The 422,603-nt window shown below is 43.0% G+C and overlaps 2 protein-coding genes, 1 long non-coding RNA gene and 1 other non-coding gene across 8 annotated transcripts; 2 read left to right on the top strand and 2 right to left on the bottom strand.

Moving 5' to 3' along the window:
- The first annotated feature begins 3,861 nt into the window (after positions 1-3,861).
- Positions 3,862-351,078, top strand: MYO5B (myosin VB). 3 transcript variants are annotated; one of them, XM_039543124.1, is made up of 39 exons: positions 3,862-4,232; positions 110,213-110,323; positions 118,713-118,884; positions 121,242-121,386; positions 164,860-165,016; positions 178,609-178,752; positions 181,117-181,198; positions 188,653-188,760; positions 192,101-192,210; positions 195,440-195,705; positions 209,514-209,595; positions 213,525-213,665; positions 226,721-226,843; positions 228,564-228,647; positions 237,653-237,805; positions 239,007-239,104; positions 245,651-245,737; positions 253,897-254,008; positions 255,702-255,913; positions 262,800-262,956; positions 269,564-269,803; positions 281,619-281,855; positions 288,265-288,349; positions 290,589-290,737; positions 291,860-291,976; positions 294,083-294,205; positions 299,839-299,904; positions 311,801-312,040; positions 312,705-312,805; positions 325,124-325,322; positions 329,119-329,212; positions 332,886-333,029; positions 336,703-336,854; positions 338,374-338,463; positions 340,488-340,638; positions 341,868-342,153; positions 344,462-344,636; positions 347,135-347,215; positions 350,867-351,078. In XM_039543124.1, the coding sequence occupies exons 1-39, from the start codon at positions 4,206-4,208 to the stop codon at positions 351,017-351,019; spliced, it is 5,454 nt and encodes a 1,817-aa protein (XP_039399058.1). In that variant the 5' UTR covers positions 3,862-4,205; the 3' UTR covers positions 351,020-351,078. The 3 variants fall into 3 exon arrangements, with proteins under 3 accessions (XP_039399058.1, XP_039399057.1, XP_039399059.1); XM_039543123.1 differs by having other exon boundaries at positions 3,863-4,232; positions 291,857-291,976; XM_039543125.1 differs by lacking the exons at positions 3,862-4,232; positions 110,213-110,323; positions 118,713-118,884; ... (2 more) ...; positions 178,609-178,752; positions 181,117-181,198 and adding an exon at positions 188,359-188,546 and having other exon boundaries at positions 291,857-291,976.
- LOC120407485 lies at positions 349,083-373,033 on the bottom strand. 3 transcript variants are annotated; one of them, XR_005600025.1, is made up of 4 exons: positions 372,166-373,033; positions 368,858-368,962; positions 350,838-351,044; positions 349,083-350,041 (listed from the first exon to the last, which is right to left on the bottom strand). It is a non-coding gene; the product is annotated as an uncharacterized LOC120407485 (long non-coding RNA). The 3 variants fall into 3 exon arrangements; XR_005600026.1 differs by lacking the exons at positions 349,083-350,041; positions 350,838-351,044 and adding an exon at positions 367,741-367,955 and having other exon boundaries at positions 372,166-372,415; positions 372,744-373,026; XR_005600024.1 differs by lacking the exons at positions 349,083-350,041; positions 350,838-351,044 and adding an exon at positions 367,741-367,955 and having other exon boundaries at positions 372,166-373,017.
- On the bottom strand, positions 371,438-371,523 carry LOC120408797. The gene has a single exon (XR_005600973.1).
- A 197-nt stretch (positions 373,034-373,230) lies between the features above and the next one.
- Positions 373,231-398,822, top strand: ACAA2 (acetyl-CoA acyltransferase 2). The gene is made up of 10 exons (XM_039543126.1): positions 373,231-373,379; positions 379,366-379,532; positions 381,694-381,822; positions 385,691-385,807; positions 386,805-386,952; positions 391,548-391,723; positions 392,763-392,892; positions 396,080-396,150; positions 396,859-397,013; positions 398,120-398,822. Exons 1-10 carry the CDS (start codon positions 373,364-373,366, stop codon positions 398,202-398,204), a joined length of 1,194 nt encoding a protein of 397 aa, XP_039399060.1. The 5' UTR covers positions 373,231-373,363; the 3' UTR covers positions 398,205-398,822.
- The last annotated feature ends 23,781 nt before the right edge of the window (positions 398,823-422,603 follow it).

The following is a 422,603-nucleotide window of genomic DNA, read 5'->3' as shown; positions in this document are numbered from 1 at the left end:
CTCTGTGGGTATTCACCCACGAAAGCTCATGCTGCAAAACGTCTGTTAGTCTATAAGGTGCCACAGGATTCTTTGCTATTTATTCACAGCAGCGTTACTGTGCTCACAACTTTTCCCAGCTGCCAGCCTTGCTGAAACATCAGGATATGCTGTGAAGGCTCTCTGCATACTACTCCGATGCAGCAATTGTGCAAAAGGCAGGATTAAAGAACAGGCTGAGGTGTTCCTGCTAAGGAAAAGAAAGGAATTGACATTGCCTCAAGGGATGAAGAGTTAAGGGAGAAGACAGTAAACTTGAATGTTTGCTGTGGTGAGACACTGTCAATATATTAAATTAAGGCAATATACTGAGGCAATGCAGCAAACCACATCATCTACAGTGGTTTAAAGAAAATTCCCTGCAGTTAGTGAAGGAGTAAACAACTGTGGCAGAGCACAAGTCCTAATAAGCACATTCTTTGCAAAGAAAATTAATAATACTTTACACTTCCATAGCATCTTCCTTCTCAGGATCTCAAAGCGTTTTCCACCCATTAATTAAGCCTTACAACACTCCTGCAAGATGCATTTTATTATCCCCATTCTACAGTGGAGGGAATTAAAGTAAGGAAAAGTTCAGTGGCTTGCCCCACGTCACCCAGCAAGTCAGTGAAAGAGCTGGTAGCAGCACCGCAAACTCTTGACTCACCGTATTGTTGTTCACCCAGTAGTCTATGCTCCTTTCCTGAGGAAATAATAGTACATTCTAATAGTTTCATTTAACTAGTGCTTGTCATCTGAGAAGCTCAAAACACTTTACAAAGTTATTTTACAGGTGGGAAAACTGAGGCACAGAAAGACTAAGTCACTTGTCTGTAGCCTCACCAATAGAACACTGGACTGGGACTTGGGAGAGGTGCATTCTCTTCTTGGCACTGCCACTGACTTGTTGGATGACCTAGGGCAATCAATGCCCTTATCTGTGCCTCAGTTTCCCCTATATTGTAAAACGATAGTAATGATACTGACTTCTTTTGTAAAGTGCTTTGAGATCTACTGATGAGAAGTGCTAGAAAAGAGCTAGGTATCATTATTAAGGTCCCATAGTGTGTCAATAGCAGAGCTGGCTTGGAAAACCCAATCTTCTCCTTCCTGGTCTGCTGCTTTAACCACTAGACCATGCTCCCTCCATACGGAAATGCTACACAGGCCTCTTATCGGTGAGGCAGTTGGAAGATCTTTCCATTGCCACTGAGAGCTTCTCCCCTATTTTACAGTACCTGCCATTACCTTTAGCGTTAATAGAGAAAGTAAACTTTAACTCTGGATGCTACTGCTGCACTCTGATTGTCAGCAGGACAAAACGGTGACACACCTAGCAGCTCTTTGGGCAACACACGATCTTAAAGTAAGTGGGCATAACTCCATTGGAGCCACTGGTAACACTTGCTTATACCACGGATGAATGTGGCACCTTGAATATTATAATCCTCCAGCTAGGGAGCTTAGTTTTGTTTCTGAAGAGGATTAGTTGGAATCAGTTGTCCCATGAGCCCAGATTTGTGTGCTGTTACCAAAACTTCAGCTCTTCTGATGAAAGCACGTGGAATCAGTTCAGGCCACTCCTGGATGGGGCCATAAAACATATTGTACTTGGCAGCTCAAGGCTGACACCCAGCACTGCCGTTGACATTCATCTCCCAGAACAAGGAAGGCCCAGTTTTAGTCTCACCTCCCATTGTGAGTCAGAAACAGGCCCATCCTTCAACCTCTTGAGATCAACCCTGGAGCAGTGCCACTACTGCCCAGCAACACCAGAGTGGGCAGAAGCCCCACACCATTCCTGCTGAACTATTTCAGTGCCATATTGGAGGAATTACAATGTTTCTTTAAAGAGATTGTCATCACAGGGTTCTCAGTCTCTGATCTCATGCTCCCAGTATGAGAAAGGGGAGAACTCCCCTAACTAGAGTGACCAGATGTCCCGATTTTACAGAGACTGTCCCGATTTTTCGGTCTTTTTCTTATACAGGCTCCTACTACCCCGGTCCCGATTTTTCACATTTCCTGTCTGGTCACTGTACCACTAACACACAAGACTTTTAAGCCTGTGAGGCAGAGTTAGGAGAGTTCAACCATGTCTGGTGCTGGAAGCATGAGACTCAAGACTGAGAGCTGTGAGAGGGTATCTTCAGATAAGGAGATTTAAAGGCAAAGACTTATCACTTACTAGTAATTTTTAGTATCAGAGGGGTAGCTGTGTTAGTCTGGATCTGTAAAAAGCGACAAAGAGTCCTGTGGTACCTTGTAGATTAACAGATGTCAAAACATCTGTTAGTCTATAAGGTGCCACAGGACTCTTTGTGGCTTTTTAGTAATTTTAAGAAAGAGCGATAGGAAAGTAATTTTCCTTAAAAGTACTGGCTCAGTATAGAATCAAGCAGCCAAGAGGCAGTTTTCAGTGGGCCTATACTGCTTTTAGAATGGTTGGTTATCAGGGGAAAATAAACAAAATTCAAAATGAGATGGAAGAAGAAAATTAAAGAGAGAGAGAGAGCATTCTGCCCTCAAATGCACTTTATTAGACCCAGCAGAGGAACCCTGCTCATTTTAGATACAAATTTACCATGATAAAGGCTGTAATATAAATAGATGGCTAGTTACTACATGACTACCTTGTTTATTAGTATAAAAAACTGACACATCAGCAACATTCAACTGAATAATTTGTGTGGGCTGTGGGGGGTATAAAGATCATTTAGGCAGCATGTCACAGGTATCAGCCTTCCCACACAGGATTTAAAAAACAAACAACTTGCCATTTGATGCAATCTGGTGCTTTCTAAAGAGCAGGTGCTGATTCATCTCTCACAATAGTTTTATGCTAATGTGACATCACTCATTTGAGTGCAGTGATTCCTGGTATGTTTACACCACTTTTAAGAGAGAGCAGGTTCAGGTTTTTTGTCTACTGAACTATGCTTAGGAAGCAGTAGTAAACGCCACTCCGGGCAGGGATTGTTTAGCACAGCTTTTGCAAGATTTGCTAGACCAGGCACAAAATCGGTTCATTTCCAGCTATTTACCATGGTGTTCCATGATGGGGAGGGGGGAATGTCAAACAAGCAAAACAAAAAAACAACCCCCAAAACCCTCAACCAAAAAAACAAAAATCAAAACCAAACAACCCTCCCCCAAACCCTTCCCAATAATGTTTACTGGACCATCCACCCCCCCAAACAAACAAAAACAATTTCCCAAAACACAGTCTGGGTAGGTAGAACTTCACAGGACAGGCTTAGCAGTGGGCAGAGTTTGGGTGGAACAGTCTCTGCTAGAGGCAGGGCCAGGGGATGCTGGAACAATTTGTACAGTGGGGGGTGCTGAGAACCATTGAACCAAACTGTAAACCCTGGATATGATGGGAACCCCTTCAAGCCAGGGAGTGCAGCAGCACCCCAACACCCCTAGTTCCAGCACCTAGGGGCAGGGACAATCCTTCCACTTCCATTTGAACCTCCGCGATCCAAATGTGACCTCGACATGTGAAAGGGCAAACGGGGTTATGCTGCAAAACTTTTCACCTGGCAAAGAACTGAACCTCCCCCCATTATTTCCAGCAACTTCCCCCACTCGTTCCATTTTGCCGACTCCCTTTTTGGGGGGCGGGGGAGGCCTGGCTGGGGCTCCCCGCCCCCTCGGGAGGCGGGAGGGGGCTGTGCTCTGGCCAGCAGGTGGCGGCCCTCGCCCAAGTGCCTGCCCTGTGCGCAGAGAGCGCGCCCGGGAGCGGTGGGCGCAGCTGGTCCCAGTCCCACCCGCGGCACCTGGAGCAGGAGCGGAGCCGGGCTGGGCGCGCGGCTCGCCCCGCTTCGCAGCTCGCCGAGCCGGGCCAGCAGGCTCCCGTCCGGGCTCCCCCGCACCGCCCCATACCTGCGCTGGGAGCGGCGCGCGAGGCGGAGCTGGACCTGCCGCGTCCACCCGCCTCCTCCTCCTCGGATTGATCAATAACTTCAGCCGCGGCGGGTGCGAAGGTCGCGTCCGGCTGCGCCGCAGGAGAAGCCCCGGGGCGGAGATTGGAGGACGCTCCCTGCAGCCCCGTGGCCCGGAGCCATGTCGCCCGGCGCCGTGTGAGCCGGGACCCTCGGCGCTAGCAGCCTCGCGGCTGGGCTGGACGCCCCCACCCCCCCGGCTGCGCCCCGCGCCCCTCCGGGGGTCCCGGCCAGGACATGTCGGTCTCCGAGCTCTACACCAAGGTGAGCGGCGCGGGGAGTCCCGGGAGACTATAACCGCCCCCCCGGGGGGGGGGACCCCCTGCCCGCCGCCGTGCGCGCCTCGGGGCGGCTCCGCGGCCCCTTGGAGCGGGGGGTTCGGGACCCGCCGGGAGCTGCCGCCCTGTTACCGGCTGCGGTAGTTTTCTGCCCTCCCTGGGCACCCGAGCCGGGCTCCCGCTGGGTGCCCAGGGCGCCCCTCTGCAGCCTGGCCGGGGGCGGCCCGCTGGGGCTGCGCTGCGTGTTTTGGAGCCGAGCCGAACTTCTGCTGCCGTGAGACCAGAGGGCGGCGGCGGCGGCAGGATTTTACCTGGAGCCCCGCACCTGGCGGCCTCTCCCCGCCGCGGGGAGCTGGGCACCCGCACGGGCCCTCTCGGCCTCCCCGGGGTGCTGCTCGCTGCCTGTTCCCTGAGGCGCGGGGCGCCCCGGGGCCGGCAGCTCCTTCCCCTTGGCTGCCCCCCACCTGCGGTACTTGCCCCTAGAGAAACTTCCTGCCTCTGCCCCCCATGCGCTGTGCCCCCCGCCCTGCGGGGCCAGCTCCTTCCTCCACGCCAGCTGCAGGCAGTTCCTCACTGCTGTTAGCTGGACCGTGCCCCCCGCCCGCTCGCCCCCTCCCCCGCTCACCCCGTTTATTGCCCCCTCGCCCCTGCATCTCTCCACCTGCCCCATTCTGCAGAGCCCTCTCCCAGTGCGCTGCATGGCGCCCCCATTCCTCCTCTGCTGGCCCCTCCAGGCCGTTTCTGCGGGACCATCGTGGTGACAGCTTATTACCTCCAAAAGGCTGATGTGGGAGAAGCGGCTGCAAGTAATTGAGTGTGGGGGCTCAGGGAGTATTAATCGGTATAAGAGCCAAGTGACCATGAATCAGTCACTTTTTCCTACAAAGTGGTGTGTAAATTTATGGTGCTACAGACCTGATTTAATTAATATGGGGGAAGGGGGGTTGGAAGGGGGCAGGATAAGTTTAGAAGGAAAAGGCTGATGGTTGCCCCTGAACTTGGCAGGATCAGGTAACTATGCAAAGGTTGGGCTGAGCCATAGGCGGGGAACAGAGGAAGGGAAATGTCAGAGTTGTTGCTGCAGTGACAAGTTAGGGACTGGTGACACTTCCCAAACAGTAGCAAGCGGTATGTGTTGGTGACAGCCCTTACATTTAATATTCTGGCTATTTGCTTTGCTGGCTCTAAAGCAAAATGCCCCTGTACCTTCCTCTGTGCTGGCCTGGTGAAGCAGGCTGGGCCCTGGCCCTCTCCTCAGATTGTTGGATCATGTAGGAAATGTGGACGGTCCCTTGCCTGACACTGAGGGTGTTTGTTCCTTACCATACAGGTGGGGTGTGTCAGAGTCATTGAGTCTACCTGGGAAACCTGCAGCAGGCTGCTTGCACTGGGGAAGGACAGAGTCTCACTGAAACAACCACCAGAAAGAGATTTAGGCAGCATTTATTTATTTATTTGGGGAGGGGACATCAACTCAGCAACTTTTGACCATCCTCCTATTATAGTTTTTAAAAAACCAAAACTGATACCCTCCTTTTCTGTAGCACAGATGGGGAGGGGACAGAGGCTCATGGTTCCTACAGTGTTTTTATTGCATCAGGCACCTGCATAGGGTTTCTTAAAAAATCAAACTTTTTTTTTAAAAAGAAGCCTTGTCAATATAAAATGAACTGAAGTGGGGACAGCTTAATGATGCAGTCTAGTTGAGATTGAGTCTCTTGCCTTATATTGTCTGTGCTGTCTGCTGGAGTGGATGAATATTGTATGCCCTCCATGGGATATTCTCAGAAATAAGATGTTTCTCATGAGACCAGACATGAGCAAAACACTTTAGCTTTGGTATATATCAGCATAAGTAGGAACATAAAAATTATGACCTGTATACTCAACAGGTTTCATTAACAACCTCTAAGCAAAACAAAATAAAACAAGCTTATAATTTCCAGAAATGGTAAAACTAGGCAAAGCAGCATAAAGTAAAATTATTAAAATCCATGAAATGCTGCTGTTTTAACCCCATAATATATGGTGGGTATTCTATTAAAGGAGATAAATTTAACACATCCTGTGGTTTTTTTGGGGTTTTTTTTTGTTCTTTTAGTCATATCTCATTGGATTGTATATACTATTGTCATATGTGAAGTTATGAACTTTGGTTATGTATGGGTCAGCTGTGTGCCCTTGTTGCCAGTACAGCTAATGGCATATTGGGCTGCATTAGTAGGAGCATTGCCAGCAGATCGAGGGAAGTGGTCATTCCCCTCTATTTGGCACTAGTGAGGCCACATCTGGAGTATTGCATCCAGTTTTGGGCCCCTTGGTACAGAAGGGACGTGGACAAATTGGAAAGAGTCCAGCGGAGGGCAATGAAAATGATCAGGGGGCTGGAGAACATGACTTACGAGGAGAGTCTGAGGGAACTGGGCTTGTTTAGTCTGCAGAAGAGAAGAGTGAGGGGGGATTTGATAGCAGCCTTCAACTACCTGAAGGGGGGGGTTCCAAAGAGGGTGGAGCTAGGCTGTTCGCAGTGGTAGCAGATGACAGAACAAGAAGCAATGGTCTCAAGTTGCAGTGGGGGAGGTCTTGGTTGGATATCAGGAAACACTATTTCACTAGGAGGGTGGTGAAGCACTGGAATGGGTTATCTAGGGAGGTGGTGGAATCTCCTTCCTTAGAGGATTTTAAGGCCCGGCTTGACAAAGCCCTGGCTGGGATGATTTAGTTGGGGATTGGTCCTGGTTTGAGGAGGAGGTTGGACTAGATGACCTTCTGAGGTCCCTTCCAACCCTGATATTCTATGATTCTATGAATTAGTTTGGAGTGGGGTTGTCCTCTCTTGGTTTCACGGTCAGTCACATTATTGATATGTATTCCATCTGTGTGGGAGCCACCACTCATAGTGTATGTGGGGGTGTGGTGGTGTATGTGTGTGTGTCTTTGCAGACATTGCTGCTGGGTTTTTGGTTTACTTAATGTTTATATGCTAGATGTTTAAGGAAAGATGTAAACAGGAGAATAGTCACCCTCAGAGGTGGTGCCTGAGTGGGCTTATCCCCCACCCATCTAACTGGATACTCTTTCACTTCTGAAGTGGGGAGGAGGGGGTGTGTGCGACAGGAGAGTGCTGGCTCTCTGGCCTTGTCCCTTCCTAATCCTTATGAAGTTCCTCTGCCTCTGTGGATGTGCTACAGGGGTTGGACTCTGAGAATCAGGAGGAACAGGACTAGGGAGATGGCTATCCCATGGACCATGCTGTCCTTTCCCAGAACCACACAGGTATTACCCAATGAAAGTCATGCTAACCCAGTCAGCATGATCTTGTTTTGTTCCTCCGCTATGTAAACTTTTCCTGCCCATTCTTCTATCCCAGAAGGGAATGGGTTGAGGGTTGCAGCCAGCAGGGAGTGATACAGGGACTGAAATATGTCTGGGGATCAGGAAAAAGTATGGTGCCCTCAGCCTCTGTATGGATGATCCTGACCTTTGATGGATGTCCAAGATGGGATGATTGGCTGGAGACTTTGTGACTGGGCTGTAATGGAGTTTCTTGTCCCCTATGAAATTTTCCCCATGAAGATGATAAACTACACCATTAAAAAAAGCTTGCCCCTCTTGAGACCTCTTTTATGTTGTTGAAGCAGACCTGCCAATATTAGAATACTAGCAATGGGAAACATTTGGAGAGGGACATATGTTCCCATTTTAATACTCTTGGTTTACATTGGTCTAGGGGAGATTTTTTTTTGTAGGGAAAGACTGGAAAACTGTAAATATGGTGTTATATGACGTTTGATTTTGGTTTTCATTCTCCTCCTTTCCGTTTCAGCTATTTAAGGTTCTTCATCATGTACCAAACGTCTTTCGTTAGGAGAGCCATCCATTTACATTTAACTAAATCATTTGAACTGCAAGGGTTAGCGAAGTTGTTTTAAGCCAAGTATTGTGATTCCACAGTCTACCAGTTGCTTGTTATACCAACATGCTCACTGTGGCTGAGCACAGGGTGGGTACAAGAGTTACTGAAACCTTCTGATTATGATATGTGGTGTGTAAGCCTTGTGCTAGCCTTGCACTCTGACATATATCTCAGCCTAAAGGAATAAGTGGGGGCATGATGGGATATAGAGGGACTTTCATGGGCTTTCTGTACTGGGATGAATTCCACCCTTCCGGTACAGGTAACATTGGACCTGGGTTTGATGCATTGTACTGTAGTCTTCGACTGAGTGATCAAAGCCTTTATCTGATTTGTTAGCCAAATGTTTTTTTTTTTGTTTTTTTGTTTTTTTTGGATTAACTGAGATTTATAAACCAGATTTTTTTTTATCAGTGGATAAATACATGGTACAAACTGCCGAGATTGCAACTATTTAAAAAAAAAATTCTGAAAATTTGGCATCAAACATACCAGTACGCTAAAAGTACTGTAATTGTTTAAAAATATGAGCAAAATATTATTATTTTCTGGTTCCTTCTATTCCTAAAATCTATCATTATAATGATCAATTACAGGTAACATAAATATTTCTAATAAGAATTTTGTTTTCTGATACTTAAGGGCTATGCAAGAAATATTCACTAGCAGTATTATCAAAACTCACCTCTAATTCTTACATTGCAATGAAAAGAAAATAACTAAGTGATCTTCTTGTACGTGGTGTTGAGGCTACCTTGCCTAGATGCTGACAGATGTCTAACATATGCTTTACAGTTGGATAAAAGCACCTGGTGATACAGAAAGCTTATTGCTGATCTCTTTGTATACTATTGACCCATTGCGCAAAAAGAAAATTGGTACATAAAAAATTAATTAATTGTTTCATTTTTTGGAGCATTATTCCCTCACATGCAATAACTTGATGGGGAAATAATGTCTGCTGCTCCAACTATTATAACTACTGTGGGGAGTAGCTAACTAAACAAGATGTAATAAACACTGGAATAGTTAAGGGCCAGATTCTGCCACTTTGTACTTTATTCTTTGATTTAGTCTTCAGGCCTTAGTCCTGTTGATTTCAGTGAGTCTGCTGGAGGGTAAGGTGCTTTTCAGCATTAGTATCGGTGGTAGAATCTGGCTGTAAATAAATTTAATTATCCTATGCCTGATAGGGGAGGGGAGAAGTGAACTACTGCTCGCTGGATGAAGATCAATGACATTTTCTTCCTAGTTAAGTTTGTTAAACTGTGTTTATAGTCAGGATAGAAACACTGACCATTAACTATAGCTGTGATATGTGCTTATCTGTAATGTGCACGTTTTAATACAATTCTTTACTTTTGAAAAAAAAGTGTACTTTAGTGTAGGAACAAGATCAGCGTGCATGTTTGTCAGCTAATTGTCATGACAGAGCATACTGCAGCAAAAGGGATACAGAGAAAATAAGTAGGACTTTTTCCAGCTCATGTTTCATCAGTGGAACAAGCTTGATGGGTAAAAGGACCAGTGTAATGAAATGTCTGGCATTCGGGGAGGGATATTGCTGATAAAGAAAGACATAATTGGCAACAATCTAGACCTTTATTTCTCCTGGATGTTTTATACTGCGTGTATCAAATTGCTTCCCATTTTAAATAGGAAATGAATATTTGCAGTGTGGGTAGTGTCCAAAGTCTCCAGTCGGGATCCGGGCCCCACTGAGCTAGGTGTTGTACAAGCACGTATGAAGCTACAGCCTTTGCTTTGGAGAACTCAAAGTCCTGAAGGAGAGATTTGTGACACATCCTTTTCCATGTTTGAAGGGATGTGCCAGTAATTCCTGCTCCTCATCAGGTGCTTTCAAAGGGCCTGATGGTGAGATGAGCTGTGATGTGTTTTGAATGTTGTATGTGTTATGCACCTCTCAGGGCTATAGGTATTTCTGTTCTCTTTAACAGGGGAACATAAACTTTGTCTTGTTTTTTTTAAATGAGGAAAGCTGCTGATTGTGTGTAATGAATATCAATTACTGCTTTCAGGCAGAGAATCCTGTCCCTGTGCTGTGATGTTCATGGTGCTTTATAAAGAATATTTCAGTGGGTGAGAACCTGGGGAATATTCTTATTAAAAGCTATAAATATTGCTGGACATGGACACATGAAAAGTTGTATGTAGTTGGCCTACAAATAATCATAGAAATCATAGAATCTCAGGGTTGGAAGGGACCTCAGGAGGTCATCTAGTCCAATCCCCTGCTCAAAGCAGGACCAATCCCCAGTGTTTGCTGGAAGGGTATAAAAGTGCTGACATTTTAAACTATTGGTTTTTTTAAGATTTTGCTTTGATCATTGTCAGCATGGTAGCTCATCAGTCACCGGAGTGGAACCAGTTCTTTCAAGGAATCTGTTCCAGTTGTCTTGCTTGTACATGGCTCTGAATGTCTTGCTGGCTCTTGAGCAGTGGATTTTCAAGTATCAGTTGTGCAGACTAATTCTGTGCAGTATTGGTACATTGTTTCAAGGTTATGGAGGCATGTTGGACCATAATTTTAAGAGGCCGCCTTTTTTGGCTGTCAATGCTAAGTGGATCCAGGAGGAATCATGAACTAGAAGGGCTGATCCTGTGAATTTTTATGCATTCCCTGGACTCAGTGGAATTGTTTGTGTGATAACGTCTAACTTGTGGAAGTAAGGATTTTCAGAATCGAGTCCCTAGAACAGTGAAAGACCTGTTGGGTTGCTTATTCCACACACCAGGGGTGACAAGTCCAACTAAAAAAGCAATTTATTTTTCCTTAAATGTTTTGACTATTGTAAGAAGTGCACAAAAAAGTGCACTTATCGAAGGCCGACAGCATGACTTGACAGCATGATCAGAACAAAAAGGAAGAATAATAGCAAATTCCCTGTTAGTAGAGGACAAAAGCCTAATCCATAAATAGCATCAGCTTTGTCACATGTAAAAGACCTGGCTGTGAGATAATGTCGTCATTGACTTTCTAGGAAACTAACATATTTCCTTTAAAAGTGGCATTTGGTGCTTATATCTCTAATTGGGTTTTGATGATTGGAGTTGAAATCCCAAATAGCAATCAAGTTTAGGCTTCTGAACTAATGTAAAATGGTTATTAAGGTCTTCTATAATGTTGCTAATAAATTACTGTCATCCTGTGAAGATGCTGACAAGGTGAACTCTCTTTTCTGTTTTGTTGAGGCCCTTCTGAAGTGATTTGGGTTTGGAGTAAAAGTCAGTGTGCTGTTCACTGTTAAAAAACAGCACAATCTTAATGACAATTAGCAGTTCAGAACTGGTAGCTACTCAATTGATTTAGTTCTAGTGGCCTGTTTGTACACCCGGCAAACAAATCTCCAAGCACGAATGTTTTTAATACACATCGCTGAGTTTATAAAGATTCGCCAATCGAAACACCGAGGGCCTGATTCCATTGTCACAGTCACCCACTGTAGCTGCACTGATTGATACTGGGGTAAATTGGGCCGCAAATATACACGTCAAGGTTCTTGAGGAACTGTGCAAGACAACCTGTGTATCCGATAGAGAGGGCCCTAGATGCAAAATGTTGTTGGGGAAGTTCTGTTCTGAATCTGAACGTTGCAGCTTAGGTCTGTCTTTAACATCAAAATAGAAAATCCAGAAATTCAAATTCAGTGGGTAATAGCTCATGTAATGGAGACCAAACCTGTTTTATTGGAGGACTCATCTTACGGTATTTTTAACAGGAAGCTGTTTGCATGACTCACTGTTGAAAAGTCTCCTATCTGATGCCTTCCCTTAATCCACAAAAGGCATGAGGTCAGCTACTGATTCCACACTCGCACAGACATCTTGATCCAAGCATTACAGTAGGTGTTGGCGTTCTGGATCATAATGTCAGTCCGTGAAAGCCCCCCCATGAGGCTTTGTCCTGTGCTACATACTGGGGAAATCTTGGACTATGATTTGGCTGGATTAAGGAGTTCAGGATTGACCCATGCAGAGCAAAACAAAGATCTACTCAGCAGGTCATTCCTGAATGAATCAATATGAAAATGCTTCACATAACTTACTAGTAGTTATTAGACTGTTTTGGGTTTTTTTTAAGCCAAGAAGATTTTTACTTATATTAACATGCCAAGAATGTTTAAAAAGTCTGATGCCATGTTAATAGGCTTGGAATGGATGCATTTCTGTCCCAAACGCTGTTCTCCTTTGAATTTAAACATCTCAGAACGGTTAGTGGAGGCAATTGTCTGATGGCATGTCAGCTGTCTCACAGGGCCTGTAGTCATGTTTTGCACTTCTATCACTTACAGCACATGAAGATCTCATTGAAGTCTGCAAACAGTCTTGTGAGGGTTAGTAAGTGCAAATGGGTGAACTGAGACACAGAAGTTAAGTGACTTTCCTATGGCCATATATGGAACCACTGACAGATGGAAAGAGAGTGTAGCTCTGCTGATGTCCAGTCTACTGCTATAAATATGTACAGCTGTATGCCTTAGTATCAATTTATTTGTACTGCAGTTAAGTGATGTACAATAAGGAGATTTTTGGGAACATGTATTACCACTTCTCTTTCTCAGGCAATTCTTGCTAAGTTTGCCTTTGTCTTAGGTTATTCCCCCACAGAAGCGGGGAGGTGTAATTTTTAGCCCTCTGCTTGAGCTAACACATGCACATTTATCTAAGCTGGGAATTGCATCCCCCAGTTGCTGTGCAGACATACCCTTAGGAACCACACTAGGCAGGAGAGATCTTTGTAGCATCCTAATTAAAGGGCCTAATAGTATCAAGGCAGCCAGTGGCTTGTTAAGCTCAGACAAGCATGTCCATGATACTTGGCCACAATTGATCCATATGAGTTACCGGCGTACGAGTACCTCTGGCTTTAACTTGTGTGAAGACAGTCTTCAGTTTTGTTCAGCAGAGTGGTGGGGGAGACAAATCTGCATTTGGTGGACTATTGAACATCAGCTTCTAAAAACTATGTAACTGTTGGTATTTCCTCTGCAGCAAATGATGGGACAAAGCCATGGAAAGAGAGAGAGGGTGATGGGGAGGCATCCTCCCCCCGAACTGTATATGTTGATAATGGGAAAACAACTAAAACCATCCTTGGGAGCAAAGAAGAAACTGGCCATGGACCATCTCCCATAAAGCTAAGGCAGAGTTGGGGTTCCCCACCAGCTGCATCCTGGGATCGGTCTGTGTGTCCAGCATAGTCCCTGGCCGGCCCGCTCAGCCGGGCTCTTACCTCCCCTTCCAGCTGCAGTGATCAGTGATGCATGGCTCCAGCCTGCTCCCTGCCAGCAGCCTTCCCCAGGGACATGGCTTCACCACCGAGCCCAGGACAAGAGACCCACACAAGCTCACTGCAGCACTGGGACAGAGGACAGGATGGGTCCTAGCCAGGAGGGAGGTACTGCTGCCTGGCTAGGGGCTGCCACGTTATAAACCTGGGCAATAGGAGGGGACTAGAGGAGGGGGCCTTTGCTGGACAGCCCTCTCCGTCCCCCCTATCCTGTCAAGGGGCCCTTTGGCATTGGGATGGTGGCAGCAACAAAGCAGTGGGGGAATGGGCTGGATCGTGGTAGCAGAACTGATTGCAATAGCAAATTACCCCCTGCCCCCCAGGATCTGGAGAGGGTAGGGGAGTTGCAGTTTCTGGGGCAGGGCCAGGTGTGGAGGGTGCATTGGGGCTCTGGCCACCTGGTCAGGTTTGTCGCATTTGTCCCCACCCCTTGCTGTCTCACAGCTCAGCGAAAGCACACCTGGCATTTCATGGGGGCCTGGGAAGGTAGGAGCACTTACTGGGAGCCCCCCACCCTGTCCAGCCTCCTTTCAGGGGCTGCTGTGAGCTGCTGAAATGGGGCTTTCTGCCCAGTGGAACATGCAGCCCCCAGCCTAGAGCCTGGGCTGCTATCAGGGTGCCCCTGGCTCTGCAACGGCAGCTGGCAAGGTGAGTCCAGCCCGTGGCTTTGGGATAAAGTTTCCACCCGCTAGATTCCAACCCTATCCCTCCCCTTGTGCTTGTGTCGTGTCGTGGTGCATCCCCTAGCAATAACAGCAGCCATTTAAACTCAGAGCCTAACAACTGGTAAATCTGAAAGTTAGACCTATACCTATTAATAATAATATTAAGCCCTTGTCGCTCCCAAATATAGAAGTCAAACTACACCTATGGGCAAAGCAATGCACTTCAGCAGGCTACTATAGCTGAAGAGGTGACTCTTTCTTAAAGCCCAAATGGCAAAATACAGTATCAGTATGGCCATACCGGTGACCTCTCCTGCTGGAAAGAAAGTGCTGTCTCTGGGTATAAGGAAGTTGGACAGCACTAGTTGCTACAATCAATATAGTGTCTTGCTAAAAGCTCTCTTGATCTGATGTGCTCTATTGCACTAACACAATCACAGCATTCTCTCCCCTGGAGCCGTTCTTTGCCCAGGACAGAGGAATCTTGCAAGAGTGAGACTTCCAAAATTTCTGAGGAGTTAGTTTCTTTCCCTGTTGCCCTACTATTTTGGTCGGTTAAACACTCTCACCCTAAGGAGGTGCCGAGCGGCCTCACCTTCCATTTATATACACTTGGTGCAGAGCACCTTCAACTCTAAGATCCAGTCTTTACCTAACACTTAGGTCGACCTTGCTACATCGCTCAGGGCTGTGAAAAATTTCATGCCCTGTGCGACGTAGTTAAGTTGACCTGACCCCCGCTGTAGACATAGTTAGGTCAGTGGAAGAATTCTTCCATTGACCTAGGTACCATCTTTCAAGGGGGCGGATTTACTACAGCAAAGGAAAAACCCCTTAGTGTCCTTAACTAGGAGTTTGTGGGATGTTCAGTATCTCTGTAGGAACAGGCCCATAATGAGCTGGTTTAAAGATCAGAGAAAGAAGTAAGACGTATGTTCAAGAGTAGCACAGGATGCTGAGGTGGCAGGGCTTCATAGCACACCTGCTGAACTAGGTCCATAAGATGGCACTGGAGAAACAATGGCAGATGCAAGGAAAATGAAGCTGGAATTAAAAAGACAAACATGATGCAGAAAATACAAAGCCAGTCTTGTTTGCTGTGTTGCTCGGTGGTGCCTCATCCTTACCCAGTTATTCAGTGTAAAGGCTGAAGGAAGCCCCTGTTAATTACTGTGGTTTATACCCTCTGCTCTAACTCCTCCCTCCATGGCTGCTGTCATTCTGCCTTTCCTGGGGCATGGAGGATCTAGTGACTCCTCAATGGTCAATTCAAGGTCCTTGCAGAACCAGTGGCAGCTGACTCTGGTACCCAAGTACAGCCTCTTAGATGCCTGAAGCCCATGAATTCAGGGGATAAGAACCAGAGTGTTTCGCTTGGTAATCCGCAGAACCAGCTCCTCAATTCATGGCAAGCTCTTGCACAAAACAAAGGGTAGTGAAAGTGCACTTGTTTGGCTGCCAAGTGATGGGCCTTTCCCTACTCCAGTTGAAGTCAATGGCAAAGGTTTCCCTGGGAAGTGGGAGCAGGAGAGGCCCCAGTGTGTGAATTAGTCATCATGCAAGCGCAGAATGATAGAAGGGGACTTTTCTGAGTTCCCCTTAAATGGACAATAAATACTAGTGTTGGCTGTAATGCAAATAACATTCAGGTGATTTCTTTTTGATTCGTGGCTCTGGTAGGCTCTACGTGATTAAAATAATCTTTCCAATTTGTTAAGGCATCCAGTTGCTGGCATGCTTCAACCTAAGCAACTATGAGAACAGCTCTATCCTTTATTCTCGCACTGTTTGTGAGGCTTTTGGAATGATTATTTATGCAAGATATTATCACTTCACTAATTTAACCATAAATTCCTTTATTCAATCCAAAGGCCAAATGGTATCTGTACAATTGCTCTAAACGTGCCTAAAAAGCCTAAATAATAAGCAATTTCTACATCCAAAAAGTAAGAAAACGTTTATAAACCTTTGATCAAGATATTTGCAAGTGGGCTAAATCCAGAGGTGCTTAGTCCTATATTGGTCAGCTCCAGTGTGGTCAGGCAAATATTAGCAATGAGCCCTTTAAGAGTTAACGTTTATACCATTTAACAAACAGTGAAGTCATTGCCAAGTACTGACCAGCTAAAAACCAGTTTGAGACAGTTCACTCTTATTTCTGGTCTTAATCCAGTAAGACTTAAAACCACCTTTCTCCAAGGCCTTTCTTCCCCTCCCTTTTGCTGACCAACAAGCAGCACCTGTTGCACCTGGATTCACATAGGCTTTACTTGTATGTGGGGTGGGAAGGTTCATGTTGGCTCCTTTTAAGACCAATGTTCTATCTTATTTAAAACCATCTGCACCCCTATTGGTCAGAGGCCTGCCTTTTTAGACACTCCTCTTTATTTCATTACTTTTAGAACCAGATACAGTCTCCCAACTTTATTCCTTCTGACCTTACAACTCATTACTTTTGAGGTCTTTTATTTGCTAGCTAGGGCCTTTCTTTAACCAAACTTATGCTAACTTTGATTCTCTAATTTTATATTTATTCTACAGGGGCTGTTGCTTTGAGGTGTGTTGATGATGATAGAAATACTTGGTATTATTGCACTGTTAGAATGGGATTACCTAATTTTTAGAAATGTAGTTGCTCTTGCACAGTAGTGGGGTCTCTAAATCTTGCTTAGCTCACACTTCACTATTGGAGAGATTTATAATTTGCCTTTTTAAGAAGCTTGTTTTGATGATGGCCTTGGTAGAAGAAATATTAGCGAAAAGTAATACTTTAGTGACTAGTGGAAGTGTTTGTAAATGAACGTGCATCCCTAACTTGCCTGCAATAACAACAGCATAGATTCAATACTAATGTATTCAGTTGGTGTCTTGGTTAAATTCCAGGGTGATAAAATGTTCAGCCTGGATCTCAGCACTTCTCCGAATAGCTTTTGTGGAAAGGAGCCTGTACAGCTCCTAGAAATGCCAGAATCTATCTGCCTTCAACTTGAAAATTTAAGTGTGTCACAAATGTCAACTCCTGTGTTTCTGGCTGTGCTCTGACTCATGCCTTTTGAGTAGGGTGTCTGCCTCTGATGGAGTTGTAATGCTAGTTCAGCCAGGATCCTGAGCATATGTAACACACACATGCCATGCACTGCAAATGGATTCTAGCTGGCTGTATTCTGTTGTTGTGGACATGCTCATTTATTTAAAACAATTGAGGGGTTTGGTGGGGAGGTAGAATGGCAATTCATTCTCCATTGAAGTACAGAGTTGGCTTGTGAGCAGTGTTAAAATGGTGGGAGGCAGCTACCCTTGTTGTTTGGTGCCTCTCAGCTCGTTAGGCTGCAAGATTCCAGTTGGACTAGAGTGGAAGAATGTTAGGGTGAACTCTGATGCCCTGAAACTTTGTGTATGGGGACAAATATGATGGAATCTCTCACAAGGCCCTTTCAGAGGTGTGTGGGGGATGGAACAGCCCTCCCTTCACCCTTCAATCAGGGTATCAAACACCCACACAATCACTACTATAGCACCTTGGCAGCACTGGATATCAGCCCTGTGTGTGGAGTTTTGGCTGCATAGTTGGTGCACTGACTCACCATATGCCTGCCTGCCCCTAAATTCCCTGCCTTGCGCCGATACAGTAACCATAGAATGCTGGACTCTGTAGCCAGGACCTTATATCAGTCCTGTATTTGGCTCATAGTGTGAGAAATGACTTCATTATAAGAGGTTTCCACTGTGCTTATTTTTCATTGGTTGTCTCTTTACTTTTGCTGATAGCAGGAAATTGGAGGCAGGTGGGAAAGATTGAGTACCCCGGCGTTCATTCTTTATTGTAGTGTGTTGTTGTTGTGCCAGAACTTTCTCCTCATCTCTGTTGTTTGGTGGCAATTCAAAGTCAACTACTTCTCCCTTTCCACCCCAGCGTAGGCGGATAAGAAAATACTATAATCTCGTTAATAGCTGCAAAATGAACACAGGGACACTGGCAATCACAAGAAATGTCACATAGAAAATAGCAGGCATTAAACCATGTTTTAAAAAAAAGACCACAAAGATTTCTCCCTCCTATCTCAGCAATTCAAAATCATGTTGGTATTGGCTCTTATTTTCCTAACTGTACACTTGTAGGAAATGTGAGAATAAGAACTTCAACGCACTACTGGAGGGGGTGGTAAACTGGGCCAAAGAACGCAACTCCTGTTAAGGACCCCAGTTCAGGAAGGTACCTAGGCATAATGTTTAACTTCAGTGGGACTGTTTGGGTGCTTAAAGTTAGGCATAATGCTTAAAACTGGAGCCAAGGTTTACAAGAATCATTCAAGGTCTGTTCCCTCTCCTCAGTGAACATGGAAAACTTAAGCCCCTACTCTTATCTATGCACAGATTTTATGCTGCATTACTTTGCTGTTCAGAAACAGAAAGAACAGCAGTACAGCCCTCGCTAAGGTTCTACCATAGTTCTAAATAGTCCGGAACCAGGCTCCGACTGCTTGAAATAATCTATTGAAAAATAAAAACCAAGAACTTTCCCCTTGCAAAAGAAAAAAAAAACAGACTCAAGAACAACCAACCTGTGCAGCACCTTATGTGGGCACTACGTGCAGACAACGTTCTGAATGTGCTCTGTGAGAGCAGATAGCTGCGGCCACAGCTTTCATTATATTTGAGACTTTTGGACTTCGATTCAGGGCAACACTTACGTGTGCACTTAAAGTTGATCACGTGCTTAAGTGCTGTCCTGAATCAGGTCTGAAGTGCTGTGATCTTTACCTAACTCCATGGTGAAACTAAGAGGGAAAATGGGCGGGGGGGGGAAGGGATGTTGGGGGGGTATGAATTTTTCTGTCGAATGTTGTGATTTCTTTTCCACCGTTGGAGTTATAAAGTTCAGTAGGGTAGCCTGGGAGCAGGTCTGTACCAATGCTTAGGCCGTTGCAACACCAACGATAGTGCGATTACAGACACTTCTAGGAGAAAAAGCTAGCATAGATGAGGCTTGTGAGTCATGGGTGAGAAGAGGGGTTGAAAGGTCAGACCGTATGAGATTGATGGCCAGGATTATTTGGTGTGCTTTATTTTTAAACATCCTTGCTGAAGGAGACTAATTTAATCTTCGCCCCTATTGGGGCCATAACTTCGGAGCTATTTTTCATACTTCCTGAAGTCTCTGACTATCAGTTAAATGGTAAATAATTTTGTATATTGTATAAAATGTCGAGTGTTGCTCACATTAAACATGGATGGCTTATGCCCTGTTCTTTCACCCTAAAAATTGATGGCACCAACAATCTGTTCTGCAGCACCATACAAATCTCCCAGCCTCTGGCTGATCTTGGCAGCTCTGCTAATAATATATACTGTCAAAGCTGGCATATCAGCCAACACAGTCCACTCTCTGAAGGGAAGGCTGCTGCTTTGCTGGAGCAAACACTGACTTAACGTGGCTTTATGGGCCTCTGTTCCCAGAATAGATACTGTTGTGTGTTGACAATAGGGCGACCACACAGCAAGTATGAAAAATCGGGATGGGGTGGAGGTGGGGTAATAGGTGCCTATATAAGACAAAGCCCCAAATATTGGGACTGTCCCTATAAAAACCAGGGCATCTGGACACCCTAGTTGACAAAATATGGGTTTGCTAAACTCCACTGTAAAGGGGACCTTTTCCCAAGCACAGTTAGCTGTGCTGAATACAGTATATATGATTCCTGCTTTAAAAAAAAAAAAAGTGAGGAAAAACGTGTGAGAGAACATGGCAAAAGGTGTATTCAGTCAAAGATGAGATGTTGTACATTGAAGTAAGCAGACAGGCAATAGTAAACCTGATTAAGCAGATTCACTCTCCTCATCTTTAATTCCTGAAATCATCAGTAAGAGTAAGAGATCTTCCTGGTCATTTTTTGGGGTGTGATGTGGGGGTGATTCTCTGATATGTTTCTTCCCCCATGTGTTTACATTATGAACATCAGGCACAAGATTCTGATCTCACCAATGCCAATCTGGAGTGTTCCCAGTGAAGTTATTCTGGATTTCCATGGGTGTAACTGAGATCAGATTCTGGCCCCTGATCTTTACATCCTTCCTTGTATACTTGCTAAAGAGCTGGCATATTAGTGGCCTCAAGACATCACAAGAGACTGAAAAATTAGCAGTTGAGAGAGGAATTGCAGTATGAACAGAGACCCCAGAGTCCACATGCTTAGACTGAGAGATCTAGAAGTGACTGCTAATCCATAAGTCTCTCTCTTTATTAAATTCCCTGTACAACCTTTTCTGGTTCACTCTGGTGACTGGAGGGCCCAAACCTCTAAATTTAAGCCTCTCTTCACAGAAAGTGTTTTTAGTCAGATGAAGACACTGGAAGAAGTGGGATTGGCTAACACCTATTTAATTCAACCTCCCGACAAAGGCTTGAAAGAACAGCTCTCAGGAAAGAGTCGCTACCATTCCTCCTTCAGCCAAGTGCAGAGAGTTCTAACTCCTGATCTCCAGTTCTCTAAAGCAGGAGGAGTCCATTATTATTTTTTTTGTCATGGTCCAGACTTCAGGGGAAGTTGTTGTCCGTGTTTTTTATTATTATAAGAAGTAAATAGATTTCAGAATCTATTCAAAAGCATCTGGCAGTCTGGTTTGGGCCCGGAGTCCACCGATTACCCCTGCTCTAAAGAGTCCTGCAAGAAAAATAACAAAAACTTGTTCCTGATAAAGCAGGGTGGAAAGGGAAGTTTTCATGCCATCTCCATACATCATAAACAAGCAACAATGGGCACAAGCCTACTTTTTCCTTTTGTAAATTCCCTTTTTTAAAAAAAAAAACAGCTGCTGCTTTTATATCTTATTGTTTTAACAATTTTATAACTTTCTGAAAACATCCCTGTTTTGGTGTGAAAATGCCCATATTTGGTCTATGTCGGGTGGTGAATGTCTTCCAGGCATTTTAGACCGGGGTGGGGGGGATATTTAAATAATAATTTCAAAAAAGGCATCAAAATAGCTGAAATCTGACATTTAGTATTTACATAGTCCCCACTGAGGGCTAGGGCTATTGCTATGTTTGGAAAAGAGTGTTTTTTGTCCCCAGAAATTCTCATTTGAGAAGTGCACAGTGAGCAGTACAACAACATGGTTACACCTGTATGCAGTGAAGAGACATGCTGCCCATGGGTGCCCTTTTCAAAAGCTGGCACTTAATCTCCATTCCTCTGAGCTTAGGTGCTCTGCAGTTCTGCACTCTTGTTTTGTCCAGGGAATTTGCAAGCTCTGGTAGCAATGCTTCTGGAGGGGTTCTCTTTTACAACTAATAAAAACAATCCCTCTAGGACCGACTTGAGTATGCAAATCAAGTGTATGCAGAAGTGCATGTGCACATACTTTAAAACTTGGCCTTCCAGCATATTATTTCTTTTATATTCGGTAGCATCTAGAGTCTGCTCCCTGTCACTTGTGTTAGACACTGTGCAAACAGACAGCAAAGAGATGGTCCCTGTGTCGGAGTTTACTGTCTGTCTCCAGTTTCTGTTTTCTGTAATGCCTATAATATTGCCATTAAATGTATGCTGGGAAACTTGGAGCACATGCAACACTGATAAGATAGTAATGGTGCTGGAAGCCTCACTTTTTTGTTTTAAACTTGTCCTCTCTTGTGGTTGTGCATCATTAAACATGTTTATTCTCACTTTTTTTTTTTTGTAAAATACAAAAACTTGGTTAGGTTCCCTGTGCACAATTGAAGCGTATGAGAGTTTTGCCACAGAGTTCAGTGAGAGCAGTTTAGGGCTCTTTAAAGAACTCTTAGGCCTGGTCTACACTGGGCGTGGGGGGGTGTTCGAACTAAGGTATGCAAGTTCAGCTACGCGAAGTACTTAGTTCGAAGTACTTACCCGTCCTCACGGTGCGGGATCGAAGTCCGCGGCTCCCCCGTCGACTCCGCCACCGCCGTTCGCGTTGGAGTTCCGGAGTCGACGGGAGCGCATTCGGAGTTCGATATATCGCGTCTAGTCGATCGCTACCCGCCGACCCGGGCGGGTAGTATGGACGTACCCTTACTTGTTTCCATCTTTCCAAGAGCTCTCTTGTACAGGGCAGCTTGTACTTTAGTTCCCGTTTTTGTGTTTCAGTAACTGGTTTTAGTCATAGAGTCATAGAAGGTTAGGGTTGGAAGAGACCTCGGGAGGTCATCTAGTCCAACCCCCTGCTCAAAGCAGGACCAACCCCAACTAAATCATTCCAGCCAGGGCTTTGTCAAGCTGGGCCTTAAAAACCTCTAAGGATGGAGATTCCACCACCTCCCTAGGTAACCCATTCCATTTTATTATTGTTTTGGTGAGACTATAGAGAATTGTCATGAGGGGGCCAGAAATGCTATATCAAAAGCTTCCTCAGTACTCAAGGAGAATACATTACCAGCTTGTATCACATTAATGATATATGCTATGACATGAGAAACCGGCAGTGCTGGTGTTCAGCACCTAGGGGGTTAGATGCACTGTTTCTGACTTGAATTACTGCTCAGGATTTCCTTGTGTTAGGAAAGTGACAGCTGTAAACAGCTCAGCTGCAGGTAGCTGGTTTATGTAAAAGCAAAGAGCAGGAAACACTCTTAAGCTGTTTCTCGGCTTCATGTGTACAAAGATTAATGCATTGAAAAAGCTGGTTACATGATGTCTGTATTCATCTGCATCTTTGGAGGCTGAGGGCCATTGTAGCTACTTGCTCCAGAGAAATGCTGATTACGATTGGCTCCACCAAATCATCTTTTGTTATTAGCTGCAGTTGTATGAGCACTGAAGTGAAAATCACTGAAACGTAAAATATCCTTGCTTTAACTAGCTCATCATAAGCCAGGTCTGTGCCAAGGGCACTTCCTTCCCTGCTGCAGTAGATGGTGCTGATAAAGCTGGAGCTCTCCCTAAAAATGGCTTAGAGAAGTTAAAGTAGGGCCAAATTCTGCTTTGTTAAACCTATTCAACTCGTTGGTTTTAATGGGCTTGCACAGGTATAACTAAGGGCAGAATGTGACCAGTGATTAGTAATGAATTTCCTCTGTATCTAGGGTTGCCAACTCTGATGGAAGCTATTCCAGGAGATTTTTCCCCCCAACATGACGAAATGTCATTTTCTTAAAATATCCTATTAAAATTTCCCGGATTGCTTTCAGTAGTCACTGGGACATCAGTGCTGATTTGGGAGACTCCAGGCCAATTCTGGAGGGTTGGCAACCCTATCTGTATTCCATATTAAATGCTGCATTACAAATGCCTTGACACACACACAAGAGGCAGGAGGACTACCTGTGAAGCTCGTATCTGTTTGGCTTTTAGTTCTGTACATGGAAAACGCTCTGGCTGAGTCCTTTATACTCCACGACATGTACAGTACTAGGTGTAGCTGCATTTCCATTCAAGCATGGGTGCTTTCAAACCACCTGTTTTCACAAAATGAATTGTAAAACCAGTTTAACAGTCTGTTTGTGGCCACTCACCCTCTCTGGCTGCCATCTGCCAATTCCCTGAGTCATATCTTTCAACACCCACAATTATGCCACTAGAATAACACTGCCCTGGCCCTATATTAATATGTCCCTTGCTCCTTTGGAATCCAAAGCAGTGTTGTTTTGGGTTTTTTTGCCCAAAAGCTAGGGCCAAGTGAATTTTTTACTCGTATGCAGCAGCTGCATTTCACGTAGAGGCTAGCATGAGCCTGGGGAAAGAGGAAGTGATGGGACTCAACAAAGAATGCAACCCAAGAATGCCCTGGCATAATGCTGGGCTCCCCCAGTCTGCTGTCTTGGCTTGTTAGTCACTTACACCTGAACAAAATGGGTGCAAAATGCTACAGAGCTGAATGGTAATAAATGGATTTTAAATACCATTGCAGACCATGTTTTGCCCTTCAGTGTAGGTGGCCTCAGTTAGCTGCAAATGTAGCAATTTTCAGCCAAGAATGAGTTGTTTTTGTTTTTAACATAACAAAGCTAAAATGTTGGAGTGCGTAAAGAATAGAATAGAAAATAAAACTGAAAACATTATGCTAGTAAATAGCTTTCCCTCACCTGGAATACTGTTTATCTCCACTAGGCCTTTCTTTTCTTTTCTTTTTAAAAAGGGGTGCAGAGATGGGCAATGAAAAAGATTAGGCACGGAAAGGCTTCTGAAAAAGATTGAGGCTGTCAGCATAGAGAAGAGACAAATAAGAGGGAACATAATAAAGGTGTGGAAAATAATAAATGGGAGAGAGAATGTAAGCCGGGCACTCCTATTTATCTTATCTCATAATACAAAAGAAAGGGAACAATCAGTGAAACTGACAGGCAACACATTTAAAACTGATGAAAAGAGTTACTGTATGCAGTACAATACACAATTGCCTTGTGGCAATGTGTTCCACAGGTGATCGGTGCAGCAGTTTAGTTGGATCTGGAAAAGTCTGTGGATAACATCCATAGTTAAGATAAAATTTAGAGGGACTTTAACGTTTCAGCTCATAAGCTAACTGTTAAGTGCCTAAGGTTAGGAAGAACTTTCTCTATGGGCAGGTTATTCCAAGGCTGGCCAATATGGGTTTCTTGCACCTTCCTCTGAAGTACATGTTGCACCTGGCTAAATGGAATACTGATTGGAGATATACATATCTCCTAGAGCTGGAAGAGACCTTGAAAGGTCATTGAGTCCAGCCCCCTGCCTTCACTAGCAGGACCAAGTACTGATTTTTACCCCAGATCCCTAAGTGGCCCCCTCAAGGATTGAGCTCACAACCCTGGGTTTAGCAGGCCAATGCTCAAACCACTGAGCTATCCCTCCCTTGGTATGGCAATTTGTATGTGGTACATATATAGACTGTGGTGCTGATTTTAAAGGTGGGCATAGTGTATAGTGCAAATAAGCAGCTCAAGTTTACAATTCTTATCTTTTTTTGTCTCTCTCCAATTTCTCCATGGCTTGTTTTGATGGAACAAGTCTCTATAGGCGGTATTGGCATAATGTAAATAAGCAAAACTATGTAGATTCTCTGGGCAAAATTACATGGTCGTGCAGTGGTGAAAATGGCTATATTCAGACTTCCTTGCTAAAATGCAATTTACGTAACTGATTTGTCTTTGCAGTTGTTTACAGGATAGGGACACACAACACCTCCTTTTTCTTAGAATGAACTCTGTCTGACAGCTGTTACAAAACAGTACAAGCTTGGGGAATCTTTGGCATGCTTGGCCAATAGAAAAAGATATTGGGCCTGTGTTTAATAAATGTATATGCCATATCAGCATGCAGTGTAGTTTGTATCTGTCTATCAATCACACCCTGCAGCGAGGCATGGCCTTTTTTGTTGCTGTGTGTTAAATAAACATGACTTGTATTCTGCAGGCTGTGTCCTGTGCTTGAGCCCATAAATCCAACCACGCTGTAATGAATTGGTCCTTAGTGTGTGAATCATGAGCTTGAGGGGACTGTGTATTTATTACTTTGCAGACTTCTTCCTATTGACACAATTCTTCATCTCAATTACAGCTTTAGCAATATTTCTGTTAGGATTACATTGGAGGCACTGATCCGAACACTATGACAGACTACTGCAGTAGGAGGCTTCCCTTTACTTCCATTGTTCGCTCTTGGTTCAGTTAGTCTGAGCTGATCTTGCATCCATGATCCACAGAGCTTAGGGAGTGGAGAGGTAAGACCCGGACATATTGCTATAAAAATCCAATGGGGTGAGGTGTCTTGAGACCCTGCCTTTTAAATTAATGGTTGACGGGCACTCTGGAGTCAACTTTTCTCTGCCCCTGTGACTTCCGAGGAGAACCAGGAGGCTTTGTATATGAGGAAGAAAACCTACTTAAAGGGACAGACAGGTCCAGCAAAATAATAACAAAAAGGGGAGGGGATCAAAGGTATAGAGTTCTTTACCGTCTCGCTGGGCAGTGGCCAATACTCATTAATACTGAAGCACGCCACTGTGAGTAAACTGACAAGGGAGTCCTTGCCCAAAAGAGCGTAGGCACAGATCTTCAAAGATCTTCAGGCTCCTAACTCCCATTAAAATCAGCAGGACATAGGTGCTTAAATACCTTTTGAGGATCTGGGCTTTTCTCTGTGAGGGCTCTGTCTTGCAGGATGCTTAGTACTCTGACCCTGATCCAGCAAGCACTTAAGCATATGCATAACTTCAAATAGGTGAGTAGCCCCATTGAAATCAAAGGGACAACTGCAGTGCTTACCTGCTTTCCTGGACCAGGGTCAGAGTGCTCAGTTTCAAGTCCTGTAGGCAGAAGTAAATAGAGGACAAACACACAGAGATATGTATCAGAGGGGGAGCCATGTTAGTCTGGATCTGTAAAAAGCAACAAAGAGTCCTGTGGCACCTTATAGACTAACAGACGTATTGGAGCATAAGCTTTCATGGGTGAATACCCACTTCGTCAGATGCATATAGTGGAAATTTCCAGAGGCAGGTATAAATATGCAGGCAAGAATCAGTCTAGAGATAACGAGGTTAGTTCAATCAGGGAGGATGAGGCCCTCTTCTAGCAGTTGAGATATGAACACCAAGGGAGGGGAAACTGCTTTTGTAGCTGGCTAGCCATTCGCAGTCTTTGCTTAATCCTGAGCTGATGGTGTCAAATTTGCAAATGAACTGAAGCTCAGCAGTTTCTCTTTGAAGTCTGTGAAGTTTTTTTGCTGCGGGATGGCTACCTTTAAATCTGCTATTGTGTGTCCAGGGAGGTTGAAGTGTTGTACAGGTTTTTGTATATTGCCATTCCTTAGCCACATACACCTGTAGTCACTACTGACATCAAGGCAGAAATGAATTTAAAAGAGTTACATCCTCATGTTTTTTAAGTCTGGCTCTGTCGCTATAGCTTAGTGCAGGACAAAGCATGGTGGATTTGGCCTCACTTGCACACTACTCTAGTGATATTATTAGGAGAGTCTGCAGGTTTTACAGATGAGAACAAAACGCTAATTGTACTGCAGTACATAGTTGTAACAGTTATCTTGGAAGAAGGATATCACAGCAATCAGCAGGAGATGACTCTTCAGTACACAGACAGACTTTGAACCTCTGGCATTAAATTAGCGTTTGCAATACATGTTAGGGTAGCTGGTGCAAAACTCAACTGTTTACTTACATGCTCCATCTGCTCTTTGACCCTTTCAGGGAATATAAGTGCTTCTTGGGGACTAGAAGGGAATATTAGCAGATGCTGGGAATTCAGGGTCAGAAAAAACGGAATGTGCTTTCCTGTTTCACCTTGTCTGTGTTGCTGGGGTGTGTCTGAAGAGTTTTGAAACCCTTCGATGGAAGGGGATTCCCTGGTTCAGTAGTGAGAATAATCCATTGTTTGCCTCAATTCTGGAGCCTGATCAGAATTGCTGCAATTCCCTGTGGTGTTTTTTCCCAGTAGTGAGAATAATCCATTGTTTGCCTCAATTCTGGAGCCTGATCAGAATTGCTGCAATTCCCTGTGGTGTTTTTTTTTTAATGTAGACTGTTACCGTCTTTTGTTCACTTACAATGAAATAAAACGTGTTTAGAGATGGCTTCTGTACTGGGGAGTCGTACGTGAACTGGAGGGGATTCCCTATGAACACAGATCCCACTCCAGGGCTATTTGGGGTACATCTCTATTACGATTAAAAAGCCTGCGACACTGAGTCTCAGAGCCTGGGTCGGCTGACTTGGGCTGTGGGGTATAAAATTGCAGTGTAAACGTTTAGGCTCAGGCTGGATCCTGGGCTCTGACACCTTCCCTCACTTGCAGAGTCTCAGAGCCTGGGCTCCAGCCCGAAGATCTATGCTGCAATTTTAGAGTCCTGTGCGCCTGTGTCAGCTGACCTGGGCCAGCCGCGGCCATGCCAGAGGTCTCTTACTGTAGTGTAGACATACCCTTAGAGACTAGGGCAAAGAAGGAAGTGACCTCCGAGGAGATACAGAACCCAGTTCAGCAGCTTAAAGCCTGCCTGCTCATTTAGAAAACTCGTGGCTTATCTGTAGTAAAGGTGTTGCCTTTATTGTTATAAAAGGTATATTTTATTGTAATGGAGCTAACACAGGTCAGCTATCCTGCCATAAAATCCTAATGGAGACAAGTACAGTAGTCTTTGCTGCGAGGTGAAGTCAGCCAGCTGGGAGAATAATGTTGACCTCATCTAGTAACCTCACAATAAAAATTATAGGTGCTTCTTCTCCACTAGGATTTTACAGCACGACTATTGCACATTAGTAATCTCCAAAGACATTTTTTTTTTTTGCTGTAGTAATTGGACTTGATCTATACCTTGTTGACTGGAATTCCATGTCTTTTCCAGCCGGTCTTTACTAGCAGGGCTGCTGATGAGTAATTTTTGCCATAACTTTTTTTCCCCCCAGTTTGAACACTTTTTGTTTAACTTGCTTGTGTTCCCTCTAATTTTCCCCATGCATCTGTGGAATGAATTTTGTTATCTGCACCAATGTGGAGGTGATGTGTCACACCTCTATATTGGTGCACATAACAAGATTCATGTGGTGGGGGTGGGGCCGAAGGGTTCAGAGTGTAGGAGGTGGCTCAGGGTTGGGGCGGAGGATTGGGGGGCGGGGGGGGGGGGCGTGTGGGCTGGGGGGTGTGGGCTTTGGGGTGGGGCCAAAGATGAGAGGTTTGGGGTGCAGGAATGCCGCTGAAGACCCGGACCGCAGCTGGGCCAGGGCTTTGCGGGGCCCCTGGAGCAAATTGCCCCACTTGCCCGCCCCCCTGGGTGGCCCTGTGGGTAACTGCATTCTACTTACTGCAGGAGGAATGTGAGCATCAAATAGATAAAGGCGCCTTCACTGCTTGTTGCATAGTGTTGCTTGGTGCTGGTGAATAACTGTCACATTCCACCCTGAAGTTGGCCGTGCTTCAATGGTGGATGGAGTGACACGCATATTCCTTATGTCACACAGGAGCATGAAGCTCAGTTAATGTTTGTAAAGTGTTTGGAGATCTTCGGAAAAGACACTGTGTGGAAGGGCCAAGAGTTCTAGCTTTGTTGCTCTTGGGTGTCCAAAAGGAATGCACCTCAGATCCCTAGCACTGCAGGATTCTCCGTCATAAGATACGTGGCGTGGTCTGGACATTGGCTGAGGCACTATAATGTTTATAAAAAGTTTTGGGAAATTCCTCCCTTTTTATATATCTCCTCTTTTCCCCTGCATTGCCCTGGTGTCTTTCCCTTAGCTTCTTAGCTAAGTGGCAAACAATCTGACCCTTGTTTGTCAGTCCAAACTTATTGATCTTAACACTAACATGATCCCTTCCTGTTCCTATCTATTGTTTGCCTTAAGCAGGCACCAGTGCTGCTTTTCATATTCCTTTTATAAAAGATAACTAAAAGAAAAACTCAACTGCTAGAAATACCCTGAAACTTCACTTCTCTCTCTCTCTTTTAATTTAGGTTGTGGTGGATGATTGTTGTGTTACAATAGGTCATCAAAGAGTCATAATTAGGAAAGACTGAAAGTAACTCAAGTGAGGAAACAAATTGAACTCCCATTAGGCTGATCGGTCCCATCCTTTAGTACTGTCTAGTCAACAAAATGCTTTCCTTAACTCTAGTACAAAGGTGGGAAGATGGCATGCCTTTAGGGTAGGGTGACCAGATGTTCCGATTTTTATAGGGACAGTCCCAATTTTAGAGTCTTTTTCTTATATAGGCTCCTATTACCCCTCCACCCCCATCCTGATTTTTCACACTTGCTGTCTGGTCTCCCTACTTTAGGGGAGATGAGACATTTAAAAATGAAAGTAAGCTAATCATTGGGAGAGTAAAATTTTGCTAAGAACAATCTCATGAAACTGGGATGTTGATGTGCAAGCTTGCTGGAAGCGATATGAATTCTGTATGAATCCCTCTCTGTTGCATATCAAAATGTTGCATGAATCTGTTCCGGTGAGCGGCATTTTTAGAAAGAGAGATTGGCAATACATTTAAAGACTCTTTTTAAAAACCACAGGCTGTATTGTTTGGAGTGTCTGGTCTTACTGTGCAGATGGGGACTAACCCCCTTCAGGCAAGGAAAGCTCTTTTAAAAACAAAACCAACCAACCAAAACCAGTTCCTAAGGCAAAACCTGATCTTTTACTGATGTTTATCTTTGCTCTGTGACTTAACAATAAGATCAAACTTTTCAGTCAATGCAGGCCACAGACTTACAAACTGGTGTTTTATTAGTAGTTCTGCATTTATATGTGCAGCACCAGTAGGGTTCTAGTCACTTCACAAGGCAAATAGAAAAACATTGGGTGAAATCCTGGCACTTTGCCACTGACTTCAGTGGGGCCAGGATTTCATCCAGGGTCCCTGCCCCAAGGAGCTTACAGTTGACATTCTAGACGTGATCCAAGGTGACAAACAGTAGGGAGGGGCTGGATTTAGAAATGACAGATGTGACTGCAGTCCTATTACATGATTACTCTCAGGTTAGGTATGTGGACTTCCTGGTGTAGTGTTAAGTATATGTGATATCATGCAATGCCCAGCATAAACAGGGCGAATATTGAGGTCACAAATGTTGTAAACATCCCTGATAAATCAAGTATGTGGAGAAAGCTGGCTATAAGATCTTCTGGGGGTTACAGAAATGTTTTTTAATGACCAGCGCTGCTGGCGATGAGATTCTAGCAAAATGGAGCTCTGAGTAGTGCTATTTGGGGATCAGAATAGGGTCTGGGAGTCGGGGCTAATGTAATGTGGTTTTGAAACCTTGATGGGTTTACTTGTTCGCTCAGTGTTTTCTGATATCTATTTAAACTATGTCTAGGTGTTGTCTGGTGTCTTTCCATTCTCCCTGTGAGAGAACGAACGCCAATTACTGTCTAAGAACTGTGACTGTTTAGATGGCCTCTCCTCCTAGTGCATCCCTTGGTTTCCTTAGGTATGTTAACAAGCCTGAGTCAAAAATGTAACTCTCTTTCGTCACCATGTTAAAGTTATTGTATTTCTTTAATAACCACTTATGCTGCACTAGCTGAACATCGGGCCAGACTGTTTTCAAAACCTAGCTAGAAATCGATCTGGGTAGTGCTAGATCTGCAAGGAGGCTGGGGTCCTTTGAGATTTGCTGTGATGATGATTTACTGTGCTACCATTGATCCTATCTTCATAGAAGGATTTGGGGAGCATGGCAGGCAGGGTCAGGGTGAGATTTTATTATAGTTCTTGTCCATTATAAAAGCCTTTCATGGCTCTAGTCAGGACTCCTAGGTTGTCTTCTGTACTCTGCTACTGATTTACTATATGACCTTGGGCAAGTCATTCCATCTCTCCATACTTGAATTTGCCCATCTACAGCATCAATTATGTAGAGCTAGTATTGCAATTGAGAAGCGCCAAACAGAACAGGGGCTCTTTTGTGACACATGCTGTGTGTGTATATGTGTGTGTGTACACACACACACACACACACACACACACACACACACACACACACACACACACACACACACACACACACACACACACCTTCTGACCCAAAGACCTTACAGCCTGTGTGTGTGACAAGAGACAACTGGTGCAAATGTCATTCTCACAGGGGAGTGCAAAGTAACAGTGTGATGATGAAAGTCTATACAGAAATACATAGACCTCGTACCTCCCTCATGCGGGTGTTTTACTGTTTGTAAAATACTGAGATCCTCTGAGCCACCCTTGTAGATGTTTTTGTTTTTAAAGATTGCCTAGGTGCGGCTTTGTGTGTGTAGCTAACAGGAGGAAACTCAGTAGCATGCTGTGATCCTCTGGCATAATGTGATTGTAAGCAGTTCATGCAGGATACTAGATGTACAGTAAATATACATAGGTCCAGCTCAAGCTAAAGCAAGAGGCTGCTCGGCTTCTAGGAGTTTTATTCGTAATCTTTTTTTAATTTGGACACATCAGTGAAAATATCACATTTCAAGGCCTGGGAAACAAACACGTGTGTACAAGTGACACTGGAGAATCTAAGGGGCCCTCATCTGTTGCACCTCACAATCTTTATCCTCCCAACACCCCTGGGAGGTAGGGCAGTGCTGTCATCCCCGTTTTACAGACCGGGACCTGGGGCACGAAGAGACTAAGTGACTTGCCCAAGGTCCCATCGGAGACCCCAGTTCAGTTCCCTGTTCAGCCTATGTCTTCCTATGTCCCTGGCTAGCATCTTGACTACTGGACCGTCCTTCCTCTCTTACAGTGATACTCTTGTGCTTCTGTACAATCCTAACAGAACACTTTGCAGAGCAGGTGAGGTCCGATAGCCCAAAGTCCCTGGGTCAATGAGATTAAAAACCTGCCCCCCTCTCTCTCTTCCTCAAAAATAGTGCTAGCAAAATGCACGGTGACATCACCTCTGTTATTCTGTGTGCTGCATCCTTTCCTACTCTCCTTCATTTGTTTCTTTCCGCTATTGGCATTGTAAGCAGGCACCGGTTTGTGTAGGTGGTTTGTGCAGTGCCTGGCGTGCTTGGGATGCAGAATAAATCGCCCCACTTCTGAAATTTATTCTAAGCTAAACTAGTGCATCGGCCAGGGTGTTCAGCAGTGAAGTTAAAATAAAACCTGCCTGTACTGTGGACTAAGGGAGTCTGTCTTCAATTTAAGAACAGCCAGGCTACAAGTGTGGCAGAGTCCAAGTTATTTTACAGATTGCTTGTGACTGGTGATAATTTACTCAGTGATTTGCCTCTTATATGGCTGTCATGGTTCCCTAGCTGCCTGGCAGATGCCACTGTGCAGTGAGTGAATCAGGGAGTCTTGCGCTCCAAGTCTGTCTTTAGTGACTAAGTTCAGAGGCATAACTGCAGACTACTTTTCTGCCCTCCCTGGGTACTTGCCACAGGAAGGTATTATTGTTATGGACCACTGCAGCCTATTTCCGCTTTTCTGTATTTAAAACAATAAAATGCTGTTTATATGTGTAGGGGAATTCCTTTTGGAATGGAAAACACACTAACAACAACAAAATCGAAACCAAAATCACTGGGAATCCCAGAAATACTGGAGGTTGGCAATCTGGTTTAATCTCCAGATCTGCATTTGGACAGCCAGAACTCTCTTTCCACTCACTTTTTCTATCTGGGCTAAATATTTTTTCACATCAGAGAAGAGATTAAGGGCATAACCTGTTCCTTTCTCTGCATATTGGCCAGATTTAATGCTTACACTTTGCATGTTCTGAGCTATGCTAACTCTGAAAAGCACAGCAAGCCAACCATCTGTTTCATAAGCTGTGCTGGCCCTTCTTTGTGGGGAAGGTGGGACCCGGGAGTCAGGATTCCTGCGCTAGGATTTTAGAAATTGGGTGCCTAAATGTGTGTGCCTAAAATCTGTATCTAACCTAAATAAATAGCTTGATTGTTTCCTGCCGCTCCTTCTGATTTCAGTGGGATTGGTGAGGGCTCAGCCACTCTGGGAAATTCAGACCTTGTGTGCCTCCAGCTGAGCATCCAAATTTGCACAGTCTTGAGAACATCTAGTCAAAGTGCTGCAGACCAGATTCACGCCTCTGTGGCATGGGAAAAGACCAGAGGAACTCCAGCAATGGGGAAACATAGTATAAAGGTGAAAGGAGCAGATACACTGCAGGCCTCTCTTTCCCTGAGGCTGCTAACACCACATGGGGCTTCATGGGTTTTGGGAGCAGCTGGGTCTGTCCCGCTGTGAGGAAAGCTGTGCCAGAATTAATGCTGCTCAGAACCTCCACAGAGGGGGCTAGTGTGGATGTTCAGTGAGGGGAGCCTATGACTGCTCAGCTCGTAAAGAAGCCACAGAGTTGGTGCAGGAGGACTAGGTTTGTGGGTGGTCAGTGAAGAGGAGCTGGCTGGCCACATGGCTTGAATTGGCAGGATTGGAACCTGATATCCTCCCTGCTCTTCATGCTGTGACTAGTAAAACCATGCACTTTTGAAGCACTTGGAGGAGAGGAAGGTGATCAGGAACAGTCAACACGGATTCACAAAGGGCAAGTCATGCCTGACCAACCTGATTGCCTTCTATGGTGAGGTAACTGGTTCTGTGGATCTGGGGAAAGTGGTAGACGTGCTATATCTTGACTTTAGCAAAGCTTTTGATATGGTCTCGCACAGTATTCTTGCCAGCAAGTTAACGAAGTATGGGCTGGATGAATGGTGGATAGAAAGCTGGCTAGATCATCGGGCTCAACGGCTTGATGTCTAGTTGGCAGCTGATATCAAGCGGAGTGCCCCAGGGGTCAGTCCGGGGTCTGGTTTTGTTCAATATCTTCATTAATGATCTGGTTGATGGGCTGGATTTCACCCTCAGCAAGTTCGTGAATGACACTAAGTTGTGGGATAGGGATAGGATCCAGAGTGACTTAGACAAATTGGAGGACTGAGCCAAAAGAAATCTGATGAGGTTCAACAAGGACAAGTGCACTGCTACAGTCTGGGGACCGACTGGGTAAGCGACAGTTCTGCAGAAAAGGACCTGGGGATTACAGTGGATGAGAAGCTGGAGTCAACAGTGTACCCTTGTTGCCAAGAAGGCTAACGGCATTTTGGGCTGTATAAGTAGGAGCACTGCCAGCAGATCGAGGGACGTGATCATTCCCCTCTATTTGGCATTGGTGAGGCTGCATCTGGATTACTGTGTGCAGTTTTGGGCCCCCCACTATAGAAGGGATGTGGACAAATTGGAGAGAGTCCAGCAAAGGGCAAAGGAAATGATTAGGGGGCTGGGGCACATGACTTATGAGGAGAGGCTGAGGGAACTGGGCTTATTTAGTCTGCAGAAGAGAAAAGTGAGGGGGGATTTGATAGCAGCCTTCAATTATCTGAAGGGGGGTTCCAAAGAGGATGGCACTCAGCTGTTCTCAGTGGTGGCAGATGACAGAACAAGGCGTAATGGTCTCAAGTTGCAGTGGGGGAGGTCTAGGTTGGATATTACGAAAAAACTATTTCACTAGGAGGGTGGTGAAGCACTGGAATGGGTTACTTAGGGAGGTGGTGGAATCTCCATCCTTTAGAGGTTTTTAATGCCCGGCTTGATAAAGCCCTGGCTGGGATGATTTAGTTGGTGTTGGTCCTGCTTTGAGCAGGGGGTTGGACTAGATGACTTCCTGAGGTCTCTTCCATCCCTAATCTATGATTCATGTTCCCCGTCACCTCTACATGGCTGCAAATGCATCTCTCCTTTCACCTGCCCCACTCCACACACTAGGGATAATTTGGCAGGAATTCTGAGTGGTATATTTACCTGTACTTCCATGCCTCCCCCAGCCCCTCTGGCAGTCTTTCCCTCCCATAGGAAAAGGATAAACTTAGTCCCCCCCCATACCTCACTTTACCAGTGTGTACAGTGAGTAAATACCTGCCTGCAGTCCTTCTCCTGGTTGGGGTAAGACGTCATTAATTCCTGCTAGTGAAGCACCTTGCGTTTTCATACAGTGCCAACAATCTCCGAGTGCTGCTGCCATAGAAATAATCTTTCCCTAGCTGTTTTTTTTCCTCTCCCAGTGGAGTTCATTTGTTGTTGCAGTGGTGGCTGAGTGGTGCTCTTGTACAGTGTTTATCATAACAGAAGCTCTTCCTTTGTTCTCTTCACCTTTCAAGGCAGCATATGGGACAACCCTTACTTTGTGGCAAACACCCTCTTTTTAAATGGTAGCCCTGTTGCAGCATTGGGCCTGACCTGTATTTTAAGGCTGCTGTCTAGATGCACACAAGGCAAACTCACTGGCTTTTGAGGGAACTGTGCAAAATGTAACAACTCTGCCTAAGAAGGACTTGGGAAATATAAACACTGAGCAAACTGCCGTTTCTGCTTTTATTAAACAGGCTGTTTGATTGGAAGGAACAGCTTTCTAAAGGATTATAGACCGTGATGTGAACAACATGGTATCTGAGTTAAGATATGAGACTGGGAGCCTAGACTCAACAGTTATTCTTGGCTCATATAATGATCTGCTGGTTGACATTGGGCAAGACAATCCCCATCTATGAAGTAGGGATAGTACTTCTTTGCCTCATGCGATTGTTCTGCGGGTTAATGAATTCTCATTTAAGTGCTTGGAGAGCCTCAGGTCAAAGGTGCTATGTAAGTGCAAACCGTTCTTTGTTATAGCTGAGAGGCCCCCGGTACATCGCTTGCTGTTGTAGTTTCACTTGATAATCTGACAACTTGCCATGGGCTTCGGAAGCAATAAAAGGTACGTGGGGCTAATGTCCAAGGGATATATGTTGTTACAATTGTTTGTACAGACATAGCAAAAAGATGGTTCCTGCCCCAGAGACCTTACAATATAAATAATGACGGGGCTTGAGACTTTTAAAGTCATTCTGGGACTTAATCACACAAATTCCATTAAAACCAATGGAAGGTGCATGTCTAAATCCCTAACACTGCTTGGAAAAATCTCAATAATTCTTATCAGTTAGGGATGGGTGGGAAATAAACCCAAATATTAGCTATAGCCCCATTACAGAGTTTTGGTCTCTGAGATTGTCATTAGATACAGGATTCATGAAACTTGCCTTCTAGGGCTTTGTAAGAGAAGGATGAAGTGAATAACCCTATATACTTACTGCCTTTCTCTCTTTCGGGGCTTGGCATAGAAAAGTAAAGCAGGCTTTCATTTTTCTTCCGCAAGAGCTTTCTTCTCATCTCACTGCACAGGGATTTAAAAGCCTAAACTCCAGCAATGTTGTGATGAGAACAGAACATTTCGATTTCCTGAGAGCCACTCTAGGGAAACTTGTCTTTTTGAACTATAATATGAAAATCTGCATTTCAAGTGGGACCATTTATAAGCAGAAGCACTCTCTGTACACGCCCAGTAGAGAAAGCTAGGCATCCCCAGTCTGTGCATCCTGCAGGTTCAATCCAGTTTAATCTCGAGCCCCTTCTGAATTCAGGCGAGGGTTGGAGAGCAGGACTGGGGTTGAGTCAAAGCTATTTCTCACTGCTAAAAAAATTCAGGGCGGGAGCAAGATAGAGTGGGAGAGAATCACTTTTCCCGCACAAACGTGGTATTTTTTTTTCTTTGAGCTGTGTTTACCAGTTCAGTATTTTGTTTGTAGAATAATTCTGCTGTGATTCATGGATCACAGTCGGGAATAGGCAGTAAACAGGCCAGGAACAGCCTTCATCCTGCTTTTCCCATCTTGTGAAATGTCAAATCGCTGCCTCCTGTTGCTGTGACAAATGGTGAGATGAGTGCAGGGGCCTACCAGGTGGGAAGTGTCACCTCCCTACAACCTTCCCCAGTCAGGCCCCCTTTGTCAGGTCTGTTTCATTAGCTGGCTCATCTTGGTGCTGTGGCAGCTGCTAGTGTAGTTAATCGATGGGGCGGCCTTTTACAAAAAGTCCATTTTGTTGGCTTCCTCAGCTCCCTGTGGGAAACCTAGAAACCTTATATATTATTCCTCCGTAATCAGTCCTCTATACTGCAGATGTTACCAGACCAATCTTCTCTCCACCCCCATCTCCTTCAGTTCAGTGGCATCTGATTAAAAACAAAACCAACCTACTTAACCAGTATTAAGCCCCTCAGAGGAGAGTGTCTCTTTCCTATGTCTGAACAGTGCCCAGCCCAATGCAGCCATATCCTGATTGTGGTGCTACTATGTTATTTACTACAGTTAGGGGTTAATGGTGTTCTGGAGATGATGGGATAGTCCTATGTGAGCACAACCTTCCTATGATACGGTTTAGGGCCTACTTCTGCTCCCATGGACTTGAAATGGGTATGTTTCTATTGGCGTCCTATGGGGTTGGTTCTTGGCCCAACACTTTGTTTTCTTCCAGACCATTGACAAAATATTTTTACAATCTTGAATTAAAAAGTTTGCAGATGACAAAGGTTGGAGTGGTAAGTAAAGATGACAGGTCACTGGTAGAGCAATTTAGATCACTTGGGAATCTGGGCACAAACCAACCACTTGAGTTTTAATACATCAAGTGCAAGGTGATGCATCCAGGAACAAAGCATGTCAGTCCCACATACAGGATGGGGGACTGTGTCCTGGAAAGCAGTGACTGAACAATACTTAGGGATGGTGGTGGTTAAACCACTGAACATGGACTCCCAGTGCCACGCGTGGCTAAGAGGGCTAATGCAACCTTTGGATGTATGAAGTATGTCAAATAGGAGCAGAGATGTTAAATACCTCTGTACACAGCATTGGTGAGCCTATGAGTGGAATACTGCATCCAGGTCTGGTGTCAACACTTCAGAAAAGAGAATACTGAAAAATTGGAGCAGTTGGAAGAAGAGCTAAAAGAATTTCACAACTTGAAAAAACCTGTTTTTCAATGAGAAACTTAAGAGATATTGTCAAAGAGAAGGTTCTAATGGGCTTGAACATGGCGTGTAAGCAGCCAGACAGGGAGAAGAGATCTGATGGTACAGGGCTCTTCCATCTGGCTGAAAGGTGAAGCTGGACAAACTGAAACTGGAAATAAGGTGAGTGAGGGTCACTAACCTTTGAAAAAAACGTACCGAGATGTGGATTCTCCCTTCATTTTAAAATTTTAAATCACGACTGGTTGTCTTTCTGAAAGAGAGAGCCTAGCTCACCCTCAAGTCGCTGGGTTTCATGCAGAAATTACTGGGTGAAGTGTTCTGTGGCCAGTGGTGCGCAGAAGCTACAGACGCGACATGCAGTGATTGTTTCTGGTCTTAAACTGTATGTGAGGGAGCAGAATTGGGGCCTTAGGGTGTGAATAGTGCAAGGACAGAAGAGCGATTTACAAAATTGGCATCATCTTCATAATGAGTAACTGGTAACGTAAAATGGAATAAATACAATTGAAGGTTGTTTCTTGAGCTGCTACTTTCAGACAGTCACTTCCTATTAACTGGTGTTTGGGGCTTCTAACCACTCCCATATCTAGATCAAGGCCCTATTGTGCTGGACCCTGTATAAACAAACAAACTCTGTCTCTAATATCAGCGACAACCAGCCAGTCCCTACTTTGTTTAAAAAAAAGAAAAATTGCAGTCTGCCGTTTCTCTCCAGTTTACATTCTGTGCGCGTTTCCCCAACAATATTATAGACAAATTACAGATTTTCCCCTTCTGAAGGCAAAGACTTGACATGCAAATGTTCAAAGGGTAGATGTTAATAGGATTCATCAAAAGCCCTGGCTTTATGCCGGTGATGTGCTGCTTGTCCTTTCTAGCCCAGATGCCTCTGTTCTGACACTTGATGGCATTGGGAGAGATTTTATTTTCTGGCATCTCCTCCTCCTGAATCAAATGCGAGGGACTGGAAGAAATACCTAGTAATTTAATTTTTGTCTGCAGGCTTTACCTCGCCAGCTGAACTTTCTCTTGGCACAAAGAGATGATGAAATATTTAGGAATAGAGTTAACTGCTGATAGTAGAATTTGGGCCAGTGTAGGCAGATGGAAACTGCCCCATCTCCTGATATGGTGGGAGGATTAGTACAATAAAAATGAACATTGTGCCCTATTTGCTCAACATGAACCGTTGAACTATTTATAAGATTTCTGGGGCATCGCTGTGAAAAATGAAAACATGTTTATAACTGTTAATCATCTTACAAAGTGAAGTCGGCTACTTTTATGTTCTTCCACTCTGTCTTCTTCCCATCTCCCTTGTTGTCTGAGAGAGTGTCTGTCTCTCTCACCTTCCCAGCAGGCTACATTCTGTGTGTTTCCCAGCCTGGATAAAGGTAGCCTCCATATCACATTCATTCACTGGTCTCTGCTGAGACTGCCAATTTATGCTAACTATGGGGGTAGGCTTTGAATATGGAATATCTGCCTAATAGAATGGGGATTCACTTCCGTTTCCCCAGTGCATTTAATGTAGTCTATTGAACATCTGTTGGGTGGGAACAATTTACAGTCACCCTGGACCAAAGGCTGGATATGGACAAGTGCCGGACTCTCTTAAACCATCCTGTGTTCCTGTGGGAAACACTAAATCTTCTATGCGAAATCATCTGTCTCAGGTTGGGTTGGAGGAACTTGAGATGTTTTATTTTTCTGAACTGGGGGAAAAAAAGATGCATATTTTCTCTCTCTCACCCTTGGCTCAGCTGAGAGGTGGGAAGCTTGAAGTCCTCTCTTCTTCTTACACTCTTAATTGCTATGAAGAGAACCACTTTGAGTCATGTGGGCAGTAGTACTTCCCATGTCAGTGATCTGTACAATGAGCATACCTGTGCACTGTGATTTCTTTTGCTGACGTTGTGTTACCAACTAATCCAACCCCATCTCTGAGAAGAAAAGAATACATGCTCATTGCTGTAGTAATAAGCCGGATAATTCATTTAAGATGTTGCCAGAGAGTGGGGTTTTTACAATTTGGCCTGTAAGCAGTGTAATTTTAGAGAGGAGTGACCCTTGGAGATTTGCTAGGTCCCACGATGTGATGGTTTCTCTTAATTCAAGCCAAAATGCAGCGTTGCATGTGGGGATCTCTACTTTGTTTATGCTGCCCCTCTCGTCATTAAAGGTTAGGATAATTCCAACACGTTTTGTTCAATGCGAATTAGATGAGGCCTTCAGACTTGAGCAAAAGCTGTATGTCTCTTACTTATATGAATACTTGCCATTATTATTTATTTTATGACTTAGCCAGTTCCTTACTGTCGTCTGTGGGCATAGTTCCATTGAGTTATGCCAGCTGAGGAACTGGCCCATTATTTTTAAACTTGACACGGAGTCACAGATATAGGTAGTGCTATTCATTTAATGCAGATAGCATTAACTAACTTCTCAAGTGACCTCCTGCTCTAGTATCAGATTAGGTGTAACCAATGAACTAAGTAGGAATAATTGAGACATGTAAACGCCAGTGAATTTACTTTGACCTCTCTCCCTCCCTCCCTATCTCTGTGCCAAAAGAATAGACTCTGAATTACACAGCTGATGTTAATATGGATTTCTTAACTTTCTAGATTGTAATTAGATACTTTCATTTTAAAATACCTCCTCATAATTCTGTGAGTTCGAGAGACACGGTGGGTGAGGTAATAACTTTTACTGGGCCACTTCTGTTGGTGAGAGACACAAGCTTTTGAGTTTACACAGAGCTCTTCTTCAGGTCACCCAGCTTGTCTCTGTAGTATCTTGGGCCCGATACAGCTACAACAACACTGCATGCAGTTTTGTGAATTGACAGTCTGAAGCCACTGTGCATGCATGAGTTGATGCTACCATAGTATATTGTGTTGTTTCTGTATTTTAACTGTTTTTAACTCTAATCTCTGAGTATTTAGTGGAAGGCTTCCCTCCCCCTGCTTTCTTTTGATCTGTGACATTTCTAAACTATCCATTGGTAACTGTCTTTTCATCTGGAATGTCATCTTTTAGATGCACACAATTATTCTTATCTGAATTGCTTTGCAAAAAAGAAATTGCAGCAACCTCGATCATTCAAATATCACAGAGGATATTGTGTTTGGCTAATCAGGGGAAATTTTTAAACAGAATCCATAGACATCAGGAGACATGACCCAATTTCAAATAAATGAGGTTTAGATCATGAAGGTTGCAATGTGGAATAAAAACATTCAGAGGACAAATATTTCATCATTTTTTGGTGATTTCTGTTATGTTAAATCTCCTTCCTCAAATTCTCATTTACTAACCGCAGTAATAAAACTCTCTGGGGCAAAGATTTTTCTGACCAAATGACTGAAAACTGGGCTTCACAAAAATGAGTGTGATCTCTCCAAGTACACTGCACAAATCTCTTCCGTCTGTTGGAGCAGGTATTTCTTTAAATTCCTACTACCATGACTAATGTGGTCATGATTGTTCAGCAGGACTGCAGCAAGGGAAATTGCATAACTACAGCATTAGGGAGGCATGAATGAAGCCTAATTAACATAGCAGTTGCTGCACTCATCAGTTCTATGGAACGGTTATAAAACTGCTGTAGATGCTGTTACAGTGTTTTACCTGAGACTGTTCACTGCTGCCTTTTCAGGCTCTTCACCAATATTTCTGCTATGATCAGTGGGTTTCCCTTCCTCCCACAAAGATTAAATTTAGTATTTCTTACTATACAGTTACTGAAGTTCAGCTGCGTAGCAGCACTTGTGTGCATCACACCTTCATTACAAAAGGTGAGGTGGGTCAGGTTGTAACTTGGCTGTTCCCTGACAGGTTTGGAGCATGACTGCGTTTTGTAGTGTGGATGGGATCTCAGCTGTGTCCATGAACGTAGCTGAAGACTTGAACAAACCAGTGCTGTAACCATATCCTCTGGCATATTTGTCCATGCAGCCCAGAATCCTTGCATATCCTCTGGCATATTTGTCCATGCAGCCCAGAATCCTTTTTGCATTATGGATCCCAGTCTAGAAGAGTTTTGTACCAGTAGAACTACTCTTGTTGGGGAGTGGGGCATTGATATATAGCAATTAATTTTAATCCAAAATAGCTAATACTCGTACAGCCCATAGTGTGGGTGCAGTTGTAGTGGTATAATGCTGCTTTATACCAGTCTAGCTTATTAGTCTTCCTGTACAGGAGTACCCATATAAATAGGTCCCTACCAAATTCACGGCTGTGAAAAACACATCAGGGACTGTGAAATCAGACCTCCCTTGTGAAATCTAGCTATTGAAAGGGAGGGGAAGGGGCAGGGCTGGGGGTGCCCCAGCTGCGGGCTCCTACCATTCACTGGGCTCTAGCTGCTAGTCCACCAGGCTGGGGAGGGACAGGACTTCCTCTTTCCTGCACAGCTTCTGGGAGGGAGATCAGACCTGCCTCTGGGTACCTCCCTCGGCTGCAGGAAGCACTGCGGCTGCTGCCTTCAGAGCCCAGCTCTGAAGGCAGCATAGAAGTGAGGTTGGCAATCCTGAAACTCCTCTACTTCAACTTTTGCAAACCTCCCCCCACATGAGCCTGTTTTGGGTCAGGACCTCCATGGTTACAACACTGTGAAATTTTAGATGTAAACAGTTGAAAACATGAAATTGACCCATTTAAAAACCCTGTGGCCATGAAATTGACCAAAATGAACTGTGAATTTGGTAGGGCCCTGAATATAAAGAACCTTAATACTGATATAACTGTGTCCCCACTTGGGCTGTTGTAACTATATTTGTACAGTGAGTGGGACAATGTGTGTGTGGACGAGGCCTTGGATGTCAAAGGCGCCAAGTGTCTTAATTCTGTTCAATTTCTGTCTCTTAATTTTCAGTTGCTTACAGCTTTCTTTCCCTCTTCAGACTGAAATTCGGCAGTTTAGGATTGAACTTTTTGGAAAGTTTGACAAAAGGGGTAGCTGTTTCTAAGAATATATTTTCCTGTTCTACAGAAAAGTGCTACTTTTATTTAAATAGCTGTAGTGTCTTAGTGGTTTGAGATGCTCGGATGCTACAACGATGATTAGGAGCGGGCCACAGGTTATTTGGTGGAGGGTGTGCAGTAAATAAGGCAAAAGTCTACACGCTAATTGATAATAGAAATGCTGAACAGGTACAGTGTGTACTGACAGAGTGATTCTGTGGAAAACAGTATGTGATCATGTAATGTATGTCATCCTACAGTCTCACAAGGATACGAGGCATTAAAGTTGCACAAACAACCTTCACATTGTCACATCGTGATTTCTGAGTGCTTCACTTTGCAACTTTAGCATTCTTTTTAATGTATATTTTTGGTATGAAAAATATATCTTCAATAAACCAGGAGGACTAAACTTGCATCCCAATGAGAATCTTCATGGAGTCAGACATGCTAGCAGACGACTGACAACTCAGAAATACATATGCTATTAATACATGAAGAAACTTAAGCTGGAAGCTGCTGATTGAAATTTTCAGCAGTGGATCTGCAGAGAACCATTTGATATTATCTTTGCCAGAGAATCTTTAATGAATGGTTTTGGTTTCAACCCCCCACCCAGTCCCATGGGCAAATATATTTTAGAACTCCTGTTCCATGAACTTATTTCATCCCAAGACAGTAGTTGGTTTTGATAATATCATGATGGTAACAATTCCTTGAAGCAAGGCAGCTGTTTGGGTTTACACTTGCCAAAGAACATATTTTCAGCTTTCCTGTGTGGGGTTTGAGATCTGAATGATCCATCCTCCAGTACCATTACTGTGAAATCCTTGTCTGGTGGTGGTAGTTTATTAAGAAAAATTGGTTGCAATAACTGCTGTTTGTACCCATAAATGACGCATGCCCTCTTCTCCTTCTTCCTTCCATCTGGGTTAACTGAGGAGATAGACTTACCTAAGACGAACTACGATAAGTGGCTGAGGAAGGGAGCTTGAATACAGGCTCCTCTTGGTTCAGAGTCCTTTGATAGAATTTCTGGATATAAACTCCACCTTTTATTCAACAAATAACCAGCATCTGCAGTGTGTGGTTGCCTGTCCTACTCCTCAGGTGTGCCTTATCTCTCTTCTGAAAGGACCAGCTGAAGGTATGAGAGTGAGTAGCTAATTCTCCATGCTCACTTAATAACTGGTCTTTCTGCTTAGACTACCAAGGAGATGCCAGTTATGATGGTCTCTCTGATACCTGTCTGTAAGGAGCTGGACTGAGAACCAACTTGTATCACTAGGCGATCTAACAGTCATCCGATGGCAGAGACTTTTGGGTTGACCTGAACTAGTGACCAAGAATAAGAGACTGCACACCTTAAAGTGCTGAGACAATGGGAAATGCCGTCCTTAAAACAAGACCTAGGAAGGGTGGCTCTGTGTGAATAATGGTAATGAATGCTTTTGTTTTTTCCTGGTAACCTGTAGTCCTGGGATTGGAAGAAGATGAAATTGTCCCGTCGTTTGAAAGAACAGAGAGCATGTCCATTATGCCATAAGAACTAGGAACCCTGAGAGCTACATTGGAACTTCCTTGTTCTAGCCATTTAACTGGACACTTGCTGTGTGTGGGCAATTGATTGGTGGCTGGATTGGTGATTTTTGTCTGGAATAGACAGTGAATTCTCCCCCCTTAAGTTACCCTTTAAAGAGATGGCTGAACAGATAAGCGTTAACCCTTTAAAGACAGTTCTAAAATTTTGTTCCCTGTTGTGACAGGTTAGATCACAGTAACCCCCCTTGGGAGCTGCCACCAGATGTGCCAAGACTACTTCTGCCTCTGCTTTCCTGTCCAGTCAGCTTCAGACTTCAGTGCCCTGCCTGGTTTGAGCCAGACCCACTAGCCTGCTGCAAACCCAGACCCAGGTCTGAACCACGTCCCCTAACAGCTGTAGGTTTGACTGAAAGCAGCTCACAGAAGTGTTCTTGTCTTTAACACTCAGATGCCCAACTCCCAGTGGGGTCTAAACCCAAATAAATCTGTTTTACCTTTTATAAAGCTTATACAGGGTAAACTCATAAATTGTTTGCCCTCTATTACACTGATAGATATGCACAGCTGTTTGTTCCCCCCCCACAGGTATTAATACATACTCTGGGTTAATTTAATAACTAAAAAGTGATTTTATTAAATACAGAAAGTAGGATTTAAGTGGTTCAAAGTAGTAACAGACAGAACAAAGTGAATTACCAAGTAAAATAAAACACGAAAATCTAAGTCTAATACAGTAATACAACTGAGTACAGATAGAAACCTCACCAGTAAGCTTCCTTTTACAGACTAGTCTCCTTCTAGTCTGGGTCCAGCAATCACTCACACCCCCTGTGGTTATTGTCCTTTGTTCCTGTTTCTTTCAGATATCCTTGGGGTGGAGAGGCTCTCTTTAGCTAGCTGAAGACAAAATGGAGAGGTCTCCCATGGGCTTAAATAGACTTTCTCTTGTGGGTGGAGACCCCTTCCTCTTTCCTATGCAAAGTCCAGCTCCAAGATAGAGTTTTGGAGTCACCTGGGCAAGTCATATGTTCATGCATGACTCACAGTTTTTACAGGCAGAAGCCATTGCTCACATGGTATCTTGAATGTCTCCAGGAAGACTTCTTATGTGGATTGGAGCATTCCAAGATGCATTGTTCCTCAAGTGCTTCTTGCTTGCTTCTTCACTTCTTGCTTGCTTCTTCACTTAACTTTGCAAATTCCTTTCTCCAGGAACTCACCCAATGCTCTACTAAGGTTAATTAGAAATCAAGCCAGTACACGGCCAATCTTCATAACTTTGAATACAAAAATGATACATGCATAAAAATAGGATTAATAGATTCAGTAGATCATAACGCTTACATAGATATGTTACACGGCATATGTAGCACAGAACATATTCCAGATATGTCATATATATACTCATAACCATATTTCCATAAAGCCTTATGGGGGGCGCCATCACACCTGTATTGCAAATCCCTAAAATCTATTCTGTAATTTCTGTGCATCCCAGGCTGGAATCTTTTGTGCTAGTTAAGCCAACCTCCTTCCCCCTCCCCCCCCCAAAAGCACCAGACAACCAACATTTATTTTTGTTTAAAGATCATTGTGCCTTTTAGCGTCAAAATCAACGTTTATATCCACTGTGTATAAACGTGACCATTTCAAAGTAACATTTATGCATTAACTACACAATTTCCAGTGCTGTATAGTCAATAAAGCTAACTGCAGTTGTTTATGTTCACATTTGCATGGTTATCTCCCTAGCCATATGGGCTGGAAACTTTTTCTTTTAATTATAAACTTGAATTCTGTAGAAAACGTCACAACTCTTTCAGAAAATGGCTTTGTGGTCTGCCCTGGGGGTGAAGCAGCAGAACTGCTGCTTTAGAGTTTCTTCTAGGAGCTAAACATCTGGACGCTGAGTAGAAAAATGGATTCTCAGTAGAAAAATCCTTGTGCTGAATTAGAATTAGGGGTTCATTGGTGAATGCCCTTCACTCTTTTATGTTGAAAAGCACAGGGAATTAGTAAAATGTGAACTTCCTAAAGACTTCTGTTTTCAGCTATGTGACAATTGGGTGGAATTGTTGCCTTTATTTTACTGATGTGCGCAAAGTTAAATACCCTTAGGATAAGATGATCAAGGATGAAACCTTGGCCTCACTGAAGTCAAAGGAGGTTTTGCTATTGACTTCAGTGGGGCCAAGGTTTCACCCCAAAAGTTCATATGAACAGCAAGATTCCTATAGTAACAGTACACAATCTAGGCGCATAATGTCAGTGTTAAAAGCTGTACTAAACTGAGATGCTGGTTCTCTCCACACTAGTACTACCACTAAGTCCCGTGAACAAGTTACCTTGTATCTTCCGCTGGGATGTGAATAAAGATGGAGGCTATGACTCAGAGAGAGATAGGAAGCCTAGGACAGGAGCTGCAAAAGGTGCAGGGATGAGAATGTCTCAGAGCATAAGGGAATGGAGAAAGAGCTGATCCTTAAAGCACCTGCAGGGCCTGATAACTCAGAGCTTAAAATAAAGTTCAGTTTGAGCTGGATTCTGGAAGGGACAGGCAGCCACGTAGTGTAAGTATTCAGTGGACACAACAATGGAAGCTGTTTACAGCTACCATTGTAGAAAACTTGGTCCAACTGGATAGACTTGTTGGTTGTCTTGAATGTTTTCCTCCAGCTTTTTCTAGGGGCATGGTTAAAGTGTGCTTCACTCAGTGCTGGTAGTTAAGCAGTGTGAGCGCATCCCTTCCTTTGAGGACAACGTGTTGCCCAGTGCCTCAGTGGGGTTTCGGTAACCTGACTATTTTAAAGCATGTGGCTGAATAGGATCTTTTACTTCCTTGCAAAGAATTTAATCATTCTGTGCTTGGCGCGCAGGTGACCTCACATCCATTCATTATTGTGAGTTCTTGCTACATTATAGCCACACTTGTGCATTGTACCTGATTGGTGGGGCCAATGGAAGTTTTGCCAAGGACTTCAGTGAAACCAGGATTCTCATGTAACCAAAAAACAAAATGCTGCTGTCAATCTCCTCTCTAGATTTTTGTGCAGCATTCTTCATTTTAGTAAAAAGCAACAGAGTCCTACGGCACCTTATTGACTAACGGACGTATTGAAGCATAAGCTTTCGTGGGTGAATACCCATGCATCTGACGAAGTGGGTATTCACCCAAGAAAGCTTATGCTCCCATAAGTCTGTTAGTCTATAAGGTGCCATAGGACTTAGTCTGGATCTGTAAAAAGTGACAAATGTGGCTACCCCTCTGATACTTCATTTTATACTCACCTATTAAGAAAAATCTCATGTGCATCACTTGAAAAGAGTGTTACCTTTGCCATGCTCTTTTGGAGAGCTGCAGCCGCTTCGCCTCTGGGACTGGATGGGGGTATATATTCAATTGAAGAAGGCTTTCATCAAATGTCACTTTTTTTGAGGGACGGGGGAGGTCAGTCAGACTTTGCTCACGTGAATTTTCCTGTGGGGCCTAAGAACAGAACCTAGGAAACAGGAGTTGTCCAAGTACTGTGGCAGTGTCAAGATAATATACTGTTAGCTGAATTTAAGATGATGCTTTACCAGGGAGCTAGCTTGTTAAACAGAAAATAAAGATGCTCAGAATTGTATTTATAACACAATCTCTGGAATATACATTATATCTTCCCCAGAGGGCTGCTGCTTTCATCTTTAAACCTTCAAATCAACATCATAGATCTGAAGACGCACAATTCCAGAGACAAATGCTTCATCTAAATGCTCTCTGCAGTGATCGCTGCAAGGCATTTAGCCAACACGTCCACTGAGAGAAATTAGTTCCGTTTGCATGTACCACTGGAGATGTAAGGGATGGATGTATCCTTGTGGGATCCGAGTGAATTCTGAACTCCAAACTGTGACCACTTCCTGCAGAATATTAAGTAAAGTGTAGGCCTGTTATGGAGAGGGAAGAATAATTACACTTGGGCCAAGAGGGAGGGGAAATGATTTGTGTATGGCCTTTATTTAAAAAGGTATCCTATAGCGACTATGAATGCTTCATGGTGGTGTGCAAGGATTTAACTGAATGATGCACATTAAGCAACAATTTTCAAGTGTGTGTGAGATTGAGAGAAATTATATCAAACTGTAGGCATATTCTCTCCATCTGTTGTTGCCTCTGTTAAGTGTGTGTGTGTGTGTGTATACATGCCTATATGTTTCTGTAGTGTTAAATCAGCAATACAAACTATCTTACATTGATTTTTGACTTTTTTTTTTAATTCAAGTCAAAGATAATCAGTACAAAACCCCCTCCTGAAGGGCTAAGACTGCTTGGCCTTGGCTGTGTAGACCCAAACCCTGTGACATTACAGAATGAATGAATGGCAACTGGCCATCTCGAAAGAAGGTGACGGTGTAAGTGCCAAAGCAGTTCAGTTCCTGTGTCACGCTACAGCATTGCGAGCAGCTAAATCTAAATTTTTTGAGTGACAATCCTTGCCACAGATAATGCGGGTGGAAAGTGCTGGGCCAGAAGATGAAGCTGGTGCACTGCTAGTGCTTGAGGCCTGCTGCGCTTTCCTCTTTGCTCTCTTCTCCCTCCCTCCTCAACAGCTTCTGTTCAGCCTATTTGACTTCCTGCTGTAACACAGCCCTCCAGTGTAGCCTGTTGCTAGCTGCATCTTCCCAGCTTGTGGTATCAATGTTGAACGTTCTTGAGTCCCTCTTGCAAGTGTCCTGAATCTGAGCTTAGGTCAGCCCAGTGTCCTTGGAGCATGGCAAAGTTCTCCATAGAGGAGATCCTTTGAAATATGTCCAGCATCTAACCGGTGCAGATGATCAAGCCAGCGGAGATGTCTGTGCTTGAGAATAGTGATTAGACTTGGTGATTTTGCTTTCTGAAGTGTTGCATTGTCAGGAACTTTGGTTTTCTGCTTGATATTTAGGATACAGTCAAGACAATGGGTGTGGAAGATGGTTAGCCTTCTCTGATGCCTTCTGTAGGTGGTCCAGGGTTGTCACCATACAGCAGCATACTCAAAACGCACATCTGGTAAACCCATATCTTGGTGTTCAGTGTCAGTTTCCTGTCAGTGCACATGTGCTCGGTCAGTTGGCCGAACGTAGTGGCTGTCTTTCTGATGCAAGAATTAAGAGACCAGTAATCCAACACAATTGATCCTAAATAGCAGAATTAATGCGCAACTTCTAGTGTGGTGCTAGCTACTAAAACTTCTGGTGCAGTCAATATATCTTGTGCCATAATCACTATCTTCTTTAGACTGATGGTTTAGTCCAAAATTGTCACAAGCCAATGCAAAACTATTGCAAAGTTTCTGGAGCTCCACTTCACTATGTGTGATGAATACTCTGTCATTGGCAAAAAGGTGGTCTCTTATCAGCAGGTGTTTGGCTTTCCTTTTTGTTCTTAGATGTACATTGTTGAAGTTTTCCATCTGATTTTGTACGGAGATATACACCCTTGGTGCTAGTCAAGAAACCACAATGAAGCAGCAGAGAGAAGAATATACCAAAGATACCATCTCCCTATTTGACACTGGATTTCAAAACTATCTGATCACCATCATACTGGGCTGTAGCCTTCACACCATCATGGATGGATTGAATCAGACTGAGAAGGATTGGGGGACAGCTGGAAAAGGGCCTTCCAGCTGACCAGGCTAAAAGCCTTGGGAAGATCTGTGGAAGCTGTGTAAAGAGGTTTTCCTTGTTCTTAGCACAAAGGCAACTACAAGAAAAGTGTCAAGACCCCATTTTAATAGTTGATCTACCAGCATGACTCTCTGGTTATACTTGCTCAGCAAGAATTTGCAGTCTTTTTAGAATGACCTCTGAAAATGCCTTGGCAGCAACCTAAGGAGAGAGAGATTCTGCTGAAGTTGTTGCAATCCTTCTGTTTTTCTTTGTATTTATATGGTGTTATGATGTGGTCGTCCTTCATGTCTTGTGGTGGTACTCCTTCCCTCCAGCAGACAAGCAAGGTGTTGTGCAGATGTTTAAGCACAAACTGTCGTCCTAGTTCAGTACTCTAGCTGGAATTCCATCTTTCCCTGTAGCCTTTCCCACTTTTAGGAAAGTGATTTGCCTTTTCAAGGTCATTTATAGATGGTTCTATATCAAGCTCTTGCATAGCTTGGAGACTGGGGATTGCATTTAGTGCTGCTTCAGAAACAGTGGCTTCATGTGAAAAGAGTTTTTGTGATAGCCAGTGTTGCATCTGTTTGCCTCTGTCAGTGATGGCGTCTCCATTGAGAGATTTGAGTGGGGAAGTCTTCTCGACTGAAGGACCTATTGCTTCCTTGATTTCGTCATATATACCTCTGGGATCTCCATTCTCAAAGGACATTTGTATCTTCTGGTGCAGACTGAGTCAGTATAATTAAGCACATTGCCTTGCTATTTGTTGCAATGAGCTCTAGACCAGTCTCAGGAGAGGGATTCCTGTCAGTGGTTGGTTGGTAAATGTATTTTGAAATAATGCACAAGAGAAAACAAATGACCGTTTCATTTAAATGTGTAGTATCACCTGGGGTGAAATCCTGGCTCCACTGAAGTCAGTTTTGCTACTGACTGCAATGGGGCCAGGATTTTTCCCCTAGAGAGGAGCAGTAAACTCCAGTAACCAGATGGGTAGCTCTAACAGACTGAGTACTCTAGCAATCAATCTGTCAGTGTTTTTTCCCTCGGGCAACTTGTGTACATTGCTAACATTTTTGATAAAGAAAAAGGTGCAACTAATTCCAAAGGAGCAGTTCAACCAAATGTCTACGATCTGTCACCCTGTTTCAGGAAATTGCCTAAGCCTAATATTAAGCACATGAGTCTATTGAAGTCAGTGTGTCTATTCACCTGCTTAAAATGATGTGCTTTGCTGCATCAGCACTGGTGTAAAAATGACAGAAGCAACCAGAATCCTTTTAGTCCAGAAATTTGAGCACACCTTACTGTCTCAGTAACACTCAGTGCTTGGGAGTATCTTTCAGTGAAGTAAATTGAAAGGGACAGTTCAGTTCAAATTTGTCCTCTAAATATTGTAAAAATGTACTTTTTATAAAAGCTGCAGTAGGATGAATAGAAACATCTACATGATGTCAAAAAATATGATGCAAAAATAAGTATTTTGAACTGGTTACACATTACCCTGCAAAGTTTGCAACCCAAATATCACTGCCATGTGCAAGGGTACCAGAAACCGATATGGCCAAGAAACCAAAGTGAAAATCACTAGGAAGCTTCGCTGTCCAATTTGAGAAATACCAAAAGCAACAAGTAGCAGAATGAGAAGTAAACTGGGTTTTAAAAACCTTCAGTTTTTTTTAATAATCTAAGCTGTTAGCCGCACAAGGGAACTCTACCTTTTGTAAAAGGGGTGTGGTATAATGTTGAACCTGAAAATCAGTTTAAGGAAAAAACAGCAGAGTTGATGGAAAAGTAAATGAAAATCCAAGTAATAATTCTAATGTTTGATAAGGTCTCTCTCTATTAAGGAAGTAGGCAAATGGAGCAATAGCCATTTTCACTCTTACTTAGGGTACATCTTTAGTGCTTCCTAGCTCAGGCAGACAGACACGCGCTAGCTCGGCTCAAGCTAGCATGCCAAAACAGCGGTGTAGCTGGGGGCAGAGGCGCAGGCTAGCTTCCCAAATACAAACCCACCTGGTATGTAATCAGGCCCCCATTTACACTGCTATTTTTAGCATGCTCGCTTGAGCAGAGCTAGCGCATGTCTCCCCCAGCAGCATTGTAGACGTACCCTCAGACTCCGTATGCAGGTCACAATAGATTGTAGTTTCTTGGGCTCAGGTAATAAAGCCGTAGATGCAGAAGGTTGTAGTGTCCCGCTGGGCCTAATGCATTTGATAAACATTTCCTTGCTTGCCCTGAGTGTAGTATGCCAAAGCAGGTAATAAAAACACAATTTTCATTAAGTAAACCTATCGCTCTCGTCAGCGGGATCTATTACCTTTTTTTTATTTCTTCTGTCTAATATTAGACATGGCAGGCTTTAATACAGCTGCTGAAGACCAGTATAGTTCACACCTTTTTGTGAAGTACAAAGCCTGAAATCCTATCTTTTTCTACTTCCTACGGTATGAAATATCTGAAAGGGAGATGACGTTTGAAAGGGAGAGGATTTTGTGCAAATAAGATGAATTATCCCAAGAAAACTATTCTTGAGTGTCTATTTATTTATTTATTTTTAAATTAAAAGTGGTTTGTAAAAACATCTGTCTTTTTGGAGCCACTTTTTCAGGGAATGATTGAAACTCCCTGACAAAACAGCCAGGTTTTAGGCCATTGGTTTTGGTTTGGTTTGGGGGCGGTATCAGAAAAAGGAATTATTAGAACAGTTGAGACCTTGGTTGCTTTGCTTAGTAGGGGTTTGTTCAAACACTTCTCTTGGGTTCAGTGTGTGAGGATTTTCACCCCTGTGCATTCATTAGTTTAAGGGTGTGAATGAAACTCTAATCTCAGAGCTCAACTCAATCAAAAATAAGCTTTACCTGGTTTTGTGCCAAGACAAACCCACGACTCACATGTGTGATTTTGATACCAGGTGCAAATTGGACCAGGATCATTTGAAGGTGGGCACGGACTCGCTTGTGAGCTGTTGTGAATTTTCAAAATAACATAGTCTATCTAAAGTTTGTAACACAACACCATACTGTCTGTGCGTATTTGTGTGTGCGTGTGTGCCTAGCTACTATAGCCGTAGGCATGGTTGTTTATTTTTAAATACATGTATTATGGAGATAGTCCATTTCTGAATTTGGCCCTACATGGATCAATAAGGGCTACTTGTGAGTAAAGGTTTTCAGGAGCCACATGGATATGATGATGATGAGGGCCTTGTGAATTCCTGGATGGAAAAATGGCTAGATACACAGGATCTGGCCCATGCCCTGGATTCCTTGTGAACGTTTCATACGGTTCCATTAATGACCCTGCACTTGAATTTACTCCTCCCTCAGTCTGTCAATCTCCTAGGACTGATTCATAGATTTTTTTTTTAATGTATATTTGAAAAGAATGGGTGCAGAGTAGTTGCTTGATAATGTATATATTTTACATGCACATAAATACGTATTATGCATATAAATGTCTCTAAAATGTGCCGTCTGTAACGGATCTTGGAGAGAATGGAAGACACTGCACCTTTTACAATTCTTAAATATTACTGTCTATAGGTTTTGTCTGGGATATTTTATTACACTCACATGTAAAATCATTTTTTATAATCGCTCTCTGGCTTTACCCTGGAGGAGGCAGTTTTAGCCCATCTGTGTAGTCTGGAGACCTCTCGCTTATTTCAACTTCCAGAATTGATCTTCCTGTTGCTTCCTCAAATTTTCTGAGAGCCCTTACCCACAGGCGGGGACAGACATATGCTTTGAATATGCTTGAATTTGTTCTTGAGTTTAACTACCCAGCCCCGAGTGGCAAAAAGGAATTTTTGTTTGGCTGGTTAAACATTGGATACAAAAACTCCAGGCAGGTTTACAAGAAATAAAGACAAAGGTTAAGTGTCCAGTTCAGCCTTGCAGTACTGCAGATAAAAATCTAGTTTCAGTGGGGTGGAGACTGTGCGGTCATGTTTATAAGAAACAGAATTGGAGCCCAATATAGGAACATACTGTACACTCTCAACTCCCATTAAGTTTGGGAGAAGTTGAAGATGCTTGTACCTTGCAGGATCAGGCCTGTTTAGTATTTTATCTCCCTTTGCAATTCAGATGTATTTGGGGAGGGAGGAATCAAATGTTTGAACTGCAGCTTCTGTAAGTGGTTTTCTGTTTTCTCATTCGGTTATAACAACTCTGGCTGAAACCATGAGGTTTCTCTTTGCATCTTGCTGCTGATACCGAAAATAGACCCTTCTCTCGCTTGTAGATAGGAACAATGGTTCTTGGACTCACGTTAGAGGATGGCAGTAGTTGGAAATGTGTTCTGACAAGGATAACTTTCATTGACAGGCAGAGAGAGCTCAGGCTTGTTCCTTATCAGAAAGTGAGGGAAAGGGCATGCTGAGAGAGTCATGCCAAAGGTCTCCAATCGCCATTCCCATAAAATGTGGAGCTGGGATAATTTTAAGGGTGCATTCATGATGGTGGGGGTAGCATAGAGGTCCCCATGTGACCAAAGGTATGTATGTTAATGACTAAGTGAATAAAATGAAAAGTTTGGGTGCCCTGTTAACCTCGTAGAGCCCATTAAAATCCTTTACTGGAAAATATAAAAGTAATGAGTGTTTTACTTAAACAACAAAAACCACAAAAACACTCTCGCACCTGAAATAGCTGACTATTTATTTATTTATCTGGTAAATAAATAAAGAACATAAGAACGGCCATACTGGGTCCGACCAATGGTCCATCTATCCCAGTATCCTCTCTTCCGGCAGTGGCCTGTGCCAGATGCTTCAGAGGGGATGCTACAGGCTAAATGGTTAAACTCTTTATTTAAATAGAAGAACAATGAGAGGATAAGAGTGTGTGTTGATCCTAGTCTTGCCTGTCCAAATAGTAACTGGATTTGTTAGCGATATTATTAATTAGTGGTATACGTGTATGGTTCTGTTCTAAAAAGTGACTCTCTCGAACTGGTGTCCTGGGTTAACATAAGAACGGCCATATTGGGTCAAACCAAAAGTCCATCTAGCCCAGTATCCTGTCTTCTGACAGTGGTCAGTGCCACATGTGCCAGGGGGAATGAACAGAACAGGGAATCATCAAGTGATCCATCCCATCACCCATTCCCAGCTTCTGGGTTTCGGTGTTTCTCTCTGTGGCACTGCATCAGTCATGCTTTGCTCACAAGGCGAAAGATGCTTTAATTGCAGACTTGCCCTGGGTTGCTAACCTGAAGCTAGGCTGTTTTATTGCCCCGTCACAACCTGGCTGAGATGCATTACAGATGGTGGAAAAGTACAATTGAGGCACTTGTGTTAGCTGTACATTTCAACTGCACGTCTATAAATACTCCTGTAAGTAGGACAGGGATACAAAAATATATGGCTTCTTTGAAAAATGTCAGACAAGATAATAAGGAGGTTTTCCTCCAAGTTCAACTGCAGATCAGTGAACTGAGTTAGATGTTTACTTCTAATCTTGCACCCTGCTCTCATCACTTCATTTTATAGAGTAAGCTTTTTGGATTTTATAAAATAAGTTTTATATGAGCTCTTCAATATGAAATTCCATTTAAAATTCCCCACCAACTGCAGAAGGATGTAAATTAGACCAAGTCAGGCTGGTCATACAGTGATACTTAAATTGTTTTGTGGTGGTACTTTTAAAAGGCATCCCTTTGCACGACATGAGAGACTATATTAAATACTGTTTTTTCCATTTTGGGCATGTTGACACTAATTTTACATTTTCCCCCAATCTCTTCTTGTTCATGTGTGGAAAATGACTGGAGTTCATGATCTAAATTTGATGATTAAATTTGTCATGCTTGATGTTTGGTTTGCACAGACTTGAATAATTGAATCATAATAGCCAATCATTCTTTTGGCAAGAGATGAGTAGTTTTCTTATGCTTGCGGTTATCCTGGATCTTTAGTGCAATGCACATTTCCAAACACCATGTTGTACATAGTGTAACTTGTCAAATTAGCATGCAAGTGGAACGCCAAACCCTAGCATAGGCTGTTGATAGCAGGGATTGAACCTGGGACCTCTAGCTTTTCAAGCACAAGCATTTAATGCCTGAGCTAGAAGATCCAGGTCTGTTTGCCAAGGTTGTGACTAGCTCATCAATCTCTGTGGCTCAGTGGGTTGCATAAACAGTGCAAGGAAGTTTGGGGAACTAACTGCCACTTGCAGTGTTTTTTTGGAGATGCAAAAAGAGACAAAGCGCAAAAAGACTCTTGTTTCTCATCGCGCTGGAGGCCATTCTTCAAAAGGCGATGCATATTTTTGGTGGTTTGGAGTGTAAGGCTGTTGCGAAGAGGGAGATAGTTGCAGGATATTCCAGTTACAGTAGAACTTCAGAGTTACGAACTGACCGGTCAACCACATACCTCATTTGGAACCAGAAGTCTGCAATCAGGCAATAGCAGAGACTTAAGGCAAATACAGTGCGGTGTTAAACACAAACTACTAAAAAATAAAGAGAAAGTGTTAATTTACATGAAACAAGCACAGAAACGAAGATGGTTAAAAGCAGCATTTTTCTTCTGTATAGTAAAGTTTCAAAGTTGTATTTAGTCAATGTTCAGTTGTAAACTTTTGAAAGAATAATGTAACGTTTTGTTCAAGTTACAGATGTTTCAGAGTCACGAATATCCTCCATTCCCGAGGTGTTTGAAACTGTGAGGTTCTACTGTAATTTTGTTTTCTTGATCATTTGAAACTAGCCATGTAAGTGGCTATTAATCCTTATTGCCTGAAGTGGAAGAGCACTCTAACCCTGCATTATTCATGAGCAGTGATTCTGAATCAATGCAGCCTTAATTAAATGAAACTGAAGGTTTAATGTTGGCTATATGTTTTGGTGTGTATGGGTTTGCATTTGTTTCTCCAATGTGTGTCTTGCTAAAATAAACAATCTGCATTGGTTGTATTAATCCCCAGTTTATTCAGAGTGGAAGCGTGTATACACAGTGATATTTATTTGAAGGGCTAATGACTACACAACTGCTACCCATTTACCACATGACACAATGTGCAGTTAGAGCACTCAGACACTCTTAATTCTGCCCTGTAGTGATAACACAAGGGGTGGTGTAATGGGACTTTAAAAATGAGTTTAATTTAATCTGGAACTTTAAACACTAATTTGCTTTTATTAAATGGTTTTGCATGGTGTCAGTGCAGGTGTTTAAAGTTGTTTAGGTTCCCTAACTCCGCATTTCTTTCAAGTTTAACTGTAACTCTGAATTTCCTGGGTGTGTAATGCACTGTTTGGGGATAATTACAGCATCTCTAATGTTTTTACTCTAAAACACTGATAGGTACTCTCAATCTCCACTCCATTTTAGCATAACTAATGTGCAGGAAGATCTCTCTCTCTCTCTCTCTCTCTCTCTCTCTCTCTCAAAAGTTCATTTGTCCAGGAAAATGAGTGCATAGTTCATACGTATAAAGAGCTCATCTACTGGCCTATAAGAAAAGGGTCTGTAATATTCATAAGTTTGCAGGTTCAGGAAAGATGCTGTTGTCACCGGGGCTGGCTCTAGGATTTTTGCCGCCCCAAGCAAAAAAAAAATTGTGGCTGCCCCCCCCCTTTTTCGTGCCTCCCTACCCCTAGCCCTGCCCCAACTCCACCCCTTCCCCAGATTTCCAGCCCCCCCTCTCCCCCGGACGTTGTGCATTTCTCACCCCTCATTGCTTCCTGGGCCCCCCCTGCGACCTCCTGCCCTAGCTCACCTCTGCTCTGCCTGCTCCCCCGGGTGCACCGCTCCGCTTCTCTCCCCACCCTCTCAGGCAAGGGAGGGCAGAGAAGCGTAGCAGCGCCGCGTTCAGGGGAGCAGGCGGAGTGGAGGTGAGCTAGGGTGGGGGGGGCACAGGAAGTAATGGGGGTAGAGGAACCATTCCCCGCTCCAGCTCATCTCCGCTCCACCGCCGCCTCCCCCAAGCGCCCTGCCGCTCGGCTTCTCCTCCCTCCCAGACTTGCTGTGCGAAACAGCTGTTTTGCACGCAGCAAGCCTGGGAAGGAGGGGGGAGAAGTGGCGCGCTCAGGGGAGCAGGCGGAGGCGGAGCGGAGGTGAGCTGGGGCGGCGGGGGCACTTTTTCCCCATGCCCCAGAGTCGGCACCACCAGAATGCTGCCCCTAGAAATGTGCCACCCCAAGCACCTGCTTGTTTTGCTGGTGCCTGGAGTCGGCCCTGGTTGTCTCACTTGCAAGAGGCCTTCGTTACTGAACTTCTCTGAACACTAATGATGTGAAAGTGGAATTTACAGATGTAGGTTTGTTTTGTTACATAACTTCATTCAAAACCAAAACAATGTAAAACTTCAGAGCCTACAAGTCCACTCAGTCTTTAACTTACAAGGGCCGCCCCTTAAGAGCATGGGTGCCTGAAGTGAAATTTAGGTACCTTAATGAAGGGCCTCTATTTTAGAGGGCCAAAACACCCACAGACCTCATTGATTTAGATGGAATCTGGACACGCTCATCTCTGAAAATCCACGTTTTGAAAATGTTGGCCAAGGTACATACAAGTGCACCATAACTGTGTAGTTCTGCAGCAAACAACGTATAAATAGATAATACAGTACTGCAGTTAGATGAAAACTACACATTAATTGCCTTGCTGTTGACTGACTGACTGTGGTGCTATTCTTCTTTCCCACAACCCGTTAACTTGGCAGCTGTTGCTGGCTTGTAGTAACATGTCTTGCTGCAAGATCCCGGCATCAACATTTACAGACTTTGCCCTTTAAAATTAACTAGTACTTCAAAGATTAATTACCACAGAACTAGAAACCTTTCTTAAGTCCTAGTTCAGAAGACAAATACCTTCAGGGCTAGATGATGCAGTCTTAACTCGAGAGACTAGGGTGCGACTCTTTTATGAAAACACAAGTTTGGTCTCTTCCTATTCCAAGTGTGTGCTCAAAAATCAGTGTTGGTTTGCCAGTCTGTGCTTGAAAGTCCTGGGAATCGTAAAGCAGGGTTTTTAAGGTCAGGATTGACTGAAATGCATTTGGTGTGGCTGCGTGAAGGAGCCTGCGCAGCACTGGTCACTCTTAGCTCCAATTCCTGGAGTGTGAAATACACCACAGAATTTCTTTCCCATTAAAAGCAGCAAAGAGTCCCGTGGCACCTTATAGACTAACAGATGTATTGGAGCATGAGCTTTCATGGGTGAATACCCACTTCGTCGGGCATCTGGGGATGAGGGGTTCATGATGCTGGAGAGGGCTCAGGGCTGGGGCAGAGGGTTAGGGTGCGGGGTGATGAGGGGTTTGGGGTGTGGGAGGGGCTAAGGCAGAGGGTTGGGATGCAGGGGGTGAGGGCTCTGGCTGGGGCAGAGGGTTAGGGTGCGGGGGGGTGAGGGCTTTGGCTGGGGGTGCGGGCTCTGGGGTGGGGCAGGGCTGGGGATGAGTTTGGAGTGCAGGCAGGCTGCCCCGGGGCTGGGGCCAGAGAGGAGAACTCCCCCCAGCCCTCTGCCCCCTGGCAGCAGTGAGCTCTGGGGGAGGTGCCCCCCTCTTCCCTCCCGGCAGCACTCTCACCCCACACCACTGTCACTGCACCTGCTCCTAGGGCCCCTCTTAGGTCCAGGAAGCCCCCCTGCCTCCCCTGTGGTGGGTGCTGGGGGGGAGGGGCTTCCATCACATGTGTGCTTCCTCTCCTGCTGCTGCTCCTCACTGTAGCCTCACTGAGGGTGGGGAGTGGGGCTGCCCTTTGCCTAGCGTGGGGCAGGAGCAGTGACTGCGGGCAGCGGGAGCCCTGTGCTGGTGGAGGGTCCCGCCAGAAAAGGGAAGGGTCCGAGGCGGAAGGGCAGGGTAAGGGCAGCCTGCCCTGCCACTTGTGGGGGGGGGCACTAGGACCCTGTGGCGGCAGTTGATGCTGGGAGCCGGCAGAGCAGTCAGGGTGGAGCTGAAGGGGAGAGGCAGGGATGCTCTGGGACACAGTGGGAGGCATGTGGGGGCTGGGAGGGGGCGGCAAGCAGGGCCGGGGGAGAGACCCAGCCCCAAACATTGGTGGAGCTGGGCTCCCGAGCCCTGAATATTGCTGGAGCCTGGGCTTCACGCAGGGCCGGATCCAGGCACCAGCCAACCAAGCACGTGCTTGGGGCGGCACCTTGGGGCAGGGCGGTGCTCGGTTATTTTATTTTATTTTTTTTGGTTCGGCGGGGCAGCGCTGGAGGGTTTTTTTGTTTGTTTGTTTTTGTTTCTGCTGGGGCAGCGCTCGGAGGGGGGGCGTGTTTCAGCGGCGCTTGGCGGGGCGGGGGCTTCGGGCGGCACGGCGCTCGGCGAGGCAGGGGCTTCGGGCAGTGCTCGTGGGGGGGGTGTTACGGTGGGGCGGCGCTCTTTTTTCTTTTCTTTTTGCTTGGGGCGGCAAAAAAATTAGAGACGGCCCTGGCTCCATGGGCCCATACAACTCACCGCTCCTGCATTTAACATCTCTGGGCCTCAGGGCTTGTCTAAATGCAGCGATGGACCCGTGGGATTTAGTTAAACCACTGTAAAAGGCTGTGTGAGCACATTTACTTTTGTTTAAATCAGGCTGATTTTGGTTTCGTTTAAGGCCAAATGCGTTGCCTATGTATCTAGATCAGCAGAGCTCCTGAGTGGAGAGACAGCATATGCCAACAGGAGAAATGCTTCCATCAGCATAGCAACACCTCTTTGAACAATGAGCTATGCCAATAGAAGCGCTCTTCTGTCAGTATAGCTGTGTCTGAACTGGGGGTTTTGCCAGCACACCTATATTGGCTAAGAAGTGTGGCTTTTTCACACTCTGACATAGCTATGCTGACAAAACTTTGTAGTGTAAACCTGGCCTAAGTTGATCAAGAACAGGTTTAAATTAAACCAAAATACACCACTTCTAAACTAAACTAAGTGTGTCTACACAGAGATTTGCCCTGGTTTAACTAAACGGTTTAATGAAACAGTGCAAATTTGACTGGATAAAATCTTTCCCTATCTGTAAGACCTGCCTATATGGGTGCTGATGCTTAATTCATTTAACATTTTTAAAATGCAGTCTCTCTATTTAAGAGAGGGTGCTATGGAATGGCAAAACATCATGTGCGGTGTGGTTATTGCTGCAACTATTACATGTTCCTATTTTAATACTGTATATAAAAGAGAGGAAATTTTTAATGATGGCTTAGAGCTACAGTATCGTGTAGATAGATGCACAGAGAATGATAACTGCACATGGTGTCTGAGCAAGACAAAAAGGAGACTCGGCAATCACAATATCAAAACCCAGTAACATCATTTACTGAACAAAATCACGTTGATCAAAATAAAATGTCAAAGTAGGTTTTTCAGGACAAGTGAGGAATCTGTTTAGCAGAGCTCATTCAGAGTGTCAGCTTCTGTGGGAGTCTTCTGGTGATTTTATTACTTTGAGAAATAAAGTTGGCTTTATCTGATTTCTTGGACTGTGATTTATAGCTGGCAAGGTAGACATGGGATGTAGATTGAGACCGAAACAAAAGTTATTTCCTTTATATGCTTCTAGCTGAACTCTAGGAAGGATACAATATTTGATAAGGCAAATGGTGCAGGTCGAGATGATTAAAAATAAAACTGATTTGCTTGAGTCCATTGTTTCTTCACACAATGCACAGTCAACTTGTGGAACTCATTGCCAGGGGATGTTATGAAGGCCAAATGTATAACTGGTTTCAGAAAAGAATTAGATACGTTTGATGGAGGATAGGTCCATCAATGGCTATTGATCAAGATGGTCAGGGATGCAGTCGCATGCTCTGGGTGTACCTAAGTCTCTGACTGCCAGCTGATGGGACTCTATGATGGGGATGGATCTCTTGATGATTGTCCTGCTCTGTTCGTTCCCTTTGAAGCATCTGGCGTTGGCCACTGTCGGCTAGTGCTTTTTACGTAGCCTGTTGTAAAACTAGGCAAATATCTAGATGAGTTGATATACCCCCAGAAGACCTCTGTGTATCCCCAAGGGTACACGTGCCCCTCATTGAGAACCACTGGTGTAGAAGTGCCTGTCAGCGGGCAACAGATGTGACATTTGTTGCTGCTAGTATTGAGCACCTACCTGTTTAGATGGTTTAGAGAGAGTTATGGAAATGAGCAAGTTGTGTTGCTTGTTCAGTATGAGAACTAGAACGACCAGTGAGAAGAGTGTAGGCTTGTTAGATGGATGCTTAATCTGTCACTCTTCACAATTCCTTTTTCTGTTCAGTAAAAGTTAAAGGTGGATTTCCTTAGAGTGGGTGCTTTTTACTGTAATTCTTCGGTATGCAACACTCATAATGCTGTTTGCACTAGCTATAAACTCTATAACCAATAATTCAACAAAGTTCAGAGGGCAGATTAAGAGTGAAATTTTTACCTTAAGTCTTACCTTGTTGAAGTCTGCTGGCTCCTATGATGTTTTATGTGCCCCTACATCCATAAAGGCTACCACATGTGGGGCTGAGATGTTGGCTTTCCAGAGAGCTGTCCTACTGTTGAGCAAAAGGAATACTCTGACCCACAGCAGCATAGAGAACCTTTCTCCATAAAACGTAAAAGTTCTGGCTGACCACAACATAGTTGTCGGTCTCTGCACAGGTGAATTGTCAGCTGCTGGGTGGCCAGTGCACTCCAAATAAAGCCTGTACACTCAAGTTGAGGTCCATGTTTTTCTCCTCAGTGCTGGTTTATTAATCAGTGCAAGATGCAAAGGCTGAAAATGACACACAGCACTTAGTGGGAAAGTGGCTGTTCCTTTCCGCCATCTGGGATGGTGAGAGGACCCATCCTTCCCCTACTTGGTAGCCTTTTCTGGCTACTATTGCAATCCCTGCTCAGGTCCTTCCCTGGTGCTAGGTCTCTCTCTCTCTACTAAGGGCCTCTGTTTGTAACAGGCACAGTTTATAATGTGCAGTCACATGACACCAGGCTGTCATGCTTCTTGAGCTCCCACCTGTCAGTCTTAAAGAGCTGACCCTTGGAGCAGAGCACAGGATACGTGTGCCCTAAGGACCAGCACTGTGTTACAGCTGAGTATCTAGGGTCTGTTTCTGGACCCATTCTCTCATTCCCAAGCTGGCGGTGGCGATAAAACAACATGTCTGTCCACTGAAGGAGGAGGGAGTATCCGAATGACTAAAAGTCAGGCTCATACAGTAGCTGTCCCACAGTCAGACAGCACAAAGGACTTTCTGGGGAAAAAACAGGAACAGGACATGCGGTCTCCTTGCTCTTCCTAATTCCTAAGGGATGTATGCCAGTGTACTGGAGAACAGAACCTAGTCCCAAATGAGTAGAGGGTAATCCTGCCGATCTCTCCCGTTTCTGTCTTCTCCTAGACACTTCATCTATAGGATTAGGTAAATGCTCACTAGATTAAGAAACTTTCTGTAGAACTCGTATATTTTTCTCTGAAACTGTTCATTAAAATAGCCTATGCTGCTGTTTTGTGGGTTAATTCATGGTGCACAATTTCTATGTACATGTATGATTACATGAGACTTAGATGGATCTAAGTTAGTTACTTCATCTATATTAGAAATGTTTTGAACTGATCTTGCTGCAAGTTGAAAATTCCTCACTTTCTAATGGGGAAGAGTGAGACATGTCCTTCATTCTTGTGTGACTCTGGTAACTGCCTCAAAGCAGATCACAGTGGTGTATGGAAAGTGGGTGCACGATGAAACATTTGTATTGTAATAACATTCCGGATGAGGGGAGGATGAAGCCATCATTTCCAGGATTGCTTCTGATAAACTCCTGAAGCAGCTTAGAAAAACGGTGGCAGAGACGGACATAAATTGCTTTTATTACAGTCTTATTTTTCTGAATTATTTGGAATATACGCAGTTATGAATATATAGTATGTTTATAAATTGGATCTTTCTCTGTTACATGCAGGGAGCCTTGCAAACCAACTGTGAAAGATTAAACCTGTTCATAAGCAAGTACTAGAGTTCAGTAGATGCTCTGTCCAAGCTGCTAACTGTGGCGCTTTTTCAGCAAAACATATGTGCATATCTTCATGTGTTTTACTGAATATAGATGGGCTTCAATGCTTTTCTGAATCTGGGCTGTAAAGGGAGAAAAGGCATCGCATGTGACCGCCTGCTCCCCTCTAGCAAAAAATACATACTTCACTGTGTTGAGAACTTCATTGTTAGGGTTCAGACTGACAAACCCTCATTTGTTAAACATTCTGCCCATGGATGGCTGCCATGTTTCTTACAGTATCTGACGATAATGCATTGCTTAGTCAACAGGCCTATTCAGATTTTCACTGTTCATTACCAGTCAGCTTGTAAATACAAGCCTTTGAACTGTCCATGGAGGAAATCATGCCATTATCCAAAGCGTTTTATGAGTTCTTGTCTCTGCTATCACTGGGGATCCACCCTGTGTTTATATGTTACTAGTGTTTTAAAGACTAGTATAGACCTTGACCCAAACCACCAGGGAGGAAAGGAAGGAGCAAGAGCAGGAGAATGAGGAGAATGGACTTTGAATAAGCAGACTTGAATGAATCCAGAGTACTGGTCGGTGAGGTCCTATGGGAAGAAAACTGAAGGGATAAATGAGTTTGGGTAGGGTTACCATATGGCCGTATTTTCCCGGACATGTCTGGCTTTTTAGTTGTTAAATCGCCACCTGGGATGAATTTTTAAATATCTAAAAACATCTGGGAAAATACGGACGTGTGGTAACCCTACTGTGAAAGTGATGCGGGACTGAGCAGGGGGAGCGGAGGCCGCCAGGGTGAGCCCGGCAGGGGCAGCAGGGGGCGCTGGCCGGGGCTGGGTTTACTCTTGGCCTGGCATTGCGGCGATGAGCAGGAAGCTGCAGCCTGACCCTTATCAGTGTGTGGCAGGTGGAGCTGGGTCCCGGGCCCTGTGCTTCGGCTCCATGGGCGGTGGGGGGCAGCGGCTGTAGGCGCCTCCTCCTCCTGCGCTGCGCAGCAGGGCCGGGAAACAGCAGCAGCAGCGCGGCCTCTCCTGTCCCATGGCGGGCTACGCTCCCCGCCTGCTCCTGCTGCTGCAGCGGCTGCTGCCGCCCTGGGCTTGGGCCGCCCGGCTGCCCCCTGAGCAGCGCCCGGTTCCTGCTGCTCTTGGCCGGCAGGTGCAGGACCCCAGCTGTGCCCAGCCCCTTGTGTCTCCTCCACGGCGGTGCCTCCCACTCCGCGTCCTCCCGGGTGGCCGCGGTTGCAGCGGCCGGGGAGCCCGAGAGGAGGCGCGCCCCCCGGGCAAGCTGGGGAGACTCCGAGGTGAAGAGGCTGCTGGCCCTGGTGCCGCCCGAGCACTGGAGACTGACAGGTACCTGCCCCTGCCCCATCCCAGCACCGCCTACCCCCCAGCCCAGTGAGTGTTACCTGCCCCACCAGGCTCAGCGACCTGCCCCATACTGTCAGCCACCCCAATCTCACTGTGATACCAGCACCCCTTGGCAAAGGGCCCCCAGATCTTCACAAACAGCTGTCACTGCAGGCCTGACAAACTCACTGCACCCCACATGTGTCTTACAAGGCACTTACCCACAAAGAGGAACGCGGAAGGGATCTACACAAGGCTGGTAACTTGTCAAGCGTGCGAATCTTTGTAAGATGTGTGCGTGGGTAATAATGAAGGAATAATGAATTTACCCTTAAAAGTCTGCTTTATAGACTTGGAATAGAAATTAGTCACCAGGGGATAATGGCCCTTTGGGGCAAGGGGAATTTGTCACCCTGCCTAACCTGGCTGGTGATGCAATGCAAGGCTCAATTGTTTAGCTTTGCACAATAGTAAGACTTTGAATGGGACACCATCAGAGGCAATGGCAAACCACTGAAACGCCTTAAAGGTAAAAAAAGAAACATTACAACAGGACTGGGGTTTGCCCTGTGTGTAAATAGAAACAAAGGCTGTTTTCAGTATAACACAGAGGAGGGAGTAGCACTCTGTACCCTTTCACCCCTTGTGAGACAGGGCTGCTTTCATGAATGTTTGGATCCTGGTGTTTGGGAAACCAACCAACTCTGCAAACAGACTGAACTTTGTGGGGAGAGGAGGAACCTACTTTGAGATAAGAAAGATAACTCTTGATAAGTGTAGGCCCAGGTTCGTGTTTTATGATTTTGTTTTATATTGTAATCATTTGCTCCCATCACTCTTGTTTCTAGTTAAATTCTCATTCTTAAATAAACTGTCTTTTTTGTTTGGGCGGCGAGCCAGCGACGTGAGTGTGTGTGAGAGTGAGAGAAAAGGCCAGTGGTGGGCAGAGGGGGTTGAAGAGATGAGTGACGAGGGAGCCGGCGGGTGGGTGGGTGGGTGGGCTGGCAGGGGTGAGGAGGCAAGAAGCGGTGAGCCAGCGGCAGGGGGGGTTCTTGGGGCAGGCATGGGGGTTTCTGGCAGGGGAGTGAGGAGGTGAGTGGCAGGTGGGAGGAGCGAGCAGTGGGTGGGGGACTGAGGAGGGATGCAGCAAGCCTGTGGCAGGCCAGAGGGTGAGGAGGGGTGCGGTGGCAGGGCCAAGTGGGGAGGGGGCAGGAACTGGGGCAGAGTGGGGGTGGAGCATAGAGGGAGTTGGGGTGGACTGTGGGTGAGGCCAACACCCCCCCCCCCCAGTGGAGTTTCCTCTTTTTTTGAATGTTCAAATATGGTAACCCCAAGTTTGGGAGAGCTGGCCGTTTCGCAAGGAGACTATATTAAAGGCAGAATGGCTAATTATCCGGATGTGAAGGAAAGGTAGGAAGAATAGTAAGAAGCCAATATGGATGCATCAGGAACTCTTTAATGACCTAAAAATCCAAAAAAGGAATCCTGTGAAAAGTGGAAACAGACAAATTGCAGAGGAGGAGTACAAAAGAATTGCATAAGTATGTAGGGACAAAATCAGAAATGCTAAAGCCCAAAATGAGTTACACTTAGCAAGATATATAAAAGGCAATATATAAACTACATTAGGAGCAAGAACAAGATGAAGGAAAATGTAGGCCCTCTACTTAGCAGGGAAGGCGGGCTAATCATAGATGACATTAAGAAAGGCTGAGGTGTTTAATGCCTATTTTGCTTCAGTGTTCCTAAAAAAGGTTCATGGTGACCTGTTACTCAACACAATTAATATTAACAAGGGGGAAGGAATGAGCCAAAATAGGAAAAGAACAAGTTAAAGAATATTTAGATACATTAGATATGTTCAGGTCATCAGGACCTGATGAAATTCATCCTAAGGTTCCTCAGGAACTAGCTGAAATAATCTTGGAACGTCACAATTATCTTTGAGAATTCATGGCGGACCAGTGAGTTCCCAGGAGACTGAAAAAGGTAGAATGTTTGCCCATCTTTACAAGGGGGGAAGTGATTGTTCTGCTCAGCTTAGTACTGGTGTCTAATTCTGGATGCCACACTTTGGAGAGAGTCCAGAAGAGAGCAAAGAAAAAAAAATTATAAAAGGTTTAGAAACCTGACATATTAGGAAATTCTAAAAACAGACACACACACACCTCAACAAAACTGAGCATGTTTAGTCTTGAGGTGAAAAATAGACTCTGTGTGGGGGGAAGGGGGGACCTGAGAAGTCTTCAAATATGTTATGAAGAAAATGGTGGTGAAGTGAAGGTAGGACAAGAAGTAATGGGCATAATCTGCAGCAAGGGAGATTTAGGCTAGATTTTAGGGAAAGTTTCTATAAGGAGAATTAAGTTCTGGAATAGGCTTCCAACAGACAACGTGGAATTCCCACCATTCAAGGTTTTAAAAACAGGTTGGCCAAACACCTGTCAGGGATGCTCTAGGTAGACTTTGCCCTGTCTCAGCTCAGGGAGCTGAACTTGTTGACCTTTAGTCTAGAGGTCCCTTCCAGCCCTTTATTTCTATGGTTCTGTGACTCAAAGGTGCAACTGATGATGTATCTCAACAGAGTGAATTATAAATGTTTCTGGTTTTTTGTAGCTACATGGAGGACTTTCTTAGCTTGGACATAAAATGCAGAAATTAACACAGTTGTTTTAACTCAAATAGTAGAAGACCCATGAGAAATAATGCTGCCCCTATGAATTAACGTATGTAATATGCCTTTCCTAGAACATGGCTCCTTACCAGTGGCTGACAGTTGGTGTCGTCAGCAGCTGCAGTTGAACTCAGTTTGGTCCTTTCAACACTTTTAGTTAAACTGTTTCCAGCATTGGTTCAACTGCATCGGTCATTGCTACGTTGTCAGTGACTGGCTAACTTCTAGTGTAGACCAGACTACTGAAAGAAGGAACTCTTATGTTTTTACAAGAAGACTTTTTTTTAGTTGTCAGAAAGTAACTACATAATAATTGACACCTTCTTGTTCAGTTCCCTTGCTCCCTGTTACTAGTTTATACCTGCTTCAATCTGTCACATTTCTAGGGTGCTCATAACTGTAGTAGCTGAGGATATCTACACTGTGATTTAAAAACCCTGCAGCACTAATCTTAGCCTGGGTCAGCTCACCTGGAACTTGCGGGGCTTGGGCTGCAGGGTTAGAGAATTGCAGTATAGATGTTTGGGCTGGAGCCCAGGCTCTGATACCCCACAGGGGGAAGGTCAGGCTCCAGCCTGAGCCCCAGTGTGTGCTGTGTACATTGTTACAGCCCTGCGAGCCTGAACCAGATGACCTGGGCCAGTCATGGGTGTACCACGGTCTTTTATTGCAGTGTAGGTATCCCTTAAGCAACAAAAAGCTTAGATTCAGATAAAATTGTCCAAATAGGGCATCAGAGCAAATTCTGCTCTTCACTTCTTCCAGCTTCTAGGAAATGTTCCTGCTTTACTGACACAACCAATTTTTTAAAAAATTGTTTGTTTGTTTGATTTGCCCTTTTTAGTGCATATATATTACAGCCTTGGTAGAGTGTGCCTGCAGCCATTATGGATCATACAGAATTGCTAGCTAAATCCAGATTGCAGAATCTAGTGATGTGCAAACCAAAAAGCACAAACTGCTTGATCTTTTTGCAATGCAGGATGATATTCCACTGCTCAGAGTTGGAAAGTAAGCCTCTTACTTGTAAGTTGAGCAACTTTGCTGCAGAATTATGGGAAGAATTTGTACAAACCTCCACAATGTCAGTTTTAGAGAGTCCTTTTTCTGACTCTCACTCAAATAATATTCAGGTTCAGCCTGAGGGAAATAATAATTTAAATGTCATGAATTGACATTGTACTTGTGCGTATGGCATTTTCTCTCCCCCCCCCCCCAACCTCACCCCCAAACACCTGTGTTTCAGCAAAACAAATAGATTGACGAAAGAATTGAGGAGCACGTGGAGAATTGGATCTGATTTAAACTTAGAAAGTCAGGAAATTAGTTATTCCATTGTTCACTGAACATATTGTGGCAACGAATTGGAATCTAGAAGCAGAATCTTGCATGCTGTTCACCGTGTGCTACCATACACGAGCGCTGTAAGATCTTGGCCCCATTGAAGTTGATGGGAATTAACAGTGGAGTTCCAGCTTTATCAGGTTAAAACGTGCAATTTTCATTTGACCCCTTTGGGCGAATGCATTATGATACTGTCTTTAATTACGTGATGACATGCTATATTTTCCCTGCCTCATTCGCTAAGCAGAATGGAGGGTGCTCAATTACTGAGAAGTTGCTATTCAATATTTTGTTTTAGCTGTTTGTTCAATGTGTGGCCCTATGCCCTTTTCACTGCACGCTATTCAGTCCTTGCTCTGATTTTAATTACCTCCTGGGATTTTCTATGGCCCTCTTCACTGTAGTATCTGAATGCTTTGCAAACATTAATTAATTATTCTTCACAACATCCTGATGAGATGAGGAAGTGGTATTATTACAATTTTACAGATGGGGAAACTGGGGCACAGAGAAATTTAAGGTTAAAAGTATCCGCTAATTTTGGGTGCCCAATTGGAGATGCCTAGGATCTGATTTTTTGGGGTGGCGTATTTAGCATTATGGAGCACTTACTATGTTCAAAACACAGCTTCCATTTACTCCAGTTGCACCTGAGTGGTCAGCACTTCTGCAAATCAGACCCCAGAGCAGGGGCGGCTCCAGGCCCCAGCAGGCCAAGCGCGTGCTTGGGGCGGCATGCCGTGGGGGGTGCTCTCCCGGTCGCCGGGAGGGCGGCAGGCGGCTCTGGTGGACCTCCCGCAGACGTACCTGCGGAGGGTCCACTGGTGCCGCGGCTTTGGTGGAGCATCCGCAGGCACGCCTGCGGGAGGTCCACCGGAACCGCGGGACCGGCGACCGGCAGAGCGCCCCCCGCGGCGTGTCACCATGCTTGGGGCGGCGAAATGGCTAGAGCCGCCCCTGCCCCAGAGTCTCAAATTGGGCACCTAGAAAATGAGGAACACAGTTAGTGCCCATCGGTGAAAAGTTTAGGTTAAGTGACTTGGCCAGCACCACAAAGAAACTCTGTGGCAAAATCCAATTCTCCAGAATAGCATTGAATTGCCTTAGCCATAAGACCATCCTTTCTTTTCCTGCAATCCTCTGCCTCATTCACTACACAGCTTCCAGCTCCTGCAACAAATGAGGCAGGCATGCTACACACAACTGCCCTTTTTCAACATACATCTCTGATTCATCCCCCGCAGGTCCATCCAACACATGGCGATGACTTAGGCCATGTCTCTACTATGCAGCTTTTAGTGACACAGCCATGTCGCTAGAAGTCGGGCAGTGTAGCTGCTGTTTGTCGGCTCTTTTGCCGACAAAATACTTCTACCCCTAACGAGCGGCGTTCGCATTGTTGGCAGGAGAGCGCGCTCCTGCTGACAACGTGCAGTTCACACTGGCACTTGCCGCAGCAAAACTTTTTTGTCTTTCGGGGGGAGGGGGGTTGACACCTCTGAACAACAAAAGTGTTGTCATTCAATTGCCAGTTTAGACATAGCCTTAATGGTACAACTGAGCCTTCAATGTCCATTTTTTGCAACATTTCTTCCAGTCCAGCAGGGCCAGCTCATGCTCCTTTCAGTGCTCATCAGCACTTCTCTTGACTGTCCCAGAGCTTTGAAATCCCACTTGTCATGGGTCTTCTCCCCACCCCCAACTCCGTGTTTTGCAGGGTGAGTTTACTCTGCAAGACCGGAAGAATTTTTAATGCTCATCCTTACAGGTCATCATAGAGATAGTATCAGAGGGGTAGCCGTGTTAGTCTGGATCTGTAAAAGCAGCAAGGAGTCCTGTGGCACCTTATAGACTAACAGCACGTCTTCATAGAGATAGAAGAGTCCTTCCTCAGTGGCTAAACAAGTAGGATCCTCAGCACTGCCATTATTGAAGCATTTTATTGAAACAAAACGAACTCACCGGGCGTTACAACTCCTGCTTGTGATAGATTTCTGTAGCTGTTTTAATGAACAGTGAAAGTTAGCAATGGGGCAGTCAAGCTGAAGCACTAACCACCACTGATGATGTTGGGAAGATGAGTTGTTAGCCTCTCCTGTAAACCAGATAACACATGGCTGCAAAGATCTCATCCATAACTGACAACGCTTTTTGGAGAGCAGGATCACAAATTCTAAAAGGCCTTGCATATTTCCATTCAGAATATTCTGTTTGGAATTGCAAGTATTAGCAGAGGTTATTTATCTGCCCAGAAAAAAGCCCCACTGCTACACCAAGCATTTTACTCAACATTTTAAAAGGCAACACAGCCTTATTTTTCCTGAAATGCAAGGTATCTTTCTGCTTACAAGTAGTCACATGCCAAGCCCATTCTAGTTATACAACACTTCAAATTATCTTCTTAAGCTTTAACTGGGCTTTAACATTTCTGATTGCCTTGAGGAAAAAGTCTTTCAGAAATTTAATAACTCCACAAGCACTTGGCTCCTGAACAGGAAACCTACCACTGTATTTGGACACACAGTGATATTTAAATATTGTAAGATGGACTAGAATCTCCTGCCTGGTCTGGCCAGAATAAATGCCATGGGTAGTATATCCACTCCTCTCTTGTGTCCTGTGTAGGCTGATTCCCTCTGCCCCTTATTCTCAAAGCTTCCTGACCCCTAGCTACTGTTTTGAAGGCTTGGAACTTAAGAGCATAAAGGGGGGAAGAAAGAAATCGGAATCCTTAGAAAACAATGGAACAACCAGTGGATTCATAGACAAGACCCGAAAGGACGACTGTGATCATTTAGTCTGACCTCCTGCATAGCACGGACCATAGAACTTCTCTCAAGTCTTGTTTGAGCTAGAGCAGATCTTCTAGAAAATATTCAGGGTTTTTTTTTTAAGTTTCTATTGAAGTAGAATCCACCACAACCCTTATTACACGGTGAAAGGGTAAGTAACCACTGGCTGTTAAACATTTGCTATCTAGTCTGAAAGTGTCTAGCTTCCAGTTCCAGCCACTGGATCTTGTTATACCTTTGTCTGCTAGATTGAAGAGCCTTCCATTTCATGTTTTTGTTCCCCATATAGGTACATATAGCTTGTAATCAAGACACCTCTTAGCCTTCTTTTTGTTAAACTTAAAAAAACTGAGCACCTCAGGTCTTTCACTACAAGGCGTGTTTTTCAGTTCTTTAATTATCCTTGTGGCTCATCTCTGATCCCTATCTTGAAAATAGGACACCAGAACTGGACGCAGTATTCCAGTAGCAGGATCAGGTTGGAAGGGATGGGGGAGAAAGCATCATTGTTGTGGGTGAGGGGAGAAAAGGCAGAGAAGTCTGTGCCCATTCGACTATACTCCCCTCCCATTTCTCACAATTCCTTTGCAATCAGCAAATATCTGTAAAAACCCAGTAACAAAAGTATCTTCTCTTCCTTTAGCATTGGTCCATGTAGACGATGACAAGCTATTATTGCTATCACTTGAGCTATTACTCTGTTAGCTCAACTGACAGAGGTCTGTATGGTGGATCTAATGGTTCATCAGCAGGTTTGGACCATGTGGGTATCAATATGAGGCCATGCAATAGAATAAAAGGTTCCTAGTTGATGTTAACGAGGAACCTTTTAATTCACCTAGGCAGTGTCCACATGGGGGAGTTAGAGCACAGCACTTCAGTGCTTCCTGGTATTCACACCCCCATAATTCAAACTACAGGACAGTGTAGACAAGCCCTCAGGGAAGTTAATCTGAACTAACAAAAACTGAATTGAAAATTAATTTAAATTCTATTCACTTTGGAAAAGAATTAAGATAAACTGAATTAAGGACACTTTAATTCCAAATGAGTGTCCACACAGAGATTTAATGCAATTTAATTAATCCATTTTAATTAACCCCTTTAGTTCTTTTGAGTTAATTTTCCCAAGTGTCCCCATGTAAGCAAGCTCTGAGAGAAGTTTAAATTGGTATAAGTGTGGATACACCTAGGGGTTTGCACTGGTGTATGTACACTGATTTTTAAAATTGATCCAGTTACAAGTGTGCCAATGCCACTTGTTCAGGCCACAAAATACATGAGATTGACTTAAAAATCATGATTTTTTTTTTAAATGGTGGGTGGTTTTATTCATTTATTTATTTTATTTATTTATTTTTTGCTGGTTCCTGAGTTTTTAGGGCGCACTTGGGTCATTTTTTTTAAGCTTTTCTCTGTAACAGTGAGGACTACAAACTTGCAACTTCTCTAAATGAAAGCTGAGAATCTTACATAATTACCCGATTCTAGGAGTTGGAGCTTCAAGAAAAACACCAAATACCATAAGATTTGCAATAAAAGCAAGAGTGTTGACAACACTACCTATGTTAGAGTTGTACAGTGTAATTCAAAATTTAAGGTCTTTGTACAATGGGATTTTAGCCAATAGTGCATCTGCAACAGTGCAGGCCCCAGTGGAGTCTCATTACCATTGTGTATCTATGCAATGGGCTTGCATTGACGCAGCAACATACAGTGGCTAAAATCCAGTGCTCATAAGCCTTAGGGCAGGTCTACACTGGAAGTGCTACATCAGCGCAGCTGCAGCGCCTCTGAGGAAGATGCTCTGTGCTGACGGGGGAGCGTCTCCCACCGACATAGCGCCGGTGTGAACAGCGCTTAGTTTTCTGTAACTTGCGTCGCTCATGGGGGGGGTCTCTTTTTTTTTTTTTCCCCCATACCCCTCAACAATGTAAGTTACATGGACTCAAGTGGTAGCCTAAATCTGCTCTGAGAGACTCCAAGTATATACAAGTACATATCATTAAACTCCCTATAATAAATACAGATCATATCAGACAGGCAAGTCACCGACCAGAGCATTTACGTTAAATTTAAATAGACTAAAGCAGTGAACCAGTCTGAAAGTACATCTCAGGGTTTGGGTCGCCTAATTAATCATTCAACCTTCACCTTGGCAGTTTATTGTAGTGCTAGAATTCCTTGCTATGGCTGATGGATTAGTTTTTGTAATTGAGTTACTTAATCAGTTATTCTTGATTGCCACTGCAGGGAGAGGGAAAGAAACTTTTCATTGCAGTAATTCTGTTCTGTAGTGTGTGTATGTACTTCGGATCAAGAAATGAATCTTGTAAATCTTGTTCAGACTTGTCTCCTAACCTGCAGTAGAAAACATTGCGAAGACAGTGTAGAAGGAGCAGCTGGAAAGTTGCTAAGGAGAAATCTAACCAGACTGTTGTAGGGAGCACTAACTTAATAGAAATTTGTTGTCTGTGTTCAGTTCAGTTGGTAAAGAAAATCCATGTGAGTGTTGTAATTCTTCATAAAGCTTTAAAGATAGAAACAAGTGACACAACTTTTACAGAAATAAAATTAAAGGCATACTCTTACATTGGTTTAGGACCACAAGTTAGGTTTAAAGGCAGAGAATTTTAGGGTGGAATTCTCAGTCCACCCCCTTTTTTGCCCTAACTCCGTTCCCGTTTAAATCATTGGGAGTTTACTGTAGACTTCAGTTAGAGTTAGGCCAACACTGTGTGCTTTTGAAAATTGTATCCTGTAAAGCTAAGTTTGATAAAAATGTTTCTTCAAGCCAGTGATGTGGGAGCTGAAACTGAGACTCGACAAAGTCCTCTGGTATTGGGGTCATTAGTTGGAAAAATCTTTTAATCTCTATTGAGCCGAACTCTATTCAAACTGGTGACCTGCAAGTGAAAGGCTCTGTAGCTCATTAATAGTGTCATGAGTGATTCAGTCCTGCAAAAATGCTGATTTTGAGAGGAGGTCGATATGTTTGTAATAAACAAAAATGTTACGTGAAGGTTATAAAGACAAGCACTTGAAAGTTAGGAAATACCAGAACTAAAGATTCTTGTGCAACCTTAACTCTACTGTTGTGCATATGAATTACAATATGCTCTGTAAGCATATGATCACATACTCCCTTCCCCCTCCCTTGCATGGCTTGTCAGTGTGTTTGAACTCTGCACCTTCAGGTCTACAGCAGGGACCCTCTGAATTAAAGGAGTTACCGTTAGCAGAGGTAGGCTGTTGTCCTCTCTGTGGACTGCCCCTAGAGGGCATCGTGGTACACACGTTGCCATTGGTTTAAATGAGTGGTTTTCAACTTTTTTTTTTTTTTTTCATTTGTGGACCCCTAAACATTTCAAATGGGGTGCAGGCTCCTTTGGGAAAACTTACACCTAGTCTGTGGACTCTTAGGTTGAAAACCACTGGGTTTAAATAACTGAAACAGCAGTGGGAAGGATTCCAGGCTTCTATTCCTGGCTCTGAGAGTGGAGTGTGGGGCTGTAGTTAGGTAGCATAGCCAAATGCAAAGATTTGGTGCATTTATTCTGAAATGGAGTATGGCAAAGTGGATGAGTTTGGGGGATCTTGGGCAGGGGCTTTCAAACTGGGGCTCGGGACCACCTGGGGGTCGTGAGGTTATTACATGGGGCGGGGGGGTCGCAAGCTGTCAAGCTCCTTCCCAAACCCTGCTTTGCCTCCAGCATTTATAATGGTGTTAAAAATATAAAAACGTGTTTTTAATTTGTAAGGGGAGAGGGTCACACTCAGACCTTTGCTATGTGAAAGGGGTCACCAGTAAAAAAGTTTTTGAAAACCACTGTATTAGAAGATTGAAGTTCTATTGGTAGCTTTGCTTGAAGTGACCTTCAGCAACTTCTGTTATCTTATTCGTAGAGCTGTGTGGGAACAGGAATTTCCATGGCATGGAAAACTTTGCATTGCCACCTGAGTAACCACCCAGCCTGCCTGCCTGCTGGACGTGTAGTCCGGGGAGCTGGCCAGCTGTGAAGCTGGTTCCCTGGCAGCTAACCAGGAGGACAATTGGGGATCCCGGCAGGCTGGGTTGGATAACTGGCTTGCCTCTCTGATTTCCATAGACAGTTTTGTGTGGAAAACTTTAATTCCACTGAATCAGCGTTTTCTGGTGGAAAAACTGTTCTGTTGAAAGATATTTGACCAGTTTTACTTATTAGTAAAGTAGGAGGATTGAAAGTTGGCTCCGCTATTGGTAAGGTTATGAGGTCCTGGTCTGTAATAAGGGTTGTGAACTGCACAGAAATTTAACACCAGTCAGCAGAAGAAGAGACTTGAACTTAGTTTCCTTGTTTCTGCCTGGTCACCTTCCTGTAGACTAAGGGTATTCAATGGAGAGAGAGGATTTCTATCCATGAGATTTCACTGTGCTAGCATAAGGGAGTCAATAATGAAACTCCCTGTAAACAAAAGGGATACAGATTAGTCTACTTTCAGTGGCTCCTCTGAGAGAAATGCACTATTAATATCACCAATAAAAGGAACTTGTCCTATCAACTGATTCTTTTCCTCTTTCTTTTCAATAGCAGGGCCGCCCGGGGCGAGGTGGAGGGGGGGCAAGTGGGGCAATTTGCCCCGAGCCCCACAGGAGCCCCCACGAGAATATAGTATTCTATAGTACTGCAACTTATTTTTTATGGAAGGGGCCCCCAAAATTGCTTTGCCCCAGGCCACCTGAATCCTCTGGGAAGCCCTGTTCAATAGTCAATGCCAGGGCTGGCTCCAGGTTTTCTGCCGCCCCAAGCGCGCTCCCCCCCACCTCAAAAAAAAAAAAAAAAGCCACAGCAGCGTGATCGCGCTGCTCCACTCTTCGGCGGCAGGTCCTTCATTCCAACAGGGACTGAGGGACTTGCTGCCGAAGACCCAGACATGCTGCCCCAGTAGCGACCGGAGGGCCGCCCCTTGATATTGGCCACCCCAAGCACCTGCTTCCTTAGCTGGTGCCTGGAGCCGGCCCTGGTCAATGCCCTCTTTAAATCAAACATTCAAATGTGATTGAAGTGCTTTCCTTTTTCCTTCAGGAAAACCAAGAATTTATTACTTTGCTAAATGTTCTGTACCATCTCTGCTTAGTGTGTGTCCCTTGTCTTGTGACTCCACACCCCAGGTTGCAGGTCAGCATTCTGGCCTGGATTTTTCTTCTTTGTGATTATCAGCAGAAGGTTTTACTAAGCTTGAAGGGGCCTTGCTTGTGAATGATGGCCAGACAGCATAGCAGCTCTGACTGCATTACATTAGATTTTGTGCAGTAAGCTTACAGTGCATGAAATTTTCTGCTGCCTGCTTTGCACTAATTGCCCCCCCCCTTTAGGGAAACAGGATGGATAAGATAATAAATGTGTACTATAAAACACTCGATGTCTCCTTCACCCAGCCCAAAGCATTCAGGGGCACTATCTAAACAAATCATTGTAAAATCCTAAAAGGAGCATTCTTAACATATCAATGTTAAATATTTATTAAGGTACTTAACGATAACATCCTATAGATCAAACCTGCACTGTGGTTAATGGCCCTACGCTTGCAAAAATTGCCACTGGATTTTAAATGACATCAAGTAGTCAGGACCCAACCTTCACACCTCATTTGAAAAATATAAAAACCGTGCAGCTAATGGCTGCTTTGCAGCATGCTCTAGTCACAGTTGTGTGTGGACTGCCCAGTGGGATCTCCTATGGGCTCCAGGACTGGTTTCTTTTCTGTGGAAGTTTAAAAACCTGTGTGTGTTGCTGCATCCTGCTGTTGTGGAGTTTAACCCTTTCAGATTGCTACAGTGCCGAAGATTAAGGGATCAGTGGTGCAGTCACTGAAGCTCTGTTGATCTGTAGGCTTGATGTTTTGTGGGCAGATCTAAAATGTTGTTTCATTCAACTCGTCTGGTGACCTTGAATGGTGATGGAAGACAAAATGGTGTGTGTATGTGCGCGTGTGTGTGTGTGCGTGTGCATTCGTTTAGCCCAGAAGCTGCCAAATGTCAGTTACTCAGACTGTGCTGTAGAAAAATTTCTTGGTGAATTCAGCTGAGTTCGATAAATCCATTTTACTCAACATGCAAGTAGACGTGAATGATGGTGCCACTGCCAGCGATGAGAGCTGCTTTGCAGCCACCCAGCTCTGTCGTGCCACTTGCACTTTGCAGATGCAGTCCTCTTAGTTGAGAGGAGAGTTTTTTGATTTAAATTGCATTTGACTCACTTCTAATTACATTGGCAGTGGTTGCTGGAGGGGAAGGTCTGATGTACCAAAGGACTGTCAGACTCTGCCTGATGATCCCTACAACCAACCTAATCTTTCTCCCGCTTCCTTTTTGATTATTGATAAATATGTATTTTATTGAACAGATCAGAGGGAGTTGCCTAGTGAACTTTATTTCCGCCATTTGTCAACAGAGGCTGGCAAAAGAGAGAGTACTATGTAATTTCCAGCCCAGATGTTCAGACTTGCATGTCTAGGGCCTAGACTCCACCTACAATTTTACTAGCAAAACTGTGTTGATAAGGGGTGTAACTGTTTTTTTGCGCCTGACAGTTATATAATGTATGGTAGACAGTTTTATAAGGTGCTTGACCGAATCAAAGTAAGTTATGCAGATATAAGTGCTTTTAAATTGTATATCTGCATGTACACTAGCGGTTTTTGCTGCTTTATCCTGCTACAGTAAAAGCCACAACTTATTACGCATATCCAAGGACTAATGTTAAACAGCTAAATCCATATTTAGGCACCTACATTGTCACAGGAGCTGAGCACCAGCTCCCATTTCAAGTCACCTAAAAGACACACAATGGGCAGCTCCTATTGAAGTCCATGCTCAATACCTCTGAAAATCAAGCCACTTATTTTGGTGCTTAGGTGCTCCTGTCAGAAAATGTTGGCATTTATGACCGGCTCTGACGCTTCAGCCCAGGCAGCTCGCGAAAGCCCAAATCATTCCCTCCATCTGCCTGAAGAAAGTCTGTTTTTAAATATGTGTTGCCTTTTGACAATATCTAGGCAGGCTTCTCTATTTCTATCAACTTAGCCATGATGTAATGGCTAGCAAGATGCCACTCATTCATGTTACTGCAGTAGTTGCAGGGGCCTGTCAGTCACTACTATGGTAATATCTGAAAGCAAATGAAGAGATCATTTAACTAGAGATGAGACGACAGGTCAGCCAGTCCTGGAGTCGCTCTGCAGCTGGTGAGGGGATTGACCTAAATACAAGCTTTGTTAATCCCTCAAACGAGGGGAAAAATCTCTCTTGGAATGAAAATCCAGGAATGCCGAGCAGGGCTGTTATGAGGGGAGGGGAGAGAAAGGATTGCAATCTAGCATCAAAAAAGAAAAATAAAATCTATTAAAACTAGATGCAAGTATCTTTCTGGAAATTTTTTGCCATCACACTCCTGATGTATCTTGCATGTATCTTCACTATTTTCTTTTACGAGTTGTGATGCAGCTTTCTACTGAGTCATTGTTAAGTGGAGCAGAAAAGATTTTTAAACCAGCAGGTCCCTGCAAGAGCCTAGCAGCAGGTGCCTGCTTTCCCCTACCTTACTGCTTATGGTGTGAATTCTGGCACCTGTCCCTGACACTGTCAAATATTTGGTGTTTTAACATGAGCTTTGCTCACATTTTGTCCAGTGAGTAGTTTTAATGAATAAAACAAAAGCACCTGTCCTTGTAAAACTGTGGTTCTACTTAAATGTGATAAAAGATAATAATTCTGGTACAGTGTCTCTAAGCTCTAGCCAGTTAAAATATTGGCCAGTTTTGATCTGAATCACCATAATTCAATAGCAGGACGTGGAGCTTTTGAATTTTCCCCCTCTCCTGTCTGTAGGCTGACACACACATGGCGTGAAATCCTGGCTCCCCTGAAATCAGTACGAGTTTTGCCAGTGAGTTCACCCAGGAACTCTGTTGGTACATTGGAATATAATAATAGCTAGCTATTACATAATACTTTTCATCAGTATCTTTCAAAGTGCTTTATAAAGGGAGGTCACTATCATCATTCCCATTCAACAGATGGAGAAGTTGAGGCCCAGAGAGAAGAAGTGACTTTGCCCAGGGTCACTTAGCAGGCCAGTAGCAGAGCTTGGAATAGAATCTGGATCTGTGGAGTCCCAGACCAGTGCACTTTCCATTAGGCCTCATGACCTCTCACATGATCTCACACTTCAGTTTTGTGGCTGGTGGACTCTGAGCTATGTTCAGAGTTCATTGAAGTCCATGCAAGGGGACAAATTGATGGTTACCTATGGAATAATCAGAGCCTCTGCTTGTCATATTTTCAGAGGTTGAAAGAAGGCGTAGTATTCTCCATCCAGTAAAGCTCTTCCTAAAAGTGCAATGGGATCTTCAATAACTTGAAGTGTTCAGGACCTTAGTTTTACCTCACTCCTTACAATTCCAGAAACAAGTGACCAATTTACACCAAGTCTGAGGATTGATTCCCTGTTGACTTAAGTGGCTCTCTTCTCTCCATTGAACCACCAGTGTCATTCTGTACAAGGACTGTAGATAACCATGATTAAGGTTAAGATTTTGTCATGGTTATCTTTAGTAAAAGTCACAGACAAGTCGCAGGCAATAAATAATAGGTCACAGGCTCCCATTTATCTGTGACTTTTACTAAAAAGGGGGTAGGGCTGGGGAGCGGGGGGGGGGAGAGAACTGACAGCTGGAGCCCCATGGATGGGGGGGAATGATGGCCCGAGCCCTGCTGGAGGCCGAGAAGTCATGGAGGTCTGGTAGAGTCCCAGAATCTCACTGGATGGCATGTACCAGGATTATTATTAACAGACAATTGTCTGTGGTGGAGCAAATTCTTCATCTTATTCATTTCCCCAGACTGTAAACTCCTCGAGGCAGTGGCTGTGTCTTATGTTTTCTAGAACAATAGGGCCCCATCCTGGTTGCAGCCTGCTTTAGCTTCTGCAATGCGAATGATAGCCTGCAAAATAGGATTTTGTTGGGTATCTGCACACTATGATTTTGTTGTGTATTCAGCTTTTCCAAGTATTCTAATATCCTTTTTCTTAAATCAACAGATGTGGTGTGTGGGGAAGGGATTATTCTGGGTCAGTATGGATCTAGAGGTTACTGATACATCTGGCATACAAGAGATTAAAGTAGAGGAAATAGACAGAAGAAATGGGGCAGTGTGCTAGACTGCTCTGTTTGCTAACAAGCAGGGCTCTGAATTCAGAGACAGTTGGCTGGGGAAAGTTCATATGAAGCCAGGTGTTGCGGAACTGTAGATGGGAAGAAGGTAGTGGTGGCAATGTCCTCAGAAAACCTGTAAAGATGTAATTTTTTACTACAATTTCTTATTTGAGTAATACGGATGCAGCTATAGGGGCCTGGTTTCATTTATTTCTGTAATTTTTTCATAAACCAAATTGAGCTGTGTGCTGTAATTGGTGGGGTTTTTTGTTTTGTTTTGTATTTTTGCTTATTTTTCTGTGGCTTTTTGATTTGACTTCTTCTTTGTCACAGGGTGAACAGGTGCCATTAATATTAAGCAAATGCATTCAAGTTGGATTTTGATAACTTTCATTTTAATAATAGATGAAATGTGATGGTTGAAGGCTATTTGTTTTGATTTTGATCTGATAGTTTTAAAGGTAGGATTTTTGTATATGGTATGTTGATGGTTATATAGAAATTTTCAAGAAAACCAGAAATAAAGAAGCTCATATATATTTTCTGTCTGATGTATATTTTAGTCCTGGTTTAAAGCGCTCTGAGCACTAGATCTCTCACACCCTTCATGAGTAACACAGGGAGTTGACACATACTGTCAGAATGGAAAAAGTGCAAATGTATTTGGTTTAGGAAGAGGAGTAAACTAGCTTCTTGTCCCTTTTATTTTGGAATTAAAAACTTCCCATTGCTATTTGATCGGCTTTCCTTTTGAGGCTTTTCTAGAGGACACCTTGCCAGGGTATCTAAGAATTACTTAGGTAAGAACCAGGAGGCTGATGATGGCATATCACAGATTCCTCAGTTTTTCTCACAATGGTTCTTTTTCATAGGTCAGCCTAGTCCATGAAAAGCGTTCTTGTTCTTTTTCCCAGGACTGTGGCACATAAACCTTCCTGCAGTAGTGAAACTCAGAGGTTAATTTCCTTGAGAATGGGGTGGGGTGGATAAGAACTGTCCAGAAGCATGAAGCAGAGATTTAGTGAGCATGTGGAAACGTAAAAGAAATGTGAAGTCCTCACTATCTACATACACAACTGTCTGGAAACACAGGTTTGTCTACACACTGCAGCTAAGAGCATGTTTCCTGACAGATGCGCTAGCTCTGCTTGAGCTAGAACACTAACCATAGCAGTGTGGTGTTGCAGTGTAGCTGGTGGCATGGGCTAGCAACCTGAATATGACTCAGGGGTATAGTTGCTGCTATTTTTAGTACATTCGTTAGAGCTAAGCTAGAATGTCTGTCTACCTATGCTGCAGTGTAGACATACCGAAAACTACTTACACCATGTTGGCCCTGCCTTCACAGGGGGCTTGAATTGAGTTTGTCGAAGCAATATCCTGAAGCTTTTTTTATATTTCAGACTCCCTTCTGACTTCACGAACTTTCTATATCAGTGTGCCTGTGTCACTGACGTGACGCATTTGCAACAAACCAGCTAATTTAGATTGCTATTGGCCTATGGTATTTGCTTTCAGATCTGTTTTTCTGTTTGTTTTTTTGCAAACTGATAAGTAGAGTGTGAATTAAGTCAAAAGATGGAGGATGATGCAAATTATTGGTATTTCCGATTTCCAACAGCTGTTGAAATTCTGCTTTGCATAACTCACATTTGCAGAAGTAAAAACAATCACCTGGTCTTTCAAGGTGCTTAGTGTACCTCAGTATTGTGATTTGGCTACCCACAGTCCAAGTTTTCATTTTCATAGTGTCCTGACCTGGACCGGTGGCGTCACGTTCAGCTAATTCCTGGCTCCTACATTCCATGCCATTTAAACACGTCCCCAATCTGTGGGAGCTACAGTTATCCTTTCTGATGCCTTGACAATTCCCAACAGCCCTCTGTTTGTAGGAGCAGACAAATGGTTTTCTACAGAACTAACGGAATGGGTAGTGAGGGTGAAAATGGGGGTTCTATTTCTTATACTGCCATCCACTGTAGAAGCTAAACAGACAACCTAAACCAATCGTCTCTCAAGGAAAACTACTTGCCTCTTGCCTTACACAGAGCCCACTCCAACTCTCATTGGGTCCCCATACAGGATGTAATGGGTTCAGGTTTTCAATATGTAACCCAGAGTGGTGCTCTGTGTCGTGGTTCATAATAAATGATGTTAAACTGATCAAACCGATGTTTTGTCAGGAGACGTTAAAGCTTATAAACATTCATTGCTAGTTTCCGGTTTGCTGTGTTGTACTCCTTTCTGTCACTTGTAACCAAGGCTTTCTTCAATACAGTCCTTCAACAATAGTCGAGCTGCAACGAGACACTGGAAGGATTACCTTTATGCTAGAGCATTGGCTTCTAGGCTGCTAAAGCTTTGTATCTCAGCCTGATTGCATTCTGCATAGCTTAGGGTGTTTTTATTTTATTTTTTAAGTTTCTCTCTCTTGTATTTTAGGAAAATATTAGCTCCAGCCAACTGGCTGTATTTCCAGACTCTTCTCAAAGTAACACCATGGATTGGCAAAGGTCCTGTGACCTATATCTTCTGGGTTTGCCTTGATCGCTATCACAGTCTACACTAATTAAATATCCAAGAGTTTTATTATGGCTTAAATAGTTTGCCGCCTTGTTTTAATTTTAAATAATATATATTTTTAGTCTCAGGTTGCCATCTTTCCCCTCATTGTGTACACTGAGGAAAGACTGAAAAAATTGGGTTTGTTTAGTCTGGAGAAGAGAAGACTGAGAGGGGACATAACAGTTTTCAAGTACATAAAAGGTTGTTACAAGGAGGAGAGAGAAGAATTGTTCTTCTTAACCTCTGAGGATAGGACAAGAAACAATGGGTTTAAATTGCAGCAAGGTCGGTTTAGGTTGGACATTAGGAAAAACTTCCTAATGGTCAGGGTGGAATAAATTGCCTAGGGAGGTTGTGGAATCTCTGTCATTGGGGATTTTTAAAAGCAGGTTGGACAAACACCTGTCAGGGATGGTGGTCTAGATAATATTTAGTCCTCCCTTGAGTGCAGGGAACTGGGCTAGATGACCTCTCGAGGTGCCTTCCAGTTCTATGATTGTCTGCCAAAATGAATGTGGGTAATTCTTAACTCATGACATATGGTACTTAACCTCCATTTGTGTGCAACCCCACCTGACAACTTTTCCACAGATGGCTCGGGCTGTGACCCCCCCATAAAATCTAGGTGATTCAAAGTTAAGAATATCGCTCTGCCCGTAACACGTTTTGATAGTGTTAGCTGTGGCAGGCTTCCTGAAGTGGAGTTGGGACCTGGTTACCTGAGAAGAAAGGCTGCATGCTATGCTGTCCCAGTCAGGATCAACAGAAGTGCTTGAACTGGTTCACTCTTTGTTTAAATGGGGGTGGAAGGGCTGTTGTTGGGGGGTTTTTCTGTGAAAACCTCTCACTTTAGACGTTGCTCCATCACATCTTATCTGCTATTCCCCACCTTTGCTCTTCTGCAATTTGGGTTTATTAACCTTCCAGGCATGCTGTAAAAGCCACGTTTGATTGTGGGCATTTTGGAGAGTGGGGGCAACTGGCTGCACTACTTAGCTGGAAATTAAGGGGTTGTTTAGGCTGGAATTGTCTTAGGCCAATGCTGTGTTCTTTTGAAAATCCCACAATAATTTTAATCACTTGGCAGGTTGTGTGAATTTTAGAATAAGCTGTTCTCTTTATTTTTTGAGTTGAATAACATGGTTTTAATCTGTGTAAATCACCTTTGATAATTAGACTTGCAATATAAAATCTATATAAGTTGCTAACTGAAACATAATGTGCAAGAGAGAAACAAAGTAGTATTCACTCTTGGGAGAACTGCTCTTCACCTGGGTAGAACAATATGCAGTACAGCTGTGAAAGCACCGAACGGTTTGCTTTTGTGAAGCTGGTGTAAAAAAATTTTTTTTTCTGGCTATGCCACTAATTGTTTTAGTTGTTTCTTAAAGAAACCTGAACAGGTGACTCTTCCATGCTCCTGAGTGCTTAGAGCCTTTGATTATTTTGTTTCCACTTTGTACAGTGCCCAAAGCAACAAAACTTCTCAGCCCTGATTGTGATCACAGGGTGCTTCTATAATACAAATAACATCCATTTAAACATATAAACCAGCATTAAGCAACACAAACACACAGCAGTTTTCCTGGAGCCAGAAAAGCCACCTACCAACCCTAGCCTTCAGCACCAACTCCCTTCCCTAAAGACTGGGAAAAGAGACGAACTTCACTTTATGTTCTGCGGAGCAACCAATTCTGGCTATTTTGGACCAAGTAAAAGGGAAAAAAGAATAAATAGTAGGATCTTGGGACCTGGCATAAAAACATTCTGACAGCAGCTCCTTCTCCTGCTGAATTGGGGGAAGTTCTACACAGAAGTGATGGTAGCACAGCAATGTGGTTGCATGGAATTTCTCTTAATTAATTTGCTCAATGAATAAGGCTCTTGGTCTTTGGAAGACTCTAAACTACGATCCATCGCAACAGCAGACCTCTCCATGTGATAAGAGGGTCAGCGCTTGTCAGGTAGCGGCGAACACGCTGTTTTATTGGGGTCGTATTTATGATATCTGGTGACTTGCTCAGTAGCAGCCCTTCTTAGTCTTCTGGGTTTGTACAAAGAGAATTATAAACGTGGCTGGACTGCAAAATAATGGTTGTGTGTCCCCGAGTAGCAACCAGGATCATTGTCAAATTTAGGAGGCAGAGTTTGTTTATTGTAATGATGGTTATTTAGGGTGAAATGCAGGGGGGCACCATTTCAGACTTGGGCGGGGGGGGAGGAGAGAGGGCAGGGGAGGGGCATATCTTTAGCCATGATTCCAGGGGCTGCTTAGGCACCTGAAAACTCTATTTGGAATACGTTGTGTCCTTTTGATGCATAGATTTTTCACATGTTTTCGTGTATGTTTTCCATATTAAAGGAAAACAAGACAAAAAATATGGTTGAAGGCTCGAATGAATAGCTGTATGGCTAACTAGTCCTATTTATCCACGTCTTCAGCCTTATTGCTTGTTTTAAAATACATATCAGATAATTAGTAAACAAACCCAATAATAAAGTATACTGATTTTAAACCCACTCCTCCAAACTGATCCTTGCAGGCTGACCTCTGCACATGTGTGATGCTCCCCATCCACCTGTATTAGCTTCAAGTATCAGAGGGGTAGCCGTGTTAGTCTGGATCTGTAAAAAGCAACCAAGAGTCCTATGGCACCTTATAGACTAACAGATGTATTGGAGCATAAGCTTTCGTGAGTGAATACCCCCTTTGTCAGACGCATGACTAGCTTGTATCATTAGGGCTGTAAAACTGTACTTGAATTAGCCACTGGCACTGAGAAGAGTATGATCTGGTTGTTGGAAACATGATTGGAAATTTTTGGTTACATTTCTGGCTCTTTCACTAAGTGAACTTGAGAAAATAATTTAGCCTTTCTATACTTTGTCCCCATCTGCAAAATGGGAATAAACAATAAATCCCTATCACACAGGTTAATAAAGACTAAATTAGGACAGTGAGACTTAATTCATTATTGTGCTTTGAGATCTTCTTATGGTGCTACAGAAGTGCCTTGTTTCTAGAACTGGATAGAAATTTTTCAGTGAAACACTATTGGCAGAACATGCTGATTGGTTCAAGCTAAAACTTTTTTTCACAGGAATTTACCAGATTCAACAAAACTTTCATCAGCAAGGGTTTCTCAGGTCCAGGATGGAATTTCTGGTCAAGGAGAGCGATCTAGCCATCAGTAGTCAATAAGATGGTGGTACCACACTGATTCAGGCCAGCGGCTTGAAATGGAATCTCCCACAAGTGCTCTAACCACTGGGCTATTGGCTGTTCTGTGCTGGGTGTGTCCCTCCCACCCCACTAGTGGTGTTTTTTTTTTTTTTGCAAGAAATTTCAAAATGCCTCGTTTGTTCCCAACAAGAAAAAAAATCTGAAATGTTGAAGTTTTGCAGGATGGGGAAACCACTTCCCACCCTACCCTGCTTATAACACCCAGAGTCATTCCTGCTTGTGGTGCAGATATGAAACATTGCTCAAGCAGAGAGGGTTCACTGACTGATGTGCTAGCCAAAAAGACCCCCTAACAGGGGGTTGTTGGTGGAGTTTATTCCAGATTAGGGTGACCATCCATCCCTAAGTGAGTGGGACAGTCCTGAAATGTGTTTCAAGTCCTGGTCCTGGGCTGAATAACTCCGGGACAGCATTTATCCTGGATTCCTTGTGGCACCGCTCAGCGCCAGCTTTTTCTTGGTGGTGGTCGTGGTGGAAGGGGGCTGAGGCTCTTAGGCCCCCCTCACCATGAGGTCCTGCCCCCTGCTTCTCTTCTTCCCCTCCCCCCCCCCACAAGGCCCTGCCCCTGACCAGAAGCTGGAGCTGGGCAGTAGTAAGAGCTGCCTGGGGAAACCATAAACCTAATGTGTCAGCTACCTTAAGAGGAGAGGTTACCAGCTCATTGCTCTGGAGTGAGTCTTTACCACTCACTTTTCTCAAATACCCCTGCTCCAGGAAGGTTAGCAGTCTGATGGTCTTTCAGGACATTTAATTTCCCGCAGGAAGAGGTGGAGCAGGGGTGGGGTGGGAGGTCAAGCATCCACTGGGCAAAGGGGAAGTCCGGTGCCTATGCAGACAGTCCATTTGATTGGAGATAATTTGGATTTGATCTTCTTAGTATCTGCCTTTCATTAGAGTCTGAGTTGTTCTCTTGTTCCTTGACAGTTTCTCCTCTGTCTGTTGATGATGATAAATGATCAGTCAGTTGGGTCTGCACTGACTGTCAATGTGTTGGAACTTTCTGGGATTACTCTTAGATCCTTTCGATTATGTCAAAATGTGTCCACCTGGTCTGTCTGGACTACAGAATGTAGCCCTTTGGCCCGAAGTATTAGAGGTGTGATTCCCCAGGCACACTCTATCATCTGGGTTAAGCGATGGGAGATCATGGGGCCCTTTTGTCAAAATAATATTTTTGCTTCCACTTCTGATTTTCTTTCATCTTCTGTACGGTTTCATTGTTATGAGATTTCAGCAAGTTATCAGTAACTGGTAAATTAGACCTGATCCTTCTTCCCATTAACAGCTGAGCTGAAGAAAAGCCATTCTCCAGAGATGTACTTCAGTAAACCAGTAACGCTATATTCAAATCACCCCCATTGTCAAAAGTCTTTTTCATAAGGTTCTTTACTCTCCGTACAGACAGATATAGGCGCTGACTCCGTGGGTGCTGCGGGGCTGGAGCACCCCTGGGGAAAAATTAGTGGGTGTTCTGCACCCACTGGCAGCCAAGCTACCCTCCCCCCCTCCTCGCTGTTGCCTCCTCCCCCGAGCACGCCGCATCTCTGCTCTTCCCTCTCCCAGCGCTTCCCACCCACCGTCTAACAGCTGTTTGGCAGCGCTTAAGAATTTCCGGGGTGGGGGAAGGAGTGGGGACGCGGCGCGCCCAGGGGAGGAGGTGGAGAAGAGGCAGGACAGGGTGGAGACTTGGAGAAAGGAGTGGAATTGGGGTGGGGCGAGGGAGGTGCAGGGGCAGGAAGAGGTGGGGCAGGGGTGAGTGGAGGGGTCGAGCACCCACTGGGCAAAGGGGAAGTCTGTGCCTATGCAGACAGCCCATTTGATTGGGGATAATTTGGATTTGATGTTTTGTGATGAAAATCCCACACTATGGCAATTTGTCATAAATCAGCACTGGAAAATAGCAGCCCATTATTGCTTAAGATTGCGTCTGGAATTCCATGCCCAAAGAGAATTCCCTTCATGCTGGCTGTCATTGACTTACTGTTAATACTGTGCTGTGCGTAAATTTCTGGATACAGAGAATAATAATCTGTGACTAATAAATAATCCTTTGATTGCCAGGCAAATAAATCAGTGCCTACCTTCTCATCAGGCCTTTGTGGAACTGGATGAGATCTCAGTGACTTTGCCTGTTGGCATGGCTTGTGTTTCAAGCAGGAAAAGCCACATTAATGATGTTGTGATTGATCCGCAGCCAATACAGCAGCTCTTGTGCTGGTTGTTTGGATTTCTCAATTCCCAAATGACACTCATGGATCTTCGGTAGCGTTTCTTTTCGGAGGCTCCTTGGAATTACAACCTTATTGCTCTTGAAAATCACCCCATCTATCACAGTAAGTTTATGTCTGCAGTTTCAATAGCCTCTTACACTTGGACAACAACTGCTTATTTCTTCAGGCCACCCTTTAATTATCACTTCTTTAAGGATCCCCAGTGATTCATCTTTTCGTTGTTTCCCCTCTTATTTGGTGCAGTTTCCAGTTAGCTACAGGAGTTGACTTTACAATCTGATTTACGTAGGTTTGCATCTCTATTTCTAATCTCTATGCCAGTTTTGTAGTGGGAGCCACTGCTCTGGCAAGTGCATGTGCAGCAAACATGAATTTACTGGGTGTGTAGGTCACAACCAAATCATAACTTTGCAGATTTATCATCATTCTTTGAATCCTTAGGGTACAGTCATTTAGAGGTTTGCTAAATAATGCTATTGGGCTTGTGGGCCATTTCAGCTTCCACTGTCTGGCCATAAATCTACTGATTGAATCTCTCACAGCTAAATAATATTCCTAAAAGCTCCTTCTCAATCTGTGCGAGGTTTTTGCCTCGATTAGTGGTTTGGGTGCATATGCCACTGGTTGCTAACAATATTCATGCGTCTGTAAAATCACTGCACCCAACCCAGACTGTGAAGCGTCTACTGAAACTTTAATAGGCCTTCCTGGTTTATAGAATTTCAACAGTGGTTATTGTCTCAGTTGTTTTTTTAAATCTTCCCATGATTCCTCCTGTTCTGCACCCAAACACCATTCATTTTTATTGTCTGGGAGTTTTCTCAAAGCCACTGCGTTTGGTTGGTTGATTAGGTATTAATTAACCATTCTTAGGAACTGGTGGATATCTTACTTTGACTGGGAACTTGGCATCATTTCAGCGACTGAAATCTTCCTTCTATGAGGTTTTACACCTTCATTGGAAATAACATCTCGAACAAAAGTCCATTCTGTAATCCATAAAGCACATTTCTCCCATTTGAGGTTTGAAGCTCTAGTTGCATCCAGGACTTCCTGAAGTCTACAATCAATGTTCCTCTTTCATTGGGCCCCAGATGATGATGTCATCCATTGAGGTGTCATCACTGTTAATATGTTCATAGATCATATGTATAATTTTGTGATACACTTCTGGTGCTGAAGCTATATGCTGAAGGGTAAGCATAAGAATCTGTATCCTCCAAATGGAGTATTGTGTGTGCATAGTTTTGAGCTTTCTTAAGTTAATTTGAGCTGCCAATCACCTGAGGATGCATCCAATTTACTGAAATATTGAGCATTTGCAAATTGAGACACAATCTCTTCTCTGGTTGATAGTTTGAAATGTTCTCTGTGAGCTCTCTCAGACCTAAGCATATATGTAGCTGCCTGTTACTTTTCTCCACAATGACTCCACAACATTCTGGTGGTTCCTCAATCTTTTATATTACGTACATGTTTCCATTCTTGCAAGTTCAACCTTGAGTTTCATAGAGTGCAAATACAACAAGGAGTCCGGTGGCACCTTAAAGACTAACACATTTATTTGGGTTTATAAGCTTATGCCCAAATAAATCTGTTAGTCTTTAAGGTGCCACCGGACTCCTTGTTGTTTTTGTGGATACAGACTAACACGGCTACCCCTGATGGAGTGCAAATGGCACCTTTCTACATGGATCGATAACTGGAGAGACCTGCTTGTTTATCTGGATTGTACATTCACCCTGCAAGCATCCCAACCCTTGAAACAGATCATGGTAACTCAACTGAGTGCCTCATAGCCAGGTTCAGTATGATCTTGTAGTGAGAGCACCAGTTTTACCCGATTGAGTTTTTCACACACAGCCAGGCCTAAAATTGGTGTCCCCTCTTTTGGCACTACAATGACTGTGTGTACATGACTGATGCTAGCAATGCACCCCTGCTTGACTGGTATATTTGTCCCAGAATAACCAGTTACTTTTATTTTTGTTGGTCCCAGTTTTGGTCTTATTTTCAGTCTCTCTGAATAGTCTTCAAACAGAATATTAACCTGAGCTCCTGTGTTTCAGTGGAATAACTGTTTAATTCACTTCCATAGGCAGTATCCAGTCCCTCTCATCGGGTTTGCTCGATCCCAGTGTGTCTATGGAAAACTCCTCAACCAGATGGTCTTCAGCTGAATGCACTTGATTTTTCTGCTTTTGGGATCTGCAACATTTTGCAAAAAGATTATTTTACCCACATTTATGTCCGAATTTCTGAAAGGCAACACATAGTTTGGGGCCATGTTGTAATCAGTACCTTCCACATGTCCGTCTGTACTCACCCAGTCTTCCCCGAGCAGTGGTTTTCATATTGAGTGGTGCCAGTTTTTGATATGACCTATTCTGGCTATGTTCTTTTGTACCTAGTAGATGGGTAATAACCCCAGCTGGTGAATTCAGCTCTTCACATCTGGAGAGCTTTTTCTCAAGTTAAATCTCCTTTACGGAGCAGTCTCTCTCTTAACACGTTGTCTTTAATACCACAAACGATTCTCTCTCTGACCAGAGACTCTGTCCACTCACCCAAGTCACACATTTTACTGAATTTCCTTAATTCTGTTACATATTTCTTTCTGGTGTCCTAAGTTTTTTTTTTTTTTGCATGCAGGTAAAAAGTTCTCTCTCAAAGGTCTCAATCCTCTTTGTCCTGCAATGCTCCTAAAATTTAGTCAGTATTTTACTTAAATTCATGCATCTACCTTCTTCAAACTTAAAAGTTGTATTACTATCTAGTGCTTCCTCCCCAACAACATGCAAAAAGATAGATGATTTTGCTTGATCATTTTTCTTCTCTGCCCCATGCCTGCTAAATACAATATAAATCTCTGATTTTTCCCCCCCTCCAGTTCTCTGCAACCTTGCCTGACAATTGCAGACTGGATGGAGGTTGCACCACATCCATTTTTGTTTCCCCATCCCCTTTCTTAAGCTAGTCAAACTACTATTGTGCTCATAAAATACATACAAAAGCCTTAGTTCTTCCGTGTTTGCTACTCCACGGGCTTCCCTTGCCTCTGCTTTCAGTAGCAAACGCAGGAATTCACTTCAGAATGACTGCAGTTTCCTTCTTATTCAGCACTTGTGACACCATGTAACGATCTTGGGGTTCGTTAAACAGCTAACCAGTGAAGGAGAAAGGAATACAACTTTTATTAAAACAAACAAGAGAGCTGCTTGGTGAACTGCTGTGCACAGCTAAACTGTGTTCAACTCCTGCTACCAGGGCAGATCTCTAAAATCCTATGTTCATAATACTGTCGCTTATGAGGGAGCATCTCTAAATTATAATTTTTCAAAAAGATCTCTACACGGGATACAAAGTATATAGGAATTACAGAGTAGGCTGTGCTGGTGGGGAAGTGGCGCTATATGTGAAGGAAAGCACAGTCAAATATAGTGAAAATCTTAAATGAATCAAACCATACCATAAATCCCTATGGATCGTAATGCCATACTTGAATACAGAGTATAGCAGTGGGAATATATACTGACCACCTGACCAGAATGGTAACTGATGGTGAAATGCCATGGGAGATAGGAGAGGCTACAAAAATAGAAAACTCCATAATAATGGGGGGTTTCAGTTACCCCCATATTGATGGATACATGTCACCTCAGGATGGGAAGCAGAGAGAAAATTTCTGTACACAATTAATGACTGCTTCTTGGAGCAGCTAGTCCTGGAATCTACAAGCGGGGAGGCAATTCTTTGATTTAGTTCTTAGTGACTATAGAATCTGGTCCAAGAGATGAATAGAGCTGAACTGTTCAGTAATAGCAACCATAATGTTAATTTAAACTTAACATCATTGTAGTGGGGGAAGCATTTTACTTCAAAAACGGGACGTATGCAAAAATGATGACGCTAGTTAAATGAAAACTAAAAGAACAGTTATAACAGTGAAATGCTTGCAAGCTGCATGGAAACTTTTAAAAAACATGATAATAGAGGCTCAATTTAATTTTTTATCCCAAATAAAAAAAAGACCAAAAAATGCCACCCTGGTTAATCAGCAGAGTAAAAGAGGCAGTTAGAGGCAACAAGATATCCTTTAAAAATTGGAAGTCAAATCCTACTGAGGAATAAAGAAAGGAACATTAAACTCTGGCAACTCTAGTGTAAAAACATAATAAAAGGTCAGGCCAAAAAAGAATTTGAAGAGCAATTAACTAAAGCCTGCCAAAAAATCAGTGGGGCCACTGGACACTCAAGGTGATAAGGGAGCACTCAAGGAAGACAAGGCCATTGCGGAGAAGCTAAATTAATTCTTTGCATAGATCTTCACTGAAGAGGATGTGGAAGGGATCCCCATACCTGAGCCTTTCTTTTTAGGTGATAGATGTGAGGAACTGTCTCAAATTGAGGTGTCAGTAGAGGAGGTTTTGGAACAAATTGATACATTAAACAGTAATAAGTCACCAGGATCAGATTTCTGAAGCAACTCAGATATGAAATTGCAGAACTACTAACTTTGATATGTAACCTGTCACCTAAATCAGCTGCTGTACCAGAGGATTGGAGGGTAGCTAAAGTAATGCTGATTTTTTAAGAGGGGCTCCAGAGGCAATGCTGACAATCATAGGCTGGTGTGCCTACCTTCAGTAGCAGGCAAATAGGTTGAAACTACAGCAAAGCACAGAATTATCAGACACGTAGATGAACACGATTTGTTGGAGAAGAGTCAACGTGGCTTTTGTAAAGGGAAGTCATGCCTCTCCAATCTATTAGAATGCTTTGGGTGGGAGATCAGTGAGCATGTGGACAAGCATGATTCAGCAGATATATTAAGCCCCTTCATCAGTTTAAACTGATTTTTTTCACCAAAAATTCCCAAGTTTTACAAAAAGTATTATTCAGTTTTTTCACCCTGCTTTTGTATCATTCAAATATATAAAAATAACTTGTTTTATTAGGAAAATTCAATACATTGCATGAGATATATGTATTATGGTAATAGATTAATCTGTGGGTATATGCAAAGCTGCCTGTTGAAGTAAGGCTGTGTATTAATCTAGAAGATGCACACAATAAACAAACAGGCACGCACACAAGCTCTGAAGTGCGTGTGCATCTGAACGTACTGATGAATCTCACACCTACCACGTACACATTTCAAGCTGTTAGCAGATAAGTTTAAAGATTTGACACACTAAAATGGGAAGAAAACGGAACTCTGTATCAGAATACGTTTCAGAGCACAAGGAAGTATTCAAAAGTTTCAAAAAAACAAAAACAGGAGAAAAGTATGAAGTTGAGTGTATGCGCTGCAAATGGTGTGTCCCAATTGTTAAATGTAAACATTTTATAGGCCAATAGTTGCAAGTCTACAACAATAAACTGTTTGTTCAAATGAAAAAAATTATTTGGGGATTAGAGATGTATTGTTTTCTTAAACTCAGAGGTGGCACTGTGTTTTGAGTTCTGTTTCAGTTCTGCAGCAAACCACATTGATGAAAGGAATTCAAAACATTAATCTACTGAATACTTCCCCTCCCCGTCTTTCTGTCTAGCAACGTAAACCCCAATATTTACCCAGAAAAATTAATAGTTTTTTACACTGATTTTTCACCTGGTTTTGTTGTTGTGGTAATAAAGACTGATAAATTCCTGGGGAAAATTAAATAAAACCTGAAAAAGAAGGGCCCTGGATAGTGTACTTGGACTTTCAGAAAGCCTTTGGGCTCTTAAGTAAACAACGCAGCCCTGGGATAAGAGGGAAGGACTAGTGCATGGATCAGTAACTGGTTAAAAGAAAACAAAGGGTAGGAATAAATGATCCATTTTCACAATGGATTGCGGGGTCCACCAAGGAGCTGTATTAGGACCTGTGTTATTCAACATATTCATAAATGATCTGGAAAAGAGGGTAAACAGTGAGGTGGCAAAGTTTGCAAAGATACAAAATTTATGCAAGAATAAGTCCAAAACTGACAGCCAAGAGTTACAAAGGGAGCTCACTAAACTGGGCAACAAAACAGCAGATGAAATTCAACATTTAAGTGCAAAGTAATGTAAGTTGGAAAAAGTAATCCCACATATACATATAAAAGGAAGTCTAAATCAGCTGTTACCACTGCAGAAAGAGATCCTGGAGTCATTGTAGACAGTTCTCTGAAGATATCCACTCAATGTGCAGTGGCAATCAAAAAAGCTAACAATGTTAGGAACCATTCGGAAAGGATAGATAATAAAATGCCACTATATAAATCCATGGTGCACCCAAACTTTGAATACCATGTACAGTTCTGGTCACCCCATCTCAAAAATGATATAGCAGAATTGGAAAAGTTACAGAGAGAGGCAACAAAAATGGTTCGGGGTCTGGAGCAGTTTCCATATGAAGAGAGATTAAAAACACTGGGACTGTTCAGCTTGGAAAAGAGACTAAGGGGGGCTATGATAGAGGTCTATTAAAATCATGAACGTGTGGAGAAAGTGACTAGGGAAGTGCTGTTTTCCCCTTCACATAACATCAGAACCAGCGGTTGCTCAATGAAATTAATAAGTAGCAGATTTCAAACAAACAAAAGGAATTGTATTTCTTCATGTAATACACAGACAACCTGTGGAACTCATTTTCATAGTATGTTATGAAGGCCAAAAGTATAACTGGGTTAAAAAAAGAATTAGAAAAGTTCACGTAGGATAGGTCCATCACTAGCTATTAGCCAAGATGGGCAGCGATGTCATGCTCCTGGTGTCCCTAAAATGCTGATTGCTAGAGGCTGGGACTGGACAACGGGATGGATTATTTGATAATTGCCCTATTTGGTTCATTCCCTCTGAAGCATGTGGCACTCGCCAATGTTAGAAGAGATGATATGGGGATAACGGAGCATTGGTCTGACCCATTGTGGCCATTGTTATATAGTTGTTGTTACTGCAGGGTTTCTTGCGCCTTCTTCTGAAGCAGCTGGTACTGGCCACTGTCAGAGACAAGATACTGGACTAGATGGATCAGTTGTCTTACCTGGAATGGCAATTCCTATGTTCCTGACTGCAGCTTTCTTGGCAGCACAGAGTCAGACAGGTCTATTGAAAAAGACACCCATGCTGTTCCTAGTGTGAAGAAAAAGGCTGTGCCTTAACCATCCATTAAAGCTTTAGAACTGAGGAGCAGAGGTTGGATAGCCTAACACAATAGTCTTAGGATCTATTCTAGCAGTCAGTGAACCCTTACTAACAAATAGAGTAGATGAACGTTATCTCTAGAGGATGACTTAATCTGTGTGTCATCGATACTACCCGTTCTCTTGGATTTTTCTTGATCTGTGATTGGAGTCGGACACTCATATTTAAAGGTCTTAAGGTAATAATGATTTTCAATAGGGTGACAAATTTTTAACACGAGACTATTTTTGACATAAAAACAGAACACTTGAAAGTGAACAAAGTCCTAGTACAAGTAGTCTGTTTAATTCCAAGAAGCCGTCTAATAATATACACGTGGGAGTTCTTCAAAATGCCGGGTAGGTCATCTTTGTACAATGCAGCAATTTCTTAAAGCATAATTGATATAACAGTGCCTCCAACACTTTGCAAGCAATGAGTTGAGCTATGGAAGTCAGTCACCTAGGCTAGTTACAATGTATAATTCAGGAGCTTGTGTAGGACAGGCATGGATTCTAATCATGCTAAGCTTGGGGAAATGGTCTGAACATAAGGGATGATTTGGGATACTCGAGTAGGATTTGGGTGTTTTGTTAGGGTCAATGAAGCCTTGAGATGGGATTTGCAGAATCAAGCGGTCAAATGGGTATAGAAAAGTTGTTTCAGATTAACAATAATAATACCAGATGTCAAAGTATTCTACAAAAGTGGAGAAGCCTGTTCTCTAGATGGTGAAACTGATGTGCTGGGAGACTGTGGTTTGCCCAGTGTTCTATCTGCCAAGTCTGTGGCAGAGCTGGGATTAGTTCTTTAACTATCAACCCACTTGCCTCCAGATAGTGGGGGGGGGGTGTAATGGGCCAAGCCTTAATCAAGGTGTCTTCTTTACTGGATGTATACTGAGGAGCTTTTCATACTTGGAGAAAGATATTGAAGTAAATGTGGTGGGGTTAGGGAGAAAGTGAAGAAAGGGCTGAAAAAGTGAAGTGAGGCTATAGATGTGAGTATTGTCCAGATAGAGGGTGAAACCTGAGGACAAGTTCAGATGGGCCAAAGCTGCTAAGATGGCTTGGATGGAACCCAGCACCCACCCTAATGAAAAGGTATTGAGGCAGAAGATGCCATTCTATTGCCAGTCATGATAAAGGAAGCAGTTAAATGGACGCAAGGAGAGCAAGGCATACTAAAGCTCTGTGCACCCTGCCAGGCCTTCAACACGGGTGTATGGTTGACAGTGACATGCAAATTTGATGTAAAAAATGGAGAGAGTGAAACCAGAGGAGATAGCCAGCCTGCCATAGAAGGTAAGTGTCCATTTCGTGAAAGGGCAGAATGCAGCCTTGAAATTATCAAGGGTTTACTTCTAGGAAAAGTAGCTCTGTGTGAGGAGAGTACGCTGTCCAAGGGCTGGCTGAGAAGAACAGAAGCTAGTGAGGGGGAGAGAGGACTATAAGGGAGTAAATCAGAGCCCAATAATCCTTCTCTTAGATTAGATGCCCAACTCATCTCTCTTTCAATAAAAACACTTCCACTGCTTTAGAACTGTTACAATACTCACCAGACCAACTGCAATCCATCAGTCCAGCCACTACTTATCTAAGGGTATGTCGGCGGGTAGCGATCGATCTATTGGGGATCGATGTGTCGCCTCTCGTCTAGACACGATACATTGATCCCCGAACGCGCTCCCCGTCGACTCTAAAACTCCACCAGGGCAAAAGGTGGAAGCGGAGTCGACGGGGGAGCGGCAGCCGTCGATCCCGTGCCGCAAGGACGCGAAGTAAGTCGATCTAAGATGCATCAACTTCAGCTAAGCTATTCTCATAGCTGAAGTTGCATATCTTAGATCAATTCCCCCCAGTATAGACCAGGCCTAAGAATCTCTACAGCATGTTAGGCCTTAGTCAGTGTGAGCTCCACTTCATTTAGGAGTTCTTTGCTTTTCCCTTCTCAGTGGTTGTGTTCAAACCAGCCCACTATTCTCTGCCTGCAGAGGCCCTTTGAGTTAGCCACAGATACTTCAGAAACCTAGACAGGGTTGCGCTAGGTAGTACGTGTGCAAATCATTCACAGTCACAGTGGTTAGTACAAGCAACAGGGCAGTTGCTTGGTGTTTTTTCATTCTGAATTTGCATGTGTCAATTTATTCAGCAGCCTTTCCCCCTGTGAAATAGATTGCAACACTTCAGCCTGCAGAGAGGTAGCACAAACTCTGTGGCAGGGAAGCAGCATGGTTTAATGGTGCCCAGACTGGGAGTCTGAAGACTTGGGACCTGTTTACACTGCATCTGGGAGTGAGTCTCTCAGCCTGGGTTCACAGGCTGGTGCTAGCGGGGCTTGTGCTAGCACTCTAAAATAGCTGGGGGAGATGTTGCTTTGATGTTGCGGTTTAGTCTGGAGCTCAGACCTCCCAGGCTTCAACGTCCAAGCTCCAGCCCAAGCCACAGTATCTGCATATCTAGAGTACTAGCTAGACTCTTGCCAGCAGAAGTGCATAGACCCAGGCTGCTAGTTGCAGTGTAGACATGCTCTTGGGTTCTATTTCTTGCACGTGAGCTGGGTGAGTCACTTCTCCACTGCGAGCCTTAGTTTTGCCATGGGTAAAATGGGTATAACAAGGCCAGATCACACTTCCAAAACATTCATATCTATGGACTAAGTAGTTTACCTTACTGCCATACAATTTACATAGTACATTCTGGGTTTTGTGTTTTACCTGACAGGGCTCCATTGTTGTAGGTGGTGTAAAACCATCAAATAAGGGATTGTCCTTGCCCTGAAGAGCATACAGTCTCTAAAACAGGTGAAAAAGAGAAACAGGATGGGATAAGGGGGTGAAACATAAGCAGTGATCAGTCTCTCTGGTTTAAAGGACTACATGCCCTATGGGGAAGGGTTAGAAGAGCCAAGTATCTGTAGCTTGATGAAAGGATGGGATCATAACAGGCTAATATCTAAAGTGCACAAAGCACTCAGAATGGAGAGGAATTACTTTTATTTTCGTAATCTACCACACTTACAAGAGCTGTAAGTGGGTTTTTGTCAATTTCTTTCTTTAGAAGGCTCAGTATTGAAACTTGTTTGAAGTAAAGGATGTCATGCTCTTAGTTTTCACTGCATTAAATTTTGATTACAACTGTAGTATTATAGTTCATCTCTTCTTCTTATCCTACAAAATATTTTGTAAAAATCCCATTTTCCTTCAAACCGTTGAATTCTCGTGTTTATAGAGTCTTTTATTTAATCTTGGTGAATTGGAAAATTAGTTTTATTATTAAAAGATAGTTCTAAGTACTGGATCTCTCACGGGACTGTTAATGGGATATGAAGGCTTTTTAACCCTTAGGTTGCTAGTTCAAATTCACCCTGATTGATGGAAGTTGAAAGCTTCTATCATCTGATAGTGGTTAAATAGCATAAAACCCAGTCACCACATTTGTCACTAAATAGCAGCCTGGGCAGAGAGGCTGAGGACTGAACTGGTAATGGAGACTGAACTAAACTCTTACCCCTAAAGCTGATCCATCAGGTCTGAGCTGCAACATATTTGGTTTCTTATTTGAGGAAACTTGTACAGCTCCTGCTGCTTTTGTAGGTTCTCTGTGGATAAATAACTGTGTTTCTGCAGCTGTCCATCCAATAAGTTGGCTAGTTTGCTTCAGTCATCTGTGCTGAAGGCCCCCTACTAATTTCCAAGTTGTCAATTTTATGTTGCTTTTGGTTAGTGACAATTAACTTCTGCTAAACAAACTGTTCTAACTTCGCAAGCCATCTGAGATGCTAGTGTGTTTACACTGTTCTATAGACAAGAAGAATATAAATGTTTCCTTCTCCTTTCTTCCTTCCACCCAAAATTGGTAATTTAGAGGGAAAATCTCTGTGGCCTGTGGTGCAGGAAGGGAAGTGCTCAGTTCCAGACTAGGTTCATCTTTAAGGTTGGAAATCTTGCAAGCAATAGGGACTAGAACTGTGAACTCCAGACCTTTTGGGGAGCTGGGTCTCTGCCCTTTTTCCCAGTGGGATACCAGCTGGATCTTAAATGTGTGACATGGAGTACAGAAACGCTATGTCAGACATTTCTAAAATGTTTGGAGAAAGAGGGGAAAATTAGACATCAGAGTTCTTAGCCAGACCTTTTGTTCGAGGACTTGAGCTATAGAGAAAATAGCCAGCCCCTGCAGCTGTGGAGGCCCCAGATGTAGCAACGCTCTGAGGGGAAGGGTTGAAAAGCCCTGTGTAGAGGGTTTGCAAATTGGAGCTGCTTCACCAGGACTCTCTGCGTCCATAGCACACGGGGGCTTGAGACAGAGGCTGGCTGATGCACAGCTAACCTGATATGCTGGCTTTCCCAGCAGCACAACGGTGCGGGGGAATTTGGATGTTGCTTCACTCCCATTCTGCTCCCTGAAGTGGGACGGATTCCATATCCCTAACTCACTCCAGGTCAAGCAAACAACCTTGACAGCAGAAGTTACCCTCTGCTTTATTAAACATGGGTTTCTTAAAGGGATCACACAGACCGCTGAAATGAACTGTCCAAGCTGTATTTTTGTATATCCTGACATTCACTGTGGAGACACTTTTACCCAATCTGGAAGGCTATCTGTGTATCATTGCTCAGTGCTGCTTCACCTTTGGTTTATGATGGGATATTGTACAAGAAGGTATAATGGAGTGATTAAATGACTATTAATAGAGAAATGCAAGGCACTGCAACAAGGAGACTAGAATAGTGACCAGATCTGCTGAGGAGAGACAGGTCTAGTGCGTATTTGACCACTGTCACTGGAACCAGGTCAGGGTGGGTGAGGTAATATCTTTTAGTGGACCAGCTTCTGTTGGTGAGAGACACAAGCTTACACAGAGCTCTTCTTCACTTACTTAGGCCAGGTCTGCTCTACAGAATTACTTTGGTATAACTGCGTTGTTCAGGGGTGTGAAAAATCCACATCTCTGAGCAATGTAGTTATACCGACCCAAGCGTCAGTGTAGACAGCACTATGCCAGCAGGAGAGCTTCTCCTCCCGCCGACATAGATAGCACCTCTCGTGGAGGTGGATTAACTACTGTATGTTGATGGGAGAGCTCTCTCCTGTCGGCGTAGAGCATCTTCACTAAAGTGCTACAGCTGCATTGGTGCAGCGTTTTAAGTGTGGACCTGCCCTCAGTGTGTCACAGTTAAATACAAGATGGAACAGACTGTTTGGCATAAATTCATATTTCAGGGGACCATTCAAAGTGAAGTGGCCTGTTCACACCCCTCCAGTTATAGGGAGGAGAGCAAAGAAAGGGGGCAAGTAATTGGCAGGGAGTTTGTTAGTGGGTTACAGATGCTTGTAATAAGCCATAAATCCAGCATCTCTATTCAATCCATGATTTCTAGTGTCTAGCAAAGTTACGAATTTAAGCTCCCGGGCTCATCTTTTGAAAGTGTTGTGCAGGTTTCCCTTGAGGATGAGAAGGTCAAATACAGAGTGATTGCTTTGTGAAAGGAGTTCACCCACAGGTGATAAGGTGTTTGTCTTATTTTCCTGTGTGCATTCATACAAGACTGTAGCGATTGTCTGGTTTCACCCACATAGTTGCTATTGGGCTATTTAGTGCACTAGATGAAGTACACCTCATGTGTAGGATCCAGGGATGTTGAAAGATGTGTTGTGGAGGGTGTTAATCATTGTAGCAGTGGAGATATGTCGGCAGGTTTTGCATCTGTTATAGCAGGGTCTGGTGCTGATTTGAGGTGATGTCCTGGTCTGTGGTCTCCACTGCACCTTGAATGGTCCCTTGAAATATGTGTTAACTGCTTATGCTAAACAGTCTGTTCCACCTTGTATTTAACTGTGACGCTCTAAGTTTCCCAGACCTGAAGAAGAGCTCTGTAATCTCGAAAGCTTCTCTCTCTCTCACCAACAGAAATTGCTCCAATAAAAGATATTCCCTCACTCACCTTGTGTCCCCAATATCCTGGGCTCTCAGCCAGCAGCTGCTGCTCTCCAGCTGCCTGGTTCTGAAGGCGGCGCCCTGTCAGCAGCAGCACAGAAGTAAGGGTAGCAGTACCGCAACCCTCTGTATAATAACCTTGCAACTCCTTTTTGGGTCAGGACCGGTGTTTCCTCTAATTTTTCTCACCCAAGATGGAATGAATTTTGTTGTGTGCACCAATATGGAGGTGATGTGATCCTGGTGCACATAACAAAATTCATGTGGTGGGGTGAGGCTGAGGGGTTCGGAGCGTGGGAGGGGGCTCAGGACTTGGGAAGAGGGTTGGAGTGTGGGGGGGTGAGGGCTCTGGCTGGGGGTGGAGGCTCTGGGTTGGGGTCAGGGATGAGGGGCTCAGGTCTGGGGCAGAGGAGTGGAGTGCGGGCTCTGGGGTGGGGCTGGGGATGAAGGGTTTGGGATGCAGTGGGGCTCCCCTTGGCTATGGTGGGAAGAGAGGATCCCCCCACCCCCGCCAGCTCTCTTTCCCTGCAGAATCATTTAGGCTGGAAGGGGTGTGGGGAGAAGGCGCCTCTCCTGCGCGGCAGGTCCAGGCTGGGCTGGGCCAGGGGAGCGGGGAGACGCTTGTCCCCCTGGCCATGGCAGGTCCTGGGCTGGGTTCGGTTCGGGCCAGGAGAGAGGCGCTTGTCCGGCTAGGTTTGGGCTGAGGGAGGGGGACCTGTCCCTTGGCTATAGGAGCTCTGGTCCGAGGAAGGAGCGCCTGTCCCCTGGCGACTGCAGCTCTGGGCCAGGCTGGATCAGGGCTGGGGGGAGGGGCACCTGTCCCCCGGCCGCCACAGGTTCAGCGCTGGACTTGGTTGGGGCTGAGAGATGGGTGCCGTGGCAGGTACGGGGCTTGGGAAGAGCGATCTCTCCCCGCCGCTGCCCTGAGTGCCTGTGCGGTGCTTAATAGGCAGCTACGCAGCTTAGAAGGAACTTAGGTCAGGACCTTTACAATTACAACACCATGAAATTTCAGATTTAAATAGCTGAAATCATGGCATTTACTATTTTTAAAATCCTATGACCATGAAATTGACCAAAATGGACCATGAATTTGGTAGGGTCCTAGTCATAGGCCAGGTTTTATTTTTTTGCAGCCTGGAATGAAGTTTTAAGATTGCAGTAATAAACCCATGAAAATGGGATTTGTAAAAATGCACGCACTTCTCTTAGCTATACCTCTCCTCCATGGATGCTCCTGTGGCATGTTATGTAAAAAGAGATTTCAGAGTTGGCTATTGGGACATAGTAATTTCTTTCCAGTGCAATACGTTTTTCCTTCCCAGTATGCTTCTGAACTCTGGCATTTCTACATCTGTGTTAAACACTTACATGCAATATCTGTTTTGAAACTTTTGTGGGGATATGGCAGTACAGGCGAGTCTCATCTTACGCGGGGGTTCCGTTCCATGGTAAAGCGAAAACCGCGTATAGTCAAAATTACATTGAGTTGAATGGCGGGCGGAATCGCCCACACTATAAGTACAGTATTAAAATTATTGTTTTTCTTTTTTTTTTTTAAGACGACCGCATAAAGCTGAAATCGTGTAAGATGCGACAGACCTGTACTGTTTCTTTTTATACTGAGGAACTGACATACAGTGTCAGTCTTGTTTTAATTTGTCACTACTATTTATCTGAACTAAAACCCATATTATTTTCCAAATGTTCTGATGGTTTGGATAAAGAATAAGAACATTGGCAATTCCTTGTGTGTGGTGGTTGCATCTTGCTGGTAGAAGTTTTTAAATACCTCTGCTGTCTGGATCGTGTGTGTGTGTGTGTGTGTGTGTGTTGGACAAGACCTCCAAAACAGAGATCCTATATGCTGTGTGTGGATGTTAAAGCTTCCATGATACTGCTTATAGGAGCAAGGCTTATCTCTGTGTGTCTTTTGGCAGAGGGAGAACTTGGTCCACTGTTCTTGTGTGCTAGTAATCTATCTGGCTGCTATCCTTCACCCCAGTGGTGGCTGCATTTCAGTAGTGGGTGAAGTGAGTCTGCAGTACTATGTGAGGTGCTTTAGAATGCTTTAGGGTGAAAGGTGTTACACTAGGCACTATCAGAATCCTTTTCTTTCCTGCCACACTGTATTTGCGGTAATTCCATGGTAGCTTTAATCCAAGCAAATGTTAATGCAAGCTGTAAATGCCAAGATTTTTAATGGCACCACTTCTATCTAAATGAGAGTTACTATTAAGGGTAAAAACTTGGTGTGCACTGAGGTGGTATTGGGAGGCAGAAAATAAGGTGCAGTGCATGGCAAAAGATATGCCCTTTTGTTTTTTCTTTTGTTCTGCTGATGTCTTTGTATAGCTCCATTCACATAAAGGATCCTGCTGCTGCAGTTATTGAGCAATCTTAACAATAATTACATATTATACATATAAAAATCCATTGCTGTTCAGCTGCATAACAGATTATTTTTACAAATGCTGTTTCTTTAACTCTGGAGTGGCTCTTAAAATTAACCTAAGTAGTGCACAGTAGGTTTTGCTTTCAAAGGGATGTAACTGTATTGCTATCAGGATACATTTGGGGTGTGTGGCAGGGAGGAGGAGGGTTATATAAGGCTTGTTTAAATATTTAGGACTTCTTTGTGTTTTACTAACAAAAGCAAATGCAGAACTTTGTGGGCATAGAATTCCTTTGCCATTTCTGTTTCCTACTGTATAATTTACACTGTTTATCCTGTCAGGCAGGCTAAAGGTTTTAGGCACCAATGTTTACAGTGAAGGGTTTTTAGTCGGAATCAGGGTGATCATATGTCCCTGACAACAACAAAATAACTTTTTTGTGACAAGGAGAAGTGGCCAGCTGAGCTGGTGAAACTAGTAGCATATTGATTGAATACATGTTGGACTCAGGACCCATCCCCTCCAACAAGCCCGCCCCAAGGCTTGTGAGAACTCCTAGTCCAGCCCCTCCTCTGTATGAGTCCTCACTACAGCACCTCTCATGCATGGAGCCAAATCTATAGAGTAAGTGGGAAGAAAGGGAGGAGTCAGAAACAAGGAAGGCATGAGATGGGGCTGTCCCAGCCGATGTTCCCAAGTCCGTCCTCGGTGTGCCTGCCGTGGCAGGTGTCCTGGTTTCACACTCTGAAAAGCTGGTCTATGCTAAGTGGAAGATAACCTATAGTTCGTACTATAGCAGTTTCACAGTGCATGGAACGTGCAATCAGGGATATACATACTATTGCATTGTAAACATAGCTTCTGCCTGAGGTCAGCAGGAGTGAGACCCACTGCATTGGATTTTCAGTATTCATTCAACTCTTGTGTGTTGTTTCCTTGTTGTGGGAAATGGACACTTCTCTTCCAGTGAAGATGCCTTGTGTGTCTGGAAATCCGGTAAAAGCAACAAAGAATCCTGTGGCACTTTATAGACTAACAGACGTTTTGCAGCATGAGCTTTCGTGGGTGAATACCCACTTCTTCGGATGGACTTGCATCCAAAGAAGTGGGTATTCACCCACAAAAGCTCATGCTGCAAAACGTCTGTTAGTCTATAAAGTGCCACAGGATTCTTTATTGCTTTTACAGATCCAGACTAACACGGCTACCCCTCTGATACTGGAAATCCGGTGGTGTTTGTTGAGTCCCATCGATCTGTTGGAATTGCTCACACTGCTATGTGCAGTGCTTCATAAATATTTGCAGAACCAAGTGCTAGTGCAGCAAATGCATCGTATTGCCCTCCTACCTACTTCACTTAGCATAGTAGGATGCTTTTAAATAGGCTAATGTGGGTATTTATTTCATTGCATGATATCATCTAAGATAATACACTGCCATATAAATGAATCAAACCTCATTGGAACATGATGTTATGATGCTAAGTAATGTAATCTTGTTATGCATGAACAATTCTGCTCTTCTATTGAGATTTATTCCCTATTAGGGATACAGGGGGTGCTCAGGTTAGATTTGTATATTTAAATCTTCCCGACAGCCCTGCCTTTGGGATTTCTTATTAGCAACCAGTGGATGTTCAGGTAGTGTGGGGAGGGGACCTACAAAAGTGTTGAGATAGATGTGTGCTGGGGGCCCTTCTTGGCTTGCTGTGGGCAATCTGCACATTAGATTCTTCTTCTCCCCCTACCTGTTGTTGGAGTCTCCACTCCAGAGGAAGCTGCATTCCAATGGATCTTTGTGCAGAACTTGTAAAGTCCTTCAGGATGAAATGTGCTATAAAAATCTAAAATATTTCTAAAATCTCAAAATGTTCCCAACGTTTCCAGGTATCTCCACCTGCAGAGTCTTCCCCCGCAACAGAGTTAACCTTGATTCCGTAGTGGGTTTCTCCTGGGGCTGGAACTTAGACCAGATTGTGGGCCTCTGTGTGTGTCTTTTTTTTTAAATCTGTCTCCTTTTGGAATTTCACCCTCATTGAAACCCGCCTTTCTGTTGTTGTGTTGTATGACTGTACTGTACCCAGAGCCATTTCTCTTCACAGCCAGTCTGCATCTCTCCCTTCCCTGCCCCGAAGCTATGCCTCTTCGTTTTGACTTGATGCTGCTTTCTGATAATCTCCTGAGGTTTTATTTATAAACAAATATACAGGTGATGCAGTGAACTGGCTGAGAGTCTGTGCTGTGCCTCATAGAAGCAGGCTGGTTGGGGCAGGGATTAAGGTGGCTTTAACTCAACCTGTGGTGCTCTTTGTCCCGGAGAGCATCTGTGAGAAGTGCTTTCTGTCCTCTCTGGTTGGCTAGGAAACTATCCCATCCTGCTGAACAACGACCTTGAGTCCATTATACATATCTTTATCATCTCCTGATTGGACTACAGCAATACCGTGTACCCGGGCGTGAAGCCATCAGCACATAGGAACCTGCAGTTATACAGAACACTGCAGCTGGTCTTCTCAGCCGCATGGGCTACTGTGAGCACATCACAACTGTCCTCTGATCTCTACCCTCACTCCCCATAAAGTAGCGAGTCAAGTTCAAGGTCTTGGTCCTTGCCCTCAAGTCTATTAATAGTTTGGGCCCAGCATATTTGAAAGATCATCTAAAGCACCGGGGACTTGGGAGCTAGGGGAAGGGAAGAGATGGGACTGGAAGGGGTGGGGCAGAATAAGTCAAGCTTGGGGGTGTCTGAGCTGCCTAGAGCTCGCACCCCTTCAGCCTGGAACAGAACCTAAGATTCCTGAGTCTCCGCATTCCTTTGCTGTCAGCAAATATCTGTGGCAACCCACTGGCAAAGTGTCTCGTCCTCTTCTAGAGCTGGTCTACAGAAAGCAATACTAGCTTGTCACGCTATCATTTACTGTGTTTTTAGTGCAAGTGGCAGAGGTCTGTGTGGTGCATCTAAAAGTTGCAACCCTGCTGCTGGCCCATCCAGGGATCAGTATGATGGAATTTGTTGCCATCCGCCCCCGCGCCCAGGAAAACCTAGGAAATTACACATTACAAACCCTATGTTAAAAGGTTACAAAGTCGAGCGCTCAAAAGTTAGGAAATGACAGAATTAAGGTTGCCTGTGCAATTTTAATTGGGCCTGCTAGTATTGTACAGTCTTTAGTTACGTGGTCACATACTACTTTTTCCCCACAACAGGACCCTTGTCTCACGCAGTGCACATCCAGCCCTGGTAATAAATGAGGGTTGTGTGAAAAAGGAGGCTGTTCTTCGTTTGTTGTAGAAGCTGGAAAGTGTGTAAGGAATGAGGCAGGGGATTGCAGGAAGAGAAAGGATGGTCTCAGTCTACTCAGTTGAATGCTGCATTGAAAATCCAGATTGCGTCTACCACAGAGTGCCTGTGTGATGCTGGACAAGTCACTTAAACCAAACTTTTCACAGGATGTTAACTGTGTTCCTCATTTTCTGGATGCTCAGCTGGAACCCCTAAGATCTGCTTTGCAGACGTTCTGAGCACTCATAACTACAGCTGAAGTCAGGTGAAGCTGTGCCTTGAACATATGAAGTGCTATATAATGCTACTTATTTCATAAAGTCAAGTCCTCGACACCTCAGATTGTGCATCCAAGATTAGTGGATACTTTTGACCTTGATCTCTCTGTGCTGCAGTTAGCCATCTGTTAAATGGGGCTAATACCATCCTCTCACCTCACAAGGTTTTTGGGAACATAGTATTTGTGAAGCATTCTTATACTGATGAGCTACATAGACAAACCCATGAGGAAATTAATAATTGTCTTCAGAGCACGGTTCGAATAGTATGCAGTGGGAGGGGGGGAAGCCTGGGGACTTGCACTGAACAGTATAAAACAAAATATTGAGTGGCTGCTAATTAACTGTGCACTGATGAAACAGGTTTCCTGTGGTGAAAAAATAGTGTGTGTATGTGTGGGGAAATCATGTAATTAAAGATTGTCATCATGCATACACACATGGGGGGCCAAATTAAGGTTGCACAGATAACCTTCTGGCATTTCTTGACTATGGAACGTGTGTGTGTGTGAGAGAGAGAGAAATGTATGAATTTTTTGGTGTCCCTCCTTGGTTTGGTCTCTGACCGTGTCCCCCACACTGGGGCCTTTGCAGGTTTAGAGGTGTAATTGTATGTTTGAGACATTTGGAGAAATCAAAAGTATATCCACTTACCTTTGAGGGGCATGCGTGTGAATATTCATTGCAGCTCTTTGAATTAGATTTTTAATTCCTGTAAACCTTTGTAGGCATCACTTTTTATCTGACATCTTTACAGCTGTTGTATCTGCTTTAATAATGAAGCTATTAATGAATTAATGAGAAGCTGCTCTTTTGTGATAACATTGTAAATGTTTATGCTTTGCCTACTTATGCTTTGTGTAGTACGTTTCTGTTCCTCAGAAAGCATGTTTTGTATTTCAAAAGCCACCTTTCAGTCATTCCATAAAGAGAAGCATTTGCTTTCTTAAAATTGTCTAAGAATTATGCTATTATTTTCACGACCTGCAATGACAGGTAAATTGTCAGTGAAATCAAACTCAGAGATCACTTCACAAGGGAGAACATAGTTGTGTAGCATACTGTACTTGATCTTATAGTTAGTTAGTAACAAGCAAGTAAACCAGTCTAGTCAAGAAGCAGTCTGATCCATGACTCTAATGTAGTGCTGTATGTTGAGGTAGGTCTTGATGTTGCTTCCATTGAAGCCAATGACAGAAACTTCCATTGACTCTGCAATGAGAGTAGGATTGTATCCCTAGTGAATAAGTATATTTCTGACCCTAACTGTTTTTCATGCATTTTTCTTTTCAGTACACAAAAGTTTGGATTCCTGACCCTGATGAAGTGTGGAGATCAGGAGAAATTATCAAGGATTACAAAGAAGGGGATAAAAGCCTACACCTGAAATTTGAAGATGACACTGTAAGTTAATTAAAATTATATATGTTGCCCTTGTCAGTGGTAGATCTAAGCTTCAAATGATCCTCTGAACAAGCCTGAATCATTACAAGTTCTTGGTGTATTTTTTAAAAAAAGTCCATCGTACATCACTTTGCCACAGTCTCAGGTTCTCAAAGGTATTCGTATTCAAATCAAAGATTTTCTGCCTCGGAGCCAATCTTCTTTGACTTGATTCTGCGGCGAAGTTGTAGTCTGTGTATGACATCCAAGTAATTTTTAAAACAGCATACTGTCACAATCACCAGATTATGACTTTGCTGGCAGAGGAATTGGAAGGAGTAAATATTTCATATTGCTTATTCAGACCCATAAGTATTAGAAGTAAAAGCCAGCAGAATACAGAAAATAACTGGCCAAGTGACACTTTTTTTTTCTATGTATGCTTAGCCTTTTCAGGTTTACTCCAGTATAAAACTCTGATTTCATTTCGGTGTTTGTCTTTTTTATAAAAAATGGTGCTAAAGGAGGGTGACAAAAAGGAAACTCCTCTCTCTGGTGTTACTCTACAATCTTTAGATGAACTTGTCAGAAAAAGTAATGCCAGTTTATTCCTTATAAACTGTTTGGTGCTTTCCCTCTCCAACATGCATACACTTATTGCATTAGAGATTCTGGTCCTAATCTTTAAACTCACTAGTGGGTGGGACCTGGTTATCTTGGATATCACCTTTCCAACCACAGCCCGTTGAGACAGGGCACTCAGTGGGGAAAACGCAGTTGATGGAGCCCAACATGAAACATTTTGACTGGAGGGCCTTCTTTAATGGAACTACTTGCCTAAGGCCACTTCTACGCTACAAACTTTTGTTGGCGATGTTGGTCAAGGCATGACGAATTGTGACCAACGTAGCTGTGCCAGCAGAAGCCCCTCGCATAGATGGGGGTTACAACCCAGATCTGTGGTTTTGCCTGTATAGCTTATTTTGTTTTGTGGGGCAAGGGAAGGAGAGGGATAAGCTATACGATTAAAAGCATAGTTTTGCCAGTATAAGCGGTGTCCCCACTAGGAATGCCTCGCCAGTATAATGAACCAGCAAAGCACTCCAAGTGTAGATCTGGCCAAAGAGTTTTTGAAAAGAACTCAGGCCTGTCTATTTTCAGAGAACTTTTCAAAAGGCTTCCCTTGCTAACACAGGCTGAAATCAACCCGGTATCCTAAGCTGTGGGCAGCTGCTGCTGCTAACATTTAAAAACCAAAATGAATAATAATTGAGTAGAGTCCTTGCTGGACCAATTTAGGAGAAACCTTTTTAAAATTGAGTTCTTATAAATGTCATGTTGATGGGAATGTTAGAAGAGCCTAGGTAAATGAGCTCTATAGACCAATGATCTGGAGCTAGGTCATTTGAAAAGATTGATCAATGATTGAGTACCTTGACCATCTTCCTAGAGTTGAGCTGAGGATTCATACTTAGGAAAGAATGGAGGAAGAAGGATGGTCTGCTCTGATGTCTCCTTTTTCAGCTGAGTATGAACTTGTTCTGCAGGACAGCGTCATGCTGAGACAATCACATTCCATTAGCATGTGGCAAAACCAACATCATGATGAAACGCTACCATGTCATGGTGGTGCAGAGTTGGCTATGGAATTTACTTCAGGGCCGCCTGTATGATTTCACTGTATCAAAATTTTGGAGGCTCATGGAAAACAGTAGTAGAGGGCAGCCAAATCTCTGACTGTCTCAGCTCCTGAAGTGCATGGAACTCCCAGCTCCCCACAAGTTTATAGTCTGAGAAAACTGGACAGCTTTGCTCAGGAAATTCCCAGCACTGCATTGGTCCGTTGCTTTGATAGGTGGGTAATTTCTTAAAAGAAGGATTTAATCTTATTGGGTATAGAGGGTCATCATAGGCCCATGCACTGCTTATGCCCTAACTTGAACATTTAAGTGGTGCACCAGGCTTGTATGGCTCTGTGCACAAAGAGGAGTTTTACCCACTTGTCATCTCTGAACGCCAAGAGTCAGCTCTACTGACACTCTTTTGTTACAAAGATCAAGTGCTATGGAAACTACCAAGCACACTCCAGTTAGATTGATGTTCTGTTGAGGAACATTAAAGGACCTAAATTCCCCAACGAGCCAGCTTGACCTTACTGCTTTCAGCACCATGTTTTAGCAGAGCTGCACAGCCTACAATCTGCATGACTGGTATAATTGTGCCAGGAAATATATTTTTCATGAACTGCTTCATCTAATTTGGTTTTTCCATTGAGCGGGTAATTTTTTTTAATTGTCTGGGGGACGATCTGCTGTGTTACTAGAACAGTTAACAGACACTGCTTCCCCAAACTGAAAATGCTCCAAGGGCTGTGTGAATAATTCACAGCTCCTGCCAATGAACTGGTTTCACACTGGCACATAGTGTGTTACCCTCTTACTGAACAGGCAGCTGGGGAGCAGGAATGAGAGATGCTTGATTAGGCTGTTATGAAAACAATTCTTCGTTTTTGGTTCAGTATAAGCAGGGAGGCCAGTAGCAGTATGTCAGAGTGCCAGCGTCACTGGGAAAGCAACATAATGCACCTTGGAACTGAGTGATAAGACTGGGGACACATTTGTTTGCGCAGCTTGATAGTCTTCTCCTGTGGTTGTTAATATGCCAAGGGCCATCCATAAATATGTGACACATGTGCCACTCCACAGGACCTCCTTGCATTCATTGTTCCCCTCCCACTCCTCTCCAATAAGTACATTTCAGCTGGGAGGTCTGATTTCATGGTCCGTGATGTTTATTTCACGTCCGTGAATTTGGTAGAGCCCTAGTTCTGGACATCTGCTGGAGCCTGCCCCTACTCCCTGGTGTCTGACTCTCAGCAGAACTCCAGAACATAGAGCCAACCTTGGAGCTGCCAGCCTGACCAGCTGTTAGACACTCTCACTCTTCTCTCCCACTGCTAACAAGTAATGAAATCCAGTGATGTGATTAACATTCATGTGCAAAACTGAGGTGTCTCTTTAGTATAAATGTGTTCCAGGTTTGCCAGCCTACTCCTTTTATCTGAGGCCCTCCATTGGAACTCCTCTTTCTCCTCTCTGTAAATGCGGTGTCCTTAGAATAGTAGTCCAGTGCCTGTGCTCTTTCCCAATAACACACACACATTCCTCTCCCTGATCATCCCACAGAGCTGCCTGCCCTTACATCATACTACCAGAGAAAATGAGCAGGAAACTTTCTTTCTGCTTTACTGCCAGCTGTGGATTCCTTTATTTCCATAATCAGTTACCTCTCTCCTGCTTCTGAGACAAGGCTTCCGTGAAGAACAGCGAGCCCAATAATCCAGGATAGTGCTGGTATCCTAGCAAGGAATTAGGTGACAGATGTGAAATGAGCATGTGGTTTTGGCTCAGTTCTTTTTGCCCATCTCACAACTGGCACTAACTGGCTTGATTGGCTGGCTATCCTTTTACCTCCTGGAGTTCACCATCTAGATCAGAGAATGGGGCTGTGTGGGTGAAGCTTGCACTGCCACAGCCTCTGCTGTATGTGCCAGTCTGGTAACATTCATCACTATTTAAAATTCTATGTAGTTATTTCCCCCTCTCGGGTTTTGTGGGAATTCCAGCAGCTTAACACTTCAAAACCTTCAGTGATCAGGTGAACCTGATAGAAACAGCCAGGGTGAGTTCTGTCAATTCTGGGGGTAGTGGTGGTAAAGAAGGGAAGGTCAGAAGACCGCTTGCTGTTGTATGTTGTGGAAACTGCATAGATGCTGTTGCCAGGACATAAAGGAATGAGTCATTTCAATATTATGACAGAGAGTTTATTTGATATAAAACCATTAAGATACCTTAAGTGTTTGTTAGATGGACACATTCATCTTTGGACACATTCATCTTTGGATTCACGCTGTTAGATTTAGTGTGTTTCCCTGTGATGCTGCTTTGCAATTAACTCGTCTTCCTTTAGAGAAGGCTGGTTACATTCTAAAGGTCTGTTTTCTGCTCTTAACAGGTGTTGATCGCTGTTTCCTACTGGTACAGGTCTCGTAAATGGAGTAGGATGAACAGTCCATACCTGAAATATGGCATGATAAAAGTTCTACTCAGCTCCTGTCATTCTGATAGATAACATTCAGGGCCACCTGTGCCAAAATGAAGTAGTTTGTTAGTGCTGGACTAAGTCTTGGGGTTTTTATTCCACAGTTATTTTATGTTGTTAAATGGAAATCTGTCCTTTAGGCTATTTTGTGACCGTTCAATTTAATGTAGGTTTTCAGTTAGTGACATGTCTGTCGTATCCTTCAGAGCCATAGCTACACAGCCAAGTCGGCTTCTAAATTGAATAAAGGCTCCGTTCATTTTTTAAAAAGACAGTTACATGGCTGGATAACGGGGTTTTTTCCTCCTTTTAATATTTCTCCTGTGCAGTTTGTTTTTATTGTTTAGGCCAATCTTATGAAGTCCCTGCTGAGTTGAGTGTGATGGGTGCATGTTGGTCTGATAAACTTTAGATTAGCATGGAGTGACACACACATGCATCAAATGAAGGTTACGTGAACATCAGGATCTCTTTCAGGGAATTGAAACCTTTTGGTTCCTGACAGTTGAAATGTTTCCGCTGTTGTTGTTACTGGCTCCTTTTTCTTATCCTTTTCATCTAAGTGAATTTTCATGGATTTATGGTTCCAGCAGGCCTGTTCCTGGATGCTTTGTGTCTATCACAAATCTCTTTCTGGAGTGATGAACTCAGTGTTACATACTCCATGGGAATCCTAGGCTCTCAAAAATCCTAACACAGGACTGTGGGGATTATCGCACGGAACTCAGTTGCAGCAGTAAAGGTCAGGCTTCATTGAGATTCTCTCAGGAGTGGAAGAACTCAGTCTGTATGCTGCATGGGTGATGCCGCTCCTGCACATTTGAAAGAGATGGCATGGCCTGCTGGACAGGATAATGGGTTGGGGCTTGGGAGACCAGGCTCTGTTCCCATCTCTACCACTGACCTGCTGTGTGATGTTGGGCAAATTACTTCATCTCTCTGTGCTTCTGGTTTTCTTCCCACCTTTTGTTGGTCTTGTCTATTTAGCTAGTAAACTCTTCGGGGCAGGGATTGTCTTTTAGTTGAGCATAATGGGATTCCAGTCTTGGCTGGGACCTCTTGGGGGTTGGGGAAGTCAAGACTTCAAACTCTTGTGTGGTGATTTACTTTGCTTATGGCACCAGCCTGGCCAAAAGCTGAGTAAGAACATAAGAAAGGCCGTACCGGGTCAGACCAAAGGTCCATCTAGCCCAGTATCTGTCTACCGACAGTGGCCAATGCCAGGTGCCCCAGAGGGAGTGAACCTAACAGGCAATGACCAAGTGATCTCTCTCCTGCCATCCATCTCCATCCTCTGACGAACAGAGGCTAGGGACACCATTCTTACCCTTCCTGGCTAATAGCCATTTATGGACTTAGCCACCATGAATTTATCCAGTCCCCTTTTAAACATTGTTATAGTCCTAGCCTTCACAACCTCCTCAGGTAAGGAGTTCCACAAGTTGACTGTGCGCTGCGTGAAGAAGAACTTCCTTTTATTTGTTTTAAACCTGCTGCCTATTAATTTCATTTGGTGACCCCTAGTTCTTGTATTATGGGAATAAGTAAATAACTTTTCCTTATCCACTTTCTCAACATCACTCATGATTTTATATACCTCTATCATGTCCCCCCTTAGTCTTCTCTTTTCCAAGCTGAAGAGTCCTAGCCTCTTTAATCTTTCCTCATATGGGACCCTCTCTAAACCCCTAATCATTTTAGTTGCTCTTTTCTGAACCTTTTCTAGTGCTAGAATATCTTTTTTGAGGTGAGGAGACCACATCTGTACACAGTATTAGAGATGTGGGCGTACCATGGATTTATATAAGGGCAGTAATATATTCTCAGTCTTATTCTCTATCCCCTTTTTAATGATTCCTAACATCCTGTTTGCTTTCCTCGTATGGGACCCTCTCTAAACCCCTAATCATTTTAGTTGCCCTTTTCTGTTTTCTCATCTGTGTTGAAGCTTTGTTTCTGCTGGCAGTTGGAATAGTAACTCTGAATGTTCAACACAGCTTCATTTCTGCAGTACGTTTCATACAAAAAGGGTTTTAGTGTGTAAAGCTTAAGTGGCATCAGTACAGAACTGAAAGAACAATAGCAAGCTGTCACAGAGGAAGAAGCTGTGGAGGATCAATTGGGGAAGTGAGGAGCGCTAGGAGGAAGATGTTTGAGGAGAAGGGTTTTGCACCAGCAATGGCAAGATCGATGGAAGGGACAGAGGAAGCAGTGTTAATCGATGGGAAAGGAAGAGGAGCAACGTCTGAGGCGGGATGGCACCGTTCCTTTGAGTTTGAGACAGGCCTTTGGAGCTGTGCTCCGGTTCTGCTCCAGCTCCAGGCAAAAACCTGCAGCTCCACTGCTCCGGAGCTGCTCCACGCTCCAGCTCCAGGCTCCACTCCAAAGCCCTGGTTTGAGAGGACAATTTTTAATTGGAACCTAAAATGAGTGATGAAGTTGGGTTTGGGGTTTTTTGTGTGTGTGTTTTTTTGAGTTTTTTTGGTTTCTTCGTTCTACTGTCCTATTTGTCTGTTTTGTCCTCCTCTTTGGTCCTGTCTCCCGTTTAGATTGTGATCCTTGACAGCAAGGACTGCCATCTTTGTTACATGTCTGGACGATGCTTAGCACATTGAGGGCCCTCATCTTTGATGGTAATTTTGAATGTGGGAATAATGGCCATGTGTTAAATCTGATGGTGGTATCTGCACATGCGGAGATCTGGGCAGGGAGGAATTAGGGAGTCCACAGAGGAGGCTCTCTGCCGCCATCAAGGTGAGAGAGGGGTGAAAGGAAGGGTAAAGGCTTCAGCGGATGAGGAGTCAAGGCAGTGGCAACATGAAGGCTTCAGTTTGTCACATCACTTCAAGAGAATCTCTGCTAAATATTCCATGCTATTGGCTGAGGAACTGAAGGCCTGAAACATGGCAGTGCCAGCATGTCTTTCGAGGAGTGAAAAATGAACACCTCCTCCATAAGCATCCTTTAGCTGCCAAAATATTAATTGGAGCTGTTTGTTAGATTGTCCAAGAGGCAAATGAGCAGAACATACTTGACACAGTTAGCAATGAATGGCCGTGGTATGCTTTCCCCCCACCTAGTATTCATGCGTATATCACCCACAGATCACCTGCCTGCGTCCCCTCTGCTCTAGGCACTATCTGTTGTGCCATTGCTGATATATTCACTCTTTCCAGTACCTGCCTCTCTAACTAAACCAAACAGCTTGTTGGATAAAATGAATGGCATGGGAATTCTCATCTGCCTCTTTCTGCTTTCACAAGCAGGGTTTCATTATTCCTGGGGGAACTTACCATCAGAGTGTTCAGGGGGCAGGAACATAACTCATCCGAAGTGTAAACAAATGTTAAATGTGTCCAGCAAATACCAAACTGGAAACTTCTCAAAACATCTCCTGTCTCTAAGTGTCTGACAGTGGAAGTGCCCATGGGGGAGTTGACAAAGGTATTTACAGATAAAGGGGAAAAAGTCATGTTGATTCTAATCAGTGGCTCTGCTGTTCAGTTGGAGAAGAGCCAAAACTCTTTAGCATATGGTGAGCCGTATGTTTTAATGCCATCACCATGTTCCTCATGTAAGTCTACAGTGCTCCTGGGTTTGCCCCTTTGCGTCCTTTCCCCATTGTCAGAGGAGATTGAAGAGCATAATGTGTTTGAAGTGACTTTAATTTAAAAAAAAGGTCAACCAATAACTTTGTCAAAGGGAAGGACTCTGGATTCTGTGACTCTGGCTGACCTTAGAGGAGGATAAATAAGGATGCACATGTCGGATTCATTGATGCTTTTACTGTTTTTGGTATATGGTACTGTGTGTTACTAACACTTTGAGGTAGCTTGTGCCATCTCCTTCCTTGGTCACCCCTAAAAACTTCCTGGGTTTGCTTTAGACAATGAGATTAGATAAATGTATTCAGTAAGGGTGAAATTCATCCCTCAGCAGTGAATTTTGTCCTTTGAGCAATGTCCAAAGGATTTGCCCTTATTCAGTACTGGGAAATCCCTAGGGAATACAGGAAATATGAAAGCAATATTGTTTAGTTATCCAAAAATAATTGAAAATATTTTTTAAAGGGGTGACTGCTGTGGATGCATAGAACTCCTGTTCACTTCAGTAGTGCACATTCTCTCTGGGCTTGGATTCTATCTATCAATGGGGCTTGGATTCTGGTTGGGGCCTCTAGGTGCTAATGTAATACAAATAATCTTTTGATGGCAGAATTATCCCTACATGAGTTAAAAAAAAATAAAGAGAGAAGCTAGACAGTTTTTATTTTTTAACCATTTTTTGTGTGCAATTTGTATTACTTCAGCTCTACGAATATCCAGTTGATCTCAAAACCAACCAACTGCCCTTCTTGCGTAATCCTGATATTTTGGTGGGCGAAAATGACCTGACAGCTCTAAGTTATCTCCATGAGCCTGCTGTCCTACATAATTTAAAAGTCAGATTCTTGGAATCGAATCACATCTACACCTACTGTGGTGAGTATTAAAATATATCTGCATCAGGGTTTGGGGATTTTTTTGCACTGTTTAATATTCATTTCTTATATGCTAATACTGATCTTTTTATAACAATTTAATATTTACATAGCTCCTCTGATCTGAGGATTTTACCATATACAGTAAAAGCTGTGTTAGCCAGCACTTTACCAGCTGGAAAGCTCTAGGAACCAGCATTTCTGATATCCATTAAAAGTCCAGTTGATGCAGGGCCGGTAGGCTCCCTACCTGGCTCTGTATGACTCCCTGGAAGCGGCAACATGTCCCTACTGCTCCTAGGCAGAGGAACCGCTACAGGGGCTCTGTGCATTACTCCCACCTTGAAACCTGGCTCCACAGCTCCCATTGGCTCAGAACTGCAGCCAATGGGAGCTGCGGGGGCGGTGCCTGTGGGTCAAGGCATTGCACAGAGCCCTCCTGGCCCTTCCTCCACCTAGGAGCAGCAGAGACATGTCACTGCTTCCGGGGAGCTGCCCAAGGTGAGTGCTGCCTTGATCCAGCACCCCAAAACCCCCCTGCGCCCCAACCTCCTGTTCCAAGCGCCTTCCCATACCCAAACTCCCTCCCTCTTAGTTAACTGGAATTTTTGACTTACTGGCACCCCCCTACCCATTCCACCAACATGCCAGATAACAAAGCTTTTATTGTATTCATTAATTAAGCCACACAACGCCTCTGTGGAGCTCATAATGTAATACCTGTCTTAACAATTAGAGTGACTGAGGTGCAGAGCGGTTAGTAGCAGAAGTAGGAGTAGAACCCAGGTGTCCTGTTGCAGCCTACAAAAGGTGTTAGGTTAAGAAATGAGTAGAAATTAGACTTTGGCCTAAGTATAGAGGAGTGAGAAATTGAGCTTGTTAGTATGAGCAAAAGTTAGAGAGAGAAGTTGGAGACAGTAAGATGGGAAAATTGAAGTTAGCAAAGATGTAACCCTGGGTTACGTTTTGGTTATAACTGGTTTCAGCAGGGTTTTTTGAGTGTTTTTTTGAGAATTTGGAATATGTTATTCAAATGCTATCTATATCGATAGCAGGAGAAGGACATTGATTCAGATTTAATTTAAATAATGTGTGTTCTAAAGAGCCAATAAAGAGATGGAGGAAATGTGAATATGGTAATGAGTATGTTTAATGTTAATTAGTATTATAATGGATTATAAAAAGAGTAGCCTTGCTAAATTGCAAGAGATCTCCAATTAACACCAAAAGGGTACCGTTAGGTTACAGGATTATAAACTATACTTCATTCTGTTGTCAGTGGGCTGATCACCCACTGATATGCTCTTCTGTCTTTCAAAGTGAGTATAACTGTAGTACCTGTGTAAATGATAATTGTATGCCTGTTTTTCTCTTGAAGTTCGGTTCTATCATTCAAAGTGCCATCCAGGGTCTTCTATTTAATTAAATTGTCTGTCTGTAATGGACCTCGAGGCTTGAACTTGAAAACCAAGTTTGGTTTATTGCATTCTTAGCTTTAACAACTTAACATCAATTAAGAACATTTAAAATTCAAGGTTAAGCTGTCCTCCTGTCTCTACCTGTAGCCACCAGACCACACTCCTTCTACAGCAGGTTAAAATAACATTAGTGTCTGATTTAAGCCCCCAAACCCAGAAGATATTTAGAGGAAGGTTTCTGATGCTATCCTCCTCTCAGGCTGTTGTCAATAGCTAGTGCAGCACACATACTTTCTGAACCATACAGACAACCCTCCCAAATCCATGGGGATCCCATGGATTGGTTGATATCTTCCCCCACGCTCCCAATATGGATAAGATGACACGATGGGGCGGGGTGCCGTGTTTTTGGATGACTGCAGTTCCTAAGCCCAGTGGTGTGACTTTATGATGAAGTGAGCAGTCTGGATTTTCTACAGGAAGGCAAAGAGGAAGTTTTTAAAGATTTTTAATTCAGATCTTTCATGTTCCTTCAATATGATTTGTGCATTTAATTTCTGATAATCTTACCGTTTTGCATTTTCATCTGAAGTCCAGAAACCAAAATATTTTGAGTCCAATGGATGTTCAATTATGTGAATATGGCTTATCTAGGGCAGCATCTTTCAACTTTTTTGGGGGAGGAAATGCCAAAAGGGCCTACTTCATATGATGGACTTATATTCATGTCATATATTTTATGCTCCTCTTCCATAGCTTAATGTGAGTTCTTTCCACCAGTGATTTAGCCATTTCTACAAGATTCAAAGAAAAGCTGATGTAAGAACCTGGACCCTTTTTTCTATGCATTTTTTGAATCTCCTTATATTTACAAAAAGGTTTTAAACTATTTTGACTTTATTTTAATTCTAATGTCTGCATGTTTGTCTGTTTTATTTAGGTATTGTGCTTGTTGCCATTAACCCATATGAACAACTGCCAATCTATGAACAAGATGTCATCTATGCATACAGTGGCCAAAACATGGGGGACATGGATCCTCACATCTTTGCAGTGGCAGAAGAAGCCTACAAGCAAATGGCTAGGTGGGTGATATGTTGGTTAAGAGGCTTACACTCAGAAGCATGGCTGTTCTTCCTTCATGGTGGTGAAGATTATATAATTTCAGTGAAAATTAGTGTAATTTTATGGAGGACAAGGCAAAATTTTGCATCTCAGCTAGGAAGAAAACCCTATGCAATATCTGGGCCTTTTGTCTTCATAAATCCAACAAAAAAGGAAAACTTACCTTGAGGGTCTTATGCTTCCCTAGAGTGGGGTGTACCACACTTTTTCTGCTCCCAACCTCAGCCCAGCGGTCTTTCAGCAGTCCTCTGATCTGTGAGGATGCCAACTCTTTAGAAGTTTAGAATATCCTGGTTCCTGTGGCAGCATCCTGTTTGGTTGTCTGCCTGACGCCAGACACATTGTGGTACAACAACTTTCACTGGTCCCTAGTGGTTGTGGCAGCTTCAATAAACAAGCATTTCAGAATACCTTTTAAATCGACGTTGCTGAGTCTGTAAATGACCTCAATATGTGCAGAGTGGAGTTGTATGTCAGACTGCAGCTCCATCCCATGTAGACAGTTGGGTAGTGATGAGACACTGTAGGGCAACCCACTAGTTCACGAAGTCATTGGGAACCCATACATTTTTTACAGCTGTGGTTAACCCTAGAATCTCAGGTCATGTTGCCACTATGTAAGCACGGCTCAAGTGAGTAGGGTGACCAGACATCCCGATAATAGGGGCTTTGTCTTACATACGCAACTATACCTCCAGGAAATGTGGTCTAAATTAAATTACTACAAGGTGGGTGCACAACTTGTTGAAAAAAAAACATATTCAGCGTGATTATCAATGATTTGCTATCAAACTGGGGGGAGGGGTAACTAGTGGGGTCCTGCAGGGATCAGTCCTGGTACTTAGATAATGGAGTGGAGACTGTGCCTATAAAAATTGCAGGTGACACCAAGGTGGAAGGGGTTAGGATTAGAATTCAAAATGATCTTGAGAAATTGGAGAATTGTTCTGAGAGCAACAAAATGAAATTCAATAAAGACAAGTGGAAAATACTACACTTAAGAAGGAAAAATTGAATGTACAGTTACAAAATGGGAAATAACATAATAAATGTGATGCTATTGTTAAAAAGGCTAAATGTTCTGGAGTTTTATTAATAGGAGTGTTGTATGTAAGACACAGGAGGTAATTGTCCCACTAGTAAGGCAATAGCTGGAGTACTGTGTCCAATTCTGGGTGTCAGACTTCAGGAAAGATGTGAATAAATTGGAGAGAGTCCAGAGGAGAGCAACAAAAATGATAAAAGATTTAGCAATCCTGACCTATGAGGAAAGATTTTAAAAAAACAAACTGGGCATCTTTAGACTTGAGAAAAGAAGCCTGAGGCGGGACTTGATAAGTTTTCAAGCACGTGAAGGGCTGTTATCAAGTGTTTTCCATGTCCACTGGCTGTAAGACAAGAAGTAATGGGCTTAATCTGCAGCAAGAGAGATTTAGGTTAGATATTTAGAAAACCTTTCTAACAACTGTATAAGGGTAGTTAAGTTCTGGAACAGGCTTCTAAGGGAGGCTGTGGAATCTCCATCACTGAAGGTTTTTAAGAACAGGTTGGACAAACACCTGGCAGGGTTTTTCTAGGTTTATTTGGTCCTGCATTGGTGCAGGGGGTTGGACTCGATGACTTTTCAAGGTCCCTTCCAGCTCAGCATTTCTGTGTTTCGAGTATTTTATAGTTTTCAGCCTTTGATTCCTAGTGGAGCACTAATGCAAAATACTCTGTTAAACTTAAATTATTAAAGGTCTGACATAAATCCATACAAACAAGAAAATGAGTTAAAACATGGAGCCCAATCTTTATAGGTGCTGAGTGCCCTTGGGTGCTATTGAAGCTGATGTGTTGAGGGTAGCACTCAGGATGCTGCATGATCAGACCCAGGACTGATGATGCTTATTGTTTCTCGGTGTTGCTGAGACCAGTGAAAGATGACTTTTCCCTGTGGAATTTCTTGAGTATACTCATTATCTCATTAGTGTTTTCTGTGTTTGATACACTTTTATTAGTTTTATTTCTTTAAATAAAAGAAGGAAATAATGTGTCATTGAAACAGAGTATAGACTTTATCCATGTATAATTGTTCTCTTGAGTCCCTCAGTGGCAGTGTGAAAGAAAGTATTTATTAACATAATGCGGTGTAGAAAAGAGTTTTTTAAATACCTCCTCTTGATATAATAGCAACTTCCCTAAGGAGCCCTACGGACCCTTTGCATGGATTACTGATAAAATACACTAAATTTTTCCCCTTTGGGTACTGACTATTGTTTCAGTATGATTTAATTTACATTTTGTCAACAAATTATTGACCTCAAGATACGAAAGCTGGCAGCTTTGATCTTGACATTGGGAGTTGATGAATTTAAGACAATAGCATGCCATGTAATCCGTATGGCACTTTTCATTTTTGCAGGAAGTATGTATTGAGGTGACCACATAAAACTGTCTTATGACAGTGAGAAGTATTTGATATTTAGAATTAACGACATGACATTCCTTCACATGGGGAGGAATCTGTGCTAATGGAAGATGCTACACAAGAAAATGAATTTTTCTCTTTATGCACAGCATGGGTGGCAGCAATGTGAGCTTCCTTGTACCACCCTGCCAATGTGTTTCAAACTTGCTTTGAGTGCGCCATTCCCAGAGGTGAGAAATGGTTCAGTCTCCACATCCATAGAATTCTGGCTGCCTCTGCTGTGGCTTTTAAAACAGGTAATGTGCTGGTTGTGGCATTTAGAACAGAAATGAGATCTTCGAGCACCATTTCTAAGTGCCACCAAATAATTTCCATTGGACAGTTTATATTTGTTGCTAGCTGACTGGGTGGGACTAGAGATGGAATGTTTCCATAGCCCATTGCCATTCTTTTAGTGAGTGAGTTCACCGGTGATTGATCTTGTATTAACCTGATGCCATTTTAAGACTTGCCAGAAAGCATCTGATATTGCACGTGTTTTGTCAGCTGGTTGTAATTCTGAAAGATTTAAACCAGATCTGGTCATGTTTTTTTCTCACTAGCTGAGGCAGTCAAGTGTTTATCCTGAGCAGCTTTATAGGAAAGTTATGGGACCAAAATGTGAAAAATAAAATATTATGTCAAACCTAAAGATGCTCTGTTTATGACACTGGTGAGCTCTGTTGTACGAAGCTACTGCTTCGTACAACAGCAGCTCTTATTTGTGGTCATGATGGAATATGGAGCTTCTGTGCTCCCCATGGCTTAGCCTGAGTGACCTTGTTGCTACCATTATATAGTAGTGGCTTTTTTGGACTTTTTATTTGGTATTCTGGAAGATAAGTGTTGCTGGTGTCAGTGTGCAAAGAAACTGTTGTTTCCCTGTCAAGGCCGGATGCCTATTATGAATTCAGCACAATAACAGTCTGTAAATGAGAAGATACTGAAAGTACAGAGGGAAAAAGCCATCCCAGACTTATTTGCTACTTCACTGCCTTTACCATTCTGCTGGCTTCAGTGGGAATCTGTATGTTAAGCCATAATGTTGCAGTGACCAAGGAGAGAAAGATGTACTGTACTTAGCTTAAAACAGTAGGAAAGCCTTGTTTGGTTTTTTAACTGTGGACCTCCAGAGCTAAAAGTATGAGCTGCTACGGCTGGAGCTAAAAGGAGCCACGACTCTGTAGCAACAACTGTCCTCTGTGGGTCACCACAATGAGGGGCTGTAACATGCACACTCACCCACGGGTTACATATACTCTCAGCTGTTTGTGCTGCAAAAGCAATTCCCAACCTTTCTGTGTGTGCTCAGAGCCAACCTTCCTGTGCACTGTGGTCTACAAGAGTGTTTTTGGTGCTTGTTAATACCCAGGTGCCCCAGGCCTCAGTCCGTTCCTATTTAAAGCACAGGCACCATTTCTCCAAGTGTTCTGAATAGTGCCAAGCGCATCACTGACTCTCCACGGAGATGAGAAGTTTAATGCTTCTGAAGTGCAGTGGACATGATGAGCCCTATAGAAATGCTAAACAGCAGCTGTAGCATGCTGACCTGATCTTGTGAATGCCAGGAGCTCTTCTGGCAAGGTTCACGGATGTGCTTAATGGCAATTATTCAAAATCTGGATAGTCCCTTGTGGCAGTGGCACCTCCACCTTTCCAGACTACTGTACCCCTTTCAGGATTTGTCTTGTGTACCCCCAAGTTTCACCTCACTTATAAACTTCTTGCTTACAAAATCAGACACAAAAAGATGCACACAAAAAAGTGTCACAGCAGACTGTTGCTGAAAAATTGCTGACTTTCTCATTTTTACTATATAATAATAAAATAAATCAACTGGAATATAAATATTGTACTTACATTTCAGTATAGAGAGCAGTATAAACAAGTCGTATGAAATTGACAGCAGATGGTTGTAGTGTTTTTGTTTTATTTATTATTTTTTTAAACCAGATCTGACCTTCTGGTCCTTGGCAGAGGAGGAAGAGTAGTCTTCTCTGCTGTGGACTTCTGGAAACTTCCAGGGTTTGGAGTTTTCAGGGGTGGCACTCTGTGGTTGGTCTTGGCTCTAGAGAGAAGTTTGGAGGAAATGGAGATAAGCCCTCAGAGTCTGGCACACATTTGGTACTATAGAGCGCCTCAGTTCAGCAGAGCACTTAAATATATGCTGAACGGTAAGCCTGCATTTAAGCCTACTGAGTGGACCAAGACTGGACTGACACATGTCCTTAAAATGAAGCATGTGTTTGGACCCCAATTCTGTAAAGCATGTAGTGTAAACAAGCTGAATCAAGCCCAGATATTCAAGTATTCATTGCCGTGTATAAGTAAATAGGCACTGTTGCTTGAGACTGACCAAAGATTGTTCCAGTTAGGTAGACGCACCACACGTGATATGAGAACTGAGCGCAAAGTTTAATGATTCTTTTTTAAATGAGCAGCTGTTAGGATAAAACACTGCAGTGTTTTGGCAAGCCTAAAGAGCACTGAATGACAACAATGTGAGTGCTCATTTTGTGCATCTTTGCTGTTGCAATGCCCAGGTCCTAATGATTTGTATGAAAAATATTGACACTATTAGCTCTCGTCCTGCAGAACTATTTGGGAAAGGTTTTAAAACTTTTGGGAAATAAAAACAAACAGATTTATGTCTATATTTCTACTCGTGAAACAAATCCAGGCTGACTGGTTGCTTCAGCCACAAACTGCTGAGCCAGTCATAACAATGGAGTGAGGACTGCTCTAGTGAACATCCTGCACTCATGCTGAACACTGGATTATACAGGCATTACAGCTTCAGTGCAAGCATCCGTGTAAGTGAATATAAGCATCCTTGCATACCGATGCAGAGTACTGGGAATTGTGGCCCTTTACGACGGCCTGGAAACCTTGTTATGTTTTCCAGAGAAAAATGTTTTGTCGAAATTGTAATGTTTTTTGCAGAAATGTGCGTGTTTCAATGAAAATCTTGTTGAAAAAGGTTCCCGAGATCCAGGATGGACTTTCTGGATGGGAGGAAAATGGAGCGATTCTGGAATAGCCAATAGCTTGGTGGCTAGGGCATTTGCCTGGAATGTGAGACCCAGGTCAAGTCCTTGCTCTGTCTGATTTGAACCTGGGTCTTCCACATCCCAAGCAAATCCCGTGACCACTGGGGTATTGGCTGTTCTTATTCTTTCACCGTTCTGCATTGGAACAAAACCAAACTTCAAAACAGTGACATTTTTCACAAAAAGGAATTGCTGTTTTCCAGCCAACCCTAGTTAGCATCATTCTGGAGAACTATGCTTCAACATAGTTTACTCGACAGCTGCAAACAGCTTTCCTGGCCATTATAGACCGGGTCTGTGGGTTTACCCGAGCGAGCATTTTTAAAATGTGTGAAATTTTGCCCACGTTCTGCACATAATTCACCCTGAGGCAGAGTTTTATTTTTATGCTGTCATGCCTACAATGATGCTCTGCTGTTCTGCTTTTGTTCATGTGTGTTGGGATGCTAGGCTTGGTTTTGTTTTGTTTTTTGTTTTTTAAAAAGAAAGATTCTAAACTGGAAACGCTACTGTGTAAAAATGGCAGCATGCATTTCACTGTTTTGTATCTGAATCACTTCAAAATTGTCAGTGAAGAAATAAAAGGTGATTATTCCAGATTTTGCTCAGTTCTGCAAACACCGCAAGGGGGATAGTTTTTTTTTTCTGGCTGGGTAGTACTTGGATCACCTATTCTCAAGAGCAAAGTTTCAACAGTTGGAACCTGGCTAGCAATACTGTTGGTTGATGTTACATTGAAAATAGAATCCAGCTCAGTCCCCCATAGCTGTGTTGTTCTGTAGTGCAAACAATAGTGTAAAAAGTAGTAAAAACTTAGTTTGGTCAGTTAAAGTGAGCAGAGGGTGAAAGGTCAGCTAGGGTGACCAGACAGCAAATGTGAAAAATCGGGACAGAGGGTGGGGGGCAATAGGAGCCTATATAAGAAAATCAGGACTGTCCCTATAAAATCAGGACATCTGGTCACTCTAGGCTCAGCATCTTTGAAAATTAGGCCCCTATTTAAGTTATTTCATTTTGGGCACCAACAACTGAGACAGCTGAGATCATTAGTCACTTCTGAAAAAATTGTCTTTTTATTCTACAGCATGTTTGAGCTGAGAAACTCAGTGGTTTCAAGATGTTATTTCTCAGTATACCTCTAATATGGCAGTGTACCAGCCAATGATTGACTGCACTAGGTGTGATAGACAGAGAAGCCAGGAGGCCTGACTCTAACCACTAGAAACCTGCCTTCCTGTGTTAAGTATATAGGCTTTGACTGGTGCCCCTATAATTTTGTGCTGCCTAAACCATGTAAGCTTTGAAATTTTCTCTTTGCAAAGGGACATCAGAATAACAACCTTCAAAAAACTCAAAACGATACCCGCTATTTGGAACTACTTATGTTCTTTATCTTGGGCTGACATTATAGTAATTGCAGACTTAGAAACAAAAGAGAGGGACTCTAAAATTGCACCACAGCACCATTTAAAGTGTGTTTTTTGGAGGCGAGAGGTTATTTGATTGAAGCGTGCCTGGGAGTAAGTGCACTGTGGGTCTTTTAAAATGTAACTAATTATATTTTAATCAAAAAGCTTTTGGAGGTGCTTGATGTTCTGAAAAGTTTGAACCTTGGAAGTTTCTTTTTTCCTCCCTCTAGCAGCATAAGGACCATGATGAAGTTATATATCAAGTGTACTCGTTATGGTTGCATGTTTGATGGGATAGGGACTCTAATGTGTTGGGGCCTGCAGCAGTCAGACAAACCACTCGGGCATTTGCCATGCCAATGTGGAGCCCTCCTCAAGTCTAGTGGGACTTTCATGAGTGCAGAGGTCTACCCATGTGGATCAGCTTGCAGGATGCCAGCCTGAACATCTATTATCTGGTCTATTTATTAATAAGCTGCTATTCTTTTGACGTCATGGATATAAAACTCTTAACTTGTCAAAAGTCTGCAATGGATGGAGATTCAAATTAAGACGAAACGATTACAACACTTACACTATGTCTACACTACGAGCTTGGGTGTGATTCCCTGCTCATGTACACGTACTTGTGCGTGATGGCTAGCATGAGCATAAATAGTGGGACAGCCACCATAGCACAAGTAGCGACACCAGTGGCATGGCATAGCTGTTCCAAGTTCATCCTGGCAAGGTTCAGCTGCTTGTGCCACTGTGGTTGAGCTAGTGCGAGTACGTGTATGTGACCTGGGAATCACACCCCAAGCTCGGAGTGTAGATGTAGCCTCGGACAGAGTCACTAACCTGAGGTGATCAAACCTGCACAACATCTAAAAGGGGAAGCGCTATGCCATAGATAGGACTGGCTCCTTTGAGAGAGAGTGGTCCAAGGCCCACCTGTGACTAATTAGTCACCACCTTGTCAGGCCTAATGAGGGATATCTGGCCTTTATAAAGGTCATTGGGGAAGCTCCCTGGAGAGGTAATGAGAAAAAGCCACTATAGGCCAGAAGGACTCTGGCAGGAGCCCAGGATGGGCTTGGGAAGAAGGAATTAGAGAGAGAGAGAAAGAAAAGAATCCCACAAAGGTTCTCCAGGAAAGGGCAAAAACCGGGGTGAAAGGCTGGGAATCCTAGATAACACTGCACCTAGCCCAGGTAGGGTGATGGGGTTTGTGTATTGTGAGGCATGACGTAAAGCTGTATGAAGCCCAGGTGGGCTAGAGGATGTTCTGTATCTAATTGCTCTGAGGGAGAAGATAAAAAGGCAAAGTCTGGAAGAGGGAGGCCTGGATCACATCTGGGCTGGGAAGGAGCAGACTAGCAGCCAGGAGGAGTGCTTGAGAGCCAGTGACTGTGACACTGTCTCTCTAACACATTGGATTTTTATAAATTGAGATGGTTGATATTTTTCAAAAATTCAAAATCTCTATGGAAACTTTCAATATTTTTTTCCAAGAAAGGATACATAATTTTTTTTTTTGACCAGCTCTAGTAAGTACATTAGAAAGTAAAGGACATGCGCTTGGATTTCCAAAATACTTTTTGATAGGGTTTCTCACTGGAGGGTAAGAGAAACAAAAATAGTGGTGGGTGGGTATGGCAGGGCATGGAGAGTTTAAGGCAATTTTGATTCTAGGTTAAAAACCGGTGGAGTGATAGGAAACAGTTGTAGTGATCAGATGGCTGTTGGAGTGCAAAGGTGTGAACAGTGGATAAATATTGGGACCAGTGTTATGAATTTATATTGTTGCAGGTGCTACCATATGGTGCTGTGTTATAGTCTTACGACTTGGTGTGTGAGCAAGTTTTTAATCTTGGGAGAAATGTACTGTTTGTTTTTCTCTATTGTAGTTTCTGTGGGGGAGCTGTGGCAAGCAGCAAGGAAGTATACTTTTTGCCTTAAACTTTCTAACTAAAGTCAATTCTTGATGCTTCCTGGAAAACAGGCATTGGTTTCGGCCAAAGATCCTTGAAAGAGGGTATTTCTTGAGTGTTGCTTGTAACCACTTCTGTTTGAGGACTGGTGTGCAAATAGAACAAGAATATGATCTGCTGTCATTGATTTATTCTCCAATCAGATGCTGATGGTTAAAGTCCTGACATCTGCTCCTTCAAGCAGTGAGACTAATCTATACTAACCATATTGAGAAGGAAATGGAGAGTGAGTTGGAGAAGTTTGCTGTAAACACTAGTTATTTTGCTTAGTAAAAGCTATGCTGGATGATGGAACTTTTGAAGGATTTAAATGTATTAAGGCAATTCACCTTCAGGGCAGAAGATTAAATTCAACCTGGATAAAGCACATAGGCAAAAACAGTACAAACTGATCTCGTGCTGATGGACTCTAAACTTTGAGGATCCTCTGAGAGCAAACACTTAAGCGTCTTTTATAGAGAGACCAATAAAGAAGCCTGCTAAGCATGCAGCAGTTTTTTAAAGGCAAATAGGGATGCTTGGGTTGTAGGAGAAAGGGATGGAATACAATACAGAATGTATAATGACCTATCAAATAGCGCTATACTTTCATGCTGAAGACAGGCTCCCATCTTCTTTGGATTGCCTCACTTTAGGAGATACAATGGAGATTGAGAAGTCTAGTGAAGGTCATTGAAGGTAGCTTAATGGATTCCAGGACATTGAGAGACTGCAAAAGGTGGCATTAGGGTAAGAAGAATTAGAGGCAATTCGATATTTTACCTTATTTGTACCCGTATTTCATAATACACAACCATTGCACAAAGTCTAGGCATGTGGACAGAATTTACAACATCCATTAATGTACAAGAAGAGGTAACATAGACCTACCTTCTGCCTACACCCCTCATACTACTACAGCTAATACTAGTAATAGAACACAACATCAGCAAGCATCTTCCACAGCAGAGGGGAAGAGGTCCATTTGCATCTGCCCCATTCACTGGCAAATTCATGGATGAGCAGCAAGTACCCTGAAGGCCACCAAATTGGGATCTGTTGGAACAGTAAGCAGAGTGAAGGAAGTTCTGAAGTCTAGGGCCTTCCCTGGAGAATGCCCTGCCTTTACAAACTGAGTGGTGCAATGGTCCGTTGTCGGGAGCATGCACAGGAAGGGGAGTGGTCTTGTAAGTAGCCAGGAGTCAGGACAAAATAGAAGGCACCTAAATCTTGCCACCTTCAGGCCAGGTTACAAAACTCATCACTGCGGGAATGGCTTCCCCAGATGTTGGAGCAGAAGAGTCCAACAGTGTTCACATGGAAAACCATTTAACATCTAGAACAAGAGAAGAGCAGAGGATTTGAATCCTTTGGAGAAAACTCAGACATGTAACGGTCCCATAATATAACGGCGATGGATTCTTTAGAAATGTTTACGGATGCAGTGTGAGAATAAGGGAATACTCAATTGGTAAAAAGTGTGCTAATTTAAGACACATACACAGCACATAGTTAACTCGTGGGATTTGTTGCTAATGGAAGGCATGGAGTCTGATGCTGTGGCTGGTTGTATAAGAGGCGTGGGTGATTTTATGGTCATTACTAATAATTGTTGTTCTGCTGTCCTAAGATATTGCCATAACCGTTTAACACTTCAGGACATAAAATAATTGTCTGCAGGTGAAGAAGATTCTCTAATCCCATCTTCTACCTCCACCCTCTTCTAATATGAAGCATTGCTAACTTGGCTAGATGAACTAGGGCTTGGTCTCTTTGCCTTTCGCTGAAGCATCAGACATGTGCCCTTGATGGAAACACGATACAAGGTTAGATAACCCAGCAATCTAATTCAGTGTGACACATCCTTTGTTCCCTAAGCATCAAAGTCACTTGGCAAACCAAAACTGCTTTGTATACGCTGCATACCCACAAGAAAAGTGTTTGAATTGCATTTTTTCCCCTTGGGAGAATAAATATATGTAGAAAATTCCAGTGTTTCAGCTGTTCATTCACATGTTACAGGGAAAGTTTGCTGTTTCCTATCTGGTTCAGGAAATGTGAAAAGAGGTGGAATTTCTTAAATTAAGAAAGCTACTCGCATTATACTCTCAAGCTTGTTCAATTGATGCATGCAGAGAGCTCCCATTAATGTTAATAGGACTTGTATGAACTGTACACAGGGGAGATACTCTATTTCTTAGGGCTCTATCCCAACACGTTGCTGATAAAGACATTCAGTGGTTTGGCTGTCACTCCTCCCCACCTCTTGAGTCCCTGTATTGGCTCTTATCATATAGAAATATAGGGCTGCAACTCCGACCCCCTGCCATGAGGCAGGACCAAATAAACGTAGAACACCCCTGAAAGGTGTTTGTCTAACCTGTTCTTAAAAATCTCCAATGATGGAGATTCTACAACCTCCCTTGGAAGCCTATTCCCGAGCTTTTAACTACCCTTATAGTTAGAAAGTTTTTCTCACATATAAACTAAATCTCTTTGCTACAGATTAAGCCCATTACATCCTGTCCTACCTTCAGTGAACATGGAGAATAATTGATCACTGTCCTCTTTTTATAACAGCCTTTAACGTATTTGAAGATTGTCATCAATCTTGATCACCTTCTATATCACACTCAGTCTTCTGGGGTGAAATCCTGGCCCTATGGAAGTCAATGGCAAAATTTCCATTGACTTCAACGGGCCAAGATTTCATCCCGCATTCTTACATGCCTTCTTGTACCCTATGCTCTGCTAGTTCAATTCACCTTAATTGGTTGTCTCCTCCCACAAACTGTTCTTCACCTTTTCTCATGTTGTATGGGACATCCTCCTTGATTGTATATTGTAGCAGAGAGGCAGCCCTGCTCTAGTATATCGAACTTGCTTTGATCCGCTAGAGTACTCCCCTGGAGCACTGCTTTACCGTGTTATATCTGAATTTGTGTTATATCGGGGTAGAGGTGTATCTTGAAACCTCATACAAAGTAACAAGTTCTGACCGTGCAGCTGATAAGCAAATGGAGTGACCATTCTGCACTCAAAAATAGCTCTCACAGTAGTGAATGCTCTGGGATATTTTGGAGGTAAGATTTTGGCTGGGATACCAGGGTGATCCCCATGCTGTTGCATGACCTTGTTAGTTTACATGCGGAGAGTCATCAAGATGAGCAAAAGTGACTCTGGCAGGCAGCAGTGGTTACAAACCCAAGTCATCTTGGGTATGAGTGTTACCAGTTGAGAGTCCTTGATACTACAATGTTGAGTGAACATAGGAGTGTCCAAGATTATGGCACTGAAGGCACCATGCCTGTACATGGTACAGCAGTCCTCTTCCATGCTATCAGATGCAGGATTGGGGCCTAGGGGCGGGGGGGGGGGGGAGATGGTTAATTCATAACATTTACTTATTTGTAATATGAGAGCAGTGAAACAGAAAAAGCTTCTGTTCTTCAACAGAAATTCACATCTGTGTCATCACACACCGGAGGATTAAAACTATGCAGTGAAAGAAAGGGTGGGATTTGGTGGGAAAATTAACCCCTGGGCAAAAATGCAAGAGGAATAAAATTGATACAACAAATACAATGATTATATATGAAAAGTGGAGAAATATTTTAGATTTGGCAAAATATAGGTAGATAAATTTAGCCAAAACTAAACAAAGATGTACGGCATACAAAATTTATAGGCCGTTCTGATGCTTTTGCTGTTGAGATTTTTCCTGATATTTTTTTGCTGTTCTTCATTGCCAGTTGATCCAGTAAAAATTGCTTGTCTCATTCTGCTGCTGGGCATTTAAGCATTTGATTTAACTTGGGACTTTGGAAAATTCTTACCTCTATAGGAGTCATAAGAGAGGGCATTCTTTAACTTTCCAGTGGAGTTATTTTAAACCCTAGCTTTACATTAAAGAGGGATCAGAACCTCAGCCATTCATCAGCCATCCCTGATGCCTAGAAATTCTTTTTTGTGGATTTTGGATCTAATGAGACCTGGCTCCTTGGTCTTGGAGTTTATAAAGCAAAAACAAACAAACAACCCCCGCCCTGAGATCTTGCAAAACCCAAATCAATGCACAACTTTGTCCATTACTGCTTTTTAGAAAGGCAGCTGTTAAATAAGCATGTCAGTACCTGCGAGATACTAGACATGAGTTAAAAGGAGTTAATGATGAAGTAGATAAAGAGGAAGAAGAACGTAACAAAGGGAAGTCTCAGTGTTTTCTGAACAGCAGCAGCAGGCAACTTTGTCCTAGCCCGTCACCCAGTGGAATAAATTACAAACCAAGACTGTATTAAAAACTTTATCATCACAGGCCATGTAGTGCTCACTGATGCTCGGGAGCTCCTATTAATAAGAGTCGAGACATGCTAAGAAAGCCAGGGAAGAAATATCAGATCAGTCAGAACATTCATTTCTGGCCACATGCTCAGAGTCCTTCATCTTGTTTAAGTTTCTAGTGAATTCAATTGATAGTAAGGGGGGCGGGGATAAGAAATCTGAACTTTAACATGATCATGATGCTTGTAAACCCAATTGCAAATATATTTAATTATATTTTTGTTAGGGATGCCATACTTCAGTGCACTCCCATAGTAGCCTTATAAGCGCCACTTCAATATCATGAGAACGTTTGTATTACAAGATCATTTCTTTATGATGCCAAAGGGACTCCTGAAAAGGATGGACACAGATCAGTAGTTCACATAAACCCATTGTGTAATAACGTGGAATAAGCAGGATTTCCCCACGATTAAAAGTTCCAAACGCCTGCACAAAGAAAGGCACCTTAATTAATTAATTAGCCCCATCTAGTAGGATTTCCATGGCTTTGGCTGGAAGGGTAACTGATCTGCCAGAGCTTCATATGGAAATGCTTTGATCTTTGCGGTGACATCTGAAGTGCACCGTGGTAGATTATTATTTTGGCATACATGGTGTCAAAGGAGTAAGAAGGCTAAGAAAAGACGTGCATCATTTTTGCATGGAACTGTGCACATGTTCAAGGTGTAGCACTGAATAAAAAGTAATGTGCTGTTTTGTAATTTTTGTCTTGTGATTTGAGAAGAGTAAGTTACCATTCTGCAAGCTGAACTCTTATGTGGTACTACTGCCGTGAGTGTAATGAATTCTGAACTTGTCCTTTGTCATTCATTACACATGTACTGCGTGAATGTGGGGCCTGCTCCCATTGACTACAGGAACAGGATCAGGCACCATATTTTGAAATTGGGTTCCAGACGTCGCTTCAATTGGGGGACCATTATGCGCCTATCAATACTACTGGATAAGGATGGAAGAACCGGTTATTACAGCCCATGTGACTTGCTTGCAGTACCCTAGACATCATAAGAGATCTATAGCAAACACTCTAAGTCAACCAGACAGTCCAAATGCTTTTCAAGGAAAAACAATTTATTTTCTTTAGCTCTGAGGATTTATTTCTCCATTAATGTCTGTGGAGTTGACCACAAAGCTCCACTGATGTATAATTGAACTGATCCTTGTGTAAGGGTCAAAAAAAGGTCTGTGCATCACTCCAGTCCCATGTGAGTCTTCAAACTAAATGTTCCATAGGCCTTGTGTTGGCCCTCACATGTAGGGCAAATCACCTACAGAGACGAAGATCGTACATCTTATCGGGTGAGAGCAAAACACTAGCTAGACTGCATGAACCTCGCCCTTTTGGATTCATGCTCACCATTATATTTACATGGTCCCTTGCTTTGCGAGTGGGTAAAGAGAAATCCTTTTGTCACACCGTCTGGTGTGGCTCACAGCTGTACGTGCCAATATTAAGTCAGACTGTCGGAAAACTGGGCAGACACTCCCAAACTGGTGGTGTATTCTACAATTAGATTTCACCAAGCCAGTAACAAATGTGGACTCCTGGATCACTATATTAGCCTTACCATTGAGCCACAGGCAGTCACCTTAAGCTCTCCAGCCAATCTCACCGCTCAGACAAACTGGACTTAGTGATAAAAAGTTATTAAAAACAAAAATCACACTATATCAGGTTCTTCCAACCCCAAAGAGCCAGTCACTTACCCCCAGGTCAAGGTATACTTCAGATCTCACCAAAGACAATGCTGCAGCCAATCCTTTAGTAAATGGAACTAAAGATTTATTATATAAGGGGAGGGAGAGAGCGAGAGAGAGAGTATTGAGAGGTTAAAGCAAGTAAAATACATTACAGCTGAATTACAGTTTGTAGTCCAAATGATGCAAAGATGTAATGTCTGCTAGTTCTCCATAAGTTCTTCAGGGTTTCCCAAAACCAATTTTGGGAATCTAGGTCCTTTTGGTTCAGAATTCATCAGTCCAGAGATAAAAAGGCTTGCTCCCAAGGCTGCTGCTTATAGTTGAAAACAATCTGACAAGTCTTTTCAGCACACCGTTGGCTCCTCCTTTACAGACAAAGTTGTGGGTTTCCCATTGTTGAATGTACAAACCCATGCTTTGAAGTTTAACATTTTACTTCCTATGCATACCCAAGTAAGCCAGTTACATTGTTTTACATAATGCGATTGCCATTTGTTACAATAGGGGTGGATAAGTGGACCCATCACAAGTATCATTTATTAGTATTCATGAAGTTTGGCACACTAAAATTCTTATGTCTATATTGAGAGGTTAATGAAGTACAAGGATAGCAATCACAGGAAACAGACAAGAGGGTACAATAACATTATTTCCTTTTTGATCTTAGCGTTATCTATCACAGGGCATTTGTAGTAGCAAATAAATAGGATATAGACAATCTTAACAATAGTCACATTTTACCCTTGGATTGATTAAAACACATTACAATGCTTCTTGATATTCCTCTGAGATTCATCCATAGGCGAATTGCCTGTTGCTTTACCCTGAGCTGTTCTGCTAGCAACGCACCTTTATTTATATTTTGTCAAGAAAATATATAGAGGGAAGGGGCTGTCTGCCTACCCCAGGGTTGAATGGAAAAGATTACATTTAATTATAAAAGGCTTGACTGGTTAAAAAAGGTGAATACATTTTCAAGCCTGTTGCTAAATTAGCAGCTTCAAACAAGGAGAAGTGAATGATTTTAAATACTTTGATAATGGGGCTTATTTTTGCAGCAGTCTTTACTGATGATAAACTTCCCTTCTGGTTTATGGGTGACATACATCTGGCTTAAACTTTAAGGCCAGAAGTTACCAACATGATCATCCTAGTCAGACCTCCTGCACATTGCAGGCCACAGAACCTCTAATAGACCCATCATCTCTGGCTGAGTTACTGAAGTCCTCAAATCATGATTTAGACACTTCAAGTTACAGAGAATCCACCGTTTATTCTAGTTTAAACCTGCAAGTGATCCATGCCCCATGTTGCAGAGGAAGGTGAAAAAAAAACCCCCAGGGTCTCTGCCAATCTGACCAGGGGGAAAATTTCTTCCAGACCCCAAACATGGCAATCAGTTAGACTCCAAGCATGTCAACAAGACCACCAGCCAGACACCTGGGAAAGATTTCTCTGTAGTAACTCAGAGCCCTACTCATCTACTGTCCCACCTCTGGCCAATGGGGATATTCGCTACTGGCAGTTCCCAGTAGGTGACATGCCATTGTAGCCAGTCTCATCATACCATCCCCTCCAAAAACGTATGAAGCTCATTCTTGGAGCCAGTGAGGATTTTTGCCCCCCACTGCATCCCTTGGAAAGCTGTTCCAGAACTTCACTCCTCTGATGGTTAGAAACCTTCCTCTAATTTCAAGCCTAAACTTGTTGATGGCCAGTTTATATCCATTTGTTCTTGTGTCCACGTTGGTGCTTAACTTAAATAACTCCTCTCCCTCTGGTATTTATCCCTCTGATATATTTATACAGAGCAATCATATGTCCCTTCAGCCTTGGTTAGGCTTAACAGGCCATGCTCTTTGAGTGTCCTCTCGTAAGGTAGGTTTTCAATTCCTCTGATCAGTTTCATAGCCCTTCTCTGCACCTGTTCCAGTTTGAATTCATCTTTCTTAAACATGGGAGACCAGAACTGCACACAGTATTCCAGATAAGGTCTCACCAGTGCCTTGTATAATGGTAATAACACTTCCCTATCTATACTGGGAATATCTCACCTGATGCATCCTAGGATTCCATTAGTCTTTTTCACTACTGCATCACATTGGTGGCTCATTGTCATCCTGCAATTGACCAATGCACCCAGGTCTTTCTCATTCTGTCACTTCCAACTGATACATCCTCAGCTTATAGCAAAAAATTCTTCTTGTTAGTCCCTAAGTGCAAACTTCATCCATTTTCTATTACTCCAGTTTTCAAGGTCATCCAAATCTTTTTATATGCTATTCCGGTCCTCCTCCCAACTTTGTGTCATCCGCAGATTTTGTTAGCACACTCGCACTTTTTGTGCTAAGGTCATGAGGAACTCCACGAGTAACCTCTCTCCAGCCTGACAGTTCACCTTTTCTGTATGACCCATTGTAACCTCCCCTTTATCCAGTTCCTTATCCACCTTTCAATTCTCATATTAATCTCCATCTTCTCCGATTTAGCTAATAATTTCCCATGTGGAACTGTTTCAAGTGCCTTACTGATATCTAGGTAGATTAGATTTACTGCATTTCCTTTGTCTAGAAAATCAACTTTTTTGTAAAATCATGCTGTATATTATCCCAATTACCTTTTACATCCAGGTCCTTAACTACTTTCTCTTTCAAATTTTTTTTCCAGACCTTGCATACAATTGAGGTCAAACTAATGTGCTTGCAGCTTCCTGTATCTCTTTAGTAGTTTTCATTGAGATTTATAAGGTTTTCTGAGAAACTGCATGGATTAGAGTGGAGCAATGCTAAGAATCCATGTGTTTCCTACATGATCACTTTTATCTGCCCACCAGAGGTGAAAGTGGGCTGGTACAGCGTACTGGTAAGAAGTGGTCGCCAGTGTGGGCCCGTACACAGCTGAGCTTAAAGCGCTGCCCCTTTTGCCCCCTTCCCTGGATGCCAAAGGGGCGAGGGGAGGCAAAAGGGGGCAGCTTCCCTGGGGCCCAGCGATTTAAAAGGGCCCGGGGCTCCCGGCCGCCTCTGCAGTGGCTGGAGCCCCGGGCCCTTTAAATCACTGCTGGAGCCCCAGGCAGCACGAGCAGGGCAATGCGGAAGGGCTGGCTGGGGGAGGCTGGCCCCCAGCCCCACCCCTTCTGCCCAAGACCCTGGAGGTGGGCCCTCGTACCGATAAAACTTTTAAGTTACTTTCACCCCTTCTGCCCACACAAATGAATGATTGGTCAGGCTTGAAACATCAGTCAGTCTAATCTGCTGCATTGGGCTATGAATCATTTTGGGATACTTTCCTGTGAAAGACAAGCAAGTAACATCCTCCAGTGCAGATACTATTACATTTCAGTCTTAGAAAATGTTAAGCTTTAAGTATTTAATAGGTAATAGAGTGGGGACTGGTCCCTCCTCTCACATAAAGGACCTGCTAAAACCATTTTTATTAGCTGTTGGAGACCAGCATTTACTGGGCTGTAAAAAGTTGTCCTACAGCCCCCAGCTGGGCTGGTCATTTCAGTGACAATGGGGCGTGATCAACCAGGCCAGGCTCAGTAGCCTGGTGGCAGTGCACTGCTGCCACGCAGTGGATCAGAGTTTGGCTTCTGACCTCTGCCTTGAGGTCTTTGGGACAGAAGGCAGCAAGCCCAGCTCTTTAGGGAAGGGAGTGCTTACTGTAGCATAGCTCCCTTGGCTGACTGAAGCAGTAGCAGGGATTTGTGCAGTGGAGAGAGCTGCACCTGTGTCATTGCAATATGGAAACTTTGAGATAGGGAGTGAAGAAAGTGGGAGAGATTCCATCAGCCCTTCTGCCCCCGCGGAGGATGTGCTAAGCAGCATTCTATTTTATACTTGCGTAGCAATTTTCGTCTTCAAAGCACTTGATAACACTAATCCCCACAACGCCCTCAGGAGGGTAGCCGAGATCAACATGCCTCTGAAAAAAAGCATTCACTCCCGGAATTGCAGCTTGTGTTTCCTGTATAATACAGAGGTGGTGACTTTTCTCTTACTCTGGTTGTCAGATTTGCTGTCCCTACACTCACTCAGAAGGGAATGAGTTGTCTATATAGCATAACACTGTTTCGTGCTCAGTTTTCCTCAGATTGGAGGATGCCAGTGATTGTAAACTAGGTATCAGAGTGGTAACCGTGTTAGTCTGTATCCACAAAAACAACGAGGAATCCGGTGGCACCGTAAAAACTAACAGATTTATTTGGGCATAAACGTTTGTGAGTAAAAAAAAAACCCACTTCAGGTGCATGGAGTGAAAAAAAATTTTTATACTAGAGAATGAATCTAGGGGTAAGAAGTAATGTTCTTGTTGCTAAAACATAGCTGGAAGTCAAAAATACGTCTTCCATTGCCCACTCAGCCATGGATTTCCTGTGGATACGTGTCTGTCTCTTTCTGTAAAAAGCAAAGGGACTAATAATACTTACCTACAGTACAGGTGTTGTGTGGGTTAATACGTGAATGTTATCAAACTGTTTGGGCAGAAGGATCTAGGTAAATTCATAGTATTTGTCATTCTTGTGATCACACTGGTAAATATTTCTGCGTTTTGACAATTGCATCCCAAAGTATTAACTTGTGAATTGACAGGACCTATTTCATAGTTTGAGCAGAATAATCATGATTTTGGAACTCGTACATTTTATGATTAACTTAATTTTTTGAAGGTGGGATGGCATTATTGCATTTGGTGCCTTTCTTAGCATTTTGTTCATTTGCCAAAAGTGTGTTTTGATATAATTGGTGAAATGCTAAAACAAGTATGGATTTTAAAAAGTGTACAGAGGGAGGTTTAAAAGCAAAACACACATTTAAAAAACCTCTAGCAGCATGATTGCTCTAGGTTCTAATTATTCCACTCAAATGCGTGTAAATGATTCATGGCTTCAGAGTCTCTTCAAGAAGAGACGTTACTAATCATCATTAAACAAAGACATTTGCTCCACAATGAAGCATTGTTTTTATTCATCTTGACAAATGTGGGAAACATTTTTATTGATGCAACGGGGCTGTTAGCTTAAAATGGCAATGTGTATAAATAAACATACAGCAGCATACAGGTATGCGTATATCTTCCATTTGGACTATGTTCTCTTTAAACATTTTGTTTTGTTGTACTTAACAATTTCTCTTCCCTTATCATGGCCACTTGTTATAGCCAATGGTTATGAATGACTGGGTTGCTAATGTAAGCTTCCAGGCTTCAGTGCCATCTAGGAATCCAGTAAATAGAGCTGCCTCAGTGCTAATGAGGGAATATTCTCAACACCGCCTGCTCCTCATCCTTGAGGAATAACTTTGGATTTTGACCACTGTGCCAGGAATATCCACACTTAAAATGTATTAGTTTTGTCTATCTTCTGTATCCAGAATGGTTCAAAGCTGTAAGCACCTGACTTTACCTGGCAGGTCACTGTTTTGAGAAACTTTCCTTGCAAGGTATTAGTCCAGCGAAGCTTTCTGTGCACCCCCCATTTCCTGGTCTGATGATCAGAATGATGCAAATTAAGTTTCAGAACAAATCCCTGATGATGATGTGTGAAAAGGCACAGAGAGAGCTAACCTTTGAAACTGATGAAAGTGCAGACAATGAATACAAATAATACTAATGTTGGGAGAAGACTTGCTGAGTGTGATAGAACTCTGTACTGTAACAAAGCTCGTCTTAGTGACCTCCGATGGGGACAAGCTGAGTCTGAGTGCAAATGTATATATGGTGCACTATATAACACACTTTTCAAACCAATGATTACTAAATACATGTTAAAAATACAAATTAATGAATTAATTGAAAGACATTAGATAATACCTTTGAGTGAATATTCACTCCCGTGCAGAGGGTCGGTATGAGATCTGTTCCCCATTAAAACCCTGAAAATAGAACTTGAGTGGAGGATAATTGGTTCATACATCTTGTGTTGCCTCTGCATGGGGGTTAATTTCACCCATTAAAGGTGTTCTTTGACCTGCTGTCTGTCCTTTTAAAAAAAGAATGTTGCAAGAGTCAGCTGTTTTGGATGTCTGTCATTCACAGTGCCTTGTGTGCATAGAGAACAGCAGTCCCAGAGTCTTACAAACATTGGACTGAGGCCTTCAGCTCACATCTAGATTTTTTCCCTGTAGATGAAAAACCAAAAACATTGCAGCTGCGTTCATCTAGACAGACCTCATAGCTCCATGCCACAATGTAGTGCTTTGAATGTGGAATGTATCCAAAAGCCCTGGGTCCTATCATATAGTTGCTTCCAGAGTCCTACAGAGCACACTGGTACAACCATGGTGCAAATTGCAAGAAGCATGGACTTGATTAAATGGTACTGTCGGAAAAAACATCGCTTTGTGGATTTCCCATGTGCCATTGCAGCGACCCTAGGCTCTGTTTGTGAGAAACTGGGAATGGGTGACCAAGGGATGGAGCACTTGATGATTACCTGTTCTGTTCATTCCCTCTGAAGTAGCTGGCATTGGCCGCTGTTGGAGGATGGGATGCTGGGCTAGATGGACCATTGGTCTGACCCAGTATGGCCGTTCTTATCATCTTAAGTAACGTAGGAAAGCATATCACTTGTGCCCCTGCTACTGTTTCTTCTGTACCCTCCTGCAATGAAATCTTTCCGTCTACCTGATAGCCAGATTTAGCTGTGTGGCAGCTCCAGCCCTGGCTTTGTGGCTTGAGCTTAAGTGCAGATAATGGTACTAAGCACATCTCATCTTCAAAACACGTATCTACTCCTAATGCTTCTTTACAAATGCCAGCATTAGAGCTACTTTATCCCTGCAACAACCTTGTGTGACAGGGGAGATATTATCTCTTTAATGCTGTCTGATTGACTGAGAAATGGAGGTGAGTGACTTGCTCAAGGCCACACAGGAGAGGCTTGTTGGCGCTGACACTGGAATTCATTAATCTGAACTCAGCCTTCTCAACTAAACCTCTCTGTGCCTGGGATACGTATTATTATGTACATGAGGTGAAATTTATTCCTTTGAGGGTTGGCACGGGTGAATTTCATCAGCAGAGAATATGTGGTGATGAGGAAGAATCAGAACCATAGTAACTAAAATGGGCTCGGGTGGCCCCCTGAATAATGTTAACTTAATCTGTTTTTAATGAGTCCTAAGATTCTTCAGTGTTTTTATTTATTTATTTTTTTACCTCAGTAACTGTAAAGTTGAAGGAGAAAAATCATAGTGAGATGATTAGGTTCAGGAGAACTTGGGTTCAGGATATTTGTGCGTTCTTTTGTCTTTGCTTTTATCCATACTGATTTTTCCCCCCTATAAATGGGTGTTCTTAAAGGCTGAGACTTTTTCTCATTATAGCTAAGATGTACCTTGGAGAAGGGTTTTCTTCAAGTTGGAAGCCAAGAGGATAATATCATATTGTTGGTAATCCTATAATGATAGCACAGTGAAGAGGGTGCCCTGTATTTGTAATCTCATTCTGGCAATCATAAATAGCACTTCTTAGTGTTAGTGGCAAAGCAGTGGGTTTGTTCGGGCCTGTGTCTGTTACTGGAGGAGTTGACTGAACGGATCTAGTGGGGGTATATTAAACTGCTGCTTTTCCTCTATATAAAGTTAGCCATCCAGCCATTCATAACAATTGGAATGATGGCCTGCTTGCTTGACTTCCCAGCCTAGTAGTCTGTCTTATCAAGACATGATTGGTAGGTTTGAGCTAGCCTAGGAATGCAAACTATGAAGCTGTGCTAACGAGATAGTAGGTAAGCTGAAAATTACCAGGAAGACAGTGAGTGGAGTAGAACAGTGTCCTGTTGATGAATCATGACATGGGAGGGGATGGAATAAGAGCGCTAATCTTTGTCTCGGGCAGATCTTTTCAGTACTCAAACTTTTCCCTACTTGGGTTTTTTTAACTAAATGTAACATGATCTTTTTTTTTTTCCCCTTTGTGTTTTTTTCCACCAAGTTAAACTCATGATCGTATTTGTAGACGATGGACTTAACTGAGATGGAAACCTCACTGAAAAATGTTTCTCTTCTCTAACTAGCTAAGTTGAGTTATTTAACTCATAGCAGTTAACAAAAGAGCATGGCATATAAAAGTGTGAACATTTGTTGTGTTCTTTCAGAATTCTTTGATTTTTCGTTATAGAATTTGAGTTGGCAGGTCAAAACCAAGCCACAAATGATATGGGGAACCTCCTCCTCATATCTCAATACACCAGTGAATCAAAATGTTTAAACATACCCGTACTCAATTTAGCTGCTTAATACTGGCATGAATGGTAATTCTGCAGTTCAAAGTCCATCTTCTAATCAATAGTGTACTAGCTGTTTTTCTTTTCAGTTAGGAGAACTCCTCCCTCCTTTACAGTATTATTCATAGCATAAGAAATTAATGCAATCATGGTACAGTTAGTCAGGCTGTTTTTGTATTGACTAATTTGGGTGTATATTCCCCATGCTACATCTCAACAAAATCCACTCCCCAGGTCGTGTTTTGGGAGTTTAAAAGTTCACGGAAGGCATGTGCTGTGCCAAAGTAAGGCTGTCTGACTTGGCCCGAGGCCGCCTACAAGGCTTGGGAGCAAGGGGGAGGTGGGAGCCTTGCACTGCAGAGGGACCCTACAGGCCTATGAGGGGAAGGATAGGGAGATGGAGGCAAAATTCTCTTTCCCTTCCACATAAGCCTTTCACATGCTGATGGTGAGTAGGAATGCTTGGCTGGGACCATTTGACTTTTCTTTCAAGGATTGTTCCGCCACATGGTGTATTTAACGCTGCTTGTAAGCAGGACTAAATTGGAAGAGTTAGCGTTATTATGGTGCAGTGTGCAGTTACTGGTGAGAATATGCTTCAGGCTGGCTCTGGGTGAGGACTGGCCTGCCACCCAAGACCTGTGAAAGTGTGGGATCATTGTCCAGGATGGGTTGTAGATCCCTGATGATGCGTTGGAGGGGTTTTAGCTGGGGACTGTATGTGATGGCTAGTGGAGTTCTGTTGGTTTCTTTCACACTGCACCATAGTAACTCTAGCTCAGGAACCAATCCATGCAACAAAACCTCGATGCCAGCTCTGCCCACATATCTACACCAGCGACACCATCACAGGACCTAACCAGATCAGCCACACCATCACCGGTTCATTCACCTGCACGTCCACCAATGTAATATATGCCAGCAATGCCCCTCTGCTATGTACATCGCCCAAACTGGACAGTCCCTATGGAAAAGGATAAATGGACACAAATCAGATATTAGGAATGGCAATATACAAAAACCTATAGGAGAACACTTCAATCTCCCTGGACACACAGTAGCAGATTTAAAGGTAGCCATCCTGCAGCAAAAAAACTTCAGGACCAGACTTCAAAGAGAAACTGCTGAGCTTCAGTTCATCTGCAAATTTGACACCATCAGCTCAGGATTAAACAAAGACTGTGAATGGCTAGCCAACTACAAAAGCAGTTTCTCCTTCCTTGGTTTTCACACCTCAACTGCTAGAAGAGAGCCTCATCCTCCCTGATTGAGCTAACCTCGTTATCTCTAGCCTGCTTCTTGTTTGCATATATATACCTGCCCCTGGAAATTTCCACTACATGCATCCAACGAAGTGGGTATACACCCACGAAAGCTCATGCTCCAATACGTCTGTTAGTCTATAAGGTGCCACAGGACACTCTGCTGCTTTTACAGTCCATTCTATAGCCACCTTCGCGTTAAGCCACAGTTCTCTAGTTTGCCTGTAAGTTTGCATGTACAGCTACGTCAAATGCGTTGGTAAAGTTAAGATGAACTTGATACTTACTGAATTTCCTTTATCCAATAAATTTGTCAGTATTCTTTGCTGTAACTTGTTTTTGATAAACTAGTTGCATATGAGTTAGTTTATTGTTGCTTTTTCCTCTGAAATCTCACTAATAATTAGCTTTTTTTGTCTAGAAATGTCCTGTGCATTGTTAAACTTCATTGGTCTGGGACTCCCTGCATCTCCTTTTTCCTCTCCTTTTTTTTAAAAAAAGGCACTAGGGTTCCAGACCTTTCTTGCCCTCCATGAGTTCTCAGTGGTTCTCATACTACTTCTGCCAGTGCTTTCTGCAACTCAGTATGACTTCTATTAGGCAGTGGTGATTTCCGTACATTCAAGGTATTCTTTAACTTGTCTTTCTTCTGGTAATTTGGCCTCCTGACCTCTGGCTCAGCTTGTTAACTTGTGTATTAACCTCCTGTTAGTGATCTCCCTTTTAGAAAAGACCAAACCCCAGCAACTATTAATCATTTTGGCCTTATTTACTTGCTGCCTCTTACAGCTTTTCTCCTTGTAGCAGGCGTTACACTTTCCTTGCTTCTGATGAGCTTGTAAAACTCCCCCACTTGCATGTGTTGCAAACAATAGCCCCTCACAGGGTGCCTCTGCCAAATTGTCTTTACCCTTCCTCTCCCTGCTTGCCCTGCTTCTGCTTTTTGAAATAGGAACACCCTTTTTGACTCCAAAATTGAGTAACTATTAGCATGGTTGTGTGACTGTTGGGTCCACCAACTACCTTAGGTGTGTGACGGGATCCCCTGGGTCATAGATGCCGATTCCATGGGTGCTCCAGCCCTGGAGCACCCACAGAAAAAAATGAGCAGAGATTTATCACTCACCAGCAGCCACAAGCTCTCTCCCCCCAGCACCTCCCACCCACCATGGCGTGCAGGAGGTGCTGGGAGGGAAGGAGAGGAGCGGGGATGGGGCGCTCTTGGGGGAGGGGACAGAAAGAGGTGGGGAGGGGGTGGTGCCTTGGAGGAAGGGGTTGAGTGGGGATGAGGCCTGGGGCTGCGCAACCTGGAACTAATCATGTACATATTTGGACAGAACAATGGGTTTCATATGATCTCTTACATGGCATTCTTTGCATTAAATATATCACAATTATATGATGGGGTGAATATGGGGGTTCCAGGGTGCTGCTTTGCGGTGCGGAATGTCACAGGGTGTTCTGCAGATTTACATACAAAGGGGCTCATATGTTAGCACAGCAGATACGGCACATGGTTGTAACTGTAGTATCCAACTGAATAAGCCATGTTGAGATGAGTTTTTGCAAGAGCAACTTGGCCATCCTTACCAGGTAGACACAAAGACTCTACATGTTCTGTACTGATGAACATGGTGTAGCAAATACTTCATTTGCAAGGGTTGGGACAGCTGCTGTGCCTGGGGTGTTCTTACAACCTTGTGCTTGCTTGGCTCCACTTAGAGCATTGCATTCATACACAGGTTATGAAGATTAAAAAAAAATCAATAAACAGAGTGCCCCTCACTGCAGTACTGAGACGCTTGCTCACACACAAGTGCTTGCCTGTGGGTAGCTTGAGAAGCAACTGTCAATTGTCAGAGGATGCTAGTCGTGGAGGTTTAACCCCGGGAATGTATTCGTCTAAGAAGATAAACTGAAATGATTTGACATTTTCATCTCAGCTGAACTCCGCAGTGCCTGTCTCCCCCCAGGTTTTCTGATGTGTGCAGAAAACAAATAGGTTTTTTAGAGGGGTAAAGATTAGGAAAATAAAGCAATTTAAGGCTTGAATTCAAGAGCTGTTTTTCTTTGCCTGTTGCATGAACAGGACTTGCGCCCTGCCCCTTGTCCTCTCATCTACTCCCCATCACTGTCACAGTTGTGCCACCTGTGACAATATCCGTATTGTTCGCACCTGTATCATTCACACCTGCTACATGGAAGTCTCGAAACTTCTGAGATGTGCCTGGGAAAAGTGTATGCCATGCAGCCTCCCAGTGATGTATAGTGTCATGATAGGAAGTTGCCAGTGATATTTTTTTATGTATATTTTAAACAGCATTTTGCTCTTTCATACTCTCTCTATTTACTCCAGTTAATTTTAACAGGGGCTAAAGGACACGTCCCTATTTTCCCCCAGAAAATATGCTGATGCTTGTTCCAGTTGCCAAAAGGGGACTTTTCAAAGGCTGTCCCTTAAAGAGCAGGTTTCATCTGTTTTTGTAATAACAAAACCTTATTGATATTGTTAGTTTTGTTATGAAACAAGATCAAATTGGCCAGTTAGATCTACACTAGCATAAGTTTGCTGGTATAGCTTTGTATTAGTTTTGCTGGGATTTTACTCACAAGGCTAAATGCATTTAGTGGCACACATTGATGTATAAAGCCTGTATTCTGGGCTTTCCTAAACCAGCTCCCGTTAGAAGAGCTGGGAGAATACAAGAATGGACCACGCTATAGTGGGCATTCCTGTGGCACAGTGACTGACTCAGCCATAAGTTCTCTGAGGGAAAGTCTACACTGCAGTGTAAGCCCATGCTTTAGTCCAGCCCCAAGTGTACCTCCTCCCCGTTGTGTCTACACTGCAATTGCATTAGCCCAAGTGTCAGTCCCAGGGCCCTGCAGTGCTGGAGGGTCTGAGCCCTATTGCTTTGCAGTGTAGACACAGCCCTGCTTGACTTGGGGCCCAGAGTTGGCTGGAAGTATCCCATAATTCCACTGGACAATTTCCTTAGTCCTCTCCGTCCAAGCAATCTGCAATCTACTCTACTGGAAATGAAAGCCAGCCCTCCTTTACAAATGGCAGCAGATCAGGTCAGCATTAACCCATTCTGTTCTGAGCACTGCTCTGCATACACACTGTCCGAGAACCGCTTGGGTTTGCAATGGAGAAGGAACCAATCAAGCCTTTGCAAAGCGAGCTGTTCCTGGTAACAAGCAGAGTGGGCAGAGCCCTAGGTTCGAACACTGGTAAGAAAAGCCTTAACATAAGGATAAAATACAATATAGATGCTCAAGCTCAGGGTTCCCTTACAGAGGTCGGCTGTTTGAAGTCCCACTAACCCTGATCTTACATTGCAGTGTATCATAGAATATCAGGGCTGGAAGGGACCTCAGGAGGTCATCTAGTCAAACCCCCTGCTCAAAGCAGGACCAGCCCCCAACTAAATTATCCCAGTCAGGGCTTTGTCAAGCTTGACCTTAAAAACCTCTAAGGAAGGAGATTCCACCACCTCCCTAGGGTAACCCATTCCAGTGCTTCACCACCTTCCTAGTCAAAAAGTTTTTCCTAATATCCAACCTAAACCTCCCACACTGCAACTTGAGACCATTATTCCTTGTTCTATCATCTGCTACCACTGAGAAAAGTCTAGATCCATCTTCTTTGGAGCCCCCTTTCAGTTGAAAGCAGCTGTCAAGTACCCTCTCATTCTTCTAATATAAGTTAGTTCCCCAGCCTCTCCTCTCCTCATAAGTCATGTGCTCCAGCCCCCTTTTTCATTTTGATGCCCTCTGCTGACTTTTTTTTTTTTCCACATCCTTCTGTGTAGTGTGGGCAACACACTGACACTACACCAGTCAGATGAGCCTCACCCAATGCCGAATAGGGAATGATCATCATGTCCTCTGCTGCTGGCAGTGCCCCTATTTATACATCCCAAAATGCTGTTAGCCTTCTTGGCAACAAGGGCACACTGTTGACTAATATCCAGCTTCTCATTCACTGTAACCCCTAGGTCCTTTTCTGCAGAACTGCTTCCTGGCCATTCGGTATCTAGTCTGTAGCAGTGCATGGGATTCTTCCGTCCTAAGTGCAGGACTCTGCACTTGTCCTTGTGGAACCTCATCAGATTTCTTTTGGCCCAATCCTCTAGTTTGTTTAGGTCCTTCTGTATGCTATCCCTACCCTCCAGCTTATCTACCACTCCTCCCAGTTTAGTGTCATCTGCGAACTTGCTGAGGGTGCAGTCCACGCCATCCTCCAGATCATTAATGAAGATATTGAACAAAACTGGCCCCAGGGCTGACCCTTGGGACACTCCACTTGATACCGGCTGCCAGTTAGACATGGAACCATTGATCACTACCCGTTGAGCCTGATGATCTAGCCAGTTATCTATCCACATTATAGTCCATTCATCCAATCCATACTACTTTAACTTGCTGGCAAGAATACTGTGGGAGACCGTATTAAAAGCTTTGCTAAAGAGAAGGAATAACATGTCCACTGCTTTCCTCTCATCCACAGAGCCAGTTATCTCATCATAGAAGGCAATTAGGTTAGTCAGGCATGACTTGCCCTTGGTGAATCCATGCTGACTGTTCCTGATCACTTTCCTCTCCTCGAAGTCCTTCCTTGAGGACCTGCTCTGTGATTTTTCCAGGGACTGAGGTGAGGCTAACTGGCCTGTAGTTCCCCAGATCCTGCTTCTTTCCTTTTTTTTAAAGATGGGCACTATATTAGCCTTTTTCCAGTCATCTGGGACCTCCCCGATCGCCATGAGTTTTCAAAGGTAGTGGCCAATGGCTCTGCAATCACATCCGCCAACTCCTTTAGCACCCTCGGATGCAGTGCGTCCGGCCCCATGGACTTGTGTTTGTCCAGCTTTTCTTTAACTACTACTTTCTCCACAGAGGGCTGGTCATCTCCTCCCCATACTGTGCTGCCCAGGGAGCTGACCTTGTTTGTGAAGACAGAGGCAAACAAGCATTGTGTACATTAGCTTTTTCCACATCCTCTGTCACTAGGTTGCCTCCCCCATTCAGTAAGGGCCCCACACTTTCCCTGACCACCTTGTTGCTAATATATCTGTAGAAACCCTTCTTGTTACTCTTAACATGCCTTGCTAGCTGCAACTCCAATTGTGATTTGGCCTTCCTGATTTCACTTCTGCATGCCTGAACAATATTTTTATACTCCTCCCTGGTCATTTGTCCAAGCTTCAACTTCTTATAACCTTCTTTTTTGCGTTTAAGATAAACAAGGATTTCACTGTTAAGCCAAGCTGGTCGCTTGCTGTATTTACTATTCTTCCTACACATCGGGATGGTTTGTTCCTGCAACCTCAATAAGGATTCTTTAAAATACAGCCAGCTCTCCTGGACTCCTTTCCCCCTCATGTTATTCTCCCAGGGGATCCTGCCCATCAGTTCTCTGAGGGAGTCAAAGTCTGCTTTTCTGAAGTCCAGGGTCTGTATTCTGCTGCTCTCCTTTTTTCCTTTTGTCAGGATCTTGATCTCAACCATCTCATGGTCACTGCCTCCCAGGTTCCCATCCACTTTTGCTTCTCCTACTACTACTTCCCTGTTTGTGAGAAGCAGGTCAAGAAGAGCTCTGCCCTAGTTGGTTCCTCCAGCACTTGCACCAGGAAATTGTCCCCTACGCTTTCCAAAAATTCCAAAAACTCTGTGCCAGAGTAGGGCTGGAAATGGGGGAAGTATGCATTCCCCCACTATGCCAGCCTTTCTCTATTGCTGGTGGTGGGGAGGGAAAGAATCATGGGCTTGAATTTAACCCTCCCTTCCCCTAGAGGTTCTAGACTCTCCTGGTTCTTGCGGTCAGGGAATACTAGGTCTACAGATGTGGCTTAGAAGTTTGGGGGTGAAGGCTCCCTGGTTGGACAACATGGCTTTAAACATTTAACTTGTTTAGAGTAATTGTCTCCATCCTTGTCAGCGGTGGAGATCTTGGGGGAGCTTGGCTAGTTTGTATTAAATTACAGAGGCCAGAAAGTTCTGGCTTCATACATTTTATTAAAGAAAATGTTCCCGAGCTGAAAATTTGTCAACAGTGCTTTCATTGTTCTCTGATTATAATCAAAGGCTGGTTTTAGAGCTGAGCTGCCATTGAGTCAGTTTATCGCCGCAGTGGGAGGTCCTCGAGGCAGAGTTTTTACACCCTACTGCCAGGACTGGTCACAGAGTGAAAATGGAGGAAAGCTTTAGTTAGAACTTGACACTTTTAACGCTATATGTAAAAGAAATATCCAGGAAGCAGCAAAACTTTCTAGTTTTTTCAATACTAGGGTTTCCTCAGAAGGCATATCCAATGCGTAATGGAGTTGCCATCAAAGGAAATTATGTAGGTTTATAGCTTGGACTCTGTGTCCTTTTTAGAGAAACCCTGGAGGTGCATTAGAATTGATGAGCTGTATTTCCTCTGTATTGCAGCAGATTAAATATTGTTAAACTAATGGGGAACATATTTCTTTAATGCAGAGTAGAGTAATCAGCAGCTATCCATTTAGAACCAGCAGCTGAGTGTGAGGGATCCTTTCCTCACTTGTTAGACCTCCTTAAACCCTGGGTTATACAGTAGAACCTGAGAGTTACAAACATCAGAGTAATGAACCAGTCAACCACACACCCAGGCAGCAGCAGAGACCCCTCCTCACAAAAAGCAAATGCAGTATAGTAATGTATTAAACATACACTACTAAAAAAAAGGGAAAGCAGCATTTTTCTTCTGCATACTAAAGTTTCAAAGCTGTATTTAGTCAATGTTCAGTATTAAACTTCTGAAAAAACAACCCTAACCTTTTGTTCAGAGTTTCAGAGTTACGAACAATAATTCCCGATGCGTTCATTGCTCTGAGGTTCTACTGTACTTCCTTCACTGCAGTATTTGCATACTGGAATCTTTTAGCATTTTTATGCCATTATGTCTATAGAAATTCAGATCACTGGACAGGTGGTTTTAAAAATGAATGGAGAAAATGTGTTACTTTCATTCTTTCTTTGGCCTGTTGTCTAAATAATTATAGTACACTGTATTTTTCATATGAGGATATCAGAGTGCTTTGATTTGGGTGATGGTACAAACACTAAGCCTTCCGACCCACCTGACCTATGTACCCGTAAATATTGTTTTCTCCATAATACAGATGGGGAAATGGAGGCATAGAGATTGACTTGCCCATAGCGCTGTCAGAACTGTAAATAGAAACCAGTAGTCCTAGCTCCCAGTCAAGTGCTATAACTACTAAACCAGATCTATCTCCTTCTGGTCACCAAAGTACGCTGTCCAGGTGGGGAAGAATGGATTTTAGACTACAGTATATGTGGTGTATTTTCAGCAACAAGAATGAACTGGAGTATGACTCATGGTAATAATCAAGGAAGTTGTGTTCCCAATTTGTTTAAGCCACTTCAGAAATGGAATTCTTGCTATTTTTGACTCTGCATTGGAGAAATGAGGGCTTGCATAGTTATAGGAAGTTTTATTTGTGTTGCTTTGGTGTGTAGGCTTTTGTGTGTGTGAGAGAAGGGAAATTGCACTGAAATATGTTATAGCAATTGTGCATTAGTATTAGCTAAAAAGACTTCTTACCGTCCCCTCCACACCAATATCGGCTTAGAACTGGAGGGGGATGGCTTAGTGGATTTAACTGTCTGTCTTCAAGTCTCTACACTCCTCTTTCCAAGGCAGACTCAGCTGTTCACCCTTCTGAGGTAGATAAATTGAGATTCTGTCTCTTAGAGGACACCTTAAACAGACACTACCAGATCAAATCTTGGCAAAAATTTAGATTTTCTAAAAAGAAATGGCCGGACTTTTAGAAATGCTGAAGCTTCCAGCAAATGCTTCTACAAGAGTTTTGTTTAAAAAAAAAAAACAATAAAAAAACACAACCCAATGAAGCCATTTGTTGAAGAAATACATATGCTACTGAAGTGTTTGAGTGTAAATTTGCAGAAATGAGAACATGAAAGTGACTTCACCAATTCTCATTGTCCTTGAAAATGCAGAAAAATAAAATGGATGTTTAGAATTCTCCCCTTTAATAAACAAAATAGCCATTAGTGCAATGAAGATAGACTTTATTTACCATATATGGGCCAAGTACTTTAAAGGAATAGTGGGTGTGTGCTCTGAATTTTCTGAAAACTGAGCCTCTTTAAGCTTTGGCACCTAAAAGTTGAGGCACCCACAACTATTAGCAACTTCAACAAAGACAACTGAACAAAACCCCCCACAACCAATAACAAACCAGCAAAAAGAATTCTGGCCTTGATTTGGAAGTTGATAGTTTTCCTTTGAAACCCAGGTCCTATTTGCTCTGGATGGATGGATTTCAAAAATACCATGGTATTTTCTCAGAGTACATATTTGTATTCCTTGTTGTTCGGCAGGGTGTGTGCCAGTGGGGTGTGTGTGCGCAAAGAGCTATAAATGTGACTGTTTAATTATAAAACTTTTGGGAAAAATAAAGGTTTCAATTTCCAGGTAGCTGAAAGGAAAGTAACAAAATTAAATTCTGTGGGTTCATGTTGTGGCTGTTGTGCCTTATCGCTGAGAATCGCCCATTCGAGATGTCAGTACAGATCCCAGAATTTCTGGCTTTTGGCCAACCTTTCAGAAGAAAAAACATAACTTTGCAGACTTCTAGGTGTTTCATAACTTTTAGAACATTTAGGCAAATGCACAGATTTTTTTATTCTTGTGACTTCTCCTAAGTTCTGTGAGCCTGGGGCTGCAAGAGGTTTACCTTCCACTTGAGCTCTTCTGTATCCCTCAGACAATTGTTCTGATCCATTTCTCAATCATACACAGGTCATCAGATGTCAATGTTTATCTAAGGAAGAGAGAGCAGCATGGGAGACAGAATAAATTTTTAAGCCTGGAGAGGATGTCATTGTTTATGTGATGCAGAAACAGGGCTGGTAGGAAGTTGGGAGTTCAGAATTTGTTACCTGTATTGTGCCCCACTTAAGCAGTTTATAAAAAGACATTAAAACTCTAAGAGGGCATTTATTAAACAGGCTAAAGTGGATTTGGATTTACAGTCCTGTTTGCATAAGGTACCATGTTTAAAGCTTTGCATAATTTGCAAATATACCATGTTTACAGCTTAAACATAGATTAAAAAAAACCCTGCATTAAAAGCTGCAGAACTAATGGCTATTGCCCCATGCTTTACTGAAATAATCATACTGATAGAAGAGGAATACAAAGAAGTTCCATCAACCTTTGTCATTAACCTTTCCGTGCACTGTAGTGATGAGTTAAACACGAACATGTAAAGGAACTGGCATTGGGGTAGGGAAATTTTCACCTCTAGGTCAGTGATTCTAGTTCCACGCCAATCAGGAGCAAATAAAAAACCATTACTATCCAATGGCTGTTTGGTTATCTACCTGTGAGGAGGTCATTACTTGGTCAAGTTCCTACTGGAAACAAAAATTAAAAGACCATCACAGCTAGCAACCTTGCTAGTAGAGATAATATCTGAGGGGTTGGTTTGGTTTGACCATTTTTCAAAAGATCTCTCTCTTTATAATGAGCTGAGCCAAAACTTAAGATTCTAAACACCCATATTTGGGGTGTGTGGCTTGAACCCAGCTCTTCTGACTAGCAGTTTAAGCAGACAGAAAGATTGAGCTTGCCTCTCCCCGGTAGAGGCAATCCATCTGAAACAGAATCATAAATCATAGAATATTAGGGTTGGAAGAGACCTCAGGAGGTCATCTAGTCCAACCCCCTGCTCAAAGCAGGACCAACCCCAACTAAATCATCCCAGCCAGGGCTTTGTCAAGCCGGGCCTTAAAAACCTCTAAGGATGGAGATTCCACCACCTCCCTAGGTAACTCATTCCAGTGCTTCACCACCCTCCTAGTGAAATAGTTTTTCCTAATAGCCAACCTAGATCTCCCCCACTGCAACTTGAGACCATTGCTCCTTGTTCTGTCATCTACCACCACTGACAATAGCCTAGCTCCATCCTCTTTGGAACTCCCCTTCAGGTAGTTGAAGGCTGCTATCAAATCCTCCCTCACTCTTCTCTTCTGCGGACTAAATAAGCCCAGTTCCCTCAGGCTCTCCTGGTAAGTCATGTGCCCCAGCCCTCTAATCATTTTTGTTGCCCTCCGCTGGACTCTCTCCAATTTGTCCACATCCTTCCTGTAGTGGGGGGATCCAAAACTGGACGCAATACTCCAGGTGTGGCCTCACCAATGCCGAATAGAGGGGAATAATCACTTCCCTCAATCTGCTGGCAACACTCCTACTAATGCAGCCCAATATGCCATTAGCCTTGGCAACAAGGGCACACTGTTGACTCATATCCAATTTCTCATCCACTGTAATCCCCAGGTCCTTTTCTGCAGAAGTATATTGAGAGGTATCAGTGGGGGATGCAGCGGGGAAAGTTTGCTTTGCCAGTGCCTGCCCTAGGTTGACGGTCCAGTGGTTAGGGCACTACCCTAGGACATGGGTTCAATTCCCTACTCTGGCACAAACTTCATCTTTAACTTGGGGCAAGTCACTGTGGGTACGTCTGTACTTGGAGCTGGAGGTATAATTCCCAGTTTGAGGAGACATGTCTGTGCTAGCTCAGGCACCCAGTAGAGTGTAGCTGTGGTGGTGGGAGGGGCTAGCCACCCCAAGTATGTACCAGTCTGAGACATTAGGTGTATACTCAGGCTAGGGCTACACTGGGGGGGGAGGAGGAGGAGTGTCGACCTAAGATACGCAACTTCAGCTACGTGAATAGTGTAGCTGAAGTCGGCGTATCTTAGGTCGATTTACCTGGCCGTGAGGACAGCAGCAAGTCGACCGCTGCCGTTCCCCGTCGACTCCACTTCCGCCTCTTGCCGCGGTGGAGTTCTGGAGTCGACGTTCTGGAGTCTACACTAGACGTGATAAATTGATCCTGATAGATCGATCACTACCCACTGATCCGGCGGGTAGTGTAGACATACCCTCATAGTGACTTGCCACCCTGGCTATGCTCTATTTTGAGACCATTCACTTGATCAGAGCTAGGCACGTATGTCTCCTCAAGCTAGGAATTACAACCCCAGCTTCAAGTCAGGCATATATATATTCAGAATCTTTGCCTATTCTGGTCTGAATACAACCACATATTGTTTGCTTTTCCCCCGTCCCTCCCCCCTCCCTCTTCTAGTCCTTGAGCAGGTATTTTCCTCATCAAACTGTCCACAGTGACACCTACATCCTTTTTCCTTTGACTCCCTTATACCCTGTGGCATGGGTATTCTTTGCCTGTTTTATGTGCAAAGAATTGTCTGCATTTTAAAGTAGCATCTTTCATCAAGAATCAGTCTTTGGGGAAGGGGGATGTACTGTCTGATGTGTCAGACAACTGATTGCTGCCACAGAGGGAAAACAAAAATCAGTTCATTGGAAAATATTGACTGAATTTTAGGGAGAAGGCATTTTCTTTTGTAGAAACTGTCACTTTGATCATTCTTTTGTAATCAGAATTTAACTAGAAAGATAAGAACCATTTGATCTAGGTGATCTCACAATTGTTTTTAGTACAGTAGCTAGTATTTCAAATTTTAAAAAAAGGGCAGAAAACCTCAACAGGCCTGGAGAACCTTATCTGACTCATTTTGAACAGGAATGGGTCAGTAGTTAAGGCAAATCTTTGTGAAACTTCAGAAAAATGTGACCTGACAAGCTGATTGTATTAGCAGCCAATGGTGTTTGCTCTATCTTTTATCACACTGTAATCCACTGGGATCAGTATGTGTGGGTGAACAACAGTACATTTAAACAGAAAAGACAGGAGAAATAGCAAACAGCACTCAAAATATTACAGAAATGGCCAGTTCATAATCTAATATGAATCCCATTGATATGGTCTGGATCCAGAGTTTGTGGAATGGACTCCTGGAAGAATTATTGATGGAATCCCCCATTAGGTGGGATATTTAAAACTAGACTAGACAAAACTTTAGAAAAAATACCAAAGGGAAAAATCTTTGTTGGTAAGGTGATGCCTTCCATCTCTAACATCTGATTTAAAGTGTCACCATAGTAATATATGTGTGTCTGAGAGAACTCAAAGTATTTTAATTGCTATAAAATACATATATACATACACACATTTAGTTGTTTATTTCTTTCTTTTTAAATGTACTGTCATTAACCTGCTATTTTGCAATTACAAAATTCTCAGAAGGTAGTAGCAGCAATGGCCCAACTATATACAGTAGAAAAATGCTCAGTTCAGCCTGGAACTTTGCAGGGAAAGGAGAGTAGTGACAGATGTGGCCCGCTGAAAAATATTTAAGTGGCAAGGATGTGCTCAGGATTGCACCGGATACAAATATAGAAATAGTCCCTGCCTTGAGATTCTGATACGTCTTACTGGTGGTCGTAGCCTTATAACTTGGATTTTACAAGTCATGCTTAATAGGCTCTCAAAGACTGTGCTGTGGGTAATTTCCTTTTCTATGGCTTTAGACTTTTGGTCAAAGCTTCACTCTGCATAAGACACCTTTTTAATTTGAGGAGGGATGGGGAATTGTAACTATATCAGAAAATCAAATCTTTGTGGGAGATAATACAGCTCTTGTGCACCATCTTTCCTGCAAACTGTGCCCCCAAATGCCTTATTATATGATGGAAGCATTGTAAAAATAACACGGAAAGATTAAGAGGAATAGGTAAGAGAGAAGAAGCGTTCAGCTGTGATTTGAGAGGGGATGAAGAGTCCTGAGGCAGAGAAATACAGAGTCATTGGCACATGGCAAGAGGAGAAGGCTCTTGCCCCATCAGTGGCAGGACAGAAGAGGCCACTGCTGGATTAGGAGCAAGAACAAGGCAAAGAGAAAAGTTCAAAGTGATTGGACGTGATTCTCTGTTGCCTTGTGAAGTCATTGACACCTGTACAAAGCAAGTGTAGAATGCAGCCAGATCTGAATGGTGGCATCTCACCTCCACTTTGCATTGGTACAGATAACTACGCAAGATGCCTGGCAGTGGGGAAGCAGTCTGTGAGCTAGACAGCATAGCCCGCATGCTGCCAAAGAGCAGCTAAGAATTTAGCTAGCACACTTTATTGACCAATGATTGTTTTATTTTCCATAGCTTCAATAGGTGCCCCCAACTATTGCTATAATCCTCATGAACTTAAGTCCATATTAGCAGGCACTTTTCTTGTAGGGATAGGAAATCTGTTGGGTTCTGTTATAAATAAAACCACAAGAATGGGTCCACCAAGCCCAGGATTCTGTCTTCTGATAGTGGCCAGTGTCAGATGCTTTAGAGGGAATGAACAGAACAAGGCAATTGTTAATGACCCAACCCCTGTCGTTCAGACCCAGCTGCTAGTAGTCAGAGGCTTCGGGACACCCAGAGCGTGAGGTTCCATCTGTGACCATCCTGGCTAATAGCCACTGATGAACTTATCTAAGTCTTTTGGTCTTCACAACATTCCGTGGCAACCAGTTCCACAGGTTTACTGCACTGTGTGGAAAAAGTACTTCTTTATGTTTGTTTTAAACCTGCTGCCTCTTAATGTCACTCCTGGTTCTCGTGTTATGGGCAGGAGTAAATAATGCTTCCTTATTCACTTTCTCCACACCATTCATGATTTTATAGACCTCCTTAGTGGTCTTTTTTTTTCAAGCTGAACAGACCCATTCTTTTTAATCTCTTCGTAGTGAAACAGAGATGGTATGTAATGGGGACCTACACTGGAGTTATGTTCCTCATACACTGTAATCCGATTCTCACAGGCAGAATCCTCAGCACTTCTAAAAACACTCCACCAGTGCCAGGCCTCCTCTAGCATGCTGTCTGTTTGAAAGCTTTGGACTGGTTCTGCTTTCCTTACACACCTAAAATGCCCCTTGACATAAGCGGGCACTTGTGTGCAAGGAATGCTATATAAGCTGCCTAAATGGGGATCTCAGTTCTTCATCACATTGCAGTGGAGAAGGTGAACTTTCTGTATTGTAGTTCACACTGTATGGGAGGTGAATGGGTACCTTGATGAAAGGACACCATAAAACTATTTAAATAAGTACCTGTGAGAGTGTGAGACCCCAGGGTCCCCGATGTCCATCCAGTTTGAGTGGTTGGAAACACTTATGGAAAGTATTGCTACAGAAGCATTTCTAATGCTGGCAGATCACAGGACAGTAGGACATAAAATCCTTTCCACCCACCCCAGCCCCTTTGTACTTCAGATAGCGGCCAATAATATTCTGTCCTGAGAACAAGAGATAGAAACTCATGCTGTGTATCAGCTAGATAGCCCTGTGTTCTGCCTTCAAATGTACCCTCAAATCATTCACCTGTATGCCCAGCTATCTCTGGGAGAGCAGCTGCTAAACTCCATGTCAAAATTGAAGGGGTGGTAGTGGTGGGAGATCCTACGTGTTCTCTGGAAATATATGCTTCTAAGATCTGGTATCTTGCAATTGGGCTTTGTCAGGGCTAGAAATTTAAACTTTATTGCTGGATACTATTGGAAAAATCATGGCTTCGTCTCTCCAGTGCTGTATGCCATTCATTTCAAGCTGTGATAGATCATGACTGGGGACTTTAAAGCAGTTATAATTCCCTCCATTCAGTAATGCTTTATTGGCTTCATTAGATAGCAAGCTCAGATCAGTTAACTTTCATCTCCATGTCTAAAATAAACAAAACAAATGTTTCTGTGATGCAATAGATACTATATGAGGGACACTCTAGGTGTAGGTAGGTGATAGGAAACAATAGTCCTCTAGCAACACGTAAGAGACCACAAGTAAGCCAGCTTGAGATTTTAAGAACCTTTAATTGGTTCTGAAAATAAGACTACAGCACTTTCTAAAACTTATTTTGCATAAGCCTATTGAAAAGGATAAACATACAGTTAATTTGTCAACTAGAATCAACCCATAAACACATTTTTGGGGCATCTAAGGTAACACCGAAACGATTCAACACTGCAGAGACCTCCATGGTTTTCTTTCACAGGGTCTCTGCTCTAATCTCTTTTGTTGAACCAATTAGAAAGAATGGGTGACATCTTGGTCCCATGGAAATTGATGGTGCCAGGATTTCACTCCGTGGTTGTAAATGCCTCTGGATAGGACTAGTCTTAAAACAGAAAAATGTAGACTGCAATAACTGACTGCACTACACAATAAAAGCACACTTTCAGCTAGTAGCATTGCTTCTTTGAAGAACAGTAGCGATTTGTGACTTGTTTAATGACTATCTTATGTTTCATTTCAGTGCATTAAGACTGCAGGATGAGTAGTAGGCTTTGCCGTTGGAAATAATATACTAGGCTGCTTTTATCCTGTCCTTGCAAACTTGTGTGTTTGCAAAATGAGTACCATAAAATATGCAGTGAAAGAAAAGGTGTGCCATGTCTTACATGACAGTCCTTATGGGTGCAACAAGATATTCAGAATGGCGTGGGGATTTGTCAGCTGCAGTCATCCTCTTACATTAAATTGTTTATCCTTGATCAGGCTGCTTGAACATGATTTTTACATCATCTATATATGCTCCACTGAGCTGATGTGGCTTTATTTTCCTGATGCAGTATCAGGACTGATCTGCGACTGCCAGTAGTAAATCTCTCCAACAGTTGGGGATGGGACACTAGATGGGGAAGGCTTTGAAAGAATTCTTTCCCAGATGGCTGGTAGGTCTTGCTCACATACTCAACATATTTGGGATTGGGAAGGCATTTTCTCCTGGGGCAGAGACCCTGGGGTTTTTTTTGCCTTCCTCTACAGCGTGGGGTCACAGGTCACTTGCAGGTTTAAACTAGAGTTAATGGTGGATTCTCTGTAACTTGAAGTCTTTAAATCATGATTTGAGCACTTCAGTAACTCAGCCAGAGGTTAGGGGTCTATTACAGGAGTAGGTGGGTGAGGTTCAGTGGCCTGCAATGTGCAGAGATCCGACTAGATCATGATGGTCCCCTTCTGGCCTTAGTCTGAGTCATTCTTATCTGTCTTTTCTTGTGAATTTATTGGCAGAGGGAGACACTTGTCCATTAGGAGGGGAAAAATCCAGGAGAAGCAGTGGAGATCGATGTATTATGTATGTGACCTCTTTCTTCCTCACCCAGCAAGGGATAATCTGTTCTTCTGCACTTTGGGGCAAATTCCAGAGCCTTTTGCTTTCTGTCTTTCCCTTTTGCATATGAGAATACACTTCTTTCTTTCCACATATAGGTGTTGATCCTGTTGATTTCATGCTATATGTGGCAAATGACTCTCCACAGGAAACCCAGCAAATAGTTCTTTAGCAAGATTAGCATAACAACCCTCAAGGATCTTTTCACCAGTTTAACTGCTGTACTTCCCTCCTTAGCGGCTTTAAATCACTTCCTCGTTTTGCTCCGGGGATGCCACTATTATGGCCTTCAACTAAACAGTGCTGCTTGTCATATTTATTGGGTACCTCTTCTCTGTGCCTAGAGCTAGCAATAGTTACCAGTTCCTTTTATTAGGTGCTTAATGTGGTACTGCTGTTACCTGGTGGCCTCCTCTCAAGTCAGTGCTTCCTATAGCTCATTTCACAGTGCACCATACTAGGGAGTCCAGAAGTGAGAGATCAATCTGTTGTCTAATAGCGCCTCACCCTGGCCTTGTGAGCCATTCATATTTACAGGAAGGGCTTGGTATTGACTCAACAAGAAGCCTGGAGAGCAGATAGCTATGCACTAGCAATTCGTAATCTAGATATGTGACCTGTTCCGTCCTTGGGAACGCACTGGGACACTGATTCCCTCTGAACTGTTTGCTGCTTGGGTGAGATCACACAGTTTCCAGGCACTGTACTTCACCCTACTTAATTAACTGTCCCATAAACAGAGACCATGTAGATGTGACCTGGAATCCACACTGGCTAATGTTCTTTAAGCAATCTGAACAAGCCGCCCAGGTAGCTGGATAAAGAGTATCTTGGGATTCCTCTCTCTAAAGTACAGTGGTGTCTGGTAGTAGCTGTTAGAGTTAGTTGCAAAATAGTTTCCATTACAGCCCCTCTGTTTTCAGCGGCTCACTCTTTCTAAAAGTTGCTTTTTGTGCTGAAATTTTCTATGCTTGATCTTTATTCAAAGATTTTTTTTATTAAATTCCATCCAGCTTCTTTGAGTTCAGAAAAAGTAAAGAATATGCACTTTACCAGGAAAGTGGTGAGACTTACTACTAGTGTGTTGTAATATTGCTTAATTTTACGTAATTATGGATGAAAAGATTGTGTCCCAGATTCTGATTCCAGTTACACTGGTGTAAATTTGGAGTAAGAATCTTCTCCCAGAGGGAATTGCATACACCTAAAGGGGATGAAGTTAAAGCCATGTATGTAAATATTACTTAGGCATTGCCTGATGGCTGAGTGCTTGACTGAGGTACCTGAATGTTGCATTAACGTAGGGTGGGTTGTTTGGTTGGTTTTTGTATTTTACATTGAATGGAAATCCAGCCTGAAAGTCAGGTGAGGGTATTTGCCGTGTACTATGTAGTAAATTTAATGTTCTACAAAACCTTTGACATGTAATGTGCCTGTGGCTTCCTGAAATAGCTTGGATGTTCCTGGACTTGTGATGCTGAAATCCTGGCCCCGTGGGTGACATCTAATAGCAAAACTCCCAGTGGGGCCAAGATTTCACATGACGGTCCTGATTCCATCACCCTTATGCAAGCTGAGTAGCTAGGGTTGCCAACTTTCTAATGGCACAGAACTGAACACCCTCCCTGCCCCACCTCTTCCCCGAGGTCCTGCCCCTTCCCTGAGGCCCCGCCCCCCATCCCCTCTCCCTCGGTCACTCGCACTCCCCCATGCTCGCTCACTTTCACTGGGCTGGGGTAGAGGGTTGGGGCGCGGGAGGGGACTCCGAGCTGGGGGACAGGTGCAGGAGGGTGCAAGTGCGCTGACTGGGGGTGCGGGCTGTGGGGTGGGGCCAGGGATGAGGGGTTTGGGGTGCAGGAGGGGACTCCAGGTTGGAGCTGAGGGGTTGGGTTGCGGGAAGGGCTGCATGGGATGTGGGCTCTGGGAAGGAGTTTGGGTGCGGGAGCGGGATTAAAGCTGGGGCAGGTGGTGGAGTGTAGGAGGGGGTGCGGGCTCTGGGGTGGGGCCAGCGATAATGGGTTTGGGGTGCAGGAGGGGGCTCAGGGCTGGGGCAGGGGATTGGGTTACAGGAGGGGTTGTGTGGGGTGCGGGCTCTGGGAAGGAGTTTGGGTGTGGGAGGGGGCTCAGGGCTGGGGTTGGGCTCAGGAGGGGGTGTGGGCTCCAGGAGGGAGTTTGGGTGCAGGAGGGGGCTCAGGGCTGGGACAGAGGGCTGGGGCAGGGGATTGGGGGTGTGGGAGGAGGGACGGGGTGTGTGCTCCAGAAGGGGTCCCAACCTGGGGAAGATGCAGGTGGAGGTTTGGGCTCCAGCAGGGCAGCTCCTACCTCCGTCGGCTCCCAGTTGGTAGTACAGTGGGGCTAAGGCAGGCTCTCTGCCCGCCCTGGCTCCGCGCAGCTCCCAGAAGCGGCTGGCAGGTCCGGCTCCTAGGTGCAGGGGCAGCCAGGTGGCTCTGCATAGTGTGCACTGCCGCGCCCACAGATGCTGCCACTATAGCTCCCATTGACCCTGGTTCCTGGCCAATGGGAGCTGCAGAGCCAGCGCCTGTGGGCATGGGCAGCGTGCGGAGCCTCCCTGATCACCCGTGTGCCTAGGGGCTGCAGGGAGATGCTGGCCATTTCCGGGAGCTGTGAAGAATCAGGGCAGGCAGGGAGCCTGCCTTAGCTCCACTGCGCTGCCAACCGGACTTTTAACGGCCTAGTCAGTGGTGCTGAGCAGAGCCTCCAGGGTCCCTTTTCGACTCAGCATTACAGTAAAAAACCAGATGCACGGAAACCCTATGAGTAGCACTTCATTCCATGATCGTGTTAATTTTTGAGATCGGAGTAAGGGGGTGGCAGGATCACTTCAAGCAGAGGGCCTGAAGGAATCCTTCTGAAGAGACAACCCAGAGCTTTACAAGGAGATGAGTTTATAAAAAGCCTTTCTCCTCTGACACACAGGGATGAGAAGAACCAGTCCATTATCGTAAGCGGAGAATCCGGTGCCGGAAAGACAGTCTCTGCCAAATATGCCATGCGCTTCTTCGCATCCGTTGGTGGCTCTGCCAGTGAGACCAACATTGAAGAGAAGGTCCTTGCATCCAGTCCAATCATGGAGGTAAAACTGGCCCAAAAGAAGTTACAGTACATAGAATTCCATTCTACTTTGAGCAATCTGTGTGCATTTGTTTCTAGCATTCGCAAATTGCACCAATCCTGTTAATGTACAGGACCTGTCTCAGTCTCAGAAGTGAGATCCAGGAATAGGAAAATATGGCTATTTTAACTAGATTTTTATATAATTATTAAATATAGTCTTTTTTTTTTTAATAATTGGGATTAACTAGTTCAGGCAACTTTTTATGTGTAGATCATCGGTTTAAAATCTGTTGCAGGCTGATAGTGACTATAAGCTGTTAAAATGTCTGTTCAGTGACCCACTGTATGTGAAATATGCTGTTGGGTCTCTGTCTAGTTCTTTATCATGGAGATGGGGGTGGAGGGAAGCCCACCACAACTGGCCCACTTGTTGCCGGTCTCAAGAGTGAGGCCAAGGATTGAATGCTCCATGGAGACTGTCACACGATCTCAGTGTTGCTAGAACTGTGCTGATAACAGCTGGGTATAAAAAAGGTTGTAGGTAGCAGAGTTCAGATAACGCTGCAGACATGATGTTTGTGTGGCCTTGTTGACGTCATTAATAATCTATCGTCTTCACCTTCATTATCCTCTCTTTCTGTCTTGTAGCATCCCTAATGTTTTCATTAATTGCATGTATAGAGAGAGGTTTCTGTTGAATCTATAGATTGAATCAACCTAGGCCTACTTTTTTCATAGTCTCTTATTAGCACTTATTGGTGATAGTAGTGATATCGCTTCTCGGCCTTCTGGCTGGGAAAGCATTATCTAAATTGTATCTGCTGACTAGGCACATGGAGATCTCTTTTGCCCTGAACTAATTTATTTATTTTTTCTCACCTTACTAATGAAGGCATTTATAGGGCATCCATCACTGCGGAAATTACATGGCTTGAATTGACGGGGTTAAAAATATAATCCCTGTCCCAAAGAATTTAGCCTTGTTTATTGATGTTAAAAGTAAATATTCTGCAACTCCCAGCATCAGCATAACTTTAAATGATTTTGAGAGAGGGATGCCTAACCTGTGAGTTTAAAACTCAGTGAAAAGCCTAGACAAACAGGTGCATCTAACAATACACTGGCAAGGATGTTGGTGGTGCTTAAGCAATATCGGTAATTCACAATAACCCTATAGTGGTCAGGTTTAGCATTAAACGTATTTCTGGTAACAGTTCCATAGCACACCCTGCGGTCTAGCTCCTTCCAGCTTCATACTGAGGGCACATCACTTAAGAGTTCTGACAAAGGCAGGTGGTGTGGTGGGGCAGGGAGAAACCTCTCTTAGGGTATGTCTACACAGCAACTAGACACCCACCTCACAGGGTCCTAGAGCCCAGGCTCCAGCCTGAACCCAGAAGTCTACACAGCAATTAAACAGCCCCTCAGCCCAAGCCCTGTTAGCACAAGTCGGCCAGCACAGGCCAACCGCAGGTGTCTAGTTGCTGTGTTGGGGTACATCTATGAAATGGGGAAAAAAACAACCCGCAGCAGCAAGTCTCGGAGCCTGGATCAGCCGACTTTGAGTTTGTGCTGTGGGGCTAAAAATATCAGTGTAGATGTTCGGGCTCAGGCTGGAGCCTGGGTTCTGAGACTCCCCGTCACTGGGTTTAGCCCCCAAGCTCCAGCCAGAGCCTGCATGTCTACAGTGCTATTTTTAGCCCTGCAGCGTGAGCCGCCGTCAGTTGACCTGGGCTTTGAGACTCACTGGCTGTGTCTACACAGCAATGTAAGCCTACGGTTAATGGGACTCGAGTCAGCTGCCCTGTGTCGGGGACCCTTTGGCTTGAGCAGCTACATTGCATTTTAACCCTAGGTTAAGAATTTTCTGACCACTAAGAAGCACCTGAGGACATAAACTGCATAATGAACTCCTTTGGTAGCTGTCAATAGACTACAGCCTTCCCCCCCTGCACTTATTCTGAGAATTGAGCTCTCCAGTTCCAGGCTGAGTCACGCTGGCAGGAAATGCCCATGTGCACTGGTTCTGAGGGTATTTAGGATGTCCGTCTCCAGGGCTGTCAAACGATTAAAATGAAACTTCACAATTCTTAATTTTTAAAATGAGACGTTCCACAAAGATGGTTCGTTTGTTGATTTATTTATTTTTGTCTGTTTGTCTTGAAGTTTGGCATAAAATGTAGGTTTCAGAGGAAAAGCGCACACACGCCCCAGCCTGGCTGCTGCCGGCTGCAGAACGGTGAAGTGCATCCCCAGGGCTTGTGTGCAGTGTGCTCCTGCCCCCCAGGAAGCAGGGATAAGGGCTCCCTGGGAGGCGGTGGGGAAGTTTGGGGGCTGGTTCCCACTTGCTGCCCTGAGAGTGCATGCAGCCCAGTCGCCCCTGTACACGCAGTCTCAGGGAGGGCTCTGGGGCTTGGAGCAAGGGCCGGATTGCGGAGCAGGACCAAGTGGCCGCCCTGCAGGGCGAGGGAGCGGTAGGACTCCCAGTTTCGAATGGCCAGGGGAGGAATGATCCGAACATCCTGATGTCCGGGAGCCACCTGTCAGCTTTGCTCCCTGCTCTGGACACGGTCTGCACAACAATGAGGAGCTGGAGCCAGAGCTACCGGTGTGAGAGGAGCAGGAAGGGAGATTACATTCGGCCAGACAGTAATGGCGCTTCTGGCTGCTGCGCTGGCTGCCTTCAGTGCTGCTCCTCTGCCACCAGGAACATCCAGAGGGCTGCTGGGGCCGTGGGCATACAGGGAACCAACAGAGCTCAGACTCTCCGGCCCTGCAGGGTCCTGGGCTCCTGGGTCTGAGCCCTAGGTTAGCACATTTGAAGTGTGGATGTTAGGGGAGTTTGGCTTGAGCCTGGGCTTAAATTGCTGTGTAGACATACCCACTGCTGCGGGTCTTTTTTTGCTGTGTAGACATACACTTACATAACTTGAGACTGGTGTATTCGGGACTTCGTTGATTATAACCTGAAATCAAGGCTGAACTCTTACCCTGGCACACTGAGGCATTGGCAGTGGATTTATGTTTTGGAGAGGCAGATGATTTACTTGTGGGAATATTGAGCCAGGCCCTGTCCTTATCATTGCCATACTGGCTGCAGGGATTCTTACATACAATCGTTGGATGCATCTAGACTGCAGCTCTATTTTTATCCTTTCCAAAGTGACTGAAGAAATGTATAATAATGGCTGCATTTATTGCAGATATTGTAGGCACAGCACTTAGTGCCTATGCTGGGTCTGGAGAGCTGCCACTGTTGTACAATAACTTAGCTGCAATGACAGGCCTTTCCCATTTTGGGTGGCGGATACCCCCGCGATGCCCCAGTGGACACACCTGTGCATTTGTAACAATAAAATGGATGTATTTTCATTGTTGTGAATTTTACAAAGTGCCAGATTGCCCCCGTTATGTGATGGAGGACTTCACTTTCTAGGGATATCCGTGTCAAGAGAGCACGCTTCCCTCACAGTGCCCCGACAACGTGCTTCAGCACGGCTGAGAAGAGACCATTATTAGAGATGAGAAGGGCGTTCAATCTCCAGCTCATTCAGTCAGCCTCTTTGCTTAAACGATCAACAAGGTTACCATTACCTTTCTAAGCTTTTTCTGCAAAGTGGATGGCACATGAGGAGCCACAGCCCTACAGTATATTACATGATGTGTCCAATTTCTAGTGGACTAAGTATAGACAAGTCCACCTCAGAAAACCACCATCACAAACTGTTAGTAATCAGCATTCTTGTTTGGCAGTCTCACCTGAGCGGTACTTCATTGCACTGGTAAGTTGTTGACCTTGATCGTATGCTCCTTGTGTTAGGGATCATGTCCTTCTACATGTCTGTAAAGTTCCAACACACTGGGTGCTAGACAAGCACTAAATGAAATTGAATGATTGAGTGGGCATGGGTCATAGGTGCTGACTTTTATTTTTCCCTGGGGGTGCTCCACCCCTGCTCTGCCCTGAAGCCCCAATCCCATGGCACCTCTTCCCCTGAGGCTCCACCCTTATTCCGCCCCGTCCCCAACACCCCCGCCCCCGCTACTCTCTGCCCTTCCCCAAGCCTCTCCCCCAGCTGCCAAACAGCTGATCAGCGGTGCCCCATGGATCACCTGTTTGGGTGGGGCCTCGCCAAACAGCTGTGGCTGATGGGTGCTGAGGACCCAGTGTTTTTTTTTTCTGTGGGTGCTCCAGCCCTGGAGCACCCACAGAGTCAGCACCTATGGGCCTGGTGACTAAAACTATCCTCTAACCCCTGAAAGAGTAAGGGTTGAGGCATAAGCTGGCAGTAAGGGGAAAATTGGCACTGCTGCTCTCCCATGCTGTACCTGTCCCACAAATAAAGAGGGGGCACGAAATACCAGGAATGTCAGTATGGCAGCTATCACCAGCACGAAGTTCACTTGTCTTGAAAACCTGAAGTAACTGACTTGAACCAAGCTTTCCTAAATCTGAATGATAATTGATCGCAGTGGGTCTTCTCTAAGTGTGTGTTTTATCATCAGCCCCATTCCATTTTAAATGAAGTCTCAGCTGTTACCCCCAATGGTCGGTACCAGTGCTGTTCTGGCATGGAATCAATACCCTTTCCAAAGAAGCTCTTTGCCCTGTAAATACCCCTGGTTTGAACTTGTCAACCCTTGCGCGTTCCCCTTTCTTAGGCATTGGCATCCTGTGTCTCACCCATCTATTTTCAGCATGTTGTGGCTACCTTTCCTTTTACTCTCAGCACTGTTCTGAGTGTTTAGCAACCTCCACACATTAAGGGAAGACAGATAATCCATTCCAGCTAATCCTGTGCAACTCAAGCAGTTTTTAGTTACTGCAAATTGTCTTTAGTTCTGTTTTACTGTGCAGTTCCGCTGTGGCCATCATAGTCCTTAGAGAGGGGGAGGACTTGTTAGGTCCTCTAGTCCATCTTCTTGCTAATGCGGGATTGTAACTTGGGTCTTCATCAGACTGTAGGTGACTAGAATACTGCACCCCCTTGTCATTCTACAGAGAACAGAACAGCTTTGCTCCCTCTTACCAGGACCCTATCTATCTCCCATTGGTAAAATATAGACACAGAAGGAGATCATCAGAAGTGGTCAAGATACATTTGATGCTGGAGTCGGGAAATGGGGGAGGGAATACGTGGCTCTAAGCCACCTTTCTATTCTTCCAATCCTGGGGCCATTCCGGTCCTAGTGTTTCTCTGGAGCAGTCCAATGTGCCTTCTTCAATAAGGGTTCTTTTTTCTCGAGTGCTGGGAGCGCTGTCTTTATTATCGGCATCCGTTTTTCAATATTCTTCTCTGAAGGCTCCTTCCTCCACATGTGCTGAAAATAAATCTGTACTCTCTTCCAACTCTAATTTCAATTTGTGTGGCTAAGAGAATTAATTGTGGTGTATATGACAAAATGTGTTAGGATTCTGCTGTTCTGCCAGCAAGTGGTCTCTTGTTCCATTAAAAAGGAATGCACTTTCTCAATTCTGAGCTGCAGCTGACAGCCTGCCAGCAGAACTCTGGCCTGACTTCTTTGACCTGGCCCACATATTGAGTTCTGACCCGAAGCCATAAGCACAAACGTACTGTAGACAATTGACAGCAAGTGAAATAAAATAGAAAGATTCCCTTTGTCATCCCTCTACCAATTTAAGAGAAGAGAAAGAGGTTGTGCTTGTGTGCTGCAGATATAATGATTAAGGGTAAAATTTTCAAAAGCCCCTACGTCTCATTTTCAGAAGTCACTTAGGGGCCCACGTCCCATTGACTTTCAAAGTGCCTACGTCTCGTTTGAAAGTGGGACTTAAACACTTTTAAAATTTTTACTCTAAATCTCTGATTTCAGTTACCTCAGGGGTTTAATTTCCCTCATTCTGGGAAATGTGCCGGGTTCAATCCATTTTTTAAAAATAATTTCACAAAAGCAAGTTAATGATGTAGGGAAAGGCAGTGTGTGGCTGCTAGACACAGAATCTAAGATTCTCCAGAAGATGAGCAAATTTGGGCCTTGATCCTGCAAAGATTAAGTAGTCCTTTTGACTTGAATGAGACTGCTTATCTGAACAAAGTTAAGCCAGTCAATGGGACTATTTATATGAGTAAAGCACATGCATTCGTATTTACAACTTCTGGGCCTTATAGTTCAGGTACTAGTGTTCATGGCACCTAGATTCCACAGTAGGGCACTCATTAAATAAAACAAAATTAAACCTCCAGAGAGGTCACTGGCTCTACGAGTGCTGCTATAATTAAGTTTAAGGACTTTTTCTTGTAAGCTCCATTATTTAGAGTTTCATGTCTTGGATATTGAATCTAATCTATGTTTAGGGTGCCTATCGCAGTAGTATCTAACCACTACTTGGGTACTTGTATATGTTACCAACCACATTTTCACAGGGATTGCCAATGATAATTTTTAGAGAGACAAGGTGGGTGTTTATCTCACCAACAGAAGTTAGTCCAATAAAAGATATTACCTCATCCACCTTGTCTCTCTAACACCCTGGGATCAACAGGGCTAAAACAACACTGCATATAATAATTGGGATTTTTAAAATTTGATTTAACAAGATATACCAGCATAGCAAGTATACAGAGATAGTGTGTTTATGCTCTGATGTGATGTTACTTGATATAACAGCTCTACAGCTCAATCTGATTCCAAAATGATCACAGAAAATTAGTAAAACGCATGTGTCCATATATGTCATCGTCCTCCATGTCTTCGTTCATGCTGCTCCTATGCCTGGAACTCCCTTCCTGACCCCATCTGCCATGTCTTCTTTCTCACCTCTTTGAAATTCCTTCTCAACATCCTCTTCGAGAAGGTTTGTGTAAATGATAGTATCTCACAGTTAAATATAAAACCACGGTAGAATACTTCATTACATCCAAAACACATGCATGCCCCTCCTGAGTGACCCCATAATTTTATTGTACTCTTGTTCTTCTCCTCTTTTGTTTTCTCCATCCCATGTTCTCCTCTTGGTTTAGATTGTAAGTACTTGAGCACTTTGGGGGCAGAGAATCAGCCTTTAACTCTAGTGTAAAGGGCTGAGAATATTGATGGGTAGTAGAAGTAATCTCACACACTCAAACTATTTAAAAGAACGTTATGGTTTCAAAGTCAAGCCCTCAGAAGTTAGTAAATGGCAGAATTCATGTTGCCTGTGCAACCAGTGAGTATTCATTATGATACCATCTTTACTTACAGGATCACATACTATTTTTTTCCACAGGACCCGTCTCATTCAGTGCCCACTTTCTGGCTGCCTGGGTAGACCTAAGGGTCTGATTTGCAGAAGTGCTAAGCAGTCACACTTGCAGCTGAAGTCAATGGGAGCTGTGCTTTGAACATATAAAGTGCTATATAATGTTTAGTACTCTGAAAAATCAGGCTCTGATATCTCAAATTGAGTACCAAAAATATAGTGGATGTTTTGACCTTAATGCTTTCTGTGCCTCAGTTCCCCACCTCTAAAATGAGGATGATGATAATACTCACTCATCTCCGAGTTTTTATGAAAATTCATTGAAGTTTGTGTGTGTGTGTGTGTGTGTGCGCGCGCGCACATTATAGGGCCTGTGTTTTTTGGGGGGTATTGATTTTATATGGGTTTATTTTTAGCAATTTTTGCATTTTATATAGATGTCCAAAAATCTGGGTTTGAGGGGCTCTCTCTTTGTATATACTATAATGAGTAAAGTACAGTATCTGTAATGAGTAATGTGTGTATAATATATGCACTACTCATTAGAATATATGCAAAGAGTGCATCCCCCAAAATCTGATTTTTGGACATCTATACAAAAAGCAGAAACATTTGATTTAATTCTTTGGGGTATATTTTTAGCAATGTACTATAGCAATGAGCAGTCTCTTGTACTGTTCCCTAGTGTGCTTTAACATAGTACTGTTTCAAACAGTGCTGTGTTACAGCTCACTAGGGTACCTTTAGTTAGCACCAGCAGGGTCTACTTGGACCAATTAATGCACAGCCAGTTTAATGTGCTTTAGAAATCAGCCCCCTCTCCCCCCCCAATCCACATTGCTGCTCCAGGTACACAAGCCCTTACAGACAAGTAGCCATTTCAGGGAGCTTTTTGGTGTTTCTAGGATAAACACCAATTTTAATTATTTCTGTTGTATCAGGTGTTTTGTGGGTGTTCATTGCTTAAAACAAAATCCGAAGCCCTGCCGTTAGCAATGCTATTGTTTGTTTTTTATCTGTTTTTAGATTGTAATCTCTTCAGGGCAAGGATCATATCATCCTTGGTTGTATAGTGCCTCACTCAGAGCCAGCCTGGTCGTTTTAGGGGCCTTTGATTGTGGAGTTACCATTATACAAATAATAAATTTTTAGTAAAAAAATAGTAAAGTTCAAGTCTGTCTGGTATCTCTGAGCATCCAACTTGGATTAGAGCCTTCTGGGAGGGTCGTATTAAAACTAGTTGAATTAAAGGTGAGAGACTCAAGGGACAGATTAATTGTAGTTGATTTTTTTTTCACATTGCTCTGTGATGGAGTTATCCCCTGCAGAGCCATCAATATCGACCATGTAATCATTTCTCTGTTCCTGCTTAGTTGATCAAATCCAAATGCCTGTAATGGAGACTTACACGACATTGTCTGAAGCTGGGATCCCTGGGGGATTAAGTTTTAATGACAGATTTTTAATTTAGAAAGGTTTTGATGAGAGGATGGAATTAGTAAACCCTTTATCATAGCTCAGATGTGAAGAGGCAAATCCTCAGCTGAGCGCCCAGTACAAGGAGTTTAGATGGTGCTGTGGAGATGTGCAGGGGGAGGGAGATGGGGAGAATAATTCTTTTTCCAACCCCCTCCCCAAGCAGAGCACCAGCTCAAGAGCCACTCTGGTCACTCGGGAACCCTAAGGTACAGAAGTAGCACTCACAGCCCTAATGCTTCCTGTGCAGTCAGGTGTTATTGTGAAGTTACTTCAGAAGCTGCCCCAAGTTGTTTATCTTGGAAAAATATCCCAGCAACCCAGCTCCTGTGGTCTTGATGCAAGAAGCTCATGATCTGCAGCATCCATGTCCCACCAAGGTGGTTTCGCACCAGAATGGCCAGTTGCTAGGAAGTTTGAGGGGTGTGTGTGTGTTGCTAAGGATAATGCAGAAGTTTGAGGTGTGTGTGTATGTATGTGTACAAACACTTGCACAGTTTTGCATTGGCCCCCAATGGAATATATGTCCAGTGTGGTGAGTCTTCTGAATCTCTAATTTCCTTGACTTTGTGATGAAGCGAGCATCCAGCACAGATCCTGTGGCTGCTGCTAGCCCTCCAAGCTCGCTTGGACTGTGGAACATATGTACCACCCCTTTTTTTTGGCTCATCAAATCAGCAGTTTCTTAGTCAGTGTTCAATGTTAAGGTATTCCTGTAATGTGAAATATGAGCAGATAGAAATCATTGCATAAATTTCATATCATCTGATCATTCACAAGGACTTTCAGAATGTGAGGCTCTCCCCTTCCTACTAGCTCAAATGAGGCAACCTTCAATAGACGTTTTCAGTCTCAGCAAACAGCTTCCCAAGAAAAGAAACACAAAATTCAATAGAGGCCTGATTCTTTATTCGCTTAGTCCTTTTTAAGTCAAAATGAAGTTGATCACATGAGCAAGTGTCCAGACTCTAGTAAAAAATGTGCCATTTTTACTTCAGGGGGAGGAGACCTGTGGTTTGAGTACAGGAGCAAGAAGTGGAAATCCCAGGTTCAAGGCTAGTCATTGACGCTGACTGATGCAATGTGTTGCTTTGAGCAATTCATTTATTTTCTCAATGCCTCTATTTCCTCCCCTGTAAAATCAGATTAATAATATTTGTCTGTCTGACAGATGTGTTGATCTGGGTTATTGACTGTAAAGTGCTTTAAAGATGTACTAAGTAGTATTGTGTTTTCCCTCTGCAATCTTTGTGTAATATGATAGTATCTCTAACATTAACTGAAGTATGGGGGAAAAGGTATTATAGTTATAGCAAACTAATATGAACAGTACGGGCTGCCTTTGAATTCTTTCCAGCAAGATCTAGCTGAAAGCCATGATGCTGGCATGTGTGCAGTCAGAAATTTACACCAGACTGTTGGATTCTTTATGCATGAAGACAAACTGTTGTTAATTGGTGTGAAGACCTGCATGATGCCATATACACTCTATTGCATGGAATATCAGACTCAAATATATATAAACCAGTTGACCCCCAGTGGCTGAACCAAAGGGGGATATAAGCGTAGAAACCTTCATATTAATATAGCTGATGGTGGTTCACTTGCTGTTTTGGAGCTGAATGTCCCAAATCCTGTTCCAGTGGTTCAAATGTGCAGGTAAATTGACAGCCAGGATGCGTTCAGCATGCTGATTCCTTGAGTTTTCTGGCATGCATGGACAAATAAAGCTTTAGTATCTCTTTCTCTAGGAGATGTTTCAGGCTTCTTATCTGACTTGTAAACACAATTCATGCTTGTGCAGTTTGCATCTCCTTCTGTCAGATGCTATAAATGCTCACTCTCATCTGTGAGCTAGATTCTGACTGCAGATTAGGACTGTTAAGTGATTTAAAAAAATTAATTGTGATTAATCGCACTGTTAAACAGTACCATTTATTTAAATATTTTTGGATGTTTTCTACATTTTCAAACATTGACTTTAATTACAACACAGAATAGAGAGTGTATAGTGCTCACTATATTATTTTTATTACAAATATTTGCACTGTAAAAAACAAAATAAATAGTATTTTTCAATTTACCTAATACAGCTACTGTAGTGCAATCTCTTTATCATGAAAGTTGAATTTACAAATGTAGAATTATGTACAAAAAATACTTGCATTCAAAAATAAAACAATATAAAACCTTAGAACCTACAAGACCACTCAGTCCTACTTCTTGTTCAGCCAGTCACTCAAACAAGTTTGTTTACATTTGAGATAATGCTGCCCACTTCTTATGTACAATATCACCTGAAAGTGAGAACAGGCATTCACATGGCACTGTTGTAGCCAGCGTCGCAAGATATTTACCTGATAGATGCACCAAAGATTCATATGTCCCTTCATGCTTCAACCGCCATTCCAGAGGACATTCATCCATGCTGATTACAGTTTCTGTTCAATAATGATCCAAAGCAGTGCAGACTGATGCATGTTCATTTTCATCATCTGAGTCAGATGCCACCTGCAGAAGGTTGATTTTCTTTTTTGGTGGTTTGGGTTCTGTAGTTTCTGCATCGGAGTGTTGCTCTTGTAAGACTTCTGAAAACATGCTCTTAAACCTTGGGTCAAGTGCTGTAGCCAACTTTAGATTTCTCACATTGGTACCTTTGCATTTTGTCAAATCTGCTGTGAAAGTGTTCTTAAAACGAACAACATATGCTGGGTCATCATCTGAGACTGCTATAATATGAAATATATGGCAGAATGCAGGTAAAACAGAGCACAAGACATACAATTTTCCCCCAAGGAGTTCAGTCACAAATTTAATTAATGCATAATTTTTTTAACAAGCGTCATCAGCATGGAAGCATGTCCTCTGGAATGGTGGCTGAAGCATGAATGGGCATACGAATGTTTAGCATATCTGGCACATAAATACCTTGCAATGTCTGCTACAAAAGTTCCATGTGAATGCCTGTTCTCACTTTCAGGTGACATTGTACATAAGAAGCAGGCAGCAGTATCTCCCGCAAATGTAAACTAACTTGTTTGTTTTAGCGATTGGCTGAACAAGAAGTAGGATTGAGTGGACTTGGAGGCTCTAAAGTTTTACATTGTTTTGTTTTTGAATGCAGTTATGTAACAAAAAAAAATCCTACATTTGTAAATTGCATGTTCACACTAAGTACTTGTAGTTTTCAATTCACTTTATACTATCTTTTGATTGTCATTTACAGTGCAAATATTTGTAATAAAAATGATAATATAAAGTGAGCACTGTACACTTTGTATTCTGTGTTGTAACTGAAATCAATATATTTGAAAATATAGAAAAAAATCAAAAATATTTAATGCATTTCAATTGGTATTCTATTATTTAACAGTGCGATTAAAACTGCGATTAATCATGATTAAATTTTTTGAGTTAATCGTATGAGTTAACTGCAATTAGTCAACAGCCCTACTGCAGATATTGGCCAGTCACAGCAGGGTAGTTTTACATGATACATAGTGGTCTCTGACATGCATCTGGGATTGTAATCTGGCCCCAGAATTGGGATGGGAACCTATGAGCTTCCCCCTGAAATGAACAGAAGAAAATTGCAAGCTTAGCTTTTCTACTCTGCAATCTCTGCTGCTGATCACTATGGCGGGTATGAAACAAATAGGAAAAACAATGTGCATCATTCAGAATAAAGTTAGAAATGCTATTGCCAGAGAGACATTTCATTCTTTAAATTAATCAGCAAAATATATTACTGTAATTATTCTATGGCCACTTTTAACCATAAAGCTCTATTGGCAAGCATTTGTATATAACCTATAACAGTAATACACTGGTTAAGCACAGTTTTGGTTGTGTGTGTATCCTGGGGATTGCACGTAACCCAGGATCTCCCAGTGTGGCTGATATGAAAAGGAGTTGGGCTTTTCTTTTACTTCCTACCAAGAATGGGGATGTACTGGGCAGCCTTCTTGCAGGTGGCTAGCTCCCCTTTCAGCTGAAGTCCTATTTATCTAAAAGCTTCCTTTATCCTCTGAGTCTTTATCTAACCGGGTTTATGCTTTATTTGAACTAGACTCTCCTCCTGTGTTCCTAATGCTGACTCTCTGATCCATGAAAATCAATGGGAGTTAGGTACCTAACTCTCTTAGGCTACTTTCAAAATCCTAGCCTAGGCTCCTTGAGAATCCTGAAGTGGTTGTGTAAAACCAATAGACTCAGGGTAGTCTACAGTGGTGCTGGAGGTATAATTTCCAGCTCAGGTAGACATACCCATGCTAGTGCAGTCAAACTAGCACACTGAAAATAGAAGTGTAGCTATGGCGGTGAAAGCAGTGTGAGGGGCTAGCCACCCAAATATGGACCTAGGGTCTCAGATGGGACTATATTTGGGCCGGCTAGCATCTCCTGCCACTCACACCACAGCAGCTACAGGTCTATTTTTGGCGCACTAGCTCAGTTAGACCTAGTGTGGGATGTCTACCCATGCTGGAAGTTACACAAACAGCTCCAGTATAGACATATCCTTAGATATAGGTTCATGAAGGCTAAGGGGGTTTAAAGGGCAAGTCAGAGGACTGTTATGGCCATGGAATGTCAGTGACATACTCTCTAATGATTGAGAATGTTATAACATTTCCATTAAGGTTCCAGTACTCTTCCACAGTAAAAGTCTTTGAAACTAAATCAGCTAATGTTGATACAGTGAACTGGGCCATACCAAAGATCATCTAGGTTCTCTGCCTTCATCAATTTACTGCACTTTGAATTCTCTGACTACCTCCGTTTGGGAATTCTCTCTCTCCAATCCTCACTTGACTATCTGTGTGCTAGGTTTATTTATTTCTAAGCTCTGGAGAGTAAAAAACAGTCTTCCTGAGATAGTATGCAAACTTACAAAGGGGATCCTTGTTCTTTATGTTGTGTTCTGTTTCATACAGGCAATTGGAAATGCTAAAACAACCAGGAACGACAATAGCAGTCGCTTTGGGAAGTACATTCAGATTGGCTTTGATAAAAGATACCATATCATTGGTGCCAACATGAGGACGTATCTATTGGAAAAATCAAGAGTTGTGTTCCAGGTGAGTTATGCAACATTTTCCTTTGGACTCCTTAATTTTATTTTTATTTTTTTAGTGAACGTGCATTTTTTTTCTTAAAGATAGATATAGATACATTAAAACCTTCCCTTTTATAAGTCAGACTTTTGGCAGACCCTGGCTTTGGAGACTAGTCTAACAAATTTTGACAGTTCTCCAGGGTTAGAGGCTGAGAACATATGATGGTAGTTTTGATTGTCAGAGCTGGCTTTGTATCAATGCTCTGTTTCTAAAAAGCTTTTTGGAACGTTAAGAACATAAGAACAGCCATACTGGCGCAGATCGCTGGTCCACCTAGCCCAGTATCCTGTCTTCCAGCAGTGGCCGGTGTCAGATGCTTCAGAGGGAATGAACGGAACAAGGCAATTAGCGAGTGATCCATCCTCTGTCATCCAGTTCCAGATTCTGACAGTCAGAAGTTTAGGGGAACCCAGAGCACGGGGTTGCGTTCTTGCCATACTCGTTGCCCAGCTGCACTGTAGATATGCTCGTGAAACATACCATGATTGTTTTGTACTTTGATTGTAAATGTAATAGCTGTTAGGGTACCCAGAGCTCATTTATCATTATTTGTATTATTTTTTAAATAAAATAAATGAACTGAATTGGAATGCAGAAAAAGAGATCACAGGAGAAATACAATGCATTAGGGCTCTTGTTACATGTTGCTAAAAAAAGGTAAAGTAGAATTATGGCTATAAATATATTAATCTAGGAAATAAATGTATTAGAATTGTGTAGTTATTTTTAAAAGTAAAAGCCATAGAACTCTAAGTTAAGGTTAAAATAAAAAAATAAAATAAAAAAAAGCCCCTCGGAAAGTCATAACACTTGGGGTGAGTGTATAGTAGAACCTTGCTAATCTGCAGATGTTATGATTAGCACACCAAGAAGAGCAGTCATGGCCCCATTTCTCAGCAGAGATTTAATGACAGGTGGGTACTGAAGTAAAAGTTGTATATTGGTAAGACTTTGTTCATTTGTGGTGGGTTGTTTTTTTTAATAGTTTGTTTGGGGAGCAATTTTCTTCAAACAATTCACTCCATTGTAATTTTGTAACTCTTCTTTCCTTATCTGCAACCTCACTTTTCAAATTCAAATCCCACTATTTAAGTAACACAGACCCACACCCACCCACACACACACACACACACACACCCACACCCTAACTTCCTACATGTGAGCAGTCTTTTTAATGGAACTACTCAGCTTAAATTTGGGCATGTGCTTAAGTATTTTTCCAAATCAGGCCATAGTCTCTGTGTGTGTGAGTGGGTGGGTGGGTGTCTGTGGTGAGGATAGTCAGGATCATATGAGGTACACATTTGTTTTATGTATAAGTATGTGCATCATTAGGTTCAGTCTGTACTTTCTGTATCTTAGCTAGTTGACTGGATCTGGTTCAGCAAAGCACTTAAGCATGTGCTTCTCTGCTTTGTTGAATTGGAGCCCAGGGCAGGGAATTTGCTGTCTTCTATCATTTGTACATTGCCAAGCATGCTTTCACGGCTCAAAGCATGATTCACAAATAATAAGAAGGTTTTGTATTTAAATATCAGCTTTGATCTTGAAGCATCCCCAAGCATCAATATTTTTACCTGTAGTTAATGAAACCTTCACTTGGTTCAGGCACTCTTCATTCTTAAACATCAAGGTTTCTGCTATAGAGGGGAGTCTTGCTGAGCATTAAAGTTTCAAGGCTTTTTATGTGTACTGTGGGTGTGATCCAAAGTAAAGATGGCTGCCCAGGGCGTTAAGGAGAGCAGGCTAAATCTTGTCAAACACTTTCTCTCTAAATCTAAAAGTGTTGGTTTATTAGTAAGGTGAAAGTAAAAGTGTTCATGTTTTTTTCACTGTTAATTATATACACTACCACAATCAGTGTAGCTGCTTTACATTCACACAGGTAGTATGTTTGTTGTTTTACATGAAAGAGTAATGGTTCCTGATTGCTTGCTCCATAGGTTGGGCTAGTAGGGACCAAGGGCCACATTTACAAGGTTATTTAGGTGCCCAAAGATGCAGAGAGGTGCTTAGAAGGAGTTACAAAAGAACCTGATTTAGGCACCTACCTGCATCTTTGGGCACCTAAATGCCTTGGTAAATCTGTCCCTAAGAATGCCATGAAGGCGACATGCCCTTGAAAGGAAAGAAGTTTGTATTGCTTAAAACTGACCCTTGAGTTGCCTTTAGAAAGCCATGCTGACCACATAGTAATGTGAAGTTGGGATGGTTGGGATGAACCTTGGGGTATGGAAGACCCTGCTGTGAGTGGCAGAAAAATGAAGATGGTTGATTATCCTTATGTCATTGGCTCTAAAGTAACTCCATGTTTTTGTTTTGTAGGCAGATGATGAACGAAACTATCATATCTTCTATCAGCTGTGTGCCTCTGCCAGTCTTCCAGAATTTAAAGACCTAGCACTAAGTAAGTACGCTACTCCTGCAACCCATTGGGATCTCTGAGGTGCTTGCTACATGCAGCCTGTTCTTTTCAATAGCAACAAGAATATACACTATTACTATAAATGCAGCTCTACAGATTCTCATTGGATAGATTCTGTGTGCCAACTACAGAACTAGACATCTTACCAAAAAGGTTTAAAGGGAAATAAGTTTGGAAGGCTTGTTCTTGTCGATAGAGTGCATGTTTGTCCACATCCCATCATCCGACAGTGTGGTGCATATCAGTCAGATTAAATCTCAAGGGTGCAATAGCTGAGCGGCTGCAGGCTAAGACTGAGGCTCCTTGTGGAGGTGTGTAAGGAATCTTATGCGGTGCTCTATCTGATGTCATCAGATTCACTTTTGTGAATTCTGTTACTCAAAGTTTAAAATGGGAACAAATGACAAACCACTATTAGAGGTCACTCATGATGAATCTGAGTGAAATATATCTTATAGAAAGCTGCTTGTTAAAAAGTGACACTTTGTTGTGACGCCAAGATTGTGGAGCCTGGCTGATCTTTGTAAATGAGCACATATCCTTGTTTAGCATCATTTGTTTTATTTAAAATATTATGGGTCTGATTTTTTTTAAGGGGCTCTGATTTGGTCTCCCTTTTTGCAGGCAAATGTTTGTGCTTATAATTAATTGTGCCATCAAACTTGTGTCCACAGTTAACTGCTGGCATAAATCCTACTGTTCAGATATTTAAGAACAGCACAGGGAGGAAAATTCGGTGTCTTAGGCATTTAAATAATAGGATTTGTGCTCACATTTAATTGTGGGTGCAGAAATGGAGATGAATTATCTGTGGGTTTGATTATTTGCTCTCACTAAAAAAGGGAAGCTAGTATTGCAAATATGTCCCCAGATACTCATGTTACTAAAATTTATCAGGTGTGATGAACAAGGCAGCATGGAAACGTGTATACCTCTACCCCGATATAACGCTGTCCTTGGGAGCCAAAAAATCTTACTGCGTTATAGGTGAAACCGCATTGTATCAAACTTGCTTTAATCTACTGGAGTGCGCAGCACAGCCCCCCCCCGGAGCACTGCTTTACCACATAATATCTGAATTCATGTTATATTGGGCCGCATTATATCAGGGTAGAGGTGTAATTCTTAGGCAGGGCTCTCAGACTGCTGGAGTTAGTGTGTCTTAGAGGATAGAGCAGATGACTGGAAGTTAAAACTCCTGGGTTCAACTTTACACTTTGGTAGAGATTCCCTTGGCCTTGGGCAAGTCCATTGAATGTCTGTGCACTTCAGTTTAACCCTCTAGACATAACAATACTTTGGCTCGCAAGTCCATTGTGGTGACTAATTAAGGTGTGCAAAATGTATGGAGAGCCTTGGATGAAAGGTTCTGTACAAATGTGAAGTATTATCAGTTGCTTATTATTAATTATGGTTATTATTTAGTGTCAGAAATGTCACTTCCCAACAAATTGGTAGCCACCAGCTTCAAGCTCAGAAATTTCTACTGTAACTAGGAACATATTTTCCGATTTATTTCACACTTCAGATATGTTGAGAATTGCTTCTTACCATGAGCACTTGCAGCTTGCTATGCCAAACAATGGGCACTATTTCTTCCAAAGCGCTGCCTTTTATTTTTTTTTCCCCCAAGAGCTCAGAGCAATATACAAATATTGTTTGCAAAATGCAAACAATGAGTCCTAGAGATGGAAAAGGTGTATAGAGCAGTGAAACTGCAGTTTGTTCAGCGTAAGCAGGGCCAACATTGATATCTGAGTCAGCCTGAGCATACATGTTATTTGATGCCCACATTCAGGCATACAAAGAAGCAGAGAGCTGAACAAAAAAGTGTTCTTTACTCCAGAAGGAAGAATGAGTCACTTGGACAAAAGACTGACAGCAAATATAAATGCACTTTGTGGCACCATCTTCTCTCATTTTGTTTCTGTGCTGTTCAATAAGGACAGATTGCAGAAGCCAAGGTAAAGATTTTTTTAAAAAAGAAAGTGTTTCCACTTCACAGGAGTCGCTGGGAATGTGGCACTACCTGCAAGAACCGTAGCATATTAGAAGTCAGAATATTGTTGACTAGATACCTCAGTCTATCTGCCAGTCATCTGAGTGAAAGTCTAAGGTTAGAAGCCTTTTCAGAGCTCTGTCTGGCAGATCTCTATTCATATGGTCTGTTCTTGCTATGAGTTCCTCGCAGATAGGAGTGGAAGACTATCGGAATACAGATCAGCATTGTGAGTCTGAAAGGACACTGGCTTTGATCTCGGAGCTCATGGAAACGTCCTTAATCGACTCTTGTGTCCCAGTTATGAAATTGTCTTATAATAATTGAATTTCCATGATGCCTGCAAGCAATTAATCCTTAGTGCATGGCGGCAGTAAAGTCTTGGTGTGTATTATTGTGTACAGATTATTAGAGATGTGATGAGTTTACATACCTGAATACTCAACTCTTACTCTGGGTAACACAGAACTGTTTATAACTTCACTGGTCAGCTTGACTCACCAGTCACTGGCCAAGCTCTGATCACCCCTGACCCATAAGGGTTTATGTAGACTAAGGTGAAAGTTGTTTCGGAGTACGCTAGCTAACATGTTCTAATGTACACTTTCTAAAACTCTAGGATAGACAAGGATAATTGTACTTCCACACCTGCTAGCTAAGGGGGAAGCTTAGGCTTCAACTTATCCATTTAGCTCCTGCTAAAGTGCAGCTTGCCTTGTCTGCACTAGATTTTGAGTGCGCTAGCTAACGTGTTCTTAAAAAAAATCCTTCTCTTAGGTCTAGTCGAGACAAACCCAAAAGAGGATGGGTATGTGTGTATTGTATCATGTTACCATCATGTGAATGAGCATAACATGACAGTAAAATGCACTGAATTGGTACTGAATCTATTGCAGGATAATAATGATCAGCCCTGGCAAAGAACAACACTAACTTCACTCAGTCAATTCTCAGCACCCCTGTAAGAGAGGCGCTAATTCCCACTTCACAATGGGGAAACAGAGAAGCTATGACCTCCCTGCAAAAAGATGTTTTTTTTTCACTGAGATAGCTATTTCGGTGTAAAATCTTAGTGCAGACAAGGTACAGGTAATTTTTACTTCAGTGTAGCTAATCCTGCTCCCCCATATGAAATTTACGTCGACTAGCTGCACTGAGGTAACAGTTACCTGTGCTTTCTCTCCACTAGGACTTTACATCAAGATAGCTGTCTCCATGTAAATGACACACTTTTCATTGGGTGGGAAGAGAAGTCAAAGCCAGAGAGGTTTAGAGAATTGCTAGACATGGCAAGCCAGTGGCAAAGCTGGATTCGACCTGGAATAGAGTAGATTAGCACTCAGGAGGCACCATCTCCCATTCAGGCAGCCCTGTTCCCCAATTCCCTCAGGCATTGGGTTTGCCAGGCACTAAGGCCTGGACTACACCTGAAACTTAGTTTGACTTTACTATGACACTCAGAGTTGTGAAAAATTTCATTCCCCGTGTGATGTAGTTAGGTTGATCTAATCTCCACCATAGATGCAGCTAAGTCAACAGAAGAATTCTTCCATCAAACTAGCTGTCACTTCTTGTTGAGCTCGATGGACCTACATTGGTGGAAAAACCCCTTCTCTCTATACAGGAAGCATCTACACTACAGTAGCGCAGCTGCAGCACTCTAGCTGTGCTGCTATCATGCAAACATACCCTAACTGTTCAACTTCACATGTAACACCTAAAGTGTATGAATGGAGGTATCACTGTGACACAGACCATAAATTTCACAAGCTATAAAGATTTTCAGAGGATGGTTTTCAAAATCTGAGCTATGACAAGACTGCAACAGAGGAAAAACTAAAAAGAGAGAGACAAGTTTTACTTTAGAGAGAGACTCTATCCTTTTTTTAATTACATTTTAGTCAATGCCCTAGAATTCACGGTCAGGCTAGGAGCAGTCCCTATGGATCTTAAAACATGCCTTGATGTAATTAACACAGGAACAGTAGGAAAGCAGAAACGCAGCTGGTGACCCTCCCCCCCCCCAACACACACACAGTTCATAAAACTTTAAACAGAAACCAAAAAACAATTAAACATCTTGTGGTCTAACCTCCCAGTCACACACTAGCCAGTAGCGCTATATTGTGCTGGCTGTTTCCATTACAGGTTCTCCCTCCAGATACTGAAGTTGAAAGCCAGAGTCATAACAATGTAAAGAAACCCTCTTTGATTTGCCAGGGGAAAAATAGTCTTTCACCCTTCAGTGCTGCCAGATGATATGAACATACATTGCATTTTTAGGAACATTGTTTAAAAAGACTTGTTAATTCCATTGATCTCTGCATATTCCACACAAAAGGAATGCCAGCAGTCTAGGATGGTATCCAGGAGCCTTGCATAACTTCTCTGTCACCCAGTTAGGACTGGGCTCATTCATTACTTAGTTTTAATTTTTCACCAGAATAGCGGGCATTATTTAGCACCCTACAATATAAAAACAGAATATATGCACTGGCTGGCACAAAGTCATGCAAACACACTATATTATTATATCAGCACTTTTCACTGAGGAATGGAGCACATAGCTTGCTTCATGTGTGTGCAAGTTGGAAGAGGTCCTTTTAGACCCTTGGCTTCTCCAGGATAATCAGGAAGCAGCTGTGGGCAAAAACACATTTCTCCCCTCAACATGGCAAGAAGACTGCCACTTTTCCACTCCAGCGTGGACCTGGGCATACTGAACCACACTCTTGTCCTCCCCAGACAAGACTAATAATGTGCTTGAACATCTTGAGAAGTTCAGATGCTACAGAGGTCCTGAGGTACTAGGGTCATATAAGAACCTAGACAGAAGAGGATACTAGTGCAAAACACTTCTACACACTGTTTATGTGGTGCAACATGCAGAGAGCTCATTACACAGCTGCTCTGTAGCCTCTCTTAGATGCCAGTTAATTTCTGGGTAGTCTCTGAGGTGCTCATTTTGACATCTAAAGCTCTAAATGATTTGTGATTTGCTGACCTCAGAGACCACCTCTCTTCCCAAGTGAAAGCACTGCAGTTGGCTATCAATGGATGAGCTCAAGGAGTCTCCCGCCTTTAAATTTTAGCCTTGTTTGGCAGAACATGAAGGAAAGTTAGTTAAATGCAGGATGTAGTGGGTATTGTTAATGGCAATTACATATGAGACCCATGTTCTAGATAAAGGCCAAAATTCACTCCTGTCATCTCTATGGTGGATCGATGCTATAGCCTGTTTTTCCATACAGTAAATATGCACTAGTCTCGGTGACTGTTTCACGTTGGTAGGGAAGGGCAAAACAATGAAGTCTAGAGCTGCCAAATAGACTGAAGAGAAGAATTCTGCTCAAACCCTTCAGGAAGGCCAGGTTTAGAGTCTCTCCTAGCTTCTTCCTACAACCACACCTTGCAAGTTTTCTACAAGGAGCACTACAGCAATTTTTTGGAGTATTCAAAAATGCAGCTGTGTTGGATGGCAAAGCCCAAAGGCTAATGAATCAAGCACAGGACTGGGAACAGGAAATTCTGTTCTGGGCAGTCTCTGAGAGTCTGCCCAGTAGGCTGTTTTCCCCATTGTTTCGTAATATTATAGTAATGTATTTACATCTCTAATATCTTTCCAAGCTCTACTTGGCAAGCCCCTCTTATCACATTCAAAAGTGGAATGCCAGCTAAGCAGCCTGGCAGTTCTTTCCATACTATTACCCAGCAGCCTTTAAGAGTCTCGAAAGATGTGGCTGCACAAGAGTTTCCCTTTTAGCTTTAGTTTTCTAGCAAGGCTTGGCTCACTCAGAGAAATTAATAAAGTGCATTTATGGCTCTTTGCCTGTGCCTTGAATTCTTCTAGTTGGTTGTAAATGTCTGTATTGAGCAATAATACAGGAGTCTTTTCTGTTGTCACTGAAATCTGCAAGAGATTTGCAATTTCCTACAAGCTTTAACTCTTTATGGGCTCTGTACCTTCTAGTGATAGTGCTTCCATTGGAACAGCTTGAAATTCCACAGCTTCAGGTTGCCGGGGTTCATGAGAACCATTTTTTGCTTTCTGCTCATGTGGGTTTACATTGACTTTGTATTTGAAACAATTCAAACCCTCCTTATGAAACTAACCAAGACTTGCCTGGTGTCAAGTCCAAATGATGTGAAACTAGCACGTTTCTCACACGGTTTCCACCCAAAATTCAGTCCTGAGTTTGCTCAAAACTCCACTTAGGCTGGGAAAAAATTGGGGCAAACCTCAGCAAACTACTTGGTACACCTAGCTGGAGTTTTATTCCTGTAATAAAACCACCAATTCAGGGAAGTTACACTTTGTTTAGTGTTCTGTTAAATTTTACACAGATCTAGTTACCTCTGTTCCAGTCATTTTATCCATCCATGTGCTGAACTCCTATAGGCTTCAATAGGGATCCTGCACATGGAGTGCCCGGCAAAGTTGCATTAAAATATAGACAGTTCCACAAAGTTCATTTTACTGAATAGTGTGACTGTGTTTACCAACATTTGCTTGGTTGTCCCTGCATTTCAGTATGCAGCCAATAATACATCAAGAAGCACAGTGCAGGATAAGTTGCTCGCTCATGTTTAAAATACAGCTATTTCACTTAACGCCCCCTCCCCCCTGAGTTCCTGCTCATTGTCCCAAAGATGAGCTTGTCAAATGTCAAGCAGAGGAGCTGAACTAATCGTAGAGATGGGAAGCTTTAAATATACACATTATGTAGGTTCAGGCAGAGACGATAAATTCTGTGCAATGCAATTGATATTTTCTCCCATGAGCAGACAGTAAATGCACGCTACATTGTGCCAAACTGTTCACACTTCAATAAAAGTGGAATTAGTTCTATGCTGAAAAATAACTCTTCAAAACAAGCAACATGGAGTTCCAGGTTTGGATCCGATTGATTTCTGTATCAAACGAAATTTGCTTACAAGGAAAAACATTTTGTCCCCTAACTGCCAGACATACATACTCAAACTCGTGTAAACTTTAGGGTCTGAGTCAAAGTGGGTCTTTCCTTCCGTTACTGTCTCTGGCAGAAATGTTCTACAGACCAAAATTCATCCGTCTGTGACACGTGTAACTTCCACTCTGGCTTTGTATAGGTGTAACTGCTTGGAACTTTGAGAACAATTTTGTTGATATACAAGAAAGAACAGAATCCAGCTCCTCCTCGCTGTCGAGTTGGCACTACAGAGATATCTGGAATAGAAAGCACAACGTGTTTATTGCTAAAACAAGCAGATCTGATTGTGTGCACAGACTATATTTACGTAGTCACTTTTTAGAGCAGAGCGTCGTTCTGAGGAGACCATCTGCCTTCTAAGGTGGGCAGCTGGGGCGGCTACATGGGAAGTGTTCTAAAGTAAGTACAACTAAATGTAAGCAGCAGGTGATGTGCCTCCATTTATTCTGTGTTTGCTCTTCTCCTAGCATGTGCTGAAGACTTTTTCTACACTACTATGGGCGGCGACACAACTATTGATGGAGTTGATGATGCTGATGATTTTGAGAAAACCAGACATGCTTTCACTCTGCTTGGTAAGGGATTATTTGAAAGGGTCCAGTTGGAAAGCTTCCTAGTAGAACACTTGGATGTCTGTGTCTTGCAAAGGCTTTCAATACTTTGCACAAGCCCTAATGTAATAATGTAACCGTCGGAGGCATAAATCCATTTTCTTTTTGACTTACTTGGTTTTACTTTGCTCTCTGAGTAGGGAATGTGGGAGGATTACACCAAGTTTCTTACACTCGCATCAATAGCTAGTGAAACAGGGAGGGATTGGGAGAATGACTGACTAGAGATTACCCCAAATGGAACACTTTAGGTTTAAAGTGACATGGCCGTTTTCATTTAGTCTCAGTTTTGTTCCTGTTTCCAGTCTGTTTCCAGGAGGTGCAACAATATCTTTACTTTCTACCTTAGTTCCTATTCAGCCTGGCTAAACACAGGGTGATGTGTGCATTGCATACACCGTCATACTGTCATTGCCAAGTATCAGAGCAATAGAAATAATGGGCCAAATTGGACTCTTGACTGTGTATACACAGTTCACCTTGTAGTCAGTGGAAGCCATGCACATGTAGCCAGTGGCAGAATGTCCCAATATTAATAACCATATGCAGTGTTCCTCTAGAGTACAGTACAGCAATCTGCCACCTAGGTGACCTGACTGCAGTACTGACTACTTATAAGGAAAATAATTTGTAATAGAGGAAATAATTGGCTCTCTCAGAATCTTATACATTTGCAGGGGTTTATTCCTGTTCTTTAACTGTAGTTAATCTTTTAAATGTAATTTTTAGTTCCTCGCGGCACTTCATTTTATTTCTTGCTATTTTGGAAGATGAGATTTTTAGCACTGTGTGTGCTGCCTGTTGGGGGGACAAGGGGTCGCTGACCTTGTGGCTGCACCGATCACAGGGGACAGGGGCAGCTCTACACATTTAGCCGCCCCAAGCACGGTGGCATGCTGTGGGGGGTTCTCTGCCGGTCGCCGGTCCCGCGGCTCCGGTGGTCTCGCGGCTTCGGTGGACCTCCCGCAGGCGTGCTGCCGAAGGCTGCCTGCCTGCTGCCCTCCCAGCGACCAGCAGAGCGCCCCCCCCGTGGCATGCCGCCCCAAGCACGCGCTTGGCGTGCTGGGGCCTGGAGCTGCCCCTGACAGGGGATTATCATATGCCCTGTTACAGGTGCGTCCTTCACTTACCCTCCCAGGTTGAGAGTCTCTGAATTACACTCAAATTTCAGGTGTACATATTTTTCTCTTTCATTTCTCCTGGTCCAGTTTGAGGGGCTCTATCCTCATCTTTGGCCTCTGCTGCTTGTGAGGCTGTCAGTTATCCTCTCCTTCTTCACATCTTGCTCATGCTAGGCTTTTAGATACTGTCCTCTCGTGGTTCTCCTGTCCCTCCAACTCTTTTGTGTGTCTGTTTTTGCTGGCTCCTCCTCTTCTCTGTTGCACTCTGAGGGTGTCCCCAGGTTCCAGCTCTGTGCCCCCTAGTCTTTTCACTTCTGTCTCTGGACAGCTGCAACTGCTTACATAGTTTCAGTGATCATCTCTATACTGATGACTCCTAAAGTTCTCTCCACCACTGATCTGTCTCCTTCTGTCCAATCTCGTGTCTTTTCCTGTCTCTGTGACATCCCACTCTTGGATGTCTTGTCAGGATCTTAAACTGAACATGGCTAAACCTGAGCTTCTCATTTTTTTTCCTTGCAAGGTTTCTCCACTTTCCACCCTCCTTTATCACTATAAATCCATCACCATCCTCCCCATCTTTTAGGCTAGTAATCTGAATTCTTTTTGTCTCCTCCCTTTCTGGTCCTCCTTCCTCCCCCCCGCGTCCAGGCTGCATCCAGATCCTGGTGTTTCTCCCTTCTGAACATGTTCAAGGTGTGAAAGTTTTTTTCCTTTCACCCCAGAGCCAGATCTCTTGTTCAAGTCCTCATAACATCCCGCCTTGACTACTGAAATGTCCTCCTCTGACCTCCCACAGACGTTGCTCCTGCTTTAGTATCTGCATTTTGTGTGGACTAAAGTTACCTTCCTTATCTGTCAGTTTGATCATGTCATGCATGCTCTTCAAATCCCTTCACTGGCTTTGTGTCTCCTCAAGTCCCACCCCTCCACTAGTGCTCCAAGCCTATGTGCATGTGTCAGCTTTTCATAAAATCACCACCATGCCTTCTTCCACTCAGCCGTCCATGCATGATGCAAACTCCCTGCGCTCATCTGCAAATCCCTTAGCCTGTCCACATTTACCTCTGACAGACAGTGCCATAGAGCAGCCAAGTCGTATTGCTTTTGGTTAACCCTAAATTATTTTTTCCACCACTGTTGATGATAAAAAAAAAAAAAAATTTCTGGAGATGTAAAGGCAGGCTTGACAGACTGAGAACATCTAGAACAAGTCATAAACCTGTAGAACATGATGTGTGGAGCACGCAGTGAACATTTAAAGAGGAACAGAAATCTGCTGAGATTTGAAGTGAGATTTTGCAGGGTAACAATATTCAGATTTCTGAGAGTGATGTTCCTGCTGCAGAAGCTAACAAGAATCTGTCAGAAAACACTTGAGAAGGGAAAGTCTTGCACCAGCAATGGAAAGCCATTAACAAGTACATCTGTCACTCACATGCAAGTTTTTTTGACGTGCAGTTTTGGATGTGCATTTTTGTGCACATCCAAAAACTTTAAATTGAAGGTGCAAATGGGAGTGGGCCATGCAAACTGGGCAGTCATCCGTGTAGCTCGGATGTTAAGGGCTGTATTGTACAACTCTCTCACGTTGGTGACCTCTCACTCATAAAAAGTGAGCCCTGTGACTCCAATGGGGACTATCTGAGTAAGTGCTCTTCTTTGGCACTATTAATACCCAGTAACAATTTTTAATACTGGCTTACAGCAGTAGCATAGCTTAACCTGGTTTCACTGGTATTGGCCTGCAATTTGTGCGCCACAATTGTTTGTACGATCTTACAATTATTACAGGTAAGCAGTTTTGCCCTTTTGTGTTATAAAAAACAAAGCAAGCCCCTATACAGTCTCCTCTGCAGTTGGTTGAATTGAAATCCCAAATGAGTTTAAATGATCATCATAGAGTAGTTTCTTAGCTTTCATGCAAGTTTAAAATAGTATCCGATCCATCTGTAATAAAATCGCCTTGATATGACTGTTTAGGGTGTGAAGATTTAACAGTTCGTGTGAGAAGTTCCTCTTGCAATCTCAGCTGTCACCTTGAATGATGATTGTTTATTGAGGGCATTCTGACTGTTTTTGAAATCATCCATTCGGAAAGGAAATTGAACCGTATAAATATTTTAAAAGAGAGTAAACCACTTTTTATGTTGTGAAAATTGGATGTCAATTGTTTCTTTCAGGAGTGAAAGAGTCCCATCAGATGAGCATTTTTAAGATAATAGCTTCCATCCTGCACCTAGGAAACTTGGAAATTCAAGCAGAACGAGATGGAGAGTCCTGTAGTATATCGGTAAGTTTTTAGCAGGCACAGAAGATATTGTGTGTTCAATTTAGTATATTAATAAATCCAGCCAAGTTGCTTCTCTCTTGCTACAAAGGATGCCATCAAGTATTTTAGTTAATAACTTAATTTCTATTTATTTTCTCTTGTTTTATTGCTTTTGTAGGCAACTTATATATAAATCTTATTTCCCTGATGAGTTTGTCTCTTTCCATCTGGGAAATAATGCAATCTCACTTGTTTTTTCTAGCAGACTTGTAAAGCAACATGACTGTTTGCTTACTTGCTGGGTTTTTAAAATAAAATGGTTGTCGCTCTTAAAAACTGACCAGTTCCCCTAGCTAACAAATCTAATGTTACCTCAGTGTTTGCAGCATTCTCTGGAGTAAAGATTAGGGAAACAGAGAGAGTATTGCAAATACTGAGGTAACAATACAGAGGTACAAATACTGTGATCCTTACCCCCTACATAAGGTAAAATTGACAAGTCTTTAAAGGCAACTTGTATCAGTCTCAATAGTGCTGTCTGCAGAATAGTGTTTGGGAATTCACGCGCCCTATGGGCAATGCCAGTGCTGAATCAGTAGCTGCTGGTGAATAAGAATCCGAAACAATGGGCTAGTGCCTCCTCTGTAAATGTAAGTCCATTGATTTCAGTTGCCTGGTTTTGGATTTCCTCCACAGAATTTGGTCAGTGCTGGTGTCTCTCAATAAATACTTAGGGGATTTAAAGAAGAATGGAATGGGAGCATCTTTTTATACCTTTTCAGACTGTCATCATTTTCAGTATGTCTCAGAACTGTGGCCTAAACCATTTCCCCCATGTTATGGGGTTTTTTTTTTGGTTTCTGGGTTAGATTTGGGATGCATATTGCAGCACAGGCTTTCAGAAATGGTAGTGATTTTGGATGCCGTTGTTTATATATTTATTTTTTGGGTGCCCAACTTGAAATATCTTTTAAAAGGGCTGAATTTGCTCTCTTAAAATGAGGCCCCTTTAAGGTATTTCCGACTGGATCCATCACTTTTGGAAATGTTGGCCTGTCAGCAAGAGTGTAAATACTGGAATAAAGAAATGGTTCTATTGTGCAACTAATTCAATTATCTGGTTTTGGTTGCTGGAGTTCAGAGCTGTGAGAAATGACGCTGCCATATATTTGTCACTGAAATGTAGCCATCCAGTATGCAAAGGAGTACAACATAGATAGCAACACAGGGTATCTCTGTATCACATATATTTATTAAAAGAATACTAAAAACCTTAACAGTGATTCCCTCCATTGTTTTTGTGTTTATTCAGACAAAATAAATTAGAATAGCGACTGTATGGATAGTGTTCTACCAATTATCAACATGTTCCATACTGGGTAGTTTATCCTTAATTAAAATATAAGGACGTGCTCTGCACATATTGCTAGTTTTACCCTGGAGATGCTCAGTGTGCAGTTAGTTGGACACGGGGGGCAATTTGTTTTCGATATTTGGCAATCTGGGTGCATAAAACTAATCTGCTCCCACAATGCTGAATTCTGTAATGGATTTAGCATTATTTAATTAAGTTTAAATGTGACTGCATGAAATAAACTCCATCCTGGTTATTACTTTTAATCAGCAATCAGAAAAATGTGGCAGAGCCAAAAAGCATCCTAGAGGATTTTAAAAGGCATTCCTCCCCCCCCACCCCTCCACCCCCAAAATTATCTAGCAGGGTATTTTTGTTTTTCTTTTGTTTGAAGTATGATGTAATGTTAACAAAAGACTGACCAATTTCCCACTCTCTTACAAGAAGATGCCTGCAGGCTCATTCACATGTACTGTATGAAACCCAGCAACTGTCCAGGACTTTGCTGGTTTTTGCCACTAAAAACAAATGTGAACTTAAGACTCTTAACTAACTAACTTTTTTTTAAATAACTACTGGAAAATATTTCAACAACAACCACTTAATCTCATATATTTTGGGGGCCTAATTATACCAAGAAATCCCAAGAGTGCTTTGAAAAAGGCATGCTGTAATTTAATAATACAGTTGGCAGTGCCAAGCTAATAATTTAGAGCCTGATCCAAATAAATGAATGTTGAAATAAATGTTGGCGTCTTTGAATTCACTTCAATGGGTTCTGGATCAAGCCCTTAATGGTAAAAGGAATCCAAGTTTTCACTGTGATGTAGAAGGAAACAGCAGCAGCATCTCCAGACAGGGAGTTCTCCCCGCCCCCCAACCTCCTCCCCCACCCCTTAAAATGCCAAATGGTTGAAGTACTATCTGGCAGTGGTGGTATATTTAGGGGCTTGTAATAACACAAGGAAGTGCATCTAGAGTAACAGAGCCAGCCATCCTGGTTTTGGTTCTCAATGACTTAGTGGAAGTTGAGGTTGCTCAGCAACTCGCAGGATAGTGTCCTTAGAGAGCGGGTTACCTGTTACGTGTTGCATAGTTTGAGCTTTGTAGAAGGAACAAAACTGAACCATTATAGATACTCTACTCCTTTCTATTAAGATTGTGTCGCTTAAGATGCCCAGGGCATAGAGAAGCCATACAGAAGCCATACAGTGTGTGGGTCTGTGGTTGCAAAACGAACAGCATTGTGTGGAGCTGGGCTCCATTTAATGTATCGTTCCAAAGTCTAAGGAGCTTCAATTAAATGTTCTCATTTTTATGTCATCTCTGTCAACCACAGTTAAACAAGATAGAATCTCAGATAGAAACCAACTGCTGATTTCATTACAGTATTTTGATCCTGATCCTGGAAATCTAGAATTAAAATTTCATTCTGAATCAAACTTCTCTCTAGGAATCTACCACCAAGTCATTCATCTCTTCAGTGGTTAACATTATTTCAAGAGATTGTCTCATTCTGAATCTATGATAAATAGTCCCTACAAATTAGTTATCCACAGTTAACGACTAAGTAGGAAATTAACATGATGAAGCCAGTCTGAGGTTGGTCAAAATCCTAAATTGCACAATAACTCTAGGATTGACCAATCTCAGTGACACGCTTCTGTTCTAAATGGTATTTGTGAGGCACAAGCTTGTGCATCACACTGAAGCAGCAGTTTCAGAAATGGGCCTGATTCCTGAGGACTAAAGCTGTTATGTTTTATTTTTTTCCTCCCCCCATCTTCCAATCAGAATAGTAGGCAGCCCAGTAGCTTAGATATGTGGGTGTTTTCTTGTCTCCCAGCCTCAGCTCGTTGAGCTCCTGCTGATTTTATATTTCTCTTTATATCCTAGAAACAGGATGAACACCTGAATAATTTTTGCAGATTGCTTGGAGTGGAGCACAGCCAGATGGAGCACTGGCTGTGCCATCGGAAGCTTGTCACAACAGCTGAGACGTACATCAAGCCCATGTCTGCGCAGCAAGTCATGAATGCCAGGAATGCGCTGGCCAAGCATATATATGCCCAGCTGTTTAACTGGATTGTGGAGCATATCAACAAAGCCCTGCATACCACCCTCAAGCAACACTCATTCATTGGGGTTCTGGATATCTATGGGTAGGAAAGGCCTCTGTTTCTTCCGCTTTCATTTGCCAGTCTATTGCTCTGCTTTCTTTAGTTTACCATGTTCCACTTCAGTTAAACATGAGTTTTTAGAAATCTGATCCATGCAAAATTTGTTCCGGAATGGATTGCTAGGAGTGACTGCATTTGCAATACACTGAATGGTAGAAGTTGCATTGAGCAGGATTACTTGTGGCCTGATCCTGCAAAGTGCTGAGCTCCAGGAGCACTGGTGTCATCCTCTGCCTTCCCTAAAGTGCCCAGCACCTTGCAGGATCGTGCCATTATTACTTTCCCCCTCCAAAACAATAAAGACAATGGATCAGGCTTGTAGAGAACTCAGATGCAGTGCAACTCTCTTATAGTGAAGTAGAATTATGACAACTTGTTTAGATACCCTGTCAGTGTATTGGGCTGTTACTGCAGACACCATGAGTTCTCCTTTCTGTGAGCTCCCGCCTAGGAGGATGACATGGTGTGCTACAGCTGGTGACCTGTAACAAAGTCCCTGCCCCTGAGAGCTTACGGTATGAGGGTACAAGCTGGTACAGTGGAAAGAGAACAAGCACAGAGCATTATGTGTTGTCTGTATTACAGTATTGGAATCCTGCTTCAGATTTCAACACCCCTCCCCCTACTCTCTTGCAGACTTGGGTCTGTTTGGATGTTGGACTTTGGTCCGGGCCCATCTCTATTACATGTGGGTATCCAGTAGGTTTTTGTGAAGGAGGAGGGAGAAGGGGCTTTGTGTATATTAAAGTCCTGACTGCTTTCATTGAATTCCAACGTGCATATACTGTCTCTAATAGAGCAGCCCTCCATGTAGACCAGTGGTCCCCAAACTTTTGAGGGTTGCACCCCCCCATACCCTTGTCCATGCTCCCCTCCAAGGGCCGGGAGCGGGAACACGGCACAGGGGGCTGGGGGAGGGGGACTCACAGACAGGGGGCTGAGGCTGGGGCCACAGCTGGGGGTGGGTCTGGAGCCGGGAGCAGGGCCAGGGATAGAGCCATGGCCAGGGCAGGGGTGAGAGCGGAGCTGCAGCCAGGCACGGAGGGGGGCGGCAGCCAGGTGTGGCTCCACTCCCTCCCACAGCCTCAACCTTGGCTCTGGGCCAGGAACAGAGCCACAGCCAGAGGGGTGGGGGCAGGGGCGGGACAGGGAATAGATTAGGGTTGCCAACCCTCCAGGATTGGCCTGGAGTCTCCTGGAAATGGCATCAATCTCCTGGTGACTATTGACAGCAATCTGGGAGATTTTAATAGGGTATGTTAAGAAAATGACATTACATCATGTTGGGGAAATAAATCTCCTGGAATAGCTTCAGTCAGAGTTGCCAACCCTAGGAACGGAGCCACCGCCGGGCTGTGGTGGGGGACAGTAACCAGGCCGCTGTCTGGGTGTGGAGCCACGCTGGGGCTGGGAGCCGGGGCCGTGGCAGGCAGTGGGGACAGAGCAGAGCTGGGGGTGAGGTGGGGCTTGGGTTGCACTTTCTCCTCTCCCTCCATGAGGGCTGGCCTGGGCCCTGCTGTCCCCCCCCCAAACGTTCCTTTGCGCCCACCTATGGGGGCGCACCACACAGTTTGAGGACCTCTGACTTAGACTAAAGGATGATCTTGTGACTAAGGTACAAGACGGGAGGTCAAAGAGCTGGATTCTCTTCCTAACTGTGCTATTAACTTGCTGGGTGACCTTCACTGAAATTGCTCTGTGCCTCAGCTTGCTTAGCCCTCAAATGTAATACCTGTGTCACAAGAGTGTTGTGAAGCATGATAGGGTTGCAGTGTCCCTCAGTTTTGGCCCCACCCACCTGACTGGACCAAATTTGTGTGAGTGGAGTTGTGATCTGGCTCATGGGGTTGTGATGCCATTCACTCAAATTTGGCCCACCCAGACTACTGTCATCATGATGGCTGGGCCAAACTTGAGTGGTGCTGGGACTCCAGATGTTGCAGTGCCTGGAACAGGGAGCCAAGTCTGGCCAGCCCCGTGGGACAGGAGTTGCCACACGACCCTTTGAAACATGTTGGTAACCCAATTTTGGATCCTGACCCACGGGTTGGGTAACGTGGCCTTAGAACTTAGGCCAGGTTTGCCCAAAAGCTCATGTACGAGGATGGGGATGACCTTTAAACCCGGTGCAGCCTGCACCACCTTTCATCACCTGTGTTCAAGGGCCAGCAGCAGAGTGGCTATAGCAGGAGCTTGATTATTTCCACATCATTGCAGCAGAACAAGAGCTGGGCAGCCTGCCAGGTCCCCAGAAGATCCAGACCAGTGGAGTGGAGAGTGGGCCTATCCATTTCCATCCCTGTCCTTACAGCTAAAGGAAAAGAGGTGGAACAGTGGGACTGCCAGCAACCCCTGTAAGAGCTGGAAGGAGCAACAGCCAGCTAATCAGCCATCCCCACCCTGAAGATGTCAGGAAGAATGGACCAGGTAGACGGCCACTGGCCCACCTACATACAACTGTTAGACATAACAGGGAGCTCAGGGCCTCTTCTGAAGAAGTGATTAGTGGAAGGGCAGGGCAAGATGCCAAGCAACAGAGAAAGAAGCCCAACACCAGGCAAAAACCCACCTGATGGCAGGTGCAGTCACAAACTTGGCTTGTCAAATCCTAATGAGTTTAGAACTCAAAAATGATACCCCAATCTAAGCGTATTTTGAGTTCTTTACAGAAAGCTCACACAATTCTAGTCACTACTCAGTTAATGGAACTGGGGCAGGATTCTCACTTCTGCATAAAGCACCATGAGATTTTTAACACTGTTTTCTCGTGGCTGGGTGGTCTGTTAAATATCCCATCTGAAAGAAAGCCCCTACCCTCAGCCACCAAGCCCTCCCATCCCACAAAAACACAATGCTGAAGCATCAATGAAGTACTGACTGTGCTGGAAGAAATGCTGTTTACACATTCACTATCAGCAAGTCTTGCAGCACCTTCATGATCCCAGAAGGCTCCCATCAAAATTCCGAGCCAGCATGATCCTGCCTACTTTGGGATCTGACAATAGAACAGTTTGAGGTGGTGTAGCTGTTGGCACAGGGATTTGTTAGCACCGAGGGTGACCCACATGGATACTACAAGATCCAGAGAATCCTCGAGGCCAAGAAGTTGCCAGCTGCAGACAGCATAAGCTGAGGAGTGGTTCTAAAGGAGTGTAAGTCAGAGGAACTTTTAACAAAATGTTGTTTCCTGTCCAAGTTGCCTTGATTCCAGAGAGATTCCCTGTGGACTGCAATGTGTCAGAAAAATGTTGTTATTGAAGAAGGAGCCATATGGACTGTACCAGGAAAGTGTAGACCAGTCAGTTGACATCAAATAAGAAACAGACAAGCATTTGCAGAAATGTAAATAAAAGTTGGTTAGAGGGTAATGCCCATGAAATATTAAGGTAGACAAGAAAACCTCCATTACCGGGACACAACCACAAGACCTTTCTGCTGAAGATCACAAAAATGTTTCCCCTAAAACACTGAACCAAGATGGCACTGTCAGTCTTCTGCCCAGTAGCTGCTGCTGGCATAAGAGTTATTAGCTGGGTACAATGGTGTGAGCTGAGACAAAGTAAGATTGTCCCCAGTTCCGATGCCCCTCTACCAGACAGGCGTTCCATAACTCTTTCTTTGCTTTTGTGAGTATTTCATCTAGCTTAACGTGGGGATTGTGGCATTAAGAAGTTCTGTCTAACCTCTTCCTTCTGAAAGAGTGATGTTGGAAGGTGAAGGACTTGTGTGTGTGTGTGTTAGCTTAGCAATTAGCTTCCTTATTCTCCCTCACACATAATCAGGCCTGGGATCTTTTAGGCTGGGATTTTTAAACCCCTTTAAAAATGTTAATAAGTGCTAAGCCTAGATTTTTTCAAAGTGAATTGGTGTATGAATTCAGTGCTAGTGAAAGGTTCAGAATGGATGCCTGTGGAAACCAAAGTCCTACAGAGCATGAGGCTCCCCATGCTGCCCCACCAGCAGCAGAGGAAAGAGATTATTTTACTGATTCCATTAAGAAATGATTGCATAGGGTTCTGCCCTTAAATGTTCACAGGGAAAACCAGCATAAGGCTGTGCACCCCATCAGAGAGCAAATGGCAGTTCCTCTCCAGTTCTATTCAGCATTGCCTGGTGCGCTAAGGACTGGACTTGGAGCTCCCAGCACTGACTCCTGATGGAGCCGTGAACAAGTAACTTAAACACTATCAGTGTCCCTACCTGTAAAATGAGAGATACTGACCTACCTCATAGGGAGTTGGTGATTATTTAGCTAATGGTTATAAGTCTTTGAAGATGAACATACTATATAAAAGGTAAGAATTCACATTATTATTATTATAACACAGCGTATATGGGTCTGATCACCTTCAATTTTGCTTAAGGTTACGTTGTGCTAAAAGGTATATATAGTTATCGACTATGTTATATCTTGGAATATATTTAAGATGTCTGGCCAAATTCTGGCCGTTATCCCTAGGGTGATGGGTGTTTGCTCTTTATACCTTTATCATGAACCCATGATTTTTTGATACTGAAATTTAGTCTGTAAAGGAACAAAAATGTTGTGTCCTTGAAGGATTTACTTATTATCCAGTGTTACAGCTGAGGCTGATAGCAGTGCCTGTTACTAAGGTTGCCTAATATTGCCCATTATAAGGCCCTAGTTTTCAGTCCTTTAACCAGCTGGGCTAAACTTTTCTGTGCCAGATGTCTGCCTCAGGGTGAATTTTTTTATTTTTATTTTTGAAAATTTCAGCCAAAACAATTCAGCCATTTCTGAGAACAAAACTGAAGAGAAATTTGTTGTTTTGACCATGTTAAAAAATTCTGCCTAATACTGGGCATGCTCCAGCCTTGGCTGAACAGGATTTCCCTGTAATTGAAGCTCTGGTCAGCAGCAGTGTGGGCTAGGTCTTGGCACCTGAACTGCAAGACCAGCGAGCCACTCCTGTGTTCTCAATGTCTCCCCTGCTGGCACCTAGGCAGTGTGGAGGAGGAAACTGCGTGATTTGAAGACAATGGGGATAAGAGCTGCAGGAGGGGGAACAGAGAGGGTCTGGGAGTGGGTGGGAAGGGAGAATAGGGCTGTATGGAATGGGGGAGGAGAGCGGGAGATTGGGCTGGCGAGGCAAGGATTCTGGAACTTTGGAGGAAGAACCTGAGGTTGGACAAGAAGCCTGTGGGAGGGAGATTGGGGCTAGGGGGTGGGAGAAGAGTGGGGCAACTGGAGGGCAGGGTGGGGTAGAGAGACAGCTAGGAGGAGGAGCTGGGGCAGAGGGAGAACTGTGAATTGCTGGGCAAGGGGACTTGGGAGTAGGGATGGAGACTGGAGGGGTGAAACTGACTTTCTGAGCAAGAAGACTGGGTTTGGACCGAGACGCCGTAGGAGTGGAGAGTGGATGTCAAGAAGAAATGTCTAGAAATCATGACCTAGAAGGCAAGATTGAAAAAGCTGGGTAGTCTGGAAAAGAGAAGACTGAGGGGGGACATAAGTCTTCAAGCATGTATATAAAGGGGGTAGGGGGGTGATAAATTCTCTTTATCCACTGAGGACAGGACAAGAAGTAATGGGTTTAAATTGCAGCAAGGGAAATTTAGGTTAGACGTGAGGGGAAAAACTGTCAGGGTAATTAAACATTGGAACAAATTACCAAAAATATCCAACATACACTGTTCCTCAGCTCCCCATATTTCAAGTGAGGGTAATACCCCCTCATCTCAGAGGTGTGAAAATAATTCATTAATATTTGTCCAGTACTCAGATACTGTAGTGGTGAGCACTGTAGAAAATCCCACGAGGAAATTAACAATTCTCTCTTCAGAGCAGAGTTTGAGTAGTGTGCACTAAATAAGGCCTGGGGCCGCACATTGAACAGTGAGGATAAAACAAAATATTGAATAGCTGCTCATTAAACAAACACTATCCATTCTGTGCCCTAAATATGGTAGGGGTCTTGTGGAAAAAATAGTATGTGATCAAGTCATAGGTGCCATGGAAAAAAATTAGTGGGTGCTCAGCACCCACTGGCAGCCAGCTCCCCCCTTCTCTCAGCTCCTCTCCACCACCGGTAGCCCCACTAAGCAACTTCTCCCCCTCACAGGAGGCGCTGGGAGGGAGAGGCAGGAGTGGGGAGGGGACAGAAAGAGGTGGGGAAGAGGTGAGGCAGGGATGCGGCCTTGGGGGAAGAGTTTGAGTGGGGGTGGGGGTGGAGCAAGGGTGGAGGCTTGGGGAAAGGGTTGTAGTGGGGGTGGGGGCAGAGCAAGGGTGGGGCAAGGTTGGGGGCTTGGGGGAAGGGTTGGAGTGGGGGCAGGGCTTGGGGAAAGGGGTGGAGTGGGGGCAGGGCCTGGGACAGAGGGGGGTTGAACACCCCCCGGGTAAAGAGGAAGATGGTGCCTATGGATCAAGTCATTAAAGACTGTATCATAATGCATATGAACAAGGGGGCAGAATTAAGATTGCACAGACAATCTTAACTGGAATTTCTGAATTTATGATTGCTTGACCTTGCAATCTTAATCTTTCATTGTATGTTTTATATATATGAAGTACATGTATAGTGTATATGTGTCTGTATAACAGTTTGTGTGTGAAGAAAAAGTATCAATGTATAATTGATGGCACCTTAAAGACTAACAGATTTACTTGGGCATAAGCTTTCATGGGTAAAAACCCCACTTCTTCAAATAAATCTGTTAGTCTTTAAGGTGCCACTGGACTCCTCATTGTTTTTGTGGATACAGACTAACACAGCTACCACTCTGATACTTATCAATGTATATTCATCCAGTAGCCCAAATTGGCTCCATCATGTGTACAATAGCTACTCTACAGTAAAACTAACACCTCAGTATTTGGCATGAAAGCTGGGACTGCGCCAGAGGAACTATACGACATAACAGAACAATTTTTTTTAAATCTGGGGGACAAGAGCAATTGCACTGAAATTTTAATATCTTGAGTAAATAATAATCCTTCTTTTAAAATGATGGGCTATCTAAATACAGCATTTATTGTTTTGGCCAGGCAAGTAACTGGTGTGCAGTACCTTTCCATAGTGTATTTTGTAATCCTCCATGAAATTACTGTGGTCTGTTGTTTTTTGTTTCGTCTTTTAAAGCTGTGAGGACACAACATTTGATTTATATGTAAATAGTGGGACACTTACTACCAGAAGTCTTGAAACTCAAAGTAAGGCCTGACACTTTATTGTTAACTCCTGCTTTTGTGCTGCTTTCTCCCACTCACAGAACCAGTTACCTGTTTGGTTTTGGTTTCTAGTGCTGGTGAAAGGTCTGGTATTTACAGCCTTGCTGAGGACCTCTGTTTCTCCTCAGAACAAGTACAGCATGCACAGAGACAATTTAGGCTTCGCCTGCCTCAACCCTGACCAAGTGATGCCACCTCTAGGGATGAGCCAAAAGTTTGGTGTTCCTGGCCTACTCAGTCCCTCATGCCTGAGTCTGTTTGTCAGTAATAAGGGCAGTTACGATGGGGGGAGGTAGGGTTGTGATCATCTTCTTGCTAAACTGAAAAAAAAAATTCCCTAAATCTTTCTGTGATTCAGACTCCTCAGTCAGCAAAGGTAACCCTAGATTGGAGTCAAGACAGTGAGTCAGAGCTGCCTATATCTGCTCAAATCTGAGACCCAAAATTCTTCTTCAGCATCCTAGGAGTGTAATTCTCCTTCTTATAAGGGAGTTAATGATGCCAGATCCTGATTCACTGGCAGACGTGGGGATAGTTTGTTTTACTGCTTTACTGTTTGCAATATAAAAAGATACAAAAATGTACAGATGAGCATGAAACTGGTCCAGCACTCCATACTTAAGATATAGGGTGACCATATGTCCCAATTTTATAGGGACAGTCCCGATTTTTGGGTCTTTTTCTTATATAGGCTCCTATTACCCACCACTCCCATCCCGATTTTTCATACTTTCTGTCTGGTCACCCTATTAAGATAAGAACTTCTGAGAAAGTTTTAGAATTAAACCTTAATTTTGTTTTGGTAAGTATCAAAAGAGATCCTCATTCTTGGGGCCAAATTCTCAGCTGGTGTAAACTGATGCAGCGAGAGAACTTGGCCTTTGGACACTGAAATGTTCCAGAGATGTCTCCAAAAACTCAGTAAACAAGAGACAAGCATGTAACAATTAGGAAGAATGGGGAAGCACAATGGTAGCACATATATATATAATGCAACAGGCAAGGAATGTGTAAGTTACAAAACAGAGGGGAAGGGAGGCAAAAAACACCACATAAAACAAATGTGCAACACAGTTGTACTAATTTAAACATAGAGACAGACTGAGGAGGAGGACCGTGAGAAATCAGGGAAAGAGAGTCATGTCCCAGGTCAGGACCATCAATCGGCCAAACCTGGATTAATGCTGCTATGCTGAGTCCATCCAAGCAATGTGTATTATTCTGTAAGCGACATTACACACTAAGAACAGGAGTACTTGTGGCACCTTAAAGACTAACAAATTTATTTTAGCATGAGCTTTCGTGAGCTACAGCTCACTTCTTCGGATGCATAGAATGGAACACACAGACAGGAGATATTTATACATACAGAGAACATGAAAAGGTGGAAGTAAGCATAGCAACAAGAAAAGTCTAATCAATTGAGACAAGCTATCATCAGCAGGAGGAAAAAAAACTTTTTGAAGTGATAATTAAGATGGCCCATAGAAGGTGTGAGGACTCACACAAGTATGTTAGTCCACAAGACGTGCATCTTCGCATACCAGAATTTAAGGGACTGGAAAAGATTCACTCATTAGGCTCTACTCAGATGTTCAATACCAGTACAGCTTGTAACACTTCGTATAGTGCTATTATATCCCCATCTGAGATAGGAAGGCTAACAATCACTTGGGGAACAAAAGTATTAAATAATAAGGCTACACAACTTCATTGTGAAGAAGACTGCTCAGCTATCAGCTACTGAAGAATTATGATAAAATATATATTTGTGAATGGAATTTGGAAGGGATTATTATAGTCTTCATTCTAATATTCATTGTTTGGCCGATTGATGGTCCTGACCTGGAACATGACTCTCTTTCCCTGATTTCTCACCGTCCTCCTCCTCAGTCTGTCTCTATGTTTAAATTAGTACAACTGTGTTACACATTTGTTTTATGTGGTGTTTTTTGCCTTCCTTCCCCTCTGTTTTGTAACTTACACATTCCTTGCCTGTTGCATTATATATATGTGCTACCATTGTGCTTCCCCATTCTTCCTAATTGTTACATGCTTGTCTGTTGTTTACTGAGTGATAATTAAGATGGCCCATAGAAGGTGTGAGGACTCTCACCTTCTATGGGCCATCTTAATTATCACTTCAAAAAGTTTTTTTTCCTCCTGCTGATGATAGCTCATCTCAATTGATTAGACTTTTCCTGTTGCTATGCATACTTCCACCTTTTCATGTTCTCTGTATGTATAAATATCTCCTGTCTGTATGTTCCATTCTATGCATCCGAAGAAGTGAGCTGTAGCTCACGAAAGCTCATGCTGAAATAAATTTGTTAGTCTTTAAGGTGCCACAAGTACTCCTGTTCTTTTTGCGGATACAGACTAACACGGCTGCTACTCTGAAACCATTACACACTAAGCTGCTGTTTTCTGTCTGTAGGCTGAGAGCAACAGGAGGAAGGTTGCGACTCCTCTGTAACAATTGCCATTATTTACAGTTGTGAGAGTTACTGTGTCCAGTGGACTAGTTAAAAGCTGCCAAGGTATTACTCTGGCTCCCCAGGGGCGGCTCCTGGCACCAGCACGCCAAGCGCGTGCCTGGGGTGGCAAGCCACGGGGGGCGCTCTGCCGATCGCCGCGAGGGCAGCAGGCAGGTTTCCTTCGGCGGCATGCCTGCAAAGGGTCCACTGGTCCCGCGGCTTCGGCGGACCTCCCGCAGGCCTGCTGCCGAATCCGCGGGACCAGGGACCTCCCGCAAGCAAGCCGCCGAAGGCAGCCTGCCTGCTGTGCTTGGGGTGGCAAAATACCTAGAGCCACCCCTGTGGCTCCCCCTCCTTGCCTCCCTGCCCAATCGATTCAATTTGTCATCCTTTTTATTTATTGGTTGAATTGTCAGTCCCCTGTAGCAGATAGGAAGGTATGGGGGAAGGTTTCCTATTTCTATTTTTTGCACCAAGGTTTAGTGAATGCAGTGAAATTAATTGAAACAAAGAGCCATTTGTTTCCTTTTCCCATTAGGAGATCATCTTAGCACAAGGTATTTTTCAAGAGCAAGACCTCCTAGTCAGAACACATACAGAGCAGACAAAACAAACCACTCCATCAATTAGCAAGTATCGGTGAAACTGTTTCCTTAATTAGCAAGTTCACATAAATTGCCTTTGAGTTGATCCTCACCTTGACAGATAGCAAAGAAAAATGCTTTAAGGTAGGGTTTTCCTTTTCATGTGACTGAGCCTTCGCCACCAGGAATATTTGATAAATCACAAACTCCTTTCCCATTTTTTAATTTGTCTCCTGGATCTTGGGAAAATTAAATTAATTCAGCTTAGTAAAAACACACATTTATGTGTCTGGCTTCAGTGCTGAAAATACATGCTGAGGATTGGAGGCATGATACCGCTGCTCCATTCACAGGTTCTTTTGATAGACAGCTTGTTGTGACTAGGTATATAGCTGCTCTCCTACTCCTGGCAATCTTTCAGAGGGGAGTCACAAATCATATCCTAGGTTTCTGAAGTAGAAAAATATATTACAAATGAATTAGAGAGGAAGAGAATGATATCAGAGTGGACACTGTTTTTCTATCTACTACGCTTCCATGTGCCTTCCCTCCCTCATTAAATCTGTTTTAATTAAATCGCTCTTTGGCTCATTGCTCAACGTGATCACCAAGTTGCTGGAATTTGTATTTTTATGGAGTTCCAAAAGACTAGTGTCCATTAGTATCTAGAGGATTTAGGTTATCATGATTAAAAGAGGAGTTCCAAAGACTCCTATTAAAAGTACTGCAGTAGGATATTTTTCACAGAGCTCATTACACCTGGGAACTCAAGTGAATGCAGTGGTCAAAGAAGTAGGATCGAAATCAAACAGAAACACATCATAAGTTCTTCAAGGGCAAATTATGTCAAATAGTCAGCAATATTTTAATGATGACATGTAAATGGCTTTCAGTTCCAAGTGCCAAGGAAATTTGCTGTACTAAATATTTCAGAGATTGATTTCACTGATACAGCATGAGGAATTGAATTCCTCAGTTTAGCAACTGTTGTGCTGACTTCTGTCATGAATAATAACATCATTGAGCCATTGTTTGGGAGGTGGAGGAGAAAACCTTATAACCCTGCTAACTATATTTGATGAGAAGAATGCTGACAAATGTATTAAACTGCCTCCTAACGACAGAGTTTTTGTTAATCAGCCTGAGAACGTTGGATTTCCTTAAGGGCAATTCTGTTACGAAATGTAAAAGCTACAGCCTATCTAACCTCACTCATTTTCAGATGACTGGAGTTAAGTCATTACATTTGATGGTCTGGGAATTGTTACCTAATAATATTCAAGAAATTGGGAAATTAAGTAATTTTGGGCTGTATCAAGTAATGAGACTCTAGAGACTGGAGTATTACAGTAAGCCTTAAAAAAATGACAAAGAGAAGATATTTAAACCCTTTTTCTTTATGGTGCAGTAAGAACATTCTGTCAGTGAACACAGTTCCCATTATCTGACCAATTGCCTTGCTGTGCCTTTTTCTTTACAGTAGGCTTATATTAATTAAATTTAAGAAGTAGGCACTGCCGCTTTTTTCTTCCCAAAGTTATCTGCAGATGTCAGTCTTTTTTTCATAGGGCTAGTCTACACTTACCAGCCGGGTCGACGCGGTGAGTTCGACTTCTCGGAGTTCGAACTATCGCGTCTAATCTGGACGTGATAGTTCGAACTCCGGAAGCGCCGGGGTCGACTTCGGTACTCCACCACTGCAAAAGGCGGTGGCGGAGTCGACCTTGGAGCCGCGGACTTCGATTCCACGGCGTCTGGACGGGTGAGTAGTTCGAACTAGGGTACTTCGAATTCAGCTACGCTATTCACATAGCTGAACTTGCGTACCCTAGTTCGACCCCCGCCCTTAGTGTAGACCTGCCCATAGACTTTGCTTTAGAAATACTTATTCACATCATTAACACCGGGTGATACCCTGCGGAATCTAGAAAAATGCTTACAGTATACAGCAACTGGTGTATAAGTACAGTTATCCAGTTTCATTACAAGTAGGATTTAACTTCTGGCTTGTTTCAGTGGTTTGTAACGGCCTGATTGCAATTTAAGTTATAGTGAAAGGACCAAACTCTCTGCTGCATCGTTCCACTGAAGTCAGTGGAGCTATGCCAGCAGAATTTAACTCAATGTTGCCATCGCAGTGGGTTCAGTCCTGCTCCCCCTGAAGTCCGGGGCAAAATTTCTATTGGCTTCAAGAGGAGTAGGAAGGATCAGACTCCAATGCCGTTCTTCAGTATGGAGCTCTTTTAGACCACTCCCCTGCGGAGGGCTCTCAGGCAAACAGGAGCACCGGCAGCCTTTTTGGCAGCCTTTTTGGCGCCCTAGGCGGCGGAAGGTCCAGCCCCCGAAATACCGCTGATGACCGTAGTGGCTGGATATTCGGCCGCCGCCCCCTAAATGTCAGTGCCTTAGGCGACCGCCTAGGTCACCTAATGGGTTGCGCCGGCCCTGCCGGCAAAGGAAGCAGAGCTGGGTATGGGGAGGCGGTGCAAAGGGCACACACCTCCTATGTGGATTCTCACTGTGAGTGAGCTCCCCCTGCAGAACCTGGGGCACTGATGATGGGTTTGTGGCAGGGCAGAGATTCAGGATCCATAGTTATGCAGTTATCAGAGGGGTAGCCGTGTTAGTCTGGATCTGTAAAAGCAGCAAAGAGTCCTGTGGCACCTTATAGACTAACAGACGTTGTGGAGCATGAGCTTTCATGGGTGAGTACCCACTTCGTCGGATGCATGTAGTGGAAATCTCCAGGGCAGGTATATATATGCAAGCAAGAAGCAGGTTAGAGATAACGAGGTTAGATCGATCAGGGAGGATGAGGCCCTCTTCTAGCAGCTGAGGTGTGAAAACCAAGGGAGGAGAAACTGGTTTTGTAGTTGGCAAGCCATTCACAGTCTTTGTAGCTATGCAGTTGTGTGTTTTTCCCCTTGGCCCAGGGATCTTCTTACATAGAGGGCATAGTCTTGTGCCTTGAGTATTGTTTTACTGACTGAGGCAGCATTTTTCCATCTGAATCTAACCCCAAAGTCTGTTTCCAGATCATAACGCTAGGGGAAGGAGAGGACCTGCAAGGCCTTAGAGCCCATCCTACAATGAATATTAGAATGAAGACTATAATAATCCCTTCCAAATTCCATTCACAAATATATATTTTATCATAATTCTTCAGTAGCTGATAGCTGAGCAGTCTTCTTCACAATGAAGTTGTGTAGCCTTATTATTTAATACTTTTGTTCCCCAAGTGATTGTTAGCCTTCCTATCTCAGATGGGGATATAATAGCACTATACGAAGTGTTACAAGCTGTACTGGTATTGAACATCTGAGTAGAGTCTAATGAGTGAATCTTTTCCAGTCCCTTAAATTCTGGTATGTGAAGATGCACGTCTTGTGGACTAACATACTTGTGGAGTTGGGAAAGAGGGAATCTGGGGACTCTGATGGGTAACTGATGTTCTCTAGCATGTGGATGATAACGTCATTACAGAGTTCAGTAGATTTCAGAGGAAGCAACACTTACACTGATTTATTCATTGCTCTGCAGGTTTGAAACTTTTGAAGTGAATAGCTTTGAACAGTTTTGTATCAACTATGCCAACGAAAAACTCCAACAGCAGTTCAACTCGGTAAGGTCAGCTTGAAAATGTTTCATAAGATTAATAGAAAGCTTTGGATAAAAGCCTGGCCACATTTCCCTGTGCCAGGCTTCCACTTAGACAAGCTTGTCTCCACTCTGGCCAACTCCCACTATTAACATGAATTTGGCAGTTATAGCATAATCCGCACTGGGCAGCAATCACGCAGTAGAACTTCATTGCTAGAGGTGAGTTTTGCTTGGTTTTGGTTTTGTTATAAATCTCTTAGCAGGTTTGTTAACAATTTATTCCAACCTGGATCCACTGATGTTTCTGAATGGTTTGTATGTGAAACCATTGAGAAAACTGGTTTTTGCATAGTTTCAACCCCAAACCAAGCTAAACCTGGCTGTTCTGAATCTGTTTCAGGATTTAAAGAGAACTCAGGAATGGAAACCTCTAGGAGGCTGACCTAACCTGCTGGGAACTGAAACTACTTCATGTTGTATGCTTGTATTATACACATTCTAACACAATTTGTAGTGTTTGTCTTGGGATGTGAATAGATAGATGGAGTTGGATATCTACATTGCATAGACAGAAAAATGTCAAACTTTACACAGTTAAGGGTCTGATTCCAATTTCATTGAAGTCCATGGGAATATTGCCATTGACTTCAGTAGGAGCAAGATTTGATCCTAATTTTGGATAAAGTGGATCTACAAGAGAATTTGTTAAATTTGAGGAACTAAATTCTGTGGGGCTGTCCTGGTACTTTAAAACTGTTCTGTACATATAGTGATGCACAGTTGCAATATATGTACAGCGTCATACTATATATCAATGCTTCTTTAAGAAATGAAGAGGAAAGTGATGGGTTTAATTTGCACAGTACACAACTGTTTTAATATGTACAACTGTTGCTTCTAAAGCAAATACATTCAAATTCAGTGATGACATGTTTGAAGAGGTTTTAAAAGCCACCTTTGAAGGAAAACAATGCATCTGAGCCAGACCTTTTTTTTTTCTCTCTCATGGCTAGAATATCTTAGAAATGATCAAAGGAATTTTAACCTCTTGGAATCAGTCTGAGAAACTTCAGCTTGTGGGGGAACTTTTTTTCTCCAGAAAGTTGTGTGTATGAAAACAGGAATCCATATTGAAAATGTCTTCTGAATCACAGCTGTAATGTTGATAACTCTTTTAGGAAAATCAACTCCCAGTCTCCCACTTGTGTGGAAGTGTGCTCAAATACTTTGATGGTGTGCACCAATATAAGAACCTATCTAGGTAAACATCTAGGGTATTCTAGTATCAGAGGGGTAGCCGTGTTAGTCTGGATCTGTAAAAGCAGCAAAGAATCCTGTGGCACCTTATAGACTAACAGACGTTTTGCAGCATGAGCTTTCGTGGGTGAATACCCACTTCTTCGGATGCAAGTAGTGGAAATTTTCAGGGGCAGGTTTATATATGCAAGCAAGAAGCAAGCTAGAGATAACGAGGTTAGTTCAATCAGGGAGGATGAGGCACTGTTCTAGCAGTTGAGTGAAAACCAAGGGAGGAGAAACTGGTTCTGTAGTTGGCAAGCCATTCACAGTCTTTGTTTAATCCTGAGCTGATGGTGTCAAATTTGCAGATGAACTGGAGCTCAGCAGTTTCTCTTTGAAGTCTGGTCCTGCAGTTTTTTTGCTGCAGGATGGCCACCTTAAGATCTGCTATTGTGTGGCCAGGGAGGTTGAAGTGTTCTCCTACAGGTTTTTGTATATTGCCATTACTAATATCTGATTTGTGTCCATTTATCCTTTTCCTTAGAGACTGTCCAGTTTGGCCGATGTACATAGCAGAGGGGCATTGCTGGCATATGATGGCATATATTACATTGGTGGACGTGCAGGTGAATGAACCGGTGATGGTGTGGCTGATCTGGTTAGGTCCTGTGATGGTGTCGCTGGTGTAGATATGTGGGCAGAGTTGGCATCGAGGTTTGTTGCATGGATTGGTTCCTGAGCTAGAGTTACTATGGTGCGGTGTGCAGTTACTGGTGAGAATATGCTTCAGGTTGGCAGGTTGTCTGTGGGCGAGGACTGGCCTGCCACCCAAGGCCTGTGAAAGTGTGGGATCATTGTCCAGGATGGGTTGTAGAGCCTTGATGATGCGCTGGAGGGGTTTTAGCTGGGGACTGTATGTGATGGCCAGTGGAGTCCTGTTGGTTTCTTTCTTGGGTTTGTCTTGCAGTAGGAGGCTTCTGGGTACACGTCTGGCTCTGTTGATCTGTTTCCTTATTTCCTCGTGCGGGTACTGTAGTTTTGAGAATGCTTGGTGGAGATTTTGTAGGTGTTGGTCTCTGTCTGTGGGGTTAGAGCAGATGCGGTTGTACCTCAGTGCTTGACTGTAGACAATGGATCTTGTGGTGTGCCCGGGATGGAAGCTGAAGGCATGAAGGTAGGCATAGCGGTCGGTAGGTTTTCGGTATAGGGTGGTGTTAATGTGACCATCAATTATTTGCACCGTAGTGTCTAGGAAGTGGACCTCCCGTGTAGATTGGTCCAGGCTGAGGTTGATGGTGGGGTGGAAGCTGTTGAAATCGTGGTGGAATTTTTCCAGAGTCTCCTTCCCATGGGTCCAGATGATGAAGATGTCATCAATGTAGCGTAGGTAGAGAAGGGGCGTGAGTGGACGGGAGCTGAGGAAGCGTTGTTCCAGGTCAGCCATAAAAATATTGGCATATTGTGGGGCCATGCGGGTTCCCATAGCGGTGCCACTGATCTGGAGATATATATTGTCATCAAATTTGAAATAGTTGTGTGTGAGGATAAAGGCACAGAGCTCAGCAACCAGTTGTGCTGTGGCATCATCAGGGATACTGTTCCTGACAGCTTGTATTCCATCAGCGTGTGGGATGTTTGTGTAGAGAGCCTCTACATCCATGGTGGCCAGGATGGTGTTTTCTGGAAGGTCACCAATGCATTGTAGTTTCCTCAGGAAATCGGTGGTGTCACGGAGATAGCTGGGAGTGCTGGTGGCATAGGGTCTGAGTAGAGAGTCCACATATCCAGACAGTCCTTCAGTGAGAGTTCCAATGCCCGAGATGATGGGGCATCCAGGATTCCAGGTTTGTGGATTTTGGGCAGTAGATAGAATAGCCCTGGTCGGGGCTCTAAGGGTATGTTGATTTGTTCCGGTGTTAGTGTAGGGAGTGTCCTGAGTAGATGGTGCAGTTTCTTAGTGTATTCCTCAGTGGGATCTGAGGGAAGTGGCCTGTAGAATTTGGTGTTGGAGAGTTGTCTGGCGGCCTCCTTTTGGTAGTCAGACCTGTTCATGATGACAACAGCACCTCCTTTATCAGCCTCTTTGATTATAATGTCAGGATGGTTTCTGAGGCTGTGGATGGCATTGCGTTCTGCACGACTTAGGTTATGAGGCAAGCAATGTTGTTTTTCCACAATTTCTGCCTGTGCACGTCGGCGGAAGCATTCAATGTATAGGTCCAGACTGTCATTTCAACCCTCAGGAGGAGTCCATGTGGAGTTCTTCTTTTTGTGCTGTTGGTGGGCTAGGGTATTCTAGTTCACTGTATAATTTACCCATCATGGTATATGAAAATGAGGACTCATTAGGGGAGGAGGCAGAGATCTTGAGTAATGTATAAGCTACATTATGCTCCCCTGATAGGATACCACTCTCACTTATCTGCAGGGACCATTTGAATAATTTTCCAGTGCTATATATAAAGAAAATGTCCCCACCAAGTGCTTTACAATGGTAGACTTTGAGATCCTTAGTCTGTACATGGGACCAACAAATAGCAGAGTTTTTAGTCACACTGCACACTCTCGGCAGCTGAAAATTCTAGCACTTTTCAGCCATGTCCAGGAAAACTCTACACTTGTAGTAATTGCAATAGGTAAGTGGGATGAGGGAAGTTTAATTATTAAAAAGGTGACAGTTCAGTAAAATTTTTCTGTCTTTTCTGATCACAGCATGTATTTAAGCTGGAGCAAGAAGAGTATATGAAGGAACAAATCCCTTGGACTCTTATAGATTTTTATGACAATCAGCCCTGCATAGACCTCATAGAAGCCAAACTTGGTATCTTGGACCTATTGGATGAAGAGTGTAAGGTAAAGAAAAACACTGATGTCATCACTGCCATTTTGATCATTCTTAGAGTAACTTTAGCAGGCTAGTCATGCTGCATTCAGTGTGATGGGTCCCCAAGCCAGCACTCTCCAGAAGCAGCCCTTGTCCAAAACGAACTGCAATCTGGTGGTCTTGTTGAATTCATCACTGCTCCTGGGTTCTCAGGTAGTGGCAGTAGCCTATAGTATCTCTTATCTAATTCATCTGACTAGGAGGCCATGACCACTCCTCTCCGATGCAGAATTTGCAATAGTCATCCCCTTCTTTGTGACCTCTACACTAGGTAAGGCTTTGCAATGTGCTTTACTTCTGGCTACAGTTGAAGACCACAGGTAAACATCATCTGATGCAGAAGGTTGCTGCCCACTTCCTAAATTGGGCAGACCACTGACACACCACACCAGTGCTCTCATTTCTACATTGGGTGTAGTTACAGATGTTCATGCTGATCTTCAGTTCCCTGAATGGGACCTGGTTTTTTTGAGTTCCCCTCTCTAAGCCTATATCCTTTCACAGCCGTTCAAATTGTCTGCTTTTCCTTGTGGTTCCTGGGATAAAAGTCTTTTTGGTGGTAGGGCTTTCTCAGTCTGAATCTCCACCTTTTGAAATTCACTCCTCTTGGTGGGTCAGCTACTGGATCCAGAATATGGTAAATTTCTGAGCCCAGTCAAAAGCCTTTTAATTTGTTAGATTTGAAGGTGTTTATTAATAAAGTTGATGATGCAATGACAAGTTGTAATCCTGAAGGGATAGATTGTAAGCTCTTTGGAGCAGTATCATCTTTTTTATTCTGTTTGTACAGTGCATAGCACAATGGGGTCCCAGTCCATGACTAGAGATCCTAGACACAACCGTAATACAATAAATAAATAATGATAATAACGGATCAAATTTATACAAGGGGTGAAATTCTAGGTTTATTGAAGTCAATGTTTAATGTTCAAAGTTCCCATTGACTGTGGTGTAGCCAGGATTTCATCCAGGTTGTCCAGATTGCTGAAATCAGATGCACTTGCCCCCCTGATTCTATACCAAATGAGCAGAAGCCATCGAGACATCAGGGTGCTGGTACAGTCGGTGATTTGTACCCTTTTTCCATGTTGTAATGGTTGCCACAATGAGATTTCATACAATGAGATTTTGTCTTAAATGTCCATCTCGGGGACTAGCAAAAATCAGTTCACCTGGCTGAAGTGGCTTTTAACTAAAGGTCAAACAAATGGCGTTGGGAAGCTTGGGCACATTTTAAAGAGTTTTCTTACAGTGAGTCTGTAGAAATGGATTTCCATGTTTATTGCTGCTCAGCAACTCCTGATCAAATGTGTTCAGCTTACAAATTAAGTCAGTAACAGCCAGAATTGCAAACTCACCTTAGAATCCCAAAGTCAAGTTGGACTCTTCCTTGCTCATCTGTCACCAGCAATAACAGTTCTGCAGCTGGAACTTAGTTAACATGATGCTTGAGCCAGCCGAATCCAGAGATTGTTAGATTGGCAGGGCAGGGTAAGGAGCTGATAGAGTGCAAACAGCCGAAATACCTTTGCCTAAACACAATGGGGAGGATCTGTTGAATAAGAAGGTGCCATTTTTGCAATCACTTTTCTGCTCATAATCTCCCTTTAACACAAGAGAGTAACTTAGTTTCCATGTAGTGTGATTACAGGTCAGTGTTTTAACCATCTGTTATTAGGCAAGAAAGTTTGCATTAAGACTCAGGTCTGCCTGTCACAAGAAATGTTATGCCTTGTGGGTCTGTGTGCATATATACAATAGGGTAAACTGTTAGCCTTCATGTTCAATCAGTGTAGTGGACATTGCCTCTTTGGGAAGGGCGGGGGAATGCTAACCCGCCCCATCCCCCACCCCCCCCAGCCTGGAGGAGGGACCTCAAAAACCAACAAACTAAGTGGGGGTGCGGACAAAAAGAATAAAAGAACAGGGGATGGAAGGGTCAAAGGAAAGGAGCTTGACGGGACGGGACAGGCAGAGAGAGGAGAGCGCCGCACCTGCTCTCGGCTGCATCAAGGAGCCCAGCCCAGCGCGCCAGAGGAACTCCGCCCGGAGACGTGAACGGACTAAGGACCGGAAACAAGCTTGTAGCAAGGCATGTGGACACTAATCACTCTTGTTAGCTCCCTTGAGATTCATGAGCATAACACAGGCCCAAGGTGAGAAGGAGGCAGGAGTGTCATTTACATCAAAGGGACGCTTTTCAGATTTGTTATTTAAATTCCTTTGTCCCTCTGGGATTTAATGAGGAGTGTGACCTGTCCTCCTTTATGAGAGAAAGGTGACTTCTTAGGTGAGCACTCGCTTCCTTCCATTTCTTATGTGGCACATGGACTTCTCTTCCCATTTAGTATTGGATTGCCTTCCATAGCTAGTGGCTGGGTGTTATACTATTGATGGTTGGCTGTAATAATTTGTGATGAAGACATTCACAGCGGGGATTTCTATTTGTGTATTTACAGTGAGTCAAAGCTGAGATTTTTCACTTGGTTAAGTGACTCTGATCTTATTTAATTAAGTATTTAAGTATCCTTGACCCCCCCCTTTTTTTTTTTAATCTGAGCATTAGTCTATGAAATGCCTACTGGTTGCATAAATCTGCTTGGCTTATGCATTCTAATGAAATCATAAGGTAAAATGGTATGTTGTGCATAACGTAAAGTAGAGGGCATGATGGAGTAGGCACGTGTTTGTGGTATTACTCTTCCTTGTGATTCAGTGCTGAACCAGTGCCCAAGCACAGTAGTAGGTGACATTCTGTTCCTGGAGGTGCTCTGTTTTGGGTGAGACATAATGGTTTGTGCTCATTAAAGATCCCACCTCCCTTCTTGTAAGGGAAGATAGAGGTAGATGTACTGGCCAAATTCCAATTTAATTGCATCCTTCCTATTGAAAATGTTCCCTGTAGTTGCTTCTTGTCTGCCATCCCTCAGGGTTTCCACTGGGAGAGAAACTTTATATGGCTGAAGCACCAGCCAGGCCCAGCCAATGGAAACTGCTCTGAGGATGTGAAAAACGACAATTAAATGAGGACTTCCCCACGTTTAGCATATTTTTGGTCTTGTCTTGTCAATTATGGCTTCTGATTATAATTAATTAACAAATGAGAACAAATTAAAACTTGCATATTATCACACTGGGTACTGGCTCAGAAGTAGGTCATGAATCTAAGCTCAGCTGTTAAGTGCCATTTTGTTTCATCCACTGCACTGTCAAGCCTCTCTTTCTCCAGGGATTGAGAAGACCTCTAACTATTAGGAGTGAGGAGGAAAGTTTCCCAGGTGGCTGATTGCCCTGTAACTCAAAACAGCATCTGGTACTGGCTGCTGTAGGTGATGGGCTACCAGACTAGATGTACCATTGCTCTGATTCATTATAGTAATTCCTACATATAAAAAAAAATGTTACCCTGCTTTGGTGTTGTATAGAGCCCTGCTGCCTAATGGGGACAGCCTGAACACAGAACTCTGTCCAGTTCCAACCCACTACTACTTTTTGTCCACACTTCTTTGACATAGAACCTGAAACAGAGGAACAAACCCCGCACACATCAATTCCCACAGTTTCTGTGGTAATTCTCTGTAGCTTGGGAGTGGTGTAATTAGTCACAGCTTTATAATGGACCCTTTTATAGTAACCTGCAGACACTCCACAGCCTTACAAAGTTTTCAGTGAGCGTGGTGAGTGAAAGCACCATTTTACTGATGAAACCTACTCACCCCCACATCCCAGTTGCCGGGCTTGTACTTTTAGAATCTCATCACTCCTCCTTGCTGTTATAAAATAGCAAAACCTCTTCTGTTATGCGGCACCATGGAGAGAGAATTGCTTTGCTGTTGGCCGTAATTGATATAAAAGTACAATAAGCCAGTTGGTAACCAAGCCCACTACTACAGTGGATAAATGTGCTCTGGGACTGAAACTCCATCAAGAGGCCTGGCAACATAACGAGATACTAGAGCAGAAGTGGGGTATTTGTCACCAAAGTTCTTGCCTCACGGAATGTTTTTCCTGTATTTTTTTTAAATGTATACAAATTCTTTATTTAGCCTCTTCCATATGACTTTTGTATGCCAATGGACTTGAGTGAACTAAATAATACAAATAGCTACAGAGCATAGCAAGAATATAGCTATAGGGTTAAAAACCAACTGAGAGATGGGAGTCACCAGTGAAACAAATGGGTTTTGAGTTCAGGCAGGGGCTTGAAGAGAGAAGCTTCAGTTCCTCATGTTTTGAAGGAGTTTTTCTGACCATACATGGAAACTTTCATAATCCCCAAACTCTATAATGGATACTTTTTTCTCTATGTATCGTAGGACAGGTCGTAGTTATTTTATGTATCCCTTAAATGTCCCAATTATAAATGTGGATGTTGAGTCAGAGTATAGTTACTCGCTATTCATCCCTGTGCCAAAAACAATGAAATCAGGTTACTGGTAATTTTTAGCAGGCTGATTTTGAATTCCACTTGTATCTCTGCACGTCAGTGTAAAGTTCACTATTAAAAAAATACATTTTCTTTGATTTGATGGTTGCTTGGTCTGTAGAAAATCAGTGGAAAACAAAGTGGCATCTTCTTTCAATGCTGGGCAGCTGCTTCCTCTGATTTCTGTTTTATGAACCGCTGCATGTAGGTTAAGAAGAGGGGGAGAACCTCTGGGGGGTTTATGTTTTGGACCCCATTAATTCTAATCAAATGGCAGAATAATGACTTACACGTCCAGTTGTCATCCAGAGCGTGGTGAGGGAGCAACAAAATGTGCAGCCGCTACCTGTATAAAGTGCTACAGAATATTGGCCTACCCAGGGCCGTGCTTGGTTTTTAGCATAAATTGGAGGGGCAGGGAAGAAAGAAACCATTAAAATTCTCCGTATTAGTTTTTATAATACTAATTCCTGGATCAGTGGCTTTGAAGAAGCCTCCTTAGTTATCCCGTTCCTTTTTTTTTCCTGAAAGATTTAAGGTTGGATTTAATGTTTCCTTTACTCTGAATAGCTCCCTGATCTTTGCTGGCTGATTCCTTGGAGTCTTGGGAGAATTTTATTTATTTGACACCCTTTCCAACATGAAGGAAATGGCCCAATCCTGAAAAATCCTGAGTAGATGGAGCAGTTATTTCTAGTGCAGTAGCCCCTGGTCATTATCATTAGACTAGGTACTGTATAAACAAATGATTGGCTCTAAAGGCTTTAAGATGCCATAAGGACTCCCAAACTCCTGTTCTAGTACAGATGACAATCCATGTCCGGTAGTGGCCTATGTCAGGTACTACTTGGGAAGTTTAAAAATACTGCACAATGCACCCATTCCGTTGTGCAGTAACACAAGGAAAGCTATTTAGAGTGAACTTGAATATAGTGAAACTCTGTTTGTTTTACTTATAGTCAAGTCCAACTCTCTAATAAGTGGGTTCCACTGTGAAGTGCATGACTTGCACCCTATGTGTAGGTGTTAATGTTGTATGTCAGTGGGACTAAATGCCCCAGTTTCCTATTGCTGAGTCAGAGCGATAAGAGGGTGGAGAAAAGCTAAAAATAGCATGGACAGCCTTTAGAGCAGGGACTATCAAACTTTTATCCTGGTGACCCCTTTCACACAGCAAGCCTCTGAGTGTGAGCCCTTCCCCCTCCCTTGTAAATTAAAATACTTCTTATATATTTAACACCATTATAAATGCTGGAGGCAAAGTGGGGTTTGGGGTGGAGGCTGGCAGCTCATGACGCCCCATGTAATAACCTCGTGGCCTCCTGAGGGGTCCCGACCCCCAGTTTGAGAACTCCTGCTTTAGAGGATGTAAATGACTGTAGCTTTATTTAGGTTGTAGCTATGCTGATTTACACCAACTAAGGTTCTGGCCCATAAGAGTCTAAACCAACTTTTAATCTTAACATGATATTTTTCTAACTACCCAGTTACAATGAGTTCCATGGCTTAATTCTACATTGCAAAAAGAAAGATTTTTAGTTATTGTTTTAAATTTTTACCTTTAAATTTAATTGTTTCCTGCTTGTACTTGTATACTGGGACAAGGTAAATAGAAACACCCAACTGGCATTCTCTGTTTGGCCTGGTGGATAGCATGCTGGACTGAGACCCAGGAGACCTGGTTTTTGTTTCCGGTTCTGCCACTGGCTTGCTGGATGGGCCTTGGGCAAGTCACTTCACCTCTCTGTGCCTCAATTCCCCATCTTAAAATGGGGATAATGATGCTGACCTTCTTTGTAAAGCACTTTGAAATACACTCATGAAGTGCTATATAAGAGCTTGTCTCTTCAGCCGAGGGTCTCCCTCTATTTAAAAGACCCGTTAGATGATCTAGTCCCTCTCCAAGCACTACTGGATTATTCTCTTCTGTATGTTTTCTAGAGTCTGTCCAATTTCATTGTATATACTCTTTATAATGTATCACCTCTGATATTTTTCTAAACTAAGTAATCATTTCAGCATTTTAAAAATCACTCCTTGTTTGAAAGCCTCACAATTGATCCGGTGCTTTGGAAACACATAATTTAAGACTAGATAGCCTATGACCTTATCATTTCCATGCACCAGAGACGGGAGTCATTATTTTTTTATTTATTACAGTAGTGCCTTAGAAGCCCTAGTCATGGCTGAAGACCTACTGTGCTAGGCACTGTGCGAACACAAAACAAACACATGCTACAAAGATCTCACAATCTTGTTGTTTTTCATTGGTAATGACAAATATTTTTTATAAATACAGTACACTCCGCTTATTAGAATAGTAGCTCCTCGGTTGCCAGCAAAAAGTTGCTATTATCCAGTGGTTGGTAATAAGCAGAAGGCAGGTTCATGATGCCACAGCCAGGGAAGGAAGCTCTGGGACATGCCTTCCCTGACTGCAGCCCTACAAACCTGCCCATGGATGGGGCTGCAGCGGGGTCAGGGTGCTGCAGCCTGGATGCTGGTGCTTTCTAGAAGATGCTGGGGACCTGTGGGGCTGCACCATACCTCTTCTTTCACTCTCTGGGGGTAGGGCTCAGCACATCCCAGTGATGCCTTCCCTGTGTGCAGTCCCCAGCAGGGCGTAGCCTGGAGAGTACAGGGAGAAGGTACCGTGCCGCTCTGACATCCTGGCTGCAGCCCCCATTCCCACTACTGCCCTTCCCATGGCCTGCCCTCCTGGCCCGCAGCTCCTTACACCCTGTGCTGCAGCCCTAGAAAGGAAGCGTTGAGATGGGCTGAGTAGTGGCCTGGCTGCAGACAGGTTTGCAGGGCTGCTGCTAGGGAAGGCATATCTCAGTGCTTCCTTCCCTGGCTTCAGCCTCCGAAACCTGCCTGCAGCAGGTAGGGACTTGCTTTGTTTAAAAATAAAAAAAAAAGGGGGGGGGGGCGGGGAGTGCTGATAAGTGGCATACCATTGTCAGTATTGAATTCTGTTAATGGGGCGGGATTGGTTCCCGGCAATCTGTTGCCATTAACTGGCAGTTGCTAGTATCAGGATTGCTAGTAGGCGGAATATACTGTAGGGGAAATACTTATCATAGATCACCATGGACGTTACATAGATGGCTTACAGTGTAGTGTTCTGTTCAGTTCAGCTTCTTACACTGTGCCCATCACTGTGGAATCTGAGTGCGTCCCAAAACGGCATTAAGCAGCATGATTATCTGTCTCGTGTGGCTCTTTTTCTCCCTTCCTCTCCCCAGCAGGACGTTGTGATAGAATTATTATTAGTTTAAAATTTACCAATTCTTTTAATGGTTTTCCTTTTGCCCTTTTGTGTGATGAATATTTAACTAGGTTCCCAAATGTGGTTGCTTTGAAAGTGTCGATAAGCCCTTATATAAACTGAGTTCTTTTCAATTTATTCTCTATGGGGGGCTTTTAGCGCTGGTGGTGTCACTTTATAACCAAGGCTTTCTGTGACAATATAAAGCAGAGGTCCCCAAAGTGTGGGGCTAAGGGGCCATGGAGGAACATTTGGGGGGGCACAGAGGGGCCTGAGCCAGCCCCCATGGGGGGTAGGGAGGGAGTGCCACCCAGCCCTGCTCGAGCCCCGCACCCAGATGTGGCCTCGACTCCAGCCTTGGCTCCGTCCCCAGCCTTGGCCCCTGACCGAGGCCCTGCCACAGCTCCGTTCCTGGCCCCACCGCCATCTCGGCCTTGGCCATGGCTCTGTTCCCGGCCCCAGCCCCCACCCCCTCAGGTGCAGCCCCAGCCTCGGCCCCCTTACCCTTGTCCACATGGTCCACAGGGGGAGGGATGGCTCAGTGGTTTGAGCATTGGCCTGCTAAACCCAGGATTGTGAGTTCAATCCTTGAGGTGGCCACTTAGGGATCTGGAGCAAAAATTGGTCCTGCTAGTGAAGGCAGGGGGCTGGACTTGATGACCTTTCAAGGTCCCTTCCAGTTCTAGGAGATTGGTATATCTCCAATTATTACCTTTATGGCCCCGTTCCCAACCCCGGCTCCCGTGGAAGGAGACTTAGACAGAAGTAAGGGGAGGCGTTACCATGAAAAATTTGAGGAGCCCTGATATAAAGGGTTGCATTGCAGTTTTGGCCTGTTGTCCATGGCCAAAATTCCTCTCCCTTGAGTGTCATGCTTGTGCTGTGCATTAGTTAATTGTTGCTCTCCATCCCATAGGTGTCTGTGTTTTATATGCCTCATTTGTGAAGTGCTTTGATATCAAAAGGTGCTATATAAGGTCAATGTGGAAAACACGATTGCTTCAAAATCAGAAGCAGACAATAAAGAATATATGTCTATGCAGATTGAAAGAACCCTTCATCTTTCTCTCACAGCAGTTAAATTTTTCAATCTCTCATTGCTGACAAAGACAAATTTTACCCACTAGGAGAAACCTGAGATGCATTTTTGTTGGTGCTTGATATAAATTCAGTATAAATAATTTAAAGGGTCCAGTTGCCTCAGTCAGTGAAATAGTGGACTTTAGTTCCATACATCTCATTTGGCACCAGTGTTGTGGTCAGGTGAAGTTAGATAGGAATAATGAAAAGGCCTCATCACCGCATTGTAAATTTACACTGCTGGCAAAGCTGTAATCAGGGAGAAAAATCAAGGAGTGAGAAATGTCAGCATGACTCGGATTTTAGTCCCACAGAATGTAGGCATGATCCTGATTACAACTGAAGGCACTGACGGCATGGTGAAGTCTAACCAACAGCTGTCTGAAAATATAAACTGCTTGTATTTAGCTGCATTTCCTAGAATTCCTGATCCTTTGATCCAGCGTTTGAACAGATGACACTATTTTCTGTTAAAAAAAATCCTTTATAGGGGATGACTAGCAGAGAATAGTGGTGCTTCATTTACCATTTTTAGTGGATTAAGCCACCAATCTGTTCCTCAGGATCTTGATTTTAGTAGAACAAACTTCCTTAAATTTAGTGGTAGACACATGCGCCTCTGCTGCATAATCATCATAGAACGCATATGCATGCGACTGGGTTTGTGGCTCTCAGAGATTGCTTTCCCATACCAGTATGAAAGTTTGGCACATACATGCAGCTAAGAATGTAGTTTTTGTATAAAATATCCCCTTCATTCAACAGTCTCCACTGACAACCCTGGGAATTCGTCAGCTTCCTTTAGGCTGAACATCTCAGCCATGAGACAGCAACAAAAGTGACCTTGATCACAGCTGACTGCCCTCCTTAAGGCTTTCCTCTCTCTCACTTTTTTTTATTTTTTGTGTTATTTTTTTGTGTGGCTAGTTTGTGCAGAGAGAGGTACGGCAGAGGCGCTCTAATAGCGACAGGGAATATGCCACATTTAAAATGCACTCAGTGCATCATGCTGAGCAATGGGATCCCAAGGCTTTGTATGAGGAGACATAACTCATTCCCCTAGGTTTTGGCCTAGTAGAGGTGGCTTGACAGGTTCACATGCTGCATAGATTTAAATGAACAGACAGAAATGGAAATGCCTCCTGTGGGTGACTGCTGAGAATGCTGTTAGCAGCACGTACTGTAACAAAGCAAGTGGTCAGTCGCTTATTCAAATAGGGTATATTTATTTAATATATATTTAAAATATTATAACAGTCTATATTGATATAGGAACTTTTTGCCCGGAAGGATCCTAAAGCACTTTACAAATTTAATAAACTAATATAGGGTGCTGTTCAAACTATATATTTTCTTGGTTTGAAGATCTTACAACAACACTTCACACCAGTGTAGGAGAGGACATGTACAATGCCCTGTGAAGTTAAAACTATGAGAGCAATTTAGGGAGGCAGACTGAAATCAGATAAATTGCTCTTTGGCCTGAAAATGGGGGCTAACACCCCCACTGTGTGAAAGTGCTATGGGATCTTTACTAATGACACGTGGTTAGTGATTTTTCATGTATGACTCATTCATTCACCCACAGCTGCTCAGAGCCCCTTAACAGCCTGATGGCATGTTGATCCTGTAATGGCTCCAAGTAAAGTGTCACCATCAACATTTTCTGCCACAGCTAAGTCTCAGAGCCAAGAGGATGGATGGCCCAGTGCCTGGGCATTAGCCTAGAACTTAGGCGACTTGGGTTCAAGTTTTTATTCCGCCATAGACTTCCTGTGTGACCCTGGTGAAGTCACTTAATCTTTGTGTCAAAGAAAAAAGATAGTAAAATTTGTGTAAATTGAGCTAAGAACAGTTCCCTCCCTTGTGGGGCATTGTGACCCTCCCTTGTGGGGCATTGTGAGAAAAAGTAGACTAAAAATTGTGAGGTGTTCAGTGTCGCATTTCCCAAGCTAACTGCACCTCTGATCCTTTTGTAGCCTCATTGAGGGCACCCCACTTTGATCTCAGGCATCTAGCTGTCCCCTCTCTTGAGGCAGTATCCCATGACACACTTTCCCTCTGTAGACCTGGGCCTTAGGCTGCAGAAGTCTGCAGTTTACTGTAATTGTCAGGGGCAATGACAGGTTAACCAGTGAGGAGCCAGCTCTCATAAAAACCAAGTACTGTTTATTCAGAACAAAAGCATTTCAGAGAAAATCTTTAAAACAATAAACAGCTTATTTGCAGGTCTAATTTGCCAGGCAGTTACCCATCTTGCACATGGAGACCCTGGCACACATTCAATGAATTAAAAATGGATAAATCATAGGTCTCAAAATGTAATTGTAAATGGGGAATTATCATTGAGTGGGTCTGTTTCTAATAGGGTCCTGCAAGGATTGATTCTTGAGCCTATGCTATTTAATATTTTTTGTCAATCACCTGGAACAAAACCCACATAATCATTTCTGGTAATGTTGGCCGATGACACACAAATTGGGGGAGTGGTAAATGAAGAGGACTGGTCACTGATACAGAGCGACCTGGATCTCTTGGTGTGCTGGGCGCAAGCAAACAATATTCATTGTAATATGGCTAAATGTAAATGTATACATCTAGGAACAAAGAATGTAGGCATGGGGGACTCTCTCCAGGGAAACAGTGACTCTGAAAAAGATTGAGGAGAGGGAGGGGGAAGGTTGGAGCAAGCAGCCAATTAGGACAGGACAGACAGAGGAAGTCAGAGAGCTTTCTTCATTTCTGAGGAATGTCCAGAGATCCCTGTTTTGTCTCCTTTGTTCCTATTGGCTGGAGTCTTGGGCTGGCTGTTCTCTGCAGTTTTTCCCCAGGAATCACATGCGGGGGAGGGGAAGGGGGAAGGGAAGCACCCCTGTATCCTAGTACCCCCATATAAGTATGTAAGATAGATGGAAGTGCTTTCTTGGACTGACCTTGCTTAGCCATTAAATGTGATGAGATCACATCACAAGGGGGCATGCAGTTCTTTGAATTCACATATTATAATAAGTTCTGTGAAGAAGCTGCTAGGTCTTTCTTAAATTCAAATATAAATAGATAGACACCTAGTCCCACAGTTCATCAAATTTGAGGTATTTTGATGGCACAGTTAAAAGATTGAAAAGCTTCTCACCAAATCACTCTGTTTTGTAAGCGTATTAAGAAAATCTAGAATCTTAAGGGTTGTTGTTTTTTTGTGAAAACCTGTCATTTTGCTGCAAAAGGCTGCCTTTGTTTTGAAAATGATTAAATTTCTGCCCTGAGCAATTCATAAACTTTGCCCAAGCACAGGAATATTACTGCTTTTTTGCTGGTAAGGATAGCAAAATGTCTTACCCTGAGTAAATCATTTGAATGTTTGCATCAATATTGAATGAAAACACTGGTGGGATGTGGAGGAATGACAACACTGGAATCCAGCACTGGAATGGGTTACCTAGGGAGGTGGTGGAATCTCCTTCCTTAGAGGTTTTTAAGGTCAGGCTTGACAAAGCCCTGGCTGGGATGATTTAGTTGGGGACTGGTCCTGCTTTGAGCAGAGGGTGGGACTAGATGACCTCCTGAGGTCCCTTCCAATCCTGATATTCTGTGATTCTATGACAGTGCAGCAGTCAGGCCAACAAGAGCTTGGTTACTGAAAGAGAGATTGGGATTATGGTGTGTTTCGTTTCTCAGATATTAACAAATGGCAACACTCTTGATGTAATTCACATTATTCATTGTTTAGCAATGGTCTTGGAGCTGTACAGAACCCAGAATTAGTCCCTGCCCCAAAGAGCTCAGTCTGAGACCTATATATAGATCTGCAGTTGGTGTAGATCAGCTGAGTGCCATTGACTTCTGTGGAGGTATGGTGACTTTTACTACCTGAAGATCTGGGGACACACTGAGAAATCCAGATGGAGGAATAACTTAGGGTTTTGGTTTCTTAATTAATACCCATTACTATAAACTCATCCTTGTGCTCCCTTATGCAATGTCCTTTGGTGATGCTAGCCTTGAATTCTGCATCTTCCATGCTGCCCGCTATGTGTGGGCTGACTTCCCTAAACCTGGTACCAAGACATCTCCCTCTGCTGAGTCCAGTTCCTCCTAAAGGCTCATTTCTGCCATCACCTATAAGACATGGGCTAAAAAAAATTTAAAAATAATTATGTAATGAAACCATGAAGGTGTGTAGTATCTGTGCGTTTGAGTGTTCATGTGATATCATTGTAAACCACCTTCTTCCTCTCCTTTGTGTTTTCTAGGTTCCTAAAGGAACTGACCAGAACTGGGCACAGAAATTATATGACAGACATTCCAGCAGCCAGCACTTCCAAAAACCTCGAATGTCCAATACCTCCTTCATTGTTGTTCACTTTGCAGATAAGGTATCAGGGCGTATACTAAACACTCAGCACATTGAACACAAGAGTTTGTGATGAATAGTCAGGATGGAAGGGGTTTGCATTAGGAGTTAGCTTTTTTTTAAAATACATTAAGCTATTTAGGTGATGACTTTCCAAGTTGCCTAAGGTATCTGAATGCCAAATTGCCATTTTCTTTTAATTGGGCATCCAGATCTCTTAGTAAGCACTTAAAATCTCAGCCTTAGACTTTGTACTGAGTTTTAAACAGGGATAGTTGAGACTTCTGGTTTAACAAAACAAAGCTCCTTCAGAGAGCTGCACAGACTAAAATTAATAGAGGTTGCTACATCCAGGAAAGATTGAAACAAGGACATTTTCTTGAGTGCCAAAAAATCTCATGTTTCACAGGTGTAAGATATGAGTGGAACTGGGACCATTTTCCCTCCTCTGTGAGGGAGAAAACTTAACTTTTGATTTTCCAAAGCTTAGAGGCTGATGCTTGTAACATCCAGTAATGGTCTCAAGCTTTATTTAAAACATGATTTGACAGCTATTGCTCAGAGCAGGCAAGAATCAGTGAAGAGGTTGTAGTTACCCATGTATCTTTCTTTGTGTTTAAAATGGAAATCAAAAGCAGGTCTGAGTAAGCATAAAGGAGTCATGTGACACTCATGCTACAGCCAAGTATTGTCTATTGTCTTTAATAAAGTCTGAGTCTCTTTATACTAACTTGAGAGTGAATTACACTATTCACAGTTAAGCCTGGGGCTCGAGTTCCATTATACACCTTATTTTAAGCACATTCTCACTAAATGTTCCAAAAGAAGATATTCCCATTTCAAATTCTGCCTGTGTGATCTGTGACAGTTAGAAATTTGCTTGAATTTTTAATTAGGAAAAAATAGGTTTTACTCAGACTTTTGAAGACTCATCCAGTGCTTTTTGGCCAGGTCTTACTTGAAAAACAACTGATTCTAAATTCCAAAAAAGTTTACTTGCAAGAGAGATTGGGTGAGACCTAGCACAGAGCTCTCCACGATCTTTTGAGACCGAGGTGTGGGTGGTTATTCACTGGCTTACCAGAAATGCTAACGTGGGCCTTCCAAAGAGTGCCACATGAATGGTAGAGTCCTGGAAGTTTTGCCATTGACTTCAACAGGAACAGGATTGGATCCTGAAGGGGGTACTAACTGGGTAATGTACGGTATTTGAATTAAGTCTTTTGTAATGCCTTGTATCTTACACTCAGATATTTTATATTAATAAGATAAACTGGTGTGACCTTCCTCATGCTTTACCCCCATTCATTCAGCCATACAAACCACCTTTCAAATGAGTTTATGACAATCTATACACGACGGCTAAAACCATGAGAGATTACACATCGTAATTACAGCAAGAGACTTGCAGTACGCGGACTAATCTGAGGATATGGCTATACTGCAATTCAACACCTGCAGCTGGCCAGAGTCAGCTGACTCGGGCCCATTGGAGTTGGGCTGCAGGGCTGTACAATTGCAATGCTGGAGCCTGAGCTCTGGGACCCCAGAGTTGGGAGAGTCCCAGAACCCAGGCTCCTGCATGAGCCTTAATGTCTACACTACCATATCACAGCCCCACAGCCCAAGCCGTGTGAGCCCAACGCAGGTAATGGTTGCCAGCCAGGGGTGTTTAATTGCAGTGTAGATGCATTCTAAGGGGTTTAACCACCATTCCGTTTCTCCATTGCTTTGTGTGGTAGGTGGAGTATCAGTCTGATGGATTTCTGGAGAAAAATAGGGACACTGTATATGAAGAACAGATCAACATACTGAAGGCCAGCAAGGTAAGAGCAGAAGGGTTGGAAAATAGTCCACATTAAACCAAAGTTGACATTGCTAAATTCTTTCAGTTTCTCTGCTCATTTTAAAACACCCAGGAGTTTGTGCAAAAGCTCTCACAGTCTACACGGTCAAGAGCAAAAATAAAAAGTAAATGTAAAAAGTGAACTTAAACGGTCATTTTACCCAGGTATTCTCTTCATTCATATAACCCGCAATCTCCTCCCTGCTGTATATCCCCTGCCATGTTTGAGGTCCTAAATCATGACCACCATCTTTCAATCAACTTGACTTGATGGGAACCCCCTTCACAACTTGCTGACCCTACTCCTTAGTCAGTCAGGGTGAAGATCACCCCAGTACAGAGGGCCAGCCCAAGGTATATGCACCACTTAAATCCCTCTTAATCCTTATTTTGAGGATTTAAGTGATACATGGGTTTTGTGCTGGATGTCTACATGGGAGTGATTTCACTTCCAAAGAAGTGTCACTGCTCAATGACAATGAAGCTTTCTTTTCTTTCTCTCTCCCTTCCTGCCCTTCTCCCACCCTGGGACAATGTGCACGGTCTTTGAAGCACCTCCAGCCTCACCTGATCCAGAGATTAAAAGACCATGATCAGGAATTAAACCCATATGTTGCAGGTGGCATTGCAGAGCACTTCTTTGAACCTGCTATCCTGGGCCATCAATGCAATGCTTGTAGATGAAAAAGCATTTACTTTTTACTTCACTGCAGTATGCCACAGTTACTGTTGTTGCTTCCATGTAAGCTATATGTTCACAACTCTAATTTTTTTTTTGCATTTTTATTAAATAGAGTTAATATAGCATTAACGTAAAAATATCAAGGACTCAGCGTACAAGAAATTCCAAACATTGTCACAGCTCCCATAACCTTACAGTCCATATATGCTACAATGTGCAACATTAACAAATAATACATTAAGGTTTACAGCCAACAACAAAAAAGTTCTTTGATCTCTGTGACACTAGGATCCCAATTTACTACTGTTATAATCTGTATCTGAAAGATGTCATGTAATGTGTCATTGGCAAAAAGACTACTAACATGCTCGTTATTAATATCACTGAAACATTTGTAGCAACACTAGGAATTATGGATACTCTCTGATATTATGTTCTAGAGACTGTAAAAAGACAAAGGAGGCAAAACAGGTATTTTCCAGACAAAGGGGAAGGCAAACACCTCTGGCTCAGTAGCAAACTGAGCCAGATGTGAACAGAGACATGGACAATGGACTGCCCATTTCCATCAGAGGTTGTAGGAAGGTCATTTGCATTGTAAAATCACAGGAGACTGCAACATTGACATGGGGTTGATTCCCTGGGAGACATAAAGCAAGCAGAGCTGAGCCCTAGGTGGGCTTTCTGACCTGTAAGACAAAGACAATCCCTTTGAGGAAATAAGGAAGAGAGAGAGAGAGCGAGAGAGACTCCATCTTTCTCCTTGACCTTTGGAGACAAAGAATCCAAACAATTTGATCTCGGTGATGGGTCCTGGCCAGGAAAGGCTGGAAAAAAGATTGGGGTGAGAGAAACCATCTTGAACAAAGACTGTTTCTTGCTAGATTTACGTTTTAGATGCGGCTTCACTTTTAGATTAGGGATATAAATACCGTCTAAAAACCTAACCGTTTAAATGGTTAAAAATATGTCGTTTAAACGGTAAACCATGTAAGTGGCTCGGGCCCATCTGGCCAGCACAGCTGGGGCTGGGGCCACTCCGGCTGGGGACTGCCACTTCGGCCGGGCAATACAGCTGGGAATGGCACCCGCTCCGGCCACGTGCCACAGCTGAGCGCCGTGAGGGTTAACGGTTAAGGCGGTTAATCAGTAACACTATGCTTTCCGGTTAGCCTTTTACATCTCTATTTTAGAGGTTTGTAACCATTTCTACTTTTATCTCTGCTACTTGATGTCACTTAACCAATGTCCTTTTGTTAATAAACTTGTTTTATTTTTACTATAAATCAGTCCATGCTGTGTTTGAAGTGTGTGTTTGCTCCAGTTAAGTTAATAAGCTGTAATGTACTGAATCTTTAAAAGTGCAGCAAAGTTAATACCTTCTGTGAACACTGATAGGGGCTATGCATTGCAGCGAAACCTCTCTGTGGAGCGTGGGGGCTGGAGTTCACTGATTGTTACCTGTGAGGCAAGGTTTGGGCTGGGAGAGCCTGGAGGAGCTTGCTGATGAGGAAGACAGGGAGCTGACACACAATGTAATCTCCAGCAAAGCTCACCCTTGCTGTGTCGTGAGGGTAATGCTGTGGCTCCCAGCTCTCAGTATCCCCAGCAGCGTGTTACGATGGTGTTGTCAAGCGGGATGTACACCCAGCTTGCTATTTTATCTGAGGTTTGCTCTTTAAGCACTGGAAGATTAGTTTTAAGTGATTCTCAAGTGAAGAAACTGGGACAAGTGCCAGAGATCACGGTTTTATTGTTTTCTCTTTGTTTATTTCAGGTGAGGCTAGAACAAAAGGAAGTGTAAAAAATAAGTAGACTTGCTAAAGGAAATGAGGGCTAAGAAATAGCCCTCAATGAGGCAGCCACACAATTCAAATGAGCTGAGATAGTTATAGAAGTTGGAAGTTGCAGAATGGACCAAAAGAGTGGAAATGGCTAATATAGAGAAGGACTGTGACCATCAAAAATGGGAAGTAGACCAGTGTGCCAAAGAAACTGACCTGAGAGTCAAGGAAAAGGAGGCAGAAAAGCTGCAGTATGTTATAATCTCACACCAGTGTTATACGGTACCTGTCCCTGTGGCTTTCTCTGCTGTGTATCCTGTAAACTCACTGGCTCCCAGTTCCAGCAATTCTAATGGAGTATCTGACTTTGAATAATAAGTTCCTTGAAAAAGGGATCTTTGGCCTCTGAAGATTACAGGTTCCATCAGCTTTGCAAGCTGTAAACTTGGTAGGTTTCTTGAACCAGAAAAAATTGGCTTCTGGAGCATGCAAGCTTTGCCAACAGAGTGGAGTGTCCACATCTTTAGCAAATGTGTTAAAAATAGATAGAAAAGCTCTAATGTGCATCAGTGAAATTACCAAATTTGAGAGCTCCTTATTAATTTTACATTTGAAGCCAATGTAACTTAATTTTTTAAGGTCTCAATGAGATTGGCTGAAAAAGTCAAGTTTGACAATTATAGGACTTAGCATTTACAGGTTGCTTATCTGAGAATCTCAAAGCACTGTACAAATATTTATTAAAAGAGATGGACCTGAACCAGAACCCCAGATCAAAACACCCACATTTTGGGAGAACCAGATTCAAACTTTGCAGCTCAGTCCCTTCTAATTTAATTGATATTTAATTACAGATACGTAAACTGAGGCACCAAATGGCTAAATGACTTGATCTAAGTCAGATAGTGGCAATGCCCAGAATAGAACCCAGTCCCGGATCTCAGTATCTTGCTTTATCTCCTGATAGGATTTCATCTATTAATTTTGTATCACACTCTTAGGATCTTTAAATGAATGCAAACTGCTCCGCAAATGGTTTTGATTAAGAATTCAAATAAGGCAGTCTTTTCTTTGATTCCTTGTTTTAAGAAAATGAGGTAACCATAAGGGTATTGGAAAATTCTTGTGAACTAGTCCAATCCTACAGTACACAATCCTATTTATTCTCATCCTACAACTTAAAAATACCTTATTGTTGTTTTGTTTTTCATTTTACCATCTCAGTCCTCTAGTTTTACAAAGTCCAGCTATTGAACTGAGACTTGGAAAGTCCTAAGATCAGGGTGTAGATTGCAGTCCCGGAGAATAAAATCTTGATATCAGTCAGAGCACTAGTGCTGTGTATGCACAGGGCCGGCACAATATTCATTCGACAAGGAAGAGCACTTTGGTGTCCTGAGAGCAGCCATGCTGCAGAATCCTGTACCAGTAAAGCCCAGATCGGAGCAAGCATTTGCTAACCTGTCTGTCATTCCTAAAATGGCTAACTGTTGAATCCCCTCCGAACCTTGCAAACAGACATCTGTGTTGCCTGTTCAGCTGTAGGCCGCTTTTGTCTCTGTTGGCTTTTTCTTTCCATTCATCTGAAGCCTCTCAATGAAGTGAAATTAACCTGCCATTTACGCAGTGTTATCTGTTTCCTGCAGTCTGTTCAATGTCCCATTAGCTATGGAGCGAGGCCATTCAAGTCTGGTTTATTTCCCAGGAGCCTTGTCATGCCTTTCTCCTTTGGTTTAAGAACTAGCAGGGATACCACTGACCTCCAAAACCACGACAAAATGAGCAAGAACGTGACAAGAGGGGAAACAAGTGAAAGCACTTCTTGGGGGGACTTCAATCAGGAGTTTTAATATAGATATAAATATAGCTAGATTCAGAATGGGAAACTAATTGAGCATTGTCAGCAGTTTGCTCTGGTGTGCAATGATGGATTCATATGAAAACGCCGAGGTGTGTGATTTTCTTGTCCACATGGGCAATTTCTGGTCTAATGACTGTGGAAGTGGGCTTTAATAATGTTCAAAATTAAAAGCTCCATGTCCTCAGGAAGCCTGCACAATTTACCTTGAAAAACTCTGATTAGAGCTTATTAAAAACTCCAGGTAATCGGTAGGAAATTGACGCTGCATGATGAATTATTCAGCCAGTTCCCTCCATGCTGTCATGAGCAATCCTGCAGCGGTGATAGTGTCTGGAAGGTTTCTGTTGGATTTTCCTGTAGCCCTTACGTTCACGCTGCAGTTGAGGAGGGGAACTGCAGTTAATTTGGGATAGTTTATTAAAGCAGCCTTGAACCATGGATACACAACTTTCACCTACAGTTCACTCATTTAGTACGGCACAACCTGAGTTGTGGGTTTATTACCAAGATATTTTCCCTCTCCCTGATTCTTTCTTCATAATTTAATTTCACAGGGCCAAATCTAGATGTGATGTGCAAGGTGGTGTAATTCCTTTCTTTGAACTGGCTGTCTAAAGACCCTTTATCAGCACTTTGCATCGGCTGTCTGTGTTCTGCAGCTAACGTGACCCTGCATCTTATTCTGTGGGGAAGAGGCAAAGAGATTTTATTTTCACTTTGCATTCTTGTTAACCGCACTGCCTGCTGTAGCTGAGTGTTCTTCTTTAAATATCGTTACACTTATGTGGAGGTAGATGACTAGTGTATATGCATTTGTATCCATCTTCGTACAGTACAGAGGTTGCTTTGTTTTAGGGCTTGTCTACACTGCCACTTTACAGCGCTGCAAGTTTCAGCTCGTAGCTGCTCCCCTCATGGAGGTGGGTTTTTTATAGCGCTGGAAGAGCTCTCCCAGCGCTTGTGCCGCAACTACACAGCCACGTTAAAGTGCCGCCGCAGCGGCCCTTTAACATTGCTGGTGAAGTCATGCCCTTAGCTAAGCCTTCAAAATGCTGCATTTTTAGTGTCATGTGGTATTGATTCAGTGGCAACATAGATCTTATCTTTATCAGCTGTTTCTCACACAATCATGATGTGGACTTCAGTCATAAATGGAAATATCAATCTGGGCCTCCTGCTTCAAAAATGCAGGCCCCTTTCCCTGTGAAACAAAGGAAAATCTCCGTTAGTGGGAGTAATGTTATACCTAGCATCCTCTGCGAGCCAGGAGAGGGGGACACATATGAGCAAAACTGACATGTGCAGAACTTTTTTCTGCACTATCTGACTTTTTGAAGTCAGTAGCCAAACTTCAATGGGGCAGGATCAGGCCAATATACATAATATGGTATTAGGAATGGGGGGAGACCCCAGAAATGAACACCAATGAACCCCAGTTCCCACTCCCACCTCTACTTCAGAAAACAGATCCTTGTTGAAGAACTCCCACCAAGGTGAAATTGCATTACAGTAGTTGGAAGGCAATTATTGTGGCCAATCACATAGTAAAAGACTTATGAAGCAGTTAATTAGTTTTCAGCAGCCCTATAGGAGCAAAACAAAGTAAAGAGATGACTCAAAGCAGAGAGAACTGATTTTATCATAGATCAAAAGAATGAGCATATGCTGTTTAGACCGAATATAACAATTCACCATCGTTGTACAGTGCTGAGCATGCTCTTGGCACTTAATAAGACTCAAAGAAAGCAACTTACGATCTTAAAACATTTAAAGATGCCAACTTCTGTAGCTCCATTGATTTCAGTGGAGCTCTGAATATTTACACCAGCTGAGGATCTGCTGCCTAGATTGGGGCATACACTTACTAACCATCCTCAATATTAGAGTGCCTCCTTTGATGTTAGTGTCAATCAGGTAGGTGATTCAATGAAAAAACACTGACAACTGCATGCTGCAAAGCTATTTTAGAACTTGAAATGACTGTATGGCATTGCATTGCATTGTCAGGCAAGCTACCAAACTGAAATCTGTTGGTTGGCCTCCAGCTGCAAACACCTGCCACCCAAACATCCCATTTTTGTGACAGTCAAAGCGCATGGGACATTACAGTTCTGTGAAAATAAAACAGCTGTCAGGATGCCTGTGTAAAGCAGAAGGAGACACTTAGCTGAAGAAGTTGCTAGCCTTCATTTGGCATGTTACTGGAGGTAGGAGATGAGTGGGCTATGGGCCGCTGAGATTAAAATAAAAACCCATGAGCATAAAGCCAAACCCCCAGGGTGTGCTGTCTCAGAGCTCTCTCAAGCGAAATGATAATGTAATGTTAACCGATTGATTTCCTTTGTGGGATTTAGATTGCTATGCTACCAGGCTGGGCAAATAAATATCCAGGACTAGTGAAGCTGGAAATGACCCTATATTTTACTATAGGCACAGGAACTGAGGATTGGACTGGCTGCCCCTTTACAGAGTTGTAGTTCCTGACTAAGAACTGCTGGTACAAATGAATCTGATAATCTTTCACCACTGCAGGCATGTCCCGTGGAGGACAGACGCAGCAGAAACAAACCCTCCCAAGGAGTCAGCAAGGGATTCCTCCAAAGGATAATCAGGAATCCAGCCAAGTTAGCCTAAGTGTGGGGAGAGGATAAGCAGGGGCGGCTCTATGGTTTTTGCCGCCCCAAGCACGGCAGTCAGGTGGTCTTCGGTGGCATGCCTGTGGGCGGTCCGCAGGTCACGCGGATTCGGTGGCATTTCTGCAGGTGATCGGACAGTCCCACGCCTTCGGTGCCTTGCGCCGAATTGCCGCCGAAGCCGTGGGACCGGCGGACCTCCTGCAGAAACGCTGCCGAAGGCTGCCTGACTCCCTCATGGGGGGAAGCACGCTGCCGCCCCAGGCACACACTTGCTGTGCTGGTTCCTGGAGCCGCCCCCGAGGATAAGTAACATTAAACTCCCCCAGACTAGGATTAACCCAGTTCTATAACCCCGGTTTCCCACACTCTCTCTCAAACAGCCAGTTTATAATCCTTCCCCTAAGCACCTGTGCAAGGTGAAAGGAAAAACAGAGCCCAGGTTAACCCCTTGTTTGTAGAGGGACCAGGTAGTGCCATCACCCCTTGCCACAAGACCTTTCTGGTTGCATAACAAGTAAGTATGTGGGTTTGTGCAGGGCTTTCCTGTTGACCATGCTTTCTCTCTGAACACTCATCTGCTGTGCATGCCACATCATAAGCACCACAAGGCTGCGGTATGTTCTGTTCTAGTCTACATAGGTTCTTATACCACGCTTCGTCACCATTCTGTGTGTGCTTGACCTCCTCCCAGGCCCCGGGGCACTCGAGTTGAGGTGGAATTCCATTTCCTTACTAACTAATGTCTGGCTGAACAGTTGAATCATACTGCAGCTTACTTTAGTAGTCTCCACATCAAGCCATAGTAATGAACAGCAAAGAATAAAAGATACTGTATATAATTTAAGTGTAGATCTACTTTGAAGGGGAAAGCTGAATAAATAGATATGTAACTGGATTTGAATGAGTCAGGCGGGACCTCAGCACATCTGAAAAACTGGCCAGGCTTATTTATGTGCCCGTATGTATTGGAGGTGTTTAACCTAATCAAAATTTGAAGATGCTGGCCCATTTTACCTGGCTTTGTAAAACTTTCACGTGTGCTCCTTTTTTGTGTTACACACAAATGGTGCTGCTATATGGCCAGAGGCACAAGACTTTCAGAGCATCTGGTTTAGTTCCAAAGAGTTGAAAGAGAAGGTTCAGTAGCAGCAGAATGGTGGTCTGGGTCTGCCCTCGTCTTGTGTTGTTACTGTTTGTAAATGGTGAAATTCAAGAAATTGGGGTGGTGGGTGCCAATTTGATCTGATCAGGTTGACAAACAAGACTGGCTTTGAAATCCCAGAACCAGCCAGCTTCCGTCTATCTTACAAATCAGATTCTATTTTAGTGAGTGAAATAGCAAGCAATATGCCGTGAGTCACTGACAGCACTGGAACATTATTCTGACAGCATTTCTTGCTGCATGAAGAACTGGACGACTTTCCTGAAAGGGAGGAATAGTCACTGATGTTGAGGAGACATTTTAAACAGTAGCAGAACTCTCCCATTCCCTTCTGAGAACAGAATGTTGAGCAAGCTTTATAGCATGTAGAGATAGATGAACCCCTTAAGATACCAGCAACTGGGCTTGTTTCCTAGCGGACTGTACAGTGACAATGCAATTGAGGCTTGTGATATGAACTGAACATTGTCCTTTTTCTCATAGACTCTAAGGTCAGAAGGGACCATTATGATCATCTAGTCTGACTTTCTCACTGATCCCTGTGCTTTAAACAGCATTTCTGCTTTACATGCCACAGCTGTTCAGATGGGTCTTTTAACAAAAATGAAAATCCTCATCAGATCACCTACATAACAAAATACCCGATGGCCCTATCTGACGCTGTTTATGCACGTTCAAGATTTTTTAATCGTGGTCATGTTTGCTTACCCTTTTCTCACCTGTAACTCTGGCCCAGTTTTAGAAGTTTAGGTTGAGAACACCTGCAAGTTGTCTTCGCTACAATGTGGCTCGGGGTGCAATTCCTCTGGTAAACATAATAGATGGCATAGATGCTTATGGTCTTCCTGTCTCCCTCTTAGTATCAAATGGTAGCTGACTTATTTCAAGATGAAAAGGATTCTGTGCCTGCTACTCCTACCATAAAGGGAGCCGCTCCCAAAATCAGCGTCCGTTCTGCCAGACCAGCTATGAAAGCTGCCAACAAAGAGCACAAGAAAACCGTGGGGCACCAGGTAAAGTCTTCACTGGATTTAAAGCCTAGTCCTTTACATAGCAACTTTCCTTCTCTAGTTCTTCCCAAGCCCTTTGCAAAGTTATGAAGTAAAAAGTAGTGTAGTGACCGTAGTACATGGAGCAGTTATTTATAATAGTCAGTGATAGTGTAGATATTACAGCAATAATTTAAAGTTACGATGCACTGTGGTGTCTTTTGGATGTTGGGTCACAAAACTATTTACCATGTGGGTCAGCCATAAGATACAGAGGAGAAAAAAAGTGGTAGAAAAAGAGAAACTGGCTCAACATGCCAGTGATAGGAGGAGCATTTCAAAGATAGAGTGACACAAATAGACCAGCAACCTCCAGTTGTGCAGAGTAAAGGGAACTGGACGGAGAGAAAGCAAAAAGAGATGAGCAGAATGAGCAGTCAAAGGAATAGATGGGTGTGAGATTAGAGAGGGAAAGTGAAGTCAAGGTCATAAATAGAATCCTGAAGGCAGGAGGACATATTGATTTTGATGCAGAGATTACGATGAAGCCACTGAGAGTGAAAGATGATGAGAGTTTAAGATAGGCCTGCTTATTGGAGTGGACTGAATAATCTGGCTTTCCCCCTGAAGTTTAGAGAGGAGGGATTTAGGAAGACCATAAATGAGTTGACTTCAGTTATCTTGATAGGTCATGATTGAGATATGGAATAAGGAGCACAAAAGCTGGTGCAGGACTCATTGGAACATGTTTTATTGAAAATGCTGGTGTTAAACCTTGAGTGTATCTTGCTCTCTATTAAAGAGCCAGTGATACTTTTTACTTCTCTCTGTAGAACTGCCAAAGATAGCTTGATAGGATCCTTTAACATCTCAGTTGAGGGGATGATGCCTCAAACCACAAAATTGTCCCTTGGTATTGTCCTACAACATTGCTTTGATGTAGCTCTTGTGTTTGTTGTGTAGAACCAAGAGTTCTAGAGTACAATCTGGGTTTATATGAAAATTCATATTTTTTTCATACCCATGGGCTGGTTCAGGATTCCGCTTATCACTGATGTCTGCTTGTAAAGTAGTCTTTTTTGTCTTTGATTTAGAATATACTCCAATTTTGCCCTTATCATCTTCAGCCCTAATTTAGAGTTTCAACACTCCAAATTCACCCCTTCCCTCCCCATCACTAAAAGATTAGTAGATTATTTTTTGTTGTTGTTCTGGTCTCTTTCAGTTCCGAAACTCCTTGCATTTATTGATGGAGACGCTGAATGCTACTACTCCACACTACGTGCGCTGCATCAAGCCAAATGATGAGAAACTTCCATTCAAGTAAGTTCCACTTTAAGATAAGCCAACATATCTAGCTGCTCTAGCATTTCATAGTAAAAAGGTCTGAAAAGTCTCTATACATTAAAATATTTGGAGTTCCATTCCTCTTAAAAGTGACAAGTCCTTTTACAAAATGGTTCTTCTAAAATGTGCTCTAAGCCTTTGATCTCCCTCAAGCCCTGCTGATTTCAAGAGGAGTTGAGGGTGTACAGTTACTGGTGGGTTCTGAAAGACTATTACTAGTTTACTGGGATTACCTATCATAGGGGTTTATACTACAGCACAGTAGTTTGAGTGCTTGGAATTTGTTGCATGACTAGTTAAAGTTAAGAATTTCAAATTCTGTAACTCAGATAATTCTAAGAACTGTTGTCCCATAATCAGTGTCTCCTGTTGATTGAAGATACGCCTCTTGGTTTATTTTGTTTTAATGGTTGAACATATTAGAAGTGTGGAAGTGTGGAAGAACATCTCTCCAAGTGCTATAGAATGGGAGAAAAATGCAGCCCACACTAGCAAATATACTGACCCAGACTAACCACATACAATATCCCAGTCCAATACGATGCAGTACTATTGCTTCTGCAATAGCGTCTGATCAAATTATATCTTAGAAGCGCACAACACATTAGAGTTAAATTGCACAGATACAGTGATAAACAATGAATAATAGCAGAGGGAGAGAAATGAAAAGACAGGATAAGCAACTATTGTGGCTTACTTCCTTAAATTTCCATTGAAAGCACTTTGTTTGTGCCTGGGGTATTTTTTGTTCCTTTTACGTATTTGTTGTAATAGAAGTCCAAAAACATGATTCATATCAGCTGATAGAGTAGTCCAGTTGTGTGAGTGATAGAATTTTGATTGAGGAGATGACCAGACCTCCCACAGCAGTTACGAGGAGTACACATGTAGTTTAAATAAGATGGACAAATAATTATAGTGAGCTGATACAGCTTTTCTGTATTACCATTTGGAAGAATGTATTTAGGTCCAATTCTGTTCTATTTAAGTCAGTGGAATTTTGCCATTGATTAAAAGGACCCAAGGTTGCTCCCTTTTAGGTGTCTTCTAAAGGGCCTGCTATAGGCTGCTGTTGGAGATAGTAGAAAACCATGATGGAGTAGTTCTTGAAGTTATTAATAGGATTGTATAAGCACATAGGTCTCCTATAGTATCAGAGTGATAAGGAACGAACGTTTGTTTGCTGATGTGATCTATAATTCCACAAGTCCGGTTTTATTCTAACACAACTGCCACTCAGAGCCAATTTTAAAATCTTGTAGCCAATTTGTATCTACAAAATGGCATAACATTCACCTACACCGGCAAATGCCAAACAGATTATGTTACCGGTATGATTATGTCATGGAAGTATTTTCTAACCCCCGAGAGTGGAAGCGAAGTAGCCTCCAAGGTGAAATGATCTAGTCTTTCCAATCAGGGAGCTATGAGACTCATCTGTCCACATGGCTCAATTTTCAGCCCAGCCTTAGCTGAGTATTCAATTTTTCACCTTCAATTTTGCATTCCCATTTCCCCCCAAGTATTCAGGGTACAACTGATGCCCATTTATAAATAGTCTTAAGGTGTGGTCAAGTAACTAATCATCAAATTCTAAATGACATCAGTTGTACCTACACATGATTACAGGTGCAAAACTGAAACAAGTTGCAGGCATACAAGTGTGACTGGCTGTTCTAGTCTCTCTAGGCATGGTCCCGGAATGGTGACACTGCAGTGTTTGATGTAAAGCTTCCTAAGGGGCAACTGCGGAGTTTCAAAACTGAAGTTTTCAAAACAAAGGGAAAACCAAAGTAGATCCAAGAATTCTTCTTCCAGCCTGAAAGCGCACATGAATCTCATTTGCAGTGCAGGTGTCCGTATGCCCATTGTGTACGTCATATCCTGAAAACAGCAGGCACCACAAGAAAATACTCTGGGGTGGGATGGTTGAGGTTGCACTCCCTGTTTGTCAACTGGAAAACACTGGTTGAGGTTTATTCACATCACTACCCCCTTGCTAGAGATCAGGATCTCCACCCTGCCTCAGAGGAGTCTACTTGTCTGGTACTGGTGATCCAGGAATCCTAACTAGTATTAAGCCTTATTGCCACCATCTTAAGCAACTTAAGATCCTGCAGTTCACATTTCACAGCTTATCCTTTCCATTTTCAAAGTGCTATACAAATGTTAACTCAGTTTTTCCCAACATTCAGGTTAGATAAGCAAGTAATTGTATGTGTGATTTATAGATGAAGAAACTGAGGCAATGAAAGGTTAAGGCCAGGATTTTCAAAAGTATGAGCCTAAAGTTAAGTTCCTAAATCCACATTTAGGTACTTAAATAGGTAGCCTCATTTTCAAGCTCCCAATGACTTCCTCCATGGAACACTTTTGATTTCAGTGGCAGTTGCTGGGTGCTCAGACCACTTGTTTAGGTGCCTAAATATGGACGTAGATGGCTAGCTTTAAGCTCTTCTGAAAATTTTGGCTTAATTGATTTGCTCAAGAGCATACATTGAGTCCATGGCAGAACTCATGAATTATAGCTCCTGGTCCCAGGCCATGTTCAATCCACTAGACCTTTCTGCCTCCCAAGTCAAGAAAAAAAGAAGTGAGTGGTAAATTTATTATTATTTCCTTAATGTTTAGTTATTCATTGATCCAGCTAATGTGAGAAGTGGTAACAGCCTCATCTGTGTGATCTTTTATTCTAGAGGATTTTTATTTATGTAGGTATTTATTTTTAGTGTAGTGAAATGTAAAGAGTGGTTACAACTACAATTCCAAGTAGCTACACCTAGGAGTTGTGTTCATAACTCCTACCGTACATCATACTGAAAGTTGCTTAACGTTGAGATTGGAATGCCAAGTTCTTGACGTCATAGACCCCAGAGAATTTTTTTGCTAGAGAAGAGAGAGTTAACTCAAGTAACTTGGCCAAATGTTATTTTGAGTGAATATCATAGAATCATAGAATATCAGGGACCTAGGGGGTCATCTAGTCCAACCCCCTGCTCAAAGCAGGACCAAACCCAACTAAATCATCCCAGCCAGGGCTTTGTCAAGTCTGACCTTAAAAACCACTAAGGATGGAGATTCCACCACTTCCCGAGGTAACCCATTCCAGTGCTTCACCACTCTTAGTAAAAAAATTTTTCCTAATATCCAACCTAAACCTCCCCCACTGCAACTTGAGACCATTGCTTCTTGTTCTGTCATCTGCTACCACTGAGAACAGTCTAGATCCATTCTCTTTGGAACCCCCTTTCAGGTAGTTGAAAGCATCTATCAAATCCCCCCTCATTCTTCTCTTCTGCAGACTAAACAATATAATCTACTGATGCAAAGTTCCCTGTATAGTTTAGTTGGAGAGATTTTTTGACTCTTCCTATGCTAAATAGTGCAATGGGTGAAGACTGATTGCTATGATCCACCTGCAAGGTGACTATGGTTTAGACCAGGTGGCTACATTTCAAAGAGATCTCTTTATATACAGTATAAATTGCTTTGGGATCCTTCAGGATGAAAGTTGCTAACATTGCTATTATTTATTATTATTAAAATTGTACCCCCTTGGATTCCTGACTGGAGTGAGTGACAGGTTAAACTTCTGCTCTTTTTCTTCGTGGTATTATAATGGATAACTCGCTGTGGACTTGACAGTACTGCTGAGTTTAAAAATGCGGAAAATAGCAGAGGTATATTTCTTACACTTCTCTAGCGCAGCTGAGCAATTTAAAAAATGTTCATGAATTCTTGATCTCCAGATGGAAACATTAGGGACATTCAGAATCCCAACATACATATAGGGACCTGTTTTCCCCTTTGTGAGCAGTGCCACCTTACCACACGCAGCTAGGGTAGTGCCTGAAATAAACAGATGCTACCCAGAGGCATCTGTATGCCTCTGTAAGGTTGTCCATCAAAATAGCGTGTGTATAGTTTCCAATCCAAGTACCTTACAGGGCCATAGTGTGGCAATTCGTGGTACTAATGGTGCTGAGAATTATGGGGCTGTTTCTGAATTTGGGAAAATTTGTATTTGGGGAAAAAGCAGATGATGTCATAATGTATGATGATGAAAGCACTCTTTCCATTCCACTGGTATCTCAGGAGGATGTTAAACAGCAGCTATTAAAGTTAGACCCTTTTACATCAGCAGGTCCAGCTAACTTGCATCCAAGAGTTTTAAAAGAGATGGCTGAGGGCCTCACTGGACCATTAATGTTGATCTTCAATAAGTCTTGGAGAACTGTGGAAGTTCTAGAAGACTGGAAGAAAGTTAATGATGTGCCAATATTTAAAAGGGTAAACGGGATGACCTGGATAATTACAGGTCTGTCAGTCTGACATCAATCCCAGGCAAATAATGGAGCTGCAGATACAAGACTTAATCAATATAGAGTTAAAGGAGGGTAATATAATTAATGCCAATCAACATAGGTTTATTGAAAATAGGTGCTGTCAACAAAGTTGATATCTTTTGTTCATGAGATTACAAGTTTCGTTGATAAAGTTAACAATGTTGATGTAATAGACATAGACGTCTGTAAGGCATTTGACTTGGTACCACACACTATTTTGATTAAAAGAGAAAAATAACCTAAAATTGACATGGCACACATTAAACAGATTAAAAGCTGGCTGACTGATAGGTGTCAAAATGTAATTGTAAATGAGGGATCATCACTGAGCGGGTGTGTTTCTAGGTCTCGCAGGGATCAGTTCTTGGCCCTACTTTATTTAATATTTTTATCAATTAACGTGAAGAAAACATAAAATCATGACTGATAAAGTTTGCAGATGACACACAAATTGGGGGACTAGTAAATAATAGAGGACAGGTCACTGATACAGAATGATATGAATCACTTGCTAATCTGGGCACAAGCAAACAATATGCGTTTTTACTGTGGCTAAATGTATACATCTATGAGCAAAGAACATAGGTCATACATATAGGATGAGGGACTCTATCCTGGAAAGCAGACACTCTGAAAACGTTTTGGAGATTGTGATAGATAATCAGCTGAACACAAACTCCCAGGGTGACACTCTGGCCAAAAGAACTAATGCAATCCTTGGATGCATAAATTGGAATCTCGAGGAATAGAGAGGTTCTTTAACCTCTGTATTTGGCACCGGTGTGACCTCTGTTAGAATACTGTGTCCAGTTTGGTCTGCACAAGTCCAGAAAGATGTTGATAAATTCGGAGAAGAGCCACAAGAATGCTTACATAATTAGAAAACATGCCTCATTGTGATAGACTTGAGGCGCTCCATCTATTTAGTTTAACAAAGAGAAAGTTAAGGGGTGACTTGATTACAGTCTGTAAGTACCTTCATGGGGAACAGATATTTAATAATGGGCACTTTAATCTAGCAGACAAATCTATATAATATGATCCAATGTCTGGGAGTTGAAGCTAGACAAATTCAGATTTGAAATAAGGTGAAATATTTTTAGCAGTGAGGGTAATTAACTACTGGAACAATTTACTGGGGTTGTGGTGCATTCATCATCACATGATGAGATGTTTTTCTAGATGTGTGCTAGGAATTAATTTGGGGAAGTTCTATGGCCTGTGATATACAGGAAGTCAGACTAGATGATCACAATTGTGCATTCTGACCTTGGAATCTCTGAATCTCTGCTCTGTTGCACCTGTTTTACCCCAGTGCAGTCCCATTGAAATGCAGTGTCTGGTGCCAGAGTGGAGAATCAGGACCTCTGTGTGCACATGGTGTGGAAAATGGACTCTGTCTACTATGTTGTTCTGTATGAACACCAGCTGATCTCAATGTGGGTTCAGTGCCCAGAACCAAAATAGAATATGGCCCTGTGCTGTCTAAGATAGCAAAGTTCCATTGATACGAAGATTAAAGCTCCTAAACCACATTAAATTCATATGGTTTCCAAAGCCAGCTAAGTGGGATCTGATCATTACTTTGTTTGGTATTAACTGTAATAGTATTGATCGTATAGAATGTTTTTTCATATTGAAGTTGAAGTTGATGTTGTCTTCCCTAAGAATTTCATTGCCCTTTACAGCAGAGCCTTATTACACTGTTGTTACAAAATGTAGCATCTTATAGACCTCAGATGAATGGGTTTTCTGGCTGTGCAGAAAAGCACTTTGTACTGTTATCATAGGTTATGTTGTGGTGCAGTCATCGCATCCCATTCTGCCCATTGATGTCTATCTTTCTGTTAGCCAGCAACTCAGCTCTTTCTCCTGAAAACGTTTAACAGTGCTGCATAGGTCGCACGTTAATCCACCTGCTCAAAGAATTCCAGTCAAGGAGTTCCAAGCCACAGCTAATTGAGCTCTCCCAACATGCAGGAGATAGTAATTGGCAGAGTTTCTTTCTGTACATGCTGTGTATATAGGCAGAAATGGAATCCAGCTGTATTGGAAAGGTTGCCAATGTAAATATTCTTGTCATTGCCTCCGGATACTCTGCTGCTAGGTTTCTTTTCATTTTGTGCATGGAGTGGGAAACTGTGCTCATCTGTATCATTATGACTTGTAATTGCAGATTTGATCCAAAGAGAGCAGTCCAGCAGCTAAGAGCCTGTGGTGTGTTGGAAACCATCCGTATCAGTGCAGCTGGCTACCCATCCAGGTACTGTACTGCCAAAGACACCTTGTGTTATACTATGTCACACAGTTTATTCAGTGAATTTGGCACCTGGAGGGGAAAAAAGCACTGTTCTCTTTCAAAAAAGATGTTTGTTTTACAAAAATCCCACCCGCTCCTGAAATCTTCAATTCTGAGAAGTTCATTGTCAAGCCACAAGCTGAAATATAAACCAGCCATAGAGTATGTTCTGTTTCTTGAGCTCAGAGTTACACTTGGTGCGTTCAACCTGGCACTGAGAAATAATTTCACATGGTTATGTTAATTAGCAAGGAACCACAAACAATAAAATCTCTAAAAATGCTGCGTGTGGATAGTAAGAAATTGATAGGAATCTGGATTTGATCCCATATGGAGATGGACAACAAGAAACAATAATGGAGTTTTTCCTAGGCTGGTTATAGTTCTAAACGTGTTATTCTTGTTCAGAAGTAAATGTTGCCTATTAGGAAGGATTCCCCCTGCAGCCACCAAAGCTCACTCTAGAAAAGGTCCCCATAGGGCCTACATGTATTTCTTTGTTTTCAGGCTTCAGATACCTGATATAAAAGCAATTCAGCCAAAAAATGTAGATGTTTGTTTCAGTGTATGCACATGGAGGGAATGAATCTTTTAAACCATTGTTAAAGTCCACATATCATAAGAATATCAGGCATCAAACTTTTTGCATTAAAATTAAGGAAGGAAGGAAGGAGGTAATTTGAGCTTCGTTGATAAGATTTGAGCTTGAAGTTATATTTTAGAGCCCAGTAAATTCAAAAGCTGAAACTCTAAATTAGGCCTGAGGATGACAAGGGCAAATAATTTTGAAAATGCATCAGGTCTGCTTTATTGCTGAGCAGTTTTGTGTTCATGTCAGCATAGCGATCAGCCTTTTTATATGGAACAAAGGACTTATAAATATGCTTCCAAAATAGTCAATTAACCGGGATGTTCAATGCCCTGTCACTGTCCTTTCGGAGAAATGTGCTACCTGAAAGTTCACTCACAACCCTTGCATGCTTATAAGCAGCGAGAAATAGATCCTGAGAATTTATGTCAGCTGTTATAGTAGCCTCACTGCCAATTATTTGATTTTCCTGGTGCTTTCTGACATCCAGAAGGAATTCCAGCCACACCTTTGGACAAACAAATACTGAAAACAGGAAGGCCTGCTGTCTGCTCTAGTTCATTCAGGTGGATCTTTATGGAAAAATTCTGTAGAAATTGAGAGAAAATTGTATCTTTTCTGTGAAACTTTAGAAGCAGGCTGTAGAATGTAATAGAAATTTACGTCCCTTCTCTAGAATTATAGAAGGTGGTGTAACCTATTTAACTATTGGCTCCACCCTATTAAATTCTCTAAGACTTTTCCATAAAGGGATCTATATCAGCTACCGGTAAGATGAGGATGCCTAAATTTCTGTGATCTCTAAGATTAAACAATGGGGAAAATAACTCAAAATGAGCCAGGCACCTTTAAAATCATGTTTATGAAGGCGTCAGTAGGGCCAAATCCTGCTTCTGCCCTCCTATGTGTGGAAGGCCCTAAGACATAGTGGAACAGCCAGGGCTGCTTTATGAAGGGGGACACCAAGGGGAGTACATGCCACAGCAAGCCACGTGGTGCTGTTCTGCAGCACAGCAGAGGGATCTTGGTTCTGTGACTACACTGATCAGCTGGCATAAATACTCACCCGGAGCAGGTGGATCTCTGAATTTATGGTTGCACATGGGTTCTCTTAGTGGCTTCAGAGCAGCTTCAGTGGTTCTCTGTTCCCAGTGATTGAAGGAGAGAATTGATTACCCACCCACCTCCCAACAGAAATCCCTTGTATAAGGCCTGATTTCTCCAGTTTTGCACTAGGTGTCCAGTATTAGGCCCATGCAGTCTAGTCTATAGGAGTCTTTAGATGTGTTTATCTATTTGAAAAAGATATAAAAAATATTTATTTGTATCTGAACTTCAGTAGTTCCTAAAGGCCCAGACACAGATCGGGGTCCCTTGTGAAAGGCACTGTACACACACAACGGCTCTTACACTGAAAAACTCACAAGGCAAAGAAAGCTTTAGCCTCATATCAAACAGTGCTGCAGTGGCTCAAGAGCACGAGTCCCAAACTCAGGGCAGACTGTAAGGAAGCGATGCACAAGCCCTCAGATTGGTGGTGAGTTCTATACGTAGATTTCACCAACCAATTATCAAGTTTACCTCCATCTAGATTATATTTCCCTAGTTTGTTTATGAGAAGGTCATGCGAGATATTATCAGAAGTCTCACTAAAGTCAAAATATACCATGTCTACCACTTCCCCGCCCCCCCATCCACCAGGCTTGTTACCCTGTCAAAGACAGCTATTATGTTGGTTTGACATGATTTGTTCTTGGCAAATACATGCTGGCTGTTACTTATCACCTTATTATTTTCTTGGTGTTCACAAATTGATTGCTTAATTATTTGCTCCATTATCTTTCCTGGTACTCAAGTTAAGCAGACTGATCTGTAATTATCTGGGCTGTCCTTATTTCCCTTTTTATAGATAGGCACTATATTTGGCCTTTTCCAGTCCTCTGGAATCTCTCCCATCTTCCATGACTTTTGGAAGATAATCACTAATGGCTAAGATATTTCCTCAGTCAGCTCGTTGAGTATTCTAGGCTGTATTTTGTCAGGCTCTGATGACTTGAAGACATCTAACTTGTCTAAGGAAATTTTTAACTTGTTCTTTCCCTATTTTAGCCTCTGATCCTACCTCATTTTCACTAGCATTCACTATGTTAGATGTCCAATTGCTACTAACCTTTTTGGTGAAAACTGAAACAACAAAAAGTCATTTAGCACTTCTGCCATTTCCACATTTTGTGTTATTGTTTTTCCCGCCTCAATGAGTAACAGGCATACTCTGTCCTTGGTTGTCTTCTTGCTTCTATTTGTAGAATGTTTTCTTGTTGCCCTTTATGTCTCTACCTAGTTTAATCTCGTTTTGTGCTTTGGCCTTTCTAATTTTGTCCCTATATACTTGTGTTACTTGTTTATAGTCACCCTTTGTCATTTCACCTAGTTTCTACTTTTTGTAGGACTCTTTTTTTGAGTTTTAGATCATTGAAGATCTGCTGGTTAAGCCAGGGTGGTCTCTTGCCATATTGCCTATCTTTCTTATGCAGTGGGATAGTTTGCTTTTGTGCTGTTAATAATGTCTCTTTGAAAAACTGCCAACTCTCTTGAACTGTTTTTCCCCTTAGAATTGTTTCCCATAGGATCTTATCTACCAACTCCCTGAGTTTGCTAAAGTCTGCCTTCTTGAAATCCATTGTCTTTATTGTGCTGTTTTCCCCCCTCCCATTCCTTAGGATCATGAACTCTACCATTCCATGATCACTTTCACCTAAGCTGCCTTCCACTTTCAAATTCTCAACCAGTTCCTCCCTATTTGTCAAAATCAAATCTAGAACAGCCTCTCCTTTAGTAGCTTTCTCCACCTTCTGAACTAAAAAAATTGTCTCCAATACATTCCAAGAGCTTGTTGGATAATCTGTGACCTGTTTTCCGTCACCACGAAGTCCTGTGCTTTGGTTGATTTTGTTAGTGGTTTAAAAAATCCACCTCCTTCTCTTCTTCCTGGTTAGGTGGTCTGTAGTAGACCCCTTCCATGACTTGTTTTTTATCCTTACCCATAGACTTTCAACAAGTCTGTCTCCTATTTCCATCTCAACCTCAGTCCAAGTGTATACATTTTTAATATACAAGGCAACTTTTCCTTGTACATCATGTTGGCAAAATATATTTTGCCAACATTTCTTTACAAGGGGTATTTCCAGCAGTGAAATGTCTTGGAAAGAAATAGCCAATATTTTGACATCAAATTTTTTGCTTTTGTCACTGTGGCACTCCCATAGTCACTACTCTGAATAGGTTTTGTTTGTACGGTGACTTTTCACCCAGTTCTTAAAAAGTTGAAGACAGTTTTTCAGTGTTCTGCAGACCATATAAAGAAAATAATAAACTCCACTACAAGAAAGAGCTTGGCAGTTTCCCCATCTTTGATATAGGATATGCTTTGCCGTATTTATCATTTTCATGAAACCCTGTGTTCTGCAAGTATTTGATGTAAAATGAAAATGTATCATCCAATTTGAAATGCTACGCAGTAGTTAAGAAATATGTTCATTATTATGTACATAAACCACTGTGATGAATGTGCTGTCCTAGAGAAATGAAGAGTGTATCCATCATCAGCTTTTATGTTTAAAGTATGGAACATGTCTCTCCACTATAAAACCATTTGTCTTCTTTTTAGAAGCTGGTTACAATGAAGATTAATCTAGAGAAAATAAGAATTGAAGCAATGTGTTGCTCCATCAACACTAACAAAATACTCTTTTATGAATTTTTGAACTTGAGAACTTTATAAGACAAGACTTTATCTGTCATAGTTGTTCTCTTATCCTCTCAGCATTTAAGTATTAATGACACCCAGTTATTAAGAGTACTACTGAATCTATGGCTAAAACCGGTGGCTTGAATGAAGTCATGGGCCCAGCCGATTCAGAATGCTCAGTTGTAGTATATTTGTAAGAATTCAGTACATGGTCAATTTGTGAATGCATGGAAGGAGGCGTGGTCTAGTGATTTAAGCATGGATGTAGAAAACAGCTCTGACTCTGGAGCACATCTTAGAACCATCTGGTTCAGTTTCCATGCTGTACAATATATTGAAGGTACTTTATCCTTTTTCTTAGTATCTGAGTGCCTCACAGTCTTTACAACACCCCTGTGAGATGCATACAAAACTGCAGCACAGACCAGGACTGGCTCCAGGTTTTCTGCCGCCCCAACCAGCGGTGGGGAGCCGATCAGCAGCACTTCGGCTGCCCCTCAATCGCGCTGCTCCATTCTTCGGCGGCAGTTCGGCGGTGGGTTCTCTACTCCTTCTCTTCCTCTTCGCCGGCAGCTCAAAGAGGAAGAGAGGGACTCGCTGCCGAATTCCCACCGAAGATCCGGGCGTGCCGCCCCAATAGCAGACGGAGTGCCGCCCCTTTGTATTGGCCATCCGAAGCACCTGCTTCCTTTGCTGGTGCCTGGAGCCAGACGGACCAAGTGACTTGCACAACGTCATATGGAGAGTCTGTGTCAGAGCAGGGAATGGAACCTGGGTCTCCTGAGTCTTAGGCCAGTGTCCCAACCACTACAATATTTTTTCCCCGTGCAACGTTGCTCATGATATTTGCCTGCCATGCAGAGGGTGTTGTGAGGATTAAATACTTACTATTTATTATTTAGAAAGTGCGTGGAACATATCAAGCACTATAAATGCCACATATTAGCAACAATTAACTTCCAATGTTTGATCCTTATTCTTTACCAGGTAGAATTTCCCTTGTTCAGCAATGAGCTGAAGCTGTCATATCCACCCTGCTGCAAATTTTGGTGACGGGGCGTTTGCGTTTGACTCGCCAAACCTGTCTCAGTAGGTTTTTGTCCCGGTTCAGTTCCAAAACTGGAATTGCCCAGTTTTCTGGCTGAGGATATGAGAGAAATCTTGTGGTATTTCTGCTGCTTTGGACCAAAATTTTGCAAGAATTATTTTATTTTTGGCACCATCAAATCTGAACACCCACTCCTGACTTGCCCTTCACCACAAACTCTAAACCCCATCTCCTCAACCCAATTCTATCTATCTTTTTTTTGTTATAGGGTATGTCTACATTAGACACTTGTGGCTGGCCCATGGCAGCTGACTCAGACTTGTGGGGCTTGGGCTGAATGGGCTGCTTAATTGTGGTGTAGACATTTGGATTCAAACTGCAGCCCAAGTTCTGGGACACTCCCATCTCACAAGCTCCTGGAGCCAGGGCTCCAGCACAAGCCTGAACATTTACACTGCAATTAAACAGTCACTTAACCCGCACCTGAGCCTGAGTCAGCTGCCATGGGGCCTGCTGCAGGTTTTTAATTGCAGTGTACGTATACCCTTAATGTCACCTCCTAGTCTGGACTGGACACTTTTGTTTGTATTAAAACAAAAGCTCTCCTCTGTCTTCATTTTGTCTCCCTACTTCTGGTCTTCAGGTTCAATTTCTTGGAAGAATTTGTTTTCAACTTTTAAAGATCTACTAAATAGCATGCCTCAACTCAGCCATTCCAACCTAGGTGGAAGCCCTACATTGCCGGTGACAGACATGTCAAAGAGGATTTGATTTTTTCCCCTTAATCACCAGGAATTTGTCTTGAGGTTTCTCCTTCAATAAATAAAGTCAGAGATGTATGGGTTTTGATGGCAAGGATTTCAATTAGTTTAACTCATATCTAATCTGGGGGAAATTACCCTGAAATTTTTCTATGAAATGTAACGCAAGAACAAGTGAATTAATTTTGAACAATCATGGACCAAAACAAGTGAGTGTCCAGTTTGATTTGAGTCTGGCATTTTAGACTAAACCCAGAAATTGGGGATTAACACAGTTCTGTCAGCGCTGACTGAATAGCAGGATTCACTTGAGCAATTGAATTCCTCATCTAGGACAGTCTGTGATGCATCCATAAGCTAAGGCTGGTGTCTGCAAACATTCAGATGTTTTCAAATTCATCCGCTCAGAGTTATTACCTTCAGGAAAAATAGTAAAATCCTCTCAAGAATAGCGATTAGTGTTGCCAGTGCTAACTGGTTATTTTAAATGTTCACCTTTTGTGGTTTATGAAATACATAGAGCCATCCTTCCTTTTACAATAATTACCAGTATATGTAATCTATCCCTTGAAGGAAGAATGTCTCTGTGTGTATGTGTATATCATATAAAACAAAAATTTGGAATCTGACTTCTGACACAAATGAACTGGTCCTTTAGAATTTCTGAGATCAGTTCAGCCATATATATATTACCTCATCTAACCAGAAGCCGTTTTGGTTATCACTTAAATATTCCTGAATTTTCACTTCTGCTTTTTTGTTCATCTGAGCTGACTATTACATACTGCAATTTTGTACCAGTTTTGTGTAATATCACAGCTGCTAAATCTTACAGACATTAAACATTCATAATTGAAATGTTTCAAGGGCATCCCTGTGTACAAAATATATTTTCATAATGCGCCTTTATCTGCCTGGCAATGTCTTTAGAGAAACATGATCTGTAAATTAATTTGGCTACAGGTAGTACCCTATTTGTTTGCTGTTGTTTTATATGGGACTTTTTTAACATTCTTTCTTTTTTTGCTTGCTTTGTAAGGTGAACATTTTCACACTCATATTCTAGGGAATAGTTCTGGGCATTTGATCCATGGATAATTTCAGGCAGCACTAATCTGAAGGCTTAATAATTAATTGAAAGACAAATCTGTTCTGCTATGGCATGGTAACACAAAACAAGAGGAACTATATCCTCGTCTGCTGTTTCTAAAGTAACCCAGGGCAAAAATTATCTCAAATATGCATCCCGCATGTCCCAAAGAGTCGTAGTTCCTGAACAAAAAAGCAAAAAAAAAAAAAGAAAGAAAAGTGCTCCTCCTTATTTTACATCTGTCTCTCAATGTGGGGTACTTTTTTGGCTGAATGGTATTTCCATAAATCCCTCTAATGCAGATACTGTAAATTCTAGTTCTGCAATCGTGCTATGGCAATGCTTTTCCAGTGAGAAGAAAGAAAGGTTCTTGTGATTATTTGGGCGTCGTCAGCACCAAATTGAGTGTGTCTGTTTCATAATCAAGTGGGAAGCTTTCTGGAACACTTAAAATCAGAGAGGACCCTTAACATTTAGACCCAAATTAGAATTAGGCTGGTGATTGCGTTTAACACCATATCAGGGCCGAGATTGAGGTTCACATGAATGATGCAGAAATCTGGCTAGCTGTTCTTGTGATACTTTGGTCCTGTCTGATGTAAATCTTTCCAGATCACTCATCCTCCTTTGTGATTTTAAATATACCTGATCCAATATAACTGATGGCAGAGGGGGGGAAGGAGGGAGGGGAAGCACCTTCCAACCCAGTCCAGAACCAGTGGGGGTTGGGTTCAGACCTGATTTTTAAACCCCACTCTCCTTCTCTCTCCTCCAAACGTGAAGAGGTTTAGATTCGAGGTTTGGTTTATTTAAGCTCTAATTCTAAACATTAGCTAAATAAATGAAACCCAGTGCCCTGTTTAATTTTATCTGTGCTTTGCTTTCAGGTGGTCCTACCATGACTTTTTCAATAGGTATCGAGTTCTTATGAAAAAGAGGGAGATCTCTAAAAATGACAAGAAGCTGATCTGTAAAACGCTTCTGGAAAACCTCATTAAGGTGAGCTGGGATTGAAGCTTTGGAAACGATCATTAAAGCACAGAAGCTGTTGACACTGATAATATCTCAGCTCACCTTCCCTTCCTCCCCATTTGCCTGCTGTAGCTGAAAATGCTGGTGTGTCCCTGGCACTCAGGAGCATCTTCCAAAGTCAAACCATCTCAGAAGGAATAATGAGACTAAATGAGACATGGCATGAGATCTATTGATTGCATTCAAGCTGAAAAAGCCTTTTTTCTGCAATTGAATTCCACAGCTCGTTCGTGGACAGTAAACGATAGTGAGTTACTATCCCCACAAAACCCACTCCTTTTCCTTCTTTTTGACGATTGGAATAAAATCCTAGAGTCCCAGCTTCACACATGGCGTACAGCATGAGGAATCCCGGTCAAGAGACAGAGTGACCAAAGAGCCTATCTCTCACTGCACAGACACCCCCAAAGCCAGTCACCAATCACCTTTTCATACAAATGATGAAGAGAAAATGCAACAAACATGAGATGTCTGCTGCATGGGAAATTCTTAATGGTCACATACAGTGGGAACAGTCTAGGCATGGAGATTTCTTTTCCAATTATTCATTTGTTCTGTCCTTTTAAAAAAAAAATTAACAAGCTCTAGCTGAGGGAGGTTCAGTTTGTCATTATTCAGACTCCTTGGGGACCATTTGAGTTCATTTTTAAATTTAAGGATATTTTCCAATGATTTTTTTTCTCTGTGATTAAATTTTTATTTCTGAGGCCTTTTTTGTTGCTGAGGCCTCTGACAGTTTGGCTCGTTGTTTTCTTGAGGCCCCGGTCCTGCAAAGACTCAGCTTTATTCACTGACATGTCCTGTTGATGTCAGTGGGTCTACTCACAATGGGTAAAGTTAAAGCACATGCACACCTTTGCAGGATCGCAGCCTTGATTTTTTTTTTTTCTAAAGAGATGATCCAAAGTTGCAAAATGCAGCTTTTGTGTCCAGATTTTGACCATACACTCAGTCTGTGGGTTTGTCTTAGCCTATTTGTAAGGAGTGGGGCCACTTTTAAAGTGTTGGCACAGATCCGGGTTCAGATTTTGACACTCCTCTCATTTCCCACACACAGTTTGGGAGTCTTTGGCTCGGAAATTTTGGTTCTAGCTCATCTCTTACATTTTGTTAAAATGGAGGAGAACAAGCTTTTGTTTTTCACCCTGTCAGAGAGGATAACATTCCAAGAAAGTGTTTACATCCAGTTTTCATATTCATTGACTACAATGGAAATACAGAAACTGGAAACAGAAAGGACCAAGGTCCAGCAATGCCAATGCCCTACCTCATGCAGATGTGATATGACATGAAGAATGCCCCTTGATCTGAAAACACCATCTGTGTTCCAGAGCAAGGTGACAAACCTTCATTGTCCCTGCCAATGCCTAGTTAGGACAAATCCTGGTAAGTTGCAAAACTCCCATTGACTTCAGTGGGACTGGGATTTGGTCCTTAACTCTTGTCAGCTGTGAGTGCAAATATGTGAAAATTGGGATTGTTGGCTTTATATGCTGAAACTGGTGCTGTGGGATAAAGTGTGTTTAAGCCAGTTGAACCGATATGGGAATGGAATTGGTAACTTTTATTCACTCTTACCATCCTTATAATGTTGAGCAAATGCATAGACTCCTCAGGAAAATGTTTGTCTTAACTCAGTTTCCCTTATGCTTTTGAAAAGGATCCTGACAAGTTCCAGTTTGGACGTACCAAGATCTTTTTCCGTGCAGGCCAGGTGGCATATCTGGAGAAACTGCGGGCAGATAAATTCAGAGCTGCTACTATCATGATACAGAAGACAGTGCGGGGCTGGCTGCAGAGGGTGAAGTACAGAAGGATGAGAAATGCTGCAATAACAATCCAGAGGTATACACGAGGACACCTGGCTCGCAGGTAAGCGTCATCTCTAGAGAATGACTAGCTGGGAACTATAGAGTGGAGAATAGTTCCAGCTCTCTTATTAGAACTACTCAATTATCTGATACCCCTTGTGATATGAAACCTGGGTACATTCATAGATTCCATGGTCAGAAGAGACCATTGTGATCATCTAGTCTGACCTCCTGCGTAACACAAGCTATAGAACTTCCCCAAAATAATTCCTAGAGCAGATCTTGATATCACAAGTACATGACCTGACTTATCTTCAGAAGCACTAAGCACCTGCAGTTGCCATTGACTTTATCGGGAGTTGCAGGTGTCCTGCACCTGTGAAAATAAAGCCCATTCTATGTGTATGTAGACCATGGACAATGTGGTATAGCTGTAAGAATAAGGGCATGGGAGTCAGAATTCCTTGGTTTTGTCCCCAACTCTACCTATGATTTTTGGGAAGGTCACCTAAATTCTTTTAGCCCTTGTTAGAGGGCTTATTCTTTCACCCTCTTACTTCCCTGGTCCTTCTCATGTGAACAGAGAGCAACAATACCCGAAGTCCGAAGGTGCAAACAATTCAATGTTGGATGAACTTCCAGCAAGCAATAATTCCAATTTCCTTCCTCAGTGTCCCCTTCCCAGCTCTGACACCACAGGGCCTTACCTGTGTCCCTGTTCCCATTTTCCCCACCCTTAGCAGAACATGATTCCAATTCCCCCCCACCCTTACTTCTTGATTGACTGCAGACTCTATAGTAAAACTTGAGTTTTGCTTAGCTATGCCTTAACCAATCATTTTACTGAAATTTAACTAACCAATCCTAACATATTGTAGCATGGTTATTTAACCAATTATATCCCACCACCTTAACTGGTTTACACCCAGCAAAATTAATTATACATCAGACAGAAACAATCCCGGAACCAGACGGAGATTATACAGACAAACAATAGGGAAGTGGAGAGTGCAGTGACAGAACAACAAAGAAAGGAGGATTTCACACCCCAGCTATTGATAAGTGAGTTCTTGCCAGACAGGATGCTATCAAACTACGTTTTCTTTAAATCTTCTAGGCTCTTCCCTTTCTCTGGTGGTGATAGATCGGATCACCTTTCTAACAGCCCCAGATTGCCTTATTTCAATGTGACTAGTTTGGAATGTGAGGATGTGACCGTACGCGTCCCAACTTATGGCTGCCTCTGCTGCTTAGCCAAAGGCCTTAGACTATCATAGTGAGAGAAGGCCTATAAACAGGCAGACTGATTTTGATTCTTGTTTTGTACCTCTGTAACTAGCTAAGTGATAAGAATTCACCTAAATTCTTAAAGTATAGGCCTTTGCAGACAGGCCTGAATATCTGTATCCTAACAGCCCTGTCTGCTCTCTCTTATGTTAATGCACTGTTTATGGGTGTTGCACCAGTGTGTGTGTATATGTGTGTGTGTGTGTATATATATAGATATAGATATAGATAGATATAGATATATAGTGAAAACATGACTTGAAATGTCACCTGGTAGAGCTCATGGCAGAGAAGATTCAAGGATTAGAGATGTGGCTGGAGATAATGATGGAATTCAGGCAGGAATTTGAAGGTGTAATGCAGGAAAGGAGAGAGGAGGTGATAGACAACCCAAGTTTTGTGGACACCTGCCAAACAAAAGGACCTGGAGGGTGGACTGCTAAAAGAGAAGGATGATCCATGGAAGAATGTGATATAGGGACAGGTTAGAGGAGGACACCAGCTATCGGTGTTAAAATTCAGTTGAGTAACAGATTTGCTGCACTGGGGAATGAGGAGGAGAAACAGGCAGAAGGTGAGGAAGAAAAGAAGGGACGCCAATCCCTGCAGAAGAGATGGAGATAGCCAGGGACTGAAACCTAAGGAAGAATGGGAATATGATATGAGGGGGCTGTGACTGAGAACATAAAACAGGGTCATACAAGCACCAGGGAGAGACAGGTGCATGTGATTGAGGACTAAACACTCCAAAGAATTGACAGGCATGTCACCAGACCAGATTCAGAAAACAGAAGTGTGTGCTCTGTGCCAGGAGCAAGGGCATGAGATGTGGATGTGAGGCTAAAGAGGATTATGATGGGAGGGAGGAAAAATCCACTGATGGTGCTGCATGTCAGGATGAATGACACTGCTGGATTCTCACTGGAATGGATTGGAATGCTCAGCTGGGTAAGGCACTTAACGAAATGGAAGCTCAAGTGATATTCAGAGGAGTAATTCCGGTCCCTAGAGAATAATGGTGAAGGCGTGACAAGATAATGAAGATCAACAGATGGCTCAAGGATTGGTGCTCTGTGGAAGGCTTTGGGATGATCGACCATTGGGAGGCATTTACAGAAAGAAGACTCTTATCAACTGATGGGCTCCACTTGACTACCTAGGATATTAACCTTCTGAGATCAAGCCTGGCCTGATTGATAGGAAGGGCTTTAAACTGGGAGATGAGAGGAGAAGGTTGAGAGACTCGTGAAATCACCATACCTGGCTTCAGTATTCAGGAGCAGGAAAATCCCCTAATTGAAGATATAGTAAGGGATAATGGAACACCACAAGCTAGAAAACCTGGTGAGGTCCAAGGGAAACAACGGAGTTGCTTGCACACGAATGCAAGGAGCTTGGGCAATAAAATGGAGGAACTGTAACTACAGGTACAGGAAGTCAAATCAGGTATTGCAGGGGTTACAGAAACAAGATGGAGTAGCCCTCGTGACTGGAATACAGGTATTGAAGGGTTTGTCTGTTTAAAGGAGAGAGAGAGGAATAAAAACTTGGAATTTCTTCAAATGAGCTATACAAAAATGATTTGAAATTTGCATCCTAAGTAAGGGGGAAGAAACTTGTAGGGAAAGGCTCCCAACCCAGCTGTATGAATAACCACCTTGAAAAGGTTATTAGGAGTAAGCAGTTTGTTCTAAAACCTTGCATATCGCTAAGGTCAGAATAACAGGTCTGTAATTGTCTGGATCACCTTTCCCACCCCCTTTCTTAATGATAGGTACGATGTTAGCTATTGTGCTACCCATGAATAGATTTATTAAAAATCCTTGCTACTGGACTAGCAATCTCATGTGCCAGAGAGGGTTTTTGATCCTTTATGTTGTCTGCCTTCAACCCCATTTAAGATTTCTTTAGATGGAATTCAGTCTGTTACCTGAATGGTTGCTGAGCAGTGATCTATTCCTTGGCTCTGAGTTCATGTTTTCCATTCAGAGGTGCTGCAAAATAAGCTGCAGCCCAATTAACCCTGTTTGTACTTGGGTGACACAAGATGCTAAGCGTACTCTTCAGGCATCCTATCTTTTAAACACGGTCTGTCCTTTTCTCCTGGTTTACTGAGTGGATGTTGATTTTTATCAGTTAATTTGGATGGCTGAGGTTGAGAAATCTCTGTCCCTTCAGAGGTGACACACTGATTTCCTGTAAATCTTGCTATATTGCGGCTGTATATTTAGAGTTGTCGTAACTGAATTCGCTTCATTCTGTTTTCAGTTATGAAATGTAAAAACCTCATGGAAAATATGGTGATGAGCAGAGCCAGAGAGTGGGGTGATTTTATTTATTACGGTCACAGATGCCTCACGTAGTGGCCGCAACTCATGTCCAGTCAGTACTTCGTTATTATTACAGTAATGCACACACGACCTAATCGGGGCTCTACGGTGGCAGGTATTGTACAAAGACATGGATGTGGTCCCTGCCCCAAGGACCTAACAGTCTACCTAAAGCTGAGGCATAACAAGTGAGGATGACAAATAGGAGGGGAGAGAAGGAAGAGGACCCGGGTAGCAGTAATTAATCTCACCCAATTACATCGATTCACGTTGTGCAACATTTGACAGTTACACACATTTTTAAATATTATTTATTTACCTCCCACCCTCTTGCTCCTTTTTGCATAGATCAGTTCAACCCCATCCCTCTGCCTACCTATATTGGGGCTGCTGGGGACATGTTTTTTCTAAGACCTTGGCCCTGTGATGGGCAATCAGGGAAGACTGGCTATCCCTTTCCCTCAGCTGTGGCTGGAACTTGCTGGGAAAACACAGCCTGAAAACCTTTCATGCCCAGGAGTGTGCTGCCATAATGCAAACTCCCTGGCAGTTAGGAGTTGAAATAAAGTGTCACTTACAGTGTTGGGGCTGCATTTCCTTCGTATCAGCTGATGAGGAAACACGGACCTTCCAGGTGAATGGCATATCTTAGGAATGTGCCTGCATAAGGCAAGCTTTGTGCAAACAGTGCACAGTGGAAGAGGATTATAGACCTAGCGCAACCAAGCACAACCCAAGTAGGAGGTTGTATGGTACATTTCTCCTGACAATTCCAAACGAAAGTGAAGATTCTTTGAGATCTCATTGAGTCCCTGTGTATCAAGCAGTCACGACCTCTAGAGCTGGGGTGGGGAAAGAGCGGGAAGAGGGAGAGAGGAATCTTACTACTTGATGTTCCATATTCACGTTCTGTAGCCTATAGAACTAACCTGCCTGCCTGTATGTGTGTGTGTATAAAATATATATCTTTTCTTATAGTTTAAGTATTTGTTTTATTGTAATAGGTTTATAGATTTATATTAAAGTAAGTTTGGCTGTAATGCAAGAGACCTACATGCCATATTCTGTATGTTAAGCTAAAGCAAAGTTAGCATATCTATATTAAGACCTTTTACTCAGAAAGCAAAGTTGATGTTAGGAATGTTAGGAATCATTAAAAAGGGGCTAGAGAATAAGACAGAGAATATATTATTGCCCTTATATAAATCGATGGTACACCCACATCTTGAATACTGCATACAGATGTGTTCTTCTTATCTCAAAAAAGATATACTGGCACTAGAAAAGGTTCAGAGAAGGGCAACTAAAATCATTAGGGGTTTGGAACGGGTCCCATGTGAGGAGAGATTAAAAAGGCTAGGACTTTTCAGCTTGGAAAAGAGGAGACTAAGGGAGGATATGATAGAGGTATACAAAATCATGAGTGGAGAAAGTAGATAAGGAAAAGTTTTTAACTTATTCCCATAATACAAGAACTAGGGGCCACCAAATGAAATTAATGGGCAGCAGGTTTAAAACAAATAAAAGGAAGTTCTTCACATGGCGCACAGTCAACTTGCGGAACTCCTTGCCTGAGGAGGTTGTGAAGGCTAGGACTATAACAGCCTTTAAAAGAGAACTGGATAAATTCATGGAGGTTAAGTCCATTAATGGCTGTTAGCCAGGATGGGTAAGGAATGGTGTCCCTAGCCTCTGTTTGTCAGAGGGTGGAGATGGATGGCAGGAGAGAGATCACTTGATCATTACAAGTATATTAACCAAAGCTTTGTTGCATGTATTATAATATTATCATATGTATCTTTTGAATAGCAGTAATGCAATTGGAACTTTATAACTCTGGGTATTTTACCATTTACTTACTATTATTAATTTTAATAAGTCTTTAAGGCTCTATCTGTCTCAATGTGAGCTTCCTGGCATACCCCCGAGGGTCCTTTATAAATTCTGTGGAGCCTGATTCAGGACAAGAACTTTGTATCTTCTGTTCAAACAGATTGGCGAGCCTAAGACCCATACTAATTAATATTGATGATAATAAATATTATTATTAAAATGAAATAATTAAATTAATACATTAAATTCCCATATTATCCAAATTAATATTATCATTGCAGTCTAAATCAGGCTACAGTTCTGTCCTGATTGACCTTACTTCAACCCTCTGCTTCCTTTGAGATGACCTTGCTGTGCGATCCATCTCTTCGTGCTGGGTGCATAGAGAATGGTGTTGCTGGATAAACAGCCTTTTTGCTCTTGCCTCCCCTCCCTGGTTAAGAGGTGCCAGTTCTGTGCAATGCAGTGAGGCATTGTGTGTCTGTAAGAAGGAATGCAAGGGCCCATACAAAGAGCCTTTTTTAAATTTAATGTTGACAAAAAGTTTAACACAACCTGTAAAACCAAAGCAAATACAAGTGTGATGTTTCATGCTGAGGGCAATGAATACATCATAAAATCAGTGAAACAAGCTAACCATCAAACTAAACTGTGGTTTTATGGATATTTATTAAGAGATTTAACAATAAATTGGTCATACATTTTCCCCATATAGTCTCAGAATGGCAGCGACACACAAGGGTACTAACCACTTCCCAAATTATCCACTGTGTATGAATCGCTTGGAGTCCTGCTCATGAATGTTGCCAAACCAGTGCGCATTGCTTTAAATGTCAAATCAATTTGCTGTTGTTTTGCTCAATGTACTTGTAACCAGTGAACATGCTGTACTACTCCTTGTTTTTGGTAGTAGGGGACTGGAATAACTAACCTTGATGATGATGACGGCTTAGTGTTTTGAGAATTTAAGACAGGGAAAAAAAGAAACCGAGAGAGAGAGTGAGATGGAAAAAATAAACTTTTTTTTTTAAAGAGAAGTACTAAAAGCAGTTCCAAATGTTACATTTGCTGTTAGTGTTTCAAATATCCCCAGATACAGCAAGCCTTTAATGGATGTATGTACATCACCACTAATTTAACAGGAGAGATGGCATCAGCTTCTTTTCCTGAGTTTACTGCTGTTTTTCTCTCTCAAATAGTGTCAAACAACTCATCAATGAAGGATTGTTTGCTAATGCAGCTTAATACCAGCTATGGCAAAAATGTTGTGTATAGATATGGGTGACATTTGGAACTGAATTACTATTACCATTAAAACAACGAGGAGTCCGGTGGCACCTTAAAGACTAACGGATTTATTTGGGCATAGGCTTTCGTGGGTAAAAACCCCACTTCTTCAGATGCACCAGACTTCTCGTTGTTTTTGTGGATACAGACTAACACAGCTACCCCTCTGATACTTATTACCATTAACCTCTTCTTCATTGCACTTCACAGGTTGGTGGACTACCTAAGGAAAACAAGAGCTGCCATCATTTTCCAGAAACAATACCGAATGTTGAGGATCCTTCATGCTTTCCAGAAGATCCGCAACGCCACTATCACTATTCAGGCCTTCACTCGGGGCATGTTTGTAAGGAAAATTTACCACAAGGTATTACTATTTCACAAAATGTCACTGTATTAGGGAGAGATGCCTTTAAATTTATCTACCAAGAGTTCAGTCCACTCGTGTATTTATTGAGGACGCTTTGATCTTTTTCCCAAATTGTGAGGTTTTGTATTTCTGGAGTTCCCAAGTATTAACTGCAAATATTGCAGCACTAAAGCTGTGCGAGCAGAAATGATTAGGCAGCAGCGCCTCAAAGGATTAGCTTAATGGAGTTATTCACACAAACAGATGCGTTCGGACATAGTGGAAATCAGGAAATGTCATCTGATGTAACACATCCAGTGAAAATCTTACCTGAGGAAAAATGTACATGTCTGAGCCATGCTACTGTATGTTAAAGTCAAGCTTAAATGAAAGGTGGCTAGTTGCTTTCACATTTACTGTAATTGCCTTTTTAATTAATGATCTCCATTAATTTTAATACGGTAACAGATGCCAAGTGAAAGGAAATAAGTGATGTTGATGATCATAATAAATGACACAGGAAAGGACTGCTGGGCTCAGGAGACGGATAATGGCATAGGGAATCCTCCACCTCAAAGTCATCAGCTGAGATCCAGCTCCACCTGGTAGTCACCAAAAATGATTACTATCTGATGGCTGTTCAGTGGTTTCAGTCCAGTTTCCAAAGGGCATCACTACAATTGATAATAAGTAAGGTCACTTGTACCCTCGGTCCAGAAAAGAGGTAAAAAATGAATGGGCATGTAGACTGAACTAGACACTTGGGAGATCCCTGCAGGCCCCAGCTGATACCCATTGGATTGGGGAGACTCACAATGTCATTGCTCATGCAATACCTGCTTTGTAGATAGGAAATGTCCATCTACAGGGCTGCTATTCTACCACTGTTCAGAAACGCTATTCTTTTTAGCTATCCACTATTCAAGAGAACTCAAACCTTAACAATCAACAATCAGTTGGGTGGAAACCAAGCATCTGGATCCAGACACCCTCAAGCTTTAGGGAAGGTTAGATAGAGAGCTTGGTCCAAATGCAAACTTTACAGCTGATGTGTGGCTCCATGTATTGCCACATCTGGCACAGTGGGTTAGTATACTCCCCTGTTGCCCTCAGAAGATCTTCGTATAAAATTTCATTAGATCGGGAAGTGAATTTAGTAGGTCTCCTGTTTATTCCTTGGAAACAGCCATCCACATCTCTACAGCAGCCTGTATTTGTGAAAGTGCCTAGACCAAAATTATAGAGTGCTGTAAGTGAAGACTAAGGCCTTGTCTACACTATAAGACTATTTCGAATCAACTTAGTTCGAATTTGTGGATTCGACCTTATGAAGTTGAATTTGTGTATCCATACTAAATACACTAATTCGAATTTCTGAGTCCACATTAACGGGGCCAGCGTCGACTTTGGAAGCGGTGCACTCTGGGAAGCTATCCCACAGTTCCCGCAGTCCCCGCTGCCCATTGGAATGCTGGGTAGAGCTCGCAATGCCTGCTGGGGGAAAAATGTGTCGAGGGTGGTTTTGGGTAACTGTCATCATTCAACCGTCACTCACAACCGCCCTCCCTCCCTGAAAGCGCCGGCGGGAAATCTGTTCGCGCACTTTTCTGGTTGGTTACAGCGCGGATGCCACAGCACTGCGATCATGGAGCCTGCTGCGATCATCGCTGCACTTATGGCCGTTGTCAACTCCTCGCACCTTATCGTCCACCTCTTCCATGGTCAGCTGCTGAGAAATCGGGCGAGGAGGCTCTGGCAGCGCGGTGAGGAGAGTGGCGCAGACCTCTCAGAAAGCAGGGTACGCCGGGCAGTGGAGATCATGGTGGCAATGGGTCAAGTTCATGGTGTGGAACGGAGATTCTGGGCCCGGGAAACAAGCACGGACTGGTGGGACCGCATAGTGCTGCAGGTCTGGGATGAAACAGAGTGGCTGCGAAACTTCAGGATGCGTAAGGGCACTTTCCTTGAACTCTGTGACTTGCTGTCCCCTGCCCTGAAGCGCCAGGACACCCGGATGCGAGCAGCCCTGAGTGTGCAGAAGCGAGTGGCCATAGCCCTCTGGAAACTTGCCACGCCAGACAGCTACCGGTCAGTAGTGAACCACTTTGGCGTGGGCAAATCTACCGTGGGGGTTGCTGTGATTCAAGTAGCCCACGCAATCGTTGAGCAACTGCTCTCAAAGGTAGTGACCCTGGGGAAACGTTCAGGTCATCATAGGCGGCCGCGCGATGGGATTCCCAAACTGCGGTGGGGCTATAGATGGGACTCACATCCCTATCCTGGCACCAGCCCACCAGGCCAGCGAGTACATTAACCGAAAGGGCTACTTTTCCATGGTGCTGCAAGGACTGGTGGACCATAGGGGACGTTTTACCAACATCAACGTCGGGTGGGCGGGCAAGGTTCATGACGCGCGTGTGTTCAGGACCTCTGGTCTCTTTAGACTCCTCCAGGCAGGTACTTTCTTCCCGGACCACAAAATAACGGTTGGGGATGTGCAGATGCCTACAGTGATCCTCGGGGACCCAGCCTACCCGCTAATGCCCTGGCTCATGAAGCCCTATACAGGCGCCCTGGACAGAGAGAAGGAACTCTTCAACTACCGGCTGAGCAAGTGCAGAATGGTGGTGGAGTGTGCTTCGGACGTCTCAAGGGAGATGGCGGAGCTTACTGACTCGCTCGGACATCAGCGAAAAGAATATCCCCGTAGTTATTGCTGCTTGCTGTGTGCTGCACAATCTGTGTGAGAGCAAGGGCGAGGCCTTTTTGTCCAGATGGGATCTTGAGGCAAATCGCCTGGCTGCAGTTTACGCTCAGCCAGACACCCGTGCCGAGAGAATATCCCAGCGGGAAGCGCTGTGTATCCGGGAGGCTTTGAAAGCAAGTTTCCTCGGAGATCAGGGTAACCTATGACTCTCCACTTGCTTTCAAGAGAAACTGACCCTGGGCCTGTGTCTGTTTGTGTCGATTTCGATCTGCGGCTACATGCCGCGTTCTCCAAGTTTCCCCCACTTCCAAAGCACGTTTTAAAGCAAAGTAATTGTTACACTCATTATTAATAAATCTTTGTTTTGCTTTGCATTTCTGTTCTGGTGTTGAAACATGGACGCATACTGTGCTGGGCACGGTGTGCACTGACGTACAGACCGCTTCCTCCATAGAGGACTGACATCCTCCTGCTCCTACATAGGTCTCTGGGGTGGGGGACGGCTGAAAGTGGTTCTGCATGAAGGGGAGGGTTTGCAGGAAGGGGCGAGTGGTACCTTCTTTGCATAGGGGTTTGGATGACGGCAGTGGGCTGCGGGTTTGTGCGTAGGAAGGGGTGATGGGTGTGGGAGAAGGGTGAGTATCTGTCCATGGATGAGGGCTCTTGTTGGGGCTCAGGGCAGCGGATAGGCTCGTGGATCCGTTGCAAGTGCATCGTAAGGGCAGCCTGCCTTCACAGTAATGGCGTGGCAGGCGCTAGGACCCTGGACAAGCATACACATTACGAAATGACCAGGGGCAGCATACACAACACAGAATGACCCTGGTGCCTACTGACTGCAGTGTGTGTGTGCCCCGCAGTTGATCCTTTCCCCAAGTCTGTACCCTGGTACTGTAGGCTATACCGTGCAAGTATGAAACCCCTGTCCACCCCATACACCGAAAAATCCTCTGACAGGAAAGACATGACCGAAACAGTGATTAACAGCAAACATCTTTTATTAATCTAATAAACAGTGGGGGGATGAACCTTGGATTTGGGACTGGCTGAGCCTATAAGGGAAGCACTTCTACAAATTTCTAACGTGAGGAGTGCGGGGTACACGGTCGCTCTGTTCTGGTTCAGTGACAGTTCTCATGGCCTCTACCGCCCCTCCGTCTTGTACTTTTGGGTGAGGGGGGGCCAGGACTTCTTGGCGGGGGAGGGCGATTGCAGAGACACTGCAGGGGGGCCCTGTCCTCCAGCCTGCGGTCCTGCAGGACATCAACAAGGCGACGAAGCGTGTCCGTTTGTTCCTTCATGAGACCAAGCAGCGTTTGGGTGGTCTGCTGGTCTTCCTGCCGCCACCTATCCTCACGTTCCATGAGTGTGCGATGCTGCTCACATAGGGTCTCCCTCCAGTGTTTCTGCTCTGCAGCCTCTGCTCGGGAGCAGGCCATCAGTTCAGCGAACATCTCGTCCCTAGTCTTCTTCTTTCGCCGTCTAATCATTGCCAGTCTCTGCGAGGGGGATGCCGGGGCAGTCCGGGAAAGAGCCGAAGCTGTGTGATGGGGAAAGTTAGTGATTTCCTTGAACAGATACATTTTTGCGAACAGTGAACACCGTCTAGTCAATTTCTATGAAGAAGACCGTACCGGGCAACAAGTCTCACGTGGTCTCAAGAGAAGCACAACATTTTGGGCTACGCTCTGATTGGCTGCGGCATTGCACAGGAGAGCGGAGAAGTCGGGAGAGATAGCTGAATCCGTCTAGCAGACAGTCCTGGTAAGCCTTACAGTACATTATGCTTATCAGTTAACGGATAGCTGTGCCCTCCTGCTAAAGGCAATCTGGAAATCAGATACTATGACCCTTTTCCAGCCACTCCCGACACTGCAGGGGAAAGATCAATGTATGCTTTTCCTCTGTGGCCTACAGCACGTGTCTGCTAAGCGAGGGGCTTTGTTATGCAAAGTATAAGTAAACCATTAAGAACAGTAACTATTCGGTAATTGCCCTAATTAGATGCAGCACTTCATGAATGAGATTACCCTGAGGCGGGTCTCTCAAGTACAGAAAGACAGGATGTTAAGGGAAGCACTTCACCGACCGGGACCCTACGCGGCCAAGCTGGTTGAGGCGATGGTTCCCCTGTATCTACGGATGTCGTGGCGTGGAAGAGTGTGCTTCACCGGAGGACCAAATAAGGCACCTCTTCCTAGAAACCTCCTGCGGAGGGTATTTGAGGAACTTTTTGAAGCTTTTGTGGAATTGTCCATGGAGGACTATTGTTCCATCCCAATCTGTGTGGACCTACTGTTCGTATAGTTTCCCGTTAAAAACTTTTAGATATAGTATTTAGATATAGAATTTCTATTTTTTGTATACATGTTTTCGTACAAATAAATGTTTTCTTGTTTATACGACTTACCGCCTGATCCTTCCCCTGACTCTGAGTCCGGGTTCACGGCCGGGGAGGGTTGGTAGGGGATCTCTGTGAGGGTGAGGAACAGATCCTGGCTGTCAGGGAAAGCGGCATTGTGTTCGCTGTCGCCTGCGCCTTCCTCCACGGACCCTTCGTCGTCTTCCCCATCGGCGAACATCGAGTAGGAACTGTCCTGGTTCACTATGCCATCCACTGAGTCCACGGTCACTGGTGGGACAGTGGTGGCAGACCCACCGAGAATGGCATGCAGTGCCTCGTAGAAGCGGCATGTCTGGGGCTGTGCTCCGGAGCGTCCGTTTGCCGCTCTGACTTTTTGATAGCCTTGCCTCAGGTCCTTGACTTTCACGCGGCACTGCATCGCATCCCGGCTGTATCCTTTCTGTGTCATGGCTTGGGAGACCTTCTCGAAGGTCTTTGCATTACGCTTGTTGGAGCGCAGCTCCGACAGCACAGACTCCTCGCCCCACACAGCGATCAGATCCTGGACTTCCCGGTCTGTCCATGCTGGGGACCTCTTTCTATTCTGGGATTGCATGGACTCCTCTGCTGGAGAGCTCTGCATCGTTGCAGGTGCCGCGGAGCTCGCCCCGATGTCAAAGCAAGAAATGAGATTCTAACTGTCCAGACAGGAAAAGGAATTCAAATTTTCCCGGGTCATTTCCTGTGTGGCTGCTCAGAAAATCCAAGCTCGGACTGCTGTCCAGAGCGTCAACAGAGTGGTGCAGTGTGGGATAGCTCCCGGAGCTACTAAGTTCGATTTGCATCCACACCTAGCCTAATTCGAGCTAGCAAGTGCGAATTTAGCGTTACTCCACCTGTCAGGGTGGAGTACCAAATTTAAACTAAGGAGCCCCCTAGTTCGAATTAAATGGCTTCCTGGTGTGAACGGTTGAGCGATTAGTTCGAATTAACGCTGCTAAATTCGATTTAAGGTCCTAGTGTAGACCAGGCCTAAGAAGCATCAGAAGAGCTGTGTGGAGAAACTTGCATAGCGCCTCCTTAGTTCCTTGTCGTTCCATGGACTCCTGTGTGACTTTGGGAAGGTCGCTCAGCCTCTCAGTTCCTCATCTGTAGAAATGGTGGTAACAGCCTCTCCCTACCTCACAAGGGTGTTGTGAGGGTAAATGCATCAATATTTGTGAGGTGCTCTGATAGTATAGTGATAGTGGCCATACAAGTACTAAAGATAGATGGAAAATATAAAAAAGGGGGAAGCCCCCTCTAAAATAATAGCAATTAGATGATCATTCATCTCTTCCAGCAACTGTTTTACTAGAATAATGTAAAGATGGGGGGATGTTACTTCAATTCCTTTTGGGGCAAAGGAGAAATGTGAGGGGAACAAACAGGGCAGTGCTGTGCAGTAAGTTCAATTGGGCCATTGTTACTAACTAATAGCAGCTTTGTTTTGTGTTCCAGATTGTCTTGTTTCTGTATTACTGCAGATTACTGATTATTCTTCTGATGGTCTTTTGTTTCTGCATGTTTTCTAGATCCTTTTGGAGCACAAAGCTGCCATCATCCAGAAACATGCCCGGGCCTGGCTGGCTCGTAAGCGATTCCTCCACTTCAAGTGTGCGGCTGTGGTCATCCAATGCTACTTCAGGCGCATGAAGGCCAGGAAAGAGCTGAAGAAACTGAAGATTGAAGCAAGGTCTGCACAGCACTTGAAGAAACTCAATATCGGCATGGAGAACAAGGTGGTTCAGCTTCAGAGGAAGATAGATGATCAGGTGAGCTCCAGAATACGGTCTATTGGAACGACTTTGGTTCTGTTTCTGTCTTGCATGTATCATGCAGACAGAATTTGGGAAGTGGATAAATGAGTGGCTGACTAGACTTTATGTAACAAGTATTGTTCCAGAGAGGTTTACGTGGGGCTATACCTTCAGCACACCCGAGAATTGCAGCTACTGCAGAATGTGGCTACCATTTGTTCAATGCAACTTCCCATAAGTAGCGTGCTATGCCTTGCACTGGCTGCCAGTTGATGAAGTTTAAGGTGTTGATTTTTGAAGTATTGTGTTGTCCTCTGCATGGGCCCAGCCTACCTTAGAGACTGCCACTCTCTGAATGATTTCAGGGTGGATTCCAGCACTTGAGCTAGCTGCTGCCAGGGCATTCTCAATGAAAGGTCCTCGCCTCTGGAACATAAGAACGGCCATATTGGGTCAGACCAATGGTCCATCTAGCCAAATATCCTGTCTTCTGACAGTGGCCAATGCCAGATGCATCAGAGGGAATGAACAGAACAAGCAATCAGTGAGTGACCCATTCCCTGATGTTCACTCCAAGTTTCTGGCAATCAAGTGACTAGGGACATGGGGTTGCATCCCTGACCATCTTGGCTAATAGCTATTGATGGATCTATTCTCCATGAACTCACTTCCTGCCCTCGGTCTGCCAAAGCTGGGACATGCTGCAAAGTCTGTTTGGTGGAGGATTTTTTGTTTGTTTCCCCATCCCCCTCTGATCTGCAGGGAAGGTACTGAGGTAAAGTGGCTGTGGGATTTTGAATTCAGTGGTTGAAGAAGTGTTTTTTTTGGCATTGTGCCACTTAAACTTCCTTGTTTAATTCTGTTAATATTTTTACATGTGCCAAGAGATTACTGATTATGCTTTTAAGAAATCTAAATAAATGCAGCAGAATACTTGGTAAATAAGTAAGAACCATGGGAGTTAATGCTCTTGTTTAATTTGTAGAGATTTCCTGCATGCTGATGATTAATGTGAGACATATTTCACTGATCAATCAAAAGCACAAGAACAGGAAAAGCTTGTTTCACTGCATTCGTTTACCAAGATTAACCTAGCTGTCACCATGTGTCATAGCTTTGCTAGCTGAAAAAATGGAAAGATGATGAAATCACATTCTGGAACACAGTTCGACCAGATGTCACATAGATAGTACCTAATATTTCTCCTTTGAGTAGCATCCCTGTGGGTTCTCCAGTTCAGGTAAATGCATGTCCCTGCACCTTTGACTGGAGAATTTCAGCAGCAGTGCTCATCTGTGTCATGCATGCGTCTCCCCGTTTCACGCCGTTGTCGGCGCCTATCTAGCGCACGTGACCAGACCCTCCTCAGTTCCTTCTCAACCATCCTTGGCCTGAGACCGCGCTCCCAGCAATGATTAAAATCGATAGCTAGTTTAGGATTATAATAGTCTTTTTGTATTCCTGAAGCTGGCAGGCTGAGAGGCAAACAGAAGCCTACCTCCTCTGCCACAGCACCAACAGAGCTGCCTAAAGATGCAGCACCGATGCAGTCTCCACAGGCTATGGCGCCACATTCTGCCCCCTTAGCACAGAGCGCTCGTGTGTCAGCACTGACACCTGCAAGCATAACAACATCATTGACGCTGACCACCTCAGCACTGAAACCATCAGCACCGCACCATTGCCTGCACCAGAAAGACTTACTGATCTCAGCGATGCCAGAATCACCACTCTTTGATACCAATGTATCTCTGGTATGCATGGTCCTGTGTCAACCCATCACACCTTCACCACTCCTCTCCCATCCAAACTACTTCAGCATAGGCTTACCTGTACAGCCTAAGTCTTACCACAGGGTTGACACCCAGACCAGGTAATGGCCACCCATAGATGCCACCACCTATGCTATTCCCCATGCAGTGGCCCTACTGGAACCCCTGGAGGGCACACAGGAGACAATATGCCTGGCCCTCAAACTCCTACAGGGAGAGGATTAGATTTCCACCACCACCTTCACTGGCTACACCATCAGAACCTCTGGGGGAAAGCTTTGAGGAACAGGAGGTGGCCCTGGAGCAGGAAACGACATCATCGGCCAACATTTCCTCCTCTTCCCCAGAAGAGGCCATAATGCTATGACCACTCACAACTTTTGATGATTTCAAACATTTCCAGGAGCTCTTCAAAAGAATTGCCAATTCCCTGGAGATCCCTGTAGAGGAGGTCCCGGAGTCTCAACACAAATTACTGGATATTCTCCGAACTTCATCTTCATAAAAAATAGTGCTTCTGATAAATGAAGTTCTTATGGAGCAGGCAAAAAACATATGGTAGACAACAATACCACCCACTTGCAAATGGAGCAGATAAAAAGTATTGCGTTCCTTCAAAAGGGATGGACTTTTTATTTTCTCACCCCGCACTGAACTCTTTAGTTGTTGACATTGTCAGTCAACGAGGCAGACAAGACCAATCCAGATCCACCCCATATGACAAAGCATGGAAACAATTAGATCATTTTGGCCTCAAGGCCTATTCATCAGCCGCTCTTCAACTTCGGATTGCAAATTACAGTGCACTGATGGCAAAATATAGCCATACAAACTATTCCAAACTCACAGACTTTATTGATTACATACCAGAAGACAAAAGAGACCAATGTAAAGCCATCATCTCCAAGGGCCATCTCCTAGCCAGAAATGCCTTATAGGCATCTCTAGATACAGCAGACGTGGTGGCACACTCCATGGCCACCACCATCGTTTGCATTGAGCTTCATGGCTCCACCTGTCTGGCTTCCCAAGGGAGGTACAATCCACAATGGAGGACCTCCCTTTTGATGGCTAGAAGCTCTTTCCAACAAAGACCAACGAGTCCCTCCACACCCTGAAGGACTCTTGGGCAACCCTTTGTACCCAGGGGATATACACACCTACCACAAGAAAAAAACAGGGTAAATACTATCCCTTCCAGCAGACAAGGTCTGCCCCGTATGCCCAACAACAGAAGGAATACGACACACAAAAGCACAGACCGAGACCTCCAAGGCACTGACCACTTGCACCTCAGTCATTGGCGTCCCAGCAACCCTCTGCAAAACAGCAATTTGGAGGGTTTGGTTGAGGGTCCAAGTGACCTCCCACTTCCTCAGTGCTGACACCATCATTGACCATCCCCCATGTAAGACAGTGTCTGACCCTTTTCTGCTCAAAATGGAAATCCATCACCCTGGTCAAATGGGTTCTAGAAATAATGCACACAGGCTGTTCAGGCCCTTTCACCTCCATCCCTTCTACTCACTCACCCTCCCTCACCATCCCTCTTCCGTGACCCCTCTCACAAACATCTTCTACAGCAAGAAGTAAACCACCTCCTACATCTGTTCTCCGTGGAACAGGAGCCATCACAACACAGAGGGAAGGGTTTTTATTCCCACTACTACTTAACCCAGAAAAAGAACGAGGGAGAGACCTATTCTAGACCTCAGAAAACTCAATAAATTTGTAAAGGTCCGGCGGTTCAGGATGGTCATGCTAACGGTAATACCAGCATTGGAACGGGGAACTGGTTCTCGGCCCTCGACCTCCAAGACACCTGTTTTCACGTAACTCTGCATCCCACTCACAGGAGGTTTCTCAGATTTACTCCGAGGACAGAACATTGCTGAAAGATAGAACTTTGTACTGACATTTCAACAGCACCATGGGTGTTTTCCAAAATTCTTGCAGTAGTGGCTGCACGCATCGGCAAGCAGTGGGTAATATTTCCCTATCTGGACGTTTGCCTACTAAAGGCACTCACCTGGGCACATGCCGTGGACATTCCTCAAAGGACAGTGGCCCTCTTTTCACAGTTGGCATTATAACTAAACATACAAAAATCAACACTGACACCTGTGCAGAAACTGGATTTCATTGGGGCCCATCTCAGTGCTCTGGAGGCCAAAGTGTCACTGCCAACAAACAGACTTGTCGTTATAGTCAATCTGATCTCCACATTACTGAGCAGCCCACGGATATCAGCATAGACCTGCCTCCAACTATTAGGTCATATGGCGGCAACCACATTTGTGGTATGACAGGCTGGACTTCTCATGCACTGCATTCAGGACTGGCTAAGAACCATCTACATTCCATAAAGACACAGTCTGAACAAGTGCCTCACCATGCCACTCAAAGTCAAAGACTCTCTACACTGATGGACCCAACCCCACAACATGTGTGTGGGAGTCCCTTTCACACAGACTCCACCTTAAATGATTCTCACAACAGACGCCTCCTTGATAGTCTGGGAGGGACCCTCACCTATAGCACCACACAATTCAGTGCAGATGGTCTTCTTCTGAGACATTGTTGCACATAAAACACCTGGAACTGCACACAGTTTTCAATGCATGCTTGCACTTCCTACCGTTGATCAGAATTGAGACCATAAGGGTAATGATGATTGCTTGAGTGTTTTATCTAAACCAACAGGAAGGGGCAAGATCACACTCCCTTTGCACTGAAGCCATTAAACTGTGGAGTTGGTGTGTCCGGCACAATGTCAGTATATTAGCCTCATATCTCCCAAGATGTTAAAACACCGCAACAGATACATTAAGCAGAGAATTCTCCCAGGGAACAAGTGGGAACTAAACAATACAGTTCTGCAGAACATATTCAGACATTGAGGTCCCATCCATAGAGCTCTTCATGACATCTCAGAATTACAAATGCCTGCAATTCTGCTCGAGAGCAGGGTTGGGCTCCTGATCCCTGGGGGATGTCTTTTTCATCAAATGGGACGCGCTATCCTCCTGCTGTCAATGGTGCTTCACAGAATAAGGACCAGCAAGGCCAAAGTCATCTTGATATCCCCCACATGGCCCAGACAAACTTGGTACTTGTTCCTGTTGAGGATGGCAGTATGTACACCACATACTCTTCCCCTTCTACCTAATCTTTCTATCGCAGGTTTACCACCCGACAGGTTTACCACCCGAACCTGGAGAGGCTTCACCTGAGAGCATGGCACCTACGTGGTTCCATCATGATGAACTGACCTTCTTGGAACAGGTGAAGGACATATTATTAAACAGCAGTTGGACAACCACATGTAATACTTACCTGCATAAATGGAAGAGATTCAACATCTGTTGCCAAAACAAACAAGCCCAGACTGTTACTGCTCCCTTACCAACGATATTAAAATACATATTGGAAATTAAAAAATCTGGCTTATCGCTTAGCTTCCTTAGAGTATATCTCGTGTCTGTTACCTCTTTTCACTGCAAGGTGGATGGGATGGATATCTATATTTGCCCATCCTATAACTAAACGCTTTCTCAAGAATATCAGAAATGTCTAACCTGAAATTTGAGTTCTTACCCACCTTGGGACTTGAACTTGGTTCTCTGCTGCCTCACCAGAGCCCTATTGGAACTATTAGCAACATGTTCTCTGACACACCTATCAAAGAAGGTGGCTGCCTTGGTTGCGATTATGTCTGCTTGACATGTGGGGCTCTTATGGCACACCCCATACACCCATCTTTTTCAAGGACAAGGTCACACTAAGACCTCATCCTAAATTTTTACTCAAAGTACCTTCTTCGTTTCACTTGAACCAACCAATCCATCTTCCCTCGTTCTTCCCTAAACCCCATGGGAGCAAATGGTACTCAATATTACACGGTCTGGATGTCAGACGCACACTAGTGTTCTACCTTGAAAGAACTACGCCCTTCAGAAAGTCACTGAGGCTTTTCATTTCAACTTTGGACCGATCTAAAGGTTCCGCTAGCTCCAAACAGACTCTGGGTGCATTCAGTTTATTGGGTGCATTTAGCTTTGTTACCAACAGAAGGAGTTACAACCCCTAACAGGGATCCAAATCCACTCCACCAGGTCCTTATCAACCTCAGTAGCCTTTTTAAACAAGCACCAATCATAGAGATATGCAAAGCAACTACCTGGGTATCTGCACATGTTCACGGAGCTCTATGCAATAGACCAGGCTCAGGATCGGACACACTGGTAGGACTTACTGTATTGTCATCAATTACCCATGCAACTCCGAAGCTCTTTCCATCCACCGAAGGGCACTGCTCAACAATCACCTGGAGTTGAGCACCCACAGGGACATTCCTCAAAGAAGGAGAGGGTTACTCACCCTGTGCAGTAACAGGTTCTTCGAGATGGGTATCTATGTGGGTGCTCCACTACCCGCCCTCCTCCCCTCTACTTCAGTAGAGAGGGAACTGAGTGGAGAGTCTGGTCATGCACGCTAGATAGGCACCGACAACGGCACAAGACTGGGAGAGTGCATGTGCAACCCAGATGAGCACTGCTGCTGAAATTCTCTGAACAAAAGCATAGGGACACACAGTCATCTGAAATGGAGCACCCACAGGGACACCCATCTCAAAGAACCTCAGTTATTGCAGAGGGTGAGTAACCCTCTCTCCTGAAAAAACACGCCAGGCTGATTGAGGTGAAAAGTAAAACCAGGCAGTTTCAAACCACATGGTTGAAAATCCAGAATAGCTAGAATTAAAACACATACTTCAGACATAAATTTGGAAAAAGTGTTTTTCTTAAGCTTCCTGCTTTAACAAATACCTGGAATGCAGAGTAACTATTACATTCCATTGGACCGTACCATATATTCTGGGAGTCAGTTAATTTGACAGCCAACTAGAAGGTAACGAATAAATTGAATAAATACACAGTTTGCAACGCCTTTTGAATAGGCTTGTTTTAAACCTGACCAGCCATCTTTGTAATACAAATACATTGCATTTTGAAATGTTACGTTTAAGTGACAGATGCCTGACAGTTTGAGAGAGAGTTTTTAGTATGGTTGCTTTTGGAAAAGATGAAGTCATTAATCAAGTGCTGTTTGTCATAAGAAGGCTACAGTATAGCTTCTCGGTTACAGGTCTTTTAGCAAGAAGAATTCAGTTTAAGGGATTTTCCCTGTTCGCTATTGAGGAAGTAAGTGAGCCATTCTAATTAGATGTGTTTTGCATTGTCCATGTAGCTTGACAACATAACATGAGCATTTCAAAGGCAAATGCTGGAGATCATCCTATTAATGTGGGCTCTTCGATTGTCCCTTTGCAGATAAACAGTCTCCTTAATTGACTCCTTGTATCACTTGGTGATGGTGGTGTTTTCAGATAAGTTCTCATTCTTGTTACCATATACACAGACGATAAAAGGTGCTGGGGTTTGTGGTACCCATTCATTAGCAAGTACCTTTTGCCATTCTGTTGGAGGCAAGTCAGGAAAAATTCTGTATCATGTGCAGTCTCTCACAGCCTTAAAGCTCACATGCCTCTGTACTACACAAGAGTTCCTGTTGGCTGTTTGCAGTATTGAAGAGGATAGGAAATTTGTATGTCTTAAATAAGTTCGTCCAGACAATCAAGCCATCAGTAATTAATACTGTGAGCCAGTGTCACCGCTTTCAGCTTCAAATGAGTGGCACTCACTTATGGCAGTGGTGAATGAAGCCTGTGAGTCCAATTTTCAATCTTGAGTGCCTGGATTAGAATGCCCAATTTGGGCCACTTGTATCCACACCTAGGTACCTAAAATTGGTAGTTAGAGACCCAAGTACCCAAATGCAGACTTAGTTGCCTTATCTTAGCCACCCAAGTTTGATTACTGAACGGGAAGCTTACATAGCAGCATGCAAATCAAAACTACAATCTAAACTCCACAAAAGATAGTCTACAGTGAGCCCATTTACCAGCTGTTTGTAGTTGTGTAGTCCATGCAGAGTGCATAAAGAACGCTTTTGTGAAGGTTACAGCATGCTAGGAGGAGAAAATCGCCAGCCTGTTTTCATCTGTAAAAAAACGGGCCTGTCCTCATTTAACCTTAGCTCACACTGAATTAAGTAAGAAAAATTTTAACTCATTGAGACAGATCCCCTGGGTGGGGATTTGCTGTGTTATAGAAGAAAGCTCCTGCCAAACCAGACTTTCTGCTGGTATCCATTTTATTGTTCCTCAACCACTTGTCATTATTTGCTGCAAGGAAAAGGGTGCAAAGATAAAAATAGAGGAGATATGATCTTTAGATAATGTTGGCTTTTCTGATCCTGAATGGCAAAGCATCATGCAGAGTTATCATTCAGCTGGGAAGCAGGACTTGGGAAGCTTATAGGTAGATAGAAATAGTTGGCTTAGTGCTGTGTTAGAGCTGGGCCTTTTTTTTTTTCCTCCCAGTCAAATAGTTTATTTGAAAAATGCAGTTTTGGTTGACCGAAAACTATTTGCAAATTTGCTGAATAATTTTGGCCAATTTTGTGTGTGTGTGTGTGTTTGATTCACTAGGGGACTTTTGCCCTATTTACAAAATGGGGAGGAGGTGGTGCTGCTGAGAGTGCCCCTTTAAACTTTCAGCTCAGTAATTAAGGGTACTCTCCTGGGTTCATTTCCACCCTGATATAGAGCAGGGATTTGAAGTTGGGTCTTCTACCTCCCCCAGAGAGCACTCTAACCACTGGGCAATGTGGGGCAGGTCTCCCTCAATCTCTCCTGTTAAAGCTCTTCCATTTAGTATAAATAATTTAATATTTAGTCGATCAGGGTCTGGGACTTGGGCCTTCTACCTCGTAAGAGAGTTCACTAACCATTAGGCTAGCATGATTCTCTTTCTCACCCAATGACTATTCAAGTATTTCATACAAAGTGGATCAGCTTCATCAGGAGATATTAAGAATAACCCACCCCAGAATAGCCTATAGCCTGGTGGTTAGGGCATTCACCGGGGAGATGGGAGTCCTTGCTCTACATCAAGCAGAGTGGGGAATTGAACCTGAGTTCCTCACATGCTTGGTTGATTCCCCTGACCATGGGGGTAAAAGTTATAAGGTATGGCTCTTCCTCCTCTGTCTGTTATGGGACTAGTGCCAAAATCCCCTGGTGAATCTAGTGCTTCAAGAGGAAATGTTGTCTTTGACCCAAAATGCACTTTGTCAATTTGCTGAAAAATTCTGAAAATTTCTGGATTCAGTTTGGGTCAAACCAATTGTTTTTATTATTATTTTTTAGAACTGCTGATGAACTGAAAAATCAATTATTCATCTAGCGCTCCTCCAAATCTCTTGTTGAAGTTTCTCTTTTTGATGAAGTTAGATTTTGTACCGTATGCACCTTTCAGAGGGAAGAATTAGTACCCTCTAATCCTTACTGCTTTCTCTCCAGCAAGTCATTCCGAGCTCTCCATTCAGGAAAGACAAGGTTCACTGGGATCACCATTTATTACTGTTTTGGGAGGTGCACATGAGGCTCTCAAGCGGCCTTTTATCCAAACGTTAATTTAGTGCCTATCTAGTTATTTATCCTGTGGCACCTTATAGACTAACAGATGTTTTGCAGCATGAGCTTTCGTGGGTGAATACCCACTTCTTCGGATGCAAGCAGTGCCCTCAGTGGGTATTCACCCACGAAAGCTCATGCTGCAAAACATCTGTTAGTCTATAAGGTACCACAGGATTCTTTGCTGCTTCTACAGAACCAGACTAACACGGCTACCCCTCTGATACTATCTAGTTATTGTGACTCTTGTTCATTTTGATGGTGGCCTGCTACAACATACTTTACCCCCAGGTACCTCATTCATCACATCAGGCCTATTATTTTAGCCATTTATGCTTCCATGTTGTGTGTCCTAAAAAGGTGATGAAACATACTTATAACGTAGCTGCCTGTGACTCTCCCCTGTGAGACTGTTTCCAAAGAAGCATACCGTGAATCTGCATAGCTTTACATGCATGCATGCACACACCCCATTGGTTTTCTGAGGGGTATGCTTTGGTACTGTGCAGGTGACTTTTATGCTTCAGACAACCAATACTAGATGCATGTGGCTTTGCTGCGTTTGGGAAGGTGAATGTTCTTTTGTCTCTGTGACTAAAAAGTGCCCTGATTATTAATGGGTATTGAAACAATGTCACCTGACAGATCCAAAATCTTATCTTTGGAGCTCATGCAGAAAACTTTACTTAGTATTAAGAGAGCAAGCAGTGGTCACAAGTGCCTTTACAGAGGAGGAAGAGTCAGAGTTTCATGAGCTGGCGAGAATGTGCTGCAGTTCTTCACCTCCAAAGCATAACTTTTACTTCTAAACGGACCTTTTTGGAAATGGCCATTGACTTCATTGTGGCCAGGGCTACAGCCTTCGTGTTTGTTTTTTGTTAACACCTATTTAACTTCAGTGACTAATGACCATTTTGGCAAAGGAGATAATTGTTAAAGATTTAATACCCTGACCCTTTCACAGCATTGCCAACCCCAAGCATTCAAAAATCATGAATCTGGGCCTCCTCAAATCACGAGACTTTAAAAATACAGGCAAGTCTCATCTTACGCACATTTAACATGCACAAATTCAGCTTTGCGCGATTGGCCAAAAAAAAAAAAAAAAAAGGGAGAGAGAAAAATAGCAATTTAAATACTGTACCTGTAGTGCGGGTGATTCCGCCTGCCATTACACTCAATGTAATTTTGACTATACGCGATTTTCGCTTTGCGCGCTGACAGCGGAACATAACCCCAGCGTAAGATGAGACTCACCTGTAATACATTTATGACTTTGTTTTTGCCTTCTGGCTTTTGAGCCTTTAGGCTTCACATTTTCAAGCTTTTCTCTGCAGTCACATGGGCTAGAAACTTTAATTGACCAAAATGAAAGCTGGGATTCTCCTGTACTCCCCTGACTCCAGGAGCTGAAGCTTTGACAAAAGCACCAAATTATGAGAGTTAACTGAAGCACTTTTGTCAAGGTGCATGAGCTCATACTATACATCTTGAGATGCCCCCTACCCATCAACACATCCTCCAGCAAAGCCAGGGAAGACCAAGTAAACCTCAACCAGAGAAAAACCGTTTAAAAAACAAAAAATCTTTCAGGTTTTGTTAATACAGCAAAAGAAGCAAAAAAGGGCATAAACCCAGTTTTTAAAAATCCTTTGCAGGTCACTTTAAAAAAAAACAAAAGAAAAGAGGAAGAGTTTTTAAATAACCTTATTTATCATAAGCAACTGTACCCAGGGAGACGGCTCTGTAATACTAGTAATGATATTTGATAGACTTTTCACCTAAGAGGACATGCTGCTGTGATCTGTGAATTTTCGGGGGAAGAAAGAGAAATTCTTTTGTGCGGTTGACTGTAATAATAATCAAGGGAATTGTACGAGATGTGATTCCCATTAACTTTGATTTGAGCCACAAGCATCAACCAAGGGGCGGTGAATTTTCAGATCTCAAACTCTTTAGAGGAAGCTACTTAAGTGAGCAATTGATGACAAGTGAAAAAAAAAATCAGTGTGAGTGAAAAGGCCTATTGAACCACTGCATCCCACAGATGAGGCATAAAGCTTTGTACTCAAGCCTGCAATTACATTACAGTTCATTGTCACAGCAGGATCCTGAAGGCATTAAGTACGGAGAGGAAAAAGATAAACTGCAGCATAAAATACTGCAAACCAATTGCATTAAGCAACGCTGCTTATTTTGACGGTGTAATAAAAATGTAGTTTACTGTTTCTGTTACAAGAAGTAACAAATATTATTTGCATTTATTTCTAGTTTAACAAAGTAAATAAATGCTTGTATAATTGTTACAGAAATATTACTATTAAGTTTTCCTGTTGTCATTTTAAGTTGGGTTTGGCTTATGTCTGCTTTATTAATTAGGAAAGGGGAGCATATATGCGCACTGACATCTACTATTTAAAATGTATTACCTACCGCATTTGGGATTTTTCTACCTGTTGTTTTTGCAATTGGTCCTGCTCACTTGGTCCTTTTCTTTTTCCTGGGTTGTGGCTTGCAGAACAAAGAATACAGGCACCTGAATGAGCAGCTCTCTGCACTTACCTCTGCCTATTCCACTGATGTGGAAAAGCTGAAGAAGGAGCTGGAGCAATATCGGCAGAATCGAGGGGATTCCAACCAGCTTGTAAACTTGAAAAAAGAGATTGAGAGCCTCAGGCTGGAGCTCGAGAAATCCCACAGTGAGAGGAAGATTATTGAAGACACCTATGATAAGGAGAAAGATCTACTCCGAAAGGTGTGTGTTGTGTTTATCACGTGCCCTCCATGTGGTGTGTAGGCGCCATGGAGGGTAGGCCTTTTATTTTTTCCTCAGGCAATCAGAGGTGGTTGTTTTTGTTAAGAATCTAAGGGTGAGATTTTCAAAAGTACCTATGGGACTTTCAGTGGGAGTGAGGCATCAGACTCCTTCAGGGGCTTTCGAAAGTCCTGCTTTTTCATCCTTTCACTACATGAAGTCCACTGCTTATCCACACAATGCAGACAGCAAGTGGCAGTTCAAGCTTCCCTGCCTCTGTGCCTTAACCATGGCCTGGGCATATGGTGTTTGTGTCTGGTCAACTTTGCACAACCATAACTATGCAGAAACCATCTGGGCACAATTGGGTCCCAAATAACTGTGTTTGCTAACTACACAAACATGCAAGGCCTAGCCACATATGTACGGCTGCTCTAACTGGTTTCTGGTGGCTTCTAAAACATAGGGCACAGAGAACGCCATTAGTGGGCACACAAAACTATTTAAAGGATACTATCATGTTCTGACACAGTGTTGGGAGCGAAGGCTTGTTCATTGCCCAGAACCATTCAATCTGTGGCCGTGAGACTGCTAATGATGCTGATAGTGATGGTTTTGTGTTGTGGGTACCTGTGCACTAGGAACTGGATTGAGATTGCCAAATCACTTCCCATAAGCAATCAACCTGCCATTTCTAATAACTCTCAGTAATACCAGCTTAGCTGGATTTGAATCAGTATATTGCGCTAGAGGCAGAAGTTGCTTTCTGCCCCTGTATGTAAATACACCCGAGCAATCCATCTTTCTTGAAATTGAAGTTATATAAAATGTTGGCAATATCGAGCCTTTGTACAAGAAACGCACTAGTGTGAGCAGACACTAGCCTTAAGGGTACGTCTACACAGCAAACACCTGTGGTTGGCCCAGGTCAGCTGAGTTGGGCTCGGGGCTGTCAAATTTCTATATAGACATTGAGGCTGGTTTTCATGTTGCGATTGGACGTGAAGAAAGCGTGCTAGTACTAAGCATCCTCTGGGTTTAATTGTAAAGCTTTGCTATTTGAGTGATTTGATAATGTGGCTGTCATAGTAAATCATCAAAACTATATGACTAACGGCTCGTAGGTACAGGGAAATTAATGGGAATAGTTATTGCAGAAAAGCTATTGTGACTTTCGTTTCAGAATAGAGTGTCCACAAAGGAATCCATTCTGGAATATTCCAAATTGCTATTTCAGTCCATTTCCTTAGGTCATCAAGCCCTAAGCTTTCCCCATAGCAATATTATGGAAACATGGTGATAAAGGCAGAAATGCATTCTCTTTAGATTTTAGCACAAAAATCACCTGAGAACATTTTTTTTTCCAGTTAGATCAAGTTGATTGTGTCCTTTGCTTTCTTGGACTTGTGACAGCTGCTGACATGATCAAGTCCATTTTAGTTCCGATTTAACTGCAAAATCTGTTCTTAAGTCTTACTCTTTCTGCTTTTCTCTGCCATCTTCCTACTTTTAGGATAATTCTTCTCATTTATAGGATGAGCATCTCCTTTTCCTTTTCTGGTGTGAATACTTAGAAACAGTTCTTTAGGGATTTCAAGAGATACTCAACAGAGTTATTCAGTGAGTTGTGAGGATTTTTTTTTTTTTTTAGGACAATCCTAACATCTTTTGTCAGTCTAAAGGGTCAGTCTTTCAAAAGTGCTCAGCACCCACAACTGGGGCCAGATTTCAAAACAGCTCCCAAATAAGGACAAGATCTTCAAAACTGCTCAGCACTCAACAGTCCCCACCATGCAAATAGGTAAAATAGACAATTCTCAATGGGAGCTGCTGAATGCTGAGTGCTTCAGAAAATCCAGCCACTTCATGTAGACAAATGTGAGCTCTCTTGAAATCTGGCCCAAAAGGAAATGTGTTGAAGATAGAGACTTTCAGCTGGAGAAGGTATTTCTGCAGCATTGCTGCTGAATAACATGCTCTACTTATCTACACCTGCATTAAATGGACCTTTCTGTTCTCACCACATTTCTCTGAAACGTGAATGTTGATAAGTTCCCATTTCTCTTTCATATAGAAGCAAGAAAGCAATAAACAAAACCCATTAGGTCTGATATAAAAGCTTTAATTTAGGGTTTATCAAGGATAAAGGATAGCTTCTGGCTAAGGATATTTCTTTTTGTTTCTATTCTATACTATTCTTTTCTTTCTCCAATCGAAGTTGGGCCCGAGGCTGCAAAATCTCTATTTTTCCATTCCCAGTGTTTGTGGGTTACTTTCATAAAGGGCACATACATAGTACTTTAGCCTTTGGGAAATATTTTTCACTCAGTTAGCTTTAATACAATCTGCTCTGTAGTAGAAATTAGAGTTTTTTCTCCATTTGTTTTTTGTCAGGTAGTTGGCACTGGATACCAGTGTTCCGTAAAAATGTGTAGTTAAAACTAAAACATGCTCCAGTTCTCAAAGTAGAAATACGTAGTTTTTCATAAATTCATAGAATAATAGCATTTGTGATAATCTACTCTGACCTCCTGCATAACACAGACCATAGATCTTCCCTGAACTAATTCATGTTTCAGCTTCCAGTTGTTGGATCTTTTTACACCTTTGTCTGCTAGACTGAATAGGCCTCTTAACAAATTTCAGTTCCCCATAAAGGTACTTATCAAATCACCCCTTAATCTTCTCTTTGTTAAGCTAAGTAGCCTGAGCTCCTCCAATCTAGCACTTATAAGGTATATTATCCAATCCTTTAATCATTCTCATGGCTCTTCTCTGACCCCTCTCCAGTTTATCAACATCTTTCTTGAAGTGTGAACATCAGAACTGGACACACTATTCCAGCAGAGGTCACACCGTTGCTAAATAGAGGTAAAATAACCTCTCTTCTCCTAGCTGATATTCCCATTTATACATCCAAAGATTTGAAATAAATTATTTTAAGTACATGAAACTCAAGTTCATATTCTGGTACAGCATAATCATATGTTCATCCAGCTGAGACAGTCATTAGTAATTCTGCATGATTGAAAAAAAGGCTTTTCTTTATTTTATCTCAGTCTCTCTCTCTAGTCTGCAGCAGTATCCATTAATGTCAGTACCCAGAAAGATAATAGAGCACATAATTAAGAAATCGGTTTGCAAACATCTAGAAGATAATGAGATAGGTAACAGCATGGATTTCTCAAGAACAAATTGTGTCAAACCAATCTGACAGCTTCCTTTGATAGGGTAACAAGCTTTGTGGATGGGGGGAAGCAGTAGATCTGGTATATCTTGACTTTAGTAAGGCTTTTGATGTCTCGCATGGCCTTCTCATAAACAAACTAGGGAAATACAACCTAGATGGAGCTACTTGTAAATTGATGCATAACTGGTTGGAAAACCATTCTCAGAGTAGTTATCAGTGGTTCACAGTGAAACTGGAAGGACATATCAAGTGGGGTTCCTCAGTGATCAGTTCTGGGTCCTGTTCTGTTCAATATCTTCATCAATGATTTAGATAATGGCATAGGGAGTATACTTTTAAAGTTTACAGATGATACCAAGGTGGGAGGGGTTGCAAGTGCTTTGGAGGATCAGATTAAAATTCTGCGATGTATTAGCAGGAGTGCTGTAAGCAAGACACGAGAAGTAATTCTTCCGCTCTACTCCACACTGATTAGGCCTCAACTGGAGTATTGTGTCCAGTGCTGGGTGCCACATTTCAGGAAAAATGTGAACAAATTGGAGAAAGTCCAGAGAGGAGCAACAAAAATGATTGAAGATCTAGAAAATTTGACCTCTGAGGAAAGATTGAAAAAATTGGGTTTGTTCAGTCTGGAGAAGAGAAGACTGAGAGGGGACATGGTAACAGTTTTCAAGTACATGAAAGATTGTTACAAGAAGGAAGGAGAAAAATTGTTTTCTTTAACCTCTGAGGATAGGACAAGAAGCAATGGGCTTAAATTGCAACAGGGGAGGTTTAGGTTGGACCATGAGGAAAAACTTCCTAATTGTCAGGGCAGTTAAGCACTGGACTAAATTGCTGAGGGAGGTTGTGTAATTTCCATCATTTCTGGAGATTTTTAAGCACAGGTTAGACAAACACCTGTCAGGGATGGTCTAGATAATACTTAGTCCTGCCATGAGTGCAGGGAACTGGACTAGATGACATCTCGAGATCCCTTCCAGTCCTACAATTCTATGATGTAAACTTGTTATGCATGCAGACATAGCAGAGAGCTGGATGTGGATAGTGATAGCTTGTGAATAGATCATTATAAAAGATTTGTAAGTTACTGTGCTTGAACACCATAGTTCAAAGCAGGTTGAATTTCTGACTGCATTAGAATGTTCTCTCTGCTTTTACTTCCACTAACAATTTTGGTAACCATTGTTTTATAAAATACCTCAGTTTATTCTGCCTTCCCAGAAAACTGAGGAATTCAATATGAACAAATCAACTAGGCTGCCACTAAAGATATGAGTTCTGTGGCACCTTATAGACTAACAAACGTATGAGCTTTCGTGGATGAATACCCACTTCATCGGATGCATGTCGACATGCATCCGATGAAGTGGGTATTCACCCACGAAAGCTCATGCTCTAATACGTTTGTTAGTCTGTAAGGTGCCACAGAACTTGTTGCCGCTTTTACAGATGCAGACTAACACGGCTACCCCTCTGATACTAAAGATACGTGGGTTTTAGCAGAATTGTGTCATTATTCTTGCTTGGACAGTGGAAAAACCTTTATTATGCTGCAGTATGGAGCTGGTTTTCTTCAGGCAGCTCAAGATCCCCATATGTTCTGTGCAGCTATTTTCTAAATTATGATGGTCATGCTATGAACTGCAACTGCATAGACCTAGCGAATAACAGTATATTGGAATACTGTGTTGTTTTGTTCTCTCCTTCCTGGCAACAGTAGAAGTGCTCAACTTAAACAGAGCAATACGTCACACTTCTTTAATATAATGTTTTCATGTTTTGACTTGTCTAAAATAATACTATTGAATAAATTAACAGTACCAAGGATAAATGGATTTAGTAGGTAGAGTAATGCTACTAGTTTCACTCCAGGAGTTGAGGTGTCCTACATGATATTTAGTTTTACTTTGCCTCATGTTTTAAATAGCATTTTTTATCACTTCTGTGTTTAATAGGAATTGTTAGTGCTCAGTCAGTGCAGTCATCAACTATCTGTCAGTTACTGCTGGAGGAGGAGGAGGAATTATTATGATTTATTACCTCTTTGTTCCACGGTAACATCTAGAGGCCCTGATCAGGATTGGAACCAATTTGCTAGGTCCTGTAAAAACAGAGTAAAACAGTTCTTATCCCAGAGTGCATAGAATCTGAGTATAAAATTCAGTGAGTGGGTATAAACATAAAATTTCAGAGTTAAAAAAGTTTGAAATATGTAGTATTTTGTTTGTCAGGCACTTTCATACCATGGTGATAAGCACAGTATAACGACTTAGACAGACACATCACCTGGGAAATTTAAATCTGCATAGTCTTTTTTTTGTCTGAGAACATTTTCTTTCTCTTTATTTTACCTCTAAATCCCCTGTTAATTGGCAGTGTGCTGAAATGCTGTTATAGCTGGTAACACATCCGCTTGGACAGTTGGGTATCCAGTCCTGTGTAGCATTCTGGTTTCATTTACATTGTACAGCACTTTTTTTTATTATTCTGTTTAGAATATTCAGAACAATGGTGTACTTTTTCTCCTCTGTTCGTTCCTTTTCTCTGTTCCTTTTCACCTTTCTGAACCCTTTCACAGCTGCAGCATTGATACTTTGTCTCTAACACATGTCATGGTGGTGTTTTCTTTCACATTCCAAGTCCTGTAATTGTAACCCCTCCAAATGGTATTTGCACTGCCATAGAAATCTATACCTAGCAAATGCCTGTTTTGTGATAGTGTAGTAGAAGGATCAATTGCAGAATATTGTAACAAAGTCAATGTTGTAATTTTTAAGAGAGGTATAGATCTTCAGTACTTAATTTTGAGCATGGGCTTCTCAGTATTTGGATGACATAATCAACTGTTGGAGCCCTGTGACTGGTGTGTATTGTGTTCCTATTCAAAGAAATAGATACAATTTGCCAACTTGACCTTTTTTGCATTGAGGTTTTGCAGTAAACACTAGTGTCTATGGGACAATTTACTTTGAAAATAAACACCCTTCAGTTGCAGTTAATCTTTTTTTTACCATTCATGCTCCTGATGCAGTGAGAATAGCTCCAAAATGGCCAGGAGAAAAAAAACCCTATTTGGTTTAAACAAACAAACAAACAAGAAACTTACCAAACAAACAAAAAAACTGTGTGTGTGTGAAACTTATTCCCCTGAAGAGAGCCTGACCTGGAGCTGCCCTACACTACAAGAGGAATTACTTTGCCTTGTTTCTTCTTTAGCGCGTGTCAGATCTAGAAGAGGAGAATGCTCTTTTGAAACAGGAAAAAGAGGAGCTTAACAACAGAATCCTGTGTCAGTCTGAAGGTAAGAAGAATGGTTTATAGCTTCATAACACTTGCAATAAACCGAGGATTAAGCTGTTTTTCATAAAATTCATTTCTCTCCTATGCCCCAGCAATGGCTCATAAACTGAAATGTGCTAATCTTCCAGCAGCCTTTATTTCTTTGACGACGTTTGTTGTTATTCAACAGTTCTATTCTCTCTGTACTGTGCCAGGGGATGACAAGACATGAACCTGATTTAATCAGGGAGGCATTCAATAAGGAATATAGTACCTAACGGGGTTTTCCATTCAGTTACATCTTAGAATTTCATCAGGATGACTGTGATTGGAGGGGGGACCCTTTAATGCTGACAGATGGAAGCCTAGATGCAGAGATGTTCAAACAGTAATATTTGAACAATGATGAATGGCGTCTTGAATGTGACAGAATGAAGTGAAATTTTAAAGCAGAGATTTAGATTGTGAGAGAACTACAGAGGGAAACAACCCGGAAAGTCCCAGGGCGGGAAAGGAATACATTCCACTCTTGCACGTATTGCGCTTATTATCAGACTCTATTCAGCTTAACATAGCAAAATATATTGGCTTCAATTAGAGGTGAATTTCTGAGTGCCTTTCGGCAGGCACTAGCTAGCATTAGGCATAATGCATGCCGGGCTCTGTGGAAGCTTCCCAAGGGACCCCTGTAGAGGCACACAGTCCTGACTGACTGCCAGCTGTCCCAGGACTTAGATTTTGAAAAATTAAGCTCTGAGGTTCATATGTAGGCACCTAAACAAGACGCTTGATTTTTTTCAAGTGCTGAGCCCCCAGAATCTTCTGTTGAAGTAGACAGGAATTGCTGACTGCTCAGCACTCTTGAAAATCAATCCACTTATTTAGGTACCTGAACTACTTGGTCAATATTTAACGTTAGACACATCTATATTTGAAAATGTTGACCTCTCTTTAGAGCAGACTGAGATTTGAACCCAGCACGCTGACCATTTACCCTCTTTGTAGTGGTATCTTTAAGCACAGCTCTACCTAGTGTTGAGATAGCATTAATATTAGAAACATTAGAGCTGGTTGGAATATTTCAAATTTTGACATTCGGATGAAATTTCAAAAAATTTAAAAAAAGAATTGCTGAGAGGCTCAGCTCCCATTGCAGTAAATGAGAACACGCCCCTTGAACGAGAAAAGAGCGAGGCTGACTCTGAGCACTTTTACAAATCCCACCCTTATTTTCTGAGGATTATTGTAGAAATGGAAGGTTCTGTTAGGTCACCCAGTCCATCTCCTTTCCAATGTAGCATTGTTGTTACGAGGCTCTATCCTACACCATTCAAATCAATGGGATTTCTGCCACTGATTTCAGGAGCAGGTTCATAATCCTTTGCAAAAACTTGCCATGAATGTTCCCTATCTGTGAGTGAATGTTTCCACTATGTAAAAGCTTGAGAAAAGTTAGTTTAGTTGTTGTTTTTTTTATTTAAATGTTAATTTAATGTTTGGCTAAATAAAAAATAAACGGTAATTTGACTTGCCAGTTTTAATTTTTTTTTCTTCTTCAAATAACAGGGGGAAACAAATTTTGTTTCAGAAAAGAGTTCTTGTAAATTAATAAATTCACATGCAAAAAATAAACTATTTTAAAATGCCCATGGTATTCTGTGCAGTAGGAAAGGATTAATGTTTATGGGAAGTACACATAGCAAAGACTGCATTGTACAGAGTAATCCTGCACTACCAGAACTCTGTATTAGGGATTCTTTCTCTCTTCCCTCATCACCCCTAGTTTGGTTACCTCTTTGCAGTCACCAACAGTGTGCAATAGTATGATTGCATAGATTTCCCACTTGACATCCAACATAGGTAAATAAGGTATTTCCATAGAGTAATATGGCTAATATGTATGCACCGCTGCCCTCTATTGGATAGACTCAGACTGCTCGTTTGTGCATCAGAGACGTATTTCTAATAGCTAAAGGAGATTATCCTTTACTCAACTGGTAGAGACCTCTGGTTTTGGAGCAGGAGTAGAGTATTCTACCTGGATCCATGAAGTTCCAAATAGCTTTTCTGTGCAGTGTGGTGACAACCATGACATTCCTAGCTGGCCAGAGATTTGTTAGTGTATTCACTAAATAAGAGTGCAAGATTACAAAAAAGCCTCTTAGCAGAGAGCATTTTGTTGAACTATAAAACATATTGCAGTTGCCTATAAGAAATCAATTCAGAACTGAACATCACAGTTCAATATGTATCTTTTAAAGATGAATTTGCCCAAAACACTGTCAAGGAAAATCTCCTGACGAAGAAGGAGCTGGAAGAGGAGCGATCTCGTTATCAGAACCTGGTAAAGGAGTATTCAAGGCTGGAGCAGAGATATGACAATTTGAGGGATGAGATGACTATTATAAAGGTAATGGAAGAGGCTTTTCACATTACCACTACCATCTGATGTCCTGTGTGTATTATTGGTAACTGGATAATGCAACTGAGTTCATTTGATGACAACAATGCTATTATAGAACTCATTTGTGTTGATATTTCTGAGGGGGAAGTTATGCATTGACATTAGACCAAGAGCACCTTCTTCTGGAAATGCATGGTTTTCTGTAGCCGCTTGGTCACGCATTGACAGATTCCTTATGAACAGTGAGGCAAAAATCTTATCTTTTCTCTGTTTCAGTATCACAGATATACTCTGTTATTCAATTCTAAGAAAATCATTGTGGTGTCATAAATATTAAAAGTCTAAGTTTTAGATTCAGCCTTCTTAGAATTTTAGCAGTAGCCTCGTTGATAATTGGTTATTAAGGGATGCTGTCATCCAGTTCAAAGGCTGAACATTTAAAAGAAAACCATAAGGCTGTTGTGATATATATTAGGCTCCAAATCCAGATGGGTGTGTTCAAACTTCACAAATCGCAGGTAGCCAGGCTTGGATGTGTTAAAGTAGCTTCCAAGAATACATGAGAAAATTGGTGTCTGGTGCATAGACACTTTTTAAGTTGTTGGTTGTGGTTGTGTTTGTTTCTTTATATATACGTGAATGGAGTTGGGTGTGTTTGTGTTTTGTTGTTTTAAACTACATTTTGATTAAATGTCCCCCTGTCGTAATGTGCACCAGTGCACAAGAACCAGAAACGAAGCCCAAAAGCAAGCAAATGGTAGACCCTCTTATGACAGTCTCTTAATATCAAAAAATATTTTTTGAAACTAAACCGCTTTATGAGGAATCCTCCTTTTGACCAGCAGATATATTATGTGTCTGCATTGTCTTGTCCAGCTACTTAAACTGTAAGAGCTTTGGATAAGGAGCTGTCTCTCCCTCTGTTTTGTAAAGTCCTGAACATGGTTCTTTGACTCGATGAATAATATGGACCCGTTATTTTAAGCAGAAAGTGCCATAAGTGTACATGATTATTTATAAAACACCTAATAGATAAGGTCCCTGTCCCAAAAACTTAGTTTACATAATCCTTAGTACAGTGTCTTTTCTACTAAATCTCTCTATTATCTCTTTTTTTCTGGACAGCAGACCCCAGGACACAGAAGGAACCCATCTAACCAGAGCAGTCTAGAGTCTGATTCCAATTGTCCATCAGTCTCAACATCTGAGATAGGAGACACAGAGGATGCAATACAACAAGTGGAGGTACTATAAGTCAGACAGGCTAAGGGGCTCTGTATGATTCTGGCTAGTCAAGAGGGAATAATTGATATGTCGCTCGCTCTAAATGGAGCCCGTAGAGAAGAGTACAGCTTTGAGTATGTGACTAGTGAGAATTGATCCTTTTTTCATGCTATGAATGATTCTTGTTAATTGTATGAGAGGGAAATCTGAAGGCCCTGATCCTGCATAGAGCACTACTAAGAACTCAGTGCAGGATCAGGCCCTTAAACACTGTTTAAACCTAATGTATTGATATGTAGGGTGCATCCTGGTAAATATGGAAACACATACAAAACATTAAACATTATTATGACTGACTATCAATACTGATTGTAAGGTTATATTTCTATAGCATCTTTCGTTCCAAAGGATACCAAATTACATTATAAACCTCCTAAAGAACAGTTTTCTTTCTTTGCTTTTTTTTACAAATCCTTGCCAGCCAACACATCCTCTCTGTAAGAACTATTTCAAATATCTCAATGTAGAAGGAAATGTCCTAGTTAAATATCTGACTTGATCGAGGAAGTGAAGAATTATTGGAAGAACGGGAAGTATATTTTGCTTACTCCCTGCTAACAGTGGCATAGATCAGTTTATATAAACAGTACACTTCATATTTAAGTTGGAGTATAAAATACAGTCTTTGCTAGAATAAAGGCCTAGGATGCTTTGGGTTCCATTTTCTAGTCTGTGACTTTGAGCAAGTCATGTCATCACTCCATGCTGCAGCTTCCCCATCTGTATAATCCAGGGGTTGGCAACCTCTGGCACGTGGCTCGCCAGGGTAAGCACGCTGGCGGGCCGGGCCAGTTTGTTTACCTGCTGTACTGGCAGGTTCGGTGGACTGCAGCTCCCACTGGCCGGGGATCGCCGTCACAGGCCAGTGGGGGTGGCGGGAAGTGGCACGGGTGAGGGATGTGCTGACCGCTGCTTCCCGTCACCCCCATTGGCCTGGGACGGCGAACCGCGGCCGGTGGGAGCTGCGGTCAGCCGAACCTGCCAACACGGCAAGTAAATAAACTGGCCCGGCCCACCAGGATGCTTACCCTGGCAAGTGGCGTGCCAGAGGTTGCCGACTCCTGGTATAATCCCTTACCTACCTCACCTGGCTGCCATGAGGCTTTTTAATATCTATCAAGCCTTCTGCGAACCACTGATGAAAGCCTCCACTATGTAAGTACAATGGATTGGGGCCTCTAGACAATAGCAAAACCTCAGTGTTGGTCACACCTCAGTATTAAAGCTCCATCTACAAGTAACGTATGATGTGTTAATAAAAGATTAATGTGTGTTTTAAGCTGTTACATACATTAGTATGTCTCATAGATGATTTTAAGCCAATCAGTAAAGAGTTTTTTATAGATGGATATAAGCCATGGCTATAAGCAACACATTGACTCCATGAACTATATAACAATTGATTAATTTATTAAAATGCCCATTAACCATTCATTAACCCTTTATAACCTATTTATGATTGGAAACTTAATATAACGTGTGCCCTTAATATTAATATTGGTCTTTCAAAATGTGGAAACGTCTTTAAACTCTTGTGTTAAGTATTGGAAGGTGACGTGAACGTACAGATCTGTGCGTAGCCCACATACTGTTACTGAGTGGAGCATTCACCACTTCAGCTGGGAGAAATTTTTTAACCAAAACTTTTTTTCAGAGAAAAATACAGATTCAGTGACAACAAAGTGTTTTGCAAATACGTGTTAGTTCTGCCAAATTGTTTTGGGGGTAGTGGGTATCCAAGTCTTTGGGGGAAAAAAATTAAACTGTTATTTTTTCGGTTTGAAATGAATTTTCATTTAGACGTTTTCTTGTTTAAAAATAAATATTTTTAAAAGCTCAGAATTGAAACAAAACGTTTTCATTTAAGATTTTTGTTTGGCCCCAAACTAAATTTTTGTTTTAGCTTCTTCTTTTGAAAGTTTTAGTTTTGGTCAGACTCAAAACAATTCTTCAAACATTTTTTGAAGTTGCCAGTGAACCAAAAAATCTGTTATTCCCCCAACTCTATTCACTAATGTTTTTGGGCTGATAAAATTACTCTCACTCTCTCTCTCTTCCCCCATGTAGGATGTTGGTTTGGATAAAGCAGCCATGGATATGACTCTCTTCCTGAAGCTACAAAAGCGAGTGAGGGAGCTTGAACAGGAGAGAAAGAAACTGCAAACCCAGCTGGAGAAAAAGAAATCCCAGGTAAAAGATGCCCTTTTATTGATTTTAATATTAAATTTCATATCCTAATTGGCTTTCCTTGAGTGCCTTAGGGCATGCAGTGTGTGATTTAAGATTTGGGTGCAATGGCCTTCAGTTAAGAAAGGTCAAATTGATCTTGGAAATGAGGAGAAAACCTTTCTGGCAGTTAAGGACAATCAGCCAGCAGAACGGTTTTGCCTGATGAGATGGTTTATGACAAACTCATTAGAAGCATTTGAGTTGAGAGTGGCTGCATAGATGGGAAGATATATACAAATAATCCTCTTACAGGAAGCTGTACTGGATGACCAAACCCTAACATGTATAATTCCCAATCACGGTATTGGATGTTATATAGCAGCTTTCATCATAAAGGACCTGAAAGGGATATACAGATTGTAGATGCATACAGAAGCACTGAAATGCAGCCTCTTCTGAGGTAGAGGATGGAGGCCAGGCAGCCACTACCAGAATGGAAGGCAGCATCTCTGTAGTTTATGCTTGCAGAATACTGTTTACAGTAGTGAACAAGGTGAAATTTTTAGCTAACAGCACATAGGCAATCCCTATTCTTATGAAAATACTTTTATTGGCCATGCCCAGTTTAAGATATCATTCAACAGATACAACCTCACACAGTGAAGCATGGTATTCTGTTTATCTGTCTCAGCAGGTAAAGAGATGAATTAACTTTGTCAGCATTGAAACCAGTGGTTCTAAAGATTCAAAGAATTTAGAACACCTGTCTCTCTTGTAGACGTCAGAGGTACTTATATGGCCATATTATCATAGTATCTGAGAGCCTCACAATCTTTAATGTATTCATCCACACAACACCTCAGTGAAGAAGTGAAGTAGTATCCCCATTTTACAGATGAAGTGCTGAGGCGTGGAGAGACTAAAGGACTTGCTCAAGGTCAAACAGGAAGTCTTTGGTGTAACAGGGAAATGAACCTGGCTCCCCCAAGTCCCAGGCTAACACCTGAACCAATGGACTATCCTTCCTCTTTAGAACATGATGTTTAGACTACTCACACATCCGCAGCTCATCATCCATCTCGGATTTGCATTTCCCCGAGTTACTATGTAAGAGCTAAGAGGTTCAAAGATATGATCAATCTTGGAGGAATTGGAATGTGTCTGAATAGATAAACAGAAGTTTTACTGCGTAGTCATGAGCTTCCTTAAATGTAATCTCCGCACTCTAACTACAAAAGAGCTCATATCCTGCCTTGATGCCTGAGCAAAAAGGAGGAAAGTTCTTTCCTCAAAGTTTAACCTAATTAGAGGCTGATTTAGAGGTTCAAAGGGACAAATATGCAGAGAGAAGAGCCTCACACACCTCTGGTAGCTTAGCCTGCCTGAGTCATTTGATCTCCTAGAACAGATGGATGCCTGTGAATATAAAGTCTAACCAGCAAAGTAATTCATTCTCTCTAAATATATACATCACTCTGTTCATCCATGAGTAACAATGTCATTTTAGTTTCTTGCCACCCTCCCTCCACATGAGCAATGGCTTTGAAATCAATGAAATGTAAAATCATGATTTATCCCACCCCAGAGACAATTGACCCTGCAATGGCTGTTGGCCTGTAGTGTAATGAATCCAATATACCATTGATCCTGTTTACTATCCCTATGGGAAATTTTAGCTGTGAACTCAGTCTTAATATCTGAGACCAGCAAGTGAAAAGGCGTCCTGAATAATAGAAGATGAATCAAGGCACTGTCTATTCATACGTGTATGAGTCTTAAAAACATGAGACCATAACACTCTGTTCTTGTTACTAACATGGGTCAGTGTTTTCAGATGTGGATACCTGAAGCCATGCATCTAAATGTATATGAAGTTGCATAAGTAAGTGACTTGATTTTCAAAGTGCTAAGTGCCCTTCATTCTTATTGGTTTCAATACTCAGCACCTTTGAAAATCAGACTATTTATTTATGTGCCTGTCTGTGGATTTAGGAGTTCAACTTCAGGAATGAAAATGGGGAAATGTTGATCATAGTACTCTCAAGTGTGGTAGGCATTCTACAGACACAAGGTAGGTCTGTGCCCCAAACTGGGTATTTTATAGCTCCATATTTTCAAGACTGAGTCCAGTAATAGTTATACAGTATTACAGCCCTTGCCAGCTCTAAGGGCATGTCTGCACTGCAGCCGCTATAGTGACACAGCAGCAGCTCTGTGACTGCAGTGATACAGTATAGATGCTTCCTACAGTGGCAGAAGAGGATTTTCCATTGATGTAGTTAATCCATCTCTCCAGGAGGCGTGGCAGCTAGAAGAATTCTTCTGTCAAGCTAACCGCATCTACACCAGGGGTTAGATCAACCTAACTACAGAGCTTGGGGCTAGACATTTTTACACCCCTGAGCAGCTTAGCTAGGTTAATCTAATTTTTAAGTGTAGGCCAGTCCTCAGATAATAAACTGCAAAACAGCAATAGAGGTATAGTGACTAGCAGAGTTTATTCCTCCAACATCACTGTGCAGAATGTCTGAGTTGCTTTACAAAAAAAAACCCTTCCTATATTTTGGGCCTTATTAGTACAGTCATCTAGAAGGTCAATGTTTACCCACAAGTACTAACCCCCACAGTGGTATCTGAGACAGCAATTTGTCCTTCTGATAGAGAATAGCTGTGATAACTGCTAATATAGGTCAACTTTTCATGGCAGCCTGTGTATTTTCCCTTTCTTCGGGAGCGGTAACCTCTGTGAATTAGATATTTCAGAGCCCATTATGATAGGTGGTATTTTTGTTTGAATTATAGTGGTTCTTTCTATGAGAAGAGCTATATAACAATACAGTATACAGCTGCATAGTACAGTACATAGTGTTCGGCAACAGCAGCTGAATATGAGATGTCTAGTTATTATAGTTCTTGGTTTCACAAAAAAAGGTTTTTTTTATCTGTTTTAATGCATTTTTTTCAGGTATCTATTCCAGTTATTTCTCTTAAGCAGGAGATCCATGTGTCCATTTATAAAAGCAGTGGCAAAGTCTACTAAAGTGATATCAATCATCTCTAATTCACTGTAGCCAGATACTCCCATTGAATGTCAATAAAATTATTCCATCTGGTGACTGCAGGAAAGCAACATAAGAGATGTACAACAGCTTTTAACAAATAATCTCCATTCCTTGATAGAGATTTAAAAAACAAGGTTCCTGCCAATATGCCATAATTTGCTCCCCTCATATTTTAAATCTTTCTGAAGCTGTCTCTCTTAAGGAGTTAACTACAAATGAGCCAAACCCTGAATGTTTTACCCCCCTAAAACCTCCCCATACATTTTTAGTTGGATTCATTCCAACTGGTCAAGGTTCTGAAGCATTCATAGTTTTGTCCATTTCTAACTATATTTCCAAGATTAGGGTCCTTGTCAAGGTTCACCCCTCAGCAGGCCCAGTCCTGCTCTGGGGCATGACTAATTCCGGATCAGTTTTCACTTTGGACTTGATGTGATTTTGAGTCAAGCTGTCACTGTTCCTCACTGCCCAACAGAAGAAGAGGGAAAGTCAAAAATAGCATTTCTGTCAGTGCAGCCAGTTCTTCGGTGCTTCTTTTTGCATTTAAATTTTAATTCCATGGTAGCACTATAGAGGTAGCAAACTCAACCCCCACTGTACCTGCTCCTTGATGGAAATGTTTGGTTTTGAAATATATTCCCTCATCCTCTCTGGAAGACAACCAGAAGAATATGACATTTCTGCATATCAGTGTTGTTACCTCTTATGTCCCAGTCTCCAGAACCTTGTGTCGCTTCTCAGATAGCTATAATGTATGCATAGGGTGATAGGCATAAGAAAATGGGCTTCTCTTGTATCTTCCTCTCAGCCCATGTTTTGACCCAGATGAAGCCATTCATAGAATAAAATGTCCAAGAATTGCAAATCTTAATGATCTCAACTGGATATGGGGATTTCTCCATCAAACAGGGTCAGTGCACAAAAACATTTAGTGATTCAATGATGAGTTTTGGTGCAAGGAATTAATTGATGGTTTCATTTCTGGGAATTGATCACAGTTTTTGGTGGTAGTTGCTTCTGTTGATGAAAGAGCAGTTTGACCTTGCATGGGAACAGAAATAGGGAGGGAGGAGAAAAGAAAAAATCAAGAATGTCTGGCACTACTGACCTGCTTGCACTTGGGTCAGGACTAAGTAAGAGTTAGCTAGGTAGTGGTTATAGGGAACCTCACAGCAGTTTTAAATCCTGTCCTTTCAGCAGTTGACATTTTCTGCAGTTGAGATCCCTCAAAGAACCTAAAGAAGCCAAACCGCCTGATAAACTTTAGCTCCTCCATCTTTATTAGGATCTGCTAGCTTTGAAAGAAAGTTATAGTGTCCGAGTGTATTGTGGTTGGTAGCAGCTTCACTCAACATCTGCTTGTTGCACTTGGACCTCCAGGGCCAGTACTCCTTGTGCATTTCACAGAGTTAAGGGTTATTGGGCCTACTCCTCTGTATGAGTGACTCTGCAATGTAGACACACCCCTAGTTATTTGTTAATCATAGAACAGTGGATGAGTGTGCCTGTAAGGAATTGCATTTCAGTGCTACCTCTTCCCTCAGTGGAAAGGCAGGAGAGTGGAAGTTGATAGTCTGAGCACAACGGAGTTGAGAACTATTCTGTTCTGCCACCTTCAATTGACCCTTGAGATGAATTTAAGGAAATAATATTAGGCCCCATGTACATGGTATTTTCTAATGTAATGTAAGTTTAAACATTACGTTTGTGTGCTTCAAGCCACTTGTTATGTTCTTGACCCTGATGCATTGGGCCATCTGGCAGAGCCATGTGGGGAAATGAGTCGAAACCATAATTTTTGCTGTAAGATGTGATTTTGGTTTCATGAGTCTCCGAGCTACAAGAAAACTGTACTTTACCTATGGCAAGACTTGCATAATGCAATGGATTTAAGTATGATCTCATTTGCTAGTAGTACGTTTTCTGGGAAAATGCCAAAAGAAGTTGGGGAAAATGCCAGTATCCAATCTAAATTCCATCATTTCCTTTTTTTAAAACATATTTTGATATTATTTATATAGCACCCAAAAAAGTGACGAATCTTCAGACATAAATTAGATCCCAGCCCTCAGGCACAGAGGCTGCATCTACACTAGAAGTGCTGCACCAATGCAGCTGTGCTGCTGTCGTGCTTCTGGTGAAGAGCTCGCCCATTGGCTTAACTACTTCGCCTTCCAAAAGAGGCTCTCTCGCTGACGTAGCGCTGTCTACACCGGTGCTTAGGTCAGTATAACTTACGTCACTCAGAGGTGTGGATTGTTCATGCCCCTGAGCAACGTAAGTTCTAGTGTAGACAAGGTCTTAGTCTGAATACAGTCTTGGCCTGGGGGAAAGGAAGGAGGGTTACACTTCTTTTCTTTTTCCCTGTTATATTCCTCCTTGGCCTTTGTGCTTCACCTAATGTCTGTTTACCATACACAATTTAGGGTATTGCTTTCTTTGGTGGCACTTTAACACCAGTCAACAACAAATACTGGAGGTGACCCAGAACTGCAGTCAAAGTCAGATTGCCTGTTGCCTATGGAAAACCGGCCTATTTACCAGCTTCTCTAGCCATCTGTCAAATATCTGTTTGTCTTTTAATCCATCCAGGTAATTGAAACGAAGAATGAAATGGATTCAGACCGTGATACAGATCTAGCCTACAACAGTCTGAAGGTAAAGAATTTTAGAATGAGAGATTATTTTCATGTGTTCGGTGCTAATAACCTTTTGAATGGCTCAAACAGCCTAAGTAAATCCATCTGACATTGGTAATAAACCAAAGCCTCTCTCAACTCATTCTGTCCATTAAAGACTGATATTGTGTGGCAGTTTGAAGGCACTCTGCAGCTTATTCTCTACTCTCTGGACTAGTTGTAGCTTCCAGCGGTCAGAGTGATGGCAGATGTTCCTAGGGAATGCCGCCTCACTGGCATATGCCATCTGCTGTGCCACTCAGTTATCTATGTGAGAGCCGAGTGGCAAATGCAGGCATGGTTAAGATGAAAGGGGGAGGGGGAGCTTCTTGTCACTACAAGCCTCCTAGCTTGACTCTTCTCTTGCACACCAAAAGATCTTCAGGTGCACATTGGTCCATCCATATACTGCATTTGGGGTAACTTGATCAGCAGCAATTGTGAATCCACATGCATGTCTCCTTCCCTAGTTCCAGTCTGATGTGGTTTTTAACTCCAAACACCCACTCTCCCCAACTCTGCATCAATCTCTCTCATATAGCTAAGGCACCTATCACATTGGTAGCATTGAACCCAGCTGCAAAGTCAGCCTTTCGTCAGCAGCTTTGGTCCAACTCAGTCTCCCTGTGCCCTCCCAGCTACAGAGTCATCCTCTCCTATCCCCCACAACAGAATCCTGAGCTATCCACCCACAATCCTGCTGCCCCGGTTCTCTGCCTACCGGATACAGGCTGAGCTAAGGTTATCAGGCTCTGCTTACACTTGCACCTGGATGTTGTGCAGGAGAGTGCAGTTTAGTAAACATTTGTGTGGACATCTAAGCGACTGTTTTCATATGAAGCACAGAGGTTTACTGTAATGGTGATGACATTTTTATTTGTTTAGCTCTAAGGATGCATTCAGTAAACCTGGCAGGAAATGAGAGCACTACTTTACACTGGAAGGTGACACCAGTGATTTTTGGCCTTGCTGTATAATATGTGAGTGAAAATGTTTTGCAGGATGGATTGTTGCTCGGAGTCTATTGTACAAGCGGTCTTCTCTCCTCTTTCAGGCAGAACATGTGTTTCTCTTCACTGACAGTATACCATACGTGGGCATTTTCATAGTATTTCCTTTAGAGAAGATTTGTATCTTCTTATTCTTGTGTGACTATGGCCTGGTCTACACTACGAGTTTATCTCGAATTTAGCAGCGTTAAACCAAATTAACCCTGCACCCGTCCACACAACGAAGCCCTTTACTTCGATATAAAGGGCTCTTAATATCAATATCTGTACTCCTCCTCAATGAGGGGAGTAGCGCTGAAATCGGTATTGCTATTTCAAATTAGGGTTAGTGTGGCCGCAATTCGACAGTATTGGCCTCCGGGAGCTATCCCACAGTGCACCGTTGTGACCGCTCTGGACAGCAATCCGAACTCAGATGCACTGGCCAGGTAGACAGGAAAAGCCCTGCGAACTTTTGAATTTAATTTCCTGTTTGCCCAGCATGGAGCGCTGATCAGCACAGGTGACCATGCAGTCTCAGAATCAAAAAAGAGCTCCAGCATGGACCGTACGGGAGATACTGAATCTGATCTCTGTATGGGGAGATGAATCTGTTCTATCAGAACTCCATTCCCATAGATGAAATGCCAAAACATTTGAAAAAAATCTCCAAGGCTATGATAGACAGAGGCCACAACAGGGACTCAACACAGTGCTGAAACTTAAGGAGCTGAGACAAGCGTACCAGAAAGCCAAAGAATCAAATGGACGCTCACGGAGGGAGGGACGACTGACGACTGTAGCTATCCCCCAATTCCCGCACTCTCCAAAAACCATTTGAATTCTTGGCTGAGCTCCCAAAGCCTGAAGGGTCAAAAACATTGTCATGGGTGGTTCAGGGTATATGTTATTGTGCCCCCCCCTCCCTCCGTGAAAGCAAAGGGGAAAAAATCCTTTCTCGCCTTTTTTCAATGTCACCATATGTCTACTGGATGCTGCTGGCAGACGTGGTGCTGCAGCGCTGCACAGCAGCATCCCCTTCCCTTGCGGACGGCAGATAGTACAGTAGGACTGGTATCCATCATCGTCGTCCTGTGAGTGCTCCTGGCTGGCCTCGGTGAGGTCGGCCAGGGGTGCCTGGGCAAAAATGGGAATGACTCCCAGGTCATTCTCTTCTTTAAGCTTTGTCTAATGGAGATTCGCTCCTGCCTGGAATATCATAGCAGCTGGAGGCTGCCCTCCCCTCCCCACTTTGATATCTGCTTGCAGAGGCAATAAAGTCAGTGCTGTTTCTTATTCATGCATTCTTTATTACCTCATCACACAAATGGGGGGATAACTGCCACGGTAGCCCAGTAGGGGTGGGGAAGGAGGGAAGCAATGGGTAGCATTGTTGCAGGGGCACCCCCTAGAATGGCATGCAGCTCATCATTTCTGCTGGATGTCTGTGGCTCTGACCCGGAGCGGCCGTTTGCCTCTCTGGTTCTTTAGTAGGCTTGCCTGATATTCTAGGCAGGACTGACTCTCCATTAGACAAAACTTAAAGAAGAGAATGACCTGGGGAGTCATTCCTATTTTTGTCCATGCACCCCCGACCGACCTCACCGAGGCCAGCCAGGAGCACCCATGACAGCAGCAGACGGTACAGTGTGACTGGTAACCGTCATTGCCACCTTGCAAAGCAGCAGACGGTACAGTAGGGCTGGTAACCGTCTTTGCTAACTTGCAAAAGGCAAGGGGATGCTGCTGTGTAGCACTGCAGTACCGTGTCTGTCAGCAGCATCCAGTAGACATACGGTGACAGTAAAAAAAGGTTGAACGGGCTCCATGGCTGCCGTGCTATGACGTCTGCCCAGGCCATCCAGGGAAAAGGGCGCGAGATGATTGCCTGCCATTGCTTTCACGGAGGGAGGATTGACTGACGACATTTACCCAGAATCACCCGTGGCACTGTTTTTGACCCATCATGCATTGGGATCTCAACCCAGAATTCCAATGGGCAGGGGAGACTGCGGGAGCTATGGGATAGCTACGCACAGTGCAATGCTCCGGAAATCGACGCTAGCCTCGGTACATGGACGCACACCGACAAATTAATGTGCTTAGTGTGGCCGCGTGCACTCAACTTTATACAGTCTGTTTCCAAAAACCGGTTTCTGTAAAATCGGAATAATCCCGTGGTGTAGACAGACCCTATGTTTGTGTTGGAGTGCTTATGCATGTTTTGACTGTCGTGCAAACTCATTTTCAGTACAACTCTTCCTTAGCGTACCCTGCTCAGCTAGTTAATCCTTGGAGATGTCAAAAACAAATTCAAAAACAAATTTTGGATCCTTCTCCTCTCCCTAGTTCCTGGACAAACATGGAAAGACTCTCAGGAGATCTGAGAAAGTGTTTATTAACCAAGCATAGACGGTCACACACTAAGCTACAGAGACCACATAGTACCCATTTGTACCATTTGCATTATCTCCCCAGGCTCAAGCAGAGAAACAGAAATTAGAGGTGGAAAAGATCTATTGTCTATCCCCTCTATAAACACAACTGCCTACAGTACCATTCTCTGGTGCTTTGTTCAGCCAATTTTCAGTGACTAAAGCAATGGGGCTGCATTTACACTCTCTGGACATAGTGTGTTGTCAGTAGATACCTACTGTGCTTTATTAGTATCTCCGCAAAGTTCAAGATGGAAGTATGACCGGCATCTCAAATCCCTGCCCCAGAGTTCTTCCAACTGTTGTTGGTTAAATACACCTATAACAGTTTTAAGTCACCTGAGCTATTATCACAAAATAAAATTGCAACTAGGGGTGGACAAACTTTGCAGGTTCAAGCTGTGTCAATCTCTCCCATTGTTTTGGGGGTCACAAAACTAACATGAGGTTGCAAACTCCTGTTGTTTTAACTCAAGCACAGGTTGCAAGTGGGCAACCTTAATTTTGTAAATTTCTAACTTTAGAGTTTCTTCCCGCAGTAACCTTAATAACTGTCTTTTAATGCAGTTTTGTTTGTATGGATAGTAACGCTAGTTTCAAAAAAAAAAAAAAAGGTTTAGTCTAAAACCAACGTATTTCTGAATAAATGCAGCTCCTTAGAACCTTGTTTTGGTATTGATGTTACGCAATTCCTGCTTTTCTGTTTGCATAAAGGAAAACACTGTGTGGTTAGCAACATGGAAATGTGAGCTGGCAACTGTATGGAGCAGCTTTTACCTATGAAAATCATTCTCTATCTTTTCAATTCTGTGGATCTGATAATTTAAAAAGAAAGCCTCTCCTGGACCCACCTATTCTCCCAACATCCTAATCCTCTACTTCTTGCTTCTTGATATGTGCAGACCAATAAGGAAGGAGTCCACGGACCACTGATTCTCTGAGCCATAGTTTGAGAATTGACCTAAGACTAGCAAACATTCACCCCATTTTACAAAGTTATAATTTGTGTCTAACACTTCTACCCTGTGCTGTCAAGCTTTGTAACATCTCAGTCACTTAACGCATTGGTAACATTTCTGTCTAAAAAGAGCTACAGTTCCTGCTAAAAGCAAGAAGCAACAGTTTTATATCAAATTGTGACAGGAAGCATAAACTCCTGCAGCAAAAGTACTACTTATTCCCATAGGTGGGTGACCTGGGAGCAACCAGCTCCAAATTGAAAGAGTTGGAGAAACAAAAATATAGGTCACTGGCATTTTACCCAACTTTGCATATAGCACACATCTTCTCTGCTAAAAAGGGCTCCATTTGCAAAGAAAGCATTACTCGTAACTGGTTCTGAGTGCTACTTTCCTGTCGCATCCCCTCGGCAGCTGGTGCCATGTTGTAACAGAGCTATGCTCTTTCTCTCTTCTCTAGTGGTTTTCCCCCATAAGTTTATTACTCAAATATTTATAGTCTCTCTTTCCTTCATGAGAATTGCATAATTTGATTTACTTTTCCTTTATGCCAGTTTGAGGTTTAAAAAGTCTTCGTTTTAAGGAGACCTTTTTCCTGCCTTCTTAGGCTTATGATTAATGCCTGAGATGTCTGAAACTCGTGCATAAATCGTTAATGTGCATCTGTTGGAGGAATTTCTCTTTCAGGGATCAGAAAGAGTGGAAAAAATATTAGAGAGACAAGGTGGGTGAGGTCATATCTTTTATTGAACCGACTTGTGTTGGTGAGAGGGACAAGCTTTCAAGCTTACACAGCGCTCTTCAGTGTAAGTTGAAAGCTGGTCTCTTTCACCATGAGAAGTTGTGTCCAGTAAAAGATATTACCTCACTCACCTTGTCTTGCTGATGTCTTGGGACCAGCACGACTACAACACAGCATGGAAAAAAGATGAGCATTATTACATCACTGGCAAACTGTTTTCATTCAGAATCAATATCTGGACTATATTTTTAGTATCCACCTCCTCAGAGGCCATGTCTCTTTCTCATTCCTCATTTAAAATAAGGGGGGGGAGGGGAATGTTTTTTCTCTTGCAACCACTCCCAGACAGCTAAACTAACGTGGGGAAGAACCATAACACTTTTTTTGCAAATAGACTTGTTCAGCCAAACTACAGCAAGGAAGAACCATAGCACTTTTGGTTCTACTGTCCTACTAAAGCCTACACCCCCAGGTCCTTTAGTACCTAGTTCATAAATCACATGCTTCTTGCCAGTTATTGCTGAGTTGCTTTGCGCTGGAAAGATTATTCAGAAGGTTGCAGCAGGGCAGCTCTGGCACCTTTTAGAGTTGAGTGTATTCCCTGATCCTTTACACCCTGGGCTTTGCCCTTGGGCTGGTTTCATTAGTTGACCGTCTACCTTCAGTGATGGACATAGATCAGGTGTCTGTGCTGATTCTTTTTAGATCTAACAGCAGCCTTCGATAACCTTGATCTTGAGCTTTCGTTGACCCACTTGCAAACCAGGGCAGAGATAGGTAGGAGTTGTACATGAGTGTCTTCATTCTTTTCTCTCTCTTGGGGAGCCAGGACCACTGTTCATCCATCTTGTGAGCTTCACACTCCCCTCCGTTCGGTGAATGTGAAACAGCTCGGGAAGACAGTGAGAAGTTTGGGAGAGTCAGTATGCTGTTGACACTCCGCTCCACATGTATGTTGTCAGACTGACAACTCATTCACTCAGTTTTCCCAGTGTCTAGCTGAAATCGGGACATGGAGACAGCTAGCTGGTGGAGGGTTCAGTCTGAATGAGATTGATGTCATTCTGGTGGTTGAGAGAGAGAGCACCAGAAGAAATGGCACCAGTGATTATCTGCCTATTTGAGGTTTGTCTTTTTTGATAACTCAGGTTCGCAATGTTGGTTGTACGTTTATTTCTGGATGTCTGTATAGTAGCAATAGCCAAGAGTTGCTTTTTTCATCTTCACTTAGCAAAGAGATTGATTGTTCCCTTTGCATGCAGTCTTGCAACCTTTATACAGGCTTTGGTCCCCTCCAGATTGGATTATTGCAGAGCACTTCATCTGGACAGGGTGGTAGCAGAGAAGACAACTAGGAAACAAGCTGGTGCAGAATGCTGTTGCCCACTATTTACTCAGTAATATTTCATACAGGAATCACATTATACCATGAAGCAGAGTTTACATTGGCTTCTAATTCGCTGGCAGGTCCAATTCAAGATGTTGATTTTTGACCTGTAAAGCCCTTTACAGTTTGAGTCTTGTGTAATTTACAGACGGTGTCATTCCTCAGTTGAGATCAGCTGGATTTCTACTTGACTGTCCCCAGATTTTATTGGCAGTGTTATTTGTATAGGTGTCGTTTGTCAGTGGAAGAGACTGGACTCTAGAATTAGCTGCTTCTTCTCACACTAACAGAGCCTGGGCTTGATCTTCAGGCACATTACAAGGCCTGTTCACTCAAGTAAATTCAGTCCTGGGCAAGGGCCAGCACAAGTCCTAAGCACCACTTAAGCCCTATTTTGAAGACTTAAGCTGCATAGGATTTGTGCTGGTCCTTTGCACAGAGCTGAATTTCTCCCTCAGACTCTTTCCGAGGAGTGGGGGTTGAGTGGGCAAGGTCCTAGTGCAGAGGTGGGCAAACTGCAGCCCGTGGGCCATATTCAGCCCACAGGACCCTCCTGCCCAGCTCTTGAGCTCCCGGCCGGGGAGGCTAGCCCCCAGCCCCTCCTCTGCTGTCCCCCTTCCCCTGCAGCATCAGGCCAAAAAGTTTGCCCATCCCTGTCCTAGTGTATCCATCACAGAGGGTTTTTTGAACACATGAATTTAGATAATTATTATTTTGTTTTATTGCACTTACTCCTAGAGAAATTTGATAGATTCACAATGCAAATGGAAATAACATATTTATCATGGGCATGCATGTATGTGTAATATTAAATAGATTTATAAGGAGTTTGGTACAGACACTGACAGAACTTGTGCTGCAAGGCATTGTGATGGCAGGACAGCAGGGTGAAATAAAATCAAGCAGACATAGGGTTGGTCGTGTAATTTCCTGTAGAGATGCAGAATGCCACTTAAGCACTTTTTTGTTTGCCCAGTCATAGTTATCAATCTTCTGGATTTCTTCTTCTGTCCGGAAAAGTGGGGTAGGAGTGGAAGCACTGAGGAGTCTTTGGGGTGATTTTTTGCTCCTAGCAGAACACAATGCATACTTTCCATTGGTTTAATTAGCTGGGATGTTTGTTTTCTCCCTGGAACTTGAAATATTAACAGAGCATTGTAGAGATTTTTCTAACAAATATAAGAAATAGAGGAAAGGACAGATTACTGACCACCACCAATGCTAATTTCTGCTTCAGATTCCAGGACTTTTAGAGGGTTGGACTTTACCCAACTCTGCTGTTGAAATGCCTTTCTAGAGGCTGGGGGTTATTTTGATGTATTAGATTAGGTGTGGGAACCAGGTTTGCATCTGCAATACTTACAAACAAGTCAGAAATCTCTGCTCCTATTGCACATTCTGATACAAGGACTGATTCATTCAAAGGAAATTTTCTCTCCCTGTGTAATCCTTTGAATGGATCCATGGACTTATCAGAGTATGTAGTTGGAGAAAGGGTTCCCGTCAGCATAATTAAACCACCCCTAAAGATTGACATTAGCAGGAGAGCGTCTCCCACCGACATAGCGTTGTCTACACTGGTGCACTTGTCAGTGAAATGTCACGTTGGTCCGGGGTGTGTTTTTTTCACATCCCGACTGACAAAAGTTTTGCCAACAAAAGTGCTAGTGAAGACATTGCCTAAGTGCAGTATGAGAAGCCTGATCTCTCTGAATTTTAATCCCAAATTCTGATACTAGCTCTCCCTATTACTGTGGGCAAGTCACTTTGCCACTCTGTGGAAAGTAATTTAATAAACCTCTTTCTACCTTTTGGTAGAAATTGTAATTCCAAATTGTCTTAGATGCTGCTAATTGTTCCGCTAACAATGGCATTAGTAAAGAAGGGAAAGAAAAGGCAGGAGACTTACGGAATGCGGGAGAGATGCTTGTCAAATCACACATACTGCTTGTACCGAAAGAGATTTTCATGTCAGCTTGAAGATCATACTGTGCCTGAAACCACTCAGAAGGAACACTATGGATAAGCTGCATCACCCGCTGGATGTGTAGCGAGTTATGTTCAACCAAGAAGGAAATGGAAAGATAACATGAGAGATACATTTCCCTGTCTGCCCTTTCTTCCCAAACTGCTGGTTATTACACATATGTATAGTGGATGTGGGCGTGGGAATCCCAGTTTCTATTTTGACCAAAGCACCTTCGGCACATGTAACCCTTGGAGATGCATTTGTACCAAGCATGATAGGAACCCGGTTATGACTGGCGTTTTGGGGGTCACTAGGTGATACACATAATTTTACAGCTGAGGAAACTGAGGCACAGAGAAGTTAAGATACTTGCCCGCATTCACCAAGTGAAGCTCAAAGTCGAGATTAGAATCCAAGAGTCCTGACTAGGGCTGTTGATTTCATCACAATTAACTCAAAAAAAAATCATGATTAATTACAGTTTTAATTGCACTGTTAAACAATAGAATACCAATTGAAATGTATTAAATATTTTTTAATGTTTTTTACATTTTCAAATATATTGATTTCAATTAGAATACACAATACAAAGTGTACAGTGCTCACTTTATATTATTTTGTTACAAATATTTGCACTGTAAAAATGATAAACAAAAGAAATAGTATTATTCAGTTCACCTCATACAAGTACTGAAGTGCAAGCTCTTTATCGTGAAAGTGCAATTTACAGATACAGATTTTTTTTTTGTTACATAACTGCACTCAAACACAAAACAATGTAAAACTTTGGAGTCTACAAGACCATTCAGCCGATTGCTAAGAAAAACGTTTGTTTACATTTACGGAAGAAAATGCTGCCCGTTTCTTATTTACAGTGTCACCTGAAAATGAGAACAGGGGTTCGCATGGCACTTTTGTAGCTTGTGTTGCCAGGTATTTACTTGGCAGATATGTTAAACATTCGTATGACCCTTCATGCTTCGGCCACCATTCCAGAGGACATGTGTACATGTTGATGATGCTCATTAAAAAAAAAAAGTGTTAATTTAATTTGTGACAGAACTCCTTGGGGGGAAATTGTATGTCTCCTGCTCTACCTGCATTCTGCCATATATTTCATGTTATAGCCGTCTCGGAAGGTGACCCAACACATGTTATTCGTTTTAAGAACACTTTCACTGCAGATTTGGCAAAACACAAAGAAGGTACCAATGTGAGATTTCTAAAGATAGCTTCAGCACTTGACCCAAGCTCTAAGAATCTAAAGTGCCTTCAAGAATCTAAGAGGGACGAGGTGAGGAGCATGCTTTCAGAAGTCTTAAAAGAGCAACACATCGACGCAGAAACTACAGAACCCGAACTACCAAAAAAGAACATCAACCTTCTGCTGGTGGAATCAGACTCAGGTGATGAAAGTGATCTGCATCAGCTTGCACTGCTTTGGATCATTATCGAGCAGAATCTGTCATCAGCATGGACGCATCTCCTCTGGAATAGTGGTTGAAGCATGAAGCATTAGCGCATCTGGCATGTAAATATCTTGTGATGCAGGCTACAACAGTGCCATGCGAATGCCTATTCTCACTTTCAGGTGACATTGTAAACAAGAAGCGGGCAGCATTATCTCCTGCAAATGTAAACAAAGTTGTTTGTCTGATATCAGAGGGGTAGCCGTGTTAGTCTGGATCTGTAAAAAGCAACAAAGAGTCCTGTGGCACCTTATAGACTACATCTGTTAGTCTATAAGGTGCCACAGGACTCTTTGTTGCTTGTTTGTCTGAGTGATTGGCTGAACAAGAAGTAGGACTGATTGGACTTGTAGGCTTTAAAGTTTTACATTGTTTTATTTTTGAATGTAGGTTTTTTGTACATAATTCTACATTTGTAAGTTCAACTTCCATGATAAAGAGATTGCACTACATTACTTGTATTAAGTGAATTGAAAAATACTATTTCTTTTGTTTTTTACAGTGCAGATATTCCTAATCAAAAAGAAAGTGAGCACTGTACACTTTGTATTCTGTGTTGTAATTGAATCAATATATTTGAAAATGTAGAAAACATCAAAAATATTTAAAGAAATGCTATTCTATTCTTGTTTAACAGCGCGATTAATTGCGACTAATGTTTTTAATCGCTTGACAGCCCTAGTCTTGACTCACAAGCCTGCTGCTGTACCCAATGGAGAATGCTGCCTCTAGTTGATTTCAAATTCAGGGGGTTCTTAACTTTGCAAACAGATGTTTCAGGTGCTTTCTAGATACCAGTAAACAGGTTAAACTACAGTTTACTTGCTACTTGCCAGAAGTTGTTACTGTTGAATTCGCATATGCAGAGTGGTGGTTGCTTTAGCCTTCAAACTTTAATCCCCTGTCCCTCATCCCCTTCCTGCCTAGCAAAAATAAAATAATAAATGTTGCAACCATCTCAGCAAAAATAGGTACAACAAAGTCTCATTATTCAAGAGAAACACCTGGCGTAAAACCTGTGAATTTCTGACCCTGTCTGTCAAATGCTGTGGACTGACAGCAGTCAGAGAAGGAAAATTCTCTAACTGCAAACAGCACAGTGGAGGCAGCTCCTACAAATTAGATTAATAAATCGTACTGTGTTTTCAAACCGCTGTAACTCACCCAGCTGGAGATTTAAAAGGGTGAAACAGCAGTGTAAACTGTGTGTCTCCATCTTGGGTGGAATCTTACAACTGCCCGTAGCAAACACGTTGAACTCTTGGGTGGGTTTCTGGTTGGTTTGGTGGTGGGGATGGAAGGGTACTGTTGAGGGGTGAGGGAAATTGCAGTTAATTTTTAAAAGAGAGACAGAATTTACTAAAGGACTACCCCAAACTGTAGCTCTTAACTTTGGGTAGTAAATGTGTCCCCAGAGGCTGGCTTTTCCAAATATTCAAATTTATCCTTGGCACTTTGACCACCACCATTCAGGTGCTGATTTCTTAATTAAAAAGAGAAGGGAAGGGAGAAGTATCTGAATATTGGGTTCAGATGTCTCCTAGAGGAACTTCTTCATGTTCATGCAGGTTGAAAGTGACACTCTGTGGGATCTGCTCTTCCTTTGTTTAACTCTCTTAAGCAAAATGGGAGCGTTCTAACGGGCTGTCATGGATATCAATTACACGGTAGCAGCTACTGGTAAATCGCAAAGGGTCTCTGATTACAGCCTGGTACAACTTGAAGTAAGGGAGGCAGGAAAAATAGTTTTTGTGATGCACATGGCTGGACTAGTAGCAACCCTGATATCAGCACTAGTTGGGGTTTTTTTAGTTGTGTTCTTCTGTAATTGAGTTACATTAAAGGCAGAACAGAAATAAATGAGGGCAGTTGTACAAATGCGCTGGACGCTTTGGATGAACTAGATAATGGTTTGGTATTTTACAGAGGCAAGAATTGGAATCGGAGAACAAGAAACTGAAAAATGAACTGAATGAGCTGAGGAAGACTATTGTAGACCGGGTGACCCAAAACAACTCATCCAGTGATGTCCAGGACAGTTATACCCTCTTATTAAACCAGCTTAAATCAGCCAATGAGGAACTGGAAGTGCGGAAAGAGGAGGTGCTTATCCTAAGGGCACAGATTATAAAGGCAGCCCAGCAAAAAGACACTGGCAAAAATATGGTAATTAAAAGGGGAAGTCTTGTTCCTTTCCTTTCTGCTCCTATCACTGACTATTCATTACCTGTCCTGATTTCATGAAAGATGGTGCTTGTGCTTTGGTAAATTAAAGGTGACCATAGGTGGTTATCTGAAACTTCCCCTGTGATCTTGTGTAACATTTGGAAGGGGGAAGATGACAGGAAAACAGGTTTTAGGCCAGGTTTTGCTCTTGTGCATGTGGGTGTAAAGCAAAAGTAACTCCATTTACACCTGGGTAATCGAGAGCCAAACTTGGCCCCTGGAATTTATGTGAGGGTATTTTCCTGCTTCTGTTTAAAGCAAGTCTGTTATGTATAAAAATCCCCCCTCTCCAGCATTTGGAGTTTTAAATTTCCACTTCATTTTCTCAAGGTTTTTTGCACCTTCCATGCTTCAGACCATGATCCCAAACTCTCTCATCTGCAAACCGACAGTGTGTCCCCTCGATCTGTCATCGTTACTGAGGCCCACTCTCACCTGCATGAACCCCACAGGCTCCTCCCTTGTCCACATAAGGCAATAGGCCCAGAATAGGCCCTCTAGGCAAGGCCATTAAACACGCTCTTAGCATCCAGAGTTTGAAAGACTTGAATGGGACCCAAGGGATTTCATGATGATGATGTTGTTGTTCTGCGTGTGAATTTAGGACTCAAACATCAACACGTATACCAGCTGGCCAAACAGCGACAAGCATGTCGATGCAGAGGATGCAATTGAGGCCTACCATGGGGTGTGTCAGACAAATCGGTAAGTGCATCTTCATTGATCTTTACCGCCAAGGTGGGCCTAGGCCACGAAGCAGAGATTCAGATCTGAAGTAAGATCTGGATGGTGGGGCACTGCTGGCTTTTGGAGTCTGGGTTGGGCCTGTTACAGAGAGAGAGAGAGAGCTGTGAAGTTGGGAGTAGGATCCAAAGCTCAGAGGATTGGGTCCGCTGCTCGCTGAAGGAGGGGAAGCACCGGGCAGGTGGAACAACCAAAGGTTGCAGAGAGAAAAATAAATGCCCCCCTAAGCCGAGTTGTCCCCACTACATGGGCTTCCATACTGCAGAAGCTGGGCAGTGCACTCCTGCAGTATGGAAGCCCATGGAGTTGAAAGACTGAGAGATTTTAAATATAAAAATCTTAAATCCAGCCCTGATATAGCAGCAAGAGGAGAATCCGGCTTCTATTTTGGAGAAGAATTATGAGGTAGTCGTTTCAGAACACTCTTAATGTCATGCTGGTAAGTCAATTGTTAGGAGAATGCCTATCCCATTTCCCTAGAGGCAAAAAGTCTGTTCCAGTGAAATGAGCTAATGTACACATCTATGCAGTCTCAGGCATCACCCACATTATCTGCTATTTTTGTATCTAAACTCTGAGCCAAGAATCCTCTTTGATTACAGATTTCCTATAGTTATAGTTCATACCCTGAAGTTATCTTCCTTTATTATAATAATAATATTAATAACTATAACAGAGTTTATACTGTTATTGAGAAATTCACTTTGTGCAACTATCCAGGAGTACATAAAATATATAGCTAAAACCTTGTGAAGAGACAAGTTAATAAGTGAATTAAATGTTTATTTTACTGCAAGGAAATTGAATATTTGCTTGTCTCTACCTGGTTATCTGACAGGAATAGGGTTTTTTTTTTCCCATTGCAAATTTTCATTTACCCAGTATATTCATGAGACCTAACTGTTGCAGAGTTTGACTAATGGTTTCTAATAAAATAGTGTACCTAACTAGTTTGTAAACTCTGGCAGATGAAAGCGCTTTCCTTTTTCACCAGGAAAAGAAATTCATAAAATCTGGGAGGGGAATTTCTCTCCATTTAAAGGTGCAGTACACACAAAACAAATGGTAACAATACTATCTAAATACACCACATGGGCAAGAAGAGAAATTCTCTGCTCAGTGGAGCAGGGCTGGCACCTTTCATCTGCACCACTGAAAATGGTCCTAGTTGGAGCTGAACTAAGTGAAGTTTGTGAGTTTGATGTTTCAAAATTCCTTTCAGATTTTATTCAGAGAAGATGGCAGTGTTTACATTGTATTTTGACAAATGAGTGTGGTGTAAATGTTAACTAACTAATCTGCTTAATTAAAGAAGAGTGGTCCTATTGACTTTTTAATGAATCACTCAATCTGAACTTCTGGGTGAAGGAACCCTCAGTGGTTTTGAATCAATACCATACCGACGAATCCAGACTAAATGCTTATTGCCTATCATTCCCAAAGCGGTTTTCTCTTAAGATAATAGCACCCTTTTGAGTTGATTTCATAACTGACCACATTTTTATATGGATAAAAAATAGAAACAGGAGGAGGGAAGGATTTTTGTCCAACTGGGAAAAATCACCATCCAGTCAGAATTCTCCTTAGTAGTATGCAAATAATAATAATTAATAAACAGTGAAGGCAATCATTTATTTGTTTGTCAGTGTTTAAATGCACGTCCCAGTGCTGAGCCTCTAGCCACAAGCATGGTGGTCAAACAGTATTTAAAACAAAAAATTGGCCCAGGTCAGTCAAGTAAACTTTATAACTCAGCTAGCTGTTTCACCTCTGGAAGAAATCACAGTAAGACAATATAGACCAAAATTTTCAAATTGATAGATGTCCACCACAGTTACGGTTTTAAATGCATATGTAAGCACCTAAATAAAGGCAGTCTATGCTTAGCAGTGCCAAGGACCTAAGCTTGCAGGGACGATGATAGAGCTGAGAATAAAGGCCACTTTTATCTAGGCACCTAAATATGGATTGAGAAAACTAACTTTAGACACCAAAGTTTAGAAAAGATTTGCCATAGGCCTGAAGAACTCCGGATATTCTTCCATGAGTTGACTTCATGTATGGCTTGAAAGCAGAGCACATAGAAAACAACTCTGAACACTGGCCCGTGTATCTAACCTGTGCTTCATTTCTAGAGTTCAGACATAGCATTGCTGTGAATTAGCTGTGAGATGGAAGAGCATTCATGGTAATATGCATATGTAGACATTCCCTTTCTATACTCCTTCTGCAACAACAAGAAATACCTTGTAACCGGGGGTGGCAGGTGGGATGATAGACTCATGTAATTGTGTTAAGGCTTATCAACTAGGCTAAAAGGAAATAAGTAGCTTTTAATGCTCCCACCAATTTTAGGTGTAAAATCTCTGTGCACCTAGAAAATTAACTCCTTTGAAGAGTGAATCTGTAGAAACAATATCTTGGGGTTGGATGTTCTCTCAATGACTCCAGCTCAAATTATTCAATTTACAAGTTTAAAAAAAAAAAAAGGCTTGGATGTTTTTTCAGCCAGCTTTCCAAACTCAAGCTGGTGCTGAAAGTCAGGCTGGGTTATTTACTGATATATGCCTGCTTCATCAGCAAGAAACCTGACTCAGCTCAGATGTATTAGATGACTGATGTGCAATTCAGGTGCTTGACTGTCATATCCAAGGCTGAATATAGAGAGCTGTTGTGGGGGAGGGTCATTTTTCTTGTAAACTGAGAAAAATTGATCTGGAAATCATAGAGAGAGGATAACCATGGGCTCCATGATGCCATTTCTCCACTGTCACTTTGCAGAGTAGACTCACACTTTGTGTGTGGTTTCCATTTGGGAGTGGTACATCTGACTCCCATCCCTCCCACCCCTTTTGAGAGCAGGGCCGCCCAGAGGATTCCGGGGGCCGGGGTCTTTGGCGGCGGGGGGCCCCGCTTCGGTGGTAAGTCGGCGGCGGCGGGAGGTCCTTCCGTTCCAGGACCTGCCGCCAAAGTGCCCCAAAGACCCATGGCGGGGACCCCCCTCTGCCGAATTACTGCCGAAGCGGGACCCGCCGCCGAAGTGCAGCCCCCACCGCGGGTCTTCAGGGCACTTTGGTGGCGGGTCCCAGAATGGAAGGACCCCCTCCCGCCGCTGAATTACCGCTGAAGACCCGGCTGCACTCCGGCGGCGGGTCCCGCTTCGGCTGTAATTCGGCGGCGGGGGGGTCCTTCTATCCCGGAGAGGAAGGATCCCCGGCCAGCGAAGACCGGGAGCGAAGAAGCTCCGGGGGCCTGGGCCCCGCGAGAGTTTTCCGGGGCCCCCGGAGCAAGTGAAGGACCCCGCTCCAGGGGCCCCGAAAAACTCTCGTGGGGGCCCCTGCTGGGCCTGGGCAAATTGCCCGACTTGCCCCCCCTCTGGGCGGCCCTGTTTGAGAGTTACCCACAGAAAGGAAATCACTTACAATTAAAAGATAGGGCTTTTCCTCGCAGCTGAGTGGCTCCTGCTACAGCATTTTATATAGCACAGAATGTGTCTCTTTAGTGGTTCACTTTTCTTTGAAAGTCAAACTGTCAAGTGAATTTTATTTTCCTTTTTTAAAGACCTTCAAACTCACTTTGGAACTGAAGTGACATGAATCGTGTTATAACAAATGTTTCTTGGCCAGATTACAAATCTCATTTTACTCATTTGTAAAATGTCCAGACACCTCATTTAAAGTTATACGAGCTCTCTTCATTTTGTCATTACAACTGATTGCTTTTTTCAATAATTAAGAAAAGACCACTAATGCGCAACTTCTACAACACGGGTGAGACAAGATTTTTCTGGGCACCTTTTATCTAGAATGATATGGGTGAATTAGAGGGAATGCAGAGAAAAGTAACAATAAAAAGATTCAGGGGCTCAAGGGATGGTTTTGAGGCAAGATTGAAAGAACTTGGCACGTACAGCTTGCCTTAGTGACTGAAAGGGGCTGTTCTAATAGAGTAGAGGAATTGGTAGGATGTAAATGCAAAGATGGGAAATACATTGTTTTGAGTGGTTTAAGTAAGCATAGAAGGAATGAGATTGAGCAAAGGAAAATGAGGCTATCAAGAGAGTGTTCCTAATAGTGAGATCTATCACACTGTAGGATGGTCTCCCAAAGGAAGCGGTGGAAGTGCTAGTAACTGAGTCATTTTAAAATTGGACTGGACAAAGAAGTGCAGGATATATTGTACAGGGCAATCCTGTATAAGCAGAGGGAGAGAGGAAAAGACTAAATAATCCTTTCATGTCTTCAGTGTTTTTGATTCTCTCTCAGCAGATTTGAAAAGACACTCCTCCTTTGAAGTAAGAATGGGAGAATGTAAAACACCATAAAAGGACCATCGGGCCCTTACCTGCCCAGGCTTGGTTAATCACAATCCCACTTCTTGCTTTCCTCACTTAAAGAAGGGGAGAAATCTCATGCAGAAAACCAGTAATTTCCAACGTACTGGAGAATGGGAAAGAATTGAGACCTAGTCTAGACTTACAGGTTTTGGCAGCATTGCAGCATCAGGAGAGTGAAAAATTGCACCTGTAATGTACGTCAACAAAAGCCCTAGTGTAGACAGTTATACGGCAAAACAGTCTTTTACCAGTATGGTGAATTCTGTTCGGGGAAACTGGTTTAAGAAGAACAACTCTTTTGCCAGTATAAACTGTATTCCCACTGGGAGAGTTTACTGGTATAGCTATATGGGCAAACCTTTTCTAGTGGTGACGAGACTTTTTCCTTTTATATTGCACTTTTCATCTGAAGATCTCAGAGGTATGCAGGGATAGATAATTACGTTCCCCCGTATTAGAGATGGAGACATTGACGCACAGAAGGTTGGACCGTCCAAGGTCCCCACAGTGAGCTAGTAGCAAAAGCTGCAACTACAACCCAGGTCAAGTACTCGGACCAGAATCTCGTCCCGGTGCTTTGCCCACTAGAGCCAGTGGGAATGATGTATCTGAAACCATTCATGCTGCTTTGCCGATAGAGGAATTGATGTGGATGTACATCAAACCTGAGAGCTGGGTCATATCTGCCCTGTGCTTTTAAAAAAAAAGATCAAGATTGATATTTGTGAGGTTCCAATAAAAATACTACTACTTTCAGTGCGGAAAAATTCCTTTCATTTGTTGGTAGTAGGCCCTCTATCCTATGTGCTTTCTGTGCTCTCAAAGCCATTTCCTCTCGATCTCTATTGCGTTCTCTCATTATGATGGTTGTTCCCCTTACTTTTCTGGCTTCTCTTCCCTTTCTTGGTGTCCTCTATCTTCATTTTTGCCTCGGTCTGGCTGACAGCAAAATGAAACTGACTAGATTAAAGATTTCAAGTTGTGGGAAATATTGCTTTAGATTTTGAGATCCCCTTCAGCTTCACTGCCAAGAAGGGGAAAGAGGAGTAAAGTGAAACTGACTCAAATTCTCAAATTCAGGTTCTCAAATTCAGAGGGCCAGATCACCTGCTTAAAGTCAGCAGAGCTCCATTCATCTCAATGCAGCTATGTTGATTTACTCCCGCTGAATATATGGCTCAAAAGCATAAGATAGTACAGTAGTAGTAAGTTTCTTTGATTCTGGCCAGCACTGCACCAAAGCAGACAGTGCTCCAAGAGGCTAGATTTTTTTTGAATGCTCTGATCCATCATGATTGTTGTTCCTCTGCCAGCTGAGCCTCTTGCGTTGAAATGGGGTTTAGACCAATATTAGTAAAGTAACTAAAATGCAGCTGGGCCAGAATGTACAGAGAAAAGTGAACAACCAGTGTCTTGAGCATTTTCTATTGCTGCTGTTTGCCAGCATGAACCAACTGAAATGCAAACCTGATTCTTACCTCACAAAAGGCCTAACCCCTCCATTGAAGTAATTGGCCAGATTCCAATGGGAAGAGGATCAAAATCTTATAGTGGTGTACATCAAAAGTAACTCCAGTGAAGCTAATAGTTACATCACTGTAAAACAGGTCTGAGTGAGAGGAGAAATCAAGACCACAGGGCCTAAGTTATGCCTGTACCAGAAGACAGTGAGTGAGTATGTATGAATGCATGCCCCCATGCCACTCTAGTGAATCATAGAAATGTAGGCCTGGAAGGGAGCTTGAGAAGTCATCAAGTCCAGCCCCCTACACTGAGGCAGGACCAAATAAACCTAAACCATCCTTGACAGATGTTTGTCCAACCTCTTCTTAAAAACCTCCAACGATGGGGATTCCATAACCTCCCTTGGAAGCCTGTTCCAGATCTTAACTACCCTTATAGTTAGAAAGTTTTTCCTAATACCTACCCTAACTCTCTGTTGCTGCCAATAAGCCCATTACTTCTTGTCCTACCTTCAGTGGACGTGGAGAACAATGGATCACCATCCTCTTTGTAACAACCCTTGACATATTTAAATACTGTTAGGAGGTTCTTTCTCAGTCTTCTTTTTTCAAGACTGTACATCCCCAGGGTTTTTTTTAACTTTTCCTGATTGGTCAGGTTTTCTAAACCTTTTCATTTTTGTGGCTCTCCTTTGGACTCTCTCCCATTTATCCACATCTTTTCTAAACTGTATGGTGCCCAAAACTGGATACAATAGTCCAGCTGAGGCTCACCAGTGCCAAGTTGAGTGGGGCAGTTACCTCCCATATTTTACATATGACACTCCTGTTAATATACCGTAGGAAGATATTAGCCTTTTTCACAGCTGCATCACATTGTTGACTTATATTTAATTTATCATCCGCTGTAACCCCTGGATCCTTTCCAGCAGTATAAATGTAGTTGTGCATTTGATATTTCCTTCCTGAGAGAAATACTTTGCACTTGTCTTCACTGAATTTCATCTTGTGGAATTCAGACCAATTCTCCCATTTGTCAAGGTCCTTTTTAATTCTAATCCTGTCCTCCAAAGTGCTTGCAACCCCTCCCATCTTGGTGTCATCTGCAAATTGTATAAGCCTACTCTCCACTCCATTATCCAAGATTTTAAGGAAAATATTGACTAGTATCAGACCCATGACTGACTCTTATGGGACCTCAAGATATGCCTTCCCAGTCTGACAGCAAACTATTGATAACTACTGAGTACAGCTTTTCACCCAGTTGTGGACCCACCTTATAGTAATTTCATCTAGACTATATTTCCCTCTTTGCTTATTAGAGTGTCATGTGGAACTGTGTCCAAAGGCTTATTAAAATCAAGATATATCATGTCTACTGCTTCCCCACTATTCACTAGGCCAGTAACCCTCTCAACGAAGAAAATTCCATATAATCCTCTACATGCTTATGAGCTGATTGTTTAATAATTTGTTCCAGTATCTTTCCAGGTATCAAAGTTAGGCTGACTGGTCTGTAATTCCTAGGGTTCTCTTTTTAAAGATAGGTACTATGCTTGCCCTTCTCCAGTTCTTGAGTAATTTCACCTAAGCCACACCTCACTTATGAGCACGACATGTGAAACCGTGTCAAAAGCCTTAGTAAAATCCAAGCTATAAAGAGGGCTCGCAATAGACCACAGCTGATGACTTCCTTTGGATTGTTTTTACCTTCCATTGTTTTGTCCCTTTTCTTCCCAGGACTTTTGCTGTGAACACAAATTACCTTCCTTCCTCGCATCCTCAGTCAGAACTGCTGGGCATAGTATTGCCCGTTTAGGCTTCCATGTATGGGGCACGGCCACTGACTGAAGGAACAGCGTGCAGTGGCTCAGCTGGACAGCAATACTTGTGCTCTTTCTCTCTGTCCTCGTTCCGTCTTTCCTAACTCTTTAATTCTGCTGTTTATCCTCCCCTTTTGCCTCCAGATCGATAATATCCACATCCACCAGGAAAAGGAATCCATAAAATCTTGTCCATAGAGAGTGATGGCCCCACTCATCCAAATTAGAAATATGTAGACTTTGGCAAACTACCACGCTCTTCTTCTCCATTACTATGATGCTTGTGTGACAATAGATTATCCTTTTTTACAGCTCCCACCTGTCTGAGTTGTACATTGACTGTCACAAGCCAGTGTTGGCAACGTCACAGTTTGCTACCATGACAGGCAACACTGTTTAGTGGCTTGAGCACAGGTTTGGGAGTCAGAAGACTTTGGGTTTTACTCCTGGTTCTCCCTCTGACTCAATCTGTGATCTTGGGCAAGTCGCTTCACTTTTCTGCATGAAAAGGGATGATATTGCTTACTTACCTCAGTCAGTCACCTTGAGAGTCCAGTATTGCCACCCCAAACATTAAAAATGAGGAGTTATGCCCACCCCCCAAATCATGAGATTTTAATAGATAGTAAATGTTGGCTTCTTTTAATTTGCCTTCTCGTTTTTGAGCCTTTTGAGTTAATTTGGCTCAGACTTCCCAGCTTTTCTCCATGTAGGCTAACCACTTATAAACATGAAAGCTAAGATTCTCCAGACGCTGGGTCTGGAAGTAAAACAGCAAATAGCACACAAGACATCATAAAATCATGTGAGCTGGCAACAGTGGCTCCACCCGTGACAGGGATAGAGGAGTGCAGAGTCTGACAGTGGCTATTGTATTACCATGGAAGGGGGCACAACCACTTGACTGTGATATTACAGGGGTAGGAAGAGGATTCTGACCACGCAATAGAGACGGGCTCTTAATGTACAGTTTAGTAGTGATGCCAAAGGGGAGAGAGAGCTTAATGACGGTTCTGTTCTTTTTTTTTTTAAAGAGTTTGCCTGAGTGTAATGGGGACTCCTTACTTTCCCCCATTCTGTTGCAATTGACCTTTTGCCTTTCTTTCCTGTCCTCTTGTTTCCCTTTTCTCTGCCCTTTATTTCTAGCAAGACTGAGGACTGGGGCTATCTCAATGAAGATGGAGAGCTCGGCTTGGCCTATCAGGGTCTAAAGCAAGTTGCCAGGTCAAATGCTTTTTTCTTCTTCCTCTTTCCTTTCCCCCACCTCTTCCATACGCTCATGTGTACTCTCTCTGCCTCGCTGTCCTTTACAATAGGAACTGGAGGTGGGGCTAACCCAAGCTGAACCACCATAACTTTGAGGGGGAGATGGAACCTTTCTAAAGTTTCGGGAAATTGTGGTCCCAAGTCAAACCTTGGCACTTAGGCCCGTCTCTAGGAATACAGCAACCAACTAAAGTTTGGGTTGGGATGCAGTTCGGCAACATTACTGCAAGCATGTATCACTGTGTACCACACTAGAACTGTGTCCATGAACCTGATCCTCAGAGGTGCTGGGAAACCTTACCCTATCGGTGGGTACTGGAAGTGCTCAGCACCTTTTTGGATTAGAGATGTGCTTTAGAGATATTTATATTTGGTGGGAAGGAACAACGGTATTTTATGAACCAACTCCTGGCTCCATTGAAGTCATTGGCGTAACTTCCACTGAATTAAGTGGAGTCAGGGTTTTGCTCCAAGTGTCATAATTGTGGTCCCTTTAGCTCTGACTGCACTTCTCCTTATGTAAAAGTGTATTAAAGTGCTCTGTTCATGAACGTGTAAGAAAGGTGCTAAGTCCCTTGTAAATGTACTCTTTTCTTTGTCCTCTTTGCATGCTCAAATTCACCTGGATTACTCCTTTTCCACTTAATCCAATGTCTAGAAGTGTGCCAGAAGCAGGGACGCTGTGGGTGGGGGGCGCAAGTGAGGCAATTTGCTCCGGGCTCCACAGGGGCCCTGCGAGCCCTGGCCCGGCAGCAGTCCAGGTCTTTAGCCAGCATTTTGGCAGCGGGGGGCTCGTCAGTGCTGCCGAAGACGCGGAGCGACTGAAGGGCCCCCCCGCCGCCGAAATGCTCCATGAGCCCTGGCCCGGCAGCGGTCCGGGTCTTCGGCGGCATTTTGGCGGCGGGGGGGCCCTTCAGTACTGCTGAAGACGCGGAGTGACTGAGGGGCCCCCCGCTGCCAAAGACCCGGACCACCGCCGAGTCAGTACAAGCGCCGCAGCTCCCCCGCTTTGCCCCAGGCCCCCTGAATCCACTGGGCGGCCCTGGCCAGAAAGAGAATTATTACTACCTCCGACACTCATTCCAATGCACTCCTGTTTTGTGGATGAATATATCAGAGGGAAACATTGTAGGTGATTCCTGCAATTTCAGTGTCCCCCGTGCAAGGAGACTGCATCTGTAATAACCTCTCCAAACTAATCACCTTTTAGGAGGATGAATAATGGTTAAAGTAGAATCTCGGAGTCCCAATTCTGATATTATTTGGAGTGCTCAGAACTTCTGATAATTACATGCTAATCTTTCTACCATCTCACTTTATCCTTCTGTAATACAAGGATGATAATACTTATCTGCCTCACAGAGAGGTGTTGTGAGCCTCTCCATCAGTGTTTGTAAAGTGCAATCATCTGATGAAAAGCACTATCGGGGGAAGTGCTAGTAATATTTATTAAAATGTAGTGTCAATTTTAAAGCAATCAGGGAGAGCAGCAGCTCTTTCAAGAATAATATGAAAAATACGACTGGGATGATTGGCTGCCTACATTCCTCAGAACAGCAAATACAAGAGGACCATATTTGTCTGTGTGTTTGGTTCAGATCTAACCTGATCCCATATGAAGCTGCATCATGAAAATACTTGTGCTTTTTCGCATAGTGGAAGGTTTTGCACCTTCCAAGCCCAGCACAATATTAACTTCTGACAATATTTCAGTGAGGTCAGGTTCATTATTATCTCCATCTGACAGTTATAAAGTGTGTGTGTGTGTGTGTGTGTGTGTGTGTACAAATGCAGAAAATGGGGAGGATGTTGGACTCCTCTGAACAGAACAACTGAAAAGTTTTCAGCTGAAAATCAAAAAGACAACATTTTCCATGGAAAGTAGACACTTTGCACACACAGAAACCCAAAAAACTTTGGCTTGTTGAAAATCGTATTTTCTGTTGAAGCACAATTTAGATAGAAGACCTTTTTGACCTGCCCTAATTAAGGCCCTGATTCAGCAAAGTACATAGGCACGTGCCTACATTTAAGCACCAACATAGTTCTCTTGACTTTAGTGGGATGACTCATGTGCCAGACTTCAGGCGTATGCTTAAGTACCTTGCTGAAGACCACACAGGAAATCAGTGGCAGAAACAGAGCTAAGGCTTTGGACTTCGTAACTTTCAGTCCCTTGTTCAAACCATTAAGTCTTGCTGGAACCACTTTGCTAGCATTTGTAATCTTGTTTAGATCCTATTGGAATACTTAAAAGCACTAAGGGAGAGATTTCCATTTGGTACACTATAATTGGTACCCTTAAAAATAAATTAAACTTGCCAAACTTTGTTTATCAGTACATCCAGCAGTGCAGCCGCATTCAGGAGAGCAGTAACCTTTACGTGACGAATTGTTCTTCCATTTGAATTAGGAAGGTGTGTGGGAGGAAAAGGAGAGAGAAATGCAGAAAAATGGCTCATACGGTCCATTTTACTGAAAGTACAGCTTGTGCTTTAATTCATCGCTGCACAGAACTACATGCTGTGCATCCACATGGAATTCTTCTCCTTTTGTGATTAAAGGCCCCCTGCCCACCTCCCGGCCACAGTTTCAATTTTCCTTTGGTGCACTTTCTAAGGGGTTTATTTAACTTGTTATTCTTCAAGATGACTTAGAAAAGAATAAAAAATAAATGGAAAATGGAAACGTCTTGCAGTCTTTCTGTTGTATCTGAATAAGTGTGATATTTTCCACATAAAGCTAAGCCTACTTTTTCAGAAGTGACTAGTGGTTTGGGGTATCTCAGTGTTTGGGTGCAAAGCTGAAGCCAACTGAAAGGGGCCTGATTTCCTGAAACTGCTTCACATCCACTGTCTGAAAATCAAGCTGCTTTAAGATGTTTCAGATTGGGCATCCAAAAATGGAAACACCTGAAATCACTGGTGATTGTTTAAATCTAGGCTTAAGTCTTAACTAATTCATACTTGGCTGTTTTTTATCTAGTTATTTTAAAGTATCTTTAGATATTTGGGTTTCTCAGGAAAGGATGTACAGTACTGTAACTAAACACCTTACCATTGCTTTGTAGGAGAAGTGTAACTTTCATGTAACACATCAAGAGGTTGATGCAGTTCCCACTGAAGTGAATGGGTATCCTTCAGTTAACTTCAGTGAGTGGTGGACCAGGGCATTAGCACCAAACTGTCTCCCTCCCCACAAAACTACACAAATCTTCATAGCATTTTCCCTTCACTTGAATCTAAACCATGACTGGGTGTCTTTCTGAGATATGCTAGAGCTCAAACAGAAGTCATGGGCTTGATGGAAGTTACTGGGGTATTTTGGCCGGTGTAATACAGAAGATCAGAAGAGATTATCATAATGGTCCCTTCACTCCTCCTCTTATCAGGCTCCTGGAAGCCCAGCTTCAGGATCAGAAGAGAGAGCACGAAGAGGAGGTGGAAACTCTGAAAACCCAGATGGAAACCCTGAGAGAAGAGATGGAGAAACAGCAGCAGGCATTTTTCCAGACCCTACAGCTACCACCAGAGGCCCAGGTGGAATTTGGCATCCAGCAAGAAATCGCACGTCTCACAAATGAAAATCTGGTAAGAGACCATGTAAAACCACTGTCCTTCATGACCTATGTTGTAAAGACAGATCAGTGGTTGATAGAGGTAAGATGGGAAGTACTCCCATCACACCCACCTTTATATATAAAGACACAACCAGCCAGCAGAGCTGCCTTCACATAAGCTATATGCATTAGTGGTCCCAAGCTCTCCCAGTGGTGCTCCAATAACATAGTGAGCAATTGCTGTAGAACACTGAACCACTGTTTTGTAAGGGTTCGATGATGAGTAGGAGAACTCATGTTGCATGGTGTAAAAGATCATATTTTATGATATACCCAGTGACATTGTGCCATTCCCTGGACATAAGCAAAATGGCTTACGGCCACAATCTGGCCCTGTGAGCTTTAATATACATAGTAGGGAAGAATAACTCCCTCCAGGAGCAGGGATAATGGTTGAAATGTTATGGTCTGTCTTATGCAGGAAATCAGACTAGATGATCATAGTTGTCCATTCTGGCCTTAAACCTCTGAATCTATTAACGTTATTTATAAGTAGGGCTACGGTTTTGTCACAGAAATCATTAATTTGAATAAAGTCTGTGACATCTTGGAAATGGCTGTAAAAGTACATTTGATTAGGCCCCCAAACTGAGTGGCATGGTGACCTGGTGCACTGGGTCACAGCACCATTCGGGTTTGGCTCATCCGCCCCGCCATCTCCATCTGTGGAAGGGTGGATGGGCCATACCTGAGAGGCACTGCATCTCCCTGTGCAACACCCAGAGCAGGGAGTCGGGTCCCGGCCAATGGGAGAGGACCTGCTGCTGCAGGGTGAATGCAGGGTGGGCTTGCTTGCCAAATCTTCTCTTCCCCACAGGGCCTCACCTTCAGCACCCCCAATAGTCTTCTGTATGGTGATGTAGCAAAAACTACATTATTTGGTGAACTTTCCATGACTTTTCATTCTTTTGCACACCTGTGCTGTGAAATTTACTAAAAATTTGTGTGCCAAAATTGTAGCCTTATTTATAAGCATTGGCATTTCCTGAGCCAGTGTGGGTGGGTAGATTCTGCTGCCTCACTAAGGAGCATCTGTTTGGAAAACTTTATCGTGTTCAAACAGACGAGTCAGAATCATTTACATATGAATGGCAGCCAGGAAATAAAGCCCTGAGATGATAAACTATAAATCATTACCTACTGCATAATACTTCCAGGAGGAGTCAGGAACAGGAGCCGTGGGCTTATTTATGTGAACAGGTAGACAGATGAAAGAATGATTTGTTCTTCAGCTGATGTTAAACAGTCATTCAGAGAGGAGACCCCATGAGACCAATTTGAGGGGCAACTTTAACTCATTCTTAATCCTCTGCGTTAGGGAAAAGTATGTCATGCAGCAAAACAAATCTCTTGCTTGCTGTGCGAGGCGTTCAACTTTAATCCCTTGGCAGAGGTGCATCTCTTGCCTGCAGTGAGGGTAGCGGCAGCAAACCCTAGAGATAGGGGAGAAAAGGCTTAGCCCTTATCCTGTTCCATTGAAGTCAATGGCACTTATGCCATTGACTTGAATGGGAGCAGGATCCAGCCAAATGATCGCTATATAGCGTTTATGCTTATGCCTTGAAAACAAAACAGCCCATCCTAACCCAGCACCATGAGCCTATCAGTCATTTAGTGGGTGATTAACTGTTTACATAGCCATCAAAGGGGGGGGGATGACCAGCAGTATGGGGATATAGGATGTAGAATAACAAAGCCCAAGGCCTAGTCTACACTACAGAGTTAGGTTGACATAAGGCAGCTTTCATGGACTTAGCTCTGTAAGTGTCTATACTAAAATGGCGCTCCTGACGATGTAACTTGCCCGCTACACCGACTTAATAACTCCCCCACTGTGAGAGTTGAAGCGCTTAGGCTGATGCAGCTCAGTTGATGCAGCGTCAGTGTTGGCCCTGCATTGCTTATATCGACTGTTGCTGCCTTTCAGGAGCCATCCCACAATTCCCCACCCTGACAATTAAATCGGTGCAAGTGCTCCTGGGGAGGACATGCACCGCCAACACGAGGAGCATAGCGTGAACATGGAAAAGTGATGTAATTACTGCAGTGGCTGTACGTCAACATAACTTAGGTCGACTTCATTTTGTAATGTTGACTTGCCCTATACGGAAGTTAGGAAGAAGAGTCAGATGTAGACGAGTTTCTTCTCCAAAATGCACGTGAAGTGCAGATCTACTCTGAAGTGCGACTAGGCTCCTCCTTACTCAATACTTCTGTGCCCTTTGGGTGTTCACAATCACATATGCTGATTTCAATGACAAATACAAGTTTTACTACTGTTTACACCAGAGTCAGCACAACTGTAGGAGAGGGAACTGGATTCTTACCTCGCTCACCAATCGTCGTAAAAAAAAAAAAAAGATAAAGTTCCAGTGGCAGGGTGAAATTCTGCCCTGTTATGTGCGTGAGAGGCAGCACATGTATAACTGAAGGCCTAATTTGGCCTGCAGACACTTTGTTTCTGGCAGTGGTGCATGAGGTGGGATTCTCAGGTTCTAGGGTGAGTTTGCAGGCCTGTCAATTAGAGCTTGTCTACACACACAAGATGTACTTCTCTAACTATACTAGTACGACTGAAACAACATCCTCACTAGCGTAGATGCAATTATATCGGTATAAAGATGCCGCATGTCATTACAGCTAATCCTGTATGGGAAGGAGAGTCAGCTGTAAAGCACCTTGCTACTGATATAAAACTGCATCCAGACTAGGGATTGTACCATTATGACTTTTTTTAACCAAAATAATTGCATAGACCCTAAGATAATTAAACCAGCACAAAAAATGTACATAGCCCAGGCCTTAGGGAAAGAAATCTGTCTACCTGTAAACTGAGTAGGTTTTTTATGGGCGTCACTGAAAGGCAATGAACAGGGGACTCCCTCCTGCCGTTTTTATGGAGTCACTGTTCGGAGCAGAGTCATGCTTTAAATACCATGGCAATATTATTTAAAAAGACTTTTTAAAAAACAGCCATTGAGCGCCTGAACATGCAAGATGCTGAGCATTCTCAGTCCCACTAGATTCATTGGGAATTGAGGGAGCTCAGAAGTTCGCAGCATCAGGCCCTAACGCCATAAATTCTGGATCAGAAGGTCACTGCTAGGGAGAGAAGAAAGATGTTCTTTAAAATAACATCATGTCGGAAACCGTTTGAAAGCTGCCATTTTCTCCCCCTCTCTCACCGGTGTGCAGGAGAAACTTGACAGCACGCTTTCTCTACTTTTCCATGAAAAGAAGGAGCTCAAGTTGCATGATCGATTGGTCTGACACTGATTGAAATGGCCTCTGCAAAGACAAATCAATATTTTTTTTAAACACTGGATGTGCGTAGATTGGCTAATTTTTTAAACCTTTCAGTACTTCGGAATAAACAAGCTTTCTGCAGGCAGGGGTGTACAGGTGCCATTCTGACCCTGTTCTTCCAGGCTCCCTGGTGACTGGGTGATTCCTGGCCACAGGAATTCTGCAGATGGCAGTGGCCATGACAAGTCTGAAAGGCAGATGTTTTCTTATCTGGGCTGCAGAAATTGACCCTGAAATGCTGCACGTTTTCAGGGATCCAGAGCATAGTACAAATATCTATCAATGGAGAGAAGTAAAGCACTATCCTCCGGGAAGCTTTGCAGAGTGTTGCATTTGCACACACCTTTTAACACACTTCAATACAGCATATATGTACTTCACATTGTCTTTGTATCCAAGAGGGCTGGGTCCTGATCAGCCAGTGGGGCAATTTCTTAAATACTCTTTTTCCTAACTTTCAGGATCTCAAAGAGTTACTAGAAAAACTAGAAAAGAATGAGAAGAAGCTGAAGAAACAGCTAAAGATTTACATGAAGAAGGTCCAGGATTTTGAAGGTAATTCTGGTTTTGTTACCTTCTCTGGGGAGATGGAATTCTGTTACTCTAGGTTCAGTCTAGGTCCCTGTGTTTTGTTCTGTGGCTTTATGTCTCCACCTCCAACGCCAGAGAGAAGCATGTAGGTGTCCCAGGGACACCCTAAGGATCACTGCACATGTCATTCCCAGAAGCTTTTCCTCCTACTTCCAATACATGCCTGTCAGTTCTCTCCTGTAGAAACAATGTGCATGACTCTCACTTCACTGTTCCTAACGGTATCCGAGCCTTGACGTTCCTGCATTCAGTGTGTTTGTGCTCGGTTTTCTTGGAGGTGTTACCCTCACGGTCATATAATCAGAACTTGGCACCTTAGCTGTGCTTGAATGTAAACCATGCACATGCAAAATGGATAGCTGCTTGAGGCAATCAAAGCTTGTTTTCACCAGTACCCATTTTAAGTGAGCACTTACTTGTCTTGCACCTAAGTGTTTTTGGACATATCTCCGATTTCAAGTTCTGAATGTCGCTTGAGCATTTGGTATGTCTCCTTTTTAAAATTGTCCTGGGGACAGATTCATTCCTGGTGTAACTCTATTGACTTCAAAAGAGCCAGGCAAAACAAGTGACTTTGTTGGAAATAAGGAAATCTTAGGACCTGGCCTTGATTTGGGTCCTTTTCTCTTCTCCGGTGTATGCCAGGTCCCAGTAATGCCCTGAATGCTCATGTCCAAAGAAATGACACTTTAGGCCTATTGGTTGTATAACAGTTAGACCCCTTGCCTCATCTGCGAGAGAGAGGAGCTGTCCAGGCCTCCACAAGCTTCTAAATGCGTCTAGCAGGTTGAATCCCTTCATCCTGATGCCCTTATTCTTTTTTTCTCCCGAGGATTCCTGACCCATTGAACTTGCAGCCCCAGAAACTATGGAACAAGGAGTTTAAAGATCACAGCCCATCACGTTGCTGCTGTTATACCAGACTTTTGAAACGTGCACCTGGGTTTTTTTATTATTTCTTTAGGCCTCAAGAATCCCCTGGGGTGGTCAATCCATTTAATCCTCATTCTTTCTCTATAGCACTCTAAGGGCTTGTCTAGATGAACAGTGAGTGTGCAGCTAACTATGGTGTAAATCTACAGTGTGCTGTACACTAACTGTCCATGTGGACCTTGCCACTGCCCACTAGCAGTTCCCTAGTGTGCTGTGACATACTCTGCTTTGAGGCGGGAGAATGTCAAAGAACACGAGGGAATTTATAGTGTGCAAATGGAGGGTCCACATGGATAGTTAGTGCGCAGCTTGCTGTGCACGGTAGATTTACACTCCACACACTAACTGTTCAGCTAGACAAGCCATTACATGTAGTTTAGGCTTCCTCGGCCATCCTTCTTTCACCTTTCAGGATGGGTTTCCTTGGATTATCCTCTTATTGGTATGCAGGTTTCCTATAGTATTGAAGCATAACTAGGAAATAGCACCATCCTCTTCTGTAGTTCATCTTCCATATTTCAGATGTCTAACAATGAGCTTGCATCCTATTCGTCTCCCAGCTCCTTCTTTGGGACCTTTGTTCAGTATTCTTAAGGCACTTTCTTCATTACTATTGCACTGCCTGTTCAGCTACGTGTTTCAATGACATTCTTTCCTATGTATGCAGGCCTAGCCTCAAAAGGCATGCAGGCATTCAGGACCAGATACCAGCCCCCATATTCCATAGCAACATTTGGGATTTGGAGTTAGTGCTATGACAGTCACAAATGCCTAGAGCCATTGTCATAGACTTTTTTTTAGGCTCTTTCTTCTTTGATCTCATTCAGAATTATGTCTCCTTTACTAAATGTAATTAAAAGTTAACACTTTTGTCAGATACTCCTCATCTTTTTCCTTTGTCATCCTACAAACTAGTCACCAGTTTCTTCTCCAAGTAATTTAGGAGTTCAATGCAGGTCATTGTATAGGTTTTCTTTTGCAAAGCTTCATTCTTCATGGAGGAGGCCTGGCTTCAGAGCAAGAGGGAGGAGTCAAACTTCTTGGTGTGCGTATAATAGGCATAACAAATGGAGACTCTGTTCTGCAGCTGCCACAAAGCTCTCTGTTGCCCAGTGAGTCTCTGTGGTCTCTCCAATTATAATTCTTCTATATTCTATTTTGGTACGATACTCTGTTTGGGCAGGGGATGAGTCCAGCAGCTTTCTATAGTGGAACAGCTGGACACAGGTGAAATGTATGCTTTGCTCTTCAGATGGATGTGCACAAGAACTTCTGCTTCAGCTCCAATGGCCAAATTCTGTGTCATTCCACCTTACTATATGGGTGAAGTCATTGAGTTCAATGGACTGAGATCTGGACTGGTGTGAAAGAACAGAATTGGGTTCCACGTTTTTAACCTCCCCCACCCCACCCCAAGCCATGCTTAGGGCACTTTTGAACCTTAGTCTCAGTTACCATTATGATAAAAAAAAAAAAAAAAAAAAACTTCAGTCAGTCACCTCATCCATCCGCAATGTATGGCCCTAAACCAAAGGGTGGAGATAACTGGGAAGTTATTTCCCAAATTATGCTGAAATCTTTCAGTTGTCCTCAGTGGACGTTGTCAGTCCCTGTATGGTCAATCTCTTCCAAAGATCCTGGATCTTGCCACCTCCATTAATTTGTTGATGTGGATCATCTTAAACTTGATAAATCATCCACAGAACTGAGGCGAGAATGGATGTTCAGCTCTTACTAGAAGGCATTTACCTGGCATATTTGGTACATGCTGTGGGTTTTGAAACGGTCCTTTTAATTACTCTAAATGGCCCTTGCCCTTTTAACGCAGTGTATATTGTGGCCCATGTAGTGTTTTAGAAGGAAACTTCACCTACTCTTAAGTAAGTGACTGATACGGGGATTAAAGATATTTAGAAAGGTTGTTGAAAAGTGCCCCATGTTTGATGAGAAAATATGGGGACAAGATATCTATATGGCACAGAAACTGTTTATCTTCCTCACTGGATACAGTGATAAACTATGGTGCGCTGATTTTATGAACTGATTTCAGAAAACTAGACATTAAGTGAAATTAAGCTGAATAAACAAGGAATTTCACAGTAGCACAGCTGGGGCAGATGGCCTTTGTCATTGTAATGTACATGCATCTGACTGACATTTACCATTACTTGCATTAGGCCTTCATGATTTTCCATTTGATTAAAATTGTATGTAGGTACAATACTCAACAGCGTGACACGGTAGTTTTTAATTTCGCTGTACATTCTGCCACAAGGTATGTTGCTTAGGCATATTTTCCCAAAGCCTGGCTTTTGTTAGTGTTAGTAATATGTTCATAAGATTCCAGTAAGGTCACCATCTTCTCAATATTGTCCAGTGAATCTTACATTTATTAAAGAAACTAATGTTTGTAGTTTTGTAGGCCTTATCTTGCACCCTTTACTTTGTCAGTGAGAGTTCTGCCCGAATGAGGAGTTCAAGTTATGGTTCTGGTCCTTTATCTGTCTATCTAAAGCAGCTAATATTCTAACAAACTCCTGCCACACATTCACACAGGGGTGATCCAAGGCCCGTTAAAGTCAAAGGAAAGACACAAAGGACTTGAACAGACGTTGGCTCAGACCTGTAATGCATAGTTATCATGGAGGTACTGCGCTCGGCGATTCATTCAGCCGTCTTCAAAGTTGTCTCTTTCTCGTCACAGCGACCCAAGCTACAGCCCAGACAGAGAGGAGGCGACATGAGCTTACCAGGCAGGTCACTGTCCAACGGAAGGAAAAAGATTTCCAGGGAATGTTGGAATATTACAAGGAAGATGAGCCACTTCTCATCCGAAACCTCATTACAGGTTAGGACCTTATTTGCCTCTCCTTCCATTTCCCTCTCCCATTTCCTTCTAAACCATTAAAATATGAAATACTAACCCCATTTATTTTTGTATGACTCCAGGATAAATGTGTACATGTATTTAACCAGTCAAATGAGTTTGTTTGCTTTATTTCAAGGTTTAACATAGTTTGATATTTGTAAAACCTCTCTAAATTGCGCATATTAAAGGCATGTGGTACTCAGCTACCTAGCTAAGACCTTGATTCAGCAAACTATTTAAAAATGTGCCTAAGTGCTTTGCAGGATAAGAATGGATTTAAACTCGTGTTTAAAGTTAAGCGTGTGCTTAAGTGCTTTATTGAATAGGGCATAAATTCTCAGCTAGCTTTGACTCTTTTCCTTAGATTAAATTGTCTGAAGTCCATAATTGCAAAGAAAAGAATGGAATGTGTGTTTTACTGATAACTTTCTTTTTTCAGACTTAAAAATTTGTTTTCAGGTTAATAGCAATGGGGTCCTGCACCTGATTCTCCAATCATTCCTGGAAAGCAAGTGCTGGAATGTTTCATTCATTTAGTATTTTGTTAGGGTAAATGAGCACAGTTATTTCTGACGTGCACAGATATAGGACAGGGTAAGCAGTGAATAAACCAACGTTGAGTCCTCGCTTGGGTTTATATTCTATATTAATAGCTTATGTGTGCATGTCCTTGTAAGCAGATGGAGAGGGAGGGGAAGGATAAGGATGGAGGTTCCTCCCACTTTGAATTTACAAATTTGAAGCGTCTCAATATAATTTGTAAAGGGAACCTGTGACTTTCATTTTATGAATCCAAAAATTAGAAGATGATAAAGACTCAATGAAAAGTGATTGTTCTAGAAGAGAGGATTTTTTTTCTCCAAATCAGCAAAGTAAATCTGGTGTCCTGGACTTGGTAGCCCCTGTTTGAACCTCTTCAGCGTTGTGCCCCATATCTTCACACAGCTAGTGCACTTTTGGTACCATGTAAATAGTAGCATATTAGAAATGGGTTTGACGGCACATAAATGAAGAGTGAAGAGTTGTGAAGAGTTCCATTATATTTGAGAACGGGCGGCACAGGCAGTGCCAGGGGAAATCTCTCAAACTGTTTCAAGAATTTTATAAAAACAAAGGGTTTTGGAGGGTTTTTTTTTTAAATCAGTGTTGGGGATAATCACTTCAAACTGCCCAGCAAACCCCTGAGGGACTGGTAATTAGCCACACTTCTGATCGTCTTCCAACAAATAGTAACCAGCATCTGTGACACATAGGGTGACCAGATGTCCCAATTTTATAGGGACAGTCTCGATATTTGGGGCTTTTTTTAAATATAGGCTCCTATTACCCCCCACCCCTTGTCCGGATTTTTCACACTTGCTGTCTGGTCACCCTAGTGACACATGACTTGAGATTCCCCTGGCCCAGAAATCTGGAACTATTTCTAGATGAATCCCAGCACCATATGTGTTTGCTTATAACTGTGAGTGTCCAGAGTCCCCTGCACGAGGTGCTCAGAACCTTGCAGCATTGAGCCCTGAAAGAGGGAATGAAAAACAAAAGTAGTGAGTGTTTTGGTCAGATCAAGAACCTCCTTTATCCAACTCTCTCATATAAGCTGCCGTCCTCGTGTTTTCTCTTCCCACTTAGTAGTGTGCTTTAGATTCAGTGCTGTTTACTTATCCAATATTTGTGAAGGAAGGGTGAACATTCAGTTGAGGCATGGACCACCGAGGTTCAAGTCCTGGAGGCTGAATATGCACAGCCAGAGAGCAGGGCTAATTTGAGGCTGAAAAATGTGTTTGTTGTGTTGACTGGGCATGGGAGTGAATTGCACTGTTTATTATTCTATTATTATAAAATGAATTGCATTCCTCTTCTCTTTTCTTTACTGGTATCTTATCTTCTCTGCTATAATAATATAAAGACTTTTCAAAGCCAAGATTTGTTTTAAAAAAAAAAAAAAATTTGACAGACAGACAGACACACAACATTTCATGAACACAAGAGAAGGGGGGTGTGGGTTGGTGAACTCTCTGCCTGCATGGCTAAGATTGCCTTGAGAGAGCCAGAGTCTGTAGAGAAGAAACATTTAACAGGGCAGCATTGTATCCACTATCTCCAGACATGAATTGTTACACTGAGGAGTTTGCACTTTGCGTGACTGGGACAAGAAACACAGTTGAACTGCCACCCCTGGCTGGTCTTCCCCCTCCCCCCCAGTCCCACACTCGGCTTTTCCTCCCTCCCGCCCCCGCGCCGCGCCGCCTCCTCTCTCCTGTCCCCAGCCCTGCTCAGAAGTGTCCATCGTTATCCTGGGATTGGCTGGGGTCACCCGGTCCCCATTGCTCCCCATTGCTGGGGGGCCTTGCCACGGCGGCAGGCATGGTCACCTGGAAAGATTAACTGATTGCACACACCACACCTGGCTGCAGGAAGGAGATTTTTAAAAATTCCCGGGCATTTAAAGGGCTGGTCACCTGAGGCAGAGCAGTAGAGTGCAAACTGATGAGCAGAGTGGCTGAACAGGAATTCTGGGATAGCTCAATGTTCTAAAACGGTATGGACAGAATTCATGCCTTCATAGGAAACTCATTGACTTCAGTGGAGTTACACCAGCAATAAATTCACTTCCAATTTGTCTCATTCTTTTGTTGTTGTTAGATGTAATTCTTACTCAAGGATGACAATGCATTGGAAATGCTAAAATGAAGCTGTAATTCCTTAAGTGGGCAATAATTGTCAACCTTACACCCAGGGGCGGCTCCAGGCACCAGCACGCCAAGCGCGTGCCTGGGGCGGCAAACCACGGAGGGCGCTCTGCCGGTCGCTGCGAGGGCGGCAGGCAGGTTGCCTTCAGCAGCATGCCTGCGGAGGGTCCGCTGGTCCCGCAGCTTCGGCGGACCTCCTGCAGGCGTACCGCCGAATTCGCGGGACCGGGGACCTCCTGCAGGCAAGCCGCCGAAGGCAGCCTGCCTGCCGTGCTTGGGGCGGCAAAATACCTAGAGCCGTCTCTGCTTACACCATGATGGGTTGACACATGGAAAAGGGATATTACAATACAGACCTTCAGCCTCTTATAGGCCTGTGGAACAGAAACATTTTGTCATCTAAGCCATTCTGAGGTCTCTGCAATATGCACCTCCTGAGCACTACTTATGCTGAAGGCTTTGGTTGGAGCGCTGCTGGCACGTGCACTACCATCCAATACTCAGGTTTTTGTCACACTTGCCTCACTTTGCATTAGTGTTTATGATTTCTGTTATCACACCTGCGCATAATGAAACTCTACAAAAAGTAAATGAAGAATGGTACCAGATCACAGCAGTTACTTTTAAAGTTCCTCCTCTTTGGGCAATCCCTGCTTTCCCATTAAATATTTAGTAAATTCCACCACACGCTATACTGATTCAGCATGTTGATGAAGAGTAGATTGAGTAGATGGTATTTCTGGAGTGGTTTTTGTACACGATAGCGGGGCAGCTTGTATGAAGCATTTTCAATAAGTTCAGGAATTTCTCAGACATGAGCTTAAGTTGCAATGTTTGGTACTGATCTTTCCCAGATGTGTGGGATATTGGTTTCCACACATCTCTACTGTTTCTGATTCTCCTGCTCAGCTAACAAAAGTTAGGTTGTAAGAAGACTCCCTTTTGTTTTGTTCCACTTCTAGATCTCAAACCGCAGACAGTTTCTGCCACAGTTCCATGTCTTCCTGCTTACATCCTCTACATGTGCATCAGGCATGCAGATTACATCAATGACGACCAGAAAGTGCACTCCTTACTCACCTCCACCATAAACGGCATTAAGAAAGTATTAAAGGTATGTCGTCTTTGTATTAAAATGAGCTCCGAGGCTGCATGTGATGTAACACTCTAGTTCTGAGGTTGAAGTAGGTACCTAAAGACGTCTCATTTTTTAGATTCAGATGGCAATCATGCAAATATTCAACAAACTCGTGCCCTGAGTATAATATTGACATGATATTACCATTGATTATTGCTGTTTGTTTTACTCTGGGATTCTCTTTTAAAGTCAACTAAATATAGATAATAAAACTGTCCCAGTACATGTGGGTTTTAAAAATCATCGAAGAGTTAGATGCAAATTACTTTTCTACGGATAGGAGAGATGCTTGGATTTTGCTTCTGAATTGAGAACAGGGGAGGCTGGCTCTTTTCAGTACCTGTGCTATAACCTAATGTGCTGGTCACATATAGCTTTAATGTCCGTGACACTCCAGACCAAAATAGACTCTGATTTATAACCGTTTATCCCAATCTCTTTCAGCTAGGCCCTGCTTCATTTCAAGCAAAGACAAAGTATGAAATGTCTGCAGTGGGATGAATCATTAAAGATCCAGCACAAGCAGGGCCATCCCATCCTAATTAACATTTAGTTCTTAGCCAAAGAATCTTCCAGGATTTAGCTGAACTACAGTAAAGAACTACAAAAATGGAATTATTAATTATACTGAGTACTTCTGCCATGCTTTTCATTTCCAAATTGCTGTACTAACATGAATTTCTATTTCACCTGCCTCGTAAGGGGGATGGTTTTATATCCATTTTATACATGGGAAAACAGAGGCACAGAGAGGTTGTGATTTGCCTGATGCCAGCGAGTGAATCATTGTCAAACTAGGATTGGAATTTAAAATTATTGGTGACTGTGCACGTGTTCAATCCATTAGGCCACACAGTGGTGCCTCTCCACTTCGTTTGTAGGTTAAGGAAGCTCTTTGTTAAACAGAATGCTTGCATTCAGAGTGAAGCCCTAGGGCATGTCAGATATAATACAGTAGCACTACAGGTTAAACTTATGTTCAGCGCCACATCTCTTGATGACTCACATAGCTATTAGACCATCAAATCCGGTGTCCTGTTTCTGTCAGTGGCCTATATCTCATGCTTCAGAGAATGGCAAAACAAACTAACACGATGCATCTAACCAAATGAACAGTGTCGTACATGTTGGTGGAGAATCCTTCCTAATCCATGCAGGTGATTTGTTCGTGCCTTGAAGCATGTGATTTGATTAGCTAATATTACTATATGGGCCACGTTCTGCTTTGTGCTGCACTGTTGCAAATTCAGAGCAACTTCAGTGACTCAAATGGAATTACTCTGGAGTTACACTGTTGTAATTAAGAGCAGAATTTAGTAGCCGCCATGGTACCAGAAGGTAACAGAGATTTCATGCAGGAATGAAAATAGCATGCCATTCATTGCATGTGTTGTACACAGAGTTATAGTTCTGCTATTAGGACAGCCACCTTGTCCGAATAGACCAGTTTCATATGCCAAAGAGGAATCTCACATATTAATTTTGCTCTTCACAGAAACACAATGATGACTTTCAGATGACGTCATTTTGGTTGGCTAACACCTGTCGCCTCTTACATTGTCTAAAGCAGTACAGCGGGGATACGGTGAGACATTTATGTAAAGAATAGAGCTTCAGAAAAACATTCACCCAGTTTTGAAATCTGTTGTTCATTCCATTTAAGTGCTCATCTCCAGGCACCCCACTAGGATGTTAAACTATCAATAATCATGCTGAAATGGTAAAAAAAAAAAAAATAAATAAAAAAAAAAAGCTTTGAAAGATTCTTACAACAAGGGCCCGAGTCTCTGCTCACTGACTCTGGTGTCACTCAGGAGTGGCTCCTGTGACGTTCGTAGAGGAATACTGGTGTAAAACTTGTTTCAGTGGAATATCAGACCCTTATTTTAAAATTTTTCCCTCTAGTTATAGCAATGTTCAACCTCACAATTAGGATGCCGCACCTGTTCTGTGATTGAAAAAGTCTTCTCTCGGGTCCAGTACTGAGATCCCTCCCCTGGACTTCAATGCAGTCAGTTTGCAGGATTGGGCCCTTTATTAAGATGATTTTTAAACAGAAAAAAAAGGGTTTAAATCTTTTTTCTGAAAGTGATTGCTTTTTCTTAAATTGTGCTCAATTAGTTCTGAACTTCTGAGGTGCGAGAGATCAAAAACTACTAATCATAACATAAAGTTTATTCAGGGAGGAGGAGGTAATCTCTTATACAAGTCTTCTTGATACAGTTTTCACACCTGTTCAGTTTAATGTCGATCAACTTTGATAATCTGTGGCCAAATCAGATTCTCGCAGTTCTGGTAATATAAAAAATCTTTATATGGTACCTGTCCACTGGGATGTTGACACCGTTTTAGGTACAGCCATATACTATGGTACCAAAATTTGGAACATAGAAGATGCTTGTGTAGTTCCCTTCTAATTCACTCTTGATTTGTGTTAAACATAGCCCGCTGTTACGCTTCAAAGGATACAGGCAAGAATATTTGTTTAGGCCCAACGTTTCCTTGGAATCAAATTATCTGTCAAGATTCTGTAGATTCTAATGTGGGAGACGCTGTATAGGCAATAATTTGTATACAGTATGAAAGGAATTGTATGGGTAAGGTTTGGTCAGTAACAGTGGTTTGTGCTTCTGTGTGCCCTCTGCTGTCTCTGTAGCAGTACTGCATTTAACAAAAACGAGGAGTCCTTACGGCACCTTACAGACAAACAAATTTATTTGGGCATAATCTTTCGTGGGCTAGAACCCACTTCATCAGATGCATTGAGTGGAAAATACAGTAGCAGGTATAAATACACAGCACGTGAAAAGATGGGAGTTGCCTTACCAAGTGTCAGTTTAACAAGATAATTCAATTAACAGGAAAAATTACTTTTGTAGTGGTAATGAGAGGCCCATTTCAAACAGTTGACAAGAAGACTCGAATAACAGTAGGGGGAAATTAGCATGGGGAAAATTAGATTTTGTAATGACCCAACCACTCCCAGTCTTTATTCAGGCCTAATTTGATGGTGTCCAGTTCTGCAGGGGAATTCTCAAGTTGTTTGTTAAAAGCAGAGCTGAAAACTTTGGGAGACACCTTCAAAAAATTAGGTTTTTTAGTGTATAACTCATAAGTTAACCAAGAGGTCAAAATATTTTATCATCATGCAAATATTTCCATTCTTACAAAGAAGTTTTAATTTTAAGATTAAAATATGTGGCTCCTGGCGGCTCTGAATAAGTATGTGCTCATGATACAACAAATGGGTAGCCTAGTGTTTAACAGGGAACTGAAACAGTCATTTTCAACTCAATGGGAAACATGCTTTATCTTTTAATTAACTGCAATTCCTTTCCACTTGCTGAAATTAAAATGAAGCTGATTACGTAATGATACTTCATTTTAAAAAATTCTAACAACTTATGAATAAGCTGTTGAATAATCGTAGGTGATTTTTGAGTCTTGATCTTTTCTTCAACTTTTAAGACCAAAATCTACAGTAGGTAGCATTCTAGAAACATTACACTTTCATTTATTTTTACAGGCCTTTATGCAGTGATGTCAGTGGACTGTTATTAGGCGGAATAACAGAACGGGGGGCTTTGGTCTCTCTTTTTTTGTTTTTAGGGTTTTATGACACAAAATACCGCTAAGCAGAATGAGCACTGTCTTAAGAACTTTGACCTCACGGAGTACCGGCAGGTTTTAAGTGACCTTTCCATTCAGATCTATCAGCAGCTCTTTAAGATAGCAGAAGGCATGTTGCAACCAATGATAGGTATGTGTGGGGTATTTATATTATGTGAAGGTGTATACGAGACCTTTGCTCTGTGTTAGCAACATTTCTCCCCACCCAAACGAAAGCATGTGGCGGTATAAAACAGATAACAGTTTAAGAAAAATATCCCTGGTGCTCTGGAGAAGGCTACTATGATTGGTGGCTTTATTTATAAAGTTCATGAATGAGACAGTGCTTGAACTGAAGGGAAAGTCAATGGGATTTTTCCCAGTGATGGAACAGTCTATCTTCCTCCTCCTTTTGGGGAGCTGGTAGTGCCAAGAAGTGGAGCTATGACATTGTTTCTAATCCCACAGTCCTCTGACATGGATATGAAGTTTGTGTGCAACTGTAGAACCAAAAATCTCAGTCATGAGAGAAGGGACGTCTACAAAAAACTATTCTGCTTTACAAGGGTGCATCAGAATAACAAGAGAGAAAATACCTTTGTCACTTTGTCCATCTTCCTGCCAGTGAAGGACTGCTCCCTTCAACAATATATATTCTCTAGCTATGAGGTTTCCACCACTTCCCTTGGGAGACCTTTAGGAAATGTTTACACTATGTTCTTCTAAAACTGTTATCACACCCCTCATACCTATACCTGCTTGTACCGTGCTGTACCATCTCAGCGTGTGCAGCCTTTTGCTCCTTGGAGAGACGTGTCATATCTCTCCATTAATCGTTACTTAGCCAATGGATACAGATTTATTTCTTTTAATCTTCTTTCCCAGCCACTTAATCACTTTAAATGTAGACTTGATTAAGGCTACAGGTTGGGACTAAAAGGAGAGTTTATTATAGCTCTGGGCAGAGGTATTTGTAATTTTCACAGTATGTTAAGTAAGTTCTTCTCCTTAACAATAATACATAGGACTTTTCACCTTCAAATTACTTTATAGCTATTAACTAATTAATCTTCCCAACTGAAGTACACCGCTGAGGTAAGTACAGTAAGTTAAAGTTATCCCCATTTACAGATGTTAATGACTCTCCCCAAGCCACAGAAGGAATCTGTGCTGGGATTAAAAACTAAGATGTTCCTGGATCCCAGTCATTTCCTCGTACCATTAGGCCATAATATTGTCTTGTTTTGTAGAATGTAGCATATTAGCAACTACATAAAATTAAGCACAGATTACATGGACTCTAACAAATCACTCCTGGTGATTTATAGGGAAATGTAGGCCTTGTCCCCATTCCTTTCTGAAATTTCCCCCCACCCCCAGTGTCTGCAATGTTGGAAAGCGAGAGCATCCAGGGTCTGTCAGGCGTGAAGTCAATGGGCTACAGGAATCGATCATCCAGCATGGTAGATGGTGACAACTCTTACAGTTTAGACGCAGTCATTCGCCAACTGAATACGTTTCACAGCATCATGTGTGACCAGGGCCTGGACCCGGAGATTATTCAGCAAGTCTTCAAGCAGCTCTTCTATATGATCAATGCAGTAACGCTGAACAACCTCCTGCTGAGAAAAGATGTCTGTTCATGGAGCACTGGTATGCAGCTCAGGTAGGACAGTGGTGGGAAGGCACCTGCTTATGTACAGGCAACTTGTTAATTTTGTACAGTGGGGAAGGTGGTAGACTAAATATTCCAGCAGAAAAAAGACGGGAATTTTATGGGACTAGCAAAGCTGTGTGAAATACAACAGGGAATGCATCAGAAACCGCAGAAGTCCAGGAATAAAAGCAGGCAGGAAGGAGCAGAATATAAAGTGAATTCCAATTGCATAATAACTGCAACAGATTATTCACTTTGTGTTTCAGATTTAAATGCTCATTACAGTGCCTATCTGTACTGCAGTATCACAGACATTTCTAACATGCCCACCATAGAAATATCTGAGGCTATTAGGTTCATGCAGACAGACCTGTGAGCCTGTGCATATATCCCTGTTCACTTCAGATGGGCTCCATGCAGGCACAAGGGTCTGTCCATGTGGATCTGATTACAGAATCAGGGTCCAGGTGCCTAGTATCTATCTTAATATTTAATTTGCTGTGATTATGGGAATTCCAGAGGGTATTTAGTGCAACCGTACAAAATAGCAATGAAAACTTACCTGCCATGGCACAAACCTATCCAACTGCCTTTTGTGATACACATTAATGATGATTTAAAAACAAACTCCTAATGATATTTTGCTTGCATGCTGAGATCAGAAAGACTAGGACTCTGCTTGAGCACAGGAGTGTGGGGGAGGCACCTCGGGTCAGAGTTTCAAAGGTATTTAGACTCCTAGTGGGATTTTCAAAAGCACTTAAGCAGGTTAAGTCAGGGCCGCCCAGAGGGGGGGGCAAGAGGGGCAATTTGCCCCAGTCCCCGAGCCCCACAGGGGCCCGCACGAGAGTTTTTCGGGGCCCCTGGAGCGGGGTCCCTCACTCGCTCCGGGGGCCCTGGAAAACTCTTGCGGGGCCGGGCGCAGGAGCTTCTTCGCTCCCGGTCTTCGCCGGCGGGGGGTCCTTCCGCTCTGGGGCGGAAGGACCCCCCGCTGGCAAATTACCTCCGAAGACGGAGCGGGACCCACCGCCGAAGTTCAGCTCGGTCTTCGGCGGTAAATTCGGCGGCGGGGGGCCCTTCCGTTCCGGGACCCGCCGCCGAAGTGCCCCGAAGACCCGCGGCGGGGACCCTCCCCCGCCGCCGAATTACCGCCGAAGACCGGGCTGCACTTCGGCGGCGGGTCCCGCTTCGGTGGTAATTCGGCGGCGGGGGAGGGGTCCCCGCCGCGGGTCTTCAGGGCACTTCGGCGGGGTCCCGGAACGGAAGGGCCCCCCCGCTGCCGAAGACCCCGGGCCCCCGGAATCCTCTGGGTGGCCCTGGGTTAAGTAACTAACATTGAGATCAATGGAAGTTAGGTGCCAGGGCCGATGCAACCCATTAGGCAACCTAGGTGGTTGCTTAGGGCATTAACATTTGGGAGGTGGCATTTTGGGGGTGGGACCTTCCACCACCTACGGCAGCAAAAAAGCTGGCGGTGCTCCTGTTAGGTGCCTAACTTGCTCTTAGGTGTTTTTCAAAATCACACCAGCAACCTAAATACCTTTGAAAATCTAGCTGCTTGTGCCCTTCTACCTTTACACAGCTAAATAAAATCTAGCCTGTAACTTTATGAATATTCTCCTGCAGGCCCACCCAGAGGGGGGGGCAAGAGGGGCAATTTGCCCCAGGCCCCGAGCCCCACAGGGGCCCCCACGAGAGTTTTTCGGGGCCCCTGGAGCGGGGTCCCTCACTCGCTCCGGGGGGCCCGGAAAACTCTTGCGGGGCCGGTCGCAGGAGCTTCTTCGCTCCCGGTCTTCGCCGGCGGGGGGTCCTTCCGCTCCGGGGTGGAAGGACCCCCTGCTGGCGAATTACCGCCGAAGATGGAGCGGGACCCGCCGCCGAAGTTCAGCTCGGTCTTCGGCGGCGGGGGGGCCCTTCCGTTCCGGGACCCGCCGCCAAAGTGCCCCGAAGACCCGCGGCGGGGCCCCCCCCGCCGCCGAATTACTGCCGAAGACCGGGCTGCACTTCGGCGGCGGGTCCCGCTTCGGCGGTAATTCGGCGGCGGGGGGCCCCCGCCGCGGGTCTTCGGGGCACTTCGGCGGCGGGTCCCGGAACGGAAGGGCCCCCCGCCGCCGAAGACCCCGGGCCCCCGGAATCCTCTGGGCGGCCCTGTTCTCCTGTGGTTTGTGGAGTCCAGGTTCTCAGGACCACTTAATCAGTATGTATCACACATCTGCATCAAAAACTCCACTCGTTCCAGCAGTGCAATGTTTCTTGAACTTGTAAATGAGCCCTCAGAAGGAAACTTTTAACTGACATCTTACTTGTGTGGGGCCAGGTATAACATAAGCCAGCTGGAGGAATGGCTGCGTGGGAAGAATTTGCAACAGAGTGGAGCAGCAGAGACAGTGGAGCCCCTGATCCAGGCAGCACAACTGCTTCAGCTCAAAAAGAAAACATCAGAAGATGCTGAGGCTATCTGTTCCTTGTGTACATCCCTCTCTACGCAGCAGGTAAGGGACTGGAGAACATGTTTGCTGTGAAACAGGTGTGAGTTCTTTCCCATGCAGTAAGGATGCTTTAGGACATGGTGCTCCTCAATTGTCACATGCTGGGTGGGACATATCCTTTTTGAGTAATTTTCTGGTCACATCCTGCCCTCCCAGCTGCTACTGCTGCCAAGAAACTAGCTGCCAAGCTCTCTAACTCTCCTGACAGGTAATCTCTACATTCGCTGTGCAGGATAGGATCAGGATCAGATGAGTCAGCTGTGGGTAATGCACACACATCTCTGAGTCAGCTGTCCCCACTTCAAATTCCTCTTCCTCCTTTAGTAGTGGCTTCAGAGCCCAGCTGTGACTTCCCTTGATGGTGATGCCACCTCCTCCGCTTCCAGCTTTAGATAGGACCATCCCACACAACCCAGGCAGCTACAATGGGAGAAAACACTTGTGGGGCGATCCTCATAACTAACTGTTCTGCTGAATAGTCAGTGATACTTCTTTTAAATGCAATAGGTATTCTGTAAAACTGTAATAAAACCATCTTGCTATTTCGTAATAACAAGAATCCTCTACAAATCTGTAGCAGTGGTGCCTCAAAATTGATTTACTGTTGGCCTGTGGGCTGCCTTCCAGCTTTGCCTTTGGCAGACAATGAACAATTTGCCAGTAAGTGTTACAGGCCTCCAGAATAAAAGCTCGGAGTTTCTTTTGGACCAAACTTCACAGGAACGTTACAAAGTGTATTTAATGGGAAGGGAAGGAAGGAGGAGTAGAGCAGAAATATATGCCTCTGGGGCATTCATTACAAAACGAGAGAGAGAAAAGGTGAGATCTCCCACATCATCCCTTCTGTGTACAGGCCAGTCTCTCTCACTGCAGTGTGTAGAGGTCAAGACGCATGCTACAACATGGAATATTCTTTTACAATATAGAATATTCTTCTAGGGACTGATGTTTATAGCTGAGCTTTCAGATGATGTCATTGTTTTTCAGTCCTAGTAGCTGAAAGCTTGTGCTGTCATACAGGTGTGGCAATTGGGCCAAGTAATCCATCATCTGTGCAGTCTCCCTCATACAACCAATGAAACACTTGTATGCAAACTAGCTGTAGAATAAGGATGGCAATTGGTTGAGTAACCTCTGATATCACAGTGGTCTAGAACTCGTGGCACGGTGTAGATGCATGCCTTGCTGTCACATGGGTGTAATTAGTTAAGTCAAAATGGCTGAGAACATAAAAATCAGACTGTAACAGACTATAAATCCCAGTGATGATTTAGCCTGGTAATATTCTGAACAAAGAGAGTTCTCAACCATGCTTGTAACTGTTTGCATTTCTTCACACTGATTCAGACATTCAGAGTGACAATACTAGAATGATATTATATAGAACATTTCACAGTGCCACTGTTTTTGCTAGGGGCTTCAGTAGACCATGAAAGCCAGGGTCCTACCCTGAGAAGCTTAAAGTATAAATCAGTGGTTTTGTCTTTGTGACCCAGCATCCACAAGCAGCTTCTTATCAGGGCCCACTCTATCCTAAAAAAGTGTGCTCAGAGCAAGAATTCATGAATAGATTTTGAGGTGACAAAAGATTGACAACTGCTACTTCAATGTACCAGTTGTTCATTGGGTCTGATCAGGCTTCCATTTAAATCAATGGCAAAACTCCTGTAGTGGAGCAGGTTCTTAATCTTCAATATTCAATTGTACACCCTTTTATCTGACAAAGGGTGGAAGCGAGGGGTAGTGTGGGGTGCTGGGTGTTCTAATTCTCCCTCCACCACCATCTGTGCAGCCTTTGGAATTAACACTTGTCCTCCACAGAAGCTGAGTGGAATGGGTGGGGGATAGAGGGCCATGGATGAGGAGCTGCAGCAGGATTGAGCTAAAACCAGAAAGGGTGTGGCCGAAGTGGCAGCAGGAGCATGAAGGAGGGAGCAAGTCGCCTATCCAGAGTCTTCCTGGATCCTAATGCCCATGTGGTGCAACCTTGCATGTGTCCCCATCACAAACCCACCCGTAGGCTGCGACCCACCAGTTGGCAAGTACTGTTCTAAAAATGGACTTGACAGATAGGTGAGGATATAACGTGCATCACGAAGGGAACAAGGGAGCACAAGAAATTTGAAATATGCTTGCGCCATTAGTCAGGTTGCTCACCCACAGGTAGTTTAATGACATTCAAAGATAAATGTTGTAGACCCTCATCTCCTATTTTCTACATACAAGGTTTTCTGTTACTTTTCATTCAGTTCTGTTCAGCTTTCTTGAGATTCTGAGTATTTACACTAAGTTAAGATGGTTAGTCCACAACCTTCTCTAATGACATGAAGCAGCACTCCCAGCGTTCCTCAATTTACACATCTTAGCTGTCTCCTATATGGAGACTGATGCAAAATTCTACAAAAGTGACAACATCAAGAAACTGGGTAGCGACTCTTCATGCCGCTGAAAAGTTCAGCTGCTGCTGGCCATCTAAAACTCTGTTGTTTTGTTTCCAACAGATAGTAAAGATATTAAATCTCTATACTCCTGTTAATGAGTTTGAAGAACGTGTGACAGTAGCCTTCATACGAAACATTCAGGTAAGTGAAATGGCCATAAAATGGAGACAAACACCAACAGTGAAAATTCTTATGTAAAATGGAGACCAGCAACTGTGAAAATCCAAAGAGAAAATGGTATCGATTTAGCATTAATGTTCCATCTCACTTCTCTCTCTTCTTTTAACACATGATTATGAAGGTTCAGTGCTTGTAATCAAAGGTTCTCTGATTGTTAAAGGGACACTGTCAGCCTACTGAAGCCTTCACGTATACATCCTTAAATAGTAATATCTTACTGTTCTACAAAACTTCTCTTCCTGAAAAATGCCTCAGAACACATTACCAACTACTCTCACTACCCACCACTGAAACGCAGCCATCTCTGGAGAGGGATGTGTCAGTCCTTCAACACTGTTTAACATGAGACTATCACATAACAGTTTAAAAGGGAAAGAAGCATACCATGTCCAACTGAAATAACGAGAGGCAGTTCATGAGTGATAAATATATGCTGCCTAATCAGAACTGGCCAGAATGTAACGGTCAGCACTTCTACCTTTGCGTCATGGGATTGTTCCTGACCACAAAAGGCTAGGTGGTATATTTAACGTGAAGTTAAATTAATTTAGCTTCAATACACAAAGTAACTTTACATTTAACAGATAGCTAGAATTGGTATCTAATCCTTAGAATTATTCATCACGTTTTTGTTTTAATATATTACTTTAATTGGTTTCATATTAGTTGTACATGAACATAACAGAGCATAACATCAAGTTATTCAAATTCACTCACACTTATTTTTTTATTGTAAAACAAAGACAAAACAAGATTGGGTAATTTTAGAGAAGCCCTCAACAGGAAACAAGAAAAATATTGTATTGCAAGTTATATCTGCAATATGGACATTTTTTTTCTTTTGGTCTAATGTTCTGGGTAAAATAACACATTTACGCAAAATAGCTGCTCTTGCCCCATCATGCTGCTTTCTCTGATAAGATTTCCGTTTTCTAGTCAGATATGCTATAAAATTATATTATCCAATTTTGAGTTCCGTTTACCTCACAATTCATTTCTAATAAATCAAATATTCCAGTGTACAGTAGCAAAAGAACAGAAGGAAATGATGCTTAAATCAGTGTATGATACAAGACTCTCTCAACTTTGCTTTCTTTGAATTTACATATTTTATGATCTTGAAAAGATACCAGGAATCTCCATCAAAGCCAGAAAGCATTTTTATTCTGCTTTAAAATACTGATAAAAATGAGTAATAATTCTTTACATGCATGTAGAACTCTTCATTGTAAAGGATCCCAATTCATTTAATAAATTATAACCTGAGCTCTGGTCACTTCTATGTAGGTACTTACATGGCCCTTATCAGTAGAGCTGGGCGAATAATTATTTATCAGGTCACCGGCAGTTCCAAAAAACAAACAAAATAAATTTGGGTCTGCTCGAGTTTGGAAACTCTGAAAAACTTCGGTGAATTGAAAAAGTCTGTTTTGGGTTGAAGGAAACATTGTTTCTAGATATCTTTAAAAGGAGGAAGTAGGGGTCATGGTGCCACCTCCCTTAGAAGCATTAATCTAGTAGTTGGGGCACTCTCCTGGGATGTGGGAGAGAGACATTCAGTTCCCTCCTAATCCTGATATGGAGAAGTGATTTGAACTTGGGTGCCCCACATTGCAGAAGAGTGCCCTAACCACTTGGCTGCATAGTCATTCTCAGGGCCGCCCAGGGGGGGAAGGGAGCAAGTGGGGCAATTTGCCCCGGGCCCTGCAGGGGCCCTGCGAGCCCTGGCCCGGCGGCAGTCCAGGTCTTCTGTGGCATTTCGGCGGCAGGGGGCCCTTCAGTGCTGCTGAAGACCTGGAGCAACTGAAGGGCCCCCCACCGCTGAAATGCCGCTGAGGACACAGACCGCCATCGAGTGAATACAAGCGCTGCAGCTCCCCCCCCTTTGCCCCAGGCCCCCGAATCCTCTGGGCGGCCCTGGTCATTCTCACTCTCTGTCTTTGTCCCAACCTTCAATGACTAATTAGTTATACAAAGTGGAACAACTTCAACAGTAGAGACTGAGAAAAACCCACTCCAGATGATCTAATAGCCCCAGGAGTAAGGGAACTTTTCTGCTGTATGTGAGATCCAAGTTTAAATCCCTTCTTCAGACCAGATAGAGGGGGCAATTGAACCTGACTCCTATTCCATATCTTAGGAGAGTGCGCTGAGCAAAACTTTACAAGGCAGGCACTATCACTGTCTCATCCTCCAGCCATTTTGTGAATGGCATCTCAATCCTGAAAACAAAGATTTTGGCTGAAACTTTTTAGCAATTTCACGTCAAATTTGCAATGTTTTCATTTTCTGTTCACCAAAAAAAAAAAAAAAATTGCCCAGTTCTACTTATCAGTATAGTATCTGGGCACTCAAGCGTTCATTTTCTCAATGAGACTAGTCCTGCAAGCAAGGCTAGTAGGATACAGGAATGTAGGACATCATTGAAATGCAGCCACTTCTGAGATGGAAGACAGCAATCAACTGCCACTCAGCATGCTTGAATGTCAAAAAGAGAAAGTAGGAAAACAGTAGCTAGTGTTTAACATTCTTCTCAGTCCTGTTGATGTGCTGGATAAAAGGACAAGCAGGTTGCTGGTAGCGTATGCTGCTACACAAGAGTCGTATTCAGTGTCCAGGTCCACTTTCTCACTCCTGGAGTTGAATGGGCAGCACTTTCCATCACTTTGTGGGAAGTTACAACTTGTGTTGCTCTGCTGCAAACTCCCTGGCTACTTATGCAGCATCATGGATGCATCTCCAGCGGGGAGGCCTGTTCACTGCTTGAAGGAAGATCACGGCAAAACACTGTAGAGGAGAAAGCGGGAGGAATTATTGGAAAAGAAATACTGGGTGGATAACAAAATTCTGTATCGACAGTGCTGACTTCTGATGACAGAAAAGAGAATGGGGCAAAATCTGGCCAGTGTAGGACACGTGGCATAACTGTCCCCACAGAAGCACAAAACCATACTGGAAAAGCAGCAGCAATTTTATTTTTTTTTAGGGACTGCGTACAGGATCATACATTCAATACCGCCACCCCCGTAATTCCCAACTCTGGAATGTTCCTCTTTGGCGCCTGCCAGAGCGGGTCTAGCCAAACCAGACTAGGGAACATATTTCTGCCCATGCTCTTTTGACTGGCCACAGTGCTATGCCTAGCACCTGCCAGGATTTAAGCTTATGTTGATAACATTTCAATTACTTGGTGTATCTTTATTCCCTCTCCCCTAATCATAAAAAGTGCTGGTTAGTTTGTCATCTCTCTAAATCCTGTATCCTACATCACTCAGAAATTCCATTTGGTCAGGCTCCAGTTACACACAATCAGTATTTAGAGAGATGTGTTTGAAACTTTATATTTGATATTCCTAAACATCAATATTGTATGTTGATTGGGGCAGGGATCACTCCATCTTTTATATTTGTCCAGCATGCTGTGCTCAAGAAATAAGTTTTCCCTCTTGGGATGAAACTGGAGCACATTTTTCCTGTATCCTTAGATCCTATACACACACTATCTCTCTTCAGACCTTTTATTGTGTTGTGTTGCAAATGCAAATAAAAAAAAAGCAATGATCGAGATGAAAAACACACTAACCTTTTATTTTTTCCACACAAACCTCATAGGCAAATTTGCAAGAGCGAAATGACCCTCCACAGCTGCTGTTAGACTACAAATATATGTTCCCAGTTTTGTTTCCGTTCAGCCCATCCTCCATAACCATGGACTCTATTCACATCCCTGCTTCTCTCAACTTGGAATTTCTCAATGAAGTCTGAAGAAAATGTCTTCAAACCGGTCCCCCTTCACCAGAGAATTCAAGCAAAAAAAAAAAAAAGAAATCTTTTTAATGTGGACCAAACAAGATTATGGAAGAACCAATACACAGTAATCAGTTAGTGCTAAACTTTATACTACAATAAGACACTGATCTTGTATGTGATTATTTTTTTTTGTAACTTGCAGCTCAAAATAAGAATACTTGAAATACAGAATTTTTTTACTGCTTGATTTCATGTTGAAATAGTGCAAAGCCCACAGCAGAGTCTCCAACAAATATGAACAGCAAACACTGGTAAATGGGAGATGGTTAATTTGGTCTTCATAAGGGGCTATGAAGAAACTCCAGATAAAAATCAAAGTCAAAACACGGTCTTCAGAAAAACGATGGCATTGATAAGGTGGTTTGTACATATTAATGCATTTCTATACAGAGATACAATTTCACATTTCTTCCAGTTGCTAGTCACTGTATCACAATGGTCAGTTCAGAAATATAAGTTGCAAAATGTGCAAATAAGTGTTCATCACACAGGTTAAGGTGACAGACTGAAAACTATGCTTGTTTTCACCAAGGTGGATTTTATTTGTGAGGAATTCTGACTTCCTGAAAGTCACCACTGCTCTCCAAACTTCATCCAATACGCCTTTATTTCTGTGCATGCTGCAGAGATGTGGCTAGAGGTGGTCATTTGGACTTTCTCTCGCCCACAAAATTGTGGTGATGGCCTCAAAGCTTTCTGGTGCAATAATCCAGGAGGTGAGGGGCTGTAGTCTCTCTCCCCCCCGGCAGTACTGGAAACTTGCATTCTAAAATCCACTCCTGGCTTTACCCTATGCTTTTAGGAGTTAAGATACTGCCACATCCAGTAAAGACAAAGATGCTCTATGGGTTTTTAATACCTTACATAATTATGGAGGGCAGTAGCTGTTTCCATGGGCTGATATAGCCAGTACCAGAATCCATGTAACAAAACTAGACCTACACCCAGGGCTGTCCCTAGGGGGGTTTCAGGCCGGGACATAAGCACCGAGTTTCTAATCTGTCAAGGGGTGCTTCGCCCCCACTCTACCCCTTCCCCCTACTGCCTATTCCTGCCCCGCCTCTTCCCCGCCCAGTTTCACTCCTCTCCCCTCCCCCACAGTGCCTCCTGATGCCGTGAAATAACTGATCCACGGTAGGTGCAGGGGCAGGTACTGATCCATGTGCAGGTGGCACTGGGGGGAGGGGGAGGTTCTGGTAGGGGGGCTGCCAGTGGCCGCTGCTTGCCTCATTACCCACCCATGCCCGCCCACCTGCCTCCTCATCCTCCTGCCTGCCGCTCACCTCCCCATTTGCCCTCTGACCCTGCTTGTCCTCCTGCCTCACCTCCCTACCCGCCGCCTCATGATTTTATGGAAGCGTGGGGCCAGGGCGGTTGCCCCGATTCACCATACCCAAGGAATGGCTCTGCCTGCGTCATTCTATAAGTTATGGCATTTTTCACATGTGTGGATAACACATGTAAACCCAATCTAGTTAAATGAAGTTCCTGATCCTGCTCACACTGGGTGAAATCCTAGCCCTAATTAAGTCAGTGGAAAAACTCCAGTTGACTTAGACAGGGTCAGAATTTTACCCATTGAATTCAATAGCAATACTTCTATTGACCAGTGGTGCAGCTTCAGGACCTAAGCTAACAAAAGGAATACTAGCAATCATTTGTTTAATTCACAGTGTTTTAAAGCAAAAGAGAATGGGTAAGAAGTTGAATGACTAAGTCCGTGTCTATACTAGCACTTATGTCGGCAAAACTTTTGTCGCTGAGGGGTGTGAAAAAGACCTCCCTGAGCAACATAAAGTTTGCTGGCATAAGCGCTCGTGTGCACGGCGCTATGTTGGGAGGAGACGCTCTCCTGCTGACATAGCTACGGCCACTCACTGAGCTGGTTTTATTATATTGACAGGTGAGTGCTCTCCTGTTGGCATAACACAGCTAAGTAAGTGCTCTGACAGCAGCACAGCTGTATCAATAGTGTAAGTGTAGACATGGCCCAGCTCAAAAATCCTAAAATTGTATTTTGATAACCCAAAGCACTTTAACAGAACATAGAAGTCAACAATAATCTTAAATTCCTATCAGAATAATGAATTAAAAACTGTCAAATACAAGAAATTATCAGATAAAATCATTTGAATTGTAATCCAATAGGATTTTTTTGAAATCCTTATTAATATAAAAAGTTCCCTCTTCCTCACTATTCAGGAATTGAAATGGGTCTGCTATTCCCAAAGCATTTATTGATCATTCTCAGTACTTGCCAGAATCTATTTAATTCCCAGTAGTCATAGGAAATGCTCTCCTCGCTAGAAGAAAATGGCATCTAAAGATAGACAGTGCCATATAACAGCAATGATTGTATTAATTTGTGATGGGGCATGTTTACAAATTATGACCTTTGCAGCTTTAAGGTCACAACACTTTTGCAGTTCTAACTTTCCAGGCTGCAAAATGCAATGGGGAGATTTGTCACTTGCAAAGACCCAATCTTTTGCAAATCATGAACATGTAGGCCTGTTCACCTCCATAATGGTCCTGCCTAAGAAAATCTTGATTTCTTTGCATTTACTGCTATGGTTCTTATAGTGTCTCAGCAGTTCCATGATGACAAGGTGCTTTTTAGAAAAACCTATCTGCATTTTTCAGACTATTTTTAGTTGCTGTAAATCATCTCCAAATAGCAAATTTATGATTAGGTATCCAATTATCCCAGAACTTGAGAATCTCTTAGACATACACTACACCCCAAACACAACATACCATGGTCACCTTTTAGACAAGGAGTGTGTCTTGATTTAGACATTATGTATATAATCTGTGTATATACACATACTATAATAGTCCTGTGTATGTATATTGCTATTAAAAGCAAACATTAAAGAAATGAGTGCTAGTAAGAGTTATATTGGACTATATCTACAGCAAAAGTACATGCGCTCAAACAAAAGACTATGGTTTAGCATAGCTATTACCAGTGAAGGATATAATTAAGCCAATTCACAATGAAGGAGGAACCTTTTCCTAGAACCAGTGCCCATAATAGAGTATAGCAGAACATTTATTGCCTGTACAGTGCCAGCACTACCTCCAAACTACACTCCTTGATCATTTGCATCTAATGTATGTATTCAGTAATGCCTTCATTTGCCTCCCATTTACAGTAGGAATCACACCACATGTTGGCTGCAGCTCAGAAAGCCCGCTTTCTTGCTCTTCTCAGTGTCAAATGCCTGTCTAAAGTAGTATTTTTTATTAGCTACCTCTTCCGCTACAATATTTCTTCAAAGCATATGTTAAATTTTTCAGTGCATTTTATTTTTTCAATTAAATCCTATGTTTCTCCTGCCGTGAACTCATCTTCATACTAAAGAAAAATAATCTAAAGCAAAACTTAGTCCCGTGAGACGGTTACACAGATGCTGTCCTCACAACTCATCTTATGCCAGCAGTTTCCTCTCAGGCTCTTCAGGTCTCTACCTCTCTCTAATGTTGTGAATTATTCACTGTACGACTCCAACAGGATTCACCAAACTTCATGCTTATCAATCAGACTAAATTAAAGGGAGCTGCAGAATCCTCTTCCACAATGGTCTTGTTACTAATCACAGGTGTAAAATGTGGTTAATGTTCTTCAAAGGGATAATGGTATTTCACTGGGAGCTGTAAGGAACTTAATTTATATGTATTATAAAAAGACTCTCTTACAAACCATTAGTATTGAAATAGATAGGAACTGGGTATTTAATGTTTTGATGTGTAATAATTTAACTTATCCACTAAGCTGCATTTGGAAAAGGATTCTGCAGAAAATATCTTTAACGTACATGATCTTTTCTGTTAGCAATTTTTAAAATATCTGGTTTAATTCAGTTGTATTATCATGCTCAAATAGGCCTTTTTCCGTCAAAAATCTGCAATGTCTTTACATTTAAAAAAAAATTCAAAAATGTTAAATGTAAAAGCACGGCTTTTGGAAAACTTTGTTTTTCAGATTTGTTTTAAGTATTGATGACTAAGATGAGCACTTTCCCACTGTGTGCCTTTAGCTGTTACTAAGATAACTGTGACTTCTCAATGTTTCTCTGAAAAAAGTGTTAAACTGTGGGAAAATATTAATGTCATATCAAAGTCTGTAGATTCATAAGTTCACTTACAGAGCATTACCTTACACTGAGAAGGTTTGCAAAAATGTTTTTAATCTCATCACATTTTTTTCCATGCATTGTATTTCTAAGGGAATGATTGGGACTAGCCCCCTAATCTCCAAGGAAACGTATACTATATGTAATATAAAAATAATCAACACTGACTATAACCATAAACTTGACTTCATACATGCATTCTGTGCTGTGTAGTCCGTGTTCAAGACACTTCCACTACATCCAGGACATAACTTCCAAAAGTTTTATTTTAGTTTGAAACTGGCTTCAGTTTCTTTTCAATTGTATTTTTGTAGCCATTCCTGTTGATCTTTCACAGCTACTGTAAATTTACACTAAGAGTTTGGGGAAAGGAACATCATCCATCAAAGCTCAAAACTGAATTGTGCAACCCTTGCTTGTGCAAAAAATTCCTCACTCAATTACATCCTTGAATCCACTGGAATTAATCATAAGTGAGAATTTCTCACCTGAACAAGGATAGCAAGATTGTATATATAGATCCTGCAACCATACACATAACTTATGCGTAGTCCCATTGTAGTCAATAGACCTGATTCTCCACTCTATTAGCTGTAAGACCAATAATAATAGTGGAGAATCAAACCCAATCTGACTGATCACGTGAGTAAAATTACTCACATGTGTAAGTGTTCACAAGATTTCACCCTCAATTTGTACAGCCCAAGTGAACTGCAAAAGGTTTAAGTGACAATGATAAAACACTTGTAATACTAGGTCATATTTCTTTCCCACTCAGCCTATTATCTGATTATGAAAACGTATTCTTGTCAGATTAAAATTGTTGCGGACAGTGTTGCAGAAGTAACATTTCTTAACTGCACTTAAATGTGCCAACATAATTAAAGTATATTACATGAACCTCCATAAACCTTCTCTTCCAACCTTATTGAATTACATATAGTACAACCATAACTGACTATTTTCTTTCTGAAATTATAGCAGAGTAAACGTTAAAGTGAATTAATTTGGAAAATATTTTTCCCTTCAAGAGTATAGAATTTATTTTTTAAAAACTGCAAATATCAGAAAATAGATCTTGAAACAAAACTGAAATTTAAACAAACTGTCCAAAAATGTGCTATGATAACAGTCCAAGTCCTATTTTTTTGTGTGAAGTCTCATTACCTTAACGAGCAGAAGGTGCAGCTGTTCTGAAGGAGTTTGAATGATATTCAGGGAGGTGAACCCTGAATGTAGATGAAATACTACTGCTGATAAAATATTTTTCCATTTTGAACAAATCTGTAAAAGACACCTTTGTTTATAGGAAAATGCTTGTAATAGTTACTGTAATATTCAGCTGTGGATAAAAATTTGTGAAATAAATACTTTTGAATAAATTAAATTGTGACTTTTTGGACAAAACTGAAAATGTAATATTATTTTGCATTTCAACAATAGCTTCCATCTTAATCTCAAAGCACTTCACAAACATTAAAATGATCAATCCTGAAAGGCTTTTACTTATGACTATGGGCATCTAAGGGTCTGCTCCAAAGCCCAATGAAATTAATGGAAGTGACTTCAATAGGGTTTGAGTGCTGTACACTACTAACGAACATGTTAAGAACTGCCTGGTACTGAGCCTCAGTACTTCCCTGTAAAGTATCATCATCTTTAACCGAGGGAGAAAATGAAGCACAGAGAGATTAAGTGACTTACCCAAGACACTTAGGTCAGTGCTGGGAATAGAATCCAGGTGCATGTCACTCAGCCCAGCGCTTTTAACCAAAAAACTCAACCTTCCTCTTCTCTTCAGAACATTGTTCCTATCAGAAATTTGGCTGGAAAGGTAACATGAGCCATTTGTGTACTCAGTCATTTCTATCCTTTGTGGTGGTAGGCCCAATTAGATAGCACAGGTGTAGGTGAGGGCAGACTTTGGCCTAGTATAATTAAGAAGGAAGAGGAAGTTACTCACCTGGTGCAGTCCGTCCTGCCTGCGCACACACCACTCCCCACCTGCCATGAGGCTAGCCAGCATGCGTGGGCATTTCTCTCTCAGTTCCGACTCTACTGTAGAGTCAACAAGTGGAACTCCGAAGTAAGAGGGCAGGAGGGAGGGTTGTGGAGCACCCACAGAGAGACACATGTCGAAGAACATTGTTACTGCACAAGGTGAATAACAACTTCTTCGAGTAGTAGTGTCCCTATTGGAGCTCCAATGTAGGTGACTCTTGAGCAGTACTCACTGCTGGAGGCTGGGACTTTGGAGTCGAGTCTGATACAAATGATAGTACAGAGGCCCCGAACTGGGTATATGAAGCCAAATCACTCAGAATGACATACTGTTCTGGGAAGGTATTTGCAGATGCCTGTGTAGTTGCTCTGCATCCCTCTGATACGGGGATATCCTTAGAGAAGGTATTTGATGAGACCACCAACTTTGTGGAATGCGTGAGTATTGAAGATGGGGGTATTACCCCCTCATAATTGGTAGCAGAGTTTAATACAGTTGGAGACCCACTTGAAGAGCCTCTGAGCTGAGATCACTGCATCTTTTGACCTTTACACAACTGAAAGGAAGAGCCTTAGAGATTTCCGGAAGGCTTTTGTCCTGTCTAAGTAGAAGGCCAAAGCTCTCCTCACATCGAGCGTATGGAGGATGTTATCTGTTATCTGTATGAGGTTTTGGATAGAATGTTGGGAGTTGAATGAGTTGATTCATGTGAAATGCAGAAGTTATTTTGAGTGAACTTTAGGTGAAGCCTGAGTGTGACCTTCTCTGGGAAGAACACTGTAAAAGGGGGATGTACCTCAAAACTGCTATCTCCCCTATCCTTCTGGCAGAAGTGATGGTGATGAGGAATGCTGTCTTCCTGGAAAAGTGAGTGAGTTAACAAGCAAGTTCATGGGTTCAAATGGTGGTCTATTCAGGCCCTTTAACACTAGGTTGAGGTCCCATTGCAGAGTGGGGGCCTGGGGTTGTGGGAAGAGGTTTGCTATACATTTTAGAAACCTCTTCATAGCTGGGTGAGAGAAGATTGAGTAGCCTTCTACCTTCTAGCTACAATTGCTGTCATGTTAACCTTCAGCAAGCTAACAGAGACACCCGATTTCTTTAGGGATAACAGATAGTCGAGGATCACCGGTAAGGTGGCTGAATTAGGGGTGATATGCTTGTGTTGGCACCATATCTGGAATCTCTTTCATTTTCTGTAGGTAGGTGTGACAAGTAGCACCATTCCTACTGTGCAATAGTACCTCCTGTACCACCTCCAAGCAGGATGCCTCTATGTGCTGGAACCATGAAGGAGCCACGCTTTGAGATGCAGGACCCATGGATTGCGGTGAAGGGTGCGACCTGTGTTTTGTGATAGGAGGTAGGGACTGATTGGTAGGGTCACCGTGAACAGAAGGCCAGCTGAGACAGGAAGGGTACCATGTCTGACTGGGCCAGGTGCGGGAAATCAAAATGGTATTTGCTTTTTCCCTTTTTATCTTCAACAAAACCTCATTACAGGGATTCACAGACCTCTTGTTACCAGTCTTTAGTAACTGGCTCATTTCCTTGACGTAGAAGTTTGCAGGAATATCTCACTCCAGAATTCTGGAGGTTGAAGGGTCAACTCTATAAGCAGGAATTTTGGCCTTAACTCTCTGTCCTTCCTGGACTTGAGTTTTAGCTGCTGGCACCAACCACACTTTTGTAGATTGTGCTTCTTCCTAAGGCAGCGAATACACTACTAGTGTCCATCCATTAGTGGGATGGAATGTTTGCAGCTAAGACACTTTTTGAAGCCTGGGGAGCCAAGCATATCCTTGTGACTTGTCCAGGGTGGGGGCGGTAGGCGAGACCTTATTGTTGTTTTGTTTTCTTTTTTCCAGCAACTAAAAACAAATAAGTACTAAAAGAAAGGGGCTTCAAAGGAGCAAAAAAAATTGCAAAACTATCAGGAGTTAACGTTCTGTGAACGGACCGCTCTCAGCTCCGGCTCTAGCTTAGGGTGGCTGAGAAGAAACTGAGGGAGAAATGCCCGCGCATGCTGGCTAGACTCATGGCAGCCGAGGAGCTGCGAGTGTGCTGGCGGGATGGACTGCTATTGAAATTCTCTGATCGACAGCACAGAGGCGCACGCACACCTATAGTGGAGCACCACTAGGGATACTACTCGAAGAAAAATACATTCCCAGGTGGAATTACTCTGTGTGCATGCATAAGAGCAAATTTAACAATACGGGTACTGGACAGACTAGATATGGGGTTCTCAAACTGGGGATTGGGATCCCTTGGGGGGTCACAAGGTTATTACATGGGGAGTCACGACCTGTCAGCCTCCACTCCAAACCCTGCTTTGCCTCCAGCATCTATAATGGTGTTTATAAATTAAAAAAACTTTTTATATATTTGGTCACACTCTGAGGCTTGCTATGTGAAAGAGGTCACCAGCACAAAAGTTTGAGAACCACTGGACTAGATGAAGTGAAAGGGGGAGGGACTAAATCAGAGGTTCCTAAACTATGGTCTGTGGAGCTTTGCAGATCGTCTAAAGAGAGTGCCTGATCAAATAGTGCTGTCATGTCTCCCTGTGTTAATCTGACAGAAACTGAACCAATGAGAGAGGGAGATGAAATGATGAGCAAAGAAAATTTTTTTCCCCGAAAGGGACAAAACACATGTTGCTCTAAAGACAGCTGAAAAACGCATCAGTACTTTCCTGATATGACTCTCTTATATAACCAATTGATGTGGCTGCCATAGAGATCATGAATGGGAGAGTGTCTGAGACAATGTGTATAATAAATAATACTCTATTATTAGAACTTCGGGAACACCGGGCCAGGACAACTGAAAATGATTTCCAGTCTTAGCTAGAACACATGGAAATACGTAATTGCATGTTTTGCACCAGTATCGTCACTCGGGAAGCCTCTGACAGTTTTAAAGAGCCATTCCACTACTAACTTTGATCTTTAGAAAGCAGATCTTACTCTTGAGAATGTCTGTCTGTTAAATTGCAATAAATATTAAACCCACCACCCTCCTTACTGAAATTCTACAAATATTCCTTAGAAAAATAGGCATTAGTACTGCAAACTAGCACTCTTATTAGGCTTATGGATAACACTGAGGGCAGACACTATAATCATCGACTTTGGACCTTTAAAGCAGGAACCCCGTGGGAGGGGTAGAGCCAGTACAAGTGGTGCTGTTTACCTAATCTTTGTACTCTCCAGCTTACTGTATTTGCTCTTCAAATAGCGAATTACTCGGTTTATCAGTCAAAATCCTTCCTGAAGCGAGTGCAAGAAAAAGGAGCCCTTTCCCATTTGCACATGACAAGAATGGCACTCTGAACCATATTGGCAAAGTACTTGACCAGCTAAAATATTTTTAATTAAACCCTGAGGATCCCTTATTCTTAAAAAATTATTCAGGCCATTTGAGGTATAAGGAGTTAAACAAAATTCTCATTTTCCCGTGTTCAGAATCATTTAGCATGTTCCACATTCATTGCCTATGCACACTGCCCAGCTCAGATTATTGTGCCTCATCAAGATAGATCATGAAGCTGAACTTTAAATCCAAGCTCTCCCAGAATTTGGGGCTATACAAATCTGAGGGTTGGTCCAGAATAGAGACTAAGGTCAGCTGCTCAATTAGGCTACTGATCTGAATTTACCCAGAAGTTCAGAAATATATGGAGCGGAAGTGTAGGTTCATGCCCAGCTCTAGTTCCTGGAAAAAGCAATCTGCATGCATGCTGCGTGGGGATTACATGGTTACTAAAAAGCGACAGAGTCCTGTGGCACCTTATAGACTAACAGACATATTGGAGCATGAGCTTTCGTGGGTGAATACCCACTTCGTCAGACGCATGTCACTAAAACATCCACGGTTAGAGTAGGTAGTATAAACATTGGGAAGGAAAATAAACCTTGTTTCAGGGCATAAACCAATCTCATAGCATTATGAAGAAAACTTCCCCTATGAACACATTTCATATTTGTCCTTTGGGGAGAAGCTCTATGCCAAGAAGCCCTGTCTTGTGAGGGTCTCCAAAGCTTTCCTCACCATTGCTTGTACCTGTTAAAAGTCCATATTGGAAAGATAAAGAGCCCCACCCAAAATAGCCACCAGTTGCCCCCATCATTTAAAGCACCAAAGCATGTGACCCTGCTCACACCAGGTCTAATCAGAACACTTGAATTTTGTGGATCCCCAGACAAGCTTGCTCTCTCCCCTCTGCAGGGCAGATGACCACTCCCACAGGTTGTGCTTCTCTTCACAGCCTTACAGTCCAGCTTCTCTCTCCCCCACCCCCAACCTTCCCACCAAGTCCAATCACTAGCTCATGTCTGTACCTCAGCCTTTAGTGGTCTGTATATCAGATTTCTCCCTGCTCTGACACCAGATATGCCAGCACTCATGAATTGATCATGAGAGTCGTGATTTCTCAGTAAAATTAAGCCTCTCTCATGATCACACAATAGAAATCTCAAATGTCAGGATTTTTTTTCAGCCACCACACAAATGTGTTTCCAGTCAAACAGGAATCCCCCTCCCCTCCCTAAACAAAGCAATGAGGTTTCTCCACCAGCAGTTAATTCCAAAGTACTTTGAAAGACATGTGAATTCAGTTACATACCAGATAAACAAAGCTATTAAGCTAACAAGAGACCTCATAGTTACATCCCAGCAGGGCAGAGAAACTTCACAGAAGTGGGGAGGGCCAACCCTCAAATAAGCACTTGAATTAACTGGGGAAAAAACCCTGACCTTTGAGAGCTCTAAAAGTGAGGCTTAATTTTATTTAGAAAATCCTGTCAGCCACTCCAGGTGCAGCCAGCGCTCCAGCTGTCAGCGCCAGGTGGCTGCTCCTCTGCCAGCCTGGGAAGTGGGAGATGGAACCCCACTGAACCCCTCAAGGCCTGGGGAGGATGAGGAACCCTAAGGAGCAGAGATGAGGCTGGGGGCTGAAGTGAGGAGGGTCAGGGGGCTAGATTGATGGTGGGTTCTGAACAGGTTGAGTGAGCGCTGGGAGAGTGAACTGAGGGTAGTGGAGATCAATGGGATATGGGGGCTGAACTGATGGGGTGGTGAGTATGGGGCGCTGGGGCACTGAACTGAGGCTATGGTGGCAGCGCTTTGAAGCGCCAAGTGTAGTCAAAGCGCCAGCGCTGGGAGAAAACTCTCCCAGCGCTGTCCGTACTCCACCTCCCTGTGGGGAATAATGGACAGCGCTGGGAGCGCGGCTCCCAGCCCTGGGGCTTTGACTACACTGGCGCTTTGTAGCGCCGCAATTTGCAGCGCTGCAGAGGGTGTGTTTTCACACCCTGCTGCAGCGCTGCAAATTTGTAAGTGTAGCCAAGCCCTAAGAGGGGGGCTGAGTTGAGGGGGGTTGGGTGGGGAGAGAACTGAGGCAGGGACTAGGAGATTGGATTAATTGCTAGGCAGGAGACTGGCAGTTATGGGAATGAGAGAGGCCAAAAATCACCTTATCCAGTACATGTGGGAGAGTGGACAACACTAACTGTCACATGTACACATGCTGGGAATGGGCAGGGGGAGTTCAAAAATCAAGAGACTGGTCTAAAAAAACACAATTTTGTTTTTAATGTCATGATTTTGGGGCCAATCTCATGATTTTTGATTTCCTGAAGTTGGCAATATTGTGACTTCTTCATTAACTCCTCATCCTCACCTCCTGCTCCAGCCCTTATGTTTAACAGGCAGCAACAGGACCATTAAATGTAGGAATTATGTAAGCCGCTGTATCCCTCTTCCCTCAGATCATGCCGTATCCTGGGACTGGGGGTACATCTTGTCCCTGTGGCACCTCCTACCATCACTAGTAATCATGGCTGTGGGCCTGAAGCCACCTGGAGCCTTAGTGCTTGCCACCACCTATAATCACACCTGCTGGAGCCCTCTGTTGCTTCTAGCCTTTGACTACCTTTGATAATCAGGGAACAGGCACCCTAAGGGGAGAACAGGGGGTCTGAACCCCAAATAATAAGCAATTGAATCAACTGGCTATATACAATGATATGGTGTATAAATATATTTGAAGCAAGGTCTTTTATGAAAGCTTGTAATGTTCTGAACTTGATGGTCATGAGGAGATATGTAGACAGGCTATGGTTACAAATGTATGTATGTATATATGTACAGAACATTGTAATTGTAACTAGGCTGCAACTACAGCATCACCTCCCAATAGGCGGTCGAGTAATCCGGCAAGGAGGGTCAACTCCCAGGCTAGTTGTTTACACACAACTAACTATAAGGATTAGCATTGTACTACCTAGGGAAAGACAATGATGGACCATAGAAACTGAAAAGAAAACCCCCTGGATCCTATCACAGCATGTGATGTACCTCACCCCACTGTACTAAATGCCCAAATATAAACTATGTGGGTGAAACCAAACAATCATTATGCTCTCCAATGAACTCTCAGAAAAATGATAAAAGACAAAAGACAAAAACAGCATATCACTGTAGATGAACACATTTCAAAAAATGATCACTCTGTATATGACCTCTCAGTCCTTATTCTCAAAGGAAATCTGCAAAAACCTGCACAACACCTTCAAAAGACAAGCCGAGCAGCTTAAATTTATAACTTTGCTAGACACTAAAAATCATGGTCTTAATAAAGACATTAGATTTTTGGCTTTTTACAACAATCTCTAACCAAGGGCTCCTGAGGTCCTGTCCTCGGCCAAGCTGGAAGCTGGAGCGGGGCCAGGGAGCCTGTCCTCACCCCTGCGTGCCCCCCTGGGCTCTCCGCCTGGCCGAGGGCAGGTGGAGGGTCCATGACTCCATGGCTCCTCACAGATGCCCGCACGGCTCTTACCGTGGCCAGACTGCAGCTGGCTGGAGCCAGGTTGGGGAGAGCCACATGGGCAGCTGTGGAGTTGTGGGTTCTCCATCTGCTCTAAGACAGGCGGGGACAGAGGCTGGGGGTTGCTCTCAGCCCCTCCACACACACACCCTGGGCAAGTGGAGGGTCTGCTGCAGCTCCCCACCCACCAACTGCCCAGGCTTCCTGGCTGGGTTCCACACTGGCCTGGCCAGAGGGTGGGGCCTTAGGGGGAAGAGGAAGAGGAAGGGAAAGGGGTGGGGTTCGCTCAGGTGAAAAGTGGATGTTCATAGCAATACCCTTGTAAAGGATAATGGGGGAGGCTTTTATGGAAAAAGGTAGAATATTTATGGTCTTCATTTATTCACTCTAATTTATGGTTTCGTGTGCCAGTAAAACATTTTAATCTTTTTAGAAGGTCTCTTTCTATAAGTCTATAATATATAACTAAACTATTGTTATATGTAAAGTAAATAAGGTTTCAAAATGTTCCAGAAGCTTTATTTAAAATTAAATTAAAATGCAGAGCCCCCCCGGACCTGTGGCCACGACCCAGGCAGTGTGAGTGCCACTGAAAATCAGCTCACATGCCGCCTTCGGCACGTGTGCCATAGGTTGCCTACCCCTGCTGTAGACACTACCTACTTTGACAGTAGGGTTTCTCCTGTCAGTGTAGGTAATCCACCTCCCTAAGAGGCAGTGTATAGGTTGACAGAAGAATTCTTCCATCCACCGAGCACTGTCTACTCCACGAGTTAGGTTGGCATAGCTACCTCTCTCTCGGGTGTGGATTTTTCACACCCCTGAGAGACATAGCTATGCTGATGTAATTTCCTAGTGTAGATCTGACTTTCAGACAGCCCCTGGACTTCCCCAGTTGTTCTAGTCTCAAAGAACAACCATACAGTATGGTTTTATGTGGATTACAGAAAATGTAGGCCTGGTCTACACCAGGACATTAGGTCAGTATAACTACATTGCGCAGCAGTGTGAAAAATCCATAGCCGAGTGACACAGTTAAACCAATCTAACTCCAGTGTAGGTCAACAGGAGAATTTTCCCATCAATCTAGCTACTGACTCTCAGGGAGGTGCACTAGGTCAGCGTAGGAGGGAGTGTCTTCACTGAAGCACTACAGCAGGGAAGCTGCACCACTGCAGCATTTAAAGCGTACACAAGCCCTGAATGTGGTTACAGTCCCAGATGCTTGCCCTATGCCTCATGTGGATAATGTGTTAGACAGATGTAGCAGAACTAAACATTTAACTACTTTAGATTTAACTAAGGGACAAGTGGCAAATTCCTTTGGAAAGAGTCACACAAAAAGTCTCCATTCATTACTAATTTTGGACTTTTTGAGTTTAAGGTACTAACCTCTGGATAAATTAAAGCAGGAGCCACATTTCAGAGGCTGGTTAATCAGGTACTATATGGATTCAAGGACATGCTCAATATACCAGTATTGTCTATGTAGCTGAGAGTAATACCTAGGAGGAACACAAAACACATGTGGGGAAGATATTAAAGCCTCAAGGAGGGAGGCAGGCTGCATAGTCAAGGTGTCAAAATATACAGTAGAGGCAGCAAAGATCCCTTACCTGCATCATTAGATGGGCAGAGGCCAAGTCTACCCATATCCCTCGAAAGCAGAAAGCTATTGTGAATTGGCTTGTCCCCAAAACTAAGAAACAGATTCAATCTTTTTATAGATCTGGTTAACTATTATTGAAAAGCTGTGGGAGGTTTCAGTGACATTGTTGCTCCTATCGTGAGCCTTTGCCAGAAAACAAAACCAGAAAAAGTGGTTTGGTCAGACTCCTGTCAAAAGGGTTTTGATACAGTGAAACAAATTTTCTCAAAGACACACATTTTGGCCAGTCCAGATTTTAAGAAAATGTTTAAAATGTGCATTGATGCATTCAACAAAGGTCTCACAGCTATACTAATGCAGACTGGGGAGGATAACAAGAAACAACCCATTGCATTGCTGAGCAAAAAACTCTCTCCCACGGAACCACCATAATAGATAAGGAGTGTTATGGGCTGTGAAATAACTCAGTTCTGGTCTACGCTAGAAAATTAGATTGGCATAACTGTCACTCCCGGGTGTAAAAAATCCACAACCCTGAGTGACATAGTTAAGTCGATTTAAGTCCCCACCTAGACATGATTAGATTGACCGAAGAATTCTTCCATTGACCTAGCCACAGCCACTCAGGGAGGTGGATTAACTACGCCAAAAGTGTAGATGTGTCTGCACTGAACCGCTGCAGCAGCACAGCTGTAGTGCTGCTGTACCATTTCAGGTGTAGACAAGCCCTCAGAACTTACCTGTTCAATAGGCGGTTCAGGGTATTAACAGACCACACACAGTACTGGTATAGCTACATAGAATGAGCATAGCTTTGCAATATGATATGGAAATTAAACGTATTGATGGGCTGGAGATAGCCAACACTCTGTCCAGAAAAGAGGGGACCAGAGGTGAAGCTTATGTCATGGTCAGTGGCCAAAACTCCAGCATCAAACTCACAAAGGGGTGTGAGACTATCAGGGTCAAGACATACCAAGAGGAGAACAGAGGGTCTGAACCCCAAAGAATAAGCAATTGAATTAACTGGTTCCATAGAATATTAGAGTTGGAAGGGACCTCAGGAGGTCATCCAGTCCAACCTCCTGCTCAAAGCAGGACCAACACCCACTAAATCATCCCAGACAGGACTTTGTCAAGCCAGACCTTAAAAACCTCTAAGGATGGAGATTCCACCACCTCCCTAGGTAACCCATTCCAGTGCTTCACTCCCTGTCCCCCACAGTGAAATAGTGTTTCCTAATATCCAACCTAGACCTCCACAACTGCAACTTGAGACCATTGTTCCTTGTTCGGTCATCTGCCACCACTGAGAACAGCCAAACTCCATCCTCTATGGAACCCAACTTCAGGTAGTTGAAGGCTGTTATCAAATCTTCTCTTCTGTAGACTAAATAACCCCAGTTCCCTCAGACTCTCCTCATAAGTCATGTGCCCCAGCCCCCTAATAATTTTCATTGTCCTCCGCTGGACTCTCCAATTTGTCCACATCCCTTCTGTAGTGGGGGACCAAAACTGGATGCAATACTCCAGGTGTGGCCTCACCAGTGCCAAACAGAGGGGAATAATCACTTCCCTCGATCTGCTGGCAATGCTTCTACTAATACAGCCCAATATGCATTGTCCTTCTTGGCAACAAGGGCACACTGCTGACTCATATCCAGCTCTTGTCCATGTAATCCCCAGGTCCTTTTCTGCAGAACTGCTGCTTAGCCAGTCGGTCCCCAGCCTATAGCGGTGCATGGGATTCTTCCTTCCTAAGTGCAGGACTCTGCACTTGTCCTTGTTGAACCTCATCAGATTTCTTTTGGCCCAATCCTCCAATTTGTGTAGGTCACTCTGGACCCTATCCCTACCCTCCCATGTATCTCTCTCTCCCCATAATTTAGTGTCATCTGAATTTGCTGATGATGCAATTAATCCCATCATCCAGATAATTAATAAAGCTGTTGAACAAAACCGGCCCCAGGACAGACCCCATGTTGACCGAAACAGAGGCTAAGATTAAAGCGGCCCAGATTTTTCGGACTTAGGGTCGTCCCCTACCAGTATCTATCACTGGGGGTTTGTATTTTTACAGAAGACTTTACGAAATAAAGGTACAACAGAGTTTATTAAAGGGAGGTAATGGCAAGGACCCCCAAAATAACCAAGTTGACAACAAGCAGATAACAAAACAAGGCAGGCTGTAACAAGAGAGAACTATACGGACAAACACACAATGATTATAACAACATCTTTAGCAGCGTGAACTACTGATGTCCTTTTTCTCCTTAGGTTGGTACGGCACGCCAGGACCACTGGATCCCCTGGATGGAAGAAGGATCTTAAAGGAGGGCCGGACGAGCGTCTTTCAGGTAAGTTGTTGAACTCCCCCTCCCTCTACCTGCGTCGTCGTGCGTGCAGTAAGCGAATCTTACAAAAGATGGATTATAAACTTCCTTAGCTGGCGCTAGCGCTGGGCGCAGCGCTGGCCAGCGCGCGCTTTAAGTAGTGTCGCCAGCGCCAGCGCTGAGAAGAAGCAGCGCTGTCCGTCCCTCCACCTCTGGGGGGACTAGCGGACAGCTGGCGGGGCGGGCTCCCCGCCTGGGGGGCTGACACACTGGCGCTTTGTAGCGCTGCAAATTTGTAAGTGTAGCCAAGCCCTAAGTGTGTGTGAGTGAATAATCCTCTACTTAAAGTAGCCCACGTGGGGCAAATGGCCTACCTTTGTCTGTTCTGCATTCTGCCACGCAGATGGGCAGCCCTGATCTGATCTGAACACCGCTTATATAGACTTTTGGTTACTAGGTGGATTAGATGATTGACAGCCACTGTCTTTCTCACCTAAACATGGAAAAGGCGCTAAATTGGAGTGGGGAGGGAACAAGAAGGCTCACAAACATGGATGCCTAGTTGTCCTTTAGAGGATCCAAGATGGCTTTAGGATTTCTACCTCTACACCCCCTGGGGCACTCCGCTTGATACTGGCTGCCAACTAGACATCCAGCCATTGATCACTCCCATTGAGCCCGACAATCTAGCCAGCTTTCTATCCACCTTACAGTCCATTCATCCAATCCATACTTTAACTTGCTGGCAAGAATACTGTGCGAGACCGTATCAAAAGCTTTGCTAAAGTCAAGATATATCACTTCCACCATTTTCCCCATATCCACAGTGCCAGTTATCTCATTATAGAAGGCAATCAGGTTGGTCAGGCATGACTTACTCTTGGTGAATCCATGTTGACGGTTCCTGATCACCTTCCTCTCCTCCAAGTGCTTCAAAATGGCTCCGCAATCACATCGGCCAACTCCCTCAACACCTTGGATACCTTAGATACATACAATGGAAATATGTGAAGTAAGGTCTTTTATGAAAGCTTGTAATATTCTAAACTTGATGATCATTGGGAGATATGTACATACAGGCTGGTTATGAATGCATGCATGCATGTATATATGTGTAGAACACTGTAAATGTAACTAGGGTGCAATTACAGCATCACTTCACAACAGGAGGGTGAAGTAAACAGGCAGAGAGGGTCACCTTTCAGGCTAGTTGTTTACACAAAACTTACTGTAAGCACCTAGCATTGTGCAACTTAAGGAAAGACAATGGTGGGCCATTAGGTAATGGAAAGAGGGAAAATGAAAAGAAAACCCCAGTCTTGGAAAATTAAGGGCTGGTCTAAACTAGGAATTTATATCGGTATAGCTACCTCTCTCAGGGGTATGAAAAATGTATACCCTAGAGAGATTTAGCTATACTGCCCTATCTCCCTATGTAGAGACAGCACTAGGTCCATGGAAGAATTCTTCCATCAACCTAGCTACCACCTCACGGGAAGGTGCATTAACTATGCTGACAGGAGAACCCCTCCTGTCAGTATATGTAGCATCACACTACAGCATTTTAAGTGGAGACATACCTTAAAGGAGGGTATTGCTGCCGCCCATGAATTACCATAGTCTTAAGACCCTGTCTACACTTCAGTATAACTTATGTTGCTCAGGGATATAAATAATCCACACCGCTGAGCAACATAAATTACACGGACCTAAGTGCTGATGTAGACAGCGCTATGTCAGGGGGAGAGCTTCACCCCCTGATATAGCTACCATCTCTTGCAGAGGCAGGAGTTATTAAACTGACGGTTGGCTTAGAGCATCTCCACCACAAGTGTTATAGTGGCACAGCTGTAAGTGCTGCACTGTAGATGTAGCCTGAGAGAGGGGGAAAAAAGCTCTGCAAACCCTGTAGGCTGTTTAAAGGGAAGGGGTTTGAAGTGAAGGTTATCTGGAAGAGCTACGAGGAACAACATCTAAGCAGGGTGCTGTTGTATGTGGAACACTGGATCCCCACTAAGACAGAGGGCATGCTGGAAAACTGTTCAGAGGCAACAGATAAGTTCCCTTTTCTAAAACAAGTTAGCTAATATTGAAGTGTAAAGTTTGAGATTGCATCTTTATTTATCTTTGGTGTAACCTGTTTGTGTTTTTCTTTACTATTTCATCTTTGAATTTATGATTTTTCTATTAAATAAACGTTTTGTTTACTTTTACCCCAGCCAGGGCTGTGCAAACTGTGTGGAGTGTGTGTGTCAAAGTGAACTGATAACTGAGGGCAGGTTTCACTCCTTTTTGGGGGTGATGAACTGGAGGGGAAAAGTCTGGTAGTTAAAATTCAGGGAGGTGGATTTGGGGGGACTTGGGACCAGAAGGGCTAGTGGGGTCACGCTGCAAGGAGTAACTAGGTGGATGGAAGCCAGGGCTGAGACCTTTATGCTTGTAGGCTGGCTACTGGTGTCAAGAGGTCTGAGCCATAGCAGCACAGCATTTAGGCACCCAAGGTTATAAGTCAGGCAGTGACAGAATCCCTTACTGGTCTGGGGGATCCCCAAAATGTCGATGCAGAGCCTTGATCCACACACACAAACTTTTAATCCACTCTCTCTCTCAGCAACAAAATTGTATAGAATGAAGAATCTGGAAATTACTGCCCATCATATTATAAATTATCTCAAAAGGGATGCAGTTTAAATTGTTTGTAAATAGCCGCCTCATTTGCACCTTTCACCCAATCATCTCAAAGCATTTTACAGACCTCTATATGCCACAGAGTGGGTACAGTAGACTCAGTTACGAACACGGAATGGAGGTTGTTCATAACTCTGAAATGTTGATAACTATGAACAAAACGTTATTGTTCTTTCAAAAGTTTAGAAATGAACCTTGACTTAAACACAGCTTTGAAACTTTACTATGCAGAAGAAAAATGCTTATTTTAACCATCTTAATTTTAATGGAACAAGCACAGAAAGTTTCTTTACATTGTCAATTTTTTTTTAATTTTCCCTTTTTTCATAGTATGTTTAATGCCATACTGTACTTGCTTATTTATGTATTTATTTGTCTCTGTTGCTGCCTGATTGTGTACTTTCATTTCCAAATGAGGTGTGTGGTTGACTGGTGAGTTCATAACTCTGGTGTTTGTAACTCTGAACTTCTACTGTAAGTATCATAAGTCCCATTTTACAGCTAGGGAAACTGAGACACAGATTTTGTGATGTGATTAAGATCACATTAGAAAGTCAATGGTAGAGCCAGAAACTGAACCCAAGAACTGCTGATTTCTGATCCCTTACTTTATCCTGTAAGCACAGATTCATTACAGAGGTGTCCTAAAATATTATTTTAATGTGTATCAGAAATCAGCTGTATAAATCTTGATCCTGCAAAAAACACCAATGAGGTTCTGTGCAGGGGCCACCCATGTGGCTCCAGCTTCAGGACATATGTTGTTGTTCTGGTCTCAGCTGCCTTTCTCAGCACAAATCTCATCATGTAGTTCTGCAGAACTCAGATTGCGCAGTGGGCTAATCATCACAGACCAGGGCTTAGTGAGCGCCACACTTTTTCTTTCCTGCCACCTTCATGCAAGATGTTCCCACCTGTCATTCTCCCAGTCACATTAGAACTAGGAGTAGATGTAGATTTTTATCAGTAAATGTTGGTGAATGTCAATTTCACTGTACAAACCAATTAAAATATTTCCATCTATGATCATTTGAATTTACAAATAGACAAAAGAAAAAAATGCTGCCTGAGAACTCAATTTGATTTAAGGATATTTACTTCGTATATTCTGATATGTGATGTTGACAATTTGTGTTTTAACAGATATAAAGCTTTAACTTTTTAAAATTTAGTCTACTGTAATTAAATTATTGTCTGATTCCCCCCACCCCCATAACTTCCTGCAACTGTGAAAATTTAAACTGTAAATTAGGGGGTGGGAGAAATTCTTAAAACCTGTAATTTTGATCTATTGAGAAAATTTAAAACAATAAAAATAAAGAATGCTTAACAATAAACACCAACATCCATCAAAATTATGAAAAAATAAGAATCTAATTCTGACAAGCCTAATTATCTCTCACACCACAGAAATCTTCTAACAGAGATTTCTACACAAAAACTTTATTTTAAAACAACCACCATATGTCGTCATACATGTGTATTTTAAAACACTTACCTGTCTATTTCTAGCTTTGCAGAGCAAAAGCCTCTTCCAAGGGGGTGGTGTGCTGAGTAATAGGAGCAACAGGGGACGACATCACAAGTTTTCATGGAATTTCTTCCAAATTGTTCTGTGGGGGTCAGGGGTACCCCCGATGGAAAAGGCAGTAGGATCGATTGACAAACTCACAGACTCCAGGAGATCAGCGGGCCTGAGCAGCTCCGTGTCCCCAGCGCTCCCAGGACGCCTGCAGCTGGTCTCCTCCCTAGGGAGTGGGGGGCTGCCATTACAGGAGCATCCCCAATGTGCAAGGGATTTGTGTGTGCGCGCGCACGCGGCAGGGGTGTGTGTGTGGGGGGGGTGTAATACCACGACTGGGTTGGGTGTGAGGGCCGCCCAGGCACGGGACTGGACTGTGTGTGTTGCGCCCAAAGGAAAGGGGGGAAAGGAGGAGGAGGAGGGGGGTGTTAAGGGGCAGCAGCACAGAAGGGCGGGAAGAGAAGACACTGGGCAGACGGCAGTGAGTACAGGGGCCCCCGGGGCTCCAGGCAGTGAGTACCACAGGCTTCCCCCTCCAGCCCGCTCCGCTTTACTTCCGCAGGCGCCGATTCCACCGGCCCCCAGCGCCAACGCCATAGGGGATAGGTGGGGGAGGGGCGGCTGCCCTCCCTGAGCCCGGCACCTACAGGAACCCGCCTCTGGCGCGAGGCCTTCACGTTAACAACGACGGCGCCCCCCCGGGTCCATAACGCGGCTTGCGCCGAATGTGCTGTTCCGGATGGCAGCGAGGCGGGCGGGAATTAGGGGCTGGGTGGGGGGCTGGCCCCTGGGCAGTGCCGCGTGAGGCGGGAATTAGGGGCGGGGTAGGGGGCTGGCCCCGGGGCCGTGCCGCGTGAGGCGGGAGTTAGGGGCGGGGTAGGGGGCTGGCCCCTGGGCAGTGCCGCGTGAGGCGGGAGTTAGGGGCGGGGTAGGGGGCTGGCCCCTGGGCAGTGCCGCGTGAGGCGGGCGGGAATTAGGGGCGGGGTAGGGGGCTGGCCCCTGGGCAGTGCCGCGTGAGGCGGGAATTAGGGGCGGGGTAGGGGCCGGGCCCGGCCCCGCCCCCGCCCCTGGGCAGTCACGTCCCACGCCCGGTGGTTGGGCGGCGGAGCAGACAGGAAGGCGCGGGGACCTTCAGCCGCAGCAGCAGCCCAGCCCAGCCCAGCCCAGCCCAGCCATGGCTCTGCTCAGAGGTAAGGCGCTCGCCCCAAAAATGTTCCGTCTCAGCCAGGCCCTGCCAGCCCGTGTGCCCCTGGCAGCAGCCCGCCCGCGCCGCGTGTCTGGCGGTCACGTCCCAGACTCCCTTGTGCGCCACGTTATAGGGTGACCCCCGCACCCCCTCTGTTTCCATGAAATAAAGGGTCGAGTGTCTGAAACCCGCAGGGTGAGGCCTCTGTTTTCAGGGGCTCCTCGCTGCGGCCTTTGAGCTGTGGTGCAAATCGCTGCCAGCACAACTGTACCTGAGTTTCATAGAATTCGTCTTTTATTTTGTTTATAATTTCGGCGGCTAAGATTCATGTTTATTTTAAAGCTTGTTTTTAGGTTTTTATCAATGTACATTTTCACTGTTGCAGGAAATTATGGGAGTCAAACAATAAGGAGGGATGTTGAGATTCAAAAAGTTAAAAGTGTGTGTGTTACATACATGATTGTAAATATATAAAAGTATGCAATGTTCTTCTAACATACTCTCGATTCCCCTGCCAGCAAAAAGGGATACACAATTTTATTTTCACTTCCCCCACTGCCCTTGCCCTCATCTCATATCTCTGGCTCAAAAAGTACCTTCTTCAAAGCCTTTGGTGTCACCAAAGTGGTAAAAAAACCAAAGTGGTAAAGTGAGGTCTTCCATGCTGTGAACCAGCCTAAGATGCTAAGAGACAGACAGCAAGCAAATGTGTCAGCTGTCTCAGCAGTGCAGAGCAGCAGGTTTGAAAAACAGCAAAAGCGGGGTGGGGGGGAAAAAGTCTACATGCTCTACTGGGCAAACAAGATAAGACAAAGCATGGGAACTTTTCTAACATGCTGAAATGTAATGTTTAAAGTAACTGCTGTTGGGAAGGGGGGAGGGGGGGGAAAAAAAACAAAAAACAAACAACACACACAAGGGGTATAAATGCTGGACCCCCCCGTGTGGTGTGTGCAGGATTGAGCTTTTTCTTTTTCCTGGCACCCTTATTTGGGCTAAAATAAACGTGGTGCTTTCTCTCACCCTGTGTGTTAGTTTAGCACACGACACCGGCAAAAAACCCTGCTGTTGCTCCGCCTCGGGCCCTTTGAGTCAGCAACACCTGTGTTGTTCTGTCTAATTAACTAGCATGGGGCTATTAAATACTATATGCTTTGGCATCTCAGGAGATTGTGCCATCATTTCACTAATATACTTAGCCTCCTGTGTCCTGGAATGTAGAAATCTCAGACAAAATTTAAAACTTCAGTCTGTCTGAAATCAATATAAAGCTGACTGAGTTCATTCACTAAGAGATTCCTAGACAGTCTAATCCAAAATGCCTTGTTTTCATTACACCCTTGTTTGTTTAAAGGTTATGGGGGAATAAACCTTTGGTTAAAATACAGTTGAACAAGAGGGCTTTGCCCAGTCAGCCCCAAAAGGCAGTGCTCTAAGTCCATAGTCTTGGAGCATGTTGAAAATATACTGGAAACTTTTTAAAGAGTGTGCTCTGGGTCACCAACCTCAAGTGCGCTGACACCTCATCCCAGCTAGCCAGTCAACTCTGAAAACCATGGGAAGCAATCACATTTTGGCTCTCCATGGATTTGAGTGTATTTTTACTTAATGATTGTATTTCCTCTCCATCCCTTTAAAACAAAAAACCCAGTGTGCCATATTAGCTCCAGAGCTTGAATTTATCACATTCACAGTTGTATCATTAACCATCTTTCTATGTTAATTAACCTTTGGAAGTAGATTTATATAAGGCAAAGGTGAATTGTGCTGGCCTTATTTGTTACCACTTTGCCATCCAGAGAAGAAAACTGGGGGAAGGGTTAAAGCATTGCTTGCCTTGCTCAGTGTGGAGACTTTGAACAAGATATTTTGGTAATTAGAGGTCTTAACATTACATTCGCTAACTCTTTGATCAATCTCTTTGGTACTGATAAACCCAGGACTTGGAAAAGCCCACTGACCAAAGCTGTCATTAAAGCCCTACATCATGATCCAGGGCCAGCACTGTAGTAAATATCCCAGCATACTTCCACTTGCCAACAGCTGAGTCAAAGGGCTCTGCTGCTCACCAGGGTATTTCCCCAAGAATTTGATGGTACCCCCCTGTCTTTTGAATCTCACATCCTGACTGAACCTGTGTAATTGTTTAAGGTAAAAGCGTAACACTTTTTAGCATTTCTCAAACGGGGGGGGTCCAACCCAAAAACGGGTTGCAAGACTATTGTAAGGGAATCACGAGAGTGGCGGCTGCTGGCTGGGCACCCAGCTCTGAAGACAGTGCCATGGCCAGCAGCAGCGCTGAAGTAAGCATGGCATGGTATGGAGGGGTTGTCAGTCTTTTTTAGAGAGGTCATCACAGCCTGAAATATTTTTAAAGGGTGTCCCAGCAAAAAAAGATTGAGAACCCCTATTTTAACACATCTGTTAATAGCAATGGCTGCTCTCAGCTAAGGGTAGATTGTATATGAGATTGAGATAAAAAACTAATGGTTTATTTACTTGCATTATAAACTCTTCAGGATAGGAAATGTCATTTTTTGTTGTTGTTTTGTACGTGTTTGTGTAGTGCTTAGTATTGGGTCTCCGCTCTGTTCCATGAGTAGGCCTCTAAGTTCAACCAGAGTACAAATAAGAATTATTATTATTATTATTATTATGGTTTAGCTTTGTGCCTGGCTAACAGCGTAACTGTAGCACAGGATTTCAGTTGCAAAATGCTATCCTCCTTAACAAGTTATCCCTACTGAGTGGGATCAGTCTGTAGTGCACTCTGCTGAGTCAGAACATAGTTGATGTTAGTCGATCAGTTGGCAAGAGCAAATGGGACAAATGCCCACTTTTTTTTAAAGCAAAAGTCAGGACGGCCAGGACAGGGCTTAATAAAGGGACTGTCCCGACCAAGATCGGATGTATAGTCACCCTCTTAATTCAGGATTCTCATTCTCCTGTGTTGGCACAAGATTTTTCCAAGTGTTCTTATGGTTCCTTAACTTTCCATCGCTTTCCATCATTTCCATTCATAACATGGGGTTTGGATAAGGAGTCCTTCTATGCAAAGTTATGTAGGAGGTTTTTGTTTTTGAGACTGCTGGGTGGGGATGTCAGTAATCCATGGTTATTCTATACATTTTAGGTCAGTCTGCTGTTTTCTAGTTTCCTCTCCCTGAAAATAATAATGACTTCAGATGTTTCGTAATGGCCATGAGGGAAGGCAATAAATCCGAGGGTGTTTTTTTTTACCTCAGCAAAATGCATAAAGAACTCCTGAGCAGTGAAAGATCACTGAGGCCAATCAGTCTGTCCTGTTTTGATGATGATTGAACTCTCTTTGCTCATCACAGAATTCTGAAAGTTCAGATGGTATCAGCCACATTCTACCAGCTGTAGAGTGGACTGGGTTTGGTGTGGAGGGAGGGTATGCGTGAGAGACAAGGTTTAATTTAGAGTCAAGTGGGCTCTTGAGTAATTTGACTAATTTACCTTAGATCTCAAGGATTCTGGCTCAAGTTGCTAATTTGATAGAAAAAATGGCTGTGTAATTTTTTTGTACAGTTTTATTAAAATTAATAAACTAGCAAAATTAAGTTCAAATAAACATATCACTAAGGCCAACTACTATAAGCTCTTACTAAACTAACTAAAATGTAAACATACAGTTATCAAATCAAGGGCACAACTGGAATCCAATCAGTGGGTTAATAATGATGCTGAATTAAATTGCCAATTAGTTATGTCAAATTATTACTGCCTGTAATAAAATCATGAGGTCAGTACAGCACATAGTAAATTCTTATAAATCCTAATCCCAGGAACCTAAGAATGCAGTTGTCCTTTAGTTCCAAACCCCCCTTTATAGGACCTTGGCTGTGGTAAAGAAATCAACTGAATTGGTTGAAATTTTAAAATCAAAACAAAGCTAGTTTACCTCTCGGGCCTTAACGTAAACTCAGTCTCCCTCCTGAAGTTCCTGTATGTTAAATGTCTATCCTATTTGCTTTCCCTCCCAGTTCCCAAGGCAGAATATATTATTTGTAATTCAGTAGTAAACAGCAGCTCTTAGTTCTTGGTCTTGCTGACACTTCTCACTAAACCAAGGAAACAGTTAAATACTGTAAAAGCAGCAAAGAATCCTGTGGCACCTTATAGACTAACAGACGTTTTAGAGCATGAGCTTTTGTGGGTGAATACCCACTTCATCAGATGCAAGTTAAATACTGTAATTTTTTAAGCAGGACTTGTTCAGAAAATTATTGTTGGTACCTTTGCCAGCATGAACTTTTACTGATGCTCATATGGCATCGCTGGTCAGTACCACAAACTGGTAGGTCTTCCAAGCATTTAGGCTGGACAGGCTGACGTGGCCTGTCATAGTCTGTGTTATCTCCTTCCATAAGGCCAGTCCTGAAAAGTAGAAGTATCATGGGGGCCCAAAAGAACACAATGGGTGGGATTCACATACCGTAGGCATTTAGGTGTCTATTTCCCCACTGAAATCAATGGACGTTAGGTGCTTAAAGATATTTGTCAATTCTGCCAAGATACATAGGTCTCTAACTCCTTTGATTTCACCTTTCAGAATCCCAACTAATGTCTGTCTTGACTGTTGAAATTCTAGCATGCTCTGCCTTATGGCACCTCCCAGAAGGTCTTCCAGGCAAATCAGGGATATCAGATGTCTCAGTTTCCAACAATACATCCAATATTCATTGAGGTGGGCAAGCTTGAACTTTGGTCAGTTCAGAAAGTTCCCTTAAACTGGCATTTCTTTTACAATAGCCATCATTACAATCACAAGCATTGTGGGCTCCAAAAATATAAAAAGAGTGGGAGAAACAGAAGGCAGTTTTCCATTTCGGAGTAATAGATGACACACGTCACTGTCATTTTTACACACTACTACATCTTTATACATCCTCTTAAAGTTTCTTACAATACGTTTAGATACCTTATGGCAAGTGTGGCAATACGTTTAGATACCTTATGGCACCCTTCACCAGACAAGAAATTGAGGAAGTAGCTATGGGTAAAAGTTCGTGGCTTGCGCCTAGTCATTTTTCACCTAGATGCATCTTATCAATATATGTTCCATTTGTGATATAGAAAATTAAAGTTAGGCTATTTCTCTTCACTGTGTGTGGGTCTGTATAAGATGCCCGCACATGCAATTAGATGAGGAAATACTATTTTTTTTTAAAGTAAAAGCCTTTAAAATTAAAAAAAAAAGAGGTGATTTAAAATAATTTGCTTCTGCATCGAGCTGCCTTCTCTGCTTCCTGGTCTAAATCAACAATTTACTGATGGCAATTAAAAAGAAATTTCCCCAATAGGCAGGTTATTCTATAGTTGTCCATTTTGGGCTTTCTTGTACATTCTTCTTCTGAAGTATCTGGTACTGACTATTGTCAGAAATAGGGCGTTAAACTAGATGGAGCACTGGGCTGATCTGATATGACAATTTCTGTCTATTGCACATTCAAGCTCCCTTACTTTCCTCTAAATCTCTCTTTAAAAAACACTTATTCATGGAATCCTCCTTAGCTTCTCCTCCTGACTATTCATTCCACACATGCCTCCTTCTCTGAAATATTTTTCCAGGCTGTGTCTGGTGTATCTCGGATTGTAAGGTGTTCAGGTTAGGGAGGGACCATATTTTCTTTGTTTATAAAGCCCTATGTAAATTTACAGCACTATATAGTTACTGATAATCTTACTGATCCTCTGGGTGATGTAGTGCAGTGGTTTTCAACCTGAGGTCTTCGGACCCCTGGCATCTGCACCTCCATTTGACATTTTTTAGGCGTCCACAAATGGAAAAAAGCAGAGGTGGATTACATCAGTGGTTCTCAACCTAATTACCTGAAACATCTCTTTATTCAATGTCCATTCTCTTCCTCACAGATTTGATCCATATCTCACTCAAGAAAATCAAATGAATCTTGTCCATCCTTTTCCTAATTTAAACCTATGGATTTTTCTTGTTTGTGTTCTAGGTGTGTTCATTGTTTCAGCCAAGCGAACACCTTTTGGGGCTTATGGAGGTCTGCTCAAGGACTTCACAGCCACTGACCTGACTGAATATGCTGCACGCGCTGCACTGTCTGCTGGCAAAGTCTCCCCTGAGATCATTGACAGTGTCATTGTGGGTAATGTCATGCAGGTTAGTAGGATGGAATAATTGCTGGTACCTAGTTACTTGCTGAACACCTTTCCCTAATGCATTTCTACATATAACTGCATCTGTTGTTCAATTGGGTGCTGTTGGATGAGCCAAAAAATAAATCAAGGGGCTGGAAATACAAAGTATTAATAATTAAGTGATTCCCTTTTATGTTTAAGGGGCTGACCATGCTTCCATTGACCTTGTTGGGACCAGGATAATTTAAACTGGGGAAGCCTGTCTTTCTGTGAAATGCAATCTGATTAAAAAAACAGTTTGTATTCTCATTGAATTTCAAGCCCCTGGGTATACTGCTCTTCTTAGTAGTCCATGACTTCAGAGTTAGAACTGAACAAACATTGGTTTCTTTGGGTTTTAGTTAATCGCTGTTTTGCTGGGGCTTATAATACCTGAGAACCCTAGAAATTCTTTAAAGAAATGCAAAATAAATGTAATATCTTATTGATAGCACCAGGCAAGTTAGTGGCCTGGATGGGTGGATGAAACGGAACAAACAAATCCTTGCCCCCAAAGAGCTTATCGTCTCAAGGCACAATTGCTTACGGTGCAGTAGTCTGTACTCACCCACATGACTAGGTCACTAGCTTCATTTTTGGACAGGCTGACTAAGCATTATTAGGATCTTTTTCATCTTCAGCCTATAGATTCCAGGGATAGAAGGAACAACTGTCTAGTCTCCTGTATAGGTCTCTAACCTCCTTTATAACATGGAAGTTCTTTGAAAAAATTCTTAGAGAATGCCTTTTTAGGAAGAACGTCCAATCTTGATTGTAAAATTGCCAGTGATGGAGAATACATCACAACCCTTGGTAAATTGTTCCAGTAGTTAATTACCCTCAGTGTTAAAAATATTGTACCTGGCCAGTGACTGTTTTTTCCAAGAGTGCTGAGACCAGAGAATGGTCATGAAGTATAAATAAACTTTGCTTTGTTTTTCTCCCATTAATAACTGCCAACCATATGTACATTTTACCCTTTGATACTTGTGTTTTGTCATCTACGGTTAGCAGCTGAACTGTTTTGTTTGGTTTCATCCCATTTTATAAGCATGGTGCCTGATCTAGATAGCATCATAGACAAATCAGTGCATCCAAATTTCAGGCTGTTTTTTGTACAAAGAACAGTGCCATGCTAATAAAATCACAGTGGTAATGGTAGTCTTGCCAAAATCAAGCTTTCTTTTTTTCCCCACAAGAGACAAATGTCTGTCTTGAATCAAAATGTGGACACTGCTAGACAGTGCTTCCCACAGCTCCCTTTGGCCAGGAACCACAAACCGCAGCCACTGGGAGCTGAGGGGCTCTGTGCCTGCGGACGCTCCACATAAACAAACCAGCCCAGCCCGCCAGCAGCTTTACCCTGATGGGCCAGGCACCAAAGGCTGACGACCCCTGGACTCATAGATGCTTTTGCTCTGATGGAAGTTATTGTGGGTTTGGCCCTAAATGTTACTAGTCTATGTACAGGTGTTTTGATCATCAAACAGCAGTGGGGCAATGGCTGGTAACTCACTCATATTTAAAAACCTCTTTAGGAAATGAGATTTTACTATACAGATGAGTTAGGGCTTTTTAAAAAAAAAAATCTATCCGTTGTCTTTACTCTCACACAAAGCAGATATAAAACAATACATTTACCTGCTTGCTGAACATAGATGCTCTTTTTTCTCATTACCCACTTTTTCTGGTCCTGGTCCTGATGCATTCCTAGTACCTGCAACTCCAGTTGAAGTTATTGGTTGTCACCAATCAGGATTTGGTGCTTTTGTCAGCAGGCGCCCTACTGAATGTGTGGTTATCATCAGTTAGTGGAGGGAATTAGTTACTATTGCCTCTTATATCTTGAAACTTTTCAGCTGCAGTACCATTTTCAGGCTGGCATGTAGCTCTGGTGGGAAAGGGTCTCTTTTGAAATACGTTCAGAAACCTGCTTTCAGGAGATACTTTGGGAAAAGATTTTTTGAAACAATATAAATGCTTCCTGTGGCTTATACTTGTCAAGGAATCGGGTCAAAGGAATCGGGTCCTCCAGAGCTAACATTTACCTGAGGTGTTAGGTATCCTGTTTTGATCTGTTTAAAACAGTTGTTGTCCAAGTAAATTAGCAGTTTACAAATGCTGCTATTTTTTTCACTTTACAGAGCTCCTCAGATGCTATTTATATTGCAAGGCATGTTGGTTTGCGTGTGGGAGTTCCTATCCCCGTTCCTGCCCTTACTGTCAACAGACTCTGTGGTTCTGGTTTCCAGTCCATCGCCAATGGATGTCAGGTACAATACTTGTTCTCTGTATATTGGCTACAATTATATATTATTCATAGCTTTTATCAAACTGCTGTAGTGAGAGAGGGGATGTGTTCTGAAACAAGTGCTGGGGGTTTGAATTAGCTGAAGAATGACTCCCTGCTGAATACCGTGATGGTGTTCAGCTGTTATCAGTAAGTGATCTCCTGTGAGCATCCCAATAAACATATATCTTAAGGAGGAATTTAAAGGTGCCTTTGTAGTAAATGTTGGAGTGCCTTGGAACTGAAAATCAAATGTTTGCTTAACTTTCCATATTTATAGGGATTTCCCATGGAGCTCTGTTGTTGCATACAAGAGTTCAACCTTCTAAAGACATTCATATAATTAGTGTAAAAAAATTCATTAGGGCTAGTTGAGAAGGGGATGGAGGACAAGAAAGCAGCAACTTTTACAAAATTAAGGGTACTTAAACAACATTTAAACACCTGTGGCTGGCCCCGGTCATCTGACTCAGGCTTACGGGGCTCAGGCTGCAGTGCTGTAAAGTTGCTGTGTAGACATTCAGGCTTGGGGTGAAGCCCAAGCTCTAGGACCTCACGAGGGGTGGGAGGGTCCCAGAGTCTAGGCTCCAGCCCAAGTCCAAATGTCTACACTGCAATTTTTAGCCTCACGAGTCCAAGTCAGCTGACCAAGGCCAGCTGCGGCCATGCCTCAGGCACTTATTCCAGTGTAAACATACCCTCAATAAAGCTCAGTTGTGTTGCAGATGCACTCTGTTCTCTTCATCATGGAGCCTGATCCTGCACCCGCTTGAGTCAATAGAAGCAGGTTGGGCTTCAGAAGTTTCAGAGTATTTTTTAGCTCTCACACTTTCTGCTGATGTAACCACTTGGGTAACTGAAATAGCTAGCAGTGTAGAGAACTGAGAAACCTCTGATATATTTTTATGAACGAGAGTGACTCAATTTCCCCTTTCACCTTGTATTGTTACCCGTTGGGTGTGACACAGTTAACTTTTTTCTTGAAACAAGACAAGCAATGCAATGACTATGGGGAAGTCACCTAGCATGAGTGAACTAGCGGGAACTAAAATCACTGAGGGGTAACTAATGTAAATCCTTAGACTGCTAAACAATTGGGTTGAAAGTACCACCTCCTGAGGAATATTGGGTTCAAGAGGCCCAACAGACAAAGAACTAAGAATTGTATTAAGTGGGCAGCCTACTGTAAAGGATCATAATGGAGCTGACGTGAGACTAAACAAGAGGGACAGCCCCTGCAGAAAGGCTTTGGAGGACTTTGAAACCTCCCAGGTCTCCATGAGGAAGGTGGGTGATACCTGGTAAGTCATGCATACGTATAAGCTGTTTGTTGCGTTCGAGATACATTTTCTCTGTAATGCTTTTGCTTCAAATGACTATTTTGCTGTATGAAGGTTGGTTGGTCACTGGTAAATTCAGTCGTAGCCCTTGGGTTAGAGCAGGACAGCAAATACTGAACTCAAGCTTCTTAAGGTGATCACAGTGAATTGAAGGAAGAAACTGCAGCTTAAATTCACAGGCAAGAGGGAGAAGAACATATGTTCTTTAACACGAAAGAGGTGATGGCTGGAGGCATGAGACCGAGTGGGGATACTACAAAGGGGTCAAAGGTGCAGTTACCCTGGAACTGTAACAGCAGTCACTTGTATTTCTAAAATGTCTGTCTTCCAAGGATCTCAAAGCACTTCACAAAAACAGTTTAATAATAGTATCCTCGTTTTAAAGCAAGGGAGCCTAATGGAAATAGAAGTTAATGACTTTGTGCAAGTCACAATATGTTTAATGGAACACCACTCAGATCTCCTGACTTCTCTTCCTCTTTTTATAATCACTAGACAATCTTCTCCAAAAGTTTCTAATTAGACATACAGATGTTCAGTGTATGCTCTGATAGGGATTCACATATGAAGTTCACTATATATGTAAGGCTTTTTTTTTTTTTTTTTTTTTTTAACAGCAGCAGTCTACCTCCTTTCCATTCCCATAACAAAAACAGCTGTTTTTGTAACAGTTTGCATGTTGTCACAGTCAAGAAGCAGACCTTTCGCTGTACCCACTGTGATTTTCTCTGCACTAGAAAAATACATTGAGGTGAGCTACCTTGATGTACACCTCTCAGTTCAAGAAGCTGGTAACGTCTACCTTGACTTCTGCTATTTTAGCAGTGAAATTATGTTTTACTGTTCACACAAGACAGTTTATCCTTCCTTTTATCCAAGGATGAAACATTTCATATAATATTTTTATTTTGTTTGTGCAGAGTGGTGTTTAAGGAAGAGAAGCACCTTATAAAATTAAACAGTGTTTTGTGCAAGCTTGAGTAATCATTACAGCTAAAAAATAAATGTCAGTTTGAAAAAATTCTGCCACAAAAACAAATTCCTCAAGATTAAGAAAATTTAAAGTTGAGGTTATAATTCTTGAAACAGTTCATAACACACTCTTTTGGCTTTGTACTAGAAAGATACATTGAGGTTAGCTACTCTGATTGAGGTCCATGATGTATCTTTCTAGTGTAGACATACCCAGGAGTATTTGTTAGTTTGAATGCAGAGAGTAAGGTTATAATTCTATGGTGAAGTCCAAATTTTCTTTCTTTCATGGAGTTTTTTTTATGAAGGTGTCCACAAAAAAAACTCTACCACAATTACTTTTACAAGACTTGCACAAAAATTGTTTTACAAGGTGCTTCCCTTCCCTGCCAGAAAGGTGCTGCACAATTTAAAATACAACCCCGGTAATACACTTTTTTTAATGTTTGGCTAATAATAGTCTATACTGAATTAATATAAAAATAGTTTCAACTCTGCTCACAGTAGAACCTCAGAGTTACGAACACCTTGGGAATGGAAGTTGTTTGTAACTCTGAAATGTTTGTAACTTGAACAAAACGTTATGATGGTTCTTCTAAAAGTTTACAACTGAACATTGACTTAATACAGCTTTGAAATTTTACCACGCAGAAGAAAAATGCTGCTTTTAACCATCTTGATTTAAATGAAGCAAGCACAGAAAGTCCTTACCTTGTCAAATCTGTTTTTTTTAATTTCCCTTTTTTTTTTAAATAGTTTATATTTAACACAGTACTTTACTGTATTTGCTTTTCTTGTCTCTGCTGCTGTCTGATTGTATACTTCCAGGTCCAAATCAGATGTGGTTGACTGGTCAGTTCGTAACTCTGGTGCTCGTAACTCTGAGAGTCCACTGTAGATTTAAAAATATTCCTCTTCAATTAAAAATCAGTGTAGCAAAATGTTTGAGGAGCCAGTGTGTCCTAATGGTCAGAGCAAGGGACTAGGAATCAGGACTCCTTGGTTCTGTTTCTGGCTGTGCCATTCACTTGCTGTGTGATTTTTAGGCATGTCACTTAGGCCAAGTTTTCAAAAGCTGCCAGTGTTTTTGGGACCCCACAAAATAATCATAAGACCTGACTTTATTTGTTTTATTTTTATAGAAGTACTGCGTGCCCGCAACTCTGAAGTCAGTGGCACCTTCCGTTGCTCAGCATCTCTGAAAAATTAAGTCCAGTATGTTTCAGGCTAAGCACCCAAGCTGAGAGGCCACTTTTGAAAACTTTGGCTTTGATCTCTCTCTCTCTCTCCACCACACCCTCCTTTCTATAAAATTGGTGTAATAGTATCTCACTGACCGGAGAATTGTGCTGTTTCATTAATCTGTACAATTTTTGCAGTTCCTTGTCAGAAAATTAGTATAGCATAAGCATAAATTATTTCTTAAGTTATGCACCTAGTTTTCTAATTGGCAAAGTATGTTACTGAAGCAATTGCTGTATTTTATTTTCACAGACAACCCTAAAACCTACACATGATGCATCTGTATTATTTTAATAGGAAATTTGCCTTAACGAGTCAGAAGTGGTTCTTTGTGGTGGATCAGAAAGCATGAGCCAGGCTCCATACATCGTCCGAAACATTCGATTTGGAACCAAATTCGGAACAGATCTCAAGGTCTGATAATGTGATTTTCTTTTGTTTTAATTAGGTCTCATTCACAGAGCAGTAGAAAACACTGGACCCATAATTTTGTAACCAAAACTAATGTGGATTAGGTTCAGACTCAGATGTTGAGGCGTTTTATCTAATGTACAACAGTTTTATCAAAACAGTCAGTCTGATCCAGCTAAGCTTTTGTTAAGACTGCCAGCTTTTTAACTATTCCAGAACTATTTTTTAATACCTATACTGAATTTAACATCATCCATTAACTCCTAAACTTTCAGAATTCAGTTTAGTTGATATATTGCTTCAAAATCCTGAACACAATTGAAAACCTGTTCTGATAGTCTTCCATTGCATTCCCACTATTCCCTCCTTGGATCCAGAAAGGACAGAGGAGTTCTCCCACACTTCTCTGGTAAAGAATTCATAGAGTGCAGATTAGTGCAGCCCTAAGAACTATAAGATGTGTTCCCAGAAGTCTTAATGGCACACATGAGTGAGAATCACACTTAAGTGAATACAGCAACTGAAGTATTGTTTTGTAGTGTGGCTGCTCTCACTCCAGAGATGAAACTGGTGTGTAGATAACTCAAGGTAACTCTGCAGTGAAGACGTATCAGCTGAGCCCAGGCTGACTATTTGAAGGATTGGCAGTTTACTTGAGAATATTTGATTTGGAAATTGTTGAAAGACAAACACAGCTATTTTTCCCAAATCCCTTTTGATGGTAGAACTGCACATTAAGCTTTTTGCTCTGTGGCATTGTTGATCTCACCAGTTTTCTTTGTGTACATTGTCACTTCAGTTCTGCTATAGTTCTTGTAGTCAATTACACAGAAGTACTTTTCACATGCACCTGCTTCAGATAAAGTTATAAAACCTAATTAGTTACCAAGATTTTTTTTTAAATGATAACTTCTAAAGCACTGGTGAAGATCTTGTTAAAGTACGAATACTGTAATACTGATTCTGCATAAGACTTTCCCTTTAATAATGTTTCTGGCAGATGGAAGACTCTTTGTGGGCAGGCCTAATGGACCAGCACATTAATACCCCAATGGCAATTACAGCTGAAAATCTGGCTGCAAAATATAACATCTCGAGAGAGGACTGTGACCGATATGCAATGAAAACACAGCAGAGATGGAAAGCTGGTCAGTAAACTTTGAGAATTAAAAGTTAAATGGACATCATCAACTTCAAATCCAGTCAAACCATGAAGCACCAATTTAAAGTAGTTTCAGGTTGTACACCTGCCCCCAAATTCCTCTGGCAATTTTTGTGTATTTAATTTAATATTTTTTTTTTTATTTTTTTATTTAAAGTGTCTTATTCCTCTGTTGCTGAGGGCTAGTCTACAATAGAATCACTACAGCGGCGCAGCTGCACCAATGTAGCTACATCGCTGTAGCGCTGCTAGTGCAGATGCTCTCCCATCGGCATAATTACTCTACTACTATGAGTGACGGTAGCTTTGTCAGCAGGACAGCTTCTCCCATTGACATAGTGCTGTCCATGCCTGCACTTAGATCGGTGTAACTTGCATTGCTGGGGGAGTGACTTTTCCATACCTCTGAGCAATTTAAGTTATACCGAAGTAAGAGCTAGCGTGTACAAGCCCTGAGTTGCTAGAGTCAAGTTCTCAAGCCTATTCTAGCAGATCCCATTGCATGATTGGGACTGAACTGATGATATACACAAAATGCTATCAAATGTCCACAGAAGAAAAACTTTTTAATCCTGTGATCTCTTTCAATTAGTTGTTTTAGTAGCTACTTGTAACACCAATAGGTCAAAGATTTCCAGGTAGAAATTATATTGTTTTCATTTATCTTAAGTTGACTCTGTCCTGTTAACATTAGTTTTTCAGCAGATTTTGCATCATTACAAATGATCCTCCACCTGCTGCTAGTAAACCCATTACCTGTTTTAATTAGTGCTTTCATGGAGCATAGAGGTTAAAGCACAGGACTGGCAGTCAGGAAATAATTGTGATCGCTAGTCCTGGCTGTGCCACCGACTTGCTGTGTGACCTTGGCCAAGGCACTTAACATCCCCTTTGCCTCGGTTTCTCAATCTGTAAAATCAGAATTGCCCACTTTGCAGGGGGTGTTGTGAGGCATAACTCAAAGTGTTCTATAAAGTGCTGTTAGATCCTTGGGTGGAAAGTGCTTTTAGAAATACAAAGCATCGTTATCTTTCCCTAAAGTACTATTATCTTTCCCACGTAACCAAACAGCTCCTTTAGTTTTGCCTGATGAAAAGATAGCATATTTGCTGGTGGTGGTACAGATATATTGCTGGTAACTGTAACAATGCATTGCTGTAAGGAAGGAAGCCAATATTCTTCCCAGTGATTGAACCCACAAAGCCCAAGAGTTCAGTTACGTTCTGCACATGCTCCTGTTCCACTGGGTGAGCATTTTTTTTTTTTTTTTTAAAAGGAAAACAAGACAATAAAGCAACTACTTTCTGGAAACGATTCCGTAGTTTAAAAAATTAATTGCCATTATTCATCCAAACAAGACTTATTTTGCTTTGAATATAAATGAGAGAGAGCGGTTTGAAAACACTCAGTGCAGAGAGGTTTGTCTTTGTGGTAATTATTAAAGCACGCACACCTACTGCAAATAGTGAGTTTGTCTCCCAGAGGCCATGAGAATGCCAGGGGGAGAAGTTATGACTGTACGAGGAACATGTATGGTCTAAAATAATAATTAGGGCTGTCGGTTAATCTCCGTTAACTCACCCAATTAACTAAAAAAATAAAATTAATGGTGATTAAAAAAATTAATCGTGATTAATCACACTGTTAAACAATAGACTACCAATTGAAATGTATTAAATATTTGTGGATGTTTTTCTACGTTTTCAAATATATTGTTTTCAATTACAACACAGGGTACAAAGTGTACAGTGCTCACTGTATATTATTATTTTTTATTACAAATATTTGCACTGTAAAAATTATAAACAAAAGACATTTTTCCATTCGCCGCATACAAGTACTGTAGTGCAATCTCTTTATCATGAAAGTGCAACGAACAAATGTAGATTTTTTGTTTGTTTTTGAGTGCATTTATGTAACAATGTAAAATAGAGCCTACAGGTCCACTCAGTCCTTCTTGTTCAGCCAGTCTCTCAGACAAACAAGTTTGTTTACATTTACGGGAGATAATGCTGCCTGCTTTTTATTTACAATGTCACCTGAAAGTGAGAACTGGTGTTTGCATGGCACTGTTATAGCCCATATTGCAAGGTATTTACATGCTAGATATGCTAAACATTCGTATGCCCCTTCATGCTTCAGCCACCATTCCAGAGGACATGCTTCCATACTGATGAGGCTGTTAAAAAATGTGTTAATTAAATTTGTGACTGAACTACTTGGGGGATAATTCTACATCTCCTGCTCTGTTTTACCTGCGTTCTGGTATATATTTCATGTTATAGATGTCTCAGATGATGACCCAGCACATGTTCTTTTTAAGAACACTTTCACTGCAGATATGACAAAACGCAAAGAAAGTACTAATGTGAGATTTCTAAACATAGCTAAAGCACTCAACCCAAGGTTTAAGAGTCTGAAGTACCTTCCAAAATCTGAGAGGGACGAGGTAGGGAGCATGCTTTCAGAAGTCTTAAAAGAGCAACACTCTGATGCAGAAACTATAGAACCCAAACCACCAAAAAAGAAAATCAGCCTTCTGCTGGTGGCATCTGACTCAGATGATGAAAATGAACATACATCAGTCTGTACTGCTTTGGATCATTATTGAGCAGAAACTGTCATCAGCATGGATGCATGTCCTCTGGAATGCTGGTTCAAGCATTAAGGGACATGTGACTCATATTTACAGGCCAGATGCACTAATCTTGTGACAGCGGTTACAACAGTGCCAAGCTAATGCCTGTTCTCGCTTTCAGGTGACATTGTAAACAAGAAGCAGGCAGCATTATCTCTTACATACACTTTGTATTCTGTGTAATTGAAATCAATATATTTGAAAATGTAGACAATATCCAAACATATTTAATTAAATGATATTGTGTTATAGTTTAACAATGCAATTAATCACATGATTAATCATGATTAATTTTTTTATCGTGCAATTAATCACCGTTAATTTTTTAATAATAATTTTAGGACCTGATCTGTAAGGACTCATGCACGTAAGTAACTGTACTCATTTGAGAAGTGCCACTTAAGAGAGTAAAGTTTATCAGATGGATAACTTTTTGCAGGATCGATAGAGTACAACTGAAATGTGTAACTCAGGTATCATGTGTAACTCAGGTATCATGTATCTGAAATATGAAAAGGATCCTCTGGATTTGTTAGGATATTGAGGGCAAATCTGTCTCAGGCAGTTCTATATCCAGTCCTCATTCCAGTCTACTGGGTATATTGGTATTTCTAAATTTGTTTATAAAAGTATTTGTCTACCTAGCAGACTGGAATGGCTCATTTTGAAGCCTTTCAGTATAGGACATAAGTACGTGACCAGGTCAGGTACTTTTCTTGGGAAAAATTTCTACTGATTCTCAGGGATAATTTACTGTGCCTGATCAGTCAAGGTTTTTTTTGTTTGTTTGTTTTGTTTTTTTAAGCTATGATAGCATAATCCACATCAATCTTCTTTGCATAGTGGTCAAACTAACCCTCTATATGGTGATTTTTATTTTTAATGTACTGAATGAGATGTTAGGGACTGTATAGACATCCATATCACTTAACCCCAGAGCCCAGCCATGGGGTGCCCCTCAGCCCAGACACCCACATCCCCTAAAGCCCCGGAATCTAGAGAGAGAGAGAAACAGCCTGATGCTGGGTCCCAGGCTTGTACAGAGTTTCCTGTACACTGCCTCCTTTCTTCAGGACGAACCTCAGCTGACTGGAACCCTCCAGGCCCCTTTTCTTCCCCCACCCCCGAGCAGCAGGTGTCCTGTATTTGCAAGCTGGAGAGCTTGGGCTCTGTTGGGTCCAGCGGGCTCTGTTGGGTCCAGCAGCCTCTAGTGGCAGCACCAATTCTGCAGGGAAAAATGAAATTCTACGCAGAAAGTTAATTCTGCATTGTGCAGTGGCGCAGAATTCCCCCAGGAGTAACAGGGACAGTCGTTTTAGGATTAAATCAGATAAGACAATTTCAGACCTTCCTCAAATGTAAATGTCTTGGAGTTGAATCTGAGGGCTTGTCTTTTTATTGTCTGGGGGTATTGTTTAACCTATGTTCTGCACCACACTGATACTGCTGACGTTAAGGGGCTGGGTCCTCAGATGGTGTAAACTGGCATTAGTTTTAAAGAAGCTACACAGATTTACACCAGCTGAAGATCTGGCCCAACGTGTTTCTCCTTCTTGTCTCAGTGAACTGTGCAGCTTTCGAACTCTCTGGCAAGCCATAAAGATGTAGAACCAACGGCAGGACAGAATGTACATTGGAGATGTAAATGCTGGCGCATATCCACTCAGTACTGTTCAAATTTAATTGTAAACTTCAGAATCACTATTTAAGCCTGAAACGCTCAAATTTAAAACTGGGTGACTCTTCACTGTAAAAAATTAAACCTGTTTGCATTCTTTTGCCCAATTTAAAAAAAATCAATTTAAATAGAATAAAGTCTGAAAAAAATACCTACGTAGACAAGTGTAAAGTTGATCACAAATGAAAGTACATGTTTGCCAGCACTGATCATTCACCTGCTGCTGTTTAATTATAATTCTTGTCATTTCTTTCTGCTGTTGCAGCTCAGGATGCTGGTTACTTCACTGCTGAGATGGTGCCAATTGAAGTGAAAACAAAGAAAGGAAAACAGGCTATGGAACAGGATGAGCATCCTAGACCCCAAACCACCATAGAACAGCTGGGAAAGCTCCCTCCTGTCTTCAAAAAAGATGGGACTGTCACTGCTGGGAATGCTTCGGTGAGCTCACGGACTATAAGGAGTTAGAATTTTGATCTGAGAAGGGTTATATATAGTTAGATGCCAAGGGTTCTCATAGTCTTTCTTCACCATACTTTCGCTTGCAGAGATGTTACTGGGCTGCCAAGGGTGGCTTCTGCAAAAAAAATTCTGATTCTGGAACTCAAATTGCAGTACAAAGCTTGGGCTTGGGTGGCTTTGTCAACACCCCTACAACAAACGAGTCTTCAGTTGCCTTCTCTCCTCTAGAAACGGAGTGCAGTAGAGTAGCCACTGCTGCCAGCATTATGCTGGTACCATCACCCTTAACAAGACATCCACACTTTCTCATCTGCCTTGAATCAGTATTGCTGCAGTTTTGACTTTGCACTGATTGTGTGAACTCTGCTGCGACTAGCTGCTGTTCTTTCCTTTATGGACAATGAGCATTTTAAACTAGATCTCTGGTTTCAGCTGAGCTGTGCTTTGTGGAGGACCCTGATCATTGGGTCATCTGTAGGCCAAACCAAATGCTGATGTAACTTAGAGCAGCCTATGGGCTTAGGGTACCTAATGTCACACTGCTATCTTTTGGCATAAATCTTATAGACTAGTAGATTTGTTAAAGCCAGAAGGACAACTGCAATCAGGTAGTCTGACCTCCCGGCATAACACACAGCACAGATGGGAAAACCTGGTACGAGTGTTTGTAAAGTGTCATGCACCCTTAACAGCCCTGGAAAAATTATTAAATGTTAATGATGACCCCAGTCCACATACTGACTTTTAAAGTATCTGAAATAGATTTACAGGGCAGAGAATCTATTTTAGTTCCTTTAAAACACTGAAATATATAAAATCTCAGTGTCTAGTATTAATTTTCAAATGCCACAAAATAAGAAAATAATTTGATTTAGAACAAACTGACCTTTAAGAATAGAATTGTGTATTTAATTTGTGTAATAAACAATTGCCATCAAGTTTCTCTTACATGAATATCTCTGGCATAAAATGATTGTGCAGTTAGTGCATTGAGTGTGTTTTCCTTTTGTATTAAAAGGGAGTATGTGATGGAGCTGGGGCACTTGTCATTGCCAGTGAAGCGGCACTTAAAAAGCACAGCCTCACGCCACTGGCTAGAATAGTAGCCTATCATGCGGCTGGATGTGACCCCAACATCATGGGCATTGGTAAGTTGCAGTGAAGCAAATCTTTTGGTAGCATGAAAAAATATGAGACTGTTCTTGCGATGGGTGTTCTGTGGGGTCCCTATACTGAGCCTGATGGCAATGGAGGAACAGTTTGTGAGTTGTTTTTATTATAGGGTAGACTGCTGTCAAATCTCCTATATCTGATACTGATCTCTTTGGCTTAAAGCAGTGGTTCCCAAACTTTAACATCCTGTGAACCCCTTTCATTAAAATGTCAAGTCTCACGAACCCCCTTCTAAAAATGAGTATTTACAGGGATTTTTTTCCTTTACCTGAGTATAAATTATAAAAGCAGTGATTTTGGAAATATAAAATTTGTTTTTATGACATGCTTATTACACACTATTTATTATTAATTACTATTTATCATTACAGTATTTTTATTACATTATGAAAATGACACCACTCTTCCAAGATCTCACTTTTGTAGCTTGTATCCAGGGCCGGTGCTTCCATTTAGGCGACCTAGGCAGTCGCCTAGGGCGCCAGGATTTGGGGGGGCGACATTTTGCCGGGAGGGCGGCAGGCGGCTCCAGTGGACCTCCCACAGGCGTGCCTGCGGAGGGTCTGCTGGTCCCGCGGCTCCGGTGGAGCATCCGCAGGCACACCCTGCGCCTAAGGCGCCAAAAACCCTGGCACCGCCCCCTGCTTGTATCACTTTGAAATAGGAGCCTTGTCTTGTAACAGGCTTATGTTTCATCAAGGAGTATCAGATGTGAAACAGCATGAAGGTATTTAAGAAGCCAACTCAAAGAGTTCCTCCTACTCAAGCATTCAGGTCTTGAGCAGTCCAGGCAAACAACGCACGTTACAACAAAGCTTAAACTTGTTCTTTATAATAATTTTAAAAACAACACTAGCTGCCTATTTAATTTTAAAAACAGCAAAAAAATATTCACCTCCCTTTCCATTTCTTATAAGGAGTCTTGAAGTTTAAATCTCCTCACTGTGATAGATATGCTTGCTTTGATCTGCTTAGCTATTGGAAGTCCAGGGGCTCTGGGCTGCTGGCCCCATGCTGCCCGGGGTCTGTAGGGACAGCTGTCCGCCATTAGGGAATTTTTTCCCGAGAACCCCCTGTAACATTTTGCAAAGCCCAGTTTGGGAACCACTGGCTTAAAGAATGACATCTGCAGTGCTGGGCCTTGACCATTAGGGGATAGGAGGAGCTCTGTCAGAAAAGGGATTCACTCGTGTGGGCCCCATCTCAGAAAATGACACAACATAAAGTATTTCAATATGGAAGGGGAATATCCCCGCACGTTCTGTTGTTCCCTACAGTACTCTCTGCCCTGCTTTTCCCAGGCTAGTGTTCAGTGACTCAAGTACATAGAGCTTCTCCCAATTCTCCTGGGAACCTGTTTGGCAGTTAGCTAGGATGTTGCTCGAGATGTTTAACGTAATTTCCCATACTTAGTTTCATCCCATTTTTCCCATTAGAGGGCTAACAATTATTTCCTTCCTTGGCACTCACTGTGTATATTACCACGTGTGTGGTGATATGTCTAACACTCCTGCACACACATGCACGTGCAAAATCCTCGCTTAGGCCCTGGTCCAAAGTCCAAATCTTTCCATTGACTTCAGTGGGCTTTGAATCGGGCCTTTTATTCAGTTTACTGTCAAGGCCTGGCTTTGGTTTTTACTTTAATATTTTGTGGAAATTTATCAGTGTGGGTTTGCTTTTATACAAAAAAAAAACAATTGAAAATAGGTATAAAAATTAACTTTGTTTTCTTGGTAAATAATTGGGTTAATACTGGGGGATGGGTAGACATAAAAACAACAAATAGAGAACTGTAAGTATTGAAAATGAGAAGTTTTATGCTGTAGTTTATTTCTTGAACTGTACGTTAACAAGGTGTACACATATATACACACACAAATGTGTGTGTATGTATGTTTTTCCACTACAATGCCTTACTTAACAGCCTTGCATTTACACTATGAAGTGTTTATGTTAATAAATTTGCCTAATGTAGTGTATTAGACTTTCTTAACATAACCAGTATTTTCATGCAGTTGGATGGTCCAAAATTCAGGTGAAAGTTGGTAAATACTGAATAATAGCTTTTGTAAAATCTGGGAATATTTTTGTTAAAAATTGGTAAAAGCCAAAAAGAAAGTGCCTTAGTTATTCTTTACTTACCTCTCTCTCCAGTCCCTTATTCATTTTTGTTGCTTTTATTAATATTCTTTTATCTTTGAGTTGCCAACATCTTTCTAGTATTGAAGTCCTCAGACTATTCTAAGGGAGGTCATCCCAGTGTTGTATTAAAAATAATTTGTCTCCTCTCTAATGTGATATCTCTTCACATTGCAAACTCCTATCCAATTTGCTTTTCACTAGTAGTCCAAATTCTCCTTTAACATTTATGTTTTTCAGGTATCTCTCTGGATTATGTGTCTCTGTGTTTTGGATTACTTTCCCTCAGTGTATTCGATTAAATTAGGTAGCTGAGTTTCATTAAAAGGGTGATTTTTTTTTTTTTAAACCATTGCCCCCTGTAATATCCACCAAAAAGTCGCTCTCACTGACCTCAAACTTTATAGCTTAAACCTGCATCTCCTGAGCAACAATTTTTCTACCACAAATGCAGTGAGGGGACTCCCAGTTTGTGACACACACAGCTAGACACATGTTCACCACAGTTCAAAAAGTCTGTCTTTATTAATGTACTTCATATATCCGGAGAGAAGAACTGGTTGGGGGGAGAAGATATGGGGCATTTGCAGCTGCCTCGTGGAGCTCCTGAAGACTGCAGGTAGTGTTAGGCCTCATTTGGATTGGCAAGAAGCTGGCAGGCCCCATTTTGGCTAGAGAGCTGTATGGTGTGTTGAGTAGGAGCCTGAATGAGTGGGTGGAGGTAGAGGAAGGCAGTAATGAGGCTTCTTAAGCTTGTGGGAGAGTGGGTTGAAGAAGTTCCCAACTAGCCACTCCTAAGGGTTCTTGTGTTTTGGAGCCCTCAAATTGCTTAATAAGACACTTGGTTAGCGTGTCACAAACCACCTAATGCTTACTAGGGGCCCACAGTAGATTGGGGAACCTGATGAGCACCCTCAGGCTCACAGGGTGGGGCTCGATGAGCCTCTCCCATGTAAAAAATAGTTTAAATGCTTATTGTAAAATTCTTCAGCTACTCATGTATGTATAATTTTGAAATAGGCCCTGTGCCTGCCATTACTGAGGCCCTGAAGAAATCCGGACTCTCCCTGAAAGACATGGATCTGGTAGAGGTAAGGAGAGCCGTGTGGACAGAAAGGTTATATCTAATTAGGAGCAGTAGGTTAATAATCTAATGAGATGTGTTTAATCTTGAAGGTTCTCCTTCCCTGTATGATGGACTGAAAGGAAATCCTTGAAGGTGGCTGTTGCAGTGACTGCTATTGGCCATTTAACTAAGTTTCTTTCAGTGCTTCCTCTAAACTCCTGTTTTCAGGAGCTTAAAGCTCCTTTATTAAAAAACATCCTGTAGTCTGTAACTTGTCTAGGAGTGACATGTTCTCTTAGGCAACAGAGACGCTAAGGTACTGATTTTTAAATGCATCCCTTGGTCAGTAGTGACTAAAAGTGGTTACCCTCTGAGAGCTGTCTACTGCTCTATGGGAAACATGTTAGTGGCCCTGGTCCAATCCTAAAAGGCAGGTATCCATATTGCTGCTGGCTTTTTTATTTTTGTGTTTAAAAGAAGCTGTAGATTGGCTTTGAAGACTGAACTGTCCACTTACTCACTAGAGATTGTTACTGCAAGTCTGGTTTGAGGTCTCTTGGTGGAGTGGGAAGGGGAATCTTACACTGTTGCTTTGTCATAGACCTGTGCTTCATGTTCTATTTAAAAAAAAATAGAAAATTTCAACTTACAATTGCAAAGAGATCCTTTAAAAACGTGTATTCTGATGGAAAGTCAAGCATCTACATTTTGATTGTGTCTCTGCTGTTTTCAGGTCAATGAGGCTTTTGCTCCTCAGTATTTGGCAGTTGAAAAAGTTTTGGGTCTAGACCCTGAAAAAACCAATGTCAACGGAGGTGCCATTGCTCTCGGTCATCCCCTGGGAGCATCAGGGTCAAGGATCACTGCTCATCTGGTTCATGAATTAAGGTGAGTATGTAGCTGAAGCTCTTGATAAAACATGCAACACTGTTTGCAAAGCTGATGCAAGTACAGGGGGTTGTGGATGGACACTGTATAGCTGTAAAATCCTCTTCCTCTCCTGCCATTCAACACCCTTTTAGAATCCCTTCACTGGCTTCCCGTCTCTCACTGCATCACTTCACATCGTAGTCCTTAACTTCAGGGTCCTGCAACTCCAGTCTTGTTTCCTCCTACTCTCATTCCAGTCGTCTCTGCTCCCTTTAGGTCTGATCCTAAACCCATTGAAGTCAATACAAAGACTACCTACACTTCAGTGGGCGTTGGACTAGGCCTTTAATTTCTCACTGTTTGCTCCTTGTTGTCTTATACTGCCCCCCCCCAACCCTCCACACACACACACACCCCTTGAAAACTCCCACTTCTTGTTCCTCCACTGCTTTCCCTCTCCTTCAAACTTGCTTCCGCAAATTCTTCCTGCGTTGGTCTCCTCAAGAGTGAGCTTTCTGCGCTCTTAATGTGAACAGTTTCCTCATGGTTTTGAATGTCTTGAGGGCAGAGACCATGTCTTCCTATTTGTATTCATACTTCTGCAATACTTTATCAATATGAAGTAATAAAGCAAACCTCCGCTAATGTGCAACTTGCAGAGCAATGCTGCTGTGCTTTTAGAAATTTACTTAACTATAAAATGATGTTCCATCCATGCCACTTAAACTACATTGAAACCTGAGATTTCCAATTACTTTTCTCCTTCGTATCCTGAACTCCAAAGAACAACTCCATCATACTTTAGAATGCCCCAGATCAATGGGTCTGAATTCCATTGAAGAAACATTTCACTTTTTATGCTTCTGCTTAAAATTTTATATATATTTTTAATATTCCAAAACACCCTCTCTTTAATTGCATCCGAAGAAGTGGGTATTCACCCACGAAAGCTCATGCTGCAAAACGTCTGTTAGTCTATAAGGTGCCACAGGATTCTTTGTTGCTTTCTCTTTAATTGTGCATGTGAAAACTCTTGATAGTTGTTTCCCAATGCATTTTGACTAACTTCCTTATGTAGTAAATCAGGGAGACAATTTGTTTTCACTGTTCCTCTTTCTGTATAGGCGTCGTGGTGGCAAATACGCAGTTGGGTCAGCTTGTATTGGAGGTGGACAAGGTATTGCTGTCATCATTGAGAACACAGCCTAAGAGAAATTGGAGACTTCAGTGCGTATCTCACAACTATTTCCGACTGTTACATGCTCCCCAAATAAAGGAATAATGAAAAGATAATACTTAGTACAAATACAGAGCATCGCTACCTAGCTTCATCTGGTGACCATCCTGCAAGATGAAGGAAAGGCTGCGAAGTCCGATTTCTGAACAAAATAACTTGATTGATTTTTTTTGATGTCTTTGTAATTAAACTAAATGTAAAGCCACTATAACGTGTCTCTTCTGAAATATTTCCTCACACTCTTTCCAGTTGAATAAAATGTGTCTCATTTCCCCTTTAACTCTTCAGGAAATTAGGGCTGACTGTCAAATATCCACCAAACCTGCCTTGCAGTGAGAGTGCCAGTCATGTCATTATGGGCTTTAATTATTTTTTCAATCAGTTTTGTTGTCTAAGATGAACATCTTTGAAAATCTGTGCTCCTGCCGCATTGCCAGAAAATATGGCTGTCTTTTTTTCTGTTTGAAGACTGTTTCCGTGTAAAGCAAGTATTGCAGAATACTGTGTGCATTTTGTACTTGCCAGATTGAAAGAACTAGGAGAAAACTGTGAAATCTCCACTGTGCCTTATAATAAAACAATAAAAATGATACTGAATTTGTCCTATTGATTTTTATTTTTCGTCCAAGAAAGGTGCATCAGTGTAATAAGTTTAAATGACTTATTTGGGTCATAACCTTGCCAATATCATTCAGTGCTCAACATTTAAAAAGTCAAACTCTTATCTGAGATGATGTTTCCCATCCCTGTATTTCGAACGGAGAACTAACTGGTAACTGTTGTATAAATCTGAATCTTCAATTGCAATTGACATACCACTATAACTCTTTCAATAGGAGTCTGCTGCACACAACTCAGGTGTTATATGCGTTACAATGGCCCACTGTTTACCTTTGTCCCTATGTCATGAGTCATTTAGGGGGAGCAGGTGAGGCAACTGACTGCCTCTCTAGCAAATGCTGCTCCAGCTATATCAGCAGGAAATACTACAGTAGCCAACACCATAACCTTTACTGTACTTTTTCCCCCTGCCAAAGCACATCAGCTCCACAGCTTGTCTCTACGATTCAACTAACATATGTAGGAAACTGGATGTCACTTTTGAACCCAGGTTGTCTTGCTTCCAGGGAAATTCAGTTTACATAGGACATAACCAACCATCCTTAATGTCAGTTTTGGTGGATGATGTTTGAAGTGTATGGTCTTTATACTACAGGGGCGTAGCTAGAAGCGGAAATTTGGGTGGGCCCCAGCGTAGGGTAGATGAGCAATGACCTGTCCCTGGGACAAGTCCAGACTGAACTTCCCTACAACCGCATGTGTGCGGGGTGTCTGTGTTTTGTCCCACGGATGTAGTCATGGGTGGGCCAGGGAAGGCAGTGGGGGATGGAGGGGAATTGGGGACAGAAAGGAGATGGGGAGGGGAAGTGTCCTGGGCTGGGTTGCTGTGTGTCCTGTGGTGAATCTACCATGTCTCTGGAGTGTTAGCAACTGAAGTGCTGGCCAGGCTGCACCCCATGCTTGGCAGCTAAGTGGATGCTGCACCCATGGTCTTAGGATCCATCCAGGTCCCTGGAGTTGCCTAGATTCTCCTTCCTGCTCTTTCTCTGCATCTTCCTTCAAAGCTGTACTCCAGAACCATCCCAAGCCGGCCAGGAGTATCTGCCAAGGAGAGTGTACAGTCCTGGGATGGGCTGGGAGCTCTGGGGTATGTCTATGCAGTGGATGGAGCCTGCTTAAGTTCTTCTTACCAGCTCAGCGGGACAGACGTGCTGGTTCTACTGAATACAAACCCACCTGCACTCCCTTGTTACATACTCAGTCCGTAACAAGGGAGTACAGGTGGGTTTGTATTCAGTAGAGCCAGCACGTCTGTCCCGCTGAGCTGGTAAGAAGAACTTAAGCAGGCTCCAGCCGCTGCGTAGATATACCCCAGAGCTCCCAGGACTGTACGCTCTCCAGGCTACCCTGGGCCACTATTTTTTCTATGCCAGCTTGAGCAGAGCTAGGCCATGTCTGTCTGCCCGTGCTGGGAAGCACCCTCCCATCTGCTGTGTAGACGTTTGCGAGATGTATCTGCACAAACTCTGCTCCAACTAGTGCCTAGAAACAGATGTGTAGCTGCAGCAGGACGGTCTAGCTGCCCTGAATACCTAGTCTTGCTGATGGGTGTACGCTCAGGGCAGTTACCTTCATCTGCACTGCTGGTGGTGCTGTGGCCACAACTACGTTCTGTTTTAGTTCATTAGCTTGATGAGAGCTGCTGTGGGTGTGCCTCTGACATGCCCTCAAGCTCTGATTTGGGTGGGCCTGGGTGCTAATTGGGAGGGGCAGCCCATCTGTGGCTACACCCCTGTTTTATTTGTGGTATTTGATATTGAAAAGGAAGGTGATCCACAAAGCGTCTCAGGCATCCAACATTTAGGTGCCATTGAGATCCTTGAAACCTCAATTCAACTGCTGCCTAGCCCTGGAGGTTCCCATATTCCCTAGGTGCTGGGTATGTGCAAAACTGCCTAGGGTCCTGAGCAGCTCAGTGGTACCAGGACTTCTCTCACCCACAAGCCCCCATGGGATTCTTAAACTAGGCATTCCCCTGCCTGTCTCCTCTGCCGGGCTCCAGCTCGTAGTTGTTCTCAGACCATGCCTGTTAGACTGGACCTTGCGCCAAAGAAAACCAGGCTGGCAGATCAGGAATTTTGAGGGCTAGTTGTGTATGTCCAGTAGCTCAGTGGTTAGGGCAATCACCTGGGATGTAGGTTCAAGTCCCCGCTCTTCCTGATTTAAAGTAGGGATTTGAACCCACAATGCCCATATATCAGTTGGGTCCCTGACCCCCAGGCTTTTCTGAGGTGGGTCTCGCTCACTCTCATGTTGAAACTGTTTCACTTCGTATAAATCATTAACTGTTTACAGGGTGGAGGAGAAGCGAGAGAGTGATTCTACAGCGTAGTGGTTAGGGCACTCACTTGGGATATGGGCAACCCAAATTCAACTCTCTGCTCCATTGAATATTTATTTATACAAAGTTGAACAGCTTTAATGGGAGAGATTGACACTAACCCACCCCAGACTACCCAGGAGCCTGCTGGTTAAGGCGTGCACATGGGCTGGGGGAGACTCGGGTTCAAGCCTCTGCTCCAAATCAGTAGAACAGAGATTTGAAAACTTATCTCCCACATCTGAGGTGAGCATCCTACCTACTGGGCTAGTGGATCTAATGCAATGGGGCAGGGAGGAGTCTCTTTCGCTCTGTTTTTCCCCAAGAAAGGACTGACCTGGTGTCGGTGCCCAACTCTGGGAGAAGGCTCACAGCTGTGAATCCTGAGTGGAGATAGGCATCTCCCTCCGGACCAGAGTTAGCCACCTAACTTCCTTTGAGAGGTGGGGCTTAGACCCTCCGCTTCTCTTTGGCATTTTGTACTGGTTAGTGGACTGCTCCCCAGTCAAAATGCTGGCTCCTGTGACACATTCTTAGGCCCTAACTTTTCCCCTATATTCTGTTGGAGCCTGGGCACATAACCCAGGGTTTTAGAGGTCCATTGGGTAGCTAGGCACCTAAAAGTTCAGTGTCATCATGCTTAAGTTCCTCTGTGGTTTTAGCCCACAGTCGTTTTCATGATTTGTAAAGCACCTAGAACTATTTAGATAGCTGCTTATTATTATTACAGATTGAAAGAAAGCAAATAGGGATTGGTAAGAGCATTTCCGATGACACCTGCATACTATGCTTATATATATATATTGGGACACCTGCATACTATGCTTCTAGAGTGCATTACTGTCATTCTCACCACAGACCCGCCAAGCTTTTTTCCCTCTTTTTTATTTTTAGTGTTGGGGATGGTAGTTGTCTGTGCTCTGAAACTCCAGAAAGGAAAATACACTTGTTTTGAGGGTCAATTCATATTTGGTCTTTCTTCCATTTTCTAAATGTTCCGTTAGCGCTCAAGAAAAGTGTCAGATTGAAAGTCCTGGAGATCTAAATCCGCTGCCCACAGACCAAGAACAGCTGAGTAAGTAACAGTGCAACCTTTCTCCTCTATGGGCCTCACACCTGACCTGCATGGACTACCATTAGTGGTGGGAGCTGTGCTCAAGCACTGCAAAGAGCAGCACTGTATAAAAAAACCCAGGCAAGTGAGTTCATTTTCCAGTGCCCATTCAGTACTTGGTGTCTCTGTGGAGGCTGCCAGTGAAGGTACCATTTAGTGCCACTATAAACTGGGGCTGAGACAGTTTATATCATACCGACCACCAGTCATCAGAACTTCAGTCTGTTTTGAGAGGTCATTCTTATGAATGCTGTTGAATGAGCTTTGTCGGTAGAGTGGGTGTCTTAAGTTCTACTTCTATAGCTCCTGAGCAGTGTGTGTTTACTTATTTATTACGTGGATTATGGAGCATATCGAGGTCCAAATCAGGGTCTGGCAGCCACATTGTGAGGTGCTGTACAAACACTTGTCACGTCTTTAAAACTTCAGCTGGTCTTTACTACATTGTGTAATAAGTCCAGATGGACACAACCTGCGAAGTTTGCTTCCTGAGCCAAATTGCAACACTGTTCAAGTATGTTTGACTCTGGGGATTTGGTCTGAGCCTGTCTCTATAAGTCAATAGAGTCTTATTTCTTTCTTCATTGTAAAGCATTCCACAGTCTATACAAACAACTATTGTGTCCCCCCCAGTGAACTCTGTTGCTTCCAGAGGACACTGTTAGCATGTTGTTCCTTCCCCTTAGGGGAAGGAAAGAGCTTTTTATTGACAGCATGTTATTCACGCTGGTTACTAGTATTTTCTGGTTCTGATGTGCTGTGAGCCAACAAAAGATGTTGGAAGAAAAGTGGGAGACTGCAGCAGGACTGCTTGCATGTGTACAGCTAAGTAGATGTGTGCATGTTTGACAGGAGTGTTTATATACCTGTGGCTTGCCTCTCTCGTACAGTATTACACCATAAAAGTGTAAACAAATCTTTAGCTTTAACTTTCCTGGAAAATGTATGGAAGGAAAGAGTTAACCTTTTGTGCTTATAGAAGGATGTGCAGTATGAATACATCTGCGTATCATGTTTGTGAGTAAAGACATGATGATAAAGCTTACTGCCACAAGGTGGCATATTTTAAACATAATTAAAGCTTATACCTATTTCTTAGAACTAGAAGGGACCTCAAAAGGTTATTGAATCCAGCCCCCTGCCTTCACTAGCAGGGCAAAGTACTGATTTTTGCCCCAGGTCCCTAAGTGGCCCCCTCAAGGATTGAGGTCACAACCCTGGGCTTAGCAAGCCAATGCTCAAACCACTGAGCTCTCCCTCCTCCCCGTGTTACAGACCTTACTGTTCTGATGTTGTCTGCCTTGCATATAGTAGCTTTGCTTTTCATTTGAGATAGAGCCAGGTTCTGTGTTGAATTTCTCAGGATTTGGGTTATTTGGGTCCATCTCTCATTCTTATTGCTTTTTCAATGGAAATGCAGCATTATGCCAACACATCTTTTTCATGGGCCAAGGAGCCAAGCCTCAACTCTCATTGACTTCAAGTGCATTTGACGGTAGTCAGCACTTTACAGGATTGGGCTCAAGTTAGTAATATTGCTCCTCCTACAGTTTGTTGTAGTCTTCTCTAAAAAACTTGTCCAGTAGATAGGGGTTGAGAGCAGAAGGAGAGGATAGATCATATGTTTATGCATACTGAGTACGAAAAGATAGTATCCTCAGGTCCAAAAAGTAAACTGTTAATTAAACACTTGCCTTCATCAGTACATAGACACATTGCGGAGAAACACTGCATATGGAGCAGCAACGTCTGTAGAGGTGAGGGCACCTATTTCTGGAATATGTACTAGGAGCTCTGTGTTACACAATCTGACTAAAGGCTTAGTAATTAATCTTTGCATGTGTATAGCATCCTGAACAGAGGATCTCAAAGCTCGCTAAACACACAAGTTTAGGCAAACCTCACAATACCTCTGCAGTGTGGCCAGCACTCACAATTTCATCATGTGTCTTGCACAAGGCTTTAAAAGGGTCCTCGTGGATTTCTGCCTTGAGTCTCAGGAAGTATATGCTCTTATCCAAAATGGCAGTAATGTCCTACTTCTGCCACCGGTACTGAAGCCAGAGACTCCACTCAGCGAAATAACTGTTATGTCCCTTTCACCTTTGTAGATAAAAGGGAGGTTGCCCTAGGAAAGCTGGCCACCATGTCCCATGTTTCCAAGGGGACTGAAGCCAGGCTTTCCTCAGGCACAGTGGTAGGCCTTTTAGTTATCATGAGGAGGCCAGGAAAATGGAAAGGTGAGGGAAGGAAGTGGGGGAGAGATGGAAATGAGACAGGAAACTGAGTAGTTAGGGACAGCGAAGGGATTGGATGGCTGACTGAAGGGGAGAGAGTGCTGCGGAGTGTGAAGCAAGAGGATGACCAAGGAGGTCCAGTTTTTTGACAAAATTGCAGTGTTGTCAACTGCAGACATTAGAAAGTCAAGAATCAGTCCCGTCCCTTGCCCCCGTCCACGTTAATGAGATTTAAAAACTATAATTGTTGGGTTATTTTTATTTGATTTCTGGTTTTTGAGTCTTGAGGAACACCTATGGGAAGCCAGTGTAGGGAGAGGAGGACAGTGTTGATGTGTTTGCAATAGGCGATGTTCCTGAAGAAACATTGACAGAAAGCACCCCTGTGTTCATGCCCTGTCCACTATTGTAATCTTTGTACAAAATATGCTTTGTGAGGTTTCATTTGAAAACTAGTAACTTGCTGGTCAATAATATCATGGTGAAATGTACATAGCACTATTATATCTAAAGTTATGAAATCCCCCTGTATGATGGGGACATATTCATTGAGGATACTTCTGCCTGTGTGGTTTTGAAGAAATATGTTTACCTCAATTTATATCTAAGCAGTAAACAGGATCCTCAAGACAGCAGGGAAAAGAGGTGGCAGGAGAAGCAAGGAGCCTCCTTCACCACCAGACTCCATGTCACCTTTTTTACTGTTTGAATAATCTTTGCTTTGCTCAGAAGAACCCACTTCAAAGGTTAACTGGACTATAAAAGACAGGGTCTGAAAACCCCAAGTTGTCTTTCTCTCTTTCACCTGCAAAGACAAAGGAACCAGCCCTTTGACTTTGGGGGAGATCCTGATCTGCAAATTTGGTCAGCCGTATTACTGGGAACATGTGGTAAGGAACTACGTCTTGAACCACGTCTAGCCTGTTAAACTTTAGCTACTAGAAAGTGTTTTGTCTTTATTTCTATTAGAACTATTTCTGACTTTAAGACTTGCTACTTCAATTCACTTAAAACCCTATCTTCTTTTGTTGATAAACTCGTTTTATCCTTTAATCTAAACCAATCCAGGGCTGTGTTTAAACTAAACTGATTGGTAACTCGAGTTAAAGTAGCAGACTGTTGACTATTGATCCTTTACAGGGGCAACAGACCTTTAATGCGTGAACTGTCAGGAGACGGCTGGGCAGTGCAGAACATATGTGTTTGGGGAAATTTGGGACTGGGAGTGTGGTGGGGTCAGCCTGCAAGTAGTAACCAAGGCTGGTGAAAGCCAGTGTGTGAGTGGAGTATTGCTAACAGGCTGTTGGGTCAGAGCTGCTGGACCAGGGCTGTGGCTATCCACAGACACTCAGGGTATGGCCTGCTTTCTGGTCGGCTATTTGTGAGCATCTCAGGTTGGGCGCTACAAGAGCAAAGCATTGTGAAGCACCGAGGTTGCAGGGGAGGTGGTGACACACCTGCTCCCTGGTCTAGATTGCACCCCAGAATGTGAAACATGTGCTGCTGTGTTCTGCAGTAGTTAGATTTTCTGAAGTGCTGAAGGTTTCTTACCCAGGTGTATTGCACTGGTGTAGGCCAGCTAAGAGGTGATATAACAAATAACCAAGGTCAGGTCATCGTCTTCCAGTATGGATTGGAGTCTCCTAGTCAACTGGAGATAATAGAAGCATCTGGAAGTAATGCTTTATATGTGAAAGTTTTTTGCAGTGAGAAGACTACATATATTATAAACTGTAACTACTGACTGACCAATCTGGGTGTGTGTGACTTCAAAAGGACTGCACACTGGCTGCAAATTTTTTCAAAAAAATGCTGGCTACCGGCATCACCTCCGTCTTGCCCAGGTTCAGCTTCAACCAGCTGCTGTTTGGCCATGAGGTGCTCTCATCCAAGTGGTATGACTGTATGTGGTGATGGCTAGGTAGAGCCATGTGTCACCACCATATTGACACTTGACTTCATGGCACTTGAATCCAGCAGACATGCCAAACTTGTGGGGGAAAAAAGCTCAGAAATTCAGCTTGTTTTTGGCTTAATTGGCTTGTTAGTTGCTTGTTGGCTAGTTTTTGGCTTGTTGCTAGTTTGGCTTGTAGTTTGTTTGCTGCTTTTTTTTTTTTTTGATTGGCTCCCAGCAAGCAGAGACAAGGAGGGGGAGATAGTCAGGGGTGCACAGTGGGCCCACCACAGCCCCAGACTGCACGCCGGGGGGATCTAGTCACATAGAGTGTTGGGGTTCTTAGGGATTGGCTTGTTTTGGCCTTGTTTTGAATTGGGTTTAGCTTGATTTTTGGTTTATTTTGAAGGTCGGGGGGCTTATTTACCGTGTGAATGTTGGCAGCTGTGCTGACCAATCCACATAGTGGCTGCATGTAGATGTTGATTAGGATGGGAGAGAGAATTGATCCTTGTGGGACTACACCAATGGGGGCAGGGAGGTCTAATGATGGAGATGCAGTTTCCTTCTGCTGATGTTGCTTACAAGGGTGTCAGTTGTGATGACACTTTTACTGATTTGGTGACATGTTCAGAAGCAGCTGACCTGAGATCAGCAAACACACTGGAACACAGGCAGGTTTGAATTGCATACCTGGTTATTTTTCTTGCTACCTGTGTAATAGATAACATGGACCACAAAATATGGAACGGCATATGTATTTCTTAGTGAGAGGTGAAGTAATAAGATGGGGGTAAATTTTTGAAAAATGACGTAGAAGTTTAAGTCCCATTTTCAGAAGTGACTTAGGCACTTAGAAGACCAAGTCTCAGTCTCTTTTGAAAATGGGGCTTAGGCTCCTAAGTCATTTAGGCCCTTTTGAAAAATTCACCCGGTAAATCTACATTTAAAAAAAAACAAACCCTCCTAGATTATTTACTTTGTTTTGCTGCTTACCATCAAATAAATATGTGTTCATTTATGCCACACAAAAGAAGCTTTTTAAAGATGTTACTGATTTCTGGCCCAAATTAATCTGTAAATGGATTGTGGAAAAAATAGATAAGTATACAGTAAAGCCCACCCAGGCTGCTTTACCTTGTACGATCCTGACCTTGGCAGCATTTACAGGCTCATAACTTTACAAGGATAAAATGTTCTTTAGCACCCCGGTACCAAGTCCAAACAAGTATTTTTCCTGTGTCAGGCGTACGTGTGTTATCATTCCACCTATTTTGTCTAGTACAACTGTACTTATGAGGCCAGGAAAAGCTCTTAATCACTCTCTATGAATGTTTGGCCCTGGTACAAGTAACCTCAGAAGAGAGCTCCTGCATAAGATCTTGGGGTGGTTTCTGTGTAAGAATATTTTTACACTCTCTAGTTCTTCTCTCCTAACAGTGGTTTAATTATAGACACGTTCCAAATCTTGAAGGCGTATTGATGAAGTCCAGAAAAAGATTCAAAACCGAAGTGCTATAATCTAAACAACAAAGATAGAACTGATAGCCTGGTGGTAAATGTATACCATATTGTCAACACTAAGCATTCAAAAATCATGAGTTGGACCCCAAACACCATAAGATCATTAACAAATATTAGACTATTTGCTTCTGGTTGCTGAGCCTTCAGGGTGCACGCCTGTCATGTTTTCACGCTTCTCCGTATAACCAGGGCTAGAAATTGGGGCGGGGGGTGTTTGTGTTGATAATGAAAGCTCAGAGTCTCACAATCACATGACTCAGGGATTTGGAGCATCAAGAAAAATACAGTTATCATAAGACACCGTTGCCAACGCCTGATAAAATCATGAGTATCTAGAATAAATTGCCAGTGCTGATGATTGAAATGACTGGGCCAAAGATTCATAGTGAGTCAATGGTAGAAGTATGAATAGGATGCAGGTCATGTTTTCCAGTCCCCTGCTCTAACGGTATTAGATGGCAGTGCCTAAATGTTCAAGAGATTGTGTTGTTTAGAAAGGAGGGGGATTATGGGATAGGATAAAGCTGAAGAAAAGAGCAACACAGTCTTTTCCTGCTCCTAAAAATTTCTTAGCTGGGGTTGCTTGAGATGATCATTTTGGCAGATGACCATCCAACTGGTGTTCCTTGTTCTCCTCGCCGTACATGGGCCATTGGTCCCAGCTCTGCAGGAGTGAGTTCATCTAGCACTACAGGTTCAGCAGGTAAATTGTGCCTAATAGTCTATTTCCCTCTTAGTTAAATCGCCATGCCGCACAGCCTTCTGTTTGACTTGTGGATCCTGTCGCATGTTAAAAGAAGAAGGGAAATCGGCTGAAAATCATATCACAGCTTAGGGTTTAAAGTTGACAAGCAATAGGAAAGGTCATAATTGTGCCTGTCACAGTGGTTAATTACAGTACTCTGCTTCCAGCAAATAGCCATTACCAGATTCTTCAGTGTCATGTGAATCCCCTCTCCATAATGTACATGGCCAGTGTTGCAATGCTATATGCAGGCTCAGAGGAAAGGTGGTTGTTACAATTTATTAGCTATTATTTGTATTGTGGTAGCACCCAGGCGCCCCAGTCATGGACCAGGACCCCCATTGTGCTAGGTGCTGTACAACCACAGAACAAAAGGGCCATTCCTGCTTTGATCCTTCCTGTGCTGTGTAGAAAACCAGTGTCTGCTTTGAACAATGGGATTTGGTTGCCCAGTGCAGTGCACAGTGAGACCACAGGCCACAGAAGTGGGGACAGCCCATATCCTTATGCTGTGGAGACCTGGATTCTACAAGTCCTTGCACAGTGCGTAGCAAAGCCTGCAGGGTCCTTGCCCTCCAGTGGAAGGCCCTGAATCAGCAAGGAACTTAAGCCTGAGCCTAACTCTTAAGCCTGAGTATTTCCATTGCAGCTGATAGGACTGCTCACATGATTTAAGTTAGACATGAATTTAAGAACCTTGCTAAATCAGGTGTAGTCTGGGGATGGATGCAACTTGAGCCACTGAATGGTGGTGGTCGCTCAAGTCCCAGCATGTGCATTGCCTCATTCACAAGTGGACAGGGCTAATAAGCAGTGGGCCGTGAGTGCAGAAGAAGTGCTTAGCTGTGCTATGCATTCTTGGAACTTACTCCTGCTACAAGGCTGCCATAACATGGGAGTTACACAACAGGGCTCTCATTAGAATCATAGGACTGGAAAAGGACCTCGAGAGGCCATCTAGTCCAGTCTCCTGCACTCAAGGCAGGACTAAGTATTATCTAGACCATCCCTGACAGGTGTTTGTCTAACCTGCTCTTAGAAATCTCCAATGATGGAGATTCTACAAATTCCCTAGGCAATTTATTCCAGTGCTTAACCACCCTAACAGTTAAGAAGTTTTTCCTAATGTCCAACCTAAACCTCCCTTGCTGCAATATAAGCCCATTGCTCCTTGTCCTAGCCTCAGAGGTTAAGAAGAACAATTCTTCTCCCTCCTCCTTCTAACAACCTTTTATGTACTTGAAAACTATCATCATGTCCCGTCTCAGTTGTCGCTTTTCCAGACTAAACAAACCCAGTTTTTTCAGTCTTCCCTCATAAATCATGTTTTCTAGACCTTTAATCATTTTTGTTGCTCTTCTCTGGACTTTCTTCAATTTGTCCACATCTTTCCTGAAATGTGGCAACCAGAACTGGACACAATACTCCAGTTGAGGCCTAATCAGAGTGGAGTAGAGCGGAAGAATTACTTCTCGTGTCTTGCTTACAACACTCTTGCTAATACATCCTAGAATTATGTTAGCTTTTTTTGCAACAGTGTTACACTGTTGACTAATGTTTAGCTCATGAGTCACTATGACCCCCAACTGCCTTTCCTCAGTACTCCTTCCTAGGCAAACATTTCCCATTTTGTATGTGTGCAACTGATTGTTCCTTCCTAAGTGGAGTACTTTGCATTTTTTTTAATCTCCTCTCCTCAAGCACTTGCACCCCTCCCAGCCAGCTATCATCATATCTTTTTATATATGTACTCTCTGCTATGCCATTAGTCGTTGATTGAGAGAGATATTGAAACCTGCTGGGACCCCACATTATATATGCCCCCTGCATGATTGTGAACTACTGATAACTACTCTCTGGGAATGGTTTTCCAACCAGTTATGCACCCACCTTATAGTAGCTCCATCTAGATTGTATTTCCCTAGTTTGTTTATGAGAAGGTCATGTGAGACAGTATCAAAAGCTTTACTAAAGTCAAAATATACCATATCTGCCACTTTCCCCCCATCCATAAGGCTTGTTACTCTGTCAAAGAAAGCTATCAGGTTTGACATGATTTGTTCTTGAGAAATCCATGCTGACTGCTACTTATCACCTTATTATCTTCTAGATGTTTGAAAATTGATTGCTTAATTATTTACTCCATTATCTTTCTGGGTACAGAAGTTAAGCTGACTGGTCTGTAATTCCCCGGGTTATCCTTATTACTCTTTTTATAGATTGGCACTATATTTGCGTTTTTTCCAGTCTTCTGGAATCTCTCCTATCTTCCATGACTTTTCAAAGCTAATTGCTAATGGCTCAGATATCTCCTCAGTCAGTTCCTTCAGTATTCTAGGATGCATTTCATCAGGCTCTGGTGACTTGAAGACATCTAACTTGTCTAAGTAATTTTTAACTTGTTCTTTCCCTATTAGATTGAAGAGATTGAAATCCAGGACTTCCATGGTAGCATTCTCCGAAATGCTTCCAGTTCCATGCACTGGGCCAGTTAGACAGACAGAACTGCAAGGTGTCAATGCGTGGATGAGATGATGGTGTAGGTAGGAGGGGTGTAGATTTATTAGGAACTGGGGAAACTTTTGGGAAAGGGGAACCTTATACAGGAAGGATGAGCTCCACTTAAACCAAAATGGAACCAGATTGCTGGCGCTTAAAATTAAAAAGGTCATAGAGCAGTTTTTAAACTAAGGGCTGGGGGAAAGCCAACAGGTGCAGAGGAGCACAGGGTTTGGACATCCCTTAGGGGAGGATCTATAAGTGGAGATTCCCTATGTCCTAATAAGGAGGAGAGGATGGAAGATGATAAAATACAGGTAGGATCTGATGAGAAACAGTCAAAAGGAAAAAAGGCCCATTCAACTACACCATGTAATGGCAGACAGCTAAAAAGTGAAAAGTTTTTAAAATGCTTATATACAAATGCTAGAAGTCTAAATAATAAGATGGGTGAACTAGAGTGCCTCGTATTAAATGAGGATATTGATATAACTGGTATCACAGAAACAGGTCATGTTGGTGGGGGAGTGGCACTATATGTGAAAGAAAGTGAAGAATCAAATGAAGTAAAAATCTTAAATGAACCAAACTGTACCACATAATTTCTATGGATAGTAATTTCATGCTTGGATAATAAGAATATAGCAATAGGGATATATTACAGACCACATGATTAGCATGGTGATAGTGACTGTGAAATGCTCAGGGAGATGAGAGAGGCTATTAAAATAAAAAACTCAATAATAATGTGGGATTTCAATATCCCCATATTGACTGGGTACATGTCACCTCAGGGTGGGATGCAGAGATAAAGTTTCTTGACACCTTAAATGACGGCTTCTTGGAGCAGCTAGTCCTGGAACCCACAAGAGGAGAGGCAATTTTTGATTTAATCCTAAATGGAGCACAGAATCAGGTCCAAGAGGTGAATAATGACCATAATATAATATAATTAATTTTAACATCCCTCTGGTGTGGAAAACACCACAGTGGCCAAACACTGTAGCATTTAATTTCAGAAAGGAATACAGTTCAGAAAGCTACACAAAAATGAGGAGGTTAGTTAAACAGAAATTAAAAGGTACAGCATCAAAAGTAAAATCCCTGAAAGCTGCATGGAAAGTTTTTAAAGCCACCATAATATTGGCTCGACTTTAATGTATACCCCAAATTAAAAAACATAGTAAGAGAACCATAAAAGAGCCACCATAGCTAAACAACAAAGTAAAAGAAGCAGTGAGAGGCAAAAAGGCACCTTTAAAAAGTGGAAGTTAAATCCTAATGAGGAAAATAGAAAGGAGCATAAACTCTGGCAAATGAAGGGTAAAAATATAATTAGGAAGGCCGAAAGAGAATTTGAAGAACAGCTAGCCAAAGACTCAAAAAGCAATAGCAAAATTTTTTTTTAAGTACATCAGAAGCAGGAAGCCTGGGGCTGGGGCAAAGGGTTGGGGTGTGGGCTCTGGGGCTGGGGCAGGGCCAGGGATGAGGAGTTTGGAGTGTGTGAGGGAGCTCAGGGCTGGGGCAGAGGGTTGGGCTGTACGGGGGTGGGCTCTGGGGTGGGGATGAGGGGTTTGAGGTGCAGGCTTCCCTGGGGCTGCACAGGGGAAAGAGGACTCGCCCCAGCCCCTCTTGCTGCAGCAGCTTGGGAGGAGAGGCACCTCTCCCCAGCTGCGGCAGCTCCAGCAGGGTTGGGCTGGGCCGAGGGAGGGGCTCCTCTCCCTGGAAGCTCTCCCCCACCCACTTTAAGTCCGGATCAGGTCTGCGCTGGGGCCAGGCGGGGAGGGGCACCTCTCCCCGCCGCTGCAGGTCCACACTGGGGCGGCAGGGAAGGGGCGCGTCTCCCCGCTGCGACAGGTCTGTGCTGTGGCCAGCGAGGAGGGGCACCTCTCCCTACTGCAGCAGGTCCATGCTGTGGTTGGTGGAGAGGGATACCTCTCCCTGCCATGTCCCTGAGCCCCTGCGCAGAGCTTAATAGGCAGCTGCACAGCCACACAGCTTAGAGGGAATTTATCCAAGAACTTGTTGGATAATCTGGGCCCCACTGTGTTATTTTCCCAACAGATGTTTGAGTAGTTGAAGTCCCCCATTGCTACAAAGTCCTGTGCTTTGGATGATTTTGTTAGTTTAAAAAAAGCCCCATACACCTCTTCTTCCTGGTTAGGTGGTCTGTAATAGACCCCTACCACGACATCACCCTTGTTTTTTACCCCCTTTATCCTTACCCAGAGACTTTCAACAAGTCTGTCTCCTATTTCCATCTCAAACTCAGTCCAAGTGTATACATTTTTAATACATAAGGCAACACCTCCTCCCTTTTCCCCCTGCCTGTCCTTCCTGAGCAAGCTGTGCCCGTCTATATCAATATTGTAGTCATGTGTATTTGTGACGGTTTCGGTCACAGAGACCATCTTGGGAGTGTCACCTGATGTGCTGAAACTACCTCTGAGCCTGTTTTCTCTGATGGCTTGGGACTCCAGAACCCTGCCTTGTTGAGCCAGACATGCTAGCGTGCTGCAACACAGACCAACATGCCCCCAAAGCTGCAGACTTAACTGAAAACAGCTCAGCACGTACTCCTGTTTCCAGCACCCAGACAATCAGCTCCCAGTGGGATCCAAACCCCAAATAAATCTGTTTTATTCTGTATAAAGTTTATACAGGGTAAACTCATAAATTGTCTGCCCTCTATAACACTGATAGAGAGATGTGCACAGCTGTTTGCTTCCCCAGGTATTAATCACTTACTATGGGTTAATTAATAAGCAAAAGTGATTTTATTAAGTATAAAAAAGTAGGATTTAAGTCATTTCAAGTAATAACAGACAGAACAAAATAAGTTACCAAGCACAATAAAACAAAACATGCAAGTCTAAGCCTAATACATTTAAGAAACTGAATACAGGTAAATCTCACCCTCAGAGATGTTCCAGTAAGCTTCTTTCACCAACTAGACTCCTTCTTAGTCTGGGCCCAATCCTTTCCCCAGTACAGTCCTTGTTAGCTCCAGTTCAGGTGGTAACTAGGGGATTTCTCATAACTGGCAGCCCCCTTTGTTTTGTTCCACCCCCTTTTATAGCTTTGGCACAAGGCAGGAATCTTTTGTCTCTCTGGATCCCTACCCCTCCTTCTAAATGGAAAAGCACCAGGTTTAAGATGGTTTCCAGTTCAGGTGACATGATCACTAGGTTAGCCAGTCTGTATCCAAATATGCTCTTCCTCTTCCTCGATAGGTGGACCCCATCTCTGCTTAGCAGCCCTTCTTCCTGGAACAGCATCCCATGGTCAAGGAAGCTGAAGCTGTCCTGGTGACACCATCCTTGCAGCCAGGCATTCACCTCCAGGATACATCTGTCTTTGCTTGGGCTCCTACCCTTGACTGGAAGGATCGAAGAGAATATCACTTGCGCTCCCAACTCCTTCACCCTTACTCCCAGAGCCCTGTAGTCACTTCTGATTTGCTGCAGGTCATACCTTGCAGTATCATTACTGGCCACATGGATGAGTAGCATGGGGTAGTAGTCAGAGGGCTGGATGATCCTCAACAATCCCTCCGTAACGTCTTGGATACGGGCCCCTGTCAGGCAGCTTACCTCCTGAGATGTCAGGGCGGGGTGCCTCCGTCCCCCTCAGAAGAAAGTCACCAGCTGCCACTACCCTAATCAGTTTCCCCTTTGTCACCTGTCCTGCTCATCCCTTTTTGCTTTGCATTTTCATTTACACAGGACGAGCTCAAGTGCAGGGAGTGAAGCTCCACTCCTGAACTAGCATCCATCACCATTTCGGTTAAAGAACCATGTTAGTGCTACATCCAGCCCTTCAGTTGTTGTTATTGTCTCATAATTGCAGGGGCTGGTCTGTGCCTCAACCAATGAGATTGCTTCCGCTGTCCTGCCCATTCTGCTGCAATAACAAGCAGTGCTATGGGATGCTGGGTGCAATAGGAAGAAATAATGAGAATGATCCATCAGACCCTGAGAGAACAGTCCCTCTCATCCCCAATTCCCAGGGACGCTCAGTGGAAGCAAAGCTTCAAGGGGGTGTAGAGTCCACAATCCTGTGGAGGCTGTGACGTGGTTTGATGGGCTGACTTTCAGTCACAAGTTCTAGACCCAGCTGTAGAAGACTGCATGCTTGTAGTAAGATTAAGGACAATGTATAAAGCAAGACACATTAGAAAGGGACAGCGTCTGCAGATGACTCAGAAGTGATTTTTTTTTTCTGTTTGCTGCCACTCTGGACTCCTTTGGTAACTGGATGAAGGGCAGATGAATTCCTTCTACAGCATGGTGAAAAAAGAAAAACCTTCTCACTTTAATACTACTTTGCACTTATGCTGTACATGGGTATAGTACGCAGATATTGAATTGTATTGACTTGACTGTTAAGGTGTATTGGCCTGAGAGGAAAATATTGATCTTGGTTAATAAATCTTGATCTTCAGCTCCACAGAAATGAATCTCTGCTTACCCCACCCCCAACCCCAAAAAACTAAGGCAGAGCCTGTGTTAAGTGGTTTGTCCAAGTTCGCAGAGTGAGATAGTGCAGAGCCAATCACAGAATTCCAGAGCCTGGAGTCCCAATCCTCTGCTCCAATGCCTAGACTGCATCCCTTTTCCTGGAGCCTCATCCAAACCCCATTGAAATTCGTATACAGCCAATTAGTTCAATGGCCTTTGGCTCAGGCCCACAGTCATGAACAGAACAGGAGTAGAACGTGGTTTTAAACAATTAGTTAAATATTGCTTAATGGTATGGAAGAATTTTGTTGTAAAGGAAATATTAGATATTTTAAATAATTCCCATGAAAATAACACATGAAAGTAGCACATGCTGCTTCTTAAAACTAAAATGTGACTTTTGCATTCTTGGCCACGATAAAGCCCAGAACAATCCAGCAAACTGGCTCATAATCTACAATTGAGACACTTTGGGCAAATTTGAATTCAGGTCCAAAATCTGAAATCTTGTCAATGTCCTCACCCACAAAATAATTGTTCGTAATCTAGATCTAAATGGTATTTCCCGCCCGCTCCCAATCCTATCATCAATTCAAAGCATCAGATTTGTCAGGCAATCGGACAGGACACGTACAACGCCCACTCCCCAGGTTAGTCTTAAGCAATTAGATTTCAAGGAATGCTAGTAGATGGGAGTCTATTGTTAGCAGGGGCCAATAATAGCTATGCAGTCAGGAGACTCTGTGGCATGACCCAGCACCTGACTTTCAAACCTGTCATGGACAGTGTCACATGGAAACGCTGCCAGCACCTCTGCAACAAGGTCAAGCTTCAGCAAAGCTAGCGCAGGCATTTAATGGCCATGTAGTTCATTGATCAAAAAGAATCATAGCAGATGCTCTGGGCTGGGATACAGTATGTGCTGATGGAAAGGGCTCTGTGCACATTTATTATTCCAGCCTCTTACTGTTTGGCACAGCTGTTTCATTCACCTTGGCAACAGCAAGCAGCTGAGACCCACAAGACTCTTCCACGCAACAAAATTGCTGGAGAAACTTGCAATCTGAATCCAGTATGAGGTAACAGGAAGTTATGTTGGCGCCATGCCGTGCCCTGCTTGCATTTGCCAACGAGGCAGTAAGCCTTTTCAGTGGTCTCTGACACATGTATGTGGGCAGCCCATTGTTTAGCCAGGAATTTTTATTCCTTCTCTAGACCACATGAGCAGCCAGCTCAGTTCAGGTCAGCGTGAGACTCAATTAGTCTGGCAGTAACTGCTTTTTAAGCCATCACTGGCTCTATATAATATTGATTTAGTGTTAATTAAAGTCTGAATTTTAATAGCCCCTGCTAGGATCCTGCACCTGAAATTAATCTTGCCTAAACTACCAGCTGGAAACAACCTGGAGAATTTGCAACTGAGCCTTCCCCTCATCTCTTCACTGTAGTTTTGGAATAGAAAATCTGGGCTGGATTCCTCAGAGGTCAGTGATAATTACTGAATGTTGTTATTTGCAGACTACCAGCTCTTCCTAAATAATGCTGTGTTATCTACTTGCTGTTTTCTTTACTAGTTTTACATTTTCAAAGTGAATTTTGGGCTGCCAAAGGTGCTGAACTATTTGATCTCCAGCTGAAATGGCCCAAAAGGGACAGTGGAGGTGGAAAGTGTCTGATTGACTGCTCTAAAGACTGAAGACTGCTCTTTCTAACCCAGCGGTGGGCAACCTGCAGCCTGCAGGCCGCACGCGGCCCATCAGGGTAATCTACTGGTGGGCCGCCAGACAGTTTACATTCGCACGGCTGCCCGCAGCTCCTAGTGGCTGCAGTTTGCTGTTCCCGGCATGTGCGTGTGTGAGAGAGAGATTTCTAAACACAAGCTGATGCACCGCATCTCAGCTCTAAGGAAACATGTCCGACATCATCAGTGGAATTTATTGCCAAGTTAATACAGTATGCAAGGTTTAACTGAAAGTTAAAATGGCAATCGGTCAATGCTTCAGCAATGTGTCTTCCTCCTAGCTCTTCTAAGGGTCATGCTGCACGTGACACTCCTCGTAATTTTAGACTAAAGCGGTTGGTTTTTTTTTTGTTTACATACATATGGAAGGGGGCCACCCTTTGCCTTACATCTCGTTATGATAATTGAGATTGGTAGGGTTGGAACTGCTAACCATCCTATGGGACAACCTTTAGAAGAAAGATGTCAGAGCGTTCCCCTCAACAATGGAATTCTCTCTCCTCTGAAAGACACAAAGGCTAGATTCAAAACTTTTTGTTTCCTTTTTCTGTGTAGGGAAACACCCACTGAAGATAATAAAAGCTGACTAGTTCAAAGAAGTCAGAGAATTTTGGATGAGAAATGGATGCTGAATTAGGCCCAATATGTATTTTTCTCTATACCCTCCTCCCATCTGGTTTTAGCCATTGTTCCTGCTCTGGAATGCATGGACGTGGGCATATTGCCCCATTATATTTTATTATGGTGAGAATACACTTCAGAGTTGGTTATTGGAACATGAGAACAATGTTTCTGACTTCAAAGATCTAACATGCCAGGAGGACTGTTATAGACTTGAAATCCTGGGCATAAATGAGATCAGATCAATAGGTGCAGATAAGTGCTTCAAGCAAGAGGGGAAAAAATTTCATTTACTCAGGTTGTAGTGCCAACAAATACTTGAGTAGTTCTCATTATGAAAGCTTGTGCAGAAAAATCATTCATCAACTGGGAGCCTATTAACCAATGCATCATATAGACCAGAATCCAAGCCAGATTCCTAAAGATGTCAAGCATACAGTGCTACACTCTGACAGAGGAACATAGTGATGAGGATAAAGATGAGTTCTACAGTTGCCTCCAAAATGCGATTGACAGAATACTTACACATGATTCATTCTGTGTAACAAGCAACTTTGTCACATCCCTACTTTAGCATTAAACAAGGAATGGAACAAGCCGGTGAGGAGGAGACTCATTGAATTGTGTGTGGTGTCTGACCTATTTCTTGCAAGTACCCTGATCCCTCACAAAAACATACACAGAGAAGCATGGAATTCATCAGATGAGTGATACTTACACAGGACGACAGAAGCAGTCCCTGCAAAGCTTAGGGACAAACAGGCTGGCCAAGAGATCGTATATAGTTGAGATATTCACAGTAAGGACCATCATAGGAGAACGTATAGAACGGCAAGCTCCCCAATCATCAGTTTCATGGAATTTTTCAAAAAGCACTTGACAGCCTGCACAGACATACATCGTGGAATAGTCTTCAGTCCTACGGAATTCCAGCTAAAGTCCTCACCATCACCCGGGTCATGTACAGAGATGCAAAATGCTGTTTAAGGGTGAACAATCAGAACACAGAGCAGCTCAGTGTGGACACTGGTGTCAAACAGGGCTGCATTTTATCACCACTGTTGTTTGGCATGGCCCTAGACTGGATAAGGAAGAAATGTATTAGCAACACAAAGGCCATTATAGCATAGGTAGATGGCAAATGCCTAGAAAGCCTAAACTTTGCTGATGATATTGTGTTACTGAATGACACTCCCCCGAAAAGTTACAAAGACAGACACCTTGTCCAAAAAAGCAGGCCAGCCAGGGCTCAAAATCATCCTTGAAACTCAGACATCAAGCAGTAACATCACATTAGAAGGCAAATATATCAAGAAAGTAGAGCAGTTCCTCTACCTGGGCTGCAGCATATTAGCCAATGGAGACCTCAAGAAGGAAGCAACATTAAGGATAGGAAAGGTATCCACAGCATTTACTAAACTCATATGCAAATCAGCACCAGACCAAACAGATATTTCAATTCAAATGTAATCTCGGTGCTAATTTACGACTGTGGGAGCTGGAGATCTACCAAAATGCTACTCAGAAAACTAGACGCCTTCAAAAATAAGATCCTATGAAAGGTTCTGGGAATTGGCTGGAAGGACATCATCACCAACAAGAGATCCAAGAGACCAACAACCAACAGCTCATTTCCACTGGAATCGGAAGGAAGAGCTGGATGTATTTGGGGATATACTCTGTATGCCAACATACAAATGCCCACATGAAGCTGTCATTTGGAAACCAACTGGTATGAGCAAATGAAGGCACCCAAGAGAAATCTTAAGAAGACACTGGTGCAGGAAAGAAGTAAAAAGGTATAAGATTCTTCTTCAGTAAGATTGGGAGAAGAGACCTGAGTTCTCTCCCCAGTTAGGATTGAGATGTTCTGAGTGCCCATATTGTGCTGTTTGGAAAATGGTCTGTAGATGGGGCCATGGAATCATTAGAACATAGACTGCCCTTTATCTGTAAAAACAGTCTGAAGGCTTTATCCCAATCTTACTGAAGTCAAAGGGAGTTTCAGTGGGCTCTGGACTGGGACCCAAGTATAGATTTCTGAAGGAGTCTGTCACTGCTGGAGGGTCATCCAATGAGTCATTTTATTGAGCGGGCCTGAGGGTCTAGGATCAGTTTTCAAATAAGCTGCACGGTCAATTCCACATATTCAAACTCCACTCATTAATAGTCCCAGGAAATGTAAGCTGTTTCTAGCAAGGGATATACAGCAGGTGCTTTTGAGGCAGCAGTGTAATGAATTAAAAGAGACTGATCATTAAGATTACAGGCAAGATTCATAAATACTTGGCTGCAAACTAAACAGGTGCACTTTTCATTCGTCAAAATTCATGCTATGTTATGCTGCTCCTGATCATTGTCATGGCAGGGCGTATTTTAGTTCTCTGTTCTCAGTATAGATAGTGGTATTTAAGCAACTTATTTTAGTAATAGAGAATGAACCTGACTTATTTTGACTGGCTGCTGTGTTGTTGTAGCCGTGTTGGTCCCAGGATATTAGAGATTATAAAGTGGTGAGCTAATATCTTTTATTGGACTGATTTCTCTTGGAGAGAGAGACAAGCTTTTGAGTTTACACAGAGCTCTTCTTCAGGTCTGGGCAGATTAGACCAGGTGTACACTACAGACCTATATCAGTATAACGACATTGCTCAGGGGTGTGAAAAATTCACACACCTGAACAAAAATAGTTATACTGACCTAACCCCCTGTGTAGACAGCGCTATGTCGGTGGGAGAGCTTCTCCCGCTAACATAGCTACCACCTCTTGGGGAGGTGAATTAACTGCACTGACAAGAGAAGCTCTTCTGTCGGTGTAGGAGCGTCCTCAATAAAGCGTTAAAGCGGTGCAGGGGGATTTTAACCCTGATGGGGGGAAGGAGGACAAGGCTGGGAAGAAGGGTCCTACCACCTAGAGCCTACGGCACGTGGTCACTGCCAGAGCAAGTGTCCCACCCCCTGCAGCACATCCAGCGCCTGAGAGGGAGGCCTGGGACATGTGGAGAAAAGACTGTGAACTTCTCTTACATTCCAGGGACGCGGTCTGTGGTTTCCCTGTGCCCACAGAGCGGGGTTCTGTGTTTTCCTTTAACCTTTCCCATTTTGTCATTTTTTTAATTAGTTGCTGTTTGATAAATTGTATTTGCTTTGAACTGTATGTAATGATCAGTGGGTCAAGGAAGTGTCCAGTGCAGAGAGAGCACCCCGGAGAGGGGACACCCTAGCCCCTGCCTTAAGTGACCATGAGAAGATTGGGGGTTGAGCCCCCCCAGGAATCCTGGGCCCAGCCTTGTCGGGGTGACAATGACTCTGAGAGTGGAAGGGGAATCCTTGAGGTCAGGCAGGTCTCTGGGTGAAGGGAGTGGGAGTGAGGACTCAGATCCTTTCACTAGCCAATTCCACTTGGGTAGTGTATAAGCCAGGAAAGATCCCCATAATAGCAGGACCGTTCCCCCACTTACATAATGAAACCAAAAAGAAGCAAAGCGAACACAGAAGGACAATTCACAGCTGTACAATAAAGCAACATACTAGAAAGGTGCAGGAGGAATGAGAAGTGGTGCCACACAGCTGGTGCAGCTGAGGTCATCCCCGTTGAGGCTTTCCTTACACTCCCACAATGTAGGGGCTTGCTATGACATTTGCAATGCTTGCATGCCTCAGCTCTCCGCGTGCAACATAATCTGCAAACTCCAACCAAGATTGGCCGCTGAGGAGTCAGCCCACATCTTCCTAGATGGAAACTTGAGACCCACCAAGACCAAATGTCAGATGCTGTTTAGCCGGATGAATAGTAACAGTCACTAATAGCAAACTTGGCTCTTTGCTCTTTCCATCAGAAGCAGCATTTCACTTTTTGTTCAAGCACTCCTCTTACACAGGATCCTTGGAAAGACGGGGCTTAATGAAGCACATAATGTGCTCATTTGGTCTGTGCTGGCAATGCTCATGGAAAAGCCTGTATCCCATAGAACAGTGTAAGTGCCATCACACCCCCTCTTTATGGAACTTTTTAAATAGCTGTAGGGAGATAATCCTACCATCCTGGCCAGCATTCCCTCCCTCAGTAAATTAATCTATATTTCTTGGTGCAATGGTTTTAATTTGGATTCTCTGAATGCAGCACTTATTATTCCATCTCCTACTGATCATTTTAATTATATGAAGGTAACAGCTCTTGTCCACAGGGATTGGAGCCAGGAATTGCTTCATTCTAAGACCTTCTCTTTATCAGACTTCTCTGGCTTCCTCCTTCCTCCCCCTGGCACTTCATTGTTTACCCAGGTGTAAAGTGAAGATAACATATCTGATACCTATGCAGCATGGATTTTAAAATAACTGTGTTAGGAGTCAGGCTAATGAACATTATTAATAGTACAACAGACATTGTAAGAATAAAAGTTTTGATCCTAGTATGCTCAGCTCTGGGTTTCAACAATTAAGTGCCTACATGTCAATGGGATACAGTGGTAACTATAAGCATAAGAAACAGCTGATGCCCACAGAAACCTCTACCTTTACTATAGAAACTTGATATAATAAGTAGGGTTGTCGATTAATCACAGTTAACTCAGACGATTAACTCAAAAAAAATA

This window comes from Mauremys reevesii, linkage group 6, assembly GCF_016161935.1.
Source record: "Mauremys reevesii isolate NIE-2019 linkage group 6, ASM1616193v1, whole genome shotgun sequence".
Classification (NCBI taxonomy): Eukaryota; Metazoa; Chordata; order Testudines; family Geoemydidae; genus Mauremys; species Mauremys reevesii.
This window is presented reverse-complemented; position numbering and strand designations above follow the sequence as displayed.

What these genes read in the sequence shown, in the direction of transcription:
- MYO5B (XM_039543123.1), top strand. Translation starts at nt 4,206, where the DNA reads ATGTCGGTCTCCGAGCTCTACACCAAG. An exon ending in TGAAATTTGAAGATGACACT is followed by an intron (nt 110,324 to 118,712) that starts GTAAGTTAATTA and finishes GTATTACTTCAG; the next exon opens with CTCTACGAATATCCAGTTGA. An exon ending in TGGAGAAAAAGAAATCCCAG is followed by an intron (nt 294,206 to 299,838) that starts GTAAAAGATGCC and finishes TAATCCATCCAG; the next exon opens with GTAATTGAAACGAAGAATGA.
- ACAA2 (XM_039543126.1), top strand. An exon ending in AATTCGGAACAGATCTCAAG is followed by an intron (nt 385,808 to 386,804) that starts GTCTGATAATGT and finishes TGTTTCTGGCAG; the next exon opens with ATGGAAGACTCTTTGTGGGC. An exon ending in ACAGCAGAGATGGAAAGCTG is followed by an intron (nt 386,953 to 391,547) that starts GTCAGTAAACTT and finishes CTGCTGTTGCAG; the next exon opens with CTCAGGATGCTGGTTACTTC.